General features: G+C 40.1%; 11 protein-coding genes and 1 long non-coding RNA gene across 15 annotated transcripts; 7 read left to right on the plus strand and 5 right to left on the minus strand.

Annotated features, from left to right (window-relative positions):
• The first annotated feature begins 24,567 nt into the window (after positions 1 to 24,567).
• Positions 24,568 to 38,600, plus strand: syt7b (synaptotagmin VIIb). Its single transcript, XM_034680089.1, has 7 exons — positions 24,568 to 24,666; positions 24,790 to 24,910; positions 30,423 to 30,690; positions 30,779 to 30,948; positions 31,283 to 31,397; positions 31,598 to 31,797; positions 34,925 to 38,600. Exons 1-7 carry the CDS (start codon positions 24,650 to 24,652, stop codon positions 35,027 to 35,029), a joined length of 996 nt encoding a protein of 331 aa, XP_034535980.1. The 5' UTR covers positions 24,568 to 24,649; the 3' UTR covers positions 35,030 to 38,600.
• Positions 38,601 to 43,642: 5,042 nt separating this feature from the next.
• sdhaf2 (succinate dehydrogenase complex assembly factor 2) lies at positions 43,643 to 47,691 on the minus strand. The gene is made up of 4 exons (XM_034680092.1): positions 47,512 to 47,691; positions 45,548 to 45,771; positions 44,933 to 45,042; positions 43,643 to 44,295 (listed from the first exon to the last, which is right to left on the minus strand). Exons 1-4 carry the CDS (start codon positions 47,536 to 47,538, stop codon positions 44,165 to 44,167), a joined length of 492 nt encoding a protein of 163 aa, XP_034535983.1. The 5' UTR covers positions 47,539 to 47,691; the 3' UTR covers positions 43,643 to 44,164.
• LOC117810311 (cleavage and polyadenylation specificity factor subunit 7-like) lies at positions 47,687 to 57,362 on the plus strand. Of its 2 annotated transcripts, XM_034680083.1 has the most exons (10): positions 47,687 to 47,705; positions 48,302 to 48,397; positions 48,550 to 48,753; positions 50,802 to 50,905; positions 51,024 to 51,169; positions 51,262 to 51,598; positions 51,906 to 52,009; positions 56,104 to 56,248; positions 56,351 to 56,607; positions 57,065 to 57,362. In XM_034680083.1, exons 2-9 carry the CDS (start codon positions 48,311 to 48,313, stop codon positions 56,601 to 56,603), a joined length of 1,380 nt encoding a protein of 459 aa, XP_034535974.1. In that variant the 5' UTR covers positions 47,687 to 47,705; positions 48,302 to 48,310; the 3' UTR covers positions 56,604 to 56,607; positions 57,065 to 57,362. The 2 variants fall into 2 exon arrangements, with proteins under 2 accessions (XP_034535974.1, XP_034535973.1); XM_034680082.1 differs by lacking the exon at positions 47,687 to 47,705 and having other exon boundaries at positions 47,890 to 48,397.
• Positions 57,363 to 58,750: 1,388 nt separating this feature from the next.
• On the minus strand, positions 58,751 to 60,907 carry polr2l (polymerase (RNA) II (DNA directed) polypeptide L). Its single transcript, XM_034680095.1, has 3 exons — positions 60,774 to 60,907; positions 60,199 to 60,303; positions 58,751 to 59,018 (listed from the first exon to the last, which is right to left on the minus strand). The coding sequence occupies exons 2-3, from the start codon at positions 60,291 to 60,293 to the stop codon at positions 58,910 to 58,912; spliced, it is 204 nt and encodes a 67-aa protein (XP_034535986.1). The 5' UTR covers positions 60,294 to 60,303; positions 60,774 to 60,907; the 3' UTR covers positions 58,751 to 58,909.
• A 1,381-nt stretch (positions 60,908 to 62,288) lies between these two features.
• On the minus strand, positions 62,289 to 65,150 carry LOC117810325. Its single transcript, XR_004630754.1, has 2 exons — positions 64,961 to 65,150; positions 62,289 to 64,242 (listed from the first exon to the last, which is right to left on the minus strand). It is a non-coding gene; the product is annotated as an uncharacterized LOC117810325 (long non-coding RNA).
• Positions 65,151 to 67,890: 2,740 nt separating this feature from the next.
• On the plus strand, positions 67,891 to 110,811 carry dagla (diacylglycerol lipase, alpha). Its single transcript, XM_034680074.1, is given in 23 exon segments — positions 67,891 to 68,774; positions 87,905 to 88,006; positions 88,135 to 88,213; positions 88,215 to 88,284; positions 88,287 to 88,346; positions 88,947 to 89,048; positions 89,140 to 89,278; positions 89,417 to 89,504; positions 90,488 to 90,622; positions 90,717 to 90,794; positions 91,058 to 91,182; positions 91,538 to 91,688; positions 93,628 to 93,711; positions 95,823 to 95,900; positions 96,142 to 96,222; positions 96,433 to 96,575; positions 98,230 to 98,298; positions 98,387 to 98,459; positions 98,929 to 99,137; positions 101,614 to 101,740; positions 106,391 to 106,557; positions 106,802 to 106,819; positions 107,298 to 110,811. Coding segments are annotated over 22 exon segments (3,264 nt in total). The 5' UTR covers positions 67,891 to 68,774; positions 87,905 to 87,911; the 3' UTR covers positions 108,391 to 110,811.
• Positions 110,812 to 113,106: 2,295 nt separating this feature from the next.
• Positions 113,107 to 138,873, plus strand: ext2 (exostosin glycosyltransferase 2). Its single transcript, XM_034680075.1, has 15 exons — positions 113,107 to 113,249; positions 115,388 to 115,734; positions 115,821 to 116,044; positions 116,526 to 116,615; positions 117,442 to 117,558; positions 117,760 to 117,955; positions 118,419 to 118,558; positions 118,655 to 118,748; positions 126,516 to 126,647; positions 130,250 to 130,439; positions 133,977 to 134,143; positions 134,708 to 134,851; positions 135,197 to 135,325; positions 136,062 to 136,144; positions 137,551 to 138,873. The coding sequence occupies exons 2-15, from the start codon at positions 115,420 to 115,422 to the stop codon at positions 137,687 to 137,689; spliced, it is 2,160 nt and encodes a 719-aa protein (XP_034535966.1). The 5' UTR covers positions 113,107 to 113,249; positions 115,388 to 115,419; the 3' UTR covers positions 137,690 to 138,873.
• A 6,023-nt stretch (positions 138,874 to 144,896) lies between these two features.
• On the minus strand, positions 144,897 to 166,585 carry alx4a (ALX homeobox 4a). The gene is made up of 4 exons (XM_034680087.1): positions 166,204 to 166,585; positions 151,585 to 151,904; positions 147,123 to 147,251; positions 144,897 to 145,564 (listed from the first exon to the last, which is right to left on the minus strand). The coding sequence occupies exons 1-4, from the start codon at positions 166,583 to 166,585 to the stop codon at positions 145,247 to 145,249; spliced, it is 1,149 nt and encodes a 382-aa protein (XP_034535978.1). The 3' UTR covers positions 144,897 to 145,246.
• Positions 166,586 to 207,858: 41,273 nt separating this feature from the next.
• caprin1a (cell cycle associated protein 1a) lies at positions 207,859 to 217,130 on the plus strand. 2 transcript variants are annotated; one of them, XM_034680076.1, is made up of 17 exons: positions 207,859 to 208,052; positions 210,528 to 210,662; positions 211,026 to 211,088; positions 211,183 to 211,269; positions 211,696 to 211,937; positions 212,030 to 212,112; positions 212,212 to 212,367; positions 212,457 to 212,509; positions 212,618 to 212,701; positions 212,792 to 212,953; positions 213,165 to 213,273; positions 213,416 to 213,477; positions 213,796 to 213,927; positions 214,210 to 214,360; positions 215,927 to 216,115; positions 216,260 to 216,366; positions 216,518 to 217,130. In XM_034680076.1, exons 2-17 carry the CDS (start codon positions 210,528 to 210,530, stop codon positions 216,602 to 216,604), a joined length of 1,902 nt encoding a protein of 633 aa, XP_034535967.1. In that variant the 5' UTR covers positions 207,859 to 208,052; the 3' UTR covers positions 216,605 to 217,130. The 2 variants fall into 2 exon arrangements, with proteins under 2 accessions (XP_034535967.1, XP_034535968.1); XM_034680077.1 differs by lacking the exon at positions 213,796 to 213,927.
• A 2,267-nt stretch (positions 217,131 to 219,397) lies between these two features.
• nucb2a (nucleobindin 2a) lies at positions 219,398 to 232,852 on the minus strand. Its single transcript, XM_034680078.1, has 13 exons — positions 232,692 to 232,852; positions 232,179 to 232,319; positions 230,238 to 230,345; positions 229,801 to 229,933; positions 229,598 to 229,701; positions 226,308 to 226,493; positions 226,006 to 226,096; positions 225,854 to 225,912; positions 225,682 to 225,774; positions 225,454 to 225,543; positions 225,190 to 225,360; positions 221,466 to 221,526; positions 219,398 to 221,371 (listed from the first exon to the last, which is right to left on the minus strand). Exons 1-13 carry the CDS (start codon positions 232,824 to 232,826, stop codon positions 221,145 to 221,147), a joined length of 1,599 nt encoding a protein of 532 aa, XP_034535969.1. The 5' UTR covers positions 232,827 to 232,852; the 3' UTR covers positions 219,398 to 221,144.
• Positions 232,853 to 237,458: 4,606 nt separating this feature from the next.
• On the plus strand, positions 237,459 to 328,443 carry plekha7b (pleckstrin homology domain containing, family A member 7b). 2 transcript variants are annotated; one of them, XM_034680069.1, is made up of 28 exons: positions 237,459 to 237,474; positions 238,798 to 238,980; positions 239,064 to 239,140; positions 239,251 to 239,308; positions 283,273 to 283,356; positions 292,453 to 292,564; positions 295,650 to 295,754; positions 296,278 to 296,350; positions 296,847 to 296,947; positions 302,454 to 302,632; positions 304,105 to 304,521; positions 304,739 to 305,276; positions 307,872 to 307,955; positions 309,440 to 309,508; positions 314,608 to 314,679; positions 315,786 to 315,866; positions 315,992 to 316,141; positions 316,792 to 316,893; positions 317,585 to 317,696; positions 317,922 to 318,112; positions 318,246 to 318,437; positions 318,524 to 318,641; positions 318,733 to 318,824; positions 320,149 to 320,367; positions 321,983 to 322,210; positions 322,604 to 322,737; positions 322,881 to 323,029; positions 327,788 to 328,443. In XM_034680069.1, the coding sequence occupies exons 1-28, from the start codon at positions 237,464 to 237,466 to the stop codon at positions 327,808 to 327,810; spliced, it is 3,954 nt and encodes a 1,317-aa protein (XP_034535960.1). In that variant the 5' UTR covers positions 237,459 to 237,463; the 3' UTR covers positions 327,811 to 328,443. The 2 variants fall into 2 exon arrangements, with proteins under 2 accessions (XP_034535960.1, XP_034535962.1); XM_034680071.1 differs by lacking the exons at positions 321,983 to 322,210; positions 322,604 to 322,737; positions 322,881 to 323,029; positions 327,788 to 328,443 and having other exon boundaries at positions 309,440 to 309,493; positions 317,943 to 318,112; positions 320,149 to 321,577.
• Positions 328,444 to 338,104: 9,661 nt separating this feature from the next.
• sox6 (SRY-box transcription factor 6) lies at positions 338,105 to 475,672 on the plus strand. Its single transcript, XM_034680096.1, has 17 exons — positions 338,105 to 338,303; positions 355,653 to 355,722; positions 364,503 to 364,554; positions 382,149 to 382,389; positions 385,417 to 385,627; positions 402,586 to 402,675; positions 415,382 to 415,554; positions 417,943 to 418,011; positions 432,094 to 432,214; positions 437,092 to 437,171; positions 445,449 to 445,598; positions 448,493 to 448,667; positions 449,126 to 449,313; positions 460,261 to 460,366; positions 468,396 to 468,569; positions 469,302 to 469,518; positions 470,323 to 475,672. Exons 3-17 carry the CDS (start codon positions 364,520 to 364,522, stop codon positions 470,636 to 470,638), a joined length of 2,346 nt encoding a protein of 781 aa, XP_034535987.1. The 5' UTR covers positions 338,105 to 338,303; positions 355,653 to 355,722; positions 364,503 to 364,519; the 3' UTR covers positions 470,639 to 475,672.
• The last annotated feature ends 101,044 nt before the right edge of the window (positions 475,673 to 576,716 follow it).

Genomic DNA, 576,716 nt, shown 5'->3' on the forward strand with positions numbered 1-576,716 from the left:
ACTGCTGAGTTATGAAAAAATTCACCCGCCTAATAGAGAAATGAGCTATTGTGTATGTGGCTTCTGGTACTTCTGGAGCCAGCCTCAAGTGGACACTTGAACTACAGTTTTTAGCACTTCCACATCGACTCAATTTCTCATGGTAGGATATTGCCGCTTGGGTAAAATACGGAGCAGACAGTTTCCTATTGACGTTATACTAATACCAATATCAAAAACATTAACAATTGTACAGTCTGCGGGGCGCCATTTGGCTAAGTGTTTTTGCTAAGTGTGCGCCCTTTGTACTGAAGCTATAGTCTATAGTTTACAACCCCAGTTCTCTCTTCTTTACATTTCCTGTCTCTTCAGCTGTCCTGTCTAATAAAAGCAAAAATGCATGACTTTAAAAAAACAATGAAATGTTTGCACCTCTTTGGTTAATGTTACTTATACTTTCCTGTTGGTTTATTAGAGCTAGAGTTTAGCAAAACGCTAGTCTGATGTGTTGCTTCTGTGAGACACCTATTTCAGAAAGAGTCCCCCTTTCCTCCAACCACCACCACACCTTCCAAATCCCTGTCCCCATGTGAAACAAAATATAATATCAAAGCTCACAACGCTACATGCTGACAAGGATTTGGATTGTACAATAAGGTATTTATGTTATAATTGTTTTGTTTTATCGCTGGGATTTTAATGCTCAGGTTTGTCTTCCCATGTTGCACCAGAACAAGCTCCCCCTCTTTGCAAAGGCACTATCACTGTGCTCTGTGCTCAGCACCACCTGAGACAGTCGTGAGAGATTAAACGATGCACAAACCACCCTTAGTTTCTTCTTTTATTGTTATAGTTTGATAGTTCAGCCAGACCTTTCTCAAGCTCTGGTACAGCACTGTGTGGAGACCGGTCTACACATGCAGGACTACAAGAACTCTACATTTGTGCTCTGTGAAACAAAAGCAAGACGCTTTGTCTAGCTCAGAGGAACCGAAGAGCTGGTGATGACTCTTTTTGTGTTTATCACTACGAGTGGTCTCTTTCCCATTAGGCAGGGCCATTTTGTTCATTGTAAATAGAAAGATATTGATTAGTGCAGCCTGAATGTGTGTAATCAGTGGTCACTAATTGACAGTGTACCGCTGCTGCTGGGGACACTGTTATCAAGAGTCATAATTATCTCATAAAACAGTGCAGTTGTTTCTTTTTGTTCGGAGGAAACCAGCTGGCGTTAAAGAAGAGACACTTAGCGTGTCAGTTTGTTCTGTGGATTTGTGAAGCTGTAGTGATACGAACAGATACAGTAGTGAGGCGCACCCAGACGCTGAGAACTGCTCATCAAAGCTCCCAACACAACACAGAGATATGATCTATTTTTACTGCCTGTCACTCAGTTAAAACCTAAAACCAAATTTGTGCAGACAGATGATCTGAGGTGAGGCTGATCTGACAGGAGATTCATCCCTGAACAAATCTACAGAGTTGGTTATTACCTCTGTGTGTGTGTGTGTGTGTGTGTGTGTGTGTGTGTGTGTGTGTGTGTGTGTGTGTGTGTGTGTGTGTGTGTGTGTGTGTGTGTGTGTGTGTGTGTGTGTGTGTGTGTGTGTGTGTGTGTGTGCGTGTGTGTTGTGTTGCGTTGTGTGAGGAGTTCACTGTTAATCTGTGATTTGGAGAGGAGCAGCGGCTGAGTAGCTGTTGCCTACAAAAGCTGTCTTGTACTTATTACATCTGAGAGATAACATCCCATAAGATGGCAGTGCTGCTGTGATTACAGTTAATTATATTATTGTCAAAGGACACATTTTGTTTCTCGCTGATGTGTTATCTGGAGACAAAGCCGGTGATTTCTCGCTCCATGTTAAGCCAAAGGTCCTCTAATCTCTTCTGTGGAGGCTTCTTCTCATGTAAGTTAGTTATGGTCACAGTGGCCGACTGACCAAATCCCTGTGGTGGACTGGACATAATCACCCACCTGCTGATAACTATGATGGAAGCTCTGTAGCTGTTTGTGTTATTATCTTCTCAGAAAGCTGTTGTTGCATGGTGGAGCTGCATCTTAATGAGTTCAGAGATTCAGCACACACAGAGACGCAACAGGGAAATGAATATGAATAAACCAAGAAGAGCATACTGCTCCTGCAACCTCCAGTCTGAAGCTTGAGTTTGCAGGAGTTGTAAAATGTGCAACAGCATGTACTGTAGAGCACAATGAAAGTCTGCCTCCATTTAATGCTATCCAAGAATAAACTTTACCCATACAGCTGTTGTCAGTGATGGGACATTCAAAACTAGACTAAATGTGGTCCGATTTAAAAAAAAAAAGAGCTTCTAGTGAGGTTGCTCATTCATAACCTTTAAATGAGAAACCGTGTGATGACAAAGATATACGCTTCAGAAGTTGGAGGATCCGCTGGGAGGGAAGGAGACAAAGCTCACAGACATTATATTTGAAGGATTGTCTCAAAAATAAAGTCAGAGAGGACAAATATTTCAAACAGTTTACCAAGTCCAAAAGAAAAGTACATTTGACTTTTAATGTTTATAAAGAGTCAATATTAAGAATTCTGTCTCTGTGGACACTAAGGGTTGCTTAATCATTAGTATCACCGCACAGTGAGTTTTTTTGGCGTCATGGTGAGATGGTCCCTCTCCATCTAAGTATCTTAGGTCTCTCTTTCCTTCTCTTTTCCCTGTCCCTTTGTATATCCTTATGTAATCTTTCTTTTACTTTCTCTTATTTTTATTTTTATTTTTTTTATTTTTTGGCCCTCCTAGGTGTGCACGCCCTCTTTTACAGAACATGGTATTAGCTGGTTGATGGTTGCATGCACACAGTCACAAGCACAGAAGAAAAATGTTTTCTTTCTTTTCTTTTGCTGCAAGAATAAATTGCATTAATATTTGACAGTTTGTGACAAACATAACAGACCAGAAATATATATGCAGACAAGAGTAAAAGAAAAAAAAAAAGAATTCTGTCTTTCATCGAAGTCATCAAAAGTAAATGTTTGTCAGACATTTCAGTGTTCAGCTTTAGATTTCGTATTAAAACAGATATTATCATCAGTGCTTTTTGTTTTGGTTCTATTTATTTATTGCACATATAAAAGAATGAAACAAACTATAACAAGAGCCAAGATATAACAGGTAATTTCAACAATATAACTAACTACTAACTTTAGTGACAATAAATGTGCAGGAGGAGCCAACAAAACTTTAACGGCTTGTCGAGTGGGGCTCCTAATAACAATATTACTCAACTTTATTGATATAGCACCTTTCAAACATACAAACATGCAGCTCAAAGTGCTTCACAAAAGAACAGAGAAAAAGATAACAAAAGCCATGGGTAAAATAAAAAAAGGCATAATCATAAAAAAAAAGACTTAAAAATTCAATAAAATAAATACAGTAAAATTGATAAAATAAGTAAGGATAGAAAGCAAAAGAAATTAAAATCAGTTGAAGTTAAAAAGATCAAATAAATACAACAAATAAATAAATGTTGTTAAAACAATGATTATGATAATATAATCCAGGGCTAAAAATAAATTAAAAGCCAGAATAAAAGGTAAGTCTTCATTTTAAAACATAAATACAACTAAAGACAAAACATAAAATAACAAGAAGGATTCATATTTTAAACAATGATAAAAAGAAAACTATTGTAAGGGAAGCTTTGGTTTTGTTCCAGTCTGTTGAGTCTTACCTCCTTCCTGCTCTAGCTGTTTGTTCTTCTAACTGATTGATGGCTCAGTCCATAGGAGTGGATGTTAATGGACTGTGCATGCATACCAAACCTCGACTGCAATGGAATGTTACTGAATGAAGCCTTTTAAGCATCAGTAATCAATAACCTTCTATTGTAAATGGATTATATGTCAATGTGTAAAGTGAGGAGGGTCATTATTGTGACAAATCAACACATGCTAACCTGACTCAGCTCTTCCTCCCTGCTTCATCGAGGATTTTTAGAGTCTTTCAGCCTTTTGTTTTGGTTTTCTCCACTTTCTCTGAAGTGTCATTGTTGTTCTTTAGTTTAAAGGTTCTGATACAACTACATAACTCAGCTCATATACAAATTTAGTGAATAATAATATTTTTTATTTATCTATTTATTAATCTTTGATTTATATTTTCGGGCATTTTTGCCTTTATTGGGTAGGACAGCTGAATAGAGACAGGAAATGTTGGGAGCAGGGAGCAGGGGAAGACATGCAGCAAAATGCAAGGCCTGAAGTTGAACCCACGGCTGCTGGGACGAGGACTATAGCCTCTGTATATGGGGCACACGTTTAAACCGCTAGCCAAACGGTGCCCCTAAATACTAATAATAAGAGTGGAGCATGTAGCCATTTATGAACCTGTTATTTCAGCAAAGAGTGGGGGGAGACCATAGGCGGCGGCCATATTGCTGCTTTTGAGAAAAGAGGCGGGCTTTGAGCCTTCTAGCCAACAGCTACAGTGTTCTCGCCTGTCAATCAAGTCAGCTGTGCCTCTTATTGGAAGACTCGCAATCTCAACATCTTCGAAATTGCCGCGTTAGAAAAAAATTCACCCCCCTACAGTGTGTGCCAATCGAGAAATGAGCTATCCAGACTACACTCGTCTTTTGAACCAGGCTGTAAACATGTTTATTTCTGCTGTAAAGATCTACTTTTTTTAATTGGTCTGTATGTGGTTTCCGGTACTTCTGGAGCCAGCCTCAAGAAAGATCCTTGATGAACTGCAGTTTTTAACACTTCTGCATTGGACTCATATCTTTAGACCGGAGGTCGCCGCTTGGTGGAGACGAGCCTGGCGTCATCAGACCAAGCTGGCCGACGGGTTTGGAGATGCTATGCTAGGTGGAGCTAGATACAACCCAGCTAGAAGTGTATTTTTAGTGTACATCTGAAAGTGACCGAGACGCAAGTATTTAGCAGCATATTCGTAATCACAACTTCATAAGGGGATGTTACTTTAGTGCTGTGTTATCTGCTCAGTCTACTGACAACTAGTGGCCGTAAATATATCAGAAACAATGCCCTAATAAAGCTTACTTTAAGTATTTTTGACAAATGGATAAAAATCTGATATTTTGGAAGATGATTAGATTGAACACTTTGATATCAACAGTGCTTTTCTTATGTTGTGTTCTGCAGACTTTTAGATCATGAATTGCTGGTGTAGACACCCTCAGAGGAAATCAAAGCTGTAATCTTGACAATGTGACGCTGTTCAATACTCGCTGACTTGCACAATGCCACACTGTACAGTATTAATCAAGCAGGAAGTTGTTGCCACCCTCCATCAGCTGGCATATCTGACTTTTTCACTCGTGCATCTGAGCCAGCAATCACAGTGAGTCAAGCCTCCCCTAATGACTCTCAAGGGCCAGCCCCTGGTCCCCACGGTAGCCCCTGGAGCCGGCAGTGGCCTGGGAGGAGAGATGATTGGAAAGAAAAAGCGATGTAGGTCAGCACAAACGAGGCATCTTTTTAAAAAAGCTGTCAGATCTAAGTCTGCAGCTCATTCACCATTTCCCTGGTTGCTGCTTGTGGCCGAGAGCAGGGAGCTGATTTAAGAGGGCCCGTGAAAGGGAGGTAAGGGGGAAGTCAAAGCGAAGGTGACGGTGGGAGGTGCAGGAAAAGAAATTTTGCAGGGAATACAACTTAAATATGACTGATAGAAGAAAATAGGAAGGGTAAAGGTTAAAAGTATGAAAGATTATTATAGACAGAAATATGAGAAGCAAAAGTCAGGGGGAAAAGGAAGCAGGGAAATAAAAATACTATCAGTCTGGGCTTTATGGAATTAGAACCCACAGTGTTCATGCTGTTTCTCTCTTTGCAAGTATTCAAGACCTTTAATTGATAGTAACACTGCCATAAGATGAAAAACACACAATGATGGTTATTCCTTTGACCTCTATCTCTTATTTTCAGACAGATTTGCTACAGGTTATTAATGCATGTAGTGTTTCATTACCAACACACCACCTCCCAGTGGATGAGTCCCAGGAAGAAGGCAGCAGGAGTCCATTTAAAGAACATCAAACCAGTCCAAAACAGTAGATGGCTCCATTAGTTGCATTATCCGGCGTGCTGAGGGGGGGGCGGTGTCTGGGTGATTTGTCCCTGCTGGTGGGGAGCGCTGAGTGGGCTGACACAGGAGCCGGGGCCCTCATCCATCATGGGACATGGGACCTATATTGTGTTTCATGATCTCCCAGGGTGACTGTATGATCAGCAAGACCCACATACGGTATGTTTATGGAGACGCACTTCCTATCCAGGTCCCTGCTGCTAACCCTCATCCTTCATGTTCTCACCCGTCCATCCACAATCCCTGCCTGGCCCTCAATTTCCCATTCCTCCCTCTATACCCTCATCAATTTCCTCCCTACCCTCTGTAGCCCTCATTTAGTTCCTCAATAAGACTTTGTCTCCTCATCTCTTCTGGTATTTTCCTCCACCTCTGCTTTCTCAAATCAGAACTCCTCCACGCTTTTTTTAATTGCATCTACTGAATCTTTTTTTCTGTTTTGTGCTGCTCTTACCCCGGATCATCTCCTCCTCCTCCTCCTCCTCCTCCTCCTCCTCCTCCTCCTCCTCCTCCTCCTCCTCCCTTTTTCAATTTTCCTCTACCTCCTTATTCACCTGAGCCAGCCTTTCCTGAAGGTTTTGTCTGTTGCTGAGATGAGATGAAGTCACAGCAGTGTTCCTCTGTCAGTGTGGATGACTGTCAGCATGATCACACTGAGAAATCTGTTATAATGCCAAAAATAGATGGATAAGGAGTACGATAACTGTGTGGATGCATTGGTGTATTGTGTATTTTCTCACATATCCATAAGTGTCCTGTTATACACTTTCATCATCACTTTTAAAAGTCTTTAAAAGTTTAAAGTTTTCCAAATGTTTAGCATGGACTCTGCTGCTCTGTACTCAGCTAATCTCACTTGTTTCTTTCTTGTCTAATTTACCTAAGTGATAAAAGTCAATAATACTTCATATTGTTGTTTCACATTCAGCCAGCTATGAAAAGAAATCCTATAAATCTTTGTCACTTCATAGCTTCTCTCATATCCTCAGGCCGGTTAACTGAATTATTTTGACATTACTTTTAGAGACAGCTAACTAAAACTGACAGAGAGTAATAAACCCACAAAAATAGCTTCTTTAAATGAGCTCTCTCTGAGAGGCGTGCTTTCTCTCTGGGTGATCAGTATTTATTCAGCTCACACTCAGCAGTCTTAGAAACTCTCAGCATGTTAAATAAAGTTTTTATTGAATTTGTCCACGCAAAAATATTAAAGCTACAAAAGTGTCTAGTAACTCTTAAAAAAAAACCACCTTTCTTCCCAAATAATTTTTTCTTTTTTCAATTAAGTTTTGACACCTAAGAGGGTATTTAATCAATGGACCAGACATTACTCAAATAGAGGAATTCAGAGCTTGATAGTAGGGCTGCATAATTATGACCACTGTTATTTTTGATCAATATTGAGATTACAATCATTAATCAGGATTAATTATTCATTTTTGGCTCAATTTTTCACTGTTTATTGTTAATTCTATAAAACATAAATATCATGCATTTTATCAGTGTAGAGTTAATGATGAAACAGATCATACAATATTTTGTAATAATAATAATAATAATAATAACAATTATTATTATTATTATTATTATTATTATTATTATTGTTGTTGTTGTTGTTGTTATTGCTGTTATTGTTATTGCTGTTATTGTTATTGTTCTTAATATTGGTGTTGTTATTATTATTATTATTATTATTATTATTGTTGTTATTATTGCTGTTATTGTTATTTTTTTTAATATTGGTGTTGTTATTATTCTTATGATTATTATTAGTATTATTGTTGTTGTTATTGCTGTTATTGTTATAGCTGTTTTTGTTATTGTTCTTATTATTGGTGTTGTTATTATTCTTATGATTATTATTATTGTTATTATTGCTATTATTATCATTGTTATTGATATAGCACTTTTCAAAACAGGTTTACAAAGTACTTTACAAATAAGAAAGAAACTAAAAGACAATAAAAAAGGAAAAGCGAAGAAGACAAATAAAAGGAAATAAAACAATGTTGGATGAATAAAAACAACAAAAGATGAAACATTTGAACAATCAGAAATATTAAATATGACATGTTAAAATATGCTAATTTAAAATAAAAAAAAATTATTAATGTAAAAAAATCATAAGACTAAGGTTTATTACAACAGTATTTATTTATATTTTATAATGCTACAGACCAAGTGGTCGTTCACTGTTTAGCCATGCAGTCATCAGCTTGTTAACGCTGCAGCTTCTCTCTCCGTGCTCACTCTGCTTTACTAACACACTCTTGATCTTCCTACTTTGTTTTCTTTACCTGTCTGTACTCAACGCACAGATCCCCTGTTGTCATGGCAGAATCATGAGTGGGACTTTTTAAACCCTGAGGTGTCATTTTAGTGACTGCGAAATGTACTGCTAATGAATGTCGTAAATGAAGTAGACAAATACCGTACACACAAATATACAGGCAAAGAACTTGGAGAGGTGGGGGAGAAGAAGCCGCTGTGTGTAAGGTGCAGGCTGAGTGTGTGTGTGTGTGTGTGTGTGTGTGTGTGTGTGTGTGTGTGTGTGTGTGTGTGTGTGTGTGTGTGTGTGTGTGTGTGTGTGTGTGTGTGTGTGTGTTTGTGTGCAGCAGGGAGCAAGTTGAGCAGATAAATGTTGTTTGTGAACAAACATAAATATCAGTTGGTGAATATACAGTCCAGAGAGAACACGTCATATAACCAAACATAATTCAATTGAGAAATACATTTCCTGAACTGTTTTTAGTCATCAACAACATACCTGTACATATCTAGAAACATGTTATTTATTCATTTATGTTTCAATGAATGGAGCAGGAAACCAGGGAGAGAGTGGGGGAATGACGTGTGAGAAAAGGGCTGCAGGCTGGAATGGAATCCAGATCGCCTGCTGTATTAGTGCACAAGTTAACCACTAGGCTAAATCCGCACCCATGACATGCATTTTAATATTTCAATTATGTTCCCTTGATCATCAAAAGGCCAGAATTGTGATCAGGATTAAAATGTGATAATTATGAAGCCCTAGTGTTTGGTTTTTCTGCACAGAGAGATGAATTGAAAGACAAAGGGCAAGTTTCACAGTGATAGACTGTGATCAAACTAGAAACTAGTCTTCAGATAGACTTCTAAACTCATCTGTTGCACAAAGCTGCCCTCATCTTGGCTGTCTTTAGTAGGAGTTGTATAAGCTGTTGCTTATTAAAGCTCTTGTGAGTAACTTGTGATTTGTGGTGATTTTGGTGCCTCCTGTTGACGAAGTGGTTATCAGATCAAGTCAATTCTATGGGGAGCCGATTGTAAAGTCATGCACACTGAAACTAACAGCAACATTTCTCCACATTTAGGAGGTCTGCGTTGCTCCTGTACCTACGCAGATGCCTAGTACGCGCACCTCCTCCAAAATGTAATTACGTGTAGAATTGACGCGGACCGCAAGCCCTTTGATTGGTCCGCTCGGCGCCATTGTAATTCCCACAATTACAAAAGCACTTCCGGGATCCCCGCTCATCGGCTGCACATTGGCCGTATATTTTATCTTCTCCTCTCTATTCTTCATGTATCAGCTGTAGATTAACATAACACGCTCTGAATCGCTTTGGAAAAGTAAACAGAGATCGTAGCGGGGCCGGAAGCAGGCGACCCACTATCAGAGACCACACTGCCCTCAAGCGTTTCGGCGGAGAATTGCTGCGCAACACGGACACATCGATGCACAAGTATGTGGTGCTCATGTCCGCATCAGCCCCTGCTGCGTAGGGGAGACGCAGAAGTATAAATCCGCCTTACGATGGTGTCAGCCCATGCAAAGATTTAGCGGCACCTCTTTTCTCTCTTGATCTAGTCCTGTATAAGCATTAGCAGGGTTTTTCGATGGTAGTTGTCTTTCTCTCGACCGTCAAATGTGTCTTCTTTTATAGCGGAAAGTGTAAAGAGAAAGTTGTTTCTGCAGTGTGCCGTTAATCAGCTCGTCTGACACTCATCAGCTGAAGTGGTTTCATGCATCAAAATTCACTACAGACAAACAATCAGTCGCTTCACTGATGGACTTGTTTGCTTTTGTAGGTCATAAAGAGACATCATTATCAATTTTAGTCAGTTTGAGTTTGTTACCTCAGACAGTAGATGCACAAAACAACACTTATAGTCTTTTATGGCTTCGTATGTCCGGCTACTTTGCAGCTGAAAGCAATATAAATACAACATTAACATAACTGATGTTTACACAAACAGTTGATCAACTACAGAGCTATCATGGATGTTTCTCGCTTCAGTTAACACACAGTTGCTAATTTGATACAACTTTCTCCCAGCTAGTCTCACACCTCAGGCTGCTTATATTTAGAAAATTACATATTTAGGACTAGATGTACTGTATGTGCAGAACAGTATGGTCCCTAAAGGCAGAGACTTGGCAGCAGTACATGTGTGAAAATATATTATATTGCTTGCTGCTTTGAACCCAACGTTCCCTCTTGTTCTTGCTCCTTGCTGCCAGACCTCTGCTTGAACTTTCTTTGTGCTTTTGTCCTCCAGTTGCTGCCCCTGTACAACCGTAATTGCCTCCATGATATACCTTAATCAAAGCCGGCTGAATGAAGCGTGTTTTTTTCTCCTATTCAGTTTTTCTCAGTCAATACTAAATAGACTCTATGGCGGACGGTGAACAGGAGAAATCGTGCAATAAGACATCTTTGTTCAGTCCCCTGGGATGAAAGGAGCTGCTTTGTACAATTGCACAGAAGATGGCTCACGACTCTATTCCAGATTGAGGCGAAGAGGTCAGGGGGTCAGGGTTTTGAGTTTCAGTGCACCAGATCGAAGGGACCATTCTCCTGGGACGTTAGCCTCGACCTGCAGGAGGATTGCATGTCTTTATGTGTGCTCATTACTTCTCTTAGACTCACTCACTAGTTCATTTGCATTTCCAATCGCATCAATAGAGTGAGGCACGGAGCTCGCTTCAGTCTGATCTACATTCTTTTATGAACAGAAGGAGGTGACTCCATATCTGCTTCTCTGTGTCATTGTTATTGTTTAATGTATCATAGCGGGAGGCTCTTCTGCACTTTTTTGGCTTGTATGATTCAGACGTTCTCAGCGTGAGCTCAAACACATCCTCAGTAGTGTGTGTGTGTGTGTGTGTGTGTGTGTGTGTGTTCAGGAGGTCACAGCAGCTGCAGGGAGTAGTGTAGGTATGAGAGAAGTGTGTTCCAGGAGTGTATTTCAAAGCCTTTCTAAATGTTTGGTCCCTTCGCCCTGTGGGCTTCGAGCTATTTTCAATATATGCCCCTCTCTGTGCAACTTTCTTGGATTTTTTTTTTTTTTTTACTGCCCTCTTTTTGAAGGCTCCTGTTACTATGGTTACATGATGGTAGTGAGTACAACCTTAAGTGGGAGCACACACTTCAGTAGTCATGGTTACAACAACCTCTAAAGAATGAATTATGTAACCGCTGTTGTGTTTTAGACGATGTAGAGATACTTTTCTTCTGTTTTGGCCGACTCCAAAGTTAGTCACTGCTGCGTGATGTAGTACGAGCATTCAGTGCTACCTCAGTGCTGCACATGAATGTTCCTGCCACATGCCTCATCATCATTTTTACTCTCTGCTCAATAAAGCTGAATTTAGGTTTTCTTTAAATGTCTGTTTTTGGGATATTCTGCATCACATGTGAGGGGCTGTCCCATCATGTAGACATGTACACACTTGTATGTTGGGCGCTTGCCGTGCGCGTTTATGTGCTTAGTGTTGGTGCTTAGTGTGTCCCGTTTCTCCAACAAACTAATTTGAAGAACGCTTGATTTGCTATTTTTCTGCACTCGGTAAGACCACAGCTGAGCGGTAACGGCCAAATTCCACCAGATCCATATCCAGTCCATCTTCAATCCGTCACTGCACCGGATCTGATATGTTTCTATTCTAGTCAATGTGTTAACTTCCGCTGGATCCGCTCCATTGTGTTCTGGCTGCGTCTCTTCTATTTTATAAAAGATTTCTATTTTTGTCGGATGCCGGAGCATGACGCATCAATATGCACAGAGCAGACAGAGCGGGACAGGAAGTCAGGCACCAAAACAAAATGAAAACATCCGGTTCATTTTCAGTATAAAACACTGTGTTATCACCAGATCGTATTTCACTTAACTACAACAACAAACCATCATGATGAGTGGAGCCAGTTCTGGAGTCAACAGGTCAGAGGTTTTCAGAGGACCATAAAGACAACATGGATGAGGAGAGGAGGAGGAGAATCCTTGATTCAGTAATTGTCACGGGAATACCTCGGTCACATGACTCCAACTATCCGACGTTCCTGCTCCGTGCTACGTTCCGAAAATGCAACCGGTGGGTGTTGGCAGATGAGAGAGCACGGACCGCATTGGATCGGATCTGGACCGGACACAGATCTGGTGGAAGTCCCGTGTTAGCCCCAGACAATAGATCCCACAATGCATCATGTTGGTGAAGTTCATTCCGACTAAGGTATTATCAAGAGCCACAAGATTGCGGCTAGATGCCACTGAAGACAATTCAATATAAGAAAGATGTTAAAGATGCAAAAGTGGTAACGTTATATTAAATTCATTTCCACATGTTGCAAACTTCAAGAAGGACTCTCAGTGTGACTTTTAAATTTGATTGTGGGTTCAAAACTGCAAATATACACAAACAGAAGGGCACATTGTTGAGGACACACTTCTGCACAGCACTGAAATTACAACACAGCGTTACTGTTTTTATACACTGTTCTCTTCAACTAAAGGCTGTTTATATGAGAATCATACAATCATACAAAATATCACTGTGACTCTTTCAGACACAAAATACTCACACACACACCAACACTGGGTTTCAATATCAGACAGAAGTTAGCTTCAGTGCTAAACTAGAAATAAACAGGCAACTCACCGACTCTACCTGTGACCAACTCCTTCTACTTGCATGTAACTAGCACTAGTATTAATGTCTGTTTACCTGCAAATATACACAGACAGAAGAGCAAAGTAATATTTTAGCAAAAAAACGAAACCACACTTTTAAACACCAATATGTAGAAGAACGGGGGGCTTTTTTTATGAAGTCATGAACTCTATATCCCTACATATACACTACCGTTCAAAAGTTTTGGGTCACCCAGACAATTTTGTGTTTTCCATGAAAACTCACACTTTTATTTATCAAATGAGTACAAAATGAATAGAAAATATAGTCAAGACATTGAAAATGTTAGAAATAATGAGTTTTCAGTTGAAATAATAATTTTGTCCTTCAAACTTTGCTTTCATCAAAGAATGTTCCCTTTGCAGCAACTTCAGCATTGCAGACCTTTGGCATTCTAGCTGTTAAGTTGTTGAGGGAATCTAAAGAAATTTCACCCCATGCTTCCTGAAGCACCTCCCACAAGTTGGATTGGCTTGATGGACACTTCTTGCGTACCATACGGTCAAGCTGCTCCCACAACAGCTCAATGGGGTTGAGATCTGGTGACTGCGCTGTCCACTCCATTACAGACAGAATACCAGCTGCCTGCTTCTTCCCTAAATAGTTCTTGCATAATTTTGAAGTGTGCTTTGGGTCGTTGTCCTGTCGTAGGAGGAAATTGTCTCCAATCAAGCGCTGTCCACAGGGTATGGCATGGCGTTGCAAAATTGAGTGATAGCCTTCATTATTCAAAATCCCTTATATCTGGTACAAATCTCCCACTTTACCTGCACCAAAGCAGCCCCAGACCATCACATTACCTCTACCATGCTTAACAGATGGCGTCAGGCACTCTTCCAGCATCTTTTTACTTGTTCTGTATCTCACAAATGTTCTTCTGTGTGATCCAAACACCTCAAACTTTGATTCGTCCGTCCGTACTTTTTTCCAATCTTCCTCTGTCCAATGTCTGTGTTCTTTTGCACATATTAATCTTTTCCTTTTATTGGCCAGTCTCAGATATGGCTTTTTCTTTGCCACTCTGCCTAGAAGGCCAGCATCCCGGAGTCGCCTCCTCACTGTAGACGTTGACACTGGCGTTTTGCGGGTACCATTTAATGAAGCTGCCAGTTCAGGACCTGTGAGGCGTCTATTTCTCAAACTAGAGACTCTACTGTACGTGTCTTCTTGCTCAGTTGTGCACCGGGGCCTCCCACTTCTCTTTCTACTCTGGTTAGAGCCTGTTTGTGCTGTTCTCTGAAGGGAGTAGTACACAACGTTGTAGGAAATGTTCAGTTTCTTGGAAATTTCTCGCATGGAATAGCCTTCATTTCTAAGAACAAGAATAGACTGTGGAGTTTCATATGAAAGTTCTCTTTTTCTGGCCATTTTGAGAGTATAATCGAACCCACAAATGTGATGCTCCAGATACTCAACTAGCTCAAAGAAAGGCCAGTTTTACAGCTTCTCTAACCAGCAAAACCGTTTTCAGCTGTGCTAACGTAACTGCACAAGGGTTTTCAAGGTGTTTCTAATCATCCATTAGCTTTCTAATGCAATTAGCAAACACAATGTACCATTAGAACACTGGAGTGATGGTTTCTGGAAATGAGCCTCTATACACCTTTGTAGACATTCCATTAAAAACCAGGCGTTTGCAGCTAGAATAGTCATTTATCACATTAACAATGTATAGAGTGTATTTGTAATTAATTTAATGTTATCTTCATTGAAAAAAACAGTGCTTTTCTTTCAAAAATAAGGACATTTCTAAGTGACCCCAAATTTTTGAATGGTAGTGTATATAGCCGTACGTTTGCAGTGACGTTCCAATCAATCAACTTGAGAGTAAAGAATGATCGCCCTATTACCCATGGACTAAGTAGTTTAATCCTTTATCATTTATTTTACTCCACGTATGTTTCACTACTTATATCTTGACATTCAAAGATGTTGTTATTAATAATATTTTGGGTATTTTATTAAAGCCACATACTACAGTTGATGTGTTAACAGCTAAACATCCCAAGGATCAAAATACGATTGCTCCTCTTAAGAAATTACCGAAAGCAAAGCGCCAAATAATGCCAGCACAATCAGCTGTGTTTTCTGTCTTATGCAATGTTATCTTCTCTGCACTGTGAAATAGTGGTCAGCAAGTGTGTTCCAATTGCTTCTAAAAGTCTCTGCACACTTCTACACTTAATACGTTCTTAAACAAGATGCACAAATGTTTCTTTCACGTGGCAAATGTCACAGAAATGGGACAGCGCCTGTGTGTTTCTGTGCAGGTGCGTGTGGAGTAAATATGTATCTTTTCATGCATGATTTAACTCCCCTCACCACCACACCAAAATGGCTCCATGTCCTGCAGGCCGTCACTGTGTCAGCAATCATGATTTGAGGACGCTGCGTGCAGCAGTAGATCTTTATTTGCCTTTCATGTCACCACATATTTATCTGTGGAGACTTTGATGAGCCTAAAGTACGGCTGCACAGGTCTGATATGAATCTTTGAGAAAAGTGCACCGGTCAAAATTAGATGTGTCTGTTGTTTGGAAACTTATTCAGAGAGAAAGCAGCAACCCAATGGTTTAAAATATTAGTAAGTCATGTTGTGTTTTGGTCTCTTTGGGAACAAAACTGCTGACTATTTATTTTATTTTATTTCTTTTTTTATTTTATTTTATTCGCATTCACAGGATTATACAATAATGGTAACAGACACATATATGAGCACCTTTTGTATAGTGGCATCAACAGTGCACATATGATTACATTTTTTAAAAAGTACAAAAATCCTGTTAACCTAAGACAATGTTAAACGAATATAAGTAGAGATATTAGAGAAAATAATATCTGCATTAACATATTTGCTGAGGTCGAATAGACATTACAAATAACAATGACCCCACTTGTGACTCCAGCCTTAACATAAAACATAAGGGAAAAAAATAAATAAATAAAGGTAATAATAATAATAATAATAATAATAATGATGATGATGATGATAAAGGGGGGCGGCAGTAGCTCAGTCCATAGGGACTTGGCTTGGGAACCGAAGGGTTGCCGGTTCGAGTCCCAGTATGGGCGAAGTTCGGCAAGTGGACTGGTGGCTGGAGAGGTGCTGGTTCACCTGCCTGGGCACTGCCGAGGTGCCCTTGAGCAAGGCACCGAACCCCCAACTGCTCGGGGTGCGCTGGTTGACGGCAGTATCCTCACTCTGACATCTCTCCCTCAACATGTTCACTGCATGTGTGTGCATTGTATGTATATACCAAAAAAACTGTATGTGTAGCATGGCCAATATAGCACGAGTGAAAAAATTGAATTTCCCCCCTGGGGATCAATAATAAAGTACATTTAAGTATGATAAAAAATGTTAATAATAGAAAATATATATACACATATACATTAGAGGTGTGAAAAAAATATTGATACGGCAATATATCCTGATACTTTGACCTCCGATATAATATCGATATTTTAACTCTTAATATTGATTTTTGTATAAAGAAAAATTCACATTTTAGCCGAGTTGGTACTAAAATATGACTTCAGTATTTCAAAATCAATAAAGTGGAAAAGTTGTTTTCAATCAAATAGTAATTTACATATACACCATCTCTATTTTTACTTTGTCAACTGTGTAGAATATCACAATATATCACAATATTGTGATATCCTGATATATCGTGATACTATCGTATCGTGACCCAAATATCGTGATGCGTATCATATCGTGAGGTTCTTGCCAATACTCACCCCTACAATCTACATACAGAAATATATGTACAAAAATATATAGACATACACACATCCAAATTTCCAAATTAAAATAAAAAAACCTGCTGACTATTTCTGCATGGAGCGGAGCATACGACAGCTCTCTTGAAAATGACCAGCATGCTAACTACAAAAGAAGTCCAGTGCACTCATGAACCTTCAAGAGGATCTGAAATGAGAGGTAAAAAAATTATTCTACCAAAATTGCCTTTAAAATGAAAAGAACTCAACTGAAACTCTGCACAGGTTTGCTCTCATGATCTCATCACCTGTCTTTGGATTTCACAGATGGCTGTCAGGACTGTTTCACAGACTAAACAGGATGTATTTCAACATTACTAAAAATAAGTAGGCGTAATTTAGCTACCACTTATTTTTGGTTTATCTCCTGTCACTTAAATTTATATGCTGGCACTGACTAATCCATGAAATGAGACACTTTTAGAAGAGATTGCTGCTGTGAAATGAAAGAGGATGAATAGGTTGTCAAATGTAAGCTAGTGTATAGCTCAGTGTTTACTTGCTCCTACCTGAACAAAACTCCTACTTGATTTTCTTTCCTTCTTTTTAACAGATGTTGTCTCTGATCTTCACCTGTGTTAAACACTGTTGATTCAATCAGTCATCTCTTTACCTGTCTCTGCGTGGCCACAGACCATCTCTGTGTCTGCATCTGAAGAAAGATTGAAAGGAGAGATTTACTGTATCTTCTCTGTGGGAACTGTCAGTCAATTTTTCTCTCTCTGGTTACTTTTACCGGCACTGTTGGACGTCTCTGGTTTTGCACTGAGCATACAGAGCAGAAAAAAATAAGAAAAAACATGCATTATATATTCCGGCATGCATTAGCTACAACATCCTTTAGAGCACTGTGTTAAAATATGCATGTTGTCTGCATGACTGAGAGGATAGAAGAAGAAACTCCCAGCTGTGTTTATGTTGATTGTTTAAGATCTGTGTGTTTTTGTCTCTTGTGTTGGGTGTTGATTTAAGAGTGAATGTGCTGTTATCGAGCCAACCCTCCTTGAAGTAAGCCTGTATGGACTCCGTGGGTAAAGACCCAGCTGACAGGCATATATTATGCGCTGTATAGTTAAAGTGGGGAATGCCTCTGAAGAGTCGCCCATGTATCTGAGCTGCAACCAAACCGTTTGTTGTAAAGATGCATTAGAAGAACACGTTTACCACTAAGCTCTTAAATGTTGTTGTGCCTCAAATCTCACCTGGAAGATATAAAACCAATCAGGCGTAACCTTTGTGGAAAGGATTATGTGTGTTTGAGATCTAAAGTAAGTGTTTGACATTCAAATGCTTCAGGATTAAAATCAACTGACAGTTTTTGAACAGTTCATTCTGCTCCTACACTGATAATGTATTTGTTTTAAGTGTTTGAGAATATTTAACCTAAGAGATGCACAGATCATGACAAGCAGGGCCATATACCCAAAATAACAATCAAGCCAATAGCTGATTCAAATTATAACCACTGTTTTTTGCATTACTTCTTAGTTATTCTTCATGTCTGTTTTTCTTAAAGCTATGAGACTTGATTTGTCTCTCCTCTTGAAATGTCACTTAAACAAGTCTTACAAACAGCATGTCGCTGATCTCTCTCAGAGACGGTGAAATACTCCCACACTGCTGACATCTTCTTTCAGGTTTCACCATGAAAACAAATCACAGTTTCTCCAACAAGTGACTTCTTATGCCCCCTCTTCTCTGAATCAGCTGTGACGTAAACTAGCTCGCAGATAGACATCGGCTACTGACATCAGTGTATGGCACATTACTTCCAAATGGGCAGATGTCTGTCAGCAGGGTTGATATAAGCAGATACAAATGTTCAACTGAAACACTGATGCATCACTGTTTTACATTTATTTATTAGTCGTCTTTCTTACTGATCTTCCAGTTGTGTAAGATGCATGATTCTGAATTGTCAAAACTCCTTGACAATGGTTATTAACTTTCACTAACAGAAGCAACACCAGAGGCAAACTGATCACACGTCATGTCAAATCAATCGGCAGAAAAGAGTCCCCGCACATTTAGCTTCTACTTGTTGACACCATAGACCGTAAGGTGAGGTGAAACCGTTAGTTCCCGTTAGCATTAAAACAATGCAGTAGGCGAAACAACATGGACGTTTTCATATTGGATCCTGTCCAGTAATATTAACTACGAGCGGAGCAGGTGAGAGAAACTTTAGTTTACCAATCGCTACAAATAAACTTAAACCATGAGTGGTGGTGATGATAGCAGCAGGGTTCAAAGCATAGACTGTATAAAATATGGATGTAGTATCTGTGACGTCACCCATCTCTTCCTGAGCGCTGTTTTGAAGCCATTCGTCAGCGGCAGCCATATTGGAAATGCTGAACTCAACCAGGCAGGCTGTTTCCGAAATCGCCTACTATACTAGCAGTAAGTACTGATTTGTCCAAAATTCAGTATGTAGTAAGTAGTATGTGAACAAGAGCAAAATCTGCAGTAAGCCAAAACTCCCCGGATGTCTACTGATTCGGGAAAATATCTCAGTATGCATCGGACCAGTCTACCTCGCGTACTGTTTCCCACAATGCACAGCGCTCGTTCTGCTTTTTCTTTTTCCTTATTTTTTGACGGGGGGAAATCCGTTTATGGGTGCTGTGAAAGTTATCAAATTACATATAAACCACTTCCTAACTTTTTAAATCATAAATGGATGCTAAATAAGCATTTTATTTACCGTTGTTTACGTCCGCTCTCCGAAACCGGAAATCCAGCGACGTCTGGCTCAGCATGCTGCATGACAGATCGAACAGAACAGTCATATTATATACTAAATTCAAACGCAGTATGTAGTAGGCAGTACCTACTGCCTACTACATTAGTAAGTAGTATGTAGCATGCCATTTCTGAAACAGCCGCAGAGTGTGACGTAAAGGGGCGGAGTTTGAGCCTCCTAGCCAACAGCTATGTGTTAGCGACTGGGAGGCAAGTCAGTCATGTCCTTATTTGGGCAAAAACTCGTAATCTTAATATCTTCTGAACCGTTGCGTTAGAAAAAAACTCAACCCCCGTACAGTGTGTGCCGATATTAGTTACGTAGAGCCAAGCCGTTTTTTGAACCAGGCTGTAAACTTGTTTATTAATGCTGCAAAGATCGTCTTTTTCCTATTCATGTCTATGTGGTTTCTGGTGTTTCTGCAGCCAGCCTCAAGCGGATTCACGATGAATTGCAGTTTATAACACTTCTGCATGGACTTCATAGTTTGAGACCGGAGGTTGCCGCTTGGTTCAAAGTTGTGACATTTTTGGACTTCAGTCTTCAGTTCACTCTCAGCAATTGGTGGAGAAGCTATTCACCCCAACTTTCTAACTGCGATTTTTGGTGTGGTGGAAGGAGGTATAAAGATCTGTCAGCCTTACAGAGATGCAATTGCTTTTGCATCTCTGATAGCCCGCCGTCTCATTCTGCTCAATTGGAAGAGTAAGACCCCCCCGGCCTTATCTCGGTGGATTCATGACCTGATTATGTTCCTAAAGTTAGAAAAAATGAGGCACTCCCTACGAGGGTCAGTTGAGAAATACAACAAAACTTGATCACTATTTCTTTCACATGTCCAAAGCTTAGTGCTACCATAAGGGGTGTGGCTATTTTTGTTCTTATGTAGCTGTGTATTGCATCAGTAACAGGGGGGGGGGTCCAATTATTCCATGATCATTCAATTGAGTATATGTGAATAAGAATATGAGAAAAACAAATAAAGTCTAAAGTTGTGACATTTGCCTCGTTTATTTGTAAAGGTGTGTGAACCGCAGAGCTCAGAGAAGGAGAGTTGAATGAGAACACTTAAATCAAACGCAACATGCAGATGGGAATCCATTACTATTTTTTTTAAACTGTATACATGAAGCATTTTTAAATCAATGGAATCATCTTTGACCAAGTTTGTGTTTTAAGTTGGTAGCCGGGTAATACGCCCTTGCATAAATACAGGTTAGGTTGGATGATAAAACACCCTCCTCCTCCCAAAAAATGACTATATTGAATATTTTTGTGGTGAGTACTTCCTGAGTAATCCTGGTGGTTTTCAAAGATGTTCAAACTCATAGTAATCCTTGATTTTATTAAAAGTAACAAAGAGTTTCTTTTTGCCATTTTGCTTTGAATAAATTAAAATAAAAAGCTGAAAAGAAATCCTTCAGGATACCAGTGAGGTCGGTGTTGTGACCCTGAGAATTACTGACTCAGTTTTTCTCTTGTTGTCAGGAAAGAGTTTTCAGTTTTCATACGAAAAGAGCATTTTGGCATTTTGATCCTTTTCATCTGCATATTTAATCTTGTATTCAAACATTTTTATATTTTCAACTTAAAGCAGTTAAGTAAGCACCTTTTTTAAACCAGAGTTGAAATACGGTGATGAAACGAAGACTAACACACCTGTCACAAGTCTTTGTGTAAAAAGACTCATGAACACTAATTAAGCTGAAATGTAAGAGTAATAATTCAGCTCAACGACAGTCACAATGATTATTCCATATTCTGTGAAGTGGCCTGCTGTGAAAAATGACAGCCTGCTCACTTTTGAGTGTTAAAACAGGTAAAACCGTGATTCCTTGAACACACCACAGCACAGGGGGGGAGTGGAGGAGTGGAGTCAGTGGCCCGGTGAGACCGCCAGGTGTTACCTGTGTGGCTGTTATGTGTTATGTAATTATTTTCAGGCAGCACATTGTTCCCTGGTGTGTCAGAGGTTGATAATAAAAGCAGTAATTGAACATTTTTAGCTGTCTCTGGGTATATCAGAGAAAATAAAGCAGTCATATTTCAGATGTCTTTTTCAGCTGATATATAAAATACAATAATACGCTGTGTTTAGCGAGCCTCCGACAAAGAAACTGTCACATTTTGAATTAAGTGTGAGCTGCATTGTTGTTGCTCTGACCTGCAGATCACAGGAAATAAACGCAGAGTGACGAATCGATTCTTTCCTTTCCACACCATATTCTTTTCTCCTCCTTTGTGTTTCTCTTGTTCACTCGTGCTTGTCTCTTTGCTGTTTAAACCCTGTCCATCTCTCAGCTTCTGCTTCTCCGGCCTCCTTCTATTTTGCCTGCTCATGTAACGTGTCAGTCCGCTTCCTCTCTCCGCTTTGGAGCATCCGACTCTTTTCTCCTCCAAACCAAATCTGCTCTGTTTTCCTTCTAGGCTTTTTATCCCTCTTCTCCTCCCATGTCTCTTTCAGCTCAGAGTTGTTTGTCTCAGTCTCACATTAATTTGAGTCAGTAACCTCACTTTGTTCAGTCTTTTAATCCTCAGAGTCTTAACACAGACAAATCCTCTCCTTCACTTTCTCTCACCCTCTGTGTGCAGACAAGTCAAATTTATCTTTCTGTCTCAGCTCATCTTTCCCACACCACCTTTTTTTCTAATGTTCTTACCTTTGTGTTTTACAGCTCTGAACTGATCAAGGGTTCTGCTTCTCACTCTCTCTCTCTGTGTCATATCTATCACAGAAATAAGCTCTCATTAGCCCGGTCTGACGGCGTGTTTCATTACATGAACAAGGTGCAATTTTACACCTTAATAATCTCTGCATTTCCCTTTCTTTGTATTGTCATTTCAGTTGGATACCTTCAAGTATTTTAATGCAAAGTGTCACAGTGTGTGACGTGGCAGGTGGTGACAAACGCAGTTTCTCCAAGGGTGCATGTCAGGCCTGTGGGCTTGTTTTGCCGTAATTATCCTCAAATATAGGAATACATTGTTTCAAAATGACTGACTATACAGGTTTGTTTACTTCATCCAAAACTGTTTAAAGCATTAAAAAAACACCTGTTTCTATTAAGACCATCACGTCAAATATATGTAAACGCTGTAATGTTATATAGCATGTCACTGATTGATTGTTTTCTTTCTCGCCAAGAAAAAGATGAAAAGATTGATACTATTCTCTCTTTGTGGAGTAGATATGAAGCCGCTGCCAGCATTCAGACTGGAAACAGTACAGAAACAGCAGGTGCAGGGAAAACAGTGGAGCTCAAAAAATGCTTTGTAAGCCAAAAGTTGTCACTTATACACTCAGGCTTTGTACGAATTTCAATTAAAAAAAAGAAAAGCAGATTAAAAAAGTGTTAACTGGTGAGCTTAGAGTTGCTGGTAGGCAGATTCTGTTACCTTTGGACTGAGCCAGGCTTGCTGTTTTCCATGTTTTATGATGTTCATGCTAAGTGAGTGATAATGTGCAGCGGGCAGGTGTGTAAGTGGAGGGATCTTTACCTAGCACCTGGCTTCCAACTGAATACATCAACAAGTTATCATAGAATATTGTTTTAAAGATGATTTGATGTTTAAATGTTTTATATGTAAAACTAAAAATGTTCTCCCTGTGATTCTGGGCTCTGTAACGATCGGATGTCAACAGGTTCTTATCAGCCACCTTGTAGTGCAATCTAACATTGAAATATATATCTCAATACGCGTTCACGCTAAACATTAGTTATTAACTTGCTGTAACAGCAGCAGTAGCTCAGTCCATAGGGACTTGGCTTGGGAACTGGAGGATCGCCGGCTCAACGTTGCCCTTTGGATGCCCCTGAACTTAGTCAAAGTGTATGGGAATGTTTCTCTTCTTCTTCTTCTTCTTCTTCTTCTTCTTCTTCTTCTTCTTCTTCTTCTTCTTCTTCTTCTTCTTCTTCTTCTTCTTCTTCTTCTTCTTCACCACTGCATATGGATTAAGTTACTTCGAGGATCTGCTATGGTTGCCTTGATAACAGGACTAGGGATGGGTCATGATTTTCAAATGCTCAAATATATGACTATCGTTAACTTGTTAAAGATCGAAGAGTTACTGCGAATATTTTCTCATTCTAAAAGTATGCTTTCTTTAAACGTTCCATCAGAGGTGGGGTCCAGTATTTCCTCAGGCTGCTTTCACACCCTCTTTCAGAAGTGTCATTATTTATTACAGACCCTTAAAACTAGCCTGAGACGGAAGCTAACTTTTTCGCTATATTAATCAATTTAGAATGCTGACGGGAGGTAACGTTTTTACCACAGTGTCAACAGGCAGTGATGAAATGTGCTGGACTTCTTTCCACAAATTGAGTGGATATGATGCGATCAGGTCGTCTCTATCGTTGCTTTTGCTGTAAATACAGTTGTACCGAGGACTTTACCAATCAGAAACAAGTATTCAACATAGCCAGATAAGCTAAGCTGACTGGTTGCAGGCTGTAGTTTCATAAAGTATATACAGGTATAAACAAGGTAGCAGTCTTATTCTATTAGCAAGAAATTATCCACACACATGCCAGATTATGGTTTCAATATGATCCATACTTTTTCTGGTATTTCTCCATTATCATAAAAATACAGACCATTATAGAAAACCTTCATAATGAAAGTACAACTGCAGTAAAGGAAGACAGAATCAGAACCAGCTACAGAGAGAGAAAGATGTAACTGTTTAAGGTCAGCCGTGTTGTGTGCTTCTCCCCTGATTTGGTTCAAACATTAATGAATGCAAAGTAAAGTTTCTCCATGCTTCTGGCTGTCTTCTCTGTTACATAACCCTGGCCCTGCCGGCTCTAGAGGTGCCTTAATGGTCTTCCACGCTTGCATTTTTAGAGGAAGGTTTCCACAAAATTTTTTTAAACTTGGTTGCTCCCATATAGCAACAAGAGTATTAGAACGGTTCAATACATTTAGATTTATTTCGAGGCCCAAAATAACCGAATAAGGAACATTGTTTTGGACCAAAAGGAAAAGCCTGCAGTTGTTTTTATAGCGTATACAAAAAGTGTTTCCTGGGGTTTAGTTCTGCCAAACATAACAAGGAAAAAGCTTTCCTTTAGTACCTCTCCTTGGACATTTGGGGAATGAGGTTTGAAAAAGGGTAAGGCTGATTGTTTACTGTAGGGTGAAGCTTTTCTTTCATTATAAACTATAAAACACAAATGCATGCTGCAAGATATATTTATGTGACCCTGTGTTTCTGTGTTTGTGTCCACTTCAACAGGACTCCAGGTAAACCAGGGAGCAGCCCCAGGGGTCAGACCCCGGACGAGAGCGGACGTCGCCACAATGGAAACTCGTCTGTTTCTGACCTGGCCAACTCAGTGACCAGCGACATGCTCATGGTAACACACAGTGTCATCACAGCATATCACATTTTATTGAGGCAACGCTAACTCATGCATGGTCCATTTGTTTCCAGCTTTGCTGGATCTATATTTAGAAGACAGCTGATGTCAGCCCGGACTTTTAAATCATAATAAATGAGATGTCTGACAGACTTGAATGACCTTCCAGATCATCTTTCATAATCTGAAATAAAAGTTAAAGCAGACCTTGAGATGAGTAAGTGAAAGAACACCTAAAAGTAGTTTGTAACTAGCTGTTTTAAAGTTTTCTTACAGTATTCAACTTCTTTAGATATCTCTGACTGACTGAACTGTAGCTGTTTTCTCCTAATTGATGTGATTTTAAGCAGATTGTTTTGAGGATGGAGAGTCAAAATCTCGAGAACATGAAATGAGAAGAGCTGAAGTAGAGACTCACAACAGCTTGTGCTTTGCTGACATTGATTTTAAGGGCTAATTTTGAGTCCAAGTGACAGGTACTGCTAACTGTCAATGTACCTGAAATGACTCACCTGTATTCTAGCTGTTATTTTGCCCCAGAGTTCAAAGTGTCAAGTATTACAATTTCATCTTCTTGCAACAAGTCTTGCTTTGGCCGTCACTTGTAGTTCTATCAGTTTGTTAAAGTGATTGCTGAGACGTGGGAGCATTTCTACACCTTCAGACGAGCACGTGGGTGTGAAGCCGACGCTGTTTGGAAAAGAAGAATGTTCAAATTTGTCAGAAACTTTTAGAAACATCTTCCAATCGTAACCAAAAGAAAAGATGGCCAAAGCTAGAAAACAAAATCAAAGTTGTGATAAAGCAAACTTAACATTACAGTCATTTTGCTTGAGGTGCTTCCATGTATTTGTATACCGCCCACTGAAAATAATACACTGTTGTTTCTGGAGGAGAGAGTGAGAAAAGAAAAGCCTACACACTTCAGTTTATTTGACCAAAGTTCGATGAAAAAGTTTTTCTTCCTCACAAATCTCTCATCAGTCAGGAAAAATTCTTCATCCCAGTCAGCTCACCCACCTGTCCATCACCGATCATTACTGCTGCTCAGCTTACTGAAACGTACAGTCATCATCACCCCGAAGTGAGACATTGGGAGGGGTGGGGACGTGCGCCTTATTCAGCGAGGTTGGGTAATTAGCTGCAGGAACGCACGATGCTGTGCAGAGAGAGAGAATATGGCAGAGATGGGTATGAGCAGGGTGTAATTATGTGGCTCTCGTGGTATGTCTGAAGGATTCACTGTGGTGGTGCTTCCTAATGATAATACTCATTCTGGGTAGTTTCGCCAAAGGCATCTATATATTACACAACCCTCCTTTCATGCCCAAAATACACATCCAGCACTTTTGAGCCACTTGTGCTGCTGTTGAAAAAAAAAGACTATGGCAGATTGTATTCCATAGATTGAATAAAAGGGATGCTGGGTAATGACTGAATGTCAGAGCACATGCACATCAAAGCTCTCAAGCAGCATAGGAGCTGGGGGTGGATGGATAGGGGTCGTGTAGGCATTACATTGTTCTTATCAGGATGTATTCTGACACTGCTTTCATTTATGTGATACTCACAAAGTCATGGATTGTATTGTGTGAACGGTTTTGTCAGCACATTTACAGACTTGTTGAGTTTTTTTTGCTGTTTTTGGTTAAACACTGGGCAGAGGATGTACCGTTTTCTGTCATTGTCTGTCTCTTGTTACATGATTCTGTAAACCTGTCTGTTGGACCCACACCAAACTGGGTCATTCACTCGTGGGAAAAAGTAAATATCTGAAGACTTTCTGTGTATGGATGCCTCACTTTTGAGGCAAGAGATAAAAATAGAATTACCAAAAACATTGAGACCCCACAGCTTTTGGCAAACATTATATAGATAAGGGTAACTGGTGGAATTGTTGGGCCTCATTTATAACTGTAGATTGATGAAGGTTTTTTGGTCTGGTGGGTATACATAACAGCAGTGGTGTACTCAAGAGGAGGGGCAGGAGGGGCAATCGTCCTCCCTGGTGCCCTCATGTCTGAAAGTAACCGTGCTGAAGTGCCCTCTTGGATACTGCTGTGGTGAATTAAACATTACAAATTGCTATCTCTGGTGCCCTTCCTGTGAAAAACGCATAAAGGTTGTTCTTGTAGATGCCCTTCCAGTTGATATAATGCAAAATAAAGTGCCCTCTGGATGCCCTTCTAACGAACATAATGTGGAAAAGTGCCCTCTGGGTTCATCTCCATTGGATTTAAAGCTCAAAATTTCCCTTTGGATGCGCCTCCAGTGAATTAAATGTAAAATAAAGTGTCCTCTGCGTGACTCTTTCAGTCACTAACTTGGAATATGTTTCCTCTGGATGCCCCTCTAGTAAACTTCAGGTAAAAACAGGACACTCTATGGGGCAGCAGTAGCTCAGTCCACAGGGACTTGGCTTGGGAACCAGATGGCCACTAGTTCAAGTTTGGCAATATGACCCGTGGCTGGGGGGGGGGGGTAATTAATTTGCCTGGGCACTGACGAGATGCTGAACCCCCAACTGTTCGGGTGGCGCTGGTTGATGGTAGCCTCCTCACTCTGACATCTCTCTATAATCATAAAAATACATTTTATTTATAACACACTTTACATTTAGAGCAAATCTCAAAGTGCTCAAAGACACATAATTAAAACAGCAAAGTTATTAACAGGCCGAACCCTTACCCTGACCCTAAAATGCATAACCCTAACACTTAGTATTTTTCAGTGGACTTATTGCCTAACCCGAACCATCAGTGGTTTTAGTCCCGAACCCTTAAGGCTGATTTATACTTCTGCGATTTATACTACAGCTTACCCTACGCCGGGGATCCGCGTAGCTTCCGTACCTACGCCGAGGCCTACGCACGTAGCTGACGTGCACCTCCTCCAAAATGTAACTCCCCGTAGAGCCAACGCGGACCGCAAGCCCTGTGATTGGTCTGCTCGGCGGCTTTGTCTTTCCCGCATTTACAGCACTTCCGGGATCCCGGACATCAGCCGCACATCGGCCGTGTATTTCATCTCCTCCTCTCTGTTCTTCATGTAATCATGTCTGTATGATAAACAGCAACATGTATCAGCTGTAGATTATCATAACACGCTCTGAATCTCTGTGGAAAAGTAAACAGAGATCGTAGCGGGACCGGAAGCAGGCGGCCGGCTATCAGAGAGACCACACTGCCCTCAAGCGTTTCGGCGGAGAATTGCTGCGCAACACAGACACATCGACGCACAAGTATGTGGGGCTCATGTCCGCGTCAGCCCCTGCTGTGTAGGGGAGACGCAGAAGTATAAATCAGCCTTAACACTTAGTATTTTTCAGTGGACTTAATGCCTAACCCGAACCATCAGTGGTTTTAGTCCCGAACCCTTAGTATTTGTCAGTGAACTATATCCCTAACCCTAACCTTTGGGCTTGTTCAAAACCTATGTCCTCACCATACCCTTACCCTAAACCCTCTCGGGGCTCTTGCCTAACCCTAACCTTCCAAGTTTGTCCCTAACCCTAACCTTTGATTTGTGTCAGTGGACTTTATTCCTAACCCTAATCTTTGGACATGTTAAAAACAGACAATAAGAACAAATACAAAGAATTACAATTTTAAAAAAATTAAATAAAAACACCAGAGTGTAAAACTTGAATCAAACTTGAAATTTACATAATTCAATTTAAACAGCAATTGGTCACAAAAATATTCACCACAATGCAGAGAATTAAGTGTTAGAATGCTCAAAATTCTGTGGGAGGACCACAGACCCCCCTCCTGTTACCTCTGTCTCAATACATTTAAATTCACCCTAAACTGTGAATACCAGGGGTTTGAAAGGAGGTGCCCCTTTTTTTTGTTCTCACCGCTGCCCCTCAAACAACCAAAGTACAGCAGCAGGAGAGTGGCGCCAATTTTTATTGTAATGAGGGAACATGGCAGCCTGTATAATATATTGCAGATTTTTGCATTTTAATAGTTTTTAGATGACAGTAAGTTTGAAAGGAGTTGAGGAAAAGGCCTTATGGCACTTCAAACAGATATTTGTCAGTAGAGAGAATTCATCGTGGGTTTTGGTATCTTCAATAGTTTTGTGAGCAATAAAGTAAAAGAACTTCACCAGATGTCGTACCTGTTAGTGTTTTGAAAAACCTGCCAATGTTATGGCGCCAAGAGAATTTGCATCTTCTCCTAAACGTGGGTTGTTTTGTATTCAGAAATAAGAATCATGGAGGAAAGTTTAAAAATTGAATGAGAATGAAGGACTTTGGGAAAAAAAGAGAGAGGGTGCCCAATGTACAAAATAGGGAAAAGCAATTTAGGCCAGCTGTTTGGTGGAGGACTGCATAATGAAAAGTGATCATATTCAGCATAGAGAATACGGCTGAGCAGCACCATCAGAAATATGTGGGAGAATACTGAATTGGATATTAAATTCCTGGAACTGCTCCTTGAGTAATGCCTCCAGCTCTTGGCCAATCAGATAACATTTTTTTAGACCGGCTTTCTCTGCCTCCCTCAAGGCCACGCCACCATCAGTCAGAGGGTCTGTCTACCGGCAGATAATCGGCCTCTCATCTCCACACAGCCATGGACACTCTGCCTTTATCGCACCGCCATGTGCTATAGCATTATGCCAGTTTGTCGGTCTGCGGCTGTGTCTTTAAAGCTAAAGAGCACAATTAGTGCCCCGTTTGGATTGAAATCCACATTATATGCTCAGTGTTTTACCACCTGTCTGCTCAGTGTTTTACCACCTGTCTGCTTGTTGAAAGCGTTTCTGTGTGACATCCTGGAATACATCTTAGTGTCTGCACCATTGATCTACAACGCTTTGTTTACCCTATACTCCATTACTAGTCTCACATCACCAGAGAACGTTTCACAAATCGAAGAGAGAACGGTCACCGTGTCCACAATCCTGCCCTCTTTTACTCATTCACTGCTCGGTTATATAACACATACTCAGTAGTTTATTCTATGGAGAGCAAACACAGTCTGCTGATGAGCACTTTGTGATGACGCTAAAAGCTCCTGAGCTCTGAACGAGTGAGTAAGTAGATCTTGACTCAAGTTTGCTCTGTCAACAACTTCATGGTCATTTTAAGGATTCCGTTTGTTGTGCTGTCTATTGTGTTGTATATTTAATACTCTGTCCTCCTCATTTAGCTGGATCAAGGAAAGAGGCCTAAAAATAAAAGACACCACTTAGTATAGTGCTACATAAATCAACAGAACCACCAACTCAAACCATCTTTAAATTGATTTGCTCCTGGTGTACTTCATAGACAAGAATAAAAGTCCTCTTGAGAAAAAGTTATCACAAGTAAAATCTAATTTGGCGTAATAATATGTCTCTAAAGACATTTTTCTCTTGGTTTTTGAGTCTATCTTTTTAAAATAGAGTCATAAAGTGGTGATAAAACAACACATGTTCCCTTAAGTGTCATTTTGTTTGAATGTTTCACCTTCCCAGAGTTTATTTAATCATATAACTGTCCTCCTGTGTCGTTCAGTTGTCTCCAGGCTCCGAGGAGGATGATCACGAGGGTCCAGTGTGTGAGAAGCTGGGTCGTATTCAGTTCAGTGTTGGATACAGTTTTCAGGATTCCACCCTCACTGTAAAAATCCTCAAGGGGCAGGATTTACCCGCAAAGGACTTTTCCGGCACATCTGATCCGTTTGTCAAACTGTACCTTCTGCCAGACAAGAAGCACAAACTGGAGACCAAAGTCAAGAGGAAGAACCTGAACCCCCACTGGAACGAGACCTTCCTGTTTGAAGGTTAGCTACTCAAATATAATCATGCTGACTTTATATTCATGTATGTGCAGCAGTGTGACAAACTGCTTCCTTTCTTTTGCTCTCCCAGGGTTCCCCTACGAGAAGGTGGTGCAGAGAACTCTGTACCTGCAGGTCCTCGACTACGACCGCTTCAGCAGGAACGACCCCATAGGAGAGGTGTCCATCCCCCTCAACAAGCTGGACCTGGCAAACATGCAGACTTTCTGGAAGGAGCTGAAACCATGTAGCGATGGCAGCGTGAGTAGAAAGGGAAAACGGGGGAAGGGAGGGAAGGAAAGAAGGAGGTGGAGGAGAGAAGAAGAGGGGAGGAGGGGAAGGAGAAGACGGGACAGAATGTAACGGGTGATGTCATTCCTGGCTGGCGTGATGCTCCCGGGGGAGCTGTGGCAGCGTGCTGGTGGGAGAAGAGATAGAAGGGGAATATGGAGAGGCTGACAGGTAGACGATGAGAACACAGACAGCCAGAGGAGGGAAAACGGAAACACACAGAGAGCAACAGAGGGGAAAACAATGTGAAAAGGCAATAAAAAAGTAAACAAGCCACTGTTATTGTTGTGTTTAATTTTTGCAGGGGAGTCGAGGGGATCTGCTGGTGTCTCTGTGCTACAACCCCACAGCCAACACCATCACTGTGAGCATCATCAAAGCCCGCAACCTCAAAGCCATGGACATCGGAGGCACTTCTGGTATAATAAATGCTCCTTCATCTTGCATGTCCTTTTATTTTCGCCTTCTACATCGGGGCTTCTGCAAAAATAAAACAAGAGAATGAGATTTTGTTCACGACAAAATGGTGTTAAAGCCATGATCGCACACAAACTAACACTGCATCCAACAGGAGAAAGATATTGCAAATTGACATACCCCCCCTCACTCTCTCCCGTAGACCCATATGTAAAAGTGTGGTTGATGCACAAGGACAAGCGAGTGGAGAAGAAGAAGACAGTGGTAATGAAGCGCTGTCTCAACCCCGTCTTCAACGAGTCCTTCCCCTTTGACGTGCCTGCCCACGTGCTGAGGGAGACCACCATAATTATCACCGTCATGGACAAGGACAGGCTCAGTCGCAATGATGTCATTGGAAAGGTACCTCCGTCCCTCTTCCTCGCCTCTTCCTTCTTCCTCTCTTCTTCTTCTTCTCTTGCTCTGTGCGTTTCTAACTCTGTGACAGACAGTCAGGAGCTGATGACTGAGCCAGTCTCTACTGACCCCTGCTGGAACATGCAGACCACTCTTCCTTATTAGTGGTTTATGAATAGATATACAACCAACCAGTGAAACGAAAACACTGCTCTTTAAAATCACAATCTAACCGCTTTTATTTCGACTCACAACAATGACCAACGCAGGCCAGAGCAGATATATGCACATGTTTAAAAAATTTACATTTACAGTAAATCATGTGAGTCATAAGTCACCTTATTACAACTTAAATATTCATTTTGATTTCAGTAAAAGGCCCATTCTTTCTCTATTTGTTGCCTTAATAATTTGTGTATGGTTCATGTGAATTCCATGCAGATCCATGCACAAAACAAAACTAAAGGAGGCAAATGATCCATACATTTTGTATATTAATTCCAGTAGATCAATTACTTATGTCTTGATCAACTGGAATGTCAAAGGGATGATGCAAAGTGAGCAGGCGGTTATGCAAACTAGAATCCTGACAGGGTGAGCAGGTCTCACACCTGTGCCTTGTAACTGTCATAATTAACAACTCTGAAGACCAGCTTGAGACGGACAATAACGTTTTTGCCACAGTGTCAACAGACAGAGGTTAAATGTCCTTTCTGCAGATTGATTTAATGTTGTGTGTGTGATCAGGTTTTCCCTGGGGTGGCTGACTTAATAACCATTGTTGCAGGATTTGGACCAATAAGAACCGAGTATTTTACACTGCGGGGTAACTAGTAAGACATCAGGTAATAATGCTTTATAATATCTGAGAACATGAGCTCAAGAGTTTAGCTATCTTGAATTATTACCCAGCTTTCTTACTGATCTACCAGTTGTGTAAAATGCTTGATTCTGATTGGTCAAAACCCCTTGAAAACAGTTATTAACTTTCACTAACACGAGCAACGCAAGAGGCAAACTGATCGCATGCTATGTCAAATAAATCCAGGGGAAAGAGTTCCAGCACATTTTGCTTCTGCTTGTTGACACCATAGACTGTAAGATGAGGTAAAACTGTTGGCATCAAAACAATGTGGCTACGGATGTTTTCATATTGGATCCTGTCCAGCAATATCATCAACAAGCAGAGCAGGTGGGAGAAACTTTAGGTTAGTGATCTCTACCAAGAAACTTAAACCATGAGCGGTGGTGATGATAGCAGCAGGGTTCAAAGCTGTGACATTGCCTTGTTTATTTTTAAAGGTGTGTGAACCGCAGAGCTCAGAGAAGAAGGGGAGCTGAATGAGGACAGTTTCATGTTAAATCGACTGCAACAGGCAGATGAGAATCCATTGAACCATGGCATGTTAACTGACGAGGAATCACTGGGACTATGTTTTTTTAAAACTGTATACATAGATCATTGAAAGCTGCTGTTGGTAGTCACAGAGTAAACATCTGTTCAGAGAGAGGGACTTCGAATGTCAACACTATCCCTCCCAACCAGATTTCCTCTTAGCCCCCCAACACAGATCGACACGTGCAGTCATGATAGCGCCGGACTCATAACCAATCGGAGGACGTAGTAGGGGCCGCCCCTTAACCAATCTGGGCAGAGGATTGGAGGTTAGCTATGATTGGTTCATCATAAAGGGAACGAGGGGAATAATAAAATTGCTTGATACAAGACAGTCATTGGAAAACAGAGATTTTGCAATAGTCTCAAATTACTTCACTTACTGATGAGTACTGATGGGTATTATGACCTTTTCTCCAAACCCAGCAGGAAAAAAAGTAATGGGTTTTTTTACACTATTCCTACCAACAGCAGCTTTAAGATCAATAAAATAATCTTTTGATAAATGTTTTTTAACAACGTGTTTGTATTTTAGGTTAGTAGCCAGGTAATAAGTGGGATAATGTATGATTAGCAGGTTATTATGGGAAATAAAATCCAGACAGTGTGAGACATAAATTATCCCTTACTTAGTTTGTTGCTTTCTGACAGATTTTCTTTGAAACAGCCACTCAGACAGTCAAATTCATCTTTATTCATTCTGTTTTAGTTGTTATTGAGAACTTAATCCTTCGTAAATGTTCAGCTGTATGGCTGCATGTCAACTAAGTAACATTTTTGCATGTTGAGCCGATTCACTGTCTGCGTGATTAAGAGAGCCAAGGCTACGCCAGCTCAGCTTTCAATCAGAATAAATTGAGTTTACCAATTAGAAGCTGTCTCTGCCTCTGTTATAATCATTGCCAAATTAAATTATTTCCAGGAATTAATTAAAAATTTACAAAGCCCGAAAATAGAGCATTAGTTTTCTGTTTTTAATGTTGCAGTATTCCATCCTTTTTCATTTTACCCCATCGCTAAATCCGTTATTGGTGCTAAACCCAACTCTGACAGGGTCCCCAGTCCTCGTGCATTCAGACTTCATTTATTAATTAACCACATTTCCACACCTCTGTGAGTATGAGCTGTGACAGAATTCATAACTGTATTATTTCTTTTGTATCTTAAACGCCTAAAATCCCAAAGCTCCACTAAAATCCACGCTCGAGCAGACTCTGAAGAATAATCTCTAATCTGAGCTGTATACTGCAGAGATGAGCTATTGTGTTCTCCGACGTTCACACAAATCCTGCAGGTGCTCTACTTGCCATGCTAACCATATACATTATCTGCCTACACATGCACACACACCAGTTATTATATGTTTCCCATAATACCACATTCATGGATAAGTTGTGTCTGATAAGAGGACAGAAAGACGTGAGCAGTGTTCCCTGTGACATGACAGATCCAGATTTCTTTCTACTTAGTGTCTGTTCTTCATTACTGTCAGCATTAGCTTTCTCATAGTATTACTGCAAGTGAAATCTCCTCTTCTGGAGGCTTTTTTCTGCTCTGGATTTGAGTTAAACTCTTATTAGAGTGGCAGGCTTACAGCTGAAAGCAGGGCGAGACTTAAGACTTTTTTTTTTTCTTAATACCCCACAGCATTTTTTGGGGAAAATCTCTCCACAAATAACATCGACCCCTGTGTGACATTACAAGAGATACACTACTCTTTTTTTATTTCTTTCACAGATTTATCTTTCCTGGAAGAGCGGCCCTGCGGAGGTAAAACACTGGAAAGACATGATGGGTCGCCCTCGTAATGCTGTGGCCCAGTGGCACGCTCTGAAGGCCTGAGGAACCAGCGACCCTTCTGCGTACAGGGTTTCCCACCCCAGAATTCAGCATCACCCTGCCCTCAGCACATATCCCCTCTACCCTCTAACTGCAGTCTTTGGCTGCAGATAATATGTGTCATCTCTTTGTTCTCAGGCCTCTTTGATATCCTCCACCCTCAGTCCTCATGACACCATCCTTACATTTCACCTTTGTCAAGCTCTGATTCCCACCTGACCCCCCTTTCATCCCTTAAATGTCTTTGATGTCTCCGCTCCTTATCCTCTCATTCTTTTTTTTTAATAGATGTCTCTCAGTCTGTCCTTCACCTTGTCAAACACGCCTGGTATTTAACATCAGCAGCACCTCTTGCCACCCATGAATTCAAACTACCAACCAAAAATGGATCAAACAGATGATCCTCTGTGGTGGCAAGATGGGCAGCGTTGAAACCTGTGACCTTTAACCTTTTACATCCAATGTTACAGCGAGGAATCTCCAACTCTTCCCTCACTTCTCCACAAAATCCAAATGCCTGAACATTTCAGGAAATCCAACTCAAGCAAAGGGAGAGAAAGAGGCTGTATCTAAGATGAATCAGACTGGAATTGGTCTCCGTCATTCAGCTCATGTTTGATGGTTCCCACTTTTCACACTCTCTCTGGCACCGCTGTAATAATTCTCCCCTGGCTGGACCCCTTTGTCGTCTGTGCGTGCTGTGGGTGATGTGCTGTAACCCAAAATGAAGTTGTTCTACAACAACAAAAAAAAAGGTTTGAACATGAACACTTAAAGCTGGTCCCGTAGAGCAAGTGTCAAAAAAATGTTCTCTCTGGAAAAGAAATTCCAACGAACGGAAAAAGATTGAAATAATAAATGTTTTTTTTTTTTCCAAAAGAAAACAGAGAAATAATCTGTTCTTCCAGACACAGAAAATAAGCAAAAAGCCAGCTTCCAGCAGTGTGGAAGTGTGGGTTCATGGCTGTGTGTGTTTGTGTGTGAATGAGGGAGTATGTTGGACTTGGACGAAGCTAAACTAGAGATAGTGTTGAAGCAGCATTTCCCTTGATAATCTAAAGTTAAGGTATTGTATTTGTGGTGTTGGGGTTAGCTGGAGACATGGGGAGGTCACTAAGATTATAAGGTCAGTTCACACAAACAACACACACACATGCACACCTTTGGAGGTATTGAGGCTGACAGCTTTATATGACTGGGGTTTGAGTCCCTGAATCCACTGCTGCTGTATGCAAATACAAAGCAGATGAAAGGGATTTCATTGTGGTGCTAGCTGCATTTAAAATAGCTTTTGAAGGATTCAACTGCAGCTTGTTTTTTTCCAGAAACAATGCCATGGTTAATCAGATAATCCACAAACCCCTCAGTGAATGGTTTTCATTATGAATTCATTTTGAGCAAAAACAGCTGACAACAACATCTGGCCTCAACAGCATCAATTATTTGATCTCTGAAAACAAAATTTACCTCCATCGCATTTCAGAGGTGGAAAAGGTCTCAGCGGCACATCAAAAAAACAAAGCGTGTGCACAGCGTGATGTTACCAGAGGCATTTTTGATTTCATGATATGAGAAGATCTTCACTTTAGGTCCCCTCTCTCGCTGTTTACTGCCTTATAGCTTCCTTCAGTCACAGTCAGTGCTTCTCAGCAGGTGTGACTCAGTTGTGGTTAAGATCACATCAAGGTAAACATTATGGGACAAAAAATGACCCTTTGCTGCAGAAGACTAAAAGATAATGAAACAGCACAGCACTGCCCCATGATAGCTTTCTTTATTTTCTGCGACAGCGTTCCGAAGAAGGACCTCGACTTTAAATCTTGCAATATTTTGTGACTTTGCTTGACTAAAAAATGCATGAATGCAGAGAGTTAATCGCTCTTTAATGGTTACAGATGGTAACATGTTCAGAAAAACCATTGCAGTGAGATATCTGATCACGTTACTGTGGTTCTAACATGTCTGTGGTATTACTCCATGCAGCATAGACCTTCTTTTTTTCATTTTGTACTCAAACACTCGGTCCAAGGATATTTATTTGTCGTTTTGTTGTCTTTGAACTTCCAGTTGCTTGCTTCACTGCCTGAATGTGACCTCCCCTGAGTCCCGTATAGATCTGTGCTGACCAGATGAGTGGAAACAAATTAGAGTAATACTTCTTGGTTGGGGGGGTCTTTTTACATTCCACTGTTTGTTTGGTCTGCTGGATGTGTGCTCGTGTCTGCATCTGTATGTGGGTGTGTGTGTGTGTGTGTGTGTGTGTGTGTGTGTGTGTGTGTGTGTCTGCACTGTGGGTGAGTGTCAGTATTCAAAGTTTAGTTGGTGTGATTGTGTTTTTTGTGGGTCTCTGTGTGTATATATCTGCACTGAGTTCTATTTTGCCAGTTTAATACAGAACAACATTGTTTACTGTTTTTATTCTGTATGAAATGATCCAGATGTACAAAGAAATCTGTTTTTTTTAAAGAGCTGTCACTTCTTTAAAATTCACTGCACTTGTTGACGCCGATGCTGGAACAAACCTCTCTTAATAGCAGGGTTATTTTCCTCATGAGTGGTTTAAAAGGGTTTTTGGTTTGGGAGGCGAATCTGTTATACATGAGCTGAGACCCAAGGTTAAAGAAAAAACTGTCAGAAACAAGCTTTACACAAACCTTCGATGAATCCAGTCTACTATTTTGCATAATACAACAGATTTTTAGTTCAAACGGAAGCAGCTACCCACATTTTGTCCTTTCTGTCCTTCTAATCTAGCCCGATATGATTCACCAAGACCAGAAAAAAAGAAGAAGGGTGGCTCCTTAAAATCACAGCTGACGTATCCCCAAAACACCCCCGTTGTGCACACATGCTTTCTGGCACTAAGTGTTCTGTGTGTGCCTTATGAACCCAGCCACGCCTCGCTCTTCACCATATGCGCTCCCTCCCTCCAAGTGTCAGGGAGGGGGGGAGGGAAAAAAAAGGTGAGACAGGAGGTAATCATCACCTCTTTGCATCACTGTTAGCTACATCTCAGGTCAGAGCATCGGAGCGTCCCAAAATAACCAGGAACACAGTCTGTCCTGACAGCCCTGTGTGTTAAACAAGGCATTACATTCCAAAGGCTTAATGAAAGTCACTTAAATCAATGCAGATTCAGTTGAGGTTGAATATTAGTCAGGGGTTTTGTGTGTTTCAGTTTTAAGAAATCGAGCTAGAAATGTCCGCCCACACTCCTCACAAGCCAAATGCCATAAACTGGTCCATTTCACCGGACACGCTCGCATTTCTGATTTAGGGCATTCTCTTTTGGGAGGGAAAGCTTGAGACAAAGAGAGGTTTACCAGCAACATTTTAATTAATATACTGTACAAATGATCGTGAAGTGTCCTGTATGAAAAAAGAAAAAAAGTCATCAGTATTTACTGGGGTTGTTGATATCTGTCTGTCCTTGGTATCACTCAGCCCCCTCTCTCACTCCCTCTTCTCTTTGTAGTTACACATCCGTGAGGTGCACAATGTGAAATATCAACCATTTATTTTTTGAAATCTGTACAGTGTATATATCAAAAATATAAATGTGTATATAAAACAAAGAAACAGCTGGTATTGTTATGAATTTTTCATGAGCTTGTTTTTATTGTTTCTGTAAGTCGTGGTTGTGAATTTGATTCTACACACAGGCGTAAAAGCCTGTCTTTTGTTAAAGGTGTCATGCATTATGAAAAGAAATCAAACTTTTAAGTAATAATACTGCAATAAAAACACTATGGAGTAAAAGCACATTGGCAAGTATCATCAGCAACATGTTCTTAAAGAAAAAGGAAGTCTTGCAGAAAAACAGCTTTTCAATCCAGTTTTTATACCTCATATGTGACATTATTATGCTATTGAGGGTTCTTACAAGTGTTATAATAATAAAAATGATAATACATTTTATTCATGGGTGCCTTTAAAGACACTTAAGGTCATCTTACAAATGCAACAACATCAAAACTGAATTAATATCAGAGCAAACAGTTTGCAATAAAACAAAAATATACAATAGAAATAAAAAACAGGGGTGCCATTGGTCTAGCTGTCCAAGCGTGCGCCCCACATACAAAGGCTATGGCCTTCGTCGCAGTGGTCGCAGATTCGATTCCAGCCTCGTCTATTTACTGAATGTCCTCCCCCTCTCTCTTCTCCCAACATTTCCTGTTTCTCTTCAGCTGTCCTATCAATAAAAGGCAAAAATGCCCAAAAATCTAACTTTAGAAAAACAAAATAAATAAAAAAACATTATGAATGGAATGATGAAATGCATTAAAAGGCACATGTGACGTGTCTACAGTGAATATGCATCTACATCTACCATGTTTTTATTAGTCTATTATTAAATTATGTTAGATATGTTATTCCAGTGTTTCCCACAAGAATAAAACCCCCTCTTAAAGGGCACCAAGTAAATCTTAAGTCATGAGATTAATCAGAAAGGAAATGAATTCAGCCACTCAAACTTAAATACATGTATATATATCAGGCTTTCTCCCAAACCTTTATTTATTCTTTTTTTCTTCTTCACAGATATGTTTATTGACATCTTGTTAAATGTGAACAACACAAAACCAAGACAGCACACAGACAGAGTGGTCAGTCTGTCGCTCTCAACATCTGTTTTGAAAATTGCCAAAATAGGTTATTTATTCTTGAAAGGACATTGAGTTTTCCCTCATTTCCAATGTCGTCGAGATCACAGGCACATCAGAAACATAATCATTCACGAGGGGTAATGATTTAAACTCTACAACCAAAGGTGATTTAAAACTTTTAGAGATAAACCAGCATCTTCTTTGTGCTGTTGCATACAGAAATCAGCCCAATATGAAGAGATCACAAACCAGAGGGGGTCAGAACTGTTATTTTAATGATGAATAAGGATATTTAAAAAGCTCTATAGGTCTTTTATGTGAAATACTGACCTGATAAGTAACCAGTAACAGCTAGAGTAAGTAGAGTGGATATTCTCAGTTACTTCCAGTGCTGCACAAAAGTCGTGCAACTCATCAAGCACACAGTCTGAAGCAGATTTGCAAACTAAAGACGGAAGTGTAAACCAGCAGACTTTAGAGTGATACTTTCTGTCACGATTTCCAAGAATTGCTGCTGCTAACTCACTTCCAGTCCCAGTTTAATTAAATTTTGAGTGTTGGTACCATCAAGTTCTTTTATAGAAGATTAATTACAAACACAGACACTGCTGGAAATACAGGGATGCATTTGCTCTCTATAATTCCTCGTTCTCTTCCAGTCCAGGCAGAAATGTGCCCAAGACTGTAAAAGTGATTTACACAGATCTTCAGAAATAGACGCTGATCCTTGGAATTAAGAAAATTTCCTGCTCTGCCTCCCACGCGCTGCATATCTCTGCATCTTTGACATTAGATAACATCTAAGAAAAAAAAAGAAACTGTGATTTGTGTCATGTTTTGAAAGGCTGTCTAATTTACCAACTTATCTAACATCCTCAAAGTTAAACCTGGCAGAAGAATGTCTCACCACGGAGAGCAGCATCCCTCTGCACTCCTCTGCTCACGACTCTCCAGGAGACATGTGAAGACAAGATGAAGGCAGGGGATGCTGATGGTGTTGGTGGCGGAGGAGAGAAGAAACAAGAGAGAACATGAGATTGAAATTCCAGGGGAGCGGAGGGTGACGGCACGTAAGAGGATAAAACAGAGAGCTGTCACGACACAGGAAGCAGCAGTGGAGGATGACAGGAGCGCAGGGCTACAGATAGGCACAGTGGGTGTGCGTGGGCAACTGATGAAAACACACTCCAAACAAGCCTCAGAGAAAGAAGGATGGGAATTTTGCTCCCCCAGCACGTGGGCTCTACAGGTGGCTTTTTTTTTTCTTGGCAGGGAATTGTCACAGCCAGCAAGCGAGAACCAACTGCAGTTATTATCAAATAGATTTGAGTTTGAAGAGCGGGGACATTTAGATATGGCAGCTTTACAGGCAGGTAATTTAGTCCAGTTTCCCGGCATCCATGCTGGGAGCCAGAAAAGGAGAGATTTGAAAAATGTTCTCTGCTACACGTTTGGGTTCATCAATTTCTCCTCCAAATTTTCAATCAGTGAATTACTTTACTTTAGACTTTGACTCACTTAAACCCAGTTATGTGGATCATACACATCTTTACAAACATGTGACAAAAGACACTCTGCTTTCTTGTATAACCCTCCTGTTATGTTGCGGGTCAAATTAACTAAAGTAATTAAGTTCAAAAATAAATAAAAAATATTATTTTTGCTGTGAAACTTCTTCTTCTTGGCTTAATTAGAGTAAACAACATATACAATGAAAATGGCTCATTTCACACATTTGCAATATGTACATTTGCAGTACATATATTTAAAAAAATTCAAAATGTAAAATAAAATAAAATAAACAAAAATCTATGTCATATGAAACTATTGTATTTATATTTAGGGCTTTTCAATGTACATTAAAACATGTTTTAATGTGAATTTTCCTAAGAAATGAGAGTTCTCCTCATTGAACTATGATCTGTGAGAATTAAAGAACACCATTGCACAAAATATTAATTTAAATTGTTAGTAATGGTGTTAATAATGACATTTTTTTTTAAATGATTGTGATTTTTTGGGTTCGGACACTTGGATCATTGAATATGCCCCAGGTCAAGTTGATCCAGGAGCATTATTACTGTCCCTAAGAAACAAACATAACAGGAGGGTTAAGAGGTCTCAAGAAATGTTGTGAGTCCCTAGTTTTGTCCTCAATAGGCTTCTTTAAGTGCATTGTACTTTGCAAAAGCTTCAGAAACTTTTGCATGTAAGACCCAAACCTTAACTTTTCAAAATATGCAGAATAAATTGTAGGGAAAGGAAAAAAATCACTTGAACTTAAACGGAATAAAAGTAGAAGGATGCAGAAAAGTCCAATAAATTGCAGTTTCATTGCAACTCTATTTAAGCACCCCTCTCCAGTAAAAGCTCTTCATTACCTGGCTGCACTTATGCAACTATAAGGTGAGACAGATGGCAGGTGAGCAAAGAACACACAGAGGGGAACCCTTCTGATGTCACTTTGGTCTATTTTAGAACAACCTGAGAACACAGTAAGCGAAGGTCAAGGTTCACACTCAACATATGTTTCCTTTAAGGTCATGAGAAATCAAAGCACACCTCAGCGTTTGCTCCACATCTGTAGCACTGTCTCATTTGTATAACAGCTTGGCAGTGGATCATGTGTACATTATTATTCCACGTGCGTACACAGGCAGTCATCTGCTTTCAGATTCTGAGCACATCTCCTGGCCAGAGGGCATTTCCCTACTGCTCTCAGTACAAGGTTCCACTGAACCGACATGACACACAGCTAGGCAGGATATTTACCCCATGGTCAACACACATTGATCCTGAGCTGTAGGAGGGAAATCGTGACCTTGTCTATAGGACTTAAAGCAAAAACATAGATGTGGTCTAATAAGAAAACTGGCCTGACGGAGAACGTCTCTGATGCTTTATTTGAAAAGAAAACAGGCCGCTTATTCCATCACTGAGATCCCATCCATCCCTAAACAAATTCAGTTTGAACATTCAAAGATTCGTCTGGTGGTTTGCGCCTCTGTTTCATCATTCATGAGTTGCAGAGTAAGACTTCATTCATTCTAATAAAGTTTACAGCTACAGATGATGTTTTCATGTCCCATCCTGCAGTAAAAATAAGATATGAGACACAACCATTCTCTTAACAGGTGACCAATTTGCAACAGAGATCAGCAGGTGTCTAATTTTGACAGTCACAAGAAACAAAGTGATCTGCCTCCCCCTGCTGTCAATTCATTGGTACTGCAGGCAGAACCAGCCCCATTGTGTAACCAATGCTGCTCATTGTGATCATAGCTCCCTCGTGTGTGATTTCACCGTCTGGTATCAATCAACCAATCAATCAATCTTTATTTATACAGCGCCAAATCACAACAAATGATAAAAACAGAGCAGGTCTAGACCGTACTCTATGTTGTATTATTAACTAAAGACCCAACATCCAGAGAGGGTAAGATCCAGTCCCATCTTACAGACATGAATCAGTCTGATCTCATCTTAATCCACCATGAGCAGAGCACTTTGCAGCATTTAGCAAGTTACAGTGGCTAGGAAAAACTTCCTTTAACAGGCAGAAACCTCCAGCAGGACCAGACTCATGTTAGATAGACATCTGCTGAGACCAAGTTGGAGAGAGTGATAGAGGAGATAAATAGAGAGATGATGTAGTTGCTGCTGCTGGAGTCTGGCACGCCCACAGCAGCACGCTGTCTACTGCAGTGATTCAGAGGAACCTGCGAGACAAGGGAGCTCAGGGACTCCAGAAAGGTCTATGATTAGTACATTTTAATGGGACAGGAAGAGTTAAAGTGATGGGGGGTGCGATAGGATCCCAGTGTGTCAATGTGTCAATTCCCCTGGCAGTCTAAGCCTATAGCTGCATAACTAAGAGCTGGTCCAAGCCTGAGACAGCTCTAACTATAAGCTTTATCGTAAAAGGAAAGTTTTAGGGTGTCTGCCTCCCCTACCATAACTATGGTATGTTATTGTGAGTACTGAAAGAATGGACACAAGCAGTGAATAAGAGAGCACCAACATTTATTAAATAACTCATAGTGTCTGTAATATAGGCACAGTAAAATGATTGAGCGTGAGAAAACCATGACAACTCAACAAGCTAAGCTAATGAGTGAGTCGATGACATTTCTGTTTCATTGTTTGGTATATACACACATAATTAGCTTGTAACTCTTCTTCACAGCTGGCTTATTCAGTATGCATCTCACACCCTGAGCACGTTAACATACAGTCTTTAATCACAAATTTACAATTCAATTAATGCAGAATATTCAGAACACCTTCCTGATATTGCATTAATTTTTGCTTATCCCACAAACCTCAGCTTTTACAGAATCTTCTGAAAGAGTGAGCTGAGGCTTTTTATGGTCGCAGTATTTCATGGAGATGTGTAAAGCCTTGGATAGCATGCAGGATAAACACAGCAGAATTCTGAAAGATGTTCCTCTCGGGTCATGACACTGATATTTCAGATAGTGTCTAACCTTAAAATGAGTCTCTGAGAAGGTCTAAAGGTCTGTGGACCTCACTGGCTTTCCTTGTCCAGGTACTCCAGGTTGGGAGCATCTAACCTCTGCTCTTGGTTGCGATTCTTTGTGAACTCCTTCAGCATGTCCATGACCTCCCCCTGATACACTTCAGGTGTGGGCTGGGCTTCTGAAAGAATAAAAAAAGGACATTTTGATATAACTGGAGGTTATTTTAGAATCTATCTCAATAAATCACTTAATGATGGTGTAACAAAAACAGAGTTAGTCTGTCTGCTACGGTTGTTGTCTGTGTTTCCAAAGTAGTGCGGCCAATTAGTTGTGTTTAAGCTGTTCAGGAATCCTATAATGTCCGCTCAATAAAACAGACGGCGGTGCATCAAATAAAGAGGAAATAAGAATGAAATGGTAAAATATTCATGTGCTGTGATTGGGCTTCTAGGAAGAAGTCTGGCATGAAAGATTGCCAGTTAAGAAACAAGGTCCTTCACAATCAATATCACTAGATTAGTGTTTCATTAGGATTTTGTGTTCAGTTTGTTTGAAGATGTTGATGCAAAAGTCAAATATTTGTCATTTGTATTTTTCAAAACATTCAAATTAAAAAGCTGAAGTGATTTTTGTGCCATTAAATATTGAACATTGAGCAGCATGAGTCAAAAGCTTCTCTGAAATGACTTCCGTTCTTGTAATGCCTTTTCACTGGAGTCGATCTTTTCCAGCTCACTGACTTACACTCTGCTTTAATGGGTTACATTTTTTGTTTTGTTTTAGACAAACATTCGGTATGTGGTTGGTTATCTCACCTGTTGCCCAGTAGTAAATGTCCCAGTCATTGCTTGGTTCGTTGATCAGTCTGTCGTATTGCTGCAGCTGGATCTCACTCATCGTGTTGAGGTAACGTTTTGCAAACAGGCTGAAAGAGAGATGAAGGATTAACTTTAATATGAGCCTTTAAAAGAATGTAAAGTCATGGTTCATGACTGGCTGCAGACTGGACTCCTTCACAATAAATCACAGCTTGATTTAGTCCTTTACATCAATGTCAAGTAGCAGGAAAATCCTGAACAACCATCCTCTGCCTCTCACCGCCTTCATACTCTAAATCAGTTTTATGCTTTTTACTAATGAGCCTCATCACTGTAGTTGTGTAACCAGCTCTCATCTTTAACTTGTGCCTCCTTCATGTTCCGGTTCCTACCATTCCTGCCTCCAGACACGTCTCATAAAGAGGTGTGGGATGCTCGTTGTAATGAAAAGATGTATAATATTCCGACACTTTAAACTGGCGCTAACTGCTTCCTGTTTGACACCCTCTTCTAGCCCTTCCTACCATACTCTAAACCATCAACTTAAATAACAGAGTGGGCCGAATGGAGAAACTTTTAGAGGGCACAAAAGGAACTTTAAAGACAACAAACCTGAGCAGGATGCAGTTTTCCAGCATGCCCCTCTTGCGACTCTCATACACCAGTCGGCGCCTCTTGATGTCGGTGGGTTCACCGGGCCTCTCCTCCCAAGGCGGCAGAGGGATCTCGATCAGGTCGCCCCTGGTGTCATCTGGCGCTTCTCCACGATAACCACGAGATGATACCAGCCCTGTGACTGCAGGTCTCCATGCTCCACGGCACAACCCTGCCACCAGCTGCAGGCAAAAGACAAACACGTGAGAAAACACGAGGACCATGTTTTATATTGTATGATAATCAATGTTATTCAAAAGAGGGAGGGGAAGTGCTGTTTCTTATTTAGGTTTTCGGTTATTACTTTTTTTCTTCTTCTATGGTTACTGAGGCCAAAAGGTCTTTGTACTTTTTGAGCGGGTAAGTTTAAGTCCCACTCAGATCAGTTCTCACAGTGTTTTTTTTTACAGTCACATACTAAACAATCCATCAGTCTGTTCAAAAATGTTGGAATATTATCCAACCTTCCTCTATTTCAAATGATACACAACTAGTTTATATTATATCTTAATACTGGGATGAAAGTTATTCTTTGTGTGTCTCTGATCATCATTTTCTCCTATGCCATAAACCTCACACAACTTTGCACTGTGTTGAAATATGTTTTATTATCATTATTAAACTAATTTAAAATGTATTTGTAGTTTGCATGCATTTCTAAATGGTGAGAGCACTGTGAAAATAAAGAAATATAGATAAAAAAGTAATAACTTTCAATGATAAACTTACAATTAATCAATTTGACAGCATGTGATTCATCAAACTGAACTGTATTGGTTTGCTACTTGTGTAATTTCAGGAAGGTCAAAGTAATTCAAATAACTCTGAATAAAGACTATCATAGTTTTTATAATAATATAATAATAATACAGTTTATTTATATAGCACTAGTCAAAACAGACATTACAAAGTGCTTTACATCATAAAAACCCAACAATAACAATCTTTAATTTCACTACATGGCAGCTACTTTGTGATCTTGCACTGTGTTCTGTCTTCCTGGGTCATTATCTATCATTAACACCCACAAACTGACTGTAAAGTTATCCTATTTAAACTTTTCATATTTAAATCGCTGTGTGTTCATTATACTGTGCATGCTCATAAAAACCTGGTGCAATTTACCCGCACAATAATATACCTTACTATTGATTCATAAGATAGAAGTGTACATGATGTGTCTGTTATATTTACTATATTTTATTTTGTTTTATTTTATATTCACCTGATCATTATTATTATTATTAATACTATTATTTTATTTTGTATTTTTTAACTATTTAAGCACATTGTTGTATTATCCTGTCCTGTGTTTTAAGCTGCTGGAAAAAACACATTTCCAATCAATAAAGTATGTATGTATATCTATCTATCTATCTATCTATCTATCTATCTATCTATCTATCTATCTATCTATCTAAAGCATGAAGGGGAGACATATTGAACTAACAAGACAATTTAAGAGGAACCATTTAAAGGACAGTTACTAAAAGCAATTAAAACAATAAAAACATTTAAAATCAGTAAAACAAATAAAAACAAAGTGTGAATGAAAGAAAACAATTCACAAAAGTAAATTAGAAATAAATGTATCATTGTAGATAAAACAGAATTGGACTTTGTGGAGGGGTTGTATAATGGAACAAGGTGCCCTGTTGTACAACTGTTTACTCCTGGATTGTACAACTGTCCTCCAGAAGGACACGCTCTGAGCACCAGGGTTAATAACACTAATGCTACAACATCAACATTACATTTAAAACAACTTGCAGAATGTAAGGGCAACTAAAATGTATAATTACACACATTAAATCTATTTTAATTCAAGTTTGATCTTGGAGACATCCCCGAGCCCCGATGTCTGAGCAGCTAGCATTCAAACTTCACCTGATAAATGTACAAATAAATGAAAATTGACTCACTCTTTTAGAAACCACAGCAGACAACATTTCAACCTTCTTATCTGTGATGTTGGGAGTCTTCCAGATGAACTGTGTGCCCGCTGCAGAGAGTCTCTGTCGCCTAAATGTCCCAGACAAAACAGTGAAATTACACAACCAGCTTTCACGTAACAGAACGGGGGGACCGGAAACGGCGCACACACGACGCCATATTTGTAAGGTCAAATTTAGTTTGAGACCAACCTGGTTTGATTAGCTATAAGGGTTGACGTCAATGTTATATTTCAAGGTTTATGACATGATTATGTTGACTGTGTGTGTGATTAATTTTTCTACTAGCTCCATGTGTTTCATTAATATTTAAAGAGAGGTGGCTGCCGGAACCAATTGTTGTTTACTGTTTATCACCCGGTACTGTTTCCCGACGGACCGCCATGTTCACGTATTGGGAGATTAGCAACATTAGCATTGCCTTATGAAGGAGCGAACTGAATCTTTATTAATTTCACTCTTAAACGAAAGTCAGTGCACATATTTCCAAACTGCTCAATCCACTGTAGTCACCTTACTTAGACCCGGGGACGTGCTGCTTTGTATTTAAATGTTATTTCCGCAAACATTACGATATAGTTTTTGCAGACTCGTTTGTCAACGTTAGCTAACGTTATAAACAAGGCGTTGTAAACACATTGTTGAATATCAAAAGTGCACCTGTTGTCCTTATGTTCAAATTAATTGCAAAGTGTTCATGAACGAACCACGCTGAAAAAAAAACACAGTAGCTGCAGTTTCATCAACTGGATCCCCACAGGCCCAAGTGATGGCTGCTGCAGGACCTGCAGCTGGACCAAGTACCTCAAAGATGGATCCTACAGATATTTATAGTGACCTGGATCAAAACGACGAGGTGAGCTGCAGTCGTGTGTTTTTTTATTGCAGAAGTTGTGGAAGCCTTGCTTTGGTTGAGTTAAAATCCAGACGTTAATCTGCTACCTGTTCGAACTGATCACATGCATTGAACCATGAATACACTGTAAGGTGAATTCTTCTGCCTTGCAGGATTTGGTCAGGATTGCAGAAGCAAATGAACTTTTTGATGCTGTACTAACTGGATCAGTCGATCGGGATAAGAAAGCAACTTTGAATGAAGTGTCCCTGAAGACAGAGCCTGCTAAAGAGGAGAATCAATCCAAACAAGTTAAAAAGCTGAAAGGAACAATCTCTCCAAGGAGGCTGGCTTTATATATAGGAAATTTCCCCTGGGTGAGTAATGCTGTTTGCATGAAACACAACAAAGGGTTCACTTATTACTGGAAAATTTAACAAAATGAGCAGCAGGGTGCAACAGCAGACTGACAGGGAAAGAAGAAAAGATGTCACATGTTCTTTCTTGATTAAAAAAATAGGTGTAACAAATGTCATTAGTCTGTTTTAAAGAGTAAAACCAGTATTTATCTTTAAGGTGGAGGACTTTGTCCTTTACATTTTTTTTTCTTGTTAGTCATTTCTTTTTCAGATACTGTCCTTTTTGTTTTTTTGGAAAAGCACAGTAATACGAATTATTTTGCATTTTACCTTTCAGCATTACAGACTTTATTTAGTCCGCTGTAAATTGTTAATTCATTGTGTAAACACGCCTTCAGCCTGGGAATTGGGAAAGGTGATTGTAGATTTTTTTGTCTGTGTTGCTTTTACAAGATTTTCTGTTTTTAACTCCTTCAGTTGCAATAACATATTTTAAAAACAGAATAGGGGAGCTGCCTTCTTGTGATTCTCAAAAAACAAAACAAAAGTAAGAGTAGTTGGAGAGAGCGGGTTGTCACAAAGTACATATAACTTCAAATGAAGTCGGATCTTAGCAGTTTGACATACTCAGTATAATGCTGTTTTGTGCCAAGTGTAATTAAATATGCAAGAGATACATAATTCCATATTTTATTGGTGTTGTTGACTGGAATTTGTTTCAGATGGCATCATACGCTAACAAGAAGAATACCCATTCATCACATTACACAATAAAGAATAAGATAATTCAACTAAATAAAATCCAACAGTGAGATAAAAATAACCAAACAATAAGATGAGATAAATAAAACTTAAGTGAAATAAATACTAAAGCACCTGGAGGGAGGAGTTAGCAGCAATGAGATGGAAATACATAAATAAGTACTGCACATAAAAAGGCCTCAGACTCATGATTAAAACCTATGTATAAAAGAATAACATGCTATTCTAACAAACTGCTGTATTTTTACTCAAGTGGCACAGTAATGTCATGTTATTTGTTTTCATTTCTTATCACTGGCCCATCACTGACCACAAAGGGCAGTCTGAGTGTGATTAGGATGATAAGTTTGACTTAAGTCTAAGATTGAAGAGCTTTTTTTGTTCAAGCAATCCAAGCACTTACAACATCATCTTCAGATCTTGTTATGGGTTTTCCTTCCCCTCTGTTGTAAACAAGAATGACCAATTAGCAAAACACACCACTCTAATTCAAGTGTCACACAACAGCGCTAGATCTCCCCCCTTAACATATCTATTTTATATATCATTATTATAATGATTGGGTTAAAATTAGCTTTTTGTAATTTCTATACTATGTATATTGAAGCAACTAAGATTGAAAACGTGTCGCTGAGACTGACTGGGCTTGTGTTTGTGACGCGTCTGATCAAAATGAAAGTTGCAATGTCCATGAAAAGTTTTCTGTTTGTTAACAGAAACAAAATAATTCAATGACAGTTTAGAAAAATACTCAAACCCACTAACCTGCTTTTCTGCCTCCTGCCACACATACAAGGTTAACCACACACATGAGCCCAATACCAGAATTGAAGTCATTACCATAAAAGGAAATAATCATGATAAACAATCAAACTAGGAGAAATGCACATTATTGCTTCTACAAAGTAATTATCCTCAAATTTAATATACTAGTTTTGAGGGACAGCATGTCACACTACTTTATTGAATGGAATAATATTCTACACTTCACAGAAGATCGTCTGGGGGTTGTTTTTTTTTTTTCTGTGCTGATGGAATAGAAGGAGCTTTGAATTGCATTTAAAAGGGCAGACATTTTTAAGCTTATCCAGGAAATATCCTCATTACTTCTTGCTAACTAGTTTTTAGATGTGATTGTTCTGTAATCTCTCCTCTTCTCAATGTTTATCTATTGACCCTCTTTGAAAAAGTGAAATGCTCTATTTCTGTTTTCAGCAGTGGTATTGTTTGTCCTCATCATATGTAACTATTTAACAACCAGCCACTGTCTTATCTCCTCTTCCACAACCTGCTGCTGCCTCCAGTGGACATCCGATAAGGACCTCACAACCATGGCTCAAACGCTGGGCGTGAAGGACATCACGGAGATCAAATTTGCTGAGAACAGGGCTAATGGCCAGTCTCGAGGGTGAGTGGTTCACAAACATTTAAAGCTTTCCTAAATATGTCTTTCAGTTTTCTAACATGTGTCTTTCTGTGATGTAGTTCGCTGGCCATTTATTTGTTGCGTCTTGTGCTCTCTTCAGATATGCAGAAATGGTTGTAACCTCAGAGGAGTCATTAAAAGTATTGTTGGAGAAAATACCTCAATGTGAACTCTACGGGGAACGGATAGACTGCCGCTTTGCCACCCGCCAGAACCTCGTCCTGTTCGAGGACACAGCAAATAAACGTAAGAGCGACACAATCTGAAGGACATACTCTTCATTTGCTTCATTGTATTAGAATATAACTTATCTCTCAAAACACATGTGCTCTCTGTAGGTATACCCATGCGTGCTACCTCCAAAGATCCTAAAGAATCCGATTCTTTGGATAAGATTCCCTCGTTGTTATCACAGGAGTCCAGTCCCCCGCCTGTTCCTCCACTTTTCCCCCATTTTGCTAACAGGTTTCCCTCATTACCACACCCCTTCCTCGGTCATCCACCTCCTCCTTTCCCACATATGCCACCAAACATCCCTCCGCCACTGCCGCCCCCTTTGTTCCCTCCTCCACCAATGCATCTTCCTGGCCAGCCATCTCCCAGCCTGCATATAAATCCAGCCTTCTTCGCTCCAGCACAAGACGGGCACAGCAGCAAAGCCTACTGCCAACAAAAGTAAAGACTTCCAGTTCTGTATTTTTGTAGCTTTTACAAACCATAAAGAGTGGTCTGTTTGTCCCTTGTGAAATAAGATTACACTTGATCGTATAGTTTCTGAAATGAGAGTCTAAGATGAATAGAGAAATACAAAAGCACAGTAAAGCACAGAAAAGCACAGTAAAGCACACAGATGATATTGAGGATAAACAACAAAATAAGAATAAGTAACTGAGGCATAGTTGTAATAAAGGTAAAAAACCTGTCTCTTGACACACCTGTGATGATGTTACTCAGTCTGATAACCATCTGTGTGTTTTTTCAGGAACCCGCCTCCAAGTACAAACGGAGACTTTGAGGAGCTCATGAACAGAAATCGAGCTGTCGCCAGCAGCGCAATCACCAAGGCTGTGTCTGGAGCGACAGCTGGTGAGTACAGCTGATCAGATTCTGTGGAGTGAGAGAAAGTATATCAAACTTAATAAGCCACATGGTGAAGTGACCACCTGTGACTGACAAAGAGGTGTAATAAAAAATCAGAACAAAAGCTTTTCCCCTTGGATTAGAAGTGGGAAGTGAATAGAAGCTCTACATTTTTGGTAGTCTTCTGTTTTACAGATTTATTAAATCTCTTACTTTTAATGTATTTCTATGTTTCTCTTTTTGATTCCTCAGTAGTTTATAACTATTAATGCTTTATTCAAACCTGTTACTTAGCAGAGTTTCTTTTCAGTTTTTTTTTTTTTTTTGGCCAGTTCTGTTTATTGAGCGAAATTCAATGACATTGTAATTTGCGTACAAGTTTACATTTTTAAGATTTTCATTTGAATGGAGAAAAGAAAAACACAACGAGACCGGGAAAATTACGCTCCTAACAGGAGAAACAAGGTGCATACATGTGCATAATTATATACCTATAGAGGTCCATAAATACAGAATCACCTGCACATTTACAATAACAATGTAAAAGTCTCCGTCTGAACTAAAGAAAAATAAAACCCTTTCTCCCCCGCCCAGCTCAGCAGCAGAAATTAACACACACAAATGTGGAAATACAGCAACGATGAAAGAAAATAAGATGTCTCTCATTCTGGCAGAGCCTGCAGAACTCTAAAGGATCATAGAAAGGGTCGCCATTTGTGAAATAACTTGTCAGTGTTTCCTCTTAGAGTGTATTTGATTTTTTCAAGTTTTAAAAAGGACACTGTATCTTGCAACCACTGTGCAACAGATGGAGGGTTGGGAGACTTCCAATGTACAAGTAAACGGCGTCCAGCCAGCAATTAAAATAATTGAAATTACTTGATACATCCGGAGTCCCAAGTATAGCTATTAGTGGGCAAGGTTGTAAGTGTAAGCCGAAGCTGACTGACATAGTCTTAAAGTACCCAGACCAAAAGTGTGGACAGAGAAAGAACATATGGCTTAAGTGACAATTTAAACTTGAACACCTGTCACATTTGTCTTCTACTTCTTTATAAAACTCGGCAAGTCTTGATTTAGAGAAATGAACCCCGTGTACAACCTTAAAGTGCATGAGAGTAAGACGTGCACAAGAGGCGACAGTACGTATCCCTCTTACTTACAACATCCTCCCACCACTCCTCACTTAAATGAAGTCCCAACTCTGCCTGCCAAGCTAGCGTTTCAGTCTTTTAAGATCTTCGGTTTCTAATCTGAAATATTTTTCTGTAATGTAAAATATTCATGACTTACTTGGCAGCCATCAAAATTCACTGTAGGTCAGTTGTCTTTGGTTTTAGAGAGTAACACTAAAAAACAAACTGTGGTTGTGGTATGGACACATTTTATCAATAGTGGTCTAGCAATAAGAACTCCAAAGCTGCTGTCAGGTTTGATTCCCCTGTTTGCTAATTCTGACGAGTTTCCTAAAGCACCACAGCGTAAACATATTCAACTAAGACTCACTCATTCTGAACCATTGAGAAGAGCAGTGTGATTTTTCAGTTGATAACTAAATGTAATTATTTCTTTGAATGTTTGGTGTAAATGTAGGATTCACTGAAATAAGAAACTCAGTTTTCAGGGCTTTAAAAATCTTAAGGAAGATATTCCTCCACAGTTTTTCACACCTGTACTTGGCACCTTCTGCTTCCTCCAGTTAGATCCTCTGTGGCTCTGTCCGATTTAAATTGGAAAATCTAAGACTCCTGTTTTTGCCAAGTTTGATTCTCTCTGAGGTTCAAGACCAAGCTTTGGCTGCTGCACCCAAGAACACACTGAGATTTGTCCAAAGCCCTGCCAGCGTTGTCTTGGCTATGTGCTTTGGGTCATTGTAATCCTGTGAGGTGAATCCTCACCCCACTCCAGGGTGTGTGTGTTCTGGTCCAGTTGTCCTCTGTGTGTTTGTTTTTGTGTTGTTGCCAGTAAATCTGTAGTAGAGGTGTTCACCTCCAGTAGTGCTCGGCTTTAATGCACAGGAGCTGGCGATCAAAGCTTCTGTCAGGGCTCCAGGAGTCTGTTAATTGGCTTTCTGGCAACCTCCAGGCATATGCCTTCAATGCAGAAGTGCTTTCCATCGAGCAGAAACACCTCTGGGACTTGAACAATGGACTATTGCAGAGATGGTTTTACATAAAGTATGCAGTATGTGTGCTCTTGGCAGCACTCAGAGTTCTAGTGATGCTTCTGAAAACATGCATTTACTTAGACTTGAGCACTGTTGTCATGTCTGTGGTCAGCTGGGAGATTGAGACAGGCTTGTAGCTCTCTGACTTGTAGAGACAATGACAGTTTTCCATGAAGCAGGATGAATCTGTTCTCTATCTTTTTAATGAAACAAAAACACACATAGACAGATATGTACGGAAATGAAGACTTGTGATTAGTGGGGTTAGATTATTGCCAAAAAATCAGCTAGAAATGACTATAACATTTCTTTCTTTCTGTGTTTGGTGTTGCAGGAGATTTAAAATGTTCACCTTTACACCAGACTCTTACATTATTTACATATTGATGTGTTTCTACAAGTATGGTGATTAAAAACGAATGGCAAGTCATGCTTTATGAATGCAAAATGACTTGGGAGTTTCTGGAAAAATGTGATAGCATTTCGTATTCAAGTACTGAAAACCAAGTTGCTGTGGAGCTCTACTCTTTGCATTTTAGGTATTATAACAGAAGGGGTTAGACTATCACATCGACAGACTCTGTGGTGTAGCTTGGCCCTAACCACAGGGTGTAGGATGTGCTCAGGCACTGGAAAACTAAAAGTGACATCTCTTTTAATTATTGGCTGGGAGAAATGACCAAAATAGCCACATATGAACAACTCATTTTTAAGCTTAATGACAGACAGGAGATGTTTCAGGACATGTGGGGCCCCTTCATGGATACAATACAATGGACACAAAGGATATTGAATCTCAAAACTCAACAGCTGTGTAAACTCCAAAAACACTGTTATATTCAGCTGAAGGTCTCCAGTTTACAGTGTAACTTTTAAAACCGTAACACCGGGGGAGACGCATTTGTGGTGGGCTGAGAGAAGACTACTGTTACAAGCTGCTAAATCAAGAGAATCACAGCTTCTTCTTTTGAAAAGTACACATACAAAAATAAAAAACAAATGAAAGAAAGAAAAATCAAGTGAATCACAGATGTGTGTGATGTTATTATGGTCGAAAAACGCCTATTGAATAACTACCTTTGACCATAGACTGTAAAAAATATGGACGCAGTATCCGTGACGTCACCCATCTGTTTCTGAAGAGCTGTTTTGAGACCAATCGGCAGCGGCAGCCATATTGCTTCTGTCGAGCCAGTGTGACGTAAAGAGGCGGGCTTTGAGCCTCCTAGCCAACAGCAGCAGTGTTCCTGCAGGCAGCTGTGTCTCCCATTGGAAGACTGGTAATATATCTTCGAAATTGCCGAATTAGAAAAAAATTCACCCCCCTCACAGTTAAAGGACATCGAGAAATTAGCTATTCAGACTACACTCATCTTTTGTACCAGGCTGTAAACATGTTTATTAATGCTGCAAAGATCGTCTTTTCCCCATTCATGTGTATGTGACTTCCGGTACTTCCGGAGCCAGCCTCAAGCGGATCCTCGATGAACTGCAGCTTTTAACACTTCCGCATTGACTCATATTTTTAGACCGGAGGTTGCCGCTTGCCTTTGACATGTTTATGAGTGTGATGCAAGTGTGTGAGTGGTCGCGGTGCCATGAGCCCGGTGCTTTCCCTGTGAGAAATTATTATTGTTGTGATTTATTTTTACATAACTTGTTGTTTGGTATTGTTTTTTGTTTTTTTTTGTCATTGGCTTTATTTTTATAAACAATAAAAAAAGGGAATACAAACAACTAATGGCAAGGAAAAATAAAATGTAGCTTTAAAAGTGTAGTTCAATCAGATCAGGATGAATGAAATTGTCAGTGGTTGTAAAATACTTCCTTAAAATCACTCTGTGTAGGGAAGGTGAATGTGAACTATTTAAAGGAGCTTTGGCGTGCTCAACTGATCAAAAGTAACATCTTGTTCTTTGTGGTTCTGATGCAGGAGACTTACGGGTGGCCATGGAGACGTTACTAACAGCCATCGCCATCATTAAGCAGTCCAGAGTGTACGGAGATGAGCGCTGCCAAGCCCTCGTCACTTCACTCAAAGACTGCCTGGTCTCCATCCAGGGGAACTACGGTTACAGGTTTGTCCGTTTACTTGCTTCACGCTGAACTGATGCTGAGGAAGAAAACAGCACACCATCTCTTATCAGTAGCATCACACAAATACACACCTGCTTCTACAGGAGCAGTAGTCGATCCGAGGACGAAGACAGAGACTCGGACAGGGGTCGTGACAGAGAGAGAGAGCGCGATAGGGATCGCGACAGAGATCGCGACAGAGACGATCACTCTGGTTGGGACGGCGCGTCTTCGGGGACGTCTCGAAGACGCAGAGAACGTTCCTGGAGTGATGAGAGGGATCACGGACGATCGAAGGACCGAGAGAGGAACAGAGATCACAGAGACCACAGAGATCACAGAGACCGATATCGCTAACTTGGTAAGCTGACCTTCAGAGTACTGACGTCACTCGTACGTTTGTTTTTGGTTTGTTATCAGTTCATGTAAAAAGATTATACCACATAGCCTAATAGGGGTTTTAACTAGATGTACTTACTTGTTATATAACATCATCATTGTCACATTTTAGGGTCTTCTTTTAAGTATGTGTGTATTAATATTCAAATATTGGCAAGAACTCAGTAGCATACTGTATATGTAGCAAGAACTTATAGACTCACAGGAGGTAGAAGGTTTTTCATTCAGTCAGAGGTTTACAGAATTATAAAGCGTTATGAATTATATATGTTATAAAATAGGAGGACAAAGTGCCTTTTTTAAGTAGTACTGTTCCTGAATACACAATGAACATTCAGACTCTTTCTTTTAAGGACGGTTAGTTTATTCGATCTGTATTTCATGTTTCTAAATCTGTCTTTGAACTTGTTTTTCCCCAGACTGATGGAGGAAGAGAGTGTAAAGCAGACAGACTTTATCTCTGCACCACGCTGTATAAAGTTTTGGATGAATCTGAGGTGAGACTGAAGATGAATTTCCAAAAGTGTACTTTTTTTTTTTTGTTCTGCTCTCTCGTCATCTGTAAATACTCAGACTTTTACCTGCTTTAACACAATTGTTGTAGATTTGTTGCTTGGAAATCAGATTCCAAGGCTTGCATGCACATGATCAACTCTTCATAACTTATGTTATACAGTGTAATGTTTTCATCTTTTTGTATTAAACCTATTAATTGAAGACATTCCTGTAAAATGTGGTTCTATCGTTTCATTTCATTTACCATATAGGTCATACAACATCGACTTACTGAATGAGAATTACGAAAAATCGCTACCACTACTGAACTCGAGTTAGTCACTGTTGTGGCCAATATCCGTTATTAGATTTTCATCAAACTTAAACAAATGCCACTGATGCACCGTGGGGATGTGGTGTTTGCAGGTAAAATAATTCCACTGTCCCCACAAGAGCTTCATGTTTCTTCTGATTTACTTCCCAGAAGCAATCAAATAACAGAACAAAGGAAATATTTTGGGATGTAGCAGCCCTATTGACAGACCCCTGCAATAGTGGGCCATGCACCAATGTTTATATGTATCTTATTACATCTTGATTGCATCATTTTAATGCTGGCAAGCTCATTCATTCAAATGCTGATTTAGAAAAGGAGGTTTTATTGGGAGTGGTCAAACATAAAAGAAAATTTGGGAATATTAGTTTATATGGTTTATATATAATAACTTTATTTAAAAGATTAGCTGAAACAGTTAGCCAGTAAGACTGGGAACCTTCAGACACATGCTCCAGTGAAATTTCAAGAGGAGAGACTATTAATACATGTAGTCTTGTAACTCATTATTAAAAGTAGTTACTAAAACATTTGTGTATCTCTAAAAAATCATGGCTAATCCAGGTGCATGCTGGTCCTCTTCCTTCCTACCAACCTACAGTATGTAACCTCAGGTTCCCACAGTATTTGCAGTGAGACCGAATACTGCACCCTCGGGGACAGAGCCTTTGCCATCACTGCCCAGACGTTCTGGAACTCCTTCCCTCCCACAGATCTGCAACTCTGACTCTCTTCACTCATCCAAAAAATTCAAAATCTACCTGTACAAAAAACCCTGCAACCCCCACCTTTTGTTTTTGTTATTTTCCCCCACCTTATGTAAAGAATCTTTGGGTACTTAGAAAAGCACTACATAAGTTGTTTCAATTATTATTATTAATTACCAAACAAAATAATGTTTATATGCAAAAACTAAGCAGATAACTCTCAAAACAAAATATCTTAAGTCTAATCTTTAAAGCAAAATGACCAGAATGATCAAGTTAACAATTATTACTGGTACTTATAAGTTAAATAAATATGCAAATGAAAAACAGAAATAGCTTCTACACTCACTCAAGCTATCAAATTCTAGAGACCAATTATTCTAACAATGTACCACATAATATTCTGCAAAACTATTTTGGGTTAAGCAAACATCCAGGAGATGTAATCTGAGTATTTTCTCTTCTTGCCATATACGGGAAAAAAATCTGCAAATGTGTGAACTACTTTTGACCATGTGGTTTAAGTAAAAAGGTTCTTCCTAACCAGACAAGCCAGTGATGGAAGCAAGTTTGTCATTTAGAGGCTTTATTAAGAAAAAAGAATGCATTGTGAAATGGCTACACAAACTAAAATTCCTTGGTTTTCACATTTGTCTTAGATTGTTGTTGCATATTAATATAATACACATAAAAAGCTCCATGCCACAGTCCCCCAAAAGTCCACACAATCATTTCTCCAGTGGAGCATAATTCAACAATTTCTCAATTAGATCCACGTGAGAGAGGAGCATCCTCCGACAGCAGTATCTCTTCAGGCCCAGGGCATCAAGAGCATCACTTAAGAGGGAGAGAGAAGGTAATGTTAGTCCTAATGCACGACATACTGAATGAATAAGTAAATGGATGCATCTGCAGACAATGGTGCATCATTGTAGTCCAAACAGCCTCAGGTCATTTCTATTTTTCACTCCTTCTTAAGTGAATGTAGAAAGCTCAAAACCTTAAAGTGAGTTCATAAATTATGTGACAACTGGATAAGCTGCAAGGTTGTAATGTGTTGAGCTTCAGTTTGACTGCTTTATGAAATATGTGTCCGAAACTCATGCAAGCTGAGTGTGAAGTTTTATATTCATGTCTTAGATCAGGCATGTCCAAAGTACGGCCAATGGGCCAATCACAGCCCAAGGTCCATTTATTTATGGCCCAAAGCTTCCATCTTAAAATGTGTTATATATAGCACAGAAATTAATCACATTCTGAATCATCTGTACATTTGCAGTTTCTTTCAAGTAACAAAACTTAAGTCAATCCAGAAACATCTCAAAAACCTTCATATGGACTACTTGTATAAAGCCAAAGCTCTGGGAATTCTGCAAGATGGCAATAAAGAAGAAACAAGAACTTTTAAAAGGTGACATGTTTTCAAATTAATGTTTTTATCATGATGTGAAAATGTTCTTGATGAACACTAAAAGTTCAGAAGGCACAAAAGAGGACACAAGATGAGATCTAAATTATGAAATTGTGCAGAAAAAGGGAAAATTTGGTGCATAAACAATGTATGGAGTGCAGGAAAGAACTATTTTGTTCTAAGAATGTTGTCTGCTGTTCAGAACAGTCTTAAAAACAACATGAAAAAGGAGTGTGATGAAATCCAGATCGTGACCCTGCCATTGAAAAATAATGAGACAATATTTTCTCACATTGCCCGACCCTGATGAAAAACATTTTCCTCCAGAAGAAGATAAAGTTTTCTATATTAACGTGGCTTGTGGGGAACTGAGGACTACCTAGTTACTTATTTATTGAGAAACAAAAGTAAAATAATTGTTATTAAATAGATATTTCATATAGAACTTGTGACCCCTAAGTCTCAGTAGGAGCCACTGACCCTGAGGTACTCTGACTCTCTTTGAAAAAAGTTGGGACACCACTAAGATAAATAACCCCGACATACAGCATACAGGAGATCTACTGATTCAGTCAAATGTTAGTAAGCTGCAGGTGTCCATCTCACCCTTCAGTGTACTCTGCCTGAAGCAGTCCGAGGTATGCCTCCCACTTATTTCCTACAATCTTCCCACAGGTGAAGCAGCGGACGGGGATGATCATTGTGGCACACCTGGAAACAGTGACACACGTGTTAAACAATAGAACACTTTGTAGTTACACACTTCTTTCTTTTCGTAGAAGTACAACTGCGGCTGACACGAGCATTGGTAGTGAGATGAACAGGAATCCCTCATGGGGAGTGAAGCTGCTTAAACATCGGATGCACTAGTTCTGTATGGGATAACGTTAGCTTACGTTAAATCTTTGTGTATTACTAACACAACAGTTAGCTACAACACAGATATGTTCAAGTATGACAAAAAATATTGGACAGTTCATGTATACTTTGTCATTTTAATACTGTCCTCATTCTGTTGGAGAATTGACGTTAGCTAACTCAAGCGGCTAAGCTAGCTCAGTGACTGCAGCCACGAGATTAGCACAACACTGCACTGCTAGCTAACATTAGCCAACGAGTTGACGTGTTATTGAACAATAGAAATCACTTAGACTGATTTTATCCTGATTTTCGAAACTTACCTTCACAAGTCCAATTCACTAAACACCTCGGAGTTATATTAACCTGAAAATAAGTAAGCGAGAACGTGAAAAGTAGCTTCCCTCCTCTTCAGCCTCAAAAACAATACGACTTCCGGTGCGACTCTTTCAAAATAAAGGCGTTTTTTCTGCAGTGGCTCACTGATAATAAACTAAACAGCTCAGTAGAAACAACCTTCTTACACCTTACTCAAATTAGTTCGAGAAAATAATTGAAACTCATCGCTGTACAACGTTATAAATTCAACAGCATCACAAACTACAACTTCAGAGTGTAATAAGTAGATTTAACACCTCTCTTAAATAGTTTGACCATAGGCAAGGCCAGGCAACTTTATTTGTATAGCGCATTTCATACATAAGGGCAACTCAATGTGCTTTACATTAAAACATTAAAAGCATTGGAAACATTCAGACAAGCATAAAAAAGCACAATTAAAATGACAAATATTATAAAACATAGAAAAGAAAAGGAAAATTAGAAATGTATTAAGAATACAATTTAAATTTGTATTTAAAGTGAGTTAAAATAAGCTAAAATTGCAAGGCAGTGTCAAATAAAAAAAAAGTCTTAGTCTTTGATTTAAAAGAGGTGAGAGTTGGAGTGGACCTACAGCTTTCAGGGAGTGTGTCCCAGATACAGTATGTGGTGCATAATGACTAAACGCTGCCTCACCATGTTTCGTTCTGACTCTTGGGACTGAAAGCAGATCAGTACCTGATGACCTCAGAGGTATATTTTGTATTTTGAGCCTAAACCATTCAGTGCTTTATAAACCATCAGCAGAATTTTAAAGTCTATTCTCTGACAGACAGGAAGCCAGAGTAGGGATCTAAGAACTGGAGTGATGTGATCTACTTTTTTGGTCCTTGTTAGGACTCTGTATGAGCTGCAGTCGTCTGATGGACTTTTTAGGGAGTCCTGTAAAGACGCCATTACAGTAGTCTGGTCTGCTAAAGATAAACCATACGGCAAATGACAACAGGTGACTGTTCCCTGATTCCTTTATCAGTTTTATAGCAACTGTATATCAATTATAAATATTTTTATATTTTAATATTTAAGCAAGTATGAGTTCTTGAATAAGGTTATTATGTAGTTATTGAATTATCTTATTACACTGTTAATTGGAAAAACAATAATATGATCAGTTCTCTTTCATGAGTGTACTTTATGTTTATTTGACTCAAGGATTTTACAAAATCTGTATCACTTAGATAAGGCTTGTCCAACAAAAGGATCATGAAATCTAATTCTGAAAGGTTGTCATGCAGGAGATCCAGCTCTCAATATATGCAATACAATAATATATCCTTTAAGACAATACTTGTTGTCTGCTCATGTGAATGAATCATGCAAACTCAACTCAATAATGAATTTATTTGAAGACATCTTTGCTTCAACCAAATTCATCAGCTAAAGCTCGGTCTGACATAAATTCCCAAATTCTGATAGTAAACAAATGTGTAATATGTATAAGAGAAATACACACGGGGACTGGTTCACTGACTTTAATAAAGGTTAGATTACATCCTTTCTCTTTTTTACATCAGGAGTTTGGGGGCAGGAGGGAGTGTGCATAAGGAAAATATGTTAGAAATATATCAAAAATATATCATAACCATCATAATCTTCCATACAGTCACCATGAAACCTCATCAAATCATCATCATCTTCATCTCACAATCATTACCATCACTTATATCATAAACTATCATCCATAACAATACTATTACATCATCCTTTATATAATTTAACTTGCTACAGCACGTGTGCTAAATGAGGAGTCCTACCTGAATTATTGCATTTATACGCTGTTGAAATTATGAAAATAGGATCTTTTTTTGGTACACTGTATTGTACAATGTAAGGTGAAGATATTTTTGGTGTTGGCATACTATCTTTTAGATGTGTTTGGGTTGTTGACTGTGGTTAATGCGGTATGTTTATACAATATCTATTAGCCAGAAGAATGTTCTGAAATTCATATTTACCCTTACAACTTATATCAAGTGATGGTGTGTATCACGACTGTCTATCAGCTAACTACTTATGCAACAGGAACAACCCAATGAGCTTTACATGTGAGTGGACGTTATTGTGTACATCTGTACAGGTGAGGGTTTGCAGCAGCAAATCCAAACACTATTGGCCGTTCAGCCTTTCTCCAACTACTTCTGCTGTAAGACGGGAACAGATTGAACAAGCATGACGGTGGCTTTTGTGTAAGACATGAAAGGTTATTGATTTGTGACATCATTTTACAGTAAAAGTAAACTCTTCCTTACTCTACAGCAAGACATAACAGAACTATTGTTCACTGCCACCTACTACATTTATTTTTCTGCAACATTCCCCAAACATCCCATTCCTAAATCATTGCATGCTCATATTTTCTGTCTCTGAAAAAGCGGATTTATAAAATGCACGGTGGCGCTCACTTTTTGAATTACTTTCTATTCTAAGGAAAGAGAAGCTGGAGATCTTGTCTTCATCACTGATTTAGCCACATCATGTGTGATACATCCAAATGCATATTCCCATCTGTTTCAGTCCTATTCTTTCCATTCTCTTATGCAGAAGTAAAATAAACCCTAGAGCGACTGTGGTAGCCGGCATTATTATCCATAGTTTCAACATTATGAGAAGGTTCTTTCACCATATTTTAGCAACGTGAAACCAATCACATATTCAGTGCAAGAATGTACAAATATTGCAATCTTTTGTCAACACTTGTGCAAACTGGTTTAAAGAAGATAGAGCAGTTGAATAAGCTAGTTTTAGAGAGGCCCGGCTCTAAAGTTCAGCACTACAGTGAGTTGTTTTTTTAGGAAAGAGATTATTACAGTTCAGATGCAATATTGAAGTAACTTCATGCATATACTATATGTATTTATGCTTCATATACAGCCTTTGATCAAAACTTGAACGGTTTGATTTGCTATAAGTGAAAGCAGGCTAAAAAAAAACAGAAAACAAAAACAATATGATGCACAGTGGCTCCCCATCCCCCAGGTATCATAGTCTGTGAACCACTTAGCAATGGCGCTCTAGCTCATTAACCAATGAATACTTTAACTTGAGATAATGATTTGGTTTTAATTTCTCCTCGCCAGTAGCAGCATTCCCAGCAGGATGGCTCCTGCAGCAATAACTGCACCACCGATGAGGAAGGGCTTCAGTTGTTCCAGAGAGTCTGTGCCAGAGGCCGCAGCCTCATCACCTGCTGCTTCCGTCTCTGCTGCTCCATCCTGAGGAGGGGGCTGCTCTGGCTCAGGTGCTACAGGCGCAGGGTCACTCTTGCGTGGGGCTGCTGCCTCTTTCTTCTCTGCTTTGGATGCTGCCTTGGGCGCTGAAGCCCCGGACTTGGCCTTGGCTTCCATGGACTCAGAGACAGAGGTGTGGTCTGGTCTGGTGGAGTCTTTATAAGGTCAGCTCGGTGCTGCTTCACTGAGGAAAAACAGCAAACAGACAAAGACAGATTATCTTCTAAATTAGGCTCACACATCCTATTATCTGCTCTGTTGAATGAAGAGACACTGACAGACGAAAGAGCCCTTAAAATCAACGAGTCACTGTACAGCAGTGGAGCACTCATGTGGTGGTGGGGCCTTAAAAGTGACCTTGGAAAAAGATGACATTGATGGGAACTCTCGGATGCTCAGAGGACAGGAAACTGTTTATTTTGGTCACAGCAGCTGTGACATAATCTTCCAGTGGAGGAATAATCTTACAGCAGCTTGCTGTGTGAAGCTTTTTCTTGGGAGAATCTGCTAGTTTTGTGATGGAAGAAGAGTAAATGATGTTGCAGCTGCAGAGCTTATTCATATTCAAAAGCCAATCTGTGTTTCTTTGAGATGCAGTAACGTGTAGATTCAACCCCTTCCTCTGTTTTCTCTCTGTTCTCGCACTGTGAAACCGCATGAGTCATATCTGCTATAAATGGAGGACAAGATGGAGGAAAGACACAAGGATCAACGTGACTGTGAGGAAACCAGAGGATTTTAAAAAGGGAGAAGAATGATGATGAATAACACATGTGAAATTAAATGAGGGGCTGCATAACAGCTTGCATTTTACAGAACATTGTCTGGACACGTCTGTCCAAAAATGCCCCTCATTCAAAACCTGCAGTGATGTGAGAACAGTGAATACAGATTTTACATACCTCTCCAAAAGCTCTGTAGAGATGACAGGGATTACAGATGGAGTAAGAACTGCAGCAAGCTCTAGAAGTGAGAATGTCCTTAATAAGAGAAAATGAGGGAAAGCGGAGAGATGGAGGACACTGGAAGCAGGAGGGAGGAGAATGAGAGACAGAGAGGAGGAGAGATTGGGATGTACCATCTGGTTCTCCAAAAAGGGGGAGTTTATTCTTTGATTACAGTCTGGGTCTTAAAGCCTGTTTTTGAGTATTTAATTACCAAGTGAGTTTAAAGTACTTCTATAAGGGGTTCTTTTAACAAGACTCAGTGGTTAATGTCTCCACGAAAAATATAGGAGATTTATTTTTTATTTAATAAGTTACACAAAATCTTAACTTCAGTGCTCCACTTTGAAGTTGGTTTGAGGTTTTCTGTCCATACTCTTAATGGTTTATGATATTATCAAAACCTTTATAAACATGAAGAGAAAATGTTCTCACAAAGAAAAAGCAGAATGATGTGACTTTAGATCACACAAGTTTTATTTATGGATGTAATCAAACCTCCAGAAAGTGAGTCATATTGTTTGCCTTGTGCTGCAGTGTAGAGCCAACATTTTAGACAAATCCATCCATATATGTAATACTGACTGTATGTTACACAGATTTATACAAAACGAATGTATTTAGTGTATTAATATGGAATAATCATCTTTGATATTTTTTTCTTGATTTACATTTGTTTTACTTTTTTGATCTTTTTGTAGCATTCATACATTTGCAGAATTGTATATAATAATAATAATAATAATAATAATAATAATAATAATAATAATAATAATACTTATAATATAATAATAATAATAATAATAATAATACTTATAATATAATAATAATAATAATAATAATAATAATAATACTTATACTTATACTTATAATATAATTATAATAATGATAATTTGATTTACAGAGCATTTTTAAAACAACAAGTTCCAAAGCTTTACATGGGCAGCAAAATAAAACAAGCAGTTCATGCTATCACACAAGGCAAGGTAAATAAATAAAAAAGTATTTCAAAAGAAATAAAATTCCCCTGAAAATTAAAATTCTAATGGAATACAATTATTTATATATATATATATATATATATCTTAAAACGGGTAAAACAAATTAAAATTCATATAAAATCAGGAGAGGCTCTATGATAAAAGTATGTTTTAAGAAGGGGTTTAAAAGAGATCGCTGTCTCCACACGCTGCAGACTATATGTATAACACAGAAAAAAGTGCATGCTTCAATATGCAAAATTAAAATAAAGATACATACATGAATAAATAAATAAATAAAAGGAAAATACAAGGGTCAAATAAAAACATAATCTTGTCACTTTTCTATGTCATCGCAACAAAATAATGATTATTTAAAATAAATAAGTAAGAAGAAAGGAAAAACAGAACAAAATACAATTACATACTGTATCCTTGCATTATGGTATTTCTGTATATTCGATCTATGATGTACAAATTGGAAATATATATAAATGATGCCCGCTCTCTTTTTTTTCCATCCATCCATTATTCTGTAGCTTCTCTTCCAGTGTAAGGTCAAACAGAGGCTTGACCATCTGCATAAATGTCAGGACATCACTGCTGATTGACAGAATCAAATCAGAAAGCACTCAGTCTTTGAATTAGAAGCCAAACTGCAGTGCACAGATAGGCCATTGTTATAAAATGGTTAGAGCAGACTTGTATAGGCCTGGTATGACGGCCCTTAGCCCAGTGACATCACTTCCTTTTCATCATCTCCTGTTGGTTCCCATAAGGTAGCTCCTCATTCAGTCTTTTTATAAGGAGATGAGTCGTGATGTTTATTTTCTGTATGAAATCCAAGCATCCTGCATCATATTTTTTTATTCCTGTCCATACCAATGTTTGATTCGAAAATATTTAATAGCCTTGCTCATATTATAGCATTTATTCATATAAAAGCTAGCACATAATGTGTCTTTACCAAATGCAATCATATTGCACAGGCTCTCTAATTAGGCTGCAGGCAAAGTTAATCTATTTTCAGACAGCAGATGTCTGGTGAATAACCCTGAGCACAGAGGTCAGGTCAGCAGTCTTGCCAGCAGGGTGTGTGAAAGTGAGACGGCCACGTAACTAAACGAGAAATCTTGTACTTATGTTTTTATAATAAGGCTGATTTAATTAAAAACGATTCCTGGAATACCTTTCACCTGTCCGCCTACATATCTGACACATTACAGTGCACCTATTTTTATGAGTCGACTTTAAGGCGTGACGTTGATCCACGCCTGGGATACGTCGAACCAAAGCAGAAGTGTTGTGTCAAGATGGTAATCTGTACGGCAGGGTGTCTTCGGGAGATGATGAGATCAGATTTTAACTCTTACTTCTAGAAATAATGTCGGAATGAAAGCCTGTCCCCTCCCCGTTTTGTATTAACATTTAGTACTCTATTAAAATGTGCATAGCAAAAATAAACCCAAATGACGCGTAAAACCATACCTCGTGTTTTCATATTGCCTGTGCTGTTGCGCATAAGGTGTTGCTTTTACATATGGAAAATGACATAAACATTAGCCTCTGGAGACGCATGGAAGCTGCTATTAAATGTAATTTGACGTAATAACGAGTTGCTCAGGTATGCTTCCATTCACACTGAAGTTGCACGACGTGCGTAAAACCGTGAGACCTGAATTGTTCTGTATTTAAACTGAAATGTTTGCATACGTTTCCTCAGCATTCAGGTTTAGATGAATGTTTATCCACCCCACAAGCCAAGCGTTGCCTGTTTCGTCGCTGTGGTAACGAAAGTTCCTCATCTGCGCCTGCGCATTGGCAGAAGAAAAGCAGTCAAATAGGCCAACATAAAATATTTTCATTAAAGAGAGCCCCGAGCTATTTCTAACCAGATGAGGTATATATGAGAAAGAGGAATCAGAAGTTTAGAGTAACAGAACAAACCCTGAGGTCTCATTTTTCCTCCCCCGGGGGTATTTCTGGTGACTTCACAAAGGGGAGTGGCAACCTCTCAAAAAAAACACTGCTCTCTTTGAATCTGTTGCCGATTCCTTGATATTCACAAACCACCAGTGGCGCCCTTTCTCCGCAGGATCTCCAAAGTGTCTGCGGTCTGTGCGTAAACACAGCGTTGTATTGGATTTACGCACCCAAATACGGAAGGGAAAATACATTTTTAGCGTATTTTGTTTGAGAGACGTCCGAGGGGATGGGCCAGGTTCTCGGGAAACGCTGCCTCCGTGTAGCTGCTGTGGGTGCTGGGGTTCGGGAGTTGTCCGGCTGATGGCACACACAGACTGCCGACTGCAGCGAGTCAAACGAGGGGCTCGTCAAACCAGATGCACTTCTATTTTCTGTAGACAGAAATCATCACATCGAGTTCCCACCACGGAGGGATATGAGAATGACCCGCTCTCACTGGACTGCCACAGCCGACGACGTGTTGCAAATACGCGGAGAACCAAGCCGTCAGTGACCGGCGGTTTAAAAAACGACCGTGTGATTGATTACGCGCTTTGATGGCATGTATCGTGTTTGCCTGACAGCCGGCAGATAACCGAGGAAGCTCCTGCTCTTTGATGTCTTCTCTGGCTTCATTCATCCTGCAGTTGTAATGACGTCGGTGAGGGTTTTATAAATCTCTCGGCGACACATTCGTGATTTCATCCCCTCAAGCCCTGAGCCGGTGCCGGGGAGAGCGAGGCTGAGGCGGGTCGGCATTCGGAAGGATATGGGAGAGCGAGCGGAACCAATGCAGTGGGTCTTGGCAAGGCATCGTCAAAATTCAGGTGAGCAGCAGGATCCGGATGAGGAGACTGGAAATGGTTATGTGACCGATTACCTGCTCTGTGCTACATGCACATGTAGGACAGACAGTGCGCCGTGGCAGGAACATTGTGAGCCGGCTTTTAGCTCATCATTTAATGCTGCTTTGAGACACATATCTTAGGCCACATCCACATTAGCTAGGCCTGCAGGATGCCACCTTAAGCAGCTGTCCTGATTAAATGAGATTACTCTACCGCCGCTGCTGCTAATCGACTTGTTGAAATCACAGAGATGCTGTTGCACAAACAACCAGCTAGGTCTGCTGCTAACTACTGCTTCAGTTTTATTTTTTTTACATATGTCTCTTATTTATAGTAAATTATCTGCAATGTCAAAATAATGAGAAATACCAATCCCAAGTTGGAAGAGCCCTAAAGTGATTTGACAGTTGCATTCCTACAAGTGCAGACTGCTTGTACCCCAAAGTATGAAAGGTGAAGAAGCAGTTTTGGTTATTATCTGCTCATGTTCTCATTAAATTGTCAGTCAATTGGTATTTCCTAGATTAAAGGGACTTGAGTAACAAGACTTAAAGCTTAACCTGTTCATGCTCCAGTCTTTCCTCCTACTAAAGAGGGACCCAGCACAGCGACAGTAAGGGGAATGTCACACCTATTTATCATTCACACTGAGAATATCCCACTGATAATTTGGGCCCTCCTTCCTCACGACTTCCACTTAGCCTACTGTGTTTTCCTCTATTGTCACAGTGTTCTCTCCAATCCAATGCCAAATGCCTACACTTGGCATTGTTGTTGTTGTACATTTCACAGGATAGATATAATGATTCATATCAATGTCAACTAAGCCACAGGAAATAGCTTTGTATGACAGGCCCAGGGTTGTCAGCTGGAGAAGGTGGAGCTGTCCATTACACCCTGAAGGGCTTTGAACATATGTTAGCCCAGGCTTTACTTTGAGCAGAACCAGAGATGAGTTCAGTGATGAAGAATGAGGGGGAAGAGGTAATCAATTCACTTACAGAGGCCCATACTGTGATGTGGATCTACTTTAATCTACTGTTTTATTCTAAAGGGCCGGATAACTTTGTGGTGAGCAGAGGCACTCGCTCACATATTTAACTACGTATATCTTTTGCAATGCATCCTGCCTCCTACATATCAAGTATAGACACACGTGCATAAAAATATGAAACCAGTTCCACTTAAAACCCAAAGCCATGTCATGTCATATTAGTGTTTACACTTGGTGTTCTGGTATCCCTGTAGGCTACAACCCTTGCTGAAACCAGGGAGTCTTGACAGATTCAACATGTTGTCTCTTTGTGTTCCAAATCATTGTTTTCAACCCCCCTCCTGTGCCCGGCTCATCTGCTGTTATTTACATCATTTGATTTAATAGGGCATCATGCTGATGTTTGGGATAACATTTCATCAGGATGGTGCAGCAGCAGCACACGATGCATTCGCATTTTGCAGCACTTGGTTGTGTTGGTCCTGCAGGTTACCACTGACAATACTGATACTTCAAATGTAGTCATTTTTGATTTTTTATATGTCTTTTATCTTTTGAATCAGGCATGGAACTCACATTTATGGCTCATATTTTGGACAATGGGCTAAATGACCTGTGTGGAGTAAAAGAGTAATGCTGGACTGAAGTTTAGAAGCAAAATTGTAAGCGTGCATACTCTCTAAAACCTGTCTGTGCTGTATTGTCATATCCTGATTGTGTGTCTGTGTTCTCTTAGGAGAATAACAAACATAGAAGTTCATCACTACTATGTTTGCTGACTCAGAAAACTGAAGAATGATAAATCAAAGTTATGTCTAATACTCAAAGTTTGACTCCTTAGAGAATATCTACGTAGGTTAGAGAAGAATAAATACTCAGCTCAAGCAAAAACATCCGTTAGGTCTGAGATACTGAATCAAATGAATCCATGCACAATGTGAAGCCTGTGCAGTTTAAAAACACATCAGGTTTGGTCCTTGAGATGAAGCCCATTTTTTTTGTGAGACACCTTTTTAAAAAGTTATTTTTCAAAATGTTAGTACAGAGTAGTATTTGGATGGAACAAATAATTGCAGCGAAACAGAGCAACAATCATTTACTCTCAAACTTTATGGTAAAATATAGAAAACAGAGATTCCTGTTACCTCTAGTGTGGCAGGCATGGGAATTAAAATGAAAGTTAATTGTTGGTGATGAGATAATTGGCATATTTAGCTGCAGATTATGTGAGCTGTCTGATACATCCACCTGGTGTGCAAGGCAATAGTTGGTTCACTTTTCAGGGACCACATACACAATTCATTGATCTGAGGGAAACATATCAACAGGGGATCAGACACACTTGAATATTGATAACTTTGATGTTTGTTGGATCTTCTACATCATCAAGTGATCAGAGTGAGTCATTCAGAGTGCAGTCATGAGCATTACTGTGTGACTCTGACATAAGGAGACAGTATTAATGGTTTAGCAGGTGCTCTGCAGGAGACTGTGTGTATGCAGTGGGTCCCCTCCTGGACAGACTTGCATGTATTGCAAAATCAATCTGCTGCAGATCTGAAATCATGTAATTCTGCAGAGAGGCAACTAACGGACTGCTGCTAGATAAACATGTGAGAATACGCAGGACAATATTCAGCACACTGTGAAACCTATAGCAGCTTGCAGCAGCATGTTGCATGGACCAAAGTGATGCAGATATATTTCCATTATTAGAAGAGGAACATGCCAAACAGTGCTGTTCATGCTTTATGGCAACACGCCATAGACAGGTTGGCAGAGCACATATGTTACCACCTCAACACACGCAAAAAAAACATCCATGCATACACAAACACACACACATGCAGTCTTCGGTGCACATACTATCACATCAAGTGAAAGAAGAGAAAATGGAGTGGGAAGAGGTGAAAGGGATTGAGTGGGTGGCAGTGGGAGAAAAAGATGGAGAAAGAGGCAGAGGGAGAGTAGGAGTGAGTGGCACATGGCTTTCAGTCTAAAAAAGATAAGCAACACGAAACCAAAACCAGAATCTGGATTAGCTAGATAAAGAAGAGGAGGGGGGGACAGGGGAAGGCTGGAGGAGAAAAATGTAGGTTTCCTCTGCACCGAAAATGGTGCAGATGCACACGCTCGGTTTCATGCTCATAAATGTCCTCTATAATATGAATACTGAATGAGTGTGTGGGTAGTGGGAGAAGAAGAAGAAGGAGAGAGCATGAGGATGGGAAGACAGAAGATGAGAAAGGCAGAGTGGTGAGGTGGAGAGGGTGAGATGCTTTAGGATGGACAGAATACTGTAGAAGTGTGACGGAACAAGAAGAGAGAGGATCATTAGAGACAGCAGGAGCAAAGCCAGGGATGTGACAAATGCTGGAGAGAATCATGATCCGAGCCGACTGTAACACTGACCCAGGCTGAAAAAGAGAGAGACTCCAACAGATGGATGTATGACAGAGAGACGGAGAGATTTGGGATTGTGCTGCAGTTGCGCCATCATGCCACCCTGGCTCAACCTCACTATGTTCTGCAGACATTCTCGGCTCATTATTAGTGATTCTGACACAACAACAAGGCACCTGCAGGACCGGGGAGTCACTGCATCACTTTACGCTTCTGTTAGCTCACCAAGTAATTGTGCGAAAGTTGAATAACACATGCAGCCTCAGGATTTAAGTTCATCCTGTCTGACAGGAATGATGGCTGAATCATATGTGTGAGAATTGCATGTCATGCTCTGCACACAGACTTCCACATTTGCATGTGGTATGTCTACTTTGTCAACAACACCACGTCTCTATATTGTAGCTAGCTGGTTTGACAGATATACATCCCTCATTCCCAAAAATAAGAGTGCCAAGTGAGAACCTGCATTCCAGTGTCCGGCAGAGGACATCCATTCTTCCTGCTATGATCGACTTGAGTGTCAGAAAGTCAAGGAGAGCTCGAGTGTGCTCACCTTTGTGTTGCTGGACACACCTTTGTTTACTTACAGTAGTGACTTCCCTCCACTGCACCCTGAGTGAAAGCTGCTGTTTTTACACTCTGACATTTAGAGTCACAGCGGGTGAACAGTGTCTCAAGAGAAGCAGGCAAAAGTGCAGAATCGCAGCCCCGCTGATCTCTGAGCAATGCCCACAAGTGTTTAGTAGCTGGAACCTAAAGATGGAAACAATCGAGAAATGTAGCCCACTAATGTGTTCTTACTTTTATGCTGGATTAGCACTGTAATCCTTTTGGATTACTAAAGCAGAGGTGACATCACTTGTCCTTGAGATGGTTTTTGAAGCACGCTGTGGGACATGCATGGTTTGATAAGAAGTGTAGTCAACAGAGCATGCTCTATGCACAAGAGTCACTTTTTGGATGGACTCTCATAACAACACACAGCAGCAGAAAGGCATCCAGCAGGTTCAGCCACTCAACAAAGCACAAGGGGAACTAGTGATAACCTTTTGTTTAATCAAGTGCTGCAAAACACACAACACATTGCCACACAAGCACAGCTTTCCTGTTTCTTAGACGACTGGGCATCCTGTTCTCTCGGTGTCGGACTTTACCTGCCAAAGAGAAAACACCTGTTGTTTGTTGTCGACTGCAACTGCTTAATAAATCTGTTCAAACACGGATCTTAAACTCAAAGTTGTTTAAAGTGATGCTTGTCCTAAAAACAGTGTCCCTGTGTTGACCTGAAAAGTGAAACGGATTCCACTGGTGACTCATTTTCACAGAGTTCAATAGAAACTTCTCAAACCAACCTTGCGGCCTTGTCCAATTCTCTGCTGTTCATGCATATGCTCCACATGGCGTGTAATAGATTAGCAATGATATAGCTTTAAGGCTTCCAGGACAGTTAGCATGATACAAAAACATTTAGCTTTTTTCTAACAGTTTACATTTGACAGTGTTGAACTCATCTTTACCTGACACAAGTAAAGTTGATCATACAGGAAAGGCACACTTTCTGCGAGGACCCTGAAGGCTTCAGAGTGTGATGGTTTGTTTGGTGTGTAAAGTATACTATAGATTATCTCTGTTGGAGATATCTTGTGAAAGAGTTTCTCTCTGGTGTGATTCAACAGATTTTTTTTATTGGAAGTGCAGTTTTCATGTGTTCAAGCAAGCAGAAACATCCAGTCTTAAAATATGAAGCCAATGCGGAAGTGTTAAAAACTGCAGTTCATTCAGCATCCTCTTCAGGGTTGGCTGCAGAAACACTGGAAACCACATGCACACCCATTCGAAAAGACGATCTTGACAGCAAAGATTAAAAAAAGCGGTGTTGGTCTGATTGGCTCATTTCTCTATTGGCACACACTGTACGAGGGGGTACATTTTTTATAACTGAATTTTCAAAGAAATTAAACTCAAGACTTTTGCCCAAATAAGGGCATGGCTAGCTTGATTTTATTATTATTATTATAACATCTATTTAACCAGGAAATGCTTATTAAGATTAAAAATCTCTTTTCCAAGAGAGTCCTGTCCAAGATAGGCCGCAGCGCAGTTACAGAGTTACAATTTTACAATAGACATAAATACAAATAGCAGACACATACAACAGCTACACAACAGGTCCAAAATAAACAGCATGTCACATTTAAACAAACATCTACAGGCAGATGCCTCAGCCTCCAAGTCGTTTAAGGACCGCTTAGATTAGATTAGATCCTTTTGTAAAGCATTCCAGGTCAAGGGAGCAGCAAACCTGAAAGCCTTTTTCCCAAGTTCAGTCTTGACCCTCGGAGCAGATAGTAAAAAAAGATCCTGAGATCGAAGATTATGACTTCCTGAGTTCTTTTGTGCAATATATGCGAGGAGGTAAGAGGGAAGTAGTCCTAGGATGACTGACAGGTGGGCACCCTGTAACTGTTAGCTAAAAGGCTAAAGGCCCGCCTCCTTACCTCACACTCGACAGAAGTTAGGTTGTGTTCAGAATTTCCAATATGGCACCCACCAATGATCGGCCTCAAAATAGCACTTCAGAAACAGATGGGTGACGTCAATGATACTACGTCCATTTATTAAACAGTCTATGGTTTAAAGGCAGAATAATAATCTTGTCTATAAAAAGGTCCCCTTTATACTCAGCTATGATAATAGCAATGTGTTTACAAACTCTTTGTCTCAGTCACATGTGAGTCACCTGTTCAGCCTTTATAGAAAATGTGTTTCTCTGTTTTGATAATGATTCAGGATTCCCTGAAAACCAGTTTGTAGACTCTGTCTCGGATTGTGTGATGTGGAGACATTGAAGAAAGGGAAACTAACTTCTGGGGCTTGGTTGAAGTGATGATTGAGGTTGTTGAGGAAGTGATATTCCACTCGGAAATAAAGAGATTTTAATGACCAGCTTGGTTTTGATGCTGCAGTAGACTCACTGTGAGTGAGATTGAAGAGCGGGACGCTGAAACACCTGCTGCTCGTCGTACCAGAGCAACCTGCTGTCTGCTTAACAGATGGGACTTTCGTTTGCAGGCTCTGCTGACTGTAGATTCAGGGTATCTGTATCTTCCTCAAAGAGTGATGAATTCATATATTGTGAGTTATGTGCAAGTGTTTGAGCAGAGGAGTGTAAGCTCCCACCTTTTCATAGCAGTGGTAATTAGTTTGTAAGAGATGAGAGAAGAGTCGGACACACAAAGCCACTCAGTGAGTGAAAGTAAGATGATTGTTCGTTTACTTAGATAAAGTCAGGTTTGGTTATGCTGCGCTCCGTGCCTGTTTGCCCTGTTTGTTTCAAGTCCATGTCAAAGACAAAGCCATAATGACGGACGGGGAGCCCTGTCATTGTTGTTACATCATTGTTGTTGTATCACGTGGGGCTGGGCTCGGGCCTGGCACACAGTAGCACGCCTCACGGAGCACAAAAGCATTGCTCACATGCAGGAATATGTCACAGTCTTTTCCACAAAACACATGTCGTTTAGACTCAGACGGAGTCACTAGATCAGAGCGAGAGTCAAGAGTTTGCATGAGTCATGAGTCATGGTGTACGCAGAAAGCACGTTGATAGCAGAGCCAGGGACTGCAGCTCTGCCTGGAATCAGTTGTGTGTGTTAGATGCCCTGAAAATAAAAACGACACGACTTTAAGTGCAGGAACTGAGACGTTTTGTGGTTAAGAGGAGTTTAGTAGGGACGCTGGTGGCCTAGCGGTCTAAGCGCCCCACATACAGAGGCTACAGTCCTCGTCGCAGGGGTCACCGGTTCGATTCCCGACCGGTCGACCATTTCCTGCATGTCTTCCCCCACTCTCTACTCCCCATATTTCCTGTCTCTCTTCAGCTGTACTATGCAATAAAGGCAAAAAGCCCAAAAAATGTAACTTTAAAAAGAGGAGTTTAGTAATCACAAACCTGTTCAAATCTGTCTCAGTATTAACAACTTTCTCTTCCTCTGTGTTAATTTGCACATCACAATTGAGAAAATCATGCAGAAGAACACTTGACGTTGGTGTAATCATTATCCACTGTCGTATTAAAACTGTGTATTTCAATGGTACAGAAACAAATGTGTTTGAATTTCCCTGATTACAATGCATAGTGATGCAGCCTGTTCAGCTCGGCTTTGTTGACTGAGCAAACATTCTGTCTGATCCAAAGCATAAATATAGATGTGGTTGTGCTGTCACAACAGTTCCTCAGGGATCCGTGTTTGACCAGCAGTGTTAGAGAAGATAATTGGAGTGGTATGAAGGGTCAGACTCACAGCTTCTGTAAGACATTGATTTCACACCATTGAGAGCACACATGTCCATTCACAGCATACTGAAAGAAAAAGGCAGTTTGTGTCGGAGCATGAATGGTGTCTGTTTACATGTCGGACAGGAAAGGTTTTCATTAAGGCACTGGAGAAAGCTTTAGTCATTTCAGGTTGACGAATTATCTATGAATGCACATTACAGCTCTGTCAGAAAAAGATCTGAAAAAGCTATTTGACATGTGTGGTGTTCAGCTTCGTTTTTAATCTTCATCATTTGCAAAAGTTTTGTCTTTTTTTTATTTTTTTAAGTTATACACTACCAGTCAAAAGTTATGACACACCTTCTCATTCAATGAATTTCATTTATTTGAATTATTTTCAACATTTTAGTTTAATACTGAAGACATCAAAACTATGAATAATATGGTTTTGCCATAATATGGATTACATCAGTAGATAGGGCTATCCATTGTGTACTAACCCTACCTCTGAACAACACAACTGATGGTCTCAAACACATTAAGAAGACAAGCCATTCTACAAATGAACTCTGGACAGGGCTCATGTTAATTAGAAACCATTCCAGGAGACCACTTCAGGAAGCAGACTAAGAGAATACCAAGCGTGTGCAAAGCTGTCATGAAGGAAAAAGGGGTCTACTTTACAGAATCTAAAATATAAAACATATTCTAGTTTGTTAAACACTTTTTTGTTAATTAAATAATTCCATATATGTTCTTTCATAGTTTTGATGTCTTTGGTATTAATCTACAGTGTTTCAAATAATTAAAATAAATACAAACCCTTGAATGAGAAGGTGTTTCCAAACTTCGAGTTGAAGCGGCGACCTCTGTGACGAGGACTATAGCCTCTGTATATGGGGCGTGCTTGGACAGCTAGGCCACCAGTGCCCATGAAACTGTTGTCTTTATTTGATTCCCCTTTTTTAGGCTATAGAGTAACCATAGTCAGAGCCATGCTTCATTTGAAGACTATGCAAACTGTTATATGGACTAACACACCGCAGTTCTTTTGTGATAACCTAAAATATTCTGCTTTTAATCATGGGTATGAAAAACATCAAGTGAGCATTGGTTATCTGCAAACAACAAGTCCAGGAACTAGTTATATGATGAGAAGTGTTCTCTCTAGAGGTTCCTCCACCTGGAATATTTCTCCCCACCTACATGAGGCGGATCAAAAACACATTTTCGTTTCAGAAGTCACTAAAACACAAACTGATGAAATCTCTGTTTTGACACTTTTGTTGTATTCATTTTTTCTGCCACAATTTAGTTTTTGTTTCCATTATTTTGTCATTTCATGCTACTTATTGTTTATTTTAATAGATACTTAATTTATTTCGCATTTTAATTTTTGATATTTATAGCTGGCGGATAATGCATTTTTGTTTTATGCACACTGTGTGATTTTAAATAGTTGTTTTTCCTCTTTGTGTCTGTGAAGGTTCTCAATCATCCAGGTCATGGTAATTCAAAGCTTGATCTGAAAAAGGTAACTGGACTTGGTAGAAATTCTTGTTCTTGATCTTGTTCAAGAATTTCTACGAAATCCAGTTCCCCTTTCAGATCTTTGAATTTTCTTCTTTGTGTTTTCTTGTGTGGACCCCAGGACGACTAGCAAGCACACTGTGGAAGCTAATGGGGATCCAATAAAGAATAACGAATAAAGAAGGATATGGCTTACGTGTTAAAAATCAAAGTCTACTGTATATTTAACTGACAGTTACTTTACAGTCAGTTACAGACATAATTCTGTTACATTTCCACCCCTCTTCAGTTTCTGTCTCTTGTTGGCCAGCTTCTTATTGTGTCATCTTAATCGGATTTGCAAGGGTGTCACTGCAAAAAAAAATCATGCACGTTTGATTTGAGCTTCACATGCTGTGAAGTAATTGTCTCTTTCTGCTGCTTGCTTTTTGCAATGATCACTTTGTTGACATGAGGCCTTTTCATTGTTACATTCTTAGGTACATTGTTCAATTAATTTCCCCTAAAAATAAATATGTAATCTGTTTTTTTGTGAGGATTTGGCAGCATGTGTGAGTATTTTATGGGGCATTGGTAGAAGGTTTAATATTCTTACATAATTGGCTAAAATTTGGGATTTGCCATGTCTCATGCTAGACCTTGTGTTTCTTAAATTTTGGGTATTACTTGATGTTACTTGATAATATATCTTAAATATCCAAGATTTTGATGTGCAGCTTTTGTGTAGTCGGGAATCCGTTGTAATCGCAGTATATGCTCTTCAAAAATGAACACAATGAACTCTGTGGGTCTTGGTGTGATGGCAGAGGGGTCTCCTTTATTTTCTCTCACTTAATGTAAATTTTAGAGATTAAAGATTAAAGAGATTTGTTGCCACAGCTGTGATTTGTGACTGTATTGAAAGATGAAAGCAAACATTATATATTTACGTTACCCTTTTTCCTTGAGCCTTTTTTTAAGCCTCAAGATATACTAGGATATTTTTTGTGTTTAATATCCTCTGAATATATGTTTTTTTTAGAGTACACTTCTTTTGAAAGATGATTAGTTTACCAACAAATCCTTCACTGTTTTAATCAGTTAGTGAATTGAAAAGCACATCAAGCTGGTCTCTCTGCCAACACTACTTAAACTCTTTGATTTCATATGAAGCTGATGCAATGATCTGGATCTGTAGATGCTCACATGCATTAGATTTACCTCTTAAACATTTGCTGTTCATACTTTATGGAAACCAATAAGCAGTTTTCATGAAGCCACACTGTGACTCCTTAAAATGCGGTCTCTGAGATGACCTGGAAACCTCAGAACATTCTCTGTTATCAGGGTCAATTTGAATAAAAGATGAAATCTTGTCTGCAAACATGCCGACATGTTTTCATCTCTTTTATATGAAAAGGGATGCTGCCCTGTGAAATCAACTTGGCTTAGATCAGTTAGCATGTCCCTGTGGTAAAATCAAAGCAGCAAGTACATGTGCTCATGTTTGCAGTAGTAGCTAAACAGCAGCACTAACAGGGTAACCCCCTCCTGGTGATGGATGGGAGAGTCCTTGAGGAAGCAGCTGCTATTACTGTGGGAGCTGGCTGGAGACGTGGACTGATGACTCGGCCATGCTCTGTGAAACAAAGCTAGAGGAGCTGATATCTAAAGTGGTCATTGCTGATTACTTGTTCTCTGAACTGATTACAGGAGTAATAGGCTGTTATCCATGTTTTTCACTGGACAAGTTAATAGATTACCTATACTAACATTATTTGGCTTGTGCACTCTAATGTATGGAACAAATCAAGACAGATTCAAGATGTAGAGCTTAAAAACAGGAGTTTAAATTAAATCTGGTGTGATCTGAAATCTGCCCTGAAGAATAATCAAAGCTGAGCTGATCTTCTGTCTGTTCCGCTGGATTTAGGTGGTACACGTATTGTTAAGGGGAGCTTCCTGTGCTGTTCTTAGCACACTGATCTCCTCAAACCTCAGGAGTGATCAATCAGAAATATTGATTGGCCTCAGAACCTGTGGTTACTGTTGTTGCATGACCGAGGCCTGAGTAGTGAGAATGCAACCTCAGTGCAGATGAAATGAAAATAACACTCCCCATCATCCTTGTGCTTATTACAATTCATTTAAAAAAGGACTACAATAACAAAACCATGGGGACTACACTTCCCACAAATCAACGTATGATGATATTGGTGCTAATAATAATGCTTATTAAGTGCATGCCTGGGTCATAACTGCTGAAAGGAATTACTCAATTAATTAATCAGAAGATATTTAGTCCACAACACACATGCCTCAAAACATGTTGATATTAACGAACAAGAGTCAAGACAATTTACAGCACACTGAAGAAACAGCCTTTTTTTAACGTCTCCTGCAGCAAAGATTCACAGTGAGTGACACCTTTTGACAGAAAACACTCCTTGACTAAATTTCTGCACATAATCAGCAAACCTGTAGATGCACCACTTTGTCCAGAGGGGGCGCCAAATTCTGCACAAACAGAACGTTCCTCACTGGAGCTTTAAGTATAATGTTTGTTTTCCAGAACGCTTGTTTCCACTCTGAAAGGCAAAGTTTTAGCTCTGGTTTCATGAGAGAATTTTCTATGATGGATTGAATAAGCTCATTAACTTTCTGACAAATGAGATTTAAGTGGACATTTTTGTTTTTCCTTGGAAGCACTGAGTCATGACTAGATTTAATCTGATTTATCTCATTTGTCTTAGAGTTTATTTAAAAGAGTAAGTGAGAACTGATTAAAGAAATAGATTCAGAATCCCTTACTATCTATTCCTCCAACGCTGGCAGGGATTGAGAGCTCCTTTTACTCCAGCTAAAGTCTGTTGAGGCGGGGCTTTGGCAGTGATGTCATGAACAGCAGGGTGAAGTCTTTATACCTGGGTGCGGATGTGTTTGTGTTTATGTTTGTGTGCTGCTCTGTGTTTCAGAGGATGGTGAAGTTGATAAATGAGGTTCAGCTTGTTTGTAAAGAATGTTTGTTTTTTGTTTCCTTAATGCTCTATGTCTTTCTGTTGATATACCAAAATAGCACAAGGTACTTTTGGAACAATGGGACATTATTTTTGTCTCTCCAGCATAGTTCCTCTGAGTCGCTGCTGTGGATGTTCCAGACTCCAGCTGCTACAACTACTACTATCCATCTCACCACTATTATCTCTCTCTCTTCATCACCCCTGTCCCTCTCTCTCTCTCTCAGCAGATGTGTGTCTTACATGAGTCTGGTCCTGCTCAAGGTTTCTGCCTGTTAAAGGAAGTTTGTCCTGCCACTGTAACTTGCTAAATTCTGCAAAGTGGTCTGCTCATGGTGGATTAAGATGAGATCAGACAGAGTCCTGTCTGTAAGATGGGACTGGATCTGATCCGGTCTTGATGTTGGGTCTTTGTTAATAATAGAACATAGAGTACGGGGTACACCTGCTCTGTTTGTAAAGTCTTGAGATAACATTTGTTGTGATTTGGCGCTATATAAATAAAGATTGATTGAATTATCTTGATGTTGATTTTAATGCACATGTGATGCATAGTGTTAATTGGAAGATGAAAGATCTGCTTTCAGACATACAGACAGGAGCTTGTTTGCAGCTACTGAAGGACTACTTGAGAGATCTGTTAAATTCATCCAGTGTATTTGAATGGATGACAAATTCAAGAGTCCTTTGCAGTGGGGTAGAATTGTATATGGACCGTATGGACGTGTCCCTACCAATCTCAAACGATGACTGAAATGTCCCCACCAATATTAAGGTTGAAGGAGGATTGCTTCATGCGGCACACAAAGGGTTAAATCCTTTCTCATTTTGTCACCGCCTCCCAAATACATCTTTGAGACCGGTCTGTTTTTGATTGGCTTAGCTCCCTGTAGGCTGTTTCGCTTTGCAGGTTTCGCCAGTGTTGACGGTGCACTTATGTCTAAGGACATCGGCAGGCAAGAAAAGATGGATGGACATTAGAAGCTATTTCAATAAAGGGAAATAGTCCCCCCTCATAGGCAACTGCCATTGGTTCCCACCAATGTCAAAATCAAACCTAAACCCTCCTTTGTCATGTTGAAGTCTTTACTTTTGATTTTGGTACTTTCTGTTAGTTGAATGTAACTCTGTGCAGCATGGTGTTATGATTCAGTTTGAGATTTGAGTAAATCACAAGAAACATTTTAGTGTCACAACAACATAATTAAGAAACCATACTGTGTATCTTCCAGTGCCAGTTTGTGAAGTCTTAATCTGCCGTGACCCGCACCAGAACAAGCAGAAAACAGAAGGATGCATGAACTGAAGAAACTGCTGCTCCATAATTAGATTTTATCATATTTTACTCCTAAAGTCTCATCATTTTACTGTCACTGTCACTTCACTTATACTATGTTGTAATATTTGAGGTCTCTGTGGGGACTTATCGTAACAACAGGCCTGCAGGATAGAGCTGATAATGGTCCCTGGCTGTCTAGTGTGCATTTATGAGATCTGCTTGATCTCCTTGGCCTGATTGTTTGACTTAATGAGATTCAGGGGGGTTCAGATCTTCACTTCTCTTTCCCCCTCTTTTCCTCCCGCCTCACTCCTTTTACTGTCCTCTTTAATAATAATCCAGTCTTGAAAGTCTTACAAGTAGCTGTAAGTCATAATTAGTCCGCTGAAGCTCTTCTTGTCTTTGTTTATCTACCTCAAAGTTGGGACACACACACGGCACACAGAGGAATACTAAGAACTTAATTGTGTAGTTCTGAGCTGTGTCATGTCCATTAGTCCTTTTCTTAAGCTGTGATGTTTATGAATAATCACAGCAGGTCCCCATGCTGCATCGCGGGTCATCCAGCCATTTTCTATGAAGGCCAAGAGTACAAAGGTTTGTCTTCCAAAAAAACTCTGCTGATTTCTGTCCGTCCTACTTGGCTGAAGGTCTGCCAATCAGAGGAGCCACCTGCTGTGGAGCTTGATTGGAAGGAAGCGTTTCATACTGTCACTCCACCGCTCAGAGTTTTCACCTCTCTGCTTTTACAACAGTTGGCCAGTCTCAATCACCTGCCAACACAGCTCAGGCTAAGTGTTGCAGTGAAAACAGTTTTTTTGTGTCACTAAAATATTGAAGAAATTAGCCTTTTCTGGGCACAAATGGTCCTTTAATACTTGTGCCCACTCCGTGAAATCACAGTTTCTCAGTGTACTGTTTTACTCTTACTGTGAAACATTCAAAGAGATTGGAGAAGTTTCATTGTAATGTTGAGCTTTCACTTTCTGATCATGGCCCATTTGAGAGGCGCAGAGGCCCACGTGGATTAATGTACATCTTGGGTGATCAGATCTCAGGTGGACAGTTAAAGGTACACTGTTTCATACTAGGGATGGGCATTTCAAGTCAAAATACTATTCAATAATCATTGGCTTCCATTCGACGATTATTTGAATCCTCACACACACAAGCACACACACACCTGACTCATTAACAGCCTGTTTGTGTGACAGTTGTGTTAACCAGCAGCAGGACGAGGTTCTGCTTGTATTGGGCACTATCAGCGTCTGTCTCAAGCTTTACGTCAGTGTTTCTGCGACACAGCATGCCGTGTGTGTTTACATTTTACAAGCCATGCTCGGTCTCTGGAAATACATGTGGGAGTAGTGTGAGATTCAGAAAAGGAGAAAATCCCTGCAAATGTCACAAATGTTTTCTTCTTCTTTTGCCTATTTAATGCAGTTGGCATTTTTCTTCTTCTGGTACTTAATGTGGTCAGCAAACAGCTTTAAGACACTCTGTAGCCACGTCTGGCGGAATACCGAATTACAACCAGGCACCGGTAAAAACCATGAAAAATTTTACTTTTAAAATGAGAAAATATTCATAGTAACTCTTTGATTTTTACCAAGTGAATGAATATTCAAATTTTCGATAATCATTGCCTATCCCTATTTCATACCAGCTAACGGCTACAGGGTGCCCACCTGTCAATCAAGTCAGCCATGCCCTTATTGGGCAAAACTCACAAGTTTGATATCTTCAAAAATAACAGGTTTTTACAAAATTAATTCACTGTATATTGCGTCCCGAGAGAGAAATGAGCTACTCAGACCTAAACTGTTTTTTGAACCAGGCTGTGAACATGTTTATTTCTGCTGTAAAGATCGTCTTTTTATGAATGGGTGCGTATGGGGTTTCTGGTGGTTCTGCAGCCAGCCTCAAGTGAACACTCGAGGAACTCTTCCACATACAGTAGGCTTTGTGTTTTAAGACTGGAGGTGACAGCTTGATATTACCTCACTGGATGTTTGTTGAAGGGCAGACCATTATATGACCTAGGACAGATTTCAGACATACTGCTTAAAGAGAGCTGCCATAGGTGACCCAGATCACATGACCTCGGTGCAGTCATAGCTGAAATTAGAGATGGTGAACTTTTGACCAGATAATCTGTGAAGCATTTAAACACCAGGTGTAAACCACAGTTTGTCTGTGGAGTCAGACGTGTTTTGACTCCTTTCATTGTGGCACATTTGATTTGGATGCCGGGATTAGTGAGATAACAGAAACACATTAAAATGAAATCGTGTAAACTTATATAAATTCCAGTTTTATGAGGCTCACAAGGCTGTCATGTGTGAAGATTGAACTTTATAACACTGATGTGAGACTAAAGGTTGCGTTTTCTACAGACATTGTGTTAAATATCTTGCAGCAGAAGTTTTGTGATGGATTATTTGTGAGCACTGTTAATGCCCTGAGCTGTTAAAATGTTATCAGTCTTTGAAAGAGCAGACCTTTCTCCTGCTTAATGTTTCTGAGCTGGCTTCCCACAGCCAGTGAATGATGGGTGTCTGCTCCATTTAAGATCACTGACAAAGCAGAACGAGTTCCACCAGTCATTCTTCCTCTTAATAGAACAGGGAAGTTAATTATGGCCCTGTCCTGTCACCCTTATTCTACGTGATTCACTTTAGCTCAGCACTGTGCTTCTTATTGTGTCACAATACCCACCAGGCCCATAATTCATGTGTGTGTATAAAGTCCATCGCGCGTTTCCAGCACAGAAAAGTAGAGCTGGGTACCATGAGGAAGGAAGGAGAGCATTGCGTATCCATTCTGACAAACAATGTCTCCAGTGGTTTTATATGTGTAATAGGAAAGAGAGGAGCTTGTAAAAAAAAGTACTTCTCCACAGATCTGCACTGAGGAATGACAGTGTTTCTCTTTAATACTCTAACACATCCCTACTGAGAGCTATGTAGGTGTAGCACAAATGCCTCAATGAATGTTTTTCTGCTTTGCCTGATTTCTTCTTCTGCAGGTAATTGGGTTCATTCTGTGAAGTATAAACCAAGGAGCGGTTTGTGATATTGTTATTTCTGAAGAGGAAATCTATCACCCGCTCAAAGTGGAGACAGTCTGTGTAACTAGAACACTAAATACATGTAAAGGATGGGTTTATTGTGCAGCACTAAATGTCAGGTCTTAACTAGCCCAGCAGGAGTGCAGAGACATTTCACCTCCATTAAATACACCCTTGTTACGCATACTTCTTTATTGTTTGCAGTCAAAAGGATGCTCCTCTCAGGATGCTGTGGCAGTAATAAATGACTCTGCCAACAGACATCTTTCTGCCCTGCAGTTGTTAAGCTGAAAGTATTTTTATTGGCAGCGTGCACCGTCACTTTCTAAAGCATGCACTACCCTTTCTAAAAGTGTCACTGGCCATGCTTGGACTGGGAATGGAATGGCATGCATGTCCTCTTGGCACTACCTGATATGCTCAAGGGGAAAAAAGCCTTACTGTAAATTCCAGTCCAGTTAATTTTATTGGACTGCTGCAGGACTTGCAACAGGAACAGAACAATAAAATCGACTGGGCACAAACTTGAAGATTTCAAACTACAGGATGCTGAATGAGGAATGTTGCTGCAACAACTTGGCTATCTTGGTCCGATCTGACTAGGGTTGCAAAATTCCAGGAAATTTCAAAGTTGTTAACTTTCCATGGAAGTCCCAATGTATGAGAATAAACCAGGAATTTACTAAATTGAAGGTTGGCTCTTAATAGGGAACTTAAATCAATTTGGGGAAAATATATTTTAGCATAATCCTGACTAAAACAACCAGATTTCATGCACAGTTGAATATCTATGCAGAGCCATCCTCAACAAGGCTGGACAGTGACACTGAAGAGGAGGAGTTGGAGTTGGATGTTGAGGAAGTGGACATGAAGGATGTTGATGAGACCCAGGAAGAGCCCATTGCCTTACAGGTTTAGCAAAAATGCAGAGGCTAGGCTTGAGAAGCTTGAGCGAAGATGCTTTTTATTTGCTTGTTGAATGGGACTTTGTTGGAGGGAGAGGGGCTCTTTGCATGTAACATTTTGAATGGTACTTTTTTGGGATTGTTGTTTTTGTTCTTCAATAAAAAATTGATTGTTCGATAAAATATTTAACACTTGATAAAGTTCTACTTACAAAGAAATCTATATTAATTGTATTATTTTGGATGGATGTCTGCTTATATCAAAACAAATATTTATGCTTGGATATGATACCTTTCCATTAAATTACCCTCAATTCCCAGTTAATTCCCATAAATTCCCATAATTCCCAATTTTTACAATTTGGAATATTTCCAAAATTCCCCAGCTTAACTTCCCATGGAAATGTAATTTTCCACCGTTTTGCAACCCTAGATCTGACCAGTTGTCACTGTTATTCACTATAAGATAGTTGCACATAGCTGTCTCTTTTTCATGCATTCATACGAGGAGCCTCAGTTATACAATATCTTCTTTAGCTTGTTTACAATCCCAGCGAATAGCCTTTGTAGTCACACTCATTGTAGAATCGCAGATCACTACATCTCTGCTGCTGTGTTAACCCAGTTACCTTTATCTAAGACATGATGTAACCATCCCTCGTGCCATTGGTGTGGAGGCAGGATGCAAAGTGAGACTTTAGCTAATGTGATGGCTGTGGTATTTAAGGTGAAACAAGGAGGGTGCTGCCAGGTTCTCAAAAACTAAAAAAATGTGAAAAATGTGAAAAAATGTTCTGAAACAAACTAAAAAGCAGAGGAGTGCTGGAGAGTGACCAACAAGAACTCTTGAAATGAAGTCGTGCTGCTCTATCTTGTTGCTGAGCTCATCTCCACTTCAAAGCTCAATCGTTTCGTGCATATTATATAGTCAACGGCTCTGGCGTGATGGGATGGTGTAGCTGTTCAGAGAAAGCTTCCTTAAGTTTGGAGTGAATGTGCAGGAGTGGCTCACGATAAAGGCTGCATCAGCCTGTATAAGCATTGTGAGGCCTGCATCAGCCTCTCTGTGGCTCCTTCTCTCCATACTGTGACCAGGACCTTTTACAGTTCAGTTCATCCCCGAGGCAACTTGAGTCAAAGCACAATGCATTTTCTACAGAGCATGAACAGAGCAAAGAAAGGCATCTTTTTCACGTGGCGGTAACCAGCATGGTGCCGTCGATATATCAAAGCTGGTCCTCCTTCTTTTGTTTAGTAAGTGGTGCATTTTCTCTGCATCCATTCACCCGCTTTACGCTCATGTTAACCACTTTCTATTATGTTCCACTCTCCTCCTCTGTGTAAATCTATTTCTGTTACAATCCCTGCAGCCCTCTCTCAGTTTATATATAGAGAGTTTCAGAAACAGGAAGTAAATCCCTGCCCTATCTGTGCTAATGATGCCTGCTTCTGAGGAAGATGTGACCTGTTGAGACATCCAGGTCAATAACTGTTCACTCTGTTTGTTCATATCTCTGTTCCTTTTTGAAAGCTTTGCAACATGTGATGAACGTGATGTATGAAAACAAAGTTTGACTTTAGTTTGAACCTTAAAAAACTTCTTATGATAGGAAAAATTGTCCCTGAGGTTATGTCTCTTTCTCCCCACAGGGCAGTGATGCCTGGCATGGTGATGTTTCGGCGGCGCTGGTCAGTAGGCAGTGATGACCTGGTGCTGCCCGCCCTCTTCCTCTTTCTATTACACTGCATATGGTAAGCAGGTTTTTCTTTCACTGTATTAATGTGTTGCGTACATATTTAGATATTTTATGCATTTTTGTTAGGTACATTTTTCTTTAAAAAAATATATATATATTCTCACCTCCAATCCTCCCGCTCAGGTTGGTGGTCCTGTCCGTGGTCCTCTTCGGCCTCCCGTATGGTTCAGACCAGTCCTGTTCTGTGACACTGGTGGACCATGGGCCGAGGGTACCTGGGCATCCTGGTCAGCTGCCTTATCTGCGAGAGCGCCATCATGTGGCTGAGCATGAGAGCAGCATTCTGTACACACAGCCCAGGGAAGCTGTGCAGTATGTCCTCTATATACGGCTCGGTAAGACTCAGGGGCTCCCTTGTATTAAACCAGATTCCTCAAAGATGCTTGTGAGACCTGCAGAAGGTGAGATTCAAACACTGGTTTTTTTTTATTTAGAAAATTCTGTTTATTTATTTTTCTCCATTCTTATTCGGACAAACAGTATACAAAACACCATAGAGTACAAGAAAATATAGAACAAAGCCATGACAAGGAGAGCTGCACCCACAATTTTCAATGTAACATACACATACATATCTTCCCCTTACACCTTACTCACACATCTACAGGTGGCTGACATTTGAATACAGATGAAGTACAAGTATCAATAAGTTAAATATTGTATTGACCTGATTCTAGATAGGCCACCCAGGGGTCCCAGGTCTTGTGAAACAGCTGTGGGCTACCTCTGATGGAATAGGTTATTTTCTCCAAAGGAGCACATGTATTGACGAGATTCAAAACACTGTTTATATGAATGGACGGATGATGATCTGTATTCTTCTCTCTCTCTCCTCTCTCTCTCTCTCCTCTCTCTCTCTCTCTCTCTCTCTCTCCTCTCCTCTCTCTCTCTCTCTCTCTCCTCTCTCTCTCCTCTCTCCCTCGTTTTCTCTTCAGCTATTCTGTTGGTGGAGCTCGTGTATGCAGTGGTAGGAATTGCCTGGCTTGTCCAGTATTATCAGCCCTGCTCTGATGTCACTGCCAAAAACCTAGCTTTGGGTGAGTCAAAGCAAACCGAGAGTAAAATAAGACCTGAGTGAAAGGGTTTTTTTATGCTTAAATGTGAATGATGTTTTATTATCCTCTGCAGGGATTGTTGCATGCAACTGGCTTGTGATATTCAGCGTCTGCATTACGCTCATGTGCACCTTTGACCCGACCGGTCGAACTTTTGTCAAACTGAAAGCCACCCGTCGGCGTCAGCGCAACCTCACTACATACACACTCAGGTACTGACAGGCCTTTTGATCTTCTGTGTTGTTGCTCTTCCTCTCATTTCATCCTGACACAAACTCTGCATTGACTCATGCACAATCTGACCTGTTTTTCACACCAATTCAGTCCTAACAATTTTTCTCTGCCATTAGACACAGGCTAGAGGAAGGCCAAGCCAGCAGCTGGAGCAGGAGGCTAAAGTTCTTTATGTGCTGCACAAGAGCCCAGGATACACAATCAGTGAGCCACAGCCGCACACACTTACCCCATTTCCTCTCTGTGTTTGAAGTACAACTAAAAGGAATGTAGCTCGAAATATGTCAGGCATTACATTCCAGTTAGGCCGGCGTTAATAAAAGATGATTATCATGACACAAAGGAGCTTATTGCTCAGCTTCTTACTGGCAACATTAAGTAGTTGATATAAAATGGGAAACAGAATGATTAAGAGACTAAATCCATTTACCAGCCGTCCAAAATCCAGCTGCAGTCATTGGATTTCTAGCTTATGTTCAGTCGAATGAAGCAGACCTTGACTCATGAAAATGTAGAAAATCCAGCTTTTGTATGTTTCCTCAAGACGAAACTTAAGCTGAACTTGAGGTATGTAGGTGTACATCCACTGAGCATGACTTACTAACAGGTAACTAACTGTGCTTCAGACTTAGACTAGACTGCTTTGCATTAAACCTAAATATGTATGATGTGATTTTCAAAATCAATTAATCTTTATTTATAAAGCGCCAAATCACAACAAACGTTATCTGAAGACGCTTTCCAAACAGAGCCGGTCTAAACCGTCCTCTATGTTCTATTATTAACAAAGACCCAACATTAAGACAGGATCATATGCAGTCCCATCTTACAGATAGGACTCAGTCTGATCTCATCTTAATCCACCATGAGCAGAGCACTTTGCAGCATTTAGCAAGTTACAAGGACCAACTTCCTTTAACAGGCAGAAACCTCCAGCAGGACCAGACTCAGAGTTTTAGTCAGAAATGACTGCAAGTGAATTGAAGAGGGTGAAGGTTGATCCTCGTGATTAAATTGTAGATGTAATGAAATCAATATTTTTGATTTGCTTTGATCCGTTATAATCTTAGATAAAGCAGAACAGGCAGTGAGTTAGACAACCTAAAAATTACATATGATGCATTTGTCTTATTTTGTGTGTCTGTGCTTTGTTAACATGAACTGACATCCACTGCTCTCCTGTCCAGGATGCATATTCAGAAGTGGCCAGCCTTTTCGCAGAGTTCTTCAGAGACCTGGACATAGTGCCTAGTGATATCATTGCTGGTCTGGTACTACTCCGCCAGAGACAAAGGTCGAAGAGATCTTCTATCTTGGACCAGGTATGACTCGGTGTACAGATGTGTGTATGGTGTTGTGAATATGCTGGCCTGGTTCTTGATTTTAAATCACTTTCCTGTTGCATTTATCTTCCAGGCCAACAATGACATTATCGCCTTCTTATCTGGAATGCCTGTCACTCGTAATACTAGGTACCTGGACCTTAAGAACTCGGTGAGTTAGACAAAAATCTGATTAGAATCAAAGTGCTAGATCACAAACACACAAAATGAAGAAGTATTATCAAACACATTCCAGAGAAACAACTATATCTGTATGCTTCCTTGATATAATCGTGAACATGCTGCTTTGTTTCTTTAAACACACATGCAGATTTGAGCGTCTCAGGATTTGTGAATGTGTTCTTATTATGATCCCTCTGATGTTCTGACCTTTGTGTTTTTATCCGCCTGTGTGCCTCTCTCTTTCTCTCCCAGACCGAGATGGGCATGTACAAAGATGTGTGTTATTACATGCTCTTTGCCCTGGCTGCATATGGTTGGCCCATGTACCTAATGAGGAAGCCTGCCTGCGGGCTGTGCCGCCTCGCCAGCTCCTGCCCGTAAGCCCACAAACACACACCCGCACAGTTTTGATCTATTTGGCTTCTGTGTCTCTGGAGCCTCTCTATCGCAGATCATATTTCACATGCGTCAACACTTGCCAAGTGGTTATCCACTGAGACAATAACACTCTAGTTACACTCACTCACTGACAAAAACAATGTCGAATTAATCATGTACTTGTATCCACATTTCCTCCACTGGGATGCTAGATCATTTCTCTCCAGTTAGTCAGTTCTCTTCCATTTACTTTAGGTTTCTTGTGTTTTCCTTCCTACTGTTTTACAAAGAAATCACCCATTACTCTATTTTTTCTCTGTGTTTGTCTTCTTTCTTCTACCTTTCCCACTCAAGCTGTACGTCAGTGTCGGGCTCTCGGTTGTCTCAGACCGTGACAGTGGAGGAGGACAACTGCTGTGGTTGTAACGTTCTGGCCATACGCAGACACTTCCTGGACAGGGACCTCAAGCAGGTTCAGATTGTCTACACATCCTGCCACGATGCTGTGAGTAATAAGACAACCGGTTAATGAGCAGTCAGAGGTGTTTGAGCTTGACTTCCTGCACAAAAAAAAGGATGGGTTGTGCGAAGGAGAAGAGGAAGAACTGCATCAGGGAAATGTTTTTTGTCCGTGATTATCTCTGAATGCTCGGGTGTTAATCACAAAGTACACAGTTGGAGAGAAATCTTTAAAAGCTGTTCTTCATGTAAAGCCCAGAGACCTTTCAGATATGTTATGAATGCACGCTAGTCTGCAGTCTTAACAAACAAACATCACTTAACACAGATCTTTGGTGCAGTGCTGCAAATCCACTAAGAGCCGATGTGGTTATTTTGTAGTCTTAGTTTGTGGTTTTGGCATTTGTCTGAATCAGCTTTGATAACAATTTACTCAACAGTTTAGTTGCTGAAATAAAGAGGAGCCAAGTTACTCTGTCCACATCCTGCAGAAGGTGTGTGACTTTAAAAAGCTGTTTTTCATTGGCAGTATCTTAAGGGGGAGTGATCTGAGAGAGGGTCTGTGTGTTTTAGTTAGGTTTCCCATAACTACCTACCTACTAACTATACATTATCTCCCTAATACCTGGCTGCTAACTTAAATCGCAAACACGTTGGCAAAAAACTTGAATCAAGAGATTGTTTTATTGATTTAAAATGATTTATGTATACAGTTTTTAAAAAGATAGTCCCAGTGATTCCTCGTCAGTTCGCGTTCCACGGTTCAATGGATTCTTATCTGCCTGTTTCGGTCAATTTAACATGAAACTGTCCTCATTCAGCTCTCCTTCTTCTCTGAGCTCTGCGGTTCACACACCTTTAAAAACAAACAAGGCAAATGTCACAACTTTGAACCCTGCTGCTATCATCACCACCGCTCATGGTTTAAGTTTTCGTGGCTGCTCCCTTTGCTGATATCGCTGGACAGGATCCAATTTAAAAAAGGTTTAGCCATATTGTTCACCAATTTAATGCTAACGGTTTTACCTCACCTAACAGTCTATGGTGTCAACAAGCAGAAGCAACATGTGCCCGAACTAAATTGAACATTTCTACTGACAGTAAGGCGGATCTTCTGAAAAATATAAATGTCAATTTTGAACTTATGTCCTCATTCAGCCTCACTTCCTCACTGAGCTTTATGATTGACCCACCTTTAAACATAAACTAGGCAAATGTCACAATTTCTAACACTGCTGGTATCTTCACTACTGCTCATGGTTTCAGTAACTTAGAGATGCTCTTACCTGCTCAGCAACTCTTGCCTAGATGGCAGGAAAATATCTAATATTAAAACATCCATGTTGTTTAGCCAAACAATTTAGAATGCTAACTAATGCTTTTGCTACGATGCCTATCAATATGATGCTAATGTAAACTAATGTTGTGATTTATCGTCATATGTGATCTGGTTGTCTCTGGCGCTGCTCCTGGTATTCAAAAATTACTGTTGTCAAGAGGTCAGGGGGTTTTGACAATCCAGAATCAAGTACCGAACAGAGCCGGGTAATAAAGAAGTTTTAATGTTCTAAGTGCTAAGATTGGTTTCCATAGTTGAACCATATAGAGTTGAACACACTTCCCATCCCATTCCAGTAGATGAGCACTGTTATTCCCTCTTCAAACAGAGTTCAGCTTTTGCCAAGACTGTCTTTATATAGAGTTTATATCCATGGGCACTCGAGCCTCATGATGTTGATGATTTGTTAAACAGAAACCTTCTTACTGAGGTGAACGCTGAGTTTCCATCTGTAATAAATGTCAGTATGAAACGACCCGTAAGGCTTTGTGTTGTGCCAAGTGGAAAAAGCTTTTTAACGACAAAGACTGAGGAAGTGCTGAGGAACTGTGGTGCACCAGTGTTTGTCACCTCCTCACTTTCCCTGCGTCTCTACTCCTCTCACTTTGTCACTACCGTCACTGCTCACTCTGCATCTTCCACGCAGGTTTACGAGACTCCCTTTTTTGTGGCAGTGGATCATGGGAAAAAGAAGGTTGTCATCAGTATCAGAGGGACCCTGTCACCAAAGGTGAATTCAGCTTTCTTGTCTCGTGTTACATTAACATGTCATTTTTTTCATTAGAGGGCAGATGTAGCTCTCTTAACAGGGTTACCTCTAGTCCTCCATTCATTACACACACAGCAGAACCATGACAGCTAACTTTTGAAAATGACTACCCAAATCAACTTTTCACACAAAGATTTAAGCATTTGTGAAAATTCCTGGAGAGTTTCAGCTCAGAGATTATCAGGGTATCATGACAGGAGCAAAAAATACTAATCCAATTGATCTCTGACGCTTTGCTGCAGCAAATCAGGACACACCTACACTGTACATGGCAGTTAAAGCGCTAAGATATTTTCAGTAATGGTAATTATGATGTTGTAGTCGTAAAATAAGAGTGACAGATTTATATGAGCGCAGTCTTAAAACGCTTTGTACATCCCTTTATAAACAATAAACATACAAAGTGCATTAAAACAAATATTGTACAATAAAGTAATGAAAAACAATGGGTAGTTATACGCACATGCACCACACAGTCAAGTTAACTCTAATTTTATAGCACATTTAAAACAACCAATGTTGGCCAATGTGCTTTACAAGGAAAACCGTACAAGAAGACAACAATAAATAACACAACATGTTTATATACGATAGTCAAATCCAGGAAAATCAAGTAAAATCTCACGCAGGTTCAGGGAGGGGAAAACATGCAGCAGAGAAAGAGGTTAAGCCCTCACAGTAATGGTGGGGCAGCGATGGCTCGGTGGTGGAGTCTTTTGTCTCTCAATCAGACGGTCGGAGGTTTGATCCCAGGTCCTGCTGTCCACATGCCAAAGTGACCTTGGTCAAGACTCCTTACTCTGAACTGGCTGCAGCAGTGTGTGAATGGGATGAGTTATTAATTACATAGCAGCCTCTGCAATCAGTGTATTAATGTGACACGTAATGTGAAGCTGCTTTGAGAGGTCAGAAGACTAGAGGAAGAGCTGTATAAACACAGTCCGTTTACCATTTACTCTTTGCCATTAGGATTTATTAGGTCACACGTGCCACCCAAAGGGGGGTTGGTGAGGACCACACCCGCATTATATAGACTGTAGACACCATGATAAGCACCATGATGGCAGGTGTGGCCAGTCAAGTTAACAAAGTCCATAAAAAAACCATTATTACAGCATTTAAGGAAGGAAGTGAAAGTGAAATACAGAGGAACCACAAAAAATCAGGAAATTATATCACTTCCTATTTTTCATCAAGCAAAGTATCCTCCCTCGGATGAATCATTCAGGACCTATACATTACTGTAACTGTTAATGTTTGTGTGTCTGTATACTGTCTGTCTTTTATTGTTATTTTTATTGTTTTGCTTTTTTCTCTTTCGTTTATTCGTTATACACTTTTGCGTGTTTTGCTCACAAATAAACCACAAAAAAAGAGGTATCATATTACCTTAAAGTAAGCTCAGATATTTTATATTTCAGTGTTTAATATTTAATGTATACAGATCAGACCTCTATTCAGCTGTAAACATTTCTACATATTTTCAAAAGAAGAAGAAAACATCATGTCTTATCTGATCAAGATTAGACAGTTGTTTGTAAGTATTTAGAAATACATAAAATGTATTAAATTAAAAAACAACATTTTTTAACTTCTTTTTTGTGATTCAAATTTGAATTGTATTTTTTCACTACAGATAAAAATGTTTTAGAACACATTTTTCATACCATATTCTTGATTGAAGTCTCAAGAGGTTAAAATCTGGATAATTAAAATGTTAAAACTCTTTAATGTTGGAGGATTTTTAAGCTTCCTCCTCTTCTTCTTGGATATTTTGCTAATACAAAAAAATAAGCTCTTCTCACTTTGTTAGAAATGTACTTTGTTTACTTCATTATAAATAATGATGAATAATTCAAAGGATTTATATAGCGCTTTTCTTAATACTCAAATTTCCTTTTACATAAAATAAAAGTAAAAATAAAACAGGTAAATAAAAAAAGAACAAGGACAGAGGTGGGGCGGGGGTAGAGGTCATGTGTTGTATGCTTTTTTGAACAGGTAGGTCTTGAGGTGTTTTATGCTGTCCTCATTTTTCCTGAAATCTGTGTCTTGTATTCGTCTTTTATCAGGACGCCTTGACTGATCTGACGGGGGACTCTGAGCGTCTGCCTGTGGAGGAGCAGCACGGGACCTGGCTCGGCCACAAGGTCAGAGATTACTGGTTTTTAATGACTTGCGTGCAATCCACTCTGTGCAATCCACTTCACAGTCTTCAGCTCAGTTTCAACAAGTCACATAATCCCAGACTCCAAAGGTCACTCCACTGAGTTGTAGAATAATTGCTGTGGTTATTTTAATATGAGATTAATGAAACAGACTTCCTGTCTATATTTCTTTCTGTCTCGCCTCTTTCGCCTCGGCTGACTTCTCTTTTCTTTCCACTCTCAGGGGATGGTTTACTCAGCAGAATACATTAAGAAGAAGCTGGAGCAGGAAATGATCTTGTCGCAAGCTTTCGGAAGAGATTTGGTAAACGACTGACTTTGAGAATGGCAGACTCAAAAATGAACATTGTATATTATGAGAATTAAGACTTTCTATCAACACAGCTTTATTTCTTTTCAAGGCTAAACAACAACCTCATTGCCCCACTCAATACAAAGAGGCAGTTTAATAAATTCACTGTGGTGACAGAAGTGTTTGTGTTGTTAGCGTAATGACTGTGGCTGTCCCTCACAGAGTAAAGGCACCATGCACTACGGGCTGGTGATAGTCGGGCACTCCCTCGGTGCAGGCACCGCTGCTATCCTCTCCTTCCTGCTGAGGCCTCAGTACCCCACCCTTCACTGCTACTCTTACTCCCCACCCGGTGGCCTTCTTAGGTGAGTCATTCATCGATATGGTATCCAAGAGAGCATCAGCCATTCTGTTTGAGCGCTTTGTGCAGGAAGTCAAATGTTTTCTCTCAGGAGAGCTGGAGATCGTCAGAGTATCAGAAATAGTCCTGACAGTGTTTGCTCCGGAGATTAAACATGACAGTGTGTGCAGTGTGGCTTAGATATTACTGCAATATGGTTTGACAGTGTAAAGAACCAGGTAGGATATGAAGAGAGAGAGATGACCTTTTAACAAAAGACCCCTTGAATCAAACTGGGGATGATATGTATCTAGTCATTCAGCTTTCTGTGGTTTAGTTTAAAACAGTGTTTTCTATTTTGCCAGATCCCAAATCATAGATGAGAAATTAGAAAAGCTAGATATTACCACAGTTTATGTCATAATGCTGATATTTTTATGATAGAAATGTGTTTACATTCACAGAATTGAACAGAGATCCACCATGCACTAAAGGTGGGAGCAGAGCCAAAACACATGGATTTATTAAAAACAGCCGCAAACAGGACGACCCTTTCTATCAAGCTGAAATGAGACTTTACGGAGCTCTGGCTCACATTCCATTTGCTTTTTATACTGAAAACATAGTTTTATTTTGTGTCAGTGTTTCAGGGTTCATTAGCTTTTTGACTGTCTACACTTGAGCGCAGCTGGCTGCAGTGACAGCTGTTTTGCTATGCAAATCATGCCGGAGAGAAGAGAGCGGTTACTAAAGGCTGCAGAGCACATTCTGAGTTCCATCACAGTCAAGGCGCCAGGCAATTTGTCAGACTTCTGTCAGAGGATTCAAGATGGATGACTAAACTTTGACATTTATAAAGAAGCGTATAATCAGATATTCCCAAACAGGGCAGCCAGGGTCACTGCATAGTTCCTGTATGATATGGCTTACACAGTCACAAGACTCTAAACCAATGTAACACCTATGTTAAATATAAGAATGAGGTATCACACGACCCTCTCCAGCAGCATCATCAAACACCTCAATGAGGGGGAATGGATTTCAAAGAATGGTGTTCATACTTACAGTACAGATTCAGAGCTGAAGCTAACCTTCAGCTCAAATTTACTTATAAAGCTTGGTGCCAAATAGCTGGAAAATCCCTCATTAAAACCTCTTAATGTGGGGTTTCCTTCAATTTAGTACAAAGCTTCATAAGTAGATATATTCTGAAGGTTAATCCTCTCCGTAAAAGCTTCAGTTAAGGTAACCCAAAGGTGTTCCTTGTCACCTTGTTTGGTAATTGGTTCACATTTAAATAAAAGGTGGAAATGAAGGTTCTTCATGATTCTTAAGGAAATGGGTCCATTTTTCAGCAGGCTCTTGTCTTATTTACATATTTCCCTCATGCTTATTCTTTTTCAGTCTCTTCCAGTTTTGTATCACATGTTGTGGACACAGTCTACTCACTAAATATTTGATTTGGAATAATGTACAGTCTGTCATATGTTGCTGTTTTTTTCCAGATGGCCTCTGGTTGTTTGGAAGAACTTTGGAGTAAAACAAATGTTTGAATGATGAGTTTGAAATGTGTGCAGAGAAGTTATTTCCCTCTCAGCTCACACCCTTTTCTCTCATTGCTCATATCCTGTTTACATACTGTTTACATACTGAACAGTGTCTTTCTTTTGTCCGCTCAGTGAGGATGCCATGGAGTACTCCAAAGAGTTTGTCTCTTCTGTGGTATTAGGAAAAGACCTGGTACCAAGGTATCCTTTTTACTTCATCCAGTACACTCTGCTTAAGTCATTTTACTGCACTATTATAATAAACAGATCTGCTGCTGGTCTTCCTTAGGCTTGGCCTGTCACAACTGGAGGGTTTCCGACGCCACCTTCTGGAAGTCTTACAGAAAAGTAACAAGCCAAAGGTGATTTCATGTTTTGACAGCATCAAGGAAAGTCAGGGGCATACTTGTAGATCCTGCAAGTCTATCTGGGTCTTGTGGAATCAACAAAAAGAAACACTAACAGGGTGCAATCAGCTTCGTCCTGTGCACTGTCACAATAACTCAGTGGAATACTTTAAAGACTATTAGCAGGAAAAGCCTCTCTCTACTGTTAAAATATGAAATGGATGATGAGGTTGTTATCAAATTAAATCTAAATCCTTCACATAAACCTCGCAGCATCACACATCTGCTGTGTTTTGCACACTCTGCAGTGTCTGACGAGAACGAACTGCAGGCTTCAAACCAGCCTCTAGCAACACTGCAGTTACAGTATCTATGCTGTAATTACAGCATCACTCAGTTAACCCCTGCCTTCTGCAGACAGACACACAATCTACAGAAGACATTCAAATGTTCTGTTACATAATGCATTTCTCTTTTCAAACAGTGGAGGATCATCGCGGGAGGCACCAAATGCATCCCCAAATCAGAGCTTCCAGTCGAGGACGAGGATCCTCAGTCTCAGCCAGCGGCGCCCCCCAGCAGCCGCCTCTGGCTCCACCCTAGTGACCTCAGCATTGCCCTTTCAGCCTCCACACCCCTCTACCCCCCTGGCAAGATCATCCATGTGGTGCACAACCATCCTCCAGAGTCATGGTGAAAGAATTGATTGAAAGGCTGCAGATTATGCTCTTGTATTTGTTTATGCTGTAAGAGGTGATCAGGCATCAGATCAGCTGTTAAGACTCCGCTTTGAACAAATCGTACATTTTCACCTAACATCCCCAGCTCACAAATGATGTAGTGGTTGCATAACTGATGCATGGACACAGTTACCTCAAAGAACATCTTACATTGTTTCACACCTGTGAAATCAATAGCTGGCTGCGCAGTGAGAAAAGGTGTACGCTGCATACGTGTGATAATGTGGGTTTGCCGTGTGGCACGCGGCACTCCTCTGTTTTTTATTCCTGTACTGAGATCACACGTTGTTTTATAGTCTCTCTATATATAAAGGAAAAATATACACCCGTCAGCCATAACATTATGACCTGATAAGTGGAGTGATTATCAATGATTGTCTTGTTACACTGGCACCTGCCTGTAGGTGGGATTTGTTAGGCAGCAAGGGAAATGTTGTCCTTAAGATTATGCGTTGGAAGAAGGAGAAGCAGAAATATGTGAGCGACTTTGCCAACTGGGTCAGAGCCTCTCCTGAACTGCAGCTCTAATGGGGTGTTCCCAGTCTGCAGGGTCAGTCCAAGGAAAGAAAACCAGTGAACTTGCGACAGGGTCATGGATGGCTGAGGCTCATTGATGGGCATGGGGAACAAAGACTGGCTGATGTGGTGCTATCCTACTGAAGAGCTGGTACTGATAGAAATGTTTCCAAACACACTGCATCACAGTTTGTTGTGTTTTGGGATGTGGAGCTGCAAACCAGTCAGGGTGCCAATACTGACCCCAGCTAACCCACTGTAAGCACCTACAACTGAACAAGTGAGCATCAAAACTGGAGCAGGGAGCAATGGAAGAATGAGACCTGAAGGAACACGACATGTTCAAGGTGTTACATTGGCCTCTAAATTCCTCAGGTCACAGATCCCAGATACCACAAAGCACCTTTAGAGGTCTAGTGGAGTCCATGTCTCAACAAGTCAGGACTGTTTTGGCCTAGACATGATGAGAAAGGGACTTTGACAGTATCAGACAGGTGGTTTTGATGTTATGGCTGATTGGTGTAAGTCTCTATAAAAATTTGGATTTTTAATTATTTTATTAACTCCTTCTTCTAGACGCTTGTATGATACATTTCAAATTCTACATTAGCTGGGCTGTATAAAGAGACCAGTGTCTCTCCATGTCTTATATAGTCTTTATTCTTTATTAGGATCCCTGTTAGCTTTCACAGTGTGGTTGCTAGTCTTCCTGGGTCCACACAACAAAACACAAATAAGAAAAATTGTACAATATCCATAAAACAAAAATGCCTTAGCAGCCAGCTATGACTCAAACAATGAAAATGCTATATGAGTATCTGAGCAAATGAACAATAAATAACATTAAACTTTAAAATCACCAAGGTTTAGAACTGAATGAGGAAAGACTGGTTTTGGTATTGCTGCTCCCATGATGTGGAATAACTTTCAAATGACAACGAAACTCCCCTCTCTGATACCTTATGACTTTTTTAAAGAGGTAGTGTCTGAGCTACTTCAAGAAAGTACTTGCAATTGTTTTAAAACATGAAAGCATTTGGAATGGTTTGGGTCTGCAAGGATGAATGTGTTGTTGATGTAGCTGTGACGTTTTTTTATTGTATTAACTGATTGCTGTAGGGCACCCCTGAAAAGAGACCTCAGTGGGTCCTCCCTGCTAAAATCAAATAAAGGATAAATAAAGTACAAAATTATGGAAACAAATACAAAGTTGTCACTAACACACAGCGCCAAAAATTAATAAAACAAAATTTTAAAAACAGTGATTACAAAACAACAGAAATATATAGATATTGAAAGAAGTATATGTGATATAAGTTGGTGTTATACGTTTTTAAACTTCTAAAAAAAATGAATGCTGTTCAGGTTCAGGTTACTTTATTTGTACCCGTAAGTAAACTTGTTTTGCAGCCAGTGAGATGTTGGGTCAATACAGAGTTAGAAGACAGATGTCAGACAGAACAAACTACTTAATGTGCAAAAATATCCTAAAACTAATCTAACAATAAAAATGGAAAAATGAATAGACATGATAAAATGATGAAAGTGCTAAAGGTTCCATTTAAAACGCATATCAGAAAACAGTCAACCAATAAAAACTATAAAATCCCATGAATAAATAAGGAAATCTGTGCTCAAGTCTTAAAAGTGGATTTCATCAGTTTTTGTCAAAAAATCAAAGTCATAAAATCTCAAAACCAAAGGAGAGGGGACTTTAATGAACAAAGTCTTTCAGACCACCTCTGTAAGATAATACATTCAAATGGGAGTACATGTAGCAGCAGTCTCATCTCTGGTTTGGATTAGTTCACCCTTGCTTCTTTGCCTTTGCATGCTTTGAATAACTGTATCACCTCATCTTTCCAAGTTATTGACAGATTTCTCTCCCTCTCTATGTGTCTTTCTTTTCATAGCTGTGGCCAGGAGGACCCCACCTACTCCGCTCTGTGGGGGGACAACAAGGCCTTCGATGAGGTCATCATATCACCGGCCATGCTTAACGAGCACATGCCCCACATGGTGATGGAGGGCCTAAACAAGGTCTGTTTCAATCCTGCAGATGGGTTTGGGGGTCATTGTGGTGAATCGGCTTTGAAATCTTGTTCCTGGTTTCCAACACTGAAATGGTGGATGATGTTTATGTGTGGATTGCCTTGAACTCTAAAAAATGTGTTTGCAGATTCTTTTAACATTTGCTCATAAAAGGGGAATACCACTGAACAAAGAATGCATTATACTAATTGACACACAAAATCATCTGAATTGAATCATTCTTCATTCTTAGTGGTATCCCCCTTTAAGCATCATGTTTAAAGATTGATGCTGTTCACTGAATATTCTGCGGGATGTCAATTTATGCATGTGAGTCATCATTAACCAACAACTTATCACACCTTTTGTTTTCTTCACATTGCTCCAGTCAAAGCATGGGAACTGTTCACTCCTGGTTGATTTCATGGTGTCCTCTGGTTTTTTTATGAATGTATAATTTACATGCACTGAACAAATCTTCAGGGTGTTTCTGCGTATGTCTGCATGCGTCGGATCCTCTTTAGGGACTTCACTTTCTGTAAGTTGCAAGTTTCTTCCTCGCTGTTTACCGGTTTCCACTTTGGTTGTTTGTGTGTCTCAGTCTTGTTCCATGTGGGTTGAATGTGGATATCAACATATGAGGAGAATGTGTGTGTGTGTTTGTGTGTGTTTGTGTGTGCCGTGCTTCTTCTGTAGTATGATACCTCTAATGTTTCTGCAGGTGCTGGAACCATTTTGTCCCATGTTCCCTGAGCAGGAAAACGATGAACCAGAGGAACTGGAAGGCAGTCATCCTACCTGCAGAATCGCTGTGATAACCTCACAACTTGAGCTAAACTCTAACTCCCTTCCCTCTGATGCTTCCAAAGACCAACCTTACCTCATCCCTCCCACACAGACTAACCCTCCCCATGCTCATGCCCCTCTGACTACCATTGCTTCTTCTTTTCTTTCAGAACCTGCGCCTGCTCTTTCTCCCCCTTCTCCTTCTCTATCAGACTCTTCTTCTGCCACTGAGCAGTGCTTAGTGTCCATCCCTCCACTTTCTAACAGTCCTTCAGACCCTCAGGCAGCATTTTCAGCCGTAGATGATTCATGCATTCCTCCACATACCCCGTCAGACCCACCCAGCTCTAGCACTTGTGCAGATGTGATCGATGCGCCTCTTTCTGAATCCCCGTTTGACGAGTCTGAGTTTGCTCAGATGGAGAATTCTGCTGTAAAGATAGTAACATCGTATGGCTCTTCACTGAAAGAGGAAGTTTGTAGTTTACAAGTGCCAAACAGCTCTGCTGATTCAGTTGCATAGAGTTTATGATGCTCAGTATTACAGATTTTATCGAAAGAGCCTCTGCACAAACAAGCTGTGGTTTTAAAGGGACTTATAAATGAAAGACTATTTTAAAAACTCAAAAATCATTCCTGATAACACTGTGACCCAACATCCACACTAATGTGGTGTGGTGTCCTGCACGTGAAGTTAAATTTTTTCCTGTAAATGTAAAATTCAGGATTCAGGGAAGACTGGAACTAATGTTTAATAAGTCATCATAGAGAAGTCCGCCTTTTCCTCCATGAAAGGACTCCATAAAAGACGGACAGGCTTTAAAGCAGCTTAACTGGTATAGCAGCTGAGAAGAAGTCAAAACCTTTTCCTTCAAGTGGTATTTCTCTTTCCAGAAGCACATGAAAGCAGGAGCTGGATGCAGCAAGTCCGGACAAGTTCAGTGGATACTTCCAAAAGACGTTCAGGAAATGTAGGAAAAAGGAAGTTTACAGGAATGTGAGCTGCTCAGAAGGCAAGTTAAGGCAACAGACGTGAGTAAAGAAGATCATAGATAACTGGTCTTTATCGTCTTTACATACACTCCTGGAAGACATCATCTGCTAATGGTGTTAATAACAGTGCCATAATAGTTAATCTGTATACCGTTGAGTAAAAAATATCCTCTCACAGCTTTGCATGATGAGTCCAAACCGACCTGCTTTTCATCCAGCTTCCCTCAACATCAACCCTTCAGTCTTCCTCCATTCCCTCTCCCAGCTTACGGTACATTTGGTCAAGTGCTGTGGCATGAACTCGCTAACCCCGGTTCCTCGAGCTAACAAGTTTTCTTTGTGTTCCCAAAGTTTCCATGGTTACCTAATTTCTGCCACATTAACTGCTCTTTCTTCCTCCTTGGCTCGGGCTTTTCAGTCACTGCAGCTCTTCAGTCTGGATACCGTGCACATATTCCTCTCTCCCTCAATCATAATCCCTTCAAGGAACTGTCAATTACTCATCAGCAGCAGATGGAGCAGCAAGGGGGACCAAATGTGTAAATATGGAGTACTCTGCTCAGCTCCAGTACTCTGCTGAAAAATTGCTGCTCACACAGTCCAAAAAATGTCTTAATGTTCTCTTATCACTGGCAGTGGAGGGTTTTTATCTGCACGACTAAGAACTGGAGTTATTTTTATGTTCCCCTCCTTGCATCTCTCAACGCTATGCTGAAGTGTTCTGATATAAATTATATATGTTTGAATCTATGGCTGTAGGGATTGCAGTACGTTGTTGAATAATTGAAAAACTCTCTCTACATATACGTTTGTCTCTGGGTACAAAGGCTGCAGTCTGATGTATTTGTGATTGAAATGAAAGATACATGTGTGATGCTGTCCGTGCCAAACACTTGCTTTGTTTTATTTGTTGTTCTCATGTATCATTGGCCACACTCACTCATGTAACATCTTCATTTTGTCATGTGTTCCATTCCCACCCCTCGTAATCCCAACACCCCAAACATGTTTGTTTAACTTCATACATAACTCCAGATTCTCAGTCTTTGTTTACACTAATTTACATTGATTTTATGATTCATGATTTTTATTCATTTGTTTTTGTCTTTTATGTTGTCTTTAAACCAAACTGTGCTTCCACCAAGTGTTTTAACTCCATTAAAGTTGACCAGTTCTATGTGATTGTGTGTCCATGTGATTTGCTGTAAGTGCTTTCTCGTGCTCATGTTTAACCATCCATCAACCGTTTTTTATACAGTGCCAAATCACAACAAATGTTATGTCAAGACCAACAAAGACCCAACATCAAGACAGGATCAAATCCAGTCCCATTTTACAGACAGGACTCAGTCTGACCTCGTCTCTTAATCCACCATGAGCAGAGCACTTTGCAGCATTTAGCAAGTTACAGTGGCAAGGACAAACTTCCTTTAACAGGCAGAAACCTCGAGCTGGACCAGACTCAAATTAGACTCACGTGTTGGAGAGAGGGATAGAGGGAGATGAAGAGAGAGAGAGATGATAGTGGTGAGACGGATAGTAGTAGTTATAGCATCTAGAGTCTGGCACATCTACAGCAGCAGGCTGTCTACGGCAGAGATCCAGAGGAACCTACGAGACAAGGGAGCTCAGGGACTCCAGAAAGGTCTATGGTTAGTAACTTTAAAGGGACAGGAAGAGTTAGAGTAAGTGACAGGCAGACAGAGGAGCGAGAGGGAAAGACAGGATCCCAGTGTGTCAGTTCCCCTGGCAGTCTAACCCGTAGCATTTAGCAAGTTACAGTGGCAAGACAAACTTCCTTTAACAGGCAGAAACCTCGAGCAGGACCAGATCTGCTGAGACCGAGTAGGAGAGAGGGATAGTGGTGAGACAGATGTAACTATTAACACCGCTTAGTTAACCTGTGGTCGGGTCTTGAATCTTTCTACTGCTTCACATTCTGTTGTCTCATGACTTACTCTTCCTCACCACACTCTAGGTCTGCCGTAGTTCTCGCTCAGGCGTCATGACTCCGTTGTGGGTGTTTAATGTCAGATAGAGTAGGTGTTCGCTCACCATTTAGATTGCTCTTACATTTATCTGAACTACACTTGGCTTTTTAACTCTATAATAATAGATGTGTTCACATGTGCGGGTTGAATATAGATGTAGTGGTTCCTCGATAATGTCATTATACACTCACTAAAGGTGATCCAACTGCTTGTGATTGTATAGTGTGTGCCAGTGCATGAGAAACAGAGTGTGGTTTTGAATGTTTCTAAATGTAATTACATCATCATGTAATTACATCGTCTTATTTCTCTTCACCTTCTGAATGCATTTTTAAAACTCAAAACTTACCTGTTCAGAAAAGCCCACAACACGTGACCTCTACTCCCCCCCCACCTCTGTTTTTTTGTATTTTATTTATTTTATTCTTTTATTTTTCTTACTTTATGTAAAGCGTCTTTGAGTACTTAGAAAATTGCTATATAAATCCTAACAATAATAATAATAATTATTATTATTATTATTGTTGTTGTTGTTATTATTATTGTTATTTATGCTAAGATAACAGAAATAATGTGCCTATTTTTAAGCTGGCAATTTTAATAATTAGTTGTATCTTTTTATTTTTGAAGATGGAGAAAAATACACCTTTATAAAGTTAATAGTTGGGGTTATGTATCTGTTTGATTGAGAAAATAAGCTACTAATAAGCAAACCTTATTTTGATGCTGCAGCAATGGTAGTTCAACTTAAAAACATGGATGGGGAAATCAGTTATTCCAGGGACTCTCTGTATCTGATAATTATCCATCCATGTTTATTCTGAACCCCTATCCTTTCAGCTTTGACTCTTGAGTCATTTGTCTGTGTATACCTCTGTTCTACTCACAGGTCCTGGAGAACTACAACAAAGGGAAAACCGCTTTGCTCTCAGCAGCCAAGATCATGGTGAGCCCCACAGAAGTGGACTTGAACCCAGAGACCATTTTCATGGATGCATCAACGAATTCTCATCAGCCGACACCTACAACCCACCACCGCAGGAACAGTAGTGTTCGGTTAGTACACCAGGCACCATTGTGGGTGTTTTAAAAGAATATATTCAACAGTTTTTGATCCTCTTTATAGTCAGTTTATCCTCTGACTCTCTTACCAAACTGTAAGGCTAATCATGGGGAGATATTTCATTTTAGTATAACTATCTAGCCGGCTCTAAAACAATACTACTGCTACTAACTGCTGCTTTATTGTTTTCTCAAAATCATCGTTTCTGTCTGTTCTGTTTGGTTTAAAAAAAAAAAGACAAAAACCATTATTACGGTAAGCAAAGCATGCTAATACTAATTTTGCATAATATGCTCCCTTCTCTCAATGCACGCATGCACGCTGTCTGACCACAGACCACTTCCAACGTATGGTAGTATTCAGTTCCCCCCTCGCCCTCTCTGGTTTAGCCCCTGTCCAAAGTCAGTGTGAACTTCCTGCGAGTTGGTTGAATTGAGATGTTACATCTCCTGTAGAGGCTAAAACAGGAGTGTATTTGCACTAGGACACACCCTCAGAACTCCCAGTCTCCTGTTCTTTACTTTTCTTTCTTCTTTGTAGTGTTTTTCTGGTCTTAACCTTCAGTGTGTAGAGTCTAGATTTGATTATAGTACTAACACTTCCCCGTTTTTCCCTACTTAAACCTCTAAGATGTTTTTTTACCCATTTTTCATGTCTTGTCCTGTGTTTTGATCCCCCCCTCCCTTCCTTTCCCTTTCGCTATTCTCCAACCCGTTCTTCTCCTCTCCTCTAGTTCATGTGCTCAGTCTGAAATATCTCTGGATGGTTTCTCTGAGTGCCCTCCTCCTCCAGTGCCTGTTGTACTGCGTGGAGCACGGGAACGCCTGACAGTGGAGCTTAGGGACCGCAAAGCGCCGCTGGCTGTCATGGAAAGTCTCTCAGATGCAGAATCCCTCTATAGTCTGGATTCCCGGCGCTCCTCAGCTGCGCTAAGGGGCTCGCCAATGCTGAGTAGCCTCCCTTTCCCCTTGGATGCCCCAATCCCAGAGGAGAACCCGTCCCTCAGTTCTCGCACTGAACTACTAGCTGCTGACTGCCTGGCAACGCCAGAGCACCTAGGCGAGGTTGGGCCTTTCTTTACCCCACTGGAATCTACCCCAGATTATCCCATGCGGCTGTCACCTGCTACCCCACGCTACAGCGGTCACCATTCCCCAGCTCTGCCAAACCAGAGCGTCTCAGCTCAGCCTTTACAGCCAGAGGTTAACGCCAATCCAAAATTGCTTCCTGATGGAGATCACCAAGAGATGCCTGGGGTCTACAGCCCGGGGAGCACTCCAATCGCTCCCCTCAGCCCAGAGATTAGCTCAAGACAAATGGATAGAGAAAACGATGACTGGGTGATGGACACGGTTGAGAAACAGTTTGGTGCAGAGACGGGACCAGCAGCTTCGACTCCTCCAGCCCAGCTATCGAATGGAAACCCCAGCCAGGCAGTGCTGGAGTTCGCTCAGTACTTAGACTCTCTTTTCAGATTGGACGGCAGCAGCTCTCCTCCTCTGGACCTGTCTGATGGGGAGTCAGAGTCAGGACGGGGCTCATTCGGGCACGGGGAGTGTCTGGGAGATGGACAGCAGCTGGATGACAAACAACTTCTTGCCCGAGCAACACTGGAGCCTAACCTCGTCCCCAAGCCCCCACGCACTTTTGCTGAATCTGCTGACCCTTCCTCGGGCATCTCCTTGTCACCTTCCTTCCCTCTCTCATCGTCAGAGGAGCTCAATGACCTCTCGCCGGGCGAGGGTATCCTGCCAGCCATACACTCCCTACGAACATCTACCCCCTGCCACTGTCCTGAGGAAAACACGCTATCCTCTATGGTGTAGTGTGCTCGCAGGACTCCAGTGTCCTTTGCTGTCTGGATCGATAGGTGCAGTGATTCAAATGTAAAAACATATCACAGTATATGCATGCGATGGAATGCAGTCACTCATCAGAGATCCAACGGCAGAACTCAACTGACCAACTCACGAACTATCTCCCATCTTCAGGTCCCTCCTTTGAACGCTGTTTATAGCATTTTCACACTATTGCAATGACTAAGAAAAAGAAGAAGATACCTCTCTCTGCATGCCAGGGGGCTGTACTGCTTAAGGGTGAATATAAATAACTGTAGCTCTACAATGCCATTCCAAAACTACGTCTCTCACCCACATTGAGACACATCAGCAGCATCACATCACAAAAATCAAAGGGGAGAATAGATACGTGAGCAGGGATTTCAAACATTCAAGAAGAGGTTAGCATAGGCACATCATCTGGATCGATGCACCCTCAAACTTCCTGCACCCTCAGCAGCTCCAGCTTTTATTTGAGTTCATTTTTTTAAAATCAGGAATGTGAGGATCGACGTACTCGTCAATCATGAGAATGAGAAGATATAATGAAATGTTCCTCAGGTCTCTAAAGAAATGACTTTGAGAGAGAGTAAGTGTGTTACATTGGTGAGAATTCATGTGTCTTAAAAAATGTAGTGATTGTGACAAAGTTATACAGACGCCTATGGATGTTTTTGAGTCTTTGGTTACTCTTTATAGTGCATGAAGACGTTTTTTTTCCCTTTATTTTTAAAGAGAAGCCACTTAGATTGACATTTGGATACTCTTGCACACATCATTTTGCTCAATTCTCCCCCACCCTTTGCCAAAAAATTAATACATTGTATTGCCAAATGTATTTATGAGATGTAATTTTGTATATGTATATGGATATTGCTTTATATAAACCCAAGCTACGGTCATTATTTCCTTCCCTAGCCATTCTGTTGGTTCCCATATAGACTGTTACACAGCAGCACCACGGAAAAGATGCCATGCTGACCTTAAAACACTGCCATGGCTTTCATTTTCACACACACAACCTCCAAACCAATAATGAACTTGCTAGCAGTTGTTCTAGTATCATAACTACTGTTCTTTTCTCTTTGAAGAGCTCTTAGCAATGTGCTCGGGTCAGGGTCTGCATGCGTTATGCACTTCAGAGTAGCATGGCCGGTATAGAACAAGTTTTGTCATTACATCACAGTAAATAAGCTCTAAACTTAACCAGAATTTTAAATATGTGTGAACTTTTCAGAGGCCTATTAAAAAGGCCCATGTCAGCGGTTGGGACCAAACTGCGTCCTTGGATATCATCTCTCTTGTTCTCAAGGTGCTCTCAGTCATCATGGACGTGGTCAAGGTGTTTCTTCCCTTTAATGTGGTTTATCTCAAATATCATTGAGGTTGAACTGAATGAATAAATGGACTGGAACATCATGTATGCCAATTCCTCACACAATACTCGGCAAAAACAATCTTCCATATCACTCTGGGTGTAACAGGTGGCTCACAATTTGCATTATTTATTACCGTTAATGTTGTTATCACTTTTATTGCTATATTTGATGGTATTATTATCCTTATTGCTCTTGCAACAGATTGGTTTGATGTCAGTGGTTTTTATCTGAGTTTTTGGGACAGTGTGGAGAACTTTTTAGACTTTCCCAAATGTAAGGAGTTATATATTTCAGCTTTTTTTTTCTGTCCAAGTGGCACAAGTATTTGACATTCTTCCATGGCATGGTGACAATATGTTCTTTTACAAATGTGTCATATTGGTGAGACAGGCTGCAGAGTGACAGCCTGCTCACAGCAACCTTTGGTTCAACGCCACCATCAAGCCTGGAGTCACCATAGTGATCTGCATGGTCTTTGTATTTGGAGGAAGATTTGCTGTGGTAACTCAGAGCAAACTGTTCCAGCCAGTTTACAGTCTGCCACTACTCAAGTCACGCTGCCAGTCCTCGTAGTTCCTCAAGATAAACCATGAATGGGCCAGCAATTTTCTACATTTCCAGTAGCTTTGCTTGCAGCAGGTCATACACTAAGAACTGCAGAGTAATATTTTCCACCATAATGTGTACAGCACCATCTTCTATGTGTAATTATTTATGCAGATGTCAAAAAAGGTGAATTCCAATAGCGTCATGTAGAACTATATAACAATAAGGAGATAATGACTATAATAAAAGATATCAGTATTGCCATATAGAGAAAAAATCCATCTTAAAGTTATTTATTCAAACTATTGGCGGATTTATAAATTGGTCTATATTGAAAGAGGAATAATTCAATGATGTCTTGTCCATGTTTACCTGGTTTGCTTCCCTTCCTCTCCTGCCCCACAATGCGAATGTATTTAGTCCCTCCCCCACACTGCCCTGCCTGTAATTGAATAAACTGCAAACTATGAAAGTAAATATAAAACTTCTGCCTTTTTTTCTTACAGCTTGTATTACCAAGAGCAATTTGACTTCTCTTTATTTATATCATCCAAAAAATGTTAGTTTATGATCCAAGTTTTTTGGTTCTGCTTGTTTTCCTCTCAGCTACTAAGTGTTAAGACACAGTTTTGCTTTGTTATAAAGAAGTATTATTTCTGAGTGTGTGTGGTTGATTAAAATATCTCCTAAATGAATGAACTACTCAGATTAGATTAACATCCCTGACTATTTGTAAAAGCAAATATTTTAAAGTTAATAACAAAGATTCCAACTACCACAAATGCACAAAGGATCTTACTCAAAGGGTACATTTCGCCAATAAATCCCTCCTGGATAAGTTTGGGTTTTAGCATTGATGTAAATAATGTGTCATCACTTTTATAACTGCAGTGAGAGTAAAGATGGGATGAGTGGTTCTGAGCTGTGTTTAAGCCAAAGTGTAGGTGCAGTGTATTATGAGTATGCAGTAGGTCTGGCAAGAGATGAAAATCTACTGTCAAGCACTGTGGAGGTTTCACAGGTCAAATGACTTCATGTAGATCAGAGGTGTCGAAGAACAACATGGACCCGTATTACGAAGTAGAATAAGTCACTTTTGAGTTAACTGCTCTGGCGATAACTTTGTATATACACCTGATAATCATTCTCTATTAGATATTCTTGGCATATTTGATTATCTGTCCTTGAGTCAGAGCAAACTGAGACTTTGGGGAAAGGATAAGACGAAAATAACAGGAGAAAAGTTTTTTTTATTAAATTGTTTGAATCTTTTATTTTACTAGTTTGGGTTATTGAGTTCCTACTTTATACTTTTGATTTATTGATAAACCTCTTTTGTGTATATTCAATTTTTTTAATTTCCATTTCTTGCTTGTTGCTATTAGTTAAAGGAACATCCCCTTTCTTCTATTTAGTTGATTTTCCCACACCTGATGTTGTGACATTGATTAGGTGATGACCAGTGGTGGACAGTAACAAAGTAAATTTACTAATGCACATTTTTTTTGAGTATCTGTACTTTACTTGAGTATTATTTTTTGGGTAACATTACTTTTTCTCCACTACATTTGAAAGACAAAAATCACACTTTTGACTGTACTACATTTCTATCAATGCTCTAGTTACTCTACTTTTGCTATGAAGTCAACTGATTCCTTTTCTGAAATCAGATCCTAAAGACCAAAAACTGTTGGTGTACTTGTGTTTGGTTTGTCTAAATGGTGTAGCCGTACACTCATCTTTTCTTCTTTTTTTCAACTTTATTTTAGATGTATATAACAAATGATAGGTACATTCAGAAGGAGCATCATACATAAACAATAATTAAGGACACAGAAACAATACAGCTTCAGTTAGTAATTTAAGGTAAATGAGAAAATTATACATAAGAAGATAAATAATAAAACAAGTTGAGTAAGGAGAGGGAATACTTTTACAGTCCAATGGGGAATTATTTTAGGGAATTGTATATTTTAAGTGCTCTTGGTCCTTTCATTATTTTCAATGATTTTAGGTATATTTGGAATTTGGAAAAACAAATTTGGGGGGAGATTTCATAGATGTGTTTTTATAAATAAAGAATTGTGAGAGGCACAGGATTATGTTACAGCAGATTTCATCACTTTTACTTTTTAATATCAAACCGAAAGTTATGTCATTTATTGAAAAGGTAATTGAAGTGGATTTAATTTTTACTTTCAAACATGCATGGATATCAGTCCAGAAGGTTTTCACAGTTTGGCATGAGAAGAAAATAGGTTCGTCAACTCAACTTCGTTTTCACAAAGGGGGCCTAAAATTTTCTTCAAATTTAAAGCGTGCACAGAGTAATTCTTTAGAAGGATAAATATTGTTCATAATTTTAAAGTGTGTATCTTTTTCTTTGGGTGGTATAGGGAATGTGAGAGTCATCGTTCTTAATTTTTCCGTTGATTTTTTTGTCAAATTTGTGTAAAATATAATTCCTGTTCTGTATACCTTGGAGTAGTTTTTCATTAATATTATTTCTTATCAATTTATTATTATTTATTTTTTTATCTAGGACTGACAATCCTTGAATGGACAATGAAGGTAGTTGTGGAGTTATTCTTTGGTGTGTCATTATATTTTTTGTTAGGGAATACAAATTGTTGGGGAAGAAGTGCTTTGTAGAGTTTCCTGTATAAGAAGTGATGCATATCTAAAACATGTCAGTATACCTCCACCACCACCAGAGGGCAGCACCTCTACGCCATGAAAACACATCCCGGAAGTGACGCATAATGACTTCCGAGAACCACTGAATGATTTCTAGGAGCAGCTAATGCTAGCTTGATGCTGAAGGTTTTGCATCTAAACTGCATTCAGAGGTGTAGCTCTGTTTTCAAGTCGCTGCCATGAATTAAGCTTGAACTATTGAAGCCCATTCCCTTTAACGTCTCGGTAAGTCTCTACTTCTTATGTGAGTTAATCCACTAAGGTGTTTATATGAGTTTTATTAGTGTCAGCGGACGTTAGTCAAATCATAATAGCATCGCTTGTATGTTTACACAGCTGTTTTGGCTAGCTGCTGCGTTAGCCGAGTTAGTTTTCAGGTTATTTCAATAAAATTAGAAACTCTCATAGATTTACTGGAAAGGTAATTCAAACATATACATTTAATGGAAGTATTTCTGTATTCTACATGTCGTGTTGTGGTAATTGTGAAATCTGGGCGGTTGAAGTTCACCAAGTCAGCGCTGGAGTGTATTTGACATCGACATTAGGAAGTTATCATTTTAAAGTCGATATCTGTCACTGACTATGCTCTACTTTACTCACATATATACAAATATAGATATATATCTGTCCACATATGTCACATAAAACAGGGTTGCCAACTTTAAGTGTCTGGCTGAAGTGAGTTTAACATAAGAATGATCAGTGGTGTATTCAGGCTGTTTGAGGGGCAGGGGGCAAAGAAAATATAAGAATCAAGAATCAAGAAAGCTTCATTGCCAAGTGAGCTTGCACACACAAGGAATTTGACGTGTTGAATGGAACACTGGACAAGACAGTAAGGACACAACAAGACAGCAAGGACAATAAATATATACCTAAAAACTAACCTTAACAATTCTGAATAAAAATAAAAATACTGTCTGTACAAAGAAAGATAAATAAGTACTTTTAAGATCTAAACAAATGAGTTAGCCTAAGCCAGAGTGCATGAATATAATAATAAAATATGTTATAGAATAAAGTACAGTATTGCACATGGTTGTTGAGATATTGCACCGTAAATCAAAGTATTGCACATGCATGTGATCCGTCACAGGAGTCTTTAGTGGTTTACAGTGTGATTGTTCATGAGGGATACGGCCTGAGGGAATAAGCTGCTCCTGTGCCGGGATGTTCTGGTGCTCAGAGTTCTGAAGCGCCGGCCGGAGGGCAGCAGGTCAAAGAGATGATGACCTGGGTGAGAGGGGTCTGGGAGGATTTTACCTGCCCTTTTCCTCATCCTGGAGGAGTACAGGTCCTGGAGGGAGGGCAGCAGGGCGCCGATGATCCTCTCTGCAGTCCTGACTGTCCGTTGCAGTCTCCTCATGTCTGATTTGGTAGCAGAACCTAACCAGACAGTGAGGGATGAGCTCAGGACAGACTCAATGACTGCAGAGTCGAAATGTTTGAGCAGCTCCTGTGGCAGGTTGAACTTCTTCAGCTGGCAGAGGAAATACAGTCTCTCTAACAGCACTTCTTTTCAAACCTGATACTCAAAGTTTACTAACATTTTGAGCATCTTACACTTAATTCCCTGCATTCTGGTGAATATTTATGTGAGCATTTGTGCTGGAAATGAAATTATTTAAAAGGAAAACACAAAATTATTGATACATAAATAACAAAAAAAATTGAATCCAAATCCCTGAAAAAAGCTTACATTCTAGTAAAATTGGATCTGTTATTTCTCATGAGGTGTCTTTAAAACTGAGTTGTTCAATTTAAATCATAGGGGGAAATAACAGATGAAACACTTTCTGAGGTGTTAAACTGAACTCCAAAATCTGTCGCAGTCAGGAGTCCCAATCATTCAGGTAGAGATAACAGTGATAGCTTAGATAAAATAAGGGATGTTTTGCAGCCTTTTCGTTTTACTACAGTAGCTAGGCTACAGCAAATTAATTGTGTGGACATTGTACGGCCAACATTTGGCAGCTAAGTGTTTTCTTTCATGTTACTCTGAATGAGTTAACGTCATGTATCAATCAAACCACCTTAAATGTCAAAGCGATAACTGAGGCTTGTGTTCGCTTTTGATAGTTTCATGTTCATTGTCTCTGAGAGAAGTTAATCAGAGTCAAAGTAGAGCAGAATAGAATCATATGTTTAAGCAGCATACCGATCAACAGAGTTTTCATGGTGAAGTGTTTTTGCATGAGGTTTGTCTTGGCAGAGTGAGAGAGTGAGACTGAAGGTGAAATCGTGAGAGTTGGCAACCCTGCATAAAACGATCTTACCTACCCCATCTTGCAATTATTTGAATGTGTGATGTGACATTAATGCAGTATCTGGCTGTCATTGAACATACTTTGTCTTTACAGTGCCTGGTTGGAGAGAGTGAGAGGTATCAGGCATGTATGCCTCCGGGAAATACAGCTCGCGGGGGCCTGCTCTTATCCCTCGGATGAAAACCAAGCACCGTATTTATTACATCACCCTCTTCTCTGTGGTGCTGCTTGGACTCATTGCCACCGGGATGTTTCAGTTCTGGCCTCACTCCATCGAGTCTGCAGCCGACTGGACCCTTGACAAACGCAGCGTCCACGACGCCCCTCTGGTCCACCTGCCTGTCTCCAGTCCCATTCCTGAGAGGGGGGACCTCAGCTGCCGCATGCACACATGTTTTGATGTGTACAGATGTGGCTACAATCCTAAAAACAGAATCAAGGTAACTCCTGCAACCCACGAAATAAGCTTTTACCTTTATTTGTGTGCTGTGTCCCTGACTGAAATTCTGATCTGTTGTATCTGTAGGTCTACATCTACCCTCTGCAGAAGTTTGTGGATGAATTAGGAGTTCCCATCAGCAGCACCGGACTGTCTCGGGAATACAATGACCTGCTCAGCGCAATCTCTGACAGTGACTTTTACACAGATGATGTCACCAGGGCTTGTCTTTTTATCCCTTCCATTGATGTGCTGAATCAGAACTCCCTGCGAATCAGAGAGACTGCTCAGGCTCTATCAATGCTACCCAGGTAATATTTACACTAGACTAATCATTGATGGATTTATTCTCAGTTTAGCTGTTTTTGAGTTTGCTCTAAAGACTGATCATTCGTTGTGGATCTCTTTTTCATAAATTGAACTTCCATCTTTGTTGTTATCATTGTTATTTTGAGTAAAATCTAACATTTTTATACTGAAAAAGATTAGTTAGACTAATGTAAGTACAAGTAAATGTTGTATAATGGAACACATTCAGGGTTGCAGGAATTATTTTTTTAATGTCAGATATTAATCATTAAGTGCTATAATGGCCTCATAAAATGAAACAGTCAGAGGTGACCCTAAATGACACATCTATTCTGTCCAATACAAAAAAATCTGATTTTATTAAGCAAACTGTTGCTTCATATTTTGACTTTCATACTTTAACTTGATTTTTTTGATGTTGTGGTTGTTGTTTAATATGACTTATTATCACCCCAGTTCTAATCTTTTGTTTGTTTTGCACAGATGGGACAAAGGGATGAATCACCTCCTCTTTAACATGTTACCCGGGGGCCCTCCGGACTACAACACTGCCTTGGATGTTCCCAGAGACAGGTAGCTTCACTACAGGCCTGAAACAGATTCAAAATCTAAGAACGCATGCATTCATTTCTCAGTCATAGTGAAACCCAATAGTTCTCTTTCATTACATGTTGAAATCACATGGCTGGTTCCTAGTAGTAGCAGTATTTGTTGTAGTATGAATGTTTAGATTAAATCCAAGAGTATAAAACCCATCTTGTTTATGTATACTGTGTTTCCAGGGAAAAAAATATTGTCACGCTAGAATTCATTATGCAGCTGTAAGGGGCATGTAACAGAACTGCAGTCACTCACGTGTGTGAAGAATAAACATTCAATGAAAAGAATCAGTTTTTTTCTTGCAGTTTGCAGAAAACATATTTCTCTGTAGATATTTCATATCTGGTCATATATGCCAGCGAGGACTCTCTGTGTCTTAATATGTCCTTTAAGCTCTATTGATGAATGAGGAAGGAAGAGGTTAGGTTTATGAACATTAAGCAGCCTTGGGACAATGAACACTATCTTTAGCTGCAAGGAATTTCCTGGGCTCAGCCAGCTGGAGTTCATTTTATATGGAGCCTTATCAGAAACAGGTGTGTGTGACTGTCAGTGTGTTTCCACTTTATATACACATTGCCTGAGAGTGCAGCAGAATCCAAAAAAAGAATCATCACCTGGATAAAAATAAGGGATCTCTCAGCCACGCGTCGCGTTACTTCATGCCTCACGTGAGCATTGTTGGTAGTAAAAGTGAGCATTGGAAGCAAATGAATGACTTTGTGTATTTAAGTGTGTTCTTGTTGAAATCCCTAGTGTGCTGCTGTAGCATTGTAACATCCGAGTCCATTCGTTTCAGAGCGCTACTGGCTGGAGGCGGTTTCTCTACATGGACCTACAGACAAGGTTATGATGTCAGCATCCCGGTTTACAGCCCCCTCTCTGCAGATGTTGAGCTGCCTGAGCGACAGCCTGGGTGAGCTCATTATTTAACCAAATTACACCAATTTATCAATCAACAGCTCCTGAGGGAATTATCATCCAAGAGAGCATAATGATGTTTTGTTATTATAACATACATCAAAATGAGGTTGATTTAAGTCAGTCAGGTGATTAAGGAGCTATTTATTGTCAACAGCTTAAAGTATAACTCGGTTACCTATCTCTTTTCACCCAGGCCAAGGCGCTACTTCATCTTATCTTCTCAAACTGCCATCCATCGAGAGTACCGTGCTGAGCTTGAGCGCTTGAAAGAAGAAAACGGAGAGGCGTTGCTCCTGTTGGACAAGTGTAGCAACCTCTCCCAGGGTGCTGCCTCTGCACGAAAGCGCTGCTACAAAGGGCAGGTGTATGACTACCCTCAGATCCTGCAGGTGGGTAAAACAAATGCATGAAAGATTGTTGAAGAAGCATAGAAAATGTACACACAGAGCCAAGTTTTAGTGTATCTGTTAAATGGCAAAATCACATAATTATTGTCACTTTTGTTTTTATGTATTTACTTTGGGCTGAGGTTAATTTGCTCTTTTTCTGCAGTGCTTAATCAGTCTAGACATTTTAAAGTTTAGTCTTACATTTAGTAGAGCCATACCTCCCCTGTCCCCTCTGTGACCACATTTTCTTGGTCTCTTCTTGTCCTAGAGAAAGTCCTGATGAATTTTGACATGTGACCTGACTTAAGGCATAGCGTCCAACTTGTGCCAATTTTTCTCATATTCCAACAATTAAGATTATGCGTCAGTGCAAGTAAGGATCTGGACGTGTCTGCCTTCACTGCCAAGATATCACAGAATCCCATCATTAACAGTCTGCACCCTCTCTGTCTTTTTTTTTTAGGAGTCTTCATTCTGTGTGGTTTTGCGAGGGGCACGTTTAGGTCAGGCTGCACTCAGTGACGTCCTACAGGCCGGCTGTGTCCCCGTCGTCCTTGCTGACTCCTACATTCTGCCATTCTCTGAAGTCCTAGACTGGAAAAGGTTTGTCTATGTCACTACACAGCTGGAAACACATGTCAGTGTTTGGGCAGGTTGCCATTTTCAGGTCATGTATTCAATGTTTCTATTTCTGCATAGGGCATCTGTGGTGATTCCAGAGGAGAAGCTCTCCGAGATGTACACCATCCTCAAGAGTATTCCTCACAGACAAGTGGAAGAGATGCAGAGACAGGTAAAAGTCACTATTTATAACTGAAGAGAAACGATCCGTCGGGGCAGTTTATGTAGTTTACTTCACGTTAAGGTTATGAAAAGTCAGATTGACAGTTTGTCAGAGACGCTGTCAGTGAGGTTAAAGGACTTGCATTTCATGTCTGAGATGTGCATATGCCATAACAAACTAACCTGCCAATTATTCAAGTCTTAAGAAGCCAAGACAAATTTACTTAGAGGTGCCATAGACAGAAGTTTGGATATCACCTTCACTTTTCGTAAGTTAGAGTTTCCTTTTTCGCTCAGTCTCGATTTTAAAAAGCTTTCAGAAGACTCAACTGTGTTGATTTTAGCTTCAGTGAAGACAGCGCTCTCTCTTTTTCCATGTGATATCTTCATGAAGCCACAATAAACAAAGGTGAAGGCATCTATGAGAGAAGTGCACCAGCTCAGCTGCTACTCATTCCCTTGTATCAACTCCAGTCCATTTACTAATTACACTGGCCAAACAGACAGTTTTGGCCAAGGCCTCAGAGAAAGACTCAGGGTTGAATTTCACCAGAGAAGCTCAAAAACCCGGCTTGGGGTGTGGTTAGTGGGGGTACTTTGCTCTGTATAGCTCACAGCTAACATGTTAGCATAGATTTGATATTGTATATGCAGGTCACGGTACTCTTCTGCTCGCTCATATGGTTTGAATTGTTGGAAGCAGAGTTACGTCTGAGTCATTTCTTTACATAAGTTATTTTATCATGAAGTCAGTAAAACTTTGGGTTAGAACAGATATTTTTGTCCTGCTGCATGTCAAAGGTCACTCTCAGTACCAACACTAAAGCACCAAAGTCTTCCTAGCTAACTTTTGATTCATTATCCTAATTGATATTCAAAGACTTCTACTGTTAATCTTAAATGTACCTTCAAATGCTTTGTCTTAGTCACAGAATCGCTCACTTTCCTGTCTGATGTGCAGATAAATGAACATTTTCTTCCCCTTTATTGGACCCAAGAGCGGTATTTAGATCCGTATTTATTCATGTTGTAGATTAGCGGAATCTTTGCGACTCCTTCTTGTTCTGTCACTTCCGGTTGTTTGTTTTTGATATGAAAGTAAAATAAAACTCCAGAGGTCCTTGTAGTGTATTCATAAAAGCCTGTTGAACATATATACTTTCAAATCATAGACTTCCATAATCATTTACATTGATCGGCTGAGGTCTCCAGCCTGCAAGTTGTTGTAATTATACAATGGTTGTGTAATATTATACAGAGAGAGTCATGTTCACTGAAGGAGCCACTTTGTGGATTAAGTTCTTCAAGATTATCGCTCGGCCCAAAATTTGCACTTGAGGGATTTGAAGAAGCAGAGTACATTAACTCTAATGTTCACCCACTGACTATCATTGTGCCCAAGTGGCTAAGATTTAAGGTCAATTAAATGATTATAATACTAATAATAATAAGTTTATTTATATAGCATCTTTCAGGAACAGAGGTGTTTACAAAGAAAAACCATAGACTGTATAAAATATGGACGTAGTATCCGTGATGTCACCCATCTGTTCCTGAGAGCTGTTTTGAAGCAAATCGACGGCAGCAGCCATATTGGTAATGCGGAACTCAACCAGGCAGAGTGTGACGTAGTGTGAGCCCCTTAGCCAATCGCTGTGTGTTTCCGACTGGGAGTCACGTCAGTCATGTCCTTATTTGGGCAAAACTCATAATCTTAATATCTTCTTAACCGTCACGTTAGAAAAAAATTCACCCCCAGTACAGTGTGTGCCATTAGAGAGATTAGCTTCATAGGGCCAAGCCGTTTTTTGAACCAGGCTGTAAACATGTTTATTAATGCTGCAAAGATCGTCTTTTTCCCATTCATATCTATGTAGTTTCCGGTGTTTCTGCAGCCAGCCTCAAGCGGATTCTCGATGTACTGCAGTTTATAGCACCTCCGCATTGGCTTCATCGTTTGAGACCGGAGTTTGCCGCTTGAGAAAAACACACAAACAAAGAATTCACTGATAGCAAAACGCAATGAAAACAAAATAGAAATGACACTAGAGCAAGGCAAGCTACAGTATACAACAGGAAGCATATGCTAGTCTAAAGAAATGGCTATTATTTTTCTTGTTTTTATTTTTAAAATTATTAGTATTATTATTATTTTTTTTTTATTGTGCAAGAAATGTGCTTTACAAGAAAGGGGTGACCAAGTGAATGTAGACAGAATAACAAATAAACAAAGCACGAATATGGAAAACATTAAAAAAAATTAAAAAAACAAACAAAGAAGCAATCATTAAAATAATAATAAGAGGAAAACAAAGGTAAAAACAAAACAAAAAAAGCAACAACAACAAAACCTAACAAACAAACAAAGAAAAACAATTTGTTTTATTGAAACAAATAGAGCAGAAATAACCTATAAAAGAGTATATAAGCTAGAAAGAGGGATAAAATAAATAAAATTAATAATAATAATAATAATAATAATAATAATAATAATAATAATAATAGTAGTAGTAGTAGTAGGAAAGTAAATAAATATATTATATCAATGATATTAATGAAACAGATATGTCTGAATGACAAGAAAAGAAATGGCTTTTAAGCTGTTTTTTAAAAGTGTCGACTGAGTCCACTGATCTTAAACTCAGTGACAGAGAGGTCCAAAGAGCTGGAGCTACAACAGCAAAAGCACCGTCTCCTCTAGTATGAATGGTAGGAGTCCCTGCTAGGAATGTGGGGCTGCAACAACTCCTCAATATAGACAGGTGCCTGTCCATGCAGGGCTTTGAAAGTACAATGAACATATGAATTCTGAAGTTGATGGGAAGCCAGTGTTAAGATGACAGAGTTGGTGTTATATGAGACCTTGTGGAAGATTTGGTAAGAAGTCTGGCTGCCCGGTTTTGAACTAATTCTAAAAGTTTTAGAGATGTTTCACCGTCAGAAGTGAAAAGTGAATTGCAATAATCTAAGTGGGAGGAAATACATGCATTTATGATCATTTCCATCTGAGCTGTGGATATGATGGGCCTAAGCTTAGCAATATTTCTTAGCTGGTAAAAACAGGAGTGAACTAGCTTGCTCACATGCTGGTCTGGACATAAAGATTGAAACCCTGAGTGTTAAATAAAAAAACAAGATTTAATTTACAACTGGCACAAAGTGATCAGGGGCAGATGTAAGTACAGTAAATATTATATAATAGCACACTAAAACACCTTGACGAAAGATATTCATAATCTGATGACAGTATCAGATATGCAGTATTATTAAGTGTCTTTTCAAGAAAGTAATAAAGTCAGTCTAGGTCAGCCAGAATGGAGTATTTGTAGCGTTGTAAGTTCTAACTTCTCATTGTTTGTTGTACTCCTACCGGCATCAAATCAGAGATGATCCTCGCCCACATTCCCACGTATATTGGAAAGAGTCATTTAAATTCTCTAATCATTTTTTTATGAGCTGAGATCCTAGTTTCTGATAAAATAAATTCAAGACTGCTTGGTTTCTCTGATACCCTCCTCCACTTTCACCAGCAGAGGGCTCAGCAGCCTTCGCTTTCACTCTTTGTTTACCCTCTGCTGTTTCCCCCGTCTGACTCCACTCAAAGGCTGCAACTGTCAGAGCAGTCACAGGCAGCGCAAACTTACCTCACAGGAAATGCTGTATGATTAAAAGCGTGTGTAATACTTCTCAGATGAAGGGTTTTATCAACATGATTCACTCCTTTCAAGAATCAGAGGTCTGATACCAGCAGTAAAAAGCTGATTCAAAGAGACTTTATTAATTATTTATCACCTGAAGAGAATGCAAACATTCTTTTTGTGTACAATATGTTTGAATGAGTTCCTCCAGCAGGGACTGTGACTTTGAGTGAGTTATTGGAGACCAGGTCAAATTGACAAACTGCTATTAAGCTTCCATCAGGTTACAGCAGACTTGGTTCAGGCAGCTGAACTCATTTTAAAATGTATGATTATGTAATGGCATTCAGGTCACATTATGAACAGCCTTATATTAAACATCTGCTCAAGCGAGACCACATGGTCCATGTTTGTTTACTGGCGTCAATAAGCCATACACTTGAATTATGACACATGCAATACAGAGCTGTATAGATGAGCTCAAGTCAAATTATGTCATTGAATTAGAAAATACAAGATGGGAGGAGGGCGTTCCTCTCTTCCTCTAACGTTGCTTTGGTATCAAGAATCAACCTGACGACCAGTTTCTTTTAGGTTTGTTGATTCTCACGATCAGTCTACTTTCTGCCTGCCTTGTCTTAGCTGTGGGCTTCTCTTCAGTCCAGTCTTATTTTCACATGCAGCTCCTAATCCAGAACTAAACAGTCAGCCAGGTGGAGGAGGGAGATGTCAGCAACTTATTTTGTCAGTCAAAAATGTATAACATCTTCGTAATCTAAAAAACGTAGAGTTTCAGAATTTGCAATACCAACCCAGCGTTAAAACCTGAAATCACTTAATCTTTATTTATATAGTGCCAAATTATAACAAACGTTATCTGAAGACTCTTTCCAAACAGAGCAGGTCTAGACCGTACTCTATGTTCTATTATTAACAAAGACCCAACATCAAGACAGGATAAGATCCAGTCCCATCTTACAGACAGGACTCAGTCTGATCTCATCTTAATCCACCATGAGCAGAGCACTTTGCAGCATTTAGCAAGTTACAGTGGCAAGGACAAACTTCCTTCAACAGGCAGAAACCTCCAGCAGAACCAGACTCATGTTAGACACACATCTGCTGACACTGTGTTGGAGAGAGGGATAGAGGGAGATGAAGAGAGAGAGAGATGATAGTGGTGAGATGGATAGTAGTAGTTGTAGCAGCTGGTGTCTACGGCAGCAACTCAGAGGAACCTACGAGGCAAGGGAGCTCAGGGACTCCAGAAAGGTCTATGGTTAACTTTAAAGGGACAGGAAGACTTAAGGTAAGTGACAGGCTGACAGAGGAGAGAGAGTGGATCCCAGTGTGTCAGTTCCCCCCTATAGCAGCATAACTAAGCCTGAGCCTGCTCTAACTATAAGCTTTATAAAAAGGAAAGTTTGAAGCCTTCTCTTAAAAGGTTGGAGAAAATAGCAGAAGGCACCAAGACTTTAAATCCGGTTGAAGCAGTGGTCTTCAGTAATTGGTCCTGTTAGTCAATTATTCCTCTACACTTGTGAGGACTGATTTACTTGGCAGAGCAGGTAATCACTTTGAACAATTTTGTGTTAAAAATGTTTGCAGAAATGTTTTGATCATAGTTAAAAGTAAAGTACTAATAAATCTAGAGCGAAAAAACATATTCACCCGGTGAGCAGCTCACACGGCCGTAACTCAGCTTCACTGCTGCTTTTGATTACGTCAGAAACTCTAATGATTGCCTGGTTTTGTCCACAGTTCACTGGCTGCCAATTCTGGTCTATAGGTTAAATCATCTGTCAGGCACTTGACAGCTTCCACCGAGTTAAATAGAGTAATGCAGATCACTGTTTCTGATCAGCACATGTTTTAACAACAGAGGAGTGGGAGCTTTCTTAATTAGAGGTACATGAGGAGATTTCTTTGTTCAACAAACAAAAACACAGTGTAGACTATACCCAAGATGATGCAAATGGAAGATGTAGTGAGGGTCCCTCTTCCTGTCTCGCAAAGCTGTCTCTTCTTCCCTGCTCATAAAAATTCCTACAGGCGGTGGGAGGGGGGTGGAGGAGGGTGGGACAGGCCCTTGGGCCAGCAGTTTGCTTTCTGCCTCCTCCCGTTTAAAAAAGAAACTTTCATCACGGGCTGATTTATGGGCCGTTGGGATTCCCCCCTGAGATTAGAAAGTCCTTTTAGATTCTCCTCACCCCCTCTGTAAAAATAAAGGCTGTTTTTGTGTTATTGTACATCGCCCTGTGTTACATCCCGTACTTAGAAATGGGTAATTTTCGCGATGGTTAGAATCACGTGCCACTAAGACTGTCTTTGTTCAGAATGCACAGAACAGTCAATATGTTTTTCAGGGCTTTGAAAACACTCACATCCTCTACCCCAGACATACGGGTCACTGAAAAGGATCTGGAGTTGGGTCAGTGTAACAGTGCCTCCAGGAGATGTTGTTTGAAGCTTCATTAACTCTTAACAGGTCCTCTCGCCTCTGAACTGTCCCTTTAAGTTGCTTAATAGAATTGGAGCCTACGGGGGAAAGGAGGCTCGGTTAATAACACAACTCTAGCTTCATCATTTTGTTTACATTTATTTTTTGTTCTGTAATTAGTAAAAGAAAAACACTAACAGAATTAAAACATTTGCTGTTGGAGTATTCTTCTTCATTGTTGCTTCAGTGGCTGAAAACAAAGTCCAGTGTGACCGTGAATGAGGATAGTTTTTAGTTGATATCCCAGCAGCCAGTGTGATAACATGAAGATGCGGGTTAAAAGTTCAGTTATCAATAAAGTCTGCTTCGCACATCTGAAATGTGTTGAAGTTAAACAGGCCCAGTCAGGACAGATTTTAAAGAGCTTCAGGAGAGGAGATGTTGAAGGTCAAGAGGCTGCAGAGGGCTACAAAACTTTCTGTAAAGACTTTGAAGGAAAAAATGTGGATTTTACAGTTATGACTGCACAAGGGTGTTACATGGTGTCATGTAATGGCTACTCTCCATCGCACAAAGTAAGAAAAACAAATACAAAGAAGTTTTAATAAGCATTCTCACAAAGTTTGAAAATTCTTAAAGCTGCTGTTGGGAGGAATGGTGTGAAAAACGTAACTTTTTTTCTGCTGGGTTTGGAGAAAAGGTCATAATGCCCATCAGTACTCATCTGTAAGTGAAGTCATTTGAGACTACTGCGAAATCTCTGTTTTCCAATGCCTTTGTATCAAGCAATGTTATTATTCCCCTCGTTCCCGTTATGACGAACCAATCATAGCTAACCTCCAATCCTCTGCCCTGATTGGTTAAGGGGCGGCCCCTACTACGTCCTCTGATTGGTTATGAGTCTGGCACTATCATGACTGCACATGCCGATCTGTGTTAGGGGGCTAAGAGGAAATCTGGTTGGGAGGGATAGTGTTGACATTCTAAGTCCCTCTCTCTGAACAGATGTTCAGTAGTCTTCATCAGAGGCACAAAAAGGGACAAGTTCCATGGAAGCTGAACACCTTCTTATTTAAGAGTTTGTATTTATTTTAATTATTTGAAACATTGTAGATTAATACTGAAGACATCAAAACTATGAAAGAACATATATGGAATTATTTAATTCACAAAAAGTGTTAAACAAACCAGAATATGTTTTATATTTTAGATTCTGTAAAGTAGACCCCTTTTTCCTTCATGACAGCTTTGCACACTCTTGGTATTCTCTCAGTCTGCTTCATGAAGTGGTCTCCGGGAATGGTTTCTAATTAACATGAGCCTTGTCAAGAGTTCATTTGTAGAATGACTCGCCTTATTAATGTGTTTGAGACCATCAGTTGAGTTATTCAGAGGTAGGGTTAGTACACAATGGATAGCCCTATTTGACTGCTGTTGTAATCCATATTATGGCAAAACCAGATTATTTCATAGTTTTGATGTCTTCAGTATTAATCTACAATGTTGAAACAATTATAATAATTAAAAACCATTGAATAAGAAGGTGTGTCCAAACTTTTGACTGGTAGTGTATGTGGAAGTGTATATAAAGAGTCTGTTCAGTTAACATATGTTAGTTAAATGTTCTCTGCAGTGTGGATCCTCCATCGTCCTGATTCGCCCTTCTTTGTCTGAAGTCTGTTTCTTTTATCATCTACAGGCACGCTGGTTCTGGGAGGCCTACTTCAGCTCCATGAAGGCTATTGGCTTGACAACCCTCCAGATCATCAACGACCGCATCTACCCATACGCTGCACGCACCTACGAACAGTGGAACAACCCGCCTGTGGTGGTACGTAGCTTCACTTCTACCTATTGTGCAAGATCATATTGCTATTGTTTCCTTACCTTATGAACTTATCTTAATGTGTTCCAAAGTACAGCCACATAATCTCTACAGTCTGTTGGCTCTCTGCATCTTAGTTTTTTTAAGTTTGTAGATTTGGGAAATCTGAATTATGGCTATTCAGAACAGAGCTTTGACCAAACAGATGCTCACAGTGCCACATAAGCTTCCACACCCTCCTCTCTCTTGTAAATCAAAGCCTCTGTGGCAGAGTGACAGTGGATGCCTTTAAGTCTTTTCTGAAGCGCCACACATGCTGCGCTTCACAGATCGGTATACACCCAGCCAGCTCTGAGGCCGCCCATTTGTGTCAGCAGTTCTGCACCGAGAGGATGACTCTGCTGTGGTGAAAAATAAGTTCCTGCATGTCTGAGTCATTGTGTTTGTAGCTAGTATGCTGGATGTGAAGAATGGTGTGTGTGTTTTAGCATCCCTGTGGTTGTGGGAGTTTGTAGCTGTGGCAGACAGCTTGGCTGTGCAACCATCTCTCAGGAGCTGTTAATCAGACAGATCAGATCTGGAGTCTTCTCGATCCTCAGCCTGTGGGCTACAGACGCGCGCATGTGAGCATGTGTGTGAATACGTAACGGGGCTATGTGTCTGTCATCTGCATGCAGGGAAAGTCGATTAGAGAGGTGGCAGACACACTCAGTTGATATTGGTGTAAACAAAGAGTATTTAGTGCAGTGACGTCTGATGTTTATCACTGGACTTGTTCAGTCAGGATTTATTAGTTAACCAGCACTTACACTTGACATTGCCCACTCATGTCATGATGTTTTGCCGACCCTCAGTCCAATCAATCAGCATCACTCCGGTCTGAAGGTTCGTCCAGACCCAGAGGTTAACGGTATCAGCGTAGAGGCCATTTGCCATTCATGCCTCAGATGGGAGATGAAGTGTTTTGTCGATGGATTCAGTGAATGGATGGTGAGAAGAACTTGCGCAGAGCACTAAATAAATCAGGCAGACATTTTCCCCCCTCCCCTCTCGTCGTCTTTTTGCTGGTAATTGAAAACACATTTCCAAGGATCTCTGGTGCCTTCTGAGGGGGATTTCAGAACAAGGGACAGGCTGCTTTTTGTTTGGGAGTCGCAGGTATCAGGCATACTTGAGAATCTAAGTTTAAAACAGTTTTATGTGGTGCTGGTATAAGGGCACACCATCTTGTTTTAAAGGTACTGAACAGTCATGAAGTATTTGAGTGTTTTTAATGAACAGTAGACTTAAAAAATGGTTGAAGTGTTGACTCTTAGCTTTATTAAGAAGGTGTTTATTTATGTTTACATCCAATTTACTACATACCACAGTATTACAGACATAATCTCTGCATTGTTCACCAAATGTAGGTGTGTGAACACCTTAAATAACCCTTTTAAAGTGAACACTCTAACCTTGGAGTGATTTGTATACTATATTTTCTTTCTTTTTTTTATTCTCTTTTTATTGAGATATCTTGTCATTATAACACATTTCAATACATCTTAAAAACATGACATTTTCTTTTTTTTAATAAAACAAAATACGTATGAAGTAAAAACAGAAACAAACAAATAAAAGCAAAAAAACAACCTGATAATAGGATGTCGTTAACACATGTAGTGAGAATTTTTCATATAATAGCTTTTATGGAGCCTTTATTTTTGCATCACTCAGCAGCAACAAACACTACATTGAATCTTTAATTACTGCTCCTCTACATCTGTTTATGTCAGAAATACTTCAATGTGCTGCTCAAGTTCAATGTAAACATGTCATATGCTTCTCCGGGTATGCTTCTTGTCTCTAAGGGTGCTTAAAGCTAGGGTTGGTAGTCCCGGAAAACTAGCATGAATTTGAATGTAGCATTTCCTCAGGACTCCGTCTAACCCCCCCCTCGGAGCTCCTCCAAAACGACGCCCCCGCTAACATGCACGAGCGCCGCTGATTCCCAACCATATGATCGTGACTGGTTCAAAACCGGTCCTCAGCACATCGTTTGTGTTTTGCACTACGTCAACTCATGTCTCACTCAGCGTTAAGAAAACGCCAAAACATTATCATAGTGAAAGTCAAAAACACAAACAAGCATGAAATGTACGCACAGGAGGCGGGCAGAATGGCAGGATTTGATTGGTTTCATAATTTGGCTCCTGGTGGCAGGGATTGGTTGGTGTTTTCCCAGGTTTACTCCAACTGTAGATAGTTAGTTTAGTTTTTAAAGAACACATTATGTATTGGTTGCCATCGGGACATAAAGATCATTTTAACGAGCATAACAAAAAGTGTATCTAAATCTGACTACCAACCCCAGCTTTAAGTGTCCAAGTAAAAAAAAGTCCCACTCAAGCATTTCAAATCTAAAAGATGAGATCTTTTTGTGTCGTTAATTTAAGAACAGAAAAAGTCCCCAACTTCTGAAACACTAAGCTGCGGCTTCCTTTTCATCTAATTTATCCAGTTGACAAATGACTTAAGTGGCGTCTGCCCCTTTTATTCTGTTTTAATGCGGCACCGCTGCTGTGTAAACGTGTTACTTTAATTGTTTCCCCCTCCACTTGTTTGACAACGTGAGAAGGACCACAAGGAAGTTTCCACTTGCTTATAAAGCAACTTAATTAGTGGAGCAGCGACTGATGTTGAGTAGAAAGCAGAGGCTGTGTGTCTGTCCACAGACATGTGACGATGCCGTGGAGGGGAGCCACATAATCACTGTGTGGCCACCTTGGACCGGAGAAGAAAGAAGGTTTATATGAGCTTCAAGAGACCCACAGATTTACTGTGTTAGATAAGCTCTCTTTGCTATCCCGGCCTGGTTGTCACTGTAAACACTGTGGAACATTTTTGGACCCTTTGAAGAAGTTTATCAGAGTGTACGCAGATATATTTATGTGTGTTGTGGTGGCACGTGCTTCTAAATGAAATGTATGGTTCATCTTTTCATTTCATTTGAGGAAAAACTACTGAAAATAAGTTATCTGCATATTGACAAGTCGTCATGGGTGTCTTTGTAAGTTTTCAAATTTAGTACACATTTTGCATTGCTTCCTGCATTTCATGGTGTCACTTGATCTGAGCGCAGTCAATGGAGCACTCTGGGTTTACAAGCTGTTTAAAGAGAAGCAATGACAGAAAAGCTGAGTTCCTCAGTCTCCACCCCAGAGAACCTGTCATCACAAGAGGAGCAGACGCAGGAGGGTAGCCAACCTGTCGTGTTTGCAAACTCCCCTCCGGTCTTCCTTGTGCTCTTTCCTTCTTCCTCTTGTGTAGGGCTTACTTGGCTTCTGACTGGAAGCTTCTGGCATCCTTTGCCTCTGTTGGCCCCTGAGGGCCCATTATTGGATGAATCTTGCTCCATACTAAAAAACCATCATCTGGAAATTATAGCAGGTGACCTCACTGTCCAGTGAAGCACTATTACCACATATTAAATCATGGAAAACATGACAGAAGACTTTAAGCTGGTTCTTCATGATCTCTTCATGGAAATGTAAAAGACAAATAGAAACGGTTCAAAGATTCTTCGATGAAACTGAAAATGTTTGTTTTGTTATTTTTGTCTTCGGCAGAAGTGGACCAGTGTGAACAGCCCCCTGTTCCTCCCACTCATACCGCCACGAGCACCGGGGTTCACTGCTGTGGTGCTGACCTATGATCGTGTTGAAAGTCTCTTCCGTGTTATCACAGAAATCTCCAAGGTGCCCAGCTTGGCTAAGCTCCTGGTTGTGTGGAATAACCAGAACAAGAGTCCTCCAGAGGGTGAGTATAAGAGATTATTATCTAAGATTTAAAAGAAAGATGGAGCCATAGCACTCGCAGTTTCCTTTTATTAGGGAAAAATAGGTTCAGTAGTTTAAATAAAACTTTATTCTCATTTTGTTCATACTAGTGTAAAAACAAAACAGAAGAGCGTTTCCAGGAGATCCTATTAAAATATAGTCATAAAAAACTATACATACACTACAAGTCAAAAGTTTAGACACACCTTCTCATTCAATGTTTTTTATTTATTTTAATTATTTTCAACATTGTAGTTTAATACTGAAGACATCAAAACTATGAAATAATCTGGTATTGCCATAATCTGGATTACAACAGTAGTCAAATAGGGCTATCCATTGTGTACTAACCCTACCTCTGAACAACACCACTGATGGTCTCAAACACATTAAGAAGGCAAGTCATTCTACAAACGAACTCTTGACAAGGCTCATGTTAATTAGAAACCATTCCAGGAGACCACTTCATGAAGCAGACTGAGAGAATACCAAGAGTGTGCAAAGCTGTCATGAAGGAAAAAGGGGGCTACTTTACAGAATCTAAAATATAAAACATATTCTGGTTTGTTTAACACTATTTTGTTCATTAGTTAATTCCATGTATGTTCTTTCATAGTTTTGATATCTTCAGTATTAATCTACAATGTTTCAAATAATTAAATAGATACAAACCGTGGAATGAGAGGGTGTTTCCAAACTTTTGACTGGTAGTTTACATTAAAAAATGTCTATTAAAACACAGCGACCATTCATACACACTCATCCATGAAAAATTGAGCAAGTCCAATCAGTTAAGGTGATAAAAGTGCAATGAAATTGACATTAAAGTTGTAAAAAAATGGTGCAACATATTCAGCATCTGTGGCATCTATATAGATCGGATTTCTAAAAATTGTGAGTTAAATACAAAAGAAGCATCTATGCTCACATTACAATGAACTTCTAACTGGATATAAGTGCGCCTAACCTTTCTCTCTCTCTTTTTTTTTGCCCAATTATTTTATTCACATGGTAGCCATTTTCCTTTGACATCACACTGAGGCTGTAATACCACAAACAACAACTGTTGGGGATCTAACAAATTCATATCTTCCTGATTCATCAGCGTCTGGGAAGACGATGCGTAATGATATCCTGGGGAGACATTGAGCCACATTTAAAGCTAACAAACAACATGACAACTAATAAACCATCATGAGACAACATCTAAAATTAGCATGGAGCTACTTCCAAGCTAACATTAGTGTTTAAAAGTGATAGAAGTGCCATGTGCCTTGGCTATCTCTAGCTAACAGGTGATCAATCAATCCCTGCAGGTTCTCACTCTCACTTGCTGATGTATCTAAAAGTGGTGAAATAATAATTTTTCAAAGATTCCCTTTGTTTATAGAAAGTTCTATATAATGATGTTGTGCAGCCTGGACTGTAGCTGCACAACATCATTATAGAACTTATTTTTAACCTTTATATGGAAATGAAATGCACAGCAGCTAATCCTGCCTTACCCTCCGACAGCTTATCTCACACCGAGACTGTTCTAACCCAGGAATTAAATGGGTCCTGCTGCTGTAAGAGTTAACCGATGTAATGAAGTAATGAGGAGACTTTGAAGTGCTCCCTCATGGCTGTGAGTTGCCTTTTCATTAGAGGCATCAGCGGCGCCTGGCTGGAGCTTTGTGACCTATTAGAATTAACAAGAGGCCATTGACGGGTCAGACTCACAGAGCTCAGTCCAATATGGAGACAGATTTCATCCCCATTCACACCAAGCCTTGAATTAATGATGTGTTCACAGTCTCCCAGTGTGGCTCCTTTCCTCCTGTGTTTCTTAAGGGGATGCTGAACAAGTTGTGTGTCTCAAGATCGTGTTTTGTTGTTCATCAAATGGTCTGGACATGCCTTTAGTTATTTTATTCGATGTGTCGCAGAAACACTGAATGCAACAGACTTTAATTGAAGCCGTAGTATATTGTTCAGAACAGGAACTTATATTTTGTTGGTAGTTGAGTACAGCTTAGGATGTCAAGTGAGGGATGACGGCTGACAGCAGCATGAGCTGACCAAAATAAAAGAAAACCTCTTGGCTTTTAACTTAACGGTTTCCTGACAATAGCTTTTGACAGGAGCCTTCAGACATGACTGTGAGGACCAGAAGCTCCTCTTATATCCTGCCAGGCCTCAGTTAGCCCATTAATGAGCGGACACACTGCGTGTGATCTTTCTGTGCCATAGTCCGTGCCGTGGACACTGCCCAAGATCTTTAAAATGCATCCCTGACATAACACTTTGTTGATCTGCCTTGTGAAGAATCGTGGTGTGGTTAGATTTGCACGTGCTTGAGGTTAGCGTAACGACCATACCAGTCAGTTTCTGAAGTGAAACTCCCAGAGTCCTCTTTTTTTTTTTTTCCACTGCCAGGACAGACTTCAAACAACCCTGTCAGGATTAAATGGCATCTTAATCCCTGACACATCTTTAGACATTGATGCGCAGCATATTTGTAGTTTTTTTTGTTTTTTAAACACCCTTAAAAATGAAGGACGAAGTGTATTATGGTGTTACATGCTACATACATACATGCCCAATGTCTATGTAGGGCTGCATCCAAGAGTTAATTCCATAGACTGTATAGATAATGGACGTAATATCCGTGACGTCACCCATCTGTTCCTTAATGCTGTTTTGAAGACAATCGGCGGCTGCGGCCATATTGGTTATGCAAAACTCAACCAGTCAGTGTGACGCAAAGAGGCGGGGTTTGATCCTCCTAGCCAACAGTTATGTGTTCCCGCCTGTCAATCAAGTCAGTCATGTCCTTATTTGGGCAAAAACTCACAATGTGTGTCCCGATAGAGAAATTAGCTACGTAGAGCCAAGCAGGTTTATTTCTGCTGCAAAGATCGTCTTTTTTAATTGGTGTCTATGTGGTTTCCGGTGTTTCTGCAGCCAGCCTGTAGCGAATTCTCGATGAATTGTAGTTTATAACACTTCCACATGGGCTTCATATTTTGAGACTGGAGGTTGCCGCTTGGTCAATTCCTATACATGGAGTTGGCAGATCATTTTCTGGATTAATAACTGATTGTTTGGGAATGTCGCAGTTGTGAAAAATGTCCATCATCCCCACTTTGACTTCTGATCTAGATCAACCAATGTTTAAAATCCAATTAAAGTCAACTTAGTATGAAAAAAATAGATCTAATCAACAAATTAAAAGTAGTTACAATTATATTTCATTTAAACTGCTGCAGATTTCTGGGGTTCTGGTGGCCTCGTGGTCTAAGCTTGCTCTATGTACAGAGGCTGTAGTCCTTGTTGGAGAGGTCGCAGGTTTGACTTCCAGCCTCGAAAAAAAATGTGCTGCATGCCCCAGTCTCTACCCCCCACATGTTCTCTCTCTCTTTAGCTGTCCTATCAAATAAAGTAAAAAATAACCAAAAAAATGCAGCAAATATCACAACTCTGAATTATTGTGTATAATACTACAAATGTGATTGTACTGTTCTCCCCCTGGCAGAGACTCTTTGGCCGAAGATCAGCGTTCCCCTCAAAGTCGTGCGGACCAAAGAGAACAAGCTGAGTAACCGCTTCTTCCCCTACGACGAGATCGAAACAGAGGCTGTGCTTGCGATCGACGATGACATCATCATGCTGACATCTGATGAGCTACAGTTTGGCTATGAGGTGAGATTAAAAAACAAAAACACCCTTACCTCAACTACCTTCTGTATCCTTTGGGGCGTATTTCAGGAAACTATTTCAGGTTGATCCCGGAGTTTAAAGTCATTCAGGGAGATTACAGTCTCACTCTCTGCTGGTTGGAGATTTGACGGCCTGCTTGAATGTGTTTGATGTGAGAAAAATGATGACAGGTGTAGAGCTGATGCTTTCCATGCCCGCATACCTGCTGGGCCAGCTAAGCCCAGCACACTCACCTGAATCCATTTAGAAGCTATTTAATAAAATTGTTCTCAGTTTAGGGATAATTACATAGAATTACAGGCAGGATAGAGGAGCTGTCTGTCCCACAGAATCACTCTTACTCGCTGTGGAAGGATCCGTCAAGCTGCTGGCATCAAGGTCTAGATATTCAGCCAGTTATAAAGCTAGTTCTATCTGAAAGTATTTCAATTTCACTCTTTGATTCTTTAACATTTATTTTTATTTCATCTCATGGTGTACGCCATCAGTTTGCGCATGAAGTTCATCAAAATAATGTCTATCAATCTGTCATCTGTCCTGTCTCAGGTGTGGAGGGAGTTCCCAGACAGACTGGTGGGCTACCCAGGCCGCTTGCATCTCTGGGACCATGAAATGGGGAAGTGGAAGTACGAGTCTGAGTGGACCAATGAGGTCTCCATGGTCCTCACAGGAGCTGCCTTCTACCACAAGGTAAACAGAGGAAGTGGGGCAGAATGAAGCAGTTATGGCTGCTGGTGTTGTGACTCTTTCTGACAAGCTTGTAGAAAGCACGAGATTAATTCTAGTAGAGTGTGTTTTCAGGTATTTGAAACGTCAAATGCAAGAAGATTATAGTGATAAACAATCAGGGTGTCACAGGTGGGGCAGGGTTATCTTACTTCTTTAAAACTCACACTCATTTGAGTTCAAAGTAGTTTCTAGTACCTCATTTATCCTCACATGGGTGACACAATGTCTGCTGTTTGTAAACAATGAGTCTGCAGTACATCAGAATGAAAGTTAATATTTGTTTTTCTTTATCTGTTCCCATTCCAGTACTTCAACTACTTGTACACGTACAAGATGCCAGGAGACATCAAGAACTGGGTGGACGCTCACATGAACTGTGAAGACATTGCCATGAACTTCCTGGTTGCTAACATCACAGGCAAAGCTCCCATAAAGGTACATTCATTGCTCCCGCTGCTCTAAGCTTGCAGGGGGAGGCTGGAGCCTGACAGAGTGGTTCAGCATCCCTGGGTTTGATCAGCTCTCACCCTTCAGCTCTTCAGCTTCACTGCCTCCCCACCTCTCCCCATCACTCTGACTGTGCCCAGGTGCAGGCTAAAGCCCTGCCTTAACCTCCCTTATCTCAGTGTCACTCACTGGCACTCCCCCTCTGAGTATGTTTTTGTAAGCTAACCGAGGCTCACACACACCCTGCATCAAATCATAAGCTGCACACTCCCTTGCCCTCGCAGCAGCTCTGAGCCTCCCTACACATCTTCAACCGTTTTTTTTTTTCACAACACACCCTCTCCTGCCAACCCTGTCTGTCTTCCCCTCTCTCTCTCTCTCTCTCTCTCTCTCTCTCTCTCTCTCTCTCTCTCTCTCTCTCTGTTTCCTCTCTCTCTTTTCTCTCTCTCTACACACCCACACTGTTTCAGATCCTTGAGTGCAGGCATGTGTCAGTGGTGAAGTTGTGATGGAGATTAGACAGAGAGAAGCCATACATCATCTCTCAAATCGACTCCTCCAAGGACTTTTCAGACACTTCCCCTTATGATGGGCTTTACATCGGCCTTTGTTTCAGTCACAGACTTTTTAAGTCACACTTAGCGTCTGTCATGGTCACTTTGTTTTAACAAACAGACATGGTTAGCTGACTTCACTGATGCCACTTTGTTCTACTTCTGTCTAGGTGACCCCTCGGAAAAAGTTCAAGTGCCCTGAGTGCACTGCCATCGATGGACTGTCGCTGGATCAGACACACATGGTGGAGAGGTATGGCCCCTTGTTTGTTTTGTTTTTTTTAGAATAAAAATCATGGTTTTCACTTTTGTGTGTGTGTGTGAGGACAAACTGCTGCAAAGAGTACTTCATCTGCTACATTACTTTTGCTTTTATTATCCACAATTCAATACCTTTCAGCCACTTATTGTTTCTCATCCAAGTCCAATTTGAAGTCAGTGCGTCAGCATTTCCTCTGAGTTTGGCTTCACTTTCTACAGCCAGAAGCCTTTCTTCTGTTTGTGACAGCACGTTGTGTACAGTTTACTACATCTAAGAGTCAGCAGTGGCACGTGGTGAATAGTCTGCACTTAGGTAAAGCCTTTTATTCTTCTGAGCGCTCCAAGTGCTAAACAATGCATTTTATATTCGGCCCATCCCGACAAACATTCATAGATAGAAGACAGAGGCTAATTCACACACACACACACACACACAAGGCACAGCTTTTAGGTGCAAATATGGAGGTACCTTATCTTACCCAACGACACTGCAACATTTCAATCTTCTCCCAAGTGTCCTGTAATCTCAATCTCCCAAGCTAAAGTGTAATTTCTACACTAGGTACACCAACCTTTGCCCATTGATGTAAAATTTAGGTTAAACAGTCCTTCATGAAGCCGCTGCTGGTTTGACTCTTTGACTCTTTGACTCTTTGATGCATGTTAACCCCGCTCTTATCTACTCACTTCCTGTCACCCTTCAGCTCTCCTATCAAATAAAGGCACATAAATAATCTTAAAACATAAACATAAAATGAAATCATGTAATTTCCAGATTTCTCCCTGTCCCGTTCTGACCCTTCACATTGACCTGCTAATCAAAGAGCACTGCTGCCTCCTCCTGTCAAAGCGAGTGTCTTTTATTTTGTGAATGAGAGTGAAGCGTGACTCAGCAAGTCAAGCCTCCAAGTGTGATGTTGGCAGGTAACAGCTCAGCAGGGATTAGCATCAACGAACCAACGGATCTGACTGCTTTAAAGTTTGTTTCAACCGATGACTCAGTTTTCTTAAGTCGACCAAGATGAGTAAAAGGAGTGTAATTTAGCTCTGACTCATGGTCAAAGGAGTGACTGTGAATGCTGCCACTCCTGACAATCGCTGCTAATTCAAGCTCCTCTAAAGCTCAGTTAATTTGATGACTAATGCATTTAATTTCTGACAAACCCTTCAAAATAAGAGTCCCAGCTTGTGGTGTTGACATTGCATGTTTTCAGCTGGAGTAGCTTGTAGGAGGATTAGCTCTTTTAATTTTGTAATTCAGGGATATCAGACTGTTACCGCAAAAAGCAAATCAATACTGTGATATAACATTTAGATCATATCTCTCACTCCTTGTTTAAGGTAGAAACATATTTTAAGCCTGCTTCTAAAATAAAAATGTTACATTTCTGTCCTTAGATCCGAGTGCATCAACAAGTTTGCATCAGTGTTCGGCACCATGCCACTGAAGGTGGTGGAACACCGTGCAGACCCAGTCCTCTACAAAGACGACTTCCCAGAGAAGCTCAAGAGTTTCCCCAACATCGGCAGCCTCTGACCAGCCGGTACCCGATGCTGCGACCTCAACACAGCCTCAATACTCAATCATTTGCCAACACCGTTATCTTTTATATCGTGACATCAATGTTCAGCGTAAAATAGATGTTCCTTTTTCTTCACAGCTCAGTTTTTTTACTCATTCAAAGTGAATTTTAGCATCTTCAGTTAAAGAGAACACTGAAACGTGGGGGTGTTGGAAAGTGTAATGAGAGAGGTTTGTTTATTGAGTTTAGAGTAAAAGATATATCAGATATTTATACTAATGTATAGAGTAATGTTACATAAACTTCTATTGGGGGGTCACCCTGAGTGTGATGACTGACTGGAGGCGTGTGCTCCCTCACTGTCACTGTTTTGGAGCTGAAACTTCAGGTTCCAGCTGCTCTGGAATCACCTTCTACAGTGTACATATTTGTATTATGCAGCAGTGCTGTATAATAGTCATAACTATGATGCTCCAGCTCTTCTTTTCTTTTCCTTCTGTTTCTGTTCACAAACTGACATGGACCTTATCTTTATCTGTAATGTAATAAAAGTAATACATGTTTAATTTACATGATATAGAGTAAATGATCCAATGACATACCTAAGTGTGTAGGATCAATCTAACAGTTAAGTGGATGTGACAGCACACAGCATGGTGGCTCACAGATGATGTACAGTTCATGTTTCACATATGTTTTCTTTTACACAATCAGATTGGGCCGTAAGACAAAGCTGGTACAACAAATCTAATATATTTAGAGTGAGTAACTGCTGATTTTAAAGTATTGATGCTGAGCTACTGGAACATCTTGAAATGTAATTTTATACCGCCTGAGCAATCCTCTCATTATATTTATATATGATATATATCATATTGTATAGTACTAATAGACACTACCCGAACACACACATTTCAAAACAGATGTGTATAAACTGTTGATTCTTCGCCTCTTTTTTTTTAAAGTTGTGTTTTCCATTATAGTTGTGTGTGCTCATATTTTTGTTCCTTTCATCACTTCCTGTCCTCTCCCAACGTTCAGGCTCCAGCATTGAGCGGTGAATTCTTCTTTTTTTAATTTGCCTTTTTTATTATTTCTATAAAGTCATTGAAATTGTTTTAAATTTTTGGACTGAGTTTATGTATCTGAGTGTATATATGACTTTGATAAATAAAGACCACATTAATGTGTCTCACAATGTTCTCTTTTTCATGTGTGTGTGTGTGTGTGAGACAAAGATGTTTTCCTCCATTGTGTCTGTCTTTACTCCGCTCTGTGACCATGCAAGTGCTGAGCCTCTGTGACGCGGGCCATCCACTGTTCCCTCCAGCCCATCACCTGTTGTTAATATACGCCGCCTAATCCACCCTGTTCAATGTCAGCAGTTCAAAAGGGCGCAGTTCGTATTTTTGTCAACTTCAATTAGTGTGATACTCTTGCGGGCTGTGCGATCTTGTTTCAGCACTCGAGTCCCTTCAAAGGGACTGGAACGTGTGGGGATTACAGCGATGACACAATATCATGGGAGGATTGTAAAATGGAGTAAGATGCAGCGAGTTCTGTTGTTTTTGTTTTTTGGAAAGACATCCGACAACATAAGCCGTCCTTTCCATTCGCAGGGACTTGATTTGAATGATCAAAACATACTTAAGACCTTAACTTCAACAGACATATCAAAACCACAGTTCAGTCTTGTTTTTAACCAGTTCCACAAAATCTCTCAGATCAGGCCCTTCCTTTCACATCATAACCTAGAAATTGTCATCCATGCATTCATCACTTCCTGATTAGCTTACTGTAACTCACTCTAAGCAAACACAACCTCCCAAAACTCCAGTTAGTCCAAAACGCCGCTGCCAGACTCCTCACACACACACCAAGAAAAGGAAACACATCACACCAATTTTAGACTCCCTTCACTGGTTGCCTTTGGGTTGTAGAATTGATTTTAATATTTTAACACTCACTTTTAAAGCAATAAATGGACTGGCCCCTGAGTACCTAAGTGAATGCCTTAAAATGTATGTCCCCAACTGCTGCCTGAGATCCTCCGGCGGGTCCCTCTTGGAACTTCCAAGGGCAAAGTTAGAAATCAGAGGTGGCCGGGCTTTTGCAGTCAGGGGCCCGTCACTCTGGAAGGACCTGCCGGAAGAGATCAGGCAAGCCACATCCTTGTCCTCTTTTAAATCTCTTTTAAAAACACACTTTTTTAAATGTGCTTTTACTTCTTAACTCATCACTGACTTTTTAATTTCTGCATGGTTTTTATTATTGTTTTTTACTTAACTCATTTTAGCTCTCCTTACTTTTGTCATACGCTTTTGTGTTTTATCTCGATACGTTTTACACTCTGTAAAGCACTTTGTAAACATGTTTTTAAAAGGTGCTATATAAATAAAATGTCTTATTATTATTATTAGTATTATTATTATTATCATCATTATTATTATTATTACTACTTAAAAAGATGTGGTGTCTGCATTTTGTTGCTTAAGTCTACTCATGAGCAGGAGGGAAGTGCCCTAGGTTTGCAAAGAAATATCTAGTTTGCATGATTTCACTCTTACCTTCTCACAGAACTACTAAGCTTCAAAACAAATGACATAACAAATACTAATTCTGAATAGAAGTGCAATAACTTATTGTACTTTAATCACACACAAAACATAACACAAGCATTAGCAAAATCCATACACTCAATTTTAAAGACAGCTTAAAGCCACAAAAAAAGCATTTTGAAACTTGTAAGAATTACATATCAAGAAGAAAACAATGTTCAAACACAACTCTTGGAATACAATTTTAACACAAGATCAAAAATCAGACACTCAAAATAAAACACATCTACTTAGTAACATTTCCAAAAGTCTTTCAACACTTCAGTCTATTTTGCATGCCCGAAAATGTACATGCACACAACAGCACACATATCTATCATCTATTTACTCCTGTATTGATTGCCTGACTTCAGTAGTATTAGATAATGAGAAAATGGATGATGACATCATCACTCAGGGATGAAGTTATGCAGCAAACAGGAGGAAGAGGCTTGAAGCTGTTCTTGAATGATTGTATAAATTGAGATGTTTCTGCTTATCACTGTGAAAGAAGATGTTACTGGGGATGCTTTGAACCAATAATAATGGTGTGTAAATACACAGAAGAGTGAAAACATTGAGATGCATTGTGTAAACCTGAGCTATTGAATGCCAGCATGTCTGTGCGCACTGTGCAGAGGAAAAGTCTGCACAAAACTAACCAGAAGACAGACAGGCCTGTCTGTCCTGATACACAATCCTGCAGTCTACAGCCTCCAAATGGCTCAGTGTTAATTAAAAAGCCTTCCTGGGTTGGCCGTGCGGCTGTGCCTCAGACCCTGCCTGGACATAGTGGAAGTGAGCAGAGGGAGAGGCTCAGTGCAGTGTCTATGTGTGTGTGGAGAGGTGGGCTATGAGAAGGAGGAGGGGAGGTTGAATCTTTGAAAGCAGAGCCATGACAGCTGAGGGGGAAGCATGTGTGAGGCATGTTTGTTTTGCATTTACCCCCTGAGCGCAGCTGTGTGCACTGTCCTTTTCCCAGAACACCGGAACACAGCAGACGCCCTCACGGCTCGCCCTCCGTCCAACCCCTCAGCCACAGCACAGGGGGCCCCTAGTCCACATTAGCAAGACAACCCTCTAAGTTTTTAGATATGTACTCTACACTCAGGATCATGCACATGCCTTGGATTTGTGCTGCAGAGTGAGACTGGATGTAATTTCAGGGACTCTGGGGTGATCTGCTCTGTTGACAGGTTACAGCCTGCACCCTGGTTCTCTGCTCAGAAGGACAGTGAATGTGGTTCAGGTTAGAGAATTAGAAATGGTTATCCTGCCTGAAGGTGCACTACACGTATCAGGTTTTGCTCTACAGCATCATGAAAGCTTTTGTTATGCTTAAGGCCTAAATCAGGTCTTTCAAAACAAAGGACGAAGATGCATAACCTTAGCATTAAATCCCATCTGCTATTTCTGGCCCTGGAGGAGGCAGCTGCCACTGCGAAAAAAAAGAGAGTACTGTTTGAATATTTGAATAAGGCTATGAATAAAATAATATTGTTTTTGTTCAGGCAGATGGGACTTAACACTGGCTTGATTCAGGCCAATTTAAACCCTAAAAAAAAACCTTAAAACAGGTTTTAATTCAAGCCATGCACAAAGTCAATATGGAGTAGATGAGTATGACAATAGCCTGCTTCATGTTTGTCTCCTGCTCACTACCTGCACCCAGATTTAGGCTACTCTTTGCAGTATTTAAAACTATGGAAGGGTCAACTCATATGAATATTTAACTGTTGGAGCCATGTTTCTATGTCATTTGATCCTTTAAATTTGAAACACAGAACACACACAGCTTGCCTACAATATACTGTATGTTGCCATAGACTCCTAAACCAAAACACTTACATTTTACCTTCTCCCAGGTTTTCTGTGTCAGTTAGTTTTTAATAGTTATTTTAGGATAATACCATAGTAACTCCACTTGAATTAAAGAATAAAGGCTTTAATGCCACACTTTTCCACATGTTATATGATTCCCTAAAATAATTCCACACTGAACTGTAAAATGATTCCCTCTCCTAACTCAACTTATTTTATTATTTATTTTCTATGTATGTATATTTTCTCATTTGCCTTAAATTAACAAGACAAGCTATATTGTTTCTATGTCCTTAATGATTGTTTTTGTATGATGCTCCTTCTGAATGTATCCATTGTTTGTTATGTACATCTAAAATAAAGTTTAAGTTTTTAAATGGATCGGTAAAAATGTTAAAAAATAATAAAAAATAAAATATTAACTCCTCTGGAAGACAATCGCGTAAATACGTAATCACGTAATTACGCTCCAGCAACGCGGCCTTGAACTTCCGGCTTGTTGTGCAATCTGATTGGTTGATGAGTATCACTGCGAATCTGATTGGTCAGTTAGTGTCACTGCAAATCTGATTGGATGTGTAGGACAACAAACGTGTCACTGTCAGTTCAGGTACTTTAGGGGAATCTTTCTGGTTAAATACAATAAAATACAGCTTTGCTTTCAATGCTACAAGCTTTTACTAAGTTTCAACTACTTTTGTTTGTTTTTTATCAACAAAAACGAGTGGAATTCATGAGACCAGAAGCACACAGGGATGCTAGCTGCTAACATGCTGGAGACATCTTATTGCCACCAGATCAACGATGAGGACAGTAAAGAAAAGGGACCTATGGACAAGCTGCACAATATTCATAATGTAAGTAAACTATTTGAGCTACTTCTATCACGTGCTGTGTACCTGACCTTGCAAGCTAGCAGGGGTGTTGATTATAACTTGAGTGTTGTATCATTTTTGTCCAGAGCTGAAGCATTGAATAACATCTGGTGAAGTTAGATGGATTATTCGTTTTCAAATTGGTAGTGGCTTATATTGTACTGATTATGCTTGCATTGTACAATTAGTAGCATTCACTTTATTTCTATATTTGGGGTAAGCATCTGTTTTTTTCTGAACAATCACACTGTAAACCACTGAAGACTTTCTGGTGCAATACCTCATAACCATGTGCAATATTGTAATTTATTCCATAACATATCTTATCATTATATCCATCCACTACATGTCCACTCTGGCTTAGGCTAATTTAACTTATTTCATGTCTTTAAAGTACTTCTATATCTTCTTTGTACAGTTTTTATTTTTATTTAGAATTTTTGGATTTGTGTTTAGGTTTAGGTGTGTGCGGGCTCACTTGGCAATAAAGCTTTCTTGAATCAAAAATCAAAAATCAAAAATCATAAGCTCCCCCTCTTGAAATCTGCCACTACATAGCTCCCCTCTTCATAATTTACAGCCTCTGCTTCAAGGTAAATCCACAAGATTACATAATACTGCTTGAAGTCAATATTGCACACCAGAGTTGTAAATTCACAAGTAATTACTCATTGAGAAAACTACTGACACAGTGAATCTGGGAGTAAAGGGTCAGTTGCTTCCTGGCTTTGGCTGATGATGATAAGGCCTGTCTAATACCTAGGCTGTACCGTCATTTCAACAGACTTTCCTTGTTACCTCACAAATAAATATGTATAGAATCATACAGGCTATTATTGTCATGCAACATCACTGAGGTGTATGTTTGAAGTGATGCATATGTGATATTGAACAGAGCTGTCTTGGTTTAGGACTTTAAACTCTGATAGCTTTTAATCAAGCCTAGGCGGGTTTGTCCAATTCAAGCTGAGATGTTATAAGAATCTTTGAGGTGTCTGTGCTTTTGTGTAGGAGATGGCATCCTTTGTTAGGTGTTGACAGGAATAATGAGAGAAAAAGAGGAAGAGATATTAAAATGCTTGTGCCATTGCAGCTTAACATAGCCATGTCAAAGTCCAGAAAAGGCTGCAGAACACTGACATCCTTCAGTGTGTCAGAGTATCAACACACACTGAGTAATGTCCAGCAGCCTCCTCCGTTTCAAAGGTGGCTGCTGCAGGTTTTCGTGTTATTTCTGGCTGAATGACTGACTAGTAGGCACTTCTCTCTGAAACCCAGGAGACTGGATATGGTAAGGGGCACAGTCATGTCCACTTGGACTCTGTCCTCTCTGAAACAGAGCTGGCTCTGTTGTGAAGCTGGCGCTCCCAGGCCCTTCAGCCCTTAGAGCAGCGGGCCTGCTGTGCCCCTCTCGTACTCCCACACTCCACTTCCTCCTCCATCCCTTCCTCTCTGGGGCCGTCAGCGGGCTGAGTCAGTGTGACAGGTGGATTTCTCGCCCAACCACACTTAAACAAACCACATTTCATCTGTTTGACTTGTAAATGTCAGAGGGTTGGACCACTTCAAACTTTTTCAGCAACTGATATGTTTTCTTTGACTCTTGAGAGGCTTCGTAATGTGACAGATATGCTTAATACAAACAGGTTTCTTTGGCATCACAACAGTGTAACTTAAATTACACACTGACTGAACACTGCTGCCCTGGAGCAATATGTACATGGGGCACAAATATTTGAACAGTAGGTTGTTTTTAAGGATGCTTGCTGCACTATTTGTCAAATTGAAAACATTAATAAAAATACTGGAGGGAAAATTCAACATTTCCACACAAAATTAAATAATAACGTAAGAACAAAACAGCACCTGAACAGAGAATTGGAAGCACTGTACAAACACAATATCTGTAATTAAACAAATAAGTGCATGGATACTTTTTTTTGTAATAATTAGAATTTTACTTTGTTTAACTACAGTGCTACACTGCAACTGATTTATACAGTACAGTATCAACTCCCATCATGCTTTGCACAAACCTCACGCTCCCTCCGCGGCTACTCTCCCCACCAGAGGGGCGTAGAAAAACGGTGGTGCCATTTGTCTTGATCAAATCAATATATTCTCCTCACTCATCCATATATCTGCATATTTATTTTATTGCAACATGTATGAAGGTAGTCACTGTTTTTTACTTTAGAGCCCCCTCACTCACCCCATGCTGGGTTTGTGTAGACATCTTAGGGGTCAACATGTCCCCAATCCAGCAGGTATCAACACATCATGTGGCCCAAGATATAGCTGCACTGTGCTCTTTGGCCTTCATGCGCAGAGCGGCGATACTAGAGGACTTGCGGTCAGGGTCCATGTTAAGATCGTACGCGTTGATGCTGGTCGCCATAGGGGATCCTCCAAACAGGCTGCCCATGTGAGCCTGCCCCATGTGACCTCCGGGGCTTGGCATTCCCAGATAATCAGACACCCCGCTGGCAGAGTGGGGATGAGGCGTCATACACGGAGTCACAGTGTCACAGGGCACGACACAGCCCGGCACAGGAGAGGCGGCACTGCTGCCACCGATCCAAGAAGGGTTCTGGATCTGAAACGGTGATCAGAGATTAACATTGTTAAAGAGCAGCAGGTGTGAGGCTTTAACCCCACCGGCTTCTTTGCATAAATAAGTTATCAGACTGGGTGCAGTTAGCCTAGCGGTTTAAGTGTGCGCCCCATGTACAGAGGCTATAGTCCTCATCGCAGCGGTTGCAGTTTCGACTCCTGGCCTCCACCATTTGCTGCATGTCTTCCCCCTCTCTCTCTACTCCCCACATTTCCTGCCTCTCTTCCGCTGTCCTATCCAATAAAGGTGAAAATGCCCCAAAATATAACTTCAGAATTAATTCAATAAATAAGTAATCAAACACAGAGTTCATTAATCATCCTGATTAGCAGAAATGTAGACACTGATTTGTTTTTTGGGTCCATAAACTTAACTTTTGAGACCAGTAACCTTGATTTTTAGTTTAACGTCCTTCTTATCATGCCATCAGGTTCTACTTAGTGTCAGCGCCCAAGGAAAATGCATTTTCAGGACAAAACTTGTTATTCATCACAAGGAGCATTAACTTTTCTATATGTTTTTCATAGATTGTGTTTTGCTGCATTGTATTTTAAATTTTGAGCAGAGGTTACTTTAAAGCCCTTTCTTATTTGTGTGTTAAAACAGTTCTCTTTCTTAAGTATTGCATATTGCAGTGGTGTTTTCAGAAATTCCTACGTAAAAGGCAAATAATAAATTAAACATGGGAATGAAACTTTAAAGCTCCTGTATGGAACTTTTGGGGTGTGTCAATTTTGGCCACCCCAATGGACTAAGTGGTTTATCATTTTGCTGATCTTGTCCTGAAAATGTAGGAGTTTTGCTTTCTGATTTAGAAAAAAACAAATAACAATAGATCTGTGGCTTAGAGATATTTAGAAATGGCTGCAGCATGCTGTCACCTACCCCATGGTAGGGTTTCTAAGCATATGAAATAACTATATGTGGAAATAATTTGCACCCTAGTTTGCTTTGGTATGACAAATGAAGGCACCTGTTTCATAGGCAGTGAAAAACTCAGCACTGTACCTTTAAGGATATACTGTATACTTGGTTATTTGCTGACCATGAGTTATAAGGCAGATGGCATAAGTCCAGGATTTCGCTGTTCCTTGCCAAAAATAAAGCTAAGTCATTGTTCACTGACACTGATTTTTGTACAAATGACAGGTAGAAGTGCTTTAGTGTGTTAGAAAGTGAGCTTTATAAGGGGCTCATCTGCAGATTTTACCTTCACCTTTAAGTTTGGACAAAACCATGAGAGCTGTTTCCCCAAGTTTCCAGTCTTTGTGCTAAGCTAGGCTAAATATCTGCTGTTGCACTTCTTCATAAAATCCTTGAGCACATTTCCCTAAATGTTCTCCTCCTCTTCCTTTAAAAACATTGTAATTGCTGACAACCGCATTTCCACAGAAGTATCAGAAAACTTGAACCAAATATGGCCACAAATTTGTACTCTTGAATTCTGAGTAGAAATGTTAAACAGGAGAATACTGAATCTTGTCTAGAAGATGAAAAGACTTCGAAATGTCAAACCTGTATCAGAGTAATGATTCTGTACCTGTGCGTAGTTTTCAGGTCGTGCCAGCAGAGGCAACTCGTAGGCGGTGGAGAAATGAGTCCGGACCTGCTGCATCTGACCAAACCGCTCTCTTTTCCTCCACTTTGCTCGTCGGTTCTGGAACCAAACCTGCAGAAAGAAAACGCCTGAATGTCACAAAACCACTTACTTTCCAACAAACCATCCAGTCCTTGTTCTGACTCAGTTTAAGAGCTAACAGTCAACAAGAGGAGCAGTGCACCTCTAAACCCTGTAACAGGAAGTTCCCCCCCTCAGTCAAAAGGAAATACTTGTCTATACATCATTTCAGATGGGAAAGCTTTCTTTCAAGTTGATCCAAGGCAGCACTCCTCATTAACAAACCCATATCTGCAGTTCATCAAGAACCTCTCTCCAGACTGAACTGCTAACAATGTGTAGATACAAACACATCGAGGAGCAACTAAACTGTTGACACAACCTTCACTCCATACACACAAACGTACATGTTCTGTGCTTTTTGAGTACTTTCCTCATCACTCGTGTTTTCTGATATCTCCTCTGACATCTAAATGACTCTTTTGTTTATTGGAGGCGTTACTGTGTTTGAATTCCCATCAGAGTTTGTAAAGTTATTTAAAATGACTTCGCCTCTGCTGGACGTCAGACCTAACATGCATTTTCTCAAACTCTGTGTCCAATTTTCCTCTGATTGTTTCTCTCTGTCAGAACTGATTATCACACCTTCATCAGCAGAATCTTTCTCCCTCTAAAGTGTTATTTCTCATCGTATAGTTATAACTCTTTGCTCACACAACCTGAGGCCGCAATATAGGAATTTGAAAAGTGAGATAGGATTATAAGTTTGGTTTGTTTACATTTTCCTTTTTTAATTTCCTGAGGCTGTAGCTCCTGGCTTTAAGATGCTGTCTCTCTGTAAGTTAAAGAAGCACACAGAGCAGAGGAAGTAATCCTTCTTTCATGATATGTTCATACGCAGGGGCAGATCTACTGGGGTGGCATAGGGTGGCATGTGCCACCCTAAAACACAGTCTTCCAACAGTCTTGCCACCCCTGTTGGAAGGATTTAATTCAAAGAAAAGTAGTGCCTCATTGGACACATCTGTGAATTACCGACTGCAGTGAATGCAACACGAGATGACATGTTTTGGCATTTCTTAAAACTGAATTGTCTGTTAACTAAATTTTTAGGAAGGAGGGGTTGTCCTGTTCAGGGGGTGGGGCGCCCCCTTATCAAAGCAGGAATACACCCTAATTTTATATGTGGTCAAATCAACTCAAAAAGACATCCAGAAAACAGAACAATCATTGTAAACAAATATCAAGCTATGACCAAAGTATTTGGGGGATGAATAAAGTACATTCTATTCTATTCTATTTTATTCCATTCTATTCTACACATTTTTAAATTAATTCAGCACATAGACGTCTGCCATGTTGCCACCACTCAAAAATGTACTGCCCCCCTCTTGCCACCCCATAAATATTTTTCCAGATCCACCCCTGTTCATACATCTTCTTCTTCAGTCTCACTCAGGGTCTACATTTCTATACAAGATCACTCCGCCCCTCCAAAGTAATGTCTCTTCTTGAGTATCAAACATGTTAGAGACAAAGAGCACAATCATGGGACTGCTCCGCTCCGCTCACTGTCCGTCCAGTGCTCAGTCTGTTGGCTATTATACAGGGGAGAACATATTTTTGTGTAGCACACACAGCATTGTGACAGTAATTGGTAAAGACCATGACAGCTTAAGTAGCTGGTGGACTTTCAATGAGGCTTTATTTATGTTACAGCCCCAGAGAGAGAGAGAGAGAGCAGAGAAATGCCAAACTGGCCTCAGCAGGAGAGCTGTGCGGGGCTGAAAACACTTTGAAGTGAGAGTCCGGCTCAGAGGATTGATAACCCGCTTCTGCTGTCACTCATGTCAGCCTCCATACCAGAGTCCAAAGAAATCCCAGACTGAGCCTGGCTTCAGTTTTCCAACACCTTCAAAACGCTCGTAATGTGGTGGACGCAGCCTGACCGATGATGTTTGTTACGTGTTCGTTTGTTCTGTTTCTTCCACATGATCTCTAGTTTGTGATTTTCTGAAGTTTTAAGGAATATCCACTACCAGTCAAAAGTTTGGAAACACCTTCTCATTCAAGAGTTTGTATTTATTTTAATTATTTTAAACACTGCAGATTAATACTGAAGTCACCAAAACTATGAAAGAGCATATATGGAATTATTTAATTCACAAAAAAGTGTTAAACAAACCAGAATATGTTTTATATTTTAGATTCTGTAAAGTAGCCCCCTTTTTCCTTCATGACAGCTTTGCACACTCTTGGTATTCTCTCAGTCTGCTTCATGAAGTGGTCTCCTGGAATGGTTTCTAATTAACATGAGCCTTGTCAAGAGTTCATTTGTAGAATGACTTGTCTTCTTAATGTGTTTGAGACCATCAGTTGTGTTGTTCAGAGGAAGGGTTAGCACACAATGGATAGCCCTATTTGACTACTGTTATAATCCATATTATGGCAAAACCAGATTATTTCATAGTTTTGATGTCTTCAGTATTAATCTAAAATGTTGATAATAATTATAATAATTAAAAACCATTGAATGAGAAGGTGTGTCTAAACTTTTGACTGGTAATGTATTTCTAAAGTGACACATTTTAAGTGATTGTGCGCTCAGCTCTTCTTACTTTAATCTCTCAGCTCATAAGGACACCTGTGTTTGTCTGCTGGACTCCACATGTCAGAGACGTCTCAGCTCCCTGAGCTCGAAGAGAATGGTAAATCTGAGAAATGTGATGTTGTTGAAACCCCGACCCTTGACCTTTGACCTACCCATGTATCTGCAGTGCATATGACTTGGATCTGAACTTACTCTCTCCCTTTGAAAGGCTGAGTCTAAAACAGCAAACAACTGCAGGCCTGAAGGTTTCTTGACTGGAAGGTCTGTTGTTTTCTTTTTGTGTGAGCACCATCAGAGAGTGAGGTGTAACGTCCCGGTCCTCAGAGTTTCATTCTTTGGGCTTTTTTAAAACTTTTATTCAAAGACTCAAGATTTTCATCCTTTCAGCAGAAGTCATTCTTTCTTCTTTTTTCACCTTTCTGCACTCCAGACTCAGAATTCATGAGCTGTGAGTCTGTTTGCGTGTGAAAGGCCTGAACAGAGTACAGAGCTCTGTTCTCTGACTGACTCAGCATCTCGTGTCTTTTATCTTTTTTAACTTGAGTGTTTAAGAGGGCCGCTGGGAGAGCTGAGGCCTGTAAAGCTGCGTCCATCTGAAGCCAGCAGGTCTGTGATAGTGTGAGCAGCAGAGCGCTGCAGAGCTGCACACCCTCAGAGCCTCAGAGCCTCAGGGCTGAGTTATAACCCTGCGGCTGCACAGACTTCCTGTGTTTCACTGCAGAACTCTTCTGGTCACAGCTCCAGCACCTCATGTAGAATACTGTCTTTAATCTAGCTCTTATCTTAAAACATACACCACACTATCACTTCAGCAAAAATGAGGCACACATATCATATCTTTGCATTTGTTTTCAAAATCCTTGAAAGGTCACAAGCCTTAAAAATGCTCAGTGCTCATATGACTTCGAATATGGTATCGCTAACTTGTTCAAAGCTCCTGGGAAGACTTTCACACCTCCTTTGGACGCCACAGCAGGGACACATTCTTGTCTGAACAGGATGTTAATGAAAGAAAAACACAGAAAAGCCAGGGGCTTTGGTAGTCCACGGTGCACACATGCATGCACACACACGCTCACACACAAAAACACATGTAAAGAAATAGTTGGAGGTCTTTTTCTCTGTTCACTTATGTTGGAATGCATTACAGCAGTCCTGAGCAGATTGTATGTAAATCAGGCCAAGAGGTCACCAGAGGGGTTTTTGGTCAGAGTGGTTTCTGTACGCCTTGGGCTCCACTAACACCATCCGAACTGAACTCACAGATTCAGGAAACCGAACAGCTCAGGTACAAAGAAACAGCGCACCGACACATCCCATCTACACACAGCCGAGTCCAACATGTCTCATTGTATGTGGATGAAAGTCTGCTCTCCTACAATCTGCACATGTGAGTCCCAGGCAGCTAAAAAATCCTCAGCCCTGTGGGCCCCCTGGCCTCTGTGAGCTCCCACTCCCCCACTCTCTCTCCCTTCGACTCCCACATCACCAGATAAATCGCTCATGTTGTTCTGAGTGACGTTATCTCTGCAGGGCTGCAGATGTTAAAGGATCCATGAGGTTGTGTTGTTCTAACATCGTCTTCTGCTTTGACAAACGCTCTCTTTCACTTCTTAACAGGACCGGTGTTTTGTTGAAAAAATACAGTGACTTTTTTAAATCATCTCTTTCTGTTACATATTTGTTTCCTTGCACATTTAAAACAGCTGATTCTTGTGTAGTTAGCCACACAGGAGATTCTATAAAACACTGCTGTCTGGAGTCCTGCATTACCTGCACACGGGCTTCAGTCAGGTCGGTCCTCAGTGCCAGCTGCTCCCGGGCGTACACGTCAGGATAGTGCGTCTTCTGGAAAACCTTCTCCAGCTCCTCCAGCTGGTAGCTGGTGAAGGTCGTGCGGTTGCGTCTCTTCTTCCCCTTGTTGCTTTCGCCTCCATCGCCCTTGTCCAGAGGGCTCGATAGGTCTGTGCCAGGTGGTCTGTCGGATGCCGCCTTCACACCCTGATCCTTCACAGACAGGTAGCTGGGGTCCATTCCAGGTGGGTCAGAGTCCGGGGCCAAGTCAGAGTCTGTCAGACCTGAGCTGTCTTTACCTGCAGAAACGGGAAGCAGAGGTTAGAGGTTTGTGCTTTTTCAGATTTAATCCAGATTCAAAGGGTAAAAGTTCAGACTCTTTGAAGGGGGTTGTATATGGTACTTGTCACCAATAGGTGAGAAAGCGCCCGGGGAACCAGAATGGAAGTGAGACTATCAACCCCTACAGACGGTGTCAGCGATCCTCTGCCAGCAGTGCACTGATAAGCTGTTCAGGATCGAAAGAGACAAAAATACAACCACACTAAAAACCGACTGATTTAGACTGTGATGAAGACTTTCCATTCACAGTACAAGGATATACATTTATGAGTTTGCAGAGGAAGAACCAGACTCAACAGACCAGGATAAAGGATAAAGTGGGGAAACTTTTATGCTAACTGGAGAGCAGAAGATCTGTAAACTCTGAGCTCACGCCCACAAACTGAGAAAACAAAAGCCTGGTTTATACTTCTGCATCAAATCAACTCTGTAGCCTACGCATGTAGCCTGACGTGCACCTCCTCCAAACTGTAACTACGCATCAAAACAACGTGGCCTACAAGCCCTGTGATTGGTCCACTGGACAGCATCGCATTTGCAGCACTTCCGAAAAATCGCTGCACATTGGCCATACATTTAATCTCCTCTGATGTCTCCTCTATTATTTTATGTTTAATTTCATTTCATTTTAATTTGATGCTCAGACCATGATCACATGGTATGGAGCCACAGAACATAAATTACAAATAAAACAATATAATGATGGCACACGGCATGGTTGAAGTACAGCAGATCTGACTTAAACAAAGGAAGGACATTCTTCATAAAAGCCCCTAATTTACAGATATGTTTTGGCGTATCTGATTGTAAAAGTAGAATTAATTCAAACACAGAGGGACGTTGGAAATAATACCTGGGTATAACCCTCTCTCTATTATTCAGAATGCTTGTGTTCCTGCATTCAAACAAAATATGGTACTCATCGCCCACACGATTATCGTGACAAAGGTTACAGATCAATTCTATCCAGGCCTTTATACCTTGTAATGTGTGTAATGTGTATGTAACATGTATAGGCTCTATATGGGACGGACACAGGCAACCCGACTATCAGAGAGACCACACTACCACATCGACACACAAGTATGAAGTGCTCATGTCCAGGTCGGCCACAGCTGCGTACGGTCCACGCAGAGGAATAAACCAGGCTTAAGTGTTGTTGCAATTTGGACTTAGTATCAACCATAGACTGTATAAATAATGGAAGTAGTATCCGTGACATCACCCATCTGTTTCTGAAGCCAATTGTTGGCAGGGACCATATTGGAAATGTTGAAGTCAACCTAACTTCTGTCGAGGTACTGAGGCGGGCTTTGAGCCTCCTAGCCAACAGCTACAGTGTTCCCGCACTGTCAATCAAGTCAGCTAGAAAACTCGTAATCTAAATATCTTTGAAATTGCTGCGTTATGAAAAAATTTGCCCCCTCCTACAGTGTGTGCTGATCGAGAAACAAGCTATCCAGACTACACTCGTCTTGTGTACCAGGCTGTAAACATGTTTATTTCTGCTGTAAAGATCGTCTTTTTTTTTTTATTTGATTGAATGTGGTTTTCGGTACTTCCGGAGCCGGCCTCAAGCGGACACTTGAGGATCTTCAGTTTTTAAAACTTCTGCATTGGGTTCAACTCTCACGGCCGGAGGTTGGTAACAGTATTTTAGGAGCGGTTGTTTGCCTAGTTTCCATTCCAGTTCTCCAGATGCTTTCTTAACAAGCTGAGCGGCATCTCCTGTGGCTTGTACACTTACTATCAACAAGTAACTCATACAACCTCGACTCTAAAAAATACAGACGGTCCCTTTAAAGGTTAGATTTAGTCAGTTCTTGAAAAGGTAACCCTCTGACTGAGGATGACCATGATAACAACAACAAATACAGATCATCTACAGCTCAGCTCTCACAGACAGTCAGTCTCATCCAGTGTGCAGGGAGCAAAATGTATTATGATGAACATGAAATGTGTGAAGTTGCACAACTATTCTTCAAGATCTTGGCTTCAGGCTGAGAGAACTCTGATTTAAGTCATGTGGAGTCATCACAGACGTAAGATGATAAAGCACACCATCAAAGTTATAAATATTCAGCCTTCAAAGATTCTCCGCTGCTTCCTTCAGAAGAATGAAAACATTTTACACATTTGTCAGTAAAAATCTTTGGGGATATTTAACACATCAACAGAAATACATACTTCTCTTAATCCATGAAATGTCAGCGCACAGGGGACGGGTGTATAGATGTTGAAAGAGGATTTACAATTCAACGGATTAAATGAGACGTTCCAAGTTTTCTGAAACCGATTCAAAACATTTTCATCCAGCCTCTGTTCTACTCCAAACTAATATTCAGTCACTTCTCCTGCTGTAAATCAATGACTGGTAGGATCAGTGTAATAATTTATTGGGTCTGATAGGGTAGAACAAAGGAATTTCTCACTCTTTGTGAAGAAAAGTTGTGAAATCTGTTGGCGTGCGGTGCCGACTGTGTGTCGATGTGTTCGTCTCTCTGCCTGTGTAATAGATGGCCCAGATCACGACGGCTCACATGATGCATTGAGTCTGTAGATCATTCTGTGATGTGCTGGGAAACACACGCCATGGCAGTCAACTGAATCTGGCAGAACGTGCATATTCATCACACACTCCTCATTCACTGTTTATCATCTTTACGGCGGATCAGTCGATTCATGTGGCTGCAAAGTCACCTGGCAGCAAGACAGTCGCAGTTAATTTGCTGGTTAGCAATTTCCAGACACATCTTTTACTCTCTCTTTCACTCGCTGTCACACATGCACACATGCACAAACACACACACACACTTGCTGTCTTAACTTTAAAACCTCAGGCAGCTCTCTGATCATAAATTTCCTCAGCGTGTCTCTGCTTGAGTTCATGTCTAAGCTGGCAGCTCTGCTCGCCCTGCTGCTGCTGCCCCTCACTGAACGGTCCAGTTTGTTTACACGTCTTTGGATGAATACACATCCTCACTGCTGAGGATGTAATGGCTGAAAACATTTGGTCTCAAGCAGCTCAACAAAGCCTGTAAATCTGCTCTCTCTAGCTCAGTCTAGTGGCGACTCACATCGCTGCAACCTCCCGCTTCCTCAACTCCATCTGAGGTAAAGTTATTTTCATCCGCCCATCCGACCATTCGTCAGGTTAGAACCAGGAGGTGTGTGTGCATCTGAGCTCTGTGACAATTCTCAGTACTCAGTCAGCACAGTCGCTCTCACACCCACAAACACACACACACACACACACACACACACACACACACACACACACACACACACACACTCGGTGACCCTCAGCTCACGGCCATGTTAGGTAGTGTGATGAAAGGTGAGGTGAATGGATATCTTCATAGATAGACTCACTATCTCTCTTTGAGACACACGTGCTGAGTGTTGATTTCAAATGTTTCTCAGGACAAGTCATGAAGTCTAGATCTGAGATGATGGAACACACCACTCAAGACGTTCCTTCATTATGTGTGATCATATATTCCTGATATAATTAGATGTACATGTGTATGTAGTTATATCACTGTGAAGCCTTTTAACTCTTTTGTCATTATGTGACTAGGGTTATTGTATCTTTATATCTCTTTATATTATATCTTTATATCTCTGTCACTTTGTGGATCTTTGTGCTGTTACCTCCTAAAAACTTTTAGTCACTTTCTCCCTCACATGTCTTTTATTGTTTCTTTCTTATTTATCAAGCACTTTGTAACCCTGTTTTGAAAAGGGCTATAGAAGTTAATATTATTATTGTTATTATTACTTATTTATTTATTTATTTATTATTTTACTTAGTTAGTAAGGCTCCACATGTTCTTCTTAATGCTATCAGTACACATTTTTTATTATTATTTTTTTGTTATATTTTTTGGCACTTTCGCCTTTAATGTTTAGGACAGATGAGGAGAGACAGGAAATGTAGGGAGTAAAGATTGGGTCAGCAAATGGCCTATATATTGTGTATGGTTGTACATGGGGCGCACACTTTGACCGCTAGGCCAACAGCGCCCCAATGCAAAATTTTGTTCTCACTGTTCCTGTCAGTGGTACTCATTCAATGTCAAAAAAGTACAATTTTCTGAATGATGAAATGCAAAAAGGGTCTCAGCAGATGTCTGTCTAACATGAGTCTGGTCCTGCTGGAGGTTTCTGCCTGTTAAAGGAAGTTTGTCCTTGCCACTGTAACTTGCTAAATGCTGCAAAGTGCTCTGCTCATGGTGGATTAAGATGAGATCAGACTGAGTCTTACCCTGTCTTGATGTTTGGACTTTGTTTATAGTTTAACAGAGTACGGTCTAGACCTGCTAGACCTAAAAGCATCTTGAGATAATGTTTGTTGTGATTTGGCGCTATATAAATAAAGATTGATTGATTGATAAAATCAAACCTCTCAGATGCAGAGATGGCAGAGAACCACATCATGAATTACACTGTTGTTAAAGACACAGGCATTCGTTTTATTGCTTTGAATAACACTGATGGTTCAGTTATCTTATTAAAAAAATATCAAAATATTATCATCAGTAAAAGACCTCATAAAAAACAAATAAAATTTAATGTCAATTCCAACTAACACACTTTTGTCGATACAAAAGGATATTTAGATTTGATGTCCAGATTTAGTCGTCATCCCTGGGTCGACTTCTTTTGGTCATTACAACTGCAGCAATGCTACAGAGAGCTGTGCATGCAGAAGCCTCATGTCAAATGAAGTTTTAATCACATCTCTCCATCCCAACTTGTCATTGTATAGTACGGGGCTGATGCATTTTATGTCTTCCAGACTCGTCGAGCTCTGAGGTCTGGCCTCAGCAGTCGTAAAGGACTCGGGCTGAGGAGCCATGTTTTGGTGGCAGACTCACTGTGGGTCTAACGCCCGCAACACTGCCTCACTGTTCCTCGCAAACATGTATGTTTAGGTCTGATGAGAGGAATTGCATTTAATCTTAGCATAAATACTCTGTGTGTACTTCATCAGAGCTCCCTGGCATGCGCCCACAGTCCCCACCAGGCGAGGGCCGTCAGGCCGTTTGAAACCGTGAGGCCTCTCGCTGATCAAAGGCCGTTGTTTAGATCACATGTCACTGATGTTTTTTCGGCAGAGGCGGGGTATTGTGACAATCTCCTGCTTGTTATCCGTACTGTCTCTGCTGAAGCTGCCCAAGGTGAACAGCAGTGGGCTCTCCTGCAGGGCGTGGAAGACAAAAAAAACTCCTTCTGCAAAAATTGTCAAAATACACTCCACATTTTAGCTTACACCTGCACTCTTTTAAGATAGCAACACTGCTATGAAGCACATCTCAAAAACATCACATCTGAGTTTCTATTATTGTGTTTCAGATGAATACGGCATGCACAATGCGTTAAGCTGCAACCCCAGAACGCTCTGTTTTCACTGCAGTGGCTCCAGAAGTAAGCATCTGTTCCAGCGGCTGTGCAGACTGTGAGCGTCGCGGTCACAGGGGAAGTTCTGCAGAAATAAAACGCACAAAAAGTGCTTTACAAGCTGAGCAGTCATTTACACTTTAACTCGTGAATATTTCCACCACCTACTACAGGAAAACACAACAGTTTGTCCAAAAGTCTAAGTTTTCACACACTGCTAATAAAACCGTTTGTAATTATTTTTACAGCGCAGTGTGTCACTGCTGGCATCGACATCAAAATGAAATAAGGATTGATTTAAGGCCTTCCACCGCGCCTTGTTTTTAATTTATTGAGGCTCTTCGCATGTGAAAATAAGCGCCAAAATGACGTTTGTGAAGGTCAGACGTTCAGCGCGGACAGCTATTAGTTCACAGTTGAAAACGAGAGGGCGACTTCAAAGTGTATTTTAACTGGCTGTAAAGCGACAGGGCACCTTCCCTGCTTCTTTATTGACTGGGAGTCCCGGGGTCAGCTCACGGTGTTAAGAGGAAACACTATAAATTACACTCCACACGGCGACTCAGGGAGATTAACAACATGTTGCTCAAACTGAAGCAGGAATATCGGAAACAGGGGGAAACATAAACAGCAGAGACGGATTGGAAAAGGAAAGAGAAAGCACACTTTGTCAAACTAAACGCTGAAAAAGTGAGAGAAGAAAACATGAGAGCAAAGTATTTATTTAAAGTGTTTGGGGGGGTTGTTTTTCTATCTTAAAATTTGGATTAGGATGAAAAATGTAGTTTGGATGGCCGATAATTCTCAAGTATTTTTTGGCTGCAAATACTGAGGCAGGCAGACACATGGAGGGTTTATGAAGCAAAGGCAGGATGATGATTCATGTAACGTACAAGTTATTCATGATGGGAAACAAATCAACAACAGAAGACCCGTGTTTGAATGTTATATATTACACTAACATATATACATCACGTATAGGGCAGGCATGACGTTTTAGGTTCTACCGCTTGATTGATTTTTTAAATATAATTTTAAAAATGCAATCACTGAATGTATCTGACAGTTGTAGCTACTGGTGACTGCAAATTGTGTTAAAATACTTGATTGATTAATTGACCATGATTACCTCTATGGAGCTAAAAGTATCCAATAGTAGTCTGTTAAGCAGTTAAAGGTAGCTTCATCATAACCTAATAAAAAATGATATATATCACTTTTACAGAGAGACAGTCCATTCTGCTGGATCAATATAGAGCTTTATTTTTGATACTTGCTTTGCTTTTTACTTTGTCCATTTTCTGACAGAAGTTTTTAAATTCCATTTTTCAAAAACACAATTTCACTTCAGTTATGGATTATTTACTTTGGTTAACGTGCATTAATTTTGTTGGTTGTTATAATAATAATAATAATAATAATAATAATAATAATAATAATAATAATAGTAATAGTACACATTTAAAAAAATAATAATAATAATAATAATAATAATAATAATAATAATAATAATAATAATTTAAAAATAAAAATAGTAAAAAAAAATACTTTTTTGTGAAGCACTTTTCAATGCAGGTAATCAAGTGCTTAACAAAAACAATACAAACTGACAATAAAAGTAGAGGTAATAAAAAGCAAACACAATAAAATCAAAAATGTAAAAAATTCAATATTCGAATAAAATAACAGAATAAAAGCTTTCTTATAAAGGTGTGTCTTGAGTAGTCAAAAACCGTATTTGAGTTTAAATTCTGGCGTCCTATTTATGAGTGAAAGAGTGAACTCTTCGATGATCTTCTGTCCATGAGTATGTTTTCTAACAAAAATCTTATCCTTTAATGAGAATGTGTAACATAAAAAGCCACAATGAATCCTTAAAAGGGCGTTTTTCCAGCAGTGTGCTGTTAAATGCCAGCGTTGACAGGTATATAAAGTTACTCTATAGAAGTATTCAATCTCAGCTCAGTCAGGAGCTTTAAGTGACAACATAATTGTTTATTTGGAGTTTTGTTTCTCGTCACTTGACGATGTAAATCTAGTTGTCACTTTGTTTTAGCTCTGATTTTGGTCTCCACCAAAACCCACTGACTGCTACTTGTTGACTTTCTACTTTGAGGTGCTGAGCATGTGGAATAAAGACTGTACGACGACTCTGAGAGTGAGGCAAAACAGTTAACCCGTTATAAAGTCCCACAAAGTGGAGCGGAGCACATCCAGGTGATACAGGATCATAATAAGGAACAACTCTTTTCTTTTCATCACATTGTTTTCACCTGCTATGAAAAATAACTTTCATGGCCGCTTTAAGAAAGAATCTTAAAACTTTTTCACAAGTGATAGTTTCTCTGGCTGTTCTTGAAATCTAACCTTGTGTCTTTGGAAGCACAAATAACACGACTATGAATAGCTTCACACAGTTCTTGTTTGCTGTGGTGTCAGGTGTATTCATCACAACATTTAGGACAATACACACACACACACACACACACACACACACACACACACACACATACACACACACACACGCACACACACACACACACACACATACACACACACACACACTGATTTAGAGACGGTCGATGTCTCACAGACAGACCCTCAGCAAACATCAGCACACTCATTTTTCCTTGGTATAAAGTGTATTCTGCTCGTGTGATAGGTAGCCACGCACTTTGAAATCCTACTCTGCTGACTGAGCAGAGCGAGCAACCGTCTAAGCAGGCTGTGCAAAACTCACAGACTGTGAAAAGAAAGAATCCATAAAGTGCACGACTGATAAATCACCTCTCACACACTCTGTCTCCCCCCCGTGACTCTCCCTCTCTCTCTCTCTCTCTCTCTCTCTCTCTCTCTCTCTCTCTCTCTCTCTCTCTCTCTCTCTCTCTCTCTCTCTCTCTCTCTCTCTCTCTCCACCAAATGTTCCCTCTCTCACACGTTGAAGGGAAACACAGCATACTTCTTCTTTTAATCCACGCTGATCGAAACATTGAAACATTTCATTTTGCTTGGAAAACTAACAGGGTGCATGTTTGTGTGCATGCATACGATGCCATTAAAACTTATTTAACAATATACACTTCATGAGGAGAGCTCAGAGACTGAGATCAGCAGTTTGAGAGCAAAAAACGAAACCAACGTCCCCAAACCCAGTCATAAGAATGTGGATTGCACTAATCCTTAGTGGTCAGATTCATAGGCCTGCAGGAAAAATAACTATCTACAGGCAAACTACGACTGCATGTTCTTTTTAAATGGTTATTAGCTTCATGCTATTTATCAACCAACAAACTGAGCAGGTACCAAGTCCAAAGGTACTGAGGTGGATAGCAATGTACTGGAGAATCTAAATTCAATTCAATGCAATTTAAAACCTTAAATTATTTTCGAAAGGACATAGAGGTTTCCCTCATTTCCAATGTAAGATAAGATAAGATAAGATATACTTTATTGGTCCCCCATTGGGGGAAATTCTTTTGTTACAGCAGCTTACAACACGGGCCAGGGGAATACAACAATGTACTAACATAGTTAAAATATATAATAACAATAATAAATATGTAGCTGAGATAAAGACACATGAAGTTACTCTGTCCGTGCTTCTCGGTGCTATAAAACTGAATTTTTTTACATCTTGTAAGAATCAAATATCTCATATTTAATAAAGTTATAAAAATGCAGCTAGAAATCTGCCTTGAAACAACTTCCTGTTGCAAGAAAACTCCTTACGCTATTTTTTTAAATTATGTTTCTGTTTTAATTTTAAAAACATGTCTAAAATCTTGCTTCAAATTGTCACACAAGTCTTTATGAAAAGCAGAAGAGATTTCAAAGACAAGTTCAGTCATTACGAATACTTCTGATCGAATAGATTTGTAATTATTTATTGTGTAGATATTTTGTAAATGTACTTTTATTCAACTGTATGCTTATTTCTGTACATTACTTTTCATTTACTTTTAATTACTCATAATTTAATATTTACTTTTTGAATACTCACTGTTATTGTTTGCACTATCTACTTTTGCTGCTATTACCCTGTAAATTTTCCCGTTGTGGGACGAATATAGGATTAGCTTATCTTATATAATAAATTAAAACAGGTAGAAAAATAACTACAAAAATCAATGAAAAATGTAATATAAAAACAAATGTCTAATATTTGCAGTCAGGTATGGAGGAGAGGTGCTTGTTTCAGTATTGCACATGAATGGTTTGTTTATGTTGCTGTTTGTGAGTGTTTTATGTTGTGACTGCCTCTGAGCCTTTATATGTGACCAGAACCTGACTGGACCCTGTATCTTTAAAATGCTGATATTTGATAAAACACAACTTGAGGAGGAGCTTTGATTCATATTTGATGTATTGCTGCAAAAATGTTGTCAGAATATATTCCAAAAATATACACAAAAAAATGTTTGTGCTTTGCAAGGAAGACAAAACATTTGAATCAAGCTTTTATAAGTGAGGTGATTAAAGTGAGGGTCTGGATTTGTCAGGTCCTGCAGCTGTCTCACACTCTTGTGTCTTTGTTCAGTTTACATGACGCGGTGACAAAAAGACCAAAGTTAAGTCCTTGACTGTCGGAGCCAGTTTGCCCTGCTGCTCTCACTCGACCATGCAAACTGAGCCTAATGTAAATTGCTTCGCCAAACTTGAAGCTAAAAGGTAAAATGATCCTGAGTCCCTGTCACCTCCACTCTTGTCAAAAGTGTGCCTTGGTCGTCTGGGCCGTGTGGCTGGTTCCCATTACTCCCTGCTCCAGCCAATCAGCACAGACGACCAATACGAGAGGCTGAAATGGCTGAACTGGTTTAAAGATTGTGAAGGAGCAAAGCAGCAGGAGATGGGAGTGACGAGACTCATAACGTGGTGATATCACATGTGAATTTGTAGAGGATAAGTGTCTTAAAATGCCTCTGCAGGGGAGGAAAAATGTCCACATGCAGAGCTGCAGAGTTCCAGTGACGTCTCACTTTGCAGAAAAAATAAATGATGTTTTAAAGTGGCACTAACTGCAACCTTTTAATGTCTTTAAATTACACCAGCAGTGTTGCTTGTGCAAATTTGTCACTACCCTATAAAATCATTTTCTCTGAGAGACAAAAAACGTGTCAAAAGGCAAAATCTCGCCATAATTAGGCCTCCAATTTAACAACCCAGCAACAACGGAGCCAGTCTTTGTCTCTGTGTCGTTAAATGTTTACTGTGTAAAACTGGATCCCAAATGTTGCACAGTGCTCTGCTTTGACATCAGACAGCTTGAACAGGGGGTTTCCAATGGATTTTCTCTGCTGTGTGCGTGTAGGGAGGCTCGGCCTGCTCTCCAAACAGACGAGGGCAGGAAGCCGTGCTAAAGGTCAGCACCCCCTCAGACACAGAGAGAAGACACGGACACATCAAACGGGGAAGAGGGGAGTCTCTGGAGGATTGCAAAGACCAGGAGGTGACCGCTTTAGGACCATGAAGAGACTGACTTTGTTATCCTCTGAGCTATAATCAAGAAATGCTAAATCTAATTATTTGACAGCTTAAAAAACACATACAAATGTATGTTTATACGATTTACATGATCAGAGCTTTTGAATTTTATGTATTTTATGATATTTGGAAAGAACATATTTGACTTCACTGCATGCATCTGACAGCTGTAGCTCCAAATGACTGCAGATTAAGATTTTACAAATGCAATTATTATCTTAAAGTATGTCAAACATCTTACTGCACAGTTTGATGTTAATATTAGATTACTATTAATGTCTCACTTAGAATAATTCGAAACCAACTCATAATTCTTACACTTTAAGTACATTTCTGTCTACACTTTCCTTAGAGGATGCAGAACTTTTACTCATGCTGTAGTATTTTTTAAGGCATCTGAACATTTCTTTCTCTGTTTTTTTATTTTGATATCTGTTAACTTCACTCCTCTTGACAAACTACTGCATCTAAATCCCCCTTCACTGTGATGCTGTCAGTCTCCGGCTGAGCTGAAAGCTGTCCGTGCTCCACATTCATAGATCAACACGCTCGGCAATTTGCTGAGTAGAAACAGTTTATCTCCGCAGTGAGTCTAATGTATGCAAATGTGTTTTTAGACAGCAGTCGTCACTTCACCTTTACACTGCAGGCTGCATCAAACCACAAAGAATAACAACAAAGTAATTCTCTGAGGATTTAAGATAATCTGAGTGGAATACAGGTGTGATGAAAGAGATGAGGCAGGAAGTCAAATACAGCAGGACTCTCCAATAAACACATCAGGGATCATTTATCATTTTTCTGCCCAGCTCAGGAGTTCAGCCTATTTTACTGCTGCTTTCAATTTATGTCCAGTCAGTCAGAGATGTAGAAGTAAGAAGATATTTAACCTACAGTCAGTCAGAATCTCCAAGAAACAAGTCTTCACACATATCTATTAAGTTGTTAAATAACCTAATTTAAAGTTTCAATTACATCTTAAGAATTAAGTCTAGAATAAGATGCTAAAATAAGAATTTTACACATTTAAAAGTGGGTTTTCTCCTCCTGAAGGTGGTTTGACCCAGCTGGATGAGAGACCGTGAGCAGGGGAATAAAGGCGAACAGAGGAGCTGACATCTGAGTCACATTAATGCAGAGCTGCTCTTGTCTAAACGCTGAGATGTTTTTTTCCTGCCTCTTCACGGTGAATCCAGTCACAAGCTTCAAGGCCTTTTGTTGTTAAAGTTAACCTGACAGCCGACACAGATAGGCCTACATTTTATATTGAAAATCCACAAAAGATAAAGAATGCATTTTAATGCTCGCAATTTTCAACTCCAGGTTGTGCGTAAAATCAAACACACGAGTCCTTAAATGTTGTTTGGCCATGAATAGAGGAGTGTTTCAAAAATGATTCGTTTGCTTACTTCCTTTCTGTCTCAGTTTACACACATCTAATAACTGCGGTTCATTCACATCATAATCTAAAATCTGGATTTCCCGGATCTGTGTCAGGGTTAACGGATAATAAAAAAAGTAATAGCCATTATAAAAGCGCAGTGTGAGTTTTTACAAAGATTGATCTTCCTCAGATTTTGGAGCCGATTTGGGTTTTTTTATTTCCAGCGGGCTGATTTCCAGAAACTGTCAAAGCGTTTCCACCAAACAGAGTAAACTGAGATACAAGCGTGGAGAGAGGGATGGCTTCGAGCCACGAGGCATAAATATTTTTCTCCTATTTCTTATTTATCCTATAATTCTTGAAGTCATTATTATGCCATCAAAGCTCATTTGATGTTCTGTAAGTGAGTCATTAAATGTGCTTTCATCTGACATTTTGGTCTAGAGCTTTATTCCAATATTCCTTCCAATTTAGCCAAATCACTGATTTTAAAAATTCACATTTTGTTTTAATCTAGCCGTTCATACATTATAGTTCCGTAGATTATTTTCCCATGTTGAAGGTATCCAGGATACTTTTTAAACACACAGGCCTCTTAGAGCGAGTCAAACAGAGAGAGAGGAGAGAGAAATAATTCTCTCAGGCTTTGTGACTGGTGTTTCTATCCGTGTAAAATTGTAGATGTAATTCAGGAATTAATTTGCTTCAGCGCGTTTTGCTGAATAAAACATATCTATAATCAGTGTTTGTTGTTCTGCAACAATTGCAGACCAAAACCTGAAATACTGATAATTCTGAAATCGTGTTTTTGTTGTTGACTGCTGGGTCATTGTCATGAAGGTCCGTTTGCGTAATTGTTATTTTTAGTTTGTGGCCCAGAGCTAAAATTTTAGAGATATTATGACATCCTCCTGCGTGTGTGCGTTTGTGTGTGCGAAAGAGCGAGAGAGCGTGTGTGTGTGTGTGTGTGTGTTCCGTACATGCAGGCAATGATGCAGTTGAGGAAAATCCAGCTATAACTTAACTTTGTCCACAAACTGAATTCACCAAAAGCATATTTCGCCTCTGATCTTGACTCTCCTGTCTCCATCACGGCATCAGGGTGTTTTTATGTGAAGGCCAAAAAAAAAGTTCCAGCAAAAATGAAACGTTTAAGAGCCTCTTCAAAGTGTCAGCCCTTCTAACGAGGGTCAAAGTTTTATTTCCCCCCTCATCATTCCCTCATTACAGCGCTGCCCTGCGCAATTAAAGCTAATTGGAGCCAATCAGGGTGCGCAATGAAACGAAAATATTATCAGTTTGGAGCTCACTGTATGCGCCATCTGAAAACCTGCTAATTCAATTGTCCGACTCAGCTCCGATATTAAGGATTGTAATGCAGATTATCGCATTAAATGCGCCCTAATTTAATTTTGATGGCCAAAGGGACAATTTGATAGTCGGGAAGATTATGGCTCTCCTTAACCGTGTTACGCACATCACTGCTGCTTAATGTCGGTAAGAGCTGGAGTGACCTGTGCTGTGGAAGAGTGTGCTGATGCTTTTTACACACGAAGGTGCGATGCCAGCCTCGTAGGTAGAAAAAGAAGATTTTTTAAAAGTGCTTCAAGATGGAAATATTTGATGTCATCAGATTTTAAAGAACATTAAATACAATCTATTGATTTGGTTTGGTGCGTTCAAGGAACCAAAGTGGCCATTTTACGCATCTGTGGTGATCCAAACTCCCAAAGAGCACTTGGCCTTTATCTGCGGATTTTGTGGGAACGAGCAGTGAAATCATGACTCACTGGCATGCAAAACGTATCTGCACATTTAGGAAATATTATGACGACAAAACTGCATCAAGAAACTTCTCCATTACTCATGTGTTATTTAAAAACTTCTCCACTTTGATTTAAAAAAAAAGACAAACGAATCAAATCCTGGACTCTCATTCTGTCTTCGTGAACCTCACATTCATGTCAAAGGAGTTTTTCTCCACTCACCATAGCACGGGATGAGCGCTCCGTTGTGTCCGCTCTCCTGGTGCAGTTTGCTCTCCTCGGGGGGTGTTTTGCAAGAAGACCTCTGCATGAAGAGGTGGTATTTGCTGAAAGTGCCTTGCCCAGCTGCGGCGGCATCCAATGACTGGCACTCCTGCTGCTGTTGCTGCTGCTGCTGCTGGTGGAAGGGGCTACGGGACTTTTCTCCGTACGCCTGACCTTTGTTGGGCAGGAAGGCAGTGGGGCTGTATTTGGTGTCAGAGGCTGGGAATGTCCTAAAGTGGTCCGTGTGGTGGTGATGATCCCTACCTGGCGCTGCAGAGGGGCTATAATATGAATCCATGGATGTCATGTCGCAGTATGGAACGCACGGCTCGGCGTTCATGCCTCAAAAACGAGTCAAGGGGAGAAAAAGAGCTAACTTTTTTCCCTCCTTTCTCTCTCCCCTCTCTCTCTCTCTCTCTCTCTCTCTCTCTCTCTCTCTCTCTTTCTCTCTCCCTCTCTCTCTCTCTCTCTCTCTCTCTGTCCTGGTAAGGGAAGCGCAGACACCCCCTCCTCTCCTCTTCCTCTACCTCATACACATGAACACACACACATGCACGCAGACACCAGAACGCAGCTGGGTTTGGTTATAAAACGATTCAGATCTTTTCCAGGAACCACTGTCGTTGACCAAACAGTCCAAACTCCCCCTCAGGTTGCAGCAGAGCTACACAAACGCGTCTCTCCTCTGAGGATGGGACGCAGATCTGCTGGCTCTCAGGACCTCTCCAAGGTGATTCTGCTGATGACAAGAGAGGGTCAGGGCGCTTATTAGCTGGAAAAAATAGAAAAAAGTCAGTAAAACAGGGGCGGGGGGCTTAACACATGACATTAATGTAATTGGGTTATGAATGCCGTCTATATGAGTGATGGCACTGGGGCGGAGAGGGCACAATTTTACGCTTCATTCGCAGTGGTTCATCAGGGACAAATCGTCCATACTCAGCCAATTGTGTTCTTACAGCAAACTGTGGTTTGTGAATAAAACTGTGAAAGAGTTTGTGAAAGATTTTGAATGCTTTGATTAGGACTGGAAACCAATTTTAGACACATTTCCATCCTTATTATTTATCCCATCCATAAAAATACACCATGAGCTCTATGGCGCTTATTCCAAGTCGAAGGAAAATACATTTTGTTCATTTGTCTTCCATGGAAATTGTGGATAGCGAAAAAATGAGACATGATGTATCTAAAGACAAGGGGACTCATTTATAATAATTTGTACTAAAAGTTTCGCATACGCGCCCGGGATTACTATACCCACGTATTTTACATTTTTAAAATTCTAACAATCATTTTTGCGGATTGGAAAATAATTTTAACATTTTAAGATCCAATTTTAATTTTTCCCTTGTATTCTTTCTGAGACACAGCCAGAGTAGGCGCTGGTGCATTTAAAACACAGTTATTCGCACATTCTGAAGCGTTTCAGCCTGATCTTTGCGCAAAGCTGATGCAGACTAATGAGAAATTAAAGCACCATGCAACGAAAAATCAGCGTCAATATTTCAGCTCAGTCTTTAGAGCGCAGTGTGATAACTGGAAACCCTGTTGATAATAACACTGGTAATTTACAGAGGCCCTGAGTGTTGTGTATTAACAGACATACAATTACTGACGTTACCTTAGGAGAACTTATTTACAATCAAGGGAGTCAAACTGGACAATATTACAGATAAGATTTTACAATCAAAATAAATCCCACTCTTTTTTTTTATACTTTATTTTTGTAAACAGGCATAGTTAGACAGCACAACTCAGTGAAACAGAAACAGTAGGTCATCTATACATCTTTGTTATAATAGTGGAAATACAGTCAGTTCATGCAGTAATGGCTTACTAATCCCTCAATGATACCTACACAGTCCATTTCTCCCAGTAATGCAAACATTTTTCTGCTCTAAGGTTTAGTGAGTAGGTCATTCTTTCCATATTTTCAATACTAGACACGATTTCTATCCATTCAGTCTCTGTTGGAGGATTAGGTTGCAGCCACTTTCGTGTCACAGCCTTTTTGCTGGCTGCTAATAAAATCTTTATCAAGTATTTATCCTTAACTGAGAGGTGGGCTGCGGTGTCACCTAGATAAATTGATGAGAATGAGCAGTCAATCCCTGCTCCAAAAATGTTTTGTAATGCCTTAATTACTCCCCCCAATAAGACTTGATTTTTGGGCATCTTGTATATTTATATTATTTTATTATGAGGCTGAATGACATACCTTCAGACTAATCAACATTTTTCTTACTGAGCTTTAATCCCTGATTCATGACAGTTACATTGCAATTTAAATTTCCCATTTGAGTCAACTAAACACTTAATAAGCCCTTTATGAAATACAGATTTAAAAGTACCATACGGATCATCACTGGTTCATCAGAAATGCACAAACAGTTATTTCTCTGCTCTATTTCTTCTAATTCAGTCCTGTCTTTAAGATGCCATGACACATGAGAGGTCATCTGTTTGTATTTCTCCCCAAAAACAGAACCTTTCTGGTGCAATTATATTTTGAAATACTGTTTAATATGTTTGTGCTTGCTCCTTCATTTTCATATTAGAGCTTCTGCATCATATTATCCAAAAGTTTCTGAATCATTTGCACCCATGCAAACTCTGAGTGGGATCAATCAAACCAAATAAAATAAAATATGTACCATGCAATATTTGCTTTATGTGAGTCAGTGATTTAAAACAGCTTGTTAGTAAATTAATTACAGCGAGAGGGTTCATGCGCGCACAACAATATTTCCTGTAAAGTGCATTCAGATCTAAATAACAACACGAAAAGACTGAAATATGTTTTCTGGAATATGCACATTTATCTTGTCTTTTTTCAGACTTTGGGATTAACAGAATAAAATACAAACAGCATAAAGTGTGCTTCATCTCCTCCTGCAGGTGAGCAGAGAATAAGAGGTGTGGAATGAACTTGTCACACTCACACTGCTGATTAGCTGCCAGCAGAAAACCTTTCAGACTTATTGCTCCACATAGGGTGCAAATACACCCACACACACAAAACATCCACAGCCATGCACACATGGTAGACACATGCATGCACACATCCAAGAACACGTGTGTGTGTGTGTGTGAGTGAGAGAAAAGTGAGTAAGTGAGAGGAGAAGAGGAGAAGAAATCCTTTCATTTACACAATTAGATTTAGAGTGAAGTCCATCAGGCTGAAAGGTATCCATACTTCTGTTCACGCTCTGAACGACCTGGCTCACACTCTGATAGAAACTGTCTCAGGGGGGGAGATAGAATGACTTAACAAGCGTTTATGTTTCATGTAACTCAGTCAAACAAATATCTCATCCTCTCGGGATGTCAGCAGCTTGATTTACGACGGAGAACCAGACTTAATGATTACTTACCCCGTTTTAAACCTGCTGGAAAAGTGTACTGACGTCTGTGCTATTCTTAGCAGCGAGCCAGTGTTAGGTAATAATCTACTAATGGAGTAATGCTTCAGCTTTTTTCATTTTTTCAAATTCCATGCAGTGAATGCGGTGTATCGCAGTGATTTCTATGCATAATTATTCATCTTTTAATGGTTTTTATTTGAGGACATTTCATCCACCACCAGGTAACACAGCAGAAGGGACATAAATTCACTCTTTTATTTATGAATAGATGAGTTTGTGTGAGGAGAAACCAGAAGGAATAGCATGCACTTCATAAACTTCTATATGCTTCTGAATATGATCTGATTTAACTTCAGGAAGTCTGCGACCGCTGTAAATAGAGATGGAATATAGTGTGTTTTTTTGCTGTGTTGTATGTATGTTTAGAGTGCGGTGCATGCTTTAAGCCACAAGTATTATTTGATCTCTTTTCTTTCACAGAAAAATATGTCCCTACTTCTTTTTTTTTTTTTTTTAACTGTAATTGCTTTATTATAAGAACCATGCAGAGTCACAGAGCAGGATGGTCAAAGTGAGAGTGAGGGACTGAGCTGCTCACCATTAAAAAAATATTTACGTGTTAGTTTTCTGGCACAGCCAATGAAAGCTTCCCTTTAACAGTAGGAACACCTGCAGTGAATAAGAGAGCATTAAAACACACACACACACACACAAACACACACACACACACACACACACACACACACACACACACAGATGTACACTCTGACAGAGTGCCTTCGTGTGTGCATACACAGAAATAAAAAATCACTGCCGTCATATTTTACTTCCAGAAACAGAGATGAAGCCAGATTCCTTTGGAACGCCGTCTCTGATGACAGACGTTACTTATTTAAATTTAATGTAACCAGTTACCAGTTCAATAAAATCAAACGTTTGATTTGACAGTTTTTATTCAGCTGAGGAGACGACTCCAAATCTGCGTGCATAGGATGATGATGGTCTCTTAGAAATAAAACTGTTATTTGATGAGATCTTTTTTATTATTTGGTACATTTTATTGAATGTTTTCAATCTAGACCAGCTTCAATTTTACTTCAGCATTTGTAGAATTTCCAGAAATGTCATCACACAGTAACATTTTTCATACTTAAGCTCACGACTCAGATCCTAACTTTAACAGCGGACCAACACAAAAAAGAAAAAGGGAATTTTTATCACCACAAAAATCCATCTCTTTTGTTTCATTACACACTTAATGAGCTCTTCCTGAAAACTGTACAACAGATGGGGTTAACAAGTTTTGCAGGAAGACAAAATGTCAGCAGACAGTCGTCATCTTCTTCTTCTTATATATTTCTCTTTGCCGGAAAGTTCTAAACTAAGACTCTGTTGACTCACAGCCGTGACAAATTTTTTAGGAAGCAGTGTGTAATCATGTTTTATTTTCTGAAATTTCCTTTCTAAGCAAAGACATACACACATTGTCTGAATGGCACAATGAGTGGGACTGTTGTCAGAGCGAGTGACCTTACAGTGGCCCTCCAGTGTGTGCAGTTTTCAGATGTTTTTCCTCTAATGGGTTCTTGTGAGATATTTGTGAATGTTGGGGTTAAAAGAAAACATGAGGACACGGAGGAGACACGAGCCCACATCCTTACTGCTCTGACAACATTAAACTTTAGCCTTAGCAGTTTGCTTTCGCCTCTGGCAAAGCGACTTGATTGAGGCCTTTGATGGGCATTAATACAGCGTGGAGAGACGGCTTTGTTCGGGGATGGAATTGAACATAAAACGGAAAGCGGAAAAGGAAGGAGAGAGGCCCACAAGCTGATCTTATTTAATTTCACATAAAAGAGACATTCCATTTTTCTCTGAGCCTGTTTGGGCATCTCACTGTATGAAAACCCAGAGGTTTCAAAACAGGGGTCACATGTGGTGTGTGTGTGTGTGTGTGTGTGTGTGTGTGTGTGTGTGTGTGTGTGTGTGTGTGTGTGTGTGTGTGTGTGTGTGTGTGTGTGTGTGTGTGTGTGTGTGTGTGTGTGTGTGTGTGTGTGTGAGCGCAGTTTGTGTAGCTTTTATGAAATCCAAACGTCAAAGTCTGGCACATCACATGTCGTTGTAGACTTTGAAATAACAGCTCAGCGGCTCCTCATGGCTAAATCAGAATCAAGGAACATTTTGTGCCACTACCTGGCCACCAGCAAAACATCTGTAATTAGTCTGCAGCGTGTCCTCTGTGTGTTTTTTTTACAGTGTAAAGAATGACCTAAGCTCTGTTTGTTCTTCGTGACATGCAGATATCTGCAGTGCATCTGACTGAATCACAGATTGCTCTCCTGTCAGATCCTATTACAGCATTTTCAGTGTAAAATAACAGCACCGCAGCAGCTCTGAGGTGAACTCTTTGAGAACTCCTCCACTCAAACCACTTTATGTATTTTTAATTTGGGGAATGCAAAGTGAACTGTGAGAGCGTTTGTTTTTACAATTTCCCATTTACTATTCATAAGAGCGCGTTATTCTGTAAAAGTGTTCCTCTTTAAAACTGACAGAAATACTCTCCCTTTACTTTGGCCTGCTGTGTCATTAAATGTGCTTTATTTGGTACATTTAAAATGATTTAGACTTTATCAAAGCCATGATTAAAGCGCAGAGCTTGTGTTAGAGAGCAGAGCTCTGGAGGAGTCAGTGGAGCCTGTGGCATTGATTTGGGGATTATGATTAAATCCTGTGAATCTCCGATATAATGACACACACTGGAGAACAAACAAAGTATGCTCTTCTGCTGCGTCACAGAGTCTCCTTCATGTGGTCAAAAAGAACAATAGAACATTTAACAATGCAGCAGTTCATTTAAAGTTTTACTCTCTATGATGGAGATGTGAATAAGGTTTAAAAAGATCTTCAGTGTAGGAATTTAATGGAACCTTTATCAGTAAGTTTGTGAAGTTTCAATGACTTCAAGTGAAGTCAACAACTTTAAAAGTCTGGATCACATTTTCAGAAAAAATAAAATTGTGACGCTTATTGTTTCTAATTGAAGAAATTTGCATGAAGAAAATTTGCTGTGTCACTAAAAATATTAAAAACAATATTAATAATAAATTGTATATATATTATATATTTATATAGCACCTTTCAAAACACAGCTACAAAGTGCTTTACACCACGGGTAAAATGCACTACGGCAAATTAAAATAACATTAAAAGCATGGAAAAACATAAAAAAGTGCAATATACACTACCAGTCAAAAGTTTGGACAAACCTTCTCATTCAAGGGTTTGTATTTATTTTAATTATTTGAAACACTGTAGATTAATACCAAAGAAATAAAAAAATATGAAATAACATATATGGAATTGTTTAATTAACAAAAAAGTGTTAAACAAACCAGAATATGTTTTATATTTTAGATTCTGTAGAGTAGCCCCCTTTTTCCTTCATGACAGCTTTGCACACTCTTGGTATTCTCTCAGTCTGCTTCATGAAGTGGTCTCATGGAATGGTTTCTAATTAACATGAGCCTTGTCAAGAGTTCATTTGTAGAATGACTTTCCTTCTTAATGTGTTTGAGACCATCAGTTGTGTTGTTCAGAGGTAGGGTTAACACAATGGATAGCTCTATTTGGCTACTGTTGTAATCCATATTATGGCAAAACCATATTATTTCATAGTTTTGATGTCTTCAGTATTAATCTACAATGTTGAAAATAATTCAAATAAATGAAAACCATTGAATGAGAAGGTGTGTCCAAACTTTTGACTGGTATAGTGTATAATACAATCAGGTTGTGCTGGAATTAAAATAAATAAAACAATTGAGCCAATAATGCAGTAAAACTTGACTCACAATAAAACAAATTAGAATCTAAAATAACAATAAAATTAAAAACAGGCAATGAGGAAATTCACTCTAAAGAGGCCTGTCTTTAAAAGTAGGTTTGGTGATGAGGCGGGCTGATGGAATAAGATAAATCTACCTGAGGAACGTAGGCAGCGGCGGGGCTCATAGGGTGTTAGTTAATCTGTGATGTATGATGGGGAAGTTGATGTAGAGCTTTGAAAGTGATTAGTCAAAGTTTAACCAGTAGCCAGTGCAGGGATGAGAGAATGTGTTTGATGTGTTCTTGTCTCTTGGCGTTGGTTAATAGTCTGGCTGCTGTATGGTTGTGCCCCTTTATATCCTTATCATACACTACAGAATGGACATATTCCCTGTGAGCACACATGTTGTCCTTGCAGTTATGAAGCTTTGATAGAAAAGTGGCGTCAGTACGAGCAGCTGAAAAGCATCTGTAGAAACAGAGAAACTGAGTGTTGTGACAATGCTGTCGACCAGTCTAAACGTAACGTGTTGCTGTAACCTGCTTCTCTGACGTAGACATCTTTAGGCTCTCTGACTTTTATATTTAGAAAATGTGTGAGCAGACTTTGAACTTATTGTTCAGTTCAGTCACATTATTAACACAGCGGGGGAACTCACATTGAAGCTGAACCGCCGTGCAATACTTGATTGATGATTTACTGGATTTATTATCGCTTCCATGTTTCTCAGACAGAAACTGTGTTTAGCTCTTACGTTGCATTTTATTGTAAAAAGAATCACATAAAAAGGGTTATAAATTAGTTATATTAACACACTCCAGCTGACGTCAGCCGCTTTAAAATATATACACAGAAGCTTTATAGACTTTGCGCACTTATTTGTATGATGCTGTCACTCAGTTTAACTCTGTTCTACACTTCTTTGTGAGTGTGAGAGAGTGTGTGTGTTGATAAATTTCAGAAAAAAATATCTCCACATGTGAATACTGTTAATGCTCTGATTCAGACACCAATGAACAACAGATCACAACTAACTCTGCCGGTTCTCAAGATAAAAGACTGAAAACATGAGCATCATACTTCACTGTATGCTCCAGATGAAAACATTGAGTAATCTAAAATACACTGCAAATAAAAAAAAAACCTAAGACACTATATTGAATTATTAATATTTCTTTGCTGATTAAAAAAGGTAGTATTTGATACAGCAAAAAAAATGACCCATTTTTATTTTTCAAATATGAAGAGTTCATTTGCAAAAACAGATAACTCAGTTTTGAGCCATTTTCAAAATACATATCTCTTTTTTATATAGATTCGTAATAAAGTTACATTTTCAAGATATCTCTGATTACTAAAGTAATTTTGACTTAGTCAAAGCAACCCAACCTCAGTTGATTGATCATACCAAAAGCTAGTATTAGAACAAATATGTTTTTTGAAACATCTTTTTTAATTTTTCAAAAGGGAGTTAACTGTTTTTGCAAATGAACTCCTCATATATTTGTTGAGTTTTTACAATATTTTAATAAATAAATAAATAAATAAATAGAAATAAATAGAAAAAATACCAGTGTTGGGCAAAAGCATCTCACATTGCCACAGATTTTTCAGTAATGTGCAGGACAAGTAGAGACAAACGAACCCCGGTGGCAGTGACAGTTATACCTAATATAGTGCTCTAGCCCTTTCCCTCCTCCCATCCCCGCCCCTATTCTCCATCCTCTCTTGTCCTGAAAATTGAATACATAATATCTAAGAGTTAGATAAACCACACAAAGTTAAAGTTTTGTGTCAAGGGCCGGATCACAGTCCAAATCACATTTCATAATGATATTGTTTGAGCGCTATGACAGTAGGATACGACGGGTTCTCATGTCTCATAGAATTTACCCTTCAAGCTAAATGACCGATTGTTGGACGTGGTCACTTATTTTTACATCGTCCATGTGATTAAAAGGTAGTGTAAAACAAAATTTTTAAATGAAATGAATTAAATGAAAGAATAAGTCAAAAGGATAAACCTTATAATAAAGATGTCCTTGATATGCAGTGGCGACAGAGAGCAGAGATTACTGCTGCTGTCTCACAGCTTTAGGGTCCCTGGTTCACATCCCGGTGTGGCTGTGGATGATGAAACACTGGGCTGACATGCTGAGACACCAAATAGAATACAAGTACAAGTTTATTTAATGACTACAGATTATTTTTTGTTTTTATTTGATACAAATTTATCTTAAATATCATTTTAAATTCAGTCAACGTAAAATTTGAAGGCAACCTTTTATTGATTCAAACAACTTTGTTTTAATTCTTCATGCCTCCTACATAGCGATACATGATTACTGCAGATTGAGAAGAGTCACTTTTGTTACGTATTTTCCCTGCACTTCACTTCTTTATCAGCTGTCCAGGGAGAGGAAAAAGGACTGAAAACTGAGCCTGAACAAAAATGATCATAAAAAATCTTTGCATAACTGATGTTTTACAAAATCCCATGCCATGCCAAAGCCTTGTTTTTTGTATTTATCTAGGATTCATGTCTCTGTAACTTCGGGATTTTTGGTTACGTCCATGTTTCAGTTTGAAAATCCATAACGCTACATGGTAAAACAATCCTCTTGTGTGTCTCAGTGTGTGTATCAGTGTGTGTGTTTGTGTGTGTGTTGTGTATAAGTTGCTGCTGGTCTGGTTTGTCTCCTCCTCACAGTGGTACACAGATCTCTTGGCAAACGTATCGTCTCTCTGTTGTCCTGAACGCCTGACATTAAACACACAGACTCTCCTGTAGCTTTGTTCACATGGACGTCAGGTTGTGTGATCACATCATCCTCCTGCTGAATCTGCAGCGTGTGTAGCATCTCCTCCCTCCTCTCTCACCCTGCAGCCGAGAGGGGTGAGAACACACCTGCAGGATCACACATCTAATCTGACTGATGGTTTTCTCTGTGAGGATGAGACAAGCTTCTTTTAGCACTTTTATGTGAGGGTAAAATTGGTCTCACATGAGGCGGGGGAAGCAAACTGTGTCAGTGGATTTTCTGATCAAATTAAATGAAGAAAGAGGGAAAAGTAAAAGGACCCATCGGGCACGCTCTTCTTGAATTTAATAAAAGTGCCCCAGGAGGTGGAGATGGAAAAATCATCTGTTCTTGCTTCGTCTCTGCTTCATATTTTGGGTCGGTGTGTTATCTCTGTGTTTTGCGCACTGTGCCAGGGAAACATCTGCTCCACTTCCTGTCGAGGAGCTTTAAACATCTGGCACCTTATGTATGTGTAGGAATGGTCCAAAGATAGAGCAGGTAAACTCCTCGTCCACCCCGGGGTTTCTGCGTCAGAGGCACAGAATGTTTAAATTTACAAACATGCTTTTATAAAATGTACATATGGCACGATTAAAGCAATATTTTTGTTCCATAAAAACTTTACAAAGTCATCCTCTTAGTTTTTCTCTTCATGCCATCTCTTCTCTCCGTCCTCTGACTTTGTGCATGCGTTACTGCGTGCAGCAGAAACTCTACTTTTCTGTGCGTGCGTTGGTGCAGACTCAGTTCAGGGTTCTTATTTTCCATCTGCCTTCTTTGAAAACATCTTGACTCTGGGTTCTGCAGAACTTGCAGAACGGATGAAGATGGTGCCCAGCACATCCAGACCCTCAACATATAACACACACACACACACACACACACATGAACGTTTATGAGGATCTGGAAAAATGTTTCCCACATGTGACTGTACCTCCAGAATCTGCTCTTGATGTTTGGATTCTTCCTTTACTGATATGATCAGTTTAGAGAATTATCCGCCTGCTTCATCAAATTCAGAGCACACCCGGTGAGCACACACACAGAACAGAGATGTGTGTGTGTGTGTGTGTGTGTGTGTGTGTGTGTGTGTGTGTGTGTGTGTGTGTGTGTGTGTGTGTGTGTATTTCTCAGACAAAGTAATGAATTTAGGTTCTGCCGCTGGTCTGAATTGTTCTCTGTCTTTTGGGCGGTCTATTTGTGACCTGAAGTGGGAGGTTAGTGGATGGAAAATCTCTATTCACTGACTTCCATGCATTTGAGCTCAGAGTGTGATATTCAATGTGAATGCAATAAAGTCCTTCAAACTTGTTCCTCCTCAGTATTCATAAAAAAGTGTTTCATGCTTATATAATCTAGTGGACATAAAACCAGCCTTTTGATGTGACCAAAATAGCACAATAATGGAAAAAAGGAACATTTTTTCACATCTATTATCTATTTGAATGATCTGTCATCTGTAGAGATGTCGTTAAGTCTAATTTCAAGCACAATCCATCTCTCTTTTCGCATTTGAGCTGTCATCTCAAACAACAGACACTCTTCTCTAACCACCGAGAACTCTTGGCTGTTTTCAAAACCACCTGTTACCTACTATTTTCAAACCCGGTATGCAGCAGGGATGGGCATTTCAAGCCAAAATACAATACTATTCCATAATCATTGGCATCTATTCGACGATGTGTTAACATTACGCTCCAAACTGCTAAAATCTGCCTACCTCTTACCCTGCGAGATGATTGGCTGTTCTATGCCGTCTTCTTCTTCTTCTTCCTGATGTTGGCTGAGAACTAGCGTTTAAGACACACTAGCGCCCCCTCCCTTTCCAGTTGTTGGGGGGTGTAATTACAAGTTTGAATATATCAACATTTTATCGTACATTTGTTATATTTATACTAGGGATGTACATTTTAAGTATTTTCCATGATCCATTTTTGGAAATGTTAACGATCAATTATCGATTAATTGATATTCTTACGTCAAAAACAATGCCAAATACGTTGTTTTACCCCTAAATTATATTTTCTACAGCAACAAAATGCAAATAACTGACGGGATGGAATACGGGCACACGTTTGACACGCAGAATATCAACGATCAGGCTCATTAAAATATTCTACGCGGACATAATCTTATAAAGTGAAGGCTCATAATACTAACAGAAAAGTACTTCAGACTCACAGTGTCCAGTTTTCTGTCTACTCGTTCTTATTGAGAAAAATCAACATGTGTATTCGGTCAGGTGTCAGCCAGGAGCGCAACCGGGTCATTATCAGGAGAAAGCTCAGACGGCTCTGATGTTGCTGCTCTGCAAACGTAGCGTACCTGAATTTCCCACCTGTCTGTTGCCTTCGTATCCAAAGGTGGGGAAACTTCCTGTTTAAAGCTGTCAACCATCGTGTCCGTGTTGTTGTTGGCAGCAGTTTTGTATTGATCCTCTTTGAAAAAGCGCGCATGGAGACCTGACGCACAGCCGCAGCCGCCAGCTGAGCGTCTCCGCTGTGCGCAACACCTTTAACAGCTGATTCACATCGAAACATGCTTTAAACTTAAAACACCTCCCTGATAGCTGAGTGTAATATGAGACCACATGATGTTTGTTCCACGTGACGGAAAACTGATAACAAAAATGTGTGTTTTGAGTAATTTCTTAACAATCAATTAATCGATAATCGATTAATTGTGGTCATCCATAATTTATACTAAAGCTGGGGTTGGTAGTCAGATTTAGATACACTTTTTGTTATACTGGTTAAAATGATCTTTATGTCCCGATGTCAATCAATACATAATGTGCTCTTAAAAACTAAACTAACTTTCTACAACCGGAGTAAACCTGGGAAAACACCAACCAATCCCTGCCATCAGGAGCCAAATCATGAAACCAATCAAATCCCATCCTGCCGTTCTGCCCGCCTCCTGCGAATGTTTGTTTATGTTTTTAACTTTCACTATGAATGTTTTGGTGTTTTCTTACCGCTGAGTGAGACATGAGTTGACGTAGTGCAAAACACAAACAATTTGCTGAGGACCGGTTTTGAATCAGTCACGATCATATGATCGCGAATCAGCAGCGTTCGTGCATGTGAGCGGGGGCCTTGTTTTGGAGGAGGTCCGAGGGGAGGGGGGGAAGGGTTAGGAAATGCTACATTCAAATTCATGCTAGTTTTCCTTGACTACCAACCCTAGCTTTCAGAAAGATAATATTGAGATAATTATCGTTATTGTTTTATCGCCCAGCCCTTACTTCACCGTACATTTAACGGACCGTTAAACGTCTGATACAACTCCAACACAGTAGGTGGGGATAGTGCATCTTAAAACCAAGTAGCACTGTGCATTCTGGAAAAAATTACGCAAGAGAGACTGGTCCGCTGCTTATGGGAAATTTTCCTGAATGAGTTCGACATCCGGGTAGTTTTGGCATACTGCAGATTTTGCTCTTGTTCACATACTACATGCAGAATTTTGGCCAAATCATTACGTACTGCTAACTAGAAGGCGTTTTCAAAAACATCCTTTGACTATTTTTTAAGCTCTTGACTGACATTTAGAATATACTAACAGAATAATAGGTTTAATTTTCTCTCATACATGAAAGAGTGCTGTGGAAGCAAAGGTGGACTTGAGCCACAGCTTTCTGACTGTGCAGGACAAAGAGGGTTTCAGGAATCAAGCACACACACACTCGTTTGTGAGGGCTGCCTCGAAATGACAACAACTTAGACAGAAAAATGACTGCTATGAATCAAACTCTTGTCTCCTTAGAAATCACCCACTGGTATTTAACTGGCTAATGCTTGGCATGTTTGGTAACCTCTCTGGCCTGGTGTGTGTGCCCGTACCTATAATTTAGTTCCCATAAGCAATCGAATACTGGCTCTACTGGGCAGGAAGCTTGAAGTGAGGTTTTCATTTGGCTTCACAATCTCTGCAAACCACAGCCACAAATATGTCTGAAAAATCCTCAGAGGGTAATCACACTTGAACATGGTGATTGCACAGCTGTCAGCAACAAATGTGATAGCAGTTTCAAAATGCGCTCGTGTGTACGGCAGTAAATGATTTTTGAAGAATCATTTTTCCCTTCAAAATAGTCACTAAAGTATCTGTAAAAAAGGACAAGTTATCTTTTTGAAGACTCACTTGGAGGCAATGCGATACTGCTGTTTGTTTTGGGGGTTAATCTTTTCATTGTTCTTGTAAATTGAAAATGTGCGCTCAGTAGTTTCCAGCGCCAGATCAGCCGAGACGCTGCCAATACAACTGAATCAATGCACAATTTCAAGTTTTGTTCTTTGCTAAATGGAAACACAAGCAGTGGAGACATGTGATCCTGATGTGCACCAGTATGAAGATACTTCATAAACGCTGCACTGGCACCTCACTCCTCTCCAACCACTTCTGAGAGATAATTCAGTGCAAATAGGTTGCAGGCTGCAATCTAGAGGGCACTGTATTCTGAATAAATTACACAAATGTCCTGCAATTTGTTCTCTCCCTCCCTACCAGCCTGTCTTTGTAAATGTCCAGATGTTGAAGTGTTGATGCTGATGCTGTTAGCTCTGTTTCCTCTCCCTTTATCGTTCCGACTTCGTTCACATGCCGCACGTCTTTTATCTTCTTCTGTCACGAATATAGTCTTAATTTAACTGAAGCCTCTAAAGCAGAGCTCTTGGTTCACATCTTGAAAAAACAGTGAGGGAGAGCTGCTTCCAAAAACTTTGACTTCTGGTTTTCTTACTAGATAAGATTTGTTGTCCTGACATCAAATCTTTGCCAATTTGACTTCAATTGATATATTTTAGGGCCACTTTCTGTTGACACGCACTTCTTGTTACTAAAATGTCCCAATAAACTAAAAATAAGAGTTGATATGAAACAATTATTCATCTTTATAAGAGGGTTTTTCAGCTGATATTTGTTGAAAACGACACATAACTTCTCAGACAGGGAACCCTTGTTGGTTATAACACAAATGGGTTAAGATTAAACACTGATGTCTATGTTTTCTGACTTCTATAATCTTATTATGTAACACACACACATGCAATATTTTCCATTTAGAGGTTGCTGTGTAATGTTTCAATCTGAAATAACATCATTAGATTTGATGCAGTGCTGTTATAATTTATATTTTATTATTGTGGTTTAAAAAAAAAATCTTTTTGAATTCATCTAACATCTACTTTATCATGTGATTTATAAAACAGAGACAGATTTGCACATTTAAGCACTTCCTGTTCACTGAGGCTCATTTTCCGTTCATGTGTGAGCAAAGAGAAGACAAAGACAAACGAGTCCCGCTCCACAAACAGCAGTCCATCAAAGGAAGTCAAGACTCTCCTCCTACAAGAGTCTCATTCTCTGAAACAATGTCACTGAGATAAAAGTTGACTGTGATCTCCAAGCACGACCTTTGACCCTGACAGTGTTTGGATTAGAGAGGAGCAGGATCCTGTGCATCCCTTTGCGTTTAATCTCTGAGCCTCAGTCAGATCTGGAGAGGGGCTGCCGTGGGGGGGCAGACTGGAGGAGACCCCTCCTGTGTTTATTTTGGTATAGTCGATAGAAGACTCGCAGCAAGGTGCTCGCTGTCATCGCCATGACCTTTGAACTCAGGCCGCCGGACATCACCAAGACTCCAGAGAGGTGAGGGCTGCAGCAGCATGTGGGTCGCTCAGTGGAGAGGTCAAAGGGCACGGCTGCACAGATGTCAAGATATAGCTTCACTGAGAGCAGTGGCCAGATGATTGTTAAAGGTAGTAAGACATGAGGGCAGCTGCAGGTAAGAAATTAATAGTTGAATATAAAGATGTCTCCATTTCCTTCCAAAGGGATGTCAAAATACTCCCCATAAAGGATGCTAACATCTGGATTATTTGGAGCTTTTGCAGCCACAGTACTAATGCCTCATTGATGATACAAGAGTATATGGCGTAACATCTTCTTGTGTCATTTTGAAGTAGACACTCAAGATTTGAACGACTCGTGTTAGTTTAGTGTCTTTTTTCTGTTTCACCTCTGAACTGTTAATCCAGTGCCACAGGTGCTGCATTTGTCGATAGAGCTGTCAACCATTTCTTATTCCCACGTTCTGAGAGAGCTGTCATATCATCTGTCTCTTTAACACAGTTTAAGGTTCACATCAGAATGCTTTGAAATAAAATACATCAGTAACAACTCATGGCTGACTCTTGGGATACTTTCCTCTAGGTCTGTCAGCATTAATGCATTAATCGTGATTGGATTAAAATCCAAAAATAACACGTTCATATTTTTGTTGGATGCTTTTTTTTGTCCATTTTGAAACACCAACTTTCAGCTGCTCCTGAAACCACCATGATGTAAAATAACAACATCACTAAGGTTTTAAAAAGCCCACTTCATTTTAAAACACAAGACAGTTTGGTTGAAAAGTCCAAAGTAATATGCACTTTGTGTCAAACAGAATTTAAATATCACTGAAGTGCTTCAATTTTGAGGTACCGCCTTTTGAGCTAAGCATTCAGGTGCCGCCAATCAGACTGATGTCGGCGAGCAACCACGTCACAGAAACTGTCATTGTATTTATTTGATTTCCAAATCAAGACACTGTAAGAGTTGCTTTAAATTGTTAAAATGGAATTTTAAACATGTGGTATGAAGTGCACTCAATTTGGTGCCGGTTTGGCTTTGTGACTAAGTCACGCACCTCATATACAGAGGGTATAGTCCTCAAGGAGGCAGCCTGGGTTCAACTCCAACCTGCTGTCTCTCTCTCTCTCTCTCTCTCTCTCTCTCTCTCTCTCTCTCTCTCTCTCTCTCTCTCTCTCTCTCTCTCTCTCTCTCTCTCTCTCTCTCTCTCTCATCCCATCCCATCCCATCCTCTCTGAATAAAAACATAAAAGCCTGGAAATAAACATGTACATTTGAAAGAAAGGCAGGAGAAATTGCATTAATCAAGATTAATCATATGAATAGTGAAATTACAAAAATGTATAATTCGCCAGCCTGACATTTTTTGGTCCTGCAGCACATTTTCAATTTTTGAGGATAAATTACAGCTAGATGATGTAGATATATCTCTGCTCTTTCTTCTTTTTTCGTTTTAGAGTTATAGTTATGCCTTTATTTAATATGACAGGAGGAGGAGAGACAGGATATGTAGGTAGTAGAAAGAGGGGGAAGACAAGACATGCAGCAAATGGCTGAGGCTGGGAGTCGAACCTGTGACTATAGGCTCTGTACATGGGGCACCTGCTTAAACCGCTAGTCCAACGGTGCCCCAGCGCTTCTTTTTCATGGTCATGGACTTTCTCAGGATGCACTTGATGCATCGCTGAATTTCAAGAAAAATGACCAATATATTCCCTTGGCGGCCATGTTTGTCAATGTGACAATTTTATTGCGATGCTTGAATACTTTTACCAAATATATAAAGTCATACCACTGTTTTCCAGGTTGAAAGTCCTGTAAACATCTGACCTATAGTCACTATTTGGCTGCTTGATTAATCAGAAACTGAAGAGACAATATTGGTATTGTGGTGTATTTAAAGGTAAACAGCATATGTGATAAAGCATTATCTGTCCGAAGACAACAGCTAACATAATCATTTATTTACATTTTGTCTATTTCCGGAATGATAAATAATAAATTACACTCTCATGTACATTAAAGGAAGTTTGGTTTCTTCATTAGCATCACGTGTACAGCTGCAACAGGTATTTGTTGAATTTTACTGCATTAGACCGACACGCCGCTTCAAACACACTGCTCATAATCAGGAATCCTGTCGTAGCACCATGAGGAAGAATTAATCAGATAAATCATGGATGGACTGGTCTGATGTTTTATAGATACACCGTTCAGGAAGAGGTTGAGGCTTGTATCTCGTTATAGTAAGAGTCATGGAGCTTATGTTGTCTCATAAAAATGTCGGTCCAGAAACTTTGCATACTGCTGCTTCAGGAAATCCAGCATTAGCTCAAGTATTTACTTTTTATCTTTGACTTCTGATTTATTCTGGAGAAAAAACATGTTGACAAGAGTTAGGACTGCAGATCTGAATGAAGATTTTCATTTGTGTTTTTTTAAAATAGAGAATATCTTGGACCTGCTCTGGCCTAAGGAAGCCATAAAAGGACATGATGAAATATTTTATTTTCCCTGATTTCTCAAGCTAATTTTGTCGTTATCTTGAGAAAACAAAGCTTTTTATCTTGAGATCTTGACTATTATTTCTCGTAATAGTGGAATCATTTATCTAATTTTATTCATTTATGTTTTTGATCTTCAACCTGTAAGATAAATGTCTCGTAACAAAATGTATTTTTATTCTTTACTGAGGCAAAATTCTTTAAGCAAAACAATTGATAAACTGATTACAGGCCTTTCCTATTACCTGAAGTTACTTGGTAAACATATGTATAAATGTGCTCCTTTTATGTTATGTTTTAAAGCAATAAAACTGCTAAAAATGTAAAATTATGGGTTGATTTTAAGGAATTTGTTCATTGTTGTGTCAAATACAGAAGCACTAAAAGAACATGTGTAAATACATATTATTTTCTCTGTTTTTTCGCCTTATCTTTCTCGTTATCTTGAGAGATAATGAGTAAAATAAGTTGCGATCTTGATCTTAAAAAAACAGGTGAAATTTTCTTTTTTTTTTACTTTTTATTTATATACTTTTTTCAATTGACACACAACAAGCACACATACAGGAGATGTATTCCCTTACACTTAATCTTTACATCTTAATGAGAAAATTTCCTATAACTAGAATCGTCTTCATTACATTCTTATCTTAATTCACAGTATAGATTCATTGCTTATAGTTTACATTTACAGAGGTGTATTTAGGGAAAAACTGAACTGGAATCAATAAATCAAATCAAATCAAATAAATAAATAAATAAATAAATAAATAGAACAAGAGGTGACTAGAGCTCAGGCATCGCCTGTATCACTGGTGCCCATGTATTGAGAAACTTGTTTGTCTTCAGCTGTAACCTTGCTGTGATTTTTTCCATTATAAGGACAGCTTTAACTCTGCCTCTCCATTGCGAAATGATGGGAGGAAGCGGATTCAACCAGGACATTGTAATTGTTTTTTTGGCTATTAAAAGCAAAATTCTTAATAAAGATATTAAGTCTGCATCTTTAATGTTATCAGGGGTTATGCCGAGTATGAAGAGAGAAGGATTTAAAGAAAATGTGATCCCAAAGATTTGTTGGAGTTCTTTTTGGATGTTTTTCCAAAAATCAATAAGTTTTGGGCATTCCCAAAATATATGGGTGAAGTTCCCGACTAACCCACAGCCCCTCCAACACAACTCAGATGTGTTACTGTATTTGGAGGTTATAGAAGGAGTATTGAAATACCGCATTTTGACCTTCCAATCAAATTCCCTCCATGCCGGGCTGTGTGTCAGTCTGTGTCCTGCTCTAAATGTGTCCATCCAGTCTTCATCTGTTATTATGATGTTTGCTTCCATTTCCCATTTTTCTTTCACCCCTAAGTTGTCATCCCCAGATTCGTGTTGCAATGCTTTATAAATTCTTGAAATCACTCCTTTTTTAACTTCATTCTCTTTAAATGACAGGAACACTTCCTCTAGTTCGGATGTTGTTTTACAAATATTATCCCATTGTTTATGTCTTTGAAGGTAATTTCGGAGTTGTAGAAATTTATAAAAATCATGTGTTGGGATGTTAAATTCCCTTTTAAGTTGCTCGAAAGATTTCATGGTTTGATCAGTGAACATTTGTGCGATATATGTTAACCCTTTGTTTGTTGTGCCAAATACAGAAGCACTAAAAGAACATGTTTAAATACATATTATTTTCTCTGTTTTTTCGCCTTATCTTTCTCGTTATCTTGAGAGATAATGAGTAAAATAAGTTGCGATCTTGATCTTAGAAAACAAGTGAAATTAACTTATTATCTTGAGAAAACAGAGAAAATAAAATGTATTTAATCATGTCCTTCTAGGGCTTCTGTATTTGGCACATCAATGAACAAATTCCTTAAAAACAACCCATAATTTAACATTTGTAGCAGATGTATTGCTTTTAAACAGCACAGGATATATCTAAACATTGAACTTGACCCCCATGTGATCAGCTATAACAGGATTCTGGGACATGGATGGTGATCAGTCATACATTGTTGGCTCACTGAGACAAGGAGGAGGGAAGCAGCATGGATGAACTGCACTAAAACCAAAGTGACCGCCATAGCAAAGGTCAGCGTGGGGAGAAAACAGAGGGCTCCCTCATTGGTCTTATATCCCGGAATGTCCTGTGAGCTGTGAGAAAAAAACAAGTCCTTTCAAACTGTATCTTAATCAGAGTCATGTTCTTTATTCAATTTAGGAAGAAATCTGCACAGCTGCTGAGGCCTCTTCCCTCAGATGGTCATTTATTCACTTAAGGAAGTTTAAGGAATCCATGGATGCTATTTCTGCCACACATTTACGGACTGCTTATGAGTCAGTCCTCAGGCGTTTCCTCTCTGTAATTTACTATTTGACAGTTGATCTAAGTGTGCAATTAGTCAATACTGAAGATGTAAGAGATAAGGGCTCACAAAAGACTATTCTGAATTCTATACAAACATGCACACACGCTGGGCAGCTGATCACATGTTGCAGCGTCTTGGGATTTTTACATCATTATAATGTTGTTGGTGCTTTTTGTTTGTGTCTGTTTGTCAAAAGGACTCTGATTTTTATCTAACTTTAGAAGTTTAAGTCCAACATGTAAAAAAGTCTTCCTTTAGAACACATGCAACTGTTTTTGATAGCAAGTCTGGAAATATTTTAAATCTACATCACAAATCCCCAATAACTGCTCCATCAAGTTATATTCTCACAATTTGCACAATTCTTTAGATATTATAGATCATAGAATACCACATGTCTGCACCGTTTACTGTACAGGTATATGGAACGGATGGCGTCACTTAATTTGCATCTGTTTTGAGCTTTGAAGCCAAAAGATCGGCTCCGTGGTTGCTGAAGATCACGCTGTTGGAGCCAAAGTTTGCACTCAAGTGACCTGACTGGATGCATTGCAGGACCGAAATCCCACCCGCGACACTAACCAAATCTGTCACAGTGGAGGACCCATGTGTAGATTTCATAACAAAAGGTACAAACAAGACTTACTAAAATGTCCAAAAAAATGAATCACAAGGAAACACTGGGAGACACAGAGTGAACTCAAGGAAGACATACAATGATCCAACTCAGGACAGGGGAAACAGAGAAACTAAATGCACAGAGTAATTGACACAGGTGAAACAAATGAGGTAAATCGTAAATGGAGGGAAACACACAAGGGCAGGAAGTAAAACTAAACTGTAAACACAGGGATGAAGATATACAAAAGAACACAAGAATACAGTGCAAGACATGGATCGCTAATGACAAGGGAATGACACAGGATAACTTATAACTAACACAGAACACACACAGGGAGGACAACAGACATGAAACCATAGACTGTATAAATAATGGACGTCTGTTTCTGAAGCGCTGTTTTGAGGCCAATCATCGGAGGCAGCCATATTGGAAATGTTGAACTCAACATAACTGCTGTCGAGCGAGTGTGACGTAAAGAGGCGGGCTTTGAGCCTCCTAGCCAACAGCGACAGTGTTCCCGCCTGTCAATTAAGTCAGCTGTGCGGACAACTCGTAATCTAAATACTGCCTCTTTGAAACTGCCACATTAGAAAAAAATTCACCACTGTACAGTGACGCCGAGAAATGAGCTATCCAGACTACACTTGTTTCTTGTACCAGGCTGTAAACATGTTTATTTGTGCTGTAAAGATCGTCTTTTTTGAATGAGTGTGTATGTGGTTTCCAGTACTTTCGGAGCCAGCCTCAAGCGGATCCTTGATGAACTGCAGTTTTTTAGCACTTCTGCATTGGCCTCATATTTTTAGACCGGAGGTTGCAGCTTGCATGAAACGCATGAAAGTCTACAAAATTAAAAAAGGAAACAAAGACAGATAAAACACAAGGAAAAATCCAAAATCTAGAGCCCCGTGTTCACTGTCCCTGAAGCAGGCGGACCAGGTCAGATTCTGATGTGCGGCCCCTTTACTGCATGCCATACCCAATCTCTCTTCCCAGTGTTCTACTCTGTCCACAGTCCTGTCCTCTCAGTAAAAGCATATAAGCCCAAAAATAAACTTAAAAAAAGTCTGCTTGGTAATTAGAAACAAGTGTTTGTGCATAAAATCATGCCGCAGGAGTTAGTCATGGAAACTTCGATCATTGTATTCTTTATTTTCAAAAGTCCTGCACTGCTTATCCTGGCTTTTGTCACACTAAAGCTCATTTAAAAACATTTCTGCTTGGTCATTTTCACTGTCAACACAGGAGACTCCTCAGTGATAGCTTATTGAAAGCATCAGAGGTCATCAGGTTTTCTGCTTATAAACATTTTCTTCCCTTAATACTGAAAATGTGTCTGAAGGATTGACATACTTCAGATCATAACCAAGAATGATACCATGTACTCACAGTGGTGGTGCAACACTGAAGATGAAACTGATATATCATAACTAACGCACAGGAAGTGTGAGGCATTCATATGGCATCCGGTGTATGTGTGTAGTTATTTGTTATCTATGTGTGTGTGTGTGGGTTTCAGGTTCTTGGAGCTGCCATGCTGCAAACAAAGCTCTGTTCATCCTGCTTCAGGGTGACCAAGTGATTCCAATTAAAGCTGCATGTGTTGTTTACTGAGGCTGGGGTCGTGCAAGTCAAACATGAAGGAGTCTGATCTTACGAGAAGAGAGCAGAAGTTTGGATCCTAAACTAAAGTTGGTTCAGACAAACACTGAAGTTCCCTATCTCACTTTTTCAACCAGGTGATTAAAGACAGATGTTTGAAATATTACCTTATACATTATTATACATCTTTTCTTATTGGTTTACAAAAAAACATCACGTGAAACACAGCTAGAACGTATAACAGCACACAATGCATGCAAAGAGTCATTCTCTTAAGACACTAGCTTTTGCTCTGTAGCATTAAAAATAATGAACTTACTCCAGGATCAGGTAGAAGGAAAAAGCACATCAGATCCATTCAATTAAATAATAATTATAGTAATAATAATATTGAAATAATAATAATAGTAATAATTATACAATTAAATAATATTAATAATAACTTATTATTGTTAAGTTATTATTATTATATTTTTATATTGCTATTATTGATAGTATTGTTAATTTAACTGTTATAATAATTAAAAAATATTAATATTAATATGAATAATAATAATAATACAAAATTAAATAAAAAATATGATAATCACGATTATAATAATAATAATATGACTGAGGGGTGACCAGTCTGAGACGATTTTTTTATTATTATCATTATTATTATTATTGCTATTACCTTTTTTTTTTATTGAATTATGATAATAAAAAAATATTGCTTTTAATAATAATTAGATTAAATAAAACCGATATTGATAATAATAATAATAATAATAATAATAATAATAATAATAATAATAATAATAATAATAATAACAATATGACTGAGGGGTGACCAGTCTGAGAGAGCAGAGTAAGAGGATAAATACAGATGTTTGAAATGCCCATATAAATAATAGAATAAACAGAGCCTGTTCTTTTCTAAACTGAATGAAAACTTTTAACTACTCAAACATTCGAAATATAATTAATGTGAGGGATTGAGTGACAGCAGGAGTTTAAATCTTGATCTTTCACAATCATGAGACAAACAAAATAAGTGACAGCAGAACTCAGCGGTAAAAGTCATGCATTGGACCTTTACATGCCAGCTGTTGAAATAGGAAACAGTGCTGAATGCTCAGTGGAGTGCCACAAATTACAGCTTCACAACAACTTAAATGTTAAGGTATTTATATTTTGTCACGTACATGTAAATAAAATGTGTTGTGCTATAGCCACTGAGATTAAAGAGTGTAAGAAAAACTGGTTTAATGTTGTAAACTAAATGATGCTCATCGTGCTGAGGGTTCATTGTAGAGATTTTACCATACAGTTCAGAGAGGGTGAATGTCCCCATATAGGCTTGGTTGTGCTGTACTTCCAGATTTTCTCCACTATAAGCTATGGTTATCCAGAAATATACACTTCAAACAAAGAGCAGCTCTGATGGTCATTATGAAATACTTTCTCAAGGCCATACTTCCTATGTTGGCCAACTCCAGACATTGTAGCTTGAAAAGATGCCTAAGTGGTTTCCTTTTTTCTTCACGATATACAGAAGCCAAAAGATCAAACTCCCAGAATGAGCTGCTGTAGCCTCTCTGCACTGAGTTCGTAAACTCTTTTCAAATTAGGCCAACATCAGGTCAAGCTTTCATTTAAACCCAAATTAATCCTAACTGCAGATCAAGTATCGAGTTGTCTTGTTAGGAAAACCGCAGGTGTAATCAATGACAGGTCATGGTTCCCTTCTATTTCACTGCTTCAGATTCAGGGTCCTTGGTTTGATGTCATGTTGGCTCACTGTCATAATGTCCTTCCTTTCTGGGACACCACAGGTGAAGAGATCTGTCAATAATGTTATTAGCAACATCATTTTATTGTTTGTTTGCAATTTACATTCTTTTCCTTTAGGCTTTGACGGTCCCACCAACTCGTCATACCAAGGTACAACCTATCAGCAAACTCCAGTCGAGAGAATTGAAGCCAATGCAGCAGTGCTAAAAACTGCAGTTCCTTGGGTGTCCATGTGAGGCTGGCCCCGAAAGTATCAGAAACCACATACACACCCATTCAAAAAAGCTGATCTTTACAGCAGAAATAAACATGTTTACAGCCTGGTAAAAAGAATGATTTTAGTCTGAATAGCTCATTTCTCTCTTACAGGGTACACTTTTTCATAACTCAGCAGTTTAGAAGATTGCAAGTTTTCCCTTATGAGAGGCACAGCTGACTTGACTCACTGACGGGCACCCTGTAGCTGTCAGCAAGGAGGCTCAAAGCTCAACTCAACTCAACTTTATTTATACAGCACCTTTCATACATAAAAACATGCTGCCCAAAGTGATTCAAAGAATAACCAGGGTTCCCACGCGTCCTGGAAAAACTGGAAAACCTGGAAAACAGTTGACCAGTTTTCCAGTACTGGAAAACACTTGGAAAATGGGAGAAAAGGTAAAAAGTCCTGGAAAATCACAGATTGTCCTGGAAAACTATTCCAACATAACTGTGTGTGACCTGACAAGGTTAAAAAAACACATCCCCATTCAACATTTGTGGCAATTTTTGTCATTCAGATCTATTTAGGTCAATTTATGCACTGATCCTTTGATTATTAATATCATTATTTATTTCAGTAAGGCAGCTTCCAGATTCCTTTGCTGGCTCTTTTGTTTTTTACTTAGCTCAATTTATATTTTTTGAGAAAAGAGAAAGCTGAGATGAGAGTTGCCCATCATTGTTACTTGGTTGCACTAATAAAGTGCTGTACATCTGCGGTTGCATTATTCTATAATCAATTTGCCATCATTTTTAAGTATGTAAGAGATGATTTAATGGATAGCCATAGACTGCACGTCTTTCAATGTAGACTTCTACTGAGAGGAACATATTAAACTATTTAGGAACTAAATTAGGAACTAAATGTAGACTGTCATACCAGCTTGATCATCACTGAAAATGTCCTGGAAATGTCCTGGAAAATGATCTCTGGAAAAGAGTGGGAACCCTGATAACAGACAGTTAGAAAAAAACAGCAAGGGTAAAATTATAAAAGGCAGGATTATCAAAAAAATATATAAAAATAAAAGAAAATCAACACAGTAAATAAATAAAATAAGTAATAGTGGAAAGAAAAGCTACAAATAAGGTAGAGTTAACAAGATCAGATGAACACAAGAAATACATAGATAAATAAATATTTATTATAAATAAGATAAATAAATAAATGTTAAAACAATGTTTAAATAATAATGATTAAAATAATAAAAACAATAAAAATAATGCAGTCCAGGGCTAAAATAAACTACTCCAAATTGAAAGCTAGAATAAAAAGGTAAGGCCCGCCTCTTTACCTCACGCTCGCTCGACAGAAGTTTGGTTGAGTTCAGCATTTCCAATATGGCACCCCCCAACGATAGGCTTCAAAACAGGGCTTCAGGAACAGATGGGTGACGTCACGGATACTACGTCCATTTATGTCTATGGGTACAACACAGAGGAAACAGTTGAGTGTAATGATTGAATTTGTTTGTTGACCAACTGGAAACTTGAGATGAGAATAAAACTTGGTGCAAACTTTAACTCGAAACCTGGTTAAGGTGTTCCCATAGTAACTGATAGTGTGCTCCAATTAGCATGATCACACATTTTAGAACTGAGAATGGAGTTACTCAGGTTTCTGAAAGCAGATAATCAGTAATTAAAACACCCAGTCATGCTTCTTTAAAATGATAAGTAAATTTCCCTCTTAACTTATCCAATTCACACTAGATTTACACCCACAGAGAGGACATAATTAGAAGGAACACAAAAGAGGTTTGATCTAATGTCAAAAATATTTGTTAAGGGAAAAAAATCTCTGCGTGTGAGAGTGAGGAACATGAAAGGCCAACAGGATAAGTGGATTATGTAGGAGAGAAAGGAGTTTCTTTTTTGCGATGTGGCCAGACTTCTGGACAGAGCGGCAAAGGGCAAACTGTTGGCCGGGGCGTCTGCAATCCGCATCAACTTGTGACTTTGTGACCATCAAAGTAAGAGACCGTGACTGCGTAGGAGGACGTCTCCCTGAACAAATGTCCTTTTCATTTCATGCTTTACATCCATACACACTGACCCTCTGCTGCTGATTCAATTTAAGCTAATCACTCAATTACAATCACATGGATGAGCAAGTCAATAAGTGAGTCAAAGGATTGTGCTCAAAAATAACTCCTTGCCTTTTTGGTGCTCTCTCAGAGAGAACTGGATTCTAGTGAGTCTTACTCACTCATTTTATAGAAGTGCTCTCTTTCTAATACCTTGTAATTCTTATTTCATGCTACTTTTTTCCTAAAGTAAAGGGAATTACGCTACAGTACAGTAGAAAACTACACCAGTGAGCCTATGATACAGTTTTGCTTGCGGGAGAGGAAGAAGTGAAGGAAGGAAATAAGCTTTGGCATGTTGACTCAAGACTAGATTTCCCAGGAGCCCTAATGGACAGCTATTAAACTTTAATTGCTCTTGTTGCCTTTTGAGAGAGCTGTGAGAGCTCTGGTGGAGTAACTCTGAGCTACTGTGGGAAGGAAAGCAGTTAGGGGAGTCCAGTGCTTGACAAACACCTGTAGCTATAAGGTTAGCAGAGACATGCGTCCACGCTGGACCTCGTTAAAAAAAGAGTTGTTCCATCAAAAGTAAAAGGAAAAACGAAAACAAAGCACGATCCAGCAAAACAGAGCAGATGACATCAAAACTTTAAATTTCCAAATCCAGCTTTATTCCTCTGCCATCCCAGAAAAGAAGACAGAGAAAAACAGAGTATCTGAGCTTTGTTTCTCCACTATTTGCATAATACACTTTGATGGGTGGATACTCATCTCAATCCCTGGCTCTTTTGTATCTGCAGATTGCACAAGGCCTGTTTCCAGCGCCGTGCAGGCTACCAAGAAGAGACTATCAAAGGGAAGGAATGGGCTTTCAAGTTAGGACCCTTCGATTGTGTTACAGATTGGTTCCAGGTGAGGCAGCTTTGGGAAGTTCAGTTGGAGGAAAATTGCCCCTCCGTGCAGCGCTAGCGAGAGGCAGGGAGGCTTCACGGTTGGCATGGCGCTCCGGAATTCCAATACTACTCACGTTTGGTGGGATTTCTGAGGGATGAATGCTGGGCCTCAAAAATCTTGTTGTGGTTGATTGCAGCTACATTAAAAGCTAAGCCCAGACAAAAATGAGGACTACAGAGTGTCTGGCTGTTTGAAAAAAAGCACACTAAATAGCTGGATAACACCACAGTCCGCAGACAGTAATTGCCAACATAATGTTCCAAACATCCCTTTGATTCTCTCATAAGATAAGTCCTGGATTTATTTTTCAAAACAGACATTTTCCAGTTCCACTCTGGTGTTAACGTGATCCTCAAAATGAGCCATTCATGTTCTTCTTTTTCACACATGCTATTATGGCAGGAAACTATCTCAAGGACTCCTGGCAAAGATGTGCTGTACACATTCAGCAAACAGAGCGCCTAAAGTACATCATAACCATATTTGACCATTATTCTATTTCCTTCTTACAGTGCATTGATTCACTGAGTCTTTCAACCACACTCACTTGAAAAAACGATTAAGTGGAGGTATATTCATATGGATTTAGCTGGATGTCCTTTTTAATTTATCCATTTCTCAAACTTAAGTGTATCTTCATCTCTTGAGAGTTTTGGCGGTGGATTCCAACCAACAAGAGACTGATTCAAGAGAAAGCCTGCCTGCCTACCATCACATTTCCTAAACTATCCTATGTTGCATTCATAAAACTTCACAAACTCCTCCATCGCTGTGTTTTTCATGTAATCAATATCCAACCATCATCATCATAATCTTTTCCTTCTTTTATGCTAGTTCCCACTCCAGCCGGCCTCAGAGCCAGGGCCATCTGTGCACTTAAACACATCTTAAACAAGTCCTCAGGAAAACTCTAAACAGCCCCTAAAGTGTTTCACACGTATGCAGAGAGTGAGTCTGTGTGCCTGCTGCACACACTCTGTCAGATCGGATCTTTAACAGGCTACATGTGAGGAGGACAATCAGGCAGAGACAGAGCTGAGCCGTGCATGGGCGTGCCAAGTCATGGCACTATGCATCACTCACCTGTTCGGCTAAATAAGCTAAGACAGGGAAACTCATGCTTATGCCTCCAACTGGGTAAAAATGTCTGTTGGAGTTTCTGCTGTGGGGATTTTGAAACTGTAGGGTAAAATAATATGCTCTATTATGTTTGCTGCAACGACACATCAGTATTTTCTGCAAGCACTTATTGCAAAAAAGACATAATACCTTATTAGACAACACAGACATTGTGTTTATTTATTAAGCTATTTTATTAACTTAACTTTTACCTTGCCAGGGTTTTGCTTGTTTATTAGTTCATAAGCAGCATCATGTGCCCACAAAAAAACAACAACAACTAGATTTTACAATGGGTGCAAATATTGTTTCCACCTTCACCAGACACTGAGCGCAACAACAAAGAGGAGCCTGCGGACCAAGGCCACACGGAGCAAATAAGCTGTTATTCCACTGCTGTTTGGAAGGATTGTGAAGAGATTGGTCTTGTAATGAAAAGAAAATAGAAGTGATGTTCCCATGACGGATTTGGTAAACTAAACTAAGAATGGCTGCTCGGTCGGCTCAGAGTTCACACCTCTGTTCTCCCCCCTCCTCCCCTCACATTCACCCCTCGTCCTTTAACCTCATTGACTCACCCTTTCCAAAGAACCTGATCCGGCCCAGAGGCCCATGTGCTCATGTCCTGCCGAGGATTTGTTGATTTCTCTAATCACTGTTCCAGCTCTGCTCGTCTTTGTTTGTTTTGTAGTACAAGCAGCAAACACGGGCGCTTAAGACGGTCCTGTGGAACAAAGAACTGCTCCGGGACACTGAACTCTTGATTGCATCGGTAAGGTCACTCTAATTACTTTGTCCTGCACGCTTTTGTCCTCAAGTACACTGTAGCAGATTAATGTGAAGCGTAACTGCGGATGTGACTTCTCCCTTCTTTGTCATAAGATGCACAGACTAAGATAAATATGTAGAGTTAATTCTTTCTTGTTTATTTCCGTCAACATGTGACTGGCTGTGTTTCTCATCCTTTGAAAGACTTTGTCCATAAGTGGACACACTGTCCTGCCTTATTGGTTGTGTGGGTACATTTCTGTGTGTGTGTTCAAGATCTGGTCAGAGATGCACAGAGTGGAAGGACGCTGAGAATGAAAACCATGAGGAGGAGGAAGTGCAGTATTTACACTGTTCCTGGTCTCTTCTCTGACAGGGGGAAACAAGCCCTGCTGGCAATCTGCACCGCTTGGCTTTATTTCACTGACAGGCAAGTCTGCGTTCTCTGAAGCTCTCTGTGTTTCTCCTGTAGCACTAACAATGTGTTTGAAACCAGAAACACAGCTCTGTTCCTACCCCGAGGAAGACAGACATGCACCCCCTGACCCGCCAATATGATTATTGATAGACACTCAATGGACACAATGGAGGTTTTGTTGTGTTTTGCAAGCTGAAAGAGAAAGCAGAGACAGTGGAGGGAAGTTTAAAGTCAAGGTTTCTAAAAAAAGCACACAAAAAGATTATAGTAAGAGATAACATCTAGTGAACAGGTTGGAACCTGGACAGGCTGAGCGAGGGACCCTAATGCATCCTGTTCACCCTATCATAGTTCCTCTGCTACAACATCCTGCTTACTTATTACACAGCTACTTTTGAAAAAAAACTAATAATTTTACACAAAATTGATTTTATTAGTTAAAAATGATTCTATTTCTTCCATTGAAACAGTCTAATCGCTCATAGTTTTAGCTGCAAACATATTTACAGTGAACTCTGTTGCCTTCTTTCTTAAAATGACCTGACTTAGCTGATATCACTCAGATGAAGGTCACATTTGCTCTGATGGTGACATCTTCATTTCCATTTATCAGTCCTTAAAGCTCCTTCTGCTTGCATCATTTTCGGTGCTCCTTGTTGACAAAGCGATATCTGTTATACAGTATATTTACTGATTTTGTCGTGTGTAAGTGTAAGAAGTGTTTTCTGCAAGAGGCAGCCTCTGGTTTTGAAAAATGAAGCCAGTGCAGAAGTTATAAAAACTGCAGTTCCCCAAGTGTCCACTTGAGGCTGGCTACAGAAGCACCAGAGACCACATAAACACCTATTCAAAATAGCACATCTTTACAGCAAAGTAAACATGTTTACAGCCTAGTGCAAAATACGTCTATGGTCTGAATTTTACTTTCCGCACACACTTTACAGGGGATACATTCTTTGTTACTTAGTCTGGAAGCTATTGAGGTTACGAATTTCCCATGGAAAATGTAAAAAAGGCTATTTCTTCAACTTTCGTTAATTGTCCGCGGTTTAAACCAAAACACCGGCGATCTCTGCCACGACCTTTTGAGTTAAAAACTATTTCAGAGCCTTGTTGAAACGTCTTTGCCACTCACGTTTATCTCCTCTCACAATCTAAAACAGCGCGAACTGAGTCTCCTTCATCCTAACAGGCTAACTGTTGTGTTGCTCATAATGATACCTGCCTGTCCGTCTGCTTCTATGGTGTCATCTGTAATGAATGGCATTCGTCTTTGTTTGACTGCCCTCTACTGGTCTCCATAAGTCACTGGCCTGATTTGCACAATCTACCCAGGACTTCAGCCCGCGGTCGAAACGCAGACAACAATGGGGGCACAGGAACCTTTTAGTTCAGGGTAAAGTAGTTCTGGGGGCTATAAGACCCCAGAACTGTTGGTCGAAATGCACCTTTAGCTGAGGTTATGCTAGCTAGCTAGCGGTGGAATGCTAGCTTTGTGTAAAGATTGCCAATAGGTGATCAAATATGTTGTTCGATGTTGAAATACTATACAGCCTTTCTATATTTTCATTATAGATTTTATTTTGGTAGCTTATAATCAGTGACATAATATTTGCTTTCAAATACCTTTAATTGATATAACATGAAGCCTGGAATAGTAAAGCTTTTGAACCTCTCAGCCATTGCATCATGCATTAAATGAGGAATGATTCTAAGGAAATGGTTAAATGATTCAGTGTCATCAAAGGCCTCAGTTTGTGCACGGTGGTGTCATTGAAGTCTCCTCATTAGCATGGAGATGCACACGAAGGATTAGCAACAGCTTGACATAAGTCACAGAAAGACATGCCAAACAGATGTCAAGTTTGACCAAGATACATACTGCTGGCAGCAGATGTGGAGGCTACTGCAGCACTATGCTGCTAACAGTCTTGATGGTGACAGTGTTGACAGATTAGCAAACCAGAAATTAGCAGCTTCCCATTAGCTCTTTACAGAGGAGAAAAAAATGTGTTCTGCAGAAGGCAGAAGTATTTACTTAAGTTAAAAACAGCCATTACATCACCCTGTAGAGTTTGTTTATTAATTTAAGCTGTCATACTTGCAGGGGCTTGGTTCAACCTACAACACCCATTTTCCAATGCCTATTTTAGCTCCTTCCTGATGAAATGGTGTGTGTCTGTTTTGTGGCTTCATTAGTCAAAAAAAAGTCACAGCCCAAAAATTTGACCAAACAACGTCACACCCCAGACTGAGAACAATTTTAGAGTTTCATTTATTCACCCAGTGAAAATAAGCTTGAAGATGTTTTTCTAAATTCAAAGCGTCAATTTTTAACTCCACAGTTGAAGCACTCACACATGTTGGTACATAATCACTGCAGTATTTGCGTCAGAGGCGGTGTTTAGGATCGGGGCACCCTTTTGTAAGTCCTGCCCTGTTATCAGGTTTGAATCTATATGCTCTCGGTATTTTAACCCCAGATTTAATAAACCAAAGTAATTAAATGGTTGAGGATGGGAAAGCAGCCAAGTTCAATTTTCTATGGCTTGTTTTTCTCTACCTGATGAAACATAAGGCTGCTTCACAATGAATGCACAGTCACACCACCACCAATACCACTTGATCTGCAGCTTTAACTGCATAATGAACCGCTGGCCTCAGATGTCAGTCACATACTGCTTCCATCTCTCTATCTCTCTTTTTTTTCTCTGTTTCTCTGATTATATATCTTTACCCAAAATCCACACAGAGCATCTACAAGAGTTTTAAAAGTTACAAAACTCTGTTTTTTAATTGTTTACTTTTATCCATAAAATGAAGACAAACCAAAAATATATGATATATTTTATTGAGAAACTATTGAATAAAAGATGCCATCCTGTTTATACTGTTTGTGTTTAGAATAACAAAAGCTTTACCACATAGATTATCATCTTCATATTGTAAACTTTATATGTATTTATAAAAAAAGTGTAAAAGTCTGTAATTTTACTGACCATTTCAAAATTTCATAGGTATTTAAAAGCTTGTGGGATAAACTGGGGCAATAAATGTGTATCTATTTATTTTTTTACTTGTATAAAAATTAAGTTAATTTAAAACAAAAAAGAAATATATGTGTATATTTTCATTTTTTTTAATTACTATCGCATCACGACAAACAATACAGAAGTTTTTGTAGACATAGGTTTTCTCTATCCAGTCAATTCTTGAGGCCTTGGACTCAAAATTCTGCTGTAAATGTTTAAACATTTAAATAACATTCAGTGATTGAATAATTTGGTTGTTGGAGTTTGAAACGTTTCTAAAAGATAAAGCATAAAGCAGTCTATGGAAAGGGAAACGCTCATTTACAAAATCACACATGACAAATACACGCAAACAGCAAAACTACGCCTGAAGTCGGTAAATCATGATCTTCTGTAACATGCACATACGTATTTAACCCAAAAAGAGACCTGCTGTGGAACTCTGGAGGACCAAACTGGGTCACTGTGGTGTACTTCTGCATCTGGTCTTCTTAAATTGATGTCCCTCTTTGCGTGCCAGCCTCTCTGTGATGTGTTTGTGGCGGAGTTTAAAGGTGCAGGTTGCTCTAAATAATTCCCCTTACTCTGACAGTTGCCTGGTGCATAATGTCAAAGGCCTTCGTTTTCCCTAAAAGCTCTTCAGGCTCAATCCAGACTCTGACCCCAGATCATCCACAGAGCACCTGCCACGTCAGCCCCTTCATCACGGTCACAACGCCCACTCCCCTCACCAGCTCCAGACGTGACAGACACAGAGCTGGACAGCATTGTACATAACACTGGAACAGTGCTACGACAGCAGGGGATGGGTGGGTACGACCAACACACAGCTCCATGTTATTCCTGTCATTTGAAATAGCAATCAGAGTTGATTTAATTAAGCCAGTCTGTATAATTGAGCTCTTCAGGGAGAGGCTGACAGGGTCCAGATACTCTCCATTTCTGTGTAAGCCTCTCACCAGAAGCACAGGGAATTCTTGGATACACAGGAGTCATGACAGACACTTTTGTCAAGGATGTAAACCAGACATCCACCGCATGTGTGTTCTGATGTTGTTTGAATGCTTATAGGAAACAATCCTGCATATATGAGAACTCTGTTAAAACTCATTTAAAAACAGTCATGCTTTTGCCATTGTCCAGGTCGGCACTTGTTTGTTTAAGCTTGGACTTGGCACATGATGAATGTGTATTGTATTTCTCATGAAAGCGCTCTGTATCCAGATCATTCTCTCCTGCTCTATCTCCTGCTCTATCTGACCTTTTTTTTATGCAGACAACAGATTTAAATTATCTCTTTAAAGCTCTCACTTTTACTGACCTTAAACTTATCATATATTCTGGAATAGTAACAACCTGCCTGAATTTCTACTGTTACAACATAAATTGTTTTTAATCTTCTCAAATATTAAAGCAGGTCAGACGTTTTTGTGGCCGTTCACAGTTGGTGGTTGATAACATCTTCACGGTCAGGCTACATCCAAGTATGTTTCCAGTTTGACTTGCTTGGATGAGGCATGCCGTATTATTATCTCCACATCGCTTTTTGTTTTGGTTTTTCGGCGGGGTTAGATTTCAGTCGAGGTAACAGTGGAAGTCCAAAAGTCTCTCATTACCTTGAAGCACACACACAGACCCACAGTGGAGGTTATTTGGCACCAAGTTTGGGTTTAGATTTTCATCCAAATTGATTTGAATCTAAACGCAGAGTAAACATGACACATTTCATCTGCTTTACAGCAAAACGGATCAAATTTTAACAGAAACCACAGAACATTTCAAAGCGGAGTACTCATCTCCTGTCAGCCCCACTGAGGATCTACTAAAACGTAACATTCACATTTTGTTTTTGAGTATTTCAACTGATTTCTCCTGTAAATGATAAATAACACTCAAATTTCATCTTTAATTGACCTTATTTGGAATTTAGTTAAACTTTTACCAGCTTATTTAACATCTGGCCCTCATTTAGTGTTTGTTGTTTGAAAAGTTTTGCTGAGAAGTTGCTCAGTTTGATTTAATGTTTCATTTTTTTTTAACATGAGCATGCTTGGTTTCAAGAATTTATCTTTAAATTGAAGAAATGCATCTATATATGACACACACAATTACATTTTAAACTGTTATATTTCAGTAAAGGAATATTTTAGCCACAGAAAATGAATAAAAAATGTAAATAAAACATCTTCAATCGTATTTTTCTTCATCTTTCCTGCATGAAGTGTCAAAGGTTTGGACACTTTCTCCTGATCACTTGACTCATCTGGAGAGTCGTCTCTCCTTGACTGACAGATCTGAATCCAAATCTAGTTTCAGAGGTGAACAAAAGTCTATGAACCTCTGTTGGTGTCTCATCCCTGAGCTGGCTTCTTAGGAGTTCCCATGATGCCCTCTGGGCCAGGCTCTGTAGGACAGAGCAGCCAGGTCTGCTCTGGTTTCACGCTGTCAGATAAGATCAGTTTGTGTGTTGGATTCCTGTCACTGAGCAGACCAGGTTTAGACCCAGTGCTGAGGTTTGGGATTCAGGAGCCAACACTAGTCACGCAACGCAGAAGAGGAAGTCAGAGGTCAGAGTTTACCTTTCCTCTGCTTTCTTATTGCTTTTTGTACGTCACATTAAAATCTGTCCGTTTGACAGAACGACAAAATGTGTGTTTTAGTAGATTAGCATGAAAGAAACAAGAACAGGTTGTGGGTCAGAAACCAGTCAACTTTCATTAAGAGTAAGAAATCATGAGTTTGAGGCCTCAGACTTTTATAGCGTTGACTTTGATTGACATGCAGGATGCAAATAGAATAAAAAATGACAATGTAAATGTCATGCACACACTCCTTTTACCAACATGTGAGCAGTGTGTTCAGTATGTAAATACAGCAGCTGACAAAAGACTGCTTTGCATTGAAAAATACGTCGTAAAGCTGTTTCCTTTTTCTCTCACAGACTCTGACATTAATAAAGGAAATATTTCAACATGCATCCACAGTCATTAGAATTTTCATACATCTGAGGGTTTTTAGTGTTGGAGAATATGGTGAATAATTCTACTGAAAATCAAAAGTATTCATCTAAAATTGATCTAATCCATGCTTAAGATAAATTCATAGCACTACCATTTACAATAAGTAATCTGTTCTTGAACTATGTGATATGCAAACCAGATGTTACGAACTGAACTCGACTTTGTCACTTTTTCAGCAGCTGTCGCACATTTCAAACCATCATGTCTTTAATGGATTGGCTAAATTCAGAGACTTCTGTGTGGCTTTGCCGTGCAGATTAAAAACTCGTGATGAAAGAAAACCTAAACATGCAAACAAGTGGAAACTGGGAACACTTGCAGCTTGGAGGACAAACCAGAAACTTGAAACTTAAAAGTTGTTGACCGATGTTTTGTTTTTTTGAATAATGTTACCAGCTTTTACTTTGTAATAAAATGCAGTCGTTTTTAGGCCACACTTCAGCGGGGAAAAAATATACAGTACACACAACCAGAGCTTCAGTATACTTCAAAATGTAATGCAGGTTTTTTATATGTATTTATGACCGTATTAAGAAATCAATTTACCGTTGCCTGAGGAAATCTGGCTGGCTGTGAACTATATACAACTGTCATATTAAACATGTACAACTTAATATAAATCATAGTTAATATCATTAAGCAAAATGTAGCAGTCATATGAGTAAGCCCATTACTTTTTTATATATAACATCTGTGTGTTGCTTGGAGTTCAAAAAGTAGTGTGAGATACACACGGTTGATATTGTTAAAGAGGCAAACAGAGGCTCTCACTTGTTACACAGTGTTTTGTATAAGGTAAGAGATGCAGTCAAAGAGATGTGTTCATGTTATTCTTCAGGCTGCATACCAAGATATATTTTTGTGACTAAAGCAAAGAGTATATCTGTAATACTGAGAGGACATCCAGCATCTCAACATATGGATGTACGTGTATCAGGATGGATGTCTGTGGTCATTACCTGCAGGATACTCTACTCCTCTGCAGCTGCTGTGACACTTCATTAAAACTTTCAAATCCACACAAAAAAAATAGATCAAGTCTTGCAACAACTGTGCTCCAACCTTCAAAAATAAATGTGATCATGGACATGTGGGATTTTCAAAGGCGTCAATGGTTTGGTCTTGTTAATGCACAACAGTGAGAAAATGGTGCCTTTGGTTTTAAAATGCAAAGAACCGAAGAAACTTATCATTGTTTGTCCCGAAGGGCTTCATTGTAAACAAATCCACCCTTGAAGCACTCTCCAAAATCAAACCTCAACTGCATAAATCACAAATTGCAAGTTGGTGAATAAAATTCCCCGGCTGTAATAATGATAATGATGGTTGTTAAGTGGAGATGCTTGTTATCTGTCTGTTACACATGTGGGCCATGAATTATTAATGTTGGCCAACTAACTGAGGAGAGGCTGTGTGAGTGGAAAAAGCCCCTCACCCTGCCCCCCAAAACAAGTCTGAAAACACCCAAGAGCCTTGTTTCACCTCTGCAGTAACTCATCATAAAATAGAATATGCTTCGAGGATAACGGCGTACGCAGTTGGTATGAAAAAAGGTTGTGAGAAAAGGTCATGAATGAAAACATAAAAAGTGAAAATATTGAATAAGAGGGAAGACACAGAGAAAGGGAAAGTCAGAGGGGTTGCAGATGAATTCCTGTGCTTGCCTGAGTTACACTTCAAGTGGTCTGGGGCCAAAGTTTTTGTGGGGCTCTTGTGGTTTTTCAGCCAATAAATCCTCTGCACATATTTAATCCAGTCAGATGGGCTGCAGGAGAGGAGCACTGACGGATGTACGGCCATTAGTCAGCTGGCCACATCAGACAGAGAGGCTGGATTTCCATACACCCCCACCTCGCTACTTTTAGACATCCCAGGACACCCAGCACCAGCACAGGGTGTAAAGTTTGATAGAGTTTAATAACAAAGTAAAAATACATTTATTTTAAAACTAGAAAAAAAAACATAAATAAATTAATAACAGAGTGATAAGTGGGTGCAGTATTTCTTTATTTATAGTTATTGCGCGCAGTTCTTAATTTGTAACTGATAACTTCCCAGTGTAAAGACCTGTTTTGATTCACATCAGAATGGTAGTGAGCACTAAATCAGCAGTGTACTTGATGGTGTTTTCTGTCCAAGTGTCCAACCTCACACACTGTCTAGGATTGTATTCCAGAATATCAGAAACTACCCCTGCTCCTGACTTTGGCCTCTTTCAGTTAATGCATTTCACACAGTAGGTGAACTCCTCTCTTACAGCTGCTCACAATCCCTTGGTGGCTGGTTTGTTCTTTCAACTGTACCCACAGCAAACTACAGAAAAAGACCAAGGGAAACATATTAAAAATGTCAACACCACCGCCATGAACACACATCAGAGCTGCAGCACTATCTGACACAGAAGCAACAAAGTTTGGCTTGGAGTTGATTTTGCAGTGTACGTCATCCCTCTGGTCTATAAGACACTAGCACCATCTTCTGGTGATTCCTTGTAATTCCTGAGTATACTTTTTTTATCAGTCTGATAATTGTACTGCTCGAGAAGAGATCATAACTGACTTGACAGTCAGCTGTATAAAAAAACAACTTAAAACCAATGTCTTTTCATTTTTCATATTTATCATATACTTAAATATTACATAATGTCATATATATTATGTGCTCTGACTTTTCTGGGGATTAGGAACAGGGCATGAGCGATTATATTAATGCTGAATAGTGACTACACTAAATCATACATTTAAGACTACAGAAGATAATTCCATCCTATGTTCTAAATATTGAAGTAATTACAATAAATAGGTATTTTTTATTGTTGAAAGCAACCATTATTTTTTCATCAAAAATACAGTTGTACCTGAAAACATTTTCGTATTGGGAAGTTCAATATGAACATTATTTTTATACTAAATTGACTAATACTTCACAATAAAAATACTGAAGGTTAACTGTTAACATTTATTTATTCTGTGGATCTGAGAGAAGCTTAAGATGTTTAGACTTTTAAACGTCAATTTAAGACCCACCTATTTAGTCTGGCTTTTATGGCGGCTTTTTTTATAACTCCTTTTAATTTATCATGTTATATTTATTTCAATATTATATTTATTTATTTATTTATTTTAACTCTTCATTTTGTATTGTTTTATTACCGTGGAATTTTGTACTGCTATTTTAATGATTTTTATTTATCTTAGACTCATATCTTTACCTTTTTATTGTCTTAACTAGTTGTGTTTTTTATCTATTATTTACTTATTTCTTAACTATTACCCTTTGTTGTTTATTTATATATGTATATATATATATATATATATATTCTTCCTGCAGTGGTCAGATTTTATAATCTATAACAATAACCTCACCAAAACGTAGTGCAGCATCCCCCTGTCTGTTTTGTGAATATTTGTAAATGTACTTATTTAGTTGTGTATATACATTTGTAAGATGTGCTTATTTTACTTCTTTAATTTTAATTGCCAATAACTTTTAATAATTGCTATTTTATAAGTTCTTGTTTACTTTATGCTGTTTTGCACTGTCTACTTTGCTGCTGTAACACTTTAAATTTCCCCATTGTGGGACAAATAAAGAAATATCTTATCTTATCTTATTTTATTGCAATTGGTGTCTACTTGGTCTCTACCTCTATATCCATTTCTGCTTTATGTTTGGTCATGATATATTAGATTTTTTTATTATTATTATTATACATTATTGTTTCAATCATTTTAAAGCACTTTGAATTGCACCTGATTCGTATGAAAGGTGCTATATAAATAAAGTTTGATTGATCTCTATGATATTCTTTTATATTCTGTTAATTGTCACCTCATATAAGACAATAAGACAAAATACTTTTAGCCAACAAGAGATCAAATGGGGAAAAATTAAGTGCATCGACATTAAGAAATGTGAAGAATGTTTTCATTTTAGTATACATGTCATGAGTTGATGTTTGGTTCGGTTTTTCAGTATGTTACATGCCTTGGTTTCTCCTGTGTTTATTCGTTATCAGTTATCCTTTGTGTCCCTCGTGTGTTTAGTGATCCACATAGGCGTTTCTAGCCCATTTTTGGGGGTGCTGAAGCAACCTTAAATTTAATCCCAGCCCCCCTAAAATGTGAGATTTTTTTTTATGTTATATTATTATTTATTTATATTATAATATTTTAAGCAGCTCCACCACCACCAAGATCAGGAAGAACCAGGTAAGAAAGCAAACAGAGAATAGTGGCACGCAAAACTTATCAAATAATATCAGAATCAGAATCAGAATCAGCTTTATTGGCCAGGTATGCTTGAACACACAAGGAGAATTTGACTTTTGTAAACTGCTCTCTATGTACAAGGCATAAGAATAAGACATAAAAATAAAAAATAACAACACTAACATCAGCTATAAATAAAAAAGAACAACAAATAGGCATGACTAATATGTACAGACTAAAATAATATGATAAAAGTGCAGTGGTGAGTTGCAGAGGTAGCTTTTACATTAAAAAAATAGTAGTTCAATAATAAAATAAATAGAAATATGGAATTCTGCTTGGAGAATTGTTGCATTGTATATCTACATGTATATTTACAGAGAGTATTGATCCAACAGGTATGACACTGTTATGGTTTAGTGTTCATCAGAGTGACAGCCTGGGGGAAGAAACTGTTCTTATGGCGGGTTGTTTTGGCGCACAGTGATCTGTAGCGCCTGCCGGAGGGGAAGAGTTTGAAGAATTTGTGTCCAGGGTGTGAGGGGTCAGGGGTGATGCTACCTGCCCGTTTCCTGGCATATAATACAGACAAGAAGAAAAAAGGCGAAGAAAAAAATTGAAAATGCCAATTTCTGTGAATGTGTTTTACAAGCTATGCATTGCATTTCAAATGAAAGTCCAAACAATAACTCCAATGTCACCTTTTTGTATTTTTGGTACTCACTATAGGGGGCTGATTTACTCCAGAAACATACATACTGTTTATGTATATGTTGAGGAGCTGCTATATCAAAATGAGTTGTCTTTCCCCAGAAATTAGGGCTACCATATATTTCTTTTATGATTCCAATCCCTTTCTCTTTTGCTGTGGCTCAGCATTTAAATAACCTTTATCAGATTTGATGGTTTAGTCACAGACTTCCCAATGGTGATCCATGTCTCTTTTTGTTCTTTCTTGTGTTTCTTAGTCTTGTCTTGTGTTCTCTGATTTGTAGTTCTGAATCCCCTGTGTTTCCAGGTTAGTTACTTTCTGCCCTTGTGATTCCCCTCATTAGTTTCACCTGTGTCCTGTGCTCCACACCTGTGTTAATTACTCTGTGTATTTAGTTCCTCCGTTTCTTCTGTCTCTTGTGAGATCATTGTATGTCTACCCTCCTGCGTGTTCCTCTAGTTTCTCCAGTGAATTATGTTATGAATAAGTTTTGGTTATTAAAAAATATTTTTATTTTGTACCTGCATCTTGGGTCCTCCTCATTTCTCCTCAAACGTGACAATACAGTTATTTTAGTCAGGCACTCTCTAGGGCACTGAAGGGGTCCTTGTAGCCGCTACCGTTAGCTCAGCGGCAGCTAGTGAGCCATTGGCTGGAGAGAGCCTGAGCATCCTTCTAGAAACAAACGGCTGAAAATAAAAGACACAGGCGGCTCTTATACAGCTTAAAATAAATACAAGCACGGAAATCTCTTTGAAGACAAAGAGTATAAAGGTATGTGTCATCAACAGCAAATACTTACTCATCTTTGTGTTTTAAAAATCGACATCTTTACTCGAGGTGACTGAACAGAACTGCGTCCCGAGGAGGTCTTTGTTTTTCCTTTACGTTATAACCGTTAAAGAAAGACGTTTATTACACATTAAACTTAAAACAACACTTTATATGTGTTGTGTTTTAAGTAACATCCGGTTGTATTAGCCGCATAATGTTAGCTAACACGCTAGCTCCTCAGCTAACAATAGGACAAGGAGATTAGGAGCAGTGTTGTTCACGTTGGTTAAACTGATTTGATGTAGAAAGATTTATTTTACCTCCAGGCAGTGAAAAGAGAACCCACGACCCGAGCTGAAGAGATGTGTTCACGGTGAAACCATCATTACACGAGAAACCGTTACTTGGTTATTGCTAGCATCTGTTATTAAGCTTAGCTGGATGACTCCAAGTCAGCTAAGGTTTTTAACTTTGACTACAAAGGCCGACATTTTCACTTGTGTTTACTTCCTCTGGTGGAATCACAATTTAGTCCATAAACGGTGTGGTGTCCATGTATGTAATCACAGGAATGTATTCGTGTTTTAATTTAATGCATATGGAGTCGCTTTTCCTCGCTGCAGAGGTTTAACCCTCCTGTTGTTAATTTCTCTGGAACAGCAATAATGGTCCTGGGTCAATTTGACCTGGGGGATACTCAATTATCCAAAAGTGTCAGAACCCCAAAAAACCCCAATACACATTTATTTAAATCTAATATTTAACTCCATTATTACCATTGAAATTAAGATTTAGTCCATTGGGTGTTCTTTAATCCTCAGATCATGGTTCATTGAGGATAACTCACTCATTTTTCATTAAAATTAATGTTAAAACTTTTTTTAATGTACATTGGAAAGCCCTAAATATAAATACAATAGTTTTACATGACATACATTTTGGTTTATTTTATTTTACATTTTGAATAAATTATTATATATTAAATATTTTTATAAAGTGATGTTGATAAATGAACACGACTCCTCTTCTGTCACATGCTGCCCAGATTTTTATGCTGCATTTAGCTGGTTTGGAAGGCATATATAGCCTAAAATAGACTTTAAAAATGGCCAATTTGACCTGCAACATAACAGAAGGGTTAAAGATGGCTTCATCTGCACCATCACGTTGGTACCATCTCTCCTAGTTCAGACTGTGTGGTGGTTTTTGGTCAAGCTTTAATCCTCCTGTTGAGGCATTGAAACGAATCAAGGATATCTGTACCATTCCCAAAGGGCTAATTTGTTTTACCGCCATCATCAGTACCATATAACCATCTCTCATAAATATACAGAAATAATAAAAAATACATATAATAATAATAATAATACATTTTATGTATAAAAGGGCTTTAAAGGTTTCTTAGACACTTAACAAAAAAAATACAATTTAAAAAAAATAAAAAAATATACAATCGATAAGCAAAGGATAGCAAAGCAAAAAAACTAAAACAAGAACAAACAACAACAAAAAATCAATCAATAATGGGTTAAAAGCCTTTGTAAATAGGTGGATTTTGAGTCCGGATTTGGAGTTGGTGAGTGAGGGAGAGAGTCTGAGGAGTTGGGGGAGAGAGTTCCAGAGGGTGGGGGCAGCGACAGAGAAGGCCCTGTCCCCCCAGGATTGGTGCTTGGGTTTGGTGAGAGGGGTGAGGAGGTTGGCGTTGGTGGAGCGGAGGTTGCGGGTGGGATTGTATGGCTGCAGAAGGTCGGTGAGGTAGGAGTGAGCTAGATTATAGAGAGCTTTGTAGGTGATGAGGAGGAACTTGTACTGTATTCTGGAGGGGATGGGAAGCCAATGGAGGTTCTGGAGGACTGGGGTGATGTGGTCTCTGGAGCAGGTGTGAGTGAGGAGGTGACGTGCAGCTGAGTTTTTTTATATATTGTAATTTGTTGAGGAGGGTGTTGGCATTTGGCATAAGTAAACACACAAGATTGTTTAAAGGGCAATGACGATACAGAAATATATGAAATATTGAGCTTCTGAAAAGGCTCATGACTGTCAGGACAAAGGAGTTAATCTAGGATCTGAAATAGAGAAAAACTACATTTATTTTAGAGTTAAAATGAAGCTTATGTTATACATGCACATGAACTCACGTGCCAGAAGAAATTTCTTCATGCCACAGTCATAATCTCATTGTTTCCTTGTTTGATATCATACTAATTCATGTACACTTCCTTTATGTGTGTAGAATAACTCAAATGAGACCACTTTCATCACCCATTCAAAGTCCCCTAACCTGCCTCTCTACTTGTGATAACATCACTTTATTTTTTCTTCATTATAACTCTACTTTTTACCAAACATGAAATAAAAAAAAAAAAACACAGTCTCTACTTGTGCATAAAAGTTTATTTCCCTGTTTTTTGTTTTGTTTTGTTGAAAAAAAAATGTTGAATCCATTAATTCATATTATCTCATTTATTTCCACAGATGCCTTCAGTGACGGTTGGAAGCAGTGCTGTCCAGTCCACCATTCCAGACCTGGGAAATGGAAGTCAATGTGAGACGATGAAGCAGGTTCTTGGTGTGATTGACAAGAAGGTTCGCAACATGGAAAAGAAGAAGGTATTTTGAGTTCAAGAAAGAGTATTACATTGCATCTTAATAACACTTCCTAGCACTGATTTGGAAGAAACAATAAAAAACATCTACATTGACAAATCTTGAAGGGTAAAGTAGGAGATGTATGACATTTACTTTTTTTTGAAGTAGGTGTTGGTTTACATGAACTCTAACAAAAATAATGTCTATAAACTGATAGATCTGTGTTGATTATACTCACCTTTGCATGTAAAACCACAGCTATACTTATATCTCCTTCTTTGTGAGAGTGACCAATTGTTTCATGAGGGGAAGTGATACTTTTTTAAAGTCAGGTGTTTTGTTGTTTATCCGAACTAAACTGATGTTTCACTTTATTATTTTCAGTCTAAACTGGATGACTACCAGGATAAGAAGGATAAGGGAGAGAGCCTGAACCAGGATCAGTTGGTAAGATCAGATAATGTTGTTTTGTGTACCGATTTTTTTCTGTATCCAGTTTAATGATCATAATCTTAATTGTCTTTTCATTTTCTGCATGTAGGAAGCTTTGACGAAGTACCAAGAGATAACCTACAACCTGGAGTTTGCTCGAGACTTGCAGAAGAGCTTCCTTGCACTGGGCCAAGAGGTGAGTCCTTATCTACTGTCCATGTTGCTGATTTGTTGTCATACTTTATTTTGAAAGCTTTAATCCGTATGATGTAGCCCTTCATTCCATTCCATTTGTTGCCTTCAGCATTAGGAAACTTTGTCTATTTAAAATAAATTCCTTATCAAAATATTGCCTGCACATATAAAGATTTAATTACTACTACCTATTGTAACTTGTTCCCTATCCTTGGATCAAGACTAGATGATACATATCATGACACCAAAACATGACAAGAATGAATAAATACAGAAACGCTTGAATGATAGGAGTTCATACAGAAAACAGGAGACTGATCAGCAAAATTTTCACATCATGCTTATGGACGATTTCATGAGATCAGTGATGTACATTGAAGGGCTATGTTAACTTGAAGAACCTTTCTGACTGTGTTTCTACGTTCAGGTTCAAAAGGTGGTGAAGAAGTCTGCCAGGAGGGAACAGCTCCAGCGGGAGGAGTCGGAGCAACAACGACTGAAGACGGTATTGGAGCTCCAGTTTTTGCTGGACCAGTTGGGAGATGACAGTGTCAGGCAGGACCTCAAACGGCCGGATGCCACTGGGTCCCCGTTACTCACTGATGCTGACCTCACATCGCTTGATGATTTCTACAAACTGGTGGGACCTGACAGGAACTACGACGTCAGGTTGGTATCAAGGCGCCTTTCATTCACACTGCCCCGAATATTCAAATGTGCAAAAGTTCTCTGCAGAGATTTACTCTATGATAAATCTGCAGGTTGACTGGCCAGTATGAAGAGGCTTCACTGCACTTGTGGGAACTGCTAGAGGGCAGAGACAAGGCTGTCGCAGGGACCACATGTATGTATTTGTCACTCACCACACAAACATAACATAAATTCATATATATAATCAAACCATGCGTGCTTTATGTGACTCATCATGTCATCTGTGTTTCAGACAAGTCACTGAAGGACACTCTGGACAAAGTACTGCTGAGTGGTTACTTTGACCGAGCACAGAATCATCAGAACGGGACATGCGAGGAGGAAGAAGAGCGCGAGGAGCAGACTGTGGTTGCTGAGTCTAAGTCTGTGATGCAGCCATCAGAACCTGGTGATTACCAACACTTTAGCTGATACATTTGTATTAGTATAGTAATTATCTGATCAAGAACAGTCCTTAAATTTGCTTCTCTTCTGCAGAGGGAACAGCCTCTGAAAAGTTCACAGAGCCAGTTGAAGTGGAAACCACAGAGGTGAGTGTTCAGAGCCCTTTATATATGATTAGAAAGAAACCACAAGGTTTAAGCTTAATTCTCTGTTTTAATTGTATCACATTTTCAAAATGCTCTCTTCTCTTTCAGTTCATAAACAGACAGTTCATTCCAGAAACTCCGTACAGCAGTACAAACAACGACCAAGTGGAGGAGTGGACAGCAGAGGCTCAGGTATGCTGCAGAAATGTCCTGAATTTGCATATTTTCCATCCTTTAGCTCGTCTTTCATGTGCTTGTCAAATGCGTCTCTGTGTTGAATAGATGGTGAATTCCCTCCAGCACCAGGCACCTGTCCATGTGGCTGCAGAACCACCTGATACTGTGGACCATGTGTCTCCAACTCCTGTCAGTGACCCTTTGGTTAGAAAGCAGGTTGTGCAGGACCTCATGGCTCAGATGCAAGGGACGTACAACTTCATGCAGGTAAAAAAAACAACAACAACAACTGCTGAGTTGGACACTGTTTGACAAATTGAACATAACAGGAAAAACACACTCCAGTAAGAGCTCTCAATTGAAATTGGATCAGGGTCTGGCTCTGAGATGAAACCATATTTTACTGACTCAGCAATCCTACTGCCCATTAGCTCATTGAAAACGTAGTGATACATTTACTCTCACTTTGTTCTTCCAGGACTCCGTGTTGGAGTTTGACGGTCAGGCTCTGGACCCCGCCATTGTGTCTGCCCAGCCAATGAAGCCTGGGCAGACTGTGGACTTGCAGCAATTGGTCTGCCCCCCATGTGAGCGCCACTGAATTTACCGTCACTCTGAATAGACTCTATCAAAGAATCTGGCAGCTATACTGTGATGAGGATGTATTATCATACAAGTTGGTATTTGTTTTTTTTAAAGTGTTTCTGTATTTCTATTTTCTTCAAACAGCCCTCTCAGAGTCCAGACTTGCTCAAACAAGTGCGGTATCTGGACCACAGGAATCCTCACAAGTAAGTCGACAGGAAGAACTTGAGAAATTGCTTGTTTGGACTTGGTTGTTTGGATTTCTCTGAGATAATGGTGCATCAAATAAAAGCAAGAGTAGCACTGTTTTGTCCTTTTACAATGTGGCCTTTATTTTTAAAGTAGATGTAGATGTAAAAGCTCGCTGACAACTCAAACTGCGAGATGTAATTCATTGTGACACAACGCTACAAGTCGAGATGAAAGATCAGAGATCCAGTGTTTCCTGCTCACCTCTCTTCAACCCTTGTTTCTCTTCTGTCTGAATTCCTTCCTCCCTCCCTCCCTTCCTCCCTACTCCCTAGGCTTCGATGTCTCTCTCATCTGAGCCATCCCCAGCCCCATGTCCCCTGTCCTCTGCCTTCCCACCTGTTTCCAAACCCTCCCATACTGGAGGCATCAATGTCAACGCAGCACCCTTCCAGTCAGTGCAAGCGGTATGCTAACTACCTGAGTGATAACAAAAGCTAAAACGGAGAGTGTTTCTGGACTTTTTATACAAGCTGTTGAAAACTTTCTATATCTGTTTGATGAGTCAGCTTAAACACGTATGTAAGGGCAACTAACACAGCAGCTTATTATTGGTGCACCATCTAAAAAGGAAGTGACATCATGGTCCCTCATTTCCCAACCCTACCGTACACCACGCTCCACAGGATTAATGGTTGTTGTTGATTTGGTACAGACAGAAACGCTGAAACCTTTCTTTCCCTCTTTAGGTATTTAACATGAACGCACCTGTACCTCCAGCCACCGATGGAGCAGCAGATCCGCCCAGCCAGTTTCCTAGTGGCTATGGACCCGGCTTCAGCAGCCAGTCAGAGAGCACTGTAGAGCAGACAGATATCCCACAGGAGACACTACAGTCAGGTGAGGGGGAAGTTGTGACTTGTTGCACGTCTTTAGAGGAAACAGTTTACAGGGCATCACTTTTGTATTTATCTAGCAATTAGGGATGTCAACAATGAATCAAGTATTGATTAATTGATTGTTAAGAACGTACTTGAACACATTTTCTTGTTTAGATTTTCTATCATGTAGAACAAACATCATGTGGTCTCATATTTCGTTCAGATATCAGGGAGGTGTTTTAAGTTTAAAGCATGTTTCGATGTGAATCAGCTGACTGAAGGTGTTGCGCACAGTGGAGACGCTCAGCTGGGGGCTGCAGCTGAGTGACAGGTCTCCATGAGCGCTTTTTTCCTCCGCCGCCAGACTGATAATGACTCGGGTACGCTCTTGGCTGACACCTGACCACGTTCATATGCTTATTTTTCTCAGTAAGAACGGGTAGACGGAAAACTGGACACTCTGAGTCTAAAATATGTTTCTGTTCAGTCCCCTTGATGAAGTCTGAAGGCTGATTTATACTTCTGCGTTGAATCAACGGCATACCCTACGCCGGGGGTCCGCGTAGCTCCCGTACCTATGCCGAGGCCTGCGCACGTAGCTGACGTGCACCTCCTCCAAAATGTAACTCCCCATAGAGCCGACGCGGACCTCAAGCCCTGTGGAAAAGTAAACATAGATCGTAGCGGGACCGGAAGCAGGCGGCCGGCTATCAGAGAGGCCGCACTGCCCTCAAGCGTTTCGGCGGAGAATTGCTGCGCAACACAGACACACCGACGCACAAGTATGTGGGGCTCATGTCCGTGTCAGCCCCTGCTGCGTAGGGGAGACGCAGAAGTATAAATCAGCCTTGAGCCTTCACTTTATGACTGTGTGTCCGTGGAGATTATGAGCCTGCTCCTCACGTTGATATTCAGCGTGTTTAACATTTTGAACACCAATACGATCAGTAGCTATTCACTACCGTCAGTTATATACATTGTGTCATGAAGGAAAATTTGATTATGGGGAAAAAAAAGCATTTGGCATTGTTTTTGACATGGAAAACTTTTACGTTTTTTAAAAATGATTAATCGATAATTGATCATTAACATTTCCAAAGATCGATCATGGAAAATACTTTAAATTTACACCCCTACTGACAATATAACCCTTCAAGAATAATCAGAAAATGTGTTGTTTATCATTCTAAGGAGCTTCATTTCAAGCATGGAAACTGCAGATGAAAAATAGCTTTTCAGCCAACTTGTTTTTAAATCTATATCTCTGTATGATGTTTATCGATGCCGTTGTCACTTTACTTCAAAAACACACCCAAGGAAATCTGTACAAAACCCCAGAAACCCAAGAGGTTTACTTTATCTTGTAAACAACAATAGTAATATGTTAGAATGATATAAAATAACCTGTGTGGACAGTTAAATAGTGTGTGTTTATATTTCAAGGAGCCTCTCAGCATCTCATGAGTCAGTGAACTGTAGCTGTTCTTGTTTAATCACCTATAAAGTCAGACTGCCTAAATGACCGTTAGTCTTTGGACCTTTTATCCATCAAGACCTCTTTCTTCTTTGCTCCTCTTGTTTGTAGTTGTTGGTGGATTCCAGCCCCAGGACCAGGTCTTGTCCTCAGCAGCAGGACATGAAGATTCCCCCCCAGGCGCAGGGTTCGGTCAGTCAGGACAGTCCTTTTACAACAGCAGGGCCGTGCCCAGGGGAGGACCCAGGAACGCCCGCGGCATGATGAACGGATACAGGGGCTCCTCCAATGGATTCAGAGGTAATCCATCTGTGTGTCACAGAGAAAAGAAACATCCGTGGCCTCATGATTCAGTGTAATGACACAATCCATGATCACATTACTATTCTGTTCTAGTTGACATTGAGTTGTGTCACTGATGTTTCTCATGTACTTCATCCTCAGGGGGGTATGAAGGTTATCGCCCTCCTTTTTCAAACGCTCCCAGCAGTGGTTATGGTCAAACCCAGTTCAACACGTCTCGAGACTATTCCAATAACACCTACCAACGGGTGAGTGATCTGTTACTCATTGTCTCCAATACAGTTAAAGTGTAATACTCTGTGTGTAATCTTTAACTTTTCGTATTCCTAACATGGCTGGATATTGTAAATTCTTGTCATTATATCAAATACAACATTTCTTTTGTTCTTATTATTCAAGGAGGGATATCAGCAGAACTACAAGCGGGGAGCTGCCCAAGGACCTCGAGGTTTGCCTCGAGGAAACGCCCAAGCGATGCGATCTTAAAAGGATCGACCGGACCGCCAAGTCACGCCACGTTTGACATTCAGGATATTTGAATGTGTTCTCCCCAGCTCACTTTTCTAACAACGTTTGGTTTCTCATCGGTAATGTTATTTTTTTAACTCCTGGCCTACTTATCAGAGTCAGCCTGCTTCGGTCTGTCTAGATCCTCTAATTGTTTTAACACAAAAATGCTGAACTTCACCACATGTAGGATTATCAGCAACTCTGTGTGATATAAAACAACATATAGATATTCCTGTAAACTTGAAAGATTTCATTAATTTATTTTTTGTACAAAATAAATGCAAAAAATACCCTGCCACTGTCGATCTGATCCCATGAGAATGATTTCTTTTACCCTGTGCTGTCAGCCACTTTTTCTCTTTTCATAAAGGCATTAAATGTTCTTTGATTTTATTTTATTTTTTACCCCGTCACTTCTTTGGCCATCACCTCTTTGTACGCTGATGTTATTGGTTCAGACTGTTTCAATAAAGTTGTGTTCTATTACCTCCGTTTAATGACACTACTCTCCTGCTTTGATGTGTTTTTAGGATTTAGGATTTTAGTTCCTTTTAATATCGGACTGGTTGCTTTAGTTTAGGCCTCTTAGTTCAGTGAGGCTGCCTCTTATTGGACCCTTCAATCAATGACAGATATGCTAAATGGTAAATGGACTTGTACTTATATAGCTATTTTCTAGTCTGTCTGACTACTCAAAGCGCTTTTACACACTACTCATCACCATCATCCATTCACACCTCATTCACTCACTGATGGTAGCAGCTGCTATTTAGTGAGGGACCATCAGTATTAGTTAATCTCACTTGTACACATTCACACACTGCTGAACAACAGTGGGAGCAATTTGGGGTTCAGTGTCTTGCTGCTGGAACTAGGATTGAACCGCCAACATTTTGATTGAAAGAAGACCGACTCTACCCGCTGAGCCACAGCCGCCCCACCAGATGTAACTTGTCTTACGTCACCGTTAAGTATATGTAGAAGGGGCACTGGTGGCCTAGCGGTCTAAGCGCCCCATGTACAGAGGCTACAGTCCTCATCGCAAGGGTCGCTGGTTCGATTCCCGGCCGGTCGACGATCTCATGCATGTCTTCCCCCTCTCTCTACTCCCCACATTTCCTGTCTCTCTTCAGCTGTCCTATAAAATAAAGGCAAAAAGGTCCAAAAATATAACTTTAAAGTATATGTAGAAATGCAATGAGGTAATTAAGACACTGATTTGTATACAAATTTACAGAATCAGAAATGACTTTGATACCATCCACAAATGCAAAAGATGCATTTTAAGATGAAACACAAGTAATACACTTCCAAGCAAAAGGAAAAATGTAGGTGAAACCACCTTTTTAGGTACAGTTTGAATCCATCACTTTAAAGATAATTGATTAAATAAGGCGCTCATTCACTGTTTAATAGCTGTCTAGATTAACCATGCCTATTGTTGCTTTTCATGGTGTAAGGCAGGGGTTCCTAAAGTGTGGGTCAGGACCTCCTGGGGGTCAGAAGATGTCTCCTGGGATGTTTTTTTCTTTCAAAGCAATCTTATTTTACCAATTGTTGTAAAAAAAAAAACCTTGAGAAAAAGAGTTACATTTGAAATATAACCTTGCAAAATATGTTTTTTTCCTCCATTTTCTGCCTTTCGTTGTTAAAGGATGACTCCTAATGTTTAAATTAAGTTAGGTTAAAGGTTAATTTGCAAAAGCATTAGTAGCAGCAGGTAATTCAGCCACATGAGGACGTAGGTAGGCTAATTTCTGCAGACCAGCTAAATGAAGTATAAAACATTTACTCTTTTTGAGGGACAGTAGGGGTCTCAGGCTGAAACATTTGGGAATCCCTGGTCTAAGGCAGCCCTGTGATAGGTTGGCGACCTGTCCAGGGTGTACCCTGCCTTCCGCCCGAAGCCAGCTGGGATCCAGCCCCCCGTTACCCCTAACGGGATAAGCGGTCAAGATGATGGATGGATGGATGGATGGTCTAAGTCAGGGGTTCCCAAAGTGGGGGTTGCGAGACACTAAAATTGGGTCATGAGAAGTCCAGATTTTTTTTTTAAGTAATCTAAAATTGCATATTTTATTTACCTATTGTTTTAAATATATTGACAAAAGCAGCAGTAGCAGCAGGTGAATGCATAACAGCACAGGAAACAACCACATTTACATGTAGGTAGACTAACTTTCTGCAGACCAGCTAAACGTAGTATTAAGTAACATTTAATCACATGCAGGGATAATGGGGGTCGTGAGTCTTTGGCACCTATATTTGGGGGGTCGTGGCCTGAAAAGTTTGGGAACCCATGGTCTAAGGCAGGGGTTCCCAAAGTGTGGGTCGGGACCCCCTCAGGGGTCGCAAGACACCAATGGGGGGGTCGCGAGATGTCTTCCAGATTTTTTGATTTTTTTTACAGTAATCTAAATGTGCTTATTTTACCCATTATTGTAAATATATAGACAACAAATGTAGTTACATTTGAAATAAAACCCTGCAAATAAGTACATTTCATTAGTTTCCTGCCTTTCTTTGTTGCCAGATGACTCCTTAAGTTAGGGTTAGGATTAGCTAATAGTTAATTATGTAGGTAAACTCATTTTGAAGTTGAAGTAAATGAAGTATGAAGCAACATTTAACCACTTCGAGGGACAGTAGGGGTCACAAGTCTTTGGGACCTATTTTTTGGGGGTCGCAGGCTGAAAAGTTTGGGAACCCCTGGTCTAAGGGACTGGTATGCTTTGTCATCCATTCAAGGATCAAATCTGTAACACCAGATGAAAGGTCATATCTGTTTTATTGTCTTAAACTGAGGTGTACAGTTTTGTAAAATGACTGTAATTTATCCAGCAGCAAGAAACGCCATCTGTACATTTTGTGCAAATTATGATGCAGTACGGTCTCGAAGGATCACTTGGCACACAGAAAACAAATGAATCTGCAGGAAACAAAACTCCATGTATGCTTTTCAAAAAAAGTAAAACCACAATAAGGCAGACATGATGAACACTGGATGCAAACCAAAAGAAATCACAACATCTCATGAGAAAATCAACCTGGGAAGTACAGCGACTACTGTAACCCGCTCATTCTTGTGGAAAATAAGCCATGCTGTGAGGTTTCAAAGTAAGATCAAGTTACAGACATCTGGTGCCAAATACAACGTCAACAGAATCAAACCTTAGACTATAAAAGACATGAATGAATTCTTCATATGACATGAACTACCTTATGAAATCCATTAGTTCCTTCAACCAAATATTTGATGCAAGACACCAGAAAGCCTGCATCTTAATTTATAACACCAAAACTGTATCTATAAACAAATTAAAAATCATGATCCATAATGATCAACTTATAAATAAATCCATACATACACGTTTTGTGCATGAAAAACAAAATCCAATCAAGAGAACCGATGCAAATTTACACTTCGGAGGCCACGTTTAGTCAGACATCTCCTATTTCATAACTATCTGAGGGGCTTTAGTGGTATCAAAGAAGGGGGAAAGAGTTTGTTATTTTTAAGAACTCATGATCATTTTTTTAATTTAACATTAAAGTCAGTGAGGAGCTGGAGACGTGCCGAGGTATGGCCCAAATACTGGTCCTGTACCTGACGTTTGTTTTGGCAGAACACGCATTTTCTACAGCTACGGAGTGTGACAGCAACCATGACCGACTCAAAGAAAGTACTTGTAAAATGATTTCTTGACTTACGTAGAAGGACTCTGGGTGACCTGGTTTCGTGGTGGCGTTTCTGCTCTTAGGACGTTAATACCGGCTTACGACGGCAGCTCATGAGACGTTCTGCAAATCTGTTTTGTGGATTATGATCAAATGATACTCAACTTTCTGCATCATATTTAAAAGAAACATCCAATTAGGGCACTAAACTCTGTTAATTGATTCATTGTAATTGGTTGGAATTTGTATAAAGCTTAATTTGACCTTTATGTGCTGATAAAATTTCAATATATGTCTCTTGAGCTAATTTTTTCAACTGTATGATGCAGTCCAGCAAAGTTCATTTCAGGACAGTTCACACGTGTAAGATTGGGAGATTTCAGGGGCCTCTTTACGTCAGAAAATCAAAGTCAAAATAACAAAATAAAACTTGCTGTTTCCACCCGACTCCCTTAACAGCCTCACTGGCAGTAGCTCATCTTAAAAGGTGCTTTACTTCAAAAAGCAGACAGCAGGTGAAGACAGCTCAACAAAATTCAGTTTTTTTTTTTTTGTAAAACTGCATTACCAAACAATCCTGTTTTCATTGCTTGTAAAAGTTTGCACAGTTTAAGAAGTATGTCCTTGATTGTTCATTTAATTATTACAATTCTGTTATGTGATCCAAGGACAACAGCGGGGGGTTCCTTTTGTTCTGCTCTCTTTCATCCCAAGTGTCCTCCAAACCTCCAGGTCATGCTGGTTAAGAGGCAAACTACTCAGGAGGGACCGTTCCTCTGCACACGGAGGTGGAAACTGCTGCGAACGTCTGGTCACTGGAGTTCTGATAGCTAATACGTTACGGCAGGTTATTCAGGCCTTGTGCTGCTTCTTGGTGTCCTGGGGGCAGATCCTGGTGTGTTTGAGGGAGACCATGCTGGGCCAGGTCTGGATGTTGAGGTTCATAATGTTCCTGAGGTGTGTCTTGAGGAGCTGGAGGTGCGGCCTGATGTGCTTGTTGGGCGTCTTCTTCATGATGTAACTGGTTATCTAGTGCATATACCTCTGGAACAGCGTTTCCTTCGACTGTAACAAAGAAGCAGTGTGAGACTCTCAGAGGTCGGCCGGTGATATTGAACAACTGTCAAAAGAGAAACCAAGAGGCCTGATAAACACTCACCGTGAACCTCAGGAGGGGGTTGTACTTTCTGTGATTTCAGCCGTTCCATTTGCTCAACAGCCTGTAACGACAGATTTAGATGAGGTAAATTCAACATCTGGATAGTGATACTTGTTTATATTGAAACATTAGCATGAAACCATAAAAAAGTACTTTCTATTGAACATATTGCTTTATATTTGCATGTGAGCAATTCGCCAAATTTACCTCGTACCTCTTACAGTAACCCACAACAGCAAATCTTTTTTTCATCCATTTCTCAAATAACAGTGTATCCCTCCTTACTAGGGATGTACACTACCGTTCAAAAGTTTGGGGTCACTTAGAAATGTCCTTATTTTTGAAAGAAAAGTACTGTTTTTTTCAATGAAGATAACATTAAATTAATTAGAAATACACTCTATACATTGTTAATGTGATAAATGACTATTCTAGCTGCAAACGCCTGGTTTTTAATGGAATGTCTACATAGGTGTATAGAGGCCCATATCCAGCAACCATCACTCCAGTGTTCTAATGGTACATTGTGTTTGCTAATCGCGTTAGAAAGCTAATGGATGATTAGAAACACCTTGAAAACCCTTGTGCAGTTACGTTAGCACAGCTGAAAACGGTTTTGCTGGTTAGAGAAGCTGTAAAACTGGCCTTCCTTTGAGCTAGTTGAGGATCTGGAGCATCACATTTGTGGGTTCAATTATACTCCCAAAATGGCCAGAAAAATTGAACTTTCATATGAAACTCCACAGTCTATTCTTGTTCGTAGAAATGAAGGCTATCCCATGCGAGAAATTTCCAAGAAACTGAACATTTCCTACAACGATGTGAACTACTCCCTTCAGAGAACAGCACAAACAGGCTCTAACCAGAGTAGAAAGAGAAGTGGGAGGCCCCGGTGCACAACAGTACAAGAAGACAAGTACAGTAGAGTCTCTAGTTTGAGAAATAGACGCCTCACAGGTCCTGAACTGGCAGCTTCATTAGATGGTACCCGCAGAACGCCAGTGTCAATGTCTACAGTGAAGAGGCGACTCTGGGATGCTAGCCTTCTAGGCAGAGAGGCAAAGAAAAAGCCATATCTGAGACTGGCCAATAAAAGGAAAAGATTAATATGGGCAAAAGAACACAGACATTGGACAGAGGAAGATTGGAAAAAAGTGTTATGGACAGATGAATCAAAGTTTGAGGTGTTTGGATCACACAGAAGAACATTTGTGAGATGCAGAACAAGTGAAAAGATGCCGGAAGAGTGTCTGACGCCATCTGTTAAGCATGGTAGAGGTAATGTGATGGTCTGGGGATGCTTTGGTGCTGGTAAAGTGGGAGATTTGTACCAGATATAAGGGATTTTGAATAATGAAGGCTATTACTCAATTTTGCAACGCCATCCCATACCCTGTGGACAGCGCTTGATTGGAGACAATTTCCTCCTACAACAGGACAATGACCCAAAGCACATTTCAAAATTATGCAAGAACTATTTAGGGAAGAAGCAGGCAGCTGGTATTCTGTCTGTAATGGAGTGGACAGCGTAGTCACCAGATCTCAACCCCATTGAGCTGTTGTGGGAGCAGCTTGACCGTATGGTACGCAAGAAGTGTCCATCAAGCCAATCCAACTTGTGGGAGGTGCTTCAGGAAGCGTGGGGTGAAATTTCTTTAGATTCCCTCAACAAATAAACAGCTAGAATGCCAAAGGTCTGCAATGTTGTAATTGCAGAAAAGGGAGCATTCTTTGATGAAAGCAAAGTTTGAAGGACAAAATTATTATTTCAACTAAAAATCATTATTTCTAACTATGTCAATGTCTTGACAATATTTTCTATTCATTTTGTACTCATTTGATAAATAAAAGTGTGAGTTTTCATGGAAAACACAAAATTGTCTGGGTGACCCTAAACTTTTGAACGGTAGTGTACATTTCAAGTATTTTCCGTGATCGATCTTTGGAAATGTTATCGATCAATTGACGATTAATCATTAAAAAAACGTAAAACCTTTCCATGACAAAAATGATGCCAGATGTTTTTTTTCCCCTGAATCAAATTTTCCTTCACAACACATGTATACAACTGACAGTATTGAATAGCTACGGATCGTATTGGGGTGTTCAAAATGTTAAACACGCTGGATATCAACATGTGGAGCAGGCTCATAATCTTTGTGGACATACAGTCATAAAAGTGAAGGCTCAGACTACAACAAGAGAACTGAACAGAGACATATTTCAGACTCACGGTGTCCAGTTTTTTGTCAACTTGTTCTTATTGAGAAAAACAAGCATGTGAATGTGGTCAGGTGTCAGCCGGGAGTACAACCGAGTCAGTCATGATCAGTCCGGCGGTGGAGCAAAAAAGGCGCTGTGTGCAACACCTTCAGTCAGCTGATTCACATCAAAACATGCTTTAAACTTAAACACCTCCCTCATCTGTTCACTGATAACTTTTCTTCTTTTCTCAGTATGTGATGATTTAAATCTGTAACATTGGGTACACGTTTACGTGAGAGTGTATTTACTTTAAACTTATTTACATTCTTTTACTGGTTTATCAGTTTGCCTGAATGGGTACGTGGGTTTGTACATGTGCAGGTATATGTTTTTAAGTATTTTCATGGAGGCGGGAGTTTACATGTATATAAATGTATATGACAACAATCCTATTTGTTTACCAATCCCAGCATACTACTTTTATTCGCAATGATATTGCCAAGCTTTATAATAATAATACCTAAGTTTTATATAGCGCTTTTAAATAACTCAAAGACGCTTTACAAGAGAGACAAATAAATAAATAAATACAAATGAAGACATACAAGACAAGCAGACGACAAGGGAAGAGGTGGAAAAATTAATGTGAGGGGAATGCCTGTTTGAAAAGGTAAGTTTTTAACTGTTTCTTAAATGAAAGAGTCAGAAGCACGGATGTGTGGGGGGAGAGAGTTCCAGAGGGTGGGGGCGGCTATGGCAAAGGCCCGGTCCCCCAAGGTACGGTGCTTGGATTTAGTAATGGGAGTGAGGAGGTTGGAGTCAGAGGATCGGAGGCGGCGGGAGGGGTGGTAGTACTGGAGAAGGTCAGTGAGGTATGGGGGGGCCAGGTTATTGAGGGATTTGTATGTGGTGAGCAGGATCTTGAAATGGATGCGCTGTTTTACGGGGAGCCAGTGGAGCTGTTGAAGGACAGGGGTGATGTGGTCTCTGGAGCGGGAGTGGGTGAGTAGCCGGGCAGCAGAGTTCTGTACGTATTGTAGTTTTTGTAGATGGGAGGAGGGAAGACCATACAGGAGGCTATTACAGTAGTCGAGTCGTGAGGATATAAAAGCATGAATTAGGGTTTCAGCAGCGGATTTGGAGAGAGTGGGACGGAGGCGGGCGATGTTGCGGAGCTTTGAATTTCCTTTTACAAAATATTTATTTCTCTCACCACTATTACCACCTCATTTTATAAGAATGTTTAGACAACTGTCTTATACCTGTTTTATGTATCTCTTTACTTTCTGAAAAATGTTTTGCAGCTTTGACTAGCTGCAAAACTTGTCTCAATTTTGTTCTGAATAAAAACTTAAATAAAAAAAAATAAATACACCTCCCTGATAGCTGAACGAAATGTAAGACCACATGATGTTTGTTCAATGTGATAGAAAATCGAAACAAAAAAAATTTGTTCAAGTAAGTTCTTCACGATAAATTCATCGATACTGGATTAATTGTTGACATCCCTACTCCTTACCATTTGCAGCTCGACTTTCTGGTCATTGAGCTGCTCCTGTTGTCTCTCCAGCTCGTCTCTCTGTTTCTGGAGGTCAACAGCCTTCATCTGGAGGTCCTGTTCCTGCAGAGAAAGATGCTCCTCGAACTCCCTCATCTCCTCGTCTGTGTAAGCCTGATTCTGCTCAAGGGTCTGAGGAACACAATGTAGATTTGATGACACTCAAGAAATTTACCAAAAGTCTTAAACACCATAAACATGATGAACGTAAACGTGGTATATTACCTCCCAGCTGTCGGGCTCGAGGAACTCTTTTTTCTTTGTAGCAACCAGGAACTCATCTAAAGAGACCAGCCTGTCTTTGTTTGAATCCACCTAAAGTACGACAAAGACAAGAGTCCACATAATTAAATTATAATGTGCAGATTTAATGCACATGAAAGGGAGGCTCTATTTATGTGCATAATCAAAGCCCAGAGTTCATAAAAGGGCCCTGAGAGTTACTAACTGCACCTCATTCATAACGTGCTCTCTCATTCGTAGCCTCTCCTCCTCCATCTCCACCATATCGTCCTCTTCGTTGGTGGGGTCATATATTTTTTCCAGCTAAAATCAGAGAGACAAACAGTCAGCACAAAGACCGTTCACTGACACAGAACACATTTCTTAGATAGAGAGGCGTTACCTCTTTGGTGAATAATGCCTCCAGTTCCTGTTCGTCAAAGAAGCCGTCTCCATTGGTGTCTGCAACATAAAGTGCATCATTTTTTAAATATGATAAAAAGGATGTTTTACAGATTACAGATTATGTACTGAGGCATAGAATGAAGGTCTTACCATGCAGGTTGAAGAAAGTCTTTGGGTCAAAATCTTCAGGGTCCAAGCCATCAGCTTCCTCCCAAACCTCCTTCAGTTGATTTTGACTACCCTGCAACATGGAAGCATCATCTTTTTAAAATGAAAGCTGGACTATAATGTCTTTTAATGTTGCTACAAGTTCCAATACTTTAAACTAAATGACGATAATTTCCTAAATAAAATATGCAAAAGGAAAGGGGACAATAAAAGTTTCTCTGCACTGTATTGTACATGTAAAGTATGTGTGATGTCACATCTTAGTGACCCTGACTCAGGCTTACCGGGTGGTTGACTTTCGGGTGATCAGCATGCTTCTTCTTCATCTCTTCATAGTGCTCCTCTTCTTTCTTTCTTTCATCATCATCGAGACCTTTCAGGTGTTCCCGTCTGTCGTGCTCTTTCATCATCTCATACCTCTTGAACTCATCGTGTCTCTCTTTGTCGTAGTTCTCCAGATCGCTCGTGGCCTTTAACACAGGGGTTAGCAAGAGCGAGAGTTAGCAATATCCCACTGTAAAGTAAGGCTTTTTTATTTTATTATTATTATTTTAAGCTTTTATCCAACTAATTAATTGTTTTAAAATTTTATATTTTCATTCATTATTCTAATGTTCCTAATATATCCTTTTCACTTTTTTTTCTAACTTTCCCGATGTGATGTCGTCCTCTCATTCTGAAAACCTCTTTTATTGTCCTTTTAATGCTTCTATTTACTTATAGATTTTATTTATTTATCCTTCAAAAACCTCTTAAACTATTATTCATTGGTCTATTGTCACACCACTTAATTCTGTTTAATTAGGGCCCGAGCACCGACAATGTCGGCGTGGCCCTCTTGTTTATGTTTATTCTCTTTAACCTCATGTTGTATTCTGTTAGATAGGGTTATCCTATTTTGAACTGAATTAGCCGCCTTGCTTCTTCAGAGTATGTTGTTACTGGTTGTATAGTTTTTCGGATAAAATGTTTCTTTTGTAAAGGCTTCAAAACCGGAGGCATCCAACTGCCTTTGATTAAAAAAAAACAATAAAAAACAAAAATAAAGCCCTGCAGTGTCCCTTTTGTGCCACTGTATTATTCCAATGGTTTTTTTTTTACATTGATACAACACATTTTTAAATTACAACTGAATAATGAAAAACAACCTTGTCAAATACAACATCTAAAATCATGTTAAGCTTGTCTGCTCCCTGTCTGTCAAAAGGTTTACTTTGTTATTCGAAACATGCTTTGTTTGTCAAAGCACTTTATAAACTTTTGTTTTTAAAGGTGCTATATAAATAAAGTTATTATTATTATTATTATTATTATTATTATTATTATTATTATTATTATTATTATTATTATTATTATTCCATGTTCTCATGCTGCAGGCTAATTTAGAAATAGAGTTATAATACTTTCCCCCTCCCAGGCTCCATTAACTTTCTGTCATGTCATTTCGGCATTATAACCAACATGCCAACAGCGGCAGCCGCCCCCCTTGGAAGTTCAATAAATTTTATTTTCTATATATCGCCAGATCACAGCAGAAGTAATTGAGGGTTACCTCTCTTATAGATCAGGTCTTAAACTTGTTCTTTTATTAAACAGACTAAATATCCTTATGTTATTTATCTTATTTACATAAATGTCATTCTGCTCATCTGCTCTCTGTATCGCATGGCAGAGTTCCGCCCCGATGCGCACACAGACACACAAACACGTGCGCTCACATACACACATCACAGCACAATGATACGATAAATGTGCCCCCCCCCCCCCAAGGCTGTAAACCTAGGGGAAACACTGACTGTACTTTAGATAGGCCATCCATCACAGTGGACACTGTCTCTATGATTATCAAGCAAAGTCACTTCATCATTGTTCACACTGATTGGAAACTTTCTGTAGGTCCCATGTTATGTATCATGTGCTCAAGAGGGTGCTCCATCATCTGGTTTATCCAGCTAGAACACGCTGCTAGCATTCACGTGCTCTTATGTATAACATTTTGATCCTGGAGATAAATTATAAAGAAGAAACTGCAAACATGTACAGTAGTGTGATAATTAAACAGAACCCCCTCCCCTCTGGTAGTGAGACCTTTGTAATGAATAGCTTGAAGAAGAGTTGATACGAGTGAGCGGTTCTCTGACGTGGATCAATAATCATGCACTGTCTTGAAAAAGGTTTTTAAGCTTTTTTTGTGGACTGAAATAAAAATGACAGAAATCCAATAGCTGTCTGGGATGTTGTTCAGATATACACTCAGCAGCCGCTTTATTAGCTATATCTGTCCAGTCTGATGCAATGCAGTAGAACAGCCTTATATCTCTCCTGTAACCTCTCAGATCTGTTTAATAAATCGTGCTTTTATTGCTAAGGTGGAAGTTATGGTGTTGATGCACTGAGACTGTCCTCTCCATTTAATGAATAACAAAGTCAAAATCTCAAAAACACCTCTACTTATACTTCTGTCCAGCACAACATCGCCATCAACTAAGTTCTCAATGCAGTTTCATTAACACCACTAACAAATGGATCCTGCAAACTCAAGACCTACCTTTTTAGTCTCGCTTTTAAGTTTCATTCATTCTTATAACTTGTTTTATTCATTCATTCATTTATGTATTTATTTATTTGATTAATTAATTAATTAATTAATTAATTATCTAGTTCAAATTTTAGCCACTTTAATTCTATTATTGTTGCTTACATTATTTTCTTAACCTTAGGATTGTGGGGTTGGTTTGGTCAGGGCTGGGGTTGAGATCAGGATGGGGGGGTCTTTTTTATATATTTTTCTTAATTTATTCTATTTCAAGTTGTTTTTATGTACAGCACTATGTGTTACAATGTCATTGTATGAAAAGCGCTTTATAAATAAAGTCTGATTGATTGATTGATTATGCCATCAGCGTATGAATGTACTGTATGTGTGAGAGCTATATGAGGACATTATCATAATCATTGTTTGAGCAACATTTATTTATCTTTTAATTTATTATATTTATCTGGTATTTTTAACTTTAACTGATTTTTCATTTCGCTTTCTACTCTTACTTAATTTTACTGTATTGATTTTATTTTTATTTTTAAGTATCTTATCTTAGGATTTTCTGTTGTTTTCAGTCTCTCTGTTCTTTTGTGAAGCACTTTGGGCTGCATGCTTGTATGCATGAAAGGTGCTATATAAGTAAAGTTGATTTGAGTTGAGTTACAGTCTATTTACCATTACCACAGATCTGTCTTGGAACATCCCTGAAGGAGAGGAGCAGGCCTAAATGTATCTATTTCTGTAGGAATGAAAAAACTCTCCTGACAATTAAGCTGCTAATGAAAGAGCTGTCCCCATTATGACACTGCAGACCTGAACACTTACAACTGCATTCCCTATTTCAAAAGGAAACTTGAGGTCATGCATTTGCCTTTAGGTTTGGTGATGACATAAATGCAGGAGTTGTGTGTTATCCTGTTTCAGGTGTTCTAGTTCTATAATGATTCATTTTTGTCTGCCTTGTGTTTGCTCACAAATCACACAGTGGGAACATATCCTTCTTGTATGTCATAAAGTAACAAAGACATTTACCGATTTAATGAGCCGATCCAGGTCGTCCACCTCAAATGTATGTGGGTTCATGTGGTTCAAGTACTCGAACTGTTTCAGCAGAGCCTGGTGGTCCACGGCTATGTCTGCAGGGAGTAATGAAAGATATAAAAAGAAGCATGTATGGAAATATAACTCAGCATTTTCTTAATAATGATCCACATTAAATTCGAATGTAAGCTTACCATTCCCTCCTTCAATGTCTTGCTTGGCCTTAATCAGAGTCCGCAGTCTGTTTACTTCCTGCCTCTTCAGCTCATCCAGCTTGGTTCTGACATGATGGCTGACAAAGTCCAGCTCTTTGGCAAGCTTTCCTTGCTGTATTTTACATGGAAAATTAAAATTTTTAGTGCGATTTAAGACTTGTTGGTTGTGATTGTAATAATAATTTTAATGCATCGAAAATGTCATCAAAATAACTTCATTTTCCAGTATTCAGAAAACCATAAATACATGTTTCAGTGGACAAAAACTCCTGATGTATTTCTGGATTTGGACTATTTCTTCATAGCACTCAGTGAAATGAGAACTCAGTCCCTATGATGCTGTAATATTAGTTTACTCAGAGTTTGCTGGTGGAAAATTCCTTCTGATAAGAATAAAGAAAAGAAAAGTAGAATACCTTGATGTCTTCCATGTCTGTGTTGTGGAGCTTTTCTCTGAAGTGCTGGTCTTTCTCTAGAAAATCGATGACTTCTCTGAGGTAGCGGTCGTAGTGGAGTCCAGTGTCCTAAGAAATTACAAATCAAACAGCATTAAAAACTCTACTGTTATTCTTTGAGAGGAGCTGATGTATGGCAAACTGCTCAAATAGGCCTCACTGAATATTTTCCTTTCATTGGATATGTGTCGCATACCAACATAACACTTCCAGGTGTTCAAATGACAGGTTCTATCATGAGCGTCTTTACATTTTATTACTACCATCTACAAATTGCTGTATGTAACATGTGTTTTACTTTAAAGACCACTTCTTATTCTCCACTAAAAACCTTGTTATGTATGCATCTTTCCCTCAGGACAACACCAATATGCCTTGCTCAGCTAACATGTCAATATTTAACTGTGACACCTGACTAAGCCTCTGAGTGCTCTGACAAAGGTACAACACCTGGAGCAGTTGCTGATGATGAACTGGATTTGCAGGCTTGTAAGTAGAGTGCAGTCTCATTGTGGTCATTTAATTGTGTTGCAATAAGACACCAGACAATGTTGCATGTAAATTTGTCTGGATTCGGTTACCCGACTCTCTTTTGTTTAACAGTCACACAACTACATAACATCAGGGCTGCAACTAAAAGAAATCTAAGCTGGTTTGTCTTTGGAGAAGGGTGAATTTAAACTGTATTTACTGCACTTTTCAAATGAACAGAGCTACTCTTTCTGATGTCTTTCACCCAAAAGGGAAGTGTCCTGTATCACGCACAAAACAGGAAGACACGTTTCATACTGACAAACTGCAGAGAACCAGTGTGTAGGTTTTGTGCAGTTGAACAAAAGGTAGAACATTTGTTTAATAACAAAGCAAGATCACATATCTAAAAAGGTAGCTGCCACAGAGAGATCTTGAGGCTGTAATCCATGCTTTTATTAACACTCAACTGGATTACTGCAACTCATTATACTCATGTCTCTGCTGGAACATTTAGATCGTCTGGTCAGTTATTATTGGCCAATCCCAAAACAAGGCTTAAAACGAAAGATGACCGATGTGGCGGCTGCCCCTCGGCTTTGGAACAACCTGCCCTGGCATATCCGCTCTGCGGGATCAATTGAGGTTTTTAAATCCTCTCTTAAGACACCCTTCTCCCTGGCTTTTAAATAATAATAATAATGATAATAACTGGAATTTATATAGCGCCTTTCAAGAAACCCAAGGTCGCTTCACAGGGTCAGGTAGGGGGTCTGGGGGGTAAGTGGGGAGGAAAACTGCTTTTTTAAAAGTGTCCAGGGTTGGGGCGCTGTGGATGTAGGGTGGGAGAGAGTTCCACAGAGTGGGGGCTGCCACACTGAATGCTCTGTCCCCAAAGGTCCACAGCTTAGTCCGGGGGATGGAGAGGAGACCCAAGGCCGAAGACCATAGATTCCGGGATGGAGTGTGTTGGTGGAGGAGGTCAGCCAGGTATTGGGGGGCAAGGGCGTGCAGGGATTTGTAGTTGAGGAGGAGGAGCGGACATCTCGCATAATTTATTTGATTCTATCTTATTTTATTATATATTTACACTGTGTTTATGTATCTTAGTATTGTATTTTAGTATTGTATTTTAGTATTGTATTGTATTTAATGTTTGTCATTTGTGCTGCTTTTTGATCTGTACAGCAATTTGGTCAACCCGGGTTGTATTAAACATACTCTATAAATAAAGTTTGAGTTGAGTTGATCTGTTTTTAGATAAGGACAGAAAACAACTTAATTTAACATTTCACTGTATCTGTACAGGTTTAGAATACAAGTCATTGCCACATTAGACTGCAAACAAAAGACAAGGGATCTCTCTTTAAGATGAATTCACAACATTTGTAGGCAATATAATAAGAGTGTGTTTATGTTCTGTCTTCTTACCACACTAGCTGGTGGCTCTTCATTTTTCTTCTCCTCCTCTTTGACTTTAGTCTTGTCCATACTGATGGGCACAGCCTCCAAACACAGCAGCTGGACCAGCAGCAGAGCCCAGCCAGTGAGGAGGGCTCGGCTCCAGCACATCTGTACATTAGCACAGATGTCGTTAGAATAATGACATTTTTGAAGCATTAATGACTACAACAATGTTTACAAATAAACAAACAAGGTGTACAGCGTTCGTTTTGTGGATATCTTCCTCATTTGCATCAATTTAAGCATCTTTTTTAGCTTAGTGTAGCTGACTGTAAATGACTGGCTAGCTAATATGCAGAGGTAGCTGTTGATTTAGCTTTAGCACACTGACAGATCAGGCTAATGAGAATCAGGCACTTAACACTGGGGTAAGCTGTCAGTCTGGGCAGCGAAGCTAACGTTACACACACATAACTATAAACATAGTGTCAAAAGAATTAACTACAAGGCTCTATATATGCGTGTCAACCATTAACTCACTTTATTGTGAATCCTGAATCTCATCTGTGCTGCTTTCCTCCCGTCGCTTCCTCGCAGCTGGACCTGTATGTGTCGGCAGCTAGCTAACCCGCTAGTCAGCTCAGTAGGTTGAGCGCGAGGCAGCGTTGACCTCATTGGTCAGTTCAGCTGTCCGTCAAAAGGGCTGGGTAGTTAGGTTGCACTGAACAGTACGTGGCGAGATGACGACAGAGCAGGTGGGCGTTTACTTCTTGTTTCTGATCTCATCAATTAAAGGAAAAATTGAAGGTCAGCTCAACAAATATTATTATAAGGGAGAAAGTTGTTTCATAGTGTTCTCTGTCATATATTTCTTATATTTATTTTAATTTTAATTTTCAATAAAGTGATGCACTGTTAGCGATTTAATAATAATAATAATAATAATAATAATAATAATAATAATGTTAAAAATAATACATTTTATTTATATATATATATATATATATCCTATATACCACGAATAACCACGAATTTACATTAAAGGAAACAAAATCAAAATCAAAATGAAAACAATATAAACTGTCAAAGTGGTAAGAAAATAAATTTGTTTGTAAATGTTTTGCCTGCAGAGGTGTCAAAAGTATTCACATCTATTACTTAAGTAGAAGTATAGATATTAGGGGTTAAAAAAACTTCTGTAGAAGTTGAAGTATAAACTCAAGCTTTTCCTCAAGTATAAAATTACTGGTTTCAAAACTACTTAAAGTATGAAAGTAAAAGTAATGTAAGGGGAATAACAGGAATAACATAAACATGAACTAGACACAGCGGTCTACAACACAGTAAAGTGTATTAAAAGTGTATAAAGCTGACTTATCATAACCCTAACCCTATTCATAACCCTAGCCCTAACCCTAACCCTAACCCTTACCCTAACCCTAACCCTAACCCTGAGGTCCCTAATCCCAACTCCCAATCATAACCCTAACCCTAATCATAACCCTAACCCTAACCCTAACCCTATTCATAACCCTAACCCTAACCCTAACCCTATTCATAACCCTAACCCTATTCATAACCCTAACCCTAACCCTAACCCTAACCCTAAATGTGTCCATAATAGTGTATCCCATCAAATTGCTGTTGATAAATGTATGTATTAGAAACATTTTTTCTGTATATAGAGCTTATTTTTTGCTAATTTAGTTAAGTTATAGTTTAGTTATTTCTTAAAGTGTTCATGTGTTTTTATGTAAAGGATGAATTGCAGAGAAGTATTTACCTATTGGATAGCTGTCCGGTAAGTACATATGACATAAAACAAAATGGAAATATATGTAATAGAAACACACCTCTAACAGTAAAGGAGTTGATCAAAACTGAATAAAACCTCAATTTTCACTCAATTCTGGTAGCTGCATTCTGTGATTAATGGGTACAAGTTCACCTCTCACCTCAGACCTGCCCACTGTGGTAGAAGAAGTATCTTACATGGGACCTTGTGTTGTACCTACAGATGGGAACACACTTTTCTGTGGTCTCTTCAGCAGGCTGATAACCAAGGTGCTTCTGAGAGTCCTCTAAATACACACAAAGAAATGAGCAGTACTGCAGTCACCTGAAAGAAGTCAACACTTTACAAAGTAATGTTTTTTGTGCAAATACCCCAACTTAGTGTTATGTTTTATACAATTTAATGTATGTCAGTTCTTGAATTGAATCAACACTAAGTGCTTTGTAAATAATTATGATTATGATTATGAAACAATCAATCCAAATTGGTAATTTCAACGCCATCACATGGAATTGATTTATATTCCCTGCTTTCTAATTAGTCTCCATACACAAACATGTTTGAGTGTAATTTCCGTCTCTGTCATTTTTGCATGACAGAGACACAAAGTTGGTTAACTGAGCTGCTTGTATACAGTCACATGACCGGTGGACAGCCCACAGTGGCAGGTTAAAAACAACCCTCACAGTGACCGATTAATCATTGTTTGGCTGTGCCTCAGGAATCACAGCGGGTCATCCACTTATCGCAGACTTGACGGTTCAATCCCACATGTCAAGAGTCCAGGACACTAAGCCGTATAGACTGCTGCTGTCAGAATGTTGCTGTGTGAATGAATACATTAGATCCTCACTGTACGGCACCTCAGATAAAAATAATTGCATGTTCGGTAGGTTGGAGGAAAGGCGATAATTAATGCCTGATTAATGCCAACTAAAACATGTTTATTAACCTAGTTGTTCTGTTCATTGAGTTTTACTATGAACCATGCATTTAAAAAAGATATAAAATGTTTTAACGAGAGCTCCACTCGTTTCAGCAGCTGCTCCGACCAGCTTGGATAGGGGGCATAAATTTGCTGCAGGAGTTATAAAAACATTGGCTTTCTATTGGAACTGTGAGTGCTAAAAACCAAAAAGGCTATTTATGAGGCTTGGCAGGTACAGTGAGACAGTGAATCCATTTTTTTTAATCTGGACCAGTTGGCTTCTAACTAAATATAACATCCCTGCCCTGTAGGTGTCAGTGTGATAGTTCAATGAGCTGGAAGGCAATTAATCATTGTCATAGATTTCAACCAGGAAAAAGTGAAAGAAAGCTAGAGCAGATGGGGAAGATCAGCACTTTCTTTTTAATCAACAACTCTGTGATGATAAAATGTGCTGGATGGTATAAAAAGGAGGATATTGTCCAAATATTACTCTGTCATGTAATAATGCAGGTATTTTGAGACACACACACACACTCCTTTATGTGCCTTACCCTGCTCAGATTCAGGGCTCATTTAGAGGGAAAAAAATGCATTTCAGAAAAGATGTTATTGATTTTCTGTGTGGGCATGTGCCAGACAGTTTAAGGCCCAGCCTATTCTATACTGAAGAGATGAAAGACAGAAAAGCATGAGAGAATCTCTATTACATTTTCAGCACCTTCGGTATGCTGTGATTCAGCAGGAGGAGGCTCTCTGAGGAGAAGACAATAACATTGAGTCACCTTGCTGCATTGTGAGCCCCTGGCAGGCGAGAGGTAGGAATCAGCAGCAGCAGAGACCGTACTGCAGAGCTGCACTGGACTGCATCAACTATGTGTGTATTTGTGTGCAAATAAGAATTAGAAGGGTGTGTGTGTGTGTGTGTGTGTGGTTGTTTGTAAAGTGGGGGATGATGATAAATCATAGCAAGGTCAAATAAAAGCAATTGAGTGGGGATGTGAAATGATTACACTGCAGTATATGTGATGTGCTTCATTTGCAGACTGGTTGCAGAATATACAACAAGTTAATCGTGCATCATATTACTTCAAATATGTACAACAATATCAATGATACAGAGGTATTATTGATTTATCCAGACAGTATTTATGTATTTATGCCTGTTGCAGATCTCCTCTATTTCCTGCTTTACAATTCAGAACATTGATCTAGCAAGAATACAGAATGTTACGTGTGTGTGCTGTTCACAAGTTCAGTGTGTTCTTTTTAAGTTAGACACAGATTGGTACAGAATAATGGGGATAATAGACAGACATTGTATCATACATGAGATTTAATGTTGTTTATTATATACTAGTAGTGGTGGAAGGTCTTGCTTTGGTTGTCCATCGTAGATGGACTGTGTTTATATAGTGCTTTCTTTAGTCTTCTGACCATTCAAAGCGGTTTCACGTTACATGTCACATTCATCCATTCACACCACATCCATACCCTGAAGGCAGAGACTGCTATGTAAAACACCCATCAGTGTTAAGTAATCCCATTTACACACCACCGGCATGGCCACTGGGGGCAGTTTGGTGTTAAGTGTTTGCCCAAGGACATTTTGACATGTAGACAGCAGAGCCGGGGACCCCCAACCTTCTGAATGAGAGATGACAGACTCTACCAGTGAGCAACTGCAACACCATCAAATGAGAAAAAGACCATTTCATGCAAACATTGTGCCTCATTGTGCCTCTGTATAAACATGTGCGTTTCCACATTTATGTATTCAGTTTTTCATGTTATTCCGTGACTTAACAGAGACACTATGCAGAGGCAAAAACACACTACAGCAGTGAAACTCCCTTTATTCTTAACTTTACCGTCAAGTCGGTAAGACAGCAAGGTTTGAGGTGAATAGTTTTCAGAGCAGCAGCTCACTTCAGTGTTTTTTTAAAGAAGTTTTTTATCTCTCCCTGTGTTTGAAGAACACTGCCTTAAAACACAGGAGGATGTTGAAACAAAGTCTCCCCAAAAGGGAATCACAGATGAAATATTGATCATGTTGACTGATGCTTGCTGCTCTCGGCTCACTGATGTGCACCCTTACAGTACAGCGGCGTTGTCCTTTCAGATAGAGGACACATAAACTGTCATCTACACCTAACAGGAGATATGTTCTGCATGCATTCATATTCTGCATGATTGTTTGACAAGTTTTTCTAGATACCTTCACCGGTTCAAGCACATCATGTTACAAACACAGATCATATTAATTGTAACGAAAGAGGACTGTACTGGCATGTTGAAGTGACACTTTGCTGATTGTCTCTAAATGCTCAGCAGAATGCCTCCTGTGCCAGCACTACTGTGACTTTGAACATTGCCTCCCCTCACAAAGACCATCGGAATTTATGGGCAGCATTGGTAAATTGGGCAGGTCTGTTTGATGCAGTGTAAGCATTATTGTAATGTGTCATGGCCAGACAGGCTCTCTGTCCTCAAAGCGTGACTGCAGTGAAGGTGACAAACTTCAGCTAAAGCTTCCGGTATACAATTTATGCACAAGCATTCAGTCAACACAGACCTTGTAAAACTGAGATGCTCTCAAGGTAATGTGTGTATTCATTTGTACAGAGATTTTTGAGTCCCTTTTTGGTATAATTTGTGGTTGTGCAGGTTTTTTTTTTCCATACTTGGACTTTCCGGTAATCAATGAAGAACTTAAATCATCATGTAGGCCTACATAAGGGTTGTGTGTGATTTTGAATTCCTTAGACAAGTTATATATATAAGTTATATAAATCGTATAAAAATTGGAACATTTTGTCCATTTCAAAATGTGTTTTCAGAAAATGACACAAGTAGAAGCAGGTATCTTATAATTTGAGTTCTGTCACAGTTTTTGAACATTTTACAACAACTCTGATATCATGACTAACATAAGAGCCAAAACTGATTAAAATCCCACCTGTTCAAAATTAATATAACTTGGTTGAAGACATTAATGCTTTGGCTTTGTGCTGAATATTTTTATTAGGATGGCCACTCAACAAGCTCATGGTTCCTCCTGCACATTACATGTCTCTAAAGTTCGTGATTAGTATTATTATTGAATTTACCTGCTATATCTTGGCTCTTGTTATTGAGCAGCAATGTTTTGTTTTGTTCTTTTCAAGATTCAAGAATCAAGAAAGCTTTATTGCCAGGTGAGCTTGCACACACAATTTGATGTGGTGAATGGAACACTGGTACTTAACAACAAGACAGTAAGGACACAACAAGACAGTAAGGACAATAAATATAGAAACCTAAAGACAAATCCAAAAATTCTAAATAGAAATAAAAAATACTATCTGTACATAGAAAGGTAAAGATGTACTTTTAAAGACATGAAATTAGTTAAATTAACCTAAGCCAGAGTGCACATAGATGAATATAATAAGATATGTTATGGAATAATTTACAATTTACAATTTAATATTTGCAATACAATAGATCAATAAATAGAAATGTGTGTTATGCCTTGTTGATTGTCCTTAAGCATGTATCTTTTTTCTTGTTTGAGACCAACTATTTTCTATTACTGTCTTCTATAACTGTGCTCTTGGTTAATTGGACACTGCTGCTAATGATAATAATAATAATTCAAGCTATAGCACTGAAAAGCTGGTGGAAACAGTAAGTACTTTAATGTGTTATGCTTGTGCCAAACCCATTAATCCCAGCTTTGATCCAGTGCCGAACACTACTGTACTATATTTCTTTTCTACACTCTAGTTTTCTTATCAATTGCAGAAGTTTGAGCTTTGATTCAATTATCATGTAGACTGGCTAGTCCACTTCAGGGAACCAGTTCCTCTACAGCTCTAATTACTTGAAAACACAGTCCTGAAAGAGTCCCTGGTTTTGGCATTCTTCCCCTTTAAAAAAAGAACCCGTGCAGCCCTAGCGGTGGTGGTATTAACTGGGCTCCCTGGGAAAGTCTGCGGAGAGAGGGAGAGGGGGGACGAGCCGAGCCGGAGACGAGAGATCATGGCGGCACCTCTCGGACGGGACACCCTACCTGACCACTGGTCGTACGGAGTTTGCAGAGATGGTCGGGTCTTCTTCATCAAGTGAGCCGGGTTAAACTACTTTCTCCCCGTGCATTTTGTGTTGTTTTATTCTCTTTCCAGTAACAGGTGTCTCTCTCTTGCAGTGATAAAACTCATAGCACTACTTGGCTACATCCACGCACTGGTGAACCTGTTAACTCGGGACACATGATCCGGTCAGGTACGCGACAAATAATCTGATTTGGAGGATACCAAGGGGACGTTTTCTGTGCTGCAATGTGCTTTCTGTGTGTGGCAGGCTCCTTCAATGTGTTTGTGTTCGTGTTATAGATTTACCAAGAGGATGGGAAGAGGGCTTCACGGACGAAGGAGCCAGCTACTTCATCAAGTGAGTGGGCTCATGAGCTTTTGTTGCGTAGTTTGCGCGTACAATTTGATCCCATCAGCTATGCGAGAGTGCTTTGTGATGAAATGCCTTTCTGCTGCTTTCTTTCCCTGCTTCTGTGACACGTTTCTTAGCATCGAGTTGCAGTCAAATAGTGCCATGCAAACTACATCAAAAGGCTGTACTTTCTGCACAACGCGAGGTTAGGGTTGACACAGATGCACACCAGTATATGGATTAACACACTGAGGTCCCATCGGATAGGTGAAACCAATTACCTCTGCCTGCATTGTGAATGGAAAGTGGCAGTGCCTAGCAGGACAGGATCAAGCCTATTAAAATTCTCCTCACATCCTCCATGCAGGACCTCTACTCTCTCCATTAGATAGGTGTGCAGCCTTGTGTGTTCCTGTGTGTGTGTGTGATAGAGAGACTGTAAAGGTTGCAGGAGAGGGGTGTGCCCATGTGGTGACAGAGATGTATGGCATGATTGCATTATTGAAGCAGAGAAGGACAGGATTGCCAAAGTCATAGACAGAAAGTTGTTGTTTTTTCTGATAGATTTTCTCACGTCCTTCACACTTACAACTTACAGGATTCAGGTTAATGGAAGACATTTCAAAATCAATGCAACACAGACGCTGCACTCTGCTAATTTGCAGGGCTGCAACTGAAGATTGTGCTCCTTGGTGGACAGTAACAACATGCATTTACTTTAGTACTGTACTGAAGTACATTTTTTGAGTATCTGTACTTTACTTGAGTATTATCTTTTGGGGGAACTTATTACTTTGACTCCACTACATTTCTATCAATGCTCTTGTTACTCCCTACTTTTGCTTTGAAGTCAGCTGAGGAATTTTCTTTTCTGATCCCAAAGACCGTAAACTGTTCATGTACTTTATCTAAATGGTGTAGCCGTACCCCTGTTGAGCAAATGCATATCAGATGTTATTCAGATCAGTCCGTTCATTTAGTCGTGGTGATGAGGGCTATAACCGAGAAGGATGATGATTATCTACCTAAGCACCACAGCCATATTTTAAATCCACTTTTGAGGTTTTTGAAACAAACAATGATTGGTATTGTTGTAAATCTCTGATCTGTTTACCACACAAACTTCATCACAGCCGACCATACGTCACCATCTAACCTGAGAAAACATGTGGAGGTCTGTAGCTAACACACTGGTTTTTATTCTAGATGAACATTTTAAACTTGTCTGTGCTTGTAGTAACTTAGTTCATATTTCATTCATGGTATACTTTTTAGATTTGAAATCATGTTTTCTAGATAAACAGAATGTGGCAGAATGTACATCCATGCATTCTTGACTGCACTCATGCTTTGTGAAATACGTTTTGAGATATTTTAAAAAGTAGTTTGAATACTTAAGTATTTTTAAAAGCAAGAACTCCGGGACTTTAACTCAAGTTACAACTTTCACTTTTAATGTTTGTCCATGAGGATCTATACTTTGACTTAAGTAATGAAGACTTGTACTTTGACCACCAGTGTTGCCAACTCCTCAGAGAGGAAAGTAGCTGTTGGCTGTCCTAAAAGTCGCTAGAAGTCGCTAAATGACGTCATCATTTAATTTGCACAATTTGAATTGTCATGGATGCTGTAGGAGAGACGTGTAAAGTTGAGGGAGAGATAAAAAGAGGTTAAAAAACACCCTAAATATGTTATAACTACAATTAGGAGCCTACTGAAAATTAAAGTTAAACATAACATTTTCAAGATGTTTATTGTATACAATCTACACTAACTATCTAAATGGACCAAAAAGAGACAGTAGGCGGGGTCAGCCAGCAGTGTCTTTGTATCTATGCTTTGTACATGCGTGATACATTTGAAGTCTGGATGCTGAGGGATGAACGCCTTCTGCTCTGAATGCAGCTAGGAGGGACTCGCATCAACTTGCAGCATCCACTGTTGTTGAGAAGAGTAAGAACGATACATGCTTTCAAGTCAGTCTCCAAAAGTCTCAATTAAACACCAGAAAAAGTGGCTTGATTTTCTGCAAGTTGCTTTTTTGAAAAAGAGTCACTAGAGGGGTCTGGAAACTCGTAAATATAGAGACAAAGTCGCTAAGTTGGCAACACTGTTGTCCACCACTGGTCATATGTTTTTATTTATATATGTACAATTGGTTGGTTGAATTTTTGGCCACAGTGATGCTTTTTAAGTTTTCCAGAGCTGGACATGGTGTCTTGAAATGATGTCTGTAATGAGACAAACAACTCAAACTCCAGACTTTTTGTGGCAAAAAAACTGCAAACATGTATATTTAAGAAGCTTGCACAAGCAACTTTTTCACTCAAAGTTGCAAAAGCTGTTCATTTGGTGCCACAATATTCATCCTGTGGCTGTCTTTGACTTGCTTAATTGATTGATTATGGCAGCTCTACATCACATTAACATGTTTACAATCTGCTACTGTAATTGTAACAATGAGAGAAACTTGGACACAAGTGCACTGAGTAAATAATGATGAGAGCAATCAGATAAGTCAGGCTAATGATGACAAATAGACTGCCTGGTGTAAAACAAAGCAGAGACAAATTCTTCATTAGTGCTGGATCATTGTGAATCACTGGGGCTCCTCCTTCTGTAGTTTGGTCAAGGTTTTTGGGGCAGGACTACCCGTCGTCCCTATCCGGGGCCTTTCAGTTTTCCTTTTGTTTGAAGCAGAGAGGCAGTAAGGGGAGCTTTCATATTGCTGTATCTGCAGCCTTTCTTGGAGTTACTAGAGAGTTGTTTGCTCATCATCATGCAGAGCTCTGCAGACACCAGTTGGTAGCACTGTGCAAACAATGCAGACACTTTTTTTCAATACAGCAATGCCTGCTCCCAAAAATAAGCGCGCACACACACACACACACACACACACACACACACACACACACACACACACACACACACAGTGCAATGAAAGGGATACTAAAATTGTATGGAAAAAAAAGCGTACATCACAAATTACAAGAACAGGTTGCACTGAGCCAAACAGATGGGCATCAGTGCATTCAATAGAGTCTTTGAAAGACAGTTTGGCATCAAAAATGGAGGCTTTTATAAAAGACACATAAAATGGTTTCAAATAACAAACTGGTAGTTTCTGACATTTATACGGTGTGCAGAATAACACATCCTTTGTGTTGTCCTGTTTTACACACTTTTTCTTTGTAAGGAGGAAAAACAATAAGACATTGAAGTTGTGTGATATACGGTCACCTAAATGTCAAGGGTGTTAAATCAGGCGACAACTTGTTGCCCCGTTGGCATGGTGGAAGGATCCTGTTTTGCTCCTGCTCACTGCTCTTTCTTTGTCTTTGAGGGCTAATTTGTTGGAGTCAAACAGTGGACAGGAACAGCTTATCAGAAGCGCAGCAGGCATTTGTCCATGTTCTCCTGGTGCATGAAGGAAAGTCAGATCATTGTGCTCGTTAGATTCGGTGAAACTGCTGGGTCATGATTTACAATCAACAATTTGGACCAAAACGAAGACCCATCAGCGCTTTGTCGAGTGACTTTAGTTATGTAAATATTGTACCATAAACTCTAACTTATTAATTTTACTTGAATAATGATTACAGTATTAATGATGTCTGTGTTAGCCCCCCCAGGTTAAAATATTTAAACAGATATCTGACAAATATCTTTTCTCTTTGTGTTCTTCTTGACAAAGTTTGACTATAAAGCCGTTCTATGTTTCTGTGGATCATTGACTTTGACAAACAGCAGTTTGGTGTACAGCTCAGTGGGAACATCTCTGCTGAAGCACACCTTTATTATGGCTAGTGATTGAACGCTGTCATTTCATCATCACAGAGGAGTTTTCCTCTGGTGGTTTAATTGATTTATAGCACACCTATATGATGCCAGCTCTCTTTATTTGCCCCTCGTGTGTGCAGGGTAATTATTGGAGTTGTCGCTGGTATTAAGCGTACCTGGCTCTTCATTCTGGCACCCAGCTAATCAAGCTTTAAGTGTATGCACACAGTACACACCATCTTATTAATTTATTGCAACATCATCCTGAAACACATGTCTTTAAAGAGTAAGGGTTAGAAAATAGCCTCCTCCTCCTCCTCCTTAGGAATATCTTTGCACATTTTGGTGCAAGATCTGCTTTGGTTATTGATGCAAGCTGGCAAACCTCCGACAACAAAGACGGCTCCAGCTCTGCTGTATAATTCTTTAAAAAAGCATAAAAAGTTGGATTCAGACTGCTTGGACTGCTGCCCTGCTGTAGACCATTAAGATCATCACAAGTGTTAGTTTTTACAACACAGCGTTACAACTCAGCATTTTAAAACTCATTTCTAAACTACTGAGGCCGTCCCCTTTCAGCCCAGGTCTATTTCTCTGCTCCAAGATGCAATTCATGCTTGTCTTTAGTTGTTGATAAATGAGTTTTAGCACAAAGGATGTCCTTTTCTTTCTTTTTTTTTTAGCTTAGACACTGCTTTCAATTCTACTGCTTTTCTCTGCAACAAACTGAAGCAGGACTGAAGTTGACATGGTGACAACGGTCGGTACATTTTGTTGTGTGTTGATGTTTAGTCGTGGTGGATTACAAAGACAGGATTGTTCAGAATTCAGATGCTGCGGCTGGAGCAAAACTCACATTTATTTGCACCTCGCTGTAGGCCGGCCGGTGGCCTGAGAACCTGAACTATGAGTTCAGTGTGGGCAGTGCTTTATTTTGGGTAGAGTGAGGGCTGAAGCTTTGTCTAAGATATAAAGGATTCATACATGATGAAATTATGAAATAGTTATTCTACAAAAAAAAAAAAAAAAAAAGGGGCGCCAGTGGCCTAGCGGTCTAACCCCGGGACTTCCACCAGATACAGGTTCAGTCCGTATCCGATCTGTTGCAGTCCGGCTCCGTGCTCTTTTGTCTGTCAACACCCACTGGTTATGATTTCAGAACGCAGCACTGAGCAGGACCGCCGGACAGCTGGAGTCATGTGACCAAGGGGTCCCATAGTAATTACTGAATGAAGGATTTTCTTCCTCCTCTCTTCATCCATGTTGTCTTTATGGTCCTCTGAAAACCTCTGACCTGTTGACTCCAGGCCAGGCTCCCCTCATCATGACGGTTTGTTGTTGTAGTTAAGTGAAATATGATCTGGTGATAACACCGAGTGTTTTATTCTAAAAATTAACCGGATGTTTTAATGTTGTTTTGGAGCCTGATTTCGTGTCCCGCTCGATCTGCTCTGTTGAGATTGATGCGTTGTGCGCCGACATCCAGCAAAAAGTATAAGTCTTGCAAATCTGATCAGTGTGCCCCATGAACAGAGGCATCACAGAGGTCTCTGGTTCAACTCCAGGCCTCGACCATTTGCTGCATGTCTTGTCTTCCCCTGCTCTCTGCTCCCCAAGCTTCCTGTTTCTCTTCAGCTGTCCTATCAATAAAGGCGAAAAAATGCCCCAACTTCGTTCGTTGAAGTTTACTTTAGTTACAGTGCTCTTAATAAACTGTCATTGCACCATCAAAGGACTCAGTTGTAGTCTGGAAGAGAAGGTGGTGTAAAACTTATGGGCGAGGTCTGTTGTCATCTGTGACAGCAGATTGAAATAGAGTCTCTCTGCCTGTCATACTTCTGGCAGATCTCCAAGGGACTGACCCATTTTGAAAGTCATCTTCCGAAATCGTCTCTTTTAAGTCCCTGCAGATAATATGACGGAGATGAAAACGGTCTGTGTGCTGACATACACTTGTGTTGGCGTCTCAGTTTGAGTAATGAATCGGACGGCAGAGGAAGGTTGAACTCTCATGAACTTTTAGCGTCCCTTATATGGTTCCATAGATGTGTAACAGACGGCCTGTCAGGAAGAACAATTGAAAAGAATGTAAACAATTCAACAAGTTACTTTAAAATCCATGAACATGGTAATAAACAATGACTCAGAACTGAGGTGGTACTGCAGTTATTATGTGATTCATTCAAGTGATTCAAAGTAAAATCTGAGTTCAGTTGGTTTAACCCTTCACCACTTCACTGGCACTCAGGAAACATAGGAAATGTGCAATTCTATAGCTCCCTGAGGGGACCCCACTGAGGTATAATTGAGTCCTGTTGAGGACACAGTTCACATTGTTCAATAGACTAACAATGCAGCGGGACAGTTTAGGAAGAAATGTCTGATGTAAGAACCAGAAAGTTCTTCAGACTCAGCTTCATTAACTACTATTATAACAGCATCAATATTTTATTTATATTTTACATTTTAAGGTGTTTTATCTCCTTGCTCTCCTGCCGCTCGTTAATTTTTTAGGTTGTGCTTGCATTTTTTTAAGTAGCTGAATATTTTTGACCAGGACGGTTTGAGTTAATTAGCCATGAGGTGTTTGGGGAGTTTGAAGCAGGGCGTTTTAATACAGGATGAATAAGAAGTTTAGCATCCCTACAGGCCCTTATCTTACGGCTGTCTTAATGAAGCTCTGTTTTCCTGCAAACACAGCAAATCTATACCTCATGCTGACTTCAAAACAGTATTGCCAAAAAAAGTTAGGGTATAAATTGGCCCTAGGTCCCTCGAATGAACTTTGCCCCTCCTTAATTCTTTTCACATAAAACATCTTTATATTTTAAAATCATGGCCAATTTATCAACTCCTTGTTTATTTGAAAACTATTTAATTTGAGCTCTCTGGGGTCACCTTTCTGAATCATCAAACTGTGATTGACCTACGGCAATGACTTTAAAACATTTATAATCCACTTCTGAGGTGTTCCTCTGTAGGGTCAGTCTGTATGAGGTAACCTGAGCTCAGTGGATTTAGGATGTGAGTTTTGCCTCACAACACTTTTGAAGAGTTGTCTTGTTGCCTTCCTTTGGGTCCAGGCAGGAAGCCAGTCCAGAGATCTGTCTTTTTTTCAGAAAGTTTGAAAGCAGCACAAACTCTGCTGAGAAACGGTCAGTGCTCAGCCTTTATCCTGAGATAACAACGTGAAACTTGAAGGGATTGTAAACTGAATTTCAACTTAACTTCCACCTTTAAAAAGAAAAGATGTTACAAAAGAAAGAAAGTGCCTGAAGCTGTTTGTGATGATCTCTGTGTTGCTGCTAAATCTGTTGTTGTTTTTGCACCTGCTCCATCGTTTCAAGTCAAAGATAAATGTTCCTCATGTGTCCCTCACAAGTACTGGCCGGAGAGCTATCTGTTTTTATGCCCCTGAACTGTGGAACTCTCTGCGTCTGGACATCAAAACGTTGAGCTCTCTGAGTGTTTTTAAAAATAAACTTAAGACTTAACTTTTTAATCTAGCTTTTAACTTGGAGTAATCTACTTTTGGCCTTGGACTGCATTCTTACCATTCTTACTATTGTTTTAGCATAATTTCTATTTTTTATTTTATTATATCTTTTTTTTTTAGCTTATTATATTTTCTCTGGTATTTGACTGATTGTATTTAATTTATTTTATTGTATTGATTTTATTTTATTTTTCAGATATTTATAAGATTTTATTTTAATGATTTTTGTTTTATTTTTAAGTATTTAATTTGACTATCCTCCGTCTTGTTTTAGTCTTGCATCATTTTACCTATTGCTGTTGTTTTCTGTCTCTCTGTTCTTCTGTATAGCACTTTGGGCTGCATGCTTGAATGCATGAAAGGTGCAACAGAACTAAAAACAAATTGAGTTGAGTTTAGTTAGTGGCATACAGTATTTAAACATGGTCTATTAGTCCAATCCTTTTCAAACTAGCTACTAACATATGCTACACACAGAGAAAATTGGCTGCCCAAAATATGTTTGTGTGGATGTTGTGGGCAAAGATACATTTGGCTGGCTTGGATATTTGGATGTTTGTAGCCAAGAAAACAGTGTGCATGGCAGATGCTGCAGCTGCTCACGAGCAATGCATCCTGGTACGTGTGGACTCTGCAGTAGTGCGTCCATGATGAGGAGAAGTCAGCTTTCTTATCTGTTATAGCATGCACCAAGGAATTGATTGCTTCAATTGATTACATTTACCATCTGCACTAATAGGACACATAAAATCGGTCTCAGCAGATGTGTGTCTAACACGAGTCTGGTTCTGCTCGAGGTTTCTGCCTGTTAAAGGAAGTTTGTCCTTGCCGTTGTAACTTGCTAAATGCTGCAAAACTCTGCTCATGGTGGATTAAGATGAGATCAGACTGAGTCTTACCCTGTCTTGATGTTGGGTCTTTGTTAATAGTAGAACATAGAGTATGGTCTAGACCTGCTCTGTTTGTAAAATTATCTTTAGATCACGTTTGTTGTGATTTGGCACTATATAAATAAAGATTGATTGGTTGATAAAAGGTGTCAAAGGTTCTCTCTTACAACTTCATCGACTAACATTAGTCTGCAACTCCACTGTGTATGTTAGATGAGACAGACTACTGTTAGATATGCTAAGTACCCTTCATGTCTGCTCCAAGGACCGAGGGATGCAGAGGGGTGTTGTTCGGAAATCGTTTGTCCAGAGGGATGGAAAGTGATGATGGAAGATTGTAAACACATCCCTGAATACCAATCAGGTAGAGCTGTGCTGCTCCTGGCAGCCAACAGGAAGAGGACCAGGGTGACAGAATAAGGGAGGCAGCTGTTCACCCTTACTGGTGAACACTGCAGACCTCTGTGTTGTTGATGAATAAATCTATAAATCTATTCTGCTATCAGAGAGCGGGGCCGAGTACTGTATGAACCTGGCTTGGATGTTACAAACAAGAAGTTATGGATGTAATCGGGTTTGCCATCAGAGTCAGTCATTCAGAACAGATGTTACACTTAATAAGATCCCACTACACCCACAGATTCCCTCTGAATGTTTGCTCCAGTAAGCAAACACTGATTACTGATTTATACATCTGACATACACTCGGGCTCATCTCTGCTTTTCATGACATTCTCCCAGTTTCTTCCAGACACTTACACTCTTTACTTGTTTATTTGTTGTCCCTGGTTATTGTGACAAACTGCTTTGGCACACCGAGTAGACTGGTAACGTTATCCCTACAATTTTCTTATCCTCACAGGCCAGCTTCCTTGTTGAACTGCTGCTATACGGCTCCACAGAGGACTGTCGCAGCCATATTTCTAGAAGTGATATGTGAAGACTGTGATAGCTACACTTTCAGTTTATTCACCTTTCGAACAGCAGAGTATCACAGACTACATACAAATCTTTGTAACAGGAGGTCTCTTTGAGCACAGTGGCTTTGATGAGTCTGTTCTGTGGCTGTAGTCTGCATTATGTCTCTGTTGTGGATGTTGAAAATAGAGGTGACTTAGTTCTACGTAGACATGCAAACACTGAAACAATAAATCTACAGTGCATGATGATTTGATTTGTTCTGTTTGTCATTATGAGCAGATAAAGAGTTGAAAGGTCACAAAGCAACTTGTACAAATCATGCACTTCAGGAAATAAAATACGCATCAGGAATTATTTGTTCGTATAACATGGCATAGCTTATTATGCACATAATAACCAGCCTATTGAAGCCTGTCTTTACATTGTTATAGAGATCAAACATAACCCCTTTTTTCATTTAGATCAATTCAACTAATGTTTTTGTCTCTATTGGACATGTCATGTGTTTTATAGCACAGAAACAATGATACTGAGTAAGAAGTATGTTGGTATGTCATGAAACATATATATATACTTATATCAAATACCGCATCATTTTTAAGATTCTGTTTCTCACTTTCAAAGCCATCAACAACTTAGCTCCTCAGTACCTCATTGAGCACCTCCATACCGAAATACCCACCTGTAGTCTCAGGTCCTCCTCTTCCACCCAACTCACCCTCCCACCTGCTCGCTTCACCGCCATGGGGTCGAGAGCCTTCAGCCGCTCAGCCCCCCGCCTCTGGAGCTCTCTCCCTCAGGACGTACAAAATTCCTCCTCTCCCACCACCTTCAAATCCCGCCTCAAAACTCACCTTTTCCGCCAAGCCTACTCGCTTTAATCTGTCTTTATGGGACAGGAATGACTTCACTTTCATTTTTCTAGTATTGCATTGTCAATCTGTTGTATTTAGCTATTTATTTACAATTGAGTGTTTTTTTTTTTTTACTGTTGGTATGTTGTAAGGTGACCTTGAGTGTCCAGAAAGACGCCTGTAAATAAAATGTATATTATTATTATTATATTATTGCAAATGGCAGACACTCATCACTTGACAAATGTTCCTGTTTTCTCCAAGATTTATGTCAGTTTCGTGTGCAGGCATGTAAGATAAGATAAGATAAGATAAGATAAGATAAGATAAGATAATAAGTTATGAAATGTTTGCACATATAAAAGAAAAAAACAAAACATTACTGCTCAATAACAAGAGCCAAGATATAACAGATAAATTCAATAATAAAACTAACCACTAACTTTAGTAACATGTAATGTGCAGGAGGAGTCAAAAAACCCAGACAGGCTTGTTGAGTGGCCCTCCTAATGAAAACATTCAATACAAAGACAAAGCATGAATGTAGAAACGAATTTCCAGATACAATTAAAGACAAAACATAAGGGTTAATATTAAAAACGATGGTAAAAAGAAAGAAGAAAAGATATACACTACCAGTCAAAAGTTTGGACACACCTTATCATTCAAGGGTTTGTATTTATTTTAATTATTTTAAACACTGTAGATTAATACTGAAGACATCAAAACTTTGAAAGAACATATATGGAATTATTGAATTAACAAAAAAGTGTTAAACAAACCAGAATATGTTTTATATTTTACATCCTTTAAGCATCATGAGGTCAACTCCTGGAATGGTTTCTAATTAACATGAGCTCAAGAGTTAATTTGTAGAATGACTTGCCTTCTTAATGTGTTTGAGACCATCAGTTGTGTTGTTCAGAGGTAGGGTTAGTACACAATGGATAGCCCTATTTGACTACTGTTGTAATCCATATTATGGCAAAACCAGATTATTTCATAGTTTTGATGTCTTCAGTATTAAACTACAATGTTGAAATTAATTAAAATAAATAAAAAACACTCAATGAGAAGGTGTGTCCAAACTTTGACTGGTAGTATATGTATGTTAGGAAAGTAGGGAGAGTATGTTTTTGTAAATATGGATTACACTCAGGATTGGAATCAGTATCATGTTGTATTGCTTAACTCACCTCATAGAAAGTGTATGATTTGTTTCCTGAAGGAGATTAAGTTTGTTCTTCTTGTAATATGACCGGGTAAGCTGTTCCAAAAGTGAGGTCCTCTGTATCTGATGGAAAACGCAGAAAAGGTTGTCCTGAAAAAGGCTGGATACGTTATTTATCCCAGTGGGAAACTCAGTTGTTGCAGCAATACAGACATAGTAGCATGTAGTGGTACAATAATAAAGGTAGAAAAATAGAGTACAATTAAAGAAGAAAATCAAATAAATTAAAGCAAAAATAGATGAATAAGATACAAATTTAAAGGTATATATACACATGTTACAAATGTGTCCCTCCTTTATCTGAAATATACATGGCTCCTGAGTCCTGCAGACTCTCCTGTGTAAGTCAGTTCAGTCTCTATATTTCTCCACCCTCCCTGTAAGCCAGGCAGTGACCTTCAGCTAGGAATGGATATTCTGAAATCGTTATGTCATACTTGACAGGCAAACTCCAGATGGATCAGATTACTCTCCTTATCTTTGCAAAATAAATCAAAAAGGACTTTGGGGCATCATTATTGACAGGATAAAAATTCTGCATTCCTGTGACGTGTTGTGGAGGAGAACTTCTGTTTTTTAAGTGACTGCTTGTCGCGGGACGTTTGAACATATTTGCACTCCTCATGTTATTTGTCATTTGGACCTCTTATGTCATTTGCAAAATGAGTGACGAGCAGGCAACATATACTGTCTTTGGCTGTTCTTACTGTAATGTCACATTTGCAGTATTTGACTATAACCTACCTGAACCTCAGCTTTCACTCCCTCATTTGAATTCCACTCCCTTCTTGTTGCGCTTCTTTTCCCACCATTGCACCATGTCTGCTGTGCAGGGAATGAAAATAGTGAATGAAAAAGCTAAATGCATTTCAAGGTCAAGAGAGTATCAAGATGATGTACGGCTCTTTTGTCAGTCTCTGCATCATCACAAGAATAGTCTTTGATATATATTTATATCTTTTTTTCTCACAGTCATGAAGAGTGATGGTTTTAGCAGAGCCATTGGAACATTACAAACACTTCATTTCCCTGTTACAGACACGCATAGACACACAACCTTACCTTGAAGCATGCATCATTAATCCATGATTGGCCTCACTCTCACAGAGTGATTTATGAAGACCATTTCTATTATCAGTAGATCCTGGTATCATGTCTGAATTGTGTCTTGCTGTTACGTGTGTGCAGCTATCTCTCTCCCTGCTTCTGAGGCAGACTGAACTTTCTCTGATGTAGGGCTTTTTCTTAACAGAGCTGCTGTATCTTGTCTATATCATGTCCATGGTGATTTATAATGAGACTTGTGACAGTGCAACAACACATACTGTACAGTACTGTGGGGCCTGCAAATAGAGTCGGAGGTTAAAGCAGCGGACTGAATAGAGACGATGAAGACAAAGAGCAGATTGAGAGTCTGGTACAGTGCTCGATTGTGCTGCAGAGTAGAAAGGAAGCTTTCCATCAGGCCTTGTTTGGACTTGTGATATTTAACCCTGCAATGAACGCATACATTAGGAGCTGCGAGCATGAGGTGTGCTCTGTGTGATGATATGCGTTATCTAGAATGAGTCATTTACTGTCCACACGGCTTGGGCTGGTTTACTAGTCAGAGCTGGAGCAGGAGTCAGAGCAGAAACACGGCAGGGGAGATGCCCGAGCCGGGATGGGGACCTGCTGTTGCAGCTGCCTGCCCCTTGGCCAGGGGACTGACTCGGCTGATCATGAAACAGAGGTGGTTGCTGAGCTGGAGCACGCCAGTCTGGAGAAGGAAGAAGGGAAGGTTGAGACAAGGTAAAAGTGAAGTTTTATCTTTGACTTTGTGCAAAAGTATTGCTGATTCTTGCAGCTTAATAGTATAATATGGATACCTCTGACACTTTTGACAGGCATAGCATGCAAAAAAACATCAGAAAAACAAAACATGTTCCTTTTTTCCTCTCATTTCCATCCTCTCTGTGTTGTGTTGTTAAAGACAGAAGCTCTGCATCTAAGTTATTTCAGCTGCCGCTCTTGAGGAAAGTAAGAGTTTGTACGTGTACCCTCCCTCTGATTGAATTCAGATGACAGTTCTTTCTGCCGCATTCTGTCAGAGCCTGAGTGTGACTGGAGCCGCTGCAGAGAAGCCGGTCCCACACTGTTCTCATCTCAGCAGACGGGCGGGAAGGAAAGTGATTAGTTAGCAGCCGCAGAGGTGAAAGATGGATGTTTGATAAAACAAGAAAGTGTTTCCAGAGAAGAGGAATGAGCCAGAGGAAACACTGCTCTTATTTGTTTCATCCTAAACATTGTAGTGTGGTGTAAAAGTGATGAGCAGGAGAATGGTTAATCTAGTGCACATCACCACGTGTAGTAAATCTAAAACAGGATACTGTTATGGTGTTGATTTTCTGCAAGAATACAGCATTTGCATTTAGATCAAAAACACTTATATCAAGTGAAGGTTTCCATCTTATCATCAGATATTATGTGACAAGTATTTTACTTTGTTACACTATGAAGCTGCTACTGAGCATGTGTCTTAACTATCACGTAGCAGAATAATTGACGTTTTTATTTTAAAGTATAGAGTAAAAATGAGATGCAAAGATCAATATATTTATATATATTTTAGATATTTTAGGGCATTTTTGCCTTCAATGGATGGGATAGTTGAAGAGAGACAGGACATGTGGGGAGGAGAGAGTGAGGGAAGACGTGCAGCAAATGGTCAAGGCGGGGAGTCGAACCTGCAGCTGCTGCGAGGATACATGAAGATGGGGTGCATGCTTAAAACACCAGGCTAACGCCCCGTGAATCAATATTTGTGTATTAAAAATGGATCAATGTGACTATGTTGAATCTAAAATGCCTGGCCCGCATTGTTAAACCTTCTAATAATATCCCAAACTGCAGTTCTCTCAGCTTTAATAAGAGTCACAGCATTTTTCAGGTCCCTCCGGTGGTTCAACTCCTTGATTTACTCTCACCACTTTAAGGTGTTTTTTCCAGCTTACAAGGAAGCTGCTTTCAGCAAACCAGCTCTAATGAACCCTCTGTACAGCCCTGTTCTGCAGCCAAGAGCAGACAATCAAAGACAGCAGCTAGTTGGTGAGCTCAGAGGCACACTGGGCACCTCAAGAGAAGAGTATCTCTCTGAGGAACTGGAGAGGACATGAAGTAATGACACAGAGATTGAATATTGAACTGAGTTTCAGAAGGCCAGAAATATATCTCTGTATCACAGCTTAAGTCTCCCTGGGTGTGCTGCTAGAGTTTCTAACAAGGCGACCGTTTGCTGGAAAGTTCACCCCAACTTTAAAGGCGATAAAAATAAGTCAGTGTTGTTTTATTTTTAGATGGCAAGAACTCAATTTATGATAAGATTATATACCATGCTTACATGCACCAAAGATCAAAAGGTAAACAAGGGAAATCAGGGGACAAACAAAGACCGGCTCAGGTACAGAAAATCAAGTTATTGAAAAACACGATACCTTATGTACCTTATGTTCTGTTGGAAGCAGGAAATAGTGCCAAACACTGAGTGAAGATAAATTGGATTTTTTCGGACTGCTGACATTTTGAAAAATCCCCCATAATCACATCTTCTGTCATCGTAGCACCTTGAATACATAAGAATCTGCTTAATCCGACATTTATTGACTGATCATAGGATTCACAGTAGAGCAGGGGCTTTAGAGTGTTTTACTCCATTCACATCCCTTTACATCTGATCTCTGAATAACACTTCAATAAGCATATGTGGAGCAGCAGATTGAATGTTTGAGCTCTGAAAAATGTTTCTCATTTTGGATTAGTGGATTGAATATTGCTGTTCCCATTAATGGAGTATTGAGTTTGAAAAAGATAAATGAAAAGGACCATCTGGCCAAAGCTACTGAGAGAGCAGATCTGGCGCTCAGGGCAATTTCACCCACTGCAGCACTTATTGAACACATTGACCACACAGCTGTGTGAGTTCCCACAAACCAATCCAATTTATTTGCTGTAGTGCCGAGATACGAGGCTTATTCCTTATTCATGATCTGATTGATACTCGTTTTACACTGAATCTTTGTGATTTGATCATTTTAGATGTCATCTCTGCATGTGTCTTTAATCTCAGGGATCCATCATCTGCAGTTTTCTGATTGAGACAAAGCTTGGATTGAGCAGAGAGTTGTAGAGCTGATGAGGATTTGAAAGCAGATTTTTATTGAAGGCTTGACTAATTCAGTGTGACTCTGTCAGTGCATGCTTTGGAGCTAATGACCCATGTGCATGTTGTGCGTTGGTTGTTCTGAAGTGCTATTCTGTAGGTAGCCACTAGATATTGCTGTTGAGTCTCTGCCTATTAACAGTTTTGTCTAATGATATATCATGATAAACATTGCATCAAGTGTTTCTAGTACTCTAAAGCCTTTTTGTGCCTGCCTGTTTCTTACCTGCAATGTTGAAAATAAAGTACTGCTTTATTACTTAGCTTAACTGAGGCATGATAAAATACATACTTTGAATTTGACACCATCTCTCAGTCATTTTACCCTTTTTCTTTATTTCAGTTTTGTTGCATCAATAGTACAAACCCTGACTCCAATGAAGTTGGGACACTTTAAGAAACAGAATACAATGATTTACAAATCCTCTTTGACCCATGTTCAATATCCAATACTCAATACACTGCAAAGACAAGATATGTAATGTTCAAAATGATAAACTTTATTGGGTTTTTTTTTTCAAAAATTAACTCATTCTGAATTTGATGACTGCAACATGTTCCAAAAAGCTGCAACAGGAGCAACAAAAGACTGGGAAAGTTAAGGAATGCTCAAAAAAACAAACTGTTTAGAACATCGGTCATGTTTTGTTCTGTTCTTTGTTTTCTTTCAGTGATTTTTGATTAGCTTTCTAGATTTTCTTTGTGTTTCCTCCCAATCAAAAGGGAGGGAAAACACAGGAAGAAAAACTAAACCAGAAACACAGGAAGCAAAAACTATAAAAATGAAACAGGAACATCTTTACACAAACAGAAGACAGCACAATCTCACAGGTGAACATGTTAATTGGAAACAGATGAGTGTCATGTTGGTATAAAAGGAGCACCCCTGAAAGGCTCAGTCATTCACAAGCAAGGATGGGGCGAGGTTCAACACTTTGTGAACAACTGCGTGAGCAAATAGTTCAGCTGTTTAAGAACGTGGAACATGTTGCAAGCATCAAATTCAAAATGAGGGACTATTTGCAAAAAACGATAAAGTTTGAACATTAGATATCTTGTGTTTGTTTGTAGTGTGCTCAGTTGAATGAAGAGGATTTGCAAATCATTGTATTCTGTTTTTATTCACATTTCACACAAAGTCTCAACTTCACTGGAATCAGGGTTTGTACATTGCATACTCACTGACAGTCTTTACAGCTTTTTAACACCTGGATTATATTTTGAAATCGTGTCCTTCCTGAGATAAGATAAGATAAGATAAGATAAGATAAGATAATCCTTTATTCATCCCATAAAGGGGGAAATTTACACTGTAACAGCAGCAAAGTGGATAGTGCAAACATTGCAAAAAAAGAGCAAATAAAAATAGTAATTATTACAATTTTTAGTAATTAAAAAGTAAAATAATTGTATTTCAAGAAAAAATATGTGCAGAACTAATAAGTGAATTTATAGTATATTTACAAAACCAATGATAAAAGTAAGTAATGTGTACAGACGAGTAACATCGCTCCAAACGATTGATTTGCAGAAACAACAGACCGAGTTAGATCCATTGTCGTTATTGTTTCATTATATCAAAGAACATTCAGGAGGACGTCAGTGGAAGTATGTGATAGAGTGAGGAACGACTGTTGACCTGGCAGTCCATCCTATGTATCGACCTACGCCACCCTCGTCCAGCCCTCTGCTCTTATCTTTATGTCTGTCTGTGGATTATTGAACCGACACTGCAGCAGCCTGAGCCGGCCACTCAGCTAAAGTCTGCCCTCCATCCTGCATCCCTCTCTCCCCGGCTGACTGGGATGTGATCTGATAGAGAGGACTCGGGGTGAGACTGAAGGCTCTGGTTGCAGTCAGAGTCCAAGGTCAGCATTTTGCATTGACTGGACAACCCTTTGAGGTGAATCATTTTCATGTGTGGTCACTCAAAACAGTGAAAGGTTTAAAGTTTCTCAGCAGGTCAGGCATTTCCCTTTTCCTGCCTTTCCATCGTCCATTTAGGAACTGAACAATGGGGCGTTATCATTTTATTCCTCCCAGGAGAGGCTAAGTAGAGCTACAGTACATACTGTAAGTGCAGGCAGCGTGAGTGATCAGGAGTACAGAGAGAGGGCTGAAACAGCAGTTATACTCCTATCTGACACCGCTCTTTGTGCCCTTTTAGCACACCCACGTTGCTCTGAGCACAACGTTAAATCAGGCTGAGATACAACACGTTAGGAGAACAGAGGAGGGACTTGATTGTGCCTTTGAGGATCAGGATGGATCTGGACTTTTCAGACTTTTGAGTTGGATTTACTTCTTCCCACCTCTGATAAATGCCTGGTGAGTAGCAATGTACAATCAACATGTACGAGATGCTGTCAGGAACAAACTGGAATTTTACTATAAGTTTCAACACCAATAAGTTCAAAGTCCTGCATTAAAACCCTGAGGTGTGTTATGGTATGAGAAAGTGGAGTTTCCTTTCCTCTTTTTGTTATTAAATGCTAATAGTTTGTTTCTTTATAGGCCCATGATGCTGCTGCTCTGTATATTGTGTTGGTTTATCTAACTACAGGTGAATTAGAGGATTCAAATGCTCAAATGAAGTCCCTCAAACGTAGTTGTATTTGTGCACAGGTCTCTGAAATTGTACTTTGCATCTTCCCAACACTGACCGAGGATGGGTCTTGGTTATAAGCTGGGTTGGTTGATATGCTTGGATAGTTTACTAAAGGAAAAAATTTCCCTTAAGGTCATTTTAGAAATAATTACACACATATGTTTTCCTCTTTAACTCTTATTTGCATTTATGATATAATGACTTCCCTTGTTTCCTTTATTGGCTGCAGACATGAGTTGTTTGCCTTCTTGTTTGGTAGTTCAGTATTTTGCAGCTGTTTCACATTCGTATGCCGGAGTGTTTCCACGCAGCAAACTAAATATTGTAATGGACAGCTAATTGCGAAATGCCAGTGATCATTGCAGTTGTTCTGACCCAGACGTGAAGCACCTCCGCTGCATTAAAGAGGTCTTTACTTGCAGGGCGAGTACCTTCCACTCCTGGGGTATGCTAACGAGATGTGAAGGAGAGGGTAGATGGATGAGAACGAGCAGCAGAGGATAAAACTCAGGGGATGAGGGCAATGGAAGCTGGATGTGTTACCTGTATGTGTGTGGGTGTGTAAGTGCTGTCAGTGTGTGAGCTGACTTCCTGGGGCCTTAGCTGGTGGAAAAAACATTTTTCACCTTCCTCCCTCCCTTCCTCCTGCTCCCTTTTTTGGCTGATAGAAGGTATTTGCAGTGTGGCGTGGTCATCAGTCCCCGCAGCTGTTAGGACTTTACCGCATCTTCACTTCCATTTCTCATGTTTTGAATAATTTCTCCGCAGCCCAGATAAGACTGTTGGTACAGCAGTTCTTGTTTAAGCTGTTTAAAGTAATCCTAGATGGTAAAATTAATACATATGTGCTGAGATGTTGCAGGCAGCTGCTGTCCTACTGTCAAAGAAATGATTTGTTGGGTGAACGTAATACAATTATGGAAAGAATTTCCACCCAATTAAAATGCTTTCATTTAGTGAGAAACAATTTTGTTGAACCAACTAATTGTAGATATGTTGAGTGAACTTAAAGTATTGCTTATTTGCAATGTTTGGGTCCAACTTAATTATTAAAGGTTGTCTCAACATATTTTCTGGTAGGATCTGACTTAATTGTCTTTGGTCACAATAACTTGTACAATATGATTATGGATAGCTTATTATTTTGTTTTTTTTAAGTTATATTTTTGGGCTTTTTCGCCTGTATTGTCAGGACAGCTCAAGAGAGACAGGAAACGTGGGGAGTAGAGAGTGGGGTAAGACATTGGGAAATGGTCGACCGGCCAGGAGTCGAACCGGCGACCTCTGCGACGAGGACTATAGCCTCGATACGTGGGGCGCTTAGACCGCTAAGCCATCAGCACCCCAATTGCAGTCAGTCACAGGCGATCTCTCCCTAACTCCCCGTGATGGCTCTTCTTTGCCAGAAGCACGCTACCTTGGCTGATGAATAGGGACTGTCTCATGTTACTGCCCCCTTCTGCTCTGGAGAGGTATTGCAGATGGGAGTTCTAAGGATTTTGCATGTCATGTTAAAATTACATGATTTAAAAATTTTTAACCACTAAACATGAATTAATATAATAGAAGCTACATGTTAAACTTATGTTGATAAAACAGACAGCCATGTTGCTTTTTAATGCTTTCAGTCATGGAAACTCAAGCAGTTTCTGGCTTCAAGAGCAGCACGAAACAAAAACACATCCTTGGTGCTAATTAATTAAGTTTACATTAATACAATTTGTAGCACTTCAAAAAAAGGTATTAATAACACAATATGTTCCTTATGTGTGATGAAATTGTTTAAAATGTTCTCTATGAATTCTTTTAATGCCATAAAAGTTGGTAAAAATCACGTTAACATTCAACGCTGTACATTTTCATAGAATTATCTATCAGTACATAATGGACCGAGTTAAAGTTCCAGTACATTTCATTCCCCTGCTCACTTTATCACACCTTCATTCCTTTCATTCTTTCCTTTCTCACTACTGTATTTCCTCCTTCTCCCTCCTCTTCCCTGTCTCCCCTCTTCTTGCTCTCCTGCACGACTGCAGTGGGAATGGAGCAGAGAGGGCGTCCAGAGCGTGCTCTGCTGAGGAATGCATACGTTGTAAGAGAGCAGAGGAGAGGTGAGGAGAGAAAGAGTAGCAGTACAGGGAGGGAATATGAAGGAGGAGAGTGTGATTATGGGTTATAGTTAAGGTTTTGTACCTGGGGCTTTTACATGGTTCTCCGGGGCCTCTTACATGATGTATCGGTGAGCTTTGGTGGCTTTAATGCTACCCATCACAAGCCTAATGCTCTAGGAGACAGGGGACAGTTCAGTGATTGCATGTATTTTTAGCTCCACCTCAGCAGCAGAAGCGGGAAAGAGGATGTTTTGAATGAATCGACGCCTCGGTGCACAGCAGAGGACGTCAGCAGCAGCAGCAGCACAACCAGCTGAGAGGACTACACACACACAAACACACACACACAGACACTTACACACACACAGGCACCACTGAGAGGAGCACAGCACAGCACAGCAAATCACAGATCTGCAGCAGGCATGTTGGGCCAACCAGGACAGTCAACCTTACACGTCCCTTACAAGAGGCAGCCAGTGTATCGTGCAGCTCACAGGTGTGTATTCCAGCCCTGCTCCCAGCACGTATGTGGGATTGTGTTGCTACGTAGATGCTCGGGAGGTGTGTCTGTTGAAGCTTTCCAGCAACTGCAGGAGAAAGTGCTCTTAGTTGCATGCTATTTAGTGTTTCAACAAAGTATTTTATGCAGGCAAGATCATTTGTATGCATGCTAAATGTGTATTATCTTTTTTTTTTGTGGTAGAGAAGGCAGCCGGCTGTTTTGCATTTACAAACCTTTTAATTGCCTTTGGGGAGTGCATAGATCAACGTGTGCTAATGGAGCAGAGTTAGAAGACAGAGAAGCAGAAAGAGAGAGAGAGAGAGAGAGAGAGAGAGAGAGAGAGAGAGAGAGAGAGAGAGAGAGAGAGAGAGAGAGAGAGAGAGAGAGAGAGAGAGAGAGAGAGAGAGAGAGAGAGAGAGAGAGAGAGAGAGATGCTCACTGCAGTGCCTCATGATCACAGGTCACTGGCTGCTGTGTTGATGTCAGCAGATCTGTGATCTCTCATGCTGATTATGATGCTCTTCTTATATACATGGTTAATGTGGAATGCTTCCATACGTTGGGCTGTTGTGGAGGTTTTCTCCCGCTTCTCAGAAAGCCACAGACTCTCACAGGAATGTCCTTGTTTACATGGGTCTTCTGTCTCAATCTTGAGCAGAGCTGCTATAGGGCCCGGCCCACACACAGAGATATACAGTAATACAGGCTCTCACATGAAATGCCACATCTGCTGCTTATTAGACTTTCTGTGCATTTGAGGAGTCTTTTGATTTGTTTTTGCTGATTTTTTTTGTTGTTTGTGTCTTTGACTTTGGGAGAACCTCTCTTATGTTAGCATAGATTTAAAAATGTATGTATTTAAATCGAATTGGACTTGTTTTCTGCTGCATATTGACTTCTCAACAATATATCAAGATATCAAGCATGTCTTTGCCACTGGTATTGACCGGTAGCTAACAGTTTTTTAAGATGTTCAGTGGTTGATTCTGTCACTTTTAATTAGGTTGTGACACAGAAACCAACATGCCATTGATCCCACCACTCAAAGATCTGAGCACAAGATATCAAGCTTATTATCATTCTGCCACGGTCTCGATGTCAGCCGCAGCGATAAGGTTACTTTGCCTATTTATCATTCCTTCATATGCTCCCTCATCGGTCAGCCCCCCTGCTGTGTCCTCAGCCACAGAAGCAGCGGGCTGCTAACACCAAACCACAGTATGCATAAGCAGGAGAGCTGGCCCAGTTTGAATCAATATTATTCTCATTTCAGGGTGTATGGCTATATTTACAGCCCAGCTCGTTTTTAAATCAGTGGGCCTCAGGTGGCTTAGTCCAGTCTTGTGTGGTGGTCTGTTTTTAATTCATTATGTAATGTTCGCCTTTAGTCTGCTCTGGTTCCACTCAGGAGCTCTGGATAACATCTGATGTGATATTGCTTAGTTCAACCAGTCAGTTCCAGTAATGTTGAGTCCCACCCAGCCTGGCTCAGCCTTTCACTTTCATCCCCCGGCCACAGGGTGAAATGTAGCCAAAAGACTCAGCGCTTCATTGGTATGCTCAGCTGATATAGAGGTCATATCTTTGTTAAGTGCGGGTTGTAATGGCCGGACCAGTTTAGTCTGAAAAATGACACACCTAAAATTGGTGCAGGGAAAGGAGGAGACCTCTCCTTTAACACTGGCATTCTGCAGATTTCCAGGGAGACTGGACATTTCTAAGAATAGACATGATGATGATGCCTAACAGGGTAGAGCTATTTGAAAAGAGAGTACATTCTCTGTGTATTAAGACCGTGACCTTTTGAAATCCCCGGGCTGTGATTTGGATCAGCCTAGTGAGTGGGATGGGAATTGTAGAGGAGGGACTGTTCTGGTAAAATATCGGAGTCCTGCCGACCATTGAGAGTTTTAGAGCCATGAGCCAGATGCGGCCCACCTTCCTCCACTGGTGCCTGACTTAATAAGCCCCTTAAGTCTCGACAAGCTTTCGCCACACTCTCAGGATACAGAGATCTAAAAATAGCCTCTTAATTCAGTTACTCTCCACCAGCCAAGCCTCACCTAATTCATTTAATCCATCTGTTTAATTTGTTGATAAAAGGAAACAAAACATGATAGCCTGAGAGATAAGAGAGCTGGGCTTTAACCAAACGTGAGTAAAGGAGTTTATTAATAGAAGATGTATTCATAGATAAACACTTTGTGATGTCTTCTCGTGAAATGTGGAAATGCTCTCTTGTTATGTGACAATACCAGAGAATAATAAACACTTAAAAGGTAGCAGATGTGAGAGAAAGCTGCAGTGCTGTGATCGCACAGTGTACTGCATGTTTGTGCTGCATGTTATCAGAGGACGACAGGTCTGCATCCCAGTAGAGGTGTGTTTAGGGGCCTCCGTGTGTGGTGCTTTATTGTTCATTTCCACTGAGCACTGCAGTCATGGGGTAGCAGTGTTGTCTTAACCCTGTGCATCATTGTAACACAGCTCTCCAGTGAGAATGTGTTTGCTCGCTGCCTTTGCACTGCGGTGTGTGTCTGTCTCAGGTTCTGTAATGAGAAGTGCAGGAGCGAGAGGTCCCACCAAGCCTGCAGCCAGTCTGGAGTTAGATCCCAGCAGAGAACAGATGTCACACATGCACACGCTCACTCACGCACACACACACATAAAAGTGACTCAGTGTGTCCTGCAGAGAGCTGATTTTGAGCATAAGAGAAGGCATTGGCCCATAGAAACCAGAAATGTTTTTGTTTCCCTCTCTGGACGACATATTATTGATACTTTGTACAGGCTGAAGCAAAGACTTCTGTAAGGACAGGCCTGCTGCAGTAAAGCGTGCTGCACTGTGCGAGCCCTGACACCCTGAGGGCTGAGATTCTCTGCAGCAGAATATACTAGACTAATCAAATTTCTCTCATACAGCAGGATCTGTGATTGTGCTTACATGTGATGCCTTTATCACTTAAAGGCCACTGGAACCCAAATCAACAAAAATGTTCTACCTATGATATTTGAGACCATATGTAAATACTAAAAACTACGTAAAAATATTAGAACTCAACTTCGATCCATTTTTCAAAAATGTTCAATTACGTTTTATAAAACGTATTCACTCTGGGTTTTAAGGGGGCTGGTTTAACCTGATATTCATTACGTAATAAACATCCAACCAATCAGAAATGAAACACTGAGTCACATGCACACATGTTCAACAAAACTACTCCGCTCCAGCTCAGACCGTCTCCTGATGTCTCAGCCAGCTCCCCTCAGTGTAGCCTTAGCTGTTAGCTTGTTTGCTGTCTCCCTGCTCTTTGCGCCAATGTGCTAGTGTGTCCCTGTCTGCACATCCACCGGTGAAGATGGCAGCTTGTTGACATTGTTTTATTTCACTAACTGTGGTGGATTTGGGGAAATTTTGGGATGCAGTTGAGTTGAGCAGTGGCCGAGTGGCTAAAGCAGTCCCGCATATGCTCGGCTCATTTCTCTCAGGGCCGGTTCACTAACTTTCCCCAGGACCGGTTCACTAACTTTCCCCAGGACCGGTCCACTAACTTTCCCCAAACAGCTCAGAGTTTAGACAAACAGCTCTGTCTGACACCCGGAGCCGAGCTCCTCTGCGTGCACATACAACACTTCAGCCTCGGCTGCTCCGGGCGTCCCATGGTCCTAATGCCCCGGAGAATACGAAGTGATAAAACTAATAAATGATATAAGTTCTGATTCTGAAGTATTTTGTAACTCAGCACTCAGAGGCTATTTGAAATGAACAATTTTCAGATTCTGGAGTTTTTACGTCTTTAGATTCAGAGTCAGACGGCTCAAACATGCAGGCTGTCAACTCTCTAGACCTCTCAATCAAAGAGTTAGGACACGCCCACACAGTCCTGAGAAATACCCAAACCTGTAAAATAAGCTGTTTTTGAACCAAGTTTTTTCATAGTTATGGGTGTTTATTTTTACTCAGATTTTTTGTTGAAGCTTGATAACGTATTTAATTTTGATATTCTATATGAATTTTAAATATTCCATTTAAGTTTCCAGTGCCTTTAATACTATACTAACTAAACCCCAAGCAGGTATGTAATGTAATCAAGAGTAGACTATACTTTACAGTGCTTTTTCTGTAGTTGGAAAACTTGATACATTCCTCCTTTGTCACTTTGCTGACAAAAGCTGCCTGGTGTTGAAACAAATCCCATCCTGTGTGTGTGTGTGTGTGTGTGTGTGTGTGTGTGTGTGTGTGTGTGTGTGTGTGTGTGTGTGTGTGTGTGTGTTTGTGTGTGTGGTCAGTGTCAAACATGGGGTTTTAGAAAAGGAAGTGGAGTGTATTTAGTGGTGGGATGACATAATAAATCCACTGACATGACTGTGTAAGGGATTTGGACATGTTATACAGCATGAGGGTGAACTGAATCTGTTTGTTGGAATAGCTAATGCTGGATATCTGCGGCCACTGACACAGAAATGATTTTGGAAAACAGGGATTAACCTTGTTCAGATAATGTAATCCTTATGGATACATTGATCTTTCACCTTTTGACCTGTTTTTTACACGTCATTGTTAGTATGCTGTTGAAAGGGTGACAGAGGACACTGTATCCTTCAATCCTTCCACTTGGCAAGTTTTCCTGATCTGATGAAGCGTGTTACCTGGACATGTAGCTCTCTCTGAGTGTGTTAATGACGTGCAGAAATACAAACATTGATCCGCCCATAACAACAGGATAATCTGCCCTGCCATGTTTATCTCTGTGTTAGCCCGTGATCAGACATTTTATCTGCAGTTATACACCTCAGTGTGACGTTACCCGACTCGTCTTCTCGTGAACTGGTTTCAATAAAAACTGTTGTATTCTAGGGAAAGAAGATATGAGATTTCTGCTCTATTAGTCTTTACTATATTTTAGGATTTGGCTTTTTCTGAACCAGCAAAAGGTGAAGTGGAATTCTCTCTCTTTGATCCAGTCATGTTGCATTATGAGTAGCCATCTCCAATGTATTGTTTCTCGCTCGTTTGTAACATATTCATTTTTTGTGATTCATTTTCTATGTTGCAGGATTATAGAAATCAGAGATCAGACAGATAATCTGAATGTGAACATATGCAATTTGTGCGTGTGTGTGTCAGTGCGTGCAAAGGGAATATGTTTGCAGGAAGACAGATTGCCTAACTTTGGCTGATTCAGACAGTCGCAAATCAGCAGCAAATCATTCATTCTGAGCTGTAGAACCTCGGGGAGTAGATAGCTCTTTGAGATTGAAGATGTGGAAAATGCCTGGAGTTGGTTTAACAAAAGATACCTGCTGCTGCATGCGAAGCGTGTTGATAACCTGCAGGTAGGCTAACTTTGGTTTGATGCATTGTGTGTTACTTCTGTTTGATGTCAACGTACTCACAGTTTTAGGCTGTTCTGCTGCACAATGCTTCAACTTTAGTTATAATAAGGGACTCAATAGAGATCTGCTCTTGTGTTAAAGGAATTCAGACTTGAAACAATGAAAGCTGAGAGTTTTTGATAAGTCATTGTGTTATTCTGAAGACAAAGGTGTGGTGTCATCTTAGACCAGCTTCTGCAGCAGAACTGCAGCTGAAAACAGGACAAGCTGCCTCGCCATAAATTCTCTTATAGCCATCAACAGCAGCATAACGGGATACTTTGCATGCATGTGCACATGTAGGAAGATAGTTAAAAGCTATACACCGCCTCCATTAGAATGCAGGACTAGTTTTTATCACCGGGAAGATGCTGTGACAGTTCTGACAGTGTTCTTTTCATGAATATCAAATGATAAATGCTGTAAAATGTGAGTGTAATATAGAGCCTGTTCTACCAGGATTCTCTCCTGTGTTCTCTTCTTATTCTGCTCAGACTTTTCTGCTCATCCCATCAGATTAAATCTGTCTCTCAGACATTTCTCAGATGAGTGTCCGTCACTGTTTGTGTACATGTACAGTATGTGCACATGTGCATGTGATTGTGGAATAATCTTGCTCCACTATAATCATATATGTGGCTGTCACATAATTATCTAGAGTACATTAGAAAACATGGGGGATAAATTGGATTGCTGCTTCCTCACTACCTCTGTTGTCATCAGGCTTTCTTGGATTTTTGTGTTTAAATTTTTTGATGCACTTTTTGATAATTAGAATTAAAACCCTCTGCTTTTTTGTCATCAAAATCTACATAAAATACTTCTGTCATCCCTGCAAATCTTGGGGTTGTAGAATGTTTTAGTTAACATGTCACGTTCCAGGTGCATTTATTGAAATTTGATTGAACATTTTGGACAGATATCAGCTTTTCAGAAATTGTACGAAGTTGTTTAAGCCAATTTTTTATTCCCTTTCTTGCCATTATCTCAAAAACACTATAAGACATCAATACTTCAGACCACACTATGTCACTATTCATAATAATAATAAAGGTACATTTTAATTATAGGCGTCTTTCAGAGCACTCTAGGTCACCTTACAAGGCAGAGTTTAAAAAAGAACAACAATATAAAAATGTGTCAGATAAATTCAACGAGACATGATACAGTGTAGATAATGAATACAATAATCAGGATGAGATACAGTGCAGTGATGATGTGTAATCAGAGTGAATGTGCCAGATTGAAAAGATGCGTTGTGATACAGGGTTTGAAAATGGAGAGAGTCGATGTTACAGCTGTGGGAGGGAGTTCCAGAGGTAGGGGTCAGACCAGCTGAAGGCTCTAGATCCAATGGTGGTCAAACAGGAGGATGGTGTAGTGAGGTGAATGGAAGAAGAAGACCTGAGAGAGCAGGTGGGTGTGTTGATGTGCAGAAGTTCAGAGAGGTATGGAGGAGCAAGGTTATGGAGGGCCTTAAAGCTGAGGATCAGAGTCTTGAAATGGATTCATCATGTCTCTTCCAAGTCAAAACATCGATTTGAAATGTTACCTGATGTAAAAATAACCTTTTTGCCTTTTGGACTTCAAGATAAATGTGATGATAAAGTAAAGACCAAAACAAAAGCTGTTATCATGGTCCTGATCTCTTTGATGTGTTTTTCTTTGTGTGTGCGTTGTTGTGTGTGAGAGAGAGTTTGGGCTGGTGTTGGGTTTTTGTAAGTTAAAATTAGACAGAAACATGGGTGTGTACAGGATGTGCGACCTATGAGGAATTCCATCTTTCTGTTGCCATCATGCTCGGCCTCGTGTTGGTTCATTAGTTCCCCAGATGGAGTAAGAATAATCCCAACATCTCTTTATCTTGTCTGATTCCTACTTTGTTATTGTTCGAGACCTCTAGGGCTTTAGTACTGTTAATTTTCATTCTGCTGACAGTGTGATGATCCAAATTTTGCTGGTTAAGCCTCCTACACATGGGTGGAGCTCCCTGAAGGAATTCAAGGGTGAGACAGTCGAATTCAAATGAACTGAAGTCTCTTTCTTGGGGATATTATAAAAGATGAATCAGTTACCACCGTTTCTTACTGGGAGATTTGTCTTCATTAGGATATATTGTAAATAAATGAGATTTTTGTGATATTATGCCTGTAAAAGTTGCATGGTAGTACCTTCCATGCTGTAGGATTTCCTTGTGCTGTGCTGTTACTGTACACTAGGATAATTTTAGAGTTGATTTGGTTAAGTGTTTAGATGACACAGACTATTAACAGGGCTTGCTGCTTTCCGTTCCCATCCCCTCCGTTTATCCTGCTTGAAGCTTGCAGTTTCCAAACCCTCGGGTATCTCCTACTGGAGATATTCAGCTTTAAAATTCCCCCGCACTTCACATCTTTTCCTGTCCTACATTGCAAGGCTAAGTGATTAGCTGTGTTGGTATTGCTCTGTGGGTTGGATTTAGCGTTTCCAGCTGAGATATGCATCCCTCCAGCAGATGCTCCAATTCAGTCGCCAAAGCAAAACATATTTCTCAGCTTGTAAAAAGAAACAAATTTGACGTTCTGTGCCTCTTTAGATGTGAAATGTAATATCTGTCCCCAATTATTTGAAGTCCACATGAAAGAATCATTTATTCTGTTTGATGGTTGTGATTATCCATGTTTATAGAGTGGGTTAGACCTCATTAGTCCGCCAAATGAAGACTATAGGAAAACAAATGGAGATTGACTGAGTAAAGTCATAGCATCTTACCACCACGTCTCCCCAAATCACAGCCTGGAAATCTTCTGTGATGAAGATGTGGTCGGCCAAGCTGATATAACATCCTGTCTTCCTGCTCATCATCCCGTTCTGTCAGTAAGATAGGAGCTTGATGAGAAAAGCAAGGAAAGAGATCATTATTGTTGGTTGGTGGGGGCTGCTAGGGGCCAGGTGCTAGAGTGGGTAGTATCATATACAGAGCCGGGGCAGTACTGAATGGCTTGGGTTTTTTAATTGGGGTGTTCTGATAGTGGATATGATGGACGGTGGGAGCTGGCATGGAGAGGGGTTGCTCTGGGACGCCAGAGTTGGCTGTTTAGCCTCTCTGAGGCATCGTGGGCTTGACTAAATTAAACATCAGTGAAGGGAGGAGCTCACTTGATAACTCCTGTGATGTGCTGGCTCTCATTCCCCCTCTGTCCTTACTATCTCAGGCTTTGGGGGACATCAGGAGCCATGGGGTAGGCTGCTAAACTTATCAGTAAAGGGCATTGTGGGGTTGGTTCCTTCACTTCTGTGTTTAACAGAATTTGGGTTGAGTTGTATCATAAATACACACATTTGATTACATTCATTCTAATTAGGGAGCATTGTTGATCATCAAGCCTGCTGTGCCAGGTTTCTCTCCATGTTTCACTCATGGTTATGTCATGATGGGTTTTTATGACAGTGAGACAGTCGAGATGTCCTTCTTTGAGACTGGCTAGCTTTTACCTGGAATCAATTCCTCAGATCCATACCTCTGTCTCCTTTTCCTGCACCAACTCTCATAGCTACTAGCTTGTCTATCATCCTGCTACAGTTGAGGTACATGTATCTCTTTTTCTTAAATTTGACCCTCCATGCCAAACACAATAACAATCATCATTAACACAACAAATAAACAGTGCTAACTGCAATTAACAGTATGATTAGAATGGGCACTGAAGCACACAAAGTTAATGACAATTAGAATACCAGGAGATACAACCCATGATCTCAACATGGCAACGATATAAAACCACTGAAAGAGTTGATGATGTCGTCTTACCAAGTGGAATATTTTACGTCTTAGTCTTTGACTGTTGTGTGGCTGAAATGATACACATCAAAGACACAGATAACTGAAGATTAACATGATAACCCTTTCCTTTACAAGCCTATTGCCACAATCTACAGCTCATTGAATAGATTCTGAGAGCTTTTAAGACATCCTTTCTTCAGTTGTCTCATGTATATGAGCCATTCCTCCTGGATATTTCTCCCTAATTCTTTATTTTTTTCGTTTTCTATCTGTGTCTTTGGTAAAGTCTTTGCCGTCAAATCCAATTTATGACCTCATATGTTCAGAAGATGTGAGCTGTAAGTGTAAGGTATCACAGCTTATCAAAGTAAGTTTGAGTGATGGTGATATTAATTGCACAAATATACTTAGCTCAGCTGGGCAAGTTTGACGAAAAGAAAAGTGAAATAAAGTTACCGTTAGCTCAATGAGGTGATGTGGTGAACTCCAGGTAGAAGACAGGTACTCTTGAAGAAAGAAGCGAAACTTGTCGAGAAGGGGAAAGCCACAAGGGATGTATTCAGGCCCACCAGCTCGAGCAATGGATTGGTTTAAAAATACTTTGATTGTTCAGGGCATTAAGTTTGAAAATAGTAATCAGGAAAAAGAAACCCCAACTGTGGAGTCTTCATGGAGACTTCGTTAGGGTGGAAACCGGTTGGCATTTTTATGCCCTGTAGAATGAAGGGCTTTTTCAACCAATCCTTGACTTGAGCTGGTGTGCCTGAAGACAGCCTCTGTGGTTTCCCCCCTTTTCGACTGATTAAGTGTTAACACGGGGCGCTGGTGGCCTGGTGGTCCAAGTGCGCTTCATACACAAAGATTACAGTCCTCGTCACAGAGGTTGCTGGTTCAACTCCTGGCCACAACCATTTGCTGTATGTCTTCCTCCACTCTCAGCTCCACACGCTTCCTGTCTCTCTTCAGCTATCCTATTAAATAAAGGCATAAAAGCTAGAAAATGTAACTTTAGAAACCACCAAAAAGAAGATTTTAACTAATGACAAACACAGGCTTTAGGCTTGATAAGGACGCTTGATTTCATTGATCCATTCAGTGTCACGACATGTACAGTAGGTGATCTGTTGGTATTAGTTCTGTAAAACTATGAATTTGTTTTTATTGCGATTAATCCCAGAATTTCAATAGCTTATCGCAATTAATCACATTTTTAATTGCATGTTTAAAACGCAATTATTTAGCATTTCAAAACTGTTTTTTAAAGTCCATATCAACAACGTTAAGCTGTCCTTGCCCCTGTATTTTTTTGCAATCCAAATAAACACATTAGAAAGCATTTTGATATCTTGACTTTTAGTTTTATTGTTCAAATAAGTGCTGCAGTGCTGCAATCAACAGTTATTGTCTTACTCATTGCCACATTGGTCCCATGATGCAGAAGAAGAGGATTTCAAATGAAGAGCTGCTCATACAGACAGACAGTGTTTTCAAATACCAGCTATTACAGCACATTTTCAGCTCCTGTCCTTTGCTCTGTCAGGGTGAAGCAGTGCTGCAGCCCAACAGATCCAGTGTGAGAACTAACCGAGGCAGATGTTTCTGTTGTCCTGCTGAGTGCTGACATGCTATTTTCCTTTCTCTGCCATGTCCACTATGATGACCTGCCTACACTTCATCAAAAGGTGATGCTTAGCACCCACAGAGCCTATGGAAGTCAAAGGTCACCGTGTAACCTCTTATTAACCTGTGATTTTCTGAGTTCTGTGGTTCTTCAGAGACTGGCTCAGACCTTTGATTGCAAAGCTTGACTCAGAGCTGTGCTGGTGTGTCTGTATGTTTGTGTGTGCATCATTAAAGTGCTTTTGAACCTTCCATATTGATGTGCTGATCACAGTGAGGAAAAGTCAGGTGGGAGGGAAAAGAGCTGTCAGCTATTCTTTATTTCATTCACAGTCTGCTAAATGTAGGTTTTCTGTCAGCCTTTCACTTTTCCTTAATAATCAGTCGTCTTAAGATTGCCTTGTTTTTGGCAAATTTGTCCATTATCCATGGGCAACTGCAGCTAACGGCTACAGTTGAGATTAACAGCTTTCCCTGCTGTGTTTTGTATCTCATTTGTTTTGCACTGTCAGATATTTGATGCTCTTGCTGAATGTGTGTTTTTGTCTGGGTAAGAGATAATTTGCTTACAGAATCCTCCCTCCTGTAGCTTGTCAGTTCCCCGAGAAGAGAATTGCAGAGCTAGATCAAGTGTCAGAAGTTTCAAACCACGAAGACTGCTGCATCTGCTGCAATGTTTAGAATTACACAGGGCCAGATTTTTCTCTCGCTTTTATCCGATTAATTTCATATTAAAGGTTAGAGTAACCGCATCCTGCTCACTTAGAGCTGCATTGTATCAGGTGCAGACATGCAGTGTGTATAAAAAGAGGGTGACAGATAATGTGATCTATTTGGTTTCTAATCTAATCCTTTGGGCCAGAAACAGAAAATTGTTTCACGAAGACGTCAAACAGCAGGCATGGTGTGTTCACATCAGAACATATAAGACTAGAAGCAGCCTCAGTGAACTGTACTAAAGCTAAGCTGCAGACAGAAGAGCAGCTGTGCTCGTTGGGGATATGAAATAATAATGATAATAATAGCTTCATTTATTTTTATTTTAAAAAATATTTTGGGTTTTTTTTTTTCGCCTTTATTGACAGGACAGCTGAAAAGAGACATGAAACATGGGGAGTAGAGAGTGGGGAAAGACATGCAGCAATGGTCGACCCGCCGGGAGTCGAACCGGTGACCTCCATACGTGGGATGCTTGGACCACTAGGCCACCAGCGCCCCTATAACTTTATTTTTATAGCACCTTGAAAAACAAATGTTGACAAAGTGCTTTGACAAACAAAGCATGGCAGGATTCGAGTGACAGAATAAACCTTTAACAATCAGAGGAGTGTAGAATCTTAGCGACGCAAAAGCAAAAATGTAAAGCGAAAGATTCGAAGAATTAATGCAAATTAAACAGAATAAAGTGATGAAACAGAAGACCATTAAATCATTGTTATAGAGTGTATTCAAAATATATAAATAATAAAAAGATATATATAAAAATTAATAATAAAACAATAAATACATTTAAAAAATAATTAAATAGTTCAATACAAAAAAACAAAAGTAATTAAAGCTGGGGTTGGTAGTAAGATTTAGATTCACTTTTTGTTATACTGGTTAAAATGATCTTTATGTCCCGATGGTAATCAATACATAATGTGTTCTTAAAAAAAAGCAAAAAGAAGCCACTATCTCCAGCCGGAGTAAACCTGGGAAAACACCAACCATCCCTGCCATCAGGAGCCAAACTATGAAACCAATCAAATCCTGTCCTGCTGTTCTGCCCACCTCCTGCACATACATTTCATGTTTGTTTGTGTTTTTAACTTTCACTATGATAATGTTTTGGTGTTTTCTTACTGCTGAGTGAGACATGAGTTGACGTAGTGCAAAACACAAACGATGAGCTAAGACCGGTTTTGAATCAGTCACGATCATATGGTCGCAAATCAAAAAAGATGTCACTATGCAACCCTTATCTCCTCATGGAGGTTGCTCCAAAGTCGAGGGGACCTGGTAGAGAAGGCTTTAAAATAAGAGGAATCTAGCAAATAAATAAAAAATCAAGTAATGTCTGGGGGTTAAAAACAGCAAGGCTTCACTTCACATAATTTTAATTCTGATTTAGTGTGCAAAAGTGTTTGAAACACTTTACAACCCCTCTCCCTCCTCACATTCCCCCAAACAGACATTTGCACTCTCTAGACTCTGACGATTCTTGTTAGCACAAATAAGAAGATGAAATAAATAAAACTCCTGCTCGCTCCAGGTCATCATTATTCAGTGAATCGAGAGCAGGGTAAATCTGTGGTATTAAATATTGACCTAAAGCTGCAGGGACCCTTCATTGATTCATTCCCCTGAGTAATGCTTGCTCCAGAAAACTTCCCAACTTTTTCCTTTGTCGCAGCAGCGTCTCCTTGTCACTATTGATCCCTAAGCTTTTGGAAGTCATTTTATTGTTATGGTTGGAGGCGTTTGAAGCCCACAATGGCTTTGATGAGTTACTTCAAATAAACCTTTATAAATATTTATCAGTCAGCTTAATCTGTGCCAATGGAGCCAAGGAAGTGCTGATGTGCTCACAGTCCTGCACAATAGGTATCAATCTCTCAGTGGGGTCATTTACTCTCTCGCTGCAGGCCGTTACTGGAACTAATTCACTTTCCAACGCGGTCATATTAGTTCAGCTATGAGCAATATATCTATCTGTATCGGCTTTTAATACTTTTTTATTTGCTTTTTGTGCAGCTTTGTTTTGTAATAGGTCTGCACAATTGAAGAATCTGAGTTGTGCAAAGACATTGTTCAATAATGTGATATATAAACACACTGAAATGTGAATATTAGCTGTTCTGTTACAGATCCTGAGTTTTTCCTTTTTCTACAATTTTTCCATGTCCACATTTTTCTTGTTCTCTAGATAACATCACAGATCCCACCACATAGGTACAAATAATCAAAGGTAGCTGGGGCTTTTTCTGATTTGCAAGATGCTGTGACTACATGGGCCATATATCCAGGGAATCATCAAATGCAGTGTAATAAGGTATTTGTGTACATGAAATAGTATTTCTTATCATTGCAACTCAGGCGGTCTACACGATTTGTTTGTAGTACAAGTTCTTATCTTGATGATGATGCAGCCCTAGTTTGTAAACTGGAGATAAGTCTCCATTCTTCTGTTTTGTTGTCCTCCAACAGTTTGAAAATATAATTTCCAGCTGAGCAGGCAAGAAATGAGATGTAACTGATGAGCACAATCTATTTTTGAACAGAATCCAGGACAAAAGCAGTTTCTCTTGGTTTCTGTGCAGGGATAGAAGAGTTTCTTGCATCCTAATTTTTTTTCACTATTGGCTCAACACAGGCCGCTCTTACATTCACTGCAGTCTAATTAGCCGCTGCCTTGCTTTTGTTTTGGAACAGCATGGCCTGAAGGACCAGTGTGACTGCAATGAAATGTGCTGTGTCAGAGCAGTGTGTGCGTTGAATGTTAATAAGCTCTTTCAATTTCTGCCAAAGTGTCTGTCTGACAGAGTAAGAGACATTGACAAGTCTTTGCACCTGTTTTCTGCTCTCCATAGGGCCTGTTTGAGCCTGATCGTACCACATTTTGCCAAATGCTGCTTGAGTGGTTCGCTGGATGGCTACAGGTTTCATAAAAGCAGAGCTGGGAGCAGGGTTTTCCTGTTTTATTGATGCTATTTCAGACGACTGTGCATGCATTTGTAGACTGGGAAATCACTGCTCCAGTAGGGTTGTAAAAACTATGTCACACTGTTCACTCATATCGGGGTTACTGCGGCTGTAAACAATGGAGATGATGATTATGATAGAGGTGAATGAGTGCAATGGCAGCCAGTGTGAAATGTGTTTGGTTGGAGCCTCTCATTTGCATACTGAGTGACGGAGGAATCTCCCAATAACTCTTCTGGGACCCTTCCTAGATAATTCCTCCAAAATGTCAGAGAAATGAAGCTGAGCGAGGCTGCTGCAGTGCTCTGCTGTGAAACTGATAAAAGGTCAGTCAACATGTGCGAATCCTGCTGCAGAATGCTTATCTCCTTAATGGCTCCCCGTGTCTGGATACTGAGCACACACCACTGTTATTAAAGCTTAATTAATTTTGCCCGCTAGGCCAAGGAAGCTACAGGGTGTTTCTGGTAGTGAAGTCACTCTCTCTGTCTAATGTCCTGCCACACATCCACACTGCCTGGGTGGGGCTGTACACAAAGAATGAGTATTATAGAGTTCAATGCTGGTTCATGGCACCGAATTTGACCCCTTTTTGTGTTCATATCTGCAGCCCTTCTTCTTTCATTTCCTTATTTCCACTCTTCGGATTCTGCAGACACATTTCAAACATGCACTAACAGCTTGCTAATATTAATGATATATTCGTCACAGTTAATTGAATTGATCTAGAAATGAAGTCAGCAGCCCGGCTAGATTAAATGAATGTGGATGTGTGTTCTCTGGTGATTGGTTGCAGAACATTGATTTGTGTTTTTACTCAGAGCTATGAGGTAAAGCCAGATGCTAAAGCTACTTTATGACATTTTTGATAGCATATGAGATGAGTTTAGGTCCAGCTTCACAGAATCGCCTTAATCACTCAGTGGAAGCTTCACCTCAACCAAAAGTCGTTTGATAGCAATTCAACAGCAGCTCGAACACAAGCAATATGACATAAACATCATGTTTTCTTTGTGTGCAACAAAAGGCGATTTTTTTTTTTTAAATTAAAGCAGAATACTTATGTCAAATATCTCTACATGGAGTTTGACCAATACATGACTGTTTGTGTTGACATTTCTCAGTTGAAATTAATTGTAGCACTTAAAAGTATTTAATGCAATAGTGCATACACTGTGTTCCAAATTATTAGTTGCATTTTTGTGAATATTTTAAAAACTATGTTAACAGTCGTTTTCAAATTTGTTTGGAAGTCAGATAGTGAATATATATCTTCAACTGTGTGGTTAAAATGATGCTTTTTCATCTGTATTTTTAAATAAATGCAGAATCTGCAGAAATGAGCGTGCCAAATTATTATGCAAGTTGGTGATAAGAGCATATAACTTGTGAAAATTAAGAACTAGGCACCATTTTGAATATTCCATGATTGAAAATAATAATATTTACTACAGCTGTATTCAAACTTCAACAAAAACAACAGTTTTCTTTACATTTGTATACAATTAGTAATTTTCTGGGGGAATATTGTTATCTTTTTTACCCAGCTCTCTTACTGATATTCTGGCTGTGTAAGATGCTTGATTCTGATTGGTTAAAACCCCTTGACAACAGTTATTAAGTTTCACTAACATGAGCAACACCAGAGGCAAACTGATCACACGTCATGTCAAATCAGTCCGCGGAAAAGAGTTCTGGCACATTTTTTTTCTGCTGTTTGACACCATGGACCATAAGGTGAGGTAAAACCGTTAGCTTCAGTTAGCATCAGTTAGCATCATATTAGTTATCAATGTGGCTAAAACGTTAGTTTCTGTTAGCATGGTATATCGCAGGCTACGGACATTTTCATATTGGATCCTGCACAGCAATGTTAGCAACAAGCGGAGCAGGTGAGATAAACTTTAGGTGAGCAATCTCATTGTTGATTTTTAAAGGTGTGAACTGCAGAGCTCGGAGAAGGAGAGCTGAATGAGGACAGTTTCATGTAAAACCAACTGCAACATGCAGATAAGAATCCATCACCGTGGAACACTAACTGACGAGGAATCACTAGGACTATTTTTTTAAAACTGTAAACATAAATCATTTTAAATCAATAAAATAATCTTATAATGAAGGTTTTTTGCCAACATGTTTGTATTTTAAAGGCCCTGTGAGGAGTTTTGAACTGGCTGAGAAACAGACTGAAAATGATACTGATGCCTCTTTATGACCTTCAATAGCAAACAAGACCATCAGCAGCAACACTGACACCTTCTCTGTTGTCATTTTTAATGCCTGAAACCGCCCTGAGGGGGTAGGTGTCAGACCAGATGATGGACATCTCGCTTCAGAAACAGCCTTTATTTGACTGTTTTCATGGAAAATAATCACATTGCCTGATGAAGTTGACTGTTGAAGACAACAGGATGAGGTTTTTGTTGAAAACACTACTTTTGCATGTATAGGACAAGCTTTAAGTTAGTAGCCGGGTAATTTTCGCGTCAGGGTTTTGTTTCACCCTGTCGGGATTCTATTTCCCATAACTACCTGCTCACCACACATTATGCATTACATATTACATGTTGTGATGCTTATTATGAAGGACTCTTGGACAGAGACAAGAGGCTCGTGTTTGCAGCACTGAAAATAATAGCTTCCTTAAAGAGCTCTTCCTCTTGTATGATATAATCTTTAGTGTATCACTTCATATGACCTTATTTACATTAAAGATATGTCACTAAATTTAACTTCTAGTTTAAAAATATGGCATGAAAAGTCAAACAAACACAACAGGCTTAAAAATGTAAACACTGTAGATACTTGGATGTCAATCAGATAGGATGTTGATGCCACCTGCTCCTCCAGGCCACATTCCTGAGGATTAGTTTGGATTCCTCCGTAGCACAGGTCACAGGTCAATGTTACTGTTAAACCAGTGTTTAAAAGGAAAACACTGACGACCTTAAAGTGCCCTTGACGGGGCTGAATAACTCTCAGGGATTATCTGGGGAAGAAGATGCTGTATATTTCAGGATCCTGGCTTTAGTGATATACGTTGTGCTTGTCTTGTGTTTATTGGTCATGTCAAGGTCATCATTGGAACAGTTGTGTAGCTAATGCAAATGTGAATGCTGCAGATGGGTGTTTGTTTGCTGCCTAATGTTTTGATCTTGATTGTGAGCAAGTTATTTGTATTGTTGTGGATAACCTGACTTATCAAATGAGGTTATCTCACTGATTGAGAAAAAGGAACTTATTGATTACCCATCATGCTGCAGCGTCATACTGAGGGGATTTTTGACAGCACAGAACAGTAATCAGGGCTTTTAGTGAGTGTAATTCTTGGAAAGTGGGAGTGAGAAGTGGAATGAGGAACGTAGAAAATGGAATAGGAGGAGGATCTGATAAGCAGCTGAGGTATTCCCCTGATGGGAGGGAGTTAGATCTCTACCATCCACTCAGGAAGTGTGGGGTGAAACTCTCCGACAGCACGCCTGAGCGGGAGAAGGCAAAGATAAAGCGTTCCCGCTCTCATTCTGCTGGCTCCACTTTACTCTGCTCTTTTGTGGATGCCAGCTGCTGCAGGAGACACTCTGCGTCCTCCACCTGCCCCGACGATGCTGAAAGGATTTCCACGGCCTGCAGCACCACAGAGAACATAGCAGCTGATTCACAATGATTCACTATCTGACAGCAGGTGAGACTGTCTCCACTGATGCATCAGAGCTGAGCAGCAAACAATCAGAGAGAACTAAGCCAGTGGTGGGTACACTTTCAGAAGTTATCTCTTTTATATGCTAGGTGGTTTTTTTTGGTTCAAAGGAGACTCTAAATAGACTCAAGCATTGAAACAGTCGGCAGATAGTGGGATCCCTGTCTTTGATGTGCTTTGCTGTGGAGCAGTTTTGAGCGTCTGTGTTTCTATGTGATGAGAGGGAGAAAGAGAGAGAGAGAGATGTGTAAACCTCAGAGCTGTGCCCCTGTTAGCCTGCTGCCAAGACTTAGCTGTTGTGTTGGACAGGGATTAGCCTGAGCCTCTTGTTTTTGTTGAAAGAAAAATGGGTAACGCATGCCAGCGTTGAAGCGTGGACTTCAGTTGTTGCGGCGTTGAGGGAGAGAGCTGCAGTAATGCTGTTTTTACACCTTGCTGTGGAGAAGCTGGGCTAAAAACAAAACCAGGTTACCTGTCTCCAGGTTAAAGACTACTGCTGCTGTAAAGGTCTATCTTTTAAGATACAGCTTGCTTACACTTTTGTCATTTTCACTTAATGTTCTTTGATATTTACCTGACAGCTTTTTCTCAGCAAGGATTGAACTCTTGTCTTGTTCTCAGTCTTGTTTGCATTGCGGTGACATTTCTTCTGTACACACAAACACTAATACATTGAGAAAAGCTCTCTTGAGGCTCCCTGTAAGCAGAGATGTCTGTCATTCTTTTTCTTCTTTATCAGCCTAATGGGAGCACAAACTCCAGTTGACCTGATGCTCCGTGCTTTGGGGCCCTGTAACATACTAGTGCCTTGTCAGTGTGTTTCATTCAAGTACAGCAATAACAGAATGAATCAGGGTCCTTTAGTTTAGTATATAATTAGAAGGATTTTATAACTTCTCGATCCCATTATTATACAATCTATTTCAGATCGCCTAAAAACATAAATACCTACTTATCTCCTTGTTTTCTTAGACGTGTTTATGCATCTTTTTTGAGTTTGAGATGTAGGAAGCAAATTGCCATTACAGTGACTATTCACTCTATATTGTACAGCTGTTTTTGACTATTTATTGATTACACTGCTGTTTGAGAATTGTTCCATAAAAGACTGAATTCACCCACATCATTCTGTCGTTAATCATCGTTCAAAGCAGAAACTGACTGTAAGCTCTAAGGGACATTTGTACACCCTCAAAAGTAGATTAAACGATGACAAATCCATGATTTATGTAGATTCAATAGACAGGATCTTATGTGTTACATTAGATACTATCCTCTACATCCGAGTTGCACCACCAACAATCTGTTTCTGTGCACACAGTGAGCCATGGCTCCTCTGCAGCACGGGTTCATTTTCTCTTTTGGGACTGCGTTGTCACAAGCGTTGATGAAAGCTAGTTTTGTGCAAACAAATGGCCCCTCTGTGCTGCAGAGTTTGTTCACGAACTGGGGATGCTGCAAAAATTCCATGACAAATAGTTCAGAAGTAATGCGGCTAAAACAAAAGCCTCAAAGAATGCAGATTCCTAATTAACAGGGGGGCTGGTGCAGTGCTGTGTGCCCCGTGCAGCTCAGCAAATTATGAGCTGTGACCAAGAACATGACTGGCAAAGCCTACGTGTGCCTTTGTGTGTGTGCCTTTGTGTGTTTTTGTTGATGTATGAGGGATCAAGGCTTTTTTTTTTTTTTTTTACGAGTGTGTACTGTATGTGTATGTTTTATGGATTGTTTATGTTTGCTCTCAGTTTTTATGTGTGTGCCGAATCACAGAGCATCATTCCTTCTCAACACACCCTCTGAACTTTTTCTGAAATGTCAACCCATAAATCTTTGCACCCTGCTCGGTTTCTCTCCCCTCTCTTTGCTGCATGGTGATGCAGTGAGGTCGTGCTTTCTGTTTGTATCCTCCTGCAGCTTGCTGTGGCTGTGAAGTTTAGCAGCTGCTCTTCAGAGGGTTCATCCCTGATGGCTGGAAATATAGCCATTTATTTACCTTTGATGCACTTTATGTGAGACACTGTAAACATGTTTATCTCAGCAATTTTCCTATCTGTGTTTGTGTTTATGTTTATGAAAAGAAGCATGCAGATGTAGCTTCTGTATATCAATATTTACTCTGGGATTGAGGTGGTGCAAAGTGTCTCGCAGATTCTTCTTTTTTGGGGGGCAGGGGGCTTTTTTAACTTTATGAATAGGACAGCTGAAGAGAGACAGGAAACGTGGGGAGTAGAGAGTAGTGGAAGACATACAGGAAATGGCCAAGGCAGGGAGTCAAACCGGGGACCTCTGTTGTGTTTTTAAAGTTATATTTTTGGTGGTCTTTTTGCCTTTATTGATAGGACGGCTGAAGAGAGACAGGAAACGTGGGGAGTAGAGAGTGGGGGAAGACATGCAGTAAATGGTCAACCGCCATGAGTCGAACCGGCGACCTCTGCAGCGAGGACTATAGCCTCTATACGTGGAGCACTTAGACCGCTAGGCCATGAGCGCCCCGTCTCTGTTGTGTTGAAGAATAGTGTTAAAGAATTTTCTGCTTTAATGGGCTGAGCATAATTGTGATGGAAGATTAGAAGAAAGAGATTCAGGGAATACAACTTAATAATGGATGCTGGGTTTGATATATAGTCGGTTCAAATTCAGTGCAATATCACACAGGGTCACTTTCCTCCGGGTTCTTCAGCCTGTCTAAGTGGGAGAAACACTTTAGAACTTAAACCCTCCCTAATGTAGAAGGGAAAATCTTCTATTCGGTGGTGGCAAATTGACTGACCAGGTCTCTCCTGGAAAACAATTACATCCACACCAGCTGCCAGAAAGCAGGTGTACCAGGATTCTCTGGCTGTGTGGAGCACTCAGCCACGATCGGGGAACAGATTCAGACAGTCAAGCGTGAAAAAACCAGACCTCCATGTAATCTGGCTGGCTCTGTTTCCCACCAACTAATCACCTTTGCCCTTGAGTTTTTCTACATTCCAACCTGCATCCAGCTCCTGGTAGCCAGATATTTTGGCAGTTTCCATGCCTGCTACACAAAACAGGAGGTTACACCCGGCTGGCATCTGCTTGGGAAAGGAATGGCAGTGGGTTGTTCATTCTCCCCCCCTGCCCCGTCCTTTCCAGAGAAGCCTTTGAAATCATCCTAATTGGCGGAAGACAAACTGTTTGAGGAGTCAGATCACAATCAGGCCAGCAACTGCCAGCCTTATGGAGGGACAAGGACGATGTGACAAGCCTTGTCCCAACAGAAGCCTCCTAAAAAAGGTTGGAGGAACTCCTCACATGGGCAAGGATGAGGATCAAACCATCAAAGACTTGCAGTCTCTCTTTACACCAAGGAGCAAGAATGACATCAGTGTCTGATGTGGCCCCTCAAAAGCAGGGTGGCCAACTGTCAAGAAGTCGGCAGCAGAGGCTTCATGGGAACATCCACTCTGTGCTTCTTGAGGAGTGTCAGATTGTCTGGTCATAGACTTAAGTAGGCCCTTCAAAATGTGGCCAAGGAGGCAGAGCAGGGGAGCTGCTGGCTTTGGCTAAGGAAGGAGGACCAGGCATGGGGAGAGCAAGGGTTTAAGGAGCAGCTGCAGGGGGCAGTGTGGAGATGTCCCCACTGCTGCTCCACCACCACCAAGATGTTCTGGGGTTAATGGAGTGAAACATCAATGAAGGGTGGCGCCCTGGATCATGACCCTGCAGCTGCTCCAACAGGCAGCAACACCCATAGACATATAAAGAGTAGACGCCGCATTGGCTGCTGGGGTGCAAGAAATACGGCCGCCATCTTGGTCCGGTCATCCTACACATGATCCTACCTGTAAACGTAAACTGAAGCAGCAGAGACTTCAAGATGCCAGAGCACTGTGCAGCAAAATACCTGTCATACATCCCATATATCACATATCAGAATATTCTGAATTGCGCCTGCCAAACAGATTACACTGAGTGGAGCGGGTGACCGGACCAAGATGGTGGCCCCACGGCTTGTCAGTGCCAATAGGTAGTAGCGGCTGATGCGGCGTCTACTCTTTATGTGTCTATGGCAACACCCGGCAGGTATTGCTTACTTGAGCTTCCATCTACCTTCATTATCAGGAGGAGCTGTCTCCTCACAAGCCTTTGCTATAAGATATAAGTTGTAGCAAATATGTTGTGGAAGCAAGAACTTGTTCCACAACAATTCATGTTGACTCTAGAGAAAACAAGTTTCTTAAGCTTCAAAGTCACATAAGCCATGCAAAGAAATAAAATGAAAAACATCTACGATTAGAAAGCCAGCAGCTTCTCTTGGGATGTGTTTTAGTTTGAGGGGATAAGTAAGGGATAATGTATGGTTAGCAGATTGTTATGGAAAATAGAATCCAGACAGGGTGAGACAAGACCTCCTTCTCCTTCTTCTCTGAGCTCTGCTGTCAAGGGGTTTTCAAGAAGCTTTGACCAATCAGAATCAAGCATATTACAAAACTGATCAGTAAGAAGCTTGGTAATAATGGAAAAAAGCACTTAGTAAGAGTGGCGACCAACTTATTCTACCTTAAAGATCCTCTGTGTAGGTGGCTTTCACTGTAAGTGGGTTATCTGGCAATTTGCCATTCCCATGGTTAAATTGTGAGAAAGACTAAATTAAGCAGAAAGCTAAGCACAATAAAAGGTTGTAGCTTAACCTGCCATGATTGTTAAATTATATTGTGAGGAATAAATTGATTAGACATGGACAGAATCTCTTTTTACAGATGAGAAGGAGCATCGTTTAAGAAGTAGATCAATCTGTTTTAGCTTCAAGGTGTCAAATATATTGATGGGATTTTGTTTCATGATTATAAACGAAAACTTGATCGTCACATATTCATATACAACAGACAAAAACAAACAGCACCAGAGTCTCAGCACAATAATGAATGCTTTCTCACCAGCACCTCTGGCCACTTATCTAGTCCTTATTCTCTCCCTTGGCAGCAACATACGTTCATGCTCTAGTTAAAGCAATGAATGGCCTCATGTAACTGAAATCAATAAAGCCTGGCGAGCTGGCTAAAGGAGAGTGCTGAGCCTTACACTTTGAGTAAGAGAATATGAGCTGTGGTTCCTGACCTGACTGCAGAGTTAACATATATCTCCACAGACGACTGAGGTGATCATTGTACGCTAATCTCTTTGTTAACACACAGCTGTGTGAGGATCACCCAGGAACCTGATTCATGACCTGATACTAATGCACAATCTCTCTATCCTCCATGTCCTGCAGCCACAACTTGAGGAGTACATCGTTCCGGCATCCTGTCACCAGGCAGATTTCCCCTGAAAACACAGAATACACACTACAGGACAGGTGAGTGGGTCTCCCTTTCCTAGATGTGATGCATATACACCGTATGTTTGAATGTACAGGCGGGTTACTCCAAGGGCAGTGCAAAAATAGAGCGGTAAATAGCTTGTCACCCTAACTGACGAAGCATATCATCAGGGAGGGTGGGATTATTATTCTTCAAATTAAAGACTTAATAGGATTTATGGTAATAGATTAGCTGGTTATACATCAGCTTTTGATGGTGTTACTATAGTATTTGGGTCATGAATCTGTAGTCATCAATCAGGCAAGTTATGGTCAAGTTTGCTTTGTTTTTCTGCTCCATCAAGGCGTATTATTCCTAAATGCTTTTTGAATGTTTAAATTGAAGAGCTGAGTTTTTAGGAAGTAGAATAAATAATCGCTTTGGTATTACTGCCTTTATTTGATAGGACAGCTAAAGAGAAACATGGAATGTGGGGAGCTGAGAGTGGTGGGAGACGTGTAGCAAATGGTCAGGGTTGGGAGTCTAACCTGCGACCACTGCAACAAGGATTATAGCCTCTGTATAAGGGTAGCACTTGAACTGCTAGACCAGCATTTCCCTCTGATTTTTTGTGAATTGAAATTGTACGGCATCACTGCATGATGTCATTTACTCCATTATTCCTGGCCATGGCTTCACAGTTTTTTCATTGTTGTTTCTGTATTTATTATCTGAATCTAATCCTGCGAGCCATCAAAGCCGAGCGGCAGGTTTAGAGCACAGTATATGGCAGCAGGTGTTTGATCGTATATAAGCTGGCTGGTGTAAGATGATCGTGTGCGTCTTAAATTCCACTATAGGATGAAACAAGCTGAGAGTCAAACATGTGACCGCTACATTCTCATCGATTAAAAGATGTTCTGTAAAAGTTATGCAAACTAATTGACATTCATCTGCGGCTCTCACTGTCATTCATGTCCTGAAGCGCTCTGTTATCCTTCTTTAAGTTCTGTTGAGCAGTGGATTTGGGGGCTTTAAAGATACAGTTCCTTTACTTGCATATTTTTAACAGTGACAGAATTTTTCTTTTACTTTGAAATGTCAGTGGTAATCTTTTTAAGCTGTGGTAAAGACAGCCTCAGTTTTGTGCCCCTCTAACAACAAATGACCAAAATGTCATGAAGGAGACAGAGCAAGTTTATATTCATGAAGAGGAGCAGCATGCATAGTAAAACTCTACAAGCATAATTTTAGACTGTCTGTCCCAGAGTCTGTATGAAGAGCTGTTTAAGCGACAGCACTCTGCTCTGTACTGGCATCCACTCGGCAAGATCATCAAACAAAGGGAAGGTGTTCAACCAAAATCAGCATACACGTGCAGGATGGACACTGGCTGCAGCTGAGCTTCATGTTTTTAGAATAGAAAGTCAAAGCTGTAAGCAAACACTAGGAAAGAGGGCTGTACATGTGAAACCTGCAAATGTAATATTTAAATTTCAGCACCAGTGAATAATCCATCCAGGAAAATAACTTCAATCACTGGTTATGAACACCACATTTAAGGTGCAGCTTAAACGTTTTACGCATTGACTGTATAAATAATGGACGTAGTATCCGTGACATCACCCATCTGTTTCTGAAGCTCTGTTTAAAAGCCTGTCGTCGGCTGGTGCCATGTTGGAAATGCTGAACTCAACCAAACTTTGTTTGAGCTAGAGATAAAGAGGCGGGCCTTTAGCCTTTTCGCTAACAGCTATAGGGTGCCCACCTGTCAATCAGACAAGTCCTTATCTGGGCAAAACTCATAAGTTTAATATCTTCGAAAATACCCAGTTATAAAAAAAAATTCACCTCCCCTTACAGTGTGTGTCGATAGAGAAATAAGCTATTCAGACTAAACCGTTTTTTTGAACCAGGCTGTAAACATATTTATTTCTGCTGCAAAGATCGTCTTCTTTGAATGGGTGTGTATGTGGTTTCTGGTGTTTCTGCAGCCAGCCTCAAGTGGACGCTCGATGAACTGCAGTTTTTAGCACTTCCGCATGGGCTTCATATTTTAAGACTGGAGGTTCATGCTTGGTTGCTATTATTACTGTTATTATATTTTTTAACTATGTTAGTACATTGTTGTATTCCCCTGTCCTATGTTGTAAGCTGCTGTAACAATAGAAATTTCTCCCAACGGGGGACAAATAAAAATCGGATCAGGAGCCAAAAAAGCTGATAGGAACATCCCTAGTTTTACCATAAGTCTCATGCAGCTTTTCATAATTATGTTTGTGAATTTTCTTAGCTTTAACGTAGTCCCAAACTAAAACTTTACAGTCATTTGGAGGAGCAGAGGTGTGAAAAAGACAGCTATAGTGCAGGTGTAAGTCACTAAAGGAAGATTAAAGCCGTACAAAGTTAACTTATTTGAATTCGGACTCTATTATCTTGTAGTACAAACACACTGCTGACTGCATCTGAATAATTCTTCATTTGTTTATTTTTATTCTGTATTTTTGTCCCCTTCTCCTCAAGCCTTCATGTCATAATGCTGCTGTAAAGTTAAACCCAGAGTTTAAGTGCTGCAGTCCTGGTATTGAATGTGTGCGACACGAGCACGACCTCACTGCTCCTGCAAAATGTTGCTCCTGTTAACCGTCACAGTGATGTTGTGGGGTTCATCCTGCGTATAATGATATCTGAAAGGAAAGATGGTTTCCTCCGTGAACCACTGGCTCTCTTCCAAGCAAGGAGAACCCCAGTGTGTTCCCCTGAGACTCGTATCGAATCGAGGACCGAGCAGGAAAAAGAGCTTCAGGAAGCCCTTCCCCATGGAGAGGTCGATCAGCCTTGCTTTGCTGGCCTGAAGGCTTTGACTTTTTTTTATGGATTACCACACTGTGATCAATTCGTCAACTCTCCTCATGTTCACCCACAGCCTGACAGGATTAAAAAATGTCAAATGTGCCCTCATTTCCTTCAAGAGAAGCAGGGAGAGATTGAGCTTAGTGTACTTCCTCCTTCTGCATTTCATAATGTGAAATATCGCTCCTCTCCACCACATGCCACAACAAATCTCCTGAGGAACTCTTCCGATGACAGACGTGGTAAACAGTATGAAAGCTTCACATAAAACAGCAGAGTCCCCTTGATACAACAGAAACATCCTGTAAAAAAAGCCTGGCTGTGGTCCAGGCTGAGTGCAGATGCTGTAAGTTTTGTTTCACTGTGGTCTCTCCTCTTTGCCCCCTTGTTCCACCAGGATTGGTACTTTTGTTTTCAGCCTTTTTCTCTGACACACATATCTGGCTTATCTCCCCAAGCTAAGGTGTAGTGCAGCAAATAAAGCAAGAAAAAACAACAGGGTTACTGCAGCTTTTAACCCCTTAGTGGAACGATGCAGGGGGCCAGTGGTGTAAAAGTTTCCACTGTGTCTTTGTAAGCTCACATATTTTGCCTAAAACAGTCTCACTATACAATGATGCTGCATGTAGACTGGCTGCAGAGCTGTTTTCAAAATGGTGTAGATGTTTCTAAGACGTCAACTTCCTGGAGGACTTTTAGCAGAAATAAGAACAAGTCAATACTGAAATAAAGACTGGATAAGCGTAACATGGTTGAACCATTGGTGCGTGGTGAACTTTGGTTTCAGCTTCAAAGAACTAGACTCCCTCCTGGTATTTGCTTCTCAAGAGTTCCCTTACAGTAGTACATGTTAAAGGTCACATAACACTTACACTAAGACTCAATATGGAGCTACAGCAATGCCAAAATATAATCCAGTTTGAGAATAAGTATAAAGAAATGATTTTCATGAGGTACAGGGAGGAAGAACGGCATTGATAATCATGAGGGATTTGCTTTGGTTGTATTTGTAAATATAGTGAATAAAGGGGTAGGATTAAATATGTTTTTACTTCTCCTTTTCGCACATGTAAATTAAAATGTTTCAGTACTTGCTGATGGGAATTTTATTTTTGTTATTTCTTCTTTTTCACTTGTATGTTTTTCCTATTTTTCCTACATCAAATCAAATCAGAGGTAAAACTCTGTAAAAACCATAGACTAAAAATGGACGTAGTATCCGTGACGTCACCCATCTGTTCCTGAAGCGTTGTTTTGAAGCCTCTCGTCGGCGGGTGCCATATTGGAAATGCTGAACACAAACTAACTTTGTCCTAGCTAGTGTGAGGTAAAGAGGCGGGCCTTTAGCTTTTTCGATAACAGCTACAGGGTGCCTGCCTGTCAATCAAGTCAGCAATGCCCTTATTTGGGCAAAACTAGTATGCTTAATATCTTCCAAAATAATGAGTAATAAAAAAATTCACTCCCCGTACAGTGTGCCGAGAGAAAAACTAGCTAATCAAACCTAAGTTGTTTTTTTAACCAGGCTGTAAACATGTTTATTTCTGCTGTAAAGATCGTCTCTTTTTGAATGGGTGTGTATGTGGTTTCCTGTGTTTCTGCAGTCGGCCTCAAGTGGACACTCGATGAACTGCAAGTTTTTAACACTTCCGCATGGGCTTCATATTTTAAGACCAGAGGTTGTTGCTTGGTAAAAACATATAATTTAATCTGGCCAATCCAGCTGTGCAGTACACATGTTCATGATATAGAGTAAGCATTTCTTACAAAACAGTTTCCTTATTTTCAAAGGAACCTTAGCAGCACAATGAAATGGTTATCCAAAAGAGGAGTCATCATCTGAAAGGGCTTCCAGGGTTGTGACTTCCTTTTAATCCAGATGTCTGAAACCTAAAGAGCAGCTTTTTAATTATTGTGGTTTTTGTCTGCCTTTTGTGAGAGTAGGGAACGACATGTGGTTGGAATCGAACCCAGGCCTCTCACTTTGAGAACTTTATCCTCTGCACATGCGCAAGTTAACCACTAGGCCAAACCGGCACTCTTAGAGCAGCTTTAAATTATGATATAAAACAGGAGGCCTGCTGTGACTGGTGGAAAAATAATCTGCAGGAACTGAATGTTTTTCCTTTCTCAGCACATACTTTCAACAAACTGATCCTTGCTGTCCTCAGTTTCCCTGTTTTCAGTGATGCATCTCCTTCTAAGCACGTCAGATGGATCAAATCAAAAAACTGAAGCAGTCGGAAAAGTTATTGACAGTGATGCAATGAATGCTAAGGTATAAAAGTAGAAAAACGTACTATCAAAGGCTGGCAGGATCAGACCCACCTGCACTATATCACATCACACATAAAAGAATACTTATTTAATAAGAAATATAAACTTCCATAAAGTGAATTAAGCGTTTATATAAATGCTGATATTTCCTGTGGTTACTGTCACATTTCTTCACCTCCTGATAAAAGCACAACCCCGTCCACTTAATTAGTTTATACCCAGTTCATGTGAAGCGTATTGTTTGGGCCTACAGGGAGATGTGGTTGTTAATGCCGGGCCTAGCCTTCAAATTGTTCCATATTTAAGATGAAGTTTCTCTTCCTCACTTGAACCGAGATCTCTGTTGGGAATAGGATGATGCAACAGTTTGAAGAAGGGATGCTGTAACTGCTGCAAAATACTTCATTCTTTTCTCTTTTCTTCTGACTATATTGTATTAATATTTTATCATCGCCTGGTTTTTTTTTATTTTTATGTATTAGTCTGTTAGTTTCTTCCAACTTTTAAAATGACGTTAAAGTAGCATAATGTGTCAACATCCCAAGATTTTACTTCAGAATTGGGACCTAAAAAAGTCTTTTTTTTTAACTTATCATTACCTGCTTGTGTGTCATTATGTGCCATAGGTTTGCGCTGTTTGAAACATCAATCCATTAACCATACAAATTTTGTATGTATGAGGCATTGCAGTAACAGTAAGTGATAGATTGTTGTAGATTATGTTTGCTCAATCCCTGTCTGCACTGCCTTGAATATCTAATTATACCAAGGGTTGAGAGAAACAGCAGCTAAATGATGTAAATATATAAATAACAGTTACATTCACCATTGTAAGGTAAACTAAACAATCGTATACAACATTGTCCGTGAAGTCAGTTAAATCATATGTGGTAATACTACAGCAAGGCATTGAAAAACTTCACATGCCAGGGAGCATAGGTGATAAACAATCCTCTAAATGGGGCAACTGTGGCCTAGCAATCTAAGCTAAGCTAAGCTAAGAGGCTATAGTCCTCGTTGCAGCGGTCACTGTTTCAACTGCTGGTCTTGACCATTTGCTGCATGTCTTCCCCCACATCTCCTGTCTCTCTTCAGCTGTCCTATCAATATAGATGAAAATGCCCCCCAAAAATTACCCCCCCAAAAAATACAATATTAAAGCTGGGGACGGTAGTCAGATTTAGATACACTTTTTGTTATACTGGTTAAAATGATCTTTATGTCCTGATGGCAATCAATACATAATGTGTTCCTAAAAAAGAGTGATAAAAAGCTGCTATCTACAGCCAGAGTAAACCTGGGAAAACACCAAGCAATCACCGTTTTTGGGTGCCGAAATTTTAAACCATTCAAATCCCGTCCTGCCGTTCTGCCCGCCTCCTGTGCGTACATTTCCCCGGCGTGCACTCTCCGTCCCCTGCCTCTGCTTCCCCAGACTCTACTGACTGCCCCTCTTGCTCGACCTCGGGCCTGTCCCCTCTGACCCGATGAGGTACTTTGCTCAGGACTGTAGTCCGGATCAGAGTCTAAAAAGCTCTCACCACAGGGGCTCTGACAAGCAGAAGAATGAATGACATTTAGTAAGTCCTACAGAAAATATATATGTGTTGTAGTGTCCGTCCGGATGCTGTAGGGATGATGAGCCAATTCTTGAACACGTTGATCTTTAATAACTGGTCACTGTCGGCCGTGATCACGACAACCAACAAAACAACAATCAATGTTTGAATGAATGAAGAACTTCTCCTCTTGTCTCTCTTCTCTACACCTCTCCTGATGCCTTCACTGACTGTCAACACTGTAGGAATTAAGAACCTCTACACTGAACACGTTTAACAAACAGTAGAGCTGTTACAGTTTTATATGTGTTATAACTTTTCTGCTGATATCGTGTCACCAGTACAACTGGATCATGCTAGCATGACAGTTGTGAGTACTAACAGCAGCCATATTTATTTGTGTTTTTAGCTTTCACAATGATAATGTTATTGTGAGGACCGGTTTTAAAATCAGTCACGATCAAATGGTCGCAAGTCAGCGGCGCTCGTGCATGTGTGCGGGGGGGCGTCGTTTCGGAGGAGCTCCGAGGGGAAGGGGGGGGGAGTCATGACGAAATGCTACGTTCAAATTCATGCCAGTTTTCCGAGACTACCAACCCCAGCTTTAATGTTATAATATTAATAATTCAAATAATAACAATAATAATGCTGATGATTAGAATAATAGTTAACGGGGCTATTGGTCTAAGTGTGCGCCCATAGACTGTATAAAATATGGACGTAGTATCCGTGACGTCACCCATCTGTTCCTGAGAGCTGTTTTGAAGCAAATCGACGGCAGCAGCCATATTGGTAATGCGGAACTCAACTAGGCAGAGTGTGACGTAGTGTGAGCCTCTTAGCCAATGGCTGTGTGTTCCCGACCGGGAGTCACGTCAGTCATGTCCTTATTTGGGCAAAACTCATAATCTTAATATCTTCTTAACCGTCATGTTAGAAAAAAATTCACCCCCCGTACAGTGTGTGCCATTAGAGAGATTAGCTTTGTAGGACCAAGCCGTTTTTTGAACCAGGCTGTAAACATGTTTATTAATGCTGCAAATATCGTCTTTTTCCCATTCATATCTATGTGGTTTCCGGTGTTTCTGCAGCCAGCCTCAAGCGGATTTTCGATGTATTGCAGTTTATATCACTTCCGCATTGGCTTCATCGTTTGAGACCGGAGTTTGCCGCTTGTGTGCGCCCCATGTATAGAGGCTTTAGCCCTCGTCGCAGAGGTCACAGGTTAGATTCCATATACTGCATGCCCCCCCCCCCCCCTCTCTCTACTCCCCACATTTCCTGTCTCTCTTCAGCTGTCCTATACATTAAAGGCAAAAATGCCCCAAAAATGTAACTGTCTAAAAAAAAAAAAACAATAATAATAATAATAATAATAATAATAATATTAATAATAACAATAATAATCCCCCAAATAAAGAAAGTACTGTATTTACAGCTGGACTAGACTGGATGTTAATTTATTTATAGTTTATTTGTTAGGGACAGAGACAGTTTAAATAGACAAACTGTGATCAGCCATCCCATACAAGTATCATGCTGTTATTAGTGACTTGTTCTGAGGATTATACCAGTAATGGTGACTCTTAAACCTTGGGTCATGTAGACAAGGCACCTGCTATGGTGAAAAATAATTTCTATCGGATGTTATTGTGTACATGTACAGTGTTTCTCTGTATTTATAGTAAAAGTTATTCTCTGTAGCATTGATGAAACAGCTCTCCAGTGTTCTTGTCAGTAACTATTGACTGATACAAGCTAACACTGTGGGTGATACTTCATTTAGTCTCTAAATTTTTATTTGAGAGCAACTTTGGTAGTTGTACCCAAACAGTTATTAAGTCTGTGTGCTGTGGTTTTGTGAAAAACTCTCAAAAAAAAGAGAGAAAAATCAGACTGCATTAAAAGACCAGCTTTACGTTGAAACTGTGAAAGCTTTGCTGTATTTGCTGTGTGTTCATATTTCTGGATCCTTAGCAATATGCTGATGTCATGAGTTGGGACTTTTACTTGGCATAGTGGAACTGCAGTGTGTGTGTGTGTGTGTGTGTGTGTGTGTGTGTGTGTGTGTGTGTGTGTGTGTGTGTGTGTGTGTGTGTGTGTTCCTCCATATGGCTTTAACACATGGCTTAGGTTCTTTTCTGTTTGTTTTGGCTTGTTATCTGTGTGTGTGTGTGTGTGTGTATGAGATGTGCCTTGGGGTGTGTGTGTCAGATGAAGTGTCACTGAAGTGTCTGAAACACAAAGCTTACACTGTTAACACATCCACTGCAAAGCCATTGGTTGTGACCGGTCGCGTGGCGGTGTCAGAAAATAGTCATATCCTTTATATGTGAAAGGATATGACAGGGCTGGACTCGGTGTGTCTGTAGTTTGTCACAGGAGACAAACACTATCAGTCTCCAGAGCTTCTCTTCCTGCCCGTATCACTGAACCTTTTCTATGCTGCCTTCTCCCTTGTAGGTTAGAAGCCCGTATGTCCAAGTCAGCGGCAAGTCAGAGATCCCCCAGCATGGTCACAGACTCCTCTAAAGCCGTGACCCCAGCAGCAGTGGATGGCACCTCAGGGCCAAAGGTGAGCGTCAGTGTTTCTGTTCTCTTCTTGTATTCTAAAGTTTTACAGTATATCTCTGAAGGTGTTTAAAGACTTGGTGGTAGTTTTCTTTAGAAGCTCTCATATTGACAGTACAGGCTCATGTTGATAAATTGGTTTAATCTACTCCTGAAGACGTTGTCTCGTTCTGATTAATGTCCTCCTCGAGCTCAAATTTAGACTTTTTTTCCAATTAAACGTAAAGAAATCCTGTGGGACTGGACTGGGGTGTGGTGTACAGTTTAGGTCTTTGTGAGAGACTGGCTGTTGTTACAGCTGATGATGGAAAATTTTGCTGCATCCATGTTTGGTTAGTGAATAGTTGACACACCAGAGAGGACAAAGACAGTAATGGATGGACCGAGAAATCTTGGATTGCTTTCAGACACCTGGAAAACACTGAAAGATATTTAACTATTTACAAAGTCTCTCTTTTTACTTGTCATAGCTGCTAAATGTCTTGACTGCAATAATTTAAACAGCTGTTAAATTTCTTTATCAATCAATCTTTATTTATAAAGCGCCAAATCACAACAGATGTTATCTGAAGACTCTTTCCAAACAGAGCAGGTTGGGACCATACTCTATGTTCTACTATTAACAAAGACCCAACATTAAGACAGGATAAGATCCAGTCCCATCTTACAGACAGGACTCAGTCTGATCTCATCTTAATCCACCATGAGCAGAGCACTTTGCAGCATTTGGCAAGTTACAGTGGCAAGGACAAACTTCCTTTAACAGGCAGAAACCTCCAGCAGGACCAGACTCATGTTAGACACACATCTGCTGAGACCGTGTTGGGGTTGGAGAGAGGGATAGAGAGAGATGGTAGTGGTGAGACAGATAGTAGTACAAGTTGTTTATATAAGTATTACTCTGTTGTGGGAATAAAACGTGTTTGTTTGTCTTTGCAAAATGTAACCATGATTGTGATAATTAACATAAGCTTCAAATAAAAAAATGCCAAACACTTGCTGGTTAAAACCCTCTGAAGTGCAAACCTTGCTGCTCTTCAGTGTCTGATATTATAGTCCACTCAGCATTGCTCAGTTTTAAACTGTTGTTCTGCCAAAACAAGCAGCAGTAACAGCTTACTCTTTGGCTCTTGTCACCTGTTAAGGACATTTTTTAAACAGTTTTGACATTTAATAGATTCAATGATTAATCTAAGTTTTTTAGTGACTCAATCTAGTATGTTTCATTTTCATTGCTTAAAAGAGTAACTTCCATGACTTTGGTGTGCAGATGTCTACACTAAGAATACAACCCGAGGTATTTCTGCAGAGAAGCCCTCGAGCAGAGATAAGATTTCATTGCTAAAGAGAATATCAAGTCTAACCTTTACTAAAAGTATGCCTCATTATAATGCCATGCACACATCCACTTGAACAGTTGGCTGGATTTTCCTTTTTTATGAGGAATATAAAAAGGAAGTAGATAGAAAGCTATTCACTGTATAAAATTACTCTTTTCTTTTATAAGTTCCCTCAGTAGTTGAAATTGGTGTTATGTTTCTCAGTCTTAATACATCAGGATACTACCTGTAAAAATAAATTATAATGTCAAGGGTTTTAAAGCTCTATATGTAACTATATCCGTATCTGTAGCTGACAAAACTGCATTGCTATCTGGAAGTCCTGGCTTACTCGTGTCTCCCTGTTGCATCCAGAGCAATCAACAATTCCTGAGCCGTTGTATGATGTAAAAAACTAAAACAACTTTGTAAAACCCAAATTTTAGCAGATAATGCTTGATTCCATTCCAGTTTTATTTAACCTTTATTTAACCAAGTTGGTCCCATTGAGATCAAAGATCTCTTATCCAAGGGAGACCTGAGAATAATAAACAATATTCCACAGACACGCTGAAAAACCGTGTGACTCCAAACAAGTCTAGCTTCTACTGACTCCTCCCAATGTCTGTGCCACACAATCCTACATTAAAGAGACAGCGTCTTCTCATCAGAAAAGAAACTAAAATATTATATAAAACAACCAAATCCAATTATATTTTTACATGCTTTACCCCTACAATTTCTCAACTATACTAATGCTAAATAAATCTATAAACAGTCATTAATAACCTGTAACATTACTTTGCCTCATACAGTATCTATATATACATATGTAAAATGTCATTCATCTAGAAGCCAAAGATCCTTGGTTGCACAGTTAAGATCTGGTATTCTTACTCTGGCATGAGGTTGGTCGATTTAAAAACATCCCAGAAGTAGACAGACTTTGTGAGTTGTGGGATTTGAATGAAGTGGAAACCAAGTCCCATTTTCTTTTGTACTGTACAAACTATGATGACCTCAGAAAATTATTGTTTCTTGAAATTGCTGTAAAAAGCTTAAATATTGTGGTGGACAGGGGTGCAGACTTGGCCTACTGGTTAAGTTGCACACCTATGTAGCAGGCGGCCCGGGCTCGAATCCAGCCTATGGCTCCTTTCCCGCATGTCATTCCCCCACTCTCTCCCAGTTTCCTACACTATCCACTGTCCTCTCCACTGTCAATAAAGGTGTAAAAGCCCCAAAAATATAACTTAAAAAAGAAATATTGTGGTGGACAGATGTGCAAAAACAGGAATGGTTGTTTAATTTTGACGTGTTTAAGTTTGCTGATTTTAAAGCTTGGAAAAGAAGACAAGATAGTCTCTTTATGTAGTGTGCATTTAATTTAATTTTGTTTAAACTTTACTTGGCAATGAATGAACGTGCTGTACGCTCTGACCATGGACTGCTTGAATTCATTGTGTTTTGTAAGCCGATGCAGGCTGGGCTTATGATTATATGTATGACACAATAATCAAATAAAAACTTCAAACTTCTTTAGCCTTGCTACAACTCCAAAACTCTTAATTGTGTGTTTTCCCCACACATTCAAATAACCTTATCATATTTCCCCCTGGTCCTCCATGCTCCCCTTCACTAGATCTACCAAAAGCTATACACAGTGCACTTCTATATTGATTACTGTATGTTGCCTTGGGTAAGCCAGGTACATTGGTTTACAAGCCTTCAGCAAACTGAACTCTTTTGCTGTCCTTGTACTTTTTGCAGGGCTCCAGAGGTCCGGGGAAAGTACACAGCTTCGGCAAGAGGGATCATTCTATTAAAAGAAACCTCAACATCCCCGTGGTGGTGCGAGGCTGGCTCTATAAACAGGTGAGTTTTGGGTCCTCTGCTCTTATTGTGCTCTGATTTTGGTCAGGACACTCTGTGATGTGATGTGTTGCATAATATGTGTTTTATGTAGTCAGCAATAACTGTCCTTGCAGAAGTGAGAGTGCAGATGAGAGACAACAGGTGTAATTATATAATAGAAGCTGCTGCTCGGACTGCCCTTACCTTACAATCCCTTTTTGATCTAGGTTTGAGAGTCTCATGAGAGCACATATAAAGCATAAGTCAGCGATTTAGTAACACAGAAAGCAGAGTTATAGACTTATACTACAGAGTAAAATGTGAAGGCTGCAGCTTTGTGCCAAACCCTGCAAGAAAAATGATATATTTAAGGATATTTAATTACTGTTTTAATGGTATTTACAACCCCCCCCACCCAAACCACCCTACAGCTTCCTGCAGACAATCCCAAACTACACTTTTTTAATCACATTGTGAATTAAACTGTGTTGCTGCGAGTAGGAATTTCAAATACGCTGTGTTGTGTTTCCCCGTTTACCTTCAGGACAGCTCTGGTATGCGACTGTGGAAAAGGAAGTGGTTTGTTTTGTCAGACTTCTGCTTGTTTTACTACAAAGGTGAGTGTGTAGAGAGTGCACGAGTTCACTTGGCCATGTTTCCACTGTCACAGATCAAACGCTCTCGATTGTTCAGATATTAAACCTGTAATTGTCTTTTTTAAGGGAAGATAAATTTCTTGATTAATCACAGCCTAGAATTAGACGTCTGACATATTCTGCCATCTCTTCCTCCCACTTCTTCCACCTTATTAACTTGAGTGTTGTATTATGGGATGTAATCTGGGCTTGTGTAGCCAGAGCATCTACCTCCTCTCCTCCATTAATCACACTGAATAATAGATAAGCCACATGCCACCTCTTGCCACATGCTGCCACATGTCCTCGACAAGACAAGAGTCACCCATGAATTATGCCTGACTAATGTTCCTGCTGTTCATGAATCTGCAGCCTCTCGCAAACATCGTAAAAACTATTGGCAGGATTAGTGTTTGTTGTTTTGGATTTCAGAGATGAGTGACTGCGCGTTGTGTGTGTGTGTGTGTTTGCTTCACAGACAGCCGAGAGGAGACGGTGCTGGGAAGTATCCCTCTGCCAAGTTATGTCATAGCACCAGTTGAGCCTGATGACCACATAAACCGCAAATACGCTTTCAAGGTAACACTGAAGTGTCACTGAATCAGATCTAGAAAAGGAATGATCATGTACATGTGAAGCCAGCAGAACTTGTTCATTACTTGGAGTGTTTGTGAAAATAATATTTGCTGCATCATGTAGTAGTTTACCCCTCATGTGGGGTCAGTTTTTTTTTAAATTTGTTTATGCAGTCGAAGATTTATTGTAGGGGCGGAGCAGCATAATGTTTCTGTAACCTGGTCAGAGGTTGCCAGATTGTTTCACTGTTTGAAATCATAAACATTTCTTTTCTTTGATTATTCTATTGAACCAATGTGCTTGTGAATGAGAACTTTACTTTATGTTATTATCCGGCTCTCTTACTGATCTTCCAGCTGTGTAAGATGCTTGATTCTGATTGGTCAAAACCAAGCAGCAACCTCTGGTCTAAAAATATGAGTCCAATGTGGAAGTGCTAAAAACTGCAGTTCATCGAGGATCCGCTTGAGGCTGGCTCCGGAAGAACCGGAAACCACATACACACCCATTAAAAAAACAGCCTAGTACAAAAGACGAGTGTAGTCTGGATAGCTCATTTCTCGATCTGCACACACTGTACAGGGGGTGAATTTTTTTCTAACGCGGCAATTTCCAAGATATTGAGATTACGAGTCTTCCAATGAGACAGACAGTTCACTTGATTGACTGGCGGGAACACTGTAGCTGTTGGCTAGGAGGCTCAAAGCCCACCTCTTTAAGTCACAATCGCTCAACAGCAGCAATATGGCTGCCGCCGCCGACTGGCCTCAAAACAACGCTTCAGAAACAGATGGGTGACGTCACGGATACTATGTCCATATTCTATACAGTCTATGGTCTAAACCCCTTGACTTTCACTTTCACTAATATGAGCAACACCAGAGACAAACTGATCACACGTCATGTCAAATCAATCCGCGGAAAAGAGCTCTGGCGCATTTTGCTTCTCCTTGTTGATACCATAGACCAGGGGTATTCAATTAAATATTTGGTCGGGCCGGATTTTCAGACTAAGGACATGAGCTGACAAGCAGCTGAAAGTTGATTTTCCTTGTTCATTTTTAAAGGTGCTCAGAGAAGAGAAGAAGGAGATCTGAATGATATCATACTAAAAAAATTGACCGCAACAGAGAGATAAGAATCCATCGCCATAGATCGCTAACTGCCATGGAATCACTGGGACTATTTTTTAAAAACTGTAACACAGAAATCATTTGCGTCGGGTCTTGTCTCACCCTGTCGGGATTCTATTTCCCATAACTACCTGGAAACCATACATTATCTCTTCCTCGATAAATGAACACAGAAAAGTTTTATAAATACACTCTCAGAGTAATGCAGGGATAAATAAAAAAAGAAACTTGTTTTGCACTGCTGCTCAGAAATGTCTCCCCCTTTGTGTAGGAAATATTTTCCCTGACCCAGCTATTGCATTCAATGAATAATTTTTAGTACAGTTTAAAAATTGTGGTCCCTGACCTTTTCATACCCAAACCCAGCAGATGGCTGCAGAACAATTTTATAGTCTGGGCAGAGATAATCCGCATATTAGCATATGTATTTCAGGTTAGGCCAACCTGTACATGGTCGGGTTTTATTCATGTATTGTGCGCTGATGCAGAGGGATTTTTTCCACAGTGTTTGGGAGCCCAGCTAGTTTGCTAAAGAGGCTGCAGCAGAGCAGTCCTCAGTACAGAGTACATAGTACAAAGTGCAGGAGGCTTGTTCCTTCACAGAAATCTGAATGGCACAGAACTGTCTTGTCAAACAGAACCTGAGAGAGGCAGCCAGCATGTGGTAATAGTGTCGTTTTTATTTGAAAGCATGCGACAGAACTTTTCCTCACATGTGGCAAGATCTTTTCTCTTCTTCTTCTCTGAAATCTGCCAGAGGACAGCAATGGGATGTTTTTTTTAGGGAGGGTTACAGCAAGAGTGTGAACATTACCCAGCTCCTCCTTTGTGGAAACACAGAGCTTGTTGCAAAGAACAATAGTGCCTGAATGTTTGATGCAGCACTGCAGCTTCAGGGCATTCTGTTGCAATCCTTTCAGCTCCTTTGTACACTGGCTTTTGTTCTTGGATTCTGTTTGTACGCGTGTGTGTGTGTGTTGAGTGCATGTCTTCGTGAGTATGAACCGTGCAGATCTCCTGGGTTTTGAAGATCATATTACATACAAAGGATTTGTATTATAATTGTGCTGCTGGGAATATTAATTATGCATTCAGCCTATTCAGCGTCTCCTCCCACCACTTGCTGGGGAGTAAATGTAAGGTGAGGTGAAACCAGCCTGCGCTCTGCTGCTGCTGTACCACCCTGTATTTAAAGAGATCCCTATTCCCCTCAGCTCTCCCTGAGCCATCATGCATCAAAGAGCAGGTTTCATTACGTGTCTGAGGTGCTTTGGAAATTTGCAGTTACTGCTAAGCAAGCATGACAACAGCTTAGTAGATGTCAGGTGTTGTTGAACAATGGGATGTTTCAGACTGTTTGAGCTGCTGATATGTAAGATGAATGACAAACTTCACTTTGAGATAACGTGTTGAAGTTACAGGCTGGAGATGGTGACGCTAACATTGTTCTTTAAACCACTTTGATTACCAGTTGAATGGAGTAATTCAAGTAATCATACTCTGTAAGTCAGTAGAGAACTACTCTGAAACAATTTCTTGAGCTATACCCTCATGTCCTCAATGATAACAGTGTTTCTAATAGGTGAGTATCACTACACATTATTTTGCTGCTGCCTGTGTTACTCATCGGTGCTTCTGTTATGACTGCCACACATCCACAGCTGGAGCCATCCCTGCTCTTTCTGACTGAGTCGGCACTGATCAGCTGTAACTTCCTGTTGTTTTCTTTTCTCCTTTTTTGCTCATCTCACTGTGTTTCTCTCATTCCCTGTTGGTCAAATTGCCTCCCATTGTGACCCCGGTGTGTGTGCGCGGGCGGAGTGAGTACTGTTCTCTGCGAGCAACCGTCCTGAATCACACAGGCTTCCTGTCTTGCATGAATAGGTATTTGATTTCACTCTGGCCTCATCAGTGGAACGCCATACCCAGCTCATTTTGTTTCATATCATGTCAGTAGATGCTGAATGCACATTTTGAGGAATGTGCATCAAAGTCGTATCAGTGCAGACATGACTACAGCCGTCATCGGACAATGCCAGAGCATGTAGGGTAGAGGATAGCTTTAAATGAAGAACTACATTTTTGGATTGTGACACAGATGTTTTTGGTCACTGCTTTTCAGCTCATTGGATTTGAAATGAAACTCAGAAAAATGTCACATTCAGCACAGAGCTGGATTCTCTGTTTATCATCCTACAAATCTTTTAGAACATAACAACGCACTCAATGTGTTTTTATACAAATCAAAGTGAATCTCCCTGAAACTTGAGAGTTTCATTTCTAACACAATGAGACAGAGGAAACATTTGAGTAACATCCAGATGATTTAAAGCCACTGGCTAACTTTAACCCTCCTATTATCCTTGGGGTCAATTGGACCCCATTCAATGTTTAACATCTCTAAATTAATGACAAACATCATTTTTTTGGCTTCATATTTCATGACTTTTCCTAATTTAATGGGGACAACTATGAAAACGTAAAATTTAAATGATGATATGTTCCAATTTCAGTAAAAAAAATGTACGCGTCTCTGTTCCTTGGGGTCAATTTGACCCCAAGGAGCTGTATATAACATCAGAAATATCAACATTTTACACACATTTGTTTTGGTTGTTTTGGATGACATTGATGTCACTATCAAGGACACTTCCGCATGTGACTGCAGGAGCTGGGAGCGAACCGCCAACCTTTAGATTGAGATATAACATTTCCAGCCACCATGTCTCTAGAGACATTCAATGATGTGTCCTGTGTCATACGTTTTGATAACATAGAAACAAGGCAGGGCCCATGAGAGCATGACAAACTTGCAGCAGTTTGATGTTCTGTTTCACAAATAAAGTCCTTCTAAATGCTTTAAATTGTGTTTATGCTTGAAATATATTTAGGTAGACAACAAAGAAACATGAAGTACCTGACACATAAACCAGGGTAACAATCAGTTTCTGGAGGTTTAAATTGCTGGGGTCAAACTGACCCCAAGGATAAAATATGTTAGTAAATTTGAGGGTAACAGGAGGGTTAAATGACGGTCAATGAGTGGAGCATGTTCTCAAAGTAACTCATTGGATCATACTTATCTGCTCAGCCGCTCTGGTATTTGTTTTTGTCAAGCTACACATCACTTCATCATCATTGGAGAGATGAAGCCACACTCATGCTCTTCTTTGATTTCATTGCATTGTTGTGAATGTTTGCTGCTATCAGCAATACTCCCTCAACACACATCTATTGTTCATATAAACTGTTTTACTCCCTACTTCTCTTTTTAGCAGGTCTGTTGTTGGATTAACTCTGCAGTGTTTGGTTTTCAATTTAAGATTAGGCATTTGGTATGATTCTTTCACCTTCCTTGCAGCCTGCAGACTTTATCAGTCGTGTTAATGATTAGCCTGAAGGCTCTCCTGGTAACATTGTGAGTCATATATTTCCAAGTTGGTAAGCTAGTTAAAACCTTTAGAAGTTATTTTTTCACTCAGAAAGAGGGTGTAGCTTTCCCCGTCTTCCTCTAAACCAAACTGCACTTCTATTCTGTGTTTTACATCGCTGTCATTGCAGATATTTTCAAATGAAGGAGAACCCTTCGATGTTATTTTCTGTATATATTTTCATAGATTTTTCCTGTTTATGCAGTATGCAGTGGTGCTGTACTCCCCCTATTACTTTTCCTTGGATTTTTAATATGCAGTTCAGTCTTGAGTCCTGGCTGCATGGTTTAAGAAGCTTTTTATGATTTATTCTGATAGAGAAGTTAAGAATGATATAAAATAAACATCTTTTTGCACAAAAAAATCAATCATAGATATGTAGAGTCTTACACTTTTTAAAGATGTGTTGAATAGATCATTGCAGCACATTTCTAAAAGGGAAAATATAGAGGCAATAGCAACACAAAATAAAAGATTAAAAGTCTATGAAACTTAAAAAATCATCTGTTTTCCCTGGATATCTGCATCAGAATCATGTTTTCCTGACCAATTTGGAGACATAATAATTGCCTATTTGTTGCTTCGTTATTGTTGTTTGCTGCAGTTGCTCTTTAATCTCTAACTGCTAAAGAGATGTGTTTTTCTGCAGCTTTCCTTGAAAGCAATTTAAAAACATAACCTGTATTTTGCATTTCTTGATTTCCTAAAACAGCACAATGTTCACATCGTTTCTGCTGCAGAACTCTCCCTCTCTCTTTCTGTTTCAGCACTGCTGTAAACTTTGTCCCCACTGAGCTGACAGCTGTCACTCTCTATACACAACAAAGCAAAGTTTCCATCCATCAGCCTCTTTGGCAGCTTTTTTCCTGTCTTCTGAAATACGTGTTTTAATCTGTCCTGTGTCTTGCCCTTTTTTTTTTTTATCTCTCTCTCTCCCTCTGATAGGCGAGCCATACTGGAATGCGCTCCTACATTTACAATAAGAACTCTGTGATTGGCTCACAGGCAGAACACTGCGGGATGCGGACATATTACTTCAGTGCGGACACACAGGAAGACATGAATGGCTGGATCCGGGCCATGAACCAGGCTGCGCTGATGCAGCAGAGTCACACTATAAAGAGGTTGGTCTCACTCTACTGTGTAATATTCAGCTCTCTCATTGGCTGGATTTCTGATAGTACTAACATCTGGCCTTCCATAAAACAGCAGTCTCTGTGCACTTGATATGTCTTCAGACAATATCATGAAAGAAACCTGGGTGTCAGTGTTCATACGTGCACTACATGTACAGATATATCAGCTACAGTGCTGGACTGCAGACTGCAGGTTTGACTCCAGTATTAGGACTCTCCTTCTTCTTGCCGTCTCCCACAGCAGGTCCAGCCCTGCCCGTCTGTTCAGGGGCACTGAGATGTCTGCAGTTTGTGTGTGTTTGTGTGTAAAATACATCTGGGTGTTGCATGCATGAAGCTCATTGCAGTCCATTGCTAGCTGAGCACAGACCTCACAGAAGAGAGTGTATCCTTTATTAAAATGTAAAAAAAAAAGTGAACTCATTTAAAAAGATATTCACAGATGCTGTCAAAAACAGTCTGAGACTACTGTAACTGTACATTGAAAATTACAAACTGCATTTAGCGATGTTAGATAAGCTGAATTGGCAGCAGAGTTTGAATGGTTTGTGCTATTATGCCACCTAGGGGCTGAAGTAAGTCAGTAGTATCCATCATTCCTTGAAATGAACATATATGAAATACACCAATGAAGTAATAATAATATATTACCACTTAGGAGTTCAGTGTAAGCGATTGACTTAAATCATTTCTAACAGAAGGTCAAGTGCTCCAATCAGCTACAGCAAACCTGTTTCTTACCCTGATATCTTACCTCTAAGTGTTCACAGAAACAAGCCACATCTCAATATGTACAGTCTGTGAAAATATCAATGAGTGCTTGAAAATTAGACTCTTTGAATGATGTCTAACTCCTTCAAGTGGAAAAGAATACATGAATTAAAATATGAAACCAAATGAATTTCAGGTCTTATCATTTGAACACGCTGTGCAGAGCGGCCCAATACCCCGAGCTGTTTGATGAAGACAAAGCGTATGTCATTTTGTTCTTAGGTGATTCATTCTTCACAGGCTCTACTCCACTCTTTCTCTTGATTGAAAATGATTTAACAATGAAAATGAATGATGGAAAGGTATTAAATAACTCCTGAAGGTCCCACAATTTTCTCTGAGAGAAACTCGGTTTTGAATCTGAATCTGTAATAATCCTTCAAGGAGGGACATTTAAGGTTAATTTGAGTTACCTAAATCATGTGTTTTTTTTATCAGCTGCTTCATGGTGTGTGATCTCCTGTTTGAAAATTGCTACACTTTATCATAATATACAAAGAAGAGGGGGAATTGTATGACATTTAAAGAGCTGTACAAGTGTAGGCATGGGTCATAATTTAAAAGAAGGGTACTTAAACTCTTAATTTTATTCTATCAGGCCATTGAGGATGAAAATAATATTTTTGAGAGGTAGAATTAGCTCTGATGAAGATGATGATGATGCAGCATCCTGTCTCACTTTCTCACAGAGAGGTGGAGAAGCCAAAGAAGGCTGTGCAGCTTGCCGTCCCACAAACCAACCATGTCCACATCAACCAGCACTCATCTCAGTCAGAAGGCCATCGAAGGACAGACAGAGAGGAACCTCGAGATAACGGCGTCCATCCGTCTCATGGAGACGAGCTGAGGTACGGATTAGAGATTCAGGCGAGGCCCAGCCATTCAGCCACCGAGAGACTCTCTCCAGACTCGCTTGACAGTGCAGCACACAACAATGGACAGCAAACTGTGATCCAGGTGGCTCTGCCCCCTGAACAGAATGGAAACCTGGTCTATCAGAGGGGCTTTGTGGCACGGAAAGACTCTGAGAAACACGTGCAGAGGAAGAATACGCTGGCTCAGGTGGAGCATTGGGTCAAAGTACAGAAAGCGGACCCACCCAAGAGGTGAGTTTGATTAAACACAATCAATATGAATCAGCCAACAGCACTATAGCTGATTAAATGAACCTATAAGTGAATGGCTCCCTCTTGTGGCTCATATGAGTACTCTTATATTCCTCTATGGTTCTGTTTGATTTAGTTTTATGCAGAGAAAAGATTATAGACACATTATATCAAATTCTTCCAAATAAAATACATTTCTCCTTTATGTTTCTCTCAGTGCTCAGTCTGCTGAGTACAACTTCCCTCGACGGACCCCTCCCTTAAAGCCCAAAGCCAGCACAGTGGATGCCACCTATCATTCATTGCCAAAGTCTCCCCGTCTCCCGTCTGGCAGCAGCTCTCCTCCTGCCACATGCAACCTGCCCAGCGACTACAAGTATGCCCATGACCGGCTCAGCCACTTCCGCATGTCCACCGACGAGCGAATGGCCACCAAGGAGGGGATGGTGTGGCAGCTGTACGAGTGGCAGCAGCGGCAGCAGTTCCGTCACGGCAGCCCCACCGCTCCTATCTACACGGGTCCTAACTTCACAGACGCTTCATCTTTTAGAGTGACCCTGGAGATGCCACGTTCCCTCTCTGTGCCCCCGTCCCCGTGTGAAGTCCCACCGTCGCTCCAGTCCTTCAAACCTCTGTCCCCTCGCAGGCCACACACTCCCTCAGACAGACGCACCGTCAGGCCGCTGGATGAACTGTTAGCTGGGGACAGCACAAGATCCAGCTCCCCTGGCCATATATGTGCCCAGCTCTCTCAGGTAGGAGATACACTCAGGGCTGTAAGGCAGCAACAGTCCAAAACACCAGAAATATCAATTATTCTTTTTTTATGATTTCATGCTTTTATTTTTTTTTTTTTATTTAAAGCAAAAAAACTTATTTGGAATTTGTGTTGAATAAAACAAGCAATTTGAATACCGCAAATGTCTCCAGGAATTCAGAAAAATACATTTATCACTGATTTCTGACATTCAATAGACAAGATGATGAGTTAATAATTTGGTTTACATGAAGACTGGGCCTTTTGCCAGGTTGTCACTGTAAATAAGAATTTGTTCATAATTACTTACCTGGTTAAATAAAGGTTAAATAAAATAAAATAAAACTATATTTTTTTCTAATTTTATATCTCACTGCTGTCTGACTCATATAATGACTAATTAATAATAATAATAATAATAATAATAATTGTTATTATTATTATTATTATTATTATTAATTAGTCATTATATGAGTAATAATAATGGTAATGATATTTGTGATAATCATAATCATTATCATAATCATATTTATAATCATAATAACCTTTATTTATATAGCACCTTTCTAAAACAAAGTTACAAAGTGCTTCCAAAAAAAACAAGAAATTCAAAGATTTACAGCGTTATGAAAGTATTTTTTAAAAATAATGTTTTAAGAAGTGATTTAAAATTAGAGACAGATGTAGCACGTCAGATTTCAGCAGGTAGGGTCATTCCAGAGTTTAGGACCCTGGACTGAAAAAGCCTGAAAGCCCAATCAGGCTCTGGGAACAACCAGAAAACCCATATCAGCTGATCTGAGAGGGCGTGCAGAATCATACAAGGTCGATGATATACTGAGGGAGCCTGATCATGCAGAGCTTTAACAGTTATGAATCAGACAGCTGCATTTTGAGCCAACTGAAGGCGGTGAACAGAGGCCTGACAGACAGGAAATGTGGGGATAGAGAGAGGGGGAATGGCATGCACCAAATCATGCCAGGACAGGGTATTGATCCTGCAATCAGTGCGATGATGACTGCAGTCTCTATACATGCGGCATTGAGCTAAACTGGTGATCTTCTTGTTTATTTAACTGAACAATGAAACAGTACATGTATTAATTTAAAGTCCCACCTCAGTAATCTAGACTCCAGGGTGTACCCTGCCTTTCTAAATGTCTACTTTGAAGGTTAACCTGCGCAGGAAACGAGAGTAGAGAGAAGTGATGAATGAAAGTCCCACCCTTATTTCCGTGGGACTAAAGTAAAACTTGATGTTTCTCATGTAGTGATCCAAATGACAAAGGTCCCATACACATCGATGTGAGGTATCTATCTATCTATCTATCTGTCAACATGTGGGATGTTGTTAGCTCAAAAGGACACCATGGGAAGACAAGCATGAGCAGCATGAGAAGGCTCCAACTTCTCAGCGTACACAAACACATTTTTATAGTCATGTGAATCACTCGCAGATTCACACAGTCCACACCCAGGCCCGTTCCACAGGTGGTGACACCATGTGTGAGCTAAAGCTTGCCTCTCCAGCGTTCAGACAACACCACCACTGCCACAGGAGACGGAGCTAGAGGCCGTTCTGACATCCACACCCTGCGCTGTCTGCCAACCACACCCTCCACATGTGAAAAAGTCTTCCTCCAAACCAGCACCACACTCGCCAGCACACACAGTCCTCGTAACCAACCATTAGGCCTTGCACAAGTTAACAAAGTGTTGCTGATGCTCTGTTTCCTCCATCAGTCACCCCACTGAGAAGATACTAATTACAATCGTTGAACAGAGAGACACGCAATTATAGAAAGTCCTTTAAAGAAGAAATATATCCGACAAAGGCAGCCGCAGTGACTTTGTTCAAGAGAGTTGTTTATGGGAACTAAAGTAAGTCTGAATTGAACTTAGTTTCGGTGCACCCAGCATGTTTGAGGCTCCCTTTGACTGGAGTGCGCTTAAGTAATAGCGATGTGTGTACCTCTGTGGAATATCATTAAGAAGTATGTTTTATTAGCAGCTAATCCAATTTGCCCAGGGCTCCTCAGCACCCTATAAACATCTCCACTCTATCTCAAACATCAGCAGTGGTCTCTTTCTTCTGATCTCGCATTTAAATAAAAAACCTATTATACAGCAAAAAAATAGTGGCATGGGAATCTCAGAGGGAATGGCTTACAGTGCTTCTCTTGCTGGTAGCAAACAAATGTTATTTTAAGAAAGCAGGTTCAGTATAATTTATGTGTAGTTAATTAAATCTCTTGTTGTTTGTGTCCTTTTAAGGTTCTGTAGTGGGCCTGCTTTTTCACTAATTCTGTGTGTTAAGCAAAAACGTCAAATCTTCTGAGCCCTGTAGCGACTCAAACTCGGGGCACACCTTGTTTCGAACGAGAGAAGGAGCGATGAAAGGGAGAAGAAGGATAGATGAAAAAATAAATCTGCCGTGTAGTCAAATTTGTTTGCAGACTTGGAGGCAATGTTTTAACTTTGATTCAGTGTGATAAAGTGGTCTCTCTATTGAAGGATACTGACTGAATTAGACATTCTGTTTGATTGGACTCTATCAGAGCTGTGATAACAAGTTGAATTTGTTTCCCTGCAGACTTCACAAATAGAGAGAAGGTCCATGCCAGCCATGGGCTACATCACACACACTGTCAGTGCACCCAGCCTGCATGGAAAGACGGTATGTTGCTGTTTTATGACTTTTTCTATTATTCTCTACATCATTTGTTTTAATTTTATGTCTTCGACTAGTCAATGCATATGTAGAATTTTGATTTGTTAAATGTGTGTATATGTGAGAGTTTAAATAGACAAAAATCTAGACCTGAAGAAGCAAACTGATGTGAATCGACCCCCTGACCCTGCAAAAAAAAAGCTACATTTTCGTTGTATACATTTTAAAAGTGTCCTCTCTTCTAACGACCCCGTAGCCCTTTAACTCGTAACAGTTTTCATTGTGCAGCTCTAGCTTTCACATTTAAAGCTATAACATGGACATGCATTAAGACAAAGCACTCTGGCCTTTCATCTAAATGGCTTTCTCACCTATTGTACTGCCCATATGGTTCTCAAGTATTTTCTCTCATCCCTCTGCGCTTCCCGCCCTTAAACCTCGGGGCTTGGCTGCAGCCAGAGGAGCTGACTCTGCTCCTCATTCAGCTTCGGAGGCACCAGGCCAAGATGGCTGGTGTGCATAGCCCCAGCGATGCGTTCGCTCACCTGCAGCACCACCAGCACAACGGCCTTCTAGGTCCCAGCATGCAGGTCAGGGGCCCTCGTACCTCCCTAACCTCCTCTGCCTCTGCGGCACTCTGCAACCCCTGCCAGTGCATTGTGGTCCCTCTCTCCCCAGCCAACTCCTTACATTATCTCCCTGTCATTCATAATAGCGAGCCATCTGTCAGTATTGCTTGGTTGTCTTGTTTACTCAATCCTTTTGGCATGGGCTGTGTTGTACATCAGACCGTCCAGATCGCCTTTAAGCGGAACATTAGTGCCTCTCACCGTCAGTGTCGCTCATTCAACTCGTTAAAAACATTTAAGAACTGAAACCAGGAGCCGGTTTCTTCTATTTTTAAGACCATTTCTGCAGCATGTTGCTTGTAGACTGTGCTTGCATTTTATACTTAACTCTGTGTGATTAATGTGTGATATTGCACAGCCTCAAAACAACATGTGATGAATACAACACTTGTGTATCTTCGTCGTTTTGGGCTCCATTAAGTCTATTCCTCTTGGTGTTATCGTTCTGAAGCAGCAACAGTCTTCCTTTGAACTTGCTCACCAACAGCGTATTTCTATGAGACTGTCAGAACACAGTGTTGCTGCAACAGTGCTCAGTGATGACAACTCCATCTAGTTTGTAACATCCAACCATCCTCTGGCCATCCTCCATCCTATGAACGCTCAGTTTGACCACATGAGAGACACAAGACCCATGATGTCAGTTGTGTTTGAGGTCAAACTTGAGAGATTTGTGGAGTTACAAACTTAAACAATTGCTTTATTATAGTTCGGCTTCACTAATCATGAGAAAAAGAGGATAACTAAACTGCCATTGCAAGTTAATCAAAAATATGTATCAAAGCCGGTGCGTCATCTGGTCACCCATTATCCTTTGCAGCTTCATTTCAAATGATTTGTCTCTCCACTGCTCATTTCAAGGCTGATGATACTTACATACAACTGAAGAAGGACCTGGAGTATCTAGATCTGAAGGTGGGCCCCAACAAAGTAAATGCCACTTTATCCTTTTCATCTCTCCTCCATCTTCCTCCTGTGAACTGCAATCTTGCTCTCCTGCTGCCTCCAACATCTGCCTCCCCCTTTCCCTGTCTTTCCTCTGTTCTCCGCTTTGCTTTCTTCTGTCTCCTTATGATGGAATTAACATGTTTTTTAAATGCCTGCGCACTACAGAAGTTATCCTTTTTTAAAACAAGATGTGTTTTATGTATTTATAATCTAACAAATGGTGGAATTAACAAGTGATGTCTGGCATCTTTCTTAATTAGAAATCTCTGCATTCAGCTTGTGACCGTGTTTCCCTTTTGAAGACAGCGATGTGCGTTAAGATGCAGAGAGCTTACGTCACACCTGATGCTACTTCTTGCTATAGCTGTTATTGTTTTATTTATTTGTTTTACCTTTAACGTATTCATATGTTTCTGTCATTACCTTACCCTTTTATTCCGTTTATTTGACTGAACTCTTTTTTTCCATGTTTACTCCTGTTTATTTATTGATCGCTGTATTATATATGAAGAGATCAGAAATACTTAGACATGTCAAAGAACAGCTGTACTTTGCACACAGTGTTTTGCTGCTTGACGCTTTGAAATGCGCTTCCAATATAGAGCTGGTATAGGCAGCTGCATTAGAGTTGCCTGAACGCTGTCGCATATGAGAAATGGACATAGCCTCTTGTTCTCAGTGCACTTCATGGCCAGCAGGGGGCAGCTGTTTATGAAATGAAGACCTATGAAACATTTTCCTGTTAAGCTCATGGTCTAAATCAGGGGTTCCCAAAGTGTGGGTCACGAGACACAAATGGGGGGTTGTGAGATGTCTTCGAGAATGTTTTTTTTTTCTAAAGTTATCCAAAAATAGTAAATTTTACCCATTATAGTAAAACATATCGACAAAAACAGTAGCTGAACTTGAATAATACCTGGAAAATAGAAAATGTAATGAGTTTTCTGCCTTTCTTTTACCAGATGACTCCTAAGTTTAGGGTTAGTGAACAGTTAGTTATCAAAAGCATCAGTCGCAGTAGGTTAATTCATAATGGCACAGGAAACACAGCCACAAGCTCATACAGGTAGGCTAATTTCCTGCAGACCAGCTAAATGAAGCCACATTAAATCACTTTGAGGGAAGACAGTAGAGTCTTCTGGTATGATTATTTTGTAATTTATGGTCCCATTTAGATAAAAAAAATTGACAATATAACAGTCTATGATTTCCTCTGATTGGTGGGTTGCTTCAAACTTGATGTAACCTGTCAATCTGGATGGATACACCAAAATCTGTATCCACTCTCATGTCCAAATATAGTCACTTCTGGTTCCAAGTAACAAGATGGCGACTGCAAAAATGCTGAAGTCCAGGTTTTCTGTGTGACATTATGGTATCTGGTCCACTTACTTTATTAACAGTCTACAAAAAAAAAATGTTAGTTACTTTAACAGTTATTCCTAATATAGTGGTTCAACCAGTGTCAAGGTAAAAGTATGTTAGCACTGTTTTAAAGTTGTCTGTTTCATTAAGCTAGCTATTCCATTTATATTTGCGCATATAAAGCTAATTGTTTTGTATGTGTAACACCACGATACATTGATTAGAAATCTGGGTTGTGTTTTGGAAAGGAGGGCGGTCACCTGACGAAGTACGACCTATAACACCTCTCCATTTCCTGTGTCAAAACAGATCCAAAGTATTGACCCGATGATCCTTTCAGTACACAATGTGTTTGAAAACTCCACTCCGAGTTTTGGGTACTGTTGGAATGTAAGGATGGTGTGCATACAAAGTGAAACAACCCATTTCACTGCTTTTCTAAAGGAATGTGATGCATCCCTGAAAGTTATGCAGGATATCTCACATGGACGTCTCGGTCCAGTCACTCACTGTGTGATACTGCAGCACTGCTATGAGACTTGAGATTGTGGAGAGGAAGCTGTCATGCCAGAAGGCTTCCTTGCATGTTGTTAAGCATATCTGAATGTGTTGAACATTTCTTTGATAGCTTTTGTGTCTTCACTTTTTTTTTATTTTGCTTGTTTGAGAATGAGTGATGACCCAATGGTGCTCTTTAAGAAATGAAATTGTAATTGAATGAAAAGTCACATTCAAAGGCCTCTAGTTTCCCTGTGGTGACTGGCAAACAACAATATTGTGGTCTCGATGGAGCAGAATAAAAACTTAGTACTGCACTTAAATTAAGTTGGCAAAGTTGGGAAAGTTGTAAAAATGTTAATTTCTTCTTTCAATGTTATAGTTTTCATTTGATCCTCTCTTACTTGTTAAAGAAATGCCTTTCAATGATATCACATAATACAGGGTTTTGTTGTTATTTCTAAAAACTTGTAGTTTCCATGCCCGAGCTAAAATATCCCAGAGATCATTAGAGCAATTTTTCCACACACACACAAAGCCCTTCCAAAACCACAGAAACAAAACAAAACTTTTCTCACAGGCCGTTCGGTGCTCTCCGTGATGAGTAATTGACTTTGACATGTAAAATAGGTGGAATGCCCTTTTAATTGAGTCTCCCATTTGCAGTGGTCCATGAAGCTGTGCTGGGTGTGGTGTCCCTAATGTGGATGTGTTATGAATATTCCACCCACATTTTCAGATTCATGCATTTCTAACTGTTACAGTAAACTGGCAAACAAACATCTGCTCTGTTCTGTGGAGAAGCATAAAAGGTGACAGTACAATGAGCTCATAGAACCAGACCAGGTTCTGAACCAGACCAGACACTTCCTGTGACCATATTTGGGATATAATAGAAATGAACTGTTTTCTGAAATGAGAAAGTAAGCTTACGAGTGCTACAAATTTGTCTGTAAAGATTCAGTTGAAGTTTTACTCGGTTACTCTCCTACACATTCTTACTGATCTTCCGGCTGTGTAAGATGCTGATTGGTCAAAATCCCTCGACAACAGTTATTAACTTCCACTAACATGAGCAATGCCAGAGGCAAACTGATCACATGATCTAATCAATCTGCGGAAAAGAGTGGTGGTGATGATAGCAGCAGGGTTCAAAGTTGTGACATTTGCCAAGTTTTTTTTAAAGGTGTGTGACCCGCAGAGCTCAGAGAAGGAGAGCTGAATGAGGACAGTTTATTGTTAAAGGTGACATATCATGCAAAATTGACTTTTTAATGGTTCTTTACCTGAAATATGTGTCCCTGGCATTTCTACAAAGCCCCCGAAAATGAAAAAAATCCATTCTGCCCCTGTTTTGATTTCTCCACCTTTCTGTAAATGTGTGTGAAACGAGCCGTTTCAGACTTCCGTGTTTTTGTTACGTAACAACAATTTCCGGTCTGTCACGGAGTCAGAGCTCGGAGCTTGTTCAGCCCATAGACTGTATAAAGTAATACTGAGTCCCCCCTCCGTTTTTCATTACCTGCACAAATGTGTGGTAACAAGGAGCTTAGGAGGGAGGCATGCTAGTTGTAGGCTGTCTTAATAAACACAAAGGTCGGTTTTACTCCCCACGTCTGCAGATTTGAAGATCTAGTGGATTATTTTTATTTATCATGGATAAGTGCTAGCGCTAGTTAGCATAGCCACATGTCGTAGCTGTAGCTGTGTACCAAGACACACGTCTACATACTGACAAATAAAACAACATGAAACACAGAATCTGTGACCAATCCTTCAGAAAAGGTCCCGCTGCCTTTCTGGCAGAGGTCGGTTTTACTCCCCGCGTCTGCAGATTTGAAGATCTAGTGGATGATTTTTATTTGTCATGGATAAGTGCTAGCGCTAATTAGCATAGCCACATAGCTATATGTTCGTAGCTGTAGCTGTAGCTGTGTACCAAGACACACGTCGACATACTGACAAATAAAACAACAAGAAACACTAAATCTGTGACCAATCCTTCAGAAAGGTCCCGCTGCCTTTCTGGTAGAGGTCGGTTATACTCCCCACGTCTGCAGATTTGAAGATCTAGTGGATGATTTTTATTTATCATGGATTCAGAGGGTTGAAGTAACGCGATCTCTGAGCAGCCGTGTATATTCAGCCAACATGTAAACATTACATCAACGTGCTGGACAGCCGAGGCACATCCACTTTTTTTGAGCATAAACTTAAAGACATGTTTTGGGGACCTCTTAGACCAATATATATTGATGAAAAAAGCGTGATATGTCACCTTTAAAAATCTATTGTAACAGGCAGACAAGAATCTATCGCCGTGGGATGCTAACTGCGGTGGAATCACTATTTTTTTTTACCTGTACACATTAATCATTTTAAATCAATAAAATAATCTTTTGACCAAGTTTTTTGACATTGCGTCGGGATTATATTTCCCATAACTACCTGCTAACCATACATTATCCCTTAAATAATAAATGATTAATTGTAAGAATACACAGGTATCGCTTTTAGACAAGAAACACTTGGGAAACATTTCTCATTAAAGCCAGAAGCTAGCTGTGAGGATTGCTAAGGTTAATTTGTGAGTCTGAAATCAGATGTAGCTCATTTGTGAAATGAACCTTCTCTAATAATGAAAAACATCCTGTTAATTTTGGGGGTTTCATTATATCGACAATGCAATGGCTCGTGCAGATACACAGAGTCGCTCCTCTCTGCATTTTACTGCCTTACCACACCTGAAACTAGAGGCCTTAACAAAAGCAGAAATGAACCCAGGTGACCTACTGTAGTTTTGGAAGCAGAAATAATAAATTTAGGTCTCTATTTATCTTTTATTTTCCCAATATGGACCAATGTTTGTGAATCAGGGGAAGCCAGGGATGAGCAGCTTTGGGTTTTTGGGTGTTTCCCCAAAAACAAAGATGCAGAAGTTCTCCCTGCATACATGTTTCTACTCTGCTTTGCACTTTTTTTTAAATTCAGCTCAAGCTCCAGTTTTTTGTGGCTGTGATTTTTTTTTCTCCCTTTTCCTCATAATCTTGTCTTGATCCACCCAGCTTGATTTAAATACCAGTCTGAATTTATTTTGAAAATATATACAGTTCTCATTCTTTGTTTACTTAAAGTATTCAAGAGAAGCTGTTCAAAACGTGCCGTTTAATCGCTGATGTTGAACATTTTGTTGTATTTGTTGCTGTTTTGAATTTCAGGTCACTGGACGTGAGAGTTTCAAAACAGAAAGACCGTCGAGGCCTGTGAAAATAGCAGAAAGTGATGCCGACGTGAGTGAATCCCTCTGTTCTCAAGACTTAAAAACAAAGTCTGATAAGCACCCTGTTTATCCGTCTCCTTCTTTTCTTTAAGATCTCCATTTCAGACTTCTTACAATCCACTACAGAGACGCAGCTGACTTTAGTCTGACTTTACTGTGTTTTGGTGTGGTTCGTGTGTGTGTATGTGTGTGTGTTCTTAAGTTGTGGTAAACAGAGGCTGCAGAGGGAAGGGAACGTATGTACATTGCAACACTGTGGGGACACCCATCCACACTGCGCAGTGAGGGCCTGAGAGTATCGACCACAGCTTTTATTTTCCTCTCTGCAATTTAAAGGGAAAAATACATGTAATGGGAGTTTTAGATGTCGGGCTGTTAAATTTTTCAGTTTGATTTGCCTGATCGCGCTCTTCTCACTCTTTGTTTTCTGCTGAATGGAGGTAAATAAGATGGATGTCCTGGCTTTTCATCATTAGCATTGTTCCACTTTAACAATTTATAAGAAATTGCCAGTAAATTTGTCTGAGCGATGAATATTTCATGCAATTAAAAACAACAATATACAGCAGCAAAATAAAAACAGCTTAATTATTAATTGAACAGAATGATAAATAGATCTGAGAAAAAAAGAGAGTGTGTGAGAAAGACTGTGAACTAGGCAATCTTATGTTGTTTTCATAAACACATAACCCATTTCTGGGAAAACAAATCTGTCACTCTCAATCAACTTGCTTTTCTCCAAAAAGTGAATGTGAAAATATGGATTTTTGATTATGATTACTCATAATGGGTATTACCAGATCTCGCCCCCAAATCTAGACAGTATGGAGCCTTTTGATATCTCTCAGTGCGCTGATGAGATGAAATCCTCGGGGCTTTTCACATGGACAAGCCTTATTGACATATTTACAGACAGCAAAGACTACAGTAGACGATCGATTCGTCTTATCTGGCTGCTTGTTGTGGATGCAGCTGAATGAAGACAAGAATGAAACAGCAGACAGATACTGTATCTCATCTATCTAGTCATTATTTGATATGTGTGCACTTTGTATTGTTAAAGAGAGCAATAAAATGTTGGGGTTGATAATATCTTTATCTGTTTTTCTGCTTTAGGTGAAATTAAGTCGACTGTGTGAACAAGACAAGATCCTACAAGAGCTGGAGGCCAGGATACGTGCTTTAAAAGAGGACAAGGTTCCCTCTACATATATCTAAAACAAGCCTGTTTCTCTTTTCTATGTGGAGTCTGTGTTTGTCTGTGTGTGTGAGACTACAAATGCTCCTTGTGTGATCACCCCGTCTTTCATGTCCTTATGTAGGACAAGCTGGAGTCTGTGCTGGATGTTTCCCACCAGCAGATGGAGCAGTACCGAGATCAGCCGGCACACGCTGAGAAGATTGCCTATCAGCAGAAATTACTACAGGAGGACGTGGTGCACATCAGGGCTGAGATATCACAAGTTTCCACTGTAAGACAAAAGCTGCACTCACAAGTTCAGTATGGCTTTAATGTAAAGTGCACATTGTTTCACTTCTTTGTTCTAAAGCACTGGGATCTAAAATTAACCCCTCACACTGACTCACCTATGATGAACAGACTCCCCTTGTGTTGTGTTTCTATTGGTTTCAAACAAGACGCTTACATCTCTCTTTTCAGTTGTGTCCTTTTGATGGTCGCTGCAACTGTAACAGTTTCAGGATGACTGTCACTCTCAAAATGAGTATCTGGGGATTAACCAGACGTTTCAAAGACACTCATAGTAAACGTCTGGGCCATTTAGAAAGATTACATAGTCAAAGCATTTGTTATAATCAGTATTCAAATGAAGTTTCAAAAGAACATATACAAATAAACTTCGAGTAAACAACAGTATTTTTGGCCCTCCAAATAAACTTCCAGTCACACATTTGTGAAGCTCTCAGCTTTTCTAAGACGAAGTGAGGCATTGAAACAACAGATTAAATCAAAGTGGTCTAATTTCTAGTGAAAAATATATAATCTGATGGATGTAAATCAACACACCTGCTCTATTTCTTTCAGCTGCATCTTACTGTATGTATAAAATGTGGCTTTAAGTTTTTGCATCTCAGTCTGAGTGTTTTCTGTGTTGACTTGCAGGAGATGGAGAACGCATGGAGTGAGTACAGCCGGCTGGAGAGAGATGTGGACTGGCTGAAGTCAGCCCTGCAGGGACACATGACCCGAAGTGATCTATCTCAGGTCAGTGGCATTTCTTGTGTCATCTTCAAATACAAAGCTACACTACCAGTCAAAGTTTGGACACACCTTCTCATTGAGTGTTTTTTATTTATTTTAATTATTTTCAACATTAGAGATTAATACTGAAGACATCAAAACTATGAAATAATCTGGTTTTGCCATAATCTGGATTACAACAGTAGTCAAATAGGGCTATCCATTGTGTACTAACCCTACCTCTGAACAACACAATTGATGGTCTCAAACACATTAGGAAGGTAAGTTATTCTACAAATGAACTCTTGACAAGGCTCATGTGCCTTAGAATCCATTCCAGGAGACCACTTCATGAAGCAGACTGAGAGAATACCAAGAGTGTGCAAAGCTGTCATGAAGGAAAAAGGGGGCAACTTTATAGAATCTAAAATATAGAACAAATTCTGGTTTATTTAACACTTTTTTGTTAATTAAATAATTCCATTCAAGTTCTTTCATAGTTTTGATGTCTTCAGTATTAATCTACAGTGTTTCAAATAATTAAAATAAATACAAACCCTTGAATGAGAAGGTGTGTCCACACTTTTGACTGGTAGTGTATGTACAGGCAAATTCAATATACTTTTGTCAGTGACCCATCACTTTGGAACTCAAGTCATTTTACATATACAAAGAAATGTGTCTATGAATGTGTCTTTCTTTGTGTGTGGTGCAGCAAGAGAAAGTCCAGATCAGAAAAGAGCTGTGGAGGATTGAGGATGTCATTGCCGGCCTCAGCACCAGTAAAGCCATCTACAAAGTCACTATCTCCTCTGTTACCAACCCAGGTCAGTGGAGTGTAACCTATGGGTTTCATGTGTACAAAGCAAAACATATTTGCATTGAGTGAAACACAGCACATGCCACGTGCTCACACCACTGTTACTCATCGTTAAAGCTCTTAATCACACACTCAATACTAATGCCTTGAACATTTCACATGGGAAAACTAAGCTCTGTCTTACAGCGTGTTTGTATTCGTCTTACATGTGCATATTCACCAAAATCCTTAGAGAGGAAATTTGTGCCTTCAGTGTCGGCGTCATCAGTGCCTTCTGTGTCTGGGAGCCCGTCTGCTATGGAGATGAGACTGTCGCAGCACAGCCCCCACCTCAGCCCCAGTATGCACACCCCCACCCTGTTCTCCAGCCCCAGCCAGCAACCCTTACAACACTCTGCAACTATCACCTGTGGGCTTAACTGGGTGAGTTTAGCCTGACAAAGATGTTGACTGAGGCTGAGCTGTTGTTTTCATGCTCTTATAGAAGGAGCTGGTGTCACATGCAAATAAGTGTGATGCTTGTTATCTTAGTCTCTAACAGTTTCTCTATGTGCAGGGTGAGGATGATGTGCCTCCCAGACCTCCTCTACCTCAGCTCTACAGTCCTGAAGAGCACCCCCCTGCTGTGCCCCCTCTCCCCCGAGAGACCACAGTCATCAGACACACTTCTGTACGCGGCCTCAAACGACAGTCGGATGAACGCAAAAGGGACCGAGAGATTGGCCAGTACACCAACGGAGACGGAAAGGTACGTACAGTGTTTGATGTGTGTGCTACTTGAATGTCTAAATATTTGTGTAATGCATGTTTGTAATGTCTGTCTCTGTATCTCAGGTGGAACTTAGACCCTTCCTGAGTGATCCAGAGCTCATGGGAGTTGGAGACAGCTCCAGCTACATTACTGTAGTGACATCGTCTGGACCTGAAGGTTACCAGACTTTACCCAGCAGAGGTAAACAGATAATAGAGCCAGTAAAACTGATTGATTTAGCTGGAGCATGTATATAAAGTCAATATATGAATGTGTTTTGGCTTTCCCTCAGGAGTGGCTGGCTCCTCACTTAGACTAAATCAGTCTTCAAGCATCTCCTCATATGTAACTCTCCGTAGAGCAGCGTCAGCTGCCGGCGTAAAGGTAAAGTATTAACTAAGACTTCAATGGCAAAAGAGGGAATCAAAAGTTTCAAACCCACCAATATGTAAGCCTAATTCCTGAAGAAATCAGTGATGTTTATGTATGAATTTAGCAAGAGTTCAATTATGTAGGATTGGGAGCTAGTGTTGATACTTCTGACTCTACTAAATCCTCAAAAAGATCCAGCCAGAAGTGCACACAGGTGTACAGGCAGTGAGGGATCTGGTTTTAGTTCTTACTACATATGAGTAATGCTTTTATAAACTGTTATGAGTCATAGCAAATGAAGACAGTCTTGTGTGCTGGTTGGCATTGTGAAAGTAAATTATGTTGTTTAATACAAGAATAAAATTAGAACCATAACATTTATAATAATAACAATAATAATAATAATAATAATAATAATAATAATAAAAAGAAGAAGAGGAAGAAAAAAGAAGAAGAATAGTATTCATAATAATTTAAAATGTATTTACAAATGTAAACATGTTAATTCCTACTGTGATAATTATTGCAGTGTTGATGTGATTCTTTTTCATCGGTCAAAATGACTTGGCCAAAGCTCATGCTCATATTAGAGTCAAATCACATTCTATTTTCGTTTAAGAAACAAATCCCGGGCTTTTAAGAATCACATCTTGATATGAGAACCTGACATGTGCTACAATCATCAATTTTAATCAATGAATTAATGTTATAAATGAAGAGTTAATTTCCCAAAACAGTTAACTCACTTTTAAAAAAAATTGAAAATATTTAAAAAAAAACATAGTTTTTCTATAACTAGCTTTTGATATTATCAATCAACTGAGGTTGGGTGGCTTTGACTAAGTCAAAATGACTCTACTAATCAGAGGTATCTTGAAAATGTAACTTTATTAGGAATCTATATAAAAAAGAAATATGTTTTTAGAAAATTTATAAAATCGGATATTAGTAGTTAGATAGTTATCTGTTTTTGCAAATGAAAACTTCAAATACACTGTTAACAGTATTTAGTTATTGCCCAAACCATATAATACTTAATAACATTCATTCAAATGATTAGACGCATTATTCAGAGGAGGAATATTATTTGTGATACTTTTTTATGCTGCTTTAATGAACCTGATTCTCTCTTTATGCTCCATTTTCACCTTAGCTGTGCCTTGTATACAAAAATACAAAAATACAGAATTATATTTGTTATCTTTCCCACTCCTTCTCACCATTGACTCTTCATGTGTCTTATATGTGAGGTTTATTTTCATTTTTACCCCGTCTTTGCCTTCCGCTGCACCTTTCCGCTCATGCTATCATCTCTTTTTCCTCCCACTCCTCTCAGGAGAGACCAAAAAGTGCCTTGGAGCGTCTGTACTCTGTGGACCCGGTGCAGCAGCAGCAGAGGGGGAAGATGAGTGCTGATGAGCAGCTGGAGAGGATGAAGAGGCACCAGAAGGCCCTCGTCCGCCAGCGCAAACGCACCCTGAGTCACGGGGACCGCCAGTCCTCTGCATCGCCGCGCCCCTCGTCCTCGCGCCCCCTTTCAGCAGACTTGGGATCAGTATGTCACTAGAACAATATCGCACGTCACCCCCCTCATGCATGACGAGAACCAACCCGAGAGTGATGGTGGACAGTAGTCATGCATGCCTGTAGTCTGTCTTTTCTCTGGTCCTGACATCACAGAGTTCAAAGTAATCCAGTAAATTAGAGCAGTGTGGATATTCACCATGTGCCTCTAACTCTTATATAACTTATATACTTGTTATTTAGACTTTAGAAGGCCTTTTAGAGCCAACATTTGACTTGTCTCGCAAGAAAAGCCCAGATATTACCAATTACAATAATAATAATTATAACACAATGATAACAATGTGTTTTAATCCTGTGCTTTCCTTATTGTGACTTGTCAAATGTTGTCTTTGAGTAAGCCCTTCATAGAGAACAACAGGTCTTACTTTACCTAGCACTCACTCACCTTTAGCACAAAGTGTTCACAGTACTTATGTAATCATAAAGAAGGGTTTATTAAAAAGTGGAAATAATGTTAATTATAAATAGTAATAACATCTTTGCTCAGAGTGTTGGCTCATGAATTTCTTGCTTAGCAAACTCGCCACAATAATAACCTCAGACGCAGGCCTTCCAGCCGCTGACCCTCATACTCACTCATTTATACTCACTCTTAAAGATACTAACACTCCTTCATCCATTCATCTCTTCCATCCTCACTCATCTTCTTTTCACTGTGTTGTTGTGTTTTCACCATACTAGCATGCTCTTTTCTATGCAGTAACAGTGTCTTGTGCATTCTCCTCTTACTTAGCCGCCTCCTCCTCTTTGAGAACTTCCATTCATTTGTGTATATGTGTGTGTGTGTGTGTGTGTGTGTGTGTGTGTGTTTGTGTGTGTGAATGTGGGAGAGAAAGAGAGAGAGGAAAAAGTGCCTTGTTATTTTCTACTGACCAAAACATTGACATACACAGAGCAATGCATACTTAAGCCTCGCTCATCCAAACCTAATCATGGCTTCTTCTTGCTGGATGCTCCTTACTTAAGTCAAGGTGTACTGAAGACGGTGTAGGTGTTAAAGAGCTCGGGCTTACGTTGTGAAGCTTAAGACGGAGATGGAGCTCTTAATTTAGATAACACTAATGTGTATGACGTCCTCTGATTTCAGTATTTTTTTATCTGCTAATTAATTGTTAGTTTTAAGAATCATTTTTTAAATGTGAATGCTTGAAAATAAATAAACATTATTTTCTAATGAACTCATATTTCAATGTTTTTTTATTTATGATATTCATCCTCATTCATTATTGTCATGTTGGGTGGAACTACAGAGTGTCTGAGTGTGGTGATCTGTCCTGTGTGTTTCAGTGGTGATGTGCTGTCTTCTGTGCCGGTGTTGTAGAGGATTGTAGCATGCTTCTACATGAGAGCTTTACGCTCGTTTAAGCATGCATAGCATAGAGATGCATGCTCCCTCACTTTCCCTTTTTCACACCTGTACCTCAACACACAGACACACCCCGCACTTGTTACATGAATTTATGTGTGAAGGCAAGTGAAGAAGTTTCTCTAACGCTCACTCGATTAACAGAAAGTCATGATGGGGAGACTCATTTCGGTGTTTCACATCAAACACTGTATTTTGTCCTGTTTGCATTGTCCAGTGGAAGAGGGAGCAGGAGTTTGACCTGCAGTTGCTGGAGAGGGCTGTTCAGGGGGAGGAAGCACAGGGAGTGAGGAGCGTTCAGGGGGAGGAAAGACCTCCCGAGCACAAAGAGAGACCCCGCCCACACTCTGATGAATGGCTGAGTTTCCGCTCCACGGCCACAACCCCTCCCATGCAGAAGCCCGACCTGGAACCACTAGAATATGACCTGGACCTTAACAAAGAGGTAAGTTACCTATCTCAGTGAAGAATGAAGGATAAAATTAGATCAGACCAAAATCTAAAAGTTGTCAAGAACAAAAAAGATTTCACACACTCCAATCCCCCTACTTTCTTTCATTTGATTTACTTAACACTCAGCAATGTGCAATACAATGCAGATGCAATGAAAAGCTTAAATGCCTTATCTTTTATCTTTTACTAAATTATGTCCATTTTGGTTGCTAGATCTTTATTCTTCTTTTAAAACCAAGTAGATAAATATTCAAGAACAGTTTAGTCTTCGTCTATACCCATCCTCACATCCCTCAGCTGTGCAACTTGATATTCTTCCTTTTTGGGAGGTAATCTGATGGCAAGAGGATGTTACTGTAACACGCACCGTTTCTGTCTTGTACAGCTTTCTAAGCCTGAGAAAGTGTTGATACCAGAGCGCTACGTGGATTCAGAGCCCGAGGAGCCTCTCAGTCCTCAGGAGGTGGAGGAACGCCATCGCAAAGTAGAGCGCATTAAAAGCATCTTGGCGAAGTCCAGGTAAATAAAATAGAAACATACAGTGTTAAGGACGTTTTTCAAAAACACCTTTTAGTCAAACATTGAGTCAAAGCACTTGCACATTACCACCTTTACATCATATTTAGTTAATTTGTGCTTGAATGTATTTGTGCACGGGACAGTGTGCAGAACCTTGCGTCTACGGTGCCTGTGGATAAGCCAGATGCGGGGCTCATGGCCCTCGACTCAGCTCTGCAGGAGCAGGAGAGGATCATCACCATGTCCTACGCTCTCGCTTCAGAGGCTTCACTCAAGAGCAAACTGGTTGCAGGTCAGTCATTTACATAAATAGAAATTATTTTCCCTTCATTTGAGCCTGTTGGAAATGTATGTTTATACATCTTAGCTTTTCAAAAGAGTGTAAAACCTGTTCTCTGAAACACTTGCAGATATAATTACTGTGTCTGTACTGGAAGCATACCAGCACTGCCAGGTCCAGTAAATCTCCCCTCAGCTTCACATTGACGTCTTTTGGTCTAAGAAGGGATAATGGGGAAAACTCTGGATTGATGAAGTGGAGATGAGAAGGGCGTTAGGTGCAGAGTCAAGCAATAAGGCTGTTCATTTTCTAATAACTGAACATTATTCCTTCTTAGGAGTGCAGATAGCCTCTAATTGCAATCCGTGTAGAATCTTTCAGACAGGGGAGGAATCGCTTGATGGGGCCGTTTTGTGTGCTGATCAATGACCCAGTCAAACTCCACTCTCCTTCTGCACACTGCTGCTGCTGCTTTGAACGTAGCTCTGAACCTGCATAAAAGACACTGCACGCACTTTTCATCTCTTTCATACTCTACAGCAGACAGGCAAGTTCATTTTCACTGTAGCTGCAGCAGGTTGTCAGTCTGTCTGCCTCACACACACACATGCACATATATCTGTCACACGCAGTAACACTCAAGCTGTCAGCGTGTGTGGAAGCTTAATATGCACAGTGAGGCAAAGTCAACAATTATAACATTATTTCCAGCATTGAGAAATGTCAGAGAATATAACTGGTGGCATCTTGTCAGAAGAGACTGAATCACTGACTCTCTCTCTCTTTGGTGTTAAAGGAAGGTACGCTGCTGCACTTTCAAATCCCTGAATTAAAAGAAGTGTCTTTTTTACCGTATTATGCATGAGACACTTCAATGAAAGCAGGCACACAGGCAGGAGTGTGCAGCGCTGCAATCACTTACAGTTTATATTAAAGGGCTGTTGTTAATATTTAATTTGGCTTTTCTTAATTGTAAAATATTTTGGTATTTTGGACTGATACATCTGGGATAATGAGATTATTAATGAAGGAAAAACATCTTTAATTTTGCACTGGAAAATTAAAATCAAAATATTAATTATCTACACAATGTAATTATTCTTAGTGGGTCCTTCCACGATCAAATGTATAAAAGAAGGTCGACCACCACTTTCTTTTTTTTTACAGATTACGCTCAAGCTATTGAACACACACATTAACCAAACTAAGGACTTATCTTTTTGACTCTTTTTCACTGATATTGGTGGATGTTTATAGATTTATAAATTGGGAGGAGCATCATTAAAGGTTGTCTGTCATCCTCAATGCATAGTTGATTAGATTGTACTAGTAGCAGATCAACTCATGATGACAGCACCTATACATTTTGCCATATATGGGATTTTATCAAGCAGCATCAGGTCTTAAAATATGAAGCCTATGCAGAAATTTGCCAATACCAAGTCTCGATCCAATACCTGTGTTTGCATAGATAATAGTTGCACAAAAGGTAAGAGAGGTGAGCTGCACACTATTTTTTTCCTTAACAAAAATGGGTAATTAAAAAAATCACCAAAATATGTCTTATGCTTATTCCATTTAACTTAATCCAGCTAGCTTAAATCCGAGGCTGCTCTCAACTGCGAGACAGGGAATGTAAATAGTGGATCCAAGCGGCAACCTCCGGTCTTAAAATATGAAGCCCATGCGGAAATGCTAAAAACTGCAGTTCCTCGAGCGTCCACTTGAGGCTAACTGCAGAAACACCGGAAATCACATACACTCCCATTCAAAAAAGCCGATCTTTACAGCAGAAATTAACATGTTTACAGCCTGGTTCAAAACGGTTTATGTCTGAATAGCTGATTCTCTATCGGGGGGTGAATTTTTTTATAACTCGTTACTTTCGAAGATTTGAAACCTACGAGTTTTGCCCAAATAAGGGCATGACTGACTTGATTGACAGGTGGGCACCCTGTAGCTGTGAGAGAAAAGGAGAAAGGCCCACCTCTTTCCCTCACACTAGCTTGGACGAAGTTAGGTTGAGTTAAGCATTTCCAGTATGGCATCTGCCTACGATAGGCTTCAAAACAGGGCTTCAGAAACAGCTGACGTCACAGATACTATGTCCATTTATTATAGAGTCAATGGGTTTCATACATTTCTTTAATTTATGGATTTTCTAATATTTTTCTATTAAATAAATGTCAACCTCCAGCAAATACTGAAAAAAAGTTATCACAATTCATGAGTATCCAAGGTGGTGTCTTTAAGTGGCTCAGACTGTACGACACAGGATGTTAAAGTGTAGTGAACGAGTCATGAACACCTGCAGAATCACACATTTGATCCTCTCTCTGTGCTCAGAAAACTGTCCCACGACTGTCCTTTTGACTACTGTTGTTTTCTCCTTCTCTATCCTCCCTCTGTCCTCTCCTCTGTAGTTCCACCACAGGCTAACCTCCCCACTCCTCCACCCCCACCCCCTCTTCCACCTCCTCCTCTTCCTCCTGTATCTGCCGTGTCTGTGGCGCCTCCCTCTCCTCTAAGCAATGGAATTCACTACACGTTTGTCTAATCCGAGAAATAAAGTAAGGCCTAACTGCATGTTTTTATAGGGCTAATGTTTTCAAGGCCTCACTAATCCTCTCTCTAACAGGAGGCTTCTGCGTGCTCTGCACCTCCCTGCATGCTCACTGCTGTGCTGTGATTGTAGGAAACAGGTTAGGGAAGCCCTGCCTCTGCTCCCATTATGATCCAAACAAACATCTGCAGGCAGTCAGCTCATCTCACTGTGATAATTGTCTGTAAATTGTTTTTTTTTTCTTTTTGTACTACTGCCAAAATATTTATGGATGAATGAGGAAAGAAAGGGCTTCAGCTAACAAGACTGTTTGTAGAATTGTGTATAATTAACAAAGGAGACACCTTTTGATTTAGCACCTTGACAGCTCAGTAGTCAGCACAGCTGCATTCCTCAGCATCAATTAGCTCCCCATCTGTAGCCTCGAAGAAACAAGTAAAAAAAAACTGCAGCTCTTACTGTTGTTACTGTACACGCAGAAAGAAGGTGTGGTTTTTTTTGTCTTATTAAAAAATCTTCCATCCGTGAGCCGACACCAGCAAATATCTGATTACTACATTTTATCCCTGGAGTCTTTTAACATGAGATTAAACTCTCCACGGAACAGCAGGTGAGGGAGGAGTTGTTAGATAGAGATACAATAAATGTGCCAAACATTTTAACACAGATGTAAAATCACCCGGTATAAATAATAATAACGTTAAGTGTCCATCTACAGCATTTTGACCTTTAACCTTTTGGTATAGAGCAGCGTTAAAGGAGAAGTAATAGGTCAGAATTGCATGACTTGAATGCATTATCACCTTCTACAAAAGGAATCCTCATTCTTTGAAAACGTGTGTGGCTGCATGCTTTCTGTTGTCTTCTGTCTGATACTTATTCTTGTTTTTCGATGTTTGAGAAAAGCCAAGGTATGTAGTTGTTGCTCCTCTGATGAAGATCAGGAGGACATGTAGGATCTGAAACTGGATTTATTGGTGTGTAAATAACTTCACCAGCTGGTAGAAGTCACTAGTCACTAGGACAAGTTTAAAAGTCTCTCTTACTCTTTGACCTTGTAGGTTTTGTTATAGGGAGAAGGATCAAAGAAATATACTACACTCATTTTCATGGAGGTTGGTTAGATGGCATGACATGGGCTAAAAGAGATGATGAAATTTTGTGTCTTCCAAGCATGAAAGTGATGTGTTGCACAGAGACTTTATAGCTTTGCCAGTATAATGGATTACCAATAATGTAGACAGGTACTTGTACACAGCTAGTAATATAGCGCTTGCAGATTTCCATAGTATAATGGAGAGGAATTTTGGCCTTATTCATACGGTTGTGCTCTAGCAGCATTTTTAGTTTGAGTGTATCTTTAATTTAAAAAAATGTATTCAACCAGGAATATTCCCATTGAGGTACAAAGTCTCTGTTACAAGAGAGTCCTGTCCAAGACAGCAGCATACAGAGTTTCAGAGAACAAGACAAAACAACAAACAATAACAAGCAACTATTACATCAATACATAAATTAGCAGTGTTAAGCAGTAAAACATGCACAAGCTGATCAGATGATCCTTTAGTTTTGAAATCCATCAATTGAATAAAACAATCAAGTTTAGATGAACTTGATACTAAGACCAGGATAAAAGCACTTTTACCAAAGACAGAGCGAGTCCGAGGAAGGATTAAAAGAAGATTAAAACCACTGACAACTTTAGGAGTCAATAAAGACCATAAATAAGACGGCAGATCATGTAGTATAAGCCTACCTTTCATACAAGACACATAGACAAGAGACAAACCGCAATGCAGCGTGGTACACTGAGTCACACATTTTAAGAGAGGCTGAGGAAGCATGCAAATAAAGAATATCAGAATAATATCACTATAGTCTATTTTTAAAAAGTATCTTGAGTTTCTCTGTGGGTGTGCTGCTTTTGTTCTCAGAAGAAAGATTTAAGTTTAGTCAACCTTTTTATTCTCTGCTTCAAGAAAAACTGTGGCTTAGTCATGCACAAGTTTTTGGTGCATGGACGAGAACAACCTCTTTAAGGAAAATGAGACCCTGAACTCTACAATAATAATATCGTTTTTTAACTTTATCTTCAAATTACTGTGGAGCTAAAACTTGGGGGAAAAAACAGAGATTTCATAGGGGTTTAGGTTTGATGAATTCTGCTCTGTTGTTCTTACTTTGTCTTTCTTTCTCATCATTTTCAGCTCAAGCAATTTCTGGACACTGAGGTGCTATCCTACAATGGAAGAAAACTAACTGGATTCTGCAAGAAAACAGGATTGTGTTTGTTGATCTTGTCACTCCGCAGCACTGAAACTGAACTAAACATGTAGCTTGATGTTTGAGGCTCAAGCAGCATTGACTGTTTCAAACAGTGACATTATGATGGAGGACTTTGGGAGCTGCTGTGCTTATTAACTATGGAACTGTCTCATAATGTAAATGTCATAGTAATAAAAATATTTTCTACATGTCATTGCACTTTGATTGTACACTGTATCATGTTTTCAAGGTATGACTGACTGGCTTTTACTTGCAGTATGTTCTCAACTGGGAGCCTGGTTGTATTTATGTTTGTTTGTTTGTTTTGTCAGGTACAGAATGTTATGAAGCAGAGGTACTAAAAGCATCATTACGGTAGTATTTTTGTCAAAACTAAGATAATATTCTTACACCAAACCCCTTGAAGTATCGTCTGTATGTACCTGTAGCACTGCCAGTCTCCTTTTAGCTTGCCAAATGAATTTTATTTTTGCTTACATCAGGATGAAAATAACCTTTAACATATTTTCGGTGTGACTGCGAGAAGGTTGCACAATGGAAATTTATAAAAGTGTGAATATTAAAGAGATTAACACAATTTCTGCTTCATCATGCATTTCTTTTTTCAGCTGTCCAATAAAATGAAATCAGCAAAGACACACATTTATATATTAAAAGGTAAATTTGGAGGACACTGTTGACCTAGCAGTTTAAGTGAATGTCCCATATGCAGAGAGAACAGTCCTCATCACATCGATTGCAGGTTGGACTGTCAGCCCCAACCATTTTCTGCATGTCTGCTCTCCACATTGCCTGTCTCTCTCCAGCTTTCCTATTCAATAAAAGGCAAAATGCCCCAAAACATAACTTTAAAAAAGGAAAGGTACTGTTAATTCAATCTGATCTTTTGTACTCTTACAAAATTGATAAAATGCTGTTTGTGACCCTGATTAAATTTTCTTATAACTCCCTTTTTTCATGGGCTGTTTTTGAAACCACTTGCTACATACTACCTACAAATGTAGTATGCAGTATGTACTACATAATTCATACTGTGTTTGAAGGTAGTACGTAGTATGACTATTCTGTAGGATCTATTTTACAGTATGCTGGGTCAGGCGTTGCTGGAAAGCCGAAGCAAACAACCACCAAGCTGAAAGTGAAACTGCTTCTTTAGCATCCACACATTATTAAAAAAGTTAAGTGGTGTATATGGTATTGAATAATTTTCACAGCACCTAAAAACTGTGGGCCCCCTGTCATTAACAGAGAAAAAGAAGGATAATGCTAGCGCTGTGCATTGTGAGAAATAGTACGTGAGGGAGATTGGTCTGCTGCATAATGAGAAATGTTCTTGAATCAGTACAACATCCAGTTACTTTTGGCATACTGCAGATGTTGCTCTTGGTCACATACTACATACTGAATTTTGCCCAGATCATTTTGTACTGCTAGTATAGTAGGCAGTTTTTAAAACAGCCCAGGTGAGATATCATTGGTTGCTGTGTTCCCATGAAGGGTAAAAAATTGACACACTGCTCCTTTAAAGAGTCATACTTCACCACAAAGGCAGAACATGAAAATGTATCAGCTGACATTTTGGCTTTGCTCCATCACTAATAGAAAGAGGGTGACACCAAGTGTTTGTTTTACCTCTGACACCTAAGAGTTCAACTTTATTTTCAGCCTTTTGAGCAACAGCTGATGAAATAATTTCATTGGGACTACAATTTTTAACTACAGAGTCGAAGGTTTCCCTTTTCTTGTCAAATATTGTGACTTCTGCAGCTGGACTGCACCGTGTTGTCTGCGTTCAGCGATTTAGTACACAGAAGTTCAAACTGTCAACATCAAATCCAAATATTTAGGTTTATATTTTCACTCTGATTGAGAAATAAGACAGTAAAGTATGACTTGAACCCCAAAGAGTCTTTGTTCTTGAACATATCTCACTGATGCACTCATTGAGCGCATCTTTATTCTAATCATGTACAAAGAAAAAGTACAAAATGTGCACTCATCATAGCTCCAAGATTCTGTTTGAACTCCTACATTGATTGCCTTGACCCATTAAACTTCATTCTATTATTTGAAAAGGGAACCAGACTATGGCATGCTCAAAGGAGGTGAACTTTCAATACAAAAAAGAGAGAGAGGGAGAGAGAGAGGGGGCTTCTTGAAATGTTTCTTAAGTTCAAAGCTTTCTCCATCTCAAAAGGGCATTTTTAATTTCTTGTATTTTCAAGCAAGAAGGTGGATACTAATAACTCTGGATTCTGAAGAACAGAATTCATATCTTTAAATCATGAACTCTGTCTCCATTGCAATTGTAAAAAGAAACCCCGGAGAAATTCATGTATTGAACTTCTGATTCAAAAAGAAAAGAATATAAGGAGCATAATTCTTTTCAATTATACATTTTAAGGCTGCTATTATTATGGAACGTTTCATTCTTCAACACAAATATTTATTGTTTATCACCCTGGTGCACACGCACATAGAGGACGTAATGCAAACATGATTAATAGATACAGCGCCCTCACTCTTTTTTGCTTGTCTTAGCCGTTGTGTTTGGCTCCCTCCCGAGTGACATCTTCATCTTTAATTGGAGAGTAATTACTTTCCCTCGCCTGCATCGTGGTGTGCTTTGAACACCTGAGAGAGAAGAGGCTACACCTCCCTGAGCAGCCTCCTCCTCCTCCTCTTAGCCTCCGTCTCTCCTCCAGGATCAGGGGCCCCACAGCGCCTGCTGGCCCTGGTGGCAAGAAGAAGACCCATTGCATCCTCTGTTGTGCTTATTTTGCAATAAAATGGGATGTTTTTCCCTCCTCCTGCAAAAAAAAAATCACCCAGGACCCTCCACTGAGGATTGTGGCATTTCCATGTATTGACGTTTGGCTGCTGGTTCATATACATTTGTTATTCTCTGCTCTGGACTTCAAAGAGAATGAAAGAGGGCCTATTATGCTAATTGGGTCCTGTTCTGTTAAACGCAATCAAGGCCTCCCGCATTAATCCTTTACTAAACACTCACTGGCTTCAGAAATGCTTTCTCAGATGAGACACATACTGCTCAGTTTCCTGACAGGGGTGTTGGGGTGTTGATTTAGTAGAAGTAAATATAAGATAATAAGTTTGCAGCGGTGAATAAAATGTCTCATTTCAGTCCAATAAATCAAAGTGGCTCCTGCCTGAGTCTGAAATATGATTAAAAAGACAGCGATCAGGTTAAAGCTTTGACTTTTGCTTCTTTTTATGTCAGGTTTTTTTTCTCTCTCGCTGCTTGAAAGGAGGAGTCTGCTGAGACCACACTGAGGAGCCTGACCTTGTTCTCAGGTCTACATTGTTCACCGCACCACACACTGCATTTGTAACATATTCACACTTTCCCCCTGACAGGAGAAGAGAAAGAAAGAAAGCCTACACTGATTCCCAGTGATACCTATTTCCATCACATAAATATTATTGTTCCTCTCCGTGAGTGTCTGAGGGTTTAGATTACAGTGGAGGCACAGCCGGTGCCTCCTTTGCACACTGTGGGGATCCGGATTGTAGTCCAATTGTACAAATACAAAACCAAGGAAGCCCATGCAATAGGTGCTTTGATTTCAAAAGAGTATTTTATGCTGTTTTATCATTTCCAGGCTCCACATACGGTACATTTTTTAATATGTAAGAAATGGAATGGTGATTTGCTGAATAATTGAAGAGTTAGGAATCACTGAATATTCTTCTCAACGTGCTGCGTGCACGCTATAAAAAGAATAGAGAGGGAGCTGCATTACAGTCATGCTACTCCACATTCACATCACTGCTGCAGTCACTGAAACAATGCCTGTTGTTTCATCTTTTATTTCAAATCCAATTATGATGAGCTTTTAAAACTGCGATATCATTTGGGAGATGATACAAAGGAGAATTAAATATTGACTAATACGTTTACTGACTTTATGTATTAAACAGCAAGAGCACACAATTCCTTCAACATGAATGATTAAGGATGTGTTGAGAATGTGCTGTGTAACATTAAACAATAAATGAATCTCTTGTCCCTTAAACGGAAGGATTTTACAATACCTACAGTGAATTGGGCTTTTTGTATATAAAGGCAATTACTTTGTAAATGAAGCAAATGCCCCTGGGCCTCCTCTTTAATCTAGCTCACACACACACACACATACACACACTCGCTGATCTTTGTGAAATTTACTACATGCAACAACACTAATGAAAAGACTACACGTGCATTTAAAGATCTACAGTGATGCATTTGTTGGTTTCTTTTAGCTACAGGAAAATTAAATTAATAGAATGTGCCTTTATTCTGAAAATCCCACCATACCTGTCTGACATAGATTTACAAATTGTGCTGGGTTTTTCCTTTCAAACACTAAAGTAACAGCTGAGGAGAAAAAAAATCACACTTCATGAGAAGTTTTCTTCTAAACAGGGCCTCAAAACGCACCATGAAGGTGTTTAAAAATTAAGCACACACAGTAAAGCACCATCAATAATTGTTTGCTGTGTATTTACTACAGTGTTGATATTTGTAGTAGTATTGGCTCTGCCTGTGTGATGGTGCGCTTGATAAGTATATAATTAGAATTGGCATGTTGCACTCCTTATTTCAACATGATTAATCACTGCTCCTCTGTTAACTTGAAAGGAAATATTAGATCCTGACTAAACTTTGATGAAATCCGGAGTTACAAGTAAGAGATTTGGGTCAACTAATGAGAACAGAGCGCCCCACTTTGCAAGTCCAGTTGGGAGAGAGACCATTTGCATGTATGCAAATATGCTTTGACTTAATTGCATAACTTGGGCAGGATTTGAGGATGTCGGTCGCATAGAACAGGACCGTGTCAGTGGTTCATCTCGTGAATGGAAGGTCGCAGAGTTCACCGTTATACCACTTAAAGATTCCCTCAGCGACCTAACAGTGTGTTTACATCAGTTACGTTAAGATGAGCAGGGTAAGAAAGGCATGTTTGCTGGTGCACAAAGTCATGAAAATTAATCACACAATCTATCAAACTGAATATATCAACTGAAGATGTCCCTATACTTTAGGATTAATGTATGATCTTCTCATGCATGTGCAGCTTTTGCAGCTTCAACTTTAATATTACAAGCAACAATGTTCATATACATGCATTTTCATTTGTGTAATTAAACATATACATTAATGAACTACTGCCTCATAAAAGACACTTAAAATCCCTTTAATTTGCACTCTACTGTTCTAAATCGAATTTTATTAATTGTTTACATTCTGTTTACAAATGCTAACTATGGTGGCTAAAATAAATGTTACCATTAAAGAAATCATACTTTGGTTAAATGGTTAAATATCATGCTAAAAAGTTTGAAGCACAACTTTTTACCATGATCTTCTGTAATAAAAATAATTGTGAGTCCTCATCGAGAATACAAATCAACCATTCCTGAGAATGATTCAGCTGCACACCTTTGAAACCTGCTCTGGCTGCACTGTAATCAAAGCAACCCCCCTCCTCCTCATCCTCCTCACCCCCTTCATCCTCACTCACTGACTGAATGGTGTTCTCTAATTAACCATGCAGAACAGGAGAAGAACACATGTTAATTTAATGTAACAAAAATGTTGATTTTCATGCACTCTCCTTTTCAAATATTTATGGGCTAGACTTGCATTTTCAAGATGCATCAAAGACTCACAGGGTATGCAAATGTGTCTGCCTTACCCCCCAACAAGTTGGACTGTCTTCTGCTTTTCATGCCGGCTTCATGCTCCACCATCTGAGTTGCTAAGAGGAAGCCATTACACACAGTCAACTCTAAATAGAAGAACAGATTGTTGTTTCTGGAGAACACCTGCTGGCACCTGCTCAACTGCACACACGAGTTATAAGATGTAACTTTACAGATTGAAGCCTGCTAATAAATACCACACACACCATATACAGGCAATGCATCTTTTCTATTTATTTTTGTCTCTAATGATGCAGATTGGATTGTTTGACAGAAGCAGAAATGCAGTGCAGCAACTCTGAGACGTGTTGAACAGAAAAAGATGTCCCTTTGCCGAATTGTAAACATATAAACCAGCAGAACAAAGCCACAGCCTGTGGCCCAAACCCTCAGATTTTATCTCTGGTAAATGCATCTGATTTCTGCGAGTGAAAGGATCTGCATGTGGTTCCGGTAGCGTCCAAAAGGTGGCGCATGAGACACGTGAAACACACATTTGAGCCGCGGTTAGTCCGCTGCCTCTGAAGAGACTCCACACACTCTCACACAGCAGATATCAAATGTGAATCATCATGCATGGATGTGAAAAGTACAGAGTTAGATTGTTACAGGACTGTTCATAATTTAAGCACATGAGGTGCTTCCTCTGCAGCTACAACAAGTGACAGGTATCCCTGCAGCTCCACGTTGCTGAGTGCCAGGAGGCGTTCAAGTGCAAAGTTTGCGCAGGAGTGAAGAGAAAGTTTCTTCCGGAAAGGTATGCCTTCTCTCTTTTTTTGTCTTTTTTTCTTTCACTCTAGTTGTAGCCTTTTATCAAGAACAATTCAAGCAGCATCCTCTTTCACACACACGCTGCAGACAGAAATAATAACAGACTGAAAACTTCTTCAAAATGAGACTTTAGAGGGTTGAATGTGATGTGCTCTGTGATGGAGATGGTGCATTTTTCTTCTTCTACACTAAAACAGAGGGATAGTGGGGCGCACAAGAGTCTGAGCGTGTGTTAAAATGACTTGTGAAGCTGCTCTCTCTCCCTCCCTCCCTCCCTCCCTCTATCTCTTCTCTCTCTTTTTCCTCCCTTCTTTAACTCTATGTGACTCAAGTGAACAATCAGAATTTTCTCCTGCTGTCTCCTCTCTTTGTAAGTAACTTTTTATTATCTGACATTGACAGTTCACAGGGATGGCACTGATGGCATGTTGAATATGGGATGGATGCCTGCAGTAATGTGTGTTGGGTTTGTGTCGTGTAAAGCTGGGGCTGATTTATAGATAATAACTCGATTATCAGTTGTCTCGCTCTTGTCTTTTTTTTTTTATCTTGTCTCTTTCCGGCCAGCGCGAGCTCCTGTTGTTATTTACTTTGTGTGTTTGACACGTGGTAGTTTCCTCCAAACTTAACAGGTATTCTCAAACACATGCTTATATATAGCCTGGCTTATTTCACCTATTTAAAAAAAGATGTGAATTGTCTGGGTCTGTCGCCTGTCTGTGTATCAATTGAAGGTGTTATAGATCTGTTCCTGGAGCTGTTGTAAAACATGATCTGTTTTTTTTAATTGTTTAATGGATGTAGAATAAAAATGACTGAGTCTGCATCGACGTACTGAGGCAGCGTAGAGATTTTTTTAATGCAACCTACCTTTTGCGTAAAAACCTGAATTCAATTTTATATAAAACAATAAAAATATCTCTCTGTTAAAGTCAAGACTGTAAAATGACATTGCTCTTCTAAACTGCACGATTACTATGGCCTATTTTTAAAACAATAACACATTAAATTAATTTTATTTCTAATAATCGGTCTTATAATATACATTCTGACTCCAAAAATCCACCATGTCATGGACACCTTTTATTTTTGAAACGCTCCTTGTCACAAGGATTAAATTATCAATAATACACTGACGACTTTAATATAACACTAACCTCTACGCCTTGTTTTGCGTAAATTGTGCATATGTATGTGGGACTCTTCTCTAAATGATAATCTGTCAAACTATGAGTGTAAAATATATCAAAGTTTAGAAGCTAATAGTTCATCCCAGTCTGTGAAATGTGCACACACTTAAAGAAAAGAGGATGAAGGTGTGAAAATCTTATTTCCCTCACCTAACCTACATCTGACAATTTACCAGAAGAAGAAAACACAAGGTTACATATGATTCAAGTGAGGTTACATTTATGAAAATGAAAGCAGTTTCACACACAAGTCTGAACTTGTTCCCTCACTCCTCGTCATCTTCTCAGAGCTCCTCTTCACTTCTCTTATAATCTGAACACATTTTCTTCTTCTACGGAAACTGTGAATTTAAGACTCTCACAGTGAAGTTACAGAGGTCAGCGCCTTATTTGTCTTCAAACTAAATAAGAAAAGTAGCGCCTCATATGCAGAGAGGAAAAGTCAGCTCTAAGTCGACAGTGGCGGTGCCTGTGAGTGATGCTCATTTTGGGCTTATTAAACGGACTAAACTGCGGACAGTTAAAACCATCTCCCTGACTGCACTTTTATTTCACCACAAATCTCTCCCTGCGTCTCTCTCTGTCTCTCTCTCCCTCCGTCTCTCTCTCTCTCTCTCTCTCTCTCTCTCTCGCATCTCTTGTCTGGGAGGAGAAGGAGGGGGGAGGAGGGGGGAGTCCTGCCTCTTTGCCTTCCTCAGATCAATGCCCTGGCCACTCACTTTCTGATGTTGCACGACGGGAAATGCTTTGAATACTTGCGACATGGCTGCGCACATTGATTGCCAAGATTGACAGCGGCTCTACCCATCGTCTTCTCTTGTCTGAGTGAGAGAGAAAGAGAGGGAGGGAGAGATAAAGAAGAGATAGGCGAACAACAAAAGGTACTTGTAGTTTTGGACAGCTGAAGTTCACAGACAGCAGACGGGATCCCCTCATATGGCCCCGTGTGCGCACACTTAAGTTTTCGCTCAACAGATAGCTCAGTGAGCATTTTCTACCAAACACAGCTAGTCCAGAAGTCTTTACGCACGGGAAAGGACGCAGAAGTGTCATCTCTACGGCTCAGATCCTTAAGGTAAACAACATATTGACTTTACTTTCTAACATGCTCTTTGCTGTCCTGACATTTTTTCCCTGTGTTGTGTTGCTGATTCCTTAAAGTCGAGCGCTCTGTCACTGAAATGTTCCGGGACAGCGCGCGCTCTTTACTATCATACCATCTTTAGAAAGTTCTTTGTGTGTCCGGTTTATGCGGGTAGACACGTTTTGTAGCGGGAGAATAACTGTCAAAGTGTAAATATTAAGATTTTCTGATGTGTCGCTTTCATCAAAACAAGCCGGAGTACACGCGAGATGAGAGGGTGGCGCGGGGCTGGCTCGGAGGCGCTCGGGCTCACCTCAGAACCGGAAAACGCGCTAATTCCACATCAAACTTCATGAGAAATAGGTCTGAAATAACCCGAAACATCTTTTACAGGAGTGAAACCCTCTTTATTTTGTTTATTTCAGCAGCGTGTAGCCACGCGAGCGGACAGATATTTCCCAGTTTAATCTGCAGCGTTGAGACGAACGCAGACCGCTGTCACTGACAACATTTACACTAAACAGCACTAAAAACCGAGGATTTTCACTCTGAGGTTCATAACGTTAACATAACGCTGTTGTTGTGTTTGTGTTTACATGTCCCGTAACTTTCTCGGGCTGGTGGCAGTTTCTCTCGTGTCCACACAGCGGTACTATTCATTGACACTGACGCGCGCCCTGTTAGGGTTCCTCTCTCTGCCTGTGAGGTGCTGGACAAGTTTATTTGAAGCTTTCTTCTCATTATACCTTTATACATTCCGAAACTGCCTCTCACTCCTTCATTTTGTCTTATTTTCTAATGTAAGAATCTCTCTCTTTCTGGCCGCCGTGCAGCCTGGGAAATTTCTCTTCCTTAACTTTCTGGAGAGGTCAGGGGAATCGACCTCTGAAGAATGCATAAGCCATAAATTAAATTCAACAATCGCAAGGCTTGTCCATTTAGAGAAGATGTACTTGAACAGACAGTTTTCCATTTAAGCCGAAGGCTCTGAAGCTCGGCGCTCCCGGACGCAGCACACAGAGGATCTCTTGTCAAAAGTGCAAATGTTCCTCAGAAGGGTTCCTTGTTGTCTTTCTTTTACATTAAAAAAATATTCATCTAGCCTTTAAACTGAAGAGTTAGGCTTCTTTTTTAGAGGAAAAAAAACGCTTACAGTGTATTTTAATCACTTTAAATTTGTTTCTCAGTTCTTTTCAGCACAAACTCTGTAAATTATTTTTCAGGCTGAATTGAGGATAAAGCGATATTTTTACTGCACATGTTAATGACAGCGTAAGTGGCGCGAGATGACACTAAATTATTTTTAGATATTAAAAAAATAAAAGTGTGTAAAAGCTGATTTCCTGCGAGAGTCATATTCACATCTAAATATATACTGAGAGGCTGAAAACATTTTAATTTCTAAATAACTCTCATTGTTTGTCTTTTCTTCTATTTATTGAACAACGAGTACGTGCGTTTTGGACCACACACACCTGTGGCTAATTAATGAAAGCATGATTATCCCCTGCGTGTCCTTTTTTTTAAACCCCTCTGACAATGACACATTGTGCTGTAATTATCTCCAGTGAATCACAGAAACAGTTCTCAGAGGAAAGTTTTTTATCCTTTATATCATCGTGGTATTTTGTCCTGAACAGTTGCCCATAGTGCAGCTGTGCGCGCAGGTTTCCTCATAAGGTAAGGCGGTTCTGGAGACCAAATGCGAGTCTAAATGGCACATTTATAATTAGACTGCCCATTCAGCACATTGTCCTGGTGTCTATACAGGGACACTCGGCTCTGTCTGTGTTACAGTTTGTGTGTGCCGGCTGCTGCAGCTCAGCGTGTCGCTCCCAAAAAGCGCGAGAGGGGAAAGAGTGAAAAGCGGTGTTTGAGCGCTTTGATGCACTTGGCTCCTATTTAACATCTCTCACTTCTTTATGAGCACACAAACTACCGGCAGCTTAATTCATCACCTTCTTCTTTTCATACAAAGCTCTGAATGTGCGTTTCAATCAAATTAGAAATGTAAAATGCAACTACAATTTTGGCAATACGAACTCTTTATATCATTTCTGCAATTTTTAAGATATTGCCCAAAACAGACTCACTTTTATTTCTCCGTTACTGCGCACATTCAAAGTTTAATTAAAAACAGAAGACTGTACATTCATCGACAAGTGTTACTCAACATGACTTCAGGGCTATGATATAATTAATTTGGACTGGCCTTGTGTATTATTTGTATTTTTTAGTAGGAGAAATAAAAACTAGCGCTTGGGTCTCGCTCTAACTTAAGCTTTTTTGCAGGACAGACAAATCTAGCATTTCCCACCTGAGCTCAGCGGAAGATATAGACTCACTGACGCTGATGTGCCAGTAAGTTGAAAGATTTTAGGACTTTCAGTTTGGCATGAGGGGAGAAGCCACCTGGCTTGTCCAAACACATCCTGCACCCTGTCCAAGTCCAGTCTGTGTTGCGTTGCAGGAAAAACTCTGCTGCTGAGAATCAATTATTTCATTCTCCTGCTCTGCTTTTAAGAAACCTTTTTTATAGTATGTTTTTATGAGAGGGGGAAATGTTTAGACCGAGTGCCACCGACTGAATTTACTCACAGCTTTACTTTTATTTGTGCTCATCATCTAAAGGTAGAATTTGTTTAAACTGGACCCTTGTGCCGGCAATTAGTGAGATCAAAGAAAAGGCAGGAGAGAGAGAGGGAAGGAGGGAGAGAGAGGAGAGGAGGAAGAGGGAGACAGGGGGAGACAGGGGGAGTGATTCAGACACAAATGTGCTCTGTGATATTTCTTTAAACATTTTCTTATATCTTGGTGACATGAACACTGATTATTGATTTTGCTTTTGGATGATCGGAGGAGAACTCAAGATTATATTTTGGTAGAATAATTGTGAATATAGCTAAAACAAAATTGCAGGACTCCCTTTACAAGGGTTCAGTTTGCATATCTATATATGGTATTGTAAAGTGTTAATTATTTCATTGCTAGGAGCATCAGCTTTAATCAAACTATATACCTCTAATTGACACAATTTAATTCCATGTTTTTAATATTGTTTAATTTCATGGCCCTGCTCTTCTGTAGAGTTCTACATTACAGAATCTGCCAAACTGATTGTTTTTTAAAAGAATTCCAACTTGCTGGTTTCACAGATTTGACAGATGAAAATAAGAAATATTTTATTGACATAATCCTGCACTGGGATCATAAATATCAGTGCTTATCATTTGCAGATACCGCAGAGTGACTTTGCAAACAATCTTAAAAATATGTGCGATAATGTTTGTAGATTATTCCGTGATGATGCCGCTGCATCAGTCTCTCTTTGGTCCTTGGTGTTTTTAATTCTCATAAAACTTTCATTACTTTATTGTAGTGTGTGTGTGTGTGTGTGTGTGTGTGTGTGTGTGTGTGTGTGTGTGTGTGTGTGAGTGAGAGTGTGAGAGGGAGAGAGATAGACAGACAGACAGAGAGAAAGCCCCTGAACGCCCTGGCACGTGTGCATGCATGACTGATATTTTCCCTCTCTCTGATGTTTAGCAGAGTGTCTTCACTCTTTGCACGGGTAGCTCCTATGGCTGATTGTGATTTGAAACGTCTAAATCCAAAAAGCCGCCCTGTCTCTCCCGACTAGATGTCATTAAGGCCGTGAATCTGAGTCCTCACACGTTGCGTTATCTGTCCGTATAGACTGTGTTTTGCATTTGTTCCAAGTGACAGGACGATGCTTCTTGGATGAGGGCAGGCAGAGTGGAGGAAGAGGAAGAGGGGATCTGATGGAGCAGGGAGAGGGGAACAGGTACTCGTCTCCCTGTCTTTGTGGTGTTGGAGCGAGCTGATGATAAACAAGATGAGAGGAGGTAAACAACAGCAGGTCTGGTAAAGGTGGAGGAGGGGGACAACAGATGTTGTGACATCTGTCTATCTAAGTGTTATCTAATGTGCTGCAGGATATCTCAACAATGATCCAAACTGAAGACGCCAGTAGATTTTAGTTTTGGTAGTATTTCCTCTTTATCAAGAAGTTTCTGTCGAGTGTATATGAGGTGTCATGATGCTTCATGATCTGTCACAGGACATGTCGTTGGGCATTTCGTGGCATTGTAATAAATGCATGTAATGGTTGGTGGTCCGTCACACACACATAGCTCTTGGTGAATCAGGTTTGTGTGGACGTGGGGTTGTAACTCAGTGCAGATGCCCTCTGTTCGGACACAGTTGGTGTATTTTTCACATCAGGATATTACAGTTTGGATGTCTGCACCGTTGTCACCCTAAGTACTGAAGTAATGCAGGTGAAATCAACTGTTTCATTAGGAGCAGAGAGAGGGGCATCACCTCCAAAAAGTCCCTGTTTTGAATAAAAAGCTGCAAGCCAGAGCGATTAATATGAGGAGGTGTAATGCAGCAATCTAACAGAGCAGCTGTGTATAAACTAAAGCTTTTACATTTTGAATTTCATCCAGTTTTTCACTTGATTTACCACAAACAGTTTAAGGGAGTTTTTTTAAGCTCTTTTATTCAGGTTTCTCTAATGCCAAAAATTGAACTTGAGTGTGTTACTTTTTATTCAGACCCACACACAGCACCTGTGTGCCAACACTTAGTGAACATCCGTTGTTTTTTTTCCCCTGCTCCTTTTAGATCTGCGTGTCCCTCTGACTGCTTTAAGTGAACAGTATTGCGGACATTAAAGGATTACAGATGAAAAAAATCTAAATATGTGCATCTTCACAGGAACTGCATAATTGCACAAGGAACCTAAGTGGCCCATTTTGATCTGTATCATTCACTCTCCCACTGAAAATGTTTTTCTCAAAATAATTGGACATTTTCTTTTAGCGCATGGCGTAATTAACTTTGACTTCAAAATTCATCAGTATCCGGCCTCTGTCGACTTTTTTTCCCCTAAAATCATACATTAATATGTAGAGTTAATTGGAGGGGCTTTGGTGGCATGTGCATGTGTCTGACACAGGTCTGAGACTGCAATCAGGTGCAAGAATTAGTCGTCCTCATTGTTTTTTTTAGAATCACATGAAGATTTGTACAGTGGCTCTGTGAAGATGCTCGCCTTTATTTACATATCAAAGAGGCACACAGTGCAGCCGGGCAGTAATTAAAATGTGCTGGATTTTGGAGTCCCTGCACACACACACACACACACACACACACACACACACACACACACACACACACACACACACACACACACACACACACACACACACACACACACACACACACACACACACACACATTTTCTCTCTACTGACACAGGCATGGGGACACAGTCATCAGTACATACACATACACACAGATACACTCACACACACACATCATATGGACCAAGGCTGAGAACTGTCAGGTTGTGTGAAGAGTGCAGGTGGTTTAAACTGAATTTTAAACAAACACTCATGTCGGCCCGTTTTCCTTTTGCAGACACTTGGGTGTAGAATCCAAAGCTGTTTTCATATGTGTGTGTGTGTGTGTGTGTGTGTGTGTGTGTGTGTGTGTGTGTGTGGCAACCATTTTGTTCGCTTCAGTTTGCGAGGGCCGTGGATTAATTATTTTTTCACTTTGACTCTGTAACAGCTTTTACTGACTGCAGCCCCACTAACCTTTTAATTAATGTACCAGACAAATTTTGAAACTTTTTATACACCGATTGATTCGCCATCTTTATGAATGTGTATAAATGTCCTTGCTGCAGAAAGCCATGATTAATTAGAAAAGAGGAGAAAAAAAAGGAAGAGGAAGCTGTGATCTTCTGCCAGAGTGAGTTCTTTCCTGCTAGAGTTGGGGAAGCTCTGAAGACCTGAGATTGTGTCTTGTGAATGAACAAGGGAAAAGAGATTAGTGTAATGTGGGCTTTTGCGCTGCTCACACACAAAAGCGTCACAACAAGCCTGTTCCTTGTGATCCCCCCCATTGTGTTTGGATCAAGTCTCATGGGTGAGCCGCTGCCTTGGAGGATGTTTTAAAAGGACTCAATGAAACTATCAACAAGGGCAGCTGTGACAATCAGAGCTTCTGTGTATCACAACATGAAAAAGGCCATGCTGAAGTTGAACTTCTTATTTAATATGAATAATCTTCTGCAGAAAAAGGCATTATTTCCACTTTTAAGGTGGAGCTTTACTCATAAGGTAGTAATCATTCACTATAATCGATCAGGTTGCACAAAGTTTATGTTCTCATTAGGAGGCAGTAGTTATTTTTGTATCCAAGTTACACAGGTCTCTGCTGTCTGTAAAAGCTCAACGATAAGACATTATCCAGTCGGTGGAGGTTGACAGCCAGTTAGGTATCTGCCAGGCTGATCTCTCTTGAGATGTAAAATATGCTCCATAGTATGTGCGACTAAGCCAGTAAATCTGAGTTCTTCACTCTGCGGCGCAGCCTTGAGGATGCTAGGAGCCGTTCTCTTGGCACACGACTGCATATCAGATCAGATTGGCGGCTTAGTTTCTGTGTGCATATTTGTGTCTGTGGCTTGTAAATAGCGTCTATCTGTGCATGTGTGGATACAACTGAGATACAAGATCTGAATGCAAGATAATTGTGCACTGAATTGACATGACCATGATGAGGAGTGCTGCTTTAATGTTGCTATTCAGTCCATTTTGAAGATGTAATACTTTTAAATTACCCTTACCCCTACCCAAGTTTTGTTAAGACAGGCCTCAGAACAAACATACATTATATTCAATGCCATTGAGTTTCAGGATCTCTTTAGATTGTGTGTGTGCGTGTCTGTGTGTGTGTGTGTGTGTGTGCCCGCTAAGATGGAATCAAATACTGATGGACCACTTGCAACACATGCAGCCACTGTGACATCTAAAACAGGCGAGGAAGTTATGGAAAAGAGAGGAGGTATTGGGCCAGAGGACAGATTCCCAACAGTTTTTCCTTGGAAAAATGCTGATGTGTGATGCCAAAAATAAATCAGAGTGACAAAGAGCTCGGGTGGGAGATCAATGGAAATGGTCTTGTGGCTCAAGTTTTGATGAAGTTAACCGTGGCATCTCTGCTAGCCCGAGCCTTTTGTTTCCTCTCTGAAAAATGTCTTCTTACACCGGCTTGGACGTGTTACAAGACTTTGCCCTTAATGTGCATTAAGAGAAAATGGCTTCAACAGACCCGACCACAAGCTTTTACTTGGTCTCTGTCTGCCTATGTTATCCTCTCTCTCTCTCTCTCTCTCTCTCTCTCTCTGAGTAAAGGGAGGGGGTCGTTTTGGACCCTGTTGGTGAAAAGATGGTCTAAGAGTGAGTCACCTGGGACTCACAGGGACTCAGGGCTCAGCACAGAAAATGATTTAGGTGTTCACTTTGCTTTACACTGCCCTGATGAGGTGTACGTTGAGTTAACCTGCACATCTTAAACTTGTCTTTTCATGCTGGTTGACAGTTCTTTACATATTGAGTTGAAATATATGAAGAGTTGAAGCTTTGGCTGACCTTTCCTCTTTATATTGTTTCAAAATGGTAGTTTTCTCCACTCATAAAAACTGGTACCTGGAAAAGGTGCTTTTATTATGATGCAACAATAATGATAACAGAGAAACTAGTGTTGGTTATTTCTTCAAGGCCCATTCATTTTTATTCCTCAGAGAAAGCTGTTGAATACTGAGAAATATTTTTCCAAGTCTTTAACTACGCTTTACAAAACCCTGTGCGGCTCAGCTCCTCATACGTATAGAGGCAAAGAGCAGCGACAGTGAGGGAAGCCCAAACAGGCCAACTCAAAGAATAAAGGCCGTCTGTGATAATCACTTTCTTGAATGAGACTTAAAGACAGAAATCGTCTGAAATGATAGAGAAAGCCTGTGGTTTGGCCCACGCAGTAAATTTCCCATGAGCCTCTTTGACAATCCGAGAGGATAGCCACTCTGGCACACGCCACTCGCCCACATACAGCACACACACACACACAGAGTTGTTACTGCCAGGCTGCATGGCCGTAGAAACCTCTGGGAGGCTCGTGGAGGGTGACTGACAGGAGGTGTGTGAAGACTAAAGTGAAGGGAAGAAGAGGAGGATGGGAGAGGGCGTCTCTTTGAGGAACACTTAGCAGCAAATCAACAAAGTCTTTCTGAGGACAGTGAAATGATAAGTATTTAGAAGCAAATGGATGGATCTTTAGCCTTTAATTGAAACATTTTATGGGTACAATTAAAGAGCCTGCAGTCTCCAAACCAATATATACAAATGACTCCTACCTCCTACGCTTTATTTTCATATGCAACTAATTTGCAACAGCGATTTACGTTCACTGTCAAAGCTTGTTCGCAGAGTTAGCTTCGTGTACCGCAGTGTAGAGTCAAAGGGAGGAGTGGGGGTGGATCGCTTGGCGCGTGACTCCTCGGGTGTTTATCCCATTGCAGTTGATGTTTGGGAATATTTACCATACCATGATGTTTCTGCAGACCTTAACCAAGTGTTTGAGTTCCCCATCCATAACCATAATGTACTAACCATGACCACAGTGTTTCCCTAACTCTAAACCAAGCACTTTGAGCTGCCGAAACATGAAAAATGCAGTGATGCTCCAGTTGATGGGAAGGGGTCGTTGCAGCGGATATAGATTCAAACTGTTGACAGTAAACTCTTTGCATCAGATTATTTGTTATTTAAAAGATTAACAAAACATACAAATGTTAAAGAACGTTTTGGTGTGATGGTTTTATATTTCTGCACTGAAAGTAGATGAGCAAAGAGTGCGTACAGACTTTAAGTCACAGTCATATGGTTGCTCATACAGATGCACATGCAGCCGGGGCGAGGTTGGATTTTTGTGTCCGCGAGGAGAAAGGCTTTACGTCCTTGGTTAGGGGTGGGGTTGAGGGTAAACCGGGGAGGTACAATGTTCCTCCTCATCTTCAGCAAAGCTAAATTTATTGGTCACCATCTGCAGGGTGGAGGAGCTTGGGTTGTGGCCAGGCCAAAGAAAGGCTTCTAATTAAACAGTCATCATTATCAACTTGTGGTCAGTGATCATCATCCCCAACACTGGTTCCCCCCGAGATGAACATGGAACCATTGAGGCTTTCCATGCAACCCGTCCTGGACTGAATTAGAATAGAAGAGCAGAACAGAGGAGAAAAGTGCAAGCTAGAACAGCTTTTTTTTCTTCTCTTGGCAGAACAGGCAGCACGCGGCCCTGTGCCATATCCACTCAGGTTTAAACAATTACCAGTTATCAGAGAACCCAGTAGAGCTTCAGAGCTGGCACTACTGTCGTTCTTTTGACTGCCGTGCTTCAGGCCACGGCTTCAGACATGGCCAAGTGTGACATGTAAGCAGAGCTTTCGATAATTTCAATTAGTGTAAGAGGGTGTAGCCTGCAGTATCTGTATCACTGCTGCGGGAGGAGATCTCCTTTGAAGGTGACAGCCGCCTTAATACACTATTTCTTGGTGTGATGTGTGAGTGACACAGAGGCGCTCCAAGAGGATGGCAAAATGGTTTATTAGGACCTAATTAGAGCCCTGTGATTAAAGGGGAAGTGACTGTGATTAAGAGACCTACAGATGATGTGGAAACATGGATGAATATTCAGAGGAGAAAAAGCACAGTACATATTAGCCTGCGTGTGTGTGTTTTGAGTGTGTGTTTGCCTTTGGAGAATACACGAGCATTACGCAGTCCAGACTGCCTTGAAGCAGTCTCTCTTATTACGATATCATCTTTACATCTGCTCAGCAGTGGAGTGGCTTTAACATTTTAAGCTAATAGGCGTAAAAAGTACTCGTATGAAAATGTAACTAAAACCTTACATCTGGTGAAATATGCACACTTGCTTCATATAGGAATTTGAAAGAAATTTGAAAAAGCAGTTCTTGTGTTGTAAATATGAACAAAACATGAAGATGACCCGTTTGTGGCTTTTTCTTAATGGTTTCAGTTTGGCATGTAAGAGTTATGCTGAGGACTTTCACAGCCAATTGAACATGAAACCTCGAGGAATGTTCTGCAAAGCCAGGTCTGCCTCTGGAAGCTTAGGGCACTTGCAAAGAATCACACATTCTTGTGAACTTCAGAGTAAGTGCTGTTTAATCAAAGAGATAAATGGCTCTATTATTAGAAGTCTCCATCAATAGAGAGATTAGCATTGGACTTTTTTTTTCTTCTCGCCTCACAAACTTTTTCAGATATGTGATAGCCACCACCATTAGAAATCATTTATGGGAGTGTTCTGAGGGCAGGAGATTGTCAGCAGGGCTGTACGATTTTTACAATTTCACAACTGACTTCCTCTTTAAAATGACACAGGCTTACCTGCCTATTACTCCCTTTGATTTCTACAGTACATGCCTCTGCGCTCTGAGAGGTATTCATAATAAGCTTAAACTCTGCTGGCTTCATTGCTAAAGGGTGCTTATCTCTCAGCTATTCAACAGAAAGAAGGGTAATATTTTTTCCAATTTCAACATTTTACTGTCAGGCCACAGTTTGTCCAAAAAAACATGAGAGCCGTCGTGCACACACATGGATATATGGACACATACATGCACACATGCACGGCATAAGAACATGTTCACACACGCACACGCACGCACACTCACGCGCACACACGCACACACGCACACACACACACACACACACACACACACACACACACACACACACACACACAATCAATGGTTACACAGAAAATATTTTGGCCTTTTAAAAAATGGAATCAGGACAGCAGTGGGTTTTTTAAAACTGGATGGAAGTCCAATATTTCAGCACTTTGTATTTTTATTCAGCATACATTTTAACTCACATTTCTAAAGCTTGTGGGAACTATTGTGCTAGTTTTATTTAACAGACTGCACGGCTTATTCAATTTAAATCCTGAATAGTGTTTTTCTTTTATTACGTAGATCATGCTCACCTTGCAGCACTTACTGCGTGTTTAGACATGCCATTTAATCTATGTACATTTTCGTTTTGTCCCACTGGAATGTTCAAAGCTCACTCAGCTCTAAATACTCGTATGTAATGTAAGATATACTTGAAAACTAGTTTGTGGTGAGTGGTGGTGGCCATGAAGGGCCTTCTCTCTTTTGCTTGGAGCCATGTCAGTTTTTCTTGTAGAATAATGAGAAGCATGTGCCGGGCAAGTGAAAACAACATCTTTCATGTGACCCACCTGTCGTGCTTTCAGCACAGTTAAACCGACCTCATGCTACTATTGTCTTGACAGCTACACCAAAGGGCCTCTTCCTCCTGCTCTTCCCCAACCTTCTCGTCTTTAATATCCTGTTTTAGAAGCTTCTGATGGAAGCAAACAGAAGCTAACCAGACACTTGAAGAGAAAAGCTAAACCTTAATGACCAGCAGAATTTAAATACACATAATCTGTAGGTGCAAAGTGTTTGTTTGAACTTCTTCTTTCTCCAGCAGTTAACAGTGTGCAGGGTGTGCTTTTGTACTGTGAGTCTAAGTGCTCCCCAGCCCTCTGCATGTTGCCTCAGCCTGCAGGGCTTCTCAGTTTTACCACTGCTTGTGCCATGCTGTAATAGGCTCCCAGGACATGATGGGAATAAAATAACCGCTTGACGATGTTTTTCTTACCCCCCTCATTCTCTACTAAATGTAAAATGTGCCCAGAAACATGGGATATATGGTGAAGGTTGTGATGTCAGTTGTTATTGCTGGATATGGGAACCAGTAAATTTTGGATTATTTTCCACAATCTGCTGTGCAGAGTGCATTATGTCACAAAGGCCACATTGTAGCTAGTTGGGTGTAGTGCAGTGTTGTCTCTCTCTCTCTCTCTCTCTCTCTCTCTCTCTCTCTCTCTCTCTCTCTCTCTCTCTCTCTCTCTCTCTCTCTCTCTCTCTCTCTCTCTCTCTCTCTCTCTCTCGTTCTGTGCATTGCTGGGCCACCTTCTGTGCCTCCAGACTGCAGCTCTACTTTGCCCATTTTTCTTTCCTTGTGCTGCAATCAATGGACAATGGGCCTATAGGGTACTCTACAGAATGGGAGAAAATCATGCATAAAAGTGTGCAGACTAATGGCTGAGAATATTCAGACTTAAGTTTTCTCCTGACCTATTTACTTGTTTGCATTCCTGTGGATAATTATAATCTAATTTTTGTAAAATTCTGTTTTTCTTACACATATTTAAGCTCAAGTTTGACTCTAGCTATGCATGGCTTTGAATGATGAGTAATTGTCGATACATTTTGGTTCTGTGCAGAAAACTGGGACTCTAACGCTGCTTTTGTTGAATGCAGTATGGAGAAGAAGAGCCTGCTGTTTTTTCTGCTAATTAAATTTGCCACTAACATATGCTGGCAGCAACCTCTTACCTTGTTTGACTTATTTATTGCCTGACCGTGGAGGTAATTTGACCTTTCATTTCAAAGGTTTTTTTTTTTTAATCCAGAAAAGGAGTGTTAAACTCAATTATACCAGTGATTAGTGGCTCAAACACTACATTTGTTTCCTCTGGGGGGACAAGCCAAGTACACAACCCTGCTCTCAGCTCCTTGTCCCCTTACTCCTGGCCCTTCCACCCCTACAGGGCAACAAGAGGGTGGGGTAAAGTAAAAGGAGGGTGAAATGAGGATGGGGGCGGGTGGGAGACATGAGTGAGATGAGAAAGGGAGAATGGAGAAGAGAGAGAGAGAGAGGGAGGAAAGTGCCCCACAGTTCCTGCCATGTCACTGGAGATTTGTGTCCTCCTTTTAAATCATTTCCCTCTTAAGAAGATTAAGAAGGCAGAAATATTCTCAAACTGATCATTTTCCCTCCCCTTAAATGGATTCATTTGCATTTGCAAACGCTGCTATTAATTGTGGGTTTCACAAAAAGACAAATGACCTCTGCAACTGTAAATAAAAAGAAAAAAAACAGAGGTTATAATGTTAATTGTTGGAATGGCTGTACAGGGGCCAGTGGAGCCACAGTGAAGCATGTGCTCCCATCAGCATCAGATTTACACCACGGCAAAATACTCGATCCATCAGTTTATTTTTCATTTTTTAAATCTTAAAAAGCTTCAAATCTTAACGTGAACAGACTTCATCCACACATATTCCACTAAAAACACAATTTCAATGCTATTTGTGAGCATCATGCAAGAACATGCTGTTATTCTGAGAGGACAGTGTTGGACTACATGAATGGAAGTCAGAGATTTTCCAACATGGAATATGTTTGCTGAGCTGCAGTCCTTCCTTTGCTGAGAACACTGTGACCCATTTTTACTCTGACATGCTACAAAGGTTTCACACATGTCCCGAGTTAAAACTGTCCTCCTGAGCTGGCCGTTTGGATAATTATTTTTCAACTTAAGCCTGCCTTTGCGAATCAGAAAATGCATGGCAGTAATAGGAGTCATTGGTGGAAAAGGCCACTATCACACAGAGCGCCCCTGCCTGCTTCTCCTCAAAACAAGGCGAACACTGAATAATTTGAGGACACCAATGCCTTGTTGTAACCTGATCATTTATGGATCAGTTGTTTCCTTTCTGGTTTAATTCACCATGTGATTGATTTTCAGTGCAGTACTGTTGGAAAATATCCACACTAAACCGTGCCTGAAATAGGGAATCATTTGAATACAGATGCTTACGGCTTAGGCCTTGTCACTGGAAAGCACTCGGAGCCAGGAGACAATTGCAGGTTGATTATGTTGCTTCTGACAGAAGTTGCAACTCCTTTGTACGAGGCAGAGATATTTGCATCTAAATGCTTATTGTAGACATCTAAACAGCATAAAGACTGATTGTAAATGCCAGCTGTTGGGCTGTGCTCACGAATAAAAAAAAGAATTTCAATAAGGAAAATTGGGATGGAAATGAGGAAATTATTTTCAAACAGTGGAGCTGAAATCAATAAGAAGGAAATGGCGGCATTTGTTGTGCTGGGTGTATTTGTCATTTTTATTGAGCGTGTTTGTTCAATCACATATGAATCTATTTACAGTAGGCTACTATGTTGTATTTTAACTGGTGGGTTTATATACAGATGAATTATGTCTTATTCTTTGATGTCTACTGCAGGGTTCATGTAGTGCAGTGTGTGAGAGATGTTTGAATTTGTTTTTGGTTAATTTATTGGAAAAATAAAACTGCTGAAATATACTATTTCCTTGATACGATGTTTAGAGGTATTTGAGATGGTTGGAACATGCCATTCCTTCCTTTGTGTGAATGCATGTGTTCATATGTGCGCTGTGTATGTAAGTGCAGTTGTACAGTATACGTGGGTGTATACTTGTGTGTCTGCTCGGTGCCCAAAGCAGAGTGATGCCCCTGCTGATTCTGCTCCTCTAGCTCTTTGTCCTGCTGCACTCAGTGTGTCTGCCTCCTCAGGAGACTGGCAGCCTTCTCTAGTGTGTCTCCACAAAGGCCTCAGCCTCCTTTGAGGTGTTAAAAACTTCCATTTATGCATCTCCCAGGACAAAAAAAAAGCACCAAGCCCATTTGAGTCCGGTTGCAACACAGGCAGACATTGTGGCCACGCTTCTCTAGCACTCATTTCACAGATTCTAAAACCAGTATGTGGTGAACAGGATTTGAGGGGCTAAAGTGCCCCGTGAGGGCCAGGCGATAAGAGGGGAGAAACGCCACCACACAGTAAACTAGAAGATGGGTCCAGGAAAATAAACACATTACCTGGGAGAGAGGGGAGAGACTTGTTTTCATGCCCCTGCCCCCAACATAACACAAATCCACAAACCCCACACTGAGGAAGAAAGAGAAAAGGGCAAAATAAATACGAGTGGATTTCTTAGAAGTAGAGAAAATACAAAAACAAGCCTTTCCTGTGTTCTCTGTCTTTACACTCTTTGGAGTATGCACAGGGTATCAAAGAGAATTGATAGGTTGCACACCCTGTTAGGAGCACTGGGGACTGAATGCCATCCACCATGAAGAAGAAATAACATTGTATTTGCTGGTTGTTCCTCCCTCTTCACTCTCACACTGTCGTTCAGTAGACAGACTTTTATTCTTGTTCTTTTAGGCAGAGGAAATGACAGATAATGCATTTGCCGAGCAGCACGCAAAAGCCTCGTTCAGCCACAGCTCTGTATCTGTATCAGACCACTGCTCGCAACAAACTCTGAGTAGAATAGCTGCTCTTCAAGGGTGTTTCTTTTCTGCTTTATTTGACACGACAGCACTTCAGCTCCACCAGAAAACAGGTCACTGTTATACTCTCAACAAAGATATTTAACTGGATGTGGATTCTCTGCTAGTCATTCCTGACACACTGGTGCGAGACATTTTGTGAGTGTCTCGTCTTCAGCGGTTCAGTGTGAGGACAGGATCAGCCCGAGACACACACAAAAAAGAGCAGTCTGAGAGAGACAGAGGGGGAAGATAAAAAGAGGAGAAGAGAGAGATTTGCAAGGCAGTGACAGTTAACGGTGTGCTGGAGCATGAAGCAGCTGTTTGCACGTGATTGACCTGTTTCCAACACCAAATAATTCAATGATATGGTGGATCTCCTGTAGAAACACAGCTTGTCCATCCAAAGACATGGCACTGGGCTCTTTATTTTTTTATTCATGGCTGTCAAAAGTTGTTCCTACATGTAGGTAGTGAGTAATTTGATGAGCTAAAAAACGACTCCCTCTTTAAAACGACTCTACCTGGACTGTAGCTGTTCTCTGACCAGCGACGTCCCTTCATTTCTTGCTGAGCTGATTACTCAGGCTGTCGATTCATATTTCACACATGATGCCACCGCAGAGAGGACTGACTTCATGGAACTGGATATTCAACAGACAATCACATGTGTTCAATTACTAAATCAGACATTTCTGAACGTTCTGCACTTCACCCCCTCTTCCTCCTATTTCTCTATTTTTCCCTTGGACCACTGTTACATCCCAAACTCCCTCATGCAGTCCCCATCCTGACTGCCTGCCTGCCTGACTGTGTGGCTGCTGCTTCTGCAGAGATAACCACACAGCATCCAGGTGGGGAGCAGCCCGCTGATGGCATAGATTACTTCTATTGTCAAAATAACTCACTCGGCAGAATTCCTACTTTAGCGTGTTTGGACGCAGGAGAGAGGGAGGATTTGGGACGAGGGATTGAGAGGATTTTTTTTTTAACATGTTGCAGATCTGGATGAATTCCAAACAGAAGTTGAAGCACAAGTTTCGGCTTGCCTAATGCATATCCACACAAAACTACACAAGCTTAAATGCACATTAACAGCAGTCACATAAATATACAGTCACCAACATAAAGCAATTTAAACCTGTTCTATGTTTAGTAGCTTTAATGCAACACAGAGGAAGAGAGCATGAAACATAAAAACTATATTTGGTCAGTGCAGCTGTGCAGCGGTTGGTTTCCCTGTGCTGTATACAGTTGTGGTGAGGTTGTCTATTGATTCTGAGCCACTGTCACATGATGGTGGAAAAACACAACTCTCTGTTATGGTCAGAGGAAATTAAATCAAGCATAGCCCACACCGAGCAGGAGCACATGTCTGGAATTTGAAGGTTCAGCTGATTTGAAAGTGAATCTTTCTGTGTTTACTTCAGCAGGCGTACACAAAAAATAAAAATACTTCAGCTGTTTTTTGGGGTTTTTTTTCAACCTCTGTGAGTGGGCTGACCTTTTGTTTTACCCACTCTATCAATGCAGAAACAGGGGACTTGAATCTAGTGTAGTGTAGTGTTTTTTAAACTATGATAAACTGTGGGATACTTTGGATTAGGCACAGTCTTTGGAGAGTTAGAAACGGCATTGTCTGCACATTTCCTCACAATTTTAAATGAAGTTGAAATAATGCTTTCATCTTTGACCCTGCTTCGGTACAAATGAAATCTTTTCTGGCAACTATAGTGTGTGTGTGTGTGTGTGTGTGTGTGTGTGTGTGTGTGTGTGTGTGTGTGTGTCTGTCTGTCTGTCTGTGTGTGCATGTTTGTATTTCCATGTATTCCTTTTGTGTGTGTGTTCATGATGTACGTAGCTCTGACCAGCCAAAGCTAGAAGGAAAGGCCACTCTTTGACAGAAATGCCACAGGTGGCTGTCAGCTCTCTGTCCCTGCTCCTTTGATGCCAGCTCCATCACTCTGTTTGGATCTTAGTATCTGAGAACCGTGTGGAACAACAGTCCTTGTTTCTCGCTCTAACTGCTCACTTGGGACTCATTTTCCTGAAAACACTTTCTTCCTTCGACTTTAAAAAAATACTGGATAATATGAATTGGTAAGGCATGTTGACAATTTGTGTATAAAACGTGGTTAAACCAATCATTTGTATTCGGTTTGGACTGGAATTGTTTAATAAGTCCCTGATCCTCTAATTAGTACCAGGGAGTGCCTGTTTTATGTTTCCTGCCTGTAGGTCTAACTCACAGCTGGAAAAAGCTGCTGCATGCAGCTACAATAGGGCCGGTTGACACTGACTCTTATTACACCACAGGGATTATTACATTAGCTTCATTAGAATATCATTTGGCTTCCCTTGTTATTTGCAATTATAAATTCCTTTGTTTTTTTTTCTCCCGCAGACAAATAATTGACTTAAATAACCAAGGAATAAGGAATGCATTTCCCCATTCATTATATACCTCATTGTTCTCAATTTACATCAGATTATGAATTCAAAGGATGTTAATGTAGCTCTGTGTAATTATTAGAGCTCTCATTTAGGAATTAAGCCTATAGTCAGATGTTTGACAAAGAATGCTTTATTAAATAACCACACATGTAATCTGTGGTTTATCCAGCAGGCAGGGATTGTTGTGTAGACTGAAGAGCTGCAAATGCAAGCTAATCGTGTATGTGTGTGTTTGTGTGTGTGTGTGTGTGTGTGTTAATACAGGAGTGGGTGGTTACAGCTGGAGCAGAGTTCAGAGCAGAGAAATAATGTGTGTTTAGCATCATTTGAGAGGCAGCAGTAGACTTTAAACTCTGAGGTGCTATTCATGTAAAAGCTTCCCATTCATCAGGGGTCACCTGGGTCCCCTCTCCCCTATTGTCACCTCCAGCCTCAAGGCTAACACATTCAAACCCGACTGCCTCTATGTGGTTTGCTCTGTTAGCCCTCCAGCCTCCCACGTAGCAGACTCTGCGCTGTGACAACAATGCAGTGGTAGTGGGTGCTTCATCTGGACTCGCTGTTGGTGGTGGCTCACCGGCCCCTGCGATGGGAGACTGGGGGGCCGTACTGCAAATTAGTGACAGATCAGTTAAGCGTGACCTTAAAAAACCCTTGGCCTTGTTTAATTGGCAGTGCTGAGGCGGACTAATTGTATAAATCAGCTGGTAATGAGATCTTGGCTTATTATGAAACGCAAGATAATGTGAGAAAATGAACACCAATGAGCTTCCAGGTTTTGCATCCCTCAGACTAGATGAGCCTATCAGTGATTTGTCATTACCTACAACTGTGGGTGTGTTTAAGACGGCGTTTGGCTCGGGTGATGCCTTAAGCTGTGTGCGCTCTTACTGTACTAGAGTTTCCTGGTTATTTGTGTTCTTTCAAAAAGGTCCAACTTTAGCAGACATGCTGAAACTAGCAGAGCATGGTGTCTAAATAAATCATTAGCAGGCAGAGCTTGAAGAAAGGAAAGCTAAATGAAATAAAACAACCGCTCTATAGGAAATCTGTTCATTATGGGAATACATCAACTCAAGACAGATTAATGAGGTGACACATGTAGTTTTCAAACAGTGTGTGAGACAGATTCTGATTGGTGAGGAGTGCAGCTCGGATACAAACAAAGCTGTGATACAGTAGCTTTGCTGTGGAGACTCTGACCCCGAGTAAACACACACCATGGCCCCGATTCTCTTCCTCTTGTTCTGTCTCTATTTGTTCCCATGTAGATAAACACAGTTATCTAAGAGTCTTGTTAAGTTCAACCATGGTGCACTTTTAAAAACATATTTAAACTCTTCAATACGTGTTTAAATGCTGTTTTAGGGGGAATTCAGTCAAATGCAAGTACGGCTACTTGTACAGTAATGTTTTTGTAACATCAGTGATTTGATTCTGTATAAAAGGACAAACCTAAAAAAGTGCTCCCCTGTTTCCTTTTTCTCTCATTTCAGGTTTTTACATGAATTCAAAATCAGCCAACCAGTGATCGCTGGAAGCTGGGGATTGAGTCTTTCAGTTTTTGTAAGTATCTATTTGTCCCTTCAGCTTTTTCTGTCTTGCCACGTGTCTCACACACCCCTGCTGTTTTTCACCCACACAGGGCACCTGCAGCAAATGAGGTGGACAATCCGATAGGCACACAATGTATGCACAAATAGACGGTTATTGTAGATAAGCAGACCTTCACATTCGAAATACTCCTTCTTATTCATCCTACTTTTTTAGTCTTTATCACTGTTGCACATGTTATTATTTTGCTTCCTTTATTATATTGTATTTGTTGTCTTGTTTTGTTTTCGCTTAAGATGCAGCTTTATTTTCTTAAAACCGACAGATGGTTGATTTTGGACGAACAAAAAAACAAAAATACATTTTAGAAAAAGGCTGGGAATTTAAAAATAGGTGACTATGTTAAAATTTGGACACTTGGAAGAATAAGTTATGAAATCACAAAATCTAAAATAGCTTGGGATGATCTGAGGTCATTTTTGTACGAAACAACATCACACCTGAATTTAACCCACGCTGTGTTTGATTCCAGTATGTACATGAAAACATGTTTTCGCAAATGAGGTATGTGGAAAAAACAACGTCACACTGTTGCTGTGAAATGAGTCATTTTGCTTGTGAAAAGCAGAAAAGAGAATACTACAGCGCCTCTGCATCAATGAAAATATCGCTTTGACAATCTTTGCTCGGCTGCTGCTCGTGAAGGGTTTCTAATAAAACTGCATCTTAGATATTGAGCAAATAAAGGCGAGGAACTTAGTTGATATTATTCTTTTCCCTCCAAATGTCAGTCTGAGATATCATGAGAGACATATTAATGTGGCTGAGAAGTTCTCCAATAACAGCTGGGGAAATGTCTCTCTGAATTCAAAGTTCATGGCCATTTATCATTGTTTAATCATTTCATACGGCGCACTGACTTCTGATCAGACGAGCATGCACCTGTCTCACCGAGAGCTGTCTCTGCATGTTGATTTTAAGAAGTTAGAGGGAAATTTGTTGCACTTTGACAGTGAGTCATGTAGTATAACCACACTGATGAAGAACATAAATACGTTATTTGATTAATACAACTTTAAAATATATATACTTTTGCACTAAAAACAGCTAGTTTCAACATAAAGCATTAAGATAAAAGCTGTGGATTGTTCACCCTGAGAACATGCCAGTTTTTGTTTTGAGCATGTAAGAACTGTACTGCATGCAGCATTAAAGACACTGTGAGGAGTGTTCATGTTATGTTGATTCTGGTGACCTTTGGATGTTATAGGTAGTGTTTTAAAGACACAGGGTTAAGACTGCATTTCCCATGAGCACCATCGCCCACTGTCAAATTTGTTAAGCAAATGAATGAAACCCACATCTTTTTTTGATACTTCTATTCTTTGTTCAAGGCAACAAAGCAGGCTGATTAGGTCATGCATTGATTTGTAGCTACGTAAAGTTATTAATCATAACACAACAACACTAAACTGATTTATTAGCATTAATTAGCTTACAAAGGGTGACTACAGGTACCAGTTTGCTGGTGTCCCGGTGTCATGATGTGTGCTACGGTATATAAGCTAGAATAACGGAAACATTCACACGGTTCAACTCTTATATATTTAAAATCAGTGAAGCACTCGCATAAACAGTAGATCCTGTTACTACACCATTTTGCTCTTTTAGCTAGCAAAGCCCTGGTTGTAGAGTTTCTCCGTCGAAAACATTACTTCAACAGGAAATGTTCGTCTTTATTGCTTATCCTACTCCAGTATGAGCCGCGAGTAACCAAACATTATGTTAAAATCAATTAATCTAAAGAAATAAATCTCCTCATGCTTACGTATATCTCACTGCCAAACTTGAGTGGAGAGGTTCTTAATGTAGCAACTTTCGAAGGAACGCCAAATATTGACTTGTCTTTTTTCGTGGAAAACATGGCTCAATCACAGGGACTTATATTCAGTATAAAGAAATTACTAATCATGCTGCGGATTATCTTATTTTACTTGGGGCGGATTTGGCTCAGTGGGTAGAGACGGTCGTCTATCAATCGGACGGTCGTCTATCAATCGGACGGTTGACGGTTCGATCCCAGCTCTGGTAGTCACATGCCAAAGTGTCCTTGAGCAAGACACTGAACCCCAAATTGCTCCCTCTGTTGTTCAGAGGTGTGTGAATGTGATCGAATGAGATCAGAGGCTGCTATGTAGTGAGGGACCATCAGCTAACACTGATGGTCCCTCACTACATAGCAGCCTCTACCATCAGTGAGTGAATGGGTATGAATGGGTGAATGTGACGAGTAGTGTAGAAAGCTCTAGTGGTCAGAAAGACTAGAAAAGCGCCATATAAGTACAAATCCATTTACCATTTACTTTGTACACAAGGTCATGTAGCATAACAGTCAGATTATTTCAAGGTCAGTTTAAACTCCTTACTGCGTCTTTAAAAATTAGTTATCCACACCTTCTACTATGAGATATTAAATCAACCATCACAGTCCAGCTGCTTTATAGCATTCAATAAGAACTGAGCAATGTTAAACAAGATTTGATAATATACTTATACAATACAATACTACCAGTTTTCTCTACTGCCCCCTGCTGGTCAGGCTAAAAACACTCCTCGAGTAAAAACATGTATACTTAATACTTTAGGTCAGCAGCTTGGATATTAAAAAGTCAATAGTGAAGTGTGAATGGTTCTGCTTTCAGTGACTGCAACGTTATAATGCATCCTATAAAAGAAAACATCACAAGAAGCCCTACTGAGCTCGCATTCATTGCCGTTATACACTTCCAAGACGTTAATCGGTTCCTCATACAATCAAAAACCTCCCTTCACCTACAGCTCTAATTAATCTCAGAATAATTCAGTGTCTGCAGCACTTATGTAACAAGTTTATTTACACTCATGCAATGTCATTTAGAAACACCTGCGGACACATTAGACCATAAGGATAAATCGCACACACTCTTTGTTAGTGTGTGGTTTATCTAATAAGCAAACAGCCGCGCGGTCTCACAGCTCTCAGCCTCGTATCGATGGACCCACTCAAGGGGAGGATGCGGGGGAGCCATTTTGTCAGAAATTAAATAAACAGCACTTCACCGTAAAATGAAAATGAATAACCTCTGAATGGTTATTCCTCATCTATTATTTCTCAAATGGGCCTCTTCAGTCCACTGACCACAGTGATTATGGTCAACATGTTGCTGCACAGAGAGTGCTTGACAAAGACCGCCCAACAAAGATTTTAATTTCATCAGCCTCAATTACAAGCGAGGATCCCAGTGAGAATATGAAAAAGGTATTGTTGCTCATGTCATTAAGTGTTGAGAATGTGGAAAAGCTGCCAGGACTTTAAACAATTAATTAGTGCTCACTTTATTAGTCTCGACTGACCTCTTTCTGAAGTGCTTTAACTGGAATATGCATGATGGCATTTTGAAAAGGTGGACTGTTGATGAGTTTGGTGTCACATGAAAAGGACCTAATCTCTAAGTTTTCTATTATTATTCATTTTGGAATGTTTGATGGACTTTATATCATTATTAGAAGAATAAAAATCAAATCGAAGTTGACTGCTGTCCTCCTCCTCAAGGTATGCTCCCTTTTACAATAGGACAGTTTCACCTAGTCGCTATAAACTGCAGAAAACAGACCCAAAGCACATGCCATTAATCTTCCTGCTATCCCAGCTGTGGAAAGTAATGCATAACTAAAAGTCCGGTAAAATGAATTAATGATTTCAACCATGAACTTTTCTCCCAAAACGCCATGAATCGTCTCCAGCTGATAATGCAACGCGACCCTAGAGTGTGAAATCCCTGTTGCGTTCAGAGTAGCCAGTTAATTGATTCGCAAATTATTTAAAGTTTGTGGTGCCCAGGGGAGTGCTAGACTGTAATGACAGCCCATTTAAAAGAGTTGAAAAACTCTTCCCTGGCAAGAAGGTATTAAATTGTAACGGTAAGCTAACAAGTCTTATCTGAGCCCAAAGAAGGGGGATGGTAACCTGAGTTTGCTGTTCAGTAAGTCCAGCAGAATGTGCCCATTACATTGGAAATGTATATCAGACTAAAAATTAAGATCAAATTAGAATTTTTTAGACTGTCTCTGGGAAATCAAACATGGAATAAGATACTTTTAAATATAGAAATTATATTAAATATTTGTTTTGAGACACTGATGCATTACTTGGTCACACGACATTTTCAGTCTGCCTCATGTGTGATATCTACAAAAAAATAATTAAATGTATGTCATAAGTTAGTGGTAAAGGTAACTCAAATTTAAGTAGAAGATTTCTTAGTGATAAGACAAAGTTTAAGAGATATACGATCATGCTGTGCAGATATTAGCACGCTCATCTGATAGCACACACAGCGTACGTTCCATAGCTTTTTAGCTGAAGTTTTTTGATCTCTGTGTTAATATCAAGGAGCCTCTAATCTCAACCCATTAGCAACTGCTGTCATTCAGACACACGGTGTCGGCCTGATTTAAATAAAATGAAATGAAGATAGTTGTTTCTGGTCCCTTGGCTTCACTCATTGCCATAAACATATGCTCTGTGCCCCGCTTCTTTCCATCTTATTTATGACTTTAATTTGTTGTGTGGGCTGCGCAAGAAATCAAATTTAATCCAATCCTCCCAGGGACCCTGTCATATAATAACATGGTAATTTCTGTGTATCCTTTTGAAAAATGAGGAAATTAATTCTTCCTGACATGTTCTAATTATTCCAGTGTGAACGGTGGATGGGCTCCCCTCCTTCCTCCCCTCCCTCCCCCAGCCCCCTAAGTGTCAGTTGCCGACGGGTGGCGAGGTGCTAATGCTGACCAGCAGCGCGTTTAATTTGAAACATGAGCAGACACCTTTCAACACACCTTCTTAATGTTGGAGTGGCTCACACAAATTAATTCACTACTCATCTGGCAGCCCCGACTGAGGTGTGTGTGTGTGTCTGTGTGTGTGTGCGTGTGCGTGTGCGTGCATGCAAGAGTATGTGTATGTATGTTAGGGAATGGGGGAGGGGGTCAATTGGACACTTGTGCCATTAGTAAAGGTAACCTAAGGTGTGTCTGTATGTGTGGACGGCGGTGTAAGTGTAAATGCGTACATGTCAATGTGTGTGGACACGTTCTGGACAGGTGACACCATATTTCATGTGACTTAGTGTCGAGTTGGCATAAAACTGTCTGCTGGGATGTAGAGATGCTTGGACAAGTTTTTTCCCTCACTTGTCGAACGAACAGAGCCTTTTCACACATTTCAATTCTCTACTGAGTGCACAGAGAGGCTCATTTAATTAGACTGTCATCAGCCAGTCTTTAGCTTATCACTTCAATTCAATGCATAGGGACACAACTGGAAGAGCAGGCACTAATATCTTATGTTGCATGATCAGAGGAGTTGAAATTCTACAAATTGAATATTTGTTTTTTCATAAAACCTCTAGAACGAAAAAACAACAACAGCAATATTACAAACAATAAATTATGTGTGGAGTAAGATCCCAGGTGAGGCGTTGGAAGCAGAAGTATGAACTCCGAGGAGAGATTTGGTTAATAATTGGAGGGTTTAAGTCCAAATTAAAAATCAAAGAAAACATGTTCTGACTTTTCCAGGCGTTAGTCTGTGTGAGTCCACAGCTCTGCGCACGATCAGATTTTTGGGAGAAGAAATTTGTTTCCACTCTAATTATGTACAGTGTCTGAAGCAGCTCAGACAGAAGTAGAAAAGATAAACAAACAAAAATTACTGAACTTTGGAGTCGGGTTCAAACTGTAGAACTTTAATTGATTTGGTGTGTGTGTGTGTGTGTGTGTGTGTGTGTGTGTGTGTGTGTGTGTGTGTGTGTGTGTGTGTGTGTGTGTGTGTGTGTGTGTGTGTGTGTGTGTGTGTGTGTGTGTGTTGTCTCTGGGTCATAGAACACAGGGCTCAAAGCCATGGCGTCATGGTAGAGGAGAAGAGAGCATGGCTTTGTGAACAGTGGGTGGGTCCCCCCATGACTCAGAGAGAGGAGAGGCGTCAACATGGCCGCCCGGCCTACGGGGATTAAATTGCCCCCCCACACACACACCCTGTAGGGTTAATCACTGCCATTTTGGATCCATGCAGAGGAGCGAATGCTCTCTCCATCACTGTGGAAGAACTGAGACATAAGCCACCGCTGCAGCAGCTCTGTGGGTAGATCTGCTCTATAAGCCTGTTTCCACTCCATACAACAGAGTGTTTTCAGAGCTGGTTTACTTGTCTTAACAATGTTTGAGTTCTGGATCAGTGCAGACTCTTGCTCTCTCCTTTGGATACCGCTATTTTTGTCATATGGCTTTGGTTTAGGGATATTCAAAGTAACCCTGGGTGTAGTTTTTGGTGTGATCTGTGTAACTAACTTCTGTGTCTCGCTGTGCGCCGCGCTCTACGTGAGCTTGTTAATGACTGGAGGCTGAGTGTGCCGTCTCGTGCCAAGACCCACATGGCTGCTGGCGGTGCATTAAATCAGCAGTCAATTTGACTGGAAGTTCGAAATCTGGGCTAGGTTAAGGGGATGTGCTGAAGCCGTGTTAATAGCTAGCTTGTTGTCCATATGGTACTGCTTTAATAGAGCACATTTGTTGCAGATGGTGGGAGACTTGGTTTAGGCAGAGGCAGCTTTTGGCAGAGCCTCATTCTTCGAAAGGGCCGCCGTGCTGCATGGACTGGTCCAGGCCAACTCAGTGATGTCTATCCTCCCTGCTTCTCCTCCACCAAAAAGCCTGCCCTTGAATTGTGGCCTAGCCCTGATTTAAAGACTTTTTTTCCTCGTTTTTTTGAGAGGCAAATACAATGTGGCCTAGTCACTTCTTCCTGAGTTTGGTCGTTTGCTCTCCAAACCGCACCTTTGGAGGCTAAGTTCAGTTGTTTCTGACCACAATGGGACTTAAGACAGCAGGCACAGCTGAGGAAACACAAGCACACAGAGTGAAAGAACAAGGCTCGTGGAAGAGGACCAAATGTAAAGATAGAAACTGAGCAAGACTTAATCTATTTATTTTTCCTGCTAGTTTATACTTTCAGTAAGCCCGCTGGAAGCTTCAGGTGCCATCAAAATAAAAAAAACAATGCTCAGATGATTTAAACAAAATGTGTGTAAATGCTGCCATAGGGTGTGTGTATGTGTGCATTGAACTTGTGACCGTTTCTATTCCTCTTCCTGGTTTCTGAGGTAGAGTTTGCAGTATGTAAATGCATGCTAAAATGTGTTTGCATGTTCTAAAAGTTCAGAGAGATTCACATTTGTGTTGTTGATTGTTTTAGTTTGTGTGCACTTGCCTCAGAGTATGTGTGCTTTTTGCACTCAGAGAAGTGAGGAGACACGCTTGATCTGCTCTGCACTGTTTGACGGTTGTTTTCTCACGTTGTCACTGGCATGGTGTGCTGTGCCGTGGTGATGGTATTATGTGCACTGGGCCCAGCTGAGTGCAGAAAAGAGCAGAGCTGCAGCGCCCCCAGCTATGCCACTCCCGCCTCCCCAGACACCTTATTGTGAGAAAAGTCTCGGCTGAGCCCTCTGGGCCTTGTGGATCCGCTGCCTCGCTAAGTGCTGGCCAGACTGAAAGGCACAGTGTCCTTGGGCCCGGCTCATTCTTTCCATTCTCTCAGAGGCTTTGTCTCATAAGCCACAAGAGCAAGGGGAGAAAATGCCAAATTACATCCATGTCACGAAAACTTAAGGTGTTTAAGGGCTGTCATTTTCTGTTATATGTTGTGTTTTTCATAATGATGTGCATACGAGTGTATAATACTGAACATGTTGAGAAATGAGTATTTTTCTTTCCACTCGTGTTAAAAGTGGGGATTTTCACAGCAGGAAATTTGATCTTCAGACTTTAAAGCTCTTGAATTTAAAGTTGTGAAATTGAATAAAATGATGGTGGGGTGCTGAAACGTTGAGGTGAAATTACTTGTTATAATACTGAAAACATTTTTGCAAGATATCCCTGCCTTGTTCCACTGGCTGAGCTTCTCTATTAGGCTAGTTGAGAGATTTCAGAGACGTTTACATTCAGCCACAGAGAAAAGTTCCTCTCACAAATCAGCTCCCTGGAACTGCTGCTTGTTTTGACCGCTTAAAAGGAAGCACATGGAAGTCCTAATTAATTCTCAACCAATCCTAACACAATAAAACTGTATCTTAAACAGACCAATAACATAGGCTAATGGAAACCTGTTGTAAGTCATTTTTAGCTATGTGTCTCCACTACTTTGTGGCTAAGGCTTCTGAACGACCCCTACGAGTGGTGACATCACAACCACATCCTTTTGCCTCATTGACGCTGTAAGTCCCAGCTTGGGTCCCCCTGCGGCCGCACTCCCAGAAGCCACAGCACCCATCGCCACACATGGGCTGCAGCTGGACCACCGTTAGCTCGCCTGAAACAGACTGAGGCTGCTCTGGGTCTGTGGTCACAGCGCTGGATGTACATGTATATATCTGCTTGGAAAAAGAGCATATAGAGATCAGTAGGCAGAGTTTATTTGATGCAAACATATCATCAGACTCTCAGTGCAAACCGATGTTGAATGCAAATCCACTCCCTGGATGGAAAGAGGTATAATTAATGATGTCAGTTCATAAAAAGAGAGGATGGGTTGCTAGCCATATTTCTGCTTTAATTAAAGACATGCCTTATTATAGGAGGAAGATGTATGCTCTGTTTTTCTTTTTTCTCTTTCTTTCCCTCCTCTCTTTCTTCTTCTTCTTGATTATGATTCGTTTCATAGTGAAATGGTTCTCTGTGATTTCTCCTGCCAGAACCCCCACACGCTGACATGGAGGGCTTTCTTCGTAGCAGCTTTTTACTGAGGTTAGTTTCATTTCTGTTGTTGCCATTTAGGATCACAGGTCGGGCTAACAGGGATGGTAGCGGGCTAACAGGGGTTAAGCTTTGTGACACATTTAGACTTTGTCCTGTTGTGTGTGTGTGTGTGTGTTTGTGTATTTTTGTGTGAGTGTACATTTGATCAATGTCAAACATGGATTCTGACATATTTACCCAGGCTGTGTGTTGTGACTGTGCTCATGTAATGTGTGTCTGACTGGCATGCTCACCCTCCTGACAGACAGTCAGACTGAAAGCACACATCAACAACTTAAGGGACACATGTAGATTAGCTGTTCCCCTTTTTTCCTCCTCCCTCTTTCACAGCAGACCAGGCTTTCTGTGCCTTTACCCAGCATGCTTTTGTCTGACCACTCTCCCCCTCTATTCCTTCTCACTAACCTCCCTAATCAGGGATGTTGGGTGAGGCAGTTGCTTTCTTGTGATGTCCTGTTGTTTTCTGTGTTTGTATTCGACCTACCACAAAGATTTACATTTTTTGTCTTTACCCTTCCTGTGATTCTAATTAAAAATGTGTGCTGTCATTCCACACACACACAGAGGAAGTAAATAAGAGAGTGTATTTACCATTGGCTCCTTTCCTAGTCAACCACCTTCTCTAGGCTCCAGTGTTGCTCCCTAATTAGGGTTGGCTCATTAGAAGCCACAGCAGCAGCATCTGCCTTTCAAAGCTGCTGTCAGCCAAACTTTACTAAAGCTAATGAATCCTCTTTGATTTCTTTTTCAAAAGGTCACTTATTTGATTAAATTAACAGCATTTTTTTCTCTCTCTCAGAACTGTGGGGGGCATTTTAAAAAGAAAGGACAATTTGATACCATTACTCTCGCTAGTCAGACTGTCCTTCAGGAATTCAATAAGGAAAACCTCTCAGGCTTTTAATGTTATTTTATTTAGCTTAAGAATGTAATAATGTGAAATCGCACTTAAAATAAATGTCCAACGTTTATGAGACTGGCTGGAACCATTTCCCTTTGTTTTTATGTTCAATACGTTGAAAGGGCTTTTGCTAATAAGTGATATATATATGCTTTAATACCTTATATATTCTTAGAAGTTGCTGCAATAAAAAATGCAATACAAAAATGTACAGTAACAAGACGAAACTATTAATGTGGTGCATCTGCTACAGTTTGACAGAAGTTATTCAGGCATACAGCATGTTCAAAGTGAACTGGCTGCTTATTTCCGCTTGTGTTTTAGGAGTTATGGTACACAGTGATAAGTGCATAACAAACTGCTCTAAAGATGCACTGTATGCTGCAGTGGGGGAGGCGGCGAGGAGATGGCGTTTGTTAACTTCACCAGTAAACTTTCCACACATCCTGAAAAGAAAGCGAAAAAAAGGAGAGAAGCCTGACCTTTGACCCCGGCTGTTCTCTCAACAATTTCCTTTTGTTCCCATAGCTGTGAGAAAACACTGTGATTATTTTAAGTAAACACATTATTGCGCTGCTAATCCACATCCTTCTGTCAATGCCTGTTTTAATTAAAGGAGAAGAGGCAGCAGAAAGATATCACGCACACTGGCTGCAGATTGGAGGCCACAACAATCAGGCTGAGATTAAAGGCAGGCTTTGCTTCAGGGTTAGCCCTTTTGCTTGGATAAGACTTGTGTCCTGGAGTGGGCTGTGAGGCTGTGGGGGAGGGGGTTGAAGGGGAGAAAAGGATAGAGACAGGGGATGGATGTAGCAGAGCAGGGACATTCCTCCAGTGAAGAATCCCAGTATCTTTACTCAACTGAAATAGGTCAAAAGGGTTTTTTTAAACATGCATTTCTGCAACAAAGTGCAGATGTTAGGATTTTTCAAACTGTGCAGCATATTTCAATTGCACACCGGATGAGCCTTCCTTCATTATATTGACTCATAAGTTTAGTTTTGAGTCATACATACAGTGCACTGAGTTTTAATAGCTGTAAAAGAGCCTCCTGAAGGCACCTGATACACAGCTTACATGAAAAATACATCAAACTTTTCAGCTGTGATGGTTAAAAGTTTGAAGTTCATATTTTATGTTCAAGTCAACCCTTAGCACTGTTGCAGAAATATAATGTCAGTGTGTTTAAAATTCCCCAAACAAAGACAAAAGTTCTCTGAAGTAAAGCGCACCAATGGCTCAGCGTCTGTAATAGACATCTATTCACGCTTTGTTACCGTGAGCCTCGCTGAAAAGATGGGTTTTTATTTTACATCAATTTTTTATATGTTTGTGCGAGAGGTTTAACAGGTTTTTGTTTGTGTATCAAAGGGACTGAGAAAATGAGAGTGAGTGTGGAGAGAAAGAGGAAGGAAGAGAGAATACAGAAATGTAGAGAGAGAGAGAGAGAGAGAGAGAGAGAGAGACAGAGAGAGAGAGAGAGAGAGAGAGAGAGAGAGAGAAAAAGAGAGATGTCTTCAGTCTCTGTCTGCTCCCAGTGGGCAGGACCTCCCCCTACATTTCTGCCATTATTTGATGTAATGAAAGGAGAAAGTGTGTAACATTGAGATTGTTAATTAATTTAGTCTAACAAGATGAAGATAAATGAAACCCACTGAAGGTTGACTAGGCTAAGGGGCCCACTTAGCATTTTCCTGCCCTCGAGCTCTATCTCTCTCTCTCTCTCTCTCTCTCTCCTTTACAATGGAGCACAGCTAACTGGTGCTGCACCGTGTTTGTATAAACCTGCCGTGCTGTCACACAGTAAGTTAAGGTGTGGAACTTTTGAGAACATATTTTATTCCCCCTCTCTATTAACAACATTTTCTCTCTCTGGGTCGTTCTCATACCCAAATGGGCGGGCTGGATTTGTAATGAAGTTAGTTTTGGAGCAGAGATATGCAATTATCTAATTGAGTTATCTTGACAAGTTAGATAAAGCTCAGTTGACAAACATGTCTGCTGAAGTAAACCGACTTTGGGGATATATATATATATTTATAAACTGAGAAACAGCTGCAGGGTTAATGAAACTTTTTTATCCTCTGCAAGAGATCAGTTCTATATTTTTTTATTAAAAGGAGGTTATATAAATGGCCATTCTTTCCAGCATCTCTGTGGCCCCTTCACATGAGTCTGTGTGACTCCCAGCCTTTCATTAAATGAATGCTTCTTCTCTAATGCAGCTTGGGGGCTATTTGAGCGGCAAGACGGACAAAAAGCAGAAAGGACATTTTTTTTCTACAAAGCCAGACAGTTGTCTTCATCTGGAGCCCTCACAAGCAAATCAGTAGTCTATCGAGGTCCCTCCTCACTGGGCACTTTGTACAGGATCTTCATGGCAGCACAGACCAATCATTATGGCCCCCATTCTTTGCTCCCGTAGTTCTCAAGTCATCAACAATGGGTTGTTGATTGTATGGAAAACACCAGAACAATTATGTCCTCTGTTTTGGTGGCAGGGCGGCGTTTTAAAGTGCAATCCTCGATAATGGCCTCATTATTGTTATTCTTGGAGCAGGCCTCAGGAGAGAGAAGTAGCTGCTTGCAGTACGTCATTATTTCGTAAATTTTCGATTAGCTCATCATGCTGTCTCCTGGCAAACAGAATCATAGCTAATTAAAAGTGAGCGAGCGCTCTTGCCTGTGACTTAAAAGGTAGCACTCGATAGGCTGTTAATACGAAAAAAGTGGTAAAAAAGGAGGATTAGAGCTGTTACCCTGGTAACTCCAACTTCCATCTGCGAGGGGAACAATGAACTTGTGTTCCTCCACCACCTATGCTTGAAAAAACAGAAAGCGAGGAAGTGAGTCTTTCTGAAAGGACAAGACCCTTTTTAACAACAAAGTGGGATCCAGGCCTAATAGGCTCTCTGGTGCGAGTTGTTAGGCGAGATCACTGGGGGATAGAGGAGCAAAGAGGTCACTGTGTAATCCTAGGACAGCGAAGGTCGGGTTTTTACAATGGATCAGTTTGTCTGCACAGGAAACATAACCCTAACTTTGACCATTTTAAAGATGCTAAAGGAAAACTACATTGACAGAAAAGGCTGCTGGTTACATGCCTCCTCTTGATATAGCGGGTAACATGCCCCAAAGCCAAAATGTACACATTCCCTCAGCTGATTAAATAAACACAAACAAGATGCCAAAGAGTTGGACCAATTAGGTGGAGCTGTCAGAAGCTGTTGGAATTGTCTCTTGCATCTCTTTTACTGATAGAACCAAAGTCTGCATCGAGTTCTGGCATCTCAGCTCGGCTCAAAAACAACATCTCCTACATGAATCTTAAAAACACCTTAATATTTAACCAACGCAGCCTTGCCTCGCGCTAAGCATCACACAGCTGCATTTTTCTGCTTCTGTTTGATTTCTCATTTCCAGTAGAGAGTCAAGGATATTATGAGTATTATAGTTTTAAAGAATCTCGTGTTTCAAGATATGAGGCATTTCCATAATGTTCTTTATATTTCAGCCAGCATTAAACAAATTCTCAATCATTACAAAAAAATGTTTGATGGGCTTAAAGTTAAGAGCTGCTTAAGAGCTGCTAGACAGGAAAGAAACGCTTGGGCACTAAAACACTGCTGACTTAATATGATCCATGACTGTGGAGGAACAGTATGTGTTTCTCTTTGAGTTTTATGTCCCTTATTACAGCTGCAATACGTCTGCTCACATTAAGCTAATTTATGGCTAAGGCCAGCGTAACAGCAGTACAGGTTAATGAATTTGGCATTACTAATTAAACGTTATTGAGGGATGAATATGAATCCTGTGGGGTGGGAGGGATAGCAGTGAGAGGAGGAGGAGGAGGAGGAGGAGGAGGAGGGGGTGGGAGTAAAACGGGACAGGGGGACTGTCTCTTCCCTGCAGTTCTTACTTTGGGTCACGTTTACTGGGTGTAAAACATGAGGGTGTCAGAAACGCTGAGGTGACATAGAGGACATCTTTATTTAAGTACAATGTTATGATAAAACTTCCTCTCTTAATATGCATTTAAAAGGAAAGCTGATGTTTAGATTTTGTAAAATTTTACACAGATATTCCAGTGGTGAAGGAGAGAATACTTCTAAAAACTAAATATGTGGTAGATTTTTTTGTATTTCTGTATTTGCTGTAACAGCAGGATGAACAGCTGAACTGACGAGATGCTCTGGCACAGACAATCACTCTGTTCAAAACAGTTTAGAAAATGCATATTTTGACAAAACTGTTAAGCAGTCACTTTAGTCGCCTCCTTAAAACAGGAGTTAAAAGGTCACGTGGCGAGGTCTGCTTCAGCAAAGAGGAATAAATGGGACTGAGAGTAATATTGAGACATTACCAAACAACAACCTGACGCACACTCTCCTCCACCAGGTTATGAGCACAGAGGAAAATAAGACACATATTTTCCCATGAAATTTATTATACGCCCTCACTCGTCAGCAAAGGCTTCAAAAAACAACCTTTTTTTAAAAGTTGATGAGCAACTTTTGTTCTGGAAATTACACGACCAGTCAAAAGTTTTGACATACCTTTTCATTCAATGTTTTTTTATTTATTTTAATTATTTGAAACATTGTAGATTAATACTGAAGACAACAAAGCTATGAAATAATATGGTTTTGCCATAATATTGATTACAACAGAGGTCAAATAGGGCTATCCATTGTGTACTAACCCTACCTCTGAACAACACCACTGATGGTCTCAAACACATTAAGAAGGCAAGTCATTCTACAAATGAACTCTTGACAAGGTTCATATGTTAACTCAGAACCATCTCAAGAGACGACCTCATGAAGCAGACTGAGAGAATACCAAGAGTGTGCAAAGCTGTCATGAAGGCAAAAGGGGGCTACTTTACAGAATCACACTTTTTTTGTTAATTAAATAATTCCATATATGTTCTTTCATAGTTTTGATGCATTCAGTATTAATCTACAGTGTTTCAGATATTTAAAATAAATACAAAACATTGAATGAGAAGGTGTGTCCAAACTTTTGACTGGTACTGTAGCTCAGACAGTCACTAAGAATGATACTGCCAATGGAATTAGCATCTAAGAATTAACATAGTCAAAACAACACTACTAAAATAACATGTAACATGTTGCATCGAAGCAACTGAAATATTAACAACTCTTGTAAAATGTCATATTACATTTACAGCAGGCTCTTTAATGCCTTTCTGCTACCTTCAAGTTTGAGCTGCTATCAGATTACAGACACATTTTTGGTTCCTGGGATTATTTTTCATGTGAATGGTTAGCGGCTTGTTTGCTTCATGAACAGTTGAAATCTTATTTGTCCTGCTAGCCATTCTTTCTCCCTCTCTTCTCCTCTCACTAGCGCCTCTACACTCCATGTCTGACACACTCTCCCTGAGAGCTAAGCCTTTCAATTTAGATTTCAATTATCATGTTAGTTTTGTGATTAGACTTTAGTCCTCCAGGAATCAGACCTCTCTGCTCCTCTCTATTCCACTCTATTCCACTTCCCCTGCAATCACATCCCATCTGATGAATTGCGCATATAATTACGGAAGTTATTGAATATGCAGATCACTGTTGACTCTTGGTGTGCGGTTCATAATGCATCAGCTCTAACTGTATCAAACAAGGGTCTCTGATAAAGACCCACTCTGATAATGAGAGAGGGCCAACGTATGCTATTAGTCAGAGATAACAGACACCACAAAGCCTGGGGCTCAATTAAAACAAGGCCATGCTATAATCTGTGTGAATCTGTGTTCTGTGTGTGTTGCTGTTTGTGTGTGTGTGTGTGCTCCTGTACAACAGTGGTGTTGGGAGTTGGCACAGTGCAGCTCTACCATTACAACCAGCACAGAGCAGTGTGAGAGTCCAGCCATCCAGTGCAGCACAAGGTGTTTATGAATCAACCAACATGAGGTATTTCCTCCCTGTTACAGTATGTTGCTACCATCGTCTTACACCCCGTCCCATGATGCAATCCCTTTGAGTTTTTAGAGAGCAGGGAGTGAAGCACTTTACAGGCACACCCACAGGAGGGGGTTGTGGGAAATCTTGAAACTTTTGATAGCTTTTAGAGAGCTCTCTTAAAACCTGGCTGGTAGACAAAAAGAAAAAAGGTCTCCTGCTATAATTTCTGTGTTTTGCTGTCAAAATGTAGCGGATTTGTTATGGGCCCAAAACAGGTCCAAAACCAATACTCATTTCTTTCCACATAAAGCTAGTCCTGCAGGGTCTCCCAGCTAAAGTTTCACACACAATTGAGAATACAGGGAAATGAAAGAAAGCGGGCCCTGTATTTTTAGCCTGAGCTGCAGTGATGTAGCTGCCATTTATAGCTGATACGCAGGCTGATGCTGGAGGGCTGCCCTGCTGACGACAGAGTGGAGGGTTTGTGAAGTGCTCAGACCTTCAACATGATCTTAAATACATACATGCACAAACAAAACAAGTGAAATCACACCATGAAGTATCTGTGTCACATGGTACGAATACATCTCAGTCTTTTTATGTCTTTGAATTACGTCAAGCAAACCAAATGTAACTGATTGCGCCGTATTGCACTTCTTAAAGGTGAGCAAGTTTTAAACAAGTCCAGGCTAAATATATATAGTGCACTGTATGTGTGTGTTACTTATTCCCCTTAGATTTATGCAAAACACCTTCTGCCTCTTGCCATTTTTGTTCTTCTTGTTTTGAAAGCTCTGTAGATATGATCCCCTGACATAAAAAATCTTAACTCAAGATATAGACAAAATAGATTTACCCTTTTGCAGGAAGTTGCATGAAGCAGAGAAGTCAAAGCGAAGGTTTTTTCCCCTTTATTATGGGCGCTTCATGCACCTGACACCACTTCATGTAAGTGTAGAGTCAAGAGTGAAAACCATCTGCAAATTGTTAATTTAGGCATATTTCCTCACTCTTTGTATTATTCATGAGAACGTTTTTGTAATTTTCACCTCAAATGATAAAAACTGAATGTCCCTAAAAATAGATAAACAGCAGAGGATCAAAGGGCAGGTCTGATCTGGTGTGTTTTGACATGTAACAAGCTCATACTCTTGTTGCCCCACACCCTGTGGTCACAGTTGCAGGTATTAGAGAGCATGGCTGAAGCTGGATCTCTCTCACTGTCATGGCTGTCTGTTGTAATTAAGACTCAGGGTAGCTTTTAGCACATGGCACTGTGACACTTCCCCAGTACCAGGTCCCTTGTATATTATTAGATTAACAGGATTGAGCATGTTTACACCAACTGTTAGCTTAACACGAGGTCAAAAAGGTGACTTAAACTTTGTTAAGGGGCTTACATCGGAGCTCAAATAGCATTATAGCAGCAGACTAATAGGCCCACACACAAACAGAAGAAAACACTATTTATTTATGGCTTGTCTTCAGTGTTAAATACTTTAACCTTCTTTAGAGTTAAGGAAAGTAAAGGGGTTGCAATTTGGCCGCCCGTTACTGTAAAAAGTGTGTTGCAAGTGCAGCGACCTTTGTCGAGTTCCAGCTATTGTTTGCAGATTGGTTACACACTCCGCAGGCTGTGAACGACACATCTGCTGCCTTCAGCACAGTGCAGAGCAGATAGACAGTCAGGGTAGAGGGGTGTGTGTGTGTGTGTGTTTATGTGTGTGTGTCTGTGGCACTGCTCAGCTACAGTCACTATCCTCTTATCAAATATTTGTGCGGCCTTCACTCTCTGTTTGCCTTTCATTCTGTTTGCTTTGTTTATTGAAATCTATCTCGGGCAGATTGATAAAATGTCCAGAAAGCTGTTTTCAGATTTTGTTTCTTACATAATGTCTATGTGTGCATTTCTCTAAGTGTGCTTCTGTGTGTAAATGTCATATGATATTAATATATATCATTCTACTTAAAATTTATTTTCGTAGCTATGAGATGCTGGTATGGATATTTTCCCATTACCTTTGATTGATAGCATTTTGACAGGTCACAGCAGGAGCTGCTGTTTTAGTATAAAAATGTAGGTCAGTTGCACAGAATATTCCCATAAAGCTTTAAATATCAAATATAAAACCATATTTGTTGAATTTGTTTTTGATTGATTCCCTGATTGCGATTCAAAGGGTGGTCATAAATGTTTCCAGACAAAGGCTCTCTTTGTCTGAAAGGGGCCTCAGTTGAAATGGAGGAGTAGTTTGAGATTACCAGATTATTTCCTACTCGCCCAGTGAGCAAGGCGAGGTGAGCCACAGCCCTGCGACGTGCTGTGCTGCGCTGAGGCTGAGCATAATGAGTGCGGTGGCAGGGAACCACAACAGAGCCGGGGCAGAGGCTGCCTGGGAACCAGAGGCCTGTGGCCCATAGCCAAACATACACACACACACACACACACACACACACACACACACACACACACACACACACACACACACACACACACACACACACACACACACACACACACACACACACACACACACACACACACACACACACACACACACACAAATCCTGCTGCACACTTGTGGCTTTTTAAGAAAGCAATTTAGTTAATGATTTCATTTTGGAGCACTGTCATGATGCATGCGTCCTCTGAGCAGCCAGCGAGAGAATAAAAGAGAAACTAACAGAGAGAAAAGGTAAACACAAGCTTCCCTGACAACCGCAGGGAAAAATAACATCCAGCTCAGCCTCATGTGGCATTTGTTGTGAACACAGCACAAAAATTTAGTACTAGATTGTGGTATGTGCAACTCTTTTAACTCCTGGTATTTCATGCGTCGCTCTGGACAAATGCATGAGAGTTGAAGCACAGGATGAGTGGTCAGACACATGGTTAGCAGCCAGCTGCTGAGGCATTTCGAGTTTTGGTCGGCATCTAATCCACTACAGTGACCGCTCCCCCGCATTGGAAGTACAGCATATTTTTCTGTTCAGCCATGTCTGTCAGCTCTCTGATTTTATTAGAGCTATGTTTCACATTCATTTACTCAGGTTTGCTCAGCGCCGGGCCATGAATGAAACCATCTTAGCATTGCTAAAACATTCGCTTGTACATGTCTTCTGTGAACCAAATTTTTGGGCAATTACTCAGATCAGTGACCGGACTTTCTGGTTTTTGCCCCTCAGATCTCATTTTTCTCCAACCTCTCGTTTTTTTTGTATCAGCTGTCAATCACAAGAGGTAACTTTTAACCACCTCCAAACACAGCCCTTCATTTAGTCCTTCACTTTAGCTCACCAACTCCCTGTCCAACCTGTCAGAATGACACACACTGTTGACCATGCTTTCTATTCAGCACTGGCAAATTAATTGGTTTCAGTGGTTTAAATCAGCAATCAATGTCAGTTTCCCAACATAATAAGCCTTAATCATAAATCTTTGAGGTGTGGCTTGCCTGACCCCTATTCATCATGGCTCTGCTACATGGCCTCATCTGGGTGGAGCAAATGAACTACCCTTATTTTGAGTTTCCAATTGACGTGTCACATGAAACGTAGCTACTCTTTCTCCCCTCCCCAATTCTATCCCGGCCCTTCTTCTTCTCACAGTCAGAAAAAAACACATAAGGGCCCAAAGACAAAGAGGGAAAAGAAGTCCAGTTGTCACTAGGGGAGAGACATTTGTGTGCCTTCCCTTGTGTGAGACTGAATAGCATTAATTTATTCAGAATGTGAAATAGAAAAGGACAAAACCTGAAGCATTCAGGGTGGGTCTAACTGTAGCTAATGAGCTGTTGTCCTCTCAGCCTCTCAAATAACAACAGAGCAGCTTAATTACCACAGTGTTGGAGGTAATTTTCTCAGTTTTTCCCTCAGCTAGAGAAATCTATGTATGGGAACAAAATTGCTTTTCTCCTCTGTAAATTTGCCATTATAGTGACCAGAACTTGTTTTACATTAAAGAAAAAAAAGAAGGATACTCTGAGAGAAAGTGGGCCACTGTCTGTCGGCATTCCAGATGTCCAAACCAACGGTGGTTGTACAAACCCTATTTCTGCTTGGCATTAAAGCTGCCAATGATGACCTCATGGTGGCAAGACCAAAGACTGAGGCCCATAGTTTCACTGGCATACAGTACAATACCCCCCTCCCTACTTTCATAAACCACTCACAGTCACTAATGATCACGCTTTTTCTTCTCATGCTAAATTTCTCCCTCATAATTAGCTATTGTGCCGGAGTATTTGGCCAAAAGTCTCTTTTTTTCTATTAACTTCCCCTGCTTTTGAAGATTTCTATGCTCCCCTATAGACTTATTGTGCATCTCTTTGGAAACTTGGGATGCATCCCCTCACTTCTGTTTGACACCCTACAGCCGGCTCCTCAACTCACTTTTCTGGTAACTGTGAGAGATGTTACACCCGATTTGTTGAAGTGCTGCATTTACTGCAAATTCTCCTGTGCACAGAAGAAGTTATCTTTATAAATGACAGAAAAGACCTGGCCCTGAATAGCGCTTTGTTTACTGTTTAACATAAAAGAAGGGGCCCCACTCTATATTTCATCTGTCACCGTGGCCTTTCTTTCCTTCAACAATGCTCGATTGTTTCCGTGAAAATTTCAGGTTCCATGAACAGGAGAATTCTGTATTATTATGTTCCTGCCAAATTCCGATCTCTGTTTTCCTTCTCCTGCTTACAAAGGGCTCATAACTTACTGTCAACTATGAGGCGATCCACAAAGCTCCACTGTTGCTCAGCAAATAGGCTTGTGTTGGTTGATGGCTTGACTTGCTGTGAGGTTTGTCTAAGTGCAGCGGCGGCGGCAACAGTAACAGAGGGCTCATTGGGAACTCCATCCTCCAGCGGGCCTGGAGAAAAGTAGAGAAAGTAAAGGAGAGGAAGAAAGACGGGTGAAACAACAAGCAGCTTTTCTTGTCTCTGTATTATTTTTTCGCCTCTCAGACAGAGAAACCATTTGGCTGCTGAGGTTGATGTCCTGCTGCTGTTACAGTTTTTTCTCTCTAAATGTTTGACTCTAAACATCATGTTTGCTCTTCTGGTGGAGACTTTCTTTAATACAATTGTGCCGTCTAGATTTTTTTTAAAAGGCCAGGAGTGATTTTTTTTTTGTTGGTACAGACATCCTTCATTTGTGAAAGCATACGCATGAGTGAACTTGTGTGTGTCCTGGGGAACTGAGAGGCTGTTATGCCATCCAGCTCTGAGCCTGTGTCCTGGGATCAGGAAAAGGGCCAATGGCACAGGGGACCGAAGGAGAGGGAGGAGGAGGAGGAGAGGGAGGAGGAGGTAGGGCAGGAGGGGGCAACGAGGGATTCAGTGTGTGAGTGCTCATCGACCCTTCCCGAGTAGACAGACAGGGACACTTAAGCACTCTCACACCTGCATCTGCCTTTGCCTTGCATGGGGGGCAAGGACAGCGAGCACGCTGTCATGGCAGCTGCACAAGTGTTTAAAGTGAGACACAAGGCAGTTCTTCTAGCAGCATATTATTGCAAATAATTTACCCTGCAAAGTAATTATCGATGCTCTGCTCAATATGTAAAGTGTGCACTTCAGGTGGCTGGCTTAATTTGCACTGGGCGGCTATCATTGGAGTGTGGGTTTTAGCTGTGGTAACTGTGGCAGTGTCTAATAGAGAAGGCATCAGGAGAGAGTGTGAAGTGAGGATGAAGTGGTGCCGTAATTGAGTTGACTTTTTGCAAGGGAAGGTCAACAATAATGGAGGAACAATTTAAACAAATTCATTTAGACAACTCTCCAGTGACTGTACAGTACGCTACCTTGTTGGAAAATCTGTATTTTCCCAACCATTTACTATATTTTAATATCATTATATGTAATTACGATGTCTGCTGAGCTTTAAGAGATCTAAATCAATTTATGTGATACTGACTCAAAGCTAAAATACATCCTGGCAATCTTCCTTTCTGTCATATCTGCTTTTAAAATGTGCAGAAATATTACAATTGACAAACATGAATATGTTTGCACACACTGTGTATATGTGTGTGTGTGTGTGTATGAAAAAGAGACTAACTGTGTGCGGCACACAGCCCGTGTTAGGAGTTGATTATGTATCCAGAAAGCTGGCTGCTGCACAGCGTGGCACAATCACAATGGAGGGTGATAATTTAATTGTGCTAAACGGTGGATTCCGTGTCAATGCTCCTCCAGCTGGGAGCTGTCAGGTAGTAATATCTCATTATGGCAGGTGAAGAACCCAGAGGAACCCTACCACGACACCTGTTAGAACAGGAGGAACCCCTGAAGGGAAACACACAGATGATTTTCTCTCTCTCTTTCTCTCTGTGACTGTCTCTTTCTCACTCTCTCACACACATGGAATACAGGAGGCTTTAACTACTTTCTTTATGGACTTTTACTGTAAGTTAACTTTAAGGTCAACTCTGACTTGATGGAGTTTTTTTTAGAAGTCATTTTTAATTTTTGAAAACTAATTTAATAGAACAAATTAACGATGTAGTTGTGTTTAAGATTTCATATTTCTTAATAAAATGTTTGATGTTCTCGTTTAATAACTTCCACTTGGGGATAAAGTAGAAGCACACACCCTTAGAAGCATATTTTTAATTGGATATATTAAAAGATATCATGCACCTCAAGTGCTGTGATATGCCAAATTTTCTTTATTCACCGATGATGACAAACGGACACATTTAATAATCTAAATTGATTTGCAATTCATAGGAATTAACCAATTTTGAAGTCGTGTAACTTAAAGTAAATCAACTGTATTTTTGTACACAAGAGAACACACTTTCATTACACACAGCTGCTTTGTTTTTTAACATTTGTTTGTATTTCATTCTCTGAGTCCTCTGATACTGTGCAAAGGAGCAAGCTGTAAGACTTAAAAGTTTAAAGTGCAAGACAGACAAGTGGACATATGGATGAGTCGGGGGTTGTGTGGAGTTGCTCATCACCATTGTCTATAAAAGGTAAACAGTGTGACTGAGCAGATCCGGCGTGAGGGTGAAAGTCAGCCAGACCCTTTTACGATGAAAGAGGAAATGGGATAGCCGACGACACATGGCCCTGCAGTCACAAGACCCCTGAGAAGAGCAGAGCACAACACTCCTCTAATACTCTCCAATTAAGCGGAGGTTGTTTTGCACGCTGATGAAACATTATCTCAGGGAACAATTCATGACTCAAAGCATTCCAGGCTATATTAGCCCACGGCTGCAGAACTTAAATCCTAATCCTTCAAATGTGCGCAATATTGTCAGCTAAATATAGAGCCGCTTTCTTTTGGAGCTGACCGTCCCTCGTCTCTGCCTACACAGGCTTCAGAGTCACTTGGGCTTTGTCTTTGAGGAAGTGGGCAGGAAAGCAGCATTTCATGCACTTATTGATTACTCTGGTTTGTTAGTTGTCCATTGTTGTTGTGAAATCAAGCATGAGGGAGGGAAGCTTGTCAAGAATTTATGAGCAACCGCTTCAGCTCACCATATTCCCACTGTTTGGTTTGTTAAAGCACATTTTGGGCTTATTTTCTCCCAGATAAACTGATTTAATTATTAATGCGAATAAAAGTTATTTCAACAGCTCCAGAATATACACTGGAGTTGTACAAACTCGGCTGTTTTGCTGATTTTATTTTGCGAGCACGAACTTGGAGGCTGTAAATAGTGAAACGCTATCAGAAAATACGATTAGATCCTGCATGCTGCTCCTCATCAATGCCTTTGTTGTGTCTGTGCTGATCTATCACACGCAAACCCCCTTTAGATCTCAGCGCTGGGTGCTCCTCTCTCTAAATATGAGGAATAAAATATGGTTGCCCTCAGATATTCTCAGAGAATTACCACCCCTCTTCCCCTTTCCCCTTCAATAATACGAGGTAGTATTGTGTGGGGCTTGTTGGAGGTGGGGGTGGGGCAGAGGGGCTTCTCCGCACTCTTAAGCTGCCTGAGCGCAGCCCTCCCAGCACTGCTAATAAATTATTAACTCCTGCTGACAAATACTGTTATGGAGCCTGCCGCAGATCTGTTGCATTCTTTAACAAGATTGCTGTAGACACATGTTACAGGAGGATGGAGGCTCCATCGCTCCTTTTCTCTCTCTCTTTCTATCTCTCTCTCTCTCTCTCTCTCCATCGCCTTCTCTCACTCACGCCTCAGCAGTTTGACTGATGGCTGGAGACCAAAGTAAAAGTGCCTGAGAGACTGAATATTTTAGTGGTAAAATAATACCACTTGATTTACTGTGTAAGACAAAAGCAGTGCTTTGTTTCACTCTCACACTCCATTGAGGACGAGGTGCTTGTTGCTCTGCAGGCTCAAGCTTTTTGGGGACATGAATAAAAAATATGTCAGAATCTACATGCCTGACCCGCTCCCACACACATATTTACACACACACACACACACACACACACACACACACACACACACACACACACACACACACACACACACACACACACACACACACACACACACACACACACACACACAAGCATGCTGTCCCCATTACATACATGCTCTGAACTTTTCTCTGACTTTTGCTTTTCAATTAACTGTACCCAATTTTGGGATCGCTGTCTCTTTGATATAATTACAGGAAACAATTTAAAGGCTGATTAAAATTGAGGGCTTAGTTCTTCTAAACAGAGACACAGACGACACCTCATGCAGTCACAGACGATGACAGACACATGGACAGACAGACAGACAGACAGACAGACAGACAGACAGACAGACAGACAGACAGACAGACAGACAGACAGACAGACAGGCAGGCAGGCAGGCAGACAGACAGACAGACAGACAGACAGACAGGCAGGCAGGCAGACAGACAGACAGGCAGGCAGGCAGTCAGACAGACAGACAGGTTTCACACTCCTGCTCTCCTCGACCTGACTGACTTGTTTGCACAGCTGTTTAGACTCATGAGATTAGCTTAAAGTCGCCATTGTTTGCCCCTTCACTGCACAGGTTATGTGAACATGTGTGTGTGTGAGTGTGTGAGTCAATGACAGTGTTGTAATGGATTTAGATGGTTGGACACCTTTACTTTCTCTGTCAGAAATTAATATCAAGAATATCTGTGATCTGATTGGACAACCGAAAATCCTGAATTGAGACTACAACCTTTCTGCTTCTTAATATGGAACTGAAAATGCACTGAAACAACAAGAGCAGTCTTTGATTTGTGTCTCACTATTCAAACTTGATTTAATTTCAAATTTCACTTTGAAACTTTGTTGTTTTTGTTTCTCTCTTTTTGCATTTGTTTTTAAGTTTTGTTTTTAATGTTTTATTTTGCCTCAATAGCAAACACAGTTCAAAATTGTCTGCAGAAAGATAGACTCCTCATTTTGAAAGACTTATTTTATTAAAAACCAAAAACTGTGCTCTGAAAAAAACATCTTTAAATGGATCATACCCGCCTCTATCAGTGTGTGCCTGACTCTGAACAGACAGTGCAAGGCCACCATCGCACCACAGCCAGGCTCAACCTTGACACCCCCCCCCACCCCCCACCCCCACCTCTCATACCCCCCAGGCAAGCTAAAGCGCTGTCACACTGACCCCTGTGGATGGAGCATGAGAAGGAGGCAGTGAGGTGACCAGTGATCAGTTGTACCCTTAGCATTTTGTCACATACAGACACAGACTCATACCTTCACACCCCGATTCTGTCTTTCTCACGCACACACAGGCAAAAACACACATATTTTAAAGAAGATACATAGAGCCTGAATAGTCAAAGTCCTGTAGGTTAGAAAGCAGAACAAAAGCTCAGGGGAAAGCAGATCAGGAGTTAAATGTGCTCCCGCTCCTCCACTTCACATCAGTAGGAAGGCCATATCATCCCGTTTTTAATTCAATATGAAATGTATAATTAGATTTCCTGGCACAGTGTTTAATTTCATTCATTGTAGCACACGGCACAAGTGTGGCCTCATTAACAGAGAGGAAAGAAAGCAGTTTACTTAGTTGTAAAAAAAAATTCTGCATGGGAAAAAAAAGGTTGTTAAAGAAATAAAATGAAAGTGGAATTAACATTTGAGTATTCTTTGCATCTGATATGTCAAGTGCTCTCTTCACTGTAATATTCATGAAAGCTTGTAACACGTTTTTAAATTCAGTCGTCTGCTAATAGCTTCTGATTTTTAACTGCTCAAGTAGGATTTGTTGGTCTGAGATAACACTGTCACATCAAGATGTTAATTACTTCCATATGTGAGAAATGAAAACAATAAAAGAAGAGTTGTTTTTTGTGTTTTGGGGAAAAAAAAATCAAACTAGATGTTTGAAGGACAAAAACAAATCAATATGAAAGACAAAGGACATTATTCAGGTAGCGAGGAAAACAATCTCATGTGATATCTCTGTGGTGCAGAAGTTCAGCTCGTCGTGATAGTAGTCCCGCTGCCTGGCTGACCTACTGCCTGACTAAGTGTGTTAGGGTTTGGGCCAAGACCCAAGCAGGCAAAGATCCAGCTCTAGATCAAGCCATCCATCTCCATAAAACACAGGATTAGAGAACCCCAGCCTGCTCCAAACTCCACAGGCTGGAGCAGCTACATGCCACAGTCAGGTGGAGCTTCATTATTATCTGCTCAGGTGCTACAGCCATGCAAAATGAACGTAACTGCACGTTGTCTGTGAAACACTCCAGGAGACAGCACTCAATGTCATGGGTGGTTTAAGATCCTCACAAGACGTCTTATCTCTGTTCTCCCTTTCTCCCCCCCTGCAGCAGAGTCATGTCTTCCAAACAAGCCACGTCTCCTTTCGCCTCTGTGGTCGACGGGGACGATGCCATGAGTCAGGAGCACTTGTCCTGGGAGAAAGAGGAGAGCGCGGAGGCCCACGGCACACCGCAGCTGCCCCTGCACAGTCTGCTCCACGGAAAAGCCCACCCCGATGAAATGCAGCCGCTAAGCAGTGTGCCGCCGGAGAGCGACTGGGACAGCTTGGTGGCAGCCCAGCAGCGCATGGTGGGTAGTGTTATCATCACGCTACATACATACAAAAGTTTGAAAGAAAGGCAATAGACTGTTACATTTCCACCAAACTGGTGCTTGTGAACATTTGGCCCTTTTCTTACAGGAAACAAAAAGATAATTCATCAAAGAATATTAAGGTGGAATTTTAAAAAGTATTTCCTGCCCTCACTACCGGGTGGAGTGAAAATAAGTCTTACAAAACTGTTCTTTTTAAACTCAAAATGTTTCCACTTTTATTTGATTTTTCATATAAAAGAAGAAATAAAAGAAACACTTTGAATAGTTTTGAGGGCAAAGCAGTAGTTTCTTTTGAGAGAAAACCTAATAAAAGAGAACATATAACCTGCATGCTCTAAGGTCTTACTCTCCTTGTTCGATAAATGAAGGGTCAGCAGGTTGTCATTCTTTCCAACCTGCACAAAGAAGCTCAGCTCATGTTCTTCAGCTCCATACTGCTGAAACTTCTTTGGCCAGCTTTGCCAAGTCCTGGACAATCAGGTATTATCAGCTCAAACAAAGAACCTCAAACTCCCTTTGATAAGGTGGATGGCATGTAAAAAAGCAACTACAGGGAATGAAGTCCTTTGTGCTTCCTGTTGCGTGAGTTCTCGTTGCCTTTTAAGAAACATGACTTGTCCTCTGTGCACGTATGTTGTTTGTCTTGTTTGGTGTAAGCTACATCTGCAGCCAGACCCCAAACACTGTACATTCTAAGTGCAAAGCTGCTTTGATGTGAGCAGAGCGACGAAGAGCACAGCACTTGTGGGCTATAGACATGGAAGGCAGGTGGTCGTGTGTGACAGACGGCTCTGTGGTAAAGAGACCCAGAGGGCCTCTGAAGTAGCTGTGCAGCCGCCCACTGAGAGCCTCAACACCTCGCCATTGCAGCGCAACACACACATGCCTACACACACACACACACACACACACACACACACACACACACACACACACACACACACACATGGATAAACTCCATAGCAGACTGCTCCTCATGATGCTGGGCTGTGCATGCTGACTGATGAAGGTAATTGACAGGCAAAGGTACGCTCAGGTGTGCTAATGCATGGCATATTAAGGGATGTCACTAACAGGATTTTAGCAGATTCGTAAACTCTGAGAATGTAGAAAAAGTTTACAAAAACTGGAATCAATATCAGATTAAAAAAAAAGAAGTTTTTATTAATAGTCAGTGATGGAGCAGCTTTTTAAAATAGTGTTGACAAATTATTTCATTGTATGGAATTGTAGTGAGCCTGGAAAAAAAAAAAGGTTAAAAATTAAAGACAAAAACATTTTTCCTTTTTCAAAATAATCAGGATCATCATGTGCATCCCCTGCACAGCTCAAATTTTGTTATGAATTAATAAATTAAGTGTAGTAGATTCTCCAACACTGTTATAATAAATTCCAGAAAGTGTGATCTTTGAAAGCAGATATTTCACTGAGGCAGATGAGGCTGTTATATGAAGATGATCGGGTTACACATGTCTAAAGACAGGTGACAGACAGGATGAATGAGATGATGATGATTATTCTAAACAAGAAAAAAAAATGCTCTACTGTCTAGAGCGTCAATGTTTCTTTGTATTTTCTAGTGGATTAAAAAGTAAATGAGAGAAAGGAGGAAGAAGACAAAATGAGCAAAAGAGAGAAGAAAGGAGGTTAAAATAGAGGACGACAGAGAGAGAGAAGAAAAGGGAAAAGGCATAAGGGGAAAGGAATGAGAGTGTTGCCGTTGCTGATTACCTGACTCCACTGCTGTGCCATGCGTCTGTGTGGGCTGTGCCCTGAACCTATGCCAGCTGATTAACCCAGCACTGCTCCACTCCCCTCAAGCACCCTCCACTGTCTCTGCCACGCTGCATAATCATCCAACACCCAGGCCGGGAGGTGCAGAGTCGGCGAGTAGGTCGTGCCACCCTGGCGCTTGGTACCAGACCACCCTACACACCAACAATAACTCTGCCTGCAGCTCTACATGTAACACAGGGATGAGAGTTTGGCACTGTCAACATTCCTGCCCCTTTTATTGCATTCCTGTCTTTTTATTCAGGATTGTCAGAGGCTCCAGACGTGCTTCTATCATCCCCCCGACGTTAGAACACTCTGTTATCACGCTGTTGTTGATTAAAGTTCCTTTCTCCTGCATAGGTGTGTTAGATACAGATGTGTGACGTGTTTATTCTCTTCACTGTGAGGGCCAAAGTTTAAATCAGAGCTAAGTGTTCCCCCGTTAAAGGCTGCAAACTCCTGGCTGCTTAGCTACCTTCTGCTTTCTCAGACTCCACAAACCATAATTAACACCACCTTCTGTCAGACGCAGGTCTGTGTGTTCACCATACACTCCCATGTGCAGAGTAGTCTCCCCTTCTCTCTCTCTCGCCCCCTCATTCTTCTCCCCTGTTTCCTTCATGTCTCTGTTTGTGCACAGGGAGCACTCAGCCAGTCAGCCAGAGACAGGACCCTTAGTTAAATACTAAACCATACACAGGTGGGACTGAAAAACAACAACAGCTTGAGACAGGACACAGATTTACGACGGCCCGAGGCACTCAGCTGAGAATAGGTCTCCACTAGAAAATGAACAAATTACACAGCAGTCACCCTAACACAAATGCACACTCAAAAGCAATTTGAGAAATTACAGTTGGGAGGTTTCTCTGTGTAGTCTCTGCAGATGAAAAGTAAAGCCTGGGCGCATTATGGATATGCCCTATGAAAGTGTACCTCATCATTTCATCTCAGTTTTTCGCTTGTCATGTCTCATTTACCAGCGCAGCCAGCTCTGTTGAAGACACATACGCCGCTGTGTGAAAGCCAGAGAGGAGCCATTTGATACGGCCAAATCGCCCCTGAGCTGCAGAAACCCAGCAATCACTGCATTTGAATGAAAAACTGTCAAAAAGCTCAATGGAGCCTTGACACAACACAGAATCGCTCTCATCATTTAATATAAATCCCATCCCTTGTTGCCACCCCCCCTCCCCTCCCTCCCTGCCTCTGTTTGTCTTACAGGAGTCTGACAGCAATAAAGTATGTTCCCTGTACTCCTTCCGGAACAATTCCACTTCTCCACACAAGCCGGAGGAGGGGGCCCGGGAGCGGAGTGACCTGCTGAGCGGATCAGCGTTTGGAACTCCGGAGCGCCGCAAAGGAAGCCTGGCAGACGTAGTGGACACGCTGAAGCAGAAGAAGCTGGAGGAGATGACAAAGACAGAGCAAGACGGTATGACTCCCTACATGTGTGTGTGTTTGTGTGTGTGTACTTTTTTTTCTCGAACTTGCGCCTGATCCTCCCAAGCTCTCCCTCTTTCTATTTCACAAACTCAAGCCTCTGAATATCCGCCTCTTTTCTCGTGTTTTTCTCCCCCTCATACACTCAACCTGGGAACACTGATGCTTCTGTGTTTCCAGTTTGTTCTGAACCTCATCCAACATGACAAAGACTGTGTGTTAGTGCACATCAGCATAAGTGTGGTCTTTCTCTGTGCCAAGCAAAACTCTTTGACTATAAAACTCAAAGTGCTGACCTGACGCCAGGAACATTACCTCTTCTTATTTTGCTCCACAAGAACACTTTTCACTCAGCGCAGGTATTCATCAAAGTTTGCTACCACAATTTTAAGGCTTTCATTCCACTACGACAACAAAAAAATACTCTTCTGCGATAAGACTGCTGGGTCGATGTCATATCCGCACCCTGTTTCACCCTGCTCAGCTCTCCCTCCCACAGCCTGCAGTCTATCAAGAGTATGGTGGAAAAACAAATATTTGAAAGAGCTGCTGAAACACATCCCCCTTCTTAATTAGGGCTGTAGTAATATAACTACATCCAATCAAATGTTAAACCCCCTCGGGAATGCATGTGTCTCATTTAGTGTCTGGGGAGCTCTTAGCTTAAGCACTTCATCAGACGAATAAATTAGACCTCTGTTAGCCTAAAAATAATTTGCCAGTTCTTATTTTTAAGTGTTCGTTCAGCGGTCTTTGTATCAGAGCATCACAGGACTCTCACGAGATAATCGTTCAGTCACCTCCTGATATCAGGACGGATTATTTCTGGTTTCATTTGAAGAAAAAATTGCAGAAAGTTTGAAGATTTATACTGAACATTGATGCTGTTTCTCATAAGCATAAAGGATAATTTTGTTTTAATGAAATGAATACTTTGTCTAGCAATCTTTGATTATTCATACTGGCAATTATTGCTATTATTAAAGGCCAACAATGCTGAGCAATTCAGGTAGATTATTGCTTAATCCTGGAATACAGAGGGTACATTTACACTTTTGGGAGTTGCAATTTTTCACTCTAACAGAACTTGCAGTATTCAACACACAAGAGAGAAATGTCCCATGTATAGTGCCTGACTGTATAAGACAAATTTTACTAGGTGAAAAAGAAAAAAGTTGAGTGGTTCTACGGCTACTTTTTGTTTCACCTGAAGGTAAGATAATATTTTACGAGTGTCTTGTTTCTCAGAGTTGATTTTTCAGGGCGAGACAGTCAGTGCTCTCCGTAGCAGCGGCGAGCGTCGTGGTAATGAGCCCCAGCTGGTGAAGGCTGGTTGTTGCAGTAATTTAAATGGTCAAGTGCAGCTTGAAATCCAGAGCCGTATGTTAGCTCAGGGAGGAGAGGGTGCTTTAGAGTGCCATACAGCTGTTTTAATCTCCTGTTAATAATAGAGACTTGGTCTGCCTCATGTGCTGTGTATCATCGCCACCTAAATAAAGTCCCTTGTTGGAGGAAATTGCTTTCCGAGCAGGGAACACAGCAGAAGACAAGAGCCTCACAAAGTTCAGTCTGCTGTCCCCGAGCTGCAGGAACTGAGAGATACTCTGTTCTGGAGAGCACTCGAAGAAGCTTCAGCGGTGATGATCAGTGATTACTGTAAAAATGGAAGGAGAGGGACTCTTAGAAAACTACCAGAGGAAAGACAGCTTTGAGGAACCACAATCATAACAATCTTCTGTCTTTGTTTATGGAAGGGTACACAGTTTTGAAATGAAAGGGCAGGATTAACCTATTAAAGAACATACGAGACGGTCGGGAGGGAAAGGGGGCATTTGTTGTCTTAATGATGTTGCTAATGTGACACAAGCAACAGATGAGCTAAATATATCGCTTATCTAAGCATGACAACTGTTGTGTCTAATTCTGCTGCTTTGGTGCCTGCCTGGTCGGGATCATCGAGGTCCTCTGAGGCTCTGAACCATCTGCTACCATTCTTCTCTGGGCTCCCTTGTCTGGTCAGCACAGTTCATTGTCCTGATGGGCTGAGAATGAATGTGATGACCTCGAGTGGAAAAGGGGAAACAACTGGTGTGTGGTGGATTTCTTACTCAGGGTATAGCTCGTATGTCAACGCTGGTGGATGATCTGGGGGGAAAAAACACTCTTGGATTTCCTGGTGTTTATTGTTTCTTGAGCTTAATGTTCATTTGTTGGATGCAGATAGAGCCTCAAAGTAGATCCTTCCCTCATTTATGCCTCAACTTTAACTCAATTTTTAAATGAAACTACAAAACCCCAAATCATTGAGGTTAAAAAATAAGTAATTTATTCCTTTTTCAATAAACAATTTTCAATCACAATATAAGAAAAGTGTTGTCCGGACTCCCTTCCTGACCATGGTGCCTTATTCTAACAATAGAGGCTATCTCACTGTTCAAGTTATCGCTCCTCTATTCTTCCATCCCTCTATATTTGTACCCTTTCACCCTCTCCATCCTTCCACCCTTCCTCTCCATTCCTGGTCCTTAAAGTGCTTTAAGTGCTTGTGACTGTGCTAATGAATGAAAATGTCCTCCCAGCAGCAAGCAGCGCATTTAGCTGAATAGTCACCTTTGCTGTAAAAGCTCTATTAGGCCTGGTTGCCAGCAGGGCTAACGATTGTGCCCCATGTTTATTTACTAGGTATTGTAAATGCATTATTTATGGATAGGTCTCCCGACAGCACTTGTCAAGAGTTAAAAATGTCAGTATAAAGTATGAGGAGGGAAAAGAAAAATAGCCAGCATTATAAAAAAGCCAAGGTGACCTTGATTTGATTCACATGCAATTAGAACAGTTTTATATAATGCACTAAAGTATGAATCAATACCGTGCAAGTCAAAACAGGAATACTTTGTGTGTTGAGCCTTTATGATCGTCCCCAAGACAAGGACGGGTAATTGAGTTTTTAAGCTTCCTGCATGTGTTGGCTTTTAGGGATTTTCCTGGGCCTGCTATGCTTGTTGAGACCTTGCTAAAGAAACAAGCTCTGAATCAGATGCACTTGTGTATTTATGTTTTGGCATCTCTGTTATTGAGTGGTAAACTAAATGTCTACATGAAAGCTAAACAGAAACAAATCAAACTAAAAAAGTAGCTTTTTTTTTAAAGTCATTTAAACACTTTTCTCTTGATGATGTGAGTTCCATAAAAAAGTCTTTCTACTGCAAAGTGTTGCAGTTTTATATCAGTTAGTATATATTTTTTAATTTTTTAATCAAAAATCCCTGTTTACAGGGCGCTGGTGGCCTAGTGGTCTAAGCGCCCCACATACAGAGGCCACAGTCCTCGTCGCAGAGGTCGCCGGTTCGATTCCCGGTCGGTCGACCATTTCCTGCAGGTCTTCTCCCGCTCTCTACTCCCCACATTTCCTGTCTCTCTTCAGCTGCCCTCTCAAATAAAGGCAAAAAGGCCAAAAATATATACAAAAAAAAATTCCTTGTTAGTCAGGTTAGTAGACACTATCTGTGATGCACCCAACCAGTAAAAAGCTGTGAACAGCTGGGAGTGAAGACTTCTCTGATCCAATCTAAGAAAAGCTATAATCTAAGTGTTTTTTCAAAAAGGTTTTTCAGCTCCAAATTAAGAAAGCAGACAGAAAGACAGGTTTCCATGTTAGGACTTTAGTGATGCCCTCCTATACTATCCCACTTTCCAACCAGTAAGTGGATACAGTAAGTGCTCAAGCAGAATACTCCACACCTGGAGCCCTTTGACAGAGTCATGGCTAATTAGCTTAGCGAAGGGGAGCCGTAGCAGCATTCAGCCGAACTGTGAGCCCTTTTAATCTCAGGTATAAGGATATTCACTGAGAAAAAGAACGCCTGTGTAACAGCGGCGGGTAATCTAACCACTGCTTGTGACGGAAAACAGCACAACATAGGGCGCCACTGTGAACTAATTGTGTTTGGGGACCGGGGGTTATACAGCATGTGTGTGTGCGTTCTCCTTTAGACCCTTCTTTCTTCTTCCTTTGCCTTTGTCACCTCTCCTCTATTTATAAGTGTAATCCCTCTGGTGAGGCTGTGTATTATCACTGTATAATGACTGAGCAGTAGGTTGAGTGTGTGAGTGTGAGTGTGTGTGTGTGTGTGTGTATGGGGGGTGATCAGCATTGTGTGCGTAGCCCCAGGTCATTATCCCCTATTACAACAGGCCATGTAATGAGATTCAGGGATGGGTGAAAGCTTTGGAAGAGAATAGGATCTGCTCTAAGCCTGTGGTCTGATTAGCACTGATGAACTCTTGACTCTGTTGTAACACTGTCCCTGTCAGTGTTACATCCTGTGCTGGCTCCAAACACCAGCTCAACACAAACTGGTTGCAAGAGCTTAAAAGTACTTTTTCTTTTTGTTATTTATTGACTCCAAATGTAGCATTTCAAAGGATCTTTAAAGGTAAATTACGTATAATCAACCAATAGAAAATAAAATACATTCCTTCCCTCCCCCAACAGACTGATGCACTCTCTTCCCTCCTCTTTTACTTCCCTCCCTTCTCCCCTCTCCTCTCATCCCAGCTGCCATGTCATCTGGTTCTGCTTTATCCCACCTAATTAATAGGAATCTTTGTTATAATGATCTGAGCATGAGCCTCTGACTCTATGCATATGCAATGAGGGCTGGAAATCCAGTTGCCTTGGTTGCAGATTTTTTCATGGCAGTCTTCACACATTTCTGTGCGCTGCCTCTGAGTGCAGCTTCCTACTGGACAGCATTAGGCAGGGACCCTCCTGGCAGGACACACACACTCAGGCCAAACATCAGTCAAGCAGCAGCATCTCTCCTGTGCGCTGTCTCCCCACCTTCTTTAATTATCTCTTCTTTATTCTGTCTACATGATATCAGCAAGCTACTTAACTTGATGCAAGTAATCTATTTGATCAAATAGCCAATGGATTTCTGTGTGTGTGTGTCAGTGGGGGCCTACCAGTGTGTGCATGTGTGTGTGTTCGCTCTTGGCCTGTGGCGTGGTGCAGCAGCCCAGCGGAGCAGTGCTCTGGTCTGTCACTTTTGTTTGAATAGGTAATGTAGATCTGTTCAGGCTGAAGAGACATGAGCTGGAATCGCTTGTTAGGACACATGATCAAAAGCGGCTCTCTGCTCTCTGCCAATCAACCCTCTTGTCACCCTGTGAAGCAGACGTTAAATAGATTTTTCGGCTGTATGCCGCGGGCAGCCTGCCAGCCTGACATGTGAACTTTCACGAAAAAAAAAAAAAAAAAAAAAAGACACCCTGCCCCTCTCTACTTCCTAATCCCACTTTCCCATCCTCTTACTTCCTGTCCACTTTCTGCCTCCCCTCTTTCACTTTCTTTTTCACCCCTTTATGATGCTTTCTCTGATCTGGATCACACATACCTGATCCAGATGAATCTTTCCCCTCCTCCTATGATTTTCCTCTCCCACCCCATCTTACTCTCTGGTGACAAAGTTGCTCCTCTGCCAGGCTGAGATCAGAGCCCAGGGCTAAATGGAGTGGCAGTATGAGGGGAAACGGGGAGCAAAGAGTGTCTGGTCTCCTCCTGCTGAATTATGTATTTACTATCTGTTCCAAAACAGAGCCCTCACACAACACAGGCATGTCCCCCACAGGACGCCAGGGGGGCTGACACAGGTTTCACTTTACACAAGCTAAGATATAGATTTTGTTGCCCCCTTTCAAAACGGGAACCCTTTCTGCTGTCTTGGTCATTCACATGACAAAACAAGCAGCTGCTTCTTCAATGTGCCATTCTTTGCATTCAAGATCACCTTCCCTACTTCTCATATTCCGATTAGTCAACAGTAGCAACTGCTGTGGAGCATTCCAGGGGCCATCTTCCCGGGTTTCAGCTGTTGAGCATGTCCCCCTGCACCCACGCAGCACAAAACTCCCATTGTGATCCCGGCTTACTGGCTGCACAGGAACCCCTTGATAGGAGGAAACGGGTGTCTGTGAGAGACAAATCACAGCCAGGGCTGCACAGAGGCCTGTTTGTCCTTACATGCTCACACGCTGGTTATAGGTATGTCTCCTCCGTGACGTCACTGCTTGTGTAGGGAAATTGTAACTAATCTTATTTGTTGGGAAAAAACAATAGATTAATCTTAGCTGTGTGTGTGGATGACTGTGTGATTAAATCAGCTGCAGCTTGGACATGTTCTGACTGCTTCTGGAGAGGCACAGAGATGGTTAAACGCTGACACATTAGAAGGCTGAAGCCATTAATGCTTCTATATCTGTCATTGGGCTGTGACGCCAAGAATTGGGAAACACTGCTATAAGGAGCATGAGGAGACAAACAGTTCTCTGGCAAACTTCAGAGAGCAAGGAGAGAGAAAAGGTGGAGTTCAGATGGACAGAAAAGGGCAGAACAGAGTTTATTCAACAATGGGATGGGGTACAGAGGGAGGGAGCAAACGTGTCCGGCTGTGTGTGTCCGGCTGTGTGTGTGTCCGTCCGGCTGTGTGTGTGTGAGCGCTCTCAGCAGGGTTACACTAGGAGACTTGTGTGCCAGCTCAGTATCACTGCCCTAGCTGAGGCATTCAACTCTCGAGCATTCTCCACACATAACTTGACAAAAGAGCGGGTGTCATCTGACCAAGGATCAAAATAGTGAGAGTGTAACTTACACCCTGGGCACAGACAGCCTCAGCGGCCTGCTAATGATTTCAGAGCACATTGCATGCTTGTTCTGGAAGTCAGACGTACGTCAGCAATCCAGCAAAGAGATCCACCTCGACACAAGCAAACATGACAAGCACAGTGTGTGCAGCCTATTAACATATTTGCATTGTTTTTTTTCTCTCCCCAAAAACAGGAAGAGTGAATGTCTTACACCAAACTTTGATGAACAAAGAGACTGCCTAATAAGCAATGATGAAACAGATGTTTCCTCCCACTCAATGCGTTTTCTGTCTCCTTGTTCAATAACATTACAAGCGCCAGGAGATGAGATGAGGATGTCAGAAGAAATGAATAGAAATGTGTTTTATTGCGGTGCAAAGCCTGAGTGCCAATGATTATAATTATTTGACGAACGCCATCTCTCTTTGGAAGTACCTCCAGAATAAAATTATAAGTCTGCACCGGTCAAGTGGTTAATATGCTGTAAGATTATGTCATCAATTACATATCATAAAGTTTCATTTAGTCGTTGACATTATTTGAAAATAGGATGAATGATTCTTTGGGGAGACTTTTTGTTATTCTCTTATTATCATATTACTGAAATAAGCGAAGGCATGTTCAATACAATCCTATAATTTTCTAAATCCAATTTCCTGCTCACCCCATCTTCCTCTTTCCTTCCTTCTTTTTTTCTTTATTCCCTGGGTGGGTGGTACTTTGCTCTAAAAGCCCATACTGTAGGACCTGTTAGCTGCCCTGTCGTGAGCAGGACCACAGATCTTAGACGCTCATGAGAAGGCAAACGAATGAAGCCTTTTTATCTTTGAGTTAGAATTCTCCACCTTTAAGAATTTCATGTTTTCAGAACTTAATAAAGAAGTAACCACTATGAACATAACATTATACAAGAGCAGACAAAAGATGTAATGTAGTTCATTAAACTTTTTAATAGTAAAAGTTTTCTGATACATGCAAACGTCTCCTCTCCTTTTTCCTCCGAGAACCAATAACATAATCTAAAATTAGTGGCCTTTGGTTTTACAGTCCAGTAAGCAGCACGGTTGCATCCTGAACTCTGGCATCTTAGTAAACAAAGTTGGCTTTGAGTTTCAATAAACGACTTTAATTAATGTTTGAAAATGAGAAAGCCAAACTGCAGAAGTAGAAACTAAAACTATCCTCACTTTTACTGTGGATCTTCTTTTTTTGTGTCTAAAAATGTGTCATTAACATCAACTTAGGATGGAATATAGTCTACAGCACATCCACACACTTAGAGCAAAATCCAACACATTTACGGTATGTTGTATAATTAAATGTACTCTATATGATACGGCTTGTTTTCCTAATTTGTGCTCTTTTACTGTCACATCTTACGGTTCAATCTCCGGAGCGCAGTGCTGTCGTCCAGCGTTTATGATGAAATAAAGTTTCCATGTCTATAGCATGCACTTGGCTTCACTGCAAATTGTAATGCATTCATGTGGATCCTATTAGTCTCTTTTTGTCCTTGTGGAGTCAGACACCCATTAATTTACTAAATCACAGTGAGCAGCCATGATCACAGTACTCCACATTTTCTTCACACGTCTATTAATTTAACATAGATGAATAAATGTGAATGTTTCCCAGCATTGATTAGCAGGCAAGTTCATATCTGACAGTTAAATTGCTGGGTACCCCAACAAAAATCTCCCCAATGCAAGGTACCCAGTAATTTAATTTTTGTGTGAAATTATTATAATTTATTACAGTGTGTGGACCCTAATGATTACCAACATCAAATGGAAATTAGAAATTGAAATGAAGTCCACATATTTCTCCTCGTACTGTTGATTTCACAAGTGCTGATCCTCTCATCAGCATCGGCTGAGACTCCAGAAGCAACGCTTACTTTCCCCTTCCACTAACTAAACATATGAATGCGTTATTACAGTGCTGTCTTTTCTCCTTCTCTGACTTGCTCTCTTCCTCTATTGTTATCTCTTTAAATGAATTAATTAACCAGTGTTGCACTTGAGCTCTCTTAAGATACTGTGCTTCATTAAAGGCTTAAATAGGCTTCCAACATGAACAATTGTTTAACAAAAAACACAGATTGAAATGTTTGTGTTTTATATTTCTCTATTATAAAAGCTCCTCTTCTCTTTGACCTTGTCTGGCTCTTAATACATATTTCTCTAGTCTTCCTTTATTCAGTCAAATTAGTAATTGTTTGAATCGCTAATGAATAGCAGGGTGTGTTGCATTGATAGCCGTGTTCAATGAAATCAGTCATCAGCCAGAATAGAGGCTTTAATATAAGAAAAAACGGGACAGGAGAGGGAATGAAAAGTTCATTTTGCTATCCAAGCATTTAATGGACCTAGTTCTTAAAAGTGACCTTGTGGGGTAGAGAGCGGAGCAGCACAGCAGCTCCTTCCAGATGCACACATGGCATCCATCGGGGGCACAATCACGCACAGTCCCAACACCTCAGGCTCGGACATATGTTGAGTTTTATTTCATTCTTCTGACATTAATCCTATTCACCAGCTGTTCTGCCAGCTGCCACTCTCCGGCTTAAGGGGAGATTGCAGTTTTGGGGGCTCTGAGTACTGGTTTATCTTGGCTCCTCATCTGCTCCTCACCAAGTTTTGATTGGATTTTTTTTCTTGCCCTCTTCCTACTTCCAGGTTCCTTGAGTTGCATACTTCCCTGAAATATACCTATGACTTTGTCTTTTTTTTAATTCACTTTGAACTAAGCAGAAAAGAGAGGAGGTGTTGTAATGATTTCGAATCTTGGCTTTTTACAGCCAATGCTTACAAGGAGGGCTACAAAATTCACAAAAGATTTTTCTTGAAAAATGTACATGCATTTACAAATATTGTAAGCATTAGAAAAAGGAAGTACGTCACAGAAGTTAGGGGTGCATCTCACTTCGCATCATGAAGCACACTTGTCTCCTGTCTTAATCCCTCAACTTACCTCCCTTCCTTTTCTTAAGGAAGCATTTCCAAGGGACCACAGCACTGAAACCTGCTCACCCCACAGTCATCTAACAGCATTTCTGTGGGATTAGCCTGGACATGGCCCCAGCCTGTACAGTTATGATTATTGACATATTGGGTCTGACATATTTCACATTTATGTGCATTGTCTGGAAGCATACTCAAGTGTTCTCAATGTCATTTCTGCTGAAGTACGGCCGGGCGGTCTGTGAGCAGGGGCCGCAATAAATTGATCATTGCTCACTGCTCACTTTAATAATTCAAGCCTGATTGCCACAGAGTGCCGCAGTAAAATGGATTGGGAGAGGTCACATGCTGCTCAGCTCAGGAGGTGAAGCCTCTCGGGGATGGTTAATTCATATATGCTTGATAGACATGTGTCCTATTTGGAGAGGTCAGGGTGCTGCGTGTGTTGTCGTCTTCTCAGAATGGCCAGGTCAACGCAGGGGGATTAACACGGTGTTCAGTGGAGATAATGGCGAGAGGATAAGGAGGATGTTTTCTGGTCTCACAGGCCGGCATGTTAACTGCCTGAGGAAAAAAAGGTAAAACATGCAAAAAAAAGTTCTCTGCAAATTGAATTTAATTACACCACTTACAGCAGCACAGTTTGTAATAATTTTGACCCGTGGATGTGTGTGTCGAGGTCTCTCAGAACACTTTGAATGAATCGGTGAAACCCTCAGATGCTAATGAGATAAATACAAAGATTAGAATGAAATTAGCCGGAAGCAACCAGAAAAAAAAAATCCACATATCAATGAAACACAGCAGCAGAAGACCGCTGAATTAAAATAGACTTTATATGAGGTTGTTCAAGTTTTAGGTGCGAGTTAAGCTCTCAGCTACTCAAACTCGTATTCATGAAAGGACCTGACGTGAAAACTAAATATGACCCATGACCTTTACTCACACATTGAGTTTATACCACGTTCAGAGTGTACAGTATGTGGATAGATGTGAGATATTAAGGCCATTATATGTAGGATAGAGAATAATAGGTAATAAGGCCCTGATGGAGTAAATCAGAACCTCAGGAGAATAGCTACCACAGGTTAGCTCCCACATATTTATAGTAACTGTTTACATGAGCAAACAGGAGAGTCTAAAGGTGACTAACAGGGATGTTCACCAAGTGGAATAATGATTAGGTGTCAGTTAAAGAAAGCCCACCGTGAAGTGCAGGTGCTGCACAATACACTGCCATGGTTGGACCTTTTTATTTATGCATGCCAGCGCTTGTAATTACATATTAAAAAGCTGGAATGATTTAACTGCACCCAAAAAAGTCTTCTGGAAATGGTGGAGGTTATTAAAACTGTTGACAACGAGGAAAGGTAATTGCCTGAAAATGAGCGACAACGCACTGTTGTGCTAAGAACGTTTTTTCCCCCGGCTCCCTCTTTAGCGTTTGCATTGTGCAGCATCACCCGGGTGTGTAACCTATTGCGTTCCGATTGCTCCCTTGCAATTAGTGCCCTTTTTGTCCTCACTTCAATAACGCCATGATTATGGAGACTTCAGGAGTATTTGCAGCATCCAACAGCTGTTGTCTCAGGGACTACCGGCTGAATGACAAAAACATGTTTTCTCTCTGCATTTCACTTCCCTGCCTGCCTCTTGTAATTATTATGTTTTATTTGGTGTGATGACGGGGTCTTGTTTTTAGTGTGTCTGTGATTAAGATATTCAAAGGACTTCTTGGAGTGTGTCACAGTCATTTTCTTTTTTATCAATCTCGACTTTTGATTTGTTTCCCGTGCAGTGCAGAGTGGATGGGAAATTAGATGTAAGCCTATCATTGTCTGAGACTGAGATTCTGAGAGTTTATCTCTGAGATAGAAATTTATGCCTGAATTAAGGAAACATATTGTAAGTAACCCTGAATGCAGGAGCTAAATGGAGTTCTTTCTGAGCCCGTTTCAGACGTTTCCAGTTTGTCTTTACTTTTCAGAATTTAGACACATCATTTTAACACGCATAATCACGATACAGTTAATATAATGAAGAAAACCAAAAGCACTAATATCATATAGAGGAGTCCTTCATGCATAATGTATGACTGTATAAATCTTTGCCAAATGGCAGTGATTTGTGTGATTTTCAAACTAAGTAACAGCTGATATTTCTCATCACATTTCTCACTTCATTACACCTCTTAGCCGAGCTTCAGCAGGCAACAATCATCAGCATATTATAATCTACAGCTTTATCTCCGTGACAAGTTCCACTAGGGGAAAGAGATAACTGATGTTTGGTATGCTTAAGACTCAGGATGTCATACTTACCAAACATAAGTATTTCTGGAGCTCTCCGTGCAACTTAAACGTAACCTTTCCAGGACCAAAGATACTTTGAACATTTGACACATTTTTACACCTTGGGCTTGTTTTATTGGAGCAATGGCATAAAGGCATGTTTTAGGGTTACTGACTGCCTGTGGTGTGGAAGGTGAAGGCTTTACTTACATGTCTTAGTTGTAGAACAATATCAAGCTGCATTGTCTTTTATGTAAGATATTAAAAGAAAGTTTCAGATCTGAGAAGTTGTATAATTCTATTTTTAAAGGTGCAGTTTTGTTGCTTTTTATATACAGTTGTGCTCATGAGTTTACATACCCTGGCAGATTTTGTGATTTTTTTTGGCCATTTTTCAGAGAATATAAATGATAAGAGAAAAACTTTTTTTTCACTCATGGTTAGTAGTTGGGTGAAGCAAAATCTTTATCAAACAACTGTGTTTACTCTTTTTATATCATAAAGACAACAGAAACTACCCAAGAAACCATCAATTCTGCCAGGGTATGTAAACTTATGAGCACAACTGTATATTGCAGTGTATCCTCTGTAATACTCAGTGTAGTGTTTTGGGCGGTTCTGGTTTCGGATGGCTAAAACTGGATTACAACAAATGATAAAAAATGTGCTCCATTCAAGCTGCAGCTTGTTTAGAGTCTTTAACCCCATTTCCTGTATTTCCCAGCTCAGCATTGTCTCTGTGTTGGCCTCACTGTACAGGCCTCTGCATTCTGGGGAGGAAATTATTTATATGGTCAGTGTCAGCTGATCATTGATTTGGTAATTACATGTTTCCCCTCGAGGCTGGGATAACTGATATACAAGGCCAATGCTAAAGGGGAGGTCTCTCAGTCTGTTAGCAATGACTTATGGCTAATTTGACTCTCCCAGATAGCCCTCTTTTCTCTGCCAACGGCTTCTCAACACAACAAACACTCAAACACAAGTATCATCTTTCTCCCCGGAGAATAGCGCACACAGAGGAGCCCTGAATGTGGTGGCAGACAGTCGCTACGATTTCATTGCTGACAACACTGGGTAATAAAACACCATTTGCTGCATGTTGTAACAAACCATTTCTGTGCTTTGTGGCAATCTTCTGAAACATGATGGCATGTTTTGTTGCATCAAACCTTTAGACGCTAAAACACTGATATGTGAAAGTGTTTTGTGTTTTTTTGCTCATGCAGTGCGAGTATATTTTCTTAGTTTTATTTACACGCTGGACTTCATATCTCCATGCTGATCTGGAGAGCAATTTGAAAATTAGTGTGCCATGAATTTTTAAGATCTGCTTTATTACTGTCTAATGTAATTCCAAAGTGACAAGATTTGATTTGTTTGAGGCTGTTTATTCGTCTATTTTGTGTTCTACTCATTGAATCCAGCCTCTCTACAGCTGCAATGATCGTTTGAATGAACTGCACTGTTTAGAGCCGCAATAAAAACATAAATTAGCAAACAACTTTCCCCTTCCTTAACCACAGGCGTTTATAGCTTAACTAGCACTCAATTTGATAAAAAGTGTTTTCTCTTTCAGCGAGAACAATCAAAAGTAAACTCAAATTAATAAATGTTGCCTTTAAAAGCAGAACAGTAACTACAAGAAGAGCATGCAGGGAGCCGGTCTGTGTCAGGAGTGATAGCTAACCTCTTAGCTTCTGTACTGTGGGGTTTAGACTGAACATGATCCTCTGGCAGCACCGACTGCCAGGTGCTGAGAAATTTGTTTACGTCACACATCCATCAGGAAACATTCCTTTGTTGAGATTAATGCAGATAATTAACTTAGATTTTTTTTAAATACAGTAGAAGTAAAAACACTGCAGCCTAATCTCACCAGCTCATCTGGGTTTAAGGTGTCTCAATCCCTGCGGCTGTGTACCCACATCAATAGGATCACAGAATACCTGCACAAGAAAGAGATGATAGCGCTGATAGGAGATAAACTAACTGCATTTGGCTGTTTTAAATCAATGACTATTCACTTTCTTCTCCGTGCCACTTGGAAACACTTTGGAAAAATCTCGGGGAAGGGTTCAGGCGTTATTCCAGCTATCCAGCAGCAGCCCCAGAGAGGACACAATGAGACCCAGACAGCCTTAGTAGTCCAGAAACCATTCCTCCCTCAATGGGAACACGTCTTGGACACACACTCCAGTAGTTTTGTCTTGTATGTTGCTATCTGTGCTAGCTGCAGAGCGGAGTGGGTCCGTGCCAGGCGAGGGTCCGTAGGGACCGTTGGAATCGCTGGGGCTGGAGGAAGTTGGTCTGGGTCCAGTGGGGCGATCTGGGCTTGGTGACAAGCCAAGCTGTCTACTGCAGGGACGCTGGGAAAATGTAAATAAGAGCCTGATAAGGGCTATTGTTTTCATTCCATTCTCATCCCAGCTGAATGGCCTGCTCCCCAGCCACAGAGCATTTTATCTCGAGAGGGGGAGGGAGAGAAATGGAAGGGGTGGGGGTGCAAAGATTTAAGAGCCCCCGAAGGAAAATAAAAATAAACTCTCTGGACTCTTCTGTTGTTTAAGCTAATTCCCCAGTATGTGATGTCCTACTTTGAAAGAAGAACAGCAAACTTTTCTATACACCAAAAACTTCAGAAGCTGAGCGCTTACAGTCCGAAATAATGATGTTTGTCTTTTCCTTGTAAATCTGCCAACACTTAATTTCCAGTGAAATCAGCGAAGTGTAAATCTTTTCAGAAATAATTTGTTATTTTATGGAGAATACAGTGTGTATCAGTTTTTTGATACGCTGTGTCAGAAGCTGACAGTAATTGTAATGTTGATTCAAACCAGTGTTTCCATTGGCATCTATACTTTCTCCAGAAAAAAACAGACCGACATTTCAGACACTGAAATAGCATTAATCTAAATTCTTCTGAAAAAATAGGCTGTGGACGGGAGCTTTGAAGAAAGCCAGACATCTGACTCATTTACTGTTTTCCTCAGCACGCCTGCGCTAAAGTTGCTCTGCTTTCACCAAAACCCATTTTTGGTTGCCTGCTTTGTGGACGTTATGCGAAACACTGAAAGATGTTTGAGAGTTATTTTATGGCCTAATCCAGGTCATTATTCACTTCTCCCAGGTGGAAGGCAGGGAGGACAGCGGTGCATTCCAGCTGTAGTCTCTCCTGGTGGAGGACTTGGCAGGTCGTGTCTGGCCCGGTGGAGGGGATGGAGAAGTGAGGGAGCGGCAGCTCTCCTGGGAGGGAGGTGGAAAGAAGGGGGAGGACTGGAGTAGAATGGAAGCTGGCACCACATTATCTCCAACAGTTGGTGCATTCCTTAATGATCAAGTGCTAGAGAAGCATCTGTGATGAAAGAGTGTACATATGTGTGTGTCAGAAAGAGGGAACATATGTGTGCATATTAACATATGCTCACTGTGTTTGTCAAATTCCCCTTAAAACAACTCTCCAAATGAGCCTTTTCTATGCTTCAGGGGAGGAAATTTTCTGCACTGATGTTGCTCTGTCTGTCTGAGGGTTATGATTTGAGGGGAGTTTGTTGTTCATCCAGAGGAAGCTGTCTCACCCAGGGGTGAGACGCAGGGAAGAAAAGCTGCGCTCTCCCCTGCCCTTAACCCCTGTTTTAAGATGGGTGATCTTTGTGCCAGGGAGGGAGCTGACACACACAAACACACACACAGCCCTTCCTCTTTCCTTCTCTTGGGGTCAAGGGGGACAAACTGTGAGTTGGGAATTGGAAAGTCAATAAAGCAGAAGTAATGTTATAATGACCCCGAGCTGGAGATGTCCTGTCGACCCCCATCACACTGGAGGAAGTGGACAATCAAACAAAATGGACACTCTGCTTGATCTCTCTGAAAGCCATCCTTAAACAGGGCAACAAGAAGAGACGACTCCCTGTTACTCCCTGTTCCTGTGAAGTCAGAGTGTTTGTCTGAGGGAGAGGTGGTGTTTGGTTTGTGGAAGCTGAGGGAGAGAGATGTTACGGATGGATGTAGGGAAACATCACTTGTTTACAATGTAAACTGTAGAAAGAAAGAAAGAAAGAAAGAAAGAAAGAAGGATGACAGTGATGTTGGCTTAGAAAAATCAACTCTTTGGCGTAATTAGTAAAGTTATGTTTTTTAATTGTGTATTTTTGATACCAGAGCTCTAAAAATAAAGGATTACCTGGTAGATAAATCCATTATGGTGCCCCAGAGCTTTGTTTTAATAATTGGTGTGTCTACTTTTGTATTTTTCTCCACATTCAGAGAAAAACTACAGCTTCCTCAGCATTTAATAGAACCTGAGGACTGTTACAGAAATCATCCAGCATCGTACAATCATCCAAAAACATCACATCAGCTGTCCTCCCAGATTTGGACTGTGCAGGATTGCTGTTCGCTTAATCAGATTTCTCATAGCTGGACTTCGCAGGACTCCATGCGGTTAATTTTGGAGCAGCTTTGTGGAGACACTGTTTCAAGGTGGAGGCTCGCTTGTGCTGCTGGTGTTTGATGGGAACAGGCTGACCCCTGAGCGTTGCAGGGATGGTGGAGGCCCGGGTCAGACGGCCCAGTGTGTTCTTTATCAGCTACCCCAGCGACAGCATGGCAGATTGCGGCCATTCCTCCTCTGATTCATTGTCTGCTGGACAAATGTTAATTGTTTTCATCATTGGCAGCCATGTGAACGCTCGGACGTACCCAGTCTCACTCCTTGCCTCCTGCTTAATGTGTGTCTCTGCCCTTATGCTATCCCCACAATGCCTGCTTCCCTCCTCACTCCACTCTGAGCTCATCTCTTTACTGTCCGCCTGAGCCTCTTTTAATGTCCGCCAGGCAATATCATCAAATAAAATACCTCTATTTCATCTGATACACTTACTTTCTTTAATTTTCATCCAAGTAATATATTTGGGATTTATAACATCCACAAAACTATAAAAATAGAATCTGTATTCTTTAAACAATATTCTAGATTTATAAGGGGATAGGAATGTATTTTTTATTCAAATTCCTTCATGTTGATTTTTTTCTTTCTTCTCCTGCAGATCCCTCATGCATGGAAGCTCTTCTGTCAAAGGAATGGAAAGAGAAGATGGAGAGGCTCAACACCAGTGAACTACTTGCAGAAGTGAAAGGTAGGACAACCAGGCGTGCAGCAGATCCACCACACAAACACCTCTTGAAGCCGTGTTAATAAGCCCCTCATTCCTATCAGACGTGCATTATCTAGGCACTGTACAATCTCAGAAACCGCCTTGTACTCTGAAATTAAACAAAGGCCTTGGCTGCCCTCCTCATTCATTTCTCTCCTCCCTTATCTTTTGTTGGAATGCCCGACTCCGTCCAAAGTGCTGTCTTCAAGAATTCCAGCTCATTTAGACCTTAAAGCTGACGCTCTCTGTGCCTGTCAGCGCTTTATTGTAGCCATCCCTGAGTTTGGCTTCATTGCCGTGGCACACTGCAGGAGGTTCACGCCACTCAGGATAGTGCTTGATGTAAACAGCGGACGTCATAGCAGAGAGGAGAGGAGAAGCACAGAGTTGTCTACCCAGTGTGAGTCTGCATTTGAGTGGAATGTCTCTGACAGTGAACGCCCTGCGCAGCGTATCGAGAGCGGCACGGCAACTCAACACTCCCCAAAAAAATCTGTGTTTATGACAGGGTGAAGGTGGGCCGAGAAAGGGCAGGGCTGCTGCTCAGTCCTTAGCACTGACTGTTACAGAGAGCTGGTGTGTTTATACAGCACAGGGAAACACAATACCAGCTGGCTGATAACACAGGGCTGTCACTGACTCCTGCACTCTACCTTCATTAAACTACTTCTGGAGTCATGAAGACTGTTCAAAAACCTGCAGAGACAGATATTTCACTTCTGTGCAGGGAATTAAGCAACTGTCTAATTTTTCGGTGTGGAGTTATTCTGATTCGGATGCTAGTATCAATTCATCGGTCTCCAAATGTGATGTAAAGCCAGGGCAAGTCAGCGAATCATCAATACCATAACTTTGCCCTCCCTACCGCTCCCTACAATCAACCTTTCACAGGTAAATTGTCACGTGACTATGATAGGTGCAAAAAATCTTTGGCTGCAAAGAGTGTCATGCTCATCAAAGCTAGCAAGATGTCATTAATCAGTGTTTTCACTCTGTATTGGCTCATACTGGATTCCAGGTATCAGAGTTTGTGCAGGAGGAGAAAAAAGAAACTGTATAGAAACATCTCAACACGTGCGACACTCAAATAAAACAAGTGCTTGGTTTTAATTATTGAATTACACTCGCAGAGGAAAGAAAGAAATGCTGCTGAATGCTCTATTAAGTATATTCATTGGCAATAACCTTAATGAACTGAAAGGGTAAATCACTGCTTGGTAAACTAGATTCATTGTACCTGCCCTGGTGTACTGTATGCCACAGTAGATCAAAGTGCACAGGGTGAAATGTTTCAAATGATTTAGCCTTTTGAAAGGCGGTCTGTTAAATTACAGGCAGGGCGTGTCTGCTGTTTGATGAATGGGAACAGGAAGGTTACACGGTGGTCTGTAAACAGGTAGGGAGTCTGATAATAAACACTATGGCCTCTGTCTGTCGACGGGTTATGGAGACAGTCTATACACCACAGTTACTAATATAAATGCTTCTCCTATCACAGTGGCAGCCTTAGATTTTTAATTAGCATGCCATTTCATATGACTGTAGACATTTCAAAGGGCTGCTTTGTGCTCCCCCTTACAAATGTCTCTCTCTCTCTGCGTTTGATGTCTGCCTGATGTAAATACGGGCAATTAAAAAGAAGCCCAGGGTTGAAGACGCACAAGGTCCGCCTAATTAAAACATAAACAAAGGTAGCGAGCAGAAAACACCTTATGATTAAGATCTAAAGTGTTATGATGAATCAGAGGTTCCATTAATTGTTAGGTTAAAATCGGTACAAAAGGCAAACATGCCTGTAGGTTTTCAATGAATAAAAGAAAGCAGAGACTAAAAGCTGACATGCAGATAAAGACTACAGTATACCTACTGACACAGTGGCCTTGCGTTTTCTATGCTGATCGCTCACTAATTCCTCAACCAATTATACTGAGCACCTCGTAGGCTACCTTTTGACATTGTTCCAGAGCCTCAAAACCTTGAAATACGAGTAATTGCGTTACTGCAGAGGCTGGTGAAGAAATCATTTGGACTTGCTCTCAGAAGAAAAAGAAGAATAAGAAAAACAATAGGTGTGACAGGATTTGACCTGAGGCTGTACAGTTGTGTTCAAACATGCCCAGAATACTTTATCCAGTGGAGGTGAGCACGCATGTACAGTAGACAAACAATATAATTGTATCAACAACATCAGAGATTTGCTTTTCAGAGTCTGCAAACCCAACCGACCATTTAACTCTTTGAGATCTATAATTACAGCTTATTGACATGTGGGCGTTTGGCTGCATGGTGTGCTGTTTCCGAGGTTTTAGAGTCACTAGAAATAAGCACAATAATCCAGCAGAGTTGCTGAACTTAAGCCAGACATGTAGAATGGTGTTATGAAGGGTTAATGATTTCAAATCTCCATCTGCCTTTTCTTGTGTGCTGTTAGGGCTTAGCACCAGCAGGTGAAGGGGGGGGGGGAAGAGAGTTTGTGAAGGAGCATTAGTGGCGGATTTCTTTTCACCAGTCAATTCCAGAGCTAACTGTTTGTTTTCATACCTGAGCTTAGCTGTCAATCTGCAGGAACGATGAGGAGGGAGATGAAATCTCCTGAACAAAACCACAGAGCAAGAAAGAGAGGCCGGCTGGAAGGGCTCCAAACCACAGAAAGTAGCAGATAATGGGAGGCAAGGTTGAGGGAGGAGTGGAAGAGTGAGACAGGGGGAAAAAAAGAAAAAGATTTTAGACATGGATACTTAAACTTGACATTTATAATTATATACCTCAAAGAGATTTTTCTGTCATAAACATGCAAAGCCCCCATTCACTACATGATTTAGGATGCTTGTGAGCACATACATTGTTGCTCTGTGCACATGTATCTATGTATGCATGCTCATACACACACATTGTGGCAAATGTAAATATAGCACACTGTGTCCAGTGGCAGATAAGGTTGCTCTGTGTTCCATGCTCGGGTCTTAGAGCCTCACATTCAACAGAGCTGTTTAAGTTTCCCTGCTGAGTGCCAGTCTCCCACCCCTTATCCCCCACTGGGAGGGGTTAAAAAAAAAAGCAAAATGCTTGAGCATTTACTCAAACTGAAGGAAAATATGTAGTTACTAAATTGGAACACAAGCTGTATTCATTCTCTTGGAATTTGCTGTAAAAAAATAAAAATAAGAAAAAAGCTTAGCATTGTATACTAGAAGTGGCAGCTGGGATTCTGAAGCAGAAAAATCTGAGCTCTTGCACTGTCACAATCAATTTGAGAATGGTGTCTACATGACAGTGGTCGGCCACGCACAGGCAGTCCTGTGGCAGGCAGATAAGTGGAAGCTGTTTAGGAGGCGAACACAGGGCAGGGCCAGGGCGGCAGCTGAGACTGATTTGATGCTGGCCCTACCTGGACTGGCTTTACGCCTGCACACACACACACAGAAAAGAGTCCACTGTGCGGACACAGGAGCCACATTGTCCGGCCTCCAATATGATCATTCACTTTAAAATGTTACTTTATTCTCTGTGGCTTTCATAACGTGTTGATGCGACTGGAGATATACATTTTCTAGCAGAAAAAAAAAAAAGTAGAAATACGCAGCTCAAGAATTGTGTATGGTCGACTTCAAAATTGCGAGCGTGTTTTTACAACATACTGTATATAAATATTATGAGGATCGTATTTACCCAAACATACAGAAACACTCACACAAACAGCACAAAACGGTATCTGTCCAGCTGCTCCAGTCAAAAATGCCTCAGTTAGCATTTTCTCCACAACACTTCAGTCAACTGTTTGCCCTGTGCACTCAGGTGAAATATGAGCCACAGTAAATCATTATTCCTCAGGCCACATTTGCCAGATGAATGTATGAGAGTGTTGGACTGTGTGTTTTTCTCCTCTAATGAATTGAGGAATTTAGCTTGTGGCAATGGAGGTATAAAGGGCTGTATTTGTGTGTGTGTGTGTGTGTGTGTGTGTGTGTGTGTGTGTGTGTGTGTGTGTGTGTGTGTGTGTGTGTGTGTGTGTGTGTGTGTGTGTGTGTGTGTGTGTGAGAGAGAGAGAGAGAGAGAGAGAGGCAGAATATAGAATATTACTATCTTTTGATTGACATTGAATGTTATTGCACTGGTCTGTTGTGGTCTTTACAAGTATTTACATTTTAAGATATATTTCACATTTCATTCAATAAAGTCTATTAATACTGATTTTATCTGAAAACAATGCAAAACATTCAGAGCTTAAAAATACGTATGTCATTTATAAAAGCATGGACTCCACCAAATCATTCTTTAACTCTTTACTGGCCAGTCACACTGTGTCATTGGAATGGATGCTAAGCTGCTACAGGGAGGACCTCTGTAACCTCAATGGATGTAAACAAGCACATGATCAAGAACAAGAATATAATGCACTTTGAATCCATGCAAGCAACTCTTGAATTCAGGGGCAATCTCCAAATTGCATGTAAATGAACAAGAAAGGTTGTGAAGAGTTCATTTGCAGAAAAGTTAACTCACTTTTGAAACATTCAAAAAAAAAAAAAAGAAAAAATGTTTTTCTAATACTAGCTTTTGGTATGATGAATCAACTAAGGTTGAGTGGCTTTGACTAAGTCAAAATTACTTCACTAATCAGAGATATCTTGAAAATGTAATTTTATTAGGAATCTATCTCAAAAAGAAATATGTTTTTTGAAAATTTATAAAAACAGAGTTATCCGTTTTTGCAAATGAACTCTTCGTTTATAGATTTAAAGTCCAATTTAGTTGAATAAAGTTTGAGTTCAGAGAAATGTTACATATTTAATTCTAATCAAGCATGACTTTAACTTTTGTTATTATTACCCCACGATCATAATTTTAGCCTTGCTATTTTTCCATATACTAAGGGTCCAGTGGCATTGCTTTGGAATAAGGCTGTCACAAATTCACAATATCAGATTTTCACCTCACAATCATCATGGCCAAATTAAAAACTCATCCTAATTATATAGTGATGTTAAAACACTAAAATACCTAAAAAAAAAAACCCCAAAGCTATCAGTCAAATAAATGACCTGAATCTTCGGCTCCAAGTCGCTTCTGCGACAATATCGAACAACCAACCAGGAGAAAAAACTTGACAATATTAACTTGGCTCTAATGATGAAAAAAATAACTTCAAGTAACACATCCTGTCCCAAGGTGAGCAAACTAATTCAAATACTGCTCTACTCTTTCTACCTTGATTTAATCTGCAGGATGGGTGAACAGGTTGATAGTGTTACTCACTTACAAGGTCACTGTTGTTCTGCATTTCCTGCAGACTGGTGTCCATAAACGCCCTGATTTTAAAAATAAAATCCAAAAGACTCTTTGGAATAACTTTATTTGGCTGCGGTAGAGTAGCTCACTTGGATCCTCCGACATGATTTGCGCTGCAGTCGTAGCCACACACTGTGATAAGGCTTGCTAGCTAGCTGTTACTAAGTCCTCTGCTTCTTCTTCTTGGTCCTCCCTCCGTTTTGTGGTGGGTGGCAACCATAATAAAGAAGCAGAACTGCCCCCTCTATGAACGAGTTATTACGCAGTTGCATTACTGTATGATTATTACAACACAATATCAATATTTCTGTTTTTCCAAATGACAGTTATCATCAATACCGGGATGTTGCTGTAGTCCTGCAGGGCTGCTGAACAAAAAAGATGCTGCCCAAAGAAATTCTGACAAAGAAAAATTATCTGATTGAAAACGTTCCATTCCTATCCCATTAATTGACTCTTCTCTAGGTTCTTTTCTTCAGTAGATGAAGGTGTTGCTACATATCAATTCATCATAATCACGAGATTAGTTTGGATAATTTGCTAAAAATGCTTTTACTTTCTGATCCTGTGGTCACAGAATTGTGTATTCAAAGAAATGAAAAGATGTTTCTTTTTGACAAAGAGTTGCATATAGCACGCTTTCATTTCACCCCATTAGTACTTCACATCAGTGTGATTGTTATTTAAGATGTTTCAGAGCCACAGCTCTCTTGTCTCTTTATAAGCCCACCAGCTTTGCTCTGTGTGGGCCATCAATTCTTCAATGAAAGCTCAAGGTGCTCTCCTAGTCACATAAATGCACTAAACCACTCAAACATTGTATTCGTAAAGTCATTTATGAGCTTTGATTTGATCTAATGAGAACAACCATCTTACAGCTTGAAAACAAAGCTGGTGTTCTCATGTACCTGGTGAATACTGTCCTGAGCTGTCTTTGTGTCCTGTTCAGCTATTTAACTTTCACACTGTCATTTGGATTGAACCAGGACTAAACACAGGCACTGTCGATAAAAGCTCTTATCCATCAAAGACAAAAGTCTGGAAGTCTTTGAAAGATCAGACCGAGAAATTCTCCTTTAATTCTCATCTGTAAAGGGAATAAATAAATGTTCAGTGAAAAGAATGAAATTACATCAAACTCCTAATTCACTTCCAAGGTTTTTCAACTTTAGACTTCATCACTGTCTTACAGGCTTAAAGAGCTTTGTATCAGCGAGACCTTGAAAACTGTGTCTGCTTTTACTTATTGTAAGGGCACAGGGGTCACACTCATCATCATAAAGGCCATGAGAGATGAATGAAAAGACCAGAGACAGTCTTTGTTTTTCCTCTAATGATCTTTGCTGTATACGGCCTTGCATACATACAGCATCCTCCATGGTGTTGCTGAGTATTGTACATTAAAAGAATCAAGCATTCAAGTACTGAAAGAAGTAAAGTTTCAGCGTTCTGGAAAGTTTTCTTGCCTTCAGTATAAATTTCAGGGTCTCTGGCATTCCCTGTGGAGCAGTGCATTCAGGTGGAGCATCTATCTTGGCTTTGATGAAGTACCCCGTCCAGTGTCATGGATAGACAGTGAAGTGCTGGAGCTTTTACATTAGCATAATTATACTAAGGAGTGAAGCTTCCTCTTTCATCAAAATATTAGTCTCCATCTGGGTGAACAGCAAAGCCACAAAAAATGAAGTGTCCTTTTTTTAATAACCTCTCCGTATGCCAATCAGCATACTTATAGCTAAAAAAAAAATCATCTGCTGATTGAAAATATTTTCATTCTGTTGAAGTGTCTTAAAATCACATCTGTCATCACTAAACTGGCACACTCTCACAGAGGTATCTCACAGACGTATAGATACAGGGCAGGAGTTTTATAACACAGACCACCGTACAAAGTTACTAAAAACGCTGACACAAAGCAATATGATACGATACGATACGATACAATACAATACAATACAATCTGATACGATACAATCTGATGTGAAACAATACGATACAATACTATACGTTACAATACAATAGGTTAAGTTACGATACGATACTAAACAATATATTACGATATCATAAGCTACAATAGGACAAGATGCAATATGAAGCAATAGGTTAGCCTACGATATGATACAATACAATACGATATAATAAAATACAATAGAACAAAATTCAATACGATTCGATTCGATATGATACGATACAATACGATACAACAGAACAAAATTCAATACAATACGATACAATACGATACCATACAATACGATACAATACGATACTATAGGATATGATACAATACTATACAATATGATACGATACCAAATGATACTATGTGTTATAATGCAATACGATTCGATTCATTATGCTACGATACGATAAGCTTCAATAGGACAAAATGCAATATGATACGATAGGTTAGCATACGATATGATATGATTCGATACGATTAGATATAATAAGATACAACGGAACAAAATTCAGGGGCTGCACGGTGGTGCAGTGGGTAGCGCTGTTGCCTCACAGCTAGAAGGTTCCTGGTTTGAATCCCCGGCCGGGCGGGTGCCTTTCTGTGTGGAGTTTGCATGTTCTCCCCGTGCATGCGTGGGTTCTCTCCGGGTACTCCGGCTTCCTCCCACAATCCAAAAACATGCTCAGGTTGATTGGTCACTCTAAACTGCCCCTAGGTGTGAGTGTGTGCGTGAATGGTTGTCTGTCTCTCTGTGTTAGCCCTGTGATAGGTTGGCGACCTGTCCAGGGTTTACCCTGCCTTCCGCCCGAAGCCAGCTGGGATAGGCTCCAGCCCCCCGTGACCCCTAACGGGATAAGCGGTCAAGATAATGGATGGATGGATGGATGGAACAAAATTCACTAGGATACGATAGGATACTATTTGATTCTATTCGATACGATATGATACAATACCATACAATACCATACGTTAGAATATGATACAATAGGATAATAGGTGATATGAAACAATACGATGTGATACGATATGCTATGATACGATATGATACAACGTGATAATTTGCAATACGATGTGATATGATATGATACGCTATAATACGACATGGCATGAAACAATAAGATATATCACAACATGACAAGATACGACACTATACACAATGATAGGATATGATAGATTTTATTGATCATCCATTGGGAGAAATTCACTTTTTGCAACATCTTAAAATTTCAAAGAAAAGAAAAATGTTATCATGTGATAGAATAAATACAACCAGCAATTTTTAGATTAAAATAACAACAACATCTATAATAACAATGATAACGATCTGACTTTTACAGACAAGATGAAGGGCAGCTTGTCAGTATGACCAAGCTTTTATATTCAGTCCATATAGGAAAGCTTAGGGACTTTGGAGTCAATGCTGCCAATAGATGACATGTGCTTGTGAGTCATTGCTCATGCTTGTTAATGGGGTTTTATTGGCAAGATTAACAGCTTTTATATCATGGCAGAGGCAGCAAGCCAGGTGAAACAGCTGTTGCTCATATTGTCTTGGTTGTAGGGCATGGAGACACGTTAACACCATATTACTGGAAACGCATATGGCCTTGTAGCAATGCTGAACAAGTGTATGTAGTAGTTACAGGCAAAAGGATCCCATAAAAAAAAAAAAATCTGGCTTGGTTTTCTGCCAATGCAGATCCTGAATGAGATTCATTTTCTGACCAAAGGATAAAAATGTTTCTGTTAAATTCAATATCACATAGGTGTATTTGGTAGAAGATTGACTTACATGTCCCGCTTTTGTTGAGGCAGTTTTTGATGTGTTTTTAAGAAAAGCAGAAAAATACTATTTTGAACACTAAAGAGGGCTACTCAATTGGTTCTTTGTGTTTTCCACAGAAAGATTGGACAAAGGGTCAGATGACCGCAGAGTTCACACGTGTGCGTTTACTCACAGGCATGTACCTTTTATCGATTGGAGCGGCACGCAACACACATCTGTAGACACTCATGTGCACATTCACACACACTTTAGCAGAGAGTAGTGAGAGAGCCTCAGCAGGCAAGGCATTCAAGCTATGTGTAGTGTGTGTGCGGACACAGCTTGGTACAATCGTAGCATTTAGACTAGTCTTAATTTACTTAGGATGGGCTTGCAGCATATGGAAGCATCCACAATAGCTGACTGATAGAGAGACAAAGAAATTCCAGTCTTCTGGTGCTAAAAAACTCAATTCAGATCTGGTCATAATGGCTCAGCTGTCGAAACCAAAGCAAGGGAAGAGAATAGGGTGCCTTGTGATTTTCCCCCTTTCACCCTCACCCTCCCTCGCTTTTCTTCTTTATTTGTGCCTGAATCTTTTATCTGTGTTATTCACTCGGGACTCTTCAAAGTAACAAGCCTCCTTCTTTTTCCCCGGTACTGGACTTGGAACCCAAATTAGAGACTGCTTGATTAGAGCAGAGAGGAGGGAGCCAAAAGAGAGGGAGATGTGGGTATTGGACAGAACAAATCGCACCCCTACAAAGTGCCTTTTATCCAAAGACCCCAAGGCTCAAATACCCCCATCCTTCCCCAAGCAACCATGGCTCTGCTTGTTTTCCTCTTATCATTTATTTAGTCACCCGTTGATGTTTTCTGCCCTACTTTGTGACGTTTAAAAGAGGGCAGGAATCTCAAAAGGTGAATGCTGAATGGGCTGGAGCTGAACAACACAGCTTTAGCATCTCCTCCTATGTGCCAATCTAACATCTCTGAAGTTAACACCAGAGCCTGAGAAAAAAAACTGAAAAGTGCCAGCTTGACCGTTCACTCCTGGGATCCTCTTTCTGTGTCAGGCGGGTATTGTCCTACCGAGCTTCAGTCGTCTAACAAGAGGATGTCACAACATGTTAGGTCTGGGACGACTGCTGGGGTTTATGTAGCGCCAAGGCATCTCTGGGCTGTCTGTCTGCCGTCGGAAGCGCAATGTGAGGAGACATGTTAACAGGCAGACCTCAGCCCCACCGCTGTTAAAAGCCATGCAATATGCAGCAAACGGCCTCCTTTGTCAGCAGGCTGGTCAGACACAGACCACGACTCCCCCCTCCTGCACCACCCAATAAAACTTTTATCTGCATTTTAAAACTGATCCATAATTTAAAGCAGGAAGAAAGTGATTTTTTTTTACACTGAGCACACAACAAAAAACATATGTGCATGATGCTCTACAAAGCTTCGTGCAGTCTCTAAGGCAAAATTTTATTTTATTTTTGTCACTGACATTTATTCTTAATATGAATATATTCAGAATGGGCATTTATTGTTGATATGAATATATTCAGAATGATTTTAACAAAAAAGTAAGAGTGGGAAAAAGATGAAATACAGCAGAGAGAACAGCTTTGATTGCAGGACAGAGGGCAGTTTGGGCTTCCCACAATTCAGCTCAGCATCAAAACAATGGATCCTCTGTTAGTATTCTTCTGGTGCCTGGATTGAGCTCTCCAAACTCAGAGTAGTCCATCAGATCATTCCCTGGACCCTGAGCACCAGTTTCCCTGCATATTCAAGAACCCGACTACAGAGAAAACCTGCTTTTTACTCCTGTTCATCATTTCAGTTTGGTGTTTTTACAGAGTAAACACTCCTCAACTTGTCAGTGATCTTCAGAGATGTGTAATTAGGCAGGCTGAGAGGGCATCACTGAGTCCAGATGTTGTTACCAATTCAAGGTCACCCATGCCAGCCCCGTGTCCCTCATCTTCATCTGGATGATGATTTTCCCTTTTCTATATTTCTGCATTTTTCTCATTCTTTATTACCTTCCTCGGTTCCTCCCTCCACAGTATTGATAGCAGTGATTTATTGTGACAACCGCTGATGTATGTTGCCGGTGACCTGTAAAAGGCAGCTCCTTCATGGACACAGCCAAAGGTTAATAAAATTGGTGCTGATTGTATCAATTTTACAGATAAGCCATTCACAACAAGTGTAGTCGGGTGAATAAGAAGTCAATTCAGGCCGTGGAAACTGCACGCAGGCCCAATGAATAGCTGCTTTTAGGTGCTTTTTTTTCGTTAGGAGGATAAATGGAGAATTGCAGCTCTCTTCCATTGCAGCAGGCAGCGGAGGCAGAGCGAGGCGAGCCGAGGTTCAGACAAGCCTGCCAGTAAATTGCCCTGAATGGGTTCTGGAGGTTGACAAGCCCTATTAAGACAAACGGCTTTCCTCATCGGAGAGATAAAATAAATCAGGTGTTTAGTCAAATTAAAATAGTTTGAGTGGAGAGGGCCCCTGGGAGCTCTCGGAGAAACTCAAGACAGATGTGGCCAGAGACGAGAGGAAGACACCCAGGAAAGAATTCAGCTCCTGCTGGCCTTAGGCCAGACTTCACTGTAAAGTTATCTGGATCTCTATGCTTTTATCCCTTTCTCTCTCTGCCCCCCCCCCCCCTCTCTCTCTCTCTCTCTCTCTGTCTCTTCTGTCGGTTTTGCCATCTCTTTCTCTTGTATGTTCTCTGGGATCAGCTTGTCACACAGGAGTGCAGCAGGAGGAGAGTGAGTTACTGTCTAGCCTCTCACTGGCAATTATGTTGGCGGTGTAAGTCAATGGTAGGATCACTTAGCATTGATTAGGCGGAGGGAGAGAGCAGTGCAGCCGAGCCGCTCTCTCTATCACACACACAGCGTGCACATGTGACTGCAGAGAGGAGGAAGCCCATTGGTCTGTTTGTGCTTTGTTTCTTCTAGTTTTGCATGAAGTAGCTGCACAGATAATAAAATAAGAAGTGATTCATGTTTATAGTTTAACACACATCTTCCTGTTTTAGAGCATATTCTTAACGGGAGTGTTTTCACATCTTTTGACAATTCTTTCAAAAGTGTTTCAGAACTTTCTCCTCCACTGCGTCTCTGGATCAGCCCTATAATGAGAAACTTGTCTAGTGTTGAGTCCAGCACAAACACTGACTCTCAACACTTCCTTTCTCTCCCCCCTCAGCAGTCTGACATAAGCTGCCATCTCAGTTTGACAGCTCCCCGCAGCTTTTTGTCTGTGTGCCGGGAACAATTCCTTCCCTTTCTTCCTGTAAGAGCTGTGAACAGCAGCTTCAGTCAAACAGACAACTCCAGGCTGTGTGTGACCTTAACACTTTCTAGTGAATTCACTGCAGTTGGTTGCTGCCTGTGTGGTTTTCTTTGTGGGATATATTGTGTACAGTACTATAGAGCAAAATGAAGATCAGTGTGTGCAGCACGGTCCCGTTCTATATTTATCCGTCCTGTGTACAATCACCGAGGCCTTTCTTACAGAAAGTATACACTCTGGTCATGAAGTCAAGGCCACTATGAAACCTTTCAGTCTCTTTTTCTTCCTTTTTCATTAAAACACATATCTTGCATTCTAAAACTTGTGCTCATCTCAATCACTTCCTTCTGTCTCTCTCCTCCTATCATCAGGTACTCCAGAGAGCCTGGCAGAAAAGGAGCACCAGCTCTCCACAATGATCTCCCAGCTGATCAGCCTGCGAGAACAGCTCCTCGCTGCCCACGACGAACAGAAGAAGCTGGCTGCATCACAGATGGAGAAACAGAGGCAGCAAATGGAGTTAGCTCGTCAGCAGCAGGAGCAGGTAACCGCTCACTGTTTTCATTTTCTCACAATCACAGTGTCTCTCTGGTTCAACCACAGGCATTACTGATTCTCTTCAAACTGATGTTCTAATTTACCTCTTAACAAGAACACCTTTGAGAATATTTATTAAACTGTATTTCTTATTCTAATAGGTACAACAGAGCATCACACCATTAGTGTCTGATTTTTAAACAACACTAACTGAAAAACAATCAATGAGGTTAATACAAGCTTGTAAAAACATGCAATCCCTCAAACTGATGGCTCTTTTTTAGATCCTCTTTCAACTCTCAATTTTCGGATGTGCTGCATTCCCAACGTAAATTCATGTTTTTAATTTTTGCCTTTTATTTAACATCAAAGTGCAAATAAAAACGTAATGCAGACATAAAGTTGGGTTTTTTGCAACACTTGAGAGTTTAAAACTTAAGATAATGTTGAAATGGAAGTATAAATGGCGTTGCATTCACAATTTGTATTCAACTAATTTACATATATTTATATATGTATACACACTACCAGTCAAAACTTTGGAAACACCCTCTCATTCAAGTGTTTGTATTTATTTTAATTATTTGAAACACTGAAGATTAATACAGAAGGCATCAAAACTATGAAAGAACATATATGGAATTGTTTAATTAACAAAAAAAGTGTTCAACAAACCAGAATATGTTTTATATTTTAGACTGTAAAGTAGCCCCCTTTTTCCTTCATGACAGCTTTGCACACTCTTGGTATTCTCTCAGTCTGATCAAGAGTTAGTTTTGGAATGACTTGCCTTCTTAATGTGGTTGAGACCATCAGTTGTGTTGTTCAGAGGTAGGGTTAGTACACATTGGATAGCCCTATTTGACTACTGTTGTAATCCATATTATGGCAAAACCATATCATTTCATAGTTTTGAGGTCTTCAAAACTATATTTGAAAATCCACACCCTGCAGCTCTGCTCTTTCGTGCACAAGTCAAGCTGACAAGACACAGCTGTATAACATTTCAAATGAATTTCTTTCTTCTTCCTTTCTTCCCTTCCTTAATGTCTCACTCAGAATTTACAACATCCATTCCCCTTCCTCCTATAATTTTGTTTACTTCTTTTATACATGCCGTCACCAGACTATTTCATATTAAATTTCATGCCTGAAATATGCCAATAAAAATGGTAGTCCTCTGTACAAAGTTGGAATAATATTAGATTTAAGAGATGTTATATTCTATATTACTTCAAATATTTCTGTCACGCTCTCTCGCTCACATTTATGCTGTGTGGTAGAAAAGTGTTATTATGACTTGTACTAACAAATGCCGGGGAGTGTGTGAATTAAACGTTATATTAAACATAGAAGTCCTCTATATCTTATAAATCGACTCCTATTAGAACAAGACTGGCATTAGATTTGCAGCCCGAATCAGGCCAATGAGCCATATTGTACAAATCAGCAAATTAGCAGAGGCCATGAAGTGTGTTAATGTCTGGGAAGAAATAAGGACACAAACTATCCACACAGGCGACACTTTTATTATCAGCAGCCAGCCTAATGGCCATGAGTCAATTATCAGGCAGGAGTTCACTCAGAGTTTTCTCAGCACACTCTCAGACCTTCATGTGCTAAATGAACAGATAGAGCGTATACCTTAGAGTGATGCATTTGGTCATAGTACACTAATAATACATTAACAGTATTGATTCCTTTTTCAATCAATGATGTTCATTTGCAAACTACACTCAACTCTGTATGCTTTGTAGACATTGCAGCATAAATGAGCAGTGATGTAAGCTGTTTTATTTTTTGGGTCTTATTTTAAAATGGAAGAACATTAATAAAATGGAAGAGAGGGATGGGGGGAGGGGCGAGAGAGAGAGAGAGCCCGCTGAGAGCTAGAATGTCATCGAGCCATCAAGATACAACACAGTAATTAACTGTTGACACTTGTGAGGAAGCCAGCACAAATTAATCTTGACACATTTGCAGACGACCGATATCTTACAGTGAACACTTTGTAATTATATTTAAAAATGAAAATTAAATGACACTTAAAACTAGGTTGTCATGCTCAATGAAGTGGGCATGTTAGGAAGGGGCACTGCTGGAATGAGAAGGATTGCGGCGGGCCGGCTTGTCACTCAGGGGCGGCAGGGACCTCTGTCACCCGCACGCTGCCTGCACCAGTTATCTCCATCATAACCACATTTGTCTGTCCTCTAAATTATTTATTCTCTTTCACCAACATTTCTTCACTGCGCAGTTCAGATCAATTTATTTCATGTTCGCTTAGGCAACTAAATTTAGTTTGTCAGATTGTGCAGCAAAGTAGCTCTTAACCCAAAATCTGTAAAAGAAGCATAATATTAATTTTCCTGCCTTTGCTTCTTTTCCCAACCAGATTGCAAGACAACAGCAGCAGCTCCTGCAGCAGCAGCACAAAATCAACCTCCTCCAGCAGCAGATCCAGGTCAGTCAAAGTGTTTCTGTTGGCCCTTTAACTCTGAGCAGCTTACACCTCTCACTTCGTCATCACTGATCATCACACACCTCTTCTTTTGTAGCGCATCTGTGCATGTGAGAACAACGTAATGACACAGATCAATAAAATTACACATTAAAGTAGATATCCTACTAACTTCTGTTAACCTTCCCTTCTTCTCTGGTTTCTACATTTCTTGTCTTTTTATCTTTAATTTTTTGTGTCACACTAACATTCATCTCTCTCATCAAATGTTAATTGCCTGTTGGTAATTGGGAGAGCTTTAAAATATGGAGGAGAATAATTAGCACATCTTAATGAACAAAAAAAAAAAGGGGGTGGGGGGTGGGTGTAACAACAGCTAATGAGTCCTGTTGATGGAGAAGAGCCTGGAGGTGGGGGACATGAAAGAGGCTGGTAAATGCCTCTGAAACCAGTCAGTCCCAGACGGGCAACGTGGCATGCTTTCACAACTCCAGAAACTTACGTTGTCATTAATGCAGCATGGCTGACAATGTGTATGTTTTTATCTTGTTGCTCCTCTTCCCCCTCTGGTATACTTTATTTATGGACTGCTCTACTTTTCAACATATGCACCTCACCACAGACAGCATCACTCTCATTAGAACATGTATGTTTTATGTTTGCATTCTTTAATATAGTTCTGTGTGCTGCGATGAAAGACCACCCAGGCAGAGTGTTCAGAGTGCTGGACATGGTCAGACAGTTCAGGGTAATCCAGGGTTTGTTACTGGCAGTGGTCAAGGCTGTGAGCCTGGCTGCCTGTGTGAAGCTAACATTATCCTGCTGGGTGTGCTCAGTGTCAGGCACATTCTTCTCCGTCCTCCTCCTTCACCTCCTCTGCTTGTTCTTCTTCCTGACAACTCCCCATCTTTACTCTCTATTTTACTTTTGCTCTACCTCTCCAAACATTCACTAACAACAACAAATTGTCCTTCAAGAGCTTTTGAGCATTCCTCTGAGGTTTTTTTTTATTTACTTCAGAGCATTTTTCTCCTTACGGGTATTATACACAGAAACCATTTGTTCTTTAATGGATAGCAGAACTTCTGTTTTCTCCCAGACGCAAACACAACAACCATATTTAACACCTTTATCAAGAGCTCTTTATCAGAAAAACTCTGTACCATCAAGATGTTCTTGGACAGCCAACATACTTCAGTCGTGGACAGTCTATTGGTAAAATACCTCCATATTACAGTCTTCTAAAGTGAGGCGCGGAGCATGACATCCTATCTAGAAAACACTCTCAAATGAAGTACCTTATACACCACTAAGGGGCTAGTTATACTCATATCATGAAGGGCTCTTTACTGATGCTCATTGAGCATAAGGGCACAGCCCTAATACATCTCACTTTTCGAGACTCTTACTTTCATCACAAAGTTAAAGGCAAACGATACCTGAAAATTCCCCTTGATGCATAGTTTGGAGAGAGGGTGGGGGGGGGGGGGGTCGAGGCTGTATGGGAATGTACTTCTAAATATCCATTTCAAACACTTGAACAGAGAAACGTAAGTATATGATAAGTAAAGTCGTCTCTTGCAGTGCCTGGTTAGCTTATTCTCTCTTGACCACAGATCCTCCATGATAAAAAAGATGCATCCACAATTAAACAAAACAGACTTGTGTTCAGATCATCTGTCCCACTGCCCGTCTAAAGCATCATCAGTACTTATCAAGGGCTTCTCACTAATTATTTATCCAACATTTAGACCTTTGAGGCGGAATCACTTTTTCTCTCTCGTGCTTACTTACTCCAAAAAGAAATCCAGTTTGGTGACGGTCGCTCCTCTAGAGTTGGAGTACCAAAAAGAGCAGATAAATAAGAGTCAGGGCAAAGTTAGCGAAGCATTTTTTGCCACTCTGTTTTCATTACTGCTGCCTCTTAAAAAGAGCCCGGCCATCTTAATATATAACAGCTTTGACTTAATTAGTTCTGTAAACAAGCTCCCAGCCTGTATGTCACAGACTCGTAGCAAAGTGGTGAGCAGTGTTGGGGGATCGAGTTTCTCTGCTATTAGCATGGAGAGCACTAAACTTTACAGGAGACCCTACCGGCCATCAAAGTCCTTCTGTTTTGGCTTCAGGGAGAAAAAGCTCCTCACCGAGGTCTTGTATTGATGATGCATCCGATCACATCAATAGACATTGTAAACTGTCCAAACAATAAAACCATGGGTACTGCAACTGGAGACTGCTGTTGGCACGCTATGTGTGGGAAGTGGATGAAGTGGATGAAGGGCATAAGTCAGGAGTGTGGGGTTTGAAGAAAGCTATAAAGCAGTTTAATCAAGTTTTTCCTTTTGAATAGCCATCTCGCCTTTTATCCTTTCTCATCACTCCAACAAGAGAGGGAAAGAGATTTAGTCTTTGTCCTTCAGGATTACAATGTCACTTGTTTTAAGATAGCAGATGTTTTGATTGCAGTGTTAGGGGCTTATCAAAAGTTTAAGCTCAAGGCTTTGTGTGTTTTTCCCTCAGCTTGTTTGTATTCCATCAGTCGTTGGTCGTTGAAATCAGTTGGCACTAACTCAATCCCGGGATGAGATTAACTCTTGAGTTAATTTAGACAAAAATTTGAAACACTACAAAGATGCATGTGACAATTACTTGTTTGCATTATCAGAGAGCCGAGTTACTTCTCTCTTTCTCATTCTCTGGATTTCTGGTTTGAGTGGGGGATTATGGAAAAAATAAATTAAAGAACAGGGCTCTGTTTCTCCTGTTCAAGCTCAGCATCACTAAAGCACAAGAGTATTATTAGAGTGCAAAGCGCCTCATGTTGGTAATCAGACATTTAACTTGGTTTGCCGGCATTTCCTTTCAAATGTTCTTTCTCATAATCAAACGCTTTACCAAGAACTGAGCAGCAGAATAACGTACCAAAATGAGTCCTGATGACAAACACAATGAACCTCAAGTGAAAAGTCCTCTCCAAGTCCATACCACAGACACAAGCACATCAAAACGACCGAGTCTGTCATTCCTCAAGGATTAGTTTACGATACCAACACTGATTTTATTCTCATACACATGCACTGAGGCGATGGTGTACAGTACACAGGCACACAGGGACCCACGCATTGATACACACATCAAGAGAATAAATATTGGTGGAAAGGTCAGGGTGAACTTTACCTTCACAAACAGGGTCCACAAGATGAATCAGAGGGACACTTTTAATCTAAAACATTTCATTTAAATATTGTGTCCATTAAAAATGTGAAAAATTGGCACTGGAATTTGAAAAAGCCGCAAAAAAGTTCACAGGCGGAGATAAATCATTGTGCATGTATTTCCTCTGCCATTTCCAAAATTTCTGATGTATGCAAGAGTCACTTAGGAGGCTCAGTTTCACAGCATCCTAACATATTCATTTAAATTGTGCCAACACTGTCATGTGCAGCCAGCTGTGGAATTGAAGTGCAAACTATGGTAGATTTTTAAGATCCTAAATCTGAGAGATGAATTCATTTCTATGAAGGTCACTGTCTACATTGTGTATTCACAGCTCTTTTTCAAACCTTAAATGATCTGTACATCAATCACATCTGACTCCTCTTTATCTTTCTTGACCTGATGTTCTTTCAACATAACATTTTTAACCTCGTATTATCTAAGGCCCTGCATCAAGCCTTTAACCTTGTGTCCACAAAGATACGGCTACACACGCACAGAATGTGTGCATCTGTCCCTCTTTAAAGGAAAGAAAAGAAAGCACAGATTAAAGAGAGGAAAAGGCCAGTGTATTGTTGTCCACTGCACACTTCAAAGTCCTGGAGGCTTTCTCACATGTGTCTTTAATGGTGTAAGGAAACAGTGGGGGACATGCAGTAGTTCAATGGTGAGATGGAAAAGGTCCCAAGATTAAAGATGAAATGTAATTACAGCAGCATTTGGCTGCTCGTGGTTTGTAGGGTGGACAATCTAGTTTTGCTTGATACTGACAGAATTGTCCTAATGCACTGCTGTTAACCTTTAAGGTTCATTGGGAGAAAAAGTTGACTGCAGCTTGTTCGAGTCAGTTGCATATGGATTTCTCATTTACCTCTGTAACAAAGAAACCAGAGAATACACAGGAGAGGCTATGTTAAAGGTTCTTCTATGTTCAGAAGCTGCAGAGCCTGACCAGTCAAACTGAACATTTATGTTTTCTGATAGCTCCGTGTCAGTATATATCCAGTTATGCATGTTTATGAAGCAAGTTTGGCAAAAGCTAAACTTCAGTTCTCCTGAAATGTTATATTATCCTAAATGTAGATCATATCTGGAGATATTTTTTCAACATTGGTCAAGCAAAATGTGAGACCTCTGTAACGCCTCATATCTTGCTTGTTCCACAGCTATCATCAAATCAGCTCACTGATTTCCAATCAAATGCAGCCCCTGCCTTATCTACGTCCCTCAAGGACTTTCACATTCTTGTTGTGATGCCAGTCCAGTGTGAGTCCACTGTATGCTGCTTGGGATGTTTGGGGTCACGGTCTTGTTTGAACATAAATCATCAAGTTAATGTTAGTTCTTTGTCAGAGAGAAGCAGTGTTCATCTAATTACTGGCCTTTTCCCTCCACCCTCACAAAGCCCCTTACAGCCTGATGCTTGTACCAGAATACTTTGCAAAAAGCTATTATTTTGTTACAGCTTTTAACTGTGGCTGCATAAAACTTTTGTCTTGTGCAAAGTAAAAAAAGTAGTCAGATCTCCCAGCGTGAACAAAAACAAATTGTGTCAACTGCTATTTGTTCTGAGTGTTAAATTGGCTTTCAGCAGGACTGGTTTGTCATCACTTCTTTTATTATAACAAAAAGAAAATGCATGTTATCCAATCCAGTGCATTTATTTAATGAACTGATTCTGTTTGGTTACCAATTTAGAGAAGAAAAGGCTGCACAAATAAAGCATTATGGTAAATATTTTAAATCAATCAGATGAGTTTAAATAAACACAGGGCTGTATGGTAATTGCACAAAAATAATAGGGCTAATTTGTGTATTCTCAGATGCTTTTGTTGTCTCCCCGACACAAATTATTTTCTCAGTGTGAGACTCTTATTTATGCACTGGCAAAAAAAAAGCTCAAAAAGACATTGTTAAAGAGAATGTGTAAGTCCCCCAATTAGCACAGCTAGATGGGAACTGTTAGCATGATAATAAGAGAATAATAGAGCAGGGAAATGATTATGTGCCTCTGTGTGTGTGTGTGTGTTTAAAGTGTGCAAGTGTGTGCTATTGTGTACATATGAGAGTGTGCATAGATGCAGTGCTGCCAGTGCTGAAGAGCTCTGTGTTAGCCTGCACTAGTAGGATTATGTGGGGGCATTAACAGCCCAGTCAGACGGGCTTGGCTCTCGCCCAGGGAGGCTCAGTCCAGCATGTTCATCCTCCATTTAAGGAGACTGTTAGCTGATGAAGATGTGCACATGCAAGACTGAAGATAAAAGAAAGCGGTGACCCGACTCATTAGCCCGCGTGATTTAATATATTGACACTTGGATACAAATAATTTCATTTAGTGGACTCTATTGGCGGGGAGGAGGAGGAGGGGGATCAATTTAATTAGTTATGAAATGTGACTTCTTGTCAGGAAGCAGAAGAAATGCTGACGTTAAACAAAGTCCTGTGAAATTTAAACAATAAAGCCATTGTGGCCCAGTTAAAACTTAATGATGCGCAAAAATGTGTAATGGATACAACCTTGGCGCGGCAGTGATGGTTTGCAAATGAAGCTAAGTGGATGAACGTTTGGTGTGTAATGCCATTTGCCTGTTAAAACAAATTCTAGATTGAGGAATTTAAACAGTACATGCTGTTTGACTGGTTTGAGGTTGTGGGTTTTTTGCCAATTAGGACATGATTGTGTCGCTTTTTTCTTTGGATGAAATGCAGCATCGCTCCATTGAAGTCTGTGCAGCTCTAAGTTGTGTTTCACAGGCAGGGCTGCAGATATTGATAGATCCATCTCCTCCTTTTCCAAAGTAACAGCTGATTTCTGCTCTTGCATGGGGTCTCTTTAAACACAGAGACATGAAACATATATTGGCTTGTGGTGCCGGTGCCAACGAGGCAGGGATGTAGACAAACATAGATCCATTATTGATGTAAATGACACAATAAAGCCATGGTTATGTGTAATTGGCCTTTGTGTTCCCACACCTCTGCGGTTCAAGCAGTGATAATTAAGAGGCTCCGTCTGAGAGGTGCCACATGAACGGCTGTAATGTGTGAAATCACACAGGGGTCTACTTTAAATTAGTCACCTGAGGGGTTTATACAGCAGCCATGGGACAGATTAATTTATGACACCAGCTTTGTTTCAGCTCTCACAGGTGACGAGAACAAAGGCACAAGACAAAAGATTACCAGGCACACAGGAATTTGGATTTAACTTTTTAATAAGTGCAAAATGATTCTCCTCATACATGAATGATGAGTGAAGCAGGTTTGTGTTCAGTGTGAGTTTCACAATGAAGCACCTGTGCAGATCTCAGAGGGCCTACACTTAACATCCATTGTACCCTCGTAGGGAAAATATCAGATGAGGGAGAACACATCCTCCAGTGTGATGTGGATTCAGTTTCCTCTCTCTCTGCATGGACTCTGTTTTCTCTGCTAATGTTGAGCAAACTGTTTTGTCTTTGCGTTGGCTTTGCGTTGCCATCATCTTCAGCAATGGGCACACTCACAGGGAGTAGGAGCAACTACATTAATAGGCCCTACTGTGTACAGCAAGGAGAAAGGGGCGCGTGTTTTCTTAGGGCCAGGGTGGCAAAGCAAAGCATTCAGCCCAGAGCCGACGAAGAAAAGGAGCTTTTTGTGTTTGGGGGCAGAGGAGAGTCCAAGCATTCCCCAACACAACACAATGAATGAGCTATTTTGTCCTGCACTTTTACATAAGAGCAGAATTGTAGGATTTTTGTTTGTTTTTCTCATAACTGAGTTCCTTAATAGATCACATGCATTTCTTTTGAGTGTTTTCTTAATTTCATCGCAAACCTTACAGTTTAATTCAAGAACTCTTTATTATTTTATTTAACCTTTTTAGAACACGGTGCTTTTGCATGGCCATCATTAGGTGATGATATTTCAGTATGTTTGAAAGTCTTGAAAGCACTTGTGTCTGTTGGCGCTTCTGACAGGCTTCCTCTCTGTTGAACAACAGAATGGGCTCTGTTGTTTTCTGCAGCTGGAAGGTAAAACTGAAGACAGTCTCAGTCTGTGATTGTAGGATAGTACAGAGGGGAAAACCCAGCAGCAGCAGTTTGGACAACAACATCACACAAATGAGGGACGTGCTTCTGTTTCTGAGTAACTATACAACACAGAAGGGTCTTTTCCCTCCCTTACTTCATTTTTGAATATTTATAGAAGGATTAACTGTGCATCATATTAAAGCATGAAGGCAATAAAGGTTTAAAAGGAAACTTTTTTTATATAGTTATTTTAGGGGCGTTTTTGCCTTTTCGACAGGACAGCTGAAGAAAGACAGGAAACATGGGGAGGCTATAGCCTCTGTATGTGGGGCGCTTAGACCGCTAGGCTACCAGCGCCCCAAGGAAACTCATTTTAATGCTAATTTTAACAAATACAAAACAGTGAAAAGTTGAAATGCAGCCTTTACGTTTTTGCCTGCTCTAAAGTGTTGAAGATTAATTCCCCACATTGATTCCTGAGCCTCACATCTTTCAATCCCTCCATTTCCCTCTCCCCCTACACTCTTCCCATCACATGCATGTAGCAGGCTATCTGACTCCCCCATGTCCAATGTTCTTAAGAACCTCACTTGCCCCCCCTACAATGAGGGTCGGAGGCATTTCAATCCTTCCCATTTCCATACAGTGAGGATATCCACACAGGATAATGATGCCAGCCAAGAGCCCACTAGTGGGTTTGTTTATGTCTGTCTCTATCCCGTCATTACATATGCTGTTTGAGGGAGTCCCTGCAGATTTGGCCAGTTTACTACAAACCTTAATTCTACAGCCAGGCCTTGAAAAAAAAAATCATTTTCACTTCTATGTAACCCCCAACCTCATCCAAAAGTAGACATAATACACTTTAGAAGTATAACACTGAATCTGGTGTCTAAAATAAACTGTATTTTTAGGATGTGATGCAAGATTGTGTTGCTGTTTCATTACATGCAATGCGTGAGCATGCAAAAATGCACTTTATCAAATCTGCCTTCCTTTATATGCGCTTATAGTTTGCCTCTAAAATGTTCTACCTGATCAAATGTTGATATGTTCAGCCAATTTAGGACTTGCAATGTAATCATATAATGCAATCAAGTGCTGTAGCATGTAAACAGAGTTTGGTTACCTAAACACACACCAATTAAAATGCTTCAAAGAAGAATACACCTTAGGGCTCTACTTTGATATATATGTTCATATAAGAGTAAGTACAACTTGCTGCATGTGAATATTTGTGCCCAACTAACACTAATCAAATATAATGTCTAGAAATGCATTTGAACATTTTCACTTGTATTTTTCAACTCAATGCACGCTTAAAATCTTATTGGGCATGCAGTCTTATTGTATGTTCTTGCTTAATTGGGGTGGAGCTTTTATTGTTCTGCCTCAAACATTTCACAGTGAAAATACAATAAATAAGAGCACTGTGCAGAAATCCTGTTAAAGACGGGCGGTGCGTTTAAACCAACAGTAGCCTGCAGCTTTATCAAGAATTGTAAGGAGGGATGAGATGGAGGAGGGCTGGAGGGAGAGATTTGGGGTCAGAGGGTTGGGCTAACCTGCTTTCAAGCCTCCGTGGACTTAATATTGGGATGGCTGCTTTCCAAGAGAGCTTGTTTTACTGTGTAAGGAATTAGTGGAACAAGAAGTCATCTATTGGTTATTCCCCCTGGATGTCCCGACTTCACCCAAGTGTCTGGATTTGCCACACTTCATCCTGAACAGTACTCAGTGTAGCACACACAGGCATGACTGATGTGCAGCGCTACACTCAAACCTGAGCAAACAGCGCCTGCAGTCACAGTTAAAGTTGTACCCCGACAATTCAAGGGAAACATTATGAGTCTATTTTGGTTTTGGTGCTTGCACACTGTTGATCTTTGACTTCAGAGCTCAGTCTTTTGACTTCAGTAGGAAAGGGCCCTGTTCAAGGATTTCAGAGGCAGGGAAGGAAGTGAGGAGAAAGGTCAGAGACTTGACTGGGACAAGGGCCCTTTGTTGGTGACCTGAACCTCGCCAGTGTATCTGCTCACCCTGTTCCAGTGCACCCATATTCATAGCACACAAGCAGGAATTATGCGTGTGCAGGAGTCTACTGGGTGGCAGTATGAAGACTTTGAGTCAAAGGCTGAGGTCTGCAGCATCAAAGTCTTGTTCAGATCTATTGATCCATTTGTCTGATTACCATTAGCAAGAGACAAATCCAAACACCATTGCATCTCCGTTCAATCAATGTACGTGTCTGCCATGTGCTGTAACTATTCAGCTGAAGTCTAAGCGGCTGACCTGTAGATAAGGAGTTATATGTGCTTGAAAACTGTTTATTGTTTCATGGGGGAATAAAACCTGAAGCCATAGAGAGGATTCAACAAGCCAGAAGTGCTTCCACTGAGTGATTTTCCTCCTGGTTAGGCTCCAGTACAGTGTACACCCAGCGGGCTGTGTACACAGTGGCGGGTGTTAAACATATCCCGCTGTCTAGTGTCAGTTTTACTGGGTGTGCTGCTGCTGCTGTTGGGACATCGCCAGGCTTACCAGCTTCCTTAAGATCACTTTCATTTTAAATGGATCACAAAAGGTGATTTCTCCTCACTCAGTGGAGAGCAGGGAGAGGGGGGAACGAAGTGCGAACTATCAGTTCTTACAGTAACAGCTGGAGTCTCAGCTCCCTGGGTGAAATTACAGAACTCCTCCTATAGAAAATGTGAAAGAGAAGGTAAGCGAGAGCTACGGATCTGACAGCTACTAAAGTGTGGAAGTAATTTTATTAAAATGAGGTGTTAGAGAAACGTGAGTCCTCCTCTAAATGATTGCTGGTGATTGTGATCTTTTCCTAATGGGAAAGGCGCCTTTTATAATCTAAATAATTGTACAGAAATAAGAACATCATCACGGTGAGCTCCTCAGAAATTTGTGCTACTTGGAGCTGTATTGTTGTCAGTATTTTAATGAAACACTTGAAAGGGTTTTACCTTTTTACAAGTGTCTTCAAGGCAAATGAATGCAGATTATATCCCGGATAAGCACGTGTGTGAGAGGTGTGTTAAAAGGTGTCAAGTAGCAATTAATCAGGATTTTAGACCCAGGATCTCACAGGTCCTTTCAAGCTAATACCCATGTAACACGCTGAGAAAGAGATGGATGTTGGTCTCTTGTGCACTTTTTTTCCTCTTAATCTTAATACTTACTGATTCTGTGGACAAAAACAAAAAACTCTCACTCTACCAATGTGCAGTGGGGTCTGAAGCGAGCAGCAAACTTGTGTGTACAGCGGTGCAAGAAAATGTGAGGAGGTTTAAAGGAAGAGCCGGCAGGGGGTTTCAGGCCTCCTGGGTGCTTTGTAGAGGCTCTAACAGACAGTGAGGAACATGGGTGTTGACAGGGGCCCAAGTGAGTGCTGTAATGCGCTGTACATCTCCATTTGCACTCAGTGTTTTGGAGCTGCCTGTGCATGTGTTGTAGGTGGATGCTTATAAAGAACACAACTCACTATTTTTTTTAATCATACGGCTTGTTAGATAAAGAAAATGTAAAACTATTTTTTTTTTAAATTGACAGCATTTCAACTAAACATCAGAGCTGAGAGTGTGTCTGAGTCATCTGACTCTTCCTCTTCTTCCTCTATATACTCTGACCCAGTGATGATGTAAACCATTGAAGAGTCAGGTCTTTGTATTATAACATAGTTAAGTCACTTTTGGATTTGTGTTTGTTGAAATGCATCATCAGTATAAAAGAAGGAGTGATAAAGCTTCCTCAATAAAACACTGGTAGAAATTGGGCGGTATGAAGCTCTTTGAATCGAGCATGTACAAGCTGACAAAGGCGACTGAATTTGGTTTGGCATAAAATAGATAAATAAAAAAGTTCTCCCCTAATTAGTTCGTCCATAACATGGTATCTATATGGTATTCTGCTCACAGCTGAGCAGCAAGTTGGTTCTATTTATCAAACACCAGCGTCTCCTTGAGAGGGAAACAGATTGCGTGCTGGCCTGATACAGACTTCATCAGGTCATCTGAATTGATGATACATGTTGCAAGGCGGCTGCGTTCCCCCAGAAACCGCTGTTGGAGTGCTTGCTGGCAGAGACGGGGGCCTCGGCCAAGTCTGTCTGACTGATCACTACAGATGCTCCTCTTCAAGTATTCCGAGTCAGATCCTTAGTGCCGGGTCTTGAGGGACAAACAATAGCACCTGTTCCTCATAAGATAGCCCATTCATGTATCTTTAATGAAGCCTGGGGGCAGATGGTGTGAAATGACATTATCTAGTGCTAAGACAAAGGAAGAGCAGAGCCAGCACAACAATGCGGCCGCGTTTACGAGGAGAAGGGAGGACGCTGCCCGAGTGCCTCGCTCACATCTGCTCCACTTCATTCTCCAACTCTTCAAGATCATCTTGGCAATAGAAGGATCCTGGGCACTCAGCCCACACATAGATGAACTTGAGGGTAACTCTTAAAGAGGGGGAGGCGGGGTTTACACAGGGAGAGTGAAAGCCACACATACATACACATTTTTTTTAATACACATCTTTATGTTTTTCTTCTACTTTACTTTGACAGTCAAATTAAAAAAGACAGCACTTGTGAAAGTGTAATAGAACCTGCTCAGCCACTGTGCCAACTGTTAATTGACAGCTCAACTAACCTCCGCTATTTGTTGCCACCTTGAAGCTCCTCAAAATTTGATTTGCCTTTCTCTGACATTAGTTGCCGTAAATTAAACTTTAATGCGCAGAGCTCATTACTGCAAATCACAGCCATTCCAACTCAATGCAGTTATTTCCCCTTCAGCACACATTCACACTCTGTCTTGCCTCACTGAGTCTTGTATATTCTGCTCCATATTTTAAAATAATAATAGTAATAAAAGGCGATATCCCGGATGAAATCACATAATTTACACTGAGTGTTGGAGAGAAATGCTTCCACATATCAGATGCCTTTTCACTCGTTGTGATCTGTATACATCCAATGTACATTACCGCATACATAAGTCAATTTCTCCTCCACGAAAAGGAATATCGTGGTATCATGAAAAATACAGAAAAGGGTTAAGCAGCATCATGACTTTTGTTTCATCCTTTAAAGCCGACTTAGCTCTTTGACGTAAGTTGTAACGATTTTCCAACTTACAAAACCTTTTTTTTTAACGTGACTTTCTAAATTTACATCTGATGCACGTTAGTAAATTGTGAAAATGTATGAACCGGCATCCAACACACTTGTAACACACTTGGACTTGAGGGAGTCCTTTCCTGCGCTGTGACTACCGCACATTCAGCAACAGCCTCCATCTGGTTTTACAGTCCAAATACAGAGACAGAGAAAAGCTGTGTTCCCCTGTGCCCCCCTCCCCGCCCCCCTCGCCTGTCACTGGCCCTACCTCATGTTGTGACATTAATTATTGTGTTTTTCCATATGTTCCATACATGCAAGGCCAAGATCCATCTTTCATCCATCCAGCCTGGAAACTTGGAACAGTAATCCCTATAAAGCAATGTTTTATTTAAGGTCATTTGTCGCAGTCTCCTCAGCCATTTATTTTTCTTCAGCTGCAGCACTTTTTACAGAATTACTTTTAAAGGAATTACATACTTTTCTATTCTTCTATAATGCACTTTCTGCACTTGCACTTCTGTAAAAGCTCAGTAGACATAAAATGCTTCTATTTATTTAGTTTTCAGTCTAGCTTTGCACCTCTGGACCGATCAATAAAGTAGATTTAAGAAGGTTTAGCGTGCTAGAAAGTGGGTGCAACTACTCCAGTAAGGGGTCTACAGGGGGAGCAGCGCAGGCTGAAAAAGTGGAGATCATAGCAGACCTCAGCCAGAACATGGGGGGAGAGTCGTTGCTCAGAGCAGGTTGATTTCATGCCCCAATGCAGCGGCAGTAATTGCACCCAGACCCGTTTTATTGCGAGTTGATTTTAAGGAGGGATGAATGGAGAAACATTCTGTAAAGTGTTTATTTTGGGGGATGACCTTTATTAACCCATTTTCCAGGCAGGTTCCCCTGAGGTGGCCTGGCTCAGTGCTAGATTAACCCTTTCAGGCCTGTAGTAGCTGGGCTGCTCCTCATCACAGAGTTTCAGGAAGCAGAGAATGACAGTCAGATTGGAGCTTGCAACATGTGCACAGACACACTCACACACACACACACATTACTTTTTTGAGTCATAAACTATTCAGCCGTGCTTAGCGCGCACACACACACACACACACACACACACACACACACACACACACACATGCTGATAATCCCAGTAGGCTAGTCAGCAACATAGTGGATGGTGAAGGTTAATATGTGAGTGGGGCAGACAGTTAGAGAATGACAAACAATAATTACTCAGTCAGTATTTCTAAATCAGTTGCTGTTTTTTCACAGCTGTTGTTAATCAGTAAATTAGCTTTAGGTTATTTTAATTAAAAAATATATACGTGTATAAAAACATATGGAAGTGGTTGAGATAAGTAGCTTAATGGATCTGTCTGTGGATCTTTGTAAAATATAACTGCACAGTGAATGCATCAGTGTACAGTGCTTGTCTTTGGTACCCTCTCTGCTCTCTGTCCTGCATGTCACTCCCTCTAACTGATGCTGTAACAATGTGCGTACGCGGGGCCTTTGATGTGCCGAGGTGAAATTGTGGTTTGGATTAATAAGCAGGCGCAGCTCGGCCAGGTATTGTGCGAGCACACGAGGGCCGTCATTGCCGCGGAGCCCCCTGTCAGCACGCGTTAGAGAGAGCTGTGATCTGGCCTCCCCCCCTGAATGGGCTCTGTGTTTCTGTGTACCATGACCGTGCTTAGGCCTCTCTCTGATCTCCGCTCTCTATCTGTTCAGCAGGTCCAGGGTCACATGCCTCCGCTCATGATCCCCATTTTTCCACACGACCAACGCACTCTGGCAGCAGCCGCCGCCCAGCAAGGCTTTCTCTTCCCCCCGGGAATGTCTTATAAGCCAGGTATGCTTGCATCTGAACTCCTCCATTTGTGCCTCCTCCTTTCCCTCTGCTTTCAAATTCCTTTTTGTCTTTGACTTTTTAAGATCATCATTTGAAGTCTGAAGATTGTTCTAAGTGCATGACAAATGTGCAGCAACACATAAATGTTTGATTCACACTTGTGGCTTGTCTGAACTTGGACTTGAGACAAAGCCTGGGAATGTTCTAGACCATGTGGAACAATAGATATGGCTGGAGAAGCAGAGGAATGTAAACATGTATTCAACATGAAAGTATCTTTCAAGTGTTCTGGCTGTAATTGTTTCTCAAGTATCTGCTGTTCAAGATCCAAAACATGGAAGATGAACCCCTTTTGAAACATCATCTATTGTTACAGCGTAAAATCTTATTTTTTACTGTTGAGACAACAATTTTATCTGAAGGTGAAATTTAGTAGTTAAAAGAAAATTAGAAGGTTGGTAGTTTGAGGATGATGCAAAGAACAGGTTTTGCTGCACGTATAACTGTTTTCATTGCCTGTTGCAGCATGCCCCTTTCTCACCCTTTTGTGTTTTGCATTGAGTGAAAGAGGAGCCCTCCACAGCTTTCAAAATAAAATATGAACGTTTTTTTAAATGTTGCAACACGCTGACTGATATCGTGTTAAATCAGCAGGCTCACACATCCTTGTATATATGTGAATATTTCAGACATACCAGCATATACAGCTGAACTTGGATATACAAGATTTAAACCTCACTTTGCTTTTTGGAGCCAAGACATTTTTAGTTTAATCAAAAAAACTAAAAGTCTGCTTTTCTTCTTCTGATTATTTCACCTAAACACGCAACAAGAAGGAGACAGAGTTGTGTTTATAAAAACTTCACTGTTAAAAAGCGAAGAATTTAGGAGTCAGCTTAAAAAAAGGAAAGAAAAAGTCTTTGTGTTTGTTTTAAAACAGCACCAGAAATAGGACGAAAACTGAAAAATGAGAAAAAGAAACACGGAGAAGTCAGCAGGTTCGCAGCAGAACATTAAAAGGTGTGGTAGTGCAGTTAATGAATTAACTATAAAACCACAAGATGAAAAAGAAAGTCAGCTATTTTGGAACTATGGAGCCATGACAGCTTAAACAAAGTGCCTGAGGGGGAGTCTTTCACCAGTGTGCTTTCTGCAATAGGTTTGACACGGAAAATGTTTTAGTTCAAATAACAGGAGCTATTATGGAATCATGGTCAGGGGTCGCCATGTGTACGGCTCCTGCATTATTCATGAGTCCATGAAGAAATAGCAAAGGGGGTCTGAAAATGACTCTTACAGTCAAGAGAGGGATTTCAAAACCTCTATTATTTCCTCTCCATCCAACACAATATGCACAAAATGCCCGGAGACTACAATGTTATCGCCGCCACCTGCAGGGTATACAGGATGCCGCCGTGTCCTTTCTCCATGAAGTGAGTGGCCATGCATTCACTTCCAAGACTAAGGCACACTAATCTGATGTTATCATTATGAGACAGCTCCCAGGGACCACTGCTTATGACCCCCGGCCCTGTGGTGCTCACATGGCAACAGAGTCATTCTGGCACCATGGTGGTAAGTCATCACCCCGTCTGCTGGCTGTGCTCAATGGCCTGGTTAGGCATGGTAGACAAGCACAGTGGTAGAAACACACACTCATCTTTTAAACAAATAGATATGAGTCTGATTCCCTGTCTCCCTGCACTGTTTACACAGACAGGGCAGCATCCAGTCAGATGTGCCTTTAATGGACCTGCAGTGTGACCCTTTAGCTTTGGAGTCTGCTTGTCTCCTTCATAGATATCCTGCTGGTAGTTCAAGGTTCACTGATGGCATGTTATTCCAAAATTTAAACCTTTTAGCACATTTTAGGGAACACATTTAACAAACAACACCAGGGGAACAGGAAATATTTCAATATCGCCACCCTATTAAAATAATGGCCTAAGTCCTTTTTTTAAGTTTTTGGGAAAACAAAAAACCTTACTAAATCCAAAGCATATGATATTTATTAATTATTTAAATAAAAAAGGCCTTGAGAGTGGATGACTGTTGACAAACATAGAACGTTGTGTGTCAATTATGTAACATTAAAGAATAAAGTGACTTAGGACAAATTCCAAACATTCGAGTGTGACTTAGGCAACTTTAAACCTGGCTTAAACTGCCTTTCATTCCGTAGTGCAAACTCAAAACTGAAATTACTCTGAGTTGAATTAAACAAATGTCAGGTAAATCAAATTGGTCAGGAGACAGTCCCTTTCCTCACTTCTCCAGGTCTTCTTTGCTGGGTTTTTATTGAACTTAACCCATTTCCAACATCCAGTTTTGACAACTTTTTGAAACCTGACTATTAACTGTCCTTTAATTCCATAAAGCAAACTCAAAACGTAAATAAATCTAACCTAAATTTAACAAATGTTAGATCAATCAAACGCTGAGGAGGCATGTCCCTCTCCTCAACTCTCCTCTACTACACAACATTATAGCCTAGCCTTTATGATAGTAAACCTCATCACTCACCGGTAGAAACTGATTCAAGAATCATGTTTAGAGCTTCTTCTGCACTATAGATTATGTTGCTTCTTTAAGCAGCTGCTATCATGAAAGATTGTTAAATTGCCCAAGTCAGACATTTTATCCTAAAGAATAAATTTTTTTGACTTAGGACAAGAATAAAATGGCCTAAGTCACCCTCTTGACATTTATCCTGTAGGGCATAAAGAGCATAATCCTTTCAACTAAGGATTAAGGCGATTTACCAGAGGTGGCCAAAATCATCAAGAGATGATTTAGGCCAAAAACTAATGTTCGTAAAAATGACTTAGGCCATTATTTTAATAGAGTGACGATATGGAGCATAGTAATAATCTATGCATGTAACAGCTGCCACAATATCAGTTTAAGATAAAAGTGATTTTAAGAACATAGACTATAAATGCTTCAATGTAAATTAGCAATCAAGAGTATCCACAGTGACGAAACAGACAAGGAAGTAGCTTTAAGTCATTTGAGTCAGACGACATGTTTTGTTACTTGATATATTGTCAAATACTTAAATAAACTGCACTTGGCAAATTAGATTTTTTTATGTATGTCCTCATCAAATGTTCTTTGTACGGTTGTTTCAACAACTTAAAATAATGTATCAGGATATTTATCGTCATGTAAGCCTGTTTTTCTGTCAACAGCTTTGATTATTCAATAAAATTTAAAAGAGAAGATCAAGTTAGAGGGCCGCAGTCATACAGTTCATTTATCATCATTTGATCTGCTCTAAGAAAGGTCTTAGCTACATCTGTCAACCCTCTGCAGATCTATGGCTAGTATTTCATGGCACCACATGAGCAGGAAAAATAGACTGTTGTGACTATGGCGTCACCTGCATTGCTCCCCCGTCCTCAGCGTTCAGAGTTGAGGCTCTGGGCATGGGACCAGCCATGGTCAGTTAAAAAAGCACACAGTTTTAGATGTGATTCCCTGGTGATGCTAAGCTGGCATTGTGCCATTCTGACAATCTGGTGCCTCAACATAGACTGTGTGCCACCGAGACCCAGATCTCAGAGCACGAGACCCCCCCTCAGTAATGATGTGCGCTTACTTAGCACATGACCCTCCCCAGGTTTCACATGACATCTAAAGACATCCAGCCATTTATTATTCCCTCTCCTACGTCACAGACAGCACAGAGACAGAGAGAAAGCGATACCAAAAAGAGGAGGTGTAGAAATAACCACAGTGCCCCCCACTCAACTTTCTCCCCACACATCCAACCCAGCACTATTTGAAACCACCTCTGCTGTGTGATTTTATTTGCTACTAAATGGGGATTGAATTTCCACGGCCTGTATCACATTGTGCTGTGCTGTACAAGATTGCAAAGTGAGGCGCAGGCGAGGGCAAAGTGAAAGAGAAGGTATATACATTTACCTTGTCTGTGGCTTAATGGCTCCATATGTTTGTGAGAAGAAGTGGCAGGCAGAAGTGGAGTCTGAGCGAAGGCCAACTACCCCCTCCCTGCACCCACTGTGCACCCCATCTCTGCTTCTCCACACACATGCTTCAAAACCAAACCCCTCTTCATGAACGTTGGACTGCCCGTCTCACTGGGGCTGTTCTGTCTGTCTCAACACACTACCCCGAGTGTGTAAAAGTGTCTGGTGCTCAGTTATACATCCCCCAATGGATATCACTCATACAGCAGCCGTTTTATCCCCCTGTCTAACAAACGTGCTGATGGCAGGCCAACAGTAGTGAATGGTAATAAATACTGCTGCCATTTGGACACTATGTCTTTGTTGTTGATCACAGTGATATGTGAGATAAGAAAGTGTGGGATTCTGTTTTGCACCTTGTTATTGTGACTGCACACTTGTTCTAACCAGTCTGCATACAAGTGCTTTCATTCTGCTGCCAACTCACTCAGCAACAAACAATGTAGAGTTGAACAATAGCCAGACAAGTCTACAGCTGTACAAGCTGCCTGAGAGAACATACTTGTCCTTCTACATAACCGTTAACTGAATAAAAGAGGAGATATTTCTCATTTCTGCAGAAACCTTGAAAATAGCTCCTGATTTGTTTAAGTTTGCAGCAGTGGTTGTTGTAGTGCTGCTTTCCAGGAGCAGAGCTGTGCAGGTGAAGGAAAGAGGGAATGGTGTGAAACGTTCCTAAGTAATCCTGCTCCAGTCAAACCAGCTTAGCCTTTTGTTAATGCAGATGTTTGGGCTTGAAGCCGAAGGCTCGTTGCAATGTGCCACATTGCTGTGGCAAACTATCGCAGGGCGCCGGGATCTGTGTTGGCACTTGCCTGGTCGCTGTGGGCCGGCTCATTGTCTGAACCTGCATGCATTGTTGTCTCTCTCCCTCTCTGACAGGTGATAACTACCCAGTGCAGTTCATTCCATCCACAATGGCAGCTGCAGCAGCGTCAGGACTCAGCCCCCTCCAGCTTCAGGTATGTACTGTACTATGACAAAGAATGCTAGGGACGCCCGCCAAGCCCAGGGCAGAAAGGATGGCTAAGCAGCTGTACGCTAAGTAATGAGCAGCACACTAAATAATCCTGGAGGCCCCCCGGCTCACAAATGCTTATCACCTTACATATGTAATTTATCCTGTTTTATAGAGGATTTATCCCCACTAGCTCTGCTAGACAGAGGAGCTAGGAAGATAATAGTTATTAGAGGGAATGAGAATCACTTTGGTTGCCTTAATCGCCTGCCAGTGAATTTATCAGAAGACAATTGACTGTGTAAGCAAAGATCTCCTTTCTATTGCATTTTCTCGTAGAACTGCAGCGATATTTCTTTTATCTCTGTGGGGAAAACAATTAAGAGGAAGGAATGACCGTAAATCTGAGTAATTATAATGTATGTCACACAGTATACATAGTATGTAATAAAAGCAAATTCATAGCATGTTACACAGAGTGGGGCTGAATGGGGGTTTGAAGCCACGGAAAATGTTGGGATGGGCTCCAAGCCCTTCAGGCTCCTCCAGGACTTTTCTCACACTGTGTTTAAAAAAGCTGAACCCGGGTCAGAGCTTAACCTGAGGCCACAATGTTTAATATAGATAATGATCTAAATTCATCCTTCAAGTTGTTACCATAACAAATACTACTGTTACCACAGCTTCTGTCTGCATAATCTTTGTTATCGTACTGATGATGATTCGCTCCCCAGAACTTTTTATTTATTTAACAAAGGAAAGCTAATTACAACCATTTCTATTTTGCTTGTTTCTTTAAGTGTCAGTTTCCTTTAAGTAACAGTAGATCTCAAGAGTATGAATAATAAATAAATAAGTAATAAACAAATAAAAGACGGCCTCCTTACGTGTGGTTAAGTGGCCTCTACAGCTGAGTCAACAACAACACAAAATTATGAAAAGCTGCAACATGTGACGCTCAACAGCAGAAAGAAATATGTCAAGATTGAAAGAGTGCTCAAGACTGAGAGGGGAACTCTTTGCAGGCTGACATGTGGCATTTGTCCTTCGGAGGCTACCACTGTCAGTGTTCACGAGCCTTGGCAAGTTGAAACAATGCATGCAGCTGGCTGTGAAGAGCTGTGCGTCATTATGCTGCCATGAGAAGAGCTATCAGAAGCATGTAAGGTGTCAAATAAGTCTGCTCATGTTTTGAAGACGTGTCTAAGAGAGGAAAGGACAGCGATTCTGGAGTGTATATGTTTTGTGTATCATGGAGCGGGCCATTGGAAAAGAGTGGTGGTGCAGAAAGGCATGCTGGGTCTATTTTTAGTGGTGTATGAGGTCAGATGAGACAGTCATATATCTGAAGGTTGGGGTGAGGAGGGGAGACGAGTCTGGAGTGATTAATTCTGATTATGTATCTAACCCTGGGAATGGGCAAAAACTGTGCCTCCAAGACCATGACTTGGCTGACCTTTACAGAACACAGTAAACAAAAAGAGGTGCATTTTCCATTAATTGAAGTCTGTCAGCCTGTCACATATTCCGCCTGCTGGCTGCTATTTACCCTGCGTAGAGACTCCCCTTAAAACAGCAAGGCAAGTCAAACATGCCCTTTTCTACATAGCTGGGATCAACAAACCATGTGACTGCCACCACTTCCTCTACAAAGCACCAGGAGCCGGCTATGATTAAAAACATGGTATCAAGGCAGACATGGAATTAAGTTGAAGTTGTCGGTCTCCTCGCTTCAAGAGCAATAAAAGCACCTGTGCCCTCCTTTTCCTTCAAATTAAACTTTTGAAAAGGTATACTCAAATATCTGGATTGGTGCACCAATGAAAATGGACTGATGAGTGCATAAGGAGAAATATAAAGGAGTAGAAAAATCAGCATGTGGCAGACAGCTGTCCACCATCCAGTCTGGTTCAGTTTGAGGTTTCTGCTTGTTAGTTATTTTTTTGGGGGATTTTGTATGCCTTTATTGATAATACAGATGGAGAGAGACAGGAAATGTAGGGAGTAGAGAGTGGGGGAAGACATGCAGCAAATGGTCGCGGCCAGGAATCGAACCGGCGACATCTGCGACAAGGACTATAGCCTCTGTATGTGTGGCGCTTAGACCACAAGGCAACCAGCGCCCCAGGTTTCTGCCTGTTAAAGGGAGTTTTTCCTTGCAGCTGTGGCGTTAATAATGAGTATTTCTAAATAACATAACAAAGACCTTCCAGCATGAACTTTTTCACAGTTTTTTCTTCATGCGTCATCAAGCACAATACACCACTTACCCTTCAAACTCTCCTGCACTTTTCTAGTTTCACCTCCAAGCTCTTTCTTCGATTTCCTCTCCGCACACACTCACATATGACTGAAACGGCAATTAAAATATCTCTTCCTGTCAGGTGCATGGCAAGGTATAATTTTCCCCAATTTACCCTGTTTAGATTGTGCAATATATGAGCCTTAAAAATTATCTTATTGAAAGAATTAATTCCCACAATGCTGCCGAGGTAATGTGATCAGCCATCCAGTTGGAGAGGCTAGCCGCGCCGTCAGTCTTAATGTTGGACGCTCAGCCTCTTCACAATCTCCTCTGTCATAACAGTCTGGGATCCCCTACCTCCCTTTTCCCCGCCCTTTCCCTCTAAAGGAAGAAAACCCAACGAGGTAACAAAGGCTTAGGGCTGATGGATGTAAATGAATCTACCGTGATGCGTTTGAGTGTTGGAGACTGTAATTTGCTTGTCAATACAGGGTGGTAGCATCACTCTGGTGGCTGGCAGTCTGCAAGTGGCTGTCACCAGGCATTGCTGTACCACAGGGCAATTTCACTCAATGTTTTTCCTGACAGATTGGCTCTCGTCCTCAACTCACAGGAGAGGAGGCGGGTAAACTATCCCAGCGCGACATGCCCCTCTTCATTAGTGCCCACACAGAGCCGGGGATGAGCCCCGGACCAGCAGGAAACAATGGCTCCGTCCCTGCCTGTCCTTTCTTGATTACAACTGACACCTCTCAGCGAACAGAGGAAATTGTGCTCAGATTGTACACCAATCTGTTGGGACACCTACTATATTCAATCCGGTGCAGAGACAAGAAGGAGAATTTCCCTAATTCCACAAAAGAATCTCTTCTTTGGGACGAAACTTAAATTGCTGTTTGTACACTACACCTTGCATCAGTTTCAGAATGAAAAACAATTTACTTAAGGCTGACATGGTCTTAATATATATCACCCGTCCTTTTTACAGAACCACTAAACAGTAGAAGGGCCTTCGAGAAAGTCCTGTTTTCTATTATTGGAAGCAGACTTTGGGGTTAAAGCCATTTTAAGGCAAACATTATTGGATAAAACCAAACATCTGGGTTCTCCACGTGCAGTAACACTGTAAGGACTAAAGAAATAGAAACCCTCTGCTTTCACTCAGTCAATGCTCCATTTTCTCCGTCCCATTGTCTTACTTTTCCAATTTACTGAGCACAATTTGAACTTTCTCTAAACATCTCAGTTTGTGCATTTCTACTTGAATTCCCCTCCATCCTGTTTCTGTTGTACTTTTCCTTTCTAATAGACCAGACCCATGACATGCTTTTGCCCTCATTCTGTATCCTGGAAGTTGAGGAATAATGCTGCTACCTTTGCAATATCATGTTTCTAGGCCTGAGTAAAACCTAGGCCTAGCTTCAGCTCCCACTGCACAGATGAAAAGCAGCCCACACACTCAGCGACAACCTTGACCAGAACTCCAGCAGACAGACATCTGAAGGAGTACTCAGAGACTCGGACCACTGCAGCGATAAGAAAGAGTGTTACACAGTCAGGGACAAACAGGAAGAAAGTGGGAGAGCAGCAAACCTGCACATTATCTTTTGTTTGGATGTAAATGCCTGTGTAGTACAGATGTGAGGAAACAGCTTCCATCATTAACAAGTGAAGCACTTTTGACTTTGAAACAGAGAGAGTGGAGGAGGAGGGGAGAGAAGAGAGAACAGACGTACTGTAGAGAGCAGCTGTTTCTGTGTTTATGAGCAGAGGAGCTCGGTCTTTGAAGGTAACCCAGAGCAGAGCAGCAACGCTAGCTGTGTGTGGAAGGCTGGCTAATAGGACAGCTAGGTGAGCAGCTGGATGGAGGCAGTGGTGAACAGAGGGACAGATGGACAGATAGAGTGGATAATGCAGCGAGCGGCACTGAATGGGAGGGCTGGCTCTGGGGCCCCTGGGCCTGGAGAACCCACACACACACACACACATACACTTACAGAAGATGGGTCTGCATGTGTATGTGTTGGGGAGAGAAACACAGAGAAGGACTTAAACATATATACTGTTGATGTAAGATGGAGAACTTTGAGGAAGGAGGGGTTGGAGTAGAGCAGGTTGAGTGCCAGCAGATGAGACAGATGTTGGGCCATACTGGAAAGCTTCGGCACAGTGCACCAGGACGCCTTCCTCCACTCCTGACATCTGGGCCTAGCCTGGGTCAGACTGCCTGCTCGCCCTGGGCAATGAGCCTGTACAAGCCTTGTGGCTAACGGGGGCTGGCGCTGTGCTGCCTTTTAAATGGCGTGGTGCACTGAAGCACAGTTAATGCCCTCATATCCAGCCCAGTGCTCCGCGCCCAGGCCAGGCAGAGGTGAATGAGACATTGACAGAAAGACAAAGAGTCACATGCACACACAAAGGGAGGAGAGTGTGATTAAGTGAGGGTGGAAGTCATCAGATAATGCTCAGCTTATGTTGAACGCTCAAGGAGTTAACTGGTATGAGGAATCTCTTCTTTTAAGGCGACTTGTTTGTCTTTGATTTATAGTTTGCAGGCTGCACTTGTAAATGTGTACTGCAGCTTCACTGCTGGCAGCAAGAAACCTGACGAATATCTGCCACTGTATTTTCCAGCACACATCGCAGTGTTGCTAGTCTAGGAAAACAAGATGCACTTTTCTTCCCCACAAGTTTTTCACTCAGTACGACACAAACCGTCTGCTCCAGAATATTAAAAAAAAATATCACAAAAAGCAGAGACAGAAGTCCTGAAATCTGTCCTATTCTCTCATAATTGACCTCAGTGAACACCTCGACAGCTTGTTTGTTTTACTACACAAACAAACGCTGTAGTCTAAGACGCCTGACTACATCAACAGCGTGTTTAATCAGAGTTTAATGTCGCAGGCAGAAAAGTGAACCTCCCTGTTTAACCTCTGCTGCCTCCAGAGGGCTTGTTTTTAATTACCAGAGGCTAACAGGCTGACCTTGGGCGTGCTGCACTCACTTTGAATCCATGCTTGCTGAGATCTGCTCTGCTCTACTGGGACACAGGGAATGATGGGGTCAAAAGGAAGACCTTAGATTTTGTGTTAGTGTGTCGTCTGATACACGTGCGTCGTTTCTGTACTAACAAATCCTTTTTAGAAGAATACAAAAATCATTGAAAGCACTAAGGAAAAAAATAATTACACATATATATTACAAAACAAGTAATATATATAGCACATATAACAGCAAGTTATTCATGTGCCTTTGATATAAAAAAAAATGGCATGTAGTTTCTCCTGCTGCCAAGCTAATAGAAAAAAAACCCACAGATGAACATACCACTCTTTTGTTAGTTTTCCTTTATCACCCACATTGGAAACCCATTAGCTATTAAGCTCATTTGCTATTTTCTACCATGCCCTCTGCAGCTCTATGGCTTTTTGTGTTATATGTTCTTTTTCTGATCAGACACAGAAAAGTGACCACAGAAGTGTACAGAGGAGAAAAAAAAAAGAGTAGAAAAAGTGAACAGCGGGTTCTTGAGCTTCACTCAGGCGTTGGCCCGCCTCAGAGTTGGAGCCCTGACTTTCAGTTTGACCCTTAATGCCATGAACCGTTTGCTGCCCCCGCCTGGCAAGTGGATATGAAGAAGAGGCTAATAGATGTGAAAGAGTCATTTGGGAGAGGCAGGCAGATGTCCTCTGCTTAGGGAGACCGGACTTGGCAGGATGCATCATACCTCAGTGTCTGTTAGAAACAACAACTTAATGAAACAGAACAGGATGTTGTGGATTTAGTAAAAAAATGTGGATAGGTAGATATTCAGCAACTATTCTTTAATCCATCTCAGATGCTGGAATACTTGAATACTCAGTGAAAAACCTTCAGACTACACATCGAACACATCAATATTATCTATAAGTCCTGGAGGAGTGAGTGCTCTCTTAGCACACCTTTCATCTTTTCCCCCTGATTATATTTATTGTTCTTTGCACTTGAAGACACAGAGTTTTCCTGGTTACAAGGGTAACTGTGGCTTCTCACCCCATGGCACTGACCTGCTAATCAGTGCAGAAAAGGGGCTCCCTGACTGTGCCTAATTTGAGGCAACGTCTAATTGTGCTCTTTTTCCGGGACAATAATGTTCTTCTCAGTCAAGGTCAGAGGCAAGCCGTCGACAGGCATGTTAGCAAACATCTGTCCCACAGACTCAGCTTCCGCTCCTCGACTACGATTTGTGTGTAGCCTGAAGTGACAGGCACTGGTTGGAGATTTCTCCTTTTCTCTGTCACTGTGTTTCTCTCTCTCTCTTTCAAACTCCCACACACACAGACACACACACACACACAGAATGCCTTAACCACTGACATTAACTAAGTTGCACTCAGATGAGAGGAAAATAGAGTTGGGTCTGCTCCTGTGTCCGTTCCTGTGCGAGACAAAAGGCTGTTTGTGAAGGAGGTGGGGGCAGTGCTATCATTGTGGGAACATAATCAGTCTGTCATTTCTGCTGCCCATGTGCCGTTGTTATCCCCAGGTCCCTTGGAAGAATGAGCCTTTTGTACTGCCGCTTATGTGGCAGCGATAAAGTTTCTTACAGGACCACATATGTGTTTATATCTTGAGATATGTGCATGGACATAAAGTGCTTTGTTTGGCTGAAGTCTGCTTTTACGCTGCCGAAGGTGAGGCCAGCAGGGCAGGGTCGCTTTTTCCCAACAAATGTGGTCTGTGTGTGACCAGTCGGACCAGGAAATGAGACAGGGTTTGCTGATTGGCCAGAGGAAGAGAAAATTAGATTCCCCGTGACAGCAACATCTGACCGAAAAACACAACAAAGAATAAGGTTGACCCAGTCTGAGGATAGCGGGACAGCGGGGGAGTTAAAGGGTGCTATCTGTCTGATGAAGTGAGGGTTGAAGGCTGCATGGAGTAACACTATTTCTCAGACAGCAGCTCTATTCGAAAGACTCCTGCCATATCCAGCAGGAGACAAAAGCCAATTTCATCACTTACTTGGTGGCCAATCAATGAAGACCTGGGGCAGAAAGAAGACTCAGCAGTGCAGGATTGTTTGGCTCTGTAAGCAGAGAAAAACAAACACAAAATAATCATCCTGTCAGCCGGGTATTATTTATTTCAGGTTTTCTCGATATAAGAAAAAAAACAGGCACACAATTCAATTTCAGGCATTAAGTGTAACTTTATCTGGGATAAAGGATGAATTACGACGTCAAAAATCTGATCCAACAGACACTTAGCAGTCTGTGGCTCACCAAATTTTAAGGAAAAATTTCCAAACCCTCAAATCAAATTCTTGAACCAACCTTTCTGCTACATGCCACATAATCAGACCAGTGGTGGAAACGTAAAGTGAGCTCTCTGAGTTCAACCCTGCAGCAGGCACAACTGTTACTAAGCACTTTGCCAGTCATCTGAACCGGCCTCTTGTGTGGTAATGTCACCAGCAGTCGGACGTCTTACTGATTTAACGCCAAGGAAAATAACGGTGATTACATCAGCGCTCTCTGTGCAGGTTTCTGAGCCTTAATAATGCTTGTGTTTAACATATTCTGTGATGGCGATCCAGCTGAGGTCGGGCTAGAAACACTACTGAATGGGACTGTCTCACATGGCTGTGTGGAGACAAATCACAGGCCAGAAACTTCAATAGGGCGCAGTGTAGATCTAGAGAAATGAGAGATCTTTGCTAACACACTCGCATCCAGTCGGCAAACTTTTCTCTGTGATGAGTGGAAAATAGGGGCTCCAAGTATTTTGACTGAAAGCCATCTCTGTGTGGTTTTTAAGACTGCTGTCTCTCTCTGGGTTCTGCCTTTGAAATACAGTTAAGACCTTTGATGGAGGTTCTCTGCCAGCCTCATGGAAAGAGAGGAAAGACGTAAAAGAGAGAGAGAGGGGGGGAGATGAAGGCAGACAGAAGCAGAGAGAGTTCTAGGGACAGGAAAAGACAGAATATAAAACTTTGAATGTTCACTGGATTTGGATGTTAACGCCTTGCGGGTTTTCTCCACCTCCCTACAGCAACTGTATGCCGCCCAGCTTGCCAGCATGCAGGTCTCTCCTGGAGCCAAGATGCCCCCGCTCCCCCAGGCCCTCAATGCAAGTGGACCCATTTCTCCCTCCTCTCTGAAGAATGACAAGAGTTCCTGCAGCCCCATCACTCATGTCAAGGTACGACCCTTCCCTTCCCTTGCCCACCCACCACCCAGGTCTTGAGTGCTACTTGACCTAGCCGAGCATAGATGGTGTGGTTAAATATAAATAAAAAAAGCATCTACACAGCTCACCACTTCATGTTACAGAGCCCAGCCTGTAGCGGGCCATCAATCTGTTGGGCTTTAACAAGGCGCTCTCTCTGTTAACCAGAACTCTGTGGACATGGTTGCTATGGGGAGAGCTGCTCAAAGCCAGTAATTTGTGGAACACATGGTTTCTATTTTTTTTTCACAATGAAAACTTTTTTTTTCTTCAAACTGAAATGGGATAAAACTATTATAACAGTGCTACACAAATCTGACAAAAGGGAAGTAAAAAAATAGGATTGACGACTGTTTCTGGCTTGAGAGCAAACCCAATGTAGGATGTGTGTTTTCTGCTGCTGTATGGCACGACTCCACCAGACCTCCACGCAGAGGAAAAGACATATACATCATCCCCACTCAGTAAGGCCATAATCAGAAACATACGCCCATTTGGAGTAGCTTAGCTTAATAATATCACAATGGAGAGGGATCATAAATCATGTCTTTAAATGGTAGGAAGGCACTCGTCACAAACACACTCACACACATGATTCCTCGGGCCTGCTGCCTCATGGGATTTCAATTGAAAGATTGCCATCAAACTAACATTTCATCACACAAATACAATTCTCTATTTATCAGGTTACATTGATGCCAGTCAGGCAAATATGAATAAAACAATAATTGGAGTCATAATATTACAAATGTTGCCAATAATCATAGAATTATGGATTTTAAATGAAATGCATCAACCATAAATGGAAAGCAAACATAAACTGGCATCACCCCATCTGTGTCCACAGTCCAATGGAATTAGATTGCCTTTAGTTTTGTTTGTGTGCTTTCAGCTTCACTGCATGACAAACTGTTATTGGCACAGCAATAACAAGGCCTGGGGGCAGTCTGCGCTTGAGCCATATGTTTGGACAAGGAGACACTTGGGCTTTGAGAAAGACTGTTAATGACAGCATGCCATCATCGGATTCAAGACTGCTGGATACACATGGCAGCGAATACTATGCAAAGAGAGTATTTACTGATTTACTAATGCTGGAGATGTTTCTGATCAGATTCACTCAGCATTTATTGAACTCATTGGGAAACTGTTTTTGGTGCTTCTTAGCTTAATGGGCATCATCACTTTTATATTTGATGATCAAATATTTGATTTTGCATTGAAAACATTTTATTTTTTATTTTTTGGGCATTTTCGCCTTTATGGATAGGACAGCTGAAGAGAGACAGGACTATGGGGAGCAGAGAGATGGGGAGGACATGCAGTAAATGGTCAAGGCTGGAGTCGAACCTGCGACCTCTGGGACGAGGACTATAGCCTCTGTATCTGGGGCGCTTAGACCGCTAGGCCACCAGCGCCCCCCAAATGAATACATTTTGAATATCTCGTGTAAAAAATATATATATATATTTTTTAAATGAACATTTTGTATTTAAATGAATCCTAAAAAAAACCCAATTATTTGATTTTATTTTCCTCAACATGAACTAGCAAAATGATCAGTTTTGCACAGCTGGTTGATTACTCTGACAGGTTATTTAAGCTTACCTTGGTTTTGTTTGCATTGATCCTTCTTCAAAGAGTTCAAGTTTTATTTTTATTTATTTGAGTTATGGAGTTTATTTGATTAGGACGATGCACATGAATCACCATTTCAGCAGTATGCTTATATGTAAATATTCTGGAATTAGCACAATAGCTACATTTCATCTGTAGTCCTGAAGCAAGTACATACATAAAATGCAAGACAGTTCGTAGGACACTACACGAAAAGACTTACAAACAATATAAAATGGACACAAAATGTAATGGTCTCTTAGAAGTTAAGCGACTTTCAAGAACATTTCATTACAAAAAGAGAAAATAATGAGGTACTATACTTCCAGTTTCAGAGAAAGACAAAAAGAAAAAAGTCACCCGCTCTGCGTAGAAAACTACATATTCCAAGTAAAAGCTAAAAACAATCTTAACTTGCTTACTCAAGAAAAACAGCATGCTCTTAAACACCCAGCCTCTGCCTCCAATAGTTTATCTGCAGGTGAACCACACATTTAAAGTATTTGGTAGCTGGTGAAGAAGTGCTGAGTGTGGCAACCTGAAAAATGGTGTTCTAACATCAGACACTACTCTAAGAGGCTCAGACCAGCCCAGAAAGTGCAGTAACAAACACATGTATCCTCCTCTGACCTCCTCTCAGAACTACATGAAGTGTTTTTTAGAGTCACATCATATTTTCTTAGGAATAGGCATATCAAAGCATATGATAAAACCAAGTATGCACAAATGAGGAATGGAATTAGAAAACAAGTTAATGAAGTAGATAATGCAAGTCGACATCTGATGAATGGAACAGCTGTCTTTGATCACTGGCACCGCCGTTATCTGGTCATTATTTATTCTTCGAACCAGAGTGCAGACACAGAGAGCGGGGAGGAGGAGGAGAGGGAGAACAGATGAAGATGTACAGAGAGACAGAATCTGCCTTAATTAGTGTGAACAAAGGCGCTGGGCAACTGTGAAGAAGATCGCAGTGGCACAGCTCCTTAGGAAGGATGGATGAGAGAAGGATGGATGGAGAGGAGAGGAGAGGAGAGGAGAGGAGAGGAGAGGAGAAAAGCTAAGAGTGGGTTTGAAGCAAGGGAGGAGGTGCGGGTCAAGACAGAGATCCTATAATTAAGCAGGAACAGAGGAGGAACTGTGCTGTCTGGGAATCCTGAGCTCCCCCTGAAAATGGGAAGAGGAAGGGGAAGGGGGGAGGCACCTATTCACATCTGTCTTCTCTCACACTCCTCTCTCTCCTGCCGTAGGAGGAGGGAACACAGCCGCTCAACCTATCTGCTCGGCCAAAGACGACAGACCTGGTCAAATCCCCCACTTCCCCGACACAGAACCTGTTCCTCGGCTCTAAGAGCAGCCATAACAGTCTGCTCGGCAAAGGACTCCCCAGCCCGCTCGGAGGCCTAGGCCGAGCCTCATCTCATGGTAAGACCTCAGAATGTACTAACACACACATATTTATCCAAATCATGAAACATATAAAGTCTACATTCACACCCAGGGAGCGCACATTTAAATGTTTGAATACTGCTCTGGTTCTTCTACATTTTGGAATATTGGTGTCACTATCTCTTCTTGCATGATATTACCATTCCAACTCAGTTCATTTTAAAGGTTTTCTGATACCAGTGTTAGTATCCGCGTCTGATACAGCTTCAAATATCTCAGATACCATGTATTAGCACCTCCAAATAAAAAAGGCTCAGGTTAATTGTCACAGGACAATAACATGAGCCAAGAGGGTAATATCAGTCACAGATACCAACAATAAATGTTCCTCCACCAATAATATGTTTGATTTTGAGCCACACTGGTATCAGAGAGGTATAAGCCGATTCGACTGAAAAATCTAAAAAATGTCCTGTGTGTATGTGCTTGTATAGATATCCTGTCCAGCCTTAACTCTACTGCGCTGTTCGGAGACCAGGACACAGTGTTGAAGGCGATCGCGGAGGCCCGGAAAATGAGGGAGCAGATCCAGAGGGAACAGCTGCAACATCACCAGCAGGGCATGGAGGCCAAGCTGTCCGCCCTCAGCTCAGTGGGCCTCAACAACTGCAGAGTTGACAAGGTTAGGACCGCTATCATACAGCCTGTCTCTGTTTTAGGACTTCTTCTTCATTGCAAGCTTTTTCCATGAAGCAAAAAAAAGAAGAGCTGTTGACAACAAAGTGTGTTCAGTTTTCCATGCAGTGGCAAAAGAAAGAAACTGTTAAAGAAAGTGGAACATGGCAAAGTGGATATAAAAGTGATTCTTAAAGCTAATGTGTTTCTTTAATCCATGTCCAGGGTGGCCGTATTGATAAGAGCTGGCATAGTTGACTGGTAAAAGATGTTTTGAGTTAAATTACTAGGTGTGTGTTTGTGTGTGTTCAGAGGGCTCGGCCTTGTTGATGTTGGTGTGAGGGCCGTGACAGGCCATGGCGCTGCCCGGTGTGGGTTAAGAAGACTCTGAAGTCTCTGCCCAATTAAGGCAGACTCGCAGCCCTTCTCCGTCCCCTGACATGGGACGGGGCTGCTTTGTACCAGGAGCACACACTCCCAGGGATTCCCTTTAAAAATATCTTCAATCGATGAGTCAATCAAGGAGAGAAAAAAGCTGTCCTCCTCTCTTCAGCTTGATGCCGTGTTGCCAGTTGGCTGTGAGGAGCAGGCAGGAACTGGGAGCGATGCTCATTAATATTTCAGCACCTGACACTTTCAACCAGCAGCTTCAACTAGGTCAATGTATATGTAAAAAAGTCAATGAATATCTATTTTGATTTTCTCTTTATATGGTGTTTTTTGGAAGAGATCACTGTCTACGCAGGTGGCAATCAACTATGCTCTTAATGGAGTGAAGTGAACTAATTGGTGCAGCCCAGAGAGGGGACAGAGGCAGCGCCTGCCTTCTACTTCTACCTCACTGAGCTAAACAAAAATAAAAAAACATCCTCACAATAATTAAGCAATATATTTTATTAGTTCTTTGTCACTAAAACACAAAAAACACATTATTGAGAAAAATAAATCCTGCACCTCTTCCTCACATTTTTCTCTTTTTCATATTGTCAAAAAGCATCAGGAGCTTTCAGCATGAGCATGCAAGCACTATTTTATTCAGTCTCTCAAGCTTATGCAGCTGCGGTCCTTCCTCCCACCTAAAGTGAGCTGGTGGTCACCTAAGCATGGGAATCTGCTGTGAGTGAACGCTGCCCATAAAGAACCAGACAGCACACAACTACAGCTGCATCTTTCACTCCCTGCTCCTCTTTTTTTAGGATTTACCTTTGTTTCCTCTAACGTTTGGGCTTGCCTGTTTAACCTTTGTTAAAGCAATCATCTTGCAGGAGATTTTCTTTTTGTTTCATCTGCTTGAAATAGGCAGACACTCCTCACATGCAATCTACCTTTTAAAAAGAGAGGGAGTTTGTTTTTCAGAAAGTAGAGGAGTGTGCGTGTTTGTGTATAAGGGTAAGGAAAGTGAAATTAAAGTAGTTATAAGAGGACGTGAAGTAAGATTACTATATAGGAAATAACTTCTGACATATATAAGACTCTGAATAATAACAGCAGGTTCAGGTTTAAATGTGATTTACATTTTAAGTAATTTAAGCCGTAGACACATTGCTGCATGTGTTCTTCAAGCAAAGACCAATATGGATAATTAAAAGCATCACCTCAGGTAATATGCTTAGCTTTTCAGTGCGACACCACTTATTGTCTCGTTGAATGACACCTTCGCCGAGCTCATGCTTGACTCTGGCTCGTGCAAATCATAGTGAGATACTGTCACCTCTTAGTTTCCATGACACTGGCCCTATTAGGACGGTGTGAAATGAGAGGCGCGCTTTATCAAGTCAGCTAAAAGAATCGCCCCATCATCTTCATCCTTCGACCGCAATAAAGAACAGTGGGTTGTAATTCAGCGGCGAAATGAGCGAGAAGGAGAGAGAGTCTTTTGCTGATACAAGGCAACGATGTAGTAAGGTTTGAACGCCCCAGATAAAAGCTTTCACTTTGGTCAGTTTCAGAATATTAATATTTCACGAAAGCGCCTCACCTGACATAAATATGGGGTGGTCTTTAATAGCTCCGCTCCCAGTCTCTTGTTTGGAAGTTTATCACAGTGAGAGCTTACATGAAGAAGATTCTGGAAAGGTAACATAAATGGGATTAAGGAGAGGTTAAGATCATCCAGCGTGGCTGTTAGAGGGGATATTAAATATTGATTTATCCCACTGTAATGACCGGGGAGAGGAGTGGGTCTAAGTGCTGCTAACAGATGGATCAATTCATCTTTTCATACAAAGTGTGTCTGAAGAGTACAATACATACCTCCCCTTATCACTAGGACTCTTTCTCCCTCTCTCTCTCCCTCTCTTTCTCTCCCTCTCTTTTCCTAGCCATTGACCTAGGAGAACATGGCTTAGTGCGGACTCTCTGTCCAACAGTATACAAGCCTTTAACCTGAGGACACATAAAATATTCATGCTTTACACAAGCGTATTTTCTTGCTTGTCTTTTTATTTGTCTGTTTTTACTATATCCCATCAGTACAATAAAACCTTTTACAACCCTTCTACAATTTACCTCTTTGAAATATTTATCTAAAGGTGTTATTGTCTGCAGAGGGCAATTACTTTGTTCCATTATTTACCATCTCCTTCTAACCAAGTGGAAGCTTTTACATAGAATGTGGCAGTGAGTCTACAGTCCTGGTCCCTACAACAAAATCCATTTGTGACCACTGGAATTGTTTCCCTCTATTTCGCCCTGTTTCTATATCTGGACGTGCTATTTTTATGGGTCATGGGTGAATAAATATCAAGTGCTAGTATCTGTCTGCATTCAGAAAATCAACTGTGCAACCACATTGTCATCATCATTTCTGGCTTAATGAAATATAAGGCCCATAGATGAGAAATGTGTCACTTAACCTACACATAAACAATGCAGTTACATGAGAACCCAAAAGCATATGTTTTTCAAATTACAAATAAATTATCAGCCATAGACTGTATATAAAAATGGACGCCACAAGTGTTCACGGACTGTGAAGCCAAAACATATAGAGCTCCCCCTACTGACCGGCTGTAGAAAAGGTCACATAGCCTATCGGAACATGGGTCAGACTAATGAAGTAAAATATATGTCAAAAAATATATAAATTCAGGCATGGTCATTATAGTTATTTATTGTTGTGCTTTCTTTATATGTTCAAGTGATCATTTTCTAAAAAATGTTACTCATTTTTAGATTTTTGTTTTTAGCTCTGCCTTGTAAGGTGACTTTAGTGCCTTGAAAGGCGCCTATAAATAAAATGTATAATAATAATAACAACAATAACAACAACAACAACAATAATAATAATAATAATAATGATAATAATAATATAATATATATATTATATATATATAATTATTACTATTATTATTATTTTTAATAGTTATTTTACTTAGGTTAAAAAGATGATTTATTGATAGCTCTATTCACTAATAAGGGCAGCTATAGTGCTCTTTATATAGATATATTTTTTGGCAGTTATGTGTATTGAACAAAGTTCAATGACATTACAATTGGTCCATGTGTTAAATGTTTCCTTTAAATGTAGAAAAGCAAAATACATAAAAATGAGACTGGTGAAATTAGACTCTTGTCAGGAGAAACAAGGTGCATACATTTGCATAATCATGTATTCGAACCCGTACAGGCCCATAGAAATAGAATCACCTGCAAATGTATAATACAAAAATATACAAGTCTTAGAACTTTAACCCATTCTTGCCCAGTACTGTAGCACTCAATATCAGATTAGCAGAGTAGGAGAGGAACTGCAGGAGAAAACGTTGCACTGAAGTTTCCATAACTATAAGTATCTGCTACAAACAAACACCAGCATCTGTTCAGCTGTGGACTGTATTGACCTCAGGTATCTCTGACATTTCCTTAAGTGAAATGCTAGTTTTGGTTAGTGGGAGGGGTTTGACATCAGTCCTGCGGTTCAACCAGCTCTGCCATCTCTTCTGTCTTTAAGGTAGGAACTCTAATTCAGGAAACCCTCCCGTTGGTTAGAGGATAGAGACTAATAACTAGTGTTCATACACGTAGATCTTGTGTATTACAAGAAATTGCAGTTAAGATGAAAAAAAAAGAGATGTAATATTCAAATCTAGCAAACGGTTTAACAGTGATGAAAGGGGAAAACTGTATATTTCACATATTTTGAATTCCCAGTCTTAATCTGTCTTGTGCATACATTGAACCAGGCAGAGCTGGTGTCCGATGTAACTGTTTAAAACAAGCACATCGTAGTCCAAGCAAAGCTGGGATAATATAAGTAAGGTAAGGTTATTGATTGGCAAGTCATGGAGCCTGAATCAGCCCTTAATGCGCTCATTTAGCTCTGTATCCTTAGATATAATATGTTTCTCCACCGATGCATCAACTCTTCTGACTTTTGTTCCAGACCTTGTGTGTGTGATGTCCTGGAGGTTGTGTGAGATAAAATATATTCTTCTGCTGACATGTGCCTAACTGGAATCAAAAGGTGAAAGGCCAGTGTATTAACCTATTGAACTGCCCTGTTCTGCCCCGCCACACCTCCTATCCTCAGTATTGATGACTACAATTGTCCATTTCCCGTGTCCCAAAGCTCAGCCTGTAAATATTCAAATGGAGCTTACATTGGTGCTCCACAAAATCCAGACTCCTAACCTTTTGGTTATAGTTGTTACACTGTCCCTCCTCTGTGTGTGTACACATACATGTGCATGCATGTGTGTGTGGGTGCGTGAGTGAGTGTGTGTGTATGTGGTGCCAGGGCTCTTTTCAGGCAAAGCCCTCACAAAGACTTTGAATATAATCTTGTCTGGTCTGCAGCCCTGGAAGCAATTTTCTGCTCCTTTTCGACTGCTGTCTTGGAAATTGCAAACCAAGGCGTTTTGGCTGCAATGTAAATCCTTGGCATACAAGGGTTTGCCCATCCAAATTAGATTATGTGTAGCTCCTAGTCACAGGCTGTAGCCAGCAAGTGCTATTGTGAAGATTGCTTACATTAATGCTTGGTCCAATTGTTCATGTTTTCCAAAGAATAAAAATAATGTATGACTCTGGATAATAGTGTGTGTTTGTGCATGTCAGTTTGTGTGTGTGGCTGCAGGCTCCTTTCCCAGGTCAGGTCTTTTGCTCTGTCTCGTGTCGCTCCAGAAAGACATCAACACTGCATCCTGGTTGGGTCATTTGGCGGCGGTGGCTCCATTATTTTCTACAGTTGTCATTTAACATGGTGAATTTCTGGCCTGCTGCAGGTGCTCAGAAATGCTGCTGGCCACAGTGACTAAGACCTGTGATACCACACTCACCACGAGGCACATACAACAAAGCACAGGGGAAAGAATAAGCCACAAAGGACCATTTATAATCTATGGTATTGTTGCAGAGAGAACATAATAGCCCCAGTGTCCAACAAGTCTTTTGAGGTTTTTGTGTATATGTGAAAGGGGGTTTTGGTAACGGTACAGTTCCTAACATTGTGCTGTGTGCAACCTGGAGGGTTTGAAAAGAAACTAGACTCCAGTCCAACTTAGTTCAACATTCCCTGGAGGACTCAGTGAACAGTTCTGGATCACTGAGGATTGGGAACCCGTAAAAAAATGATGTCAACACGAATGATCTCAGCAGTTTGGAGAAAAAGAAGTAACTGTGCTGAGATGGTTTTATTTTATACACTCCTAAAATTATGGCATTTTCAACACAGCTGATTCTAATGAAGAAAAATGAACACGATATGTCCAAGAGTACCCTCAGCAACATAAAGAGGAAAGCAATTGTTCAGACCTAAAGGACATTGGTACTAAAGGGTCACATTTTGTGGCTTTTTCCTCCAACAAAAAACAACTCATCTTGAATAATAAAAAGCATATCCTTTTATTAAAATCAAACAATAAACATTGAATTGGCACAAAGCCCAGAGAAGGGTTACCACAGTGTTTTTGTTTGATTTTTTCCATACTTTGAGCTCTCTAATTTAATTAAAGGTCTTTCTGCCTCTGTTTCAAACAGATGAGGTGATGCCCTGGCAGTACAAATGGGACTGGAATAGCGGGCCATCTCTCCTCTGTGTGATGTTGAGGACGACTACTATAGAACAGATGCCAGCCTTTTGTGGGCTGCTACTGTTGATTCTGCTGCTGCCTGCATTAGCCCTTGCAAAGGGAGAGCTCAGGGTAAAAAGAGAGCAACAGTCTGCATTAAAGGAGCTGTGGGTTTACCGCATGGCTGGGTGTACTTAACATTTAAATGGTTCAAAACTAGAAGAAACTACTGGAAAGCTGCAGACTTATAAATAACACTGCGACTGGTTACAATAAAAACACAAAACAGATGAGGGGCTGAGCTGTGAGGAGCTGCAGCCATGTTTAAGTGCAGTCTTTGTCTCCGTCAGGGCTGGGACACATTGTCAGGGAGAAGACTCTGAGGGTGATGACTGACACTTGATACACAAAGGCCTGTATTGTGGTCAGAAAGCCACTGCCTTTAACTTGCCACATTCCAGGTGTGTGATATAACCAGAGCCGCTTCAGCACATTATCAAACATAAGTGGCTGTTTTCAGGGCCCGCAGCTGGTAGAGATTCCAGTGATGACAATTTTAAACATATGCAATCAAACCTTTTCCAATATGGATTGGATTTTATGGTTGAGAGATCTTGGAAAGTGAAGCAGTTACTGTCAGTTTTCAGAGAGGGCTAAACGTGCCGTTAACTGTATATCCAATACATTCATATAGGGCCAAATAATAATCAGGCTATAATATGACTTCAAGTTGGCAACCAGTAATATTTGGAAGGAATCAAATCCCTTCCAGCTGCATGAAAGACACATAGCAGGTTTTTCTTCAATAATCACTGCTTTTAAATGTTTTGGCATGAGAAACTTCCAACATCTTCGAGCTTCAATCATGTGGTTTAAGTTTTTAACTCGTTATCAAATGAATTCATCCGAAAATTAACCGGCTAATTAACAAAATAAGACATTATAACTGCATTCATTTATAAATAAGGAAATCTGATTAATCTGGCCTTTCTTAAACATCTCGTACTATCTCATGCAGAAGGGACTACTTCATCTTTTGTTCTCATGGTTTTGAAACCTTGAAGAGACTGATCCCAAACTTTTGAGCAACAATCAACGATATCTGTATTTTCACTATGGTGGCACCAATGACCATATATGGTCACAGCCGTTGTTGTTGTAAGTTTCCTTCATCAGAACATCTAATCTGTAATTTTCCCCCTGATAGTTTCACTTGGTTTGAGAGTTTTCTAATCTTAATTCATCTTTCCTTCGTTTAGTCAGCCTCTTTAACCGATTCTGGCATCGCTAACCGAGACCGTGAGACTGTTAAAACCATATTTCTGCAGCGGCTGTCTTTGGCTTAATCTTCATCATGTCGTATCATTTGGCAATTGTTGTTGACTTGCATAATATTAATTTATTAGAAATCAACTTGTAGCATTTAGAATGAGTCAGTTTCATTATATTTCTTAACCTAATTCAACACACTTCGCTGTAAAGATAAAAAAAAACCTGCACACTCTCTGCACCTCACTCTACCTCACTCTTCTGGTTATTTTTCTTTCATCTCTTTTGAACAATTTCAGACCATATGGCTTTGCCTATGGCCTGGAGCTATTTACAAAGGAGTGAGTGAAGGAGTGTTAGGATTGGCAGTGCGTTGCTTAAATATAGGGCAGGAGGAGGCACAATGCACAGGGCCGTCAGCCACCCGCCTCTGCCCAGAATACACCCTGTGGGCAGAGCAGCAGGCCTCCGGCACATGTTCTGTGGCCGGCCAGATTAAAGCTCTCTTTACAGCACTGACAAGGGCTCTTTTTGGGTTCCCTCGCCCAAGAAGTTGCACAGACTCCGCTATCTATCATCTCCTCTCTGCTCGTCTGTCTTCCTCAGTGACTCACAGCTTTAGGAGACCCGCTCATGACTTCACCAAGCAGCCGCATGCATCTGAACACATATGATGTGTTAATAAAGTTTAAAGACAAAAGGCTGCACAGCAGGGCGAATGAGATTATTGTGGGTGGCAGTTTTCCACAACAGCTCAGAGTGCATCTCTATAATTTGAGTTGCAGGGTGGAGAGCCGCATGTTGAAGTCATTTGAGGGAGGGACCGGTTGCTTGCCAGTCGCTGTGGTCAGAGTAGGAGGGGAAAATAAGCACGGTTACATCTTTTGTTCCTTGTTTCTTTATCTTAACCTTCCAAAACAACATGTTTCTTTCTGTATATAATAAGTTGAAAGTCTTTCGTCTCCTACTCTCCTTGTACTTTACATTATAAACACTTTTTTTACAACAGCCACGCACTCCCTCCTTCTTCCTGGCAAGATGGCCGGCTTCCCAAGATACTGCATGTCCTTTGCTACTTCTCCGTGTCGGAGTGATCAGTAAAAATTTAATGACACTATAAAATAATAAAAGTGCCATTAATTTATCACAGCACTTGATGCGTAGGCAGTAAAGCTGCATTAGTTCACTGAATATTTTCAAGCCCTAAAACAAAACCACGATGCTGTGAAGATGATTTACTGCCATAATTTCAACCATGATTCTAATTTGCTGATATAAATTACCAAACCTATAACCAATAAGTATATTAAGCTCAGTATATAAAAGTTCATGGAAAGATGTGGCACCATATTGCACAGATAGTGTAATTTTAATTAGCATGGATAGCATATGGCTGAGTGTGATGTCAAGTATGTAAAATGCGTTCCCGGTCGGAGTGTATGTGCATGTTTTCAACAGAACTACAAAAAAATCACATGTTCCTGACATGTCAAATGAAGTGAAGCGACCTGAAAGAACAAGAGCCTCATTCACTCTCGTTCCTCGTTGTCCAACGCGCTGATGTTCACTAATCACATGACTTTGTGCGGTGGAGAAAGAAGTTCAACACCGAGTCGGTTATTAATGAAATTCATTGATTGATGGCCCCTGTTCTCCCTCCTCCTCAGCCCAACATGATGCTTAATGATCATGAGTTTATAAAAGGACTTGACTGATCAGGAGAGATCACCGAAGCGCAGAAGAGGGACGAGATGACTACTTTATTACAGACACACAGCTCACACGAGTGCTGTGTCTTCTTACTGGACTGTCCAAGCAGCATCCGAAGCAGCACCATTGCCCCTCCAACTAATCGCACATCAGTCACTTTGTCATCGGGCTGCTAGCTTCTTTCATTAAGAGCAATAATGTGGCTGGGTGATGAATACGACGACTCTGTGCGTGTGTGTGTGCGTGCTCCCTCTCGTGCATGTGTTGCTTAACCCAGAATGTGAGACAGAGAAAGGCCCCACACTCCATCTTCTCTTTACAAAGCGTCCTCTTGCCCAGCAGGGACCAGCACATATGTCATAATTAGAAAACACTTAAGTAAGCAAAGGGCCGTCAGATAGACAGGCTCTAATCACGGGCCATAAGCAGGTAGTGGCTAATTGTATATCAGAATCACTCAGCTGGCCATAAATAATGACTGCTCCTTCAAGTATGATGGTAAATTGCAGAGCTCTTTTCTGTCTCTCGCAGTCCTTTCTTTAGAGGAATAGTTCTTGAATAAATAAAAGCATGAGGCAAATCAAAATACTGTGAAAGGCCTCAAATGGATTTGAACTATCTCCATCTTTCATCATGTCATCTTTTTTTGACCCTGAAGAAAAAAGGTTAAAGAAAAGAAAGAGAAATGGAAGTCTGGATTTTTTTCCTTCAGTTTTTCTGTCAAAAAGCAATCACTGACGGCTTTTGTTTGGAAGACACATCCAAATAGATCACATTCAGCCATGCAGCTAAGTATTTTCACTTACAATACTTGAAGCTGCTTAAATTTTCGCCACCTTCTCCCATAGAATAAACTTCCCCGAGGGGAAAAATTGAAATAACAACAAGTAGTACAAAACGGTATAATGCATCACAGAGAAGGTGCTGAAAGATTCATGTGTGGGTCGGTGTTGGTGTGTGTGGCAGGGGAGCTGTTAGCATTGTGTAGGGACTCTACCTGAGTATCTTCTCAGGCTGTGTGTGATAGGCATGTTTAGAAAAGAGAGAGGCAGAGGTCAGAGCAGACAGTACATCTCTGGCAGGGATTGAATGCTCACCCTGGGAGTAAAACAAATGCTTTTTTTCTGAATGGTGGCAACATGCCTGCTTTTAGTGTCATCCAGGCGAAACCTAGGGGGGGGAGATTATTTGTATCATGCAGAGTCAAAGTGTCCATCTCCTAGTTGAGTCTTTAGAGAGGAAGACAGCCCTTTGCTAATGCCCTGTGTATTCACTTAGGAAGTAGGTCATTCAACAATGGAGCCGGCAGCAGTCGGCACTCTCCCCTTGCATAATACATTAAGTGTAATGTGCGGCAACTATTCAGAGGCCCCCCGAAAGCTGTTATTTTATTCTGTAAATGCACACGGACATGACATTTAATATTGTCACAGAGCGCTGAATGACAGGGTTTCATTGTGCGTCAAGTACAACATGATGCCAAGTTTAATCTGAGCACAAAGCGACATGACAAACGGGGAAACACGGTGTGTTCTCTAAAGCATGAACTCTGAATAAATGATGGGCGCTGAGCTCAGGGCGCTGCAGACTGCAAGGGAGGATGTAAGGAGAAGATTACAGAGGAAAATCTGAGCGCTGCAAAGAGGGCCACGGCCCCATTGTGTGCTTCGGATCACAAAGTATCCTTCTGTAAATCTATTTACAGCACCCCTGGCCCTCACTGTCTCGCTGCCTCCTGTCATCCATTATAGCTGCTGCTGAATAGAGAGATGAGAGGAAAAAGCTCCATCCAGCTCATGTCAAAAGAGCAGCTCTTCAAAAGAACCTCCATTTATCAAAGACACTTTTTTTCTTTTCAAAATTTCAGATTCCTGATGGGGTTATTTTTGCAACTCTATCACTGTAAAAAAAAACAAGTGTACATGTGTTTGTTTGTGCACCTGACTGTTTGTATTTCTCTGCAGGAGAGGGCGCATTTCGAAGGCATCGGGCACCACCTCAGCAAGCTGAGCGAGGAAGGAAAGATTGGTCACAGAGTTATTGACCTCACCAGGCCAGAGGATCTAGACGGTAAGCCATATTTGGGTTTCTTTCTTGTTTTTTTTCCACACATTATAGTAACTGAATACTAGGATTTTTTGTTTCCTTATAACCCACTAAAACCCACTCAAAAACTCTGTGAAAAGGTGCAAAAAGGTTTCATGTTGACTGCCAGACCTATTAAATGTGGCAGCACATGGAACAAACCAGGTTCTTTAAGGACCTCAATCCTGAACTGCTTATTAAAAATATACAGAGATTTAAACTTTTAAAAAATAAGACGTTACCTTTCGTGCTATTGGAAGGATTACACAGAGCTAACGTCAGTGGGTTGGCCGGTATAATTTTTGCCATTTTAAAAGATCATTATGTGGTTATGCTTTTAGCAGAAGGGATTGAGGACGATCCCAATGAATCAAGAGGTGTTGAAAACAACACTGTGTCTGAAACAGCAATCTATGTCTCCTCTAGGATTAAAAAGGAGCATTGTTAATAAACTGAAATTTTGGTTTAAGGGGGTTTAAAAAAGTAAGGAGTAAAAGTAAAGGAAGTAAAGGACCTTCTTTCTTATCTTAAAAAAGTAAAACATGTAAATGTCCACTTCCCTGGAACTTCCGTCTTTATCATTTCTGGCCCTTTTTAAATAAGTGACTGAATGAGCCTGCTCGAGGTACAAGAGGTGTTTTAATGGCTGAAAAGTGCGCTTCAGCATGTGGCTGTGTGTCTCAGTTGTGGATGGCGCAGTGGTTTGTAAGAATGTGCATGGATGTGTGTGTGTGTGTGTGTGTGTGTGTGTGTGTGTGTGTGTGTGTGTGTGTGTGTGTGTGTGTGTGTGTGTGTGTGTGTGTGTGTGTGTGTGTGTGTGTATGTGTGTGAGAGAGAGGGAGAAGTGGGGGTTGAGGGGTGAATGCCCGTTTGAAATGAGCCGAGGCTCTGAGGTTTTCACACATAGGTGAGCGAAGGACAAGGGTGCCTGAGGACAAAGTTGGCTTTTTTCCAAGCTGGGCTCCTGTTGCTGTTGTGCTTGTTTGAGGTCCTGTGCACAGGAGTGTAAATTCGAGTTGCACCACAGTGACAAAGCGTCATCTCCCTTTGTGGCGCTGGTCTCCTACACAGGAGCAAGGAGTACCTCAGTACTCCAGTGTTTGCCGAACATAAATATTTGCGGCAGTTTCCATGGCACTTCAGAGCCAGAGCAAAGAGGAAAATGGTTCTGACTCATCTTTGATGCTTCCAACAGTCTCAAGGCAGAAGGATAGATATTTCTCAGGACAATGTAACCCATCAACAGCTTTAAATAGCATCTCAGACACATTTCCCATCAGTTTTGAGAAAAAGAGGCCCCTGAATTATTGGCTCACATAGATGTTTCTTAAAACTCTTTCTCACTTCCCATAAAAATGTTTACCAACTCCAAAGCAAATGTTTTTTTTACTCATGTCTAGTTTCACATCACACCCAATCCTCAGGATGAGAATTAGAGGTGCATTTAGCGGATTCATTGACATGTTTCCCATGTGAGCCGCAGCAGCAGATCCCATCCCACCCCGTCTGACTCCACACACAGATGTTGCTTCCAGCGCTCGTTCTCCCAGTGGGAACCTTTCCTCTGTGGCTACTGTGGAGTCGGGACGAAAAAGAGCGCACACCAGGGCAGTTGTGTCCTTTTAAGTCCTGCGCAGGGCCGAGGGAAAGGCTTACGCCAGACGCCTCACATCAGTGTTCCCAGTGGGCTATGGATTAGGAGCAGGCAGAGGTTAGAGGAGAGGAGAGGTCCTCTTCCCAGGGGGGAGATGGCTGGGAGCCAGGGCAGCACACATAACTCAAAAAACACACAGTAACCATTTCTTCTCCTCTACCACAAATATATCTGTCCGTCTCCTTCAGCTTCAGGAAAACACACTCAGCTGAATGATGTGAAGCAGGGTTTTATGATGTGAACCACAAGTGTTTACTCATCTGAGAACATGTTTACTTGTGAAATCCTTGTTGTGAGGTTTCTCTCCTCTCTGAACCAATCCAGGCTCGGATCTCTGGCATACCTTGAAACAAACAGTATGTAATTGCAGCTAATTTGCCCTCTCTATTTAAGACTGGAAAGCTCTGATTTTGATGATTTGTAGGTTAAAAGTAACTCAGATGCCAGGGTAAAAACGTTGTTGATTTTGATTGAAAAGTGAAGTTTTTATGTGGTTACATCACTCAGATATTTAAAACAAAGTTTGATTCTTTAACCACAGTTAGCTCAGTTTTATAGCAGAAATTTTAACATCTTTTGACCCACAAACTTTCAAATTAACACTAACTTTATACTGAACCAACTTTATAAATTGAGTCAAAGATTAAATGATTTTTCAGCACCATTATTGTGCTGCAGACAAAAACATTTCTGTATTTAATAACAGTTTTGCTCAGTAATTCAGAGCACACTGAAACACTTTGGTTGTTATTGTAAAAAGGAAAATTACTGGGTGTACCTCCCGGCCCTTACATGGGGTGTGAAAGCACCTCGGTGTGTAGCAGCTACTTGGAGAACAGAGCAGCCACACTGAGCAGGCCCGGCGCACAGCCGCCTTCTGTCATCACAGCGACTCGCAGAAAGCTTTAGGTTGCTTAAGCTAATATTTGCAAAGCATGCAGCAACCAAAGCCCTAACGACTTGGAAAAAAAGCAACGTAGGAATGGAACTAGATAGGATTTCCTTCATTTCACAAAGCCACGAGCCTAATGCACGAACCCACAGCAAATTCATTAGGACTTTTTAAGCTCTGACGTAAACATCACCAAATACCACAAAGGCCTCGGCAAAGCTAGACCCCTTTGTTCATTCACATGTGGCAGCATGGAGCTGCTGTGTAGATGAGGTTGTGTTTGTCTTGAGCGCCCCCATCACGGAGGGTCTGCTGAGAACAAAGAGGTTGTTGAGAGATGTGTGGAGGCAGGAAACAGAATTAATCTAAACGCCCAGTGTGATAATATCAACCGTAGAGTGAGAACAGATTAGACTTCAGCCAAGCAGTGTTTCCAGCTAAGACCTCGTGGAATAGGATGAGAAGAACAGCAGTGTTGCATTGCTGTTACAGATCATCGGTGAGGGGCATCTTTGCATCGGTAGCTCAAAGCTGTTATGAAGTTTCGTACGAGTTGATTGTTTCAAGAGGTTTTTGTTGTTGTTGTATTTCTTCCCCTGTGAGGCCGTGGGAATCAAACTGGCGCTTTATTGCAGAGGAGTTTTAACAAGAAGAAAGCTCAGGCGTAATGATTTACCAAGTCACAACAACAATAGCTGAACGGCTCAACACAATCAATAACAAAGTTCCTTTTTTTAAGTCTGCGAATTGAAATCTCCCCCCCGATAGCACGGATTCCTCCGTGGTTTTGTTTCTATGTGTGTAAAGCTGTGATGTTCTGAAAGATTAGACTCCACTTTTAGTATTAAGACGGGATAGAGAAGACAAAAGTAAAAGCCATGGCCTGCATGTTGAAACAGGTTGGTTGTTTGTTCCCATGTTCCCATGTGCCTACACTCACACAATAACACACACGCCAACACACGGTCTGACTTGAAGGGAAAAAAGGATTGACATGTTCAAAAAGGATTCTATCACTTGTAATTTGTAATGGTTTAATTAGCATGCTATGAGCTCAGGCTAGAACAGAGGCACTGAGCGCTGTGTCCTGTCTGTCCACACACATTAAGCTTGCCTGATCCTGCTCCGAGGGAGAGGCTCCATTGTCAGCAGTAAATGCCTTCAGTCAGAGGTGTTAGATTTGATCCCAACAGGGAGGGCTTGGCAGGTTTGCGTGATTGTTGCTTGCTCACCGAGGCTCATCCTCTTGAGCGGATTCCTGGGTGACATTATGTGTCTGCCCGCAGAACAAAGATGAGTAAGGAGGAGAAAAGAGGGGAGGAGAGGGGACGGCTGGGGCAGCGCTACCCTCTGGCTCGGTGCACGGTCGAGTCTGAGCCTGCATCTCACAGGTGTGATAGGCTTCTGGGCCTCACTACATTCTCTCTCTATTGCTTCTCCTTTTTTTTCCCCCTGCTGTGTCCTCATCCACTCTCCCTTCCTCATTTTTTATACACCCTCCTCTCATACACACATGCGCAAAATCATTCTTTCTCACTGTAATTCATGCGGCTCATCAGCAGTGTTTCCAGGAGAGACAAATTAAAAGCGGATTCTCATATCGCTCTGTCACACTTGAGCTGCGGGCCTCATGAATCACAATAAATTCTATTAAGCAGCGCTCCCCTCTGTTTCGCTCCCCCCTCCACAGCTACCACCCAGGGGGGCTGCCCCTGTCACTGCTAAACATCTGTGTTTATTTACACAATCACACACCTAACTAACTGATTCCTAAATGTCCTGCACCTCCTGGAAAAAATAGTTAATGCTCATTTGCAAAATGTCAGAGCAGTGTCGGGATTCTCAATGAACAGACAAAAACAATGTTGCAGTAAATTGGATGCTGCAGTTTCTAGGGATTCACTTAGACGGGTGGCTCTGATAAAGTCGTGTCACTGTAATGAAAGAGATTACAGTGTTACTTCAGGTCAAAGGTCAAATCCTGTACAAGGTTTTTCAGTTTCCTTGATGCATCCTGAAGTCTAATTCAGCTCGATACCTTCGTCACTTTTAAAATCCAGAACCACGAGCTTGCTTCAGTGTGAGTAAAAATGATGTAACACTGCTGTTGTTCATTTAAACAACTCTCTGTAGCATCAGACGGAGCAGACAGGCACTTTTCCATGTGCCGTCATGTGAATAAAAAAACATGCTTCATCTGGCTCCCCTCCAATGAACCAGGTCCCGTGGCTGGTTTCCTGGCTAACTATGGATGTGGCACGAGCTGATGGCAGGCGCTTGTTTTGTCCCCCACCCCGTAAGAAGCTCACCTCTGCCCGTATGCATGCACACCAGTATATAAATTGCTGAATCAGTGTCAGTGATAGAGTAATGGCACGGGAGGCATCGTAAATTACAGCAAGCGATCCCGGGGCGCAGACACTGGCTGTCGTGTCTGAGTGAGCGCTGCGCTCCTGAGCTAATGAATACCTTCATCTGGCCCCGGCAGTCAGCAGATTGCCCCGCGTTGATGGATACTGTCAGCCCTCCGCCACACCACATTTCATTGCACAATAAACATGGTTGTCAAAACCAAACAAAGTGAAATCAATTCATCCTGTACAGTGAGTGCATGCTAAATGAAATTAACGTACTGTGGGGCTCGGTGGCAGCAAAGGTAGTGTATTATTTCTGAATTCATGATGGCTTAAAGGGCCTATAGCATCCGAGGAGGGAAAAACAAATAGAGTTTAAAAAGTCCTTACAAAGTGAAACACCTGCTAATCTTTCAGATTTTATATTTTATATGGAGCTTATTCTTGAGTTGAGAGACTAAACAAGCTAACATTTACTTGTTTAATGTCTACATAAAGAAAGAGACACAAAATTTAAAATAATGAGCGAAAAAGTAGGAGATAAAATTAGAAAATACACTGATGGAGACGAATTCAGTTAATAAAAATGAATGACAAGATTCTGACAATGTACATTTCTTGAATTACTTTATAGACATTCATAAAATATATTGATTGAGCTTGATTATGTATGCTATATAGCAGGGGTTCCCAAAGTGTGGGTCGGGACTCCCTGGGGGGTCGCAAGACACAAATGGAGGGTCATGAGATGTCTTCAAGAATGTTTCTTTTTTTTTTTAAGTTATCTAAAAAATAGTACATTTTACCCATTATAGTAAAAAATATGGACAAAAATAATAGCTAAATTTCAAATTTCTTGGAAGTGAAAATTTAATGAGTTTTCTGACTTTCTTTGTTGCAACATGACTCCTAAGTTTAGGGTTAGCAAACAGTTAATTATCAAAAGCATCAGTAGCAGCAGGTTAATTCATAATGGCACAGGAAACACAGCCAAATGTTCATATAGGTAGGCACATTTTCTGCAGACCAGCTAAATGAAGCCACATTAAATCACTTTGAGGGACAGTGGGGGTCACAAGTCTTTGGCACCTATATTTTGGGGGTCATGGGCTGAAAAGTTTTGGAACCCCTGCCCTATAGAACAGAATATAATATCTTTATTATCATTGTAACAGGTACAATGAAATTAAGTGCAGACAAACCTACTCATACATCTACATTCAACAGTTATTGCAAAATAATATTAAGATCAGTATTTACATCTAAATGTGTTATTTTTATGTATATATTATTTCATCTTTTCTAAAATGTATGCTTACTGAGCACAAAGACTAGGATTCTGGATGCAAATAATGTCATTAATCAAAGATTTCCAGTCCTAATCATTCAGTTGTGCTCATAAGTTTACATACCCTGGCAGAATTTGTGATTTTCTTTGGCCTTTTTTCAGAAAATATGAATGATAAGAGAAAAAAGAACTCACTCATTTTTAGTGGTTGGGTGTAGCAAATGTTGTATCATACAACTGTGTTTACTCTTTTTACATCATAAAGACAACAGAAACTACCCAAGAAACCATAAAGTCTGCCAGGGTATGTAAACTTATGATCACAACTATATGTATCAGGAAGGACACATGACAATTGGGATTAACACTGAATCCTGTTTTACTGTCCTCCTGATGTAAGCAAGCCAGTCTAGATAATACGTGTGGCTGTTAAATGAAATCTGTTTGGGGCCTTTCTAAGATGAGAAACAGTTCTCCTCCTGGGCAGTAGGACCCCAAACAGTACACCATGAAGACCATTTTCCAGCACACTGCACCACATCTCTATTATAATGGATCTCAGTACAGCAGCTGTGAATGCCACGCTGCTCGTCTCCTGTACTACTTCTGAAAGAGGATCACTCTGTTTCCCAGTGAAGACGCTCAAACTCTCGAGGCTGCAGCAGCTTCCTCGGTGAGCCTTCTGTGGATCTGGAATGAATGTCTCTGCACAGCCCTCCATTACTCATTAAGAGTTCGATTTTGTTTATCAACTGAAATAATAATAGAAATCAAACCCCAGGTAACATGTGCCAAGGCTGCTAGAGGAACGGTCTAATGAGAAGGCTTCACATGTGGATGATGAAATATGCATGAGTCATCCCGAGCTTTCTTTTCCAGATTTGAGATCATTAAAGATGTATCGTAGCATATGGAAGGCTTTTTTTGTCTTATTTTTCAAGCCTTGTTTATCAACATGTTTTTGTTTGTTTAAATATTCATACTGCTTTTATTTAATTCTTTCACATCTTACATATAAAAGGAAGCAAATGCGCATGCAAACAGAAATCATTATCAGTCTGATGTACAGTTTAATACTGAGAGAAACTCTCTTATGCTGATTGTGAATGCCCTGATTGAGAAACAGCACTGTGCAGAATCGGCACAGTCTCTCATCCCGAATGTGTGCCTGGTTTGTTTGTGTATGTGTGTGTGTATGCGTATGTGTATGTGTGTGTGTGTGTGTGTTTGCTTGAAGGAGAAAGATTGAGAAGAGGAAGGAAGGAAAACAGAAAGAAAGAGTAAAGCAGAGGAGTGGTGTGCCTGGATTTATTTGTGCATATATGTGTTAAAATGTACTTTGGCTCAACACTTTATTAAAGTTCCAGGAGTTTTGAACTTTCCTCCTTGATATTCTTTTTTTAGAGTCCGCCTCGTGTGCCATATTTGTTATTTATGTTGGCGCTCTTCCTCTTTTCATGGACACTTTGAATGTTGAATTGAACTGTATGTGGGGAGAAGTGTGGACAGAATATTTGACCGCCACCAAAAACAAAGGGATCATTTCAGCTTACAATAAATTAAGCATCCTGATATTGTAATCACATTTATAGCATTTAAACTCATTTAAAGTCTCCCTCTCTAGGAGGGTTTGTATCCCTAAGCTCATCTGAAACAGTGTTCACGATGATGACCACAGTTAGATGAAGGAGAGTTTAAGCTTGGCTCGTCATTTACTCAATGTCCTGCCTTGCTCTCTCTTCTTGTTCCTGCTCTGGTTACTCCAGGGTCCAAGATGGTAAATGGCTTTGCAGATAAATCCCAACCTTATTTTTGCTGGCCAACAGGAGGTGCTGGATCCACCGAGGCGAGAGTCTTTAGGGAAGCCCGAGGAAGGAACAACAACGAGCCGCACATTAAAAGGCCCATGAACGCGTTCATGGTGTGGGCCAAAGATGAGCGCCGCAAGATCCTCCAGGCCTTCCCGGACATGCACAATTCCAACATAAGCAAGATTTTGGGTAAGATATTTGAAATCTAGCATGAATGTTACTCACCACCGACAGCATAACTGCATTTCTACAGCCACCTGTAAGAGTTTCAGTTTTTATTATACCTGTTAAACCTTGTGTTATTGCTTGTATCTGCACTTCAGCGGAATTAACCCAACAGAATTCTTCTGTGACACACTGTTAAGGTGAAGAACTACTCCGCACAAAAGAACTGTAAAACTGAATTGACTCCATAATCCTGCACACGTTTTGCACATTCAGATATGGGTTTATTGCAGCAGTATCTAAGGAGAGAGGCTGTGTTATCTCATAGGCCACTGTGCATCAAGTCTCCTCTGCACACAGATGGATTTATAGCCCCTCACTACCATAAGTGTTTGTCATGAAAAATGACAGAGGCTAAATGGGTCTTGTCCCCTCAGCATTGGAGTCCATACATCAGAGCTGTTAAAAGTGCTGTCATCCACTACCTAGTGGGACACGGAGCAGCAGTATTTACTACACATGCTTGTTGGTCCTGACGGTCTGACTTCAAAGCATGCACATTGTCTCACATATTGTGTGCATGCCAGATGGTTTAGCTAAAAAAATATCTTCCATTGAAAAGTGCAGTTAAAGAAATTCACATTATGAATAAAACTGAAATGAAAGCTCTCTGAAATTTGCCTCTATCCCTTTTTCAAATTGATTTTCTCCTGCATATATTCAAACACTAAACTGTGATTTTGCTGTACTGAACAGGCTCTCGGTGGAAGTCCATGTCTAACCAGGACAAGCAGCCATATTACGAGGAGCAAGCCCGTCTGAGCAAGCTCCACCTAGAGAAGTACCCAAACTACAAGTACAAGCCTCGGCCTAAAAGGACCTGCATCATTGACGGAAAAAAACTTCGTATCGGAGAGTACAAGCAGATGATGCGCTCACGGCGACAAGAGATGAGGCAGTTCTTCACTGTTGGGTAGGTGCGCTATCATAAATCCCCAAATCTGACCACACCAACACGAAGAAAACAGACCAGCTGGACTGTAGCTTTCTGCCTTCAGAGAGCTTCTATTTAAATACAATGTACGCTCCATTTCAAGAGTGAGTGTTGAGTTATCCTCAACTGTATTGATGTAATGACAAGGTCCTGGCATGTGCATGAAATCGAGTGTTTTTCAATAGCTGTGATTAAATGATTTCAGACAATAGCAGTCTGCAAATGGGGCGCAAAGTGCAGACATTATTACAGGATATAAGTTGTAGGTATACACTTACAGAAGCCTGGAGGGCAGCAGTCTGCAGCTTAACACTTTAATTTACTGTGTGTGGTTAGCAGGAGAGCCCTTCTCCAGGTGTTCCCATGTCAGTCATAAGCTTCAGTGGCTGGAGTATCAATCATCCAGCGCAGCAGCAGACAAGAGCAGCAGTAACCAAGCATTGGTTTTATGTCACCAATAAAGTGGCTAGTGTTTCTGAACAGCTCAAGACAGGAGCTGTCAGGAGAACCTCTCTTTTCCCAAATCATTTTCACAGAGCTGCTGGCTTAAAGTGAAGTGCAGAGGGAAACCCCTCCTAATCCAAGTGTCTGAGTTAGAGCACTACAACAAAAAACACACGATTTCTTCTTTTTGTCACTACCCCGAGCAAAACTAATTCTTTAAGAAAAACTTTTGACATTTTTCCTTCCATCCCTTATTATATCTGAAAGGCAAATTTCTATTAACATTAATTTACTGAAGGAGACCTGTGATTTACATAAATTCTATCCTCCCACACCCAGACAACCACCACAGCTTCCCATCACCACCAGCGCCAATATGGTCTATCCAGGCGCCATCACAATGGCAACCACCACACCGTCACCTCAGATGACATCAGAGTGCTCGAGCGCATCAGCAAGTCCTGAGCCGTCCATTCCCGTCATCCAGAGCACTTACAACATGAAGCTAGAGCCCAACACCATGGTCGTCAACAACAACAACAACGCGCCGGTCAATGGTGAGGACGAGATGGACATGTATGAAGATTTTGAGGACGAGCCCAAATCAGACTATAGTAGTGAAAATGACACGCAAGAGCCGGTCAGCGCCAACTGAGACCTCTTTAAACAGGAGCGGTCATCACAGACAGAGAGACTCATACAGGAGGACGCCCTGAGGGCTGGTCTGAACTGAGGGAGCGAAAGAGCAAAAGAAAACAAAAACGACACCACAAAGGTTTAGAGATGTTTTTAAAATAACAATGTTGTATCATTTAGGAGCCAGCATGCAGATGTGGCTTCATCAGAATCAAAGCTATTTGGTCTTAAGTGTTTCTTTACGTGTGTGAAGCAGTTTGGTTGTGGTTTTAGAGATTTTGTTTATGTCATTGTTTTATTTTTTCATCGTGATCATGGACATTTTCATAATTAGGTCATTGCCTAGAACGAAAGACAGAACTTGAAATCGTACGTTTGATATGAAACAGTAATTCTTACAGTTGTTGATCTTGTTTGCCTCTTCAATTAGGTGATTTTGATATTTTGCAAAACTGTTAAAGATGGGAATAATATTCTCACTCAGGTAAAGTGCGCCAGCCAACAGCTCGTGAATGTTTTTAATCAAGAATTAATTTTTACCAGTACAAAATATCTCTAAATTCATAAGGAGTGATTACAACTTATTACAGAGGGAAATGACATCCCATTATTATTATTATTATTATTATTATTATTATTATTATTATTATTTTATTATTATTATTATTATTATTATTTTAGTTTTTGTTAGTACACAAACTGCGAGTGCAGAAGTGCCAAACATTTCAAGTAGTTTCTAAAATCTGTAGAGTCTTCTGGGAGGGGCTTCGGGAGTCTTGGACAATCTCTTGATCTCTTAATACATCTTCATTATCCAGTCTTTCTTTAATTCATCCTGACAGAATAAACAAATGACACTCAGGAACTTGGAGGCAGCAGGCTCTGCAGGAGGTTACAGTATGGGACGTCTTTGGCTGTTAGCTTGAGATGCTAGCTGTCCTCCAGGGAGCCCAATGCAGTGATCATCAATGAACCCAGCCAGCCCCTTTCATTTCCTCATCCCAGTCCCACACAGAGCACTGTGGCTTCCTTAACTCTTTTCCAGCTCTGCAACCTAGTCTGACTCACCAAGTTCTTAATCAGAGTGATTGTAATCAGGCCAGAATGCTAAAGGGCCAAAGGCCTCCAATCTGTGGGATTGGAACAGCAGCGAAAGGCAGCTTTGGGGGCATTACAATCTCAAATTGATGTTGTACAATGTGCAGCTACAGTACTTTCTGTTAAACGCTTTAGCCCCACTTGGATGGCAAGTTTAAAGTCTTAGGTCTTAGAACTTCATTTTTTTTCAATCTTAATTCTTTTGAGACATTGTAAATCTTAAATTGACACTAAGAAGTCTTAAAGCAGAGCACGGACATTGGGTTGATGCAATGACTTGATTACTGCAGTAGTCTTAAGAGGAGTGACAGTTTATGAGGATATTTATGGAGACAGGTCTATATATTATGTTTTTTCCTTAAATTACCTTGTCAAATACACAGCTGGGTAACTTAAACACTGTTTTTTTTGCATTAGTGCACTTATACAAATCTTATTCTGTCACCCTTTAGCCTTATGTTGTTTTCTCTAATAATCTTATCAGCTTTTGGGAAGCACTTAGCTCTAGCATTTAAAACAGGAAACATGCAATGACTCAGAAACAAGGGGCGCAAAGTCTTTATCCTAATTTCAGCTGAAAAGCTGACAAGCAGTGACCTTCTGGAGGCTGCAGCTAGATAAAGCAGGGCCTTGATGTTGCCTCTCAGATCCTCTTTACAGGGCAGAAGGTCTAAGTGGCTCCCCTCCCTGCCATGCCCTGCTCTGACCCCTGCCCGTGGCAACCTCAGCACCCAGGGGGCGCCATCTGGCCCAGGGAAGGAGAAAAACACCAGGGAGGGAAGGGGAAACAATAAAATCAGGGTGTGTGTCCCTCATTGTGCTCTCCATCAAAGTGCTGGTGGTAAGGCCTCAACAGGGCTCCCACCCCGGCCCCATCACCAGGCAGTGGCGAGCAGATGGAACAAGTACATCAAGCTGTGGGGGATTATTAAAATGACTGACGACTGGGTATCATCTGAAATACAGCATTATTAATGCATGAGTCCAGCTATTCCCCTCCCTTGCCCTTGAACCTGTCCACTGCGGAAAGAGCACAGTGTTTTGAAGGATCTGAATGTTTGGTAACTGGTTTTAACTGGACAAGATCCCCACTGCTGGTCACTGCATTTTTCTCCTCCAACTGGTACTGACAGCTCTTTTTGTCACTTAAGCACTCATATCTTCTTTACTCTCATTGTCTTACTGCTTTGTTTCAACTTTTTGGACACATTTCTATTAAGTCTTGAAAGTTTTTAAACCACACCATGAATATTTCTATCCTATCCCCCTATCACACCCGTTCTACATTGTTCTCCTTATGAGGTACTACAAATCTTAAGGATGCTCTCCTAAAATTAAACTTCAGTGGATTTCCCTCTAAGTCGACCTGTTTGGTATTTTTAAGCTGTTTGCTCCTGTTTGCTGGTGGTCAGGATTGATTTGTATGTGATTGTAAATATTTTCTTGACCACGCCACATTGCTTCGGTTGGCTGGTACTTAAAAAGGACTCTTCACGGAACTGAAACTTGACTGTGCTTATATATCGAAAAAAAGAAAAAAAAGAAACAAAAAAAAGACAAGAACTCACAAGGAGACGATGTTTCATAAGTGTTATAAGCACTGGATATAAATTGTATTTTTTATCAATTCTGATAAATGTGAAGCTGTTTGCGGAAAAACACCATGAATGAACAAAATCCCCCCCTCCCCCCCAGTTGGACTCAAGTGGGTTTGCTTTCAACGTTGCCAGATTTGAGTCTTTTTTATTTTGTCTACTTATTTTGTTTATTTATGCAGAGACACATGTGATGAATGAACACTTTGTTTAAGCTGCAGGGCTGCCTAGGGGAGAGACTCAGCACAAGAAAGTGAGCAAAAATTTCAACAGCAGGCTCAGTTAGCCGTCAAACACCAGATTTCAGATTTTAGCGCATTGTATATTGTATTTGAAACTGTAGAGAACCAACATATTGTATTTATTTTCAGCCACTGCTGGCTCTAAAACATGTCAGTAAAAAAAAACAACAACTTGGACAATCAGTGGAATTTTAAAAAAAGGCGATTAATTGGAGCTAAAATGGTTTTCAGTGAATTCACCATCTCATTTAGATTTTATTGTAAATATAACATAGGAAATATATTTTTGTTCATTAGTGAAGTATAAGTTATGTATGTAGCTGTTCTATTTCATTTTGTTTTATTTTTGTACTTGGTTTCATGTTTTCAAAGCTGACAAGTCACTGTACCTCATGATGCTGATGTTTTCTGCTTTCCAGAGGAGAGGGGTACTGGACCTGAGAGAGAGAGAGAAACCTCAATCCTTTATAGTTTGATAATCTCCCCTCGGCTGTTTAAAAAAAAAAAAAAATCAATCAATATTAAATACATACCCTTTAGATATATTAACACAGAGGAGTCATACAAGTAAGGTACTCATTTTAACAAGCACTTGATGTAAAAGATTCAATTATCTGTTTTCAATCCCAATACAATCTAAGTAGAATGCTGTATATCCTCACTTGTGTTTTCTGTTTATTACAGCACTCGGCAAATGTCTTATGAGGAGCTGATTACATCCTATTAAAATGATTGCATGCATTTGGCTTGCATTTTCATGATCTTAATAGAAAAGGAGGGGAACGATTGTTTCAATCACACGTGATGTTTTTATTTTATTTTGAAAGGTGGGAGTGTGCAAATATTTATTTTATGTTGTGGCAAAATGCTCAGACATTGTGCATCTTCTTAAATAATTCATAGTCATCTTTTTGTATGTTGCTGATTTTGTATGTACATGTTCATGACTATCAAGCCATCTGCAAATGTAGCCCTCACAATGTTTTTCTTAATCCACTTGTTAGACATGCAAATGGTTTGACAACTGAAGACAAAAGCTTGTATGCTGTTTCAACATTACTTACTGTAATTTCATTTTTATTTTCTGTCTGGAGTTTGTGATGTATATGGTGGGAATGTTCTCTGTGTTAATTTAATCAGCACAATTCACTGACATGCTGGACTGACATGCTAGCTGCTGTTCAGAAGTGTAAAGTTTGTTGTTCAGGGCAACATTTATGGTTGTCTATGGTACTTTTTTTGCTTTTTAGACTTGTCTCTCAAGCAACACTGTGTGTGGCTCTTCTATCACTGGAGCCATCGTTTTGATATCGCTGGCAGCCTGATACAATTTCTGCATAGATTTTTTTTTCCCTGGCAGGTACCTAGGCCCACGGCAAGTATTGTTTGGGTGTTATTAGAGAAAATGAAATTCATAGTGTCTGTTGCTGCTTTAAAAAAAAAAGTTTATGTCTGAATATGTAAATAGTTTATCATAATATCTTGTACAGTCCAATGTAAAGTTTTTAATTCAACTTTAAAAAAAAAATGTTGCCATCACATTTGTGTTCACTTTCTTCTTTATACAGTACAAAAGATCAATTATTTGCTAGGGGTATTATTGCTAAAAAGAAAAAATGAAAATGTTACTAAATTTTTTTATGTTTTTTTTGTTTGTTTTTTGCTTGGCTTCAAAGTGTACACCAGCAAGTCTTTGGTTTCCATGTGCAGTATTGACGTGAGGTAAACTTAAGGTGAATAATTTTACAGTGGTGTGTGTGGAGAGCGATCTCCTCGGCTTTGGTAGTATTAATACACTATATCAAGTAAAAACAAACCAATGAGTGACACACTCAGGTGCGACTAGGCACTCTGGAAGTGTGTCTTCTGTATATGAATAAATTATCCCCACAAGATCAATTCAGGCATATTACAATGTAACACCATTTTCTGTATGTCTCAGTCCATTGTAACAATGCAACAGTGGGATGAATAACTGCCTGTTTAAGCTCATTTACCTCAAGAATTTTCTCCTTTTCTGTAAAAGAGAGAAATTGTGTTACAGAAAACTTCTCCCATCACTCCATCTTTTGTACTGCTGTTGACACTTACGAATTAAAGAGACATTTTGTTTTAACATTTGACTGATTATTCTTATTATTTCCTCTTGTCTGGTCTTTGTGAGCAGTGTCAGATAACACAAGGGTATGAAAAGTAGAACTCAAATGGCGTTGACTTAATTAGATCTGTTTTGAGAACTTAAAACTATTGTATACAAGGTACCGCACAATGAAGATAAGATAATACCTTATTGATCCCCAGGGGGAAATCTGGTTTTCTGCAGAAAAACAGACATAGTAGCAAGAGTAGAACAAGAATAAGGGTAGAAAAATAAATAAGTTATTATTTAAGTTAATATTACAACAAATGAAGAAAAAATTTAACAAATTTAAAATGAAAACAGAAATAGATGAATAAAATAAAAATAAAACATAAAGGTATATACACACACGGGATAATTAATTGCAATTATTCAGGCAGTAAGGTCATGTTATGCAGAAGTGACAGGTTGACATGATGTGATTATGACAGATGGAACAGGGTCACTCCAGGGTGACATAAAATTACACACTATAACGTGCACTGTGAGACAGTTATGGTGCAGTATGCAATATAAATAAATATATATGGATGTATAGATATGTCTGTATATAGAGATGGAGAATAATTAAAATTACGTAATAACATGATCAGTTGTAATAAAAAAAAAAAAAAGATATATAACGTATTAAAATATCATATATCGTCAGACCATCAGAGTAATGATGAATATGCAGTTTGAATGTCTTTATGTATTTTGAGGTCAGTAATGCTTACATGCATTAATATCAAGAACTGCAGTTAAGCTAAGAATTAAAAATAAATTATTGATACACTCCATGTGTGTATAAGCTTTTAAAAACCTATCTTTGAGATAATGCATGCTCACATTATAGACAGATTTTAAAAGGTTTAACATTTTCTTTGAAAACACCTGATTTAAGCACACAGTGGTTTTCCTCATTTCATCAGTTCCTCTTAACCTGTGCATGATGTCATCAGAGCTAGACGGAGACCATCTGCATAAGATGTTTTGGGGACGTTTTCCACAGGGTGGTGTCATATTTTGCATCACAAGGAACAAGGCACAAGTTTGATTAATATTTTCCTTACACTTTTTTAAAATTAAATTTCACATTTATTTCTAATTTGAAAGAAACTGTTGAAGCTTGGCACCTGAATACAAAGTGTTTTGTTTTATGTATTGGAAGCTGGTAATACATTACTTTAAGGTATACTAATGTATACATTTTTACATCAATCTTTATTCCCAAGTTTTAGGGTTGATAAATCAACAACTTAAAGCACATTTATACTCAGTAAAACGACATGACGTATTTTAAGGAACACTGACCCTTCTGCATTTTCTCAGTCATCTACACATAGCAGCATGGAGCAAATAAAATATAACTGGGTGCACCATATGTGTTTGTGGAAACAAACATGTCATGGTTAGAAAATGTCAGTTCAAAGCACCATGTGCATGTAACTGTCCATGCATTATTATTTTTTTACTAATATTTTCAAATGTCAGCAAATAAGACAACAAATGGTGATAAATTAACTAAAGATTGAGTCTTACATCTTCAAACTCTGAGGGGATCAGGATTTTAAGGGCTAACCAGGAGGTAAAACCATACCTGGTAGCCATACTACAATCTTAAATATAATACAATGCCAGAAGATTTATAATTTTGGAAAGTTATCAAAGTGAAGAAATATATCATAATCATGTTCATAAATGTATTTAAAGAGGTTGCATTTAATCACGACAGATGACCAACCCCTGGGTTTTCCTCTGAGTCATGTGTTGAGACTTCTTCTAAGCAAACATAGTGTTTATGTCATTAACACTGAGTGGCTGAATTTTTAACGCTGTGCTAATGTTGGAATTAACTCGGCCTAAGTGATGTCTTCCAGCTGTTGCTTTTTAGCCACTAATCCCATCGGCAAGTGGCCCGTCAACCAATGACAAAGAGGGATTTTAAAACTTCCTTCAAAGACACAGAAAGAAACTATTTCTGCAGTGAACACAGCTACTGAAAATGAAGTTATTGCTCAGTCATTCCTCTTTGCAATGTAGACATCGATGTGTCCAGTCTGAGTTTGAAGCCATACAGGACACTCATGCATACAGACTCAAAGAAAACAGTGAAAGGGGGCACTAGGAATGGGGATCATTATTTTTAATTGATACTGATACAATTATCAAGTCCCTTAAACAACCTGAGTCTTTGTCGAGTCCATTATCTGTGCTTTTCTGATGAGAGAACAATACATTACTAACAGAACTGGTACTACTGTTTTTGATAACATTTTATTTACCTTTGCCTAATAGTAATTTTACTGACCTGACCTGTAATATGTTATGATGTAATCTTATATCCCCTCATTTAATTCGCTAACTAGTTATAGTCCTGCCAATTTCAACATAGATTTCAACAATGGATTACTATCTTAAACTAACAGGATGTGCTACAAAGTTTGCATTTTCTTACTACAACTACTTGGGAGAGGATGTTGACAGTACAGTAGTAGAAGCAAGGGCTGTACAATAAATCGATTTAATCGATCATTCGCATTTTTGGTTTCAGGCGATTTAAAAAAAAGAAAATCTAGATTTTCTCTGTAACCTCGTCCGCTGCTTTTATTACTTTTTTTTAGGTACAGTGTGGACATAGGACTATTAAGCATTGTCTAAACAGTCAGATTTTAGACTGAAACGCTTACCTTTCCCACCCCTCCCGTGAAACAACAGTGGCCTTTAATGAAAAGAAGTTCCTGTGATGCATGATAAGTATGATACTCCATTTGTCAAGTTTTTGCCATCAAAAAAGGAATATCAGTACAATGAATATTGTTTCCCATTCCTACCGAGTATGTTCTGTCACTATGTAATGCACACTACCTTTAAGGGGAAATTCAGTTTGCCTTTGTCAAATTTTATTGATAAAATAAAAGCAAAACTTGTTGTTATTCATTTATAATTTTCTTTTTTGAGGAGAAAACAAAAAATCGATTAAAATCTTAAATTGAGTTTTTTGTAAAATAAAATCAGGGATTTTGTTCCTAGGCCATATCGCCCAGCCCTAATAGAAGCAGCCAGAGTTAAGGTAGTTTTTGAACCCCAGGACAATCAAAAGTACTTCATTTAGGTTTGCTTTGATGCACAATACTGATTTGCTTGCCCCCCCTGTAAGACTATAAATTGCATTTTGCTTCCTCCCTGTATTATGTTTTGGTATAATGTAGAAGAACCTCAGACTGTGTTGCACGTTAAGTGATCCTTGCAAGTAGTAGACACTGGAATCCGTTATGTAGTGTGATACCTGTTGGCTGATGATGCAGTTTTATTCACAAACTTGATCAGACAATCGATGTATGTATGTGCGGCAGTGGTTTGATTTAAATGATGCGACTTGCCTCAAGATATAACATAAAGTCAGAGGACCCATCGGACTGAATAACCTCAACATTATTGATTGTCAGGTTGTAAGCATGAAACTGGGTCCTTAACAGAACATGGTTCAAATCGCACCCTCTAGGTAGCACAACGTTGGAGACTTTGAGCATTTTTAAAGGTTATCTGTAAACAACCTTGATACAGCCTTGATCCTTCCGATCATGTGGTTTGGTTTTAACAAAAACCTGCATCCGAAGGATCCTTGACCTCCAGTGAGCAGACATTCTGCGGTGAAGGCTCAGTGTGTGTGAGTGTGTGTGTGTGCGCACGCCAGAGGTCATCTTGAGAACTGTAGGCCAAACTATGTCCATCATTTTTCTCTGGATTGCTGCCATCCATTGCTCATTATCATCATAATTATTGAGTTCTACAACCTGCTCCCTTTTTAAGTAATGTCTTTCTTAGAGGAGGGGGTAAAACATTTCAGATAAAATGTGTGTCGGTGTTTTTAAAACTCTCAACACGCATATCTGATATGAAGTCCTTGATGCTCTGGGTTAGCTGCACTTATTCTTATAGAGGGAGGGAATACATTTAAAAACAAGAGCCTCTAAAACTAAAGCAATTTTAAATATTTAAGGGACCTGATTCATTTGTTGTCTTCATCAGTCACTTTGTCTTTTACTATTGTACATTATGCTTCCTTGCCAAGAGCATTTGAGGGCTCAGGTTTACCAGCAGTCTGTAATAGATGTCTGTGTGAGTACTCTCGAGCAGGAGATAGAAAAACTAGACATATACCTCTGTGCATAAATCTTAAAGTAATTTCCAAGCATACACAAAACTAATGAGATGGAGAAGAGCTCTGCGTTTTGTTTATCTGTCTATGCATTATTGTGCAAGTAGGTGAGCAAAATTAAAAAACTTCAAAATGAGTCCTAAAGGAAAAATTTCTTTGTGCGTTGCATTGTACTCAAAGGTTTCTGTGTGAACCAAATAGAAGACTGAGATGAATAATTGTGCTTCTGGTGAGCTATGTGGAGTAATACTGCTGTTTTTAAGTGGCCTGTTTGGATGAACTGTCATCGCTGTACAAAGATGTGTATGTTTGAACAGCGAACAATAATTAATACGGCAATGCTGTCGTGTAGCGGCAGGGCTGCTATTTCACAACTCTGATGACTAAACACTGGAGGGAAGGGGAGCAGTGAGAGGCGCCTGGAACAATATTTTACTCATTTGGATCTGCTCAATGCTACAGCCGCTGCACCCAGTGAATCTGTCAGACAGCACCATTTCCCCAAGAACAGCTGCAATTTATCTGATTTTCTCATTAGAGTTGACTCATGACTTCATTGTACTGGCTTTGGCAGAGGAACTGCAGTGCCTCAGTATGGCTCTTTAAAACAGACTCCCCTGATGTTACTGAATGTAGGAATGTGTAACACCTGGTTTCCGATTTTCAGCCATCAGTTAAAATCATGTTGGATGTTTTATGTTTTAACTGTATCTAGAAATGCGTCTAAAGCAGACATTTAACACTCTCACATGTACGAACCTCTCAGACCTCTCCTATCAATTTCTATCCCAGAGAAGGATCTCTGGACTCATCAAACATGTACAAAAGAGCATGTGTAAGAACAGCCCAGACCCTTAGCAATGTTTTAATCCTTGGAGGTGAAGGACTTAGGAAATCTTGCTAATTTCACAGATGGTTTAAAATAGATTAGTGCGGAGTAGCAGCTCCCGGAGAAGGGCTGACCCACCAGGCTCCCTGTGCAGCTGCCAAAACCCTGCGCCTGATGCTCAGAAGTGCCTTCCAAAAGTCCTGCAAGGTTAAACTCAAACTTAAGCATCCTGAAATGTCATCCTTGTTGTTAGCTTTACTGCATCTTTAATGAACTTTGCTTGTGTCTTTTGTTTTGTGCCTTGAATAGTTTTTTGTTAATCTTTTGTGAGCAGTTTTATTTCTTATTTCTATAAAAGACAGCAGACGCTATGCTCCATTTAGTTTTTTCTTGTTACATTGTCCTCGAGTTATTAATTTGTGCTTGAAGATTTCTGCAAAAACAAAAAGGTCCATGTTTGGTTAACTGATTGATTGGTATTCTGACCTTACATTTTTGGTGGAATAAATATTTTTCTTCCTTCCTCTTCTTGGATAAAAGAATACCTTGGAGCACACATTATTTAACTGAATTTGAATTAACGTGTCCACTTGTCCACAGAGAGTATTCTTGCTCGTTACTTTGTGTTCTCTCTCATTAGACGTGTCGGACAATGCATCCAAAAGCCATTTTGTAATAGAATAAAGGGCTGAATCAGACTCTGCATGGTATTTTGAGGAGGCCAAGCCTGCTGCTGGAGCTGGGCTGTGTCCGAGTCGGCCTGACAAAACTCTGGCCTGGCTGAAAAGGCCCAGCTTGGAGTTAATGTGCAAAGACAATGGCACAGGGTGAAGAACTCGACATGGTTTTGTTGGACTTGTCATTCTTCTGTGCATAGCTGTGAGGGAAGCCTAGGAACCATCTGAATGTTATTTGTGCTTTTTCCACCCATATTTGGGACAGCTTTCACAAAGCTCTTGTGAGGAGGCTGAAACAATGGAGGGGCGCTTTCAGAAGAGGGACAGGCCTCGACTCCAGCCAAACCATCTTGGACCTGCTTCACTGAAATGGTTTGACTCCAAAAGGCTGACATCATGGCAAAGCTATTGGTTGATTTTTTACTATCCTGAAAAAAGTTAGAAAAAAGGCAGATGATGAATCCAAATAGTCAATACTCCTTTTTTTTATTTGCAGCATGAGACAGATTTCCTGTTTGGTTTTTCGCCAATGAAAGGTAACGTGAGGGCTTGAATATGTGTCAACAAAGAGAGCACAGTAGCTCATTGCCTAAAACTAGACTTGTTATATTTCTAACACATTACCTCTAAAGATAACACTACCAGATAACCTTGCTGTTAATTTGCATGAGAGGAATGTTGATTTATAAGTGCCTATTGCATTCATATTTGCTGGCCTGAGATGATACTGGAAACATATTTCTGTCTATATAAATCAAACAGATTTTCAGAGCACAGTTGTTACAAACACTGGGTTGCTAAATGAACTTTTGAAAATCCACATGGGACAATATTTCAGAAAATGTAATTTTGCATACTGTTTCACATGGCTGCATCTCCTCGGTGCATTTGTCTCCCAGAGCATTTGACTGCATTTCTATGGGGAAGAATAAATGTGTAATGTTTTTTTAAAAGCATCTCTGCTCCCTAAGCTTTTTGAAGAATTAAACAAAATAAAAGGTTGCTTTCTCGGAATATGTGTTATTCTCTCAGAGCTATCACTCAGCTCCCTCATGCATATGTGAATTACACACCTTTATGAATATGTAAATGTTGCAGAATGCCTCATTAATTAGTAATTCATGCATTTTTCACAAGCCCAATACTTTGCCAGTGAAGTCTGATGAATTATCAGGCAGAAGTAAAAAAAAAAAAAAAAGAAAGAAAAAAAAAGGATTCATCATCACGTTTTCAGAGGGTTTGAGCTACATCTGTAATTTGTGTAATTCAATGAATATGATTTGCTTGGCTTTTTCTGGTGGGATCGTTGCAGCTGTCTCATAATAAGATCTATGGATTTCTACTCAAAATCTGCAAGTGCACTTATAAAGTTAACAGGCACATTTCTCAGTGTAGATGTTTGCTTACATTATTATATTCTGGTTGAAATATTAAAATTCAAGCATCCTAAATTGCTTTTCTCAGTATGTTCTGTTTGTTATAATAACTCTGGTTTAGTAATTTCCAAGACAGACACGGAGGAAGAAAAAACGATGAGATGTCAAAAGAACATCCCATGCAGCACATACTGTAGCAAAGTGAATACAACCTGCACAAGTGCTGCAAATTCAAGAAGCCGTACATAAACGTCTGTGTGTGCAGATGTTTTTAACATCTCTCTGTAGTGAAAATGTTCCAGTCGGAGAATGTTAGAGCACAAGGGATGAGGTAGGTATAACACAGCGTAAAGTGATAAAATGTGATTCAAACATTTAGGCCAAATGTGTCTGTTTTAAATTCAAAAACAAACTAAGCACAGAATGGGCTTCATTACATTTCTAATGGGTCCGTCTATGTGTGTGAGCGTTGTTTCATCTTGGTTCACTCGTGACTTGACAAACATCCTGTTTACAGCAGTACTGTCTCTGTTTCCTGCACGTGTGGCTTTTTAAATGGGCCCTCTGCTAAACCATTGCTTCATTCAGAAGAGCAACACACCCACAGAGAATAAGTGTAAATACAGTGTGTTAGTTATTGTGTAGTGGCCAGCGCACACTGCTGGACCATGAATTTAACATGAAGGCACAGAGGCAGACGCACTTGGTGATGTTGCCTTTTCAGTTGGGGATTAAAGTCTGCTACCTTACAGAAGCAGCCACTTTGTTCCCACATCTCTATTGGTGCAAGGATACATTTATGTAAATGGAAGTGGGTTTGTTGTAAACATGACTGTACTCTGAGGAAGGGCGCCTTGGGACCTTCAACCAGTAAGTACGCAATTGGAAGGGGGGGGGTTAACAGAAACAAACAAATGTGTCATCATAATAATAAATACAATTCAGAAGTGCAACATTAAATCATTCATCTAGATTATTTTAATAAAAGTGTTTTAGTTTGAGTAATGGATTGAAGGTGGGGGTGATTTATTGTCTCTGCTTTCAGTCAGGGTGTTCTCTGAGGTGAGACAGCAGATCAAGCAACATGGAGGTACTGATGGAACTCACAACCTCTTGATTGGTGGTGAAATCATGTTAGGCTTTTTTATCCAGTCAAGTTATGGAAAGAGTTTATATTTTAATTGTGAACTCCTGCAGAACCTCTTGAACCTTTGATTTAAAATATTTAAAAAATATATATATATTTTCATCATTATTTATTAAACTGTAATTTAGCCCTGATGAAAAATCTCAGAAAATAAGCGGCATGATGTTATCTAAGGATGTGCGCACTTCGTCAACTAAACAATTAAACACCATCACCCTTGATAGACAGCACCCAAATTATTCGTTTTTAAACAAACTATTAATATTTTCATTATTGTGGTCCCGAGTTTGCTAGTTGTGTTTTAGCTGCAGTTCAGCCATCTGCCACTAGCTGGAACTAGTGGTACTGCCATAATACTACAAAGCTGTACAACCCAAATGTTAGCAAGCACAAGTGAGAGACAGCATCTCACCGCATTACAATTTGGCAGCATTTTGATCCAGAAAATAGAGCTAACGATGGATGTAAGTGTGTTGAGACCATAGACTGTATAAATAATGGACGTAGTATCCGTGACGTCACCCATCTGTTTCTGAATCGCTGTTTCGAGGCCAATCGTCAGTGGCAGCCATATTGCTGCTGTCGAGCGAGTGTGGCGTAAAGAGGCAGGCTTTGAGCCTCCTAGCCATCAGCTACAGTGTTCCAGCCTGTCAATCAAGTCAGCTTTGCCTCTCATTGGAAGACTCGTAATCTCAATATATTCAAAATTACCTCGTTAGAAAAAACTCACCCCCCGTACAGTGTGTGCCGATAGAGAAATTAGCTATCCAGACTACACTGGTCTTTTGTACCAGGCTGTAAACATGTTTATTTCTACTGTAAAGATCATCTTTTTTAAATTGGTGTGTATGTGGTTTCTGGTACTTCCGGAGTCAGCATCAAGCGGATCTTCAATGTACTGCAGTTTTTAGCACTTTCGCATTGGACTCATATTTTTAGACCGGAGGTTGCCGCTTGGTTGAGACATGCGTCTGGTTAATCAAACTGGTTTATAATCACTCAACTGGAGCAGTAGGTAATCAGCACAGGCATGTGGACACTAACATGCAAGGACGATCAAAGGCTGGTGGTGCTAGCTCTGCTAACTTTAGCCACACTTGCAGAAAACTCTTTGATTCTGTGTTGAGCCATGTGGAATGAATTGTGCTAAGCCTTGATTGTTTTCGCTGTGCTTTTTTTTGCCTTCAGACAACAATTTGAATTTCTATTATATATTCTTAGAGGCATTTTTATTGGATAGGAAAGCAGAAGAGAGACAGGAAATGTGTGGAGCAGAGAGTGGGGGAAGACATGCAGCAAATGGTCAAGGTCGGGAATCAAACCAGTGACCGCTGCAACAAGGACTATAGCCTCTGCACATGATACGCATGCTTAAACCGCCGGGCTAACAGCACCCCTGGAATTTGACTTTCTTTCTAAACAATAAAAGAGTGATTTGCGTTGGAACACCCCTCGTTTTATCACACAATAAAATCAATGGTACATGATTATCTTTATAAGTTTACACAGAGGTAAACAAAGTAGCAGTATATAACAGGGTGAGATTTAATTTGATTATGGGGGAGTAACAAAAAGATAATATGACAAATTGTGTATCAGATTTGCTCTCAGCAGGTAATAAGTGAAGCAATCATTTTTCCAGCACGTAATGAATAATGATTAATATATTTTGTACCTGACTGAGTAATGAGTCCAACCCCAGCAGGTAGCAGGGGGACCCAGTCTTTTACACAGGCCTGGTGGTGTTTCAACAATGTTGATGTTGCTGATCATCAGTCAAGCTTTAAATTCAGCCTCTTGCATCTCAATGTGATTTCAATTATTGATGAATTTGAAACAGTACTCGAGTATGTCGAATCATGTCTGTGAGTCTGCAAGTGACATGTCAGGTCCGTCAGATACATTATTCTTTACGTCAGTCGGGCTGTGTTACCATTACCAATATGTCTCAGTATCAAAAGGTCATCAGTCACAAAGACAAACCAGTAATCTTAAAAGAGTGAATAAACTCCAGTTTCAACCAAAATCTGCATCTTTAGTTAGTATAAAAGCACAGCAGACATTTTAGAATGTTTGTCCAAAAACACATGCAAGAATAAGGAATGACACAAGATCTGACAACAAACTCATCCAATGAAGTTTTGGATTGTTGTTTGTCTCTGTCCACCTCTCTTTTTACTTCTCACTCCATCCCACTTTCCAAGCTCAACACAGCTGCAGCAGCAGATGTCTGTTAACCACAAGTCTAGTGCTGTTGGAGATTTCTGCCTGGTATTTTTTTCCCATGCCTCTGCACTTGCTAATTGGTAACAGATCGCCTGTCTGCACATACTGCCACAAATAAGCTGCAGCTAAAAGGTCTAATGGAACACCACCCATCGCCACATGGACCAGTGAAGCTAACAATAATAACAGAGTGATAATACAGCAGTGGAAAGTTACTTAATGAAACACTGAGTTATCAGTACCTTATACACTTCCAGCACTATGACATGAGATGTAATTCATTGAATTTCAGTGATTAGTAACACGATGGGAGATGTTCTTCATTTCTTTCTATCATTTTTACTGAACTTCAGAGAAACAAGATTAATTGATTACTGGTTTATTTCTGTTGCAATATAGTAACAATAAATAACTTTCTACATTTTCTAAAGAATTTCAGTGTTTTATACATTTGGTAATATTGTGAAATGAACGAATGCACAATAATCGTATTAATTATGAAACTGTGATCATTACTAATTCAATTGTTGCATTCCTAGTGTCTCGATATAATATAGGAAAGCGCACCGTCTAGAGCTACTATGAGTCTTAAGATGACATTTCTTATGAATTGGCATTTGATGATAATAAAAGGACAATTTGGCATTCATATATGATTATACATAATTATACCATGATTTGCTTGAGAATTGTTTGGCCCAATTTGATGCATTACTGTTTATTGAGCTGCGCAAAATAAAGATCTCATCACAAAATAAAATGTTCTGTCTTAAAGATTTAAACTTAAGTGCACATGTGTTGCATGTTTAAATCCCTGCTCTCTGACTTCTTGTAACTGTTTCAGAAGAGTTTTGAGAACGTCATGAATATTGTGAAAAATAAAGGTTCTTAGGCCGTACACATGTAGTAGTAGAGATAACTGTTTCTGTTATCCGGTGCCTTTATTGGTGATTTCTTTAGGGGACATCTTCTGTCCCTGCAGATGTAGTGGTGGTTGTGGTGGTGGAACCAACGTAAGATTGAAACACGGTGTCTGAGGAATTCAACATTGTCTCTCCTACAGATTTTACATTTTACGAATTACACTACACCAAGTTTGTCAAGCGTTTGGCTTCCTATAATTACTATGCAATCATATAGATGCAAGTGATATTAAATATTCATTTACGCATTCCTTGAGGAATAATGGTGATGGAAAAATCTTGTTTTCAATTTTTAATGATTTTTCAACAAAGCTTAGAAAGCTAAGCTGTGATGAGATTCATATTTTGTTCAGCTGCAAAGAGAGAGAAAAATGTAAAAGGATTATTCTGTATGTGGAGGTTGGTAGAAGACTTTCATATCAACCTTAGGAGTTAAGCATAATTTCATATATTTAAGCAAAGCAGTCCAACATTTCTAAGCCCTCCCCTCATTCACGCTCTGGCCGCAGAGATTGACATAGTAATAAACTGATGTTAATTAGACGCACTTTGATATCCTCCATTCTGCTTGTCTGCATGCCCTAGTGGAGCTGGTGGCTTATTAAATCATTTGCTGCTCTTGGGTGATCTTCTTTTGAATCTTGGCCTCACCCTGCGGGCACAATTTATTTTTATTTCAAAAAAAATTTTCCAGCAAATTTTGCATTAGTTCAAGAGAATTATAAATCATTATTACACAGGCAGACACTTCAAACATTTTGTTTAAGAGCTTTCTACTCGATGAGGCATCAAAGAAGATGTTCACACTGACGAACGTTACACCGCCATATCTATTCATTAGCACTCTGAAGTTGCGTGATCATGTTGTGTACATGGCCTTACAAACACTTTCTGTGGCCATCTTTGTGAACTTCTGTTAGAGAGTGCCCGGTTTAATACAGTATAGATTCAAATCCTTCAAAGTAATAATGTGTTTACTCACAGCAGATGGATGGATGGATGGATGGATGGATGGATGGATGGATGGATGGATGGATGGATGGATGGATGGATGGATGGATGGATGGATGGATGGATGGATGGATGGATGGATGGATGGATGGATGGATGGATGGATGGACTATCTTCTCTGATGGACAACACGTAGCACCCCCTCCAGGAGACCATAACATCACTAGGTAGCTCGTTTAGTGACAGACTTCTTCACCTGCGGTGTCTCACGGAGAGATATCGCAGGTCTTCTCTTCCTGCAGTGGTCAGACTATATAACCAATAATATATATATATATATATATATATATATATATATATATTATATATATGTGGTAAGATATGCTTATTTTTTACCTCTTTAATTTTAATTTTATTAAAATTTGTGGGTATTACATTTTTTATTCGTGGGACGAGTAAAGGACTATCTTATCTTATCTCTTCTTATCTTATCTTATCTATTCTTATCTTATCTTATCTTATCTTATCTCTTCTTATCTTATCTTATCTTATCTTATCTTATTTGATGGATGGATGGATGGATGGATGGATGGATGGATGGATGGATGGATGGATGGATGGATGGATGGATGGTGTAAAAATAAAAATCCCTTCTTAATTTGAAGAATGCAAAAACTGGAGGCCAAAAAGTAATATCAGGTTCCATAAATTCTTCTCAATCAAATAAGTATTCATGGTTCATTGAAGGTGTCAAAATTGTCTGAAGAGTTAAGGGGAAAAATATAACACGATGGTGACGCCATTTATAAATTTTAGTTTTTAACTAAAATTAGTAGAAGTTCAACTTGAAACCATACAAGTTGGATGTTAAAACTCACACCCTAGCCAAGCTTTTTTTTGCTGTGACCAATTACTGTATATAAAATGGACAACATACTGTCATTTCCCTCCACTGTGAGAGGCCAAGGAGGCCAAGAGACTTCTTCCATTGGTGCTGATGTGCACTGCGCTGGTGCAGCTAAGGCATGCACAACAATGGCCTGTGACAATGACAAAACGTCAAAGATCTCTTCGGTCAGTACAGTCCACATCAGAACAGATTCTTGTGTTGATCTGAAGCAGACACTCATGGCTACTGAAAGGTTCAATGACTCTTGTGTCAGTGTTCGACATGTTTTCAATCTTCCTCAACTCTGCTGATCCGATACAGAACGCTGCAGGAGTCAACAGAGCTGTCAATCAATCATCTTTTTAAAATCAAATAACTAATTAAAAATAAACTTCACAGATAAATGAGCACTTTGACATAAATCAGCATGATGTGAACTACCTGTATTGACAGAAATAATGTTTGAGAAACATTTATTTGACGTGTATTTTAATCTTATAGTTTGACCGATGTTCCATCTGTTAACATGTAGGAGGCAGGGTTTATGACCTATTCTGCAGCCAGTCAGCAGAGGGAGCTCAAAATGTTTTGGCTTAACGCTCAGTAAACACTTTTGGTTCATTTTCATATATGTTCCATGGCTCCTACTGATGCAGCCTTAAGATGTATTCTTGTCTGAGCCTGTCAATAAAGCATCCCATAAGTTTTTTAAATAACACACAAGTACCAAGACAATTGCTATTTTGCACATGCAGAAATGTTAGACATGCAGGTACAAACTGGGATAATGTCTAGTCAGGAAGGGGATTCCTTTATGCCAAAAAATATATCTATATATACACACATATTACGTCTCAGGACTGGCTCAATTATTGTTAATATTCTATTCTAACTAGACGTATTAAAAATGCATTGAACCAGTGTAATCTTGAGACTTAGGAGGAGTTGTGAATAATAGTAATGTTAGTGTTTCAGCAGCGCCTGTGGCATGACCAATGGCACAGACAGTGGTCTTGGTATTAATTATGGGGTCATAATTAGTGTGGTTTTGTCTCCCAGAAAGACAGAACACAGCAAGCCTGCTCAATTAGCCTCCACCCAGAGGTGTCACAGCCTTTGATTTGCCCTCCCTTTTAAATATCTACTCCTAATATGTCTCATTATGGAGCGCTGCCTTTATACTGGACAGAAAGTCTTAAACACTGACAAAGATCACAGGATTTTTTTTGAATACTTCATTTTAATGACGAATGTGCAATCACAATTATTTTAAGTTTGTCTACCCTGAAATGTAAAATTCACTCATTCATACAGTGTGTAATTATTACTCATAGAATAAAGAGAACCCTCTAGACGACCAGAGGGACTGGACGATCACGTCATGTGTCATATAAGGTCTGCATACATACAATATTCTTATTAACTACATTAAGGGACTATAATGTAGGGTACAGATACCAAAAGTAATGTTATGAAAGTAAAAGTGGATTTCTATGTTGTTAGAAGTCTGCAGTGACAGTGCAAAGTAATGCATCGTAAATTAAAGGATACAGGAGAGGAAACAAAAAAAGAAAGGGAGGACAAAGACATTAAGCATGGGACCCGGACAAAACCCTTAATAATGAACAGTAAACTTTCACTTATTTTCAGGCTGTTGGCATTCTCAAATCTAACGTGCCTTACGCATGAAAGGTGAATGAGGGAATTGAGCTCATATTGGAAAGTATTAATTTATCAGTTTATTGGTTTTGCAGTTAAGTTCAGAGAATTTTATTTGAGGATTTGGCAGCTATCTCCACTGTGGTTTTGTGCTTAAAAGATGTAAAAGCCCTTGTCTGAAAAAATCATCCAACTCTGATGTTTTTTTAAGAGTTACTCTGCCCTGGAAAAAAAAAAATGAGGGATGAAATATTGCAGTCCATTTAGTTGTTAATTCGGGGGATAAATGGAGTTGGAGCCCTGGATATCTAAGTTGTCAGAAATTTGGCACCTTGTTGAGACACATGTTCACTTCTGGACTCACTGTAGCAAAATCAAACTTTACCTCCTGTTTCATATTAAGACTCTGGTTTTAAAAGCTTTCAACTAGTCCGCTAAATTGTAATGCAATTTTTCCAGAGCCAGAGCGTGTTCCCGATGTGACTCCTCCACAGTTAAGGATGTAATGGTGTGTGGTTTGAAATATAAGGTTGTCATATGGTTTCTTGTGCCTGGCTGTGCTATCCAAGGCCTCACACAGACGTATGAAAATGAGTGAACGGAGGAGGAGAAATGAAACATGTCTGCTGCAGATTTCACCACAGGAAGAAGAGGTTTGCTTGTTGTAAAATGTATAAACACTGTATGTTACATTTAAAAACTCTAAAGGCTAAAAAAAAAAAATCAGATCAGGCTGCTGTTGCTTGCGGTCCTCGCTAAGACAATTCCCACAACCAGTGACACTCAGATTAAAGAAACTCTCAGACAAATAATTATACTGAATTCATGCAGCAGTGGAAACTGTGTGCTGTAATGCATGTCTCAGAACCACACAGAAGCATATGTTACCTCTCTGACTCAGTGGGAATAAGGGCGGAGGGTTAGCAATGTATAAACCCTGTAGTTAGAAAAGAAGCATAAAACCATGAGCTTTTGTGTGTTCCGCTCAACCACACGATTCACTCTGACAAAGTGCACAGACGAAAGATATAGAGTGACTTTTATAATTGGAAGGCAAGCATTGACAGTGGAAGGTAGCAAACACCACGAGTCAAGTTCTGCACATCAGCGTTTTCTAATAACAACGGAAAGTCAAGGTTGGGTTTGCCAAGTAACACAAGCTACTGAGATTATTTTTGGTGCGAGATTAAAACAACAATTTTCAGGTTAATATTGAGTAAAAAAAGTTCAAGATTCAGGGTGCTGGTTTATTAAGCAGAGGCTATAGTCCTCATCATAGTAGCATGGTTTACAGTGTTGTGTTTTTTAGCTATACCTATATTCTCTTTCAGTAGAGCCTCCTATACCTCAGTCTCCAGCCTGTAATCACTGACATTTACTGAACTACATGAACTCCTGTAGTCTACTATAGAATTATAGACAGGTATTACGTGGAAAAGCCAAGAAAATCTGCAGCTATGAAAACTTAGAAACACACATTTTACACGGGACTTCCACCAGATCCGTGTCCAGTCCGTCTCTGATCCACTGCGGTGGCACTGAAAATTAACCGGATGCTTTCATTTTGTTTTGGTGCCTGACTTCCTGTCCCGCTCCATCTGCTCTGTTGAGATTGATGCGTCGTTGCGTACCGGTGTGCCAGACCAGAGATGCAGCCGGAACGCAACGGAGTGGATCCAGAGGGAGTTAACACATTGACTAGAATAGAAACCTATCAGATCCGTTGTGATGACGGATGGAGAGGCGGTCTGGACACGGATCCGGTGGAATTTGGCCAAACAGTCAGCTAAATATTTGACTAAAGGATCTGACTTTAACCCCCCAATACACAGGGACAATACCCTACAATAAAATGACTAAGGGTAAATAAACACTGAACAAAAACCAAAAGTGAACTATTCCTCATTCTCAAAAAGCTACACTTCCTCTATAACCAGACCAGCCCATTTGGATCTGTCCTGATTGGTTTGTAAAACTCCTTCAAATGTTCACAACAGCTGCTTCACAGGTAACTACATCTGGATTACTAGACTCATAAGCCATGTCGAAGGCCCGTCGGGTGCCGTAAACCTGACTTCAGCTACAGTAAACACAGCACTCTGTAACTCTAGGTAACTCTCGATGCCTCTCAGATCCTCCTAGAAAGTGAGAGGTCTTTTTTGACGTTCCCATTCCTGTTCATGAGCTGCAAACTGAGCGGTTCAGTTCACCGTTCACAAAATATATGAACGCGTTCATTGAACATTCACTGATCTCTTTTGGCAGCAATTGATTTTAATGGAGTTGTTGAAACTCAAGAGTGATTATCAATATTAATGTGAAAAACTATTAATCAAAATTATTTTAAAAAGGAGCCCCATTATCTGTGTTGCGTCGGAGAAGAGATCTGTCTTCATCTCATGCATGTGAATGAGAGGCTGAGGTCTCGCCTGGGGTGCGTTCAAGGCCTCCAAAAGAAGATGACACAAAAAAAAAAAAACAGGAGCGTTGCTGACTGCATGTCTTAACTCTCAAAGGTGTTGCAATAAACAGTGAGATGAAATTGATCTTCTCAAATGTGCATCTGAAAGCAGGAGAAAATGTTTTCTAGGCTGCGTAAACACCACACAGAAGTGACAGTGTGGACAAAGGAAGACACCAGACAGAGGGATGAAGAACTAATAGCAAGTTGAAAATGTGTGAATATGTTGATACCATTTCCCTGTAATGCATGCAATGAAAGTATCTAGACGAAGAGTACATGAAAGATATGGATCACTGTAGAGCTGTGGGAGGAGGTTACATTACCTTAGTCTAAAACCTCTAGCTCATCACACTTAAGCTGTTGTGAAACTCTGGCGCCAATATGTGGAAGAAGATACTGAACGTTATGAATGTTAAAATGACTAAGAAGGAGGGAAAAATACCCCAGAAGCTCTTAGTGTCTCAACAAGCAACTTCTTAATATGGAAAGGAAGAGGATGAGAGGTTTGTGCTGTTATTTATACACTATATGTCATGGGGAACCACCTGAGCTTTGCAAGAGGTGCAAGAGGTCTCCTCCAATGGGTGGAATACATAGACTGTATAAATAATGGATGTATTATCCATGACGTCACCCATCTGTTTCTGAAGCGCCGTTTTGCAGCCAATCGTCGGTGGGAGCCATATTGCTGCTGTCGAGCGAGTGTGAGTTAAAGAGGCGGGTTTTGAGCCTCCTAACCAGCAGCTACAGTAATCACGCCTGTCAATCAAGTCAGCTGTGCCTCTCATTGGAAAACTTGTAATCTCAATAGTTTTTAAATTACAGTGTGATGAAAAAATTCACCCCCCGTACAGTGTGTGCCGATCGAGAAATGAGCTATCCAGACTACACTTGTCTTTTGTACCAGGCTGTAAACATGTTTATTTCTGCTGTAAAGATCGGCTTTTTTGAATTGGTGTGTATGTGGTTTCCGATACTTCTGGAGCCAGCCTCAAGCGGATCCTCGATGATCTGCAGTTTTTAGCACTTCCGCATTGGACTCATATTTTTAGACCAGAGGATGCCGCTTGGTGGAATATCCCAACCTAGCTATAAACCACAACATGGCATGCTGGGTAACAGAGTTTTCCCATTCCCTCTAAAACGAGGCCTCAAAGGCATGTGCAGACCAAAAGTCCCTGATTGATACAGATGGGCTGATCTCAACAGATAGCTGCAGAGCTTTTATGGATCAGTTCCTCTGTGTTCCCTCCTGTTTAAAAATATCCAGCACCTTGCAGCATGTGCACTACACCTTGAATGAGCAACAGTGCTGGCCAATTACAGAAAAATCCACACAGTTTTCACAGATCTGTGGATTGATTCCTTAACAGAAAGAAAAAAGGGTTCTAAAAACGACAGTTATGTGTTAAAAATATATACCTGCCATGATGGCTGGTATCTACTTCTGTGGTAGTGAGTTATATGTGCTGAAGAATAAAAAAAACTAGACTGATTCAGGGTATTAATTGCTGAATGGAATTAATCATAAAATGCTTTAAATGATTTTCATGCTCCTATGAGTAAATTAGATTGTTCCCTAACAATGTCTTCAATGACATCATGTACAGTAGAAGCTGCCTGCTTAGTCCCTTAATTCTCCCTCCTCTCTTCAAAGTGTCAGTCTTCATTAATGTGGTCAAAATGTCATCAACTTGTTTAATGCCTCTTAATATCACTGTATCGTTTACATTCCCCCCGTACACACTGGAAATGAGTTCCAGCTGGGCAGCTCAGACACCAAAGGAGGTGACGAGAGCGACTTTGAGGTGGGGTGGGCTTTAGAGGGGGGGTTGAAGGGCAAGGGGTAGAGTGACAGGCTATTTAGATGTGCTATTCACTTTGCATTAAAGTGTACAATATCAGGCATGGGAGCCAAAGTGAGGCCAGATTTCAGGCAATACTGGTCAGTGCCGGGAGCGATGGATCACTTACCTCGAGAAATCAAAGTCAATGGCAAAGGATGTGATCTGGAGAAGGGGCCCCGGCAGTACAGAGAGAAAAGTGTGAAACCTGGAGAAAGAGAGACACTCATTGAGGAAATCCATTACCACAGGAGAAGCCAACAAGCATGAAAGGAGCTGTCTTGTTAAATTGGCTGCTTGATAAAGCAGGTCTTTGGCTATGGAGACACTCAGAGTCACTACTGGTGTCACCAGACAGAGGAAAGAGAGAGGCCATTATTGAAACTGTTGAATGTCGAGTCACTGTGGTCCATCCTGTGCTTCAATTAAAGAGAAAGTCCAGAGGGAAATCTGTGCTGCACAGTGATCTCTCATATTTTTCAACTTTACAGGAGAGCATGAATTCAACATCTTAGAACTTCTTTGCAGCCGATGCAGACATTCTGGTTATTAAAAATGTCCGTCTTTTTTGTTTGCAGGATATCATTGCATACAAATTATTTTCTCTGTCTAATTGATGCAACTCCAGTTGATCAGATATCAGCATCAGGATCATCTGCTGATACTGCCTAAAATTCTGATTTGGGTAAAGGTAATTCAGCCAGTCAAGACACGTACCAGAAGTTAATATTTCTCAATCCCCAACTTGTTCCAGATAAAATATCATGTGACTATAAGAGACGACAACTAGCACAGATTTGGCCTAATGGTTAAATTGCACGCACATACAGTAGAGCGGTTGGCCCGGTGATGATTCCAGCCAACGGCCCCCTTCCCACATGTCATTCCCTCACTCTCTCTCCTGGTTTCTAGCTCTATCCACTGTCCTCTCCTCTCTTATAAAGGTGTAAAAGCCCCCTCCCCAAAAAACAAATATATATAAAATTAAAGAAACAATGACAACGATTTCCATCAATAATTTGTACTTTTTAAATCCAGCTGTTAGGAGGTGAACTTGAAGAGGGCTGATACTCAAAATGGCATCGGGACATCTCAAGTTATAACTAAATGAAGCTAGATACAGCAGTCCAGGAAACAACCAAGAAGAGGTTACCTGTTAGACCTCACGCAAAAACACAACAATCCACTCTAAATTGGGACAAACCATTGACTTTATAAAAAGATGGATGACATTTCACCTCCGCAAAAGTGTAGGGGCGCTGTTGGCCTCGTGGTCTAGGCACACGCCCCATATCCTTGTTGCAGTGGTCGCAGGTTCAATTCCCGGCCTCTACCATTTGCTGCATGTCTTCCCCCTCTCTCTACTCCCCACATTCCCTGTCTTTCTCCAGCTTTCCTATCTAACAAAGGCAAAAATGCTCCAAAAACATAACTTCAAAAAAGTGTAGCCACATTATATGGCTGCACTTTTACCCACTGTGGCCACTGTCGGGGGTATTTTGGCATCATCTTGTATGGTGGGAAGAGGTGAAGATGCATTATACACCTTTATGCACAGCCTATAAAGCTTTTAGCTAACCCGTTCAACCTAAAGGACTGGGTAATCAAGCAGTTCTTGCAAACATGTTTTGTCATATCCTAAAAACTGCCTTCAGTGGTGGTAAATGAACCACTGGCTGAATGATCCTTATAAAATACAGATTATGTTGCAGGATCAGTTGCAATCATTAAGAGATTTCCTGTGTTAATGATCATTCAGAGCACAGCATACTCAGGGTAACAAATACAGACTTTCAGGTTTGACTACGTTCAGTGATCTGAAGTGCAGCCACTGGTTTCCATTCATAACGATGCAGTATGAAAGTCCTACAGCAGACATAAAACTTTAAAAGTTAACTAACTGTCATGTTTTTCATTTTACATTATCAGATGTTAATGCTATTATTCAAAACAATCTGAATATACATGATGGTACTAAAGTTAAGTACAATCCCTGCCTCGAAGTTAGGAGTCAGAAAACTGAAACAGTCCAAAAGACTTGTCCAGTAAGAGTGAGTGACCCAGCCAAGAGATCTGCTGAGCTAGTTGTCATTACCTACAGTAACTTTGAATTGACCTTCACTGTGTCTCCTGTGTATGCTTTTGATTTTGAGAGATTGGTTTTGGCAACCCCTCGAGCAGACCAAGGTTACAGGCATCAGGTACGTTCAACCTGCAGTCTATGACCACTGACCCTTTAATCGTCTTGGCTCACTTAAGCTGCTGGTGGATCCCCCAGTAGATTTGTTTTTAATGCGCTGTGATTTTTTTTCTTCCTCCAAAGCCCCCCTTTTTATCTTCTTCCTGCTGTGTGGCTGAAACCCCAATGAAGCCATGGAAAGCCTCAAATCCCCCACATCAGGACCAGCAGGAAAATACAGCTCAATCAAATCCTGAACTCAAATCAACTGTTTTGTTTATGTAACACTTAACACTACTTTTTGAACTTTTCATCGCTTTATAGGAAGAAGTGGAAGACATATATGCCAGATCTTAAATGAATACTCAACGGCTATATAGAAAAATGACAAGGGTGTGGCTGTGTAAGAACAGAAGTCTTTCAAGGTATCTGCAAATGGAGCATACATACAGAAGAAAATGTTTGAAATATGTTTATTTGAGACAATGATGTTAATCCTGTAAGGTTCAGAGCTGCAGTACTTACCTGTTTCAGATTATCTAAAGAGGAAGTGTTTCATTTGAATTCACTTATGCTGTAAAGAAAAGACTGTTCTGATGTCGGTGCTCTTAAAAAAAGAAGTTTGTGGAGCTGACTGATGCAATTCAAGTTTACAGAGAACTAAGATTGGTCTTCAAACCCCATGTAGCTGGCAGAGTGTCACGCTTACTGACCTCCAATCTAAACCTCTTTACAAGAACAGAAAAAAAAAGGAGCAGGGCAGTGGAGCAAAGAAGTTCAAAGTTAGAAGAAGATAACTCAGTTTGAATCTGATTCGAATCACTCATTTCCTGCAAGACAATCAGTGTCACAGTCAAATTATACATGAAATTAAATAAACATATTGTAAAATTAATTCATGAGGGTTTAGCAAATGGATTCCCTAAAATGATTTGATAATATTGTCAAAAAACAGACAGAAATACAATCCATGACATGTTTTATTTCCTGTTGCTTATTCTCTGATGTTTCAATGCCCTCCTGTTTAGCACTCTCTTTCATACCTGCTTAATAAACACTTCGCATACATACTTATATGAAGTGTTATCAAGACAGTCTTTATCCTTTATAGAGCCAAGTCTGTTATACTTGTCCACACTCTGACTAGATGCCTCACTCTCTCATTTTTCAGCATTTCTCCATCGGCTCACCAATCCATTTCTGTTTTCAATCAACTTACTTGAGACTTGGCTTGTACTGTAGCATGCTTTTCTTATAAATTCCTGCATAGAGAGAATTGTGTCACTCCCCTGAGTGCTCTGATTTGCGCAAAGAAACCCTGACTTCATTTATTTTAATTATGCCAGTTTGAAAAAACAACACTGCAGAGCAGCACACTTGCATTTTCAGAGTGGGGTTTGGACTTTGAGGGAACAGGCAGGACAAAAAGAGGTATTGTTGTTGGGTGTAGGTCGGTGGTGCTGGGCTGCTGCCTCCTAGAACATTCCATGGTGTCACATAATACTGTCAGTTTCCTGTTGGAAGTGCCAGCCCAGAAAGATTGAGTGTGTTCGCAAACTCAGAGAAGTGTGTGTGTGTGTGTGCCCGTCTAGACAGATATATAGGTATATACAGGTATCTCCACTTTCATTCTGGTTTCTTTGAATCGTCTTATAAAAGATTTCACATTTTTAAGAGTTGCATTTTCTTTGATCTGCTGGAAGTGCGCAGGCTGTAAACATGTATAGAAACAGAGTGGGAAATGAGTATTTTCCCAAGCTGTGAATTACCAAAAATGTGCGTTTATGTGTCAGAAATCTTGGAACAAAGTATGATACATCTCCTGAGCAAGGAAGTGAGCCTGCACTTAAACTTTATTGGTTGCTCTGTGCTACGCATGAACACAGTCATGTGTAAAACACAGCCAGAGAAATAACTCACCTGCCCTTTACTTGGAATTGTAAAAAGAATTGTTCCCTCTGGATGCCACCAAGAGAAAGGCCTTGGAGGAGTAAACTATTTGTTTTGTATTAAGCTCAGGTCAATACAGAGCTATTGTAAATCAAGATTTTTCTTTAGAAAAGGCACTTTTTCATCGAAACTGGTGAGGTCATGAAAATATATTTAATTTTTGTGCTATAATATAAAAAACATGAACAAATTTATTTGAAGATAGCAACATTTTTTGATACATTCATGTTTTTAAGAAAAATACATTGGATTATCTGTGTTATACGGTTTTGACCTGATGCTTTTTGTGTGGCCTCCTCTTTTATTCCAAGCTCACAATGGAGCTATGCAGTGGCCTCAGCATGTCCAAAACATTTCCTTCTTTCATAGTTTGTTGAGCTATGTTAGTACTTATGTTAACTTTGTATGCCAAAGTTTTAATTCTTTCAAGAGCAAAACTTTTCTGCAATTGTTCCGAATGTTTGAGGTATCTTTATTCTCACATACAAACATAAAGTCAATTTCAAAGCTGTGTTCACACTGCTGCAACAGCAAAATGAAATAACCTCATCAAAATCCAAATATTAAACCCAAGTTAAAAAATCTGTGTTCATGTTCAGCAACCTTTCATCACAATACAACATAAAACAGTGTCAGGCTCTTTAAAGATCTTTATCTGTTTGTAACTCATTTCAAAGTGTCTGCACATCCTTGATTTTCTCCACACACACACACACACACACACACACGCACACGCACACGCACACGCACACGCACACGCACACGCACACGCACACGCACACACGCACACGCACACGCGCACACGCACACGCACACGCACACGCACACGCAGACAGACACATAAACACACACACTCTACAATGTAGTCAGTAGGGGGAGAACACATTTAAACATTATGCCAGTGAAAATGTGTAAATTAGACTTGGCCCTGTGCAGCTCTGGAGCTCGGCTCGCAGGCTGAGGAGACATTAACGAGGGAAGGGAGACTCAGTGATTTAGAAGAAAAGCAGCCCCGCTCTACAGAGGGGAAATAAAGCAAAATAATAGATCTCAAGGATGTAATTAAGAGAATCGTGATTCAACAATGAGGTAACTATCGAGTTGTTCAGCAGAGACAGCCGACTAAAAGTCACATTTAGATGTGTGATGATATCATTTATGTTAAACTGGGTTTTCCCTCTTTGGCTCCAGACGTACAGCTCAAAAGAAGTCTGATATCAACTAGGAAAAGCCCAGTGTTAGTGTGTGCCAGTCTAACTGGCAGGGGTGGTACGATGTTATAACACTGCTTGGAGGAGAGGGTACCATATCATAAAGAGAGAGAATAGTCGGATTTATAAACCTGGTGAAAGCTTCAATAAAAGGCATGTGGACCAAGATTTATGGTTATTTTTGCAAATTGATCACAAATCAGAGCAAAAAAAAAAGTGAAATGCATAAAATACTTCAATTATTTGTGAAATTATTAATCTTTTTTATTAACATTTAGTTGTGAGGGAAAGCTGACACCACAAGTTCCATTTTTTCTGACGCTAACCAGGTCTGAGTGACGGTTCAGCTAATATGTGAAGCAATTCACCGGGGACGTTAGAAGTCCAAGTCTGATGTATGCTTCTCCTCATAAATCACAAAACAGCAGACCACTCACTTACTCTCCCCTGTATTGCTTGATTAACTGCAAATCATAACATTGTCCCTAAGCGTGCCACGGGTAAATACGGGGAGCGACAAGCAACAAACATTTATTTTCTTGTGCGTCGGCTGCAGGATTTAATTAGCCTTTTTTTCTGTAACCTGTGAACCCAAAGCCTCACCCCTGCTGTAAGACGCAGAATTCATTAAGCTGTTTTCTGCCCTCAGATTTTCACACCCCGGCTTTGAACATCTGCACCCTGTCATGTATCATCCCATTCATTTCTACTTAATTTGATCCTAATAAGCGCCTACATGAGGAGCCAGATGTTGCTGCTTCGGCTGTGGCACTGAAAGTTTTGTTTGAGGGGAGTTGTGCTCTGTGCCTGGTGGGCAGGGAGGTGCATCCAGTGCAGGCATAGACTGTTTGAAATCGCTCATTAATATGTAGAATAGTTTTGTGATTTCTTATTTTCTAGATATTAGTTTTTACTTGTCAGTGCACACAGAAATCCATCAACGTTTGACAAGGTCCCTCGGGGTAAGCCTGAGAACTCGCTTTTCATTTTCATTAATTCCAAAAGACCTGTTTACGAAAAAATCATCAAACACATATTTGTATCAGCTGAGCAAGACCCACTTTAAAAAGACACAACTTCAATGTTTCCTTTTGGGGCCAAAGTTAAAAATAAAGGTGTTTCTTTTCAGAGGTATCGTAGCATCTTTTGGGGAGTCGGAGTGTGACGCTCAGTGGGCAGGATGCGGGGGGTCGGTCTGATTATGTTCCGTGGATAGAGAACCCCTGTAAACTTGACTGCTAATCAGCACCATATGCCAGCCCCTGGCCCTCATTCTCATCTTGTCATTTCAAGTGGCTCCTAGACATGGCTCCTGACATGCCCTGGATTCAGCCACAGCAACTAGCAGCCTGGCATGTGCTAATGAGAGAAGTGCTGGATGCCGAGGAGCCTCACGTACCCCAGAGATGCACAGGAGGACAGGGAAGGGACGCCAAAGGCTGAGTCATATGACCCCTTGGAGTGGGCCTCTTTACCTGTAGTGGGAGCGCTGGTGAAGCTGCCCACAACACCCATGGGACAGAGAGTGTGTCTGAGTGTGTCAGTGAAACAATTGTGCATGGGATATACTCCAGTTTACAGACTTTAAATGTTTTACAGCACATAATCAAACTCTTCTTTCTTGACACATCTGCACCTTTTTTTCCTGTGACGATAAAAGTTGAAGAAGTATGTTTTCTTGGACGTGTTTCTATAAGTTTATTGTAACAAAGTGTTCATAATTCATAGCACAGGGTGGCCTCTGAAATCTCAATCATACTCAATCACTGCTTTGGCAGTAACCTGATTCTGAAGCTGGCGGTAAACAGGAAAGGGTCAACTAGGCACCGACACAGAGCAGACAAGCCTTACCATCAGCTGAGCATCAAATCAGGTCAATCTAAAGAACCCCCTTGATTATAATTTCTATAGCCTTGTGGGTCACGGGGGTCAAACGTGTCGTCTTGTGGCGGATCATTATTACACAGGAGGAGAACTGAACTGGGATTTGCTTGAGAGGGGGTCCAGAGCTTAGAAGACTCACTCATCTGCTCCTATTTAACCCCAAGGAACAGCAGCACTTTGGGTAATCAGAGTGACCGCTGTGTTTTCCCTAATGCTATGCAATAACGGAGAACCTATCAGAGTCACACGAGCAGCCCGTTCCTCTCTCCACAGGAAGGAAAAAATGTTATCACTACACAAAGCAAGCGGCAATAAAAGTACAGCAGCGTGATCTAAGAAGCTCTGACGTACAGCTCTGATTGAGCCTTCTGTCTACTCACAGAGCTGTTTGTACTGAGTCCCAGACCGCCGCTGCCACTGCTCCTCTCATGCACTGTTGTCATTCAAAGTGACTGCAGCTTAGTGTATCTGTCAGCTGACTGGTTTCTCATTGTTTTACACGCTTGCAGACTATGCCTGTGAGAGAGCGAGTGCAGGCCCCTCAGGCAAACATCGTGTCAGCCAGCTTTGTTCTACAGGATGCCGGGGCTCCCTCAGCTGCTGCTTGGCTCCTCTGCTAACTGGGGAAGTCAAGGAGATTAAATGAAACATCCTGAATCTCATACTTCCTAATGCTTTGTGACATCCACACTCTGCTGAGACTGCAGGCGTGCCGACACAAAGGAGCAGCGACAAAACAAATAGAGCCTCTTTGAAAGGGATTCTGCGCCACAAGACATGTGTACATCACTTACAGTGATGTACTCTGACACCAGGGGAAATTTTCACATTGCTACCTTCAATGAATTATGGAGAGTGTTTTGAGCGGCATTTTCAGATCCAGCCTAACAAAAGCACTGCATTATGACAACCAACTGGTACGTGTTACATTTAATGTTTTCCCCGGACAGGATTGTGCAGAATGTTTCAGAGCGTAAAAACAATTCAGCTGAAAACACTACATGTGTGCACTACATGTGTGCAATATGTTGCTTGTTTTTGTTATGGTATGTCATACTATATTAATGATAATCTGCTGTATGAATTATTGAGGGCAAGTTCTGGTCCCAAGTCAGTCAGTCAGTCCAGTCAAACCCAGGATTTCTCACTTTGGGGAGCATGTCCCGAGAGAGGAGGTCCGCTGCTCAGATTGTCAGAGCCTTGGATTGTAGTTTTTTGTCAGTGTCATTATGAATTATAAAAATGATGAGAACTGAGGTGTTCAGGATGGCAGCTATTTCCCTCTTCTGCTGCACATAAGGTGTGTCTTAAAAAGCACAGAACTTAAAAAATAAACCACTACCCTCGAGGCAAAGACAGCTAAATAAGCAGAATTGTGATGGAGATGTGTGCAGGAGGTCTGGTTATCATGGTGGACACACAGTGGAAGAAAAGGAGAGATGACAGTCAGATGGGGAAAATATAAATGTCTGAAGTGGTCATTATTATTTCATACAAATGCCTTTTCTTTGCTTGAAAAATTTAAGCTGCAATGGCAGCACAAACGCTGCACATGTCAAAAGAAAGCCCAGGGACCGCAGATGATTTAAGTGGGAGAGGAGAGCGTATGCAAAAACCACATGTGTAACAGCCATCAGTAAACAGTGAATATGTGGTAAACTTGGCAGAACACCGACATTTTTTAGAGCGCAGGCAGTGTGTTAAATAAAGAGAAGGCCCGGCTTGTTCCTTTCTTATGTCAGGATGAGGACGGGCCAGAGTGTGTGCACCGCTATGATGATTATTGAACAAAACAAGACGTCAGAGGAACTTCACAATGCTGCTCTGAATCCTTTAAAAGAACTGATAGGACTCAGTTTATTCATTTATTTCAGAGCACATTTTGAAATGATTACAACTAAAAATGGAAGATATCCAGAAATAAAATAACACTAGAAATAAAAACTAAAAACTAGCAATTACTCTGTGTGGGTAGCACAATATTTTAAGGTGTGATGAACAAATTATGTCGCCATGGTTAAATCTCACAGGTGTGAAATTTAAGACTTCTGTTAATTGCTCCCTTAACTGATCTGTTATATTCATATTCCCCTGCTAACGCTGCTTTAAATGTGAACCATTGGGGCACTGGTGGCCTAGCGGTCTAAGCTAGGCCCCACATACAGAGGCCCCACATACAGTCCTCGTCGCAGGGTTCGATTCCCGGCCGGTCGACCATCTCCTGCATGTCTTCCCCTCTCTCTACTCCCCACATTTCCTATCTCTCTTCAGCTGTCCTATAAAATAAAGGCAAAAAGGCCAAAAATATAACTTAAAAAAAAACAAACTGTGAACCATTAAAAAAACTTTTAAATGCAGAGCCTTCTAGTTAACATATTGTTCACATCCCAGTTTAGATATTGATCAGAAGCAGCTGAACTACAAATGCTAGCTAAATTCAAAGCACACACTTTACACACACATTATGCTAATGGCAGAATGATGTTTTCCCAAACAAGGAATTTCAACAAGCTTTAAAATTTCAGTCTTGATATTTAGAACCACGCTGCCAATTAGACATGCTCAATGGAGAACCGACGACTTAGCATCTCACGACCAACAACCAATAAACAAATTTGCGTACATTGCTGTATTCTTCAGTCATTAGTTCACAGGCCATCTGTACATAGAAATAAACAAGAAACCTTCTTCTTGCCTGTGTAGGATTCTAACAGTGGTGCTGCCTTTGATGTGTGGTCCTTGATCTATTGGGCTCATGGTGTCATATCCCCCTGTGATGTGCTGGATTAATTAGGTGGAACGGGTATTTATCCCTTAAAATCATAATACTAATTTACCCAATGCAATGGGGTGGCTCTGTGGGAGGCAGCAGTGGGTTCAACTTCTATTAAAACCGCTTAGCCTTCACATCATCTGATGAGCTCCAGCCTTGAATGGATCACAAATGAGTGGAGACACAAAAATGCCAATTATTAACAGGAACAATTATATCAACATCAACAACATTGTTTTGCTGCGTGTTTCAGAGCTCATGCTGCACAAACTTTTATTAAAAGGGTTTCATGGGAATCAAAAAGAAGCAGGAAATTGCAGCGGAAATGTCTTTCATATTTTTTTTTTTTAAGAGAAACATAAGGAAGACTTCAGTTTGTGCCAGATTTTTCAACAAATTCAATGATAAGAGATTTGGCAGTGACTGAATACATGGACAGAAGCTGGATGGCCGGGAAGTGTGTCAGTAAAAAGTCCAGGAAATATCAAGGAAAATGATGAGTGTGTGATAGAGAGAGAGAATATGGTAGTGTAGTAGCTACCAGCCTCTCATTAGCAAACGAGTCATATAAAATAATTATTCACATGTAATGAAATTTCTGCAACAAGAAGCCGGCGTGAACACAGAGAGACGGAGCATGAAAGAAAAGAGAGTCTGCAAATAAGACCTGCCAAACCTTACAATAAAATCTTTCCTTGGTTCTTTGTGTCCAGACCAAAGATAGTGTACATTGTCCATCCCTGTGTACAATTCTGCAGCGAAGGGCCCCTGGTTCCTCCGGCTGAATGCAGCCCGTTCTCCTGCTCTGGTCTGTGAATGCTATCTCAGAGCAGCAGCGCCCAGAATGCTGCCTATTCCCACACCCTGCAAACGCCACCGGGGGATAAGGAAAACACAATTGATAGAAAGTGTATTCTTTTCCATAGGTTCCCACCAGCATGTCACTAACTGTTTCCGCTACCTTATCAAAGAACAAATGCCTTTCAAAACGGGGAAACAAAGCTCCAGGCTGCATTGTTGACTGCTTTATGACAGAATAATCTGGCTTTTCCATCACCCACCAAAGTAACCTCCACCTAACCGTCCTGCTGACAGGGCCATGCAGGGAGCCAGCCACGAGCCATCTGCTGCAGCCTGTTACGCACAACACCGGACAGGCAACACACCCCACTGCTACCTCTGCAGAAACTGTCACTCAACTTAAATCTGTGTGTCACTTTTAATAAACCTTTTCAAAGCTCATAATATCTGTAGCAATCACAACTATGCAATGTGGCCAAGAGCAGCAGTTCTTAAAGACTCCCCCCTTAAGCATGCTTTATCTAATGACCTTGTGGTAGTTAATAGGATTGAGACTCTCCTATCTTTCTTTATTCTCACCCACAGAGTACACTTCCATCTTCCTGCTTAGCCCCACAGTAGAGTACCATCTACTGGTGGTCTGCGGTACTGTTACACAACTGACAGCCTCATCACCTGCGCACAATCAGATCTCATCTGCTCCTCAAGGTTCTCGGATAGAAACCTCTTAAGGCGAGCATTAAGAGACAAAGCAGAGCGTCTGCCAACTTTTCACTTCATCTTCTATAGAAATGCCTGTTCAATTAATTTGAAACTTTGACTCATAAAGAGTAAAAATATGTGACTACCTTGATAAATCAAAGGTAGCTGAACTTTAAAAGACTACATAAATTCATAAAACACACTTTTTGCTTTGTTAAAAGCATTTAGGAAATAATGCGTAATTCATTCAGATGTCCCTGAATTAAATTAAAATGTAAAGCACAAAATGTGAGCTCTTGCAACAGAAACAAAACCTGCTGTGTTGTGAGTTGGATGTGTTTATTAACTGTTCTGCTGTTGAATTAAAAAAATAAATCTCACTTCCTTACTGTTTTACAAGAGGCTTCAAGCAGCCAAAGATCATCAAACTTGTTTAAATAATGTCTAAAACTGTTTTAATTGATAGCTTTCATTAAAGGGAGTGAATGCAGTATGGCACACATAACAAAAATAACATAATACTTGAATAAAGTCCAGTTCTCTTTAATTTGAACAATACTTCTAAGCAATCATATAAAAGGTAATTCAAATACTTCACTTTTACACTCCTAAAATGTTGTTTCTAATAAACAAGATTGTCCATACTTTAATTATTGCAATAGAGAGGTGCATGGCACAGTGAAGCCTTTTTCACTTTCACCTATTTTGCTGAATATGGAACACATACTAATAACACTTGTGTTGTCTGTCTGTTGGATTGAGGAGGTGACAACTTGTTTCTGAAGCCAGGAGGGAGATGTCATCGGCACTAAAAGATGAATAGATCAGTGGAAGTGTCACTATCCTTCCTGCCTTATGACACACAGACCAATGATAATTACTCACACGATGACAGCCACTGTGAAAAAAAAGGAGAAAAGCAGAAACCTTGTCTGGTGACTTCTCAAACTAAATGGATTGCAAATCAGTTGAGAAATGAAGCATTACTGCCACTAATCAATTATATTATCACTCATATTTCACTTTGTTTCGCCATCTCACCTTGGAAAAAACACGCTGCACACATTCGCTAATATTAAAGAGTTAATGAAGCAGAGGAAAAAGAAAATCTGCGTGAAGAAACTGGTAGAAATGTCCCCTAATTTCCACATCTCACACCCTGAATCTGATATGACACAGGGTTCACAAGATGCAGGATTTCAGTGAAGTCTGAAGGAGAGCTGGCGGTACACAAAGAGAGGAGGAGAGGGAAAAAACGGACGAGGAATATTTTACAAAGAAAAGAACAAAACTAATTTAACAATGCTGTTCACAAAATAAAAAGATGCTTCAAATCAATATTCCTCAAAAACATGCATTTGCTTGATTTCTGAATGTCAAAATCTTTTCTCTGTGTACTTATTAAATTATTCCACAGGCAAGAAAACATCAACCAATTACTCCTTAAGAGGAAGAGTCTCACTTCGGGCCACAGTCACAGAAACATCTTTTGTTTCTTGCTTGTTAAAAAATCCTGTTCAGATTAGTTGATTTGCAAAAGAAGGGCCCTGAAACACACACAGACAGTGCCATTGTGCCGCTGTACTGTTGTCAGTATCTACTGAGCCTCGGTGTGGGCTGCTCTGCATCCTCACTGCCCGAAGGCTGTTTTCCTAATCATATTAATGAGGCAGCGATGCTCCAACCTGTGCTGCAGAGCCGCCGCCTATGCTCAAGGAGCAGTCCTATTTACACTGTACCTATACTAATCTGACAGCCTTGATCAAGGAACAGAAAATAAAACCCCTAAGGCCTCTATTGATCAACCTTGAGTCTTACTCTAACACCGTTGTGAGGGGCTGGTTAGCTATTACAAATGTTAGTGTGTTCAATGAATTATTTCATCAGAAAAAGCACACTGCATGAAGTATTTATTTTGAATTAAACTATTTCAAAGGAGTGTCCACAGCATAGTATCCCTGTTGAGATCAAGGTCCAACAGTGCAGCCTATTCTTTGTGTATATCTGAGATTTGTGTATTTGTATTTGTGTCTGAGAATGTGGAGGAGGACGTCGATAGTGGGAAGCGTCCACCAGGAATTTGGACTCCTCAATAGAGCCGTGTCAATCCCCAGACTGTGATCACAGTCTCTGCAATCTCTTAAAAATCAACAGACTTTTATTATTCATGCTGATCAACAAAGAGAGACAAGAATCCTGTGTATCAGTCAGATTCATCTATAGGTTCAGTCCAACTTCATTAATGTGAAACCAAATAAAGCAGAGGAACAAAGTTAAAACAAGAACATAAAAAAAAGATAAAGGGAGAAAACAGAATCAAGTGCAGCGTGTGTTTGTACTAAATAATCAGTAATATAATTACCCATGGAGACCTGCCTTCTCACTGATTTCCTAAATGTTTACTAATGGACTCTCTCTGTTAGCCATTCTATTATAGAGAATTGTTGAGTGTTGCCCTGGAGGCTTATATCTCTCCCAGGGCCGTGGGCCTGGTTAATGGATGACCCACTTGTTAGCTAATTGCCACGGTGTCCCTGAACACAAAGGAAATGTTAAATTATGTTATGTGGCTGTTAGATAATGAACTGGAGCAGGCATACCACTCCTGCATACTGTAAGTACACTCCACAGATACAGTCTCACTTTTTTAACACTTGTTTTTTGTTTCCAGGCGCATTTTCTTAGATTTCTCTTTCATTTGTGGCTTCTTCTTTTTTATTAACAGGTATTTTGGAACATGGTGAGATTTTAAACTCGTCATCTTAGAAATACTCAAACTGTAAAGATCCTTGTGCTCTCCTCTTCCTCGTACAGAAGGACTCCAGGCTACATGTCGTGCTGTGAGTCATCAAAACAAGGAAGCTGACTTCACAAACAGACAGTTATTAGATCTGCGCTCCAACAGCGCACACATGAAAGTGGTGACCTTGTAAAAGACGCGGGGTCACACAAATCTTAAACAAGGGCCTATCACCCTGTCTCTAATGTCTCTACTGTCTAGTAAAAGTGCAGCAGATGAGCACGACTAAGGAGAAAGAGTCAGTCACCAAACTTCAACAGAAGCGCACTGATTCAAACCAAATGGAAAAACTGCTCAGCAGAAACCTTCTTGCTCCTGAACGTTGCGTTGAAAAAAAATACTAATAACATCACATTAAGGATTGATTCAGCAACGGTTCCTTATCTTTTTTGTTGTTTTCAGTCGAAAGACTTCTTTATTTTGTTGTGCCAAGTTTTGATGTCTGAGAATCAAAGATAGGACGTTAATTTTTAAATATAAGTCGGACAAAATGCATATTTTAGTAATGTGACTCAGTCAGCGGGCCCTTTGTGACTATGTTTTAGGATCCCTGAAGTACAGACAGACTCCTCACCTCTTGGACCTGAAGCCAGCAGTGGAGAGGCCAAGCCTGCCCAAAGAGTCTCTTTCACCCTCCTCTGAGGATTTGTTTTCACTGGAGGACCCACTGGAGCACAGTGCCATGTTTGAATTCTACTGGCACTTTTTTTTCAAATAGTAGCCACGGCCAATTGGAAAGGCCTGGCTGATGGTTATATTCAATATTTAACATCCTAGGGCAGAAACACTAGCAGCGCAGGATAAACAGCCAGGACCACGCTGAATTAAATACACATCTAAGGCGAGCATTCCTTAGTTACAGTACAAACGAGAGCAACTCAAATCCCAGAAATTACATTTTTCAAGCCCTTTTCATGCCCATGGTTTTGTTACGGCTTTATCATCAGTATCAGCAGCCTGTGTTTATTCAACCCTCAATTACCAAAGGCTCAGCCGGCAGGCCTTTAATTGATTACTTTAATTGATTGGTTGGGGGGGTAACCATGGCTGAAAAGCAGTTTATCTTAATCAGTTGAGAGGAAATTTAGAGAGGGGCTTGATTTCCTCCAGCTGATCACCCCTGTGTGGCATGAAAGTGCAAAGCTGGAGGAGGTGTGTGAACATTTCTACTTACATATCTAACACTAAGCAGGGGATGAAAATGTACCACATTTAGAGAGATTAGAGATTTGTGGAGTTTGGTCCTGCTTTTTAGTAATAATGATGAAGATCATAATCTGAATTTTCCTCTCATTTATTCCCTTTTAAAACTAAGAGGGGCAGACACTCAATCTTTGATGCCTAATCCTTTGACTTTAAAGCAGGTAGGCCAGCTGCATAGATCATGGACAGCACAGAAATCATGCAAACTTAATATTTCAACCAGTTCCAGCCATTGTCTGATGGTATAGTGTAAATCAAATATATATATATAAGACCCCTAACCCTAACCCTTGGTATTTGTCCATAGACTATATCCCTAACCCTAACCGTCAGCGAACTTTATGCCTAACCCTAACCCTAACCCTTGGGGCCCCCTGGGGGTCACGAGGCATCAATGGGGGGTTGCAAGATGTCTTCCAGATTTTTTATTTTCTTTAAGTAATCTAAATTTAATTATTTTACCCATTATTGTAAAAATATAGAGAAAAAAATTTTAGTTACATTGCAAAGAAAACCCTGCAAATAAGTACATTTCATGAGTTTTCTGCCTTTCTTTGTTGTCAGATAATCGAAAAGTTAAGGTTAGGGTTAGCTAACAGTTAATTAACAAAAGTAATTAGAAGCAGCAGGTTAATTCACAGCAGCACAGGAAACACAGCCACATGTGCATGTAGGTAAACTAATTTTGAAGTATGAAGTAAATGAAGTATGAGGCAACATTTAACAACTTCGAGGGGCTGTGGGGTCACAAGTCTTTGGCACCTATATTTTGGGGGTCGCGGGCTGAAAAGTTTGGGAACCCCTGACCTATACAAGTATGAGATTGTCTCGTTTTAAAGATAACTTTGTTTTTAGACATGATTTAAAGTAGCTGCATCTGTGTGAAACCACATAAATCTTATGTTTACCTAAAATTCTTTGTTGAAACATTTATGTTACTTCTCTTTCAATTTTTACAAATTAGCAGGGAAAGCACTCAAACGTTCTCATTCATGTTTGTCCTTTAACTAACATTAGAGCAGTCCAAACTGAATCCTTTAAAACTGTTTGTATTGATTAAATTAAATTAAAAGAAAACACAAAATAAAATAAAAGGGAGAAACATATGCGAGTGCTGCTGTGATTTTGTGAACTGGGGTGTATTTTGCTCCTGGCTGTTCGCACTTTAGCAGCTTTAAGATAAAAAGCAAAGTAGTCTCATTACTCTTCAGTTAAAGCATATTACGAGGTACTTTGTAAACAGTTGTGTGAGGTTAGTATGAGTTCGAACAGTTCTGATGATCTTTCAGGTGTTTGGTGAGAGGTGTAATGATGAGTTAACACATGTTGATGATGGTTTAAAAGTGTGATTAATCTCACCATGGATTCCAAAAATAACCAAAGCCATCTGTAATGTCTTTTGTAAGGACAATTTTTATGTTACTGTCAAAGGATGTTTACATGCAACTAGTTGTGCTTAATTTTTTTCCTAATTTTTCTGATGACAGTTATTCACATCACTGCATATATATCTACAGTATGCAAATAGTCTGTATTTGAGTATCTGTGGATGTGTAATATCAACAAGAGTTAAGATGTCATGAACGCCACTTTTCACAGCATTGAAAATGTAAGGTCAGTACAAACAGTGGGCTGCTTTTGTGCATTCATCGTACACCATGTCTGTAAAGAACATAACACAAGTAAAAGTATTGATTATAATGATAACACTGCAACTTAACAGGAGGAGGAAATACTGGAACCCAGCACCCTGTGAGTGTCATCACATCGTTGTTGACAGCCTCTGAGTTGTGAAATGGCAGAAGGCACACTGATTTTTTTTTTCTTTTTGACGTGAACTAGTTAGAATTTTTTCACACCTCTGGATGGTTAAGAAAAGCTGCAGTAGGTACTAAAAATGTCTCTGCAGCTTCCTGAGAGCCAATGATGGAATCAAAAAGAAAAAAAATAGATAAATGAAAACAGCAATTAAAGCTCCTGTGAGGAACTTTTGGTTTGTGTTAATTTTGGTCAACAATGTTGACAAAGCGGTACCTCTTAAGTCGCCAGTTTCGTCCTGTACGTGCGTAAGTAGTGTTTTTAAAAACATATCTCTTCCAGCATTCTTTCAACAGTGAAATGAATCACTCATCGAGAATCTTTGCCATGGAAAATGTATTAAAAAACTGTTTCAGTGACATGCAGTTAATCCCTTCATCTGACACCTACCCTGCAGCAGCAGTTTCAGACATTATTCGTACAATATCAATAAAGTAGAATCAGTTTTTGTCTCTGATGGTCTTGTTAGCTCTAGCAGCTCATAAAGAGGCATCAGTATTCATTTCAGGGTTTTTTATGATGAGCTAAAAACTCCACAGAGGAGCTTTAAATGTGCTGCTTTAGTATCCCTACATGCTACTTGAACTGAAGCAACAGTACAAGCTATATTATTTCAACTGCACACACACTAAAATAGGATAATTTTGACAGCTATGAATGTTACAAAGAGATACTGCATACAGTCCAGAGTTTCCTATATCTCAGTGCACTCCAGGGAAGGCCTGATAGACATGTGTTGGCGATGATCGCTGGTTGTATCAGTCAGACTCAGTAAAGGATATGTCAGTGTTATTTTGTACTCTTCCTTCTGATTAACTATGACTCTGTTGTGAATCCAAGGAGATGACCTCTATTGATTTACAGCTGCTTAGTGTATGATAAATTGTGAATGTAAATGTTTTTGGTAAAGAGATTAGAGAAAGACAATTCAGATAATGACAATGATGCTCTTCTCCCGCAGTAAAGACCCCTAATGGACAGCATTTATTGCACTCAGGGAGTGTGTACTTGATTTAACCCTTCTGATGTATTTATCAGGGGATCTATTTACAACTTTAACTTGTCTAAAATTATGACAACACTGACCTTTGCTTTGTATGACCACTCTGACCCATCTGGCTTCATTCATGTGCGCTTACTGTTTGCCCTTTGCTTGTTAGTAATTGGTCTCTGCCTGGCACTAATGGCCGCTGGAAAGGAATGCTTTTCCCCTGTCTGTTCAGAGGATAATGACAAGAGGCCAGAGTGACCTTGTCTGGGTAGGAGCAGTTCTCCTCCTTCTGAGAGAGGCCACTCCAGTAGGCTCCCACTAGGCTCTGGTGTCTGTCAGCATCTGAAGATCCAGGGCTAGAGCACCGTAGCACGCAGGCCAGCCAAGCACAACCAAAAGAGTAAGATGAACAATCTTTCCCATGGTCCTTTGCCCACAGTCGTATATTTCAAAGTCCTGGCAAAATGCTGACAGTAGTCAAGTTAGAAGGATGCCTTAAGTACTGATGTATTGCTAACCATCATCAAGGGAAACTGTTAAACATGCATCAACAACCATTTCTTTAACAAGTCTTTCTTTTTAAAGATCAAATGTAAAAAAAAAAAAGTGTTAAGAATGAAGAATGCAGGTTTGGAGAACCCAAGTTAACATCATCAAACTATGGGGCCCCATTGGCCTATCTGTTTAAGTGTGCGTCCCATAGACAGAGGCTGTAGTCCTTTTTGCAGTGGTTGCAGGTCAACTCCCGGCTTCTACCATTTGCTGCATGTCTTCCCCCACGCTCTACCCTGTCCTGTCTCTCTCCAGCTGTCCTTTCCAATAAAAGGCACAAATGCCCAAAAACATTACTTAAAAAAAAACATCATCAAACTATGTTCAGCAATCAATAGTATGGACCCAATTTACGGTTTCACAGTTGATAAATATTATAAAAAAAGAAAGACGGCAAAATATCATTTTTAAAAGTTGGAACTGGTAAATATTTGATCGTTTTGCTTTTTTAGATGACTAAGTTTGTCAATTTATCAAACAGTCCTCGGCAAAGTTTTCTTGCACTGTAACACGTCCCTCACTTTTTTAAAATTGATTTTGAGGCAGAGACAAAACATAACTAACAAGTCCCACAAGAAGGACGTAACGAAAATAAATAAGTAAATAAGTATAATAGAAAGATGCTATAATGCTGACAATGATTGATGGGATGAAATTTACAGCACCAAAATAAGGGTCATACAAAAACAAACAAACAAACAAACAACAAAAAGTAAGGATCATTGTATTACAGAGTTGGTTGGTGACAGCTCTATAAACATACTTCATCATTTATACATTTTACGATCACTGGCAACCCCTAATATCTAATGTTAAGAGTCTAAATTCTCTTCATCCAGAAGAGCAAACTGGGGGAAGAGCTTATATAACGAGTGCCTGAAGAACTATAAAGGCCATATTCTGGGGTAATAAGGCACAGCAACGACCCAATGTCGTGTATGTATGTGTTTATATGTACAGTACATATGTGTATGTATGAGTATTTGTATATTTATTTGCTCTTATCTTTTTCCTTTAATTTGTTTGTTTTTGATTAACTTGTCAATCTATTTATTTGTATTATTTATTTTGACTGTCTTGCCCGACATTGCAACAGATGTCAATTGATATGACCTCTGATTCCAGATTTTGTCATTATTATGGTGGGATAGGGGGACACAGAGGGAGAGGTGGATGGAAGGTAAGGTTGGGTGTTAGGGTGGGGGGGGGGTTGTAATACAACTATGTCTCTATGCTCACGTAATGTACATGTGATGATGTCACAATTTCAAAAAAGTGCCAATAAAATATATGTAAAAAAAAATAACAAGTTTCATCTGAGATGCAGTTCTGGAAGGTTCAAGATATAATGGGGGAGGTCACCCATTTACCCAAGAGAGGCTTCCACATTTTAATGAAAGTATTTTCTCTGTTATCCAATTTGTATTGCAATCTCTCCAAGTGCAAAACATTCCCCAAATCTTTGAGCAATTGTTGAAATGAAACATGACTGCAACATTTAAGCTATCAGGAGTCACAAATGTCTATTAGTCATCTACATGAATGTCACAATATCGTACAGAGTGTGAATAAACAGGAATTTAATTTTGAAATGTTTTTATCTAAGTATTATGTATTTATGTTTTACGAATTTCAAGATCTACTCTTACAGTCTAAGAGTTAAATAAGTGACCTTAGGACAAAGTAAGTGCAGAGCTGTGTTTGCTGCTCAGTGATGAAGCTATGTCAAGACCGCAGGAACACTGGGCCAGATTATAAGCTTTGTGTCGGAGCTTAGCCTGAGGGGTTTTGTTACGAGTTATCACACTCAAAGCCTCTTTAAGCTCTCAGAGCATGTTTAAAACTGTGAGAGTCTGTTGTTAATCTTTTTTTTTTATCATCTGTTGATATATATATAAAAACACATGTACTGTCCTCTGGTAATAGGGTTGTTCATTTTCAATGTAATTTAGGTTTAAGGTAGTAGAAATATAGATGTCTTCTACAGTATCCCTTCCTTTACCAGGATGACAGAGACAGACACACGGACGGACACACATACAAACACTTTCCTTGTTATTCTCTCCTCTCTACCTCATTCCATTCTGTCACTCCATCTCTCTGCCATCGCTGTGCTACTCTTCCCAGATAAATGTTTCATGAGACAGGCCCCATATCCTCTCCTGGAATAACGTCCTGGAGATATGTCCAAGAGATTATATGACACATCACTCAGTCACATTTAACTCAGACTGCACATTTCAGGCGCATCGCTCGGCCCTAACAGAAGAGCATCTTCAACAGAACCGAGATGAGGGGAGGAAAAACAGCGGAGAGGCATATTTTATTTCCCAAAACTGACTGTCAAATAGTGTCTGCAGTCAAAGAATTATCAAAGGGTTTATCCTTTTCAGATGTGAAAGTCTAAAGTGGGTCACACGCTACATTCACTGTAATATCACAGTAAATATTCACAAGCTTATCATTATTTAATCATCCCCTAATGGAAAAGATCCCCACCCCAAATATAGACCCACCTCCAAACTTAATAATTTTCAGATATGTTAACAGCTGTAACTGTAAACTTCATACACTTACTCTGCCTCTCCTGCCTTTTAACTTAGCAAATGTACACAGGGCAGTGGAGGAATAGTTTAATCTCACTTAGTGCCTGATTGGGATTTGAGGCTGATTTACCTACAAGGAAAATATGTCATAGAGGAAAAATACTACGTACGAATAAGAACAAGCTGTTTTCTAAAATATCTGTATGATCAGTAACAATTTGAAATAATACGAAACAAAGAAGTGAGCTGCACATTTGAAAATTAAATTGTTTCTAAGAGATGTTTCTTTTTTTGTTTTCGTGAAAGCATTTTCTCATTTTGTTTTTGTGTCTGAGCTGTTTGACGTACGTTAACTACATTTCACTCCAGGATAAATAAAGCAACTCTTATATCCCTATCTCCAAACGTTGCCACTTCCTTGCAGATTTCCTGATTGTGTTTGTTATGATCACTGCTCTATATACTATATCACTTTGACAGAACAAGAAGCCATATTTACTTGTGTTTGCAGCCGGGGCATGCCACTCGTGTAAGGTAATAAAATATGCTTGCATAAAGATGAGTTGTGTGTTGACTGTTTGAACCTTGGCTCTCTGTTAAGAGCCCTGCTGTTTAATCAGTGGTAAATTATACTGTCTTGCCTGCCATGGTCATTTGTCAGCACATATTGATGCCTGCTGGAAACCGCAGAGCTAGGAACATTGTTGATTCTATAGCTTTAGTGGAGGTTTTAAAATAAAGGGTTGAAGCGGTTCTTTTGTGGTGTGTGTAGCCAGGTAGACCAATTAAACCTCACTGCAATATAACATAAAAGTTTGACTTTTATCAACATTTGCACTCTCCAGTCGGGACCCTGAGGCAAATCTGTCTTCAGCTTTTTTATTTAAAGATACCTGGGTTTTATTGAAGCTTGACCTCTCCAGCGTAACTCTACAATATTCTTTTCAATACACAGGTTTCTCTACAGTATTCTATTTTCAAGTCCAGTTCTTAAATTTTAATGCTACGTAACTTCATTGCATTCAAAGTGAGATCAAAGTCTTCTGGTTCTCTGTTTGATGTATCCTCTATTTGAAGTTTTTCTCAAAGACACAGAGTGTAAAACAAAAGTTTACATATTCTTGCCTTTGTGGGAGCAACTTCAGCTGCACAATATATCGATCCCACTTTCAAATAAAAAAAACACAGAGAGTAGAAGGAGACTTGGGGTTTTTGTTTGAATCATGTTGTTGCATTGTCAATACAAGGCCAGCAGCCTATTCCTGAGCGGTCTGACGGAGCTGAGCTGAAGTGAGGAGAGTAAAAAAAAAAAGGCTGGTTGGGTTTGTGTGCTATCAATCTGAGAGAGGTTGATGGGTTGCATGTGAACATGGTGGCCAGTCGTGGCCTGATGGACAGCCCCACCCCAGGGAAAGTATCACCCACCGACAGTGATTGACAGATAGGAGAAGCAGTGTTGTTGCAATGTTGAATGGCTAGTCCCCACAACACAAGAGGTGTGATTAGGAGCTGTCAAAGCAACACGAGGTAGCTGACAATGACATCACTCACAGCCAGAGAGTGGGCGACACTGCTGATGTGTATTCATTGAGAAACTGGAACCGCAGAGAGGCAGCCTTTACAGAGCAACGTATGTTTATTTGTGAGTATGCGTGTCTGGGTTTTTTTTTTTCTAGTGTGTGTGTAAAGATGCTGAGAGTTTACTGCGGTTTCTCTTTGTGAATGTATGTTTCATTTTCCCCGGAGTGAAACTTTGCTCTCTTTTTCTTCTATGGTAGTGCTACAAAAGTGTGCTCCATTATAACACAGTCTGTAGAGATTGGTTATTCCAAACTCAAGCCCTCTTTGTAGGGAGCATACAAAAAGTGTTTTTAAGTGTAACACTGTGGCCTGTGGCTGGACTTGTACCAGTGTCCCATTTTACATTCTGGTAACATCCCTCAAACGTTTATATGCTGCGCTCTTGTTTTTTTATAGCTGTTTTGGCAATACCGTATTTCAACATTGCTACATATATGAACCATCTGAAGCATGGATGATATAAAATGGCTTAATAAATCAATGTATCTGATAGAGTTGCAAATATATATTTTGTTGTAGTCGTGTATTCTATTGATTATTCAGGTGATTAATCAAGTAATTGAATGCAATTTTTTTAATTAAATGTATTTTTGCCTTTACAACATTAAACTGGCTAATGCATATTTAATTGCTATGTTGAAAAGATGCCCTGTACCTGCTGAACTGACAGCTTTAAGCTGAATGCATCTGTTGTTGCAGTTAAAAAACAACAAAAAAACACATATGCATCCAGCTGGAAGTCACCCCTTAACAGAGTCACACGTTACACAAAAACACCGGTCCACTCTAGGCGTTTTCCGATAGGAGGAACTTTACCCTGCAACGAGGGACTTTACCACTGAACTATGTGTGTTTCGACTGGTGGACCCAGGGTCTAAATTTAGTTCAGGGTTAAATAATCTCCCCCCTAAAAAGGTCCTGCTAGGGAGGTAGTATTTTTCAAGGTTTTGGTGCTGCAGCACAGACTACGTAGTTCTGCAACAGTCTTATCCTATTTGACAATAAGACACACTGTGCTTATCCCACACTTTGGACATTTTTTTGTTGCTCCCTCTGGGTCGTCTGTTCTTGTTGCCCCTTGCTATTTTCTTGTTCTTCGTGATTTTGTAGCGCGTACATTGCACCCACATTAAATCAACAGCGAAGCGAGCACATTGTGCCACAGAAATAAACCTCCTTGTGAAATTGCGTGGTCTATGTGTTGTCCGAATTTAAACAAGGCCTTTAGGTTTTTTATTTGCACAAGTTTTTCAAGGAATAATTTCTACACTACAGCTAGAAAGTTAGAAATCCCATAACTGTAAGGGTACCCTGTATGTCTTTTTTTTTAAAAATCTTTTCTTGAGTAACAAAGGAGCACACGTTTACAAATACACTTCTTAGGGTGCATGACCACACAAAGACTACTGAAAAGCTAGAAAATCAGCACACTAAATGTGCTTAACTTTTAATCTTGGCAAAGTAGCGTACAGAGCAGCTTCATTGGTAACCCTCAGAAAGGCTCTGTGCTGAAACGCGTAGGTTGCTGGTATGTTTGCAAACTTTGCCCAGATTAAAAGTCGTCTATTCTTAAATAACCATCAATCAGATAACATTTTCATGCTGATTTCTGAGTTTATTTTGACTTATTTTTCTAAACATAACAACAGTTAGAGAGCAACATCATCCTGACTGATAAACTGTATAAGCTGTGCCAACTTAAACATTTGAGAAGACCATGCAGGGCGGGTAGAGAGGGTAGGGGCGGACTCATTCTCTGTGTTTAGATCTTATAAGACGCATATGGTAATTATTGCTGGGTTATGAAATTTTCAAAGGGACATACATAAATATAAAGACAACTTTTTGGAAAATAATAGCACTGCTTGATGAAATCAACAAAACGATAACCCTTTCAAAGTAAAGAATGCATGTGACAGTATCAGAAGTAAATAGAAAACCATTTATTCATTTAAGAAGCCTTTCATCCAGACTTTTGTCCAGGAGAGCAAATATGTTGGAACAATACCAATGTCGTACAGGCTGATTAACCAACAAAGAACATCTGATTATTCGATAATATATTGTAATCAAGTGTTTAGTAGAAGAACTAGTGCAGTGTGCCGAGCTCACAGTGTGTGTGTTGTTATGAAATCAGTTCCATGACCTGCATCCAACACAAACAGCTCCATACATACCTGGCAGGCTTTAGTCTAAGGCCGTTATTCACTGTTTCAGTTTGGTCAGGGTGTAACCCCTGACTAAACACACGGTACAATAACATCAGATCTGACTGCTCAACTGTTGGAGAAGTAGGTTACTATACCAGACACTGTTTGTGGTTTATGTCTTTAAAGGTATGTTTAAAATGAATACATTGATGCAGAATAGTTAACAGAGGAACTCTGTCAATAATTGTACAAAATGTATCAGTAATGTGAATGTTTCTTTAGATCATTTAGATAATCATATTTTTTCACAATTATTTATTAGTCATTTTTAAAACAAGTATGACATATTGTTTGTGTTTATTAGAATTTGTTGGGTTGAACAATATTTCATGAATTGCTGCCTATTCACTTTTGATTGTATGTTAAGTGATCTGTAACTTGTTTTAAAAGTGCTTCATAAATCAAGTAGTAGTATTGCTATTATTAATATTGTTATTATTATTGTTTTTATTATTATTTATTATATTTGAGAAATGTTCTTTTTCCATTATATGATTCAGAAAATATGAAAAAGGTGGTTATAGTAATTTTGAATGTTATCAAACGTCATCTCTCCAACCCCAAAGCCTCAAAACTACTTATATACCCTATCCTGTCCTGTTTTGAATTTCCATTGCTGTATTTTCTTTGTTTTTTTGTCACTGTTTTATGAAAAGTATTACATATTGTTTGTTTTATAACAACTTGTTGGGTTGTATAATAGTTCATCAATTGCTGCCTATTTACTTTTGATTGCATGTTACATGCTTTGTAACTTGTTTTAAAAGTGCTTTATAAATAAAGGTGGTATTATTATCAATATCATCATTATTGTTACTAGAGAAATATCTCTTCCATTTTATGATACAGAAAATATGGGGATAAAAGTAAATTTGCATGTAATTAAACTATACTCTGTAAAACTATAAAGCCTCAAAACTCAGTTTTACATCCTGGCAATTGAGTCTTCTAGTCCTGAATAGATGGCCTATTTAGTATTTCCAACACTGTATTTAGTTTGTTTTTTGTCTTGTCTCTTTTTTCTTCAAAATTGTTTAGTGTTTTTTAGATTGTACAGCTCTTTGGTCAGCTTCTGCTGTGTTTTTAAATGTGCTATATACATAAATTTGACTTCACTTGATTGGTCTGATACGTCTCTTTTCCCTTTTTTCTTGGTATAAATTTAGCTCATAATAATTTTTACATTGTATAATTTTATTACCTCTAATTTTGCAGCATGTGCACTACCAGTCGAAAGTTTGGACACACGTTCTCATTCAAGGGTTTGTATTTATTTTAATTATTTTCAACACTGTAGATTAATACTGAAGGCATCAAAACTATGAAAGAACATATATGGAATAATTTAATTAACAAAAAAAAGTGTTAAACAAACCAGAATATGTTTTATATTTTAGATTCTGAAGCCCTCTTTTTCCTTCATGACAGCTTTGCACACTCTTGGTATTCTCTCAGTCTGCTTCATGAAGTGGTCTCCTGCACTGGTTTCTAATGAACATGAGCCTTGTCAAGAGTTCATTTGTAGAATGACTTGCCTTTTTTAATGTGTTTGAGACCATCAGTTGTGTTGTTCAGAGGTAGGGTTAGTACACAATGGATAGCCCTATTTGACTACTGTTGTAATCCATATTATGGCAAAACCATATTATTTCATAGTTCTGATGTCTTTAGTATTAATCTACAATGTCAAAAATAATTAAAATAAATGAAAACCATTGAATGAGAAGGTTCAAACTTTTGACTGGTAGTGTACATTAAGTAGTATGAAAAACCCTCCCAAAGATGAAGGGATACTTAAATCTGTATCCCTGATTTCAACAAACACTTCTACTCTCAATGAAAACAGCAGTTATTATTATATCAATACATATTGGCAATATTCAGTGCAGTATCAAAATCTGGAAACTGTTGTCCTCTTTCGAGTCTCTTCCACAAATAAGATTACACTAAACGATGTAGGGACTTTGCTCATGTGCAGCAGAAAAACAATATGGTTGTTGAGCTACATACAAATGTCAGCATCATGAGCCATTGTTTCCTGTTCCTGTTATTCAGCACTGAAAGGTTCAGTATGATAACTACTCAGTGATAATTAAGCTGATGGCCTATTATGTTGCATTGCAAATCAACTATGTGTGGTGTTTGTCGTTGGCTGAAGTGGCGAGTGTTGGCATGAGGCCAGTGTGCTTCACGGTACAGATGAACAGATGCAGGTGCATTTTAACTTCCGTCAGCCTGTCAGGGTAACAACACGGAGCAGGAACAATCACAGGAATCTGCTTCAGAGTAATTGTACAGCATCACCCGGTCTCCCCCTCTTTGTGAAGCAGGTGTTTAGAGTGCACATTTATTTGTGTTGCAGTTTATTTACATGAAATTTTGGTCTTTTTCAGTTATACTCTGACAATATAGAAGCATTCATGACCCTTTTATTGCTCTTAAAACTAAAAAAGGACGTTTTTCACTTCAAGTTATTTGTTGTGTATTCTGACATACTGGGACTTATCTCATTTGATCAGCTGCATCCAGACTTGTTTATAACTAAGATAAAATAGTGCAGCTACTTTTATGTTGCCTTGATATTGTCAACTTTTGCTGTGTTTACCATTACTGTGGTTGTTTGTTTGCAGCAGTTTTGTTTATCCCTTGAATTCCAGTATATTTCCAGGCTATTGGATGTTGTTTGGTTGTCATCAAAAGGAGCTGATCTATGAAAGTTCTTCTGTTTTGAAGGAGAACTGAATTTGGGCATTAAAAATTTAATGGTATATTGCAAAACATCACTTCTTAGATTTGGGGCAAGTGTTGGAGCAGATGTTCCTCCAGTGATCTGTAAATAAGTGGAATTGTAGATAAAGACACTGAGGAGGCTGTAAGATATTCAGGAAGCAGCCCAGCCCTGCTTCAAATCCACTCTAAGAAAATAGTGCAAAAGCAGTCAAAAACTGTTAAAGCGTATTTGATTTTAGCGTCTTGTTTTAGCTCTTCTTCCTCTCCCTTTCTCCTCAGACCCTCGCTCATTTCTGCTTGAACTGGGAGGGTGTGTATGTGTGTGTAAGGGGGGGTAGAAAAAAGACCTTGAAGATGGCTGAGAGATTAAATTAATCGTTGGTGGGAGGAAAATATCACTAAAGTATGCATAAGTGTAAAAGAAATGAAAACAAACAAACATATATTAAAGAATATGGTGAACTGCTGATAGAAGTCTTTGAATCAAACTGGATGCGGTTACATCTTCTCTAGCTGAAAGGAATTTTCAGAGGGACTGTGCTGCCCTCAGCAAGGCTCACATTTGATGAAATATATAACAATTGTTCCTCAATCAGAACAAGTGCTTGTTTAAAATGCAAATCCACTCTTGTCTGTGACATGCTGCAATTAGACAGAACAATGACGTATTATTCCTGCCTTCTTTCTCAGTGCTCATCAAGGCCTTTGAGAATGGGACAATGATTGACCACCTGGTCCTGCTACTGTAGCTAAATTTATTAAACGCACATTCTTTAGAAAATCAATGCATGATTGTTCGGGGTGTACGGGGTCAGGCTTGTCTTTCATGAGAAGACATAATTAGCCTGACCTGTGACTCGTAAGTGCTAAGGATTGTTCTGTACAGCTCCTTTAAACACTTCTCAAGCAAACATCTGAGAGAAACTCAACAGCCACCGTTTCTTAACGTGATTATTTTACTGAATATTACAACAAAATGACAAATAATCTTACAAGATTCTCCATAAATAGTCTTCTATTTATAATGTGATCAAGTAAAACTTTTTGTTTTAAAGCTGAATGCTTTGTTTGCACGGGCTGCTATGAATATTTAGTGAAAAATCAACAACGCTTCATGTAAAAATGAGTGCATCTTCTAGGCTTTGCAGGATTACCGTAACAAAGACAGAGGGTTAATATTACATCTATCTCTTTGTGTTAGCGAAGTTACCGTGCAGAATGAACATACATGTTTAACATGTATACATAAAAAATGATGGTGTTATCACCATACAGGTTTTCTTTCGCCTCCTATGGAGAACTGAGCTTTACCTTTTGGTAAAGGCTACATTTATTTTTCTCATTTGCGATTATTCAGACCATTTATGTTTAATAACCATACAATGTCTTTGAAACTGTCATTGTTGGGGGTTCTATTGCTGTCTTATACAATAAAGGTACATGTGTAGAACAAATTATTACACTGTTTAAATCTTATGACTGATTTTTGCTGTGCAGAATAAAACTGCATATAGCACAATAATCCCAAAAGCCTTTAAATTTGTCCATTTACCTCAAAATCGGATCATCTTCTTGTATTGCATTCATCTCTTTTATACACCCCCCTGACAGAGTAGTGAGCCCTGGGAGTGTTTCCTGTAAACATAAAGATTAAATCACTTTAGAATAATATAATGTGTTATAGCATTTATTGTTAATTGTGTGTTTCTTTCCAAAATATGTGCAAACAATGTTTTCTTCCTTCAACACTTTCACTTTGCACAAAAATGAATCTAGTACCAATGTCCTCGACCAACTACATCCTACAAAGCATCAGTTACTACAGCTGTTTGTAACAGGCAGGAGTTGTACTATGTCATTTGCATTGTCCCTATAAAATAAACTATATAAAGTAAAATAGAAAATAAAATAAAGAACTTTTTCTATTTTAAGAGTTAAAATTGTATGCCCTATCAGACCTTATGCATTATTTCAATATGGGTTTGTACTATGTTAATTTTTCTCAGAATGAACTTTGAAATGACTTTGTAGTTTCCTTTCATCATTTTTTTTTTTTTACAGTTATGAATGTTTTGTCCTTTTGCCACCACTATGTTGGTTCAATTAGGCAGAATTAAAGGTGAACCAAAGCCAAAATATCAGGTCTCAATACAAGAATGCAGGGTTGTTGGATGCTATAGTATTGAATTGGAACACTTAATGCCATAATGTCTTGTAAAAGTAAAGAACTGGGGTTGTAAATTTAAAAATGACTGTTTTTGGGCGTGGATTTAGGCTAAATGGTTCAATTGCACCCCCATGTAGCGGGTGGCCCAGGTTCGATTCCAGCCTGCGGACCCCACTCACTCCTGGTTTCCTATGCTGTCCACTGTCCTCTCCTCTATAAATAAAAGTTGTATGAGCCCAAAAAAATATAACTTTAAAAAATGACTTGTTTTCATTCTTGCATGAGTTCATTGTAACTGATGTAAATAACCCTTTATTTTTAAAACAGTATACTCTCGATACACCGTACCAAAGTTATTTCAATCTTGGAGAGTGATTTTGATTTCAGATGTGTTCCTGTTGTTTGGGTTAAACTGTGGAGTGACTGATGCCAGCATACATTTCAAAACTTGTGATTTTCTTTTTGTTTTGTTGTGTTTTGTTATTCTTTACACTTTGGTAGCTGGTAGCTTCATCATATAAAAAAAATTGTAGCCCCTTTCTTAGGCTACATTGGCCCTAGACTGGCAGCCATTATAATGAAAGGCTCAGTAGATTGCAGTAGGAATGTCTAACTAACCAGTTATGTAGTCGTAGGAACTTCAATAAGTACCTCTGAATAAGTAATGATGTATTGTACTGGGAAGGAGTGCTACACTTGGATTGCTTTACTTATAACTGTCTATTTTTGATGTGTACACGTTCACCGCGCAGGTAGTACAACTGAACACTGAATTAACGTGATGCATTCACTGCACTGTGGGAAACAACATCACTCTGCCCATAACCCTTAGTAATCTTAAAGGGGAGTGCACAACCCAAAACAATACTCTATAAACTGATAAACAGTGCACAATATGATGTATCGTTGTTGTAAATTTCAATCAAAATATGCAGATAATCCATAGACTGTATAAATAATGGACATAGTATCCGTGACATCACCCATCTGTTCCTGAGCGCTGTTTTGAAACCAATCGGCGGCGGCAGCCATATTGGTAATGCTGAACTCAACCAAGCTTCGTGTGACGTAAAGAGGCAGGGTTTGAGCCTCCTCGCCAACAGCTATGTGTTCCCGCCTGTCAGTCAAATCAGTCATGTCCTTATTTGGGCAAAACTTGTAATCTTGATATCTTTTGAACTGTCATGTTAGAAAAAAATTCATCCCCCGTACAGTGTGTGCCGATAGAGAAATTAGCTACGTAGATACAAGCTGTTTTTAGAACCAGGCTGTAAACATGTTTATTAATGCTGCAAAGATCGTCTTTTTTTAATAGGTGTCTATGTGGTTTCCAGTGTTTCTGCAGCCAGCCTCAAGCGGATTCTTGATGAATTGCAGTTTATAACACTTCCGCATGGGCTTCATATTTTGAGACCGGAGGTTTCCGCTTGAGAAATTCTCAACCCGAGAATAATAAGAATCTACAAACTAAAACTTCACAAAAATCTCTTCTTACTCAAAATACCTGCCTCCTGTTCGTGCCTTTAAATTGAAAGGAAATAATGATTTGATATTTATCGTGATAATTATTCATAAATATCGCCAATATCGCCCAGCTCTAGTTAAAAGTGTCTGTACTGTGAAAATGATTGTGTTATATATGATATAAATACTACTACTACTTCTACCTTGACACTGTGAAGCTGTGATATTTTCTTAGACAGTTATCCTACCACTTAAATCTCACACTGTTGAAACCCTGAGAGCAGATGAAAATGTTTTGTGGCATTAAAAAGCATTTGGAACAGGACCTGGTACATTTCCTTTTCAAAAGCCAGTGGGCAAAGCTGGAGGCAAATCTCTGTGCCTACTTATCCAATAAGTCCTGATTACCAAAACAGGCCGTTTCTTAGAAGAATGGCGCTTGAAGAAATGAACCCTGCCTTGTCTCTTGAGTCAGTTTATAATTATTATATTGTGTCTTAATTGAACTTCATCACAGCGCTCTCAGCAGCACAGCTCCGTGACCACAGACGCCTCATATATTCAGCTCATTCTGCTGCTCGGGTAGAGTAATTGGATTAAAGATTTGATTATCAGTTCCTTTGTGCATCCATGCTTGAATCTTTGACGTAAACACGTTGGTATAAATACAAACATATGTTTCCGACTCTCTACCCCCCACAAAACACACACACACACACACACACACACACACACACACACACACACACACACACACACACACACACACAGACTTAATAAAAGACATACGCTCTTATGGAAAGTAAACCACAAACCCCAGAGTCTATTCAAAATCTATTCAGTTTTAACATGTTGTGCTATGACTTTGTTTTCATCACACTTGGAGGATGGGACAAGTTGTGAATAATGAAAGTTTCTTTAATGTGTGTGTCTGTGTGAGGGAAAGAAAGAAAGTGTGTGTCTTGGAGAGGCTGCTTGTGATTGGTACAAGGGTGTCAGGAGCAGATGCAAATGAGTCGAGTGCAGCCGTGTAAAACCAAATCAGAGAAAAAGGAAAATAAATGAGTGGGAAAGGAAGTGAGAGTGGATGAGAGAGTGTGTGGAGTTCACAGCCTGGGCTACTTTCACACCTGCAGCCACTGAGCTTGTTTTACACTCAAATACACACTCGCATACATGCACATTCTCTATCATTCTGACACACACACACACACCGGATGACAACTTCATGACACGGTAACAACACACCACAGCATGCCACTTCTGTATCCACTCAATCACAGTCTTGCTAATCACATGCAAATTAATATCCCGTTGTCCTCGGGTCACATCCATCGTGTTAACAAAATCCTGCTTCTACACCATTCTTGGGACAATCTACAGAAAGTATGTTGGTTTTTCATGTTGTGCATAATTGTATACAATACGTTATCAAATGACCTGAACTGGCGAATGCTTACAATTTGAAATGATCAATCGAAGCCTTAATTCCCTTGCTCTCATATAACATACTCATTTTTAATCATGTTGTCTTGATTCTATGTTCTTTGAGGTGGAAACTTTGCGCATCATTTTAATGTAATGAGTGCAGAAAAACAAACTGCCATCTGCTTTTCTATTTACTAAACATTCTGGGAAAATCTGTCCTCAAGCCCGGGGATTCGATCGCTCCAGAGCATAATGCAAACATATCCTTTTGATTGAAATTTGATTGAAATTGTAAGCATAAAGTGTACCTTTGAATTAAAGCAATTATTATTCCTTTGTGTGTGACATCAAAAGTACCTCCGAGTGAATTGACAGTGTTCCTGGAAGCTTCTGGAAAATGATTGATGCGCTTGAGTTAGTCACAGTGACTTGCATCACAGTCTTTGAGATTTAATTTAATTTGAATACATCCATAATCATTATCACCATTATGAAAGGAAGCTATTACAACCATTTGCTGAGACTTCAAAATGTTTTACAACAGGCCTGAAACATCAAATATGAGCAGAGCTGAAAAGTCTTTAAATGCACTCATTAAGGCAATTGAATAATGTTGTGGTGTAGTGATCAGAAAGCAGCTTGTGTTCAACCACGGGTTAAATTATGAGCTCTACCACCTTGAATACAGATTGCCGTTTGGTTTTTGGATGTGTTGTTAATAGTTTTGCCACATGTGACTCATATCACTTTGCATAAACTGAAGAAAAAAACACTTTAATAAAAGTTCATCCTGGAGTTAAACAAAGAAGGCCTTCTGGAGAGTAAAAGGAGTAAGATTTAAAGTACCGTGGTCTTTAACATGGAGCCTATGATCCAAATGTACACTTCAGCACATGAGCAACCTCATCCATTTGCTCATCCTTAAAAGGTAGATTGATGGCTGATGGATAAAATACATAATCAGACATGAACCAAATATTTCGGCTTTCAGCACAACCAAAAAGCCAAATATAGTGACCCCCTTCACTCTTTTAAAGGACTGCTCTATGGAAAGTGATTCACTGCTTTCGTCAATCAGGAGAGAAAAAAGCTAATTGGATGACTTTGACGTGCTGTATGCTCGAGTTGAGAAAACACATTCCCTTAACATGGTTTGAGAAATACTAACACACCTCATGCTTCTGTGTAAATATTTTTATTAGCGGTTCATTTTAGAGTCAAAAAACATTTTCCACACTCTCTTAAATAATCTGTCATTTTAGTAGTTTTGTGAATGCTATGCCTATTAGAGGTTTTAGTGCATGCAGTGCAAAGGAAAATCGATAAAAGATATCAAGTAAATAATGAACATAGGTCGTGAAAAAGTTCAATGTGAGCAAAATAATGTAAAAACAATGTGGATATATGAAAGCATACAGTAGCCTGTAAAATCATCTGACTTCAAATATGATACTATGACTCTACTTATAATCCAAATCCTTATACTCAACTACAGGAGAGCTAAAGTCAGGTTTTAAAATATGTCATGAAAAAGAAAATTATTTTTCATTACAGAATTTTTTGGGGGATCAATTTTGTTCCCTCTTTAAGAAGATTGACTTGGATGTCTTGGAGCTTTAACTATAAGTCAATTAACTGATCGGATCAATATAATATAATTGTTTTGAGGGAGAAAATAAATTGTTTGATATTTAGTTTCAAAATCAAAAAACCTGAACATTTATGGTTAATTTTATTTTATTACATTTTTTTGAGATTCAACTTTTTTTTTTAGTATTTCTATAAACACCAAAAAATCACAAATTATACTGTATATAAGTTATGCAAAACAATTAGAAAAAGACAAACAAACAGAAAGATGAAGATAATAAAACAAAAATAAATAAACAGACTACAAACAGAAAAATAAATTGCATTCCTGTTCCTCTTGGTGCTGTCATACGTTTTAAAGTCACAATATAACTTCTCATAATCGTGCTAGCATGTTGTTGCATGATGCACATTAGAATAAGAGGAAAGAGCAATTGATCATCAAATATCATCATAGTCATCTTCTCCCATTATTTCCAGGTAATATAGTTTCATCTTTAATGTGAGCATGTATGCTCCTTTTTGCACGGATAAATACATTTTTCGAGTTTCCGACTGTGGGTTTGATAAAAAGAGCAACTTCCACTGTCACTTCATGCCCTGCAGGTCTTTAAGAAACGATAACAGCCCTTTTCTTCTTAATTTCTAATGTGATTAAAAAAATATTCATCAATGAAGAGCAAAAAAATGAAAAATATCAACAGATAAATCAAAATAGAAAAAAACACTTCAGTTATTGACATTAGATGTAAAGCCTACATACTGTAATAATAGAGGATGTGAGATATTTTTGATGAAAGCTAACCTTCAGTCTCCAGCCTAAAGAATTTGAAGCTTTAAACTGAGAAAGGTCCTTGAGCAAGGCACTTCACCCCAAGCTGCTCCAATATAAGACAGCACTTGTAAAGGATACATCCCTAAATACAATGAACTCCTCTTCTGAAAAAATCTGTAGCCTTATATAAACAAATCCTGTTTCAACTTCATATCAAGCACATCTGCACCAGGCTCTTTGCAGCTGACTGATATTTTCTGTACAGTCATAAAAAAGTATCAAATCTACTAGAGATTGTATTTAGAAATAGATGCATTCCTTGTATTCTCTCCGGGCCTCTCAGCATCACAAATGACTTTCATTTGAGATCATTTTTCAGGAACCAAATGTTGACCCACACGTGAACCTTCATTGAACTCTGACAGTGGGTGAACATAGACCCGCCGTGTAAAGAGAGAGAAAGTTTGGGGTAACTTCAGCAGTAAACTGAAGAAGCTGTTCATTAGAACATAAGAAATATCTCACCATTAACCTTTTTTCATGTATATACTACAGTAATTTTAGCCTTTCAGCCCAGTGAAAAATCATATAGTTTGGAAGTTGTTTTACAACGCATGCACTATATTGATGTTCAGGCAGGAATAGAATTCAATATGTCATTCCCAAACATTTCCTCCAGAGAATCACTCCTTTCTCTATAATTTCCATAGAAATTTTGTGTGCAAATGCGGTAATAGACACATTTATAACATCAAAAGGATTCAATTTTCTTTTCAATCACATAACAGTATGAATAGCTTTTTCCATTGAATCTAACAACGAGAGGCCATTACCACATGCTAAAGGATGGGTTGCCGCCACTTGCTTTTATGAAAGTGTGTCAAACAATTTTTCATGTCTCACATTTGTTCTAAGCAAACGGGGGCCTGTCAAACAGGTTTATTTCTAATTTGTCAGGCAGAGGTCATTTTTATTTTCATTTGGTGTGTGCAATCATCAGCAGCGTGCACATGCCTATGGACAGGATGTATATATACATGCTTCCTAATGAGGACTTTTATTTAAGTCTCTTTAAGACATTAACTCCTCTCCTAAAGAGTTCACAAAGCACTGCGATGACAACTAGAGTCGGCTAATTGCGGCTGGTAAATTATTTGGAAATGATGACATGCAAAGCGAGCTTGTGATTGCTACACACTGAGCATTTTGCTGGCTGCTGATGTGACCACTGTTCAGATAGATGGGTGATAAAAGCAAATATTTTCACCTCAGTCGTGTAATGGCTCCGTTTGGAGCACTTTGGAGAAAAGGTTTGCAGTAAATGGCTGGAAAAGGGTGAGTTCCTCATCTTTCAGGCATATTGTAGCTGGACGGGTTCGCTCAGGCTTTTTGTGCTGCTGCTGGAATCAATTCACATGAAGCAATTTCAGTGTTTGATCAACATGTAAAAAAATAAAAGCTAGGGAGAAATATTAACTGTGGACCCAACTACTGCTCTATGAATTCACTCTCAAACTAACAGTTATTTTGCCTAATGAATAATTACAAATGACCCTTTACATTTATATGACAGGCTTTTTCCCTTTGTGTAATATTAACTATATGACAGACACATGCAGAAAAAATATAAAGCACATTACCATTACCACTCGACTTCTGATTGACAACTAATAAGCAGTCCATGCCTCACAAATTATTAATAACTTCCATCTTTGTACCAGCTGTACAGATGTTAAGACAATGTCTAAATCACATCAACATAGCAAGTATGATTTCACCAATTGGTGTCGATTAAATTAGGACTTATGGGTACTTGGCAATTAAATTTTGTTAAGAACAGAAAAATAAGAGAAATTAAATGTCAAGGTGACTAAAAATTAATAGATTATAGTGGAAAGCAAGCCAGCATTTAACATTTTCAAAAAATCATTAATGCTAAAGAATATGCTAAGAAAGCAAAGTGTGTTTGATATTTTTTTGCCCAAAATGTGAAAATTAAAATCCAATCATGTACTGTTGTTATATTTGGCACTGTTTTCATCGTGTGGTCATCTGTGTGTGTGTGTTTGGTAGTTTTGAGTTAATGAACGTCAGGATCATAGTTTGTGTATATGTACTCTGTTCTCAGATCAGTGGCTATGTGTTTGTGAAGCTTCTGTCTACAAAAATTCTTAGAATCATGACGTTTTCCACACAGATATTTCAAAAACAGATTTTTTTGTCCGTGTTTTCGGACATTTCTCTGTCCACATGACAACACTGAAATGGAGGAAAACGCCTGCATAAGCATGCCAGGCCAGTAGGTGGTGATAATGTGTTTTCTGTCAGTCAAATCAAAGGCCATAGAAGAACATCGAGTGAGTAGTAATTGTAAACAAGGATCTTTTAAAAGTGTATCAAGTGGCGAATAAAACTATGGAGCATGACAAATTCACCCAGCGCAACAGTATAATGATGGACAATAGCAGATGTAAACAAAATAGCAGCCAACTATCCTAACCAACTATGGGCAATACATGTACAATTACCATGTGCAAATTCATCAGAATTTTCAAAAACTTTCAGTTTTCCTGCCCACATAAGGACAACAAAACAGAGTTTTCAAGATTGAATTACCCACTAGTTTAACTAGTAAACAGGCGAATATTTCGGCTGTATATTTTTCAAGAACGGCTTATATTTTATTCAACAGAAATACTCATTACAGTGAATATTACTAAAACACAATGTTTCATCAGATTGTACGATAAGGCAGATCGTTTTCCTCGTTCTTCAATGTTCGGCATCACTGAAAGAGTTTTGTCTTTCTTCCCTTTTGGTGGATCAGCAAATCACAGGCTCAATCACACCTCCTCAAGATAAAAGTTTATCTTGGTCCCTTGCTTGGAGTTTGTCTGAGAATGTTTATTAATGGTTTTGGCGGGGTCTCCTTGCTAAAAGTTTTTTAGCTAGGTTAGGAGCTCTCTCAGAGAATTCTCAGAATGTTTGAAAATAAGAACATTTGACAACAACTTGATTTCAATGTCATTTCCAGAAAACATAAAGCTTAAGTAGCTAGCTAACAGTATACTTAAGATCAGGTATAAAAATGCTTCTGTAGGTGTGGATTGGGCACTATATACCAATGGTGGTATTTATTTAAACAGTTTTACATGGTAATTGTACAGTACATGGTTATTAGTCTCAATGTAACTTAGAACTGCTCTTGTAACCCTGTTGTGTCAATAATTCCTTAACAAGATGTAAAAACAAGCAGTGAGCAGTACAACATGTATATAAGGCAGATGCCAATCACTCTCTCCCAAGGTAAACTGTACCGTTGCGGAGTGAAGAGCTGAGCATCATGTGGTCTTGAATTGATCATACATTTTCTCGTTCTTTTCACAGTAAAATACCGTGATGGGGCAGTCATTCTTTCCTACATACATTAACCTGAATGACTGAATGCTGTAGAAGTATTCAAACGGCAGTGAGACAACATGTTGAGCCCTTATAGTTAGGACATGTTCCAATCATCTGATGTATTTGCATTCAGTAAATATAAAAAGTAATTTGTTTAACTCACTGTTTAGATGCATCAGCCTGGGGCCACTGTTAACCTTTGTCAACCCAGTCTGTCTCAAGCCTGTGTAACATCTGTAGATTTTAAAACTTTGATTTTAACATTTGCTCTAACATATATTGATTTTGTTTTTCAAACCTCTTATTTTTTTGTTTAAATTGGCATATTTATACAATATGTCTCTTTATTCCATTGCTCAAAACAAGTCAATATCCATGAGTATGGATTCTGTGAATTCTACAGAGACCTGATTTGATAAGGGAATATCATTGTATCCCAATTATGCAGTTGGAGCCGACTTATTCATTTATTTATGCATCCCAGTGTGGCTCAGACACGAAGTCTCCTTCATCCTCAGTGGATGTCTTTGCAGAGATTTTATACGTGACTATTCTTTTTTTCCGATCAAACAACCCATTGAATGAGAAAAAATGCCCTGATGCATTGATGTAGTGCAACAAAACCTAAAGACAGATTGTGATTGAATTTATGGATGTTTTAAGGGAGCAATGAGGTTTATATAATTTCATGAAACATCTCAATATCCAAACGCAGTGCTCAGGGACTTCAGCCTTCCAACTGAGGCGTGGAACCACGATCTGCTGAGAGCCAATCCGAGAGACAGCTGCACTTGTCAGATACACTTAAAAGAGACTTTATCCTTTGTGAAAGATAAAGCGGATTGTAATGAATTATGAGTGTGATAGTGAGAAACACCAACGCTGCATCCAACTCAGTGTTTCCTGTCGTTGTATGATCTAGTTAAATGTGGATGTAATGACAGTAAAACACTGCAATAAGGACTGTAGGCTAAAGTTCCACCTTGTATATTGTTAGTATGTTGACATGTTTAGTTTTATGTCACAAAAGATCATTTTAAACACACCTGGGAATCCTTTTTCTTTCATTCTCCAAAGGTTCATGTTTTGCAATAGGAAATGTGTTATTTCCAGGCTACTTTGGTTATTCCCCATGAGACAGGCTCACTGCAGCGAAGGGGAAACATGGAAGCCATTGCACCTGACAGCATGTTGACTTTAATTCTCATTGTAGTGACAAGAGAGGTACTTCAGAGTGGATAATTGTATCTCAGCTCTCCTGCATGCTGCTTATTATTCATTCATAGCGAACAGTATGAACGCCTTGTATAAACGTGTAAAAATGCATTTAAGTGTCCATTCTCCTTCCCTAAAATCGCAGCTGCAGCTATCTGCTTTTGTCACTTCCAGTCCTGTGCTCTGCCAGCTCAGCTTTTAAGACTCTGGCAGGCTGGATGGAGCTTATATTCAACAAAGCTGACAGGTTGGACAGTAATGCAGTTGTCTGGGCTTTTATTTCTTACTTGGGATTGGATTTTGAAAACCACAGCACATTAGAATGAAGTGCTTTCAGACATGCCCCACATGTAAAAGTTGAACTGCAGCAGTGCCAGCCTGCTGGAACAAGACGTACAGTAAAAAGCCTGTCCTGTGAAGTTTGACAGAGGCATCCATTTAAAAACTGAATGTGGACAACCTTCAACTGGATTTTGCTTATTGCTTCATTGACAGTATTTATTTACAAAATGCAAACTGATCTAAAACATTAGACAACATTGCAAGGTACATTTCAGGTTTCTGATTTCTGGTCATCGCTGCATATTGTTGTACGCAAAATGATGAAACCAAACAGCAGGCTCAGAGATGACCCTCCTATGAGATAAAACACAAAGGTTTGCTGGTTCCCCTAAAGCTGGGGGAAAAGAGGACCCGGCTGCCATGCAGCTGGTCCTCTTCAAATTCAGTCATGGGGACACCCGCAAAAAGCGAGCTGACACTACAGCTGGAAACCATCAGGATGAAAAGTTGAGACTATGGGCCTTCCCTCCTCAGCTACACCCTCCCTGTGCCCAAAGACTATTGGCACAGTTTGTTATTTGCTCATGTAAGTGTGTCGTTCTCCATTTATTCTCATGTTTTGAGGATGAGGGAATTAACAAGGCATGTTCCTGTTTATCTGATTTAGTTGTTTGATTGATCAGTCATGAAAATACATGTGTCACTCCATTGATCTTTCTCTCTAGACAATTTCACTTGCTTTGATTATCTGATTTGACCTCAGGCTACAGTGCATCCCAACCCGGCTCCGTGACAAATGATAAGGCTCCATTACTGAATATATATTCTTAATATCTCCTACAGCTCGTTATTTTACCTCACTGACCAAGAGAGTACACCTGTCAAAGATGAACATTCAGGATCTACCAAACAAAGAATTGAGCAGTAGAAAGAAAGAAACAACCAATACAGAAACAAGAAACAGATAATGATCCAATTTCTGGGGAGCGACGATGAATGAGAATAGCCAACAACAATTGCTTCAATGGGGAAATAGGAAATTACTGAGTATCCTCTGCCTAGTCCATTAATGTGGCTGGGACATGAACCAAGACTTCCTGAATTGACAGGAAGCCATACACATGTTGCCACTGAGTGATGGAGTGTGTACAGGAAAGGGGTGGGGCCGGTGGAGGCTTGTGGACCTGGCATGCCCAGACAAAAACATTGTGTGATGAGCGCTACTCAGTGTGTTCAGAGCTCGCGATGGCCATTCATCCACACCAGTTAGGCCTCCATGGCAGTGATTAGCATTGTCATCGTCATTTCCAGGCCCTCTATGCAGATGGCCCGCATGCTGGAGGTGCCAGCATAAAAGTGGCTGTTCTTTCTCACATAATCGCTCTCTGGCCTCTGCTCTCATCGGCCCTCTTTATTTCCACAAAAAGTATTCTAGGAACATTTCTATGCCGCTTTTATGTTCCTTTATTATCAAGAAAAGACTTGCCAGTGCCCGTGCACTGATGGACGTTTCTGTGCTACCAGTGACGCAATTGTGGCGTTTTTGTTGAGTTACTCGTATTGGCATGGCTAATATTTGATCTTTTTAATCAAGTAAAGTCAGTTTTATGCTGCAATATAAAAACACATAGCTGTAGAAGATGACAGTTTAGCGCAGCAGAGGGAGAGGTCTGATCAGCACTCTGCCTGGGGCGCTACAGGGCTGCCGTGGGCTCTTTGCGGCCTCTGTAGATATACACGGCAATTAGACCCCACTACGAGGCGAGTGGAGAAGAAAGTACTGCAGACAAACAGGATATGGCATGTCAGTTTGATACCACATCACTATGCAACCAAATATCAGATAAACTCATTTAGAACCTTTGACAACAACCTTTGACTCGCCTCACATGGCCCATTTTTTTCCCTTCCTCGTCTATACGACTCCTCTCTCTTCCTCTGCTCTCTGCTCTTTCCTCCTCGCCCCTCATCTCATCTTAAAGCCGAGATGATAGGCCTAATAATTAAAGCAATTCTGTATGGGGTGGAGAGCTCCAGAGCATCTGTGTGTGTCAGACTCCTGACATGATACAGAGGGACAGCACAACTATTAAATATCCATCATGCCACGCCACATCAGTTCTAATGCAATCAGAAACACATGAGTACGCCAGCTAAGTCCCCTTCCATCCACAATGATTAAAGAAGTCTTTAATTCCAAAGACAAATAAAAAATGCAGGATCATTTTATCAAAAATGTAAATGACCTGTCTCTTTGCATGACACTTACCGGCGACAGAGCTGGGGCTAATACGAAAGTGTGTATACTACTGTGACAAGGAACACAAGCACGCTGTTCTCTCGATGGCCATTATTCTAATAAGATGTAAGTGTCCCACCCTGTATGGGCTTCTCTCATCCTTTCTTTCATCCAGCATGTTTGAAAGATAAATGTCTGAGGTCCCACAGAGAGGACACATCGGGACAAAAGAAGACAAAGGTTGTCAAGACGTTGCAGAAGAAGAGACAATATATTTCCAAACAGTATTATTATTCATTCTTATTATTTTAGAATTAAAGGTACATGTGAAAAACTTTGGGAAGGGTAAATAAATGGTTGTCTAATTTGTGACTTCGGTTAGGGACACTGTCTTTAATACAGATTCTAATTTTGCACTGGCTTGTTTTGCACTAAAGACCTACAGTGAGTACTCTAATAACAATTAGAGAAATAGTGATCAGCTTCTTTTCTAATTATCTTCAATAATTTGCTATGAGTTAAAGATTTACTTGTTCTGTCCCTGCTTGGATGGTAATTAACAAAATGTTTCTGACTTTTTTTTAATGCAATTATCCTCAATTTATTCATGATTTCAGAAAAATCGTTAGAGAAACTCTAAAAATTATCAGTGACATTTCATTCACACACAGTTTAATCTTATTTTCTGAGAAAAGAGAACCCTAGAAAGCAGGTTAGTCAGCTCAGAAAGGAAAATTTCATATTGTGAAATCAAAATTTGAGTAAGAATATTGCAAAAGCATGTAACACTGTGTTTTGTATGAGGAATAAAATACATAACAGAAAGTCTCCTTGGTTTAAAACGACGTTTGTGTTTGACAGCAAAGGGAGAAGGATATATGACAACACAGTCTGTGTGCAGGAACCACTGCGGGATGTCAAGATTGACTCATATTCAGCGCAGCCCACCACCTCCATTGCTCTCATGTTTATGCAGAGAAAGACTGAACTCTTTTGATTCTACTGAGGAGCTTTTGATTTGGTGCTGAGTGTCTGCTGGCAGCCTTTCAACGCTGCACCTCAGGTTCAGGATTTGACTAATCAAGCTCAGGTGGAGCAGAGCATGGGTGAGAGTTTGGATGACAAACGTATGGATCCGGTTTTAGGAAGCTGCTTCACCTCTTTTCAGTTCAGACATGCTTCAATGGCCCCTTTGCTTGTCCCTGTGTTACCCCGATAACCCACAACACCCTTGTGTATGTGTGAGTGCAGCCTCTGACAAAAAGAAGCACTGGAAGGTTTTCAAAAACTGATGAGCACCCTTCTTTTTTCACACATGCTAGATTCAGACATAAACTACTTTAAAGTGCATCTTTTTGCACGCAGGATCAGGGGGTGTCTTGTCAACAACTCCAAATTGTCCTTGATGCAAGTTTTTTTTATTTTTATTTTTATTATAGATCCCAAATGCTGGCCACATGTAGGGCCTTCGCCGTCACGCATCCACCCACCACCAGTTCGGGTTGTAGCTCCAGTTAACAGCTAATGCCACAATGCTACAATGCTCTACTGTCAGGATTTAAACAAGCACAGATGACAGATAGCATCTTGTAGCATGGCCCAGTTTGGCCATATTTTGACTGTTTGTACATTGTGTCTGGTTAAACTGGCATATAACCACTCAACCATGAAAACCAGCACAGTTCTTCCCTGGTATTAGCCCTACATGTGACAGATGAAAACAAGCCCCAGCCAATCTTTTTCAAACCTTTTGGTCATGTCCAAACCTTAAGACATTCTGGTCTGATATATTTCATGTATACTCAGAGATTACAGGTCCAACTATCACACCATGTCCTCTTCTGGGTCTTTTTGGTGTGCTATCGGGGGAACTCACTCTGATTAAAGTGCAGTTGAGTTGCATAGCCTACTCAGACCTTCTCGCTAGGCATCTCATTCTTTTGAATTGGAAGAGTGACCATCCTTCTACTTTCAGCAGGTGGATTTGTGAGGCCATGCATTTTCTCAAAATAGAAAGTAAGGTACATACTACAAGGATCAGCCGAGAAGTTTGATAGAGTATGGCAGCCTTTTATTTTGTATGTGGAGCGATTGACTATTATTATCTTTTTTAAAACTCGAAAATCATTAAGAGCAAGCCCTCATTTACAATGACGACGAGCATATAAAAGAAAAAAAATGCATGACAAGCAAATAAAATATATAATCCTAAAAGAATGATGATCAATTAAAAACAGACAATTAAAAGTAATGTTACAACCATTGAAATAATGTTACTCAAAGTCAGTTAGAACAGGTGCAATCAAAGGTTAAAATTTTTAAAACTAATGATTTAAAATGACTAAAAGAAACCAGTGCATTCATTTTTAAAGTGCTTTGAAGTGAGTTCCATGCAGATGGTGCAAAAACGCAAAAGGCAGATCTACCCAGCTCTGAATTAACTCTGGGAACCTGGAGAGTGAGCCAATCAGTTGATCTGGTGTGTTTTGCTCCAGAGGACCAAACTAGCATTGAAGATAAATGGTAACATTCCAACAAGCGCTTCATAAATAAACAGGTAAAAATGCAGCTCTATGCATGAAAAGGGTTATGGCTTTGTATAAACAAACTCTGTGATCTGGTTGGGGGGGGGGGGGGGGGGGGCATTTTGCTAAAAACAGTGTCCATTGTGGTTTAAGCACAATTCAAGATGCATTTGGATTTACCAAATTTCTTATTATAATTATCCTCGTAGTGAAGAGATATCTTAATGTGACAGTCCAATTAAAGACTCCCATGCAGACACAGGGTACTGTTGAGAAGCTCCTACCATTTACAAAAGCAAACTGAAGATAGCATTAGCCCTCCTCGTAGGAGCAGGGGTGCCATAAACTATTGATAAGAGATGTGAAGCAATGTAGAGAAACCGTTTCATGTAGCGGGGGGGCATCTGGGGTCAAACACAGGGGTATTGTTATTCAGGAGGGTCTCAGACTACATTAGCCGGCAGCTCACCTACAGATCCCCCCAAATGATCTACTGAGCCTGTCAACTGCAGGGTAGGGGGGCTAAAGGGGGGGGGGGGGGGGCGGGAGCAAGTCAGTTAACATGACGAGGGAGCCATACAGATAAATCACAATTCACTCAGGGAGCAGTCACACTCAATGACATATTCACTGGCTGGCTCTACAGCTCATTTGATAACGCTCTTGCCACGTCATTCATTTCTCTGAAGGATGAAAGGGAGGCTGAAAATGTCATCAGCTCACTGAGGCAGGGACGCCACCGACTCAGAATAAAGAGGGAGGGAGGTGCCTCATAATTAATTAAGTTTTTTAGCCCTGCTACAGCTACACCAACATCCCACTATTTTCCGGGGGTCTTTCAATTAGACATGCGTTGTAATTAAATGCTGTGTCACAGTGCTATTGGGGCTTGCCAGATTTATGTCCCGGGATGAGTTACTGCCATTCATTATCATGATGGATAGCACGGCGTAAAAGGAATATTGTTAGGGTCCCTTTAGGAAAGCTGTACAATTGCATAATAATAGAAATATCTCTTACTCCTGTCAGCTCTCGAGTCCCTCACACGGAAACAGTTATATTTTAATGTGGTGTGGCAGGTTTCATGTGAGGAGGATCAGTTAGGTTTATCTTTAAGTGTTTGATACAAATATCAAAAACTTCACAGATAAGATAAATGTAAAACATCAAGTGAATTATGTTTGCAGATATAACGTTTACATATTTCTTCAGTCAAAGATCAAAACAGTTTTGTAAAAGATAATAGAATAAAATAAATTTAAGTTGTATTTTGCATTGAATAATAAATCTAATCCACAATGGTAGCTCCTAAGATGTAACACTGTGAAACACACGGTACTGTCTGCTTCTTCTTTCAGGAGAGTAAAGAAAGTGAAGTTGGCTCCTAGGTACTCCAGCTTACTGTGAAGTCACAGAGGCCTGAAAATGTGCCAGGACAACAGAGGCAAGGCAGAGACACTCATCTTCAGATGTGTCTTAAGGACATGTTGTTGACATCTTGACAGAACAACTTTTGTGTTAGATGTACTTTCAAGTCCAGAATGCCCACCTCACTTCAGAAAAGCCCCTGGTCTCCTTTAGTGTCTCTGTGTTCAGCCTCAGATCACACGCGCCGTGTTGTTTTACTTTCTCTTGATCTTCACATCACAAACCCTGTATGACTTGTACAAGTGGCTCCATCATAGATACTTGTCCTTAGCACAAAGTGCACCGAGCTTAACTCTTACAAATATGTTAATAAATATATTTGTTGATAAAATAAAAAAAATGTTTTGTTGTAATCAGCATATTTAAAATATCGATTGTTTTTCCAAGACTGTGACAGTGCTGAAATGTTAAATTACAATATTCTGCAGAGATATGGGGACAGGGCCTTCTCCACCTGTGCCCCAAAACTGAGGAATTCTCTTCCCCCCACCATCCGATTCTCCCCCTCTGTCGAGACTTTAAAAAATCGTCTCAAAACGCACTTTTATTCATTAGTTTTAACTGCCCTTAACCACACTGGCTGAGACACTCACTGCACTGTTAATTGTATTTATTGTCATTACTGTTGTTATTACTACTGTTAATATCATTTTTAATTATATTTCTCTCTTACCACTCTTCTCTCCCTCTCTCTCCCTCTGTTTGTGTGTTTTTTTATTTTTCATTTTGTCTTTGTTTTCCTCATTTTCTGTTGTAAAGCACGATCAACTGTGTTGTGTGTAAAGTGCTATATAAATAAAGTTGATTTGATTCCTAGAACTGGTGGCAGTGCTTTAGCTATACGAGCCTAAGCGCCTACTTGTTTTATACTGTGGCTGTTTAAGTAAACTAAGTGCGGTGGTTCCTTTTAATATAATATCTCATTAAAGTGTCTGTGATATGGACTTGGCTGGTGTTGGTAAGGGCAACCAGAAACCCCACCAATAAGACATTGTATAGGCTTATTTATTCCATGCCCCTCTTAAGTAGGTCAGTAGATTTTTTTTCTCAAAACATAAGATTCAAAGATTCAAAGGTTTTTATTGTTAATTTTCACTGTATATACGAGACATACAGGAAAAACGAGATGCTGTTTCTCTCTTCCAGCTTTTAAATATCTAAAATTTAAATATAAAATACAATAAAATACAGTTTTATAAACATCGGACAACATTATAAACATCGGAAGTGGCCTTTACTGTAGCATTGAGGACACATGCATGCCGGACAGTCACTATAGTGAGAGGTTTACTGCTTAGAAGGTAAACTGTTGACTCCAAAGTGAAAGAAAAACATGTTGTTTGGGTTTTCCAAAGGAACAGCTTGCCAGCATGACAGCAGATCCGATTCTCTCTGCTTATAACCCTCTTGGGATTCAGCCATTAAAATGTTGCCTAGGTTTATCATTTGAAGTTTTTAGACATCTTTGTCCAACATTTCAGGTACAGGCCTTTTGCAGGTGAAAGTACGTTACAGCCTAAAAGCCTTTGCATTAAACAGTACTTTTGTTTTGATGAAAATGTTCCTTATATTCAACAAGAATAAACTCAAACAAACAGTTATTGCTCCCTGCCTATATATCCCAAAACCAGTCCAGGTAAAACAATGTCATTATGAAATTTCACCTCAGTTTTTCCTAAGGAGAAAGAGCCACATAAAAAAGTCTGAACATCACCTTTTATTTGAATTATCATGTTTTCTTTTGTTTCAGGGTGTTTTCATTTCATTTAATGAGATTGAATGATAGACATAACATGTTAGACAGGACCTGAAGTTATGGGGCTTATGATTTAGGAACATGTAACTGGTTAATATCACTGTGGCTGTCCAAATACAACATAAATGTAAAATAATTCTGAGGTTGACTGATAACAAAACTACTGGTCAAAAAATCCAAAGGGTGATTTTAATACTATATGCAACTGCATGAAAAACACGCCATACTTCCCCATGGAGATTGATGTACCAGGAGGTCTGACCCCTATTTTCCTTTCTTTTTCTGCTGCTTGGTTAAAAAGAACTGCCAGAGTGTTTTCTGTCATTGCTTTTTCTTGCTGTCCATCTTCCTGGTTGGATTCTCACTGAAATTGCTGTACACTAATAGACTCGGCCATTTGGGGCTCCACACAATGAATGTTGTTGTAATTCCTCCTGTCATGGGGCAATGAATGTTCCATGTTTTCTTTTTTTTTTCCTTTTGCTTGTTTCCTACATGTAGACAGCAATTTACATGGAGACATTAATGTAACTGTCATGTTCTATCCAAGAGCGCTGAAGCAGAACTGCTAAAAGACAGCCAAGCCACAGCACTGATGCTCAGGGCACCAAAGATTGAGCAGCAATACAAAGTTAATGGAATTAAGTAAAGAATTCCCCCATCCAGCAAAGAGAGAGAGGGGAAAAAAATGTTTTAATCAGCCTCGGCTTGGAAATAAATGACCAAAATAAGGAAATCAAAAAGCATTTGTGGGTCTAATGTGAAGGAGGTGGTGAGGGCTTGGAAGCGAGAATAAAAAAAGGTGAATCACATTAACTTGGCGATGTCACATCAGCTCACTCATATTACTCTCCTTGGCTTATTGTTGTCAGGAATTTATTATATCAAAGTAAATTGCTCTGTAAAGTGTAAACCTACAATGACATTGTCACAGGGCCACTCGTAATGTTCTTACGCTGTATTTCCTGCTGAATCCGACACTCTATCTGAACACTGTTTTACGTCTGAGAACCAGAGGTAGCAGGGGAGCTGGACAAACAGTGAAAAGGCTTTAAGCTGACACAGTAGAGAAACAAGCTCTCCAGTATTACATGTTCCAAGTCTGCCGCATTTTCACCAGGGATCTTACCAGCTCAAGCTAACACTAAATGGAAGGACTGTGTAGATGTGTGGTGCTTCTTTTTTTTTTTTTAAACCTATTACTTCTGGATTCAACCAACCAAAGAAGGATGCCAAAGAAGATACTGCAGACATGGCTATAAAAAAAAAAGGCAAAATAATTAATGAATTTGATTTGTTAGAAATGTGTTTTAATCCATAAAACAACATATTTGAGTCAACCACTAAGTTGAATTTTGAAGTGTGAGGGGATATGAAGTTACAGTCAATAATAAGAAACATCCTCATACACTTAAGGTACATTAAGTTGAAAACAACACTGTGAAAGAACAGGGCACAAACTATTCTTAAAATATGAAAACTGCTTTAAACCTACCACACACACAGGTAATCATCATTACACAGGGCTTTATGTGCTTCATGGATCTTTTTTTGAGTGTGCTGTAAAAAAAAATTACCAAAAAATTACTGTCAGAAGCTTTTTAATCATTGTAAGAGCTCCCTTCACCGAATTATCCATTTACTCATTTTTACCCTGTCTTGAAGCCAGTTGTTACGGAAGATTATGAAAAGGAAACTTCCAATCTGAATTTGTTTCAATCTCTTACACTAGCTTTCAATAATGGGACAGACTGATTGTTTTTTGTCATTAACAGTTAATGAATGCATTTTTAATTAATACATTTTAGTTTTTGTTGGAGGTTTCAGCCTAATTTCTTCTCCATGATTTAATTTGGATTACAACCTGTGATCACTTTGGTTAGTTCATAACCAACAACTATATGAAGAAATATGTACACTACCAGTCAAAAGTTTGGACACACCTTCTCATTCAATGGTTTTTATCTATTTCAATTATTTAAAACACTGTAGATTAATACTGAAGACATCAGAACTATGAAAGAACATAAATGGAATTATTTAATGAACAAAAAAGTGTTAAACAAACCAGAATATGTTTTAAATTTTAGATTCTGTAAAGTAGCCCCCTTTTTCCTTCATGACAGCTTTGCAAATTTTGGTATTCTAAGTCTGCTTCATGAAGTGGTCTCCTGGAATGGTTTCTAATTAACATGAGCCTTGTCAAGAGTTCATTTGTAGAATGACTTGCCTTCTTAATGTGTTTGAGACCATCAGTTCTATTGTTCAGAGGTAGGGTTAGCACACAATGGATAGCCCTATTTGACTACTGTTGAAATCCATATTATGGCAAAACAAGATTATTTCATAGTTTTGATGTCTTCAGTATTAATCTACAATGTTAAACATAATTGAAATAAATAAAAACCATTGAATGAGAAGATGTGTCCAAACTTTTGACTGGTAGTGTATATGTGATTCTTCTTAGGTAAGAACATATAGGTATGATTTAGCTTGAGCTGATATATGATTATCACTGGAGAAATGGAAGAACACCCCCAAAAGAACATCATTGTTATGGCACTTACTTAATTATTGAACATTATTGTTATATTTGTATTAAAAATAAGGTTGAAATGTTCATATTATCACCCCAAGTCAACAGTGTAATGTGCATAGAGGCAGCACACTGTTGCTATTGTTTCCTTTTCTTTTGTGCATTTAAAGACAAAGAGACAGCATGAATGAAGAGTTTGAAAAACTAACCTCTAACCTCACCTCTTTTGAACAGGAGACCACAGCACACATCAAAATAAGTGCTTCGTCATATTGGATGTGCGTCCTCCCTTGCATGAAATGTCTTCGCCACACGTGTTGTACCCCGCTGTGTCATTATCAACGAAGCTGAGCCAAATCATCTTCCTACAACTTTGTAGATGTACAGTGTCATAAATGACATTATAAGGGACGTCGGCACAGTAGGTCCTGCAAGGTAAGAACAACTTCTGTGGACTGCAAACTTCTCACTAGGGTTTAATCCTGAAAGATTGATGTTGCCGTTAGGAACCAGAGAGCGGAAATTAATCTATGTGCCTTATCTAATGATCGAATCTCATGTATCAAAGCGTTGCAAGTTTTCTTAAAATGACATCTGAGAGGTATCTAGTCATACATAATGACTTCTGAGAAACAATACATCTATGTTATAAACTCCTGATGACTGATTTCACTTTCAGTACAGAACTCCATGTCATCTAGCCATTTGTAATTATATTTATTTCCTATTCTATTTGTGCATTTTTATAAGGTAACAAGTGTCACTGATTTTCATTCTCATGTGATCAAATTAGCATAGACAGACCTGCTCCATACTATATGAGACAAGCATTCATTTACTAGAAAGCAAAAGAAAAAAGAAATGCAGCCTCTGTCTTCACCCTATTCCAATGAGCTTCTTTGAACACATCACTTAAATGTAATTTAGTGTTTCATTTGAGATTTATTCAAAATCAGGCCGGATAAACAAAGCATACTTTCTCTATGAAATCCAATAAAACTGAGTGCATGTCACCGAGCTCTGACAGCCTTGACTTCAAAAGCACATGGTTGGAGATGAATGCAGAAGTAAGGGGGTGGAGGGCATGATTAGCAGCCCACTTGGCTTCTCTCCCGGTCGTATGTGCTATATATACATAGCATCAGTCACCTAGCCATCACCTAATTAACTCCTTCACCTTTACACAACAAAGTAGCATCGACTTCAAACTGCTCTGTTTGACTGATTTGACACAAATGCTTTATGAGTATTTTAAAATGAAAGGTGATTTTGAAGATGCAACACACATTGCTAATAGCCATCAAATGCCTCAACGGCTACTTCTTTTTTCAGATGATTAAAGCTGTTGGTGGGTTCAGGAGGCTTACCTGACCCAAATGCTTGCAATTTCTTCAATATCAGAGCCAAGTGTGGTGTTGTGAATGGTGCACACATAAGTATGCACACACACTCTGGCTAAGCTTTGTCTTCACACTTGTGTTCAGTCTAAGCCAGCAGCAGGTAAAACTTCTGCAAATTATAGCCTGAGGGCAGCCTTTGCTGCTCAGTGTTCGATGCTGTTTGATACTGTCTGCATGGAGTTGGTGAAATCCCAAGTTTCTCTTATTGAGGTTTTGTGTCATTATTCCATTCGCACTATACCTGCTCTCTGCCACCATTTACATAAAACAATGATTCCAACTATTTACATATGGCAGCAATTAACATTTGCAGAAGATGAGTTTTTATTGCCATGTTTAATTTTCTCCTTAAAGATATCACATTATGTTGTTCTTAAAATAAGCAGGGGTCCAATTTAGCCTTATCGCTTACAGGGAGGTAAAGACCTAAACATGTTTATAAAAAGATAAAAGAATAAAACACTTTACAAGATCATTACATTCATATGTGCACTGCTATCTATTCTTGTGTTTGTTCCTTTCACCTATCTTCTATTAAATCACATCTGAAAATATTTTATTTTATGGGAAAGCCTTCATGTAATATATTTTATCCCGTGGCTATATTTATTTTTAATTCATTATCATAAATGGTTTTCTTTTATTCAACCCTTGTTTCTAATTGTTTGACTGTTTCTAATTGTTTTATTGTTTTAATATTCCCTATTTTACTAGTTTATACTCAGCTGTTGCTTTAATATATTCTTCTTAAATGTGTATGTCTTGCTAGTTTAATGTGATTTAATGTTTTATTAAGGTTTAGAAGGTGTGATGCTACCAAAATATGGGACACTGTGGTGAAGCTGCTATAGCGCAGTGCATTCAGCTTTTTATATCATAACATCTTTGTGATAGATGTAGTTGTTTTTAAAGTGTAGTGTGTTTTGCTTTTGATATTTAATATTGTACTGTTAGGTGTTGTTTGTATAGTGGTTATGTATTGTTGTGTAGCTGTTTGTAAAATGTACTGTTTGTTCTTAACAGAGGCGTTGTCTCTGTCTACAGATGTAAATTAGCTAATAGATAAGTCTGGTACAGCTAAATGGCTGTACACTGTCCCTGTCAAAATAAACAGATACATTTTCTATGAGGAAGGGCAATTTGTAACATCTGTTTTAGTCAGTACTATATAAATAAGCTTCATTATTATTAGTATTTTTCGGATCGTGTTGTCATTCCACAGTAACTGTTGTTTTGAGGTGATTAGCTTTTAAACAGGGATACAATTTAATGCTGGAGCTAATATCAGGATACAGGCCTTCAACATGTTTTCATATAAAGGTAAAGAGTAAAATACTGTCTTTATATTAAGCAGTAAAAAAGGTAAGTTTTATCTGACCTCCCTGTGGATGGATTGTAGGCATGTCCAGCATTAGGAGACATCAGGGTAGAAATGGAACATGCAAGTTGGATTAAATATCCCACTTTGCCACAAGAGCAGACACTATGATGAGCAGGAATAATCTGTATTTATGGCTTTTCTGACACTACACTGCAGAAAAGTGAGCAAAACAGATGGATATCTTGAATAATGGATGAGGGAGGCATATAAACAAAAAGTAACAAATGTCATTGACCAGCAAAGACACACATTGGACTGCTTTTAGAGAGCTTCAGCAACTATTGATCACAGCTCTGACAATGTAAGCCCTGCTGAAAATCCAGGCCAGTTCATCAGAGCACCATGATTACACTTTGATGGTTAGGTGTGTGTCAACTGGGTTAATGTTGACATTTTTATCCATGCATACAATATTACACCTGTGAACAGCTCTCAAGCTTAAAAATCACATGTTTATCAAGATGTGTTAGAGAAATAATCCCACAAGGACACATGTTTACTCACATAGTCTCTTTAACTATGAGAGACTGAAACTGAAGTTACTAATAAAATTACTCAAATCCAGTTTATAACTAGGGTCCCTAAAAGGTTAGTGGTGACCCTGAGCTATGCAAAAGCACATTATGCTAACTCAGCAATGCAAAGATACAGAAAGCCTACAGGCCCAAAGAAAAAAGTTACCATCGTCAGTATTTGATAAATCATATACAAGACTAAGCAGGAGAGCAGATTGAGTTGGAGCATTGCTGCTGCAGTGTAAATCTATGAAAGAGGTAAATATGTACAATAAGATCAGACTGAAAGTTTTTAATCTAATGGTAGTATCTGACTGGTCAATAAGTCTGTTATGTATAGAAAATGTAATGCCCTTCACATACAGATTGGTATGTGAGTAAACACTGCATACATTATTTCAATGTGAAGAAGTCTGTGTGTTTTGTGTGTGTTTTGGGGAGAGGGTAGGGGGTCTGTGGGATATGCTGGTGATCTCGAGCTGATTTCTTGCTCTAAGTGTGCTGGATCTGCTTGGCATGCTCTGCGTCTCCTCTCTCGCTGCTATAGGCTCTGCTGGCTATAGCTTGTGGCGCTCCCGGTGGAGTAAGTTCTTTCCACTAACAAAATGCAAAATACAAAATTAATAAAAACACCCTTTGAAACTGACAAATATGCCTCGGGCAAACTATCGGCCCGCCAGCTGCTTAAAATTTAATCAGTATTTTTTCTTTATTTATTTATTTTCCACGGCCATGCTCATCTTTTTAATAACATGTTGCTGAGAGTGTCTGTATACAAAGTTTTCCTCTGTCAAGAATTACATAGGGCCTGTCAGTTCATGGTCTCTCTCCCTCAGGGGGTTGCCAGAAAATAAACTAAACAGATTTTATTTTATCTTCTAACCTCAGTCCTTGTCCTCTTCCAAACCGGTTTTCTCGTAGGTCTTTCTGGCTCTAGTGACCTCCAACCCTGATGGGGCCAAATGAGGACATAGAGATCAGCTCACACTCATATTTCTATCATAAACTGAACCTTTGTATTGTCTTTCTGCAGTGGATAAAGATGAAGATGGCTGAGATGGTGGAATTGTTGATGTCGGAAAGCAACACTGAATTCCCTGATAGCTCTCCCGAACTGATATAATATTCATGCACTCATTTATAATTTAATTATATTAACACAGGGCTTCAGTGTGAGTGATGACAGAGTGTCGAGCTGTCATTTAAGTGTCAATCTAGCTCTCCACAATCCCAATCCTGGCTGTAATAGAACAAAGAGATAATAGACTAAGAGCAGAAAAATTTACACAAGCTAGTCGCTGGTCTCCTGCGGGACTTCTAATGTACACTGTCCTGAACTTGCCAGTCCTGCTGGGACCATTTCTGCAGGAGAGCTAATGGAAATGAGAGTGACAAGCTTTTGACCCAATGACTTTGACAAATTTAGATGCCTTATATGCATTTCTTGGTTAAATTAAGATTTTGTTCTTCTCTCATGGTGGGGTGTTGGAGGGACTGCCTTTCTGTGATTTTTTTACTTGTACCACCAGGGGAGTCCAAAATCAGACGTCTTTAAATCACACACAAAGGTCCTGTTAAGTGTCGAGCCCTGTTTACACACAGATTCTGCAATTTCTCTGTGACAAAGCTCAGACATAACGCAGTCTTTAGACATCTCAGTGTGTGACCCGGTGCAGAAGAACATCAAACAAACTTAGGCAAACAGACTATGTAGTATGACTGTTCTGTTGGATCTGTTCTGCAGCATGCTGAGCCAGACGTCACTGGATTTCTGGTTTCGGGAAGCGGAAGTAAACAACGGCCAAGCTGATAGCGAAACTGCTTCTTTAGCATCATTTATAATTTAAAAGGTTAAGAGGTAGTTTACATGTGATTTAATAATTTTCCCAGCACCAAAAACTGGAGTTCCCCCCGTCAAAAAAGAAGAGAAAAAGAAAAGGCAGAATGAACGCTGTGCATTGTGGGAAACAGTATTTGAGGAAGACTGGTTCGATGCATACTGTGAAATTTTCCTGAATCAGTAGACATCCGGGGAGTTTTGGCATACTGTAGATGTTGCTCTTGTTCACATACTACATACTGAATTTGGCCAAATCAGTACATACTGCTAGTATAGTTGGCGATTTGTTTTATCTCCTTAAAGCCTCCATTACTTCCCTTCAATGCCGGCTCACCATTCTGCCTCCAGAACTTTTACACAGACGAAACAGCTCAACAGAGGCTCAACAGACCTGTCCTGAGCTAGAAATGAATGATCTTGTTTAGCTTTACCTCAAGATAAATTTGTGACATATTTGACAGAAGATTAAAGACAGTAGCATTTGAATGATTGCTTCCTTTTGGGTCAGGAAGTCTCATTTCACACATTCTTAATAAGCTCTTTGAAGAATAACTCGAGTCATGTTCACATAGTTTTGTGCACCTTTGATCTGGTTGATATATCAAACTAGTAATAGTTGGGTTGTACCCGGTGTGGGCCACAACCTTGACTTTGCAGTATGTGCAGTTATCATTACTATGTAAGAGGCCAATACATCTTTACAACTTTCATTTAAATAGGGAAAATCCAATCAAAGGAGGTTAAATCCTTTTGGTGCTGCAGGTTTAATTAAGTTTCCTTTATTCTATAGGATAAAAAAATTATATTCCATCTGTTTTCACCATAAAAAGGAGTTACATCTCCATCCATAGCACAGGGTTCTGCTTGATTACATTTAAGCATTGATTTTACAAATAATATTTCTTTGAAATCTATGATGAGAAATTATTTTTTTCCACTGTGCTTTTCTTGAGCGTTACCCTGAAGGAGGCCGGTCTCTCATTCTTACACATAAGTGAATCGGAATCTGAGATAAATTCCCCTTGGCAGATTTTTCTCCTCTGTGTAAAAAGCTTCCAGTTTTGTGCTGCTTCTTCCTTTTCTTACTTTCTTAGTTATTAATTGAGATCATGAGAGTCAACGCTTTCAGCAGAGGACTAGCTCAAGACAAGAAATGCTTGAACTTCTTTGCCATAAATATTAACAAGCAATATATTATGCATATTATTCTTTAAATACCACATAAAAAGTGTTTTTTGTGACTAAATCTTAATTTTGCATATGCTTTTAAGTAATGTGCATTAAATAATAATTACCATTAAATTGATGGCAGAGGCAGCTTTGGTACTGTCAATCAAATTTGTGCAAACCCCCTCTGACACTTTCTGTCTCTCATCACTTCTAGCTGCCGAGCCATTATTGTTCACGCCAGCGTCTCAGAGTGCAGCAGCAGCATCAGCACATACTGTACTCTCCAGCACTTTCCTATCCGTACACTTACTACAGGTCATAAAGGTCATTAAATGTACTGTAGATATTTTTTAACCAGGAGAGAGGAATTAATCTGAAGCCACTGCAATATTCACCATGTTGTCACTGTGAGGAGAAGAGGAGAAGGGGAACGGGGAGATGTCCTTCCTGTGATGATTAGTGATAACTTGCGTAGTTCGGACAGAGTTGCAAGCAGTGATTTTGAAATTCAAAATATCTAGAGTTTAATCTGCTTATAAAGTGACTATATGTACACATTCAGATTACCAACATGATAAGGTTCAAGTCATCATTACACCCCAAAGGTTGTGCTTGTTAAACAATGTCTGACGAACCACTTCTCACAACTTATTTTACAGCTTTCTCAAACTGATTATCCATCACTCAAACAAACCTAATGCAACAAAGGGCCACGTGGTACAGAGACAATTATACATTTTGCTTTTCTCCATGCACAACTACATATGTTCTGATACCAATAACCAACAAGGGGGCCTCTTTGGTAATAGTGTGATTAAAAAGACGTGCATAATATTGTGGAAAAACACTGACTGCTGCAAAATTGACCCCTTTGAATTGGGGTCCATGATTTCGGCTAAAATGGTAATCCTGATTATTTAAAAGTTTCATTTTAAAGGCATTTTTTGCCTTTATTTGAAAGTACAGCAGAAGAGAGACAGGAAATGTGGGGAGTAGAGAGTGAAGGGAAGACAATCAGCAAATGGTCAAAGCCTAGAGTCGAAGCCACAGCCTCTGCAACGAGGACTGTAACCGCTGTATATAGGGCATGCTTAAACCACTTGGCCAACGGCACCCCAATCCTGATTATTTTGATCAATATTTTAATCACTTTATTTGATATCTTGCTACTCATCTATTACCAGGGCTGATTTGGGATACAAATCTCCCCTGGCATTTTTGGCCCACTCCAGGCCCCTAACATCTGGCCAAACATGACCCAGCTTGGGTCCTGTAAATACACACTACCAGTCAAAAGTTTGGACCTTCTCATTCAATGGTTTTTATTTATTTTAATTATTTTCAACATTGTAGATTAATACCGAAGACATCAAAACTATAAAATAATATGTTTCTGCCATAATATGGATTACAACAGTAGTCAAATAGGGCTATCCATTATGTACTAACCCTACCTCTGAACAACACAACTGATGGTCTCAAACACATTAAGAAGGCAAGTCATTCTACAAATGAACACTCATGGTTCATGTTAATTAGAAACCATTCCAGGAGACCACTTCATGAAGCAGACTGAGAGAATACCGAGAGTGTGCAAAGCTGTCATGAAGGAAAAAGGGGGTTACTTTACAGAATCTAAAATATAAAACACATTCTGGTTTGTTTAACACTTTTTTGTTAATTAAATAATTCCATGTATGTTCTTTGATAGTTTTGATGTCTTTGATATTACTCTACAGTGTTTCAAATAATTAAAATAAATACAAACCTTTGAATAAGGTGTTTCCAAACTTTTGACTGGTAGTATACATCACTGCACAGAGAGACTAATATATAACCCAACATAATTCAAACAGGGTAATGTATTCCTTGAAATATTTTCAATAGACGACCACATAGAGTTTTCTATGGGGTGGATAATGCATTTTCACTGTCAATTATCACCATTGATTATGTTTCAAATAATACGGGAGGGTAAATAATTGGGATTGCAATTAAAATTTGATCAATTTTGTAGCCAAGGCTTTGACTGGCATCCCTCTTTGTTTTGTTACTGTCACACAAATTTACCTGGAACACGTTGATTTTTGGGACTCACTGGATTTTATAGCATCAGACAACTGCATGATTGACACACTCGCCAATACCCATTACTGCATTAAGGCAGTGTGGGAGGCCAAAGGCAGAAATTCCATGTACAATCATTGGCATCACCAATAATCTCCAGGAGGAGCAGATATGTGTCCTGCTCTCTATGTAGTTATCCCCTTTAAACAATATTCCCCTTCTTTCTAACAGCAGGCTTTTCTCCAAACACTCAAGTACAGCTCCTCGAAAATCCTCTGATGCCCTGTAGAAGCTCAATGTCTCAATGGGAGGGGGGGCCACAGCTGCCCCTCCCCACTCCTTTCTCTGGAACAGAGGCATGGAAGTATTTCAAGGGACAGCGTCTTTGATGTGAGCAATTTATAAGGCTAATTATACAAACAGGATAATAACAATGGAGACTACAAGCTGCCTGTGTGTTTACCCTCCCTGTGTTTACATCACAGTCAGGTCCTTGAGCCATAAGAGAACACACACACACACACGCACGCACACACTCCCACACACTCATTTGTTAAAACAGCTGGGGTAATTCTCAGTTGTTCTTGGTGCAGATCATAATAACAACAAACAATGAAAAATGCCTGAGATCAAAGAAGGATATGATTATGTATTTAAAAATTCTTTAAAGTTTCAAGAAAGAGGCGATAGATTGTTGATGCACTGACTTCCTCCTGGAGTTAATTGATAGCAGTACTGTCTGGGTGTGCTACATAGCTGCAGGACAATGCTTGTATTATCATGTGAGCCCCTGGCCCTTGGGTAACAGATCTTGTTGTTTGCATATTTATTGTGCATTTGTGTATTCATGCCCTGCCTGTTTCTTATCACCTAAATTGGCTCATGTGTCATTATTTCCTGTGTGGGTGGTTGATTGTGCAGTGGCAGTTCCAGTAACAGAGCTACTGAAAAGTCTCTTGCTTTCACAGAGGGTTCAATTTAAAGAGGCTTGAGATAACAAGCTTCTTTCCTATGACATTTGTTCCGAGTGGTGTAGCGTCGATGAATACAAAACCTCAGATGTTCTTCCACAAAGTCTGGACAACTGTTGTAAATTTTTCATTCAAGACATGGATTCTTTTCACCTGTTCGACAGAGGAAGAATGGGTCTGACTGTACGCGCTCACTTTTCATCATGCAGCCTAGCTATTAGGCGTGCCTTAGCGCCCCATGCATTAGAAGCACATTAAATTTGGAATCACAGCACTCCTCAGGTTCAAATAATGAGCATTTAATTATTGACAGAGGATGAATATTTAACAAAGACACTGGTGGTTCACTGGGTTGGCCTCATACGGAGTAGTATTAAGGAGGACATGAGGTCCCCATGACCCAGAAACACACCCCATTCTAGATGAATATCCAACATTGCTAATAGAGCAACTAGCACTGTGGGGTACAAGCGCAGGTCAATACTAATACAGGACTGCTTTCAGAGGTGCAAGCTTAAGGAAAGGAATATTGGTAGGATGTTGATGGAGTATCGTAGTTTGTAATTGTTTATAACGAACACAAATCGGGTGAAATAAAGCATACAGGAAATGCAACATAAGGTGCCGGACTTTCTGAATCTAATAAGACAACAAAATAAAAGCTGATTTGAATCATTTGAGTTCCTTTTTCCTCTTGTTATACTTTCGTAAAGCCACTCAGTACAGTGGCTGGAAGTGTAATGCAAATTCACAGAGGATGAAACACTTTCTCAAAGTTAAAGACATTTTTACATTTTATAAAACAAATTTATGAAATCAGAAACAATTTTACAAGCCATGGAACATTTTTACCAGTCCCGAAACAAATGTACCAGAAAAGGAAAGAACCAATGATCTTCAAAATAAAAGATGGCTAAATTTCCAGTAGTTTTTATTTTGAAATTCCATATCCGATATAGCAGTGATTGGCAGGAACACATTTTAAGTTGTTCTCTTACCAGTCTGAATCAAAATATTTTAGTGGAAACAGGGTTGTTTATGTCAAACCTATTAATTCCTTAGCTGTTGCACATTTTGATATTACAGACGTCTTTTATTTTGAAAATCATTGGTACTTACCTTACAGGTAGAATCTGCCATTTGTAATTTTTTTTGCATCGGTAAAAATGTCCAGTCTCTTGTAAAAGTGTTTCTGATTTCGTAAATGTGTTCTCTTAAATGTTAATTTCTTTTTTTAACCTTGGTAAAAGAGTTTTGCTAATGCCATTTTGTTTTATTGAATATAAAAATGTTTTCCAAAATGTAAATTTGTCTCCAACTTTGTAAAAGTGTTTAAATCTTTGTAAATTTGCATTAAACTTCCAGCCACTGTAACACAGTGTGCAATAACAGATGCAAGCCTAAACAGAATATTCAAGAATATCTCCATGAATGAAGGAGCTAAAGGGACATCTGAGTTTATGTTTAACTTTGTCCCAGATATTGGTCAATGCCTGATGAAGTTACCTTCTTTTGAAACAGGAGGAACTAATTCATAAGAGCTTCCATGACTACAAGTACAATCTCTGCTTAGGTCAGTGTTGTTTGAAGTTTGATTCTTGATAGTTTTGTTTCACAAGATCTAATAGATAAATGTGGTGAAATCAGCCTCTTAACTGAATCCTGTCTGTCACAGAGAACTGTGTCAGAGGGCTTTTTTACAGGACACTGTGGGATCAGATCCTCTGTACAATCAAAGAGAAGACAGACCCACAGACACACAAAACGAGAGGAGTGGCGGGGAAGTAGAAGAAAACACGATCTACATCCAGCCTCAAGGGAATGAACCATTTAACTGTGTCAGTCACCCTCTTCCTTTTTCCAGCCCACATCCCATCGACTTATCCTCCGCTCTCTCTGCAGATGAGTGGCCCTTCAGATCTTATCTGATGTGGAATACACAAAGTGTCGAGCAAAAAACAGGACGATAGCATGAGAGAAGCCAGACGTTTTCTATTTTCTTCAACAGTTTTGATCCTTATCTTCTCTTAGAGTAGACATTATTGACTCTGACCATGAAAAAAATCCTTTCAGAGACAGACATTCTGATTAATCTGCTGTTACAATGCTCCTTTAGGTATGAAGTATAACTAAAGTAAGTCTTGACAATGTTAAAATTTATTACAGCAAATACAACTGAATACTGTCAAACCATAATAGGCAACCCATATATTCACTGGTGTCATCCTTGATCACCAGACTTCTTATGGTACAACACATCAAGAGTCCTGGTGACACTTCTATGAGACACCAAGGCCGTTTATCCACAAATGACCAGGTGATGAGCAGTGACTGAGGCGGCTCTCCTCTGTTCCTCTAATCCAACACTAATGCAAGCTTTGCTTACTGCGTGCAAATGAGTCGCTATTTAAAATGCCATTGCTTTTACAGCAAGTCTACATTTGTAAATCAGAGGCAGGGACATCCCTCCTCTCTGTGCCTGTCCTCACAGATGCAGCTGGGCGCTTTGTAGTGTTACAGTAGATCTATTCCAGACTCTGCACGGCAGCTGACACACACATACTGACACCTTAATTAAACCTTTAGGATCCTGTAAGAGGCTTTTATTAGAGGAGGGACATATGGGTGTGCTCTGCAGAAACAAAGGTAATTTACATCCTGTTGTAATATTACAAGCAGCTTAGGCAAAAAGCATATTTTAATTATTTTGTGCTAACATTTTTCTTCATTCTTATCTGAGCTTCTCTCGCCTGTATGATAGTATAATGGTTAATTCATCCTAAACCTCACAGGCAAGCCCCCTGCAATGCTTCTGACAGCTGAGAAATGTCATTACAGGCCATAATGAAGAATGAAATCAGTTATACCATCGCCACACGCCCAATATTTAATTAGCACCTCTGAAGGTCAGCTCAAATGGTTTCCTCACAATGTTTTCATGCGATCACAATGTTTGGTTGTAAATTTGTTTCCACTTTGATTTTGCTCAGGAATACATAGTAAACAAAATAAAACTTGCCCCAATAAAAGCTTGCCTAATTAGAAATAAGTGAAAAGTATAACCAAAAAATGCCTGTTGACAAGACGTGACTTAACAAAGGGGACTGATAAGACATTGAAATTGAAATGAGGTGTGAAGAAAAGCCAGTAAAAGCCATACCTTCACACAATGTACAATTAGAGCTCATCCTCTGAAATGAGACAGCCTAAGTGTTGCATCAATTTGCAGATCATTTAGTCTTTTCACATGCATTCGGCCTCTGATATAACAGCAGGAATCAAAGCAGAATAAAGATGAAAATAGGGCATGACAGAGAAAAAAGTCATGCAAATGACTTTTGTTTTTGCAGTGTGATTTTTATTTGAATTGTAAGTGATCATTCTGCCTTTTAGTTACAGCTGTCAGCCCTCATTAATGTGCATTATAAATTGCATCAAAGTGCATAAGGCTGTGTGTGATTAATTTATACAGCTCTTTACGTAGGAGGGATCTGTGCAGGTGCTGTGGAGCCTAATGACTTGGTTTTGGTGGCACAGCTTTGGTGAGTCCCCCACTCTGAGTACGGTATTTGGTGCGTCTGCTCTGGCATGTGTCTGTCACACTCACTCACAGGACCTAAGGATGAGGATTACACGCTCAAACCCATCATATAACGCAGTGTCCAAAACGTCTCACAAAATCTCCTCTTTTCCATAATGACGATCAGTTCTGCTCTGATTAGATTCAATAAGTGATTTTGACCTCATGTCATTTCCAATCAACATATGTAGCCACAATAAAAACGAGGAATTAAGATAGTGGGGGGATGTCTCACATTTAACACAAGTTACATTGGCTTTTTTTCACAGCTTTTACATTTTGAATTTACACTTTTCAGAGTGACTTTAAAATAAATGTTACAGTCATTGAATAAATAAAAAATAGCATTTTATCTTAATTGATTCTTAATTTAATATTTTCTTATTTACATTTTTTGTACCCTGAAGCCAGGTTAACTTTCTCTAAATATGTGCAGAGTCCAATGTTATCCAATTATGACCCCCTACAGTAACACCAGAGGGCGGCAATGACTTGACACCAAAGACTTTTGCTTGTTTTACCTAGGGATTGGCATTTCAAGCCAAAATACTGTCCAACAATCACTGGCATCTTTTTCGTGGTTATTTGTAATCAACCCCTCAACCTCCCTTTAAGTCTGTTTTTGTTTGGTCCTGTCCTTCAGACAGCAAGTCTGAAAGGAGAAGTAGAGACAACAGCAGCTGCAGGTGAAGACAATAAAAGTCAACTGGACACCCGTCCTGTTAACAGTCCGTGTGTATGGCAGAAGCGTTTACAGGGGCAAGGTGCTGCTGGTTGCGTGTGCTGGTTGCGTGCATGTGCTGGTTGCGTGCGTGTGCTGGTTGCGTGCGTGTGCTGGTTGCGTGCGTGTGCTGGTTGCGTGCGTTTGCTGGTTGCGTCTTACTCGACCTTTATGCCGCTGTTTCTGTGACGAAATGTTTGTATTTTACAGCCATGCTCAGTCTCTGTAGTTTTCTCCGTTATTGAATCTCAGAGTATTACATCTTTTTTTTCCACCAACAGTCGCCAATGTTTTCTTTTTCTTTTGCCAATTAGTGCAGTTGGCATTCTTAGTAAACAGCTTTCAGACACAATACAGCCACCGCCTGGCAGGAGTGTCATATTACAACTAGGCACCAATGAAAATGGTAGAATTGTATTTTAAAGATGAGATAATATGAATCACCAATTAATGACTCCTCAGGTGTTGGAAAATCATGACCCATCCCTAGTTTTACAGTGACCTGTTTAAGCTGTCTTACAAATGTAATCTTACCTTTTATTTAACATTGACATTGACAAATAACACAAAATAACTCCACACTAATCACAATTTTGAACAGTATATCTGATGGCCAAGTCAAGTCGTCCTCAAGCCTTAACAATGTGTGGCTAATGTAGAAGTCAAAGTCTCCTTTATTGTCAAAACTGCAGTATGTACCGGACATACAGAGGAACGTCAGAAAGAACATTTCTAAGTTAAAAAAATAAGCCAACTGAAATAATAAATATAATAAAAATATAATAAAATATGATTAAAAATAGTGCAAATTCTAAAAAGTCTTTCCATGAAGATGCCTCTCTTGGGCCTTCTCACAACACAGCCCTTCTCTTCCTGCTCAGACCTCACATGAAGCAGAAAACACATGTTATAATTTCTGCATTGTTTACCACATCCTTTATCCCAATCTTCTGTTCTGGGTCTAGCTGCTTGTAATAAAATGTTTTTTGGAGAACAACAGGATGCTAATGACTCATGGGCCATAAAACAAAACTAATGTTGAAGATAAATTAAAGGGCTTTTAAACACTCTCTGCTACACTCCCTCCTTTTCTCTTTGTCAGCCGTGTCAGATGAGCTTCATCGTATTTAATCCTGGAATTCCGACATTTAGATGTAAAAGACGGTTTATAAGATCCCTTTGTTTGAACAAGTTCAAACAAAAGGGATCATTTCAAACCAGTCTCTGCCTTTGTCACAGGAGAAGGAGCGGATTAGCACTGAGATGCTACTTTGAAGCCCTGGAAATTTGTGATGAAAAATTTAAGCTACAAGCGAGCAGGATGGGAAGGGTCTGAGGGGGGTTAAGCACAACTATTCATTTGACTCTGAATATATTAGGGCCACTAATTCAAAGGTTGTGCTGTGTGTTTTAGTAATTTGGGCTTTAATAAATATATGTGCTTTGATATACTGATTGTCCTGTGGCAGGGCTGCACGATGGTAAAAGGGAGGGCTAGAGAGAACGAGCAGGCTCCTGCTCTAATGAGAAGGTCAGAGCTCTCTAATTATCATCGGCAGCTCAGTGGCATATTTCAAAAGACCCCAGGAAAGCACCCGCTTCAGACAATAGCCTGTAACATCAATTATCTGTTGTGACACAATTAGTGATTAATAAGAGGATAAACTATCAACTATATGCTCTTTAATGTTCAAGCTCTAATACATAGATCACACAGCCAGTGTTTCATTGAAATGTAAACAGTCACTGTACAACAATCCACAGCAAACAATGATGAAAACTAGCAAGCTATTCATGTGGGAAAAGGCAGAAGGGTGTTTATTTTAGGTAAGAAATACATGTATGATCAGTGGTACGCATAAGTGGTCGACCGTTATAGGTTTTTCAATGGGCCAATGGTTGATATATAACGAAGATGCTATGTTCTCTTTTTTTTTTTAATTTGATAAAAAAACTCAACTTAATCACAACATTTTTCATCACACATTACAATTTAATATATATGGTTACCTTAGCCAGCAACATGCTTTAGATGGCTCTTTAATTGATTCATACCATAGAAAATACAAATGGCTTATACCAGGGTTCCCAAACTTTACCATGCCAAAGGACCCCAAACAGCATTAGCTTCTGGCCGGGGACCCCCTTTGCAAACCCACAGACAATGCTTCAAAATATGTAAAGAGACATCAACTTTTTAGAATGTGTTTTCTTACTTTTATTCACTTTCAATAATTATTACACTTGTTTAGATTAGGAAATTATTAACAAGTGTTGTAAAAAAAAAAAAAAAAAAGATAAAAAATAAATAATTAGATTCTATTTTTTCCCTACCCTCCAATTTTCTGAGGACCCCCCTAGCGCCCCCTGGAGGCCCCCACTTTAAAAACCACTGGCTTTTACTATACTTACTTACTTTGGTCATTATTGTGGTGATGTTAATTGTTGATGATGATAATACTATAGATCTCAGAATGACTGATATTCATTTTAGAAGCAATATTAAACTACATTATTCAATACATCATAACAGATTAAGCCAATGCAGAAGTGTTAAAAACTGCAGTTCCTCTAGCGTCCACTTGAGGCTGGCTCCAGTAGTACCAGAAACCACATACACACCAATTCAAAAAAGCTGATATTTACAGCAGAATTAAACATGTTTACAGCCTGGTACAAAAAATGAATTTAGTCTGAATAGCTCATTTCCTTAATGGCACATACTGTACAGGATGTGGATTTTTTCATAACGCAGCAGTTTAGAAGATATTAAAATTACTAATTTTGCATTATTAGAGGCCCAGCTGACTTGACTGACAGGTGGGAACACTGTAGCTGTTAGCGAGGAGGCTCAAAGCCCACCTCTTTACCTCACACTAGCTCAACAGGAGTTAGGTTGAGGTCAGCATTTCAAATATGGCAGCCGCCGCCGCCAGACTTCAAGACAGCGCTTGAGAAATTGATGGGTGACATCACGAATACTGGCTACCTGCAGTGTCTGCAGACATTAATTATTAATTATTTTAATTGGCCTCGTAAACGCTGGTATCAGCTTGTGCCGATTATTTCAACGGGCCATTAATCAGTCTGAAAAATTGGTTTTTAATCAGTCAATCTCTACTTCAACTTATAAGACATATAAAAGAGCTGTTGATGAAAGCTATAAATATTGAGATATCGTTACATGTCTTTCTCCTCTGTTCTAGGGTATGTATGAGTAAGTATAAGACAGCATTTATAGAGTTATTAAATATCATTCATTAAAAACAGGTGGTTATTAAAGACACATTGAACACTTTAAACAAAAAAAACCTTCCTAATTTGCTGCGAGCTAAAAGAAACAAGCAAAAGATGTTGCTGTTTTGAATGAATTTCATAAAGATGTGTGTTCAGAGGGTCCCTCCAGCTATAAGACTTTAAAAAAGAAGCAGAATTAATAACATATGAACTGGTTCTCAGCTAACCATTGGCTCCCCACTAAACTGCCTGTAAATTAATCTAATTAAGAAAGCCACAGTATGACTCACACATAGTTTGTAGCAGTGTCAAGTCTTGAGAAAGAAGATTTGTAAGAAGTTTTGAAATTTTGGAAGACATAGGCAGTTCATTTAAAAAATAATGTGTAAAGGAGTAAACAAGTTAAATTCTGAACAGATTATCAGTTTATTAAAGGGAAAGTTGTTTTTCCATATTACTGATCAAAGAGATACCTTTAAGTAATGTACTGGAGCTGGATTTAGGATGTAATATCTATCACTTTTTAAATTTGAGTACAATAGAAAATAAACACAGCCTTGTTTCTTGTATATTTATAGAAAGTGAGAGAGCTTCTTTTTGACATGTTCTGGATGACACAAGAGAGCATCTTGAGTTTTATTGCTATTTTAGAATAAAGACTCAGAACCCTTGGCTCAGAAGTACAATAATAATGTAAGACATCTCCATCAATTTTCCACTCTACTTCAGTTTGCTTTAACAAGTCCTCATGGAGAGTACAGTACAGTTGGGAGATAAAAAAGCTTCTTTTCTCCCCTGCTTCTGCCTCACTTCTTCTCCTGCCTTATCAATCGAATGCCCATCCTGTGTGCTTGCGACCTCTAATGGATTTCACATGACAACAGGCCCGGCCGAGACAAGAGCGCAGGCCCTCTCTAACTTGACAACCATTAGCCTGTGAGTAGGGAGAAGAGGGGGGGAAGAGGGTCTCTCGGTGTCCTATAACTGATGTGTCGTGCACTGAGCCTTCTCCCCCGGGTCAGCCGCGGATGTATCCACTCTGACAAGCGTCTCGCTCCTTTTCTCTGTGTCCCGACGAGCCTATTATCATGAGGTCCTGTGAATGTTGTGCATTCTGGGAAGTGGCACATAAAAGAATGATCAGGCAAAGCTTTCAGACAGAAGTCATTCGCACAGGCAGGCTCTTTGTTGAACAAAATGGAAATGCGGCGACGAGAGGTGCACCTGTTGAGCGTCCTTGTGGAGACACAAGCACTCACACTTGGCATTATGTGCCTAATTATTTATACAGGGCTGTCAGCTAATAATGCATGGGTCTCTCACTGGAGCACTTTCTGCCATCTTTATAAGTCATGGCAAGAGGCAACCATAGTTTTGGAGACATCAGGGTTCCTCTCACCAGGGTGTTGTCTGAAGAAGTCATTCCACTTATTCTGATATAATGCATCTGTGCTGCTGTGTGCAGTCTTCTTTAAGTCTGTTGCTTGATTTACTTCTCTGTCTTCTCTCCACTCTGCTTCGCGTATCAGCCTTTAATATGTCGCTGTGAAGCTGATGACTTTTAGGATCTGTAAAAAGATATGAGCAAACCCTTTCTCTCATAGCTCACTTGGCTTTAAAGGAACGTGAGTATAAGCTTCAACATTTTAAATCAGGCTCTGGTTTGAAACTGCATTAAATATGTCAAAATCAACTTGTCTCGTCTTACCTATGCCAAAGCATGGAAGAAAAAGATCTATGCACACATGTTTCAGGCGTGAGATTGGGCTGAAAGGTTTAAGGGCATTGTTCACTTATCATATGATAGGGACATTTTTTATGCAAGAGCGAGCCCTGATTAGAGGGTGAGTTTTAATGACAACTAATTAGCCAACCTCTTTAGCCTTGGCGTAATGATCAAACGAGCTGTCATCGGGTACCTGATACAATGATCCCCTCACTCTTGATATGATATTTTATTCCCCTGCAATTATGCAGCCCCCACTGCACCACATGTGTTTATTGCCTCAAGCACACATGTCAAATTAAAGAGCAGCTTATGCACCTGATATTCAATTATTGCCTGCTGCACCACCATGCACAATGGGAAGATGTCAAAGCCGGCAATCTACAGTACTTCAAGTCGCAATCGGTGCGCTGCGATCACCGAGCACTCATGCATATACACAGACACACGGAGAGGAATTTGAAAATTGAATATGAATGGGGACATTTTCCAGCTTGTCTATGCTCAGTTGGCTTTTTATACTTCTCTTTGTTGCCATAAAGGGAATTTGACATATGACTGGATTGATTGACGAGCTGAAAGCTAAAGTTTCTTTACTGTATGAAATAAAAAAATCACAACAAAACATCTTAAAAAAAGATTACCATGATACAAGACTGGACTACATTAATTATTTTATTGTACATATCTTTAACATGTTTTATGCACTTTAACTCTGCAAAAGGATTCTACTTCAATAAGCATTTAATTCATAAAGCTACAAGAATATAATCCTCATTGGATCCTATAGACTTGAAGGACTCAACATCCAGATCTTCTTGATGTATTCATGCTAAAGAAGGTAAAACGTGCTGAAATACTTATATGTTGACATGAACTGAGCAGAGACAGGAAAAGAGTTTCAGCATGACTACATATGTTTATAATGAACGCCGTTGTGGTAAAAGAATAGCTACAAAGACTGCTTTTCAACGGATAATTCAATTATTTCACAAACCATGAAAGCTTAATCATTCTTGAACTAGTCTTTGAGATAATTTCTAGGTCTTTGTCTTCTCGGCAGTCCCTTGACAAATTTATAGCTGCACAAAATATGCTTCTGATTATTCTTCTGCAGCTAACCCAGTGTTTACCCCATCTTTTATGAACTGAAATAGCTCCTTTTTAATTGACTTATTCTTCCCATTTATTCAAACACGATGCTGTGGTCATGCTCTAAGTGTTTAATTCTTTCCGTTTCCTTCCTCTTAAAAGCCAAGTGCTGCTCTATTGATGTTAAAATGTGTTGGTCTCCTAATTACACACTTCTTGAAAACAGATTGTCATATTGGCAGTGTCTCACTTCATATTTTCAGGCTTATTTCATTTTTTTGTCTCCGCTTTCTGCACATCCATTATCTTGTGTCTCTGAGTCTAAAGCAAATGATCCATTTGCAGCATCAGAAAACAAAAGAGGAATGTTTGAAAATGAATAAGCAGTATTCACTTCGACATAAAAATTTACTTCAGCTCAGTCTACCGAACATTTGCTTACTTTCTTACATTACAGCACAATATGTGACAGGTTATCCAAACTAGTTTCTCAGTGTCACTGGCGTTTACTCACATGTGGAAGGTAAAGCAGCATTTGACAGTTTTATGGAGTCTGTTGTTTATGAATTTGGTTGATTAAAATATTAATTGCGGCCGCTCTGATGTATTAGTGAAGTGACATGGCTGGAATGATTGACTTTAATGCCACCTCATGTGTTCATGTCAGAAGTAATAAATCAGAGACTAACAGTGAAAAATGGAATGGGTCCACGTTGAGGTCCTGCCTAATAAACTTTTTTGATTTACCGTAACAGAGACGGCAACTTCCGCTTTATTTGCAGCAGTTGAGGAAGACGAAAAGAACAGCGAGAGGAGCTTTTATTTTGGTTAGAAAATAAAAGTGTGCATTTTCTGCTCCGCCTGCATCCAGCAGGTCTGGGAAAGATAGGCAGGCTCAGTGACAGTTGTCATATAGTGAAATGTACATTGAAGTTGTATGACAGAGCAGCACAGCCCCTTCAGTTGGAGAAAAATCACTTAACACAGGAGCACACACCCTCCTGTCTGGGAGCCCACTGGCTGTTCTCCCTGGTCCCTGGTGGACCTTGTGTTAACTTACCACCTGCTCTGCTGTATGGATTGTGACAAATGTTGATGGATGTTACAAGTTTAAAGAGATAATTGATTGTTTAGGCTGGGGGATCCCCCTGTGTGGGCTTCATTTACCAACGGTCTGTTCTTCATTTGCCAATTGGCCATCATTTATTTTGGCCTTTGGTGTGTGTGCAAGTGAGTGTGAGACAGAGAGAGGGAGGGATGGAGAGAGAGAGAGAGAGAGAGAGAGAGAGAGAGAGAGAGAGAGAGAGAGAGAGAGAGAGAGAGAGAGAGAGAGAAATCATGTCAAATTTGCCTCGAAAATAGCTGAGGTTTGAAACTTGAAGTTTTCAGGAATTTATTTATTTATATAAGATGATCCTAAATTGTGTGCAAAATGCAGGAGGTATTATAGTGGCCATAAAAAGAAAGCATTATCTGTTAACTACCAGTCAAAAGTTTGGAAACACCTTCTCATTCAAGGGTTTGTATTTATTTTAATTATTTGAAATACTGTAGATTAATACCAAAGACATCAAAACTATGAAAGAACAAAAATGGAATTATTTAACTAACAAAAAAGTGTTAAACAAACCAGAATATGTTTTATATTTTAGATTCTGTAAAGTAGCCCCCTTTTTCCTTCATGGCAGCTTTGCACACTCTTGGTATTCTCTCAGTCTGCTTCATGAAGTGGTCTCCTGCACTGGTTTCTAATTAACATGAGCCTTGTCAAGACTTAATTTTTAGAATGACTTGCCTTCTTAATGTGTTTGAGACCATCAGTTGTGTTGTTCAGAGGTAGGGTTAGTACACAATGGATAGCCTTATTTGACTACTGTTGAAATCCAGATTATGGAAAATGATATTATTTCATAGTTTTGATGTCTTCAGTATTAATCTACAATATTGAACATAATTAAAATAAATAAAAACCATTGAATAAGAAGGTGTGTCCAAACTTTTGACTGGTGGGGTATGTATATACAAACAAACAAATTATTGTCAAAGGGAAAATATAACTAAAGATTTTTTTAGTCTAGCCAAAGTGAAAGTGTAAGCTCTTATTGGACTAAAAACCAGAGACCACAAGAAGCACAAAGAGATGACTGTGCTGTTAGCAGAATCCTCTTACACTCTGCAAGTCAGTAATTACTCTTTAACAAACATGCTGTGTGTGTATATAAAAGCTTTAACAGGGAGGAACCATGTGCTTGGCCAAAAGCCCCTCTGGAGGAGAGCAGTGTTGCAGTGAGCACCTGCTCAGTAGATGCAGGGAAGGAATGTAGACTGGGGAAGTTTCTTTCAGGGTGCCCCAGATGCCAGTATAACACAGATGTTGTAGTGTTGCTCCAAAACCACAATCACAACATATGGTAATTGCTGCAGAATTATTTTCTGGCCAGCTCTCTAACCAGGGGCTGATAAAACGGAGAAGTCAGCTACCGATGCTCTGCGGAATGAGCACCTGCCAAATCTAACTACACGAGATGTCAGTCCTGTGAATGAAGGGCCACCAGGTAAAGCCATTAGGGTTTGTGATGGCCAAGGCAATCTAAGGGGCCATGGGTGAATGAATCTGCAGATGTTTCTCTCAAAATTCTTCACAAGGTTGATTGTTTGTGATCCTTCTTGTGCTTGACCTGCATATCCCCCTGAGCATGTTGGGGATTTCATATATACTGATACACGAGATAACAAATTTAACTGTGAGGTGGGATTATGTCATCAGAAATAATGAAAGTGAGTGATTAAAACTTGAGAGCTTTAGAGCAGAGGACATATTTGTACATGTCGTTTAGTTGCAGGACATGGAGTAGTGCAATTTTTCAAATCAATTATTTTCCTGTTTTTAGAATCCTTCCTTTATTTTATATCTTCTTGCATAATCTAACCAAAATTATACAAACAATTATATATAATCTACAGTCTTATTTTGGTTATAACGGTAGGGTAGCTGCACATATAGTCCAAAACTTTCTAATCATACATGTATGATTATTGGATATTGTGTAAACACAGTGATTAACTTTATTTCTACTGCAGAGTTGAGGTATCTTACTTAAATCTAATATTTACTCAAGACTTTCCCCCTCTTTGACCTCTGAGTGAAAATGTTCAGGTGGGATTCTTAATGTAAAATATATGTCTACTTTGTTCCCACTAAAAGCAGAGTAAGTTTATGAGGTTTTGCTCCTTCATCACCTCTGTATTTTTACATTTTCTGAGCCTGGCTTGCAGACCAAACTTCTCCAAATTTAATATGAGCAGAGGCTGGAAAGATTGTCGAAAACCTCAATGAGGCCTACTATAAATTCCAGTGACTAAGTTGCCAAATGATGAAAAAAAAATACTGTTGCTGCAAGGCACTTACCATAACTATTATGATCATGAAGCTGCCAGAACTGACATTCATAAACAAGTGAAATTAATTCAGTATCGTTATATTTCAGAACATTTAACAGAAAAATCTACAGTATCACATTCTCCCAGATTTTTCTTAATATTTCAAATGGTTAGTGTTAATAGAGATTTTGCACTATAAGATACCTAAGGATCAACAGACTGTATACCTTGTAATGCTGCCTGAGGATTTAATTCTAAGGGAAGACACCTATCTCTTTAAAGTCTTGATCCTGGCATGTAAGAAAGCCATCAAAAGTAACTGGCTAAAATGTGACCCCCCCTCAACCAGGACAGTGGTTGGGCATAATCGAGGGAATAAACTCCTGACTCATTATTTAAGACTGAAGGCAAGGCTATATGAACAACACTGGGCAAAATGGACTGCATACAAGAGACACTGCTCATCATTATCAGAATCCAAATCAGAAATACTGTATTTATCCTGAGGGGAAATTCAATTGACAGAATGTCATATCTGTCTTATACACAGTATGAGTCAAAATATTAATAGAAAGAAGGAATAAAATAAGATATAAATACAAATGAAATAATATAAATTGGATTAATATTAAGTATATACAGAAACGCAGAATAGTTACAGTTCGAAATGTTATATATTATCCCACCTGGCTTGAATGTGAATGTCTGACACTGAGCTGTAACCCCCTGAAGTTATCATGTCTTGTCTTGTTTTGTTTTGTCCTTCTGTTCTGTGTGAAAAATTAAAAAAATATATATATATTTCTAATACTGTTAATAAATCAGGACAAGATTGAACCCACCAGTGTTCAGTTATCTATGAGGAATGTTCCACTACACTGGCTGTATGTGTGAGATTTTTAACCATGGTATGCCATCACAAACACTTTCTTTTTACACATGCCAATGCCTGTATCTCCTATGCTCTCTCATCACAAACAAAATGTTGCTTCCCTGTCAAATTGACTCATTTCCCTGTGTTGTTGAGGCACATCTAAAACATAGTTAGGGTTTTGTGAAGCATTCAGCAATATCCAGGAGCAGCATTTTATCTCACTCCAAGGCGTGACTTACCAGTCACCCGGATATTCAATCACTGAGCTTTTCTTAATTGTAAATGTTCAAATGTGGTTGTTTTGCTCTGGCTATTAGCTTGGCAGAGTGTGTGGAATGTGTTTCTGTTTCAGCATAGTTGAATTCAACCATTATTCATCCATAGCCCAGAACCAGCCGATGGGGTTGGTTAGAAAATGAGCCCTGTTCTCTTTTGCTCAAGTGTGTGAGTGTTTTTAGTCGGGGGTAAACACACATGCACACATGCACTCACACATACCTTCACACATACACAAACAGAGATGCACCACACATTTCAGATCCATCTGAGGAACAAGTTAGAGGACTGACTTCTCCTCTGAGTTTTTGGCTCCACCATCTGGTCTGTGTGGAAACAATCTCAGCCCACTCTTATAATACACACAGAAAACATCACAGGGTGTATATTAAATTATGCAAATGACATTCTGCATTTTTCACACTACAGAATTTAGGAGTTTTGTTGTCTGCACATAGAAACTAAATAAGTACCTGATTAGGCTTTCATTCCAATGACTATTAAACAGTTAAATGAGTAAGATTTGGCCTTAGAATATGCAAAACAAAATTCCTTTGAGACCTTGGATGTAATAAGCTAAGTGACTATTGATCACAGACAAAAAAATGTCATAAATGTTGATCGCTAAGTTCAACAACTCTGGAGCCAAATCAGGGATTATTCAGAGATATTGTTCTGAGCAACATCTAATGAGTCTGACATAAATAAGAGCGTGAATGATTGTTTTTAATTTGCAACAAGGAAAGAGAAAAGGAGCAGAGCCACAGCTTTGCATGGTTGTCTTCAGAAGACTACGTTTATTGATCGGTGGAAATGAGATTGGTGAAGAAAGGTTTTTTGCTCCACAGGGGGTAGACTGGTAAAGGAGGGAGGGTGTCTCACTTAAAAAGATCTCATGTTATGGCAGCCTTTATTAAGACTCCTCATTTGCTTTTGAAGACAGGCTGGGGGGATCGGTCCTGGCAGGTTACAAACATGTGGTGTCTCCATTGCTTATTCTCCTACTGACAACATCCTTTGAAAAAAAAAAAAAATTCTGCCTGTGTGTGTGTGAGTGTGTGATGTACAGGTAGGTGTGTGTTTGTGTGTTTTTGTTTATGAACCTGCCTCCTGTGGAGTCAATTTAAGCAATTAACTCTGCCACCGTCATATCGGTTAAGATCCAATGCTCCATATGAAAACATCAATACAATCTGAGGGACAAGAGAAGATTAGAGGAAAGTGCACAAATTATGTTTGACTTTCAGTTTGTCCGTCACTGTTACAATCACAATAGCTGACACGTAATTAACAATATGAAAGTATGGCAGCTTTGCACTTGAAGTAATTTTTTTGTTATACTGAGGATCAGGGTTTGGGATATATTTTATTTGTTGGATGACTTAGATCCATTGAGTTATATTCTTAAGTTTAATAATGTTTCACTTTCTCATTAAGATGCCAAGACAGCCTTTCCTCAGTTCATCTGCAACTTCGTCTTTATTTTGTTTTATCTGTCCTTATCTTTTTTCTTTTTTAAGTTATATTTTTGTCCTTTTTTTGCATTTATTGTATAGGACAGCTGAAGAGAGACAGGAAATGTGGGGAGTAGAGAGCGGGGGGAGACATGCAGGAAATGGTCTACCGGCCGAGTATCAAACCGGTGACCCCTGCGACGAGGACTGTAGCCTCTGTATGTGGGGCGCTTAGACCGCTAGGCCACCAGCGCCCCTTGTTTTATCTCATCATTATTATTATTATTATTATTATTATTATTATTATTATTATCATCATCATCATCATCATCATTTGTATTTTTATTGGTGGTATTATTTAATATATCATGTTCTTAACCTTGCATATGGATTGCTGGGTGGGTTTGGGGGTGGGGCTGGGGTTGGGATTGGGATGGGGGGTCTTTTTATTGATTCTATTTTATTTCTACCTTTATTAGTTTATTTCCAGCACTTTGTGTTGCAATATCATTGTATGAAAAGTGCTTTAAAAATAAAGTCTGATTGATTGATTGATGTAGTATCATCATTAAAATGAGGTAATGCTGATAGTCAGTTTGGAGACAGAGGGGTCTGTTAAGTCAAAGCCCATTATTTATAGTACCCCTTCATCAAACTATGGATGTGTTCTGTAATGTTCTTTCTTAAAATGATATGCCATATTTGCAAAACATAATTTATTATGAGTTATTAAGGCATCAAATGACGATGACGTGTTATTTAGTGCAAAAAAACTGGGATTTGTGAATGCAACATGATTGACAAAGCACAACAATACACGTTGGTTTATCTCTAACCCTTTCTTTTAATGATCATATGTTGGCCCAGTATTCGCTGAGCTGCAAGTCCAACCGGTTTGTTTTGAGAAACATTCAAGTGCTTCTTACATATTCTTCTTCTCCCCTCACCAAGCTACTGTTAGTGCTGCTGAGAACTGGCAAAGCAGGCTGCCTTCCATTAGAGCAGCATTGGGAAACTAACCATGCAGAAAGCAGCAGGCTTAAGAAAAACTAGCTTTTTCTTTTTTACATGGATAGGCAGTAAATACGCTCCCTAGTGATTGCTTTCTGCTGATAAAAATGATACTTGATGCTTATACCAACTGACAAGATGCTGCTGAAGCCTGCAATGGTTTGGTCTCTGGGATGGGATTGTTCCTTTGGTGTTAAAGTCAAATATATGTGCAACAAATGTATTTATAACTTGACCTCAACGTCCTTTTTAATGAAGCTCATTTTAGATTCTGTGGAAATATTTAAACTTTGTGTGAAAGAAACATTCGTGAATGTCCTTTATATGTTAGCTGAATTTTAAATTAATGGGATAGCCTACGCTATTTTTCTGGACACCACTTGGTTTATCTTCAGGAAGCCCCTTCTGTTTGAGGAGAAGGGGGGATTGATGATTAGGCAAGTCTGCCTTCCATTGAGAAAGCAAAATATGCCAATGTACAATATCAGTCAGACGCTTGGACACACCTTTTCATTCAATGGTTTGTATTTATTTTAATTATTTTCGACATTGCAGATTAACACTGATGACATCAAAACTATTAAATATTCTGGTTTTGCCATAATATGGATTACAACAGTAGTCAAATAGGGCTGTGTACTAACCCTACCTCTGAAGAACACAACTGATGGTCTCAAACACATTAAGAAGGCAAGTCATTCTACAAATGAACTCTTGACAAGGCTCATGTTAATTAGAAACTATTCCAGGAGACCACTTCATGAAGCAGACTGAGAGAATACCAAGAGGGTGCAAAGCTGTCATGAAGGAAAAAGGGGGCTACTTTACAGAATCAAAAATATAAAACATATTCGGGTTTGTTTAACACTTTTTTGTTAATAAAATAATTCCATATATGTTCTTTCATAGTTTTGATGTATTTGGTATTAATCTACAATGTTTAAAATAATTAAAAGTTGGTTATGCAAGTCTGCCTTCCATTGAGAAAGCAAAATATGCCAATGTATGTGCACAACGCATGGTGTAAAGAGTAAGCAAAGCATCACAACCTGAATAAATGCACATGGACGATACCATTAAATTGCATCTTCTAATAGATTCAAAGACATGTTATTGTATTAATGACCTACAGCAAACTTGAATCATTAGTTTCCTAATCAAGCTTTTTTCCCCTTCTTTCTTTAATGGTATTCATTGGAACAACTGTAGGGGTTTAAACATAATAGTAACTGGCTATTTGTTGAGCACTTAATCTATCATTTCCCAGCTCAACTGCACAGTTGAAAGGCTCTTTTGTCTAATTAAAGAGAAACAAGAGGATCATAACCAGTGCTTAGCTTTGTTTTTGATCTCCTTGATGGTAATGCCACGCCTTCGTAGGATACAAGTGCTCTCTTAGCTTTAAATCAAGAGGTGATTAGAACAATATCTCTAACCCTTTTAACCGCCCTTATATACTGTTTGAAATATGAAGATTAATACAAAGAGGAGTAGCATACTGAGAAAGCAAGAAAGAAAAAAAAGACTATTTGCCTTTAAACATTTATAATGCACATCATCCCAAGAGGCTCAACCCCAAATGCGTAAATAAATACCATTGTAATGCAGTGTAGCCCTGCCCTGATTTGAGGAAAAAGCCCTTATTAGGAGTATAAATCTGCAAGGCTTTGTGGGTAATTAGCGAACATGCTTGGGAATGTTAGCAGGGCTTGACAGGTGCGTTTGATCAGCGGCAAGAAGCAAAATCACTGTTGACAGAGAGAGATGGCAGGAGGATGGAGATAGGAGGGCAAGTGGGTGGGGGAGAGACTAGTGTGAGGGCTGAGGGGCAGGTTTTACTAAACCCTGCTTTTTTTATTTTACCACAGGCACACTCTACAAAGGCAAGACGAGCCTCTTTTAACTGATTATTTACTAAAGAGGAGACAGAAATTAAGATTTGTCAATAAGTAATGTGCACTGAATTTGTTTGTAGCACAGAGTTGGATTTTCAGGATACATACCAAAAAGAAACGAGTGAGTGGTCAGCTCAGGAGAAGGTGAAGAGGCCTCATTCAAATCAAACAAATAAACAGGGTATGGATGACACTGGTCTGATTAAAACTAACCAGGCTTTTGAAAGGGGAGCAGTATCTTGTGTCACAACTGGAACATCCTCAGGCCTTTGTGAAATTTGACAAATATTATATCATGAACTCTTTATTTGATTTTATTGTGACCTGAGATGAATGTTGTATTCAATCTTAAAGGTGAGGTTTATCTTGTTATTCCAATGCAAATAACATGCACTCTAATGACTTCTCTTAAATATATCTAAAGCTGCTGAATTATTAATATTATTGTGTGTGGGTTAGCATGGGTTCAATGAGGCCTAATTAGAGCAGACACAGTAAAGCTAATTTGCAGATGCCAGAAGCATAGTTTATATATAAGAGCTAATATTTGAAAGTCAAATTTAAGTTGAAAAGGCCTGTAATAACTGTTAATTAACTCTGGTTTTGTTTTTTCTTGAACAAACTTGAATTGAGTACAATATTCGCAGGGCTAGTGCTTCACATTTCTGACCACAAAGATACATTTCAAAGCTTTTAATTATTCGTTTGAAGTGGGTTATTCTCTGTAGAGCAGATATTATTTTAAGATCCCTTTGTTCAAAAATTCATTTTTATTATCGCTGCATGAAATGCATGGCAATTCCCCACATAACTAAGCATTGGTGCAATTAACATCTTCGATCGAGTTCATATTCCTGATAATTTATACAGACTATGCACCTCCCCTGTGATCGCTTGCAGGGCCTGACTCTTCTGCAGCTCCCCTTGCTTTTGCAGAATCAGTTTTGTGCTGGTGAAAATGGAATAGAAACTTTAATGAACAAGACTTGACTGTCACAATAATAAAGACTTTGAAACAACACCAAGGCCAGTTCAACAAGCAAGCCGACAGCAGCACCAGTGTAGTGACATCAAACTAATTAAGACTGACGATAAATATTAACAGGAGAGGGTATTAACGGAACATGACTGGGAAGCCGAGCTGTAAACAAGTGCTGGATGGTTGATCATTAAAACTGTGTCACACAGAGCTGCACAGCAATGTGGGGGGAGAGATTTCAGCACTAGAATGGATCTTTTTTTTTTCCAGAGATGAATAAAGGACTAATCTTTCAAACAGAAAATTGTGGTCTCAGTATACCCAGAAAGTCTTAACAAAAGTTATCATAACAGGTCAAAATGTGGTAGTTATGATCGTCCATCTGGGGAATTTCTAGAGCCGGACATACCAACTGAATCTTAACCTTAACACACCAAACACAACAAATACAGTATGCATTTAGGACAGGGCGATCTAATCAGGCTGCATTACAAGAAGTGGGTGAAATTGAATTTTGCAAGAAAAAGAAACCAGGGAAGTTCAGCTTTTGTTGGATTAACTTTGATTGTTAATTCTTAACGGCCTTCCACAGTTGTAGGAAAAAAGCAGAGTTTAAAATATCTGGTGAAATTGGAAGTACATAAGTCTATCCAATATTTGAGGGCAACAACATCTAGACCAATGTCTCACTAGTCCAATATTTTAACTTATATTGGTCATTCACAGATATATCTGTAAAGGTTTTTTTGTATTTTTAACTCTAGATTGCAGATGATGCAAATGTAACAGAGCATCACAGGTAAGCAGATAGAAGTCTGAACTTAAACTGGTCAATACACTATAACAAACAAATTTTCACTGATTTCACTTTGTTTGTTTAAGAAAGCAACCTTTGAGCACCTCTTCATGGTTATCTCAGTGCAAACGCCACCAAAAAGCAGTCTACTGCCACCATCAGCTCATGTTTTTGTAACTGGTGAATAAATCTCCCATATTTATCAGGCTCTAATATCAAAAACATAAAACTGACATTGAATTGATTTTAATTCTAGTCTTTGTTGACCATGGTCACACAGTTGTCACCACAGTGCAGATATTTCTTTTTAAACAACTCAAAGTTTTGTTCACAGTTCTCTTAACCGCCTATATTTTGAGAATCAAAAGTATTTCATGTTGTTACACTGGAAAGAGCTTTCTATTATCACTTGTATTGTAAAAAGTTATTGTATTGTAAAAAGTTATAATGTACACAATAAGCTTTAGGAGCAGGAAAGACTTAGTCAGACTACAATCTCATCACACATACAACCGAGTAGTTTCCATTATTTTGAAATCACTTCAAGCAACAGTCAAATTCTCATTATTAATATAATTTTTAAATCACTGTAGCACAGTTATCTCATTACTTGAGTTTTAATATTATTGCAAACCTAAAAAACATATATACTTTTACAGATCCATCCATGATAGACATATATCAGTTTTGATATTTCCATGCTACAAGACAGAAGAGTGAAAATAACAGAAGTACGTCTGAATCTCAATCAAAGTTACGCCAACTTCCTTCAACTATACAAAGGCTGAAAAA

Source organism: Notolabrus celidotus, chromosome 3 (assembly GCF_009762535.1).
Source record: "Notolabrus celidotus isolate fNotCel1 chromosome 3, fNotCel1.pri, whole genome shotgun sequence".
NCBI lineage: Eukaryota > Metazoa > Chordata > Actinopteri > Labriformes > Labridae > Notolabrus > Notolabrus celidotus.

Coding starts and splice junctions, on each gene's coding strand:
- syt7b (XM_034680089.1), top strand. Junction 24,911..30,422: donor TGACCAGCGACATGCTCATG/GTAACACACAGT, acceptor TGTGTCGTTCAG/TTGTCTCCAGGCTCCGAGGA. Junction 31,798..34,924: donor GCAATGATGTCATTGGAAAG/GTACCTCCGTCC, acceptor TTTCTTTCACAG/ATTTATCTTTCCTGGAAGAG.
- sdhaf2 (XM_034680092.1), bottom strand. CDS start 47,538: ATGTTGTCTGCTGTGGTTTCTAAAAGA. Junction 45,043..45,547: donor GAAAACTGCATCCTGCTCAG/GTTTGTTGTCTT, acceptor TCTCTCTTTCAG/CCTGTTTGCAAAACGTTACC. Junction 44,296..44,932: donor CATTTACTACTGGGCAACAG/GTGAGATAACCA, acceptor TTATTCTTTCAG/AAGCCCAGCCCACACCTGAA.
- LOC117810311 (XM_034680083.1), top strand. CDS start 48,311: ATGGCTGCTGCAGGACCTGCAGCTGGACCAAGTACCTCAAAGATGGAT. Junction 48,754..50,801: donor ATATAGGAAATTTCCCCTGG/GTGAGTAATGCT, acceptor TGCTGCCTCCAG/TGGACATCCGATAAGGACCT. Junction 52,010..56,103: donor TGTGTCTGGAGCGACAGCTG/GTGAGTACAGCT, acceptor GTTCTGATGCAG/GAGACTTACGGGTGGCCATG.
- polr2l (XM_034680095.1), bottom strand. CDS start 60,293: ATGATCATCCCCGTCCGCTGCTTCACCTGTGGGAAGATTGTAGGAAAT. Junction 59,019..60,198: donor CAGGCAGAGTACACTGAAGG/GTGAGATGGACA, acceptor CTCCCTCTTAAG/TGATGCTCTTGATGCCCTGG.
- ext2 (XM_034680075.1), top strand. CDS start 115,420: ATGTATGCCTCCGGGAAATACAGCTCGCGGGGGCCTGCTCTTATCCCT. Junction 130,440..133,976: donor GAACAAGAGTCCTCCAGAGG/GTGAGTATAAGA, acceptor TCCCCCTGGCAG/AGACTCTTTGGCCGAAGATC. Junction 134,144..134,707: donor AGCTACAGTTTGGCTATGAG/GTGAGATTAAAA, acceptor GTCCTGTCTCAG/GTGTGGAGGGAGTTCCCAGA.
- alx4a (XM_034680087.1), bottom strand. CDS start 166,585: ATGAACGCCGAGCCGTGCGTTCCATACTGCGACATGACATCCATGGAT. Junction 147,252..151,584: donor TGACTGAAGCCCGTGTGCAG/GTAATGCAGGAC, acceptor TTCTTTCTGCAG/GTTTGGTTCCAGAACCGACG. Junction 145,565..147,122: donor GACCTGAAAACTACGCACAG/GTACAGAATCAT, acceptor TCACCGTTTCAG/ATCCAGAACCCTTCTTGGAT.
- caprin1a (XM_034680076.1), top strand. CDS start 210,528: ATGCCTTCAGTGACGGTTGGAAGCAGTGCTGTCCAGTCCACCATTCCA. Junction 212,510..212,617: donor TTGAAGTGGAAACCACAGAG/GTGAGTGTTCAG, acceptor CTTCTCTTTCAG/TTCATAAACAGACAGTTCAT. Junction 213,478..213,795: donor GACCACAGGAATCCTCACAA/GTAAGTCGACAG, acceptor CCTACTCCCTAG/GCTTCGATGTCTCTCTCATC.
- nucb2a (XM_034680078.1), bottom strand. CDS start 232,826: ATGAGGTCAACGCTGCCTCGCGCTCAACCTACTGAGCTGACTAGCGGG. Junction 232,320..232,691: donor GATTCAGGATTCACAATAAA/GTGAGTTAATGG, acceptor GCTAATGTACAG/ATGTGCTGGAGCCGAGCCCT. Junction 221,372..221,465: donor ACCCCCTCCTGAGGTTCACG/GTGAGTGTTTAT, acceptor TCTTTGTTACAG/TCGAAGGAAACGCTGTTCCA.
- plekha7b (XM_034680069.1), top strand. Junction 239,309..283,272: donor GGAGCCAGCTACTTCATCAA/GTGAGTGGGCTC, acceptor CATGTCCTGCAG/CCACAACTTGAGGAGTACAT. Junction 304,522..304,738: donor AAAGCGGACCCACCCAAGAG/GTGAGTTTGATT, acceptor TGTTTCTCTCAG/TGCTCAGTCTGCTGAGTACA.
- sox6 (XM_034680096.1), top strand. CDS start 364,520: ATGGAGGGCTTTCTTCGTAGCAGCTTTTTACTGAG. Junction 437,172..445,448: donor TCAGCCCCCTCCAGCTTCAG/GTATGTACTGTA, acceptor ACCTCCCTACAG/CAACTGTATGCCGCCCAGCT. Junction 468,570..469,301: donor CAACATAAGCAAGATTTTGG/GTAAGATATTTG, acceptor TGTACTGAACAG/GCTCTCGGTGGAAGTCCATG.